The following is a 481,009-nucleotide window of genomic DNA, read 5'->3' as shown; positions in this document are numbered from 1 at the left end:
ACCCGTGCCCCCTGCAGTGGAAGGACAGAGTCCCAACCACTGGACCGCCAGGGAAGTCCCTGGCCTTTTTCTTCTGGATGTGCCTGGTGTGAGAGAGGCCTGGGGCAGAAAGACAGCACCCAGCGCAGCTGAGCCTGGCGGGGGAAGGTTATTTGTCCTGCATCAGCTGGTGGCTGCATCTGCAGGAGTAAAAGGTGGGTGGTGAGGCTATGAAGAGGCATGAGAGGTGATGGGCATAGACTGGGAGGCGGATGAGGCCAGGGGCCTTGTCTTTTTCATTTTTGTGTCCCCGGTGCCCAAACAGAGCCTGGCAAAGTGTAGGTATTCAATAAATATTTGCTGAATGAATGAATGAAAATGCAAGCACAGGAAAGTCAATGGAGCAATTTCGATTTGAGACAAAATTGAGTTTAAATCAGGGGTTGTGTATAAGAATACTGACTGCGGCAGACATTAGGGCACAGTGGGGACTGGGGCACACCAGACAGCACCTTCCTGTCAAAAGGTGACAGGGCCCTTCAGCTCCATGTAGGAACATGAAGCTTCCAAGAGAAGCCAGAAACGCACATTTGTGTATGTGTGTGTGTGTGTGTGTGTGTGTGTGTGTGTGTGTGTGTAACCTTGTGATTTTTAAATATTGGCAACTAATTCCGATCCAAAACATAAAACATTTGGCAGGACAACAAAGCCCGGATACAGGCCAGGGACATTCAGAGACCAGCCCATTTGTGACGGCTAACTTAAAACCACACAAGTTAAGCTAGATTTAAAAAGTCATTATTCAGTGATGGAGATTGATGAGTACACAGCAGCAGTGAGCAGGTATATATGCCCCAAACGGGGGAGAGAAAACCATAAAGGAGAAGTTTCTAGAGAGGCAAGGAGAAAATAATGGGCAGGAATGTACTACATGCAAATGGATTCAGCTGGGATGGGAGCCACAGCCAAATGGAGCCTTGGTGATCACATACAGAGGCCCAGGCCCAAAGTCCAGGGTGCCAGGCTCGCCCCAGCTCCCCCCACCGACGGAAGCAGGAGGGAAGCGGGAGCAGGCGGACAGCACGTGGGAGCCATAGCCCCAGGCGGGGGTGGGGGGTGGGGGGGAGGGGGAGAGTCTGGGTTAAGCAAAGCGTGGACAAAAAATGTTGCCTGCCCTATCAGTAAACAAAGGCTGTTGCGGCCATCAAGCCACTCAGCCACTGCAGCCTCCCCTGTGGTGCACCCTGAGGGCACTCAGGATGGAGAAAAACAGGACACTGGCCCCAGGTAGCTGAGGTGCAGATCAAAAGAGTGACTTCAATGAGCCCAGACTCTTGCATCTTCCATACATAGAAAAGTGCTAAATTCATGAACTTAAGATGTCTGGTTTTCTTTAATCAGCAGTAATCTTTTGATGTTTGACTACCTTCGTTTTTTGTTTTTGCTTTTTTGCAAAACCTCCTGTATATCCTGGCTCCTCCCTTACCTCTGTCCTTGGAACAGTCCCTCAGAGCTACCTGAGAGGCTGTCTTCTGGGCTTAAGTCCTCAGTAAGCCCACCGAATAAAACGTAATTCTCAGCTTTTAGGTTGTGCTTTTTTTTTTCTTCCCAGTGGACAAAAGTAACAGGGTCACGGGGGCCCAGAGAAAGTTGCTGGCTAGGGGTGGCTGGGCCCCGTCACACATCTAGGTCACATCCTATGGCCTAGCTTTGCTTTTTCAGTGACAGCTTCACTGAGATATAGTTCACAGACATATAATTCACTCGTGTAGAGTCTACAGTTCACTGTTTATTAGCATATTTATCATAATCAATTTTAGGACATTTTCATCACCCACCCGTAAAGAAACCTCTGTCGACCGAAAAAAATGCACAACCTAAAAGTCAGACATCAAAAGTCAGACATCAAAAGATTACTGCTGATTAAAGAAAACCAGACATCTTAAGTTAATGAATTTAGCACTTATCTATGTATGGGAAGATACAAGAGTCTGGGCTCATGGAAGTCACTCCTTTGATAGGCACCTTAGCTATCTAGGGCCAGTGTCCTGTTTTTCTCCATCCTGAATCCCCTCAGGGTGCACCACGGAGGGTGGGGTGGCAGCTGCAGTGGCTGAGAGCTTGATGGCCACAGCATCCTGGTGACATTCTTCGTCCACACCTCCTACCCCTTAGCAGTCGCTTCCTTCCCTTCCCTACCCCCGGCCTTAGGCAAACACTAATCTACTTTCTGTCTCTTATGAATTTGCCTATTCTGGATATTTCATTCAAATGGAATCATATAACATGTGGCCTTTTGTGACTGGCTTCTTTCACCTTGAGTAATGTTTTCAAGATTCATCATGTTGTAGCCTGTGTCGGTGCTCCACTCTTTTTTTTTTTTGGCTGCGTTAGGTCTTTGTTGCTGCATGCAGGCTTTCTCTAGTTGCGGCAAGCGGGGGCTGCTCTTTGTTGCAGCGCGCGGGCTTCTCATTGCGGTGGCTTCTCTTGTTGCAGAGCACGAGCTCTAGGTGCGCAGGCTTCAGTAGTTGTGGTTCGCGGGCTCTAGAGCGCAGGCTCAGTAGTTGTGGCACGTGGGCTCAGTAGTTGTGGCGCATGGGCTTAGTTGCTCTGCAGCGTGTGGGATCTTCCTGGACCAGGGCTTGAAACCGTGTCCCCTGCATTGCCAGGTGGATTCTTAACCACTGCGCCACCAGGGAAGCCCGGTACTCCATTCTTTTTTTATGACAGAATAATATTCCGTTGTACGAACAGACCACATTTTGATTATTCACTCATCATATGATGGACATCTGGGTTGTTTCCACTCTTTCGCTGGCGTGAATAGTGGTGCCATGAACATTCATGGACAAGTTTTTTTTTTTTTTATAAGTTTATTTATTTTATTTTTTTATTTTTGTCTGTGTTGGGTCTTCGTTGTTGTGTGCGGGCTTTCTCTAGTTGCGGCGAGTGGGGGCCACTCCTCGCTGCAGTTTGTGGGCTTCTCATTGCGGTGGCCTCCCCTGCTGCAGAGCATGGGCTCCAGGCGCACAGGCTTCAGTAGTTGTGGCGCACGGGCCTAGTTGCTCCGCGGCATGTGGGATCCTCCCGGACCAGGGCTCGAACCCGTGTCCCCTGCATTGGCAGGCGGATTCCCAACCACTGCGCCACCAGGGAAGCCCCCATGGACAAGTTTTTACGTGAATACGTTGTTACTTGTCTTGGGTGCACACCTAGGCGTGGAATTGCTGGGTCATAAGGTAAGTCTGTGCTTAACTGTGTGAGGATCCACCAGACTGTTTTCCACAGTGGTTGCACCATTTTATCCTCCCAGCAGGGCTCAAGGATTCCAGTTTCTGCACATCCTTGTCAACACTTGTTAATGCCTGCCTTTTTGATTATGGCCATCCTAGTGGATGTGAAAGCATATCTCATCCTGGGTCAGTCTGGCTTTATCAGTAATAAAGCTGACAATTTGACCTCTGTTCGACTTCCGTGTCTTGTCTCTCACTTGGTTCAGAATGTGGGAGGGATGTTATTTACCAGCCCCCCAAATTCCATCCACTGCCTCTGTGCCCCCTTGGGTCCAACGGACCCCACTCTCCTTAGGGCCCACTGTCCCCAGTATAGACTCCTGCCTCAGCATCTGAAAACCTAGGTCCATTCATTTCTGTTTCTTCTCCTCTTGAATGAGCTCCTCTGGGGCAGAAACCCAATCCAATTGCCCAGTCTCTGGGGCCCAGTGAATAAATCTCTGGCCTTTCAAGTGCCGTGGTTGAGTGGTGATGTCTGCCACTGGTAGGGGAAGAGCAGCAGGACACATGTGTGAGGTCGTGTCGAGTCAGGTTCCCAGAAAGCGCCAGCTCCAGAGTCTGACGTTGGGCTCTGTAAAAAGGCTTTCACAAGACCACAGTCATCGTGGCAGGATTGAGATCTGAAACAACCACCACATAAAGAATCATGGGCAAGCTGATCATCAAACCTATGTTGACATTGCTCCAAAGAAGATTTGCAAATGACCAATGAACAGATGGAAAGATTCTCAATATCATCAGTCTTCAGAGAATTGTAAATGAAACCCACAATGAAATACCATGTTACATCTGCTAGGATGCTATCATTAAAAAATGGAAAATAACAAGTGCTGGTGTGGATATGGAGAAACTGGAATCCCGTACACTGCTGGTGGGAAAGTAAAATGGGGAAGCCACTGTGGAAAACAGTTTGGCTGTTCCTCAGTGAGTTAAACATAGAGTTTCCATATGATCTGGCAATTATTTGAAAGTAGGGACGCAAACAGATACTTGTACACTTATGTTCATAGCAGCACTAATCACAATAGCCAAAAGGTGGAAATGACCCAAATGTACATCAGTAGATAAATGGATAAACAAAATGTAGCATATCTGTACTGTGGAATATTATTCAGCCATAAAAAGGACTGAAGTACTGATACAACATGGATGGGCCTTGAAAACATTATGCGAGGTGAAAGAAGCCAGACACAAAAGACCACATATTGTGTGATCCGTTGATATGAGATGTCCAGAAAAGGCAAATCCACAAGGAACATAAAATAGATGAGTGGTTGGCAGGGGCTGGGGAGGGGAGAATGGGAAGTCATTGCTGATGGGTCCAGGGTTTCCTTTTGTGGAAAATGCTCTGGGACTAGATAGAGGTGATAGCTGCCCAACATCGTGAAGGTCCTAAATGTCACTGAATCATACACTTGTAAAGGGTTAAAATGGTAAATTTCATGTTATGCGTTTTGTTTGTTTTGTTGTGTTGTGTTGTTTTTGTTGTTTTGGCATGTGGGATCTTAGTTCCTCCACCAGGGATAGAACCCATGCCCACTGCAGTGGAAGCGTGGAGTCTTAACCACTGGACCGCCAGGGAAGTCCCTGTTATGCATGTTTGACCACAATTAAAACTGATTCCTCCTGCAGCTGCCCACACAGGAGAGTACGGTGTCCCCAGCATGGCCGTGGCAGCAAAAGTAGAGACACATGGATTCTGGTCAAGGTGGTAAAAAGGCAGAAATGACGGGAGCAGTGATTGACAGGATGCGAGGGGGATAGAGATGGAAGGATCTAGGTTGACCGCACCCTGTGTCTGGGTGGGTGGGTGCCTGTCACATGGGTGGGAGGACATGGGAGGAGCAGTTTGGGCACAGCGATGTCTGTGGGACGTCGGCAGACAGTTGTGTGCGTGCGTCTGGGCTGGAGGTCGTGTCCAGACTCCTAGGTGAACAGATAGGAGTGGATCCGTGCGGTGCAGGAGAGAGGGGGCCAGGAGCAGGGGCCCTGCGTCCTTGTGACCAGAGACAATGCTAGACTACGCCAACCACGCTGCCTCATTGCAGCAGGTGCCCCTTCCCCTCTTGGAAGGCTCCCTGCTGGGTGAGGACTTGTGTGGTCCCCCACCACAGGTGAGGGCGGGGTGGTGGAGGAGGAGCCCCTGAAGGAAACTGCGATGGCCCAACCAGAGAGGTGGGAGGGACTCAGGGTCGGCGTGGCCTCAGGGAACCCCAGGTGCACCTGTACCAGCTCTGAGACTTTGCCCTCGCCTGCCCCCCGGGCCTCAGATTTCGCATAGATATCACAGGGTAATGAGAGTAGAGCAAAGTGGCCCAGAACTCAGGGTTCAAATCCGCACTCTGCCCGGGAGGAGCTGCGAACCTTGGACCGGCGTTCTACACCTGGGCACTGACACTGGGCGGGTCATTCTCTGTGGTGGGGCTGCCCTGTGCACTGTAGCGTGTTCCGCGTCTCTGGCTTCTACCCAGCAGAGGCCGGGAGCCACCCCGGTTGTGACAATCCAAAATGTCCAGACATTGCTAAATGTCACCCCCATAGAGAGCCACTGCCTTAGACAGATCACTTGATTTCTCAGCGCTTTGGTTTCTCCCTCTGCAAACGCAGACACTAAAGCCCACCTCCTGGGATGCGGCGAGACTTAGGCAGTGTCATAAACGCAGCGCACGTGGCGGTGCACCGTAAGGGCTCTGTGTCAGTCCAGACAGTAAGAGGAAGCGCGAAGCGTCCGGCCCAGTGCTGGGGACACAGCGGGTGCTTCTTCTGGTGTGGTTTTGGCCACGGGTTTTGGGGGCTGGCTTTAGGGAAGGCGATGAGGAGCCCGAGGCCGCTCTGGGAGAAGCTCTTAGGAGTCACTTCTGAGCGTTCCCGCTGCGATGGCCTGCATCCTGGGACGTCAGACACTTGGGAGGTCCCAGCTTGGCTCCGCGGCTTGAATGGAGCGCCCGTCCTGGGCCTGCTGCTGCGCCGCTGGCCCCAGCGGTGAGCTTTGAGGCTGGGAAGGAGCGGGCTTCCGTGGCTGCCAGGAGCCCCTGCCTCTCTCGCTTCGGAGCAGCCAGCCGCCAGCTCGGCCAGGAGCTCGCCCCGCAGAGCAGGCTTGCCAGGATCGTCTGTCCCGTCTGTTCCTGGTGACCAACCCCTCCCGGCCTGCCTGGCATGCCCTGGTTTTGGCACTCGACGCCCCACACCCTGGCAAATCTTTCCGTTTTAGGCGGGTGGCCACCCTGGGCTGTCCCGATCCGGGTTTCCCAGGCTTCCCCGGGCGTGGAGCTGTGCAGCTGGGCCCCTGGACCACTGAGCTCTCCAGCTGGGCTCACCTCAGGTGGCACCGGTTGGGTGACCTGGAGCAGAAATAGAATGGGCAGCGCCAATTAGCAGCTGCTCATGAGCCAGGGGCCGGCATATCCACCAGCGCGGCCCTGAGGACAGACCCTGGAGGGTCATGGAAAATCGCACTCGCAATGTTCCTCCACTGGTGGGAGGGGCTGTCAGGATGTCCCCTCCCCTGGGAACACAGCCAGCTTTGCCTCTTGCTTGTCCACAGGCCAAGGGCGAGAGCCTGGGGGCAGGGGAGGCACAGACCCCAGAGATCCTGATTCCATCACTTGGGGGTGGGATGGAGGTGAGATTCTGCATGTCCCACACACTCCCCGGGTGATCTGGATGCTGGTGGCCCTTGCACTGCCCGGCGAGTCGAGGTGGGGTCCCGCCTCGCTCTGTCCCACCCGGAGTCCGGGGTCCAGGCCCTGAACATGCTCTGCACCTGGGCCTGGGGGCCACCTGCTCACCGCGCAGCCCTAGAGGCCGGCTGAGGAGTAGATGCGTGGACGGGGCCTGGCACAGAGCTGGTGCTGGGTCCCTGCTGCTGGGAGCTAGTTTCTGCCTTTCTGTCCATTCGGAACTCTGGCCTCTTGGACCCACAGCAGCTGGCGTGGGCAGAGACCCCTGGCTAGGGGCTGAGGGACCTCTTCTGTTCCAGGCTGCTCTGCTAGCCGCCCAGGTGACCTTGGGCCATTCCTATCACCTTTCCAGCCCACTGTCTTCTGTCCTTCCTCCCCTTTGGGGGACTGCTTCCTGTCAAGAGTGGAGGGGCAGCAGAAATGATGCTAGCTGGGGAGTCTGGGACGCTGGGGCTGAATCCAGATCAGCCTTAGATATATCGCTGGTTTCTGGGCCTTGAGTTGCCCGTCCGCAAAGGGGGCTGCAGAAGTGAGGACTCGAAGGCGCCTCCATCCCCCGGGCTCTGACAGTCCAAGGCTCCCAAGCTCATTCTTGGCCCCAGGCACACGGCCCTCTGTCTGCTGTTTTCTCTGTACCCTGTGACCTCCCTGGGAGCAGGTAGTAGGAAAGGGCTGAGGCCAGGTACACAGAGCTTGCTTTGTCTCCTGCTTACACTCTGCAGAAAAAAAATTCACCCCTTCATTACCCTCTTCCTCTTCCAATAAGGAAACAGGCTGAGGCTGGCATGACCACGAGTCACAATGTGAATTCAGATCCGTAGGAAGACGTTTAAAGGATGCTCCTTTGCCAGGCTGCCACCTCCTCCCCTGGGGGCAAGTGGCTTGCCAGTCAGGGCCAGCTGATTTCCGACCCCCACTGGCCACCCTCACAGCCAGGGCAGGAACTCCCGGTGAGCTGCAGGCCTGGTTGTAGCCTGAGAGGAAAGTCAGTCTGGGTTGTAGCTGAGAAGTGGGAGGGACTTCAGGGTCCTGTAAACTGATCTCTCCAGTGTTCACAGAGCACCTCCTGAGTGCTGGAGGCCCCACCCCGAGGCAGGCCCACCTGGGCCCCCAAACTGATCAAAATCCCTGATGCTGGTGCGATGCTTGCCCCTCAAGGCAATTCCCCACGTGTTGTCTCCTTTGAAGGGCCTGTGTGGTTATCACACCCATTTCACAGATGCGGAAGGTGAGGCCCAGAGAGGGGCTGGGATGTGTCCAGGTCACACGGGGTTGGGGCCACCTCTCTGGCCGCACACAGTGTGCAATGCCCATGACTCAGAGGGACACAGGAGATGAGGGGAGAGGAGCTGGGGTAGCTCTGGGGGCTCGGCAGGATGTGGATCCTGGCGTCCAGGATGGCGGGGTGACAGGGGGCCCGGGCGCAGGGTCAGGAAGGCGGGCGCCACCTCCGTGGGTGGTTAGAGTGAGGAAGCTCAGACAGATTCCTCCTGGGACTGGGAGACACACCCAGTCTCTCTTCCCAATTTCTGTCCTTGGGTTCCTCATCCATCCCACCCGGGCGGCCTGTGGGTGTGGTGACTCAGGCCCCTCTCGGCTCCCACAGGCCCTGCCAGGCCACGGGCAGGACGCCCGGCCCAGGGGACGCAGGGTGTGGCCAAGGCAGGCAGCCGTGGAGGAGCGTCTGGGGTCAGTGGCTGACAGCGGTGACCGAGGAAATGAGGAAGCAGGGGAGCGGGCAGGGAGGGGGCATGGCCGCACTTGGCCAGGCTTGACAGGTGCTCAGTACCCCGCCTTGGCCAGGAGCCCAGAACAGGGATGCTGGGATGCAGGACGATGTGGGCTGAGGGCCCAGCAGGCCGCCCTTCAGCAGCTCAGCAGCTCCCCTTCACTCTCCCTCCCTCCCTCCCCTCCCTCCCGCCCCCACTTCTTCCTTCCAACTCCCTCCCTTCTCCCTTGATCTTAAGAAGAACCCTGTGAGGCACGCGGGTGGAGATTATGACACCATTTCATAGACCGGGAAGGCGAGGCCAGAGAGAACTGGGACTTGCTCAGGCATCTTCCCCCCTCCCTCCCTTCCCTGTCCTACCAAGCCACCTCCTGCCCAAGGGGACATGCTTCTCCTAGGCTGGACGCTGGTATTTATAAACCATGTAGCCTGGTTGGGGAGCAAGGGCTCTCCCTTTGAGCACATCCTGCCATGGCCAAGATTTACTGGGCCACGGAGAAAGGGATGAAAGTGTTCCAGGCCCTACGCAGCCCATCTAGGACGGGGAGGGGGGCACCAGAAAGCCCCCGAGTCCCCGCAGCCTGAGGGATGGGGACGGGGCGGAGCTGGCGTGCAGAGACAGCCTGCCACAGGAGCTCACAAATTGCAGCCAAGAGGGGCGCCGAGGAGCAGGCGGCATTGGGGCCCAGAGAGTGTCGCCAGGCCCATCAGCTGGGAGGGCGCCTGGCATCATGGACTCCTGCCAGAGACCCCTCTCTGCCCACCTTTGCTGGCCTGGGCTTCTGCCCTGCTGGCCACCACTCTCCACACGCTGCCTAGTGTTAAAGGCCGGGGTGGGCTGTGTCCAGCCTTGGGCTCCGGGGCTGCCCCTGTGCCAGGGACACAGAGCAGGCTGCTGGACCTGGGAAGACCTGGAGGATTTTGGTAAGGGCGCCCGGAACTCTGTCCAGCCATCTCACTTCAGATATGGACGCATTCCTCCTGACCAGGGACCACCCCAAGCAGACTCATAGGCTCCTTACTTCTGCCCCCAGTTTATCCCTGGCCTGCCGGGTGGCCCAAATCTTTACTTCATTCTGCGCCATCTAGAGATGGCTGGAAAATGCTGCACCGAGGAAATTAGCCTCCAGCAGAATCTCTTGGCTTCCCCGGGTCTGGGAAGATCTGGAGGCTGGGTGTGGGGGGGGAGGGATGGACGTGGGAAGCCAGGAGAGAGCTGGGAAGGACTGTACCTGCTTTGCTCGAGGAGGTGGACCGGGGATTCCTGCACAGATGCCCGCCCTGGGGCTGTCCCCTGGGGCTCCTCTCCTCCACCCCAGGTCTGGTCTGCGCCCTGCCCAGCCCTGCCCTGGAGCATGCAGTGACGGAGGGACGGAAGTGTGCAGAAGTCCCTCGGGTGGTACCATAGGGTCACTTCCTAGCAGCTGTGCCCTGGGGCTGCCTTCAGACCCATCACTAGTGGGCCTAACTGCCCCAGGAGGGCTGGTCCCCATCCCCCTGCGGTGTCCCAGGGGGATCTGGCTGGGCAGCCGCCGCCCTTCTCTGGAAGAACCAGTCACACCTGCAGGTCATCCAGGAAGCGGGAGGATGGGGAGGAATGGCCAGTGCAGACCCCACAGTGCATCCCTGAGCCTTGGGGCTTGTTGCTGGAATCACAGAACTGGGCGGATGAATACTGGATTCCGGAATTTTAATTTTGTTCTGGGCCGCTGAGCGTCTGGACGTAAAGGAGAGCAACAACACTGCCTGCTCCCAGTGCCCTCAGAGTGTTCTGTGCCTGTCCTGGCTAGGCTCCTCTCCTTCCGACTGCCTCTACCTCCCCGTGTATCTGATCAGATCGACGTTTCTGGAGTGTAACGTTCACCCCAATCTTGGAGCCGGGAGGCAGACTCATCAGCCCACCAGCCTCTCCCAGCCTCCGCCTTCCTCTGGGGGTGCGGGGGTGCTGGAGGGAGCGTCGTGCAGGGCGTCAGCCTCTCCACAGCCGTCCATTCAACCAGCAAATGTTCTGAGCAGGGCTTCCCTGGTGGTGCAGTGGTTGAGAGTCTGCCTGCCAGTGCAGGGGACACGGGTTCGAGCCCTGGTCTGGGAAGATCCCACATGCCGCGGAGCGACTAAGCCCGTGAGCCACAACTGCTGAGCCTGCGCGTCCGGAGCCTGTGCTCCGCAACGAGAGAGGCCGCAACGGTGAGAGGCCCGCGCACCGCGATGAAGAGTGGCCCCCGCTCGCCACAACTGGGGAGGGCCCTTGCACAGAAGCGAAGACCCAACACAGCCAAAAATAAATAAATAAATAAGTAAATTAAAAAAATAAAAAAAGTTCTGAGCAGCTGCAACAAGTAAGGCTGGGCTCAGACACTGCTTGGGGAACCGCGTCCTGACTGCACCTCTTTCGGAGAGATAGTGAGCAACCTAGGTGTGACACGGGAACCCTCCCACTGGCTGGAGCAGAGTAGGACAGCAGGGCAGGCAGGAGGGTGAAGGAGGTGTGTTTTTGCAGTTTAGCAGGTTATAGGTGACAGTTATTTATTTTTGGCTATACAGCATTACATAGAAATAGAGCAGTTTATAGCAGGGGACTTCCTACTTTATTTTCCCTATCGGTAAAAAAAAATTTGAACACAAATCCCAGTAGGTGCAGAGTAAGGCTACCCTCCTTTACCAAGTGATTGCTGAAGGAACAGCAGGCACCTAAGCCTCAGCCGGGCAGCGCAGGCATTCTCCTGGCCACTGTGATTGGTTCAGGGATGGCGCCATTGGAGTGAAGCTCCGGGAAACGGAACTCTCGCTCACTCCCCTGGCTGTGAACAAGGACGCCTGTTGCCCTGGTGGCTGCTGGCAGCCAAGTTGTGACTATGAGGGAAGCCAGCCTGAGACCAAGGCCGCCCACAGAGGGGGACAGAATCCAGACCAGTGCAGAGAAATGGGTCTGCAGCCCGCATTGGACTGTGTCAAAAGCCTTTCTCATACCTGGACTTTCTGGGCACTGAACCAATCCATCCCCTTTAGTGTTTAAATCAGCTGAATTATGCTTTCTTCATCCGGAAACATCTTAACTGACCCAATGACCTTCTAGAATTTTTCTTTTGAGTCTGCACGTTAAACTTTTCCCAATGAAACTTGTAACCTGACTCTCAACACTTAACAATAAATTGTGAACCTTGTTTAAAAAAATGAAGATGGATGTCACCATTTTTTTTTTAATATCTCTACATTGGAATTTTATTAAGCAATAAAAAGGAAGAAACTACTGATACAATGCTACAACATGAATAAACTCCAAAAACGTTACGTTCATTGAAAGGAGCCAGATGCAAAAGACTACATATTCTGTTTAAATGTAATGTTCATAAAAGGCAAGTCTATAGATGCAGAAAGCAGATGAGTGGTTTCCTATTGTGGGCACAGTCATTTTTTTTTTTTTTGGATGTCACCATTTTTAATGGTTGTATTGTGTTACACTGGTTGCCTCATAATTCATTTAACCCATTTCATTTGCAGTGGGACATTTAGATTGTTTCCAACTTTTCACTGTTTCCAGTAATGTTAGAGCATGTACGTATCTTCGTTCATTTGTCCAACAATTTCCTTAGGATAAATTCCTAGGAGAGTAGTTGGAGCATCAGAGCATATGTGCACTCACAGGGCTTTTGCTTCATCTTGTGAAATTGTACTTCGCCGATGGGACACCCACCTGTTTACACGCCCACCGACACCACTTCCTGGCACTGTGATCGACATTATCCTTTTTCATCTTTGCCGGTCTACTGATAAGTGGTATTTATTTTTTTACTTAAAAAACTACTAAAAAGTCCCATTTTCGGGTTTCCCTGGTGGCGCAGTAGTTAAGAATCCGCCTGCCAATGCAGGGGACACGGGTTCGAGCCCTGGTCCGGGAAGATCCCACATGCCATGGAGCAACTAAGTCCGTGCGCCACAACTACTGAGCCCGCGCGCCTAGAGCCCGTGCTCCGCAACAAGAGAAGCCCGTGCACTGCAACGAAGAGTAGCTCCCGCTCGCCGCAACTAGAGAAAGCCTGCACGCAGCAACAAAGACCCAACGCAGCCAAAAAAAAAAAACAAAAGAAAGTCCCATTTTCATTTGTTCATCTACCACTTATATTTCCTCTTTGAATATGTCCTTTGATGCATATATTTAAACTATATACTTAATTACGAAATCAGGCTGTTCCCCCTTGGGGTCTTCTACTTCCTCATTTATAAGATTTCCGTATATTAATACTGTATCAGACATGGCATATATTTTGTCCAATTAAAAATGTAATGACAAACCAAGCAGCATATTTAGGTCGTCAAATCAGTTTTTGTCAGATGGCCCCTGCCGTAGGTGGTGCTGGTGGGGCAGGAGGTGTTGAGGTCTCTCCCCAGCGCCCAGGCCACCTGTCCACGGCTAGCTACAAAGGGGCATGCTCACTGACCAGGCTGCTGTGGCATTTCCAGGCCACACAGATTGGTTCAGGGGCGGCAGGTAGGTGACCCAAGCGGGCCAGCAGAGGCGCCCTGTGACCACGTGGAATGAGGCTCACAGTATGTTACAAAGCAGCTTACATAGTCTGGAGGCAGCGAGTGTTTATTCTTCACAGTGATTGGTTACAATTTTGTTAAATGAAAGGAACTGGTTAGTGGTTTCCTCATATCAATTTTGGGGAACAATTTAAGTTTCGCTTATGATTCGCAGAAGAATAAGCAAGAAGTGACCCAGGTCACGTTAGCCTCGCTTGTCTTGGAAAATAAGCTAAATTGAGCTTTGCTTGTGTGACTAAACTGGTTTTGTCTGCTCAGGGAATTTTCTGGTCTGGTCTCCGTTTGTGTATGATTGGAACACATGTATCCCGTGTGTGGGTCTCAGACTGTTCGATGCATCCACAGGAAACCGTGCACAGCCTTGCACTGGCCCAAGGGTCCCACTTTACAGCCGAGGAGGTGGTGGTACTGAGCACACAGCCACCGGACCCACCGGTCCTACTACATGTTCCGTGCCCCCCCGAGGCTGCGCCCTGACAGAGCGATGAAACCTGGGGCGCCGTCCTTCAAGCCGCGGTGTCTGCCCTGTAAGGTGCCGGGGCCCCTCCAAGTGAAGGCGCGGGTGCAGGAGGCAGGGGTGGGAGCGGGGGCCCCTCCAAGTGAAGGCGCGGGTGCAGGAGGCAGGGGTGGGAGCGGGGCCCCTCCAAGTGAAGGCGCGGGTGCAGGAGGCAGGGGTGGGAGCGGGGCCCCTCCAAGTGAAGGCGCGGGTGCAGGAGGCAGGGGTGGGAGCGGGGGCCCCTCCAAGTGAAGGCGCGGGTGCAGGAGGCAGGGGTGGGAGCGGGGGCCCCTCCAAGTGAAGGCGCGGGTGCAGGAGGCAGGGGTGGGAGCGGGGGCCCCTCCAAGTGAAGGCGCGGGTGCAGGAGGCAGGGGTGGGAGCGGGGGCCCCTCCAAGTGAAGGCGCGGGTGCAGGAGGCAGGGGTGGGAGCGGGGCCCCGACTGTCGGCACTCTCAGGGGAGTTCGTGTTCCCTGTTCTCACAATTCTGGCCTCTTCTAGAGGTCCCGAATCCCAGAGTGGGAACGCTTTCAGAAAAGGACACAGCGAGAGTCTCACTGAACTTTAAGTTCACTCACTTGGGGTTCCTTGTGCCAGGAAACTAGCAGGCAAGGAGAGGCGTCTCCTCCTCACCATGGGGGAGGCAGGGGTGCTCCTGTGTGGTGAGGGCAGCAAGGTCACGTGCGGCACCTACATGAGCCACTGGGGTGTCTCTCTGACCAGCATTAATGGCATGTGGGCAAGTAGAGCAGCCACGGCCCGAGGAGGGCGCCGTCAGTGACCAGCGGCTCCGAGGCCTCTAGGATGAGAGTCTGGATCACTCCAACAGGTAGGTGACCTAGAACAGCAGAGGCGCTACCAGGTAGGGGCAGGGTTAGGGCTGGCAGCGGGAGGGCGTCGACAGCAGGTGATGGTGGAGGGACAGTCACTGCGGTGGCTCCAGGGTCACGTCGTCAACCTCCTCCCCGAAGTTTATCCAGAAAAGGGACCAACCAGAATCCTGGAGACGCCTTCCTAGCCGGTGAACTTACGTGAAGCCAGCAGATCTGCGTGGGGCAGAGGGCGGGCTGCCGCAGACGCGCTTGCGTCACACCGCCCAGACTCCTCCTAGAAGACCAAGGCTCTCATTCCCCTCAGTTGCTGGCAGCGTCGGCTGCTGATGGCTTGGAGATAAGTCCCTCCTTGGGACCTGACCTCGGCAGAAGGCACCTCCTCTCCCAAGATTACGCACCTTCCCAGGGGGCAGCCCACATTCAGTGACTCGTCCATGCAGCCGTGCAAAGGCTCCACCTGTTCATCTCAAGACATCTCTGGGGGCCATCCTTCGGGGTTGGCCCCATGTTCCACTGTAGCCCCTCCCAGTTTAACTTCTCCCCAGTAAGCCACCTGCATGGAAATATCTGTCTCACAATCTGCTTCCTGGGAAACCCAGCCTGCACCACAGATCTTGCCATCCTCAATCCCCACCTGTTAGGCAGCACCCAGTTTTCTCTTGTCTCCTGGCTTCGGCAACGACGTTCCCGGTTGCTTTTTTGTCCCGTCATAGCTACTCAACCTGAAACAATAGCTACAGACCTATCAGTGGACCTGACTCCTCCAAGCCTCAGCGCTGTTCCTTCATTGCTGCAGCATTTACGCTTGCCTTTTCCAAAAAGTGTTTGAGGTAGCTCAGTGCATAACAGAGTGAGAGTTCTGTAATTACATTTTCATGTATTATGAAACAATTTATACATGCAAAAAGTCACAAAGAATAAAACAAACACCTGGACACAGTCCATCTGCCTTAAGAAATAAAGCATAAAACAACTGAACTCTCTGTAAATTCCTCACCGATCAAAGTCCCCACCAACACCCAGAGGCAACCACACTCCTGAATTTAGCTTTTAGTATTCTTTTACTCTAAAAAAAGGGAATGAAGTGGTATCATACCACATGCATTCACATTCAACTTTTTTTCACTCAACATTGCTTGTGAAATCCATTCATGTTGACATGTAAATAACTTATTCATTTTTACTATCGTATAGCATTCTCCGGAAAACTATGTGTAATTGATCAGTTTTCCCCAGGAGCAACATTGCAATGAACGTTCCTGTCTTTGTACACAGGCGAGTCGCTCTAGGGTACACACCTGGCTTGTAGGGTATGTGCACCTTTAACTACAAAAAATTGTTAGATAGCTGTCCAAAGTTATTGAATGAATTTATGCTCCCACCAGCAGTGAATCGCTGCACCCTGACTTATGCACTGCTCATAAATCCACATTGTCATCAATTTTGGCACTGACAGATTTTTTTTTTTTTTAATTTTATTTATTTATTTATTTATTTTTGGCTGTGTTGGGTCTTCGTTTCTGTGCGAGGGCTTTCTTTAGTTGTGGCAAGCGGGGGCCACTCTTCATCGCGGTGCACGGGCCTCTCACTGTCGCGGCCTCTCTTGTTGCGGAGCACAGGCTCCAGACGCGCAGGCTCAGTAGTTGTGGCTCACGGGCCCAGTTGCTCCGCGGCATGTGGGATCTTCCCAGACCAGGGCTCGAACCCGTGTCCCCTGCATTGGCAGGCAGATTCTCAACCACTGCGCCACCAGGGAAGCCCCACTGACAGATTTTTAAATTTTTTGTTAAGTGTGAAATGGTATGTCCTTGGTTTTTTTTTTTTTTTTTAAATAGATGTATTTATTTTTATTTATTTATTTTTGGCTACGTTGGGTCTTCATTGCTGCACACGGGCTTTCTCTAGTTGCGGCGAGCAGGGGCTACTCTTCATTGTGGTGCGTGGGCTTCTCATTGCGGTGGCTTTTCTTGTTGCGGAGCACGGGCTCTAGGTGCACGGGCTTCAGTAGTTGTGGCACGCAGGCTCTAGAGCGCAGGCTCAGTAGTTGTGGTGCACGAGGTTAGTTGCTCTGCAGCATGTGGGATCTTCCCGGACCAGGGCTCGAACCCATGTCCCCTGCATTGGCAGGCGGATTCTTCACCACTGTGCCACCAGGGAAGCCCACCTTGGTTTTTTTTTTTTTTTTTTTTAATTTTATTTATTTATTTATTTATTTATGGCTGTGTTGGGTCTTCGTTTCTGTGCGAGGGCTTTCTCTAGTTGCGGCAAGCGGGGGCCACTCTTCATCGCGGTGCGCGGGCCTCTCACTATTCTGGCCTCTCTTGTTGCGGAGCACAGGCTCCAGACATGCAGGCTCAGTAGTTGTGGCTCACGGGCCTAGTTGCTCCGCGGCATGTGGGATCTTCCCAGACCAGGGCTCGAACCCGTGTCCCCTGCATCGGCAGGCAGATTCTCAACCACTGCGCCACCAGGGAAGCCCACCACCTTGGTTTTTACATTAGTCTGAATCTCAGTGAAAGGAAGCCTCTTATGTTTGCCGCTCAGGTGAATAAAGGCTCACTCGTTCACTCTCTGTGCTCATGCACACGTCCTGTTTGACTCCTGCATGGGTCCCGTTCCTCGACTCTACCTCTGTAGGACTCTGGCTTTCACGCCTGGCCTTCTTCCAGATACTCCCTCACATCCATCTCTACCACACGCCCCCGCCTGAACCCATTTCTGGAGATTCTCTCTAACTTGACTTTGTTTTTTGATTACGTTGCTCTTGATGCTGACCTATGCCTGCCCACCGGTCCTGGGACTTCGCCCTGGCCTGTCCTCCCCTGTGTAACCCCGTCTCCTCACCTGGAGACCAATATGTCCTCTAACCTAGTGCTTGGCTGAGGCCTGACATCTGACCTCAAACCCAACATGTCCTAAACCAACCATAAACCTGGCTGCAAACAGGCTCACCGCTTGCTTTGAGGTTTCTGTCAGTGGTACTAGTAATCCTTTGCTCAGTCTTGAATCCTTCGAGTCAATCTTAGTCTCCCTGTAACTAACTCCCTCCCCTAAGAGACAGTAGACAGGAAAGCATTAGGTAAGTTATGGGGAGCAATCAAACCTAAGATGTTATAATTACATCCAATCAGTCGCTCGCTGACTGCTGTCAATCTTCCCTTTCTAAACTCTACCATCTTAGTTCTGCTGCCACCCCACTCACTGATTCTCGCAAGAAGCTAAATTGAGACGGGGAAAATCTCCTGTCGGTAGGGCATCCCTGAGGCTGTCAGGAGCTGATCACTGAGGAAGACCTCTGGGGAGGCCCCGGGGCTGTATATTGGGAACAGATCCCTGGGGCCTTCCTGAGCCCCCCTACGCAAGGATCCCAGGAGGCTTCCTGAGGCTATGTCCAGGAAGGGGTCCCTAAGGATCCACTGAGGCTTTAGCAGGACATCTCTGGAGAGTCACTGAGGTCATGAAAGGACAGGATGCCGGGATAGTTCCTCAGGCTGTGCAGCACTGTAGCCCTGAGCGTCTACTGAGGTTCTGTCAGCAGGGGATCCCCAGGGACCCACTGCGATCGCCTCAGGGAGATTCTGTGGCTGTGACAGAAGGGGATCCCTGGAGACCTCCCATGTGTCATCCGTTTAACAAACGCTTACTGTGTTAGCTGTAGAAGCAGAAGACACAGGTCTCACCCGCCCAGCAGTATCTTGCAGTACCCTATGGGCTCCGTGGGAAGAAAGACAGGCGGTAAATGTTCCAGGGCGGGGACCAGGGCTGTGGGAAGCCTTTGCTATTACGAGACAGGATAGAAAACTCAGTGTCTCAAGGGATCTGAGAGAGCCACTCACTCTGCTCTGAGGGCCGGGGGCAGCCTTTACTGAGGCGCTGGTTGGCATACGACTGAGATAATACACGTAAAGTAGTTAGCACAATACCCTGCGTACAGCAAGTACTACATCAATGTTACTTATCATAAGTGAGGAGGCACGGAAAACTTTAATCAGAAAATATCATCAAGAACTGGCACGCGTCTGTCAAGCGGCTCCCCAAAGCCGCACTGCGCTCCCGTCTGAAATGCCGGTACCTGACCTCTCAGGTTAGGTCTACCGCCGACAGAAATATAATGCAGCCACATACGTAATTTCTAATTTTCTGGTAGCTACTTTGAAAAAAAGGAGAAAGGAATGTGAAAGTAATTTTAGCAATACATTTATTGAATCCAATAGACAAAATACTTTACTTCAACGTGTACCCAACATAAAAATCAGCGTCATCATTCCTTCTTTGTTACTGAAGTCCTGGGTGTATTTCACCTGCACGTTTCAAGTGCCGGTAGCCGCCCGCGGCCAAGGCTCCGGTGGGGGAACCTTCACGCTTCAGCCGATGCCTGGCCCAACCCCCTCCTTCCCCGACCCACCTGCCCCCTCCCCGGGCCCCACCCCTGCCCCTCACAAACCCCGACCACTTCCTTACGGTTCTCACCTCGCTGCACTGACTGCAGCGGTAAGTCAGCCACTTGGTATTTACCGATCCCTAGCAAGTGCGGGCGACAGACACCTCCTCGACCACCACCCGCAGCGAGGTGCTTTCGGTCTCCGCGTCGCCTCGCCCTCGGGTTAGGACCATTATCCTGCCACTTCGCGCAGCAGGAGAACCCTGGGCCGAACACCAGGCCTAAGAAGCCTGCAGGAAAAAGGACTACCCATCCGCTTCCTCCGCGGCACCGCCCCTTAGACGCCTTTTAGTGACGTCAGGCCCCGCCGCGTCCGTCACGTGCGCCTGGGTCGGAGGCGGGACTTCCGGCCGCGCGGAGGCACAACTTCCGGAGGGAGGCGGAAGAGCCTCTCGGCTCTACCCTCCGGAATCCCGGGACCAGTGAGGGGCCACCCGGGGTACCGGAAAGGGCCGCCGGGGCGGGTTGGCCGCCCTCGGGGTGTCGGGGCTGCGGGTCTGAGGGATAAGGAGAGGCCATGGCCAGCGACGGGGCCAGGAAGCAGTTCTGGAAGCGCAGCAACACCAAGGTCCCGGGCAGGTGGGTGTGACGGGGACCCGGGTCGGGGTCAGAGGTCAGAGGTCAGCTGGGCGCTTCGGCCCGCTGGGCTGCGGTGGAGTCGGGGTCTGGGGAGGGGTGACCTGGGCTCTGAGGAGACCTCTCGGGGTGTCCTGGGGGTCGGATCGTGGGGTCTGGGAGGTGACAGTGGTTGCACGTAGGAGCGAGGCCAGAAAGGAGGAGGAGGAGCTGCCGGCAGGCTTGTCCCGAGACCGGCAGGGTCTCTTCTGCGAAACTCCTCGGCCCCCTGGGGAAGCTGCAAGGAACCCACTCGGCTCCAGCCGCGAGGAGTTGGTGGAGTGAGGAGAGTGGCCGGGGCAGTCTGCGCCCGCCCGCGAGCTCGGTTTCTGCAGGGGGCGTGGTGGTTTTGACCCGCTTGATTGGCGTTCTCGTCTCTCCTGTGGGCTGCTGCTTTTGCCCTGGGCGAGGAAGAATACTTGAGGCTCCCTGTGGATTTCCGTGTTCCCACTTTCTGGCCTCAAAGCCAACTCCTGTCTTGAGTCAGCAACAGGAAGCAAATTTTTTTTTTTTTTTTTTTTTTTTTTAGTTAAGTGCCTGCAGCGACCTGGGTGCACCCTGGAAGCTGTACAACTCCAAAGTCCTCCTCTGATTGATGTGTCACCCAGCCCAGCCAGGGCCCTAGGAAACATGGGAGACGTGACGGGCAAAACGCCTAGGATAAAATCAGCTGCTGGTGAAAATAGATTAGAGATAAACTACAAGATTTCTACACACTGTTCAGTTTGGAAACTAAAGTCTGAGATACTGAAAATTAAGAATTGTGGTCTTAACTCCAAGTAGAACCATTCATAAGCACAGTTTATTCGTAAGTGTTGCATAGTAAACACTATTGTTTGAGTGATAGAATTGTAAACTTTGGAATGCACTGTGTCGAGTCAGAAAGGTTTAATTTTCAGAATGGTCTGGGAGTTAGCAGTATGAGTTCCTGACTGCTCAGAAAAGCGACTTTGGAGGGGGTCACTGAAGTTGGCCAGGCACCCTATTTTACTCCAGAGGACTGTGGGGTTTTTTTCCTTTAAATTTATTTATTTATTTGTTTATATTTTATTTTCGGCTGTGTTGAGTCTTCGTTGCTGCGCACAGCCTTTCTCTAGTAGCGGTGAGAGGGGGCTTCTCTTCGTTGTGGTGTGTCGCTTCTCATTGCGGTGGCTTCTCTTGTTGTGGAGCACGGGCTCTAGGCGTGCGCGCTTTAGGAGTTGTGGCACGCGGGCTCAGTAGTTGTGGCTCGTGGGCTCTAGAGTGCAGGCTCAGCAGTTGTGGCGCACGGGTTTAGTTGCTCCTCAGCATGTGTGATCTTCCTGGGCCAGGACTCGAACCCGTGTTCCCAGCATTGGCAGGTGGATTCTTAGCCACTGTGCCACCAGGGAAGTCCTTAGGACTGTGCTTGATTGAAGAACAATAAGAGGTTTCATCAAAACCAATGTCAGGGTCCAGGATGATGTGAAAATCCTGGAATAGCAGAGAATAGGAGGTCCTAGCAGTGACAGGAACACATGCTCTAGAACACAGACTCCAAGGAAAGGAGCCACGTGGCAGTAGAACTTTTGTGTGTTGTTTTTAGGTCTTGAGACTTTGGTTCCTCCTCCGTCTAAATAGATTCTGATTCTTAACAACCAGCTGAGGTGTGAGAATAATCGAGCTCCTGTGTGTAGTTATAATGGTGAATAAACCTTTGGATTGATGACCATGTCTCTTGGGTATTTGTCCTTGTATTGGGTTCAGTAGTGCCCCCCCCCCCCGCCCCAATTCAGGTCCTCGGACCCTGTGAATGTGACCATATTTGGAAATAGGGTATTTGCAGATGGAATCAAGTTAAAATGAGAAATGAGGTCACACTGGATTAGAGTGAGCTCTAGTCCAGTGACTGGCGTCCTTATAAGAAGAAGGAAATTTGCACACAGAGAGACAGACACAGGGAAGATGGCATGTGAAGATGGAGACAGACTGGAGTGATGCCTTTACAAACCAAGGCAGGCTGAGGATTCGTGGCAGCCAGTAGGAGCTAGGAGAGGCAGGGAAGGATCCTCTCCTAGAGCCTTCAGAGAGAGCATGGCCCTGCCGACACCTTGACTTTGGACTTGTAGCCTCCAGCACTGTGACAGGATAAATTTCTGTTGTCTTAAGCCGCTAAGTTTGTGGTACTTTGTTGTGACAGCCACAGGAAAATAATACTGTCCTGAACTTTCTTCTGTGAAATCCTGCATTCCCAAAGACAGCCTTGCTTTTCCCTTGGACTCCGATGCTGTGCCGTGCCTTAGGCGTTTTTGAGGGCAGCTCCCGTGTGATAGTCCCAGACTTGGAGTGGAGTCTTGGAGGCCTCCTGGAGGCTGTCACTGCAGAGGGCAGGGCGAGGAGGAGAGGTCGGCTCGCCCGGAAAGGCCTGCACAGCCGCTGCGTGCCCCTCGCCTCCTGTGGCCTCGTCTCTGGCAGTGCTGCTGTTTCAGGCGACAGGAGGAGTTGCAAAGGTGTGCCCGTTTCCCTGTCAGTAGATGACCTCCCTGTGGTGACCACTGGCCGCATACCTGGTCTTTACCTACCCAAGCTCGGTGCTGTCAGATCCTAGCTGGCTTCCAGCGGTCGTGCCAGCTCTTTTTTTTTTTTTTTTTTTTTAATTTTTATTTATTATTTATTTATTATGTTTATTTTTGGCTGTGTTGGGTCTTCGTTTCTGTGCGAGGGCTTTCTCCAGTTGCGGCGAGTGGGGGCCACTCTTCATCGCGGTGCGCGGGCCTCTCACTATCGCGGCCTCTCTTGTTGCAGAGCACAGGCTCCAGACGCGCAGGCTCAGTAGTTGTGGCTCACGGGCCCAGTTGCTCCGCGGCATGTGGGATCTTCCCAGACCAGGGCTCGAACCCGTGTCCCCTGCATTGGCAGGCTGATTCCCAACCACTGCACCACCAGGGAAGCCCCATGCCAGCTCTTTTGAGTGGTTCCTGTGATTAACTTTTTTTGAGTGTGGGCCTCAACCCCGAGAAACTCAAAGGAGGAAGAATACACCCACCACAAAATATGGAACTGGTAAAGGCTCTTTTGTATAGCACAATCCTTTATAATTAGTAATTCCTTAGTAATAATTCCTATGACAGTAGTGGCTGCTATTCATCGAGCACTTACTATTTGCCAGGTGCTATTCCTGGCGCTCTGCAAGTGTTCGTGTCTCTGGTGTTTTAGAATTTACAAAACACACTCTGTCCTCCAAGCACACTCTGACACTCAGTGAGGTAGGCTGGTTTAAAGCCCCTTGGTTGTTTTCCCCGAAATGCCATGCTGAGAAGCTTAAGTGTTTTTGCATGATGTCTAAGGCCCTTTATAACCTGAGCCCGCTCAATTCTTTAGCCCCATCTCCCGCCCCTCGTTGCTTTGAGCTTTGCCTTCATTGGTGCTGATCCTTGCTGTAGGATCCTTGCTGTACCTGCTGTGTGATGCCTCTGTCAGTTTCATGCTTTCATAGCTGACCAGAATGTTCTTTTCCTCCCTTCCCTCTCCTTTGCCTGGCTTTTTATTTTTCTTATTTATTTATTAATTTTTTGGCCTCGCTGTGTGGCATGTGGGATCTTAGTTCCCCGACCAGGGATGGAACCCGTGCCCCTGCATTGTGAGCGCGGAGTCTTAACCACTGGACCTCCAGGGAAGTCCCTGCTGGGCTTACTTTTGAAAGATTTTTAAGAACTCGCCTCCAGTGTACCTCCTGGTCAGGGCTGGCCTGTTTTCATGCAGTCTGGACTAAAGTACCCCTTTGTGCGTCACACTCAGTGTTGGAAAGTGCTTGTTTTCTTCACCAGACGGAGAGCTCTGCGTGTTTAGGGAGCGTGCCTTACTCATCTTTGCATTGTTACTGCCAAATCAATAAGTGGTGGTTGATCCGAACTGTTTTCCAGATTAACCTGGAGAGACTGAGTGATTTGGCCAAGGGCTTACACTGCACGAGGTGGTGTTGTTGGTAGATCCCCCTATTCTGTGCACACCCTGGTCCTTAGATTATGTATTTGGCTGATGCTTCCTTAGAAACTTCTTCTCTGGATGAGGCAGAATGTGTGATATGGTGGAAAGACGTCTGACTGGGAATTGGGTGGTCCAGGTTTTAGCCATCATTTTCTGTTAATCTCTCTGTGACCTTCACCTTCCTCATATTGCCCCCAGGGCCATCAGTTTCTGCATGTATAACCTAGGGAGTTGCTTTAGACCTAAGTGGTTGTGACCTACAGGAGGATATTTGCTTGGCCTAACCCTGTTCTCTTAGACGAGAAGAAGAGAGGCCTCTTGGATCAGTTTTGAGAGTCTGATAATTTATTTATTCAGCAAATATTTATTTAACCCAGATTATGTGCCAGTAATGGTTCCAGGTGCTAGAGATGCATCACTGAACAAAACAGACCAAAATCTGTGCTCTCACAGAGCTAACAGCAGAGTGGGAGAGGCAGAGAATAACTTAAGTTTTTGTTTTTTGTTTTTGGTTGCACCTCACGGGTTGTGGGATCTTAGTCCTCGACCAGGGATCAGACCAGGGCCCTTGGCAGTGAAAGCACTGAGTCCTAATCACTGGACCACCAGGGAATCCCTCGAGAATAACTAAGTAGAGAGTTAACTGTCAGAGGTGATGACTGCTATCAAAACAGAGCAGGGAAGCGGGATAGATCTTTCGGGGGCAGGTGCCGTGGGGAGAGTGTCATGGTGATAAGGTGACCAGGTAAGCTCTAACAGAGCAGGTGACATTTGAGCAAGATTTGCAGCAGGTGAGGGAACAGGCCTCCTGGGTGGCCGGGAAAGAGTCGTCCAGGCAGAGGGCTGAGCTCTTGCAAAGGCCCTGGTTCGGGGGCGATGCTGGTGTGTCTGAGGAGAAGCCCGGGGGGCCGGTGTGACCACTGCTGAGGGGGGGAGAGACTTGTGGGGCACGAGGCCTGAAAGGTGGGAGTGGTGGGCCTCATGGTCCCAGGAAAGACAGGGCCTCCCAGTCTTTTCTTCCGAGTGAAGGGAGAGCCTTTGGAGGATTATGGCAGCGGCATGCCCTGCCTTTGGTTTAGCAGGATTCCTTTGGCTGCCCTGTTGTAGGTAGACTGGGGGGCCGAGAGGGCCAGGGCGGAAGCAGGGAGACCAGTTAGGAGGCTTTGCGAACATCCAGGTGAGAGGCGGTGGTGGTTTGATAAGAATCAGGAAGTTGATGATAGGAATCAGAAAAGGTTCAGCCTCTGACTCTCTGGGCCTGTTCTTTCGTGGGCCATTGACTTGCTTGGCTCCCACGGGGCTGTGGCTTTCTGCAGTTGCACTTAGCATTCTTGCTACACTTAACTTTAAATGCCAAGATGAAATCATAGCACACTGGGTGGGAGAACGCAGGCAGCCTTTCAGCGTGGATCTGATGCTTGCTATTTTAGCACGGCTCTGCCTGGCAGTGTGCTCTGCTGACAGCAGGGTAGGCGGGCCGCTGGGGCAGGTGAAGGGTGACATTTGTAAGTGCGGTGGCAGCAAGAAAGGCCGGGACTGAATATGGCAGGGCCATGGGTGCTCGGGTAGACGTGGGGCAGAAGACCATTCGCGGTGTGCTGGCCCCGGCAGCTTTCAGCGCACAGCTGTCAACGGCCACGAGGTGGCCCTGAGCAAGGGGGACGCTCAGCTCAGCTGTCGTCTCCGCAGGCCACCGTCAGTCGTCAGCTGCAGGAGAGGAGCGTGGCGGGGCACGGTTCATTCAGAAAATACTGGAGCACCTTCAGTGCGCCAGGTACCACGCGGAATGCCGAGCAGGGGCGTGGGCCTCGGGGTCCTCAGGCCGAAGGAGACAGTGAACACCTGATACACAAGCAGTCTGCAGGCTCCCACGGCCGCAGCCTGGTGATGGGGGCAGAACAGCGGAGCCCCGCGTCCGTAGAATGCCACGTTCCCCCCCCGCCCCCAGAGGAGGTCTCGCCTAGGCTGGGACCCGGGGCTGGAGCAGGGGCCAGCCTGCCACGCAGAGGTGTGGGTCGGGGTCGGGGTCGGAGCTCTCCGCAGGGAGACCCTGAGGAGGAAGTGAGGAGGGGTGCGCGGGGCCCAGAGCACGCAGGGCTTCCAGGCCCTGGAGAAGATCTGGGTCTTGGTCCCGAGAGCCATGAGGAAGCACTTCATCCTGTTCCTCCGCCTCGAAGAGAGGGTGAGAGGAAGTGGGCACGGGAAGTGGGGACCAGGGCAGCGGCTGTGGGCGGGGGGAGTGGACAGGTTCAGGGCCCGGGCTGCGGTGGGCCTCGAAGGGGTCACTGATGGGCGGGGTGTTGGGGGTTGAGCTGACCCCCAGGGTTCTGGCCTGAGGGGTGGGGTCCCCCCCGAGATGTCCACGTCCTCATCCTCAGAGCTTGTGACGTGTCAGTTCCACGGCAAAGGGGAATTACGTTGCAGATGGAATTAAGGTTGCCCGTCAGCTGCCCCTGAGATGGAGAGGTTGCCCTGGATTATCTGGTGGGCCCAGCACAGTCACATCAGCTCTTAAAAGTATCAGAGATTGGACACAGGTGGCTCTGTCTGATCTGCGCTTGCTGGCTTTGAAGATGGAGGACGGGGCCCCGAGCCAGGGCACCTGTGGCCTCTAGGAGCGGGGAGCAGCCTGTGCTTTTGGTCAGCAGGAAGATGGGGACCTTGGTTCTGCACCTGCTAGAAACTGAATTCTGCCAGCGACCCGGATGAGCAGGAAATGGATTCTCCCCAGGACCGCCTCCAGAATGGATGCAGCGGGCCGACCCCTGGACTTTAGCCTGGGAGATCCATGCCGGACCTCTGACCTCCAGAGTGTTAAGATGATGGGTGGGAATGTTTGAAGGCAGTAAGTTTGTTACAGCGGCTGCAGGAAAGCAGAGCCCTGCGGGGGAGGTGGAGGGGCAGGGAAGCGTGCCCGAGGGCCTTCGGGTGGGGAAGGGGTTCTGCACTTGAACGTGGGCCGGTACCTCGGCCAGTCTTCACGGGTGGGCTGGGCCCTCACTGGTGAGCTCTGCAAAGTCGGAGGGGTCTTCTCTGTTCCGTGTCCTCTCGGGTCCAGGGGCCAAGTGGAGGCTGTGCCTCTCTTTCCTCAGAAGTTCTGAGCTGCTACCCCACCTGCTCTCCTGTCTTGTGTGTTTATAGACCTGGCTTGTTTTCTTGGTGGTGCTTCCGGAGTGGCTGTTTGGGGTGTCTCTTTATTCCTAGTTTTCCCTGTCATGAGGAGCCCAGGAGTCCGTGCTCTGGCAGTGACTTTGTGTTTTGTGTGTGGGGCATCGGTCTGGTTGCCACCCGTGCGTGGAGATGGTCTTGCTGTGCTGAGCACCGTGGAAGCATCTGAGGGTGGGGTTTGGCTAAATACATAGTTTGTTTTACTTGTTTGCTTTCCAGTGGTCATGTTTCATGTTATGAAACACCTTTTATTTTGTCTGGAAACATTTTGAAAAAATAAATTTAAAATGAAATCATTTTTTTCCCCTCTTAAATGTTTATCTAATGTTGCAAATCTGGACTCTTTTGGGTTAATTTTAGATGAGGACAAAAATGACTTAAAAAAAAATCCTTGATGATTTTGGATTTGTTCTGTTTTTTTAAAATTTAGTAAAATGAGAGCTGGAGGAGGTGTTTCACCCCCCTGAGTCCTGTGAAGGCAGGAGCAGAGGTTGGGGGTGGGAATGAACAGAACAGGCGCTGGGAGCCCTCGCCTCCGTTTTTCTGTTCCCACTGGAGTGGCCCCGCCTGGCCCGCGTACAGCTAGGACAAGGGCAGCGGCTCGGTGACCTGGGGCCAGGGCGTGACACCCGCCCCCGCCGGGCCTTCTTTGGAAGCTCCACCATCTCCCACTCCTGGGCTTATCCGCTCCTCAGTGGAACGCATGCAGCGTGAGGACTGGCCCGTGCGGGCCCTCTGGGTGCAGCGGGGGTCCCGGCCTTGGAGGGGCTGGGCTGCACGTGGGGGATGCCTCCGTGCTCGGCCCGGGGAGGCAGACACAACCGACCGCCTGGTTCTCCCTCCGGAGGATTCCGGGGAGAGTGGCTGTGAACCATATCCGCGGGCAGGTGTTGGCTCTGCGCCCCAGGCGGGAGGTGGAGCCGTGGACGGAGATGGTGCTGGTGCTGGCCTTGCAGTGACACCGCATACCTGCGCCTGCTTATTGAGCACCTCCCTTGTTTCGGGCTCTTGACACACAGGTTCGGGCCAGCAGCAGCGGGAATGCTGAGGGGTCCTTTACAGACTTCACAGGCTGCAGCTGAGCTGGCGGTGGGCCTGGCCCGGGGCGGGGGGTGGGACCCGGTTCCTTGTACACGGACTTCCTCTTTCCGGGTTCTCCAGGGGTGAGAGGGGCAGCTTCTAGGTTCACCCAGACGTCCCCCCCCTCACAGAGAGGCAGAGGGTCAGGAGGCCCAGAGGGGACGCGGCAGCCTGGGTTCTTCCCATTTCTGGGCTCCGTGCTACAGGGCACTTCTGTTTTGAGTGTCCCTGGTCCTTTTGTTCCCTCATTCTGATGCTGTTTCCTCTTTTGGGGGGATTCACGTGGAAATCCCAGCCTGAGTGCTGAAGGTGGCAAAGGCGCATGTAGCTGTCGGGGAGTTGAGTTGCTTAGAATGGTTACGGGTTCTCTTACTGGGGTTAGGAGGGCTCAGGGCTGAAGCTGCTGTTAGTGTTACTAGCGCAGCTGGGCAGGGGGCCCTGCGGGTGCAGACCCCGCGGCAGCCCTCGCCCGTCTGCTGCGCTCCGCCCGAGGCCCCTCGGTGAGCGGTGAGCGAGCTGGCTTTGAACTCAAGCATGTGGGCGGAGGGCAGAGCCCTTTCCCTCCGCCGCCCTGTGCGTTTCTGGGCTCCTGACCGCATTAGCGCTCTGTTCCCCGTGGTCCATCCTCCCGGGGTCTGGAGTTCACCGGCACTGCCAGGGTGTTCCGGCCCGGGCATGGCCCTCCGTCTTCCTTCTCACCCGGGCTGCACACTCGAGCTTGGCCCGTGCTGCCGGGGCCAGACGGTGACACAGTTCTCAGATGTGCCTCGGGCCGCTCTCGCCCTGCTCCCTCACACAGCTCGCTGCAGGGTTTGCCGTGCGCCTTCTTTCCGTGAGCGTTTCTACTAGCCTCAAAGACAGGATGCCCTTGCTGGCGCTCAGGCTCACACGCAGCGAGACAAGCGATGTTCGATGCCTGTCTTCCGGGTGGGCTCCTGACCCTCGGCCGAAAGCCCTCGGCGGGGTCCGGGCTTGTCACAGGGCATGGGCACGGTGCGCGTGGAGAGGCGGGGCAGAGGACGGGGTCTTGGAGAGGGGAGGGGTCCCTCGGCGTCACGGGACCTCGGAGGCGGGAGGCAGCCCCTAGGGGGCGCTCAGCACCTGCCTCTCTTGTCACGTACGCGTGTTTGCAGGTGGCGAGGCCAGCCGGTTGGGTGGGAAGCAGAAGGGGTCTGGCCTTGCCATTACAGAATGCAGGAGGAGGAGAGTGCGGGAGACCTCCCGGCCCCCCAGTCTTCACCGCACTGTATCCCTCCCGCCGTCTAGGGCGTGGGGATTGTCTTACGGGGCCGGTTACCGTCCTGGGGTGGCTAGTGCTACGGGTTAGTCTCAGACAGACCGGCGCTGCCGCCTCCTGCACCCCGTTTTGATTCCTTTAGAATTACTCCCTAGCTTGGGTTAGTTTCCTGTGCCAAAGCCAGTCATGGAGCCATTACTGCATTTTATGTCCCAGCCGCACGTGGGCTCATCAGCCACCATGACTGTAAGTGGCTCTGACAGGGCCCGGCAGGCTGGGACGCTGGGGGCTCCTCAGAGGGTGTTGCCTAGTTACGCCCACTTATGAGGGGATGTGCTCTAGTCTTTGGAACTTAACTCCTTCAGGTTTAAAATGCTTAATCATTCAAGTATTCGTGTAGTAAAGAAGGGAGCACTGAACTGATGAGAACCTACTGTACAGCACAGGGAACTCTACTCAGTGCTTTGTGGTGACCTAAATGGGAAGGAAATCCAAAAAAGAGTGGAGATATATATATGTATACATATAACGGATTCACTTTGCTGTACAGCAGAAGCTAATACAACATTGTAAAGCAACTATATGCCAATAAAAAGTAAAAAAAAAAAAAAGGGAGCACTGAATGTAGCAACAAGTATCTTGGGTTTTGGGATCGCTGTTCTTGGAGATTAAGTCACGGAAGGAGTGAGTGATGGGGTCAGGAGGAGAGGGACGCTGGGGACAGCGGGTGGGTTTCAGGTGTCACAGACGGCCCAGGGAGAGAGCCAGGAGGCTGCCAGGGGCTGCACGAGGCGGCCCGCGCCTGTCGTGTTGTACTTGCGTGACTGCAGAGGGTCGCGTCCTGTCTGGGGTGGTGGGTGTGAGGCATGGCAGTGGGGGCAAAGCTGATTTTTGCGACAGGCCCGTTAACGTGAGGTGGTGATTTGTGGCCGAGAGCCAGCAGCAGCTCGGCCTGGAGGCCGCTGTTTGAGTGTTTACTGGAGGTGCCCAGTAACGCCAGGAGAGAGCGCGGTTTCGCGTGAACTGGGAAGAAGGCGGGGTGGCACCCTGGGCTTCGGGACGCACGGAGGAGTCTGAGGAGCATCCAGATAGGCTGGCAGGAACTGGGAGAGGAGAAGCGGCTCAGTGCGGTGAGCCTGGGGCGAAGTCGACAGGAGAGGGGCCGGGGTGAGAAGCAGCAAGGAGGGGAGAGCTGGGGAAATGGGACCCAGTGACGGCCGACTGCCGGGCTGGCGGGGGTGGACTTTTCCATGTTAATTTCAAAAGACACCCCCCCCCCCCCCCCCCCCCCCCCCCCCCCCCCGTATTCATACATTGTGCTTTTATGGAGATGTAATTGACGTATTATGTTACTTTCAGGTGTGCAACCTAAGGATTCGCTCTATGTACGTAGTGCGGAATGATCACAGGAAGTGTAGTTAACGTCCATCCCCACACAGTCACACGCTTGTTCCTCGTGATGAGAACTTGTAAGATTCCAAGCAACCTTCGCATCTGCAGGGCAGTGTTATTGACTTCAGTCACCATGCTGTGCGTTACATCCCCAGGACTTACTTACCTTGTTAGTGGAAGTGTGTGCCTGTGGACCCCTTCACCCATTTCGCACCCTGCCCCACCTCTGGCAGCCGCCAGTCTGTTCTCTGGGTCTGTGAGCTCCCACGTTGCTTTTTTCTTCTAACTGAAGTAGAGTTGATTTATAGTATTATATTCCACACATTGCTTTTTCCATGTGAGGGGGAAGTTTATTGTCAACATCCTCACTTCTAAGACCTGTCTGAAGAGCCATCTGTGAAGCAGCTTGCTGATTGGATCAGTAATTGCCCGTCTCCACTGGCTCCTGGGCCCCCAAGGAGTGTGACAGGAGACAAGCTCCAGGCCCTCTTACAGGGAGCTCGTGGCCCGGTGGGGAGAGCTCAGTAGGTGGCTGAGAGCTTGGGGGACGGGGCGAGCGTCACTGCCAGGTGGCGTAGCGTGGGTGTTGACGGTGGGACAGCCCCGGAGCCCCTTTGCTCAGGGTCCTGTAGGGCCACGTGTGTCTGCACTTGACTCTGTGGGCGGGACCATTTCAGATGATGCCGTGGGCGGGAGGAATGGTGGCATTGTTTACCGTTGTAATAATGGCGTTTTGTACATTTTCCTCCAGAGTCCTCTAAAGTTAATTTCCTTGGAAAACTTACCCCTTCTGAACATATTTTATAAACCTGGGGAGCATCACTGTGGTTAGAACACGCCTGATGGTAAATCAGTTGCTAATTTAGTTCATCTTTCAGAAAACTACTGGAGACATTGAGTGATGACTCTGCTTGGAGAGGTTGATGGGCTGTAAACTGAGTTACTACATGATTTGCCTGTTTACTTCATGTGTCTGAAGTACAGGGAGGCAGTTAATCGTAAAGGTGGCCGTATAATTTTTCATTTATTTTATGATGCTTAGGACACCGCAGCTTGGATGTATTTCTTTTACTTTTATCTCCTCTCACTCTTTGCCGTTTCATTCATTGTTATTTTCACTCACTGCTCTTTAACCTTTAATGAAAAAAAAAAAAAAAAAGCTCTTCTGGTGTTGTCCCATCAGTCTTTGTTTCAGAGCCAGGGCCTTGGTGTAGGTGGTCCAAGTTCAGACCAGAAAGAAGTTCTCTGGGATACACAGGAGAGAATCACCTTATTGTCACACCCAGAGGCCTTGCGACATTGGGCTCTCCTTCCTCCTGCCTTCTTGGCTTCTGCTCTGTAACTTAGGCTCATTCCCTGCTTCCTCCTCCCACTTCAGTGCCTACCTGTATCCTAATGACTCTCCACCACGGCGGGAGCAACATCCCTGGCATCTTCGCAGCGCCAGCGTCAGGCCGGCCCTGGAGCAGGTGCTCAGCCAGGGTGTGCCGAGTGACTCTAGTGGGGCAGCCTCGGGGTCCTCTGTGACTGGCTGAGATGTCACTGATTCGTGGTGCTCTCGGTGAAGGCCACGCCCCAGAGCTTGGCTGTCCACAAGTAGGCCCTCAGACAGACAGTCTTTGACTCTGAGTTTTTAAAAAGCTTTCCTGGGGGGCTTCCCTGGTGGCACAGTGGTTAAGAATCCACCTGCCAATGCAGGCGACACGGGTTCGAGCCCTGGTCCGGGAAGATCCCACATGCCACGGAGCAACTAAGCCCATGCGCCACAACTCCTGAGCCTGTGTGCCACAACTGTTGAAGCCCACGCGCCTAGAACCCGTGCTCTGAAACAAGAGAAACCACGCAATGAGGAGCCTGCGCACCGCAAGGAAGAGTAGTCCCCGCTCGCTGCAACTAGAGAAAGCCCGCACATAGCAACGAAGACACAACACAACCAAATATTAAAAAAAAAAAAAAAATTCCTGGGGACTTCCCTGGCGGTCCAGTGGTTAAGACTCCACGCGTCCACTGCAGGAGGCATGGGTTTGATCCCTGGTCGGGGAACTAAGATCCCGCATGCCGTGTGGCACGACTGAAAAAAAAAGCTTTCCTGACTGGTGTTGTAAAGGCAGCCTGGATAGAACCTGGAAGAGATGGCGTTGGTCCCCGGGGCCCATCTCTTTCTTTCGGGCGTTCCTGTATCTGCCCAGTGTCTCCAGTCTATCTTCATGTTGGGACCCTGTCCTCCTAGGAGCGTTCTTCCCGGTTCTCTCTTTAAACCTTAGCTTTGCCCGTTCTTTGTCATCTTTCTTTCCCTTACCAGTGGGGGCGTTTTCTGTGCCTTCTGCAGAAGAGGTGACCTTTATGGGAACTCGGGGCTCTCGTGGGAGGCACTTCTAGTTGGGGGCCGCTTCGGGGCACATTGTGGGCATCTCTCTGCCTGTTCCTTCCTGACCCGTCCTGTGCTGTCCTTTGTCTGGACCCAACCCTCTCACCGAGCTGGGAGCCTCTGTTTCATCGCAGTGTTGGAAGCTGTGACGCCTTGTTAGTTCTGTCATTCTTCTTCCATCTGAGTCCTTCCCGGCTGCTCAGGCATGTGGTCATCAGGATATGTACAAATTGGGCCCAGAGGACACCGCTCATGGTCCCTGCCGTTGCCTACTGGTAACAAATTAGTCTTTCTTAAGTTTCATTTTCTTAGTTTGGAGGATGATAAAAATGTCCGTCCTTTCCACATGAAGTATACTGAAATGTTCTGTGACGGTAGCAGTGCAGACTGTTATTTGGGGCGGGAGGGGTGGACTTGGACCTGTTTAAAGGTTTATCGAGTGATGTTGGTCATCTGGGCGATGGGTGCTGAAGGTGTGCTTTTGCTCCCTGAGCCTTCCCCCCATGCGCACCTGCTCCCCGGCACCTGGGCCAGGAGGGACTGGTCTGGTCCTTCCCCATCCTCGCTTCTCCCTAGCTCGCCCTCCCTCCCTCCCTCCCTCCTTCCTTCCTTCCTTCCTTCCTTTTAACACCTTTGTAGAGATATCATTTACGTAACATACATTTCACCCACTTAAAGTGTACAATTCAGTGTTTTTAGTATATTCACCCAGCTGTACCACCGTCACCACAGAGAGAGGCCCAGAACTCATAAGCAATGATTCCCCATTCCCTCTTCCCAGCCCCTGGCAACTGCTAACATACCTTTCGTTTCTATAGATTTGCCTATTCTGGATGGTTCATGTAAATTGAATTATATGTGTGGTCCTTTGTGACTAGCTTCTTTGACTGTGACGTTTTCAAGGGTCATCCATGTTGGAGCATCTCTTTTTATGACCTAATAATGAGTATTCCATTGTATGGATAGGCACATTTGATTTATCCATTCATCAGTTGATGGACATTTGGACTGTTTACACATTTTGGCTGTTATGAATAATACAGTACAAGTTTTTTGGGTAGACATGTTTCCATTTCTCTTGGGTGTGTACCTAGGAGTGGAATTGCAGGGTCATGTGGTCAACGTTGGACCTTTTGAAGACCTGCCAGGCTGTTTTCCAGAGCGGCTGCACCCACTTTCACTCCCATCCACAGCGTGTGAGGGTTTCAGTTTCTCTGCATCCTCGCCAACACATATTATCTTTAAATTTTTGCCCCCCTCCTGGCTGTGAAGTGGTACCTAATTGTGATTTTTTTTTTTTTTAAATTTTTTGGTCGCAGCTTGCGGCATGTAGGATCTTAGTTCTTGACCAGGGATCAAACCCCTGCCCCCTGCAGTGGAAGTGCAGAGTCTTGACCAGCTGGACTGCCAGGGAAGTCCCTCTAATTGTGATTTTGATTTGCGTTTCTGTGGTGGCTAATGGCGGTGAGCCTTCTTTTTGAAAGATTTCTGTGCACAGTGTAGGAAGCATGGGGTCGGGGGAGGCTTAGAGAAATGTGTCTTGGAGGAGCGCTCCAGGCACTGCATTCCCTGACCCTCTGAATGGCTGTGCCTGCAAACACCTCCCCTCTCAGAGCCAGAGCCATCTGTTTAAAACCCTAGAACACATTTCAGACTTTCAGGAAGGCACAAGGTGAATACAGGGCACGTAGACCACATCCACAGTTGATGCTGTCGTGTTCCTTTCCTGGGCCCAGCTGTTTAGTCTCACTTCCCCTGACCATCACGGTTCTGAATTTTGTGGTTACCCTGCACGCAGTAGGATTTTTGACCACTCATGTACGTACCCAAAAATGATATATTGTCTCATTTTTGCATTTAAAAAACTTCCTGTAAGTGGTGTCATACTGTGTGTACTCAGCGTTTCACTATTATGTTAATGAACTTTCCCCATCTTGAATCTGGTGGCTGAAGTTCCTTCATGTTTGCTGTGGTTGGTATGCCATTATATGCGTACGTTCTAGTTTGTTTATTCATTATTCAGTTGATAATGGACATCTAGATTTTTCTTAACATTTTTTCTCTTTGTGGTATTATGAACATCGCTGAACCTGTCTCCCTGTGTACTTGTGTAACTGTTTTTCCAGGGTGTGTAGCTGGCAGTGGAACTATGTCACGTGGATCTGCTTTTTGGAAGGAATCATTAGGGTTCAGTGAATTACTGTAGTGTTTTAAAGCAGTACAATTTATAAAAAAGTTTATTGGTTAATATATTTTTTAAGGAAAGATTTCATTATTTGAAAGGAGGTATGTGTATTAGTTGCCATTTATTCTTTAAAAAGGGCTTTAGTTGAAGCCTGTTTTTCTCTTTCCCTATTTAAAACCGAATAAAAATGTAATTTTAATAAGATAAAATGAGGTTCCTTTTAGTCTGAGCTTGAACTTTGTTGGAACATTTTCTGCTCAGTAAACACAAGTGGTTTGCCCATGAAGAATTAATGAGTTTCCTGCTGTCCTGGGAGGGAAAGGCCTGCAGTATGTGATAATGTTGCAGACTTTTGTGAAAATGACATGCAAATAGTGGGCTGTAGACCAGACTGCCTGCTGGTTTTGAGCCATATTGAATACATTTGCGCATAATGGAAGATTGCAAGTGTTCAAGGAAAGATAGATTGATAGTATTGGTAAATACTGTCTGTAGGTCACTGCAGTATTCACACTGCTGTTATATGGTTATCTCATTTCATACACATTCTCATTTCCATTTCCGGGATGAGGAAGGTAAAGCTCGGAACAATTACTTGGTTAACGCTCTTATCAGCTTTAAGCGTTGGGACTTGAACCCAGGCCTTTGGATTCTTAAAACTGGAAACTTTCTACCAAGGTCAGGGAGGCATCCATGGAAATTTCAGGAAAGGAACCACGACAGATGGGTGGTGCTTGACCTAGGCAGGCTGATACTTTTTTTTTTTGGCCAAAAGAAAAGAAAAAAGAAAAGAAAGCTCCTGGGTGTCACTGGGAAGTCTTGAAGGCTGTGGCCTGAGTCCCTCACGTGTCTAGCAGTTGGGCGCAGGCTGTCACCTGGGACCCCCGCCAGCGCTGTTAGTTGTGGTGCCTACACGTACGCGCCCTCCGTGTGGCTGGTGTGGGCTTCCTCACAGCATGGTGGCCAGGAGAACCAAGTGGAAGCTGTATTGCCTTTTAAAACCGTTTCCTCTTTACTGAGATTCACATATCATAGTTCACCTATTTTAATTCACATACGCCACCATTCACTCATTTAAAGTGTAAAATTCAGTGATATTATATTGTATTCAAAAAGTTGTATAACTCTCACCACAGTCAATTTTAGAACATGTTTATCATCTCAAAAAGAAACCCTGTACTCATTAGCGGTCACCCTGGCTTCCCACCCCCCCACCCCAGGAAACCACTAATCTTCTTTCTGTCTCTATAGTATGATTTGTCCATTATAGACATTTCATATAAATGGAGTCATATAATAATGTGGGGATTTTTTGGTGACTGGCTTCCTGTACTCAGCATAATGTTTTCAAGGTTCTTCATGTTGTAGCATGTATCAGCATTTCATTTTATAGCTGAGTAATATTCCATTTTATGGGTATACCACATTTTGTTTACCTATCCATCTAGGGTGCAGCTTTTTTCTTTGCATGTGGTTATCTAGTTGTACCCAGCACCATTTGTTGAAAGACAGTTCTTTCTCCAGTGAAGGGTCTTGGCACCATTAAAAAAAAAAATCAATTGACTGTAAATGTGAGGAGTCTGGACTCTCAGTTCTATTCCGTTGATCTCTATGTTTATCCTTATGCCAGTACCATACTGACTTGATTACCGAATCTTTTAGTAAGTTTTGAAATCTGGAGGAGTGAGTCCTCCAACTTTGTTCTTTTTCAAGAGTGTTTTAACCTGGTCATTCTGGGTCTCTTGAGCTTCCATGTGAATTTCAGGGTCATCTTATCGATTTCTACGCAGAAGCTGCCTGGTATTTTGATAGGGATTGCATTGAGTCTGTAGTGAATTTAGAGAGTGCTGTAGTCTTAACAATATTACGTCTTCTTATACAAACATGGGTATTTTTCCATTGACTTAGGTTTTCTTTAAATTCTTTCTCAATAGTAGTTTTTAGTTTTCAGAGTATAAGTTTTATACATCTTTGGTTAATCTATTCCTAAACATATCATTCTGTTTGATGTTATTATAAGTGGAGTTGTTTTTTTTAATTTCGTTTTTGGATTGTTCATTGAGAATGGATAGAAATACAATTAATATTTGTATGTTCGTCTTGTATGTTGAGGCCTTGCTGAATTTTTTAGTTTCACTACTTTTTTAGTGAATTCTTTAGTATTTTCTGTATATAAGATTATATCATCTTGTTAATTTTACTTCTTTGTTTCTAATCTGGATGGCTTTTATTCTCATTCTTGCCTAATTGCCCTAAGACCTCCAGTACAATATTGAACAAAAGTGGTGAGAATGGACATCCTTGTCTTGTTCCTGATCTTAGGGGGAAAACATTCTGTCATTCACCTTAGGTATGATGTTAGATATGGGTTTTTTGTAGATGTCTTTTATCAGGATGAGGACATTTCCTTCTATTACTAGTTTGTTGAGCATCTTTATCATGAAGGGGTGTTGAGTTTTGTCAGGTGCTTTTTCTGTGACTATTGAAATCATTGTGTGGTTTTGTCCTTTTTCCTGTTGGCATTTTCAGGTTTTAAGCCAGCCTTGCATTCCTTGGATAAATCCTACTTGGTCGTGATGTATAATCCTTTTTTAATGTTGTTGGATTTGGTTTGCTAGTATTTTGTTGAGGAGTTTTGTGTGTATACTTATAGGAGATACTGGTCTGTAGTTTTTTTTTTTTTTTTTTGGCTGTGCCGCTTGCAGGATCCTAGTTCCCTGACCAGGGATTGAACCCAGGGCCACGGCAGTGAAAGCACTGAATCTTAACTACTGGACCACCAGGGAATTCCCTGTAGTTTTCTTCTGTGATGTTCTTCTCTGCTTTTGGTATCAGGGTAATTCTGGCCTCAGAATGAGTTGGGAAGTGGGTGGGCTCCTGCTTTTCTCCCCTTTACCAGAACAGCTCTGCTTCTGCCTGTGCTGTGTTTCTCTGTAAAAATTCTTTTGAAAAGTTGGTTTACTGCTAAAACACCACCCCCCTTCACACACAAAATGAAACCTCACAGGACAACAAAACTGGAGCTACATGTGTTAACACTGACACACAAAAAAACCATCTTGAGAGAAAATAAAGCTGCAAAAAGGTATATAAAGATGTGTATATTATAAAATAATATTAACTTAATCTTTACAAACATGCAGAATAATATCATAGGTTGCCTAGAGATGCACAAGTCTGCAGTAAAGGTATAAACACTTGTGTGAGAATTTTAAATGTCAGATTCAGGTTGGTAGTTACCTCATAGGACAGTAGAATTGGGGAGGGTTTCAAATCTATTGTATGACAAAACGATAGGGTTTTTGTTTTGTTTTTCCAGCCGTGCAGCGAGGCTTGCAGGGGCTTAGTTCCCAGACCAGGGATCGAACCTGGCCCCCACAGCAAAAGCACCAAGCCCTAACCAGGGACCGCCAGGGAAGCCCCCAAATGATAGGGTTTTGGATGGAGCCAAAGTGACACTGTGGTGTTTGTGTGGGTATTTATGTTCTAGGTGCTTTTAAGTTGGCCTTGCAACCTGCTAGCTGGGTGTGACCTCAGGCAGGCCACTTAAGCTTTCTGTCCCTCAGTTTCTCATAGCCATATCTGCCTGCTGGGTCGTGAGGATAAGAGGAACGAACACACTGAGTTTGGAACGAAGCTAAATCTGTTCACCACGGCTGTTATGCTCTATGTTTTATTGTCTGCCATATCTCATGCTGAAGAGCAAACAGGAATCTGGAGCAGATTCGGAGGCTTTTGGGAAAGGCTGAAGCTGAGCGGTTGGCACACAGTGGGGTGGGCATGGTGTTGTCCCTCCCCCTTCCTGTGTGTTTCTTGCCTTTGGGAGAAGCTCCTCCTCCAGGGCCCCTCCGGGCCCGACGTGACCGCCCCGTGGGCCTTGCCCACCTCAGAGGTGTCCTCACGGGGCAAGTGGAGGGTCACTGCCTTGCTTTCGGATCACAACAAAGACAGGCCTCTTCAGAGCCCCTCCCCTCCTCTGTGGAGTGAGGGCTGGACTGGGGTCTTCAGGCCCCTCTGTACTCTGGTGTCCCAGGACCTCGAGGGGAGGTCTGACCTGGCACTTGCCTTCTCCTCACTCTGGTGACAGGCCACCAGCTGTGGCTTTCATTTCCCAACCATTTCACCCTCTCCCGTGCCTTCAGGGTCTTACTGTGTTGTTCTCTTTGCTTGGAATGTTCTGTCTACCTCACTCTTCCTATTCATTTCATAGGTCTCAGTTTAAGGGATTTTTCCTCAAGGAACCTTCCTTGTTCCGTAAGACTGGGTTTAGGTACCCTTGTGGCATGTTATTGTAGGAATTCTCATGGAGTGTTATAATGCCCGTTCGGTTTTTGCTATTATAAGTAGACTGCAAGGTCCTTAAGAGTTTGGACTATAGTGTGCTCCTCTGTGCCTGCCCAGCACCCATCATAACGCCCATCACAAAGTGGCATTGTCAAATGTTTGTTAAATTTTGCTGAGAAGTTTTAGGATGTAAAAAAGAACATTTTACCTGATTTAAATATTGTGCTGCAGGCACAGGAATGGAAAACTGAATAGAAACGGCATAGGAAACTGAAAAAATGACCTATATATAATAATTTAATGTATTATTAAAGATGATATCCTCAAACCAGTGGGGGAAAGGGTAGGTTGTTTAATAAATTGGAATAATAGGTTACTTTTTAAAGAAGTTTCCTACTAGGTAGTATATAGCAAAATAAAATAAATTTTAGGCGATTGAAAACGTGGGTAAAAAATGAAACCACAGAAATATGAAACAAGCTCATATTTATGCAGTCTTAGGTGTTATGGACTTAGGTGTTAAGTTTGTGTGCCCCCCCCCCAATTCATATGTTGAGATCCTAACCCCCAATGTGATGGTGTTAGGAAGTGGGGCCTTTGGGAGGTGATTATGTCATGAGGGTGGAGCCCTCATGAATGAGATTAGTGTCCTTATAAGAGAGACCCCAGAGGGCTCTCTCACCCATTCTGCCATGTAAGGATATAGGGAGAAGATGTCTGTCTGCACACCAGGAAGGGAGTTCTCCCCAGACACTAAAAGTGCAGATGCCTTGATCTTGGACTTCCCAGCCTGCATGACCATGAGACTTTGTTTATAAGCTGCTCAGTGCATGGTATTTTTTATTATAGCACTCTGAATGGACTAGGGCAGTAGGGGTGGGCTTTTCCAAGTATAGTCCTCAAAGCAGAACCCTCCGTAAAGGATAAAAGTGTGATGACTTAACATAAACCTTTAAGCCTCCCACATACCAGGAAAACAGATTTGCTACCTGTATTCGTTTTCCATTGCTGCCGAAACAAATTACCACAAACCTCCTGGCTAGTAACAACACACATTTATTATCTTACAGTTCTGGAGGTCAGAAGTCTGCACACAGGTCTCACTGGGCTAAAACCAAGGTGTTGGCAGGGCTTTCTGGAGCCTCTAGGGGAGAAACCATCTCCTTACCTCTCCAGCTTCTCAAGGCTGCCTTGACTATGGCCCCCTTTCTGCATCTTCAAAGCCAGCCGTGCAGCCTCGCTCTGAGCCTTCCTCCATGGTCACGATCCGCCCCCCGACCACAGCGGGGGAGGTTTTCCACTTAAGGACTTGTGATTAGATTGAACCCACCTGAATAACGCAGGATGCTCTCCCAAGGTGTATGCCCTTAGTCACATCTAAAAAGCCCCCTCTGCTGTGTTGTTACCGAGTCTAAGCTGGTACTGCTCGCCGCACAACAGGCCAGTTATCGAGAGAAAAGTTGTTGGGACAGGGAGTAGCGACTTTATTCAGAAAGCCAGCAGACCAAGAGGATGGTGGGCTCGTGCCCGAAAGAGCCAGCTTGCCTGAGTTAGTATTCAGGCTCCTTTTATACGAAAAGGGGAGGGGGTAAAGTCAAACGCTTCCTGGTTCCCATCAGCCCGCAGAGGGGATGTGTTCATTTCTTCCTGCCTGCGGTCATTCACAGGTGGGCCTGGGCAGGAGGTTTCCTGTGAGCTGAACAAAGGTATTTTAGCTTAACGCTCATGACCTGGGAGGCAGGGTTCCCAGAGATGGGCCACTATGTATAATTTAAGCTTACAGGCAACATCCCTTTAGTGATGAACTTGTGATAGGATACAAAGGTTCTTCCCTATTACTATTCCCCCGTCAGCATCCATTCAGCGGTCCTGTGGGAAAAGGAATGAAGACCATTCTGCTGAACGGAGGTGATGAATACTCCTTAGAATCTTCAGTTAGTCCTTTTTATCTACAACTGTTTGAGCCCGACGAAACCTCTTAGCACTTTGTTGTCTAATTCGTAACTGAACTTGGGGTTTTGGTTCCAGTTCCCAATACATATACTAAATTCCGGTGCTATTTATTTGGACACAATTAAACAAATTGGTTGCCTCTTCTCCAATGGGCAATGGAGATGGAATTCCCGTCTACTTCGGTTGGATGGCCAGGCCTGTTGGAGGTAAACTCATGAATAAATAGCGCCCGAAGTTTTAATGGGATTGGCCACCGCTAGGTCTTTAGCATTTATAGATTCTCCTGCCTGGGCACACACCTGCAATGGCCTGCCATGCAGTATTCTAAAGGGGCTTAATTTAAGCCCGCTTCTGGCAGCCACTGATCCGTAGCAGCGCAACTGGCAAGGCCTTATCCCAAGTTCAGTGTCTCTTGACATGTTTTAGCGACGTTCCTTTTTAATGTATGATTCATTTTCTTGGTTTTTCCTGTTGATTGTGGTCTCCAGGATGAATGTTGTTTTACTGCCGTCATCCAAATCGGGATAATTTCCCTACGGAGGGCTTTAACCACGTCAGAGATTTTCTGTCCAGGTGGCATATGTTTCCACCCATCCTGAAAGAGCGTCCACACAAACACTAGCAGGTGTCTGAAATTTCTTGCAGTTCAAGGCATTTGAGGAAAGTCTGATTTTCAGTCCTCGGTGGGGCAGGTTCCTCTGTGTTGAGTCTCCATCTGGGGAGGTCTGACAGCAGGCTCTGGGTTATTTTTAAAGACCTTGGGGGAAAGAGCTCTGTCTCCTTTTCTGGGATTTTCATGAGCTCCATCTGTAGGCTTAAAGCGTGTTCTGGGGGACTTCCCTGGCGGTCCCGTGGTTAGGACTGCGCTTGCACTGCCGTGGGCCCGGATTCGATCCCTTGTTGGAGAACTAAGATCCCACGAGCTACGCGCTGCGGCAAAAAAAAAAAAGCGTGTGTTCTGGACTCTGATGTCAAGGCGCTTTGGTGAAAAACTTCAGGGTGAGGTCTGTCAGAAAGACAGTCAGCTCATTTCCCACTGTCGGTTTTACCTGGGGCTCCTGTGGGGAATTAGGCGCCTCAAGTCCAAGGGAGCCCCTGGTGGGCCTCTTCCGAGCGTTCCTGTCTTTCTGCCGTGTGAGAGGCTCTTGCTCTGACTGTTCTGTTTTCGCCGAGGGCAGTCTGTTTGCCAGCGTTCCTCCTCCTCACAGCTCGCTGTTCTTTCCCCAGTGAGGGCTCACCCCTCCTTCCGGGAATCCAGCGCCACTGCCAGAAAAGTGGCGTGTCGTCTTGCGTCTTCTTTCTTCTGTCATTGTTCCCTGTTGAACACTTTAAAAGCAACATCTACCAATCGAGAAGGGTTCATTCCAAATTCACCATCTCATTTCTGCAACTTTCTGCTGATATCTGAAGCGCTTTGCTCCAAAAGGTCAGATTTACCATTCTGATATTTTCAGGGACCTCGGGATCTGCATTAGTGTGACGTCTGTAGGCCTGATAAATCCTCTCCAAAAATTCAGAGAGGTCTTCATTTGTTTTGCTGAATTTCTTGAATGTTGTTCAAACTCTTTAACGTTGGTTTCCCTTTTCAAAGCCCTGCCAAAATGGGGCCTTCCTCCCTCACTGGGGTCCCCATTTGGCTCAGCTGTGGGTGCTGCCAGGTGGGCTTCAGGTGCAGAGGCTCCTCCCTGTAACGAGGATTGCCATCTTCCCAGTTAAAGAAGTCTGAGAAACCCAGCCAGCTGGTCATTTGCATTTAGTCCCCCTGTGAGATAATGGCATAAGGGAAATAGCCATGATGTCCCGAAGTGGCTCCTGGCCCGAATTGGGTGCCCTGTTGGGTCTTAGATGGCGATACCAGACCTAGTCCCTGTGCCCCAGAAGCTAACACAGGCTTTTCTAATTGATCCCTAGAAGGAGGGGAGGTCCTGAGCCCCAGTGTCGGGAACGGGAGGTAGTGGACGGGGTGGATATATTGGCAGAACCGCCAGAGTGGCTGGGACGCCAGCTCAGCCAGAGGAGTGAAGGTTTGAAGCAATGTGTGCCCATTCTCATTCCCTTCCTTATTTTCCCTGATAACAGTACCAGTGCTTGCACATAAAGGATTTCATCTTTCTTCCCTGCTTTTTCCCACAAAATAGCTATAGAGTCGTTCAAAAGCCACTTAAAACCATAGATAGCAGTTGATCATCTAACCATTAAGAGGTTGCCTTTTTGCTTTGGCATCAACCAGCTGGGATTACAGTGCAGTTGAACAAAAACTTGATTACTGCTGTGGCAAACAATTTAAGATAATTTCTATAATTATGACTGATGTCTTTACCAGGATATACCAGAATTTTAGGAGTTCCATATAATTTCTAGAATATAACATTTACCCATGTGATACGATCTAAGAAGTTTTATCATCACTCATTTGACAGTGCCTCTCCTGCAGTTCAACACACCACATAAGCCCAATGAGTTTAATATTCCTCTCTCTGAGATGGAGGGAAAACAAGTAATTTGAGGTGTTCCAGGGACCCTCCGGAAAATCCAAAAGTTAGCCAGAGGTCAAATGAACCCCACTTAGAACTTGATCTTTGGGAAGTTTGTCAAAAATATCAAAACATTTTTAACCAGTGATAATAAAAGATCTCAATGGCAAATACAGATCACTTAAACTCACATTCTTTTACCAAAAGCAGTTCAATATTTTAAGAAAACTTTGTCCTCTTAGAGAACCAAATTCAGGTCTTGTACCACTTTACCTCTGAGATTTTAATTAAGTTCAATCTTATCTTAGAACTTGTTTAGTTTTGAGTTATGGAAATCTGGAGAGACTATTCCAGACAGACATTCCCAGAACATTATTCCTGCAGTTTACCCAAAACTCTCTACTTCATTTACCTCTATTTTACTTACTTAAAAGCTTCATCACACTGTTATTTTTCTTGCTGACAAACTTTGTAATAGGGATAAGGTCTTATTTGATTTCTAGTAAACCCAGGTACAGTGAAAGTATTCTACTTAGTGGTGATGACTCTAAAGTCATATCTGTATCAAACCAACAAGCTTAAGCTAACCTTAACACCAGATGTTAATACTGAGTATTTCCTAGATCGCGTGAACCTGAAACTCATTCTGGCCAGTTTCTTTTATATTTGAGTATTTATAAGCACTTAATTTCCTTTAAGCCAATTAAGTAGAGCTCTCTTACAGATTAATTTTGGCAATGCCACACATCTATAAATCATGTGCAAACACAAACAAACACAGGGACCTCATAGTTCCCATTCCAAAATTCTAGCCGTGAATCAGGTACAACAATGTAAAACCCATCAGTTATAAAAGAGGTTGGATTCAAATTGGGTTTCTGGCAAATGGGACAAATCAAGGTCACCTGTATACTATAGCTAAACTCTTTTTACTAGTATTTATGGAAAAGACACTTCTATTTGTTTGTAGCTTTTGGTGATTTTAGGAACCAAGTGGAACCTTTCTCTTTTTCCTCAAATGTCCCACTCTTGGACAAGGACAGGTTTTTTTTCCTTTTCCTTTCCTCCATTTAATATCAGTAAAAGTTTTAAGCATCACAAAACTGATTTGGCTGTTAGTGGAGAAACAGTACCAAACAAAATGAAACAAAAAAACCAAAAGAACAAACAAAATCCTAAATAAACCCTCAAGTTTGGTCTTGGGGTTCTACATATACCAAGGACACAGGAGACCATCAGGAGACCATAAACGGCATGTTAACACAGCAAGAGTAGCAGTACAGGGTGCACAGGGTCCCAAGATAACCCTTTCTAAACCCTCTGTGGAGATCCTAACAGGCACTGTGGCCACACGTTGTTACGATATCGTCTTCCGCTCACCCATGCTTCGGAGCTGTAATCAGATCCCTTATCCAAAATGCACCTCAGAGGACTTTCTCCAGGGATAGTTGAAACATTCCCCCCTTTTCAAGACAAAACACAAAGGGCATACACAAATGCTAGCGTCCAAAGAACCAGCGAACCGGTTCACAAATCGGGTAGGAATCCAACAACTCTTTCCACTCTCCGACAGGGTACTCCACTCAAATACAAAACAAATTGGCTTATTCCAGTGAAGAAGCCCCAGACGGAGAGGAAATGAAGTTTCCGGCTGTGCACACCGGAGCGACTTAACCCTACTGTATGGAGCCCGTCGGCCCCCAAAATGTCGATTCCTTGATCCAGCTGCCAAGCGCTGGGGTAGCCGGTGTCGTTTCAGGGAGCTTTGGAGGGCAGATCCTCAGAATAAGTGGTCCTGGCAGCTTCTAGGGCCTTACCCGGAAGTTCCCCGACTGGGGCGGCTGGCCACGAGAGCAGCAAGGCTCCTAGATGGCTTCCCAAAATTTGTTACCGAGTTCCAGCTCGTACTCCTCACCGTGTGACAGGCCAGTAATCGAGAGGCGAGTTGTTGGGACAGGGAGTAACGACTTTATTCAGAAAGCCATCAGACCAAGAAGATGGTGGGCTCATGCCCCAAAGACCCATCTTGCCTGAGTTAGAATTCAGGCTCCTTTTATACGAAGAGGGGAGGGAGAGTAAAGCCAAACGCTTCCTGGTTCCCATCAGCCCCCAGAGGGGATGTGTTCATTTCTTCCTGCCTGCAGTCATTCACAGGTGGGCCTGGGCAGGAGGTTTCCTGTGAGCTAAACAAAGGTATTTTAGCTTAACACTCATGACCTGGGAGGCAGGGTTCCCAGAGACGGGCCACTATGTATAATTTAAGCTTACAGGCAACATCCCTTTAGTGATGAACTTGTGATAGAATATAAAAAGGTTCTTCCCTGTGACAGTGTGAGGTGGCACGTTCACAGGTGCTGGGATTGGTAGGTGACGTTTTTGGGGGCCCTTATTCTGCCCACCTCACTGCCTCAGTGACAAAGGAATCCTCTGTTTACAGAGAGGTTTTTACAAATCAGTGAGAAAAGGGTGAACAGCCCCTTAGAAAAATGGACAAAGGGTCCGAACAGGCAGTTTACAAAAAGAAGCAGCACAGATGAGCAAAATATGTTGCAAGATCGCTCAGCCTCCCCGATAATCGAGAAGGTGCACAAGCAGCATTGAGACCCCTTTTCTCCCATCAAATAGCAATGATTCATGCTCCCTACTGTGGGCCCTTGAATAACATGGGTTTGAACCGCGTGGGTCCACTTACAAGCGGGTGTTTTTCAGGAGTAAATACTGCGGCCCTGCTCCATCTGGGTGGGCTGAAGCCGTGCGCGCAGAACTGCAGGTAGGAGGAGCCGTGGACACGGAGGGCCGACTGGAAGCCACGCTCAGATTTTCAACTGTGCGGCGGGTCGGTGCCCACACACCGCATTTTTCAGGGGCCAGCCGTTTATACCTACGGTCCATACGGGCGTCCTTTGTGTCCCAGGCCTGCCTTCTCTGGGACTTCATCCTCTAGAAGTTATATTTGTGTGAAAGTATTGTCCCCAGAGAAGTTTATTGCTGCTTTTATAATCACACACAATTTTAAACAAGTTAAATATCTCACGGTCAACACTGGTTAAACAAATTACCGTGTAACCATATGGTGGGACAGTGTGAAATTAGAGGGGAGATTGTCCAGGGAGGTGGTACTCATATTATTAAGATTTGTAAAAAACTTACAAAACTTGAAAATAATTATAGATTTATGGGAGTTGCAGAGAAAGGTATGGGGAAATCCCACGTGCCCTCAGTATTATGTTTTTAAATGTGCATAAGCCGCGTATATTTTTCATGTGTATCACATAATATATATAAAGTAAATAAGTGGATTTAAGTAAATTGAAGAACAGTAATATGGGGAAATAGTTGTGATACATTACTAAGTAAACAAGGTAGGATTTCATTCTGTTTTAAAAAGCTAAGAAGACTTCATCTATATTCTGAACACCTGAGTGTCTGTGTTTGTCTTTACACACGCGCGCCCTGCGAGGCTCTGCGTCAGTGTCACGGTGGCTGTCTGTTCCACGTGGACCGCGTCACTTAGGACTGTGAGTGCCCGTGGCGCCAACAAACAGGGGCTTGTTCATTTCATGCCATGAAGTCCGAGGTCCACGGTCGGGCTGGCAGCTCTCAAACCTGCTGGAGACCCGCGCTCTCCCCATCTCCGCCGCCACCCCCCACCCCACTGCCCTTCTTCCAGGGAGGCTTTAGTTTTAACTCGTGTTTATTTCTCTCGGGGGCAGGATGGCTGAGGCACCTCTCGGCCTCGTGTGTGTGTTCCGGGCCAGAAGGAGGGGAAAGCTAAGGGCCAGGGGTGCGCCAGCTAAGCGTGTCTCCTTTGTCTCTTTCTGACCGCTGGCCCCGGGTCCCGCGGCCGCCCCTGGCTGGGCGTCGAGAGGAGGAAGGGGCATGGGTGAGGTCGCTCCGCTGACCAGCGTGCCGGCGGGTTACTCTGTTTCCGTCTCTTTTCCAGAATTACTCTGATGAACACAGACTTTATAGTGAAACCATGAAGTCTTTTCACAAAATTGTATTTCTCTTCTCTTTGTAATTCTGTATTCCATCTTTAGACAGAATGGTACCAGAGGAGAACTTCGCGACGGGCGTTTCATGGTCAGTCTTTTAGTCTGAGGCCAGAGGCTGCGGGAGGCCTCACCCACTCCCCTAGTCGATGCCCGAGGCTCTGTGGTGACACCCGTGGGGCCGTGGGTCCCTCGGTGAGGCCCGTTCGCGGGGGGGCTGAATGCCCTGCTTGTGTGCGGGGCGTGGGCTTGCACGGCGCCGCTCATTCCTTCCCGACGCGCCCTCGTGACCCGCGGTGGCCGGAGTTGCTCCCTCGGGCGCGGGTTCCAGGAGCTGGCCTTCTTCCGAGTCAGTGGGGGGCCCCTGGGAAGGCCGAGGAGAAGCTGATTTGTTTTCCTTTCTTTCTGAACAGCATCCAGCATGCATATGGCGCCCGGCACCCCCCATTTGGCACGTAAGTGACGCCTCCCATCTCGCAAGGCTGTTCTCATCCCAGGCCAGGTTTTGGGGGGCTGTGGTGACCCCACCCCCCAGCTCCTTGGAATTCCCGAGGGGGAGGAAAGCGGCCTTTCACTCAGCCAACACGCATCAAGCAGTTGCTTTGTGTGAGGCGCTGCTGGCCTTGCATAGCCCATCCTCGGAGGAGGGCAGACGTGGAAGCCACGGCCCAAGGCGGGCAGCCTGTGCGGGGTCGCGGGCTGCCTGTGGGCCAGGGCGGGGCTGGCAATTCTTTGTGAGCTTAGATCGGGAGACAGGCTTCTTAGAACACACCAAAAGCAACAACAGCAAAAGGATAAATTGGATGTCATCAAAATTAAAACCTTTTGTGCTTCAAAGGACACACCATCAAAAAAGTAGAAAACCCGCAAGAGAAATTTTTTGCAGACCATGTAGCTGATAAGGGTTAATTGACTTCCCCTGCTCTCTGCCCACCGCCCGCAGCTTGCTTGCCCGTGTCTGGGCTCCTCCAGCAGGGGTGGATGTGGGGCAGGGCTGGCCCTGGAGGACCACATGTGTCGGATAAGCTCCCAACACTTGGTGGGGCCAGTGTTGTGTGTCGTCATGCTGTGGGCATCCTTGAAATTGTCCCGTGTCCAGGTCCACCTGCCAAGGGCCTGTGTCCCGCGAACAGTCTCTCCTGACCCACACCGCCAGCTGCTGCCTTAGGGGGTCTGCGGAGGTGTCGGGGTGAGAGGGTGTTGGTGGGTCAGCGGGGCAGGGCTGTGCACTATCGCTGGGCGGTGCTGTGTGTCCTCATACGTTGGTCTGTGGGGTGAACACGCAGCGTGACTCTCCCAGAAAACCTCTCCTCCTTCCCTGTCACTGCATCCTGTGAGCTTTGTCTCATTCTGGATGTCTCTGCATCGTGTTTGCTTTTTCACTTCACTCTCGGCTCGCTTGTGTACCTTTTCACCTGGGGTCTCCTCTCTGACCGGTCGTGGGTGACCACGCTCAGCCCCCCGAGGCGCAAGTAAAAGCTGCCTTTGCTTTGCAGCTTGCTCAAGGCCACACCCAAGGTGCCGACCACGCCGGTGAAGGCCAAGCGAGTCAGCACCTTCCAGGAGTTTGAGAGCAACACCAGCGACGCCTGGGATGCCGGTGAGGATGACGACGAGCTCCTGGTCATGGCGGCCGAGAGCCTGAACACCGCGGTCGTCATGGAGACGGCCAACCGCGTCCTGCGCAACCACAGCCAGCGGCAGGGCTGCCACAAGCCGCCGGGGGCTCTGGGGCCCGAGCAGAAGCCAAAGCCTTCGGTGGAGCCTCCTTCGGTCCCGAGTGGTGACCTCCGGCTGGTGAAGTCTGTCAGCGAGAGCCGCACGTCCTGTCCCGCAGGTGGGAGGCGAGGGCTGCAGAGCTGGGGCCCATTTCCAGAAAGCGGGGCTGGAGGCCGCTCACCGGGGTGGGGAGGGCCCCATCCTCCCGCGCAGCAAGGGTCCCCACCCTGGGGCTCCTAGACCCGAGCGGCAGCGGGCCTCCTGGGCAGCAGGGGCAGCACACTTTCTCTGGTCCTCCTGGCTGAGTGCGTCTCCCCTGCAGATGGAGTGGCCGGCCGGGAGCTTTCGTGGGCTGCTTGGGGGACCCCGCCCTTGTCAGGACGCCCTGGCTGCTCCCGGGGGTGTTTCCAGGCCAGGGGCCGGGCCAGCTGCACGTTCCGGGGCTGGACCTCCCTCGGCGGCTTCTGGCGATTCCCTCCAGGACACAGACGCGTGGGCTCAGGGCTTGTAGGGGTGGGTGTCTGCTCTTTGGAATTGCCAGCTTTGAATTATAAACTCTGCCAGGGCAAGCTTACGTCTGCCTCTCGTATCCACGTGCCTGGCACTGCCTTCGTCACTTTTGCTCTCTTTGGGTTGGAGGGGCTGAGATAGAAAACAACAGAGTTGTTTAACGAGCATCTGTGATGGGTGAGACATTGTCCTTTGGGCTCGGGCTGCCCCAGGGGACAAGCTGAATGGAAGTCCTTGCCCCGTGGAGTGTCCCTTCTGGCGAGGGGGACAGACAGCAGCCTACACACGAGGTGTGAGGAGGCACGAGGGCTTGAAGGTGGCAGGGGCCAGGGGTCAGAACAGAGGTGGGGAGCGGTCCCCAGAGCAGGGTGGGGCCTGGGCTGTGGTCCTAAATCGGGCAGTCAGGGCACCCTCCCTGGGGAGGCGGCAGTGTTAAGGAGGTGAGGGGGTGATTGTGGGGGTCTGGGGGCAGGGGGCAGCGGTGCGGCCGCACACCCTCTAATCCCTCTCCCCAGGGTCTCCTGGGGGTTAGTGTGCTCGCCCCTTGCTTACAGATAAGAAAGTGAGATCATCACCATAGCCTAAGGTTACCTGTTGGTAGCTGCAGAATTAGCTTTCATACTTAGGTCTAGTTTTCAAAAACGCTTTGCAGAAATTAACTTCTAAAATGTTACAGTCTTCTTAGGTGTGAATTATTTCATTTGATCAGTTTTTGTATTGGAATGTGAACTATTTTTCTTTAAAATAGGGAGAACTTTGAAGTATTAGAGCTTAAAAATGGAAGGACACCCAGTTAGGGCTTTTTACAGGTTGATGGAAAATTCCTGTGACTCGTGACAGGCACTCTGACCACCTCCTGTGTGCCTGGGCCGGGCAGGCGTCCCCAGGCACCGAGTTCCTCCTGCTCGTGGGCTCTGCAGCTGATGCTGCAACCCTGCGAGCCACAGAGGCGGGACCACGTCCCGGTCCTCTTTGTTCTTCCTGGGCGTCCTGGGCAGTTACTGCCCAGGTGATGCTGCCCAGATGCTGGTGATGTAACCCGAGCTGCCCTCAGGGCCTGCTGCCCATGGGGCGTGGCAGCCACGCCCGTCCCTGCACAGGGATGTGCTGCCCGGGGCCGGGGGCGGGGCCTCTGCCTCAGGTGAGAGACCTTTGAGGTCCATTTGACTTTACTGCTCCTGTGAGCAGCGCTTTGAAATTCTGAATGTCCTGGAACGTTCCACCGCGGGGCACGGTGCAGTTAGAGCGTGGCTTCTCCCGCGCTGTGGCTGTGTCTCTGCCAGCGTCTGTGCCACCGCCCGTCCCAGTCGTGAGCCCCCGCGGGGAGCAGATGTCACCCTGCTGCCGTCAGCTCTGCCCTCCGGCCCTGGGGAGGTGGCGGCCTCAGAGCTCAGTGGTGGTGGAGTGTGGGCTCGTAGGCTGGCTTCCCCGGGCCTTTACTTCCCCTTCTGGCTGTCCACTTCTTAATGAACGTCTGAGACATCTGTTGCCTTTGTACCTGAAGTCAGAGGCACTTCGCTTGATTTCGGGTACCACTGGGTTAATGGCAAGGCGTGTCATTGGCTGGGAAGGGCTCAGTGGGCATCGGCCAGGCGAGGGCTGTCCCCATAGCTGACCGTGACCCAGCCGCGAGCGGGTCTTGTATAGACACCAATGGGTGGTGGTTAAATCACACTCTCGGGGGCCCCGGAGGTGGGACGTTGACGTGTTTTCCACTCACGGTGACAGGAGGCCTGGTTGTAGACCTTACTGTTTCCTTGGGGGCCGTTGCTGTTGCTTTACCTTCCAGATCCCACCAGCCCCACCTTCGAATTGGGCTCAGGGGCAAGTGGGGCCATTAGGGTCGGAATAAAGTCACACGGAGCATCTCTATGATCGCAGATAGAGAAAAGCGAGCACGTTTATTCCGCGCTGCCGCGGGCCCCGTCCCTGCTCGGCGCCTCCTGCAGACTCATGAGGCGCACAGGGAAGAGTAGGTTCCCCAGGAGGGAGGGGAGCTGAGTTCCGCCCCCTCTGCCCTCCCCTCACCACTCCAGCCTGTCCTCCCAGAGCCCCGAAGGGGGAGGTGCTCTCAGCGCTGCACCACGTTTGCAGGCTTTTCTGGAAGTTTAACTGGACTAGACTCTGCCCGGAGCCCGGGCCATCTTGCTCCTCGGTACCCTGAGGGCCCCCTTGGGAGCCTTTCCCGTGTGTTTGGTGTAAAGCATGTCACCTCCCTTCTGGCAACTGCTGCCGGAAGCTAACGTTAGCATGTTCACTCCACGTTTGTTCCTTGCCCCATTTCCTGGAGTTTAGTTTTTACTGTACTTTTTTTTTTTAATTGATTAATTCTTGGCTGCGTTGGATCCTCGTTGCTGTGTGCGGGCTTCTCATCGTGGTGTCTTCCCTTGTCGTGGCGCACGGGCTCTAGGTGCTCCGCGGCATGTGGGATCTTCCCGGACCAGGGCTTGAACCCGTGTCCCCTGCATTGGCAGGTGGATTCTTAAATACTGCACCACCAGGGAAGCCCTTTACTTTAAATTTCAGTTTTGGAAGATGCGATTGCTCAATGGGATTTAGTCCCGGGGGTCTACAGCCTTCCAGGGCCTCTTGCTTGTGGGTCCCGTGCTGGTCCCTGGAGGCTCTTTGTCAAGTGACCTGAGGGCCCTCTGCTCTTTCCTTTGCCTGTCCCCAGTCCTGGGTGCTGGGTGCTGTGCACTGTCACTTCAGGCCCTCTTGTGGGTCCTTGTGGGCGGCCCCTCAGTCTGTCTCAGGTCAGTGGTGCCTGGGTGAGGGCTGGGCAAGCTTGCACTCTGGTGGCCCCTCGTCTCCACCTGCAGTGGGGGATCTAGCTTCCTTTGCTTTCTCCGGGTGACCGTCCCTGCCTGACCTCCCTCCTGGGGCTCGGGGAGACCTGGGACGTTCAGACAGTCCTCAGCACCTTCATGGGCTTCATGCGCCCTTCACGTGTGCCTTGGTGGCTTCCCTCCATGCCAGGCCCGGGTGACCCGTGCGGGCATCCTCCCCCCGCCCTACACCAGCAGGTCCTCGGGGCGCATTACCCAGGCAGGCCCAGACCGCTGGCAGCCCTGACAGACCTGGTCTCCGGTTGTGTGGTTGTCAGTGTCTTGCTTTTCGTGGGGCGCGTCTGTTTCCCCCGGGGGGCGCCCCTCCACCAGGAGGGCCGGTGCGCTCCATGGGTGTGAGCTACGTTCATTTTACCCCCAAGAAACCAGGTCCTCGCTGCTCCGTGATGGCAGATCCACGGAGCGAGAGCAGCGAGGCGTGTGTGAGGCCTCCTGAGGGGTGGGCGTGGGTGTGGGTGCGTCCGGAGCCTCACCTCTGTTCTCTCCCCCTCCCTCTGCAGGAAGTGCCAGCGACGCCGGCCCTCTGCAGAGGTCCCAGTCTCTCCCACACTCGGCGACCGTGGCACTGGGCGGGGTGCCGGAGTCCAGCACCCTCAGCAGCTCAGCCTTAAGTGAAAGAGAGGCCTCCCGGCTGGACAAGTTCAAACAGCTCCTTGCCGGTCCCAACACAGATCTCGGTGAGTCCCCCCGGGGGCGAGGCCACGCCAGCTGTGCCTCGTTTCTAAGGGGTTGCAGCTCGGAAGGCCAGTCTGCTGCCATTTAACGCACTTGCTCCCCGTGTAATTCACCAGATGAGAGGTTGGTCTGTTGTGTTTTGTGCCAGTAGGTCACTAAGACGAGAGCCGTTTGTCCTGAAAGTTTACTCTCGACGTGTTTATTAATGTGCTTCCTCTGCAATTCGATCAGCATTTTCTGATCTTTTCTCCTTAATGCCCAGTTGCACTCTTCTGGCTTCTTAGCACTGCCTTGGGGAGCTCTGCAGGGCCGGCCAGGTGGATGTCCTTGTTCTTCACAGCGGTCGTGGGGCTGGCGATCCGGGCCGGTGATGGACATCCTGACCGCGGCTGGCTTTGCACCTTCCTGCAGGGGCCCAGTGGGTCTGTGTAGAGTGTGAGCACTGCAGGGGGCAGAGGGCAAGACAGGTCTTGGGTGGAGGGGCCAGCAGGGGACAGGACAGTCACAGGCGTGGTTCTCGTGGGTCATGATACCCGCTTGGACGCTCTGCAGCCAGGCTGAGGCGTGCTTGCTTTCAAGTTCTGCTGGAATTCCACTCAGATCTGTGTTCTTCTATTTATGGATCTCATCCCTGTTGAGTGCCACTCTGCACTGGGCATTCTGCCCGGTGCCGGAGCTTTCGGGAGGGTGGAGGTGGCTGTAGTCCCTCACGGTCGCGCTCTGTGGGCTGGGCGCTGCGGCGGGCAGTGCCCCGCGTGGCCAGCAGGTGGCGCGTGAGGCCCGCGGAGGGAGGCGGCCCAGGCCCTGGCTGAGCCTGCGGAAGCCGAAGCTGCGGGCCTGGCTGGTGAGGCGGGAGGAGGGCGTCCTTGGAAAGATCCTGAAGCTCGGGAGGTGCTGCTCCAGCCCGGGTGCCGTTCTCACCGTGGGTTTTTTCTTCTTAGTTTTGTTCAGTTTTGGCCTGCACACGTTTCACAGTCTCACAGCACAGAGATTTGGGCCGGCTGTTCTTGGTAGGTGCAGAGGGGAGACGAGCCCTTTCCCTTCCCCAGCTCCCCTTTCCCCCTTTGCCCGGTTCCGGGTGTCATCTTCCGGAGATGGTCCGCGCATATGTTATGTTAAACTTTTTATTTCGATGTGATTTCAAATTTACAGAAAAGTTGCGAGAACAGCACGCGCGCCCCCATACGCTCCTTGCCCAGATTCACCGGTTGTTTACGTTTTGCCCCATTTCATTCTGTGTGTGTGCGTGTGCTTACGTGCAGACATGCTTTTCCTGAACCGTTTGAGCCATCTGCCCCGCGAGTCTTCATTATTTCCGAAGAACAAAGACACCCTCTCGATGCTGTCAGGATATCGTTGTCAAAGTCAGGAAATTAAACGTCCACGCGGCACTGCTCGCTAACACACGGCCCACGTTTACATCCTGACGCTTGTCCCAGTAGCACCCGTGATACCTTTCTTCCTCGTCCAGAATCCACTGCAGGATCACACGTGGCGTTCGGCTGCCACGTCTCTCTCTCATCTTGTTAGCTGGAGTGACGCTCCGGCCTTGCCTTGTGTCTTGGAAGAACGTAGGCCCTCCTGAGTGGCTTGTTTCACGTTCCCCTGGTGAGATTTGGGCCAGCTGTTTTGGTAGGAGCAGCACTTAATTGATTTGCCTTCTCGGTCACCGTAGCAGGAGCCCAGGGTGCTGGTTTGTCCTGAGGTCGATGAAGCCAACTCTGATCCCCGCTTCGGGGTGTCTGCCAGTTCTTCCCCCCAAAAGTTACTTGTGCTCCTTTGGTGATTCAGAAGTGATTTGTAGAGAGGTACTTGGGTCTGTGTGTTGTTACATACGTTTCTTTCTTTCCTCTCCATACGAATGGTAATGCTGTTCTGCTCACCTTTGAAATTTAACAATGTATTTCCCGGTAGTACTAGGGAGAGGCTGTGGCCTCTGTGCGGGGTCGGCAGTGAGCCTGTCTGTCTGCGGCTGCCACGCCGGTTGTTAGCCGCCCCTCCCGAGGGGCCCGTAGGTTTTCCTGACTTGCTCTCATTACAGACGCAAGAGCTGTTCTTCCGACAGAAGAAGAACACCTGCTGCTCACCCTGACCTGGCGCTCCTGGAGCATCCCTGGCTGTGGGGAGCTCGGGGAGGGAGAGCTTGGGGGCCTCGGTGCGTGGAAGGCTTGTGCCCCGAGCCCGACGGAGGGGGACCGTGCGTGAGGAGCGGAGCGTGGTGCGGGGGCAGCGTCACCGGGGCGGCGAGGGTGGGGCTCCCGGGGCAGCTGCCTGCGTGGCTTCCTCTCCGCGTGCCCGGGAGCGAGCCTGGCAGCCTCCGGGCCTCGGCCTGCTCGTTCACCTGCAGGTACAGCCGTGGCAGCACAGGTGCCCCCCGCTTTACACCACCTCGCTTTCACGGAAGACCTACTCAGTACCTGTTTTCCCTAACCGAAGGAAATCTGGAGAGGGTTTTTGCTTTCGTGAAAAAAAGTGAAAAGCGAAAATTGCGTTTTCACTTTACGCCGTTTCAGCTTATGAAAGATTTCATAGAAACACTCTACTTTCGGATAGTGGGGGGAACCTGTACAGATTTTGCTGATAATATTGATACATATGAAGTTTTTAGGAGAGTGCCCAGCACTCAATAAACACTCGAAAAAAGTTATTTTACTTCTTCTGATTATTTTCATTTGCACTGGCCTGTTTATCATCTACTTGATTTTTATAACATTGACATATGTGGCCACTTTATAGACATTTTCTTGGTTACATTCAGCAGCTTCTAATGGTAGGTGGCAAGGAGATAGCTCGTGAAAACAAGATTGCCTGATGGGAACTGCAGTTCTGGGTCAGGATCTGAGCCCCCAGTTAGAATCTTCCAGTGGACTTTGTCATTGGAGTAACTTTTGAAAATAAAATAGTACTTAAAAATAAAGCTTTCAAGACTTGTTGGAAAATGATTACATATGGATAGATTGAAAGGTTAATAGAAAATCAAATTCTTTTGTTCGGTTGTGGGATTATGGTTTTTTTTCTTTCTTTAGAATTCTCTGTAAGTATCAACTCTAACACCAAAAAGCGAAAACCAAAGCTTTCAAAGTGAATTACTGGATTTGTATTTAGTGGCAAGAGAAAACACAGCCGGTAAATTGCCTGTTTTTATAAGGCAGTTAAGATAGCTTCGGAAGACAGTGGGATGTATTATCTTCACATTACGTGAAAGATGTAAGTGGCAAATATTTGCTCAGGTTGAAGAAGAAAATCGCTGACGTGAGCAGCGCCCGCCCGCAGAAGCAGTCCTGCCTGCAGAACGTCGCTCCGTCCGTCAGAGTGCTGGTTTTCTTTGCTCGGTTTGTGCTCCCTTGTGGGGATGAGAGGAGCAAATAGAACTTAACAGCTCACTCCGCTCTTAGCATTGACTCAGTATTTACTTGTGCAAAGGCTGCCTGCTTTGAAGCCCAAGAAAGTGACACTTGGAGGCTTTCGTTGTGACCACGTGCGTCTGAACCGGCGTGAGTTGGCCATCGGCAAAACATGTGCATCCCAAGGCCTGCCGAGTGACTGCCTGGTGGCAGCCGGGCTCCGAGGTCGTCCGTGTGTGACACGCAGGCCTGGCGCCGGACATTCAGACACGAGCACAGAGGGAGTGAGGCCAGGTGCAAGGTCGCGGTCCAGTTACCCCGTGAGCACCCGGGCTGGGCTTTAAGATGGAGAGCATGCCGGGAGACGGCTGTGGGGAGAAGAGGGGTTTTTCGGGGGGCGGGGGGCGGTGATATGGAGTTGTTCGCTCAGGAAGCAAGGGTTTGAGTTCGATGCCCCTTCAGGGCCCGGGGCTGGAGGACAGCCCTGCCTGCAAGGGGCCCTGATGGCAGGAAGGGGAGGCTGTGCAGCCTGGGAGCCAGTGTGATAGGTGACTCAGCCTCCTGTCTCATCAGCCATCACGGGGGAGTTGGGCCTCCCCTGCAGGGTCCTTGTGACGTCGGAGGTGGTTGACGTGAGGTGCCCACGTAGTTCTTCATTTGGCCAGTGTTCGTAGAGCACCGGCTGTTGCTGTAGGTGCTGGGGAACGGACCCCAGGGTCCCTGCACTCAGGGGCTGACGTTGAGCGTCGGGGACAGACAGACAGACAGATGCACGCAGTCAGCACTCCAGGAACTGGCCGAAGGTAGTAGGCGCAGTGGAGAGAAAAACAGAGCTGCGGGGTAAAGGCTGGAGCTTCTGTGGAGTGAGCGCTTGGCGAGGATTCTTTAGAGCGAGGGCACGAGGGCAGGCGTTGAAGACAGAGAAGCATCCCAGGGAGGGGCTAGGGGTGCAGAGGTCCTGCCCTGGGACGGGGCTTCTGGGATGGATGGGGCCTGGTGGGGGAGGGGAGGGGAGGGGAGGGGAGGGGAGGAGGGAAGCCAGCAGGGCAGCGAGGGGCAGGTCTGGAGGGCTGAGGAGGCCAGGAGGAGGCCCCCAGCTTTCTCTCTGCGCAAAGCCTCTGGCAGGGCTGGAGCCAGGGGAGCGGAACAAGGCCACGCAGCAGTGGGGAGGTGCAGGGATGGGGGGACAGGGAGGAAATTAGGGGGGTCGACTGGGGGAGGGGATGCAGGATGGGTCGGGTGGGCGTCGCCTGGTGGACGGGAAGCTGGTGGCCCAGGGAGAAGGGGCCACCAGGACTGTGTCAGCTGGAGCCCAGGGGCTGCAGGCGTAGGGGGACAGCTGATGGACACAAAACCGGGGCACGCCCAAGAAGGGGGTTTTTTCACCAGGTGGCAGAATCAGGTACTGGTGAAACAGAGCCAGGGGAGGCGGTGTATCCAAATAACTGCACACTTGCTGCGTTTTTGGTCCTCACTCTGTGCGGGGCGCCGTGCTCCCTATATGTTGACATGCGTGTGCACCGCCCCCCAACCCAGACACACCCGAAGCCTGCCTCCGGCAGCAGCCGGCTCCTGATCACAGCTGGGGAGGTTGAGCCCTGGGGCAGGAGGCGACCCTGTGGCCCCGCGGCGAGGGCAGGGCCGATGCCGCCCGGGTCCTCGTTTCTCTGCTGAGGGCCTTGCTGGAGGACTGGGAGCGGACGGCGTGGCCTGGCTGTGGTGGCAGGGCTGCCGGCACCCCTGTTCCCGAAGGTCCGGGCGGTGGCCCGCCAGCGCCCAGCGTCAACCGTAGGGCCAGGCGCAGCCCCACACCCTCGCCGCCGTGTCCCAGCCAGGGACAGTGGAGGTTGCGAGCGTGTGCGCCCGTGCGGGCTTGTCCTGCTGCCTTGTGAAAGGTGAGGGTGGTCCCAGAGGGGCGACAGAATGTGGGAGGGGCAAGGTGGCAGCTCCACTAACTCAGCCTTGCCTCTCCCTGGAGTGTCACTGGAGAGGACTCCCGCCAGGACGGCCACCCCGGGGGCCACTGGCAGCTGCCCAAGTGCAGAGACGCCAGGGAAGAGGAGTCGAGGTCTGCTCGCGTGCAGTGTTCACGCTCCCCCGCCGCAGCGTGCCTGCGTCCCGATTCTCAGCGGAGGTGTGGGCAGCGTTCGGTTCTTTGCCCTGCCGGTGCCAGTTCAGCTGGACACGCTTCCTCAGATTCCCCCGGGCCCTGCGGCCAGCCGAGCTTCTGAAAGGTAATTGGAGTGTAAGAGGCGGGGTGCGCGGGGCACCAGGGAGCCTCTGCAGCCTGGTTTTATCTCAGCTGTGTGGTTTGGGGAAAAAGTGCTTTCCAGTGAAACAAACAGAGAAGCTTTAAAAGAGGGTTAATGAATTCACCACGCTGCCCGAGCCCTGCAGTCCCCGCCTGCAGCTCAGAACCAGAACCCTGGTGCACACAGTAGGGCCTGGTGCACACTAGGCGCACGTGCACCAGTGGGAGGAGTGAGCACATCTCAGGGTGAGCCGTGGCAGGATTCGGTTGGGGCCTTTTCCTCGGTTGCCGCGTCTCGTGGTCCTGGCTGTGGGTTGGCTGGGCCTCTCCTGTCAGGGAAGCACAGCCGCGGCCGATTCTGACCGAGCAGAGTGAGTGCAGACTCCAGTCGGGGTGGGGGAGTCTCTGTGAGGGGACAGGGAGGCCGGAGCCCACGGGTCCGGGCTCTTCTCCCCCACCTTTCCTTCCCGCTTCTCCTGGATTGCCCCCCAGTTTTGCTTCTCCCTGGTAGCGTCTTCTCTGACGTCAGGAGGAACACTGGCAAAGCAGCTTTCGTTAAGAATGTGCACAAGGAGTTTGTTTTTGAAAAAGTTCATCTATCTTGAAAGGCAGATTCTAGGTTGGACTTGTCACCTGAGTTGACTTTCCAAGGCCCTCACTCCTCCCCCCTGAACCTGTCACCGTTCGTGCCCCCATCTCTGCACAGCGGTGCCCCCTCTGGTGACTCGGGCCCAGCCCCCCACCGTCTTCTCCTCCCTCCTCCCCACTCCCACCTCTGGGCTGTCACCAGGTCTCCTGCGCTCAGCGCCTCCAGCCCACCGCCTGGTCCCTGCCACCGCCTCTCGCCTGATGGTGACAGCCCGACCCCGCTGGCCCCCGCGCACCTGTGTCCGGCGTTGTGCTCTGCACAGCTGTCGGCGGTCCTTTGGAAATGAGATCCGGATCAGGTGCCGTCAGAGCCATCTGGCGGCTCCATCTCAGAGAGTCAGCCGTCGGCCTGGTGACGCCCGAGAGGCCCGGCCTCCACGACCTGCCTGTCCCCCTCCCATCGTCCCCGCACTCTGTTCTGCGGTCGCCTGGACGCAGCGGCACGTCCGTGCCTGGGCCTTTGCTCTGCCGTCCCTCTGCCTCGGCTCCCTGCGTGACTCACTTCCTCCAGGCCTCTGCTCGAACAGACCCTCACCTTCAGGATCTCCCGCATCACGCCCCCCCACCCTGCCCCCAAACGCCTCCATGCCTTCACTCCCTCTCATCCTGCCGTGTTTTCCTCGGATCACCCGTCGCCCTCTGCCCCCGACCCCCGGAGGGAGACCTCGGTCTCTTTCTAGGGGTCGGCGGCACCTGGTGCGCGAGCTCAGGGCGGGCACGGGTCGCCGGGCACCAGTGAGACGTCTCCCCCTTACTTGGGTGGGCGCAGTCCTCCCGGTCTGGCTTTATTTTCCTTCTGGGAAAGTAATCACTAGGTAAGTAATTATTCCCGACGTCCAAATGCAGGTCAGCTGCGGCAGCCTCCTCCCTGCAGCCGGGACCCTTGCACGTGTGCGGACCCCGTGCTGCGCCGTCCCCGTGCCACTGACGCCCTGCCTCCCCCCAGAGCCTCCGCCCGGCCCATGGGTGGCTGATCGCCCGAGCCCCCCCACGGAGGAGGGGACTCCGCACGGCTCCTCCCTCTGTGTCGCTCTCGCTGTAGGGTTTCCGCGACCATCGTTCACAGAATGTTATTGAAAGTGAGAGACGTGGGAAAAATAATAAAACCCACAAACCGCAATTGCCGCTGTGTACACTGGCTGAATTTATGACAGTGTGTTGTCTTCTCTCCTCTCATCACCTGTAATCGGTTCTCGCCGACCCTTCGGAGCCCCCGGCAGAAGGGGCTCCCCGAGCTTGCTTTGTCTTCCGGGCTTGAGGCCGGGGGTGTGAGGACTGCAGAGGCCGCGCCAGTCCTGACGTCGTTGCATTGCCACTGCCAGTATCCTCATGTTTTGGGTGGCGTTCGCACTGCTAGGTGTGGCATTTGAGCTACGTGTAGTTACCACTCGGCTTAAAATAAACCAAAGTGAATATGATTCGGTGAAAGTTGAGCATTTCATTGAATATCTCTGGTAGAGCAGATCTTCAGTTTAATTAGGAAACCTTTCAGCGGTGTTTCAGGTAACTTTCTCATGGATGATGATTTCCTGCATATAATTTTAAAAGCAAATGCTAAAAAAAAATGTACGTCTACTGTACAGTCTTAAAGGAGCAGCTTGAGAAATCAATCCGTTACACGTTTGTCTTTTTTCTCTAATGATTTCCTTTGTAGATGAGGATGTGAAGTAACCAGCTGAATAATCATGAGACTGTGGTGTCTGTTTTCTGTCTGAGGGATGAGAGCGGAAAAGTGGGCAGAGTGTGTGGGAGTCCGCTCTCTGCCCTGCAGCCCTTTGTGCCTGTGACTCAGCTCTCAGGGTTGTGTCCATCTCACCACGGGACCGTGAGTTCCTCGTGGGCCATGCTGTGAGTCACTGGTCTTCGTGTCCAGTGATGGGGGACAGGACACGGCGCTCGCTCAGGAAGTGCTGGTGGGGTCCATCAGCCTACTCTCTCCTGCCCCACGGCCTCTCAGTGCTCTTGACCTCTGTGGTTCACCAGCTGAGGAGGGGGATCGGTTAGGATTCGTTTTGGCTGAAGGTATCAGAAAACCAGACTCAGGGGCCTTTAGACAAATAGGGGTTTATTTTTCTCAGCAGGATGTCTGGAGGTAGGGAGCCATAGCTTGATTTCATTGATTTCATCAGGGATCTAAGCTCGTGGCCACAAGGTGGCAGTCATTGTCCTGTGTCAAAGCAAAGGGCAGTCACCATGGCATCTGTAGTCTTATCAGGAAAGCAGTTTGACCAGAGCTGGGTCACGTGCCCCCTGCCCGGCTTCTGCCCCCCCGAGCTGCAAGGGGTGCTGAGAAGGATCTCATGGGCTTGGCCGTTGGCACTTTGGAATTGGGGTTCTGGTTACAGGGAAGAGGGAGGGGATGGATGTTGGGTGGACAGCCAGCTGTGTTTGCCACTCAGATAGGCACGTGTAAATCTGTCACCCCACCAGGTTTCCGGTTCCTTGAGGTAGGGACTGTCTTTCTTGTATTGTAGCACTTAACCCATGGCTGGTGTCTAGCACTGCCCCGACCACACCGTGGAGACCCAGAAATTGTTTGAATTGTGTTGAACTGTATACACAGTCTTGGGTGTGGAGGGAACGAGTGAATGAACTTTGAATTTTCATAGTCCAAGACACAGCATTTAGAACGCTGTGTCTTGGACTATGCATTAGAGCTCTCCTGTGTCCTGTTTTCCCCCCCACATGTAGCTCAGATTCCAAAGGACCACAAACCAACACATAGCCAGGTGTCTGGTCCTGGGAACTGCAAAGAAAATAATACTTTTACATTAATTAATTAATTAATCAATGCACAGATCCTATCTTGTGCATTCTGGAAATGCACATCCTGTAAAGTTGCCAGATGAAGCTAGAAAGAAGAGGGTTTTCTGAAGAAGGGAAGTTGGAAGAGATGGTGAGCAATTGGAATTCCCCGTAGGTGTGGAAGGATGCGGGCAACACAGCGGCAGGATTGTTTGACCTCTTTAGAATCAAATCAAGGGCTCAGGGACAGCGGTAGTGGTGACCTTGGTGGTGGTGGTGGTGGTGGTGATGGTAATGGTGGTGGTGGTGAGGGTGGTGATGGTGGTGGTGGTGATGGTGGTGATGTTGGTGATGATGGTGGTGGTGGTGGTAGTGGTGGTAATGGTGGTGATCGTGGTGATGGTGGTGGTGATGTTGGTGATGATGGTGATGGTGGTAGTGGTGGTGATCGTGGTGGTGATGGTGGTGGTGTTGGTGATGGTGATGGTGATAGTGGTGGTGATGGTGGTGATGTTGGTGGTGATGTTGGTGATGGTGGTGACGATGGTGATGGTGGTAGTGGTGGTGATGGTGGTGGTGATGGTGGTGGTGGTAGTGGTGGTGATGGTGGTGGTGATGGTGGTGATGTTGGTGATGGTGGTGGTGGTGGTGGTGGTGATGGTGGTGATGGTGGTGGTGATGGCGGCTGGCTTTGACCGGGAGCTTACTCTGTGTCAGGTACATGGAAATACGTGGAATCCCTGAGAAGGAGCTCAGAGAGGCTGGGGCACAATGGCTGTCCACTTCAACTTTACCCTCCTGGGTTCCTGTCATCTGTGTTTTCCAGACAGAGGCCCTACTCACTCTGGTGCTTCTTCCTGGGGAGGTTTGGTTGCCCATCTTCCTAGGAAAATCCCAGGAGCCAGAGTCAGCCGTACTCCCTTGTTTGGTTACTTTCTTGTGCCGTCTGTCTGGTTGGCGCTTACAGGTAGGAAGGGAAGTTGCACGTGTTAAAGATGAGAAGCAAGAAAGTGGAGAAGAAAGAGGTCGGGTGCCGTTTTGACTTTGTCACTCCCAGGCCCTCTGTGATCCTCAAAGGGCCCGAGTTATTCCTTCCCGGGAGGGAAACTCAGAAGTCACATGTGCAGGGGCGGTGGGGCAGGAGAGGCCAGACGTGCGGCCCTGTGTTTGCACGTCCTGGACCCCCGCTCTTGACCTGCTCTGAGGATGGGGCCCCTGACCGTGGCAGGTCAGGAGACTGTAAGCTGAGTCACACGACAGGAGCAGATGTCTGCGACACGCTCAGGGGCCACGTGGAGGAGCGGGAGCCAGAGCTGCCTGGACAGGGTCAAGTCCTGGTCCACACTGTGCTCCAGGAACGAGCGACGGTTTACTTTTCACTTGACGGGCCCAGGGGCTGCGGTCACGTGCTCAGCTCGACCCTGCACTCATTTGAAAGCTTCACTCTGCAGGCCCACGAGTGCCTGGGGTGCAGGTGCTCACGGACGCTGTCTGAAATGGCCGGTCACCTGGCTGCAGGGCGTGCTGGTGGTTGTGGACCTCTGAGCCTGTGCCAAGGATTCTGCCCTGCGTGGTGCCGAGGCCCACGGGCTGCTTCGCCCTGAGCGGGTTTCTAGTTTGAGCGTAGAAAGCGAGGAAGTGCATTATTGGTGTGGTAATGCCCTTGTCTTGGTCCATTCAGAATGCTGGAACAGAATACCATGGGCTGGGCGGCTACAGCTGACATTTATTTCTCGTGGTTCTGGAGGCTGAGAAGTTCCGGGTCAAGGCACCGACGGCAGATTCCGCACCTGGTGAGGTTCATAGACGGCGCCTTCTTACTATGCTACAGCGGCCGAAGGGGCGAGGGAGCTCCCTGGGCCTCTTTATCAGGGCACTAATCCCATCCAGGGGGACCCCGCCTTGTGATCTGAGCACCTCCTACAGCCCCCACCTCTGAACCGTCACCCTGGCAGTCGGGATTTAACATAGGCCCTTTGGGGACACAAACAGTCTACGGCAGCTTTCCGCTCGCTGAGACGCAGCGCTGTGTGGTCACCGCACAGCACCACCCTGCCCTCCTCAGGGAGGAAGGCCTCTGTTTGTGAAGGACTCCCCCACAGCTTTCCTCGCTGGTTCCGTGCTGCCCTGAGCGATCGGCAGAGTGGCCCCATTTTGCAGATGAGGAAACTGAGACTCAGAGGAGGAGGAGGGCCTGCCTGAGGGTAAGCCCACAGGCAGCAGCAGCCCTGGGCTCCCTGCACGTCCTCTGCACTCACTGTACCAGGACACGGCAGTCCATTTTTAGAGATTTGGTGCAGGATTAGGTCGCACGTGACCAAAATGAGAAAAAGGGAGAAATTCCTGATGAATAGAAGTGCAGGGCGTGGGAGATGAGAAGTCACTCGGGTTGGCCTCACAATGGGATAGGACACAGGAAGGAAGTTAGAGAAACAAGGAAGCGCTGGGTTTTGTGTCGGGAAGTGAAGAAAATCATCTTTATCCTGAATTTGCCATGAGGAGTGAAGCGCTGCCGGGTAAGGCTTTGGTTTTGGTTTTGCGCCAGGTCTTGAGATATTAATACAAACTGAGGCTTTCTGGTGAAATCTTAGACTGTGCTCAAATTGGTCCTAAAGGGAAAAAGTTCAGGCTTGCTTAAAGTGATTAAAAAAATGAAATGCCCTTTTTCTTAGGATAAGATAGTCTGAAAAAATTAGTCAAGGATGTCTTTTTAAATCTGTGTTTTAACCTATGTGTTGTTTTAGGTTCTAGAAGTAAGAACAACCACATTATAGAAAAGTCAGCAGCCATGATGGCCAGTCACCTTGCCCCCCATCTCTGGCCTCTTGTGGGACAGAGGAGTGTGGAAAACAAGCATGTGGGCTTTGGGGTCACATCAGGTCATGGCCACGCTTTGCCATTTACTGGCAGAGTGACCTGGGCAGTTTTTTTCCCCCAAACTTCTTTCGGCGTTAGTTTCCCCACCTGTAAAATGGGTCTAATGGTGCTCACCTCCACCTGGCTTTGGGAAGCAGTCCCGTGAGGAGTGGTCCGTGCAGTGCAGCAGGCTCGCCCTGGCGCTGGTGCGGGTCTCCATCACCGCCTTTCCCAGTGGAGCCTCCCCACCTCTCTCCACAGTGGCAGCGAGGATGCAGGTGCCACTTGTCACCCCGATCCAGTTAAAACCACCTCATGCGCCTTTCCCACCTTGCTGCAGTCTTCATAACCATCATTTTTAATGGCTGTATAATGTTTTGAGAATGATCTTTATTTAAAATTGTTATCAAAATTGTGTATCTGTCTAAATCAACATTTAATTTATATGCTTAGTCAAAATCTAGACATATTTAACAGTATTCAAAATACGTACTATAAACGCACTAACAGAAACGTTGTTCCTTGAGATTCTGCAGGAGGGGGAGTTGTGAGAGCACTTAAAGTTTGGGAACTGGTGATGTTCATTCGTATTTTTTGTTTACTAGTTTTTTTTTAATCGAAAAAGCTACATCATGCAATGTTAAAAAATTCAAGTGGTCTCTAAGGGCTTACATAATGACAAATAAATCTCCGTCCCCAGGCCAGCGGCTCCCCTCCTGTTTCTTACCTCCGTTCATAAGTGCTCTGTGCTTATTCAAGTGACTGTACGGATGGGTGTGTATACGTCGGCCCCCCAACCCCCGTTCTCCGTAAAATACAGGTGGAAGCATATTAGTCTCACGGGCTTCTTTTCTCACTTTATACACGTTGGAGAGCCTGAGAATAGGTGATACTTAGCACAGTCATCATTTTATTCCCTCGTGTCAACCTGGCATACAAATCATCAAACTCTCAAGTAAAATATTCTTTTTAAAAAAATTGAGGTGCAATTCACATAGCATACAATGAACCATGTTAACCTGCACAGATCAGTGGTAGTTGGTGCATTCACAGTGTTGCGCAGTCACCTAAAGGTTGTGCCCCACCTAAAATATTCTTAATGAAAACAGAACATCCTCATGACCCCGTAAAGAGAGAAATCTGCACCCCCATGTTCATTGCGGCATTGTTTGCAATACCCAACACATGGAAACAACCTAGGTGTCTGTCAGTGGATGAGTGGATAAAGAAGATGTGATACACACACACATGCGCGTGCACAGTGGGATATTATTCAACCATAAAAAGAATGAAATATTGCCATTTGCGACAACACGGATAAATGTTGAGGGCATTATGCTAAGTGAAGTAAGTCAGAGAAAGACAAATACCATATGATCTCACTTACTTGTGGAATCTAAAACAAAAACAAAAACAACTGAGCTCACAGATGCGGAGAACAGATTGGTGGTTGCCAGAGGTGGCGGGGTTAGGGGGCAGGTGGAATGGGCAAAGGGGGTCAAAAGGAACAAGCTTCCAGTTATAAAGTGATACTGTATTGCATATTTGAAAGCTGCTAAGAGGGTAGATCTTAAAAGTTCTCATCACAAGAAAAACACGTTTTGTAACTGTGTGGTGATGGGTGTTAATTAGACTTACTGTGGTGATCATTACCTTGTATACCTGAAACTACTATAATATGCCAGTTACACCTCAATCAAAAATATTCTTAATGCAAAAGAATTGTCAGACAGGAACAAAGACACAGACCTAGAGAATGGACTTGAGGATACGGGGAGGGGGAAGGGTAAGCTGGGACAAAGTGAGAGAGTGGCATGGACATATATACACTACCAAATGTAAAACAGATAGCTAGTGGGAAGCAGCTGCACAGCACAGGGGGATCAGCTCGGTGCTTTGTGACCACCTAGAGGGGTGGGATAGGGAGGGTGGGAGGGAGGGAGACGCAAGAGGGAAGAGATATGGGGACATATGTATATGTATAACTGATTCAGTTTGTTATAAAGCAGAAACTGACACACCATTGTAAAGCAATCATACTCCAATAAAAAAAAAGGAATTGTCAGAAATTTAGTCATCAGGAGGTTTTTTTGGTTTTGTTTGTTTTTTGGTGTAACAGTAGTTACATAATTGGGGATTTTTTATGCGTATGATCAACTGAAGAGGTGGGTCTTCCCTTCACTCTTTGGGTTGCCCCTCTTCAGGTGTGCCCTGTGGTTTGACGTTATTCAATTACGGATTAAATCACCTCCCAGAAAATACGATGCATCATATCGTGTGTGTGTGTGTGTGTGTGACCTTGGGAAGTCCCCTGGTGAGGGCTTTCCCCTTCCTGCTGCCCGAGAGCTGGTCCTACCGGGCGTGCGCTTCTGGAGCCCCGCCTGGGCCAGGTGCGGTGCCCGACTGCCTGCCCTGAGCCCGTGGAGCCGCCAGGGTTGGCTGTGGTCTTCCCATCTTACCGAGTCCCCGGTGGACGTGGCTGAGTCAGAGTGGATGGCCCATCCTGACTCCAGGGTTCGAGTTCGTGCTGCTCCAACAAGCTGCCTCTGGTGGGGACGGGGGACTTAGGTGCGGAGTGGTGTTCTGGAAGGGTTGGAAAGGCAGTGTGTTCACTTGTCGTGATGCTCTCCGGGGTCATCGCCGCGGGTGTGCGCACCACCTAAAAACTCTGTCCGGGTGCAGGACCAGAGAGGTGAAGCCCGCTCACGTCTCTCGACGCTGTGGACACCTTGGTTGTGACCCTGTCTTTCTTTTCTTTGGGGCTTGCGTGCTTTGTCCTTACCTCCTGTCCAGGTTAATGTTACTGCTGTCAGATCCGGCATTGTGAGTGTGCTCAGTGCACACTGCGGGGCGAAGTTTGTTGGAGCAGCCAGCGGTGTTGACCTTGCTCTGTGGTGTGTCCGGGCACTGGGCACACCTGGGCCGTTCGCTCCCTTCCCACTCATGTCCTTGCACGCCCGCCCCTGCAGCTGAGCCCCCTGGGCTCCTCGGTTGTCCCGTGGAGGGAGGGTTGACCTTAAGGAGGGGAGGCTTTACCCCCAGTTTGTCGCCAGGGGCTGGGGTGGGCTGCCGTGGTCATCTGCAACCGGCCTTGGTGGCTTTTGGCCTCGGGGAACATGGCTGAGCTAGGCTGTGGTCCAGGACACACCCGGGCACAGGGCAGCAGGCTGCTGGGGAGGAGACATGGCGAGTGGGGCCGGGCCCTGACAGCCGCAGCAGCAGCAGCAGGGACGATAGCACAGCGACACCACGTCTGCCGAGGAGCAGAGCACACCGCGCGCGGGAGCCGCGCGCTGTCCCTGGAGTCGGGCGGCCGTGGCGTGGTCACCGTCTGGGGGCCTCCCGGCCAGCAGAGCCAGCGCTTGGAGCCAGCGGCGTCCGAGGGAGCTTGTCGTCGTCCCGAGGTGGCTGCGCTGCAGGGACGAGGCTTCTTTGAAGATGCAGTGGTGGGAGAAGCCAGGGGTGCAGGCGGGGCCAGAGCTTGGCAGGTCGGGCAGCCGTGGGGCAGTGGGGGTGACACTGCGACGGGAAATCCCCTGGCCTTCCAGTGGTTAGCGCTTTTGCTGAGCTGGGGAACCACGATCCCGCAAGCCACGTGGCGACTGGGGCACAGATGCTGAGATCTCGGGTTCACACCCTGCCTCTGCCGCCTTCATACCTTCTGGTCACTTGCTGCATCCTTGGTCTCGGTCTCCTCATTGGCAAAATCAAGGAGTCGGGCCGATGGCAGCAGAGGCCCAAAAGCCTCAGACACAGTGACTCGTTCTGTGGGCGGGCAGGAGCGCGAGGGTTTGGGGTCTGGGAGTGGAACGATCAGAGCCGCGCATTGGGCAGGTTAATCTGGCTTCTGTCCCTTTGTGATAATCCCACTGAAGGGCTGCAGGTGACAACGTGTAGGTGACACTCTGAAGTGCGGCTGCGAGTGAATTAGCTGTGCTTTGAACCCAAGCTGTCTGGAGCTCCCCCGCGCGTTTGTGGGTCCCTTGCCCCCCTCCCCGGCCTGCTCTCTCCTGGGCACCAGCCCTTTCTTCTCTGCACACCCTGCGGTCACGGCCGGCTCAAGCCAGTGAGGCTGTTTGGAGCTGGCCGGTGGCGGGGAGCAGACCCGGACCTTCGCAGTCCCGAGGATCATGGGAGGCCCCGTGCAGCTGGCCTGGGGGGCGTGTGGGCTCCTCGGCTCTCGCGGGTCCGCCGCTTTGTCGGACGCTGCGCCTCGATCTGCCTCCAGCGCCCTCCCCGCCTGGGTGAGCCTGCTTCCGTCTGCTGGGCCCACCCTCCCGGGAGCCTCTGCCCGCGGCCTGGGGGTGGCGCTGCGTCCTGCATGCCTTTGTGAACCCGGCTCTCAGTGGACGTTGGTGAGGAAGGGCAGAGGCTCCCAGCGTTTTAGTTGAAAGATGCTGCCAGCTAGCTCAGTGCTCTGGGGTGGATTTCGTGATCCTTGTCTCATGACCTACCACCACCGTTAAATTTAGGAACTACCATCAGTTTACATGAAAACGTTCCCTAATCCTTGTGAACTTAAATTTGCCTGTTTCAGCGTATTCCTTAGTTAGCATTTATCTTTTCTTGCTTTGGTTCCTTCCTTCCAAGTCACTTTACGCTTTTTTGAGCCTCACCGTTTTGCGTTTCTGCGGTGCGTGGTACCTTCCACATTATTGACGGACTCCGTCGTGTTGTGCCGTGTCGGGGCTGCCCGCGTGGTGATCACGTGGCCGCCACCGTGCGTCACTTCAGCATTGTGCGTCTCTCAGGCGCCCGAGGCCTTTGTGTATGCAGGTCACTGGGTTCCATTTGCTTGTCCCTTTAATGACTTTCTCGATCAGACCGTTAAATACTTCGCTAAAGTACACTCTTTTCTTCCATTTATTCGTGGTTATTTCCTCAATAAAATGCATATCGAGTTAGTAAGACATGAGTTTCCTTATGTGTGCCAGTCCTATCAGAAGTCATTAAAACTTTTCTAGATTTGGGCCTTCTGTACTTGAAAATTCCATCCCCATTACCTAAACCAGATATGAAAGTATAAAATCTATTTAGCAAAGTCATTTTTTGATCTTTCATATACAGGGTTCGCATGGCAGGAACACAGCCTTATCTTGTGAAATATTTGTTTATCTTTGATATTCTTAAGTATAATTTAAAATTACAAGTGTTCAGTGTTTAAAGTTTAGCACGTAGTGTGAATAATCATAAGAAAAACAATAGCATTGAATATTTTTTGATGCCCGTCTTGTGCCATGTGTGGCGCTCAGTACTTTCTGTGAATTTTCTTGATCTCTTCTCACAACGACCCTGTGCGGTGGACACAACCTCCCAAGACCAGGGTCAGAGAGAACGATGCCCAGGGGGTTAAAGAGCTTATCTTTGTGTCTTTTTGGGAGGGCCTTTATGGGTGTGTGTGTGTGTGTGTGTGTGTGTGTGTGTGTGTGTGTGGTCTTCCTTTTTATAGACTTGGGATCAAGCATGTACCTCTCTGTGCATCTCATGATTTTCACTTGTTATAAATGATGTCTTTCCCAAGATAGTAATGTTCTCTGAAAGCACAATTGTTAACGGCTGTGTAATAGTCATTAAAGTACAGCCATTTCTGCCATTTGCTCATTGGTGACACATTTCGTAAGCCATTCCCCTATTATTTGGGCATTTCAGTTGTTTTCAGTTCTGGTTTTGTTTTTTATTTATTGTTATGACTGACCCCAAGGAACACCCCCAATCATAGCTCTGCACACCTTCTGTGTTTCCTTAGCATAAATCCCGAGCCCGGACTTGGTATTAATGGAGGAGCACCGTCGGTCACTCGGGCGCCGTGTCCTCGCGCGTGACCCTTCGGTTCCCTGAGGGTCCTGTGTAGTTTGAGAGCCGCCGTTGACTTGATTACTCTTTGCCCTTTCGTTTCATCCACATCAGTGTTTTTGAATTGAAGTGCCCTGGGCACACAGTAATTTATTTGGACCCTTCTGATGCTATTTCACTCAGAGCCTGCCCTCCTGCCTTCCTTTTGTTGGATTTGCTCGGGTTTTGCTGCTCAAGCCTTTCTAGATTCCTCCTTGGCGGCTGGGCATTTTAACAGCCATTTTTGCAGCCATTTCTTAGTCTCATCTATTCACTCTCTCCCTAAGTTATTCATTCTGTCATCCATTTGTTGATTTCTTCCTTCGTGTTTTTGGAGAGCGAATTTCCTAAGCACCTGCCTCATACTGGGCACTGAGGATGCAAGAGGTATTGATTAGTCTGCTCCTGGGCTTGTGGAGGGACTGAGACCAGTCGAGTGGGGGAAGGAGTCCCTGACCTTAGTTGGAGCGAAGGACGGAGGTGAGGGAGAGGCGCTGCCTGGACGGGGGAGTAGCAAGGTGTGGCTGGGCCGTCCTGTGTGTGTGCACCTGTGCGTGGGCCCCTGTGGGAGATGGAGCTTGGCAGGTGGGTCCAGCCGCAGCTGGGCGGCAGGGCTCTGGAACGGCGAAGCAGTTTGGATGTTATCCTGAAGCTCGTGTCATTTCCCTGCTCTCAGTTCTTTCAGAATGTCCCCTTGGGAGAGTCTCCCACCTGTGGTCGGTCCCACCCCCCTCTCTGGCTGCGTTTCTTGCCACTTCCCGTCTCTGCACTTGAAGCTGGTGGCTCTGGTCCAGTCTGTCCCCTGGGCCTCCCAACCCCCTCTGCTCGGCCCGCGTCGGGGCCCCCTTCGCTCCCACACACGTTGGTTGCGAGGTGTCTCTGGGGACCCTGGGCTGAGTCCCCTAGGAATCACTGTGGCTCTGCTCAGGCCTGGCTCAGGGCCCTGCCTGGTGGTTTCTGGTCACCTGAAGAGCAGGCACTACCTGCTGTGTGGTGTTCAGGGGTGGCGCCTTTATCTCAGCCAAAACCTGTTTTCAGGAAATTCCCCGCTGCGCCCTTCACCAAGTCACGTTGCTGGTTTCCAGTGGGACTAGGTGACTTCTGTGGGGGCTCGAAGGAGAATCCGTCCATCAGAAGCGAATCCAAGACTCACACCACCGTCACCAGATCGGAGTCTCCTGGGGCCTGTCGTGTCGGGCTGTGCTGTGGGCAGCCCCGCGGGGGGAGCCCGGTTAGTTCCCGGCCTTGAGGTGCGCACAGGTGAGGGGCCGACGCGGCAGGCGCCAGGACGGGCGGCCCAAGAGGGGTGTGGCCAGCCCTGGCTGCAGGTGAGCTGAGGGGGCCCATAAGCTGGTCAGGCTGGCCTGGCAGAGGCTGCGGGGCTTGGACTGGCTTGAAGGGCTGGCGGGGGCTCAGGTCAGCGACAGAAGGGGCCCCCGGGGCTCGGAGTGGCATCAGCCTGGGTGCACGCACCGGTCACTGTCTCCTGGGGAGCTTTAAAAAAACACAACAAAACCAGTGCCTGGCCTTCCCCGTGGCCGGGGCCTCGGAACCCTGGCTCGTAACCCCCGTCCTAGGGCGGAGGTGGCGGGAGCGCTCACGTGGTGTCTGGAGCCTTGCCGTGGGGCTCTGGCCACGCGAGGCTTTGGGAGGTCACGGGCAACGCCAGACCTCAGTAACTCACTGTAGCCCGCAGTGTCGCCAGGCGAAGATCTGCTGTAGCATAGACGACCTTGTGATTCCATAAATAACACGTGCTTGTTAGGGAAACTTGGAAAGTACAGAGGATCGCTGCAGACAGATGATTACCTGCATCGTGTCTCACCAGCTGAACTGCGGTCCTGCTCTTCGTGTGGTCAGTGTCCCCTACCTGCCACCTGAGGTCACGTGTGAAGGGGGAGTCCTCTCTGGAAGGTCCAGGGCCTGCAGTGAATTCTCGGGGTGCCGGGGCAGCATCCACAGGGTCGGGGTGGAGACTGCAGCTGTCAGCTTGGCTTGGGTCCTGGCCACACCACTGACCACCACGTGACGCTGAGCTCGTGGAGAGGATTAAGTGAATTCACTTAAGTACAGCTCTCAGGTGCCTGGCATATGGACAGGACTCAATAAATGTTAGCTGGGATACTTATTTTTATTCTCGTGGTCACTTCTGGCTCTGCTCTCCTGCTTTCTTTGAATTCTTGATTTAATTCAATCGGTTAACTGTGCTTTTGGTCCAGGCACCTGCTGGGTGCCACCAACATGCAAGGTGAAACGAGACCTGGTGCCGTGACTCAGGTGACGTGGATAGTGGTCTCGGGCAGCACCACCCAAGGGGAAGATGTCGCTGTAGCCATGTCTGTGATTTCACACGTTCTTGTAGCCACACCGAGGACGTGCAGAGAAACAGGCGAAATTAATTCTGAGGATTTAGGGACTTCCCTAGTGGTCTAGTGGTTAAGACTTCGCCTTCCAATGCAGGGGTGCGGGTTTGATCCCTGGTCGGGGAGCTAAGATCCCACATGCCTCGGGGCCAAAAAACCGAAACAGAAGCAGTATTGTAATGCTGCTTTTAAACTCAATAAAGACTTTAAAAAAAATCTTAAAAAAAAAAATTCTAAGGATTTACTTATTATTCCAATATATACAAAGTATTATCTTAACATATTATAAATTCAGTATATACTCCGTATACAAGCTGTAAATAGTACCGTGGACTCTATGTTGGTACCACGTCAGTAAGAAATTCCTGGCGGCGAAGGGAAGTTTTTCTTTTGGATTACGATGTCCAGCAGTCGAGTTTAAGTTATTTAGACAGTGACTGTGTTAACCCCCTGAGACTCCAGAGCGTCCACTGGCTGCAGGTACAAATGCCTCATTTCCTAAGCCCTCCTTGGGTAATACTACTTTTGCCTAAATTTTGGCTTAGAATGAGGCGGCGCCTTTTTCCCCCGGGGGTCAGATGTCTGACCCTGTTTCCCTGTGGCGGGTGTGGCTGCCTCTGCTCCCGCCCATCGCTGGCTCAGCGCAGGCCCCCTCGCCCCCTTGCCGCCGCCCTGTGCGCACAGGCCATGCAGAAGGGCCGGCTCGGCTTTGCCTTCTCATCTGCCTCACGTCTCTGTCCTACTGGATGCTGGTAGCAGAAAGGAGATGTGGAGACATTTGTTTTCCACATTGGCATAAATTATGCGGTAACTCCTTGCCAGGAAAGATCATGATGAGTTGGTTTTTGTTTTTGTTTTTTTTAAGGAATTTTATTTATTATTTGGCTGCATTGGGTCTTTGTTGCTGCACCCGGGCTTTCTCTAGTTGCGGTGAGCAGGGGCTACTCTTCGTTGCAGTGCGCGGGCTTCTCATTGCGGTGGCTTCTCTTGTTGTGGAGCACGGGCTCTAGGCACGTGGGCTTCAGTAGTTGTGGCACACGGGCTCAGTAGTTGTGGCTCATGGGCTCTAGAGCGCACGCTCAGTAGTTGTAGCACACGGGCTTAGTTGCTCTGCGGCATGTGGGATCTTCCCGGACTAGGGCTTGAACCCGTGTCCCCTGCGTTGGCAGGCGGATTCTTAACCACTGTGCCACCAGGGAAGCCCCTGGACACATTCTTGAACAATTAAAATGCTAATCAGTGTCATTTCAGAATGGAAGAAGTACGATAATCAAGCATCATCTGGTAATGGAGTTACAGGAATGTCTCAGCCCACAGTCACTTGGTTGGTTGATTTCTCTAGCACGCTGGGTGCTAAGGAGATTTATTAAAAAATAACAAACCACCCTGAAACGTAGTCATAGTCATTTCTGAGTTGGAGTTTCTCTTTTAAGGAGTTTCCTTAAGTCACTTGGTGTGTGAGCTGCACACTGGGTTGATCTGCTTTCCTTTAATCTCTCCCGTGTAAGTGTCCAGCAGTGTCTAAGTGGGGAGGCCTCCCTCTGTCTTAAAGGCTCGTCCCCTCCCCCTGCTCAGCGATGCTCAGCTTTCCTGGGAGGGGAACCATCTGTGACATTTTCACGTGCAGACTGCAGTTGATGGAGCCTAAAGCCTTTAGTTTCTTACTCCCCTGATCTTGTTAGTTACCACCAAGTTTGTTTATCGAGAGTCTGAGCCGGGCCCATCATGTGTGTAATCGTATATGTAATCCTCAGGGTTGCTCTTTTCCGCCTATAGGGAGGCTGTTGACAGCAATTTCCCGGGGCTGGGCAGCTGTGGGGAGGGGAGCCAGTGTTTTTCTGCTTCCAAGTGTCATACAGGTCGAGGCCGCGGTGTCCAGGATGCCTCCTGGCTCTCGGTTCGCGCTCAGGTAATTGTCGAACGAATAAATGGAAACGCACAGCCAGTTTCAGCTCTCCTTTCCATGTGTGCCTCTGTGTGTGTGAAAGATTAGCTCACTGTGAAACCTGTTTTTCTTCCTTTGCCAGAAAGCAATCAACAGAGACTCCTGCCTTCGTCGCGTTGTAGAGTTGATTGACATGGTTCTTTGTGCCTGGAAAGCAAATTATGTTAAAATGTTCCTCGAGATCTATTTATAAGTTACACGGTTCAGCAGTGCCGTTTGCTTAGAACTAGGTCCCGCCATGTTCTTCATGCACAACCGCTGCCACACAGGGGAGTGGGGCTCCCACGGACCTCGCCCCTGCCTGTCAGCCACTGACCTCGGGGAGGTGGAGGGTGGGATCTGGTTCCTTACCCTCCGACGCCCCCTTCACGTGGAGGGGCGTGGTGTCCCCGCCCAGGGCCAGGGCAGGCTGTGATCGTGGGCTCGTGTGCAGCCTGGCTGTGCCGGGGTCGGGGTGGGTCTCTGTTCCTGCTGGGCCCTTGACACTTGATGCCAGGGCCCTGAGAGAGCCTGGCTGAAGCGCCCTGGGGTCTCCGGGACAATAGGCCACTTGCTGCCGGGGCATCGGCAAAGGCTTCACTAGGTCTTGGCTGTCTTATCTGCACAGAACGTCCCAGCAGACGGCATGAGCAGAGTTCAAACGCCTGCAGTTCTTCATGCAAGTGGTGACGTAGGCTTACCCCCTTCGCTCCCCCGACAAAAAACCCCCATCCCCAGACAGTCGTTAGGCCGTGTCTGATTCAGCAAGGCTGCCCCAGAAGATAGCACCGCAGACTTCTCCTGTGCCTTCGCTGGGATTAGAAGCACCTTGAGGGCAGGGCTGCCTGAGTCCCTGTGCCCACCTGAAACATGGCACAGGCCTTCCTACAGCCAGCACTAGGTTGTAGGGTGTTTTTTTCCTGTTTCAGAGAATGTATGGAGTTGGAACACAGTTGTTGAGCGTGATTCTTCCCTTCTGATCCAGGACTAATAAATGTAGGTAAAGGTGATAAAGTAAAAAAAAAAAAAAAAAAAAAAGGCAGCCTTGTGGTTTCTCCAGGAAGCAAGGTACAGGGTCGGGGGATGAAGAGGCCAGAAACCTTTGAACGGCCTGCTGTTCTCTTAGGTGCTCACGTTCTGCTTGTAGCAGCACCCTTTCTGCTGAGCGCTGCCCGGTCGCTGGGGAAATCAGTTTGTCTCCTGCATCTCTCTGTCCCACCGCCACTGTGCCAGTTCCGATTCTTGCCCTCTCTGGCCTGGATCATTCTTGTGTTGTTTCCTCTGCCCACCCACCTGCCACATGTGGTCTGATGACAACGCCCGTCTGCCTCTGTCAGCTTCCGCTTCAAAGCCTTTGATTGGCTGCTGTGGTTCAGGGGTAAAGTTCAGACTTCTTAGCCCGGGACACGAGGCCAGGCCCTTCCCTGTCTGGCCTTGGCCTGCCCTCTTGCCTTGTCATGGGCTGCTCTTTGCCACTCACTTCCTCTAGCCCACGGGATCGTCTCTCTCTTTGAATGTGCCACTCACACGCACACACATGTGCACACACACAAGCCCTGATATCTGGTGCACATGTCCTGCCTGCCAGGCCTGTTCTGAGTGCTTCATGTATCTAATTTCGTGCTTAAAACAACCTGTGTGGTGGGTACTATTATTGTTCCCTTTTAGCCGAGGAGCTGGAGGCACGGGAACGGCCGGCAGGGTCCCTGAGGTCACGCCGTCACCAAGTTCCCTGACCAGGATTCGAGGCAGGACGGGTCCTGTCCTCGTGTGGCGTCCCCTGGCCCCCTCGGCCTCCCTGCTTCTGCTGACGCGGCTGGGCTCCCCCCGCCGCTCCTTGGCACCCCTGTGCCATCTCTGAGTCCCAGGCCGGATGGCAGCTCCCCTCTCGTCCTGGTGGGATGCCTGTGCTGACAGCTGCTGGGTCTGGGCGGTGGCCCTGGGCGTAGGGCTGCATCCCGTGGGTTTCAGACCCCACCGTCCGCTCAGTGAGCAGGCACTTCGGCAGCCTGGGGGCATTCTGAATTTCTTAAAATACGTGTGTTGGACTTCAGCGTCCCTGATGGCCTGGGAAGTGTGGGGACCTCAAGTAGAATGTTCTGTTGAGGCGTCTCTCTTCTGAGCTCCGTGACTTTCACGAAGTCATCTCTGTTTTTGCCGCTGATCAGAGACGAAACTTCTATAACTGACTTCCCAGCATGGAGAGAGTACATCTACTTAACATTGCTGTCGAATTAATACTGCATCTGGAAAGCCAGGGAAAAGCCAGGTTAAGAGAGTCTTCCTGCATAATTTATGAGAGACTGAGTCATAAAATAAACATTTACAATGGCCTGATTTGCCCAAGGTAGGGAGCGATAATGCAGCTATTGTTCACAGCCTCAGGGACAGTGGCGTTTCTGTGCCTCCTAACGTCTCCTGCCTCTTAGTCCCCTCCATCGATTTCTGAGGTTATCTCAGCTTCTCTTTCCAAAATTGTCTCTCTGACTGTTTGGGGATCAGAGCTTTGAAATTCAGTGATATGTGTGCAGACGGAAATGATGTTATGCAAACTGAATGTGTCGGTATTTCTAAATAATGAAATCTTAAAAAAAAAAAACTCCTGCAAATGAACAGATTCAGTGCCAACCGTGCTGGGCACGGTGAACTGAGTGGGGGATGCAAAGGAAAGTGAGACAGGCCCGTTGCCTGGGTGCTGCCAGCTGCTGGAGAGACAGGTTGTGTCCCTGACGGTATGAGCACGGTGCCCTCGGGAGGAAAGGGTCAGGGGGGAGACGGTTTCCCGATAGCGGAGGGTACGGCGGGGCGGGTGGACAGCCGCTTTCCTGGGAGAAAATACTGCGAACCACGTATTTGGAGCTGTGCGAGGGCGTTGCGGGTGTCGGCACAGCTGCCCCGAAGCGGGCACGGGTGCAGATGCTGGGGCGAGCGGCTGGGCCGGAGGCTGGCCCGTGTCCCCCCACCCGTCTCCCACCGCCCGGCTCCAGAGGGCAGGCCCCCCCCGTCACTGAACGACGAGCAGCCATCGCAGCTTCACCAGCAGCCCTCCCGTCTCCGAGGGCGAGAGGTCCCAGGGCTGCGGCGGGGCTGTGGCTCTGTGTGTCCCCCGCCCAGGCCCTGGTCTGGAAGCACAGAGTCCATCCAGGGCCGTTCTCTGGGCGGACAGCGGAAGCCAGGGGCTGGCGGAAACCCTGGGTGCCTCGTAAAGCTTTCGCCAGGTCACAGTGTGTCACACCCACCCGTGTTCCATTGGGCAGAGGCTAGCACACGGCCGAGGCCGGCCTCAGTGGACAGGAACACATAGCCCTTTGTAGGGAAGTTGTAGTAGAGCCTACCGGGCAGCCGGTTTACATAGTTCAGGCAGCTCTTCTGGCGGCGCGTGGAGGGTGGCGTGCAGGGCTGAGGCTGGACTCGGGGTGAGATAGGCGCGAGGGAGGAGGGCACGCGGACTTAGCGGTGTGGCAGAGAAGTACAAGACACGAGGGCTGTCTCGGAGGGCCGCGGCGTCGCCAGGATGAGGGCACTGATGGAGCGAGGGCCCGCAGGGTCAGTAGCGTGGCCGCGTTGCTGGTGTTTGGGGCCGGCTAGCTGGCAGCGACCTCGTCGGGCAGGAGGCCACCTGGGGAGGCACAGGTTGGGCAGGGCCGGCGTTCTGGCACTGGGTGTGTGGTGCTGGTGCCGTGAGCCCCGAGGTGGGTGAGGCGGCCCAGCATCACACACGGGGGCGAAGAGGAGGGGTCTGGCAGAGCCCGCCCCCGACCTGCCGCGTGGCGGGGGACATAGTTCAGGAGGCTCTGTAGAGCTTCTCGTTTGATTTCCAGCAAATTCTCCAGAGTAGATTCTCTTGGCCACCATTTTGATTAATAGTGGAGGGAACACAGAGATCAAGGAACTTGCCTCAAGGTCATCCAGCGAGCGAGGCCAAACCTGCAGTTCAGCCCCCGTGCTCGGGGTCCAGAGTGCATGCCCCCTCCCGCGGGCCATTTTCCTTCTCAGGTAGGGCACTCCTAGTGTCCTCTGGTTGAAGATCATATCTAGTATACAATGAAATTTTGTTTTCTGCAGTTTTTCAAGTGAGTGCACACCCATGGTCTGATTGAGAAAGTAATTAGTATTCATATTAGAGCTCACCAAACAATCCCCTGATATTTCAGCACCAACAGAGGAGCAAAGCAGCACTGTGTTTGTGATGTGTGATTTATAGCCGCCTGTGCCCAACGGGCTCTGGGCAGAAGGCTATAAATAAAATTAAAATAAATGGAAACAACACGCCTACAGATTGTGTTGCAGGAACCTCCAATTGCCTTTTAGAGGAAATCCCCGATAAAATGCTGTTTGGCAATTCGTTTGAAAGAGAAGGGGCCGTAGATCATTGTGGCAGAGTCAGTAAAGTGAAGGACAAGCCTGCATTGTTGGAATATTTTAAATATGAAAACGAGCTGACCCACTGATACTTGCCATTTGGTGTTGGCTACGTTGGGACGTCCCAGGCACGTTCTTGCTAATGGGGTGAAGGCTGTCAGTTGGAAGTGCAGGATGTTTGGGGACGCCAGTCAGTGTTTCTGTCATTCCTTTCCTTTTTCAAGTCACCTCCTGGATCGGGGTCATGGAGGCTGGTGGGGCTGCATTTGAGTAGAATGCAGGGAAGGGGCCCACCTGGACACAGGTGCCCCGGGGCCGGGGGGCAGGTCCACAGAAGGACCTGTGGGCTTGTGCACAGAGAAATCACTTGGTCTCTTTGAAGTCTTGCTGTGTTTCAGTGAATGGTGTCTCAGTTATGACCTATGAAAAACGTTAAGTCTCTTTAAAAATAGGTTGTCTATTTTAAGAAAATATTTTAATAAAAGGTTGACTTTAAGAAAGTTGCCTTGATGTTTATTCTGCTGAAATAAATTATAACTGTATTGTTAATTCCTGGATATCTGGTGCTAACAAGCTATTAAACAAGTCACGAAAGCAATTGGAGAACTCCTTTCTTGGGGAACAGAGACCTTCCCAGGCGAGGACTTCGATGCTGCGCCTTTTTTGTTCCTCCTGGGCCCCTGCTAAGCCGCATGGGGGCTTCTCTTCCAGGATGAGTTTACGAGTCAGTGGAGGCCCAGAGAGAACAAAACACACAGGTGCTTTGAGATCTCGCTGAACTGAGAAGGGGTCCCGGAGGCTTGGCCAGGTTTGAGGATGGAGAGTGAATCTCAATTACGGCTATGATTCGGAATGGTCAGGTTATTGGGAACATATACTCGTGTTAGTCTCACACTGTCTCAATTTTATATATGTGCCAACTAGGCAGAATCTGGAATCCCTGCTTGCTGCGTGTAAAAGCACTTACGTGAACTTTTTTTTTTTTTTTCCCCTTTGGCTGCTCAGCGCAGCTTGCAGGATCTTAGTTCCCTGACCAGGGATCGAACCCGGGGCCCCCCGGCAGTGAAAGCCTGGAATCCTAACCACTGGACCACCAGAGAAGTCCCACCACTTACGTGCCTTTTAACTCAGTTGACCGTACTTGTGAAAAGCTAAGTTGTTTAAACTTGAAGGTCACAGTTCAAGCCCCATTGTAAACACCCTTGAATTGTAGGCAGAGGACTCACAGTGAGACAGACCTGCCTGGGAGGGCTTGGAGACAGGGCCACGGAGACATGGCAACTGCTAGGCCACCTTCAAGCTCCTGACAGCCTTTCAAGGTTGGCAGCTGGAAGTCGGCCTGGATTGCCAACTCCTTGCCCCTCACTGAGTCCCACAGTGTGTTCCCATGCTGGGCCCCCAAGGCCTTGCCTACAGGGCTCTCAGCTCCCTGTCCTGTCCTGGGGACTTGACTCCTGGGTGAGATAAGGCTCAAGGAGCAAGTGGGAAAGGCTGTAAGTTCAGGGGAGGGAGGAGCGGTCTGGCTGAAGTGATCAGAACACTTTTTCACGGAGGAGGTGACAGCTGGGCAGAGAAGTTTGAGCTCCTGTGGGTGGAGACGGGGTGGTACTTCCGAAGAAGCAGGCGGCTACAGAGCAGTGAGCGGTCTGGTTCCTCTGGAGCCTGGCCTTTGGGCGAAACAGCAGCTGCAGGCTAAGGGGAGGAAGGCCTCCCTTCTCTGGGCTGAATCAGCCCGAGCCAGGGTGCAGGAACCTGCCAGAGGGAGGAATCGGGCTTGTCTCCACTTTACTCCCTCTGCCAGTGCCTTAACTTTAAAAAAAAAAAAAAAATGTCACAGTCTTTTCCTTTTTTTAAGTTGAAGCATCAGGGACTTCCCTGGTGGTCCAGTAGTTAAGACTTTGTGCTGCCAATGCAGGGAGCCCAGGTTCTATCCCTGGTCAGGGAATTAGTTCCCGCATGCTGCAACGAAGACCACATGTGCCGCAACTAAGAAAGACCCGGTGCAGCCAAATAAATAAATCAATAAATATTAAAAATAAATAAATAAATTGAAGCATCATTGACCTACAACACTATGTTAGTTCCAGGCATACAGCGTAGTGATTCGATATTTCTATGCATTACAAAATGATCACCAAGGTAAGTCTAGGCACCATCTATCACTATACAGAGTTATTACAGTGTTTTTGACTGCATTCCCCATGCTGTACATTTTATCCCCGTGACTCATTTATTTTATAACTGTAAGTTTGTACCTCTTGGTCTCCCTCACCTATTTCACTCCTCCTCACACCCCCTCCTCTCTGACAACCACCTGTTTGTTCTCTGTTTCTGTTTTGTTATGTTTGTTCATTTGTTTTTTAGATTCCACATATAAGTGAAATCATGCAGTGTTTGTCTTTGTCTGGCTTATTTCACTAAGCACAATTCCCTCTAGGTCCATCCACATTGTTGCAAATGGCAGAATTTCATTCTTTTCTTATAGCTGAGTAGTATTACATCGTATATATAATATACCACATCTTCTTTATCCACTCATCTACTGATGGGCACTTAGGTTGCTTCCATGTCTCAGACGTTGTAAATAATGCTTCAGTGAACATGGGGTGCATATATCTTTTCAAATTAGTATTTTTGTTTTGTTTGGAAAAATGCCCAGAAGTGGAATTGCTGGATTGTATGGTAGTTCTATTTTTAATTTTTTGAGGAACCTCCACACTGTATCCCTTAGTGGATGTACCAAATTACATTCCCACCAACAGTGCAGGAGGGTTCCCTTTTCTCTATATCCTTGCCAACACTTATTTGTTGTCTTTTTGATAATAGCCATTTCAACAGGCTTGAGGTGATATCTCATTGTGGTTTCAATTTGCATTTCCCTGGTGATTAGCAGTGTTAAGCATTTTTTCATGTGCCTGTTGACCCTCTGCATTTCATTTCTGGAAGAATGTCCCTTCAGGTTCTCTGTCTGTTTTGAGTTTATTTTTGTATATTTTATGAGAAAGTACTCCAGTTTCATCCTTTTTCATGTAGTTTTGCAGTTTTCCCAACACTGTTTATTGAAGAGTCTGCCTTTTCCCTATTGTATATTCTTGCCTCCTTTGCTGTGGTTGAATTGGCCATGTAAGTGTGGGTTTATTTCTGGGCTCTCTTTTCTGTTCCATTTACCTATGATTTGATTACTGTAGCTTTGTAGTATAGTTTGAAATCAGGGTGCATGATACCTCCAGCTTTGTTCTTCTTTTTCCAGATTGTTTTGGCTGTTGGGGGTCTTTTGTATTTCCACACAAATTTAAAAATTATTTGTTCTAGTTCTGTGAAAAATGCCATTAGTATTTTGATAGGGATGGCATCGAATCTGTAGATTGACTTGGGGAATATGGTCATTTTAATGATACTAATTTTTCCAATCCATGAGCATGGTATATCTTTCCATTTGTTTGTATTGTCTTTGGTTTATTTCATCAATGTCTTATAGGTCTCCAAGTATAGGTCTTTTTTACATCCTTGGTTAGCTGTATTCCTAGCTTTTTTTTTTAATGCAATTCTAAATGGGATTGTTTCCTTAATTTCTCTTTCTTATAGTTTCTTGTTAGTGTATAGAAATACAACAGATTTTTGCATATTAATTTTGTATCCTGCAACTTTACTGAATTCATTTATTAGTTCTAATAGTTTTTTGGTAGCATCTTTAGGGTTTTCTATATGGTATCATGTCATCAACAAATTGTGACAGTTTTACTTCTTCCTTTCTGATTTGGAGTCCTTTCCTTTTTTTTTTTTTTTTTTCTTGTCTTACTGCTGTGGCTAGAAGCTTCAATACTGTGTTGAATGAAAGTGGCAAGAGTGGACATCCTTGTCTTGTTTCTCACCTTAGGGGAAATGCTTTCAACTTTTCATCACTGATTATGATGTTGGCTGTAGGTTTTTCATAAATGGCCTTTATTATGTTGAGGTATGTTCCCTCTATACCCACTTTGTTGAGAGTTTTTATCATAAGTGGATGTTAAATTTTTTCAAAAGCTTTTCCGATTGATATGATTGTATGATTTTTATTCTTCAGTTCGTTAATGTGGTATATCACATTGATTTGCAGATATTGAACCATCCTTGCATTCCTGGGATAAATCCCACTTGATCATGTTGTATGATCCTTTTAATATATTAGTTGAATTTTTTTTTTTTTTGGCCACACCACACAGCATGTGGGACCTTAGTTCCCCAACCAGGGATTGAACCTGTGCCCCCTGCAGTGGAAGTGCAGATTCTTAAACACTGGACTGCTAGGGAAGTCCCTTTCGGTTGAATTTGGTTTGCTATTATTTTGTTGAGGATTTTTGCATCTATGTTCATCAGTGATATTGGCCTGTAATTTTTCCTTTCTTTCTTTCCTTTTTTTTTTTTGTGGTGTCTTTGGTTTTGGTATCAGGGTGATGCTGGCCTCATGGAATGAGTTCAGAGGTATTCCTTCTTTAATTTTTTTGAATAGTTTGAGAAGGGTTGGTGTTAACTCTTCTTTAAATGTTTGGAAGAATCCAACTGTGAAGCAGTCGGGTCCTGGACTTTTGTTTGTTGGGAATTTTTTTCGATAACTGATTCAATTTCATTACTGGTAATCAGTCTGTTCATATTTTCATTCTTTTTTTTTTTTTTTTTTGTCTGTGTTGGGTCTTCATTGCTTCATGCAGGCTTTCCCTAGTTGCAGCGAGTGGGGGCTACTCTTTGTTGCGGTGAGTGGGCTTTCTCGTTGCGGTGTCTTCTTTTGTTGCGGAGCATGAGCTCTAGGCACGCGGGCTTCAGTATTTGCAGCTCGTGGGCTCAGTAGTTGTGGTGCGCAGGCTCTAGGGCATGTGGGCTTCAGTAGTTGTGGCACATGGGCTCAATAGTTGTGGCTTGCGGGCTCTAGAGCACAGGCTCAGTAGCTGTGGCACATGAGCTTAGTTGCTTCACGGCATGTGGGATCTTCCTGGACCAGGGATTGAACCTGTGTCCCCTGCACTGGCAGGCAGATCCTTAACCACTGCACCACCAGGGAAGTCCCTATTCATGTTTTCTATTTCTTCATAAATCAGTCCTGGGAGATTGTACATTTCCTGGAATTTATCTATTTCTTCTAGGTTATTTATTTCATTGGCATATAATTGTTCACAGTGATCTCTTATTCTTTTATTTCTGTGATGTCAGTTGTAACTTCTCCTTCCTTTCTGATTTTATTTGGGCCCTATTTTTTTTTTCCTTGATGAGTCTTGCTAAAAGTTTATCAATTTTGTTTATCTTTTCAAAGAAGCAGATCTTTAGTTTCACTGAATTGTTTTTTTTTTTTTTTGGTCATGCGTGTGGCTTGTAGGATCTCAGTTCCCCAACCAGGGATTGAACCCAGGCCACAGTGGTGAAAGTGCCAAATCCTAACCACTAGACCACCAGGGAACTCCCTCACTGATCTTTTCTGTTGTTTTTTTTTAAAGTTTTTTTCTTATTTCATTTATTTCTACTCCGATCTTTATTATTTCTTTTCTTCTACTAACTTAATAGGTTCGTGTGCAGGAATCCTTTCCTGAGCTGATGGGCAGCATGGATGATCCTCTGTATGCCCAGGTTGGTGCCTGGACAACGTTGCTGGTGAATTGAGCAGCGATTGGGTCGTCTGGATGAGAAGGGGACTGAGTGCGGTGCGCGGCACATGCTTATGAGAAGATGGAAGGAGAGGACAGAGTGGTCGGGGCTAGGGTTTCTGGGGCCGCGGTGTCCTGGTCCTCTGAGCATCTGTAGGGCCTAGAGGATGCTGTGTGTGCCTGAGGCATTTGGTGGGAAATGCATTTCGTCCACCTGTTCAGTGTGGTGGCTCTGGATGTCAAGATTTCCCTCTCTTCACGCTAACTCTGCAACTTGAGCAAGGTCTTGACCTCCCAAACTTCAGTGTCCTTATTTATGAGATGGTTGAGGGGTGTGGTGACTCAGGGCACAGGCGCGGGGCCAGTTCTGCTGGGTGGAGGAGATGGTGGGGGGCAGTAAAGATCGCTGACTTCTCTGCCTCAGTGTCCACATCTGTCGAGTGGCAGTAATGATACCTGTCTCCTCAGCTCGTTCTGAGCCTTAGTGCTCAGGCACGCAGCAGCTCTCAGAACAGTTCCGGCACAGAGCAGCACTCGGTAAATGTTAGACATTATCGTTATCATTATATGTGCTTTTATAGGAATGGTGATAACTGCCTTGCTGAGATGAGGGCGGCAGTGGGTAGGAAGTGACTGGCACAGACGGTGCTCTGTGAGCCGTTCACCCTGGGATGCCACATGGTTGAGGCCCTTGGCTCCGCTGTAAAGCCGGCTCGCATGCTAACCACGTCCCGTTATCGAGCTGCCGAAAGGCATCCCCTTGTTATCTGTGCCCAGAGGAGTGCACGGTGGCTGCAGCGCACGTTGGGAACTGGGTCAGAGCTGGGGCGCCATTCATTCTACGGTTGACTCCTAGAGACTTCTGGAAAGTTCTCTGTAGGGGGCCATATCATTTACCATCTGTTTTCAGGGTAAAGGGGTTACTATTAACAGCTAAAGAGGGGCACATGGGGAGTGAACCAAGCCAACTGGCCTGTCCAGCAGCCTGGTTGTCTGGGCCGAAGAAGGGCCAAGCCTCCTTTGTATTAAAGGGAGGAAATCGCATCTTGTTCCTAGAAGATTCGCCCGGGAGAACCAGTGCTGTGCCGTAAGCAGGACCTCGCGCCACCCCGGGTCCCCAGGACGGCCCCTCACGTGTCAGTAAGGACAGGACAGATGCTTTCCGTCCAGTCCATCAGACAGACACACACGCTGCAGACCGAGTCACGCCCGGTGAGCATTTGGGGAGGCGTCCAGAAACCCCAAGCCAGGTGTCTGTGGGCTGTCCAGCCCTGACGGGGTCGCACAGCCTCCGTGTCTGGCCGTCACTTGCAGGACTGTGGGCCTGGCGGGGTGGCCGGCCTCAGTGTGGGGTGACCGTGGAGACGCGCCGGGCCCTGTGTCCAAGGCTGTGGCCAGTGAGCCCCCTTGAACTGCTGCTGAGAACGGGACCCCCGGCTGCGTGCTTCCTCCTCCTCTTCTCTCCCCTCTTTTGAGAGGTTTATCAGCTTAGTTGTGACAGAGGGATGTGCACCCGTCAGGCCTCTGGGCGGCCCCATCTCCCTCCATTTATCCACCCCCGGGCGTTGCGCAGGCACCTCCCCCGCGCCCGGTGGGGTGGCCGTGGTCACGAAGCTGGCGAGGGAGCCTCGTGGCGAACGGCTGTGCGGCGTGTCGTCAGGCGGGGCCCGCGCCGCGCCCTGAGCGTGGAGGTGGGACGCGGTGGGCGTGGGGTTGGGGCGGCTTGTGCGGGCCGGGGGTGGCCAGTCAGAAGCCCGGCGCGGCCCGAGCGGAGTAGGCAGGGTGGGGCCGGGCGGTCCTGGACGGGGTCGCCGGGCGCAGGGTTCTGCACGGCCCCGGTCGCGGGCACGACGAAGCCTCCCCACCCACCTGTGAGCTGAGCGTCGCCGTGGCTGGCGGTCGAGCACAGCGAGGCCGGGCTGTGAATCCGAGCGACGTCGCGGGCGCGTGGCCCCAGCGTGGCTCCCGAGTGCAGAGCCGGAGAGCCGGGGCTGGGACAGCGGGCCCTGGACTGTCCCGGGGGCGCAGCACCTATGCGGCAGAGGACGTGTCGGGTAGGTGGTGTCGAAGGTCCCCTCCTGCAGTCAGGCCTTGACTCCCAGGTGCTTCCGCTCCGGAGCCGTCCGGGCAGCAGAGCCCCGTGTGGGCCCGGCGCCCGGGGCCCTGCGTCGCTGGTCTTGGATTCCCGCTTCTTCCGCGGGCACAGCTCCCTGGCGTCAGCGGAGAGCCGTGCTGGTGGACTGACGGATGCCTTCCTGGTTTTCATTAGTGGAGAAAAGAGCATAAAATGAGATACCAGGGTTTCTCATGAATTATTTCGGGAGAAGGACCCCACTTTCTCATCTGAGCTGCCTGGCACACGGGTGTACCTGACGCTGTTTCCAGTCTTGGACGTGGGTTCTGAATCCGTCTTTTGTTCCATTGAGAAGATTAAGGGCAATATTTGGTTGAAAAAATTTTAATGAGGCACCTAACGGAGCTATTATTCATTTTGAAACAAGTTGCTGGGGTTACCATAGTAATATTAAACCTTTTATTAAAGATTTTTCTTTTCAGTCTGCAGTCAGTTTTTGGTAAATGCTGATGGGGGAGCTGCAGATCCATGAACCTGGTGTCTGGAAAGAATTTTCTAGCTCTCTTGAGTTAAATCATTCAAGGAGTTTATGTTATAGGAACGTAAAGCTTATAAATCTAGTTTATCATATCTATCATTTAATTGTTCACGCAAGCCAGCTCTTCATGTAGCGGTTTACAGTAATCTCAGTGAAATAACAGTTTTGTGTCACAAAATGAATAATGCACGCAAAGAAATTGTTGAGCTCCTTAAAATCATTATGCTCGAAATATTAGGCTCTTTGATTTGGAAGTGATAGAATGATGATCGTGAACTAGTTGCAAGCTGGGGATGTCAGAGTCTGGCGTTCTCGCGGGCGTCAGGTCGCCAGCGCCCAGGAAGAAGGTGTTGGCGCCGGGCCTTCCCCGGGAGGACCGTGCAGCTCGCTGCAGTCACACTGCAGGCGGCAGCCCGCCGGAGAGTGGGTGAGGTGGGGCCGCGGGCTCTGGGAGGGCTGGGGTGCTGGCTTAGAGGAAGAAAGCTCTGTTTGAAAGATAAGATGCTTTTTAGACCTCCGTCTGTCTGGGACAAGAAATAGGGGTCTTGCCTTTGGGTGCTGTTGCCAGGCAGACGCCGTGGAGTGGGCCACGAGGAGCCGGGGAGGGAGAGCGTGCCTGGTGCTCTGCTCCCTCGCCGTTGCTCGTGTCTCTCAGCCACGCACACGTTCCACGGTGTGTGTGGCAGTGGCTGTCCCACTTGCGAGGTGAACGAGCGGTGGCTGCTGTGGTTTTTCGCGAGGATGACGTGTGGGGTGAGCTTGTCCTTAGCGCACCTCCATCCGCGTGGATGTTTCATCGGCCGCGGAGACACAGCCTCCCTGCCCGAGCTTTGGGCCTGTGAGTAGATGCACTGCGGGGGATATTGGGGTTGGAGAAGGCAGTTCGTGGGGGGGGTGGGGGGCACTCCGTTCCTCAGGAAACAGACTCGGCTCTCCAAGGTGGGAGTGTGATCCATCACTTGTCAGCAGGTTCGCGCCACCTCCACCTGCTCTCGCGCTCTAAAACAATTGTTATGAAAAATTTCAAATACACGCAGAGGTCGAGAGCACAGAACAGTGAAGCCGATCCACCTATCACCCAGATTCCGCAATGATCAAGATTCTGCTGTGATCGGCTCATCCGGCCCTTTTTTCTTTTCCTTCTTCCCCTTTGCCTGTAGTATTTCAAAGCAAATCCCAGACATCATGTCATTTCACCTTTCTGTTCTTCAGTATGCATTCCAAAAAGAAGAAAAATCTCCTGCTATTTTAAGCACATGGTGCTGGTGGAGAGGCCCTTCAGGAAGGTGTTTCCCTCCACCGACTCTGGCGTGGAGTCCACAGCCTGGGGCTGGATCTCGGGGGCATCAGCCTTCCCTGGGAGTCAGTGACTCAAGTGATCTTTGGCTAATTGGGTGGAAGGCCTTGCAGTTTGGAAAACCAGTTCTGTAGAGTCCCTTTCTCTGTTTGGGAGACCCTGGGTTTGGGGGGCCCTGACCTGGAGACATTTGTTAGGTCTTATGGCTCAAGGCTTCATGTTCAGATTTCCGTGTGTGAGGACTATGGTAGATATTCTGGGACACAGCGTGACTGGACCTGGGATGTCTGGTGTGGGTCTAGAAGGCAGAGCACTTCTTTTGGGAGGAGCCTCAGCCCCTCAGGTGTGCACGTCCACTGATGTCTGTAAGAGACCTCTGATAGGGCCTCAGGTGTTAGATAAGAGACCTCTGATAGGGCCTCAGGTGTTAGATAAGAGACCCCTGATAGGGCCTCAGGTGTTAGATAAGAGACCTCTGATAGGGCCTCAGGTGTTAGATAAGAGACCTCTGATAGGGCCTCAGGTGTTAGATAAGAGACCTCTGATAGGGCCTCAGGTGTTAGATAAGAGACCCCTGATAGGGCCTCAGGTGTTAGATAAGAGACCTCTGATAGGGCCTGAGGTGTTAGATAAGAGACCTCTGATAGGGCCTGAGGTGTTAGATAAGAGACCCCTGATAGGGCCTGAGGTGTTAGATAAGAGACCCCTGATAGGGCCTGAGGTGTTAGATAAGAGACCCCTGATAGGGCCTGAGGTGTTAGATAAGAGACCTCTGATAGGGCCTCAGGTGTTAGATAAGAGACCCCTGATAGGGCCTGAGGTGTTAGATAAGAGACCTCTGATAGGGCCTCAGGTGTTAGATAAGAGACCCCTGATAGGGCCTGAGGTGTTAGATAAGAGACCTCTGATAGGGCCTCAGGTGTTAGGTAAGAGATCTCTGGTAGGGCCTCAGGTGTTAGATAAGAGACCTCTGATAGGGCCTGAGGTGTTAGATAAGAGACCTCTGATAGGGCCTGAGGTGTTAGATAAGAGACCTCTGATAGGGCCTGAGGTGTTAGATAAGAGACCCCTGATAGGGCCAGACGTGTTAGATAAGAGACCCCTGATAGGGCCTGAGGTGTTAGATAAGAGACCTCTGATAGGGCCTGAGGTGTTAGATAAGAGACCTCTGATAGGGCCTCAGGTGTTAGATAAGAGACCCCTGATAGGGCCTGAGGTGTTAGATAAGAGACCTCTGATAGGGCCTCAGGTGTTAGGTAAGAGACCTCTGGTAGGGCCTGAGGTGTTAGGTAAGAGACCTCTGATAGGGCCTCAGGTGTTAGGTAAGAGAGCTCTGATAGGGCCTCAGGTGTTAGATAAGAGACCCCTGATAGGGCCTCAGGTGTTAGATAAGAGACCTCTGATAGGGCCTCAGGTGTTAGATAAGAGACCTCTGATAGGGCCTCAGGTGTTAGATAAGAGACCTCTGATAGGGCCTGAGGTGTTAGGTATAAGAGACCCCTGATAGGGCCTGAGGTGTTAGATAAGAGACCCCTGATAGGGCCTGAGGTGTTAGATAAGAGACCCCTGATAGGGCCTGAGGTGTTAGATAAGAGACCTCTGATAGGGCCTGAGGTGTTAGATAAGAGACCTCTGATAGGGCCTCAGGTGTTAGATAAGAGAGTTCTGATAGGGCCTCAGGTGTTAGATAAGAGACCTCTGATAGGGCCTCAGGTGTTAGATAAGAGACCTCTGATAGGGCCTTAGGTGTTAGATGGGTTTGGTTGGTATGATTTGTCATCTCCCCCATTTCTGTTTTTCATAGATATTTTTGTACACTGGGAATTATTAGTGGAGGGCATTATGCTGCTGCTCTGCCTTTTCGTGGTACCTCTTCTCCTCCCACGCCCCCTCCCCATTTTACACGACTGTAAGGAGATGCGGTGGTACGCTGATTTTTTCTGTGATCTTAAGCCATGCTCGCCGGGTTTGCTGATGGTGTTCAAGGTTCGTGCTTTTCCCAAGTAGGACTTTTGAGTCCTTCATTACAAGATGTACAAATGACACTGTACTCAAGGCGACCAAGCTCGCTGGTGCCCTGTGTTTTCAGAAGGGACCCCACTCACTCCGGGGGGGGATGGGTGGAAGTGGGGTTTGAAATGAAAAAAGGTTCAGTTCCAAGTGGACATTTCTATATAAAACATTAAAAATATGTAAGGGCCTGTTCTAATAGCTCCTAGGGGAGTAGTGAAAACTAGCAGAGCATGAAGGGGGTCTCTGTGGTACACACTCACGGGGAAGACCCCAAACCTCTGCCCTCAGTGGCTGTCCTTCCTGGGTGACAGTCCCATCTTAGGATGAGGAGACGGGAAACTAGTTGGGGGAGTGAACTTGCTCTAAGTTACCTGGCAATGCCTTTGCAGTGGGAAGTTTTTGCTCGTTAAGTGTGGCTCTGAAACATTTCCTTTGAATTCCGTTCTGCATCTTTCACCCTTCTCCCCAAAACCCCAGGGTAGGGAGGGGGTTCAGAAGAGCTCTTTAAGTATGCCAGTGGAACTTGTGGGCCGCTCGCCCCGGGCAGTATAAATCTCGCGGTAGAAGCTTGCCGTCAGGGACCCAGGAGAACAGGGAAGGAGGGCCTGCCTTTCGGAAGGCAGTGAGTGCAGACCATCTGCAGTTGATTCTGGGCCCATAAATTGGTCTGTGACTAACTGCAGTGAGTTTTAAAGCAGGTCGTGTGTGAATTTTAAGCGCTCCCTTGCCAAGGCAGCTCCGACCTGGTCCTGGTTTCAGAGCAGGCCGTGGGGTCCTGGGAGCCCACGGTGGGCCCCTGGCCTTCAGCCTCCCCGTCGGCAGCTTGGGCAGACCCCTTAGGCTCCCTGGTACAAATATTTATCGCCTCTGCCTCAGTAGCAGGGGCTTTCGGTTGGCGTCGATGGAGCTGTGTGCTGATGTTTGTGCTGTTACTGTATATTACTTTTTTTTTTTTTTTTTTTTGGCCTGTGTTGGGTCTTCGTTTCTGTGTGAGGGCTTTCTCTAGTTGCAGCAAGTGGGGGCCACTCTTCATCGCGGTGCAGAGACCTCTCACTGTCGTGGCCTCTCTTGTTGCGGAGCACAGGCTCCAGACACGCAGGCTCAGTAAATGTGGCTCACGGGCCTAGTTGCTCTGCGGCATGTGGGATCTTCCCAGACCAGGGCTCGAACCCGTGTCCCCTGCATTGGCAGGCAGATTCTCAACCACTGCGCCACTAGGGAAGCCCTGTATATTACTTTTTTATTGCATACTGTTTCTGTTGCAAATAGTCGTAAATATTGTTACAGTTTTGGCTACATTATGACATGCTTCTCTGATCTCACGTACGCTTTGGGCTGCAGGGCTGAGCAGTTTGTATTTTGCTCCGGTGCTGCTTTCTGAGTGGGTTTCAGTCCACAGTAACGGGGCCTCCTCACTTCCTTTCTAGACCGTAGACCTTCACGACGTGGTTCATGAACTCTTGACAGCATCTCACGGTTGGCAGGGACCTTAGGGGGACCCTTAACAATGCGTCCCCTTCCCCGCCCCGCTGGACACATTCCTTAGCCTCACCTGTAAGGAAAGCAAGGGTGGGCTGTCTCAAAGGCGGTCGGTTGTGGGCCTCAAATGCCACGGTTCATCTAATGCTCCAGGCAGGGCGCCTGATTATTCCAACAGCGGAACATTCTTTCTTGCAGGAGAGAGACTCTGTTGGCAGATTCTCCCACTGGTCTGGCTCTGGCCACCCAAGTGTGTCTCTGTCAGCCTGGCAGGTGGCCTCTGGATCGCAAATGGTGCTGGCATTGTGCTGCTGCCCCAGCTCAGGCCATTCCCGGCTGTGACCGCAGGGCCCTTTACCAACCTGACTTCCTCCCCTAGACCCCGGGTCTGTGGGTCAGCCTTTCTCCGGAATTCTGAACCGACGTGGGAGGCAGTGGGCCTGTCTCTTCCCCTCCCATGGCCTGGGATCCCATTACTCCCCCGGGGCAGCTACCGCGTGCTCTTGGCCCTCCCGAGCCTGCTGTTGACGAAGCCGCAGCCCCTGTCGTCTTTGCTAGAGAACCGCTCATTTGGGTCACCTGTCCTGGGCTGGACGGCCGGTTCAGCCACCTTCTTCCTGCATCCCAGCAGGAGAGGGACAGCCAGGCCTGTGGGTCACAGCACCCGGCTCGTTGGTTGTCTCTGCCTCTCTCTAAGGGAGGGATCGAACTGGTCCTGCACCTCTTTTTGGGCTTTTACTTCCTCAAGACAGACTCGCAAAGACACGATGGGGTGCTGATGCGAACGCGGCTGCGCCGGCGCTGTGAGCACCGCTGGGGAGCGCCTCCGGCTGGGCTGTCAGCCCTCCCTCTGCGTGGCGGGTTGCGGAACACGCCTGCTCCGTCTCCCTTTAAGTTACTCTTGTTACGCACGCGTGCAGCCAGATGAGTTTGCACGAGCTCAGGTAGGTGACAGCCAGTGATGCTACTTCAGCCCAGCCCTGCTTGCTCCCCGGGGAACGTCTGGAGGAAGTTAGCCAGCCCGGCAACAGCTGCCACCTTTGTGGGGCTGCCGCCCTCCTTCCCCCGTTGGGGCTCTCGCAGCTGTTCTGCGTGCCTGCTGTGGGGCGGGCCTTGCGTGCGGTGGGCGGCCCGCAGCCCCTGCCCTCCTGGAGCTCGCGGGGATGGCGCGGGGGTGAGCCCCAGGCTGAGGACGGCGCGGGGCCCCTACCCGCCCTCTCGGGAGACGGGCTGCGTGTGCTGCCGGGCTCAAGGGGGCCAGCACTGTGGTTGCTTTCGGGGCGCACCGTTGAGTGTTTTGCCCACCGGCAGCGTTGTGGGCTGCACGTGTGAGGGCTGATGCCAGCCTGGTGACTCTGTGTGTGCGTGTGTGAAATTCACAGTAGAAATATAGTGTGCAGAGCCCTTCTGGGGAGGGATAAAACCAGACCCAAGAGTTTGAGAAATAACCATTATCCCATTCAAAAAATGTACCTGTCACACCCACTAGGGTGGCTCTAATAAAAAAGACGCTAACAGGTGCTGACGAGGATGTGGAGAAGTCAGAACCTTATGCACTGTGGGTGGGAGTGGAAAATGGTGCAGCCGCTTTGGGGAGCAGTCTGACGGTTTCTCAAATAATTTAACTTAGAGCTACCACATGACCCAGCAGTTACACCCCTAGGTATGTATATACTCAGGAGAATTGAAAACTTACGTCCACACAAAAACTTATATGTGACTATGCATAGCAGCGTTATTTATAGTCGCGAAAACGTGGAAACAACCCAGGTGCCCATCAAGTGATGAACAAATACATAAAACATCGTCTATCCGTACGATGAAACATTATCCAGCCGTACAAAGGAGTGAAGTCCTGACACAGGCCACAGTATGGATGCACCTTGAAAACTTCCTGCTCAGTGAAAGATGCCAGTCGTGAAAGGCCACATTGATATGAAATGTCCAGGACAGGCAGACCGACAGAGACAGAGGTAGAGTGGTGGCTGCCAGGGGCTGGGGGCAGGGGCAGTGGGGGGTGACTGCCGATGGGAACGTGGCTTGTTTGTGGGGTGAGGAAAATGTTCTGAAATCAGATGGTGGTGCTGGTCGCCCAACTCTGTGAATGTGCTCGGACCCACTGACTTGTACGCTTTACATTCTAGGGTATGTGAATTATGTCTGAAGAAAAAAAAAAAACCAGTTTGAAATGTACCTGTTGGCGTTTGCTGCGGGCTGTCTGTGAGGGGATGCAGAGGGGCTGTGCCCTGGCAGGGGTGACAGTCTGTTAGGGGTGAGGAAGAGTGTCAGACGGTCACAAGGTGCCGGCTGAACAGCTGGCATTTCCCTCTCACTGATTGGAACTTGGGGAGGGGCAGGTGTCACTCTGCGGGTCACAGAGCTCCTGCCACCGACCCCTTCCGGGGGAGAGGGCCTGCTGGTGCCGGCCTGGCAGGAGGGCCCTCGCTGGTTGAAGGCAGCAGCGCCCCAGGACGTATGACATCCAGGTTCCTGGTTCTGCGCTGTGCCGCCCCGTAAGGACGCAGTGCAGGCAGGCCGGCGAGCGCTCCCCAGGCCCCGTGTGCCGCCGGCATTCAGTGCGGCGGCTGGGATCCCACAGCTTGTCTTCAACAGGAAGAGATGCCGACGGGGAAGGGCTGGGGATGGGACTTCCGCGGTGCTCAGGTCGGTGGCAGTTGGGGACGGAGGGCCGGGTGGGATGGCGCACGAGGCCCAGCACGGCCGGCTGCCGGGCTCGAGGCTGTCAGCACGGCCTTTCTGCGCTCCGCGTGCCGCCGGTGAAGCGGCTGCATGGAGCGGCGTGGCCGTGGCCCAGTGGAGGCCTTCGCAGGGTCCACGCTTTGTCGTGCATTTGGCATTTGCTGAGGGTGGGAGGCTGCTTCTTGGGCATGCTGGCCTGGAGGGTGCTTCGTGGGCGCTGTGGTGGCAGCCCGGCAGCCCTCTTCTTTATTCCTGCCCCCGAGGCCACGGCCAGCTGTTCGGCTCAGGTTGTCCGGGCGCTCAGCTCTCTCTCGCCCAGGGGGAGCTGTGGGCCTCGCAGTGGCCTGCGGTCAGTGCGGGCCGAGGGCGGCCTGTCCTGCTCGGAGTGGGCGAGAGAGATCCAGAGGAGAGGGCACCTCACCCCCTGCTCACCCCCTCGGGCGCCCCCCTGGCTTCCCAGGCCCCCAGGGAGCCAGACAGACCCTCCTCCGGGGCCCCGTGGGGCTGCTGCGTCTGCATCTGCCCCGCCTTCGGTCTGTCGACGCGATTCAGGTCCAGCATGTCCTGGCCCATTTCTTCGAGGCTCAGCAGAGAGTCAGGAGACTTCTGGATCGTCCTGTCTGTGGTGGGAGCCTTGTTTACATTCTTCTGGATCTCAGTGGCGTGTGTCCTTGTTTTCTCGGCTGGGGGGCGAGGCTGTGGCGGAGATGACACTGCGGGTGGAAGGCTGGGGGGCTTGTTCTTGGCCTGGCTCTGGGGCCCGGAGGCCCCGCTGGACTTGGACACTGTCTGTTTGCCTGGCACCAGGGCCCCCAGTGCTGCTCCTGTGGGGAACCTGCTTCCCTGGCAGCTCTGCCTGGCTGTGGGCAGAGTTCTGAAGGGCCTTTAAGGCCAAGAGCATAGCAGGCAAATGTCTGAAGAAAGCCAGAGGCTGGAAGGGGCTGACTTGCCCCTTGTTAAGCATCCTTTTGTGTTTTCAGACCTCTTTTCCCTCTTTCCGCCTTTGTCCTTGGCTCTCTCTCAGTTCACTGATTTTTTTTCATGCTCCATCTGCACCCCATCCGCAGCCCTGGTCACGTTTCTAAGCTGCTTCTGGTGGGCAGGGATGTTACAGGTCTGCTATAGACTGAATGCTTGTGTCTCCCAAATCCACATGTTGAGCCTTCATTCTCAAGGTGTTGATGTGAGGAGATCACCTTTGAGAGGTGATTAGGTCACAAGAATGCAGCCCTTAGGAATGGGATCAGTGCTCTTATGAAAGACACCCCAGGGAGCTCCCTTGCCCTTCCCCCATGTGGGAGCGCAGCAAGAAGACAACTAAGAGCCAGGAAGGGGCCCTCACCAGCTACTGAACCTGCCGGTGCCTTGATCTCGGACTTCCAGCCTCCAGAACTGTGAGAAATAAATGTCTCTTGTTTAGAAACCCACAGTCTCTGGTATTGTTGTTCTAGCAGCCTGAGCAGACGAAGGCAAGGTACCTCTAGGGTCTGAGCAGAAACTCAGCAATGCTGAAAGCAGGTGAGAGAGGTATTTAGACACCTGCTTGCAGAGACGTGCTAATCAGCATCACATGGAAGTTGGGGCATAAGAATTTTTGAACATTGGAAAAACGTCATTTCCTTTCATTGGGGGTCTTTGTGCCTTGGTCTGTGACTGTACCACGTGCCTGGCTTTGACCTCTGCCGGGACGTTTCCTCTGGCTGGCAGCTTGCCACACCTCGTTTGGGGCTGTGGGTTTCGCTTGCGGCTGCCTCCAGGTATGGCTGGAGGCACAGAGTGTCCTCTAAGTGCCCTTTGCCTGAAATCTGGATTTCACTCCCCGCTCTGCCGAAACTGGCCTTTCGGAGGTCACCAGAGACGTCCCATTTGCCCAGTGGTGCTTGAGAGCTGACCGGGAGCCGAGGAGTGAGTTCAGTTTCCGGTGTTGTGGGTGGAGACGGGAGCCTCACGAGGAAAGGTCCCTGTTCCAGCGTGTGCTTCTGGAGCACGTGCTGTGGACTGGGCCCCAGAGGCACAGCGGTGCATGGAGGGCTCTGCTCAGTGGGCTGGGAGCAGCTGGGGGCCGGGCAGGTCTGGAAAGCAGGCCTGTCCTGTCCTTTTCCTGCCTGAGTGATGGCTTTGCAGTCTTTGTTTTGACCTGAAGCATCTTGCACCTGGAAAAGCTTTTCTCCCGGGATTTCTGTGACCCGCCCCCCCCATCTCTGAAGGTCCCCCTGACTCGCTTCTGCTCTGCCCACCTTTATTTGGTGCCCACCGTGCGTCATCGAAGTCTCCCACCTCTCTCTTGTAGTTCTCCCTGGCTTGGTTCACATCCTCCTGGTTTTCACTCTCCTGAGCTTCCGTCCCCAGTCCCAGTGTCTTGTAGAGATGCCCACTGCGGCACACTTGGTCTTTCTCCGTCTTAAACGTGTCAGGTGTGGTAGAAAGACCACGAGTTTTGGTTTAGAGTCAGGCAGCTGAGTATCACCCCCTCATCTGTAAAATGGGGACAAGAATTGCCCCTCGGGGTGAGAAGCTGTCCCATGGGGATGAATGCCGGCACAGCCCGGTTCTCTCTCCACCCTCCCTTCTTTTTTTAATTGAAGTGTAGTTGATATACAATATTATATTAAGTTACAGGTGTACAATATAGTGATTCACAATTTTTAAAGGTTATGCTTCATTTATAGTTATTATAAAATATTGGCTGTATTCTCTGTGTTGTATAATATACCCTTGTAGCTTATTTTATACCTGATGGTTTGTACTTCCTACTCCCCTCCCTATATAGTGCCCCTCCCCGCTTCCCTCTCCCCACTGGTAACCACTAGTTTGTTCTCTATATCTGTGAGTCTGCTTCTTTTTTGTTATATTCACTAGTTTGTTGTACTTTTTAGATTCCACATGTAAGTGATATCACATGGTATTCGTATTTCTCTGTCTGACTTACTTCACTTAGTATGATAATCTCTAGGTCCATCCGTGTTGTTGCAGATGGCAAGATTTCATTCTTTTTTTTTATGGCTGAATAGTAATCCATTGTATATATATGTGTCACATCTTCTTTATCCAGTCGTCTGTTGATGGGCCCTTAGGTTTCTTCCATATCTTGGCTGTTGTAAATAGTGCTGCTGTGAACATAGGGGCATAGGGGTGCATATATCTTTCCAAATTAGCGTTGTTTTTTTTTTTCTGGAGAAAAGGCCCAAAAGTGGAATTGCTGGATTGTATGGTAGTTCTGTTTTTAGTTTTTTGAGAACCCTCTGTACTGTTTTCTACAGTGGCTGACACCAATTTACATTTCCATCAACAGTGCAAGAGCGTTCCCTTTTCTCCACATCCTTGCTAACATTTGTTATTTGTGTTCTTTTTTTGGTGATAGCCATTCTGAGAGGTTTGAGGTGATATCTAGCTGTGGTTTTGATTTGAATTTCCCTGATGATTAGCGATGTTGAGCATCTTTTCACGTGCCTGTTGGCTGTCTGCGTTTCCTCTTTGGAAAAGTGTCTGTTCAGCTCTTCTGCCCATTTCTTAATCGGATTTTTTGTTGTTTTAAGTTGAGTTGTATGAGCTGTTTATATATGTTGGATATTAATCCCTTATCAGTCATATCATTTGCAAATATTTTCTCCCATTCAGTAGCTTGTTTTTTTGTTTTGTTGATGGCTTCCTTTGCTGTGCACAAGTTTTTTTTTTTAATAATTCATTCTTTTAATTAATTAATTAATTAATTTTTGGTTGCGTTGGGTCTTCATTGCTGCACACGGGCTCTCTCTAGTTGCGGCGAGCGGGGGCTACTCTTTGTTGCAGTGCGCGGGCTTCTTATTGTGGTGGCTTCTCTTGTTGCAGAGCATGGGCTCTAGGCACATGGGCTTCAGTAGTTGTGGCACGTGGGCTCAGTAGTTGTGGCTCACAGGCTCTGGAGCGCAGGCTCAGTAGTTGTGGCACACGGGCTTAGTTGCTCCGCGGCATGTGGGATCTTCCCGGACCAGGGCTTGAACCGTGTCCCCTACATTGGCAGGCGGATTCTTAACCACGGTGCCACCGGGGAAGTCCCTGTGCACAGCGTTCAAGTTTAATAGGTCCCATTTGTTTATTTTTGCTTTCGTTTTCTTTGCTTTAGGAGACAGACCAAAAAATACTGTTATGATTTACGTCAAAAGGTGTTTTGCCTATGTTTTTCCGCTAGGAGTTTTATGGTGCGGGCTTACATTTAGGTCTTTAATCCATTTTGAATTTATTTTTGTATGTGGCGTTAGAGAATGTTCTAATTTCATTCTTTTACATGTAGCTGTCCAGTTTTCCCACCACTTATTGAAGAGACTGTCTTTTCTCCACTGTATATTCTTGCCTCCTTTGTCATAGATTAATTGACCATAAGTGTGTGGGTTCATTTCTGGGCTCTTTATTCTGTTCCATTGATCTATGTGTCTGTTTTTGTGCCAGTACCCTACTGGTTTGATTACTGTAGCTTTGTAGTATAGTCTGAAGTTAGGGAGGGTGATTCCTCCAGCTCTGTTCTTCTTTCTCAAGATTGCTTTGGCTATTCGGGGTCTTTTGTGTTTCCATACAAATTTTAAAATTATTTGATATACATCTGTGAAAAACGTCATTGATGTTTTGATAGGGATTGCATTGAATCTGTAGATTGCTTTGGGTAGTATGATCATTTTAACGATATTAATTCTTCCAATCCAAGAACACAGTATACCTTTCTGTCTGTGTCATCTTCAATTTTTTTCATCAGTGTCTTACAGCTTTCTGAGTGCAGGTGTTTTGCCTCCTTAGGTAGGTTTATTCGTAGGTATTTTATTTTGATGCGATAGTAAGTGGGATTGTTTCCTTAATTTCTCTTTCTGATAGTTCGTTTTAGTGTATAGAAGTGTGGTAGATTTCTGTATATTAATTTTGTATCCTGCAACTTTACTGAATTCATTGATGAGCTCTAGCAGTTTTCTGGGTGATTTTAGGATTTTCTATGTATAGTATCATGTCATCTGCAAACAGTGACAGTTACTCCTTCCTTTCCAATTTGGATTCCTTTTATTTCTTTTTCTTCTCTGATTGCTGTGGCTAGGACTTCCAGTACTGTGTTGAATAAAAGTGACGAGAGTGGGCATTCCTGTCTTGTTCCTGATCTTAGAGGAAGTGCTTTCAGCTTTTCACCATTGAGTATGGTGTTAGCTGTGGGTTTGTTGTACATGACTGCTCTCCTGATCCTTGTCCCATTTCTCCTCTCCCCCTCCGCTAGGCTAACTACCCCTCTCCACTTCCTGTTTAAATCACAGTTGTAACTCTGTGATTATCTCTTTTACTCAGGGTAAGATTTGGGGGTCATTGTCAAATCTTTGCCTCTCTGTCTTGATATCTAGTTATTGCTGAAACCTATCTGTTCTTGTTCTTTCAAAATGTTCTTGTGTTGTTTCCTTCCTTCTTTCCTTTCTATCTTTGATGGTCCTGCCCTGGTTCAGACCTTTATTATTTTCTGCTCATCCATTGAAGGAGCTTCCAACTAGTCTCTTTGTGTCCGTCTTCCCCTATAACACGTTCCGTGTACTAGCGGGTGAATCATACTGAAACACAGCTTTCTCCTCGGCTCTAACAGCTCCCTGCTGCTTCCAGGACAAAGATCAGACTCCTGGTCTGTAATGCCCTTCGTAATCGGGCTCTTAATTACTTGTTCATTCTTCTGCTCCATCTAGACGTAGGAACCTGCTGATCCTGAACTGCTGCTTGTTCATCTTTATCTCATACTTGTGAATGGTGGTGATTAAAGTGTATACTCAAGTATAAAGTAATCTGATGGCACAACAGATAGCAGTGTAGTGACTATTATGATAGTTAAGTAATAACAACGAACAGTAGTTCACATATTCTTCCTTGTCTGGAATGTGTCTTTCTGCATATTTTCTTTGATCTCAGTGTCCCAGGATGCCTTCTCATCCTTCTGCCACCCAGAGTACCCAAGGCAGTGCCCTTGGGTACAGGTTGATCACAGACCCAGGTGCTGGTTTACCCTGCTGTCCTGGCATTATTATTAATTATGCCCCCAAGTGTCTAAACAGTGTATCATACGGCCACCCTACCTATGCGTTAGGAAGAGCATGGGTTCCAGTGCGTGAACGGTGACGGGCCCACAGCCGCGGCTCTTTAGACTTGCCCAGAGCTCTCATTTCCTGCCCATCTCCCTTGGCAGGTGTAGGGTTTAGCACCTCGTCTGTGCAGCCGTGATGCCAGGAGTTAGGGGTACAGGGCTGTGTAAGACACAGTCCCTGTCCTCGGGGAGCCCCTGGTCAGGGCACAGACAGGCCTGGAACCAGAAACAGCTTGTGTTGGCACCAACAGAAGTGTGCACCTGGAGAGGGAAGGGGGTGATCGCTTTGGTGGGGTGGAAGTGGCGGGGCAGGCTGGGAGCCAGGGAAGCGGTTCTGTGGATGACAGTGGACCGCTGGGGAGACACCAAGGACAGGTGGTGTTCCAGCCGAAGCACCCTGGTGGCTCCGGGACGACGAAGCGAGCCTGGCTGTGCCACGTGGGTGTGGACCTGTAGCCGGGAACAGAAGCGGTCAGTTCTTAACTGTCCCTGGGTCTTCCTCTCATTGCCACCGAGCCTTCCTTCTGTGTGTTTACATGTGAAATGATATGCAGGGGACTGTGGGATTATGTTGCTTTGCCTTTGTAATTACATTGCACACTTACCTAAAATTAATTGAGCTTATCTCTGACAAGGCTGTCTGCAGCCGTCCTGCTGGCTTCCTGTCTGCTGGGATCCTCAGTCACATGTGGCATCTAGGAGCGTGCTCGCTGGCCTTTGGGGTCACAGTGGGGGAGGGGTCCCTCAGGAGAGCTGGGAGATGGTGCCTCTCTGCTCTGCACTTCCCGGGGGGTGTTTGGTCTCGGGGGCTTCTCCAGAGTGATGGGTGCTGAGCAAGTGCAGGAGAGCAGGAACTGGAAGAGGTCGTGATGACCTCAGGGTCCTAAGCAGACACATGAATGTGGCAGAAAGCTCTCTTAGGGGCTGTTGTGTGGCTGCCCCCGTTGATACTCAGACATTATAGTGTCAGAACGACTGTACTTGCTGACCCCTTAACAGACTCTGCCTGTTATGAAGTGAGTAGCCGGCTGCCAGGGCCTCTTGTCAGCAAACACTGATAACCCCAGAAGGTGTGCAGCTCAGGCCTGCTGCATGTGTACGTATATTTCTTTCCTCCCTCCCTTCCTTCCTTCCTTCCTTCCTAAATTTATTTATTTACTTACTTTTGGCTGCAGTGGGTCTTCGTTGCCGTGCGTGCGGGCTTTCTCTAGTTGCAGAGAGCAGGGCTACTCTTCGTTGCGGTGAGCGGGCTTCTCATTGCGGTGGCTTCTCCTGTTGCGGAGCATGGGCTCTAGGTGCGCGGGCTTCAGTAGTTGTGGCACGTGGGCTCAGTAGTTGTGGCTCGCAGGCTCTAGTGTGCAGGCTCAGTAGTTGTGGCACACGGGCTTAGTTGCTCCGTGGCATGTGGGATCTTCCTGGACCCGGGCTTGAACCCGTGTCCCCTGCATTGGGGGGCGTATTCTTAACCACTGCACCACCAGGGAAGTCCTGTACGTATATTTCTTACTGCAGAAATCATAGGAGACTGAGGGTCCGTCTTCATCGAATCCTTCTGGAAAGCAAAGAAGAGAAGCTCAAGCTTCTAATTTGTTTGAAAGGGTTTAGATATTTAACATGAAATAGCAGTAGCCTTTCCTTTAATTAAATGCCATGCGGCATTGGCTGTGGGATCAATGGTATTGAAGGGAAAACAGTGTAATTAGACCTTGTGAAGCGACTGGCAGATGACTGGGGTTCTCTGTCAAGGGTTGGGGTGTGGGTGGAGGGCTGGTCATAGGACGGGCAGAAGAGTGCACGGCGCTTTTCCTGCTGTAGACTTTGAAACACCAGAGTTTTCCCCAAAGCACTGTGGGTGTACTTCTTGATTTCCCGTTAGTAGGGAATGGATAGAACTCTCATTTAGTCAGTTCCCTATTATTAGACATTTAGGTCATATCTTTTCTTTTAACATATAAATAACGCCACAGTGACCATCTTTATGCATACAGATTTGTTTACATTTTGGAATGTTTCTTTGGGACAGATTCCCGGAAATGACATGACTGGCTCAGAGGGCGTGAGCATTTTCAGCGAGGCTGAATGTGAGCTGGAGGTGTCTGTCTGCATGACATCGAGTCGTAAATCTGCCTTCAGCCCTGCATACTTGGTGCAGGATGAAGCGTCCCCTGGGCTCCTGTGGCTGCCCGGGCGCACGCGCAGGGCTCCCTGGGCGTCTCTGGGGCGTGGCGTCCTCAGAGTGGGCGCCTTTGTCTTGGGTCCGTCTGCGGGCCTCTCCAGCCATGACCACGCCCGGAGCAGCACATCCAGCTGAGCGGGCCTTTGCCGCGTTTTTAGTTCCTGTAATGAAGGTTGGGGGTCCCTGGGAGGGCTCTCATTGCTCTGCACCATCCTGTCATCTTGGGGGTGGGGGGGCCCTTCCAGATGCAAGCCCCTCCTTCCCCCGTGCAGCACCATTCAGCCTCCTCAGTTCTGATCAAAACTCTGCACACCAAGGTCCATAATTATGTTCCCTGAGACAAAGGGCCCCCCCTTGCCTGGATCCGCCCGCCTTAGAAGCCAGTTAGGGTTATATAGCCTTTAAAAAATTCCTTATCCAGGACTTTTGGAAAACATCTTTACTGAGATATAATCCACATACCATACAATTCACCATTTAAGTGTCCAACTCAGTGGTTTTGAGTATGTTTGTAGGGTTGTGTAGCTGTCACTATAGTACATTTCAGAGCTCAAAGAGAAACCCTGGGCCTGTTAAGCGGTCACTCCCCGTCCTGCAGCCTCCCTCCCCTCAGCGCTAGGCATCCACTAATCTTCGATCTCTGTGGATCTGCCTATTCTGGACATTTCACACAATGGAATCATACACTATGTGGTCTTTTGAGAATGGCTTCTTTCACTTAGTGAAATGTTTCCAAGCTTCATCCATGTTGTAGCGTCTATCCTTCAGTCGTTTTTGGGCCAAATAATCTTCCATTGTATGGATGGACCACATGTTATTTATGCATTCATCAGTTGATGGATATTTGGAGTGTTTCCACTTTCTGGCTGTTGTAAGTAACGCTGCCATGAACACTCATGTACGTACGTGTTTTTATGTGGATATGTTTTCATCTGGGTGAAATACCTAGGAGTGGAATTGCTGAGTCACGTGGTAACTCTGTTTAACTTTTTAAGGCACTGCCAGCCTGTTTTCCAAAAGGGCTGCAGCATTTTACATTCCCCTCAGCATTAGATGAGGGCTCCAGTTTTTCTTTTTTTCTAATTTTAATTTTATTGGAGTATAGTTGATTGACAATGTTGTGTTAGTTTCAGGTGTACAGCAAAGTGGTTCAGTTATACATATACATATATTCATTCTTTTTTAGACTTTTTTCTCATATAGGTAATCACAGAAGCTCCAGTTTTCCTACATTGTTTATTCTAGCCATCCGAGTGGGTATGAAGTGGCTTCTGGTTGTGGTGTCAATTTCCCTGATGGCTAATGATTTTGAGCATCTTTTCATGTGCTTATTGGCCATTTGTATCTCTTCTTTGAAGACATATCTATTAAGATCCTTTGGCCTATTTTTAATTGGGTTATTTGTCTTTTTATCATTGACATCCAAGTCTCTTGATACTGTCCATTTTTTTCTAGTTGATTGCCACGAGGACCAGGCTGAACATAGGGATCTGCAGGGAAGCTGACTTTGGCTGGTTGGGCTGTTTCCTGCGGCAGCTGGTAGGGGCGGGATGGAGGTGGCCTCGAACTTTCCAGATGGGAGGGCCGAGGAGAAGCAGGACACCTACCATGGAGGGTGGAGCTGTTTTCCTGTCATTGCTGACAAAGTGACTTCTGTTTTAATACGATTTGTTTTCCCGTCTATGAACAAATCGGGTATATTCATGGAGGTAAATTATAATAAAAAAAAGAAAAAGGAAAGGAAGAGGAAAGAAGACTCCTGCTTGTGATACAAGCAAGAAACTGTGTTAAAACTAGCAAAATCAAGCAAAACAAAAACAAATGACAAGGAAAAAAATAAGATTGCCAGGTTCCTTTTTTTTTTTTTTTAATTTATTTATTATTTATTTTTGGCTGTGCTGGGTCTTCGGTTCGTGCGAGGGCTTTCTCTAGTTGCGGCAAGTGGGGGCCACTCTTCATCGCGGTGCGGGGACCGCTCTTCATCGCGGTGCGCGGGCCTTTCACTATCGCGGCCCCTCCCGTTGCGGGGCACAGGCTCCAGACGCGCAGGCTCAGCAGCTGTGGCTCACGGGCCCAGCCGCTCCGTGGCATGTGGGATCTTCCCAGACCAGGGCTCGAACCCGTGTCCCCTGCATTGGCAGGCAGATTCTCAACCACTGCGCCACCAGGGAAGCCCCCAGGTTCCTTTTTGGTTCGAATATGCACAGTTCTGTGTTCCTTTCTGATGATGACATGGCCAGTTTCATCTAGTGAATAAAATGCTTCCTGGAGATTTGTTCTAAAATGGTGTGAGGGGGAATTTCCTAGAGCACCTGTGGATTAAGCAGTGAACAGGGGATGCGTTATTTGGCTGTTTTGTAAAGCACATGCATGGTTTGTGTGGCAGTAAATGGGGTTGCAGTGCGTGGTACAAGGGGGAAGGGGGGTGTGAGTCTTGGTTTCCTTTGTGGGGACGTTGCGAGCAGCTCTTTTTGGTGGAGGGACATTTGAAAGCAGGTGATAAACTTAATTTTTAGGAATGTGGTTGATCTCATGTAGAATGACTTAGCAGTTAATTGTAGCACAGTTTCTACAATAAAACGCGTCTCCGTCTTTTCATTCTTTTAAAAACATTTCTCTTTCCCGGTTGTGAAATGCAGTGGGGCAGCCAGAGTCTGGAGCTCGGAAGGCCTCGCCGTGTGTTTTCTTGCCAGTGGCTTCAGGTCTTTATGTCTGTGAGCAAAGGAAATGGCGGGGAACTCTGGCGGCGGGGGTGGCCCTCTCCCCCTTTTTCAGGACTCTCAGGACTGTGGGAGCGGGTGGTCCAGCTTCTCTCGTGTGGTCGTTACATCCTTTCTGGTGAAGTCGCAGCCTCAGGCACGGCTCCTGCTCTGTGGTCAGGAGTGGAGGGGAGACCTACCCGCTCAGAACCCGCCCAAGGCCCAGGAATCTGTGTCTGCCCCTCCGCCTGTGATTCCTATCCTGGTTGGGAGTTAGTTACAGCCCCATAAGTCAGGTTAGGTAATTTTATACAAAATAAAAGCATTGCTGGGCTTCCCTGTTGGCGCAGTGGTTAAGAACCCGCCTGCCAATGCAGGGGACACAGGTTCGAGCCCTGGTCCGGGAAGATCCCACATGCCGCGGAGCAACTAAGCCCGTGTGCCACAACTACTGAGCCTGCGCTCTAGAGCCTGTGAGCCACAACTGCTGAGCCCGTGAGCCACAACTACTGAAGCCCGCACACCTAGAGCCCATGCTCCGCAACAAGAGAAGCCACCGCAGTGAGAAGCCCGTGTACCGCAACGAAGAGTAGCCCCCGCTCACTGCAACTAGAGAAAGCCCGCACGCAGCAACGAAGACCCAATGCAGCCAAAAATAAATAAATAAAATAAAATAGATTTTTAAAATAAATAAATAAATAAATAAAAACATTGCCGTCCTTCATGTGGTCGGCCCTGACTGTGTCCCTCCAGGTTTTCTTTTAGGGCCCCACCTGGGCCCTGCTGCCCCCAGCCCGCAGGCCTTGGTTCAGATGCTCCCTGTGGGGAAGGCCTTTCCCTCTGTCTGTCTGTCTGTCTGTCTGGTGGACCTCACCCCACCTTTCAAGTGGCCTCGCTGTGCAAAGCCTTTCCTGGCCTGGCATTAGGCTGTGCAGGACTCGCCTCAGGTCCCGAGCCCTGCCTGCCTCTCCTCACCCCCGTGCTCCCCTCTCCCTGGGCTCAGCTCTGTGTCCCCAAGAGGAGTGTTTGTCCGTTTCTGCCGGTTCTCATGCCTCTAAACGCACACGCCTTCCCTGTCTGGATGAAAACCCTTTAGATAAAAGAAAAAGTTATAGCGAGAGAAGTTATTTTGCGAAACTTTCTTATGTGAATTGCAGCAATTAAGGGTCATCAAGACGAGAATCCCAGAGCACTGAGAAGAGCTGCCAAGCAGTTGGGCATCCTTGCCTCTCACCTCCTCCTCTTGCTGCCGAACAGACTGCAGCTGGCTCCTGAGAGCTCAGAGAGTGCAGCCCTCACCATCCCCTCCTGCAGCTTGGGCCCCAGGGTCCTGCAGAAACACCTTCCAGAAGGATCCTTTAGCTCCATCACCCTCCTAGCTCTGCCTGTGGAAGGGAAACCTGTGCCAGTTTGCCAAAGGCCAGGCAGGAACGGGACAGGCGTCTTTCTCAGGCTTGCCGCACTTTTTCCTCTCCCGTCCAGGCTTCCTCTTACATAGAGTGGCGAGGGCCACCGTATGACATATCATCTACGTGTCGGTGGCTAGGAAGTTTTCCATTTCTCCGTATTTTCACCTGAGAAGAGAAGCAGGCTTCCCTGGCAAGTTACCTACTTGACTTTGAAAGACTGAGGGTGGTGGGGTGGTCGTGATCTGCTTCCAGGGGCAACCATCCCCCCGTTTGGGGGTTCCTCGTGGGGCGCAGCGGTGTTCCAAGGCGGGTGCTGCAGGGCGCACCAGCCTGGTGGATTCCCGCCTCCGTTCCAGCACAGAGCCTGGCGCACTGGGTGGGGGTGGCCGTGGGGTGACTGGGCGGTGAGCAGGGCGCAGGGGCAGCTGGATCCGGGCTCATCCTTTGGCTGGTCCACTGGCTGCCATGCCCCTCACATCTGGAAGGGGTCGCTGTGCTCTTCCTCTAGCTCCCTAGTCACCCAGCAAGCCCTGCGGCGTTCGCTCCAAATCCCAGTGCTTCTGCTTGGGAAACCCACATCCGGTCACAACACCTTGGCAATCTTTGCTTAACACTCCCCGCCGCTCTGCCCCGCCCACGCTGGCCCCTCAGCTCCTCTGAGTGTAAACCCAGGTGGGTGGCAGCTGTCCCAGCCTTCCCTGTATGACGCAGGCCCTGCTTCCCCCTCCAGCCTGATTTCTCGCTGGCACCCCCTCGCGCCCTCCCCCTGGGTGGGTGCATCGTGCTGAGCTACGTACAGCTCTGTGAAGATGTTTTACAGTCCACCCCACCGTGCTTTTGGGTGGGGGGCTTCCTCCAGCTGCAGTGCTCTGGGCCCCTTGGCATACACCTTACTCAGTTAGTTTTCTTTCTATCAAAGTAACCCATGCACCTGGTCTGAAAAATGAAGCAGTAATATAAGACTGGAAGCAGCAGTCCTCAGCCCCCAGCCTTCCTCACCCTGCATCCCATCCCCACGGGCTGTCACTCTATGTCTCTATGTATAAGAAACTATAGAGTTCCTTTTCTGTTTCTAAACACTCTGCAAATTCTGCAGATTTTTACAGTCTAGCTGTATTTATTGCCATCTTCCTCTGGAGGCAGAGAGGTTACCTCTCCTGGTTCCCTTCCCTCTTCTCGTTCCCCACCCTCTCAGTGTAGCTCATGTCACAGTGTTTGGGAAATGGGGGTCCACTGTGCTCCTGTGGCTGGAACTCTGGTTCGGGACTGAGCCACCGGTACCTGCCGTGTGTGACTTTCTGCTTTACCCTAGAGCTGTTTCTCTGTGCGGGAGGTGGGGACTCCTGCGTGCTCCAGGGATCTGGCTGCCCCCCGTGCCCTGGAAGTGGTCCACCTGCGTTCAGCCGCCGCCGGGCCTCTGGGGTTCTCTGCCATGGATGGACCTCCCCCTCTCAGGCAGCAGGTTTTAGTCTCTTCACCACTCTGCTGAGTCAGCTCCCTCGCTCTCATCCACGTTCCATCTTCCAGATTTTTGTTGACATTTCTTGTCTGCTCTCGTCTCCTCCTTGATGCCCTCGTTTTTGTTTATGACATTGTTCCTTTCCTGTTGTGCTGATGAGGTCAAGGCTGGGGGGCAGAGATGAATCTTCCAGGTTTTGAGTTGGCTTCAAGGTGCCTCTCAAGCAGCAGCTCCCTGGGAATCTTCCCCGTGTCCCCCTTCTTCAGGGAGGAGCCCACCTCTACTCCGGTGTCCCGTGTCACCTGCACACCTTTCTTGCGCAGCCTCCCTGAACACTTGCACTGTTAGACTTTCCCTGCCTCCTTCCAGTGAGCCGCTGGAGGGTAGGAACTGGGCCTAATCGTACCCTCCGAAGCTCCTGCAGAGTCGATTGGTGTTCACAGACTGGGTAAATCAACGTGTGTGATGGACTCGGAGCAAGGCGAGTGTGGAAGTGGCTTTGGCCCCACGGGCAGCTTACACAAAGGGTGCTCAGTAAGCGCTGGTCAGATTGCTGATTTATGAGACTGTCCCGAACCGTGACTTTCAGGAACAAGAGGCGTGCTTGTCCTGCAGGGCCTTCTGACGCTGGTGACAGCTCAGCTTCTGGATTGGATTCAAGCAAGAGCCTAGGGGACTGTAATATACATGCATTTCTTATTCTTGTCCCAGATTTCAGTACTGCCAAAGTTTTAAAAAATAAGAATTAAAGCCAGATTAAAAGAGATGAGTATTAGAAAAAAATAGCTTAAATTATGGGTTGATTTTTCTGTTATTCCTGGCTTTTCAGAAAAAAAAAAAAGGTACTTATAATAGGAGTTCTTTGCATACACCATTTTGTGACAGATTTCTGGTTCAGTCTCAAATGTGATATTTTACATCCAGTTAGAACGAATGAGTCCCAATGGCTGCATGGTTTGGGTTCGCAGCCCAACCAGCCAAATAATTACATCAGTAAGCGTAACAGAATCGTGTTCTTGCATTTGTATAGTATGTCACAATGCTTTCTCATGTATTGTCTCTTACAGAAATTCTGTGATTTAAGCAAGGAAGGTATTTTTATCTTGCTACAAGTTTTAGAGGAAGAAACTGGGGCTCAGCAGAGATTAAGAGTACTGACCAAGGCCACACAGATTCTCGTTGACCACGCTGGGCCTTGAACCCAGGTCCATTGAATCCACAACTAGCGTTTGTTGCTCTATACCTCTCTGCTTCCTTTCATCATGGACTGTTTGCAATGTCAGTTTCCCAGGTGGGAATTTTATTGAGAAGGAAAGACTCACAGTACAGATGAGTATGGAGTTGTGATATTGGTGTTGTTTTCACAAAAATGTTTCCAAATTTTATTTTTTGGAAAGCAAATGCACTATTGTAGAAAAAAATGCTATTTGTTTCTCATTCATTTTCTGCTTATTAAAGTATTTCTTACATTTTAGTTTTCTCTCTTAGACAACTAGTGATTTTGCAGTCTGATTCCAAGAAGTATGGGGACAGAGAGCTGAAAGAAAAGCCAAAACCATGCTGTAAATGTAAAGACTCAGGCAGTTGAAATAAAAGGTGGAAAAAGGTATGCCAGGGAAGCGCTAATCGTAAGAAAACTAATTTGCTTATAATAATACCAGAAAAAATAAACATCAAGACAGAGTTTTTTTTTTTTTAATAAATTTATTTATTTATTTGTTTATCTTTGGCTGTGTTGGGTCTTTGTTTCTGTGCAAGGGCTTTCTCCAGCTGCGGCGAGCGGGGGCCACTCTTCATCGCGGTGCGCGGGCCTCTCACTATCGCGGCCTCTCTTGTTGCAGAGCACAGGCTCCAGACGCGCAGGCTCAGTAGTTGTGGCTCACGGGCCTAGCCGCTCCGTGGCATGTGGGATCTTCCCGGACCGGGGCATGAACCCGTGTCCCCTACATTGGCAGGCTGATTCCCAACCACTGCGCCACCAGGGAAGCCCAAGACAAAGAGTTTTATTAAGACAAAGAGGGATGTTTTATAACGATAAGAGGTTCAATTCGTTAAGTAGAGGTACCTTTCCTAAATGTGTGTGTACCTAATAACACAGCTTCATAATGCATGAAGCAAACATTGACAGGAATAAAGAAAGAAATAGACCAATTTCCAATCTTAGGCAGACATTTTAACACCTCTTCCTGAGTAATTGATAGAATAGGTAGATATATAAATCAGTAAAGGGAGATATGAATAGTGCTGTCAACCAGCTGGATCTAATTGGTGTGTAGAATACCACATCCACCAACTGAAGAATGCACATTCTTTTCGAGGACATGTGGCACATTCACCAAGTAGACCATATGCGCTGCCAAAACAGGTCGTGATAAATATCAAAGGATTGAAATAACACCAAGTTCATCTGACCAAATCCTTTAAATTAGAAAGCAGTCTACTGTGATACCCAGGAAATCCTCAAATACTTGGAAATTTATCAACATACTTCTAAATAACTCATGGATCAAAGAAATCACAGGGAAAATTAGAAAACGTTTCAAACTGAGTGATAATGACGATACGTATAAAAATGTATATGATAAACTAAAACAATGCTTGGAGGGAAATTTATACCTTTAAATGCCTATATTAGAAAAGAATAAAGGTTCAAAGCTTCTACCTTAAGAAGCTAGGAAAAGAGGAGGGGATTAAACAAAACCAAAATAAAAGAAGGGAAATAAAATAAAGGTGGAAATCAGTAAACTGAAAAATGTACAAATGAGAGCAAGAATCAAGAAAATCTAAAATTAGTTTCTCGAAAAGATCAATAAAAACTTGTAGTTAGACTTGACCAATGGAAAAAGAGAGAAAACACAAATTACCAGTGTCAGATATGAAAGAGGAAACATCACTACAGACCCTACAGACATTAAAAAATAATAAGTGGGTACTGTTGACAACTTTATGCCAATAAATTCAAGAATGTACATGAAATGGACATATTCCTTGAGAAACATGGCCTAACAAAACAGATGCAAGAGGCAATTGGAAACTCTCATATCAGTTTAAAACATAAATTTGTAATTAAAAAACCTTCACATGAAGAAAGTGCCAGGGTCAAATGGCTTTTCCTGTGAACCCTATCAAACATTTTAGGAGCAAATAATACTGATTCTCCAGAAAGTCTTTCATTTCAGAAAAGAGAGAACACACTTCTGAGCTCATTATATTAAGGTGGCATAGCCCCGATACTGAAACCTTACAAAGACATTGTAAGAAAAAGAAACTAGAGACCAATATTCCTGATGAACAGACAAAAATGTCTTTAAAATATGTTAGTAAGTTGACTTTTGCTTCAACCTGTGGAGGATTAACTGTCAAAGGAATTGCTCCCCTGTTGTAACAACTGGAAAACTGCCCCCAGTACTTGAAATAGCTGCCTTGGGACCTTGTGGAACAGGTGATGCTGGACCGTGACCCTGAACGAAGGGGAACAGCAAGGTGAGCTTTACATTTGCTCCTGTTTACAGTTGGAGGCAGTTTGCAGGCTGCAGCGCAGCTGAACCTGGCGGTCTTGCCGAGTTGAGGACTCAGGAAAGGGGGTTCCCAGAGGCCGAGACAGAGCGTGTGGAGCAGAGTGCTGGACAGGAGAGAACAGCCAGAGGTAGAGCCCAGGTGTCGGCAGAGCGTCCCTTCAAGTCCTTGGCGGAGTGCTGATCTGTTCACGGGCGGGGTGAGATTGCATGAGGCAGGGAAAGAATCCCCAGAAAGCAGTCAGTCAGACAACCATCAGAGCTCACGCAGGCGTCGGCTGTGGGGTGTTGCTGCCGGTACCGGGACTGGGACGTCGCTCTGGCCAGTAGCTGAACGTAGGAGAAACCCTGTGTGCTCAGGGCCCGCGTGCTGGAGAAAACACGCTCTGCAGGGCCTAAGTGCAGGAGAAAGCCTGCTCAGGGGGAGGCGGGAGCTAAAGGGCACTGGGGACCACCCTCTGCAGGAGCCTGGAGAACCTGGACCAGAGCAGCCCTTTCTCCTCGACGGTCCTTCCTTCACCCTCTGCTGAAAAGGAGAGCGTCATGCCAGCTGGCCAAGGAGAAATATTTACAGGACCCAGTTCCATGATCAGAGAGGCAACAAATTGAGCACTGGCACATCTGGCATTCAAAAAAAAACCCAAACGGGGCTCCCCTGGTGGCGCAGTGGTTGAGAATCCGCCTGCCAGTGCAGGGGACACGGGGTCGAGCCCTGGTCCGGGAAGATCCCACACGCCGCGGAGCAACTAGGCCCGTGAGCCACCACTACTGAGCCTGCGCGTCTGGAGCCTGTGCTCCACAACAAGAGAGGTTGAGATAGTGAGAGGCCCGCGCACCGCGATGAAGAGTGGCCCCCGCTCGCCGCAACTAGAGAAAGCCCTCGCACAGAAATGAGGACCCAACACAGCCAAAGATAATAAATAAATAAATAAATAATATTAAAAAAAAAAATCACTCTCACAGGAAAAAAAAAAAAAAAACCCAAAAACCCAGGCATGCTAGGAAATAGGAAAATATGACCTAGAATCAGAAGAAAAAGCAATCATTAGAAACAGACCCACGAATCAATAATAAAATTATTATGAACAACCCAATAAAAAGATGGGTAAAAGATTTCAATGTAAACTTCATAAAAGGTATGAAAATGGCCAGAAAGCACGTGAAAATCTGTTCAACGTGCAACATCATTACTCATCACAGAATGACTAATTAAAACTGTAATGAGATACCATTTAACATTTAGTAGCATGATGAAAATTAAAGACCGACGTAACACTAAATTTTGCCCAGGACGTGGAGCAGTGAAAACTTTCATACATGAATGGTGGAACGTGTAAAATGGTACAACCACTTCGGAGAACCACATGGCAGTTTTTTTAAAATAAAGTTAAAGATGTATCTGTCCTGTGACCCAGCAGTTGCGCTGCTTCATATTTGCCTCATAGAATTGGAAACATACACCCATAAAGCAGGTATCCACAGGAATGTGCATAGCAGCTTTTTCATGGAGGAAAGCTTGTAAATAACCCAGGCATCTGGGAGCAGGTGGATACCTAAACAAATGGTGATATGTTCATAGGAAAGAATACTGTCCCTGCTTGTAAAGAAGGAACTACTGCTACACGCATGACTCTGACAGACACTTATGAGCAAAGAGGAAGGACACAAATGAGGGCATCCCGTGTGTAGTATTTACGTGAATTTTAAGGACAGGCAGAGCTGATCTATGGTGATAGATATCAGAAAGGGGTTAGCTCGGAGTGGGGGGCAAGGAGGCACTAGAAGAGGGTGAGAGGAGTGTTTTCAATCTTGATGGGGGGCTCTATTCATTCTTTTATTGTGTATAAATTACACTTCAATTAAGAATGTGACACCTGCCCCCCCCCCCAAAAAAAAAAAAAAAACGAAACACCTCTAAAGGGCTGGAGGGAGGAATTGGCCTTGCATCTCTCCAGTACTTACTGCCAAGCAATCGCAAGGCACTGCATCAGGACAGACAAGCAGGAGAATCATGGGGTCTGACCTCCAGGAACTCATAAGCCCCTTCTAGGAGGTGAGACTGATGCTCATGGCGTGGCCCTGAAGGTGGGCGGGGCTCCAGGCTCCGGGCTCCGGGCTCCAGGCGGCACTCACAGAAGAGGGAAGTGAGTGAGGGCTGGAGTCGTCAGGAAGCTGTCCTAGATCTGGAAGAGGCTGAGCTGGGCCTGGAAGGCTGGGTGGATTTTGAAAAGTTGGAGGTAAAGGTGGAGATGCCACAGGAACTTTGTAGAAACACAGCAGGGTAGACAATGAAAGGTAGGCCTCCAGCATCCTCGAGCCCGCTCCCTGAACCCCTCCCCACGTCTGGCTGTGCTTCTCGATTCCTGTGCGTGCTGGCAGAAATACTCAGTGTGACTACATTCTCTTCTCTGTTCTCTTCATAATTTAGAGAAGTTTATTCTATATCCACCCACAAAAAGATACCCATTCTTTTCCATGGCAACATTGTCATCCAGTGGGGATGTAACAGGGTTTTTAATCATCTCCCTATCAATAGACACTTTGTTTCTAATTTTCTGTTATGATTGTACTCAGATGAACACCCTTGCGTATAATCCTTGCGTACCTTTGCAGACATCCTTGTTGAATAGGTTTCTTCAAGTGAAGTTGCTGCTCAAGCATTATATACCTTTAAAATTTGACCAACACAAAAATTATATCAATATACACTCTTACCAAACTATAAGAGAGTGGCTGTTTACCTAGAATCTCATCAATATTGGGCATTATTTAAGATTCTAACTTTTTTTTTTTTTTTTTTATGGCTGTGTTGGGTCTTCGTTTCTGCACGAGGGCTTTCTCCAGTTGTGGCAAGCGGGGGCCACTCTTCATCGCGGTGCGCGGGCCTCTCACTATCGCGGCCTCTCTTGTTGCGGAGCACAGGCTCCAGATGCGCAGGCTCAGTAATTGTGGCTCACGGGCCCATCCGCTACACGGCATGTGGGATCTTCCCAGACCAGGGCTCGAACCCGTGTCCCCTGCATTGGCAGGCAGATTCTCAACCACTGCGCCACCAGGGAAGCCCTAAGATTCTAACTTTTGATAAGTGTCTTGTTTTAATAATGTAGTTCTTTGATCACCATTAAGGTTACGTGCCTAGTTTTGTACATTTATTAGCCATTTCTGTCTCCTGTGAATTTTCCATTTTTCTGTAGATTGATCACTCTTACTTTTTTATGTGTTCTTTACATATTAGTGATGTTAACCTTTTAATATTTTATGTTGCGTGTGTATTTTTCAGATCTGTCATTTGTTTTTTTTAGCGTAGTTTCTTTCACTGTACAGTCATTTTAAACTTTTATATAGTTAATTTGTTAAGCTTTTTATTTATAGTTTCTGAGATTTGTGTCTTGCTTAGGAAGACCTTTTTCCCATCCCAAAGATAGCAAGATGGTCTCTTATATTTTCTTGTATTTAAAAAATCATTCCTTTATACACACATGTTGCATTTAGATCTTTGGATCTTTAATCATCTGGAAATATGTTTTTGTATGGTAAGATATATGTTCTAACTTACTTCTCTGGAAATAGATAGTATATTGTTGGGATGTCATTAGTTGGTGGACCCCTTGATTTGGAATGCTCTTTTTATCACAGCTAAATACAGGTTTGATGTGAACCACTTATTCTGTTACACTTATCTCTCTCTTCATTTTAGTTTTGCTCTTAGAATCTTAATGTCTTAATTATTGTAGTCCTAGTATACATTTTCTTATCCGTTAATGCAAATTCTCTTACGTTATTCTTTTTGGAAATTTTATTGGCTGCTCTTATGCATTTGCTCTTCCAGATGAACTTCAGGTCAGCTAATTAAGTTTCAGTCTATCCTGAAACTTACATGCAGTCCATCCTGTTGGAATTTTGATTGGCTTTGCGTCGAACTTAAAGGTGGACAGTTGACAGCATTGTAATTTTGAGTCTTAGATCCAGTCTTCTGTGTCGTCTTGTTTTTATCTCCTAAATTTCTCTTTGGTCATTGCCCTTCTCTCACTGTCACCATCCTAGCCACCATCACCTCTGCCTTGGGCTTCCTAAGTAGCCCCTTAAGTGGGCTCTTTGGGGTCACTGGCCCCTCTGATCCTTTTTCCACACTGTGGTCAAGGCTTTGCATAAGCTGTTCCCTGGGCCCAGAATATTCCCCTTCCGGCCCCCTCTTCTCTCAGTTGATCTCTCTGCATCTCTAGGTCTTATTTCAGTTCTCATGTCCTCAAGGAGACCTCCCTAACTGGGTACCCCTTCCCACTGAGGACTTCATTGTGCTGTTCACCTCGTCTTTTAAGCACTTAATCCAGTCGTGATTTTACATTTGCCATGACCTTGGAGTGGGAGGTGAGTTCCCTGCACCTGGGGGCTGTGTGGTGGTCACTTGAGTAATTCCCCTACCGCTGGCCTTGTGCCTGGCCCTGTGGATGTGTTCCTTAAATACTTGTTAATGTCAGTCAGTGAGCTCGGTGTTTTCCTCTGTTTCTTTATGTCTTTAAGTAAAACCCTATAGTTTTCTTCACGTGGTGTTGTGCATTTCTTGTTAAGGTTATGCCTGCCAAGTTTTCTATTTATTTTTTTCTCAGCAGTGGCAAGCTGTTGATTTTTGTGCCTTGCACCTGCCCGTCTTGCTGAACTCAGAACCCTGGTTCCTGCCTGTCTGCTGGTGCTGCCGGCCTCTCTGCTGGCTTCGTCCTCAGGCTGGTTGGATTCTAGGTGGCTGTCGCAGTCCCCAGCCTGACACCTGGCCCGAGCAACATTCAGAGGAAGCAAGAGAGGGTTACCTCCGACACATTTCCCAGGAGCCAGGAGGAGCTTTCTCAGAAGCCCCCAGCTAATTTGCTCTCTCTTCTCAGTGGTTCAAATAGGGTCCCAGGCCCATTGCCGAATCAGTCACCGGTGAGGGCGTGGCTTAGCTCCATACCAACCAACCCGGTCTAAGTTTAGAGTGAGGCGGGTGGGTTCAGCCTCCCCTGGGCTGCTGGGGGTGGTCACTTTGCATAACCAGGATTCTCCTGGAAAGGTGGAAGGGGCGAATGGGCCCGGGGTGAAAGTCCACCCCTGACATCTGTCAGAGCAGTCCTGTTACTTCTCCCATCCACTCATTCCAACACCATAATAAAGTTATAAGATTTCCTGATGCGGAACCATCCTTTCATTCCTGGAGTAAATCCTACTGGTGTCTGCTATTCTTTGGATATCCATTTGTGTTTTGATCTAAGATTTCGATCTTGTCTGTGTTCCAAAAGAAGCCTTCTTAGTAATGGAAGTTAATCGTGGGGAAGGACTCTGGGACGTGAAGGTCACTTGGTTCCTGTGCTGCCACGGCCAAGTCACCTAACCTCTCTGAGACTGTTCCTCATTCATCTTGTAGGATTGCAGCCCTAATGAACTCAGGCTGTTTGGAGGATCAAATAATATATATGAAAGCTCCTTTTAAACACCAGAGCTCACACAAAGTCAGAACTGTGTCTCATACTGTCTATTTAAGGTACCATTTTTATGAGTTTCTTTCATGAAGAGAGAGAACATTAACGACTGAGATTTCTCTCGGCTTTCTTCATAAACGATCATCAGAAAGCCAGGCTCATGCAGTCAGAGAGGCCCTGGGAACATGATTGGTAAACATTGCATTATTGGTGTTCGGATATTAGGTTCCTGCTTTTCATAATATCCTTAGGGAACTGGGGAAGATTTGATATTTTCTGAGATTGCCGTAAAATGCACGTTATCGGTGGTACTGTTGCCCAATTATTCTGTACTTATTTTACTTAGACTTTAGTAATTGGAAAAAGATTAGATGCCAGGACTTCGTATTTTGTTGATTATATTACCAAAGTCTTCTCTTTAATCATTTCTTTTATTCCTAGTATTAATCATTAGCTCTGAGGTGTTAGGTGGAGGACCTAATGGTGGATTCCTAACTTAAAGGAAAGAAATAATTACTTCAGTTTCTGTGGCATTGACTGTTATCTATCTACAAATTGAAATGTGTTCTCTAGCCATTCAGAGCATGTGATGGAGACACTGGAGGAGACCCAGAAGGTCAGACAGAATTCAGGGGCCCTTATCCTTGCCCCACCACCCCTGGCCAGGCTGTGCCCCATCCTGCCCTTCGTCCAGGCTCCTCTGCCCCTGCCAGCCCTGCCCCTCTGTGACTGCCCCCCGCCCCCCGCCCTCCGTAGGTGTTCGTTAGGGCAGCAGTGACTTGTACTCTTTAAACTTGATTGTCCTTGGTGTGTGTAATATGGCTACATCCTTATCAGTGCTGTGTAGACACAAGCGTATCTCCATGAAGGAATGTCTTTCAAAACCAGTCCTGGGAAAAACACCTCACGTAGGTCTTCTTAAACAGTAAGTGGTGAGAGTGACATGGGATGAAAGAAAGATGTGAAGTTGGGAGGGGGAGGGAGTGAGAGAGAGAGAGAGAAGGAAGGAAGAGGGTGGGAAGGAAGGAGGGGTGGAAGGAAGCCGAGTCCTCTGGACCTCACCTGTCTCGGTGGCTGCAGGGACACTGGGGTGCGTTTAGCAAACACGTGCTAAGATTTCAATGCAAACAGGTCACGTTTAGCTTTGCTTGAATAGAGTGGAAACTTCTCTCGTCTGTTGAGAACAATCAGTCTGGAATTTTTATCATTTAGGTTCAGTCTGGTTTCATTTACGGGGCTCTTTGCCCCCTGGTAACTGGTGGAGGGTGTCACCACACAGTGGAAGGTTTGCTTGCTGTTTGTAACCCTGTTCTTCCCTGTCTCTTTCTTGTCAACAGAAGAATTGCGGAAGTTGAGCTGGTCCGGGATCCCGAAGCCCGTCCGTGCCATCACATGGAAGCTGCTCTCGGTAAGTCCCCCCGGGCCTACCTGCCCGTGCGTCTTCCTCCTGCGAGGCCAGGCTCCCGGCCCTGTCACGTGCCCTGGCTCTGCCGCGGTGATCTGGGCCTTCGCCGGGGCTGCGATGGCGTTTCCCATCCTTTGCTTAATTTCAAGCTTGGTTTGACAAGGCTGGCAGAAAATGAGGATAAGTCATAATTTATGACGCTGTATTCTTCTTCTCTGATTTTATTAGTTTTTAAATCTCTGTGGTATTTCCAAACCTGTGGTATAGAAAAGTTCCAGCATAGAAAATTATTTCAACTCTGAGGATCCGAACAGGGAAATATGTTTGACTGAGGATTTTTTTTTTAAATGTTAGTAACCACGACGTTAGAAACAGTTTGTGTTTGTGTGATGGAGGCTGGAGTTGTGGCTTGCTCACCCCTAGTGCTGAGCTGCCCGTCGTGGAGGCTTCTGGAGAAGTTCGGGTGCTGGTACTTCACCTGAGTCAATGTCAGAAGTGAGCCTGGCCCTGCTGAAAACTTCAGAATAGTTTATTGACGGCTTTCTTCCCGCTTTCCTTTTTTTATTATTTTTGGAGCTAAGTTAATAAGGACCCCTAAGAGTTTACTCTAAATTGGGTCTGACTTTCAGTATTTAAAAGGCTCTTTCCTGCTAACGAGTCTTGATAAATTTGCAGCTTAGTACCTCGTAATCCTAATTGCACATGCAGCTCTGAACGGTGAATATTTATTGATTAAATATTCTCTTGACATTAAAATTAGACCTACTGCAATTGCTTATGTTTTTGTTGTTTGGTGTTTTTTATTTTAAACGTTTGTATCCCGTTTTCCAAATGTCCTCTAAAATAGGTTACAGGAAGTTTGGATGAAAATACCTTTAAGAGCCTCTGTTGCGGTTTTGTCTTTGTTAAGGGTGTGCTGCACCTGGTGGAGAGTCCTCCGTGAATTACGCTGTCCCGTCCTCTTTCCTTTCGTTCTCAGCCTCTGTGGGTCATGGTTTAGGCCCCCTCACGTGCTGCCCGGTGACCGACCTGGAAGAAGGGCCAGCTGGGACTCAGTGGACAGAGGGGCAGAAGAGGAGATAACACTGGCTCCACTTGGCTGATCTGAAGGGATGGGGGGAGGTGGGCAGAGTCTGTAACCAGGAGCGCTGGGGATGCGGGTGACAGAAACTCCAGCCTGCTCAGGCACATTTATTCACTTAACCACCACTGATTACAGGGGCCCTTTGCCCGGAGGCAGAGGGGAATTAGACACTAGCCCACCACAGTGGGTTGGGGTGCTTGGGTTTGGTCAGGGGTGCAGCAGGGTTTGCTCTGGGGGCCACAGACTGTGGGATGTATGGGATGCAGGCGGGCACTATGGGTGAGAGGAGGGCAGCAGTCTAAGTGCCGAGGGCACACGTACTGGGGGGAGGCCTTCACTCCCAGGGTCTTCAGGTGGTGGCGGTGGGTGAGAGGTGGGGGAGAAAGGACAGAGATGAGTGGGACACTTCTGGCTCTCTTGGGCTTGCGTTGATGGCTGAGTTAAAAAAAAAAAAAAGCGTTGGGGTCAATGAGCAGAGCCTGTCCTTCCAAAGGGGGGGCACCAAGAAAGAGGGGGCCGTTCCAGGGCAGTGCAGACTCACGCAGTGCCAGGCAGGGCTTCTTGGAGAAGGTGGGATGCTTCTGTGGCATCGCGAAGCAGGTGTCAGGGCTCCTCCGGAGAGGGAGATGAGGAGGTCACGTGGCCTGGGGCACGCAGCAGAGGCAGGACCGGCAGGAGTCAAGGCCGAGGCGAGCCGGCTCCCCAGGAACCAGCAGGCTGACCCCTTGGACGAGGGAGGGGATGGGGAGGCACGCGGAGCTGGAACCGGGGGAGGCCGGCTCTCTGGGGCCACACCCTGAAGGCTCGAAGTGGGGGGCTGGGCGGCTGCGTTTCTGGTGAAGCCAGGAGCCTCCTGCAGGGGCCGTTGGTTGGCTTATCCGTTCATTTGATCAGTATTTATCGAGCGTTTTCCGTGTCTCAGGCACTGTGTGTGATGCCAGGAGGTAGCAGGGAAGGGAAAACGACCACGTCCTGTCCCTCACGGGGCCTGCGGAACAGGGTGGAGTCCCTGCCTTCCTCTGCTGCCCCCAGGACAGAGCTGGATCTCACTGCACGGAAAGGAGCCCATCTTCCCAGGAGCCCGCATCCCCAGTGTGCTGCCATCTCCGGCTCTCTTCCTTTGCTTTTTCACTTGTTTTGCAAGCATTTATCGAGTGCTTGCTGTGTGCCAGACCGTGCACGTGTGAGAGATTCCGCTGGAAGCGGTGGTCTGTGCCCCTTGGAAGGGGGGCAGGGAGAACGGGACGGGGAAGAGGGGGTCCAGGGCTGCAGGGGTGGGTGGGGCTCGGGCAGTTGAGGAGAAAGCCAGGGTGGGCGCTTTGGAACTGTGCTCACTGACCGTCCAGGCCCGTGCGGGCGAGCAGGGGTGACACCCCAGCCTGCAGGGCTCCTGGGCTGCACGTGGTGCAGCCACGGGGGCAGGGAGGGGGCTCTGGGCACCCAGGGTGGGCAGGGAACCTGGCGGGTTGAGGGGTGTTGGTCAGACCCGGGTGCGGACAGGCGGAAGGAGGTCGGACCATGGGCGCCGTCACCTCCTGTCCTGTAAACCGGACCCAGGGGCTTGTTTCTGAGGCTTCTCGTCCCACGGGTGCTCCCGGCGCGGGCAGCCTCAGCGCGTGTCCTGTGGCAGGAAGCTCAGGCGCACCGTGAACCCTGCCCCTCACACAGCCCGGGCCCAGCAGGTGTTTCTCGTGGGTCTGCCCTTGGCTGGGCGCTGTGCAAGTGCCAGGCCCAAGGGCGTCACGGGGATGCTGGGGAGAGAAACCTGCGGGCTCCTGGGCCGCAGGGGTGGGGGGCGTGTGAAGGAGGGGTCTCCGCAGTCAGGGCTGCCTCTCGGTCGTTCTCTGTCTCCGAGGGTCTCACCCAGCCTGACACTCCTCTCTCCTGGGAAGCTCTCGCAGATCCTGATGTTTGGGCCCATAAAACAGATCTGAGCCTTGGGTGGACTGAGGTGTCAGGGTTGGCACCGACTCCGGCTCACTGTGATACGGGGTCCGCTGAGCGCCCACCCCAGGCTGGGCAGCAGGGACGTGGCGGTTTCAGGTCACCTCTTGACCTGTGTGGCTTTCCATTCTGGGTCCACATTTGTGTCACCTGGGCAGCTTGGGAAGTACTGCTATCTGGGTTCCCCAGGGGTTCTCAGGCGGGCCCGGGGTTGGTGACCGCTGCTCCAGGACACTCCAGCCCCACGTGGGACAGGGCAGGGCACCCCCGAGCCCGCTGGCAGACAGGGCACTGAGGGCAGTGCACCTGGGCGGAGGTGCTGGGCGGGGGAGCGGCTGGGCCTGACTCAGCTGGATCGTGCGGTCCGGGGCTCAGCTGCCGGGGCGGAGGTGGGTGTCCCAGCCCCCTCGGTGTCCAGGATCAAGAGTTGAACCCAGGATCGGGAAGAATTTACGCTCTGTCCAGTTTAGAAAGACCACCAACCACAGCTGAACTTGAATATGAGTCTAGTTCAAGACCTGGCTAACGAATGACGTTCCCGACACGTTTAAGATTTGTCGTTAACACGATCTTGGTGGCTCGTGGACGACACTGTTCTTAACTGATGAGTAGGAAATGCTGCTTTAATAAAGAAAGATGGGAAACTTGGCTCTGGTCGCTTATGGAGAGCTAACACGTGCTCTAGAACTTTCCATTAAACCACCACTGACGCTGGTTGACATTGATATTCCATGCAAGCCATGCAGTAACTTTTAAAAATTAATCCTGTAGACACTGATTTATTTAAAACAGATAACCAACCAGGACCTACTGTATAGCACAGGGAACTGTGCTCAATATTCTGTAATAACCTAAATGGGAAAAGCACTTGAAAAAGAATGGATACATGTATGTGTATAACTGAATCACTTTGCTGTACACCTGAAACTAACACAGCGTTGTTAATCAACTATACTCCAATATAAAATAAAAATTAAAAAAATTTAAAAAAATTAGTGCTGTAGAAAATCATATTTTTGACTCTTAAAAATAACCATTTCAGAAACGTTGAACAACAACAAAGTAAACACTTGACATTTATGCTAGTCAGTAGAATGGTTAGAAATGATCAGTGAAACTCTGGTATCGTCTTTCCTTCTTTCAATATATTGAGGTGAGTTTGCACGTGAACCCAGTGGGGAGGGAGCAGTTTGATGTTTGTGTCACCGGGACAATTTTGATATAAGTATATGCATGCATTGTTTTACATTTATGATTAGTGTTTTTATAGCATGCTAATATAGCAATTAAGTTTTCTGTAGTTCTGTCATTTAAAATTCAGTGCATACTTGAATATATTTCATTTGCATAATTTCCAGTCTTGCTTAATTATCTAGGGTCCTCAACTTGCATATGTGTGTTTTCCTTTAGGAACAGGAGCGTCAGGAGTATGTGTGGGGTTTTTTATTGCCGGTGTCCCCGTTTTGATACTCTTGCTTTTTAGGAGTCCTGTTTCGGTACATTAGTTAACGTTTGGGGGTGGCGAGAATTTCTGGGTACTCGTTAACATTCACTAAGAATCCTTTGGTGGCACTGCAGGTGATCTGCATAAGGCTGTCCACTCTGACCCCGGCTGACACCGGGGTGGCCCCACTGCCCTGGCCTGGCACACATGTCCATGCCCGTCCTGTGCCAGGCTGTTCGGGGCTTGCCCAGGACCAGCCAGGACATGCGGCCCTGTGTGCTCCGTGCGGCTCTGTCACCTTTCTCAGGGTGTCTGTGTCTGTCTCCCTCCACCTCCATCCTATCCTCCATCACCAAACCCAACCCAGAGCAGTACTGGGCCAGCGCAGCCCTACTTCTCATCAATTAGCTCAGACACGTCCTCTCCAGCCCCCAGGGCAGGGGCGCTCCTTGGGGTGTGACGGTGTCCTTGCACATCTGTTGACATCATTTGTTCATCCACCAAGTATCTGTGGAGCATCTGTTGTGTCCAGACAGTATCCTGAGCCCTTGGGGGCTGTGTGTGAACAAAAGGGGTGACGGTTCCCGCCCCGATGGAGCTGGCGTTCTAGTGGGATGACACAAGCAGTAAACGCAACAAGTAAACTTCACAGTATCTTGCAAGGAGCTGAGTGCTACAGAACAAAACAGGAGCAAAGTAGGGGGGCTCCTGAGGGTGAGGCCGGCGGCCGGGGTGGCGACCTGGGATCAGGCACTTGGGGGAGGGGAGGGACGTGGCCACGCAGGGTCTGGGGCAGCGCGTCCAGGTTCATGGGTTCTTTGGAGAGGGACGTACCAACTCCAGCAGCGTGTGGGCCTTCGGGACGCGGCGCAGACCGGGCAGCCCCGCTGCCTGGAGCCGTGCTTGGACGGTGCGGAGGGTGAGCGGCAGTAACTAGAGGCGTCCTCGGCCCCGAAGCCAAGAGCAGGGGCCACTCCTGTGGGAGGGCCAAGGCGGCGCCCGAGCCTGGAGCCCAGACTGAGGGCATGGGAGCTGGCCCTGCAGAGGAGGAGGAGGAGGGCGGGCGGCTCCCATCAGGCCCGGCAGGTCCTGTTCAGACGCCGTGGCTCTTGCCGTCCGCGCCGCAGCCTGTCCTCGGAGCTGAAAGATTTTCTTGTAAACGAAGGTGCACAGCCGAGTTCCCATAACGTTTTACCGACAGGAGCATCCTGTGGGCTGGATGTGGCCTGTGGGTGGTGGTTTGCCGACCCCGATGCAGAGGAGAAGGGCCCCGGGCAGAGGGAGCAGCGAACTCAGAGGGGCCACGAGCCAGCGTGGGTGCAGGGCGAGGGAGGGGAGAGTGTCCCCCGGCTGAGAGCTGGGAAGGGCCGGGCCGGGCGGGCGGGAGGCCTGGCGGGAGCAGGATGAGAAGGGGGCAGGGTCTCTGGGGCGTGGTGCTGGGTGGTCTGGTCCTTCGTTTCCACAGCAACGCTGGCAGCCGTGTGGGGATGGCCTGTCGGGTGGGGAGAGAGGCAGGGCCTGGTCCACCGGCAGCCGGCCGCCGCAGCATCCCCGCATCCCGGTGCTGTCAGGGAACGTGCGTGCGTGACAATGTGGTGGCGGGGGACTCGGTCCCCGTTTCTGTGAACGAAGCCAGATGGCCCCGAGGAGGTAGGGCCTCAGGTGGACCGGCTTTGCCTTCAGTCCCCCGCCAGGTCTGTGTGCCTCTGGGGCCCGTTTCCTCACCTGGGGACAGGGTCGGCATTGGCCTGTGTGCGCCGGCGAGGGTTAGAGGCAGGTCTGTGTGTAGCTTGGTGGGGAGCTGCCCCTCCGTTTCCTCACCCGTGACTGTGGCAGTTTTAGGACAAAGAAAAAGAGGTAAACCCTGGTAACCGTTACTCTCCGGGAGGTGACAGAGACTTGACGTGGCAGTGAGGCCAGCCTGGGCGTGGTCGATGCCCCCGGTCCCAGACGGATTCTCTGAAGCTGTGACTTCCCTCGGGGGGGGCAGGGCTGGGAGCCCAGCAGGAAGGGGGCTCTGTGTTGGGGCCCCCCGGGCCGGCGTGTTCCAGGTGGCACTGGCTGAAGAGGCCGCGTCCTGAGCCGCTCAGGTGGGTGGTTTGCCACCTGGCATGTGGAGGCTCTGGAGGCGGGCCTGGCACTCCGTCCACACTGGGGGGCTCCCGTTTGTTTTTGTCGCTGGTGTAATTACGTGAAGCGGTCTGCTCTTTGGAACGCAGATGCCTCACTTGACCAGAAAATAGAGGCAGGTGGGAACCGCGGCCGCTCCTTTCCTCGGTAGTAGGGCCGCTCACTATCTGACGCTCATGTATTGTCAGATGGACCTGCTGCTCTGGGAATGGGCCCCTTTCCGACCAACGGTAATTAATTGAAGCCGTGTGAGGGCAGGTATTCTCCATGGGGGCTCCTCCTCGCTGTTGGAGAAGGTGGAGGGCAGGTGACGCCTTGTGCCAAGGCTGCTGGGATGTAAATTGCTACACCTCCTGGCAGGGTCACTTGGAAAGAAAGGCATCAAGAGCCTTAAATATAGCCCGTATCCCTTGGAGCTAACGATGCACTTGTAGAAATTTTACTGCTCACGACCACGTATTTTAGAATACTGGACAACTGAAAGTTGTCAAAACGTTCAGAAATCGAGGAAAGGTTAAATAGAAATCCGTATAAGGAAATATATATGGTGGAAGGCTATGCAGCCTTGGGGATCAGTGGTTTTAGAGCCAGGGTTGGCAAGCTTTTTCTGTAAAGGGCTGCAGAGCAAGTGTTTCAGCACGTGTTTCAGTGGGTCACATGGTCTCTTTCCGACTACTCAGCTCTACCTTGGTTGTGTGCAGCCATACACGTGAGCAAACGGGCGTGGCTGTGTGCCACCAAAGTTCTGTTTATAGAAATGGGCAGTGGGCGGGCGTTTGCCGACCCCTGTAGTGGAACAGTACGATGTGACAACGGTAATACGGTCATGATTTTAAGTTGAGATACATAAGCACGGAATGTTGGAGAGGAAATTTCCTTAAAAAGGACTAGGCATTAAAAGTAAATTGGGCTTTGTTAAAGTTAGGAACTTCTCTTCATCAAAAGACATCATTAGTAGGGAGAAAGGGCAAACCACAGGGAGGAGGAGGAGATGCTTACAACAGGACTCACGTCAGACTGTATATGGCAGGTGCTTATGAATCAGGAGGAGAGAGGGGGACCAGCTGACAGGGAAGGGAAAGGGGCTGCACTCAGATGACGTACACGGCATCCTTCAGTCCACTGGAGATGCAGGTGAAAACTACATTCTGATAGCTACCTCGGTGAACCCATCAGGATGACCAAAATGAAAAGATGTCTGATAGCAAGTGTTGGTAAGGACGTAGGGCAGTGGGTGTTCCCATGCACTTCGAATGGGAGTGTAATCACTTTGGAAGATTCTTTAGCAAAATCTGTCAAAGGTGTGCCCACCTAGTAGGTCTGCTCCCAGGTATATACTTAACAAAATGCGTCTCGTGCATTATGAAAGGCAGGTACAAGAGTGTTTATCACAAAAACTTGGTAACAACCCAAATGTCTGTTAACAGAACAGATTTCGTACATGGAGATATTATGCAACAGTGAAAATTTTTTTATTTTATTGTTTTTTATTTTTGGCTGTGTCAGGTCTTAGTGGCGGCATGCGGGATCTTCGTTGCGGTGTGCTGGCTTCTCTGTAGTTGTGGCATGTGGGTTTTCTCTCTCTAGTTGAGGCGTGCAGGCTCAGTAGTTGTGGTGCTTGGGCTTAGTTGCCCCTTGACATATGGGATCTTAGTTCCCCAACCAGGGATCGAACCCGCGTCCCCTGCATTGGAAGGCAGATTCTTTACCAGTGGACCACCAGCGAAGTCCCACAAGAGTGAACATTAACTACTGTTTTCGTGTTACAAAATGAATGAATTTTTCAAACATAATGCTGAGTTTAAGCAACGAGGCAAAAAAAAAAAAAAAGTTTCTATGTATATAAAGTTTAGAAATAGGCAGAATTTATCCAGGTGTCAGCAGTCAAGGAGGTATCTCTGACACCAGATCAGGAGGTAAGGGTCAGTGGTTGGAAGGCTCCCAAAGGGCCCTGAGACAGGTTCAATCTATGATAATTCACACACACTTTTTGGGAGCGCACGTGCACACACACGTTATATTTCAGTACATGATTATTAAAAAGTTTAAATGGCGTGATCCAAATGTGATAAAACAAATGTGCTTGAGTGTGTAATCTGTAATACAGGACACATGCTAACGGAGATGCGTTAGAGAAATAAAGGGGATGCATGTGCTCACACAGCTGAGAAGATGCGGCTCGACTTAGGTTGATTTCATCATCAAGGCGACTGAGTGCAGCTCTTCTTGAGTCAGCTCTTCATGGTGCACCTGCAGCTCGTGGTTCTCCCTCGTGGTCACAGAGTGGCTGCTGCAGCTCCAGACTGTGCACCTTCTCTCTGATTCACAAGCAGCAGCAAAGAAGGCCCCGGGCCTGGCTTTTGTGCCTGCATTGGGTCCCCCCTTTACCCCTGAGCCTGTCGGTCACTGGCTGGTGGGATGGTGTAGCTGTTTAGTTTATTAGCCCATGAAGACCTGTCCTGAAGGAAGGGAATTACCCACCTTCAGGTGGCACATGGGTTGAGACTAGGAAGATGCAGTTCCCAGAGGCTCTTCAGGGCTCTCTTTGAACAAAGGATGCATAGATGTTTAGCAGTAAGCACGGTGACGTTGACTTTGGATGTGGAAGCGCTTTAAAACACAGAAAGCACCGCAGGGGATGTATTTGTTCATTTTTCACTCATACGTGAATGCACTCAGTGAAAACTTGGGTGCCTGCCGTGTGGCTGGCACAGTGAGGGGCTGGCTCTGCGGAGCCTCGTGCCCGGTGCTGCTGGGGTGCTGCGTGAGCAGCCTCCTGGAGGGTCAGGTCCAGCCTCCGGAGGGAGTGACGTTGAAGGGACACTCGAGGGATGAGGAGGGACACTCGAGGGATAGGCTTTAGAACGTTAGGAAGAAAGCAAGGAGAAAAGCCTTCTTACACGGGACGCAAGGACCACTAAATATAAAAGAAAAACTTTGTCCATTGGACTTCATGAAAATGTGAAACTTCTGTTGTTTGAGACATAAAAAGGCAAGCCACAGGCTAGGAGAATATAATCACAGTGCATATATTTGACAAAAAGACTCGTGTCTCGAATGTATACAGCACTCATAAAACTCACTAAGAAGACAAGCAACTGATTAAAAAACTGGGCAAAAGATTTGAACAGACGTTTCACCAGAGAAGAGAAGCAGTGGCAGAGGGCTTTGTGAAAAGACGCTCAACATCATGAATCATTTGGGAAATGAAATTAAAAGCCCTTGAGAGAGTGACTGATACTAGAGGTTGACAATACTGAGTGTCAGGGAGGGTGTGGAACGTCTGAGATTCTCAGGCATTGTTAGTTGGGATGGAAAATGGTACCATCCTTCTGGGAAAGGATCCGGCAGTTTCTTAGAAAACTAAACATACGCCTACATTATGACCCAGTAACTCTGCTCCTAGGTATTTACCCAGGAGAAATCAAACTGTATATTCATAAAAATCTTGTGCAAGAATATTTATAACAAGCGTTATTTAAAATAACGCCAAACTAGAAACAACTCAAATGATCAGCAAAGAGTGAATGGCTTCACAAACGGGTAAATAGCCATACCCTGGAAATTCCACCCAGGGAGAAATAGGAGGTCACTGTTGGTTCCTGAAAGGATCTCAAAAAACAGCAGGCTATCGTACAGTATTTGTCTTTCCCTTTCTGACTTACTTCACTTAGTATGATCATCTCTAGGTCCAAGCACGTTGCTGTAAATGGCATTATTTCGTTCTTTTTTATGGCTGAGTAGTATTCCATTGCATATGTGTACCACAGTTTCTTTATCCACTCGTCTGTTGAAATCTACAATATGGCACAAATGAACTTATCTACAAAACAGGAACAAACTCACAGGCATAGAGATCAGACTTGTGGTTGCCAAGGGGGAGGGGGGCGCGGAGGGAAGGACTGGGAGTTTGGGGTTGGTAGATGCAAACTATTACATATAGAATGGATAAACAACAAGGTCCTACTGTAGAGCACCGGGAACTAGAGCCATTCTCCTGGGATAAACCATAATGGAAAAGAATATTAAAAAAAGAGTGTCTATAGGTGTATAACTGAGTCACTGCTGTACAGCAGAAATTAACACAACACTGTAAATCAACTATACTTCAGTCAAAAAAGAGCCAGCAGGCCGAGTGAAGGAAACCTTGCCCCCAGGCACAGGTCCCCATGATTCCACTTACGGGCGATTCTAGGGCGGCAGCCGCGACCTGTGGGGAGGAGGGGGTGGGGGGACCGCAGAGGGCACTGGGGCGGTTTTGGGGCGAAGACACTGCTGCAGTCTTCACGGGGGCAGTAGTCACACAGCTGTATGCCTTTGTCAAATGTCATGGAACCGTTTCCTGAAAAGAGGCACCTTCTATTTTATCTCTGGTGTGGCGGTAATGTTGACTGAAAAAGTAGAAAATGTAAGACAGGAGTCTGGGCTCTTCATGGCCACCCTTTGCTGCCTGCTGGACCCTTTCTGAGTCTGTATTGGGCCTGCGGCTGCCAGAGCCCAGGAGTCTTTGGAGAGAGGAGAAAATGTGCATGAGAATTTACACATATGTGTGCGTACACACACAAACACACACACAAGCATACGCATGTATGTATATATATATATGTGTATATGTGTACGTGGACACACATATACACACACACACTTATATTGTATGGCCTACACATTTCTGAGCTCTCCATGGTGTCCAAGGCATTTAGAGAAGGGGGCTTTCATCTCTCAGCTGTGCTATAGATGAGCGCGGTAAATGCCAGCCTGCTGCCCTGGCTCTGGCCCACTCTTATGCGACTGCAGGTGAGCTCAGCTCACTGCTTTTCTTTGTGTCTCTTTCTTCACAACTCATTTGTCCTCCCCTCTGTGTCAGATTTCAGAGCACCAAGCTCGTTTAAGATGTGAGCCTTTTGACTATAAACTTCTCGCAGAGACTCCAGGAATTACCATTAACCGTATGTACTTTTCTTGTTTGTTTTCTTCTCACGCAGGGTTACCTTCCTGCCAATGTAGACCGAAGACCAGCCACTCTCCAAAGAAAACAGAAAGAATATTTTGCTTTTATTGATCACTATTATGATTCTAGGACGGATGAAGTTCACCAGGATACATACAGACAGGTGGGGATACTTCTTCTTTTTCTTGTCACTTGAACTACTCGGTGGCGTCTGCCTTCTTGGAGGAAATGCTTTATCTGGCAGGTTCCTGATTGGGTCACAGGTCTTTATCTTCTAGTAAATAAATAAACTTGAAAACAAATAATGGTGAATTCCCGCTGTTACTAGCACCTTGCGCATCTCCAGTTCCTTCTGCAAAAGTGGGAAGGGTACTCTTTTTTTTTTTTTGAACGGGTATTGATTTTATTGAATAGTTTTTTTTTTTCACACACACACACGCACACACTGTATTTTATTTTTACAAGAGATAAATAGACTGACATCAAGCATTGTACATGGATGACCACAACAAAAGCAACAATGATTGCAATTACCAAACACGAAACACACTCCTACTATGTCATAATATTGACATTCAGTCCAGTAATCCTCCACTGTAGCAGCTCCTTTACTCTGCAGTGAAAATTGATTCGTATGTTCTTTGCCTCTGAGTGGGACGGGTACTCTTAATTGGAGCCACAGAACAGGTAGCCCAGACCCCTCGCCGTGCACTGAGATCCTCCCCCCGACCCCCGCCCCGCCCTGGGTGGAGGGTGTCTTGTGACTCAGCGAGCGGCCGTCTGACCAGAAGGTCAGGAGCGGACATTTGTCTGGGTCGGGTCAGACGTGTGAGTCCCCTGGGCCCCGCGGGCGCCGCACTCTGCTGCTGTCAGGGGCGTGATGTAGGTAGAGGAGAGGCGTGCTGCTCGGCTCGGTTCTGGAGACACAGTTCAGCCCATAGCAGAGGTGTAGCCAGCTTACAAGTTCGCTATTTAGTTTAATACAAAATGGGTATAATTATGGCTTCTTGAATAGGCAGTTGACAGTGCGCATGATGGGAAAGATACTTAAAATTGATTTACGGTTCATGGTGTATCCAGAATTTGCTGTTAGAATCGCTCAAAGCCTTTATAATTCTCATCGTCTTTGCAATATGTGAGAATTCAGAATGGTTTGTGCTGCAGTTGAACAAAAAGGTGGTTAGGAATTGGTAGCACTGCCTCGTATTCTGACATGAACTTCTGATTTTCCTGATGCGTGTCAGTACTGAGTATTTCCTCTTGGAAACGCGACCTCTACGTGAATGAGAGTTGCCGAATTTTTCCCCCTCAGATGTGGGATACCCACATCTCCTTGTCAGTTTGGTGTAGCGCTGTAAAAAGGTCCAAAGACAGGCCTTAGCTCTGATTGCTAATCACAGTTTTTTTAAGTTAAATGGATTGCTGGAAGGCATCTTCCCCACACAGACACGTGGCAGCTCTGCAGGAAGAGTGACTTGTTTGGGGACGGGGCGAGGGAGATGGGGACAGGGACCTGCTTCCGTCACCTTCCAGGGCGGGGCCTTCTCTGCCTCTGGCCCCTGCTGCCCACACTGGGGCTTGTCCTCTGTCTCCCACCCGGGCGGCTCCCAGGCCACACGATGCTGCCACCCGTCACTCTGGGAAACTGATTTGTGATACAGATTGCATTTGGATTGGATCAGGGAAATACTAGCTTACCTGGTTTGTTTTTCCACTTCACTGGTTTTAGGGAATGGGTACATTCGGTATTGTGTTGCGTGTATTTTTGCTGTGTGTGGTTTTGCTTTTTTTTTCAATAAATTTATTTATTTATTTTTGGCTGTGTTGGGTCTTTGTTGCTGCACGTGGGCTCCCTCTAGCTGCAGTGAGTGGGGGCTTCTCTTAGTTTCGTGCGCGGGCTTCTCATTGCGGTGGCTTCTCTTGTTGCAGAGCACGGGCTCTAGGCGCGTGGGCTTCAGTAGTTGTGCCTCGCGGGGTCTAGAGTGCAGGCTCAGTAGTTGTGGCGCATGGGCTTAGTTGCTCTGCGGCATGTGGGATCTTCCTGGACCAGGGCTCGAACCCGTGTACCCTGCATTGGCAGGCGGATTCTTAACCACTCCTCCAGGGAAGTCCCTTTGCTGTGTTTTTATTCCAGAAAAAGACGTCCAAAGGATGACACGAGCATCTATCAGCAAGATTTACCAGGCTGCATTGTATTATGAATTTCTTAAGGGAAAGTTAATTAAAAATGGGTTGCATACATCTTTATTCAGTTACTGTGATAGGTAATAAAAAGTTCCTGCGTTATTGTGAATCCTCCAAATGTTCCTACATTACTGTAATTGAGCACAGTGTAAGCTGTGGCAGTGTTTCCTGTGGGCCTGCTTGCTTTGTGCTGAGCACGCACGCCTCTTGGAGGTGGGCCCTGGGCCGTCCTGGGCGGCCGTTTCAGGCGCTCTGTTCAGGTCAAGGTGGAGCCGGCCTGGGTTTGGGGCTTGGGCACCCTGGTCTCTCCCTGCTGCCCGCTCACGGTGTTTGACCCATGAGCTGACCTTAGCCGGCTGTCTGCCCCGAGGGGTGTGGCCCGGCCTTCCCGCAGCACTGGGAGGCCGCAGGAGGCCAGGGTCCCCTGTCTGCTTCCCTGTCCCTCGTCTGTCCTCTGTTCATTTGAGTTCTGTGTTTACTCTTCGGGGGAAGATGTCCCGTCCAAAGCACACAGAGTCGGTCAGAACTAAAGGTTCATCTGTGTGTCCTCCCCGCGCTGCGGGTTCTGCAGACTTCGTGGCCGCCTGAGCGGCTCAGTCCTGTGTGGGGGGCGGGGCACACAGAGCCGGTGCTGGAGTGCACCGTCCTGTCCCCCAGCAGGCGCATGACGGGTGGCTCTTCTGTTACATGGGCTGTGCTGGCCCGCGGCGTGCCGGGGACAGATGTGTGCCCACGTGACTCTAATGGCAGGGGATCAGTGCTCTGAGGGTGACCCTAGGGGACGCCCTGGTCAAGCGGGTGAGAAGGTTCTGGGCTCCTGCTTGTGGCCAGCTGCAGCCTTCCGACCCCACCAGACTGGAATGTTCCCTCCTCCTTGTCCTCTCCCTCCCTCTGCCCCTCCTCCTCCTCCCCCCTCCAGGTCTCCTCCCCTCAGCTTGCTAGATCCCTCCCCGCGTTGCTCAGTGGGTTGGAGAAGGGTTATTTCTTGTCTTCTCTGACGCCATCTCCTCTCCTCTCTAACTGTCCTTCTCACCCTCCCTGCTGCCTCATCGTCCACGCTCCCTCAGCCCTTCAGTCTGCTGGCCCCTGGCCCCTGGCCCAGTTCTTACCCTGGGCAATCTCATCCCCTCCCTTGGTACCGCTGACGGGCAGCTGATTTCCAGGCTCTCCCCTGAGGGAAGAGTTCAAGGCGGGAACCTGTGAGTGCGAGAACGATTCCCACGTCTCCGAGCCGTGCAGCTGATGGAGCGCTGGGGGCTGTTGATCCACCTTCTTGTTGGATCTTCCCCAGTAGCCCTTCGAGGGACGTGGCAGGTGTCTAACAGGCGAGGATGCTGAGCCCCAGAGCCTGGTGAGGGGCCCAAGGCCACGGTGCTGGCGAGGCAGAGTGAGGAGACTCGCAGGCCCTTGGATCTCAGAACCCTCGTGGTCACGGGCAAGGATGGGGGATGAACCTGCATCGTAGGCTCCCCGCGGCGTTCAGATGTGCACGTCTTCCCTCGGCCTGTTTGGGCCATTTTCCTGGGTTGGATGGGGATGGTGATAGCGTTGGCCACTGTGGGGTGCTCGTGTAGGGTGTTGGGGGCCGGCCCGGATGCCAGCTCAAGCCCCCGAACGATCTTATTTGGTTGCGTCTTGAACCCGCAGGCGTGCTGCTCTGCGGTGCGGGGAACTTTGTTATGACTCTCGTGTCGGATGGTGGTCAGGCGGGGATCAGCTGGTTCTACCAGAGATTTTTAAATGCGTCCTCTGAAAAGTGCCCTGGGTCCCCCAAGGATTTTGTAAAGTGGAGAAAACTGTGGCCGGGGTTCGAAGAAGAAGCTGTCACAGTTGAACACTTGTACACTGTTGATGTGCTTGAATCGCTCCCCGTGTCAGAGGCTGGAAATCAATGTTTGCTAATTGCTATGGATCCTGTTACTAAATAGCCGAGGGCCTGCTCTGTTCCTAATCACGCAGCTGCCACTGTTGGGTTGGAAAGCGTGGAACAAGCCTGTCGTGCTAGGACGGGGGCGGAGGGGGGGGACTCAGGCAGACGGAACCTGCCTCTCCTCCACGGGAGAACACATGACACAGAATTTGTCTCCTCAGAGGGAGCAGACCGAGACCCAGAGCAAATCCATTGCTGTTATTAAGGATCACCCTTTAATCGTAATGCCTGTCATGATGTTCGTCATCTTTTAAAATACGTGTGTCTTTCTCCTCCATCTGCAGATCCACATAGACATCCCTCGAATGAGTCCTGAAGCATTAATACTGCAACCCAAAGTGACAGAGGTAAGAGCTGGGATCCGGAAGCTCCCTTCTTGGAGGGAGATGGGTGCCCACTGTCCTAGTGGCTCCACCCACGGCAGGTGTGGGGATGGCCCCTGGGGACAGAATCGCCAACCGGAATTGCTAACTGTTCTTTAAATATTTTTATTGCGCAGTACTGGTGTGTACAAAAGAACGTAGTTGGAGTTGTGTATGTAGTTGACACTCACGAGTCCACCACCCAGTTTAGGACTGAGAAGCCCACTCGAGTGAGACTGATAGTGTGGAAGCCACCTGCTGTTCTCACTTGTCTCCAGGCCCCTCCCCAGGAGATGACCTCTCTCCTGGCCTGTATCTGTGATTCTTCACGCCTTTAATGCATGTCACGTGACACTGGGAAAGCTGTGTTCTGCAGCCGGATCATTCCTCTGTGTAGTCTAGTCTCTGCAACTTGGCTTTTTTCATCTACATTATTTTCTTAGATTCAGCTAATCTCTGTGTCTAGTCGTTATTTAAATATTCCACACTTTCTGTTGCCTTTTTCCTGTTGGTGGACATTTGGGTTGTTTCTGCGGTTTGCTATTGGGAACAGTGTTGCCTGGAAGCTTCACGTACAGTTATGCAGGTGCCCCCTGGTGGGGATTTCTCAAGAGCATTTACGAAGAAGGAAGATTGTTGCAAGGTTGGCTGTCAGCCTGTTAAACTTTCCAGATGACGTCAGGACGCTCTCCAATGGGTTGTCCTGATTCAGCTCTCCCCTGTAGAGGACCAGCCGTCCTGGTGCTCACACCCCTGCCAGGTCTGGGTGTTGCCAGGCTTCTCAAGTTCTGTCTCTGGTGGGCATTCTTCATTTTCCTTTCTCTCATCACCCGTGGAGTAAGCATCTCTTCGTGTATTTATGTACTTCTGTGTCCCCCTCCTGGGAAATGCTTGTTCCCACCTTTGCCTGATTTCTTGGGTGGTTGATCTAATTGTTTGTTGGTTGTTGATCTTTATATATTAGGGATTCTAATTCTTTGCAGTTGGTATATGGCAGATTCCTCCTCCCACTCTGTGGCTTGTTTCTGACACTTTCTTCTTGATGGCTGTCACGATCAGAAGTTCTCAGTTTTCGTGGCGTTGAACTTACCCATCTCTTCTATTAGGGTTAGCTAGCTTCCTGAGGAGATCTTTTCCTACCCAGACATCCTCAAGCCGTTCTCCCTCCCTTATTTTCACCTCAAAGTTCTGAAGTGTTAGCATTCACACCTGTTTTAATTCATCTGTATCCGATGGCTGTGTGTGCTGTGAGGTGGGAATCCAGTTGAACGTTTCCCATGGTGGCCAGTCCAGCTTGTCTCCCCACGTTTGCAGTGTCCCTCTGTTCATGCCATTTTCACATTCGTGGAGATCTGGTCTCTGTTTTTTCCCAGTATTCGAGTTACCTTCATTCATTCAGCTTCACCCTAAGTCTCAGTATTTGGTAGGAGGTGTTCACACCCCCTCTTCCTCTTCAAAAGTGATCAGGTCATCTTAAGGCTTTGCTCTTCCACGTAAGTCCCAGAGTCAGGGGGCCAAGGTTTTCTCTCTCTCTCTCTTTTTTTTAAAAAATATTTATTTATTTTCCTTATTTCTTTTTGGCTGTGTTTGTTGGGTCTTAGCTGTGGCACACAGAATCTTTTTGTTACGGCGTGTGGTCTGCTCAGGTTTCTCTCTAGTTGCGGCACTCGGGCTTCTCTCTAGTTGTGGCGTGCGGGTCTTCTCTCTCTAGCGTGTGGGCTCTGTAGTTTGCGGCACGTGGGCTCTCTCGTTGAGGCACGCCAGCTCAGTAGTTGTGGAGTGCAGGCTTTGTTGCCCCACGCCATGTGGGATCTTAGTTCCCTGACCAGGGATCGAACCCACGTCGCCTGCGTTGGAAGGCGGTTTCTTTACCATTGGACCACCAGGGAAGTCCCTCTCTCTCTCTCTTTTTTTTTTTTTAATTGAAGTATAGCTGATGTACAATATTATATGTCACAGGTATACAATATAGTGATTCATAATTTTTACTCCATTTATAGTTATAAAATACTGGCTATATTCCCTGTGTTGTACAATACGTCCTTGTAGCTTATTTTATACCTAATAGTTTGTACCTCTTAAACCCCTCCCCTATAGTCCCTCTCTCCACTGGTAACCATTAGTTTGTTCTCTATATCCGCGAGTCAGCTTCTTTTTTGTTATATTTACTAGTTTGTTGTATTTTTTAGATTCCACGCTTATTGGTTTTTAACATCTGTTTGACTTAAGATTGGAATTGCACAGCATCTATAGGTCAATTTGGGAGAACTGACATCTGTATGAAATTGAGTCTTCATTTTCATGAACATGCTAATTCTCCATTTTTTAGGCCATTCTTTAATGCCTTTCAGTGAAGTTTTAGAAGTTGTTTCATAATAGGTCCTGTGTACAATTTATTAGATTTATTCTTAGTTGTCATATTTTTTGTTGCTATTATAAATGGCATCTCTTTAAAATTGAATTTTCTTATTGTTATGAATGTTTGTTTTGCGTTTTGATTGCTCCAGTAAATGCACTTTTAAACTTGGATATCTCTTGTCTGTGCAGGAAGTTTGTTAAAAAGAAATCCAGGATTATTAAAGCCAAAGTGCTTTAGATTACAGAACACAAAAGGAGAAAATTAGTTTCCCACAGAAGTAGTCATTTTGAGGTACTTCTCTTTGATTGTCCTTTTCAATAGTTGTGCTTATATCTGGAAAACAAGAGCTCACATATTATAACCTCATTTTAACGTATTTTTCTTTTTAGTGGAAAATAGAGTCTGCCACGCGACTTTCGGTTTATCTTCACTGTTGTATTTTTCCTGTCACTTGACGACTCCTTGTAGAGCTGAGCCTGTGGGCTCCTGGTTTCAGAGACGGGATCCAGCCACTGCCGGCTGGTGTCTGCTGGCCTGCTCGTGTGTGATGTGCTGGGACCTCGATCCCAATGGAAGCGCCTCTGCAGTTGCCAGGGGCAGGGGGAGGGGACGGGAGACTGACAGCGAAGGGACATGAGGGGACTTCTCGGGGCGATGGAAGAGCCCCCGGCAGTGGAGCTCCCATGGCCCCTCCCTTGGCTCCCACGCACTCCTCCCGGAGCTGCAGACCTGCCCAGGGCCCGGCTGGGGGGCAGATTGTGTGTGTGTGGGGAAACCTTCTGGAAGTGTTGGTCTCATGTTAGAAGCAGGCAAAGTCAAGTTCTGGTTTGCGGCATCGTGGAGGTTAGGCTTGGACACACTGAGGCTGATCCACGGCAGCAGTGGTTTCCCCGGACGGGAGCCTGCTGCCCCCTCGCGGGGGAGAGGTCATCAGCAGTGCATCGGCCGCTCCCCTGTGCTTGGCTTTCTCTTCGTGGTCCAGGTTGGGGCTCTAGCTCCCTCCGTCACGCTTGCATTCCAGCAGCAGGAATGAGAAGACACAAGACACGAGGGAGAGGAGCAGCCCCTCCCATAACATAGGTGTCTGAGAGAAGCTGCTGTAGTGCTTTGGCTTGTATCCTACGTGCTTGTCCTTGGCTGTACAGAACCAGGAAACGTGACTCTGATTTCCGCTGGTCTTGTGCCCCTGTAAAGTCTGGGCTTCTCATGACTCGGGAAGAGGGGTTTCTGCTGTAAGCGTTTCCCCCAGTCTGTCTGTGCTTCGGTTTATTCGTTCAATAGGTGATGCCCACTTCTGCTCTGGATGTCTTTTCCTCCCCCCTCTTCCCCTTCCCCTCCTGCCCCCCGTCCTCCTTTTCTCCTGTCAGCATTATTGACAGCTAATTGACACGCAGGAGAATTCACCTGTGTTAAGCATACAGTTAGATTAGTTTTGACACCTGTGTGTAGGAATGTACCAGCCACTGGAATCATGGTGTGGATACTTCTCTCGCCCTGAAAAGTCCCCTCATGTCCCTTTGTAGTCAGTCTCCCATCCCCTCCCCCTGCCCCTGGCAATTGCTGATCTGCTTTCTATCCCTAGAGTTCTGCTTTTAAAGCATCTCGCAGAGAGGGAATCATACAGCTTACAGACGTAGTGAGTGGCTCCCTGACCTGGACAGGGCGGGACGTTCACCCCTGCCATCCACGGCACCGCCGAGCAGGGCCGTCTTCCGGGGGGTGTGTGTGCCCGGTCACCAGTTGATGGGTACTGGGGTCCTTTCCAACTCTGGGCCATTGCAAAGTACATTTGCTCTAAACCTTCAGGTATAGATCTAGGGAAGGCATCTGTGTTTTCCCCTCTCTGGTAAGTGCCTAGGTGTGGAGTTGCTGGGCCGAATGGTATGTTTACACACTTTATAAGAAACTGCCAAACCCTTTTCCAGGGTGGCCATGCCAGTTCGCCATGCTTGAGACGCCTAGTTGCTCCACATTCTTGTCAGTTCTTGGGATTTGCCAGTCTTTTTAATTTTAGCTATTTTAAAAAACAGGTGTGTCGTGGGATATTACGGGGTTACAATTTGCATTTGTCTGTTGACTGTGGATGTTGAGCATCTTTTCATATGACGATTTGTCACGCTCAGATCTTCTTTGGTGAAGTGTCTGTTCCATTTTTCACTCATTTAATTGCTTGAAAAACCTTTAGCCTGCCTGTTCCCTGGCCTCCCGTGGACCTTCTGAGTCAGACTCCTGGGGTGGAGCCTGGAAATCCCCATCTGAAGGAAACCCAGCCGGACGCAGAGGCCACCGATGGCGGGAGGGTCTTGGCAGAGGTAGGACCTCCTGGGGTAACCACTGGAGGCTGCTCCGCCTGACCTCCCCAGGGACCTGGGACATGGGGCCCAGCTGCTCCTGGGTTGGGGCTGCCCCCCGCCACCTGTGCTCTGCTCTTCTGTCTCCGCTGCATCTGAGCAGACCTTCTGTCTGTCTCGTTTTCGGTCCTAACGCATGTGCCTCAAGCGGCGCACGACACAGAGCAGCTGTGCGCTAGTACTTGTTTTGTGAACAGCTGTCTGGATTCCTCCTCCTCTCACCTGTGACTTCAGGTGTCTGGTTCGGAGACGCTGTTCCCAGCGACCCTGGCTGGTGTCCCAGCCCCTCTCCCCCACTTTCACTCCCGCTTTGTATGTCTGAAGGCGCTTGTTATCCGATCGGATTTGTCTTCTTGTTGATGAGGTCTCACTCCACCTGTATGTCAGCTCCCTGGGAGCAGGGCCATGGCTTGGGTGCCTGGAGCATTGCCTGGAGCCTCATGGGACTTAGGAGATTTTGTTGAAACCAGTAATTAATCTTTTTATCCAACGCTGTTATTTGAAAGTAAAATTCGTAACTTTTTTGCCACTTGCTCTTTTTATCCTCTGTCCGCCGTTGAATAAACTCAACCTATTACTTGGGAGAATACAGATTGTGACCCGAGGCCCTCTGGCCCCTGCGATTGGTGCAGGGAGCTCATGGGAAGAAGCTCTTTCAGATTTCGAAGCTGGGCCTTTTCACTTGATAAGTTCATCATCTACCGGGTCACTTCTCCTCCGTAATTGTTATATTATCTGCCCTCTGGTTATCTGCTTCTTAGAGCAGTTTCACAAATTAGGGAAAGTAGATGCTTTTTCCAATTAGCTGTGGAGAAGTGATGTCTCATTACATTTAAACAGACACAGAGGATAATGAAACACGCAGGCCTTTTAAACACGTTATCTATGTACCCTTCTTCCAGTTGGTGTGATGAGTTTTCCGTGGCCCTGAAGGATGGTCATTTTCCAGGAGGCAGGTGCCAGTGGAGCACAGATGTGTTCATGCTGGACTCCTTCCCCGACTGTGAACTTTCTGTAGACAGACTTCCCGACAAGAGCCTTTGCGTGGAGAAGCGTGGGCCCCGCGGTGGATGGGAGGAAGCCCGCTTCCGAGGAGCAGGCGTTGCCTCTGTCCACGAGGATCCGGGCCAAACTGAAGAGGGTTTTGGCATTTGCATGTGCCGTTCCTCTGCCTGGGGGCCCCTCCCCAGCCTACTCTGCTCGGCAGCCCCCCGAGCTTGCCAGCACCCCCTTTCCTGCCCTGGCCGCCACCGCGCCCACGTGCTTCCCGCGTGTTGTCACGTGTCTCTGTCCCCTTAGACTCGACCAGCCTCCACGCTGGTGATGGCCCCCTCTGGTGCCTAACGGACATTGGTGGGCGTGGGTGGCTGAGTCAGCTGTCTTGCTGGGATTCCGGCCGTGGCTCTCTCTTCTCACACTGCAAGCTCCCCGGGCACGGCCTGGGTCTTTCTCCTCCTGGGGCCTGGCATGTAGCATGGTGAGCGCTTGGCAGATGTTGGCGGGACGCATGCGTTAAACGTGCCCTCCTCCCGGTGTGAGCGTTCTGCACCAGACTCAGTGCTCCACGAGTCTGCGTCTTCTTTCTCCTCCTCTCTTTGTTCGGTCTCATAATTCATCTTTTTTTTTTTTTTTTTTCTTCAGAGGTGAGGATGCATTTGTGAGAGCCTGAGAGATACATATTTGTTATAGAATCAGTTCATTAAACTCTTCTGGTATATATTTTGGGGATCTAATCCATAGATCTTTCCTTTTTTTCTCCTTTTGGTTTTATGGTAAAATATGTCAGAGCAGAAAGATTTCTTTAATATATATGTCCAATTTAAAGAAAAAATTAAAAATTAGCTTCCACATACCCACTGTCAGGCTGAAGAAATAGAGCCAGACTAGCGTCATTGAGGTCCCTTCTCTGTCCCTCTGCAGATGTGTCCCTGTCCCCCAACAAGTAACTGTTCCCTTGAATTTTGGTTAATTATTCTCTTGCGTTTCTGTATAGTTTTATGACATGAGTTTATATGTGTGTGTGTGTTTCGCCTGTTTTTAATCTTTTTTTTTAGTGGAACTGTGCTGTCTGTACTCATTTGCCATCACTCTTTATATTACAGGGTTAAGGTTCTAAGCTCCATCCACCGATGCTTGTCGTGTAGTTCATTTTCACTGCTGTGTAGTATTCCCTCCCGTGTTCTGTGGTTTATTGATCCGGTCCAGTGTTGATAAGCGTCTGGGTTATGTTCGTTCTTGTGCTTTTTCTCAGAATGTTGCCGTGAGCATTCTGAGTCCCTGTGCACAGGTCTGAGGGTTTCTCTGGGGGGTGTACCAGGGAGTGGCCCCAGGGGCCGGTGGTGAGTGCCCAGTGCCGCCTCGTCCCCTGCCCTGGGAGCTGTGAAACCGCAAGGCTCCCTGACTGCCTGGGTCTCAGGGCGCTGTTCACTTCCGATCTCTTCACTGCTGATCACGTTAAGTATTTTTTCTTAGGTTTCTTAGGCCATTTGATTTCCTCTCTTGTGAAATGCTTCTGCCCCTATTTCTATTGCATCTTTCTGTTTGTTAGTTTATCCTCCTGATTTGTAGGAGTTCCTAATATAATCTGGATACTAATTCTTTTTTGGAAACATACGGATACATATATCTTCTTTTAATTAGTAGGTTGTTTTTTCACTCTAGCTGGTGTGAACAGCAATTCCTAATTTAACAAAGGCAGTTCAGCAGTCTTTTCCTTTATGATTAGGCCTTTTTGTGTACTGAGACATCCTTTCCAACCTCACGATTTCAAAGAAATCTTATATTCTAAGAGTTTCAGAGTTTTGCCTTTTACCTTTAGGACCATTTGGGATTGACTTTGCACGGAGTTTGACACAGCAGCCCCATTTCTTTTAAAATTCCCCACGTGGATGAGTGGTTGTGCCCCTTGCCCTCATGAGCTGTCATATGAGTGGTGGTGCCCCTTGCCCTCATGAGCTGTCATACAGCAGCTGTGTGTGGGTTCCTTCTGGGCTGTCATCTCTTCCCCTGGTCTGTCCACCCACCCCTGTGCCCCCTTCATCCTGTCTTGGTTACATGGTCTTGATGTCTGGTAGGACAGGCCACCCAGGCCTGTTCTTGTTTCTGGGCTACTCATGACCTTTTGCTTTTGGAGGTAAATTTAAAATCGTTGTATTTCATAGAAATCTCAGAAATTACATAGAATCTGTTGAACAGCTGGAGAAAATTAACACTTTGTTTTTGCATTTAGTTCTTCTGATCTTCTAAACAACCGTACCTCTTTAAATATATTATACAACTTACTAAATTTATTCATAGATACACTTTAAGCAAATAGCGTTTTTAAAATTTTTAGTGGTGTTGTCTAATTTTTTATTGACAGTATATGGAAATGCAGTTGACCTTTGTAAGTTAATTTTGTATCTGGCAAACTTACTAATCTCTTTCATCAGTTCTGGTATTTTGTGTGTAGATGTATTTGAGTTTTGAAAGAAGTTAATCATATTACTTATGAATAATGATAGTTTCGTTTTTTTCTTTCTGTTCTGTATATACATGCTTGGCTTTTTTTTTTTCCCTGCTGGCCTAGACTTCCACTACAGTATTGAATATTAGTATTGAAAGCAGGAATCCTGGTGTCATTCCGATTCTAAAGAAGTCTTTTAACATTTCTTTTTTTTTTTAATGGTTCTTTTTAACACCTTTATTGGAGTATAATTGCTTTACAATGGTGTGTTAGTTTCTGCTTTATAACAAAGTGAATCAGTTATACATATACATATGTTCCCATATCTCTTCCCTCTTGCATCTCCCTCCCTCCCACCCTCCCTATCCCACCCCTGTAGGTGGTCACAAAGCACTGAGCTGATCTCCCTGTGCTATGCGGTTGCTTCCCACTAGCTATCTATTTTACGTTTGGTAATGTATATATGTCCATGCCACTCTCTCACTTTGTCCCAGCTTACCCTTCCCCCTCCCCATATCCTCAAGTCCATTCTCTTGTAGGTCTGTGTCTTTATTCTCGTCTTGCCACTAACATTTCTTCTTTGACTTAGGATATTTACTGTAGATTTTATAGATACCTTATGTTAAGGATGGTGCCTTGCTTTTCTCATAGTTTTAAAATCCTAAATTACTGTTGAGATTCATCATGTCCTTTCCCACGTGTCATCTGAGAGGAGACTAGGTCTTTGCTCCTTTATTCTGTTGATATGGTAGATTTTATCAGTGGGCTTCCTAGTATCGAGGCGACTGTACATTCCCGAAATAAATCCAAATTGGTCAGGATGGATTTTTTTACTGCCTCATGGGGTTAAGTGTGTTAACATCTCATGTGCCGAACCGCCAGGAGGGGAAGCCTGGCCTCTCTTTAAATGGAAAAATGCCCTCTGACCAGTGTCTGATTCCTCAGTTGTGCTTTGATATGTTGTCCCATCAGCTGTGCCGAATATTTGGTCTGGTGACGTGTGTGACACTGTGATGTTTTGTTTGAAGGTGTTGTTTCTTTTCTGTACTTCAGTTTTGAGTGTGATGAAACGTCTGTGCTTTGCTAACCTATCAAGACAACTGGCTTGAGCACAAAATGTGGGATGTAAATCCCCACATTTGAAGGAGGTGAAGGTGGAGTAATTCATACACCAAACGTGGCGTTGTTGCTTGCTTCAGAGAGTGCTGCATTATTAATTGTGTTGTAAACCTATATTCAGTGTATACTTTATGTGATATCTGGGTGCCTATTAATCTATATTTTAGATTTGTTATAGACTGTTATTCTTGTTTCATTCATCAGATGTTATAATTCGTATGGGGGAAGGTTCCCTCAATCCTGTTGCAAGCACTTGTGTTGTAAATATCTCTTTCTTTCTGAGCCCACACGGCTCCTGGATTTCGGGAGATATAAATCCCACAGATCTTCTCAACAGAGCTGTATATTTTGCAGCTCCTCTCGTAGAAATTAACTCCACAGTGCTCTGTACGCTGTGAAGTCGTGTTGCCGATGCATATGGTAGAATTATGATGTTTTCACATTTCTGAAATCAGATTTTTTTCCTAAGTAATCATGAGCACGGCGACATTTTCAATTTCAATGTATTTCACTTCTTAGAATGCAGAACATCTCAGCTCCCCGAGTGCCCTGAGTTGCTGGCATCCTGGTCCTGCCTTGGAGGCATGTGGAGGGCCTGTGATAAGGTTTGCACAGTGAGGACAGAAAGAGCTGCCAGGAAGGGGCCTCCTGAGCCCCTCCCCAGAGCCCTCTGTGGGAGAACGCTGGAGTTTTTTAGGAAAAACCTGGCATGGCGCTCAGGTTTCTGAAGTTGGGCAAGCAAACTGGGGATGCCTGTCGCATTTTCATTTTTTTTTTAGCCCTGATGGTAATAGTAGCAAGTATTTTTATTATTGTCGTTGAGTATAAATTGCTCTGTAGAAAAGATACTTCAGGAAGAGTTTAAAGTTTGAACGACTTTTAATGAATTCCTTCTCTCTAATAAAGATAAGAGTGTCAGGAATGTCAACAGAACTTTAAGAGCAAATAATAACCAGTGAGTATTCATTGCTAGAGCTGTCTTGGATCATTCTGTGTTTTCATTAAACACATCCACACACGGAGGGCATCCTTTCTTTATTGGCAGATAATACCGCTACTTAAACCCACAGCACATTCATTTAAATGCGAGTTAATGTGCTGTGACAGATCTGACCCCCTCTCCGTGTCTGTTATTTCTTGAACTCCCCTGCTTCTGCTAATAGTCTTGTGCAAGTGAATGCATTGTTTTCACCTTTCCTGTGACGGCTGTTGATAAAATATACCTGGGTTTTGGACATACGGAGTCGTGGGGACCGCGGCCCCTGAAGAAGCGCCAGTGGCCGACTGCTGGGCCCGTGGTGGCCGCGGTGGGCTCCGTCCTCGGCAGCGTGTGCTGGAGGCCCTGGGGCACAGAATCCGTTTGTGTGGTGCTGACCCTGCTCCCGCTGCGCGTGGCCTTGGGGAGGATGACCCGGAGGCAGGGCCGTCTGTGGGGACACGAGTTTGGAGGGGACACCGAGCTGCTGAGGCCAGCCGGCTCACGGTCTGGGAAGCCTCTCCTTCCTGACCTGGGCCTTCGGGCGCCTTGCGGGCAGGGGGCCCGCACCCCCGGCTGGCCGGCAGCCCGCCCTGGTGCACCTGTGGCCCGGCTGCCTCCGCCGCCGCCTGTCCCCTGGGCCCGGGGTGCTGGGCGACTGCCAGGTGAAGCCCCGCGGCCCCGGCTAGAGGGGCGCGTCCTTGCAGGGGGGCTGCAGGGAGGGTGCAGGCTGGGCTCCTGCCACGTGGCCCGCCCGGCCTGTGCCATCCCAGGGTCCCGCCGCGCTCCGGCTGCCGGCTCCTGTGCCCCTCCGTCTGGAGTCCTGGCCCGGGGCTGCTGGCTTTTGACCCCTGATGTCAGTGACCCATCACCTCTTCGCACTTTGTCTTGGGGGACTCAGAGCAGCTCTGGCCTCTGGTCTGTCCTCTGAGCCGGGCCTGAAGTTGCTCTCAGGATCCGGGCATGTCGGGGCCCTTGGAGACAGGCGTCCCGGCAGTGGGCCGGAGCCGGCTGTCCCCACGCCGGCCCTCCTGGGGCTGTGCCCGCTTGGTGAGGTGGCCTGGGTGGCGAAGGAGGAGTGGGTGTCCTTTGTGAGGTTCCTCTCTGTCGTTGTAGCTGAGACTCGGTATCAGAGGCCCTGGAGAATCGGATGGGACCCGGGGAAGGGGGCGGGGCAGGAGGAGCGAGTGCGCTTCCCGCTGGCCTCTGGCGCTTCCGAGGGCAGACACCCCAGGGGACCCTGTGTGTAGCTCGTACCCTTAAAGCATGTTACAGTTTGAAGACACCTGCTTGGGGAAAGCGATGCACAATCAGTGGCTTATGTTTTGTTTTGTTTTGTTTTTTTAACCAGTCTGAGAGCAAAAGCTTAGAAATGGCTCGATGCCTTCATTCTTTGCAAAATAACCGTGCCGTTGTTTGATGCAGGTGTAGAAGTCCCTCAGCACAGGCCCCTCTGCGCTGGGGCCAGGGTTGCTGTTCCTCCGTCAGGGTCTCCGTGTCTGATCTGGGGAGAGCTCGTTATGACGGCGGCGAGGACAGGGCACAGTGACCTCAGGGAAGCCCTCCCTTCACGCTGCTGCCCGAGTGCTCGCATGGTCGGAGCGCCTTCCCGGGCTGCGTGGCGGCCTTGCTGGGAAACGAGCCGAGGGGCTTCCAGAGGGAAGGAATGGGGACCCCGGGGCCCACGGGCCTGTGGCGGATTAATGGGTGGGGGAGTTTTTCAGTGACGCTAAGTGACTTTGGCTGGAATCAGTGTTACTTTCTGTGATTTCAAAGCAAAAGCAAAGCACGCTCCTATGAAGTGGTTTAAGACAAAAGGTACAGAATAAATCAGTCAGTGAAAAGAAAACAACAAAGAAAGAGAAACGCTGCACCCTTGCAGCTCGGCTGTGGTTTCCGATGGCAGGTGGCATCCTCCTAATTGGCGTCACAACCTGGTCTGTCGTGACTGCCTCTCTGCCCACAGCCTTTAATGAGTAAGTTAACTGTGCCGCTGATGGGTTTAGGTCTGTGCCGGGCGTCCTGCGGCAGCCCTGTCTCCTGGGGCCACCGAGTCCAGTGTCCCGCTCCCGTCCCACCGGCACCCGGGAAGAGGGTCCGGGAGCAGGGATGGGAGCGGACGGAGCCTGGAGGCTGAGCCAGCCGGACAGCTCAGGGCGGGCACGCAAGGGGCAGATGTCGGAACATGTGGTCTTGGCACGTGGGTCCCCGAGGCTGGAGCTGAGGGGGCCCGGGGTGCAGCCAGGGGCACGAGGGCACCTCGCTGCCTTGCGGATCCTGCAGCCCCTGCCCCCAGCCAGCGCCCTCCCTTCAGCCCCCCTCAGCTATGGGCAGGTCAGGACTCGGGGTTCCCCCCTGTCCTTTTGGGTTCATGTTTTCCCAGTGTCACCAGGCATCCTCTCTGTATGGAGATCTCTTCTACATTATTACAGTCAGTGGAGTGTTTTCCTTGGGAGTCTAGACGGGGCTCATCTGTCTGTCAGCTTCTGCCTGCCCCTCAGCCGGATGCTGCTTCCTGTTCGGGGCTGGGGTGGCTGGTCCCAGAGCAGGGCTGGAGGGGACGCCTGGGCCAGGGGACTTGCCCGCGAGGGCAGGTGCGGGGGCCTGGGGCAGGTGGTTGGCTCGGCTGGGGTGGAGCCTGCCTCAGCCTCCTGGTGTCCTCAGCATGGCAGGACCGTTACTGTTGGAAGAGAGGCTGAAGAAGATTTAAGCAAGTGGTGTACCTTTTCTTCTCCCTTTCCCACCCAGAGACGCATGAAGCACGGGAGTTTTCCTTACTTTCTAAATTAATAGCTACTGTTATAGGGAAATAATATGCAAGGAGGCAAGAGGCTCTAGGTGCAGCCTCCTGGCTCTGATTACGTGAGGAAGTAGGAGTGCTTGCCCAGAGCAGATGGCGGGTGAAGGGCACGCAAGCGTCAGAGCCGCTGGGGGTGTTATTTATTGGCATCGAAGCTGTGAGGGCTCCAGGTCTCGGTAGCGGCCGGGTGCCTGTGTGGCATTGGGGCAGGAGGGCATGGAGACGGCTCGCAGGTGGCATGGTCCCCGGGGAGGGCGCACACACCCACCTCCTCCGTGGGATGGACCCGGCGCTGGCGGACAGTCGCGAGTGCTTTGCCCAGCCTCCTGCGGTAGATTCTGTTCACTCCCGGTCCTTGACTTGTGGCCTGGAAGCAGGGGGATCTGTGTGTGGATAAACAGAGAGTTCTCTGTACGTGGGGCCAGGCCATCTTGCGAAGGCCGTCGGCCCCGAGCCTCAGCCAGGCGTGGCGCCTGAGCCCTGCGCCGTCCCGCTGCCTCTTGCCGTGGCTGTCTGTCTGTCTGCTTTCTAGAAGGCTCCTCTTGCCTCCTTCCCTCTGAACTCCTCATCAGCCTCACACCCTGTGTGCCGTCGCCTCCTCTCCGAAGCCTCCCTGCACCAAATGCCCCCGCCTCCTTCCCCTCCATGGAGCTGAGTCTCCCCTCCCAGGCCACTTCCCGTCTTAGACAAGTGGGGGACCTTGAGGTCCTGACTGGTTGGCATCTGAGGAGCCAGGTCTGGAGCATTGCTTGATGGAGAAAGAGAATGGGAAACGCCAGTCCCAAATCCAGGAGACACCCCGGGTGTCGTCTGTCCAGAGAGACCCCAGGCGAAGGTCCAGGCGCCCCCCGATGGCAGAGAGCTTACAGAACAGAGGGGAGCGAGGGCTGAAAATGGAGGCTGGGGGACCTTACTCATATACACGTCCATTCAGCCAATGGAGTTCCATTCAGCTACACGCCAGGACCAAGGGCACAGAAGTGAGCGAGATGGAGGAAGACCCTTCCTCGGGGGGGCCTCTGTGGAAATGGGCGGGGAAGAGGATCTGCCGCCTCGATAGGGCGTAAAGGATGTTGTCTTCCACGAGAAGGGTTTGAGCTAAGATCTTATGCTGAAAATCATGGTGGCCATGAGAAGTTTAGGAGAAGGGCATTCCAGGCGGAAGGAACAAGTAAGTGCAAAGGCCCCAAGGTAGGGACAGAAGTGGGCGCAGTGTGAGGGGACCCGGTGGAGGCCACGAGGGGCGAGGACAGGGCAGCACGTCCGGCTCCTTGGAGTCACGGCTAGGAGTCTGCTTTTTCCCTCAGAGTCAGGGAAGCCCCAGGGCTGGACGTGTGACCTGACGTGTTCGCATCTCAGCAGCCCCTGCGCCGCTCCATGGGATGGTGAGTACAGGTGTCAGCAGGGCCACCAGCCAGGAGACCGGGGGCCCCTGGGCCTGCCACGGGGGCGTAGGTGCGGGAGGGAGGTGCGTGGGAGGCACGGTGCTGTCCATGTGATTTAGGCCGGACCTCAGGGCCTGATGGCCCCAAAGCCCGTGTCTCTGTGGTGGCAGAGCCGGGATTTGCACCTGGTTTGCAGACCTCCACGGACGTGCTCTTCTCGCCGCCTCAGCCTGCCTGCCGCCTTAAAAGCCACTTGCGTTTTATGCTTGAGCCACCTGGCCCTTTATTTACACATTACTGGGGTTAAAGTTGTAAAAATATAATTTCCAGGTTATCCAGAGAGATCAAGCAGAGTTAAATCTAAGTGATTTGAACTGACAGCTTGCCTTAGCTAATAGGAAATCTGAATTCTATATTTTTCCTCAAAATAGTACAGTGCACCCTTTCCACGTGCCTTAACATCAAGGCCGGCGCCGGCTGCCAGAGGCCTGGGTGGCTGATTCCGCTCCTTGTGGACGGTGCCGTGGACGTGCCTGACCTCTGCCTGTTCCCGAGGGGGACGCTCAGCCCCCGCCCCCCCGCCCCCCCGCCCCCGTGCCCTGCAGCCTGGCTCCGGGAACTGAAGGTTCTGGGGTTCTCTCTTTGGGTTCCTTGTGGAGTGTTCGGGGGAACTAGTTCGTCTCTGGACAGCCTGCTCTGGACTCCCCACAGGAGAAGTTGGGCCAGTGGAGGCTTTGCTTTGGGCCTGAGTCAGGAGCCCCAGCCAGCCCAGCCCCCCTGCAGCTGTCTCAGGCCTTTCCCGGCACCAGGAACAGTCCATTCCAGTCGCCTGCACAGGCGCTGAATTGTTTGCACTGGACAGGACTCCAGCACCCCAGCCATTCCTCCCAGGGTAAAGCTGGCCACGTCATCTGTGCCAAGTGGCTTCTCTTGGTGCCAGGGCCGCCGAGGGCAAAATGGCATTCATGCTTGTGAGCAGGTTTAGGAGTGTGTGTGTGTGTGTGTGTGTGTGTGTCACAAGCCCTCTGAAAGTGTGGGGCTTAGTTAACGGTGGGAGTGCTCCACGGCTTAAATTACCACTTGCCAGGAGGATGAGATTGCAAAGGAGGAGGGGAGGTCTCTGTGCTCCAAGCTCTGGCATGTCCTGCAGTCCACATGCGCACGCGCTCTCTCTCTCACACGCACACACGCACACGCACGCACACACACACACACACACACACACACACACACACACACAAACCCCTGCTGCATGGACGGCTCCCTGCTGGACCTCGGGCAGGTCCAGATAGAGCCGATGCAGACTTTCCTCACCAGGAGGAGCTCATAATCTTTTCTGTTTCTTTCTTGCTATAAAATTATAATTTCTTGGTCTTCTCTTCTTTTTGGATTCATGTATGAAAACAACTCTTCTATCCTAAAGCACAGCAGTGGTGGCCCTTTCTAGGCTATACTAGGCCCCCATTTAGTCAGACCAGCAGGGTGGAATCCTGGCTCTGCTGCTCACAGGCTGTGTGACTTTGGGGAAGTTGCTTAACTCCTCTGTGCCTCAGTTGTCTCCTCTGTATTAGTTATGTCTTGCCGCATAACAGCATTACCACAAACCTAGCGCCTTAAAACAACACACATTTATTCACATTTGTTGTCTCAAAGTTTCTGCGGCTCAGGAGTCTGGGCAGGTCTTAGCTCAGGATCTCCGCAAGCTGCAGGCAAGGTGCTGTCTGGGCCACAGCCTCAGCTGAGGCTCCCCTGGGGAAGGATCTGCTTCCAAATTCCCCTGGCTGCTGGCAGAATCTGGGGGCTTGTAGGCTGCGGAGCTGGGGGGTCTCGGGTTCTTGCTGGCTCTCGGCCCCCCTCAGTTCCTCGGCACGTGGCCCTTTGCACGTGCAGCCCACAGCTCAGAAGCTGGCTTCCCAGAAGCCAGCAGGGGAGAGCGTCTCCTGGCAGGCTGGGTTATGATCTTCTGTGACGTAATCCTATCCCCTTGGCTGTATTTTGGTTAGAAGCAGGTCACAGGGCCCCGCTCACACTGCAGGGGAGGGACCACACAGGGGCGGGCGTCCCGGGAGGTGTGCAGGTGGACCCCCTGCCTGCCGGTCATCTTTGGCGGACTGTGCAGCGTTGGATGGAGGTCTGCCGGGGCCCAGTGAGCAAGGGGATGCTCAGCCGACCTTCGCCGCCCCTCCTGCCCTCGCGTGGCCAGCCGTCCGGGTCTCTCCTGCCTGTCGCTGCTCCCGCCTGTCGCGTGTAGCCCCGTCCACCCTCCCCTGCTCCTGTCCTGCAGGGCTCCAGGCCCCTACGGAGCTTCCTGACGAGCGGTCCTGGGGTCCTCCTGCCGGCAGGCCTGGGCTGAGCGCGCTGTACCCTCCGCACCCAGGCCGCCCCCTGCACGCGCAGCCCTGCCGCCCGTCCCTGGGCTTTCCTCGGGCACACGTGGCCGGGCGGGGCCGTGGCTGCTGCATGTCTGACGGGTGACTGAGAGGTGCTGGGGCCCGGAGGGGGTCCCGCCTGCCCGCCACGCTGGCTGGTGGGGTGCTGCTCCCCGCATCACCGAGGGTGCTGAGCCCCATGCTGGAGCGCGAGGGCTCACCGCTTGGCGCTGTCTGTGAGCGACAGCACACGGTGAGTCTCGGTGAATGGTTTTGGTCTTTTGATCTTACTTAAATATTCAGTCTGGTGGGAAAGCTGTTGACTTAAAGTGACAGATGTGTGTGGATAGAGAGCATGAATGTGTTGCGAACTCAGCAGACGTTTACCAGGTGCCCCTGTTACAGGTGCTGGGCCGCGCTGCCGCCTGATGAACGGGTGGGTCCGTCGTGGCTCATTTGGAAGGACCCCAGTGGATGAGTGCTAGGGTGGGGTTTGGGCGGGGGCCTGGGATCTGGGGCTGCTCGTGCCCCGGTTGACCTCCCCCGTCTGGGTGCCAGGCCCCTCACTGTAAATGCCCTAGCTGGTGGTGACTTGGGGGTGTCTGGACCACAGGCCCGGTGATGTGCAGGAGTGTAGGCAGTATTGGGAGGGGTTGACCTCCTTGGGTACAAACATGCTTGGCTTTGCAAGGTCGGCCCGTTTGGAAATGATGTGAGTCATCCTCTGTTGGCACGCTCGCTGGTCCAGCCTGCGCTGGTGGGAGGCCCGGGAGGGCAGCGAGGCCTGGCCCAGTGGCAGGAGCCCGGGGTCGGGGGAGCCGGCGGTGGGTGCGTCACTGAAGGGAGGCGGTTCAGCTCAGCAGGGACGCTCTGCCGGGTGGGGGACCGGGGGAGGCTCACGGCAGGCAGAGCTTGGCTCTCCCAGGAGGCTGGGGGGCGCAGGTGGCAGCACAGTCTCCACCGAGGGGCTGGGGCTTAGCTGGAAGCCAGGTAAGCAGGGGAGGGACAGGCTTTCTAGGCAGCAAGCATGGCAGGAGGTGACAGCCTGGCGGGCTCTGCGCAGCTGGAATTTGGGAGCCGGGCGGAGAGGAGGAGAGGACCGTGAGGCAGGGGCTGGACGCGGGGGCGCCGTGTGTAGGGGTGTGGAGCCAGCGACGCTCCTTAAGCCGTGTGTGTGTACACGTGTGTGCGTGCACGTGGCTGAGGGCGCTGTGTTGCGCCTGGCGAGATCTCTCTCCTGAACGAAGGTGGAGGAGAGGGTGGCGTGAGTGACGTAGCGGTCGGGAGAGAGGAGGCCCCCGGGCCGTCGGATGGCTGGCGGGGGTAGGGGTGACGGAAGACGCTGGCCTCTGGATGCCGATTGCTCTCCAGGGGTTTAAGAAGACGTCTGTTATGTCACTTACGTGTGGAGTCCAACAAGTAATACACGTGAATCCATAAACAAAACAGACTCACAGACATAGAAAACCTACGGTTACCAAAGGGGAAGGGAAGGGGAGGGATAAATCAGGAGTGTGGGATTAAGAGGTACAGACTACTGTATGTAAAACAGACAAGCAGCAAGGATTTGCTGTATAGCACAGGCAGCTGTATTCAGTATCTTATAATAAACTATTCAATATCGTGGGAAATAATCTGAAAGAAAATCCATTAAAAAAAACAACCAAGCTCAGAGATGCAGAGAACAGATTGGTGGTTGCCAGAGGTGAGGGTTGGGGGTTGTGTGTGTGACATGGGTGAAGGGGGTCAGAATGAAATAAAAAGTCGTAGGGCTGTAATGTACAGCTCGGAGAGTACAGTTAATGATATTGTATCCCATCTTCGAAAGTTGCTAAGAAAGTAAATCTTAAAAGTCCTCATCACAAGAAAAAAAATGTATAATGTGTGTATGGTGATGGATGTTAAGTAGACTTATTATGGTGATCATTTCACAGTATAGTATTTACAAATATTGAATCATTATGTTGTACACCCGACGCTAATACACTGTTATATGTCAATTATACCTCAAAAAAAAAAACATATGCGGGAAATTTAGAGCATCCATCCATCCATTCCCTCCCTCCCTCCCTCCCTCCCATGCACCCTTCCATCCCCCCACCCTTCCATCCGTCCATGTACCCATTCATGCATGCGTCCACCCACCTGCCCATCCACCCCTCTGTCCCTCCATCCCTCTCTCCTTCACTGGTAGGCCGGCTGCTGCTGTGCTGGCTGACCAAGTCCAGGGCCGCCACACGCAGTGCTTACCCAAGGGGCTTGGAGGAGCAGAGAGCATCCTTTGTGGGAGCCAGCTCGTGGGGTGGGGCTGAGCCCAGGGGTTGGCGACATACTCCGTATTGCTTGTGAGTCTATACAAAATTAAGATAACTGGAATTTTACAAAAAAATTAAACCCATTGGTATTTTAGTATTAGAGATTGAAAAGTATTGATAGTGTATATTTTAAGAATGTGTACATTTAAAAGTTTCTGCTGTGTTTACTTTTTGCTTCACCAGCTGTTCAATTTTCTTTCAGATTTTTGAAAGGATATTGTTTATATGGGCCATACGTCACCCTGCCAGTGGATATGTTCAGGGGATAAATGACCTTGTCACTCCTTTCTTTGTAGTCTTCATTTGCGAATACATAGGTAAGATCATATCATGATGTTTTCTTCTCACAAACATTAAACATGAACTTTAGTGGCCTTACGATGTTGCTATGCATAATTATACCAATACTGAAAATTGCTATTAATTTTACTGTTATTAATGACAACTAATATTAGAGAATAATAGTTTTCTCATTGATGCCAGCTTTAAAAAAGTCTTTAAATCCACATGCCCAACTACTGAAGACATTAAGATGCAGTTATTATTATTAATATCTTCTTTTTACTAATGTAAGAGGAGAAATGCAGTATATATGGGGAGTGTAGTTTTGTGTTAATGGCCATCAGAGCACCGGCTTTAATGGTTTGGATTTAAATGGGTAAGGTTAAGGTGACAGAATATCAGTTGAATGTTTTGCTTACAAGCTAAAAACCGAATCTTCTTTAATTGCATTTCTGCAGCAGTTCATCACCTTTCTGCTTTTGATATACTAGTAGCATTTAATTTTATGGGACTATTAATTACATGCAAAATAATTGGTTTAATGGGCATTTAGGTTGGGTTGTGATGTTTCTCTATGAGTAATGCATATTTTTTCTTCCATTTATGTTGCAGCAGCCAACTGTAATATACCTTCACCTGGTTTATATTTCAAGTTTAAAAACAATTCTGATAACACATGTGCAGGATCTACTTTTTAATTCATCTATGGATAAAATCTAAATGCCACAGGAGGGGTTTACTCTTCAGTTGTAGCATTTTTACTTAAAACTGATATTACTTTGTCTTCACGTGAACCTTCCTGCCTTGGTGTTTGTTGGTTTTTTAGGTTGTGTTTTAGCCATTTCAGTTTCTGGTCAGCTTCGATTCCATCGTTGCTGTAATCTGGAGAGTGAGGTTGACTCCAGGGCATCTGATCCCCTGAGGATGAGAATGTACCCACTTGGTCCATTTTGTGGGCACCCCTCTCCCAGCACTGACGAGTTCATGGGAGTCTCTTCATTGCTCAGCAACCCCCGAGCACGGGCTGCTCCCCCATCATCTCTTCAGCAGGGAGAGGTCGCTCCTGAGAGCGCGCCTGCCTCTCTGCTTCTCCCTCTCTCGTTTGACAGATAATGAAAATGTTCTTAACGATCCTGGAACAGTAGGACCTCTGTCAGTAGACTTCAGAGCTGTTAATTGAAAGAAGAGGTTCAACTGAGATGTGATTAGAGAACTGATATTCCATGTTAAATAGACCATTTAATTAATGTGGTAAATAAGTTTGCCTTAATGAGTCTAGCAGCAACTTACGTTGTAAGACCTGAGCGATCCGTTGTGCGTTTGTCTGAATGATCAGCAAGCTAGGACGAAGGGACGTGACCGTGATGTTAATTGTCCAGAAGAGAGAGAAGCTGGAGGAAAGAGAATCTGTGTTGAAGTGGTGCCTTCAGTTAGAGACTCAAAGAGACTCCCCTTGCCTTCCGTAACCCTCACCACACACACGTGAACGTGCACACACACACACACACACACACAAGAAGACACACATGTGCACACACACACAAGAACACACATGTGCAGCGGCCCGACTGGCCTCCTGGGGCTGCCAGCAGCCCAGGTCTCCTCCGGGGCACCTTGCCCCGCTGTCCAGGGACACAGTGTCTTCAAAATGCAAGTTTGGTGCACGCACACGTGCATGCACGCTCGGGCACACACAGACACACGCACGTGCACCACTGCCAGCCACAGCCTCTCCAAGTAAGTGTGGAACAAATCCCCAACTAACCTCGGGATGGAGCCCATGGTCTTGGGTGGGCCCTGGAGGTGCCTGTCCCACCACGAGGGACGGCTGGGGACGGAGGTCAGGGGAGCTCTTGGGACCCCGGAGGTGGGGTCACGGTGTGCGGGCTGTCCAGAGGCGGAGGCGGGAGAAGATGGCCACGCAAGCGGTGCTGAGGCCAGCAGGGGGAGCCCGGGAGCTGAGTGCCACTCTGGGAGGGTGTCGCGTGCTCGGAGGAGACTGTCGTGGAGGAGGGCTCCGCGTGGCGAGGTGCGGCTCCCGGCTGGGAAGCGCAGGGTTGGGTCCAGTTTCTTCCTCTCCAGGCTCCGCTGAGCCCGGGGGTCCTGATGTCTCGGTTTGGGCTGGAAGGAAGGACGGCCCCTCTAGCCTTGAGCCGGCCGCGTTTCCCACTGCCCTCTGCGTTGGGGCCCCCGACGGCCGCTCGCTGGTCATCCCTCGCTGGTGTCTGTGCCTGTGTGTCCCCATCAGGCCGGCGTGGGGACGGGGCGCGGGCTCACAGCAGCGCCCGGGGAGGACAGCCGTTTGGGCAGAGCTCCTCTGAGTCTTTTCACCGTGTGTTGTATTTATGTAATTCAGAGCACATTATGTATAAAATTGTTTCATGCCTTTTCCCCATTTAACCTTGTAACTAAGCTCATCCCTATATTATTAAGAAATCTTTGTAAAGATCGTTTCCACCTCCTGCACATAATATTCTGTTGAGATAATGTAGCATAGTTCGTGAAACCATTCACCTGTTGTTGGATTTTTTTAGTTTTTTTCCCGCCAGGCATGGTGCAAGTTTTAAGTAAAGCCTGTAGTTTTCAAACGGGCTACCATATTCCTTTTGAGCAATGTTAAATCTGATTTAAAATTAAGAACCATTATTCCGTCACCTTGAATCCCACAATTTAAGTAGAGACTTATATTTTACTGGAACCAAATAATTTCAGCATAGCAAAAAACAAGCATCCCCCCCTCCCCATCCTCTTGCTACTTAAATTTAGAAACTACTCTGGCGCTTTGGACCAGCTCCTCGGAGTGATTGAATGAGGATTGTGCGCATGGGAGGGATGACGGTGACGCATTTTGGAAGATGAGGAGTATTTTACAATTGATTTTCATTATCAGCACGTGTAAGCTCTGATTGATTTGATTTTATATGTCATTTTCTCGTAAAATAAGTTACTCTTGAAAGCTAATACGGAAAGTGACTGGCATAAACAGTGTATTTACTTATGAACATTATGGGTGTTTATTTTTATGTTCCTGTTTGTAAGTCAGAGTCTCAAAAGCACAGGTTGTTTTTAAACAGGTTAGTTTTGCCCAGAGAAGACATTTTAGCACGCGGTTCCTGGAGATTGGGATGCGCTGGAATTGGATTTGGTGTGCGGTTGGCAAGGGGCACAGAGGAGAAGTGATGCCAACCAGTCGGGACACAGAGGAGAAGCGATGCAGGGAGTTTGCTGTCAGCTGAATGCTAGTGGCGCCGCCTTTCGTTTGCCTTTTCCACTGTCATCATGAATTGGGCTTCGAGTGACAGGGAGAGAAGAGCTCTTGCTCATTTCTCATTGATAAGTTACAGTTTTAGAAACAGTTGTTTCAATTTTCCTTGTTTGCATTTAAGTTTTCCCTCATCGCACTTTGTTTTTTCCATGTGTTAAGTGAACCAAGGCTGCTTTTAAATGCATCCTCACCTGGCTTCCTTTGGTGTTCCTCACACCTAATGTACCTTTGGGGTCCACAGCTCGTCTCAGAAACATGTTAAAGACAGAAACGAGCGCATCTGCATACAGGAGGCTTCCTGTGGCAGTTCTGTTCCATGTGGGGGAAGTGGAGAGCAGAGGGCCCTGGGAATGCCAGTGGGTCAGAACCAGAGGGTGGGGCTGCTGTTTGGCAGCCCCTGAAATGACAGGAGGGGGCTGTATGCTTGCATAGCCCGTGACGTGTATGTAGTCAGATTTTCTATTTAAAAACGTCTTGACGATGGTCAAAGTAATGGACTTACTAAAAAGTTGGAAAACTCATTAACAGTATAGCTCCTTGTCCCAGAAGCCGTCATTGGGACGTTTTACTAATTTCCTTCTGGTCTTCTGTCAATATACTTTTTACATTGCAGCAATTATATTATGCATGCACATTCTAGTATTGCTTTTTGTTTAATATCTAAACATTTCCCAAAGTCATTAAGCACTTAAAAAACCTCTTTTTAAAACATAGTGACGCACTTCTTTCAATAATGAGTAGGAAAACTAGACAGAAGGTCAACAAGAAAAAATGAAAACTAAGCACCTGAAAACCCCTAGACCTAACAGACATCTACAGAGCAGTGCACCCATCACAGCAGGATCACATTCTTCTCAAGTGCACACGAAACATTCACCAGGAGAGACAATATGCTAGACCATAGAACAAGCGCCAGTACATTTGAAAGGATGGAAGTCATACAAATTGTGTTCTCTGACCACACAGACATTAAATTAGATATCAGTAACAGAAGGAAATTTGAAGAATTTGACAAATATGTGGAGATTTTAGAACACAACCATAAAGAAGCAATGTGGGGACTTCCCTGGTGGCACAGTGGTTAAGAATCTGCCTGCCAATGCAGGGGACACGGGTTCGAGCCCTGGTCCGGGAAGATCCCATATGCCGTGGAGCAACTAAGCCCGTGCGCCACAACTACTGAGCCTGCGCTCTAGAGCCCACGAGCCACAACTACTGAGCCCGTGTGCCACAACTGCTGGAGCCTGCGCACCTAGGGCCTGTGCTCCGCAACAAGAGAAGCCACCGCAATGAGAAGCCCGCACACCACAATGAAGAGTAGCCCCCGCTCGCCGCAACTAGAGAAAGCCCACGTGCAGCAACAAAGACCCAACGCAGCCAAAAATAAATTAAAAAAAAAAAGATTAAAAAAAAAAAGCAATGTGTCAGAGAAGAAATCACAAGGAAAATTAGAAATTACTTTGAGATGAATGAAAATGAAAACGCAGCATACCCAAACTTATGGCATGCAGCTACAGCAGTGCTCCAAGAGATATTTATATTAAAAAAGGACATCTCAAGTCATTAACTTGAGTTTTCAATTTCAGAAACTAGAAAAAGAAGAGCAAATTAAAGCCAAAACAAACAGAAGGAGGGAAATAAAGGCTAGAACAAATTAAATGAGGTAGAGGATACAAAAACAGTGGAGAAAAATCGATAAAACCAATGTTGGTTCTTCAAAAACATCAACAAAATGTTGGCAAACCTTCAGCTAGACTGACCTAGGAGAAAAGGGGAGAAGACTCAAATTACTAAAGTTATGAGTGCTTTTAGAAATAAACAGCACTAAGGAAATACTGTGAACAACTCTCCGAATTCGAGAATGTGGATGAAAAGGAGATGTTCCTAGAAAGGCACAAATTACCAAAACTGACTGTGATGGTTAATTTTGTATATACCCGACTAGGCTGCGGTGCCTACTTACTTGGTCAAACACCAGTGTAGATGTTGCTGTGAAGGTGTATTCTGGATGTGATTAACATTTAAATTAGTAGTCTTTGAATAAAGCAGATTACCCTGCATACTATGGGTGGACCTTATCTAATTAGTTGAAGGCCTTAAGAGCAAAGACCGAGATTTCCTGAAGTAGAGGAAATTCTCCTTAAGGCAGAGAAATCCTGCCTGAGTTTCCAGCCTGCTGGCCTGTCCTACAAGTTTCAGACTTGCCAGTCCCCATCATTGTGTGAGCCTGTTCCTTGAAATAAGTTTCTCTCTCTCAATATAATGTAATAGAATACAATATAATGTAGTATAATATAATATGTACATTTATTTATCAATATCTATATGGATATATACAAGAACAATGTATATAGGAGATTAAATTAGTAATTTAAAAAATTCCAACAAAGGAAAGCCTAGGATCATATGACTTCACTGGTGAATTCTACCCACATTTAACAAAGAATTAACACCACTCCTTCACAAACTCTTCCAAAAATAGAAGAGAGGACATGCTTTTCAGTTCATTCAGTGAGGCCAGTATTATCCTGACACCAAAATGGGAGACAAAGATGTCACAAGGAAAGAAAGCCAGTGACTAGTATTCCTTATGAAGATAGATGTAACGATCCTCAACGAAATACTAAGAAACTGAATGTAGTAACATAGTAAAAGAACAAATGGGATTTAGCTCAGGAATTCAAGGTTGGTTCAACATAGGAAAAATCAGTCAATGTAATACACTATACTAACAGACTGAAAGACAAAACAATGTAATCATCTCAGAATGACTGACACAGAAAAAGCTTTTTGACAAAATCCAACACCCTTTCACGATAAAAACACTCAACAAACTGGAAATAGAAGAACTTCCTCTCTAATAAAGAGCATCCATGAAACACTCAACAATTAACGTCATGCTTAATGGGAAAGACTGAATGCTTTCCCCTTATGATTAGGAGCAAGGCAAGGATGCGTGTGCTCCCCACTTCTATTCAACATTGTGCTGGCTCTAGCCTGGGCAGTTAAGCAAGAAAATGAAGCAAAAGACATTGAGAATGGAAATGAAGAAGTAAACCACCTCCCTTTGCAGATGACATGATCTGTATATAGAAAATCCAAAGAAATCCACTAAAAAATTATGAAAGCTAACAAATGAGTTTACCCAAGGTTGTGGGTATAAGATCAAGGTAGAAAAATCAGTTATGTTTCTATACACTTGCAATGTACAATCCAAAAATGAAATTATGAAAACAATTCCATTTACAATAGTGTCAAAATGAATAAAATGATCTAAATTTAGCAAAAATACAGTATTTACTCTGAAAACTAGAAAACATTGTGGAAAGATATTAAAGAAGATCTAAATAAGTGGAAAGACATCCCATGTCGTGGATTGGAAGACTTAATAGCATAAAGATGGCAGTCCTCCCCAAATTGATCTAAAGAGTCAGTGCAATCCCTGTCAAAACTGTAGCAGAAATTGAAAAGTTTATCTTTAAATTCATATGAAAATTTAAGAGACATAGAATAGCCAAAACAATCTTGAAACAGAACAAAGTTTGAGGATTCACACTTCCTGATATCAAAACTTACTACCAAACTACAGTAATCAAGAAAGTGTCATTCTGGCTTATGGATGGACATGTAGATCAGTGGAACAGAATTGAGAGTCTAGAAATAAACCTTCATATTTATAGTCAGTTGATCTTTGACAGTGACGCCAAGACAGCCCAATGGGGAAATGGTCTTTTTCAACATATGGTGCTGGGACAACTAGATATCAATATGCAAAAAAAATAAAGTTCCATCCCTGCCTCTCACCATACACAAAAATAAAATGAATCATGGACCTAAATGTAAGAGCTAAAACTATAAGACTCTAATAAGAAAGCATAGGAGTAAATCCTCATGGCCTTGACTTAGGCCATGGTTTCTTAGATATGACACCAAAAGCAAAAATGACAAAAGAAAAAAATAGGTGAACTGGACTACATGGAAATGAAAACTTTGAGCTGTAAAGTCTCAAGAAAGGGAAAAGACCTCTGCAGAATGGGGGAAAATATTAGCAAATCATCTACCTGGTAAGAGACATAGCCATTATATATAAAGAACTCTCATAACTCAATAAGATAATCGAATTTTTAGAAACAGACAAAGCATTTGAATAGACGTTTCTCCAAAGAAGATAGACAAATAGCCAATAAGCATGAAAAGATGCTTGACATCATTAATCCTTAGGGAATGCAAACCAAAGCCACAATGAGATACCACCTCACACGCCCTAGGATGGCTGAAATCAAAAAGACGAACAGTAAGAGAAGTTGGCAAGGATGTGGAGAAATCAGAAACCTCATGTGTTGCTGGGGGCGTCACACTAGCCGAGCAACTTCGACCAACAGTGTGTGGCATTTCAGCAAAGAGTTAAACCTAGAGTTACCAGCAAAAGCCTGCCCAGGAATGCACGGGAGCGCTGTTCATTTCAGCCAGTGAAACCCAAACCCCAACCCAAGTGTTCATCAGCTGATGAAGGTGTAAATAAAGGATGATCTACCCGTACAATGGAGTAGCATTCAGCGATGAAAGGGAACGGAGGACTGAGACACGCTGTAACACGGATGGCCCTTGAAAACATCATGCTCAGCGAAAGAAGCCAGCCACAAAAGGCCACGTGCTGTATGATTCCGTCTATATGAAATGTCCAGAATAGGCAAATTTGTAGAGCCAGAGCGTAGACGAGCAGTTGCTTGTGGCTTGGGAACAGAATTGGGGGGATGGGCGTTGACTCGCTGGGCGCAGGGTTTCTTTTAGGAGGGACGAAATGTCCTAAAATCAGGTTGTAGTGATTGTTGCACAGCTTAGTGAATATATTAAAAACCACTTTCACTGGCTGAATTGTGTGGTATGTAAATTGTATCTGAGTAAAGCTGTCGTAAAGCAAGTAGAGGTCCTGTCTTCGTCTGTGTGGACTGCTATACGAAGTTCCACACACTGGGTAGCTTATAAGGAGCGAAGTTTGTTTCTCACAGTTCTGGAGGCTGGACGTCTGTGATCTGGGGCCGGCACGGTTGCATTCTGGGCGCCTCTCCGCCTGGTGCACAGCCCACGTCTTCTCACTGTGTCCTCGCGGGGTGGGAAGGGCGAGGGAGCTCTGGGGGGTCCCTTTTGTAAGAACACTAGTCCCATTCATAAGGGCTGCACCCTCATGACCAAAGCACCTCCCAAAGGCCCCACCTCCTAACAGTGTCCTCTTTGGGGTTAGGGTTTCAGCATTTAAATTTGGGGGGAACACAAGCATTCCGGCCCATATCCCACTGTGTGGTGATATAATTTGGTTGTTTTCTGTTGATGCACGTTTGCCTGGTTCCTACTTTTTCACTGTCATGGTTAGTACACGTAGTATCTCAGTAAGTAAATTCTTGATTGCATTTTGGAGTGTTTTCTTGGCATGTACTCTTAGGAGAGCCATTACTGACTCAACGGTTGGGTATTTTTAAGTCTTGATAACGTTTGCCAGGTTGTGTACCAGAAAGATGTTTGAATGTCTGCTCTGCCATCTCGCTCTGTCTTTGGGGTCTTCTGAACATTATTGGTAGCTCCTGGCTGGAGACAGGACCTCCGTGTGCGTCTGTGTGCTTATATGTGCACGTCACTTGTTTGTAGATATGTCAGTGTTTGCCCGTGAGGCTGTTCCAGTGTGGGCCAGGGCTCCACGATGTTAAGGGACTGGGGGAATTAGCTGAAGGGCCAGGAGCAAGCAGGACACTCTCCAGCATTGACGTTTGAGTTTTCAACCTGCAGGAGCCGTATTCAGCAGGTCTAATTAGGAACTTGGAAGAGACAAGGGTGCGTGTGTGTGTGTGTGTAGGGAAACAACACTGGAGTGGAGCCTGGCGTCTGCAGGCCTTGTGCCCTGTGTGCGCTAGTGTGGCAGAAAGAGGTGTGTGACCAGCAGCCTCTCTGGGGGACGTTACGCACCGGATCGTTTGTCCCCAGTCCCTGAGGCACACGCTGGCCCATCTGGAACGAGGTGGAGGTGGAGTCAGTTGGGGCAGTTTTGTGGAAATGCAGTGCGTGCACGTGCAGAACACGCGTTGGCATCAGCCAGGTCTCTGCTACACTTCCACCAGCCGAGGAAGATGCTGGTGTCTCTCATGAACGACGAAGCAAAGCCTATACAGTCGTCAGCCACCCAAAAGGCGGCCAGTCCTCTCTTTGGCCTGTGGGCCTGTTTCTGGGACCTTGCTTTCCATCAGTTTGATCCCACTGTGTCCTCACCTCGCTCTCCAGTCAGACCCTGGGATCTACAGCCTTTTCCTCCGTTGCCAAAAGTAATGGCTTAGGTGCAACCTTTCCTGTGTTAGGTGACAGTCCCCAGCATTTAAGGAGCGCTTGGTCTGGGCTGGTGTGGTGGTGAGCAGGGTAGTCTGTTAGGACCTGGGGCTCCGAGGCCCCAGAACCATGAGGTAATCGTCTTGTTCCTCCTGGTACTTAGGTGGTGGCTCTCCTTCCTTGGAGTGACAGCCGCTATCCAGCTGGAGTGTCATAGGGTTGTGGGGTAAAGAAGGGGTTCTCCCCAACCCCTCCCCTAATTCCCCTCAGCTAAGTGCACGGTTTAATTAACTTCACTGCGCATTTCTTTTCGTTCTAACGACAGCCTTCTAGGATAGGCATTACTGCTTTGAGTTTAGGAAAAAGGAGGCGCGGAGAGAAGTTACGTAACTTGCCGAGGTCCTGGCGTTTCGGATCCGGAATCGGTTTCTCTGCTTTATCTGAACAGCCAGGCCGGCAGCGCTGCCCCGCGGATACCTCCTAAGCTGCTGGCAGCCTGGCTCTGCCCACGGCTGGCCACAAGTTCCTTGATCGTGTGAGTTTTGTGCTTGCTGCTGGTTGTTAAGTCAAGGATTAATTTCCCCAATTTGTAGCTTTTCTTACTGACACGGTGCCGAAGTGCTTTCTCACGTTCGGATATGATTCCCAAGGCTGAGGTGGTAGAATTTTATCCTCCTTAATTGGGACCCTTTGTACAGCCTTTTAAAATCCTTTCATCAGAGAACAAGTTCTATTTCCTTTCCATTGGAGTGCAGTTTCACGGTTGTTGTTTTTTTTTTTTCTTTCCCTGATTCATTTCCTTTCTTTTAAATGGTTTCTCTTCACTTCTTGTTTTAAATTGCAGTCATTGCTAAAGGGGTCCTGGCTCTGGCTGACAGGAAAAAGCTAACAAATACATTAGTGGGATCCTTTCACTTTTTACCCTCCTAATATAAAATGCCGCATAATCTGACATCCGGAAGCTTCCGCAGTTCAGCCCAGGGCCTTCGAAAACGTTTGACTTCATCCGAGTCGTGTGAAGGCCGACTCGGAGGCTGAACTTTGTGCTCAGAGCTTGCGGCCCTGGACCCTCTGCCCAGAGAGACCCCTGCCCCACGCTTTGCATAGTGTTTCCCAGGTGGACCCTATTTCCTGGGCCTGGATTCAGAATCCCTACGTGATAATTAAAGTCCTGCAGAGAGGTGTGGGCTGGACGGAAGGCTTTGCATTTACATTTGAAGACTCTCACTCATCCTTTCTCCCCACAAACTTTAGCTTTCTTCTCGAATTTTTATATCTCACTGTGTTAGAATCAGGAATTTGCAGAATGTTTCGTACATAACACGTACCAGTTCCTGTCTTCTTTGTTTTTCAGCATCTTTAAACGTTTCCCTTTTATCAAAGGTTGTTAAATCACCGAAACCCTTTTCAGATCAAATTTTATTTTGTTAATATTAATTTAACAAACCCATACACGCACATACGTCTTTACACACAGGCCACATGCTTATTCCTTCTGAAAGTACTGCGTGTTACAAGAGCTACTGGTGGAGCGTCACAGCTTCTTAAAGCGGGGGTTGCTCTCTGTGTTGGGTTCTGTCCGTGCAGCCCAGATGGCGGGCAACATCGATGAGACCCCCGTCTACTGGGTTTGTCCCTCACTTTCCGTGGCCCCCTCCCTGCCCCCCACATGCTAAAGCCCCCCGGAGGTGGGGGGAGGAGAGGTTGTGAGCCAGGACGGGGTGAGATCTGTTTTTCACTGACGGTGACTTTGAGGCGTGGGCAGCCTTTGTTTTCAAGCTGAGAGGCTGCGGTGTCAGCGTAGTTTTATTTTTCCCTTTTGGTTGTTCTGTATTGTTTTGAGAGGAAATATTGGGAGACGAGTGGTTTGGTGGCGGCCATTGATTCCAGCTACCTGCACGTCCTCCCTCCAGAAATCTTTATTTTCTGCCTAAGACCAATCCGCCATCTATCTACTCCTCTCCCTGTGCTGTTCGTGTCCATCGCCGGGTCTAGCAAGTGACATTCTTTCCACGACCATTTTCTCCAAAGAAGCATGAGTCGGGCCCGATTCCAGCCCTGGGTCCCTCTGCGCGGCGAGCACAGGCGACGTCGGGGCAGCTGCTGCCGGCTGTCCGGTGGCTGTGGCGGGCTCAGGGGGTGGCACAGCCCTGCTTGGCCTCCCTGGCCGGGGGCTTTCACGAGCCTGCACAGACAGCTTGAAGTCTTGCTGAGGATGGCTCCTCCACGGCCTGTGGCCAGGCCAGGCTTTTGGGTCCCGTCTGGTGACCTCCACTGCCAGGCGGAGGTGTGGACACCGGGCGGGCAGAGCATCAGACAGACTCGCGGTGATTATGGCTCTTCCCGTCGGGTCTGGACGAGGTTCTGCTGGTCAGCCACTCAGGCTCAGCCAAGGGTCCCTGGATGAGGGGACAGAGTGTGAAGCAGGCCTGGATCACGGACCTCTTGTGGGCGTGGACACCAGCCAGCGGGGCAGAAAGGTAGCCTTGAGCGTTTACTGACCGACAAAGACTGTATTCACCAGCCCCTCTGACTGGGCCTAAAGAATCGTCAGCTTTAAACTCCAAGTGAAAACGGTTACTGACCGAAAAGCAGACTAACAGACATTCCTCATAGACTGATTAGCTAGACTTGTCAAATACTGGAAGTGAAAAATTGTTCTCAGGATGAATGTTTTACCCCTCACGAGCATAGCATTGGGTCTTCTTGGTCGGGGACAAGTAGGGTTCTTCGAGGGATGCACGAGGAGGATGAGGGGCTTTATTCAGGCTGCTGGAGTGTCCTGTGTTGTCCTTAGTTTTGAGGAACAGCGTGAACCTCTGTGAACCCTCAGGGACCATTCGACCCAACTTTAGTTTTTGAGTTTCCTGTTTGAGTATTTCAGACTATGTGTATGGGTTGAAGTTTGATGATTTTTATTCCATTCTTCAAAGAGCAAGGAGAAAATCTACTTATTTTTGAAAAATAGAATAAAATCTCATTCTGTCTTGCAGCTACTATGTAGGTCCATTGGACCTTTTTATAAATCTAAGATTTATTGTCAGATCATAATGATCTTAATTTTTTTCTGTGTCTTAAAATATTTTGCTATTGTATCATCCCAGGTATTATTTTATTGTTACTCATCAATTATTCCTAACTACAGTTAAAAAAAAGGACTAAAATAATAAGAGGATGGAAGAATGGGAAGATGGAATCATCTAGAAGACTGATGTCACTGAGAAATAAACCATCCCTTCTGTGTGATCCTTCAGTTTTCTTACTGTGTTTCCCAAATGATTGTGTTATCTTTCAAGAAGGTATAAAAAGAGTCCGGAGACATTTTTGTAGTCTTTTCTTTTAAAAGCTTTTATTGAACATAGTAGAGAATTAGAATTTTTTATTTTTTTTACACCCGTAATGACAAGGAGAGGAAAATCGGCAGAGGAAGGCATTTCCCCATTATTAGACGAACTAGGAGATGCACGCAGAGGGATGCAGGGCAGCTCTTTAGATGCAAATGATGACAGTGAAACTGATCGTCTAAGCAGAATCGCAGGCTGTGAGTCTTCAGCCGAAGGTGTCTTAGATGAATTTTCTCAAACTCAGGCATCAGTGATTGAACGATGTAGCTCTAAGGACATGAAGGAAATGTGGTTTCTCATCCACCTAGTCATTCAACAGGAAGGACTTCATCACCTAAGATTCCGTGACAAGAATGTGGACCATCCCCCCTTTGCCAAAAAGGGGAGATGTTTGTGGACCAATCTTGGATATAAACGGAGAAATGCTGAAAGCAGGTGTGTCTGCAAGAGGTGATTGGAATGCAGGCTGCCCCGTGTGCTGTTCACAGCGAATCTCAGTAACGGGGCCGTCTTTTTCGTTGTGCTTTTTTCTTTTACCTTTGTTTTAGGTGTTTTTCCCATTCTTTTTTTTTTTTTTTTTTTTTTTAAATGAAAGCTTCTTTATTTCTTTCTTTATTTATTTATGGCTGTGTTGGGTCTTCGTTTCTGTGCGAGGGCTTTCTCTAGTTGCGGCGAGCGGGGGCCACTCTTCATCACAGTGCGTGGACCTCTCATTGTCGCGGCCTCTCTTGTTGCGGAGCACAAGCTCCAGACGCGCAGGCTTAGTAGTTGTGGCTCACGGGCCCAGTTGCTCTGCGGCATTTGGGATCTTCCCAGACCAGGGCTCGAACCTGTGTCCCCTGCATTGGCAGGCAGATTCTCAACCACTGTGTCACCAGGGAAGCCCTCTTTCCCATTCTTTTTTTTTTTTTTTTAAAACATCTTTATTGAAGTATAATTGCTTCACAATGGTGTGTTAGTTTCTGCTTTATAACAAAGTGAATCAGCTACACATATACACACGTTCCCATATCTCCTCCCTCCTGCATCTCCCTCCCTCCCACCCTCCCCATCCCACCCCCCAAGGCGGTCACAAAGCACCGAGCTGATCTCCCTGTGCTATGCGGCTGCTTCCCACTAGCTATCTATTTTCCCATTCTTTATAAAGATGTCTCACTGACTTCTGAAGGCCCCGAGCCTCACCACTGTTGTTTGTTTCTTTGGGCAAGTTTCAGGGACTCTTCCAAGGGTGGTTAGAAACGGCTACGGTGGCCACACTCTTCCAGCTGCTTAGCTAAGCCATTAACCTCAGACGTCTGAGTTTTTGCTTCAGTAACAAGAATTGAATGATTTTCAAGAAGGATTCAAGCTGCATTAATGTTTAAGAGCCTTTTTGGATCCAGGAAGTGCCTGTGGATCTAATATATACAAGCACACGTCCATTAGGAAGGGCGGGCGCACGCTTGGCTCCCCGTCTGCGGAGGTTTATCCCGGGGGAGCGCGTCTTGCTCCAGCACTTAGCTTGCCAGCCTCCCAAAGGCATCCGCGCCGAGAAGTCATGCTTTCTATCACTTTGCTGTCTTAAATAAATCTGTGTCCCAAACAGCAGGGAAAATCAATTTAATTACTTATGAAACTTTTCCTTAAGGGTGAGTGAATTACGGGGAAGAGATGAAGTATCTGTCATCGGTCACCTCATTTCAGGGCCAGATAGGAGAGAAGTGCATTTCGTTATGAAGATGAGCGTGGGTTGGCTGGTGAAAGCAGAGAGAGGCCCGCAAAGGCCCGTCCGCCCGGCAGTGCGGGTGGGAGAGCGTTGTGCTGCTGGGACCGATGGAAGTGAGCTTGAGTGGCAGTGGTGGCGGGGACGGGCGTTGAGCGGGAGCCAGAGGACTTGCGTGGGTGTCACGGCAAGAGTGTTAGGAAGGAGGAGAGAGCCGATGGCAGTTACCGTAGTGATGGGGGCGGGCTCGGAAGGGAGCTGCCCACTCCCCGTTTCGCTCGTGCGCTGCTCCCAGCCTCCCCCCAACCCCCATCATCTGATCCGCCCCACCGTCCATCGTGATGTAGTTCATGAGCCTCGTCGCCCACTTTGCAGAATCTGCCCCAGTGGTCTTCGCCAGGGGCAGAAAGCAACTGTGTTTTCCCTCCACCTGACACAACTTTGCAGTTTATCTGCTGGAGCAGAGACCAGCTCAGAAGATGAAATGGTCTGTAGCTGCGGCTTTAAATGTTCAACTGTCAAGGGTGTAAGTACAGGATAAGGGAGGGTGTTGCTGGCTGGCCAGGACCAGAGCAGGGCTGTGATGAAAAGGGGAGAAGAAATCAACTCTCCCACCCCTACTTGTGTCTTCTGTCTGACCTGTCAAGTGATCAATTTCTTCACCCACCTGCCTGCCTACCTACGTTCTGCCCACCTGCAGGTACCTGTCTCTCTTTTAGTGGGTATAATTCGGTGGCTTTTAGTGTATTCAGAGTTGTGCAACCCTGACACTAATTCCAGGACATTTCCATCTCTCAGAAAGAAACCCTGTACCAATGAGCAGTCATTCCACATCACTCGCTCCTCCAGCCCCTGGCAACCAGTGATCTACTTTGTGCCTCTGGATTTGCCTATGCCGAGCATTTCATATAAGTAGGATCATACATTTGGTGACGGGCTTCTTTCACTTTGCGTAATGTTTTTGAGGTTCATCTGAGCTGTAGCATATGTCAGAACTTCATTCCCTTTTAAGGCTTAATAGTATTTCACTGTATGCATAGATCACCTTTTGTTTATCCATTCATCAGCTAGTAGACATTTGGATTTTTTCCCCTCCATTTTTGGCTGTTATGAATAATGCCACTGTAATTATTTGTTTACAAGTCTTTCTGTGTGGACATGTTTTCAGTTCTCTTGGCTATATACCTAGGAGTAGAATTGCTGGATCATATGGTAACTCCATGTTTAACTTTTAGAGGAACTGACAGACTCTTTCCCAAAGGGGCTGCAGCATTTTCCATTCCCACCAGCAGTGCATAAGGGTTCTGATTTCTCCACATCCTTGCCTACACTTGTTAGTGTCTTTTTTATTTTAGCCATCCTAGTGTGTGTGAAGTGGTAACTTGTGGTTTTGATTTGTATTTCCCTGATGACTGATAATGTTGTGTGTCTTTTCACATGCTTATTATTTTTAATGTGGTGGGATTATATTTGAGGCTGATTGGATTCATTAAAAAATCTTTTGAACTTTAAAATTTCTTTTACTAACGTTAAAGTTTATATATGCCATGCTTTTAAAAAATAATAAACATTTTTTTCACTTGATGTTCTCTAAATCTATAATAACTTGACTGAAATTGGTCTCAAATTTTATAAAATGAAGATACTTTCCTTTTCATTATTATTACTTTCATTTTTTTTTACAGGAAAAAGTATTCTCAGAGAAAGCTGGGTGCAAAAATTTGATTTATTTTCTTATTCACAAAAGCTGAAAGTGTAGGTTGATTTTTCTTTTAAGGTAGAGATATAAGTTTGTAGAGAGTAGGTTATTTCAATTTCTGCCATCTTGTGCTTGAGAGAGGTTAAAGGAAAAATTTGAAATGAGAAGTCACCTCTTCTAACTTTGCAACTTTATGCTTTCAGCAACTGATCCTCTTCAGAATCTGTGGGTTGGTTGTGAGTTTGGTTCTTAAAGGTCAAAATAGAATCCCCATCTTCTGGTCTCTTTGCAGTTTCTTTCAATTCCACAGACTTTTATAAAATCACTCACAGTGGTAGGTTTTTGGCATACCAAGATGTGTAAGACATGGTCTTTGCTCTTAGATAGTTTAAATTTCAGAAGGGATAAATGGTGATTTATTATATTCATTCGGTCCGCAGTTCCTGCTGGAGAGACAAAGGTGATGCTGATTGTGGTGATGCTGATTGTGGTGATGGTGATGGTGGTGGTGGTGATGGTGGTGAAGATGGTGGTGGTGGTGATGGTGGTGATGATGTTGGTGATGGTGGTGGTGGTGGTGGTGATGGTGATGGTGGTAGTGGTGCTGGTGGTGACAGTGGCTGCAGCCAACTTCCTTTGTACCAAGAGCTTTCACAGAACTTTCCTTATTATTACATCACTACTCCCTGAGGTTGATGCTCTTATCGTCCCATTTTGCAGGTCAGCAAACTGAGTCACAAAGAGGTTGATCAAGATCTTCAAACTACTGACTGTCAGAGCCAGGATCAACCCCTGGCCGTCTTCTGCTGTGTGGACAGCTTTTCTCTTGTATGGGGAAAGGGGCAGCCAGATGGCTGATATCAGAAGCCCCAGCCACCGGGGCTGTGTCCTCATGCTTCTGTCCCTTCCTCTGTGGGCCTGTGTAGGGACAGAGTTCATGGGGTCCCCTCTGTCAGTGCAGACTCCTCACTGATGAATAGTGCCTCCTGCTTCCTCGTGTGGGTTTGGGGCCCCGTCTTTCCGTAGAGGACAGAAGGGCAGCTGAGCCACGGAGGAGGGGCTGGCTCGTCCACGCGCCATCAGCTGACGCTTGGTGGCAGTGAGCGTCCTCTTTCTGACTGATGTGATGTTTTGTACACTTCGGATTAGACGTTGCTTTTCTGCTCAGTATAGAAGTGTGACCTAAAGTACTTTGGAATGATCCTTATCAGCAGTCGAAGCAACACTGCCACTCTGTGTAATTCTAACTCTCTGGATTGAAGAGCCATCTCGTCAGTGGCCCTGTGTTGGTATGCACCCTTCTTTCTTATCTTGTGCCTTAGAGATGTGAACACAGCTTCCGAAAATGAGGGGCTGGAGTGTTTTTGTTGAATCGACCCAGCAGCTGCATTGAGGCTCATTTTCCCTGCCAGGCAGGCCAGCGTCAGCTTGTGCACCACAGCGGCCGCCCACTTGGTCCAGCCCACGTGGCGGCCACCTGCCTGCGCCACTGTATTCTGGACGCGCCTGGCACCAGCGTCGTTCCCGTCCTTGCCCGCAGAGCGTGCTCTGTCGGAGGGGGAGCAACCGGGACACACAGTGCTTCTCCCACGGGAGGCAGTGTGGTCGGTGGCCTGTGGGGGGCAGGGGAGGTGGTGTCCTCGACACGCGGGGGCCCGGGCGTCGCCCTCCCTCTGCCGCTCAGGCCCACGGGCCTGGGCTGACCCTCTGCCTTCTCATCTGCAGGGCGGCACTGGGATCAGAGCAGATGGGGCTTGAGACCAGAAAGCCTGGTGGAGAGCAGGGGGTAGTGCTGGATGCCGGGACAGAGGTGCCACCTCACCGCGGTAGGTGCGCAGGGAGGGCCTCAGGGTGACAGGCACGTGGGCCCCATTTGGTGCGTTGAGAGATTTCCCAGGCAGTCTCACTCTGGGACGAAGGTGCTTCATCCACGCGGTCAGCGCCCTGCACAGCGTTTTCAGCATGACCGCATCTCCCAGGGCGAGCCCGGGGCCTCCCTCCAGCGTCGTTGGCTCGGCGTGCTGGCCGGGTCGGGAGGTGCCTTCTGAGCACGTCACTGGGGGTTTCCTGCAGGGCGATCACACCTCCTGCTCTTACGGTGGCAGGATGTGGCCCCGCTGGGTCTGAGAGACAGAGCTAAGCTGCAGAGACAGGCCCCCAGATGCCTCCTGCAGGCCGTGGCCATCCTGGTGGCGGTCATTTAAGTTTTAGCGCACGTCCCGGCCTGTGGAAGGCACGTGCGTTGTTCACCATTTGCCCATGTGACTGTTGTGTTGGATGGCCTGGGTTTCTTCTTGTGTCCACTCTAGCGGGTGCGACCTCTCCGCCCTCCCTCTGTCCCCCCTTTCCCCTCTCTCTCTTCCCTGCCTCCCCTGCCAAGTCTCGCTCTCTCTCTCTCCATCTGAGGTGTGTGGATAATCTGTCTCAGGCCTGGGGGGGTGGGCCGGGGACTGCAGCCCGGGGAGCGTGGCTGGAGGTCCTGACCGCAGCCGGGCCCCTGCATTCCAACCCTGCTCAGCAGCCTGGCCCTTCTCTCCAGTGGCTTGGCTGCGACCTGCCGTTCTGTTGCTAACCTGGGGGACCCGGTTATTGAGCTTTTTCTTCTCAGGAGGGATGCGGGAAAATTACCAGGGCTTTCAGAATCCTGCTGTCACCTGATAAACTTGCCTTTAATGCCAGGCGTGAATGAAGTAGGCTGCTCTTTGTGCCCTTGCATAAACGTGGTGTTGTCTAGGAAACACGCCTGTGGAGGGCTGCGGAGCCGGAGGGCCAGAGCGTCAGAGACGAACGGGAGAGATTGACCCGGCCGAGCAAATAAAAACAGCAAACCACCTGCCCTCGAATAAAACATTTTAGGTGACAGAGAGAAAACAAGAAATGAAAGCTCTTTAAGTAGAAAAGATTTTCACATACATTTTAGCTCTTAAATTGGCAAGTGAGGTGGCATCCATACTTTTTCCCCGTTTTGGTCAGTTCTGTTCCAGAGCAGGACGTGGACAGACAGGGGCAGTTGTATCTGATGAACGCTCAGGAACCTGCCAGGAGCGTTGGTTTCATATGTGGTCACGACTCTGCGATTCCCCATTCTTGGTCCTGCCCTTCACGATTCCCCATGTGCTGCACGCCCTGGGGTGGGCCCTCCTCCACCAGCCACGGTCACGGTCACAGTCAGAGGCTTTGCTCATTTCCCCCTCGCTGCGAATTTCTAACTCCCGTCGCGTGTTAGCCGATAGCCGTTTGTCGGAGTCTGTTCTGTGCCCGTGGCTGCTGCCCAGCTCGGTCGGGGAAACCTTTGACTCAGGCGCAGAGGTGCCTCCTGCCTGTGGTCTTTGCCCCTGTGGGGCAGAAGCTGCAGCTTCTCAAGAAGGAACAAGAATGGTTGTTTAAACTGAGCCCATCCCTGCTGCTCAGAGACCCCGTGAGAGCGGGGGAGACCGTGCCTTTCCACCTGGAAGCAGGGTCGTCTCCAGACGCTGCCTCGCAAAGGTGCTCAGACACGAGGCAGAGAGCCCAGGAGGCGCGTCACATCCAGGCCTACTAACGCAAAGTCAGCCCCACGTGCTGGGCCAACACCAGGACATGCACACCCACACCCACCTGCACCCACGTGCACATGCACCCACGTGCACACACGCCCATGCATACACACGCCCATGTGCACACACCCACCCACGTGCACACGCACCCACGTGCGCACACACCCATGCACACACACACCCACCTGCACACACATCCATGCACACACGCACCCACGTGCATGCACATGCACACACGTGCACACACACCCATGCACACACACCCCCATGCGCACACATGCACCCACGTGCACACGCACCCACGTGCACACGCACCCGTGCACACACACACCCATGCACACACATGCACCCACGTACACACAGACCCATGCACACACATGCCCATGCACATACACGCACCCACATGCACACACACCCACGTGCACACACACCCATGCACACCCCCATGCACACACACGCACCCACACGCACACGCCCATGCACACACACGCCCATACACACACACATGCACACACACCCGTGCACACACATGCACCCACGTGCACACACACCCATGCACACACAGGCCCCACGTGCACACACACCCATGCATACACACACCCATGCACGCACACACGTCCACGCACACACACGCCCATGCACACACACGCCCATGCACACACACGTGCAGAGGCAGGTCACACTGTTTCGGTCATGTGAGCAGTTGTGCACGGTTCCCTGAGGGAGCAGGCGCCCTGGAAGGACCACGAGCTGGGAGCCTTTTGCCTGGGGTTCTCTTCCTCGCGCATCTGTCAGCCTCAGTGAGGGGTGAAGCTAGAGCTCTTTATAAAGCGTGCCCTCTGTGTGAGACACAGGCATCTCACCAGACGTTCTGAGTGAAGGTGAACCCTCTCGGGTGGCCCTGAGGCCCAGCCAGCCTGAGGGCCCAAGCAGAGGCTCTTGTGGACATCAGAGAAATGACACCCAAGCGGTGATGGCCCGGGTCCCATAGGACACGTGAGCCCTTGGAAGGACGTTGGCTTTTGATCTGGAAGAGAGAGGCTTCTCAACAGAAGGTTAATGTGGCGTCGCCTGTGAAAGGTGGCTTGGGACACATGCAGGGGACGGGGTGCAGGGAGAAGCTGGGTGGAAGTCAGGGAGGCCAGTTAGGTTGTTGACCTAATCAGAGGGGAGGCAATGGCGTGGGCTCAGAGCCAGGTGGCGGCGAGCCGGGGTTGCATCCGGCTGGTTTGAAGGGTTTGCTGAGAGATTGGATGGAGGTGAGAGAGAGAGGTTAAAGATGACCCTGAGGTTTTCCCCCACTAATGGGAGGGGATGGAGTCGCCTCTTCCAGAGAAGGCCACGGAGACGGACCAGGAGCCCGGTCTCGGGTGTGTGTCGTGCGTGTTGTCTGTTAGACACCCCAGTGTCCCTCTCGTGTCAAACACTGCTGGTCTTTGCTTTCTCCTTCCTGGGGAGCGGTTGATTTGGGCCCTTTCCAGGTCTTGGTGTCCAGTGTGAAATGCAGGCCTCTTCTCCAGGGCAGGTGGCCGCGGCCCTGGCTTCTTGGCATGCTGCCTCTTGCTTTCCCGCCCGAGGTCAGAGCCGGCCCTGTCCTCTGAGCTTCCCGGTCTGCATTTCCCGTAAGGGCTTGGGGACCCGAGGCGGGAAGTCCCAGGACCCCTGAGACGAGAGTGGTGCATCTTTTATCCACTGAAAGAGTCACTGTAGACAGGAACAAACGACGGATGGATGTTGACGTGGGTGCTGACAAAGGAGAGATGCATCCTTGCATCTTCTAGATGCTTGTGTATGTGAAAACTCCCCCCCTCAGGAGTTCTGCTTCATTTCTCTCAGGGTTACAACTGGAGTTTCAGTTCTGTTCTTTCTCTCAAGAGAGCTTTCTGCTGGCTCACATTCCTTGTAAACATCCAGGATATGGTTTTGTTGTGAGAAGTGTGTGAACCTGCCTCCGTGCAGGTGGATGTGAGCATTTGTGGGTAAAAGCAACCGAGCAGTTTTGTAGCTTTCGTTTGTTCCTGTACACAGCCTCGGGCCTGCCTACCGTTTGCTTCTCTGCTTTAGACTTGCCGTCTGCAAAGCAGAGGCAGTACTTTCAGCCTTTTGTCTCGCTGGGAGGCTAATGATTGAGTTATATATATAGTGGCGTGAAGTCTTTGAAGTAAAATCACAAAGTACATGTGCATTATTATTATAGCTCTAATGGTATTTATATTTAAATCATGATTGCAATAATAATACACCATTTTGCCAATAAAACACAAAACCACTTCAGAAGAACATTCTAAAATGATAGCGTTTTCTGGGGCTGGTCAGCAGCGTCTAATTTGGGGCCTTCACAGTTGGTTTCGTGATTCATGCATTGTGTATTTCCAAAGAATAATCCAGGGCGTGCAGCATTGCCCAGGGCAGTGAGGATGGAAAATACACACTTGGTGCGGTTGGACTAAAAGAGCAGTTGGCCGCCTGGATCAACAGGGCTGGATTTCATGCGGGGTAGGGGCTCTCAGCAGCCCTCCATGCTGGTTCTGAGCCCGTGAAGCTTGACTTTGTGACAATGCGTCATCAGGGCTGAGGGCCTTTTGTCAGCTGTCCAGTTACGGCAGAGATGTACGGTGGGTGAGCAGCTCAGTGGGGACTGAGGTTTTTTCCCAGATGCATACAGAATTCATAAACCTGATTTATACACACTGTTGGAATTTGTGCTACTCGAGCAGAAGGCTCAGATGCGGAGCCTTTATTAGTGGGAAATGTCTAAATTTTATTTAGTGGGAAATGTCTCTCTTTTAGTCGCTCTGGTACTCCAGTCCCTGTGGATGTACAAGGTGGTGAGTCTGGAGGCTGTGCCGTCTGCAGAGAAATGGGGGACAGCTGTGCCCCCCTCCTTTCATCTCCCGGGGTATTACATTTAGCTTATTGGAGTTGGACCAATTACTGCATTAAGAGCAGAAGTCAGTGAGAGGCAGCCCTTTATTATTAGTTTTTTAATTTTATTTTTTATTTTATTTTTTTAAAGATTTTTTTTGATGTGGACCATTTTTAAAGTCTTTATTGAATTTGTTACAGTATTGCTTCTTCTTTTTTTAACCTCTTTATTGGAGTATAATTGCTTACAGTATTGCTTCTGTTTTATGTTTTGGTTTTTTGGCCACGAGGCACATGGGATCTTAGCTCCCCGACCAGGGATCGAACCCTCACCTCGTGCAATGGAAGGCGAAGTCTTAACCACTGGACCGCCAGGGAAGTCCCTGTTATTAGTTTTGAAATTAAGAGTGTTGTGCTGAGCCACACGGCACAGAGTGGTGGTGTCCATGGCCAGTGTGGCCAGAGCACGTCTGTGTCCACCTGCAGCCACTCCTGCCTCTAGAGCTTTCTCCTTGGCTGGCTTCAGGACGGGCCTTCCTGGTCTTGCTGCCCAGGTCCTACCCCCTCTCTTACACTGGGACATTCATCTCAACTAAGGAATCAATATTGATAGATTATTATGACCTATATTTAGTTTTTACTAATGACAGTTTTCTGCTCCAGGACCCCGTCCAGGTCACCACATGACATTTAACTGTCGTGTCTCCGTAAGCTCCTCTTGGCTGCGACATTTTCTCAGATTTCCCTTGTTTTAATGACCTTGATGGTTTGAGTACTTGCCAGGTTATTTTGTAGAGTGTCCCTAAATTTGGGTTTGCCTGATGTTTTTCTTGTAGTCAGACTGGGGTTGTGGGTTTGGGGAGGGAGCACAAAGGAGCAAGTGCTGTGTCATCACATCAGGGCGCACGCGGTGACAGGGGTGATCACCTTTGGTGCTGACCTTGATCACCTGGCCGAGGTGTATTCATCAGGTTTCTCCTTTGAAAAGTTCCTCTTTTTTTCCTCTCCTTCCCTCCCTATCCTCTTTGGAAGGAAGTCACGATGTGCCCAAACGTAAGGGGTGGCAGTTATGCCCTACCTCCTTGAAGGCGGATCTCCACATAAATTAATTGGGATTCTTCTGCATGAAAGATTTGTTTTCCCCATTTGTTAATTTATTCAATCATTTATATCAGTATGGACACATAGACACTTATTTTACATTTTGGGTTATAGTGCGATGGTACCGCATTTTTTTTTTTGAATTTTTGAATTCTATTTTATTTATTTTTTTATACAGCAGGTTCTTATTAGTTACCCATTTTATACATATTAGTGTATATATGTCAATCCCAATCTCCCAATTCATCACACCCTCCCCACCCGCCCCCTCCACTTTCCCGCCTTGGTGTCCGTACGTTTGTTCTCTACATCTGTGTCTCTATTTCTGCCCTGCAGAACGGTTCATCTGTACCATTTTTCCAGGTTCTACATATATGCATTAATATACGATATTTGTTTTACTCTGACTTACTTCACTCTGTATGACAGTCTCTCGATCCATCCACGTCTCTACAAATGACCCAATTTCGTTCCTTTTTATGGCTGAGTAATATTCCATTGTATATATGTACCACATCTTCTTTATCCATTTGTCTGTCGATAGGCATTTAGGTTGCTTCCATGACCTGGCTATTGTAAATAGTGCTGCAATGAACATTGGGGTGCATGTGTCTTTTTGAATTATGGTTTTCTCTGGGTATATGCCCAGTAGTGGGATTGCTGGGTCATATGGTAATTCTATTTTTAGTTTTTCAAGGAACCTCCATACTGTTCTCCATAGTGGTTGTATCAATTTACATTCCCACCAACAGTGCAAGAGGGTTGGTTCCCTTTTCTGCACACCCTCTCCAGCATTTGTTGTTTCTAGATTTTCTGATGACGCCCATTCTAACTGGTGTGAGGTGATACCTCATTGTAGTTTTGATTTGCATTTCTCTAATAATTAGTGATGTTGGGCAGCTTTTCATGTGCTTCTTGGCCATCTGTATGTCTTTGGAGAAATGTCTATTTAGGTCTTCTGCCCATTTTCTGATTGGGTTGTTTGTTTTTTTTAATATTGAGCTGCATGAGCTGTTTATATATTTTGGAGATTAATCCTTTGTCTGCTGATTCATTTGCAAATATTTTCTCTCATTCTGAGGGTTGTCTTTTCGTCTTGTTTATGGTTTCCTTTGCTGTGCAAAAGCTTTTAAGTTTCATTAGGTCCCATTTGTTTATTTTTGTTTTTATTTCCGTTACTCTAGGAGGTGGATCAAAAAAGATCTTGCTGTGATTTATGTCAAAGAGTGTTCTTCCTATGTTTTCCTGTAAGAGTTTTATAGTGTCCAGTCTTACATTTAGGTCTCTAATCCATTTTGAGTTTATTTTTGTGTATGGTGTTAGGGAGTGTTCTAATTTCATTCTTTTACATGTAGCTGTCCAGTTTTCCCAGCACCACTTATTGAAGAGACTGTCTTCTCTCCATTGTATATCCTTGCCTTCTTTGTCATAGACTAGTTGACTATGGGTGCATGGGTTTATCTCTGGGCTTTCTATCCTGTGCCATTGATCTATATTTCTGCTTTTGTGCCAGTACCATATTGTCTTGATTACTATAACTTTGTAGTATAGTCTCAAGTCAGGGAGTCTGATTCCTCCAGCTCCATTTTTTTCCCTCAAGACTGCTTTGGCTTTTCAGGGTCTTTTATGTCTCCATACAAATTTTAAGATTTTTTTATTCTAGTTCTGTAAAAAAAATGCCATTGGTAATTTGATAGGGATTGCATTGAATCTGTAGATTGCTTTGGGTAGTATAGTCATTTTCACAATATTGATTCTTCCAATCCAAGAATATGGTATATCTCTCCATCTGTTGGTATCATCTTTAATTTCTTTCATCAGTGTCTTATAGTTTTCTGCATACAGGTCTTTTGTCTCCCTAGGTAGGTTTATTCCTAGGTATTTTATTCTTTTTGTTGCAAGGGTAAATGGGAGTGTTTCCTTAATTTCTCTTTCTGATTTTTCATCATTCGTGTATAGGAATGCAAGAGATTTCTGTGCATTAATTTTGTATCCTGCAACTTTACCAAATTCACTGATTAGCTCTAGTAGTTTTCTAGTGGCGTCTTTAGAATTCTCTATGTATAGTATCATGTCGTCTGCAAACTGTGACAGTTTTACTTCCTCTTTTCCAATTTGAATTCCTTTTATTTCTTTTTCTTCTCTGATTGCTGTGGCTAGGACTTCCAAAACTATGTTGAATAATATTGGTGAGAGTGGACATCCTTGTCTTGTTCCCTTATCTTAGGAGAAATGCTTTCAGTTTTTCACCATTGAGAATGATGTTGGCTGTGGGTTTGTCATATATGGCCTTCATTATGTTGAGGTAGGTTCCCTCTATGCCCACCTTCCGGAGAGTTTTTATCATAAATGGGTGTTGAATTTTGTCAAAAGCTTTTTCTGCATCTATTGAGATGATCATATGTTTTTTTTTTTAATTTATTTTATTTTATTATTATTATTATTTTTTGGCTGTGTTGGGTCTTTGTTGCTCCACGCAGGCTTTCTCTCCCTGCGGTGCGGGGGCTACTCTTTGTTGAGTTGAGCGGGCTTCTCGTTGTGGTGGCTTCTCTTGCTGCGGAGCACGGGCTCTAGACGCGTGGGCTTCATTAGTTGCAGCACGGGGGCTCAGTAGTTGTGGCTCACGGGCTCTAGAGCGCAGGCTCAGTAGTTGTGGCGCACGGGCTTAGTTACTCCGTGGCATGTGGGATCTTCCCAGACCAGGGCTCAAACCCATGTCCCCTGCATTGGCAGGCGGATTCTTAACCACTGTGCCACCAGGGAAGCCCCGATCATATGGTTTTTATGCTTCAGTTTGTTAATGTGGTGTATCACATTTATTGATTTGTGTATATTGAAGAATCCTTGCATCCCTGGGATGAATCCCACTTGATCATGGTGTATGATCCTTTTAATGTGTTGTTGGATTCTGATTGCTAGTATTTTGTTGAGGATTTTTGCATCTATATTCACCAGTGATATTGGTCTGTAATTTTCTTTTTTTGTAATATCTTTGTCTGGTTTTGGTATCAGGGTGATGGTGGCCTCATAGAATGAGTTTGGGAGTGTTCCTTCCTCTGCAATTTTTTGGAAGAGCCTGAGAATAATGGGTTTTAGTTCGTCTCTAAATGTTTGATAGAATTCACCTGTGAAGCCATCTGGTCCTGGACTTTTGTTTGTTGGAAGATTTTTAATCACAGTTTCAATTTCATTACTTGTGATTGGTCTGTTCATATTTTCTATTTCTTCCTGGTTCAGTCTTGGAAGGTTATACCTTTCTAAGAATTTGTCCATTTTATTGGCATAGAGTGGCTTGTACTAGTCTCTTAGGATGCTTTGTATTTCTGTGGTGTCTGTTGTAACTTCTCCTTTTTCATTTCTAATTTTATTGATTTGAGTTCTCTCCCTCTTTTTCTTGATGAGTCTGGCTAAAGGTTTATTAATTTTGTTTATCTTCTCAAAGAACCAGCTTTTAGTTTTATTGATCTTTGCTATTGTTTTCTTTGTTTCTATTTCACTTATTTCTGCTCTGCTCTTTATGATTTCTTTCCTTCTACTAACTTTGGGTTTTATTTGTTCTTCTTTCTCTAGTTTCTTTAGGTGTAAGGTTAGATTGTTTATTTGAGATGTTTCTTGTTTCTTGAGGTAGGCTTGTATTGCTATAAACTTCCCTCTTAGAACTGCTTTTGCTGCATCCCATAGGTTTTGGATTGTCGTGTTTCGTTGTCATTTGTCTCTAGGTATTTTTTGATTTCCTAAGTGATCTCTTGGTTATTTAGTAACGTATTGTTTAGCCTCATGTGTTTGTGTTTTTTACGTTTTTTTCCCTGTAATTGATTTCTAATCTCATAGCGTTGTGGTCAGAAAAGATGCTTGATATGATTTCAATTTTCTTAAATTTACTGAGGCTTGATTTGTGACCCAAGATGTGATCTATCCTAGAGAATGTTCCATGTGCACTTGAGAAGAAAGTGTAATCTGCTGTTTTTGGATGGAATGTCCTATAAATGTCAATTAAATCTATCTGGTCTATTGTGTCATTTAAAGCTTCTGTTTCCTTATTTATTTTCATTTTGGATGATCTGTCCATTGGTGTAAGTGAGGTGTTAAAGTCCCCCACTATTACTGTGTTATTGTCAATTTCCTCTTTTATAGCTGTTAGCAGTTGCCTTATGTATTGAGGTGCTCCTATGTTGGGTGCATATATATTTATAATTGTTATATCTTCTTCTTGGATTGACCCCTTGATCATTATGTAGTGTCCTTCCTTGTCTCTTGTAACATTCTTTATTTTAAAGTCTATTTTATCTGATATGAGTATTGCTACTCCAGCTTTTTTTTGATTTCCTTTTGCATGGAATCTCTTTTTCCATCCCCTCACTTTCAGTCTGTATGTGTCCCTAGGTCTGAAGTGGGTCTCTTGTAGACAGCATACATATGGGTCTTGTTTTTGTATCCATTCAGCGAGCCTGTGTCTTTTGGTTGGAGCATTTAATCCATTCACGTTTAAGGTAATTATCGATATGTATGTTCCTATGACCATTTTCTTAATTGTTTTGGGTTTGTTTTTGTAGGTTCTTTTCTTCTCTTGTGTTTCCCACTTAGAGAAGTTCCTTTGGCATTTGCTGTAGAGCTGGTTTGGTGGTGCTGAATTCTCTTAGCTTTTGCTTGTCTGTGAAGCTTTTGATTCCTCTATCGAATCTGAATGAGATCCTTGCTGGGTAGAATAATCTTGGCGGTAGGTTCTTCCCTTTCATCACTTTAAATATGTCATGCCACTCCCTTCTGGCTTGTAGAGTTTCTGCTGAGAAATCAGCTGTTAACCTTATGGGAGTTCCCTTGTATGTTATTTGTCGTTTTTTCCTTGTTGCTTTCAATAATTTTTCTTTGTCTTTAATTTTTGTCAATTTGATTACTATGTGTCTCGGCGTGTTTCTCCTTGGGTTTATCCTGCCTGGGACTCTCTGCATTTCCTGGACTTGGATGGCTATTTCCTTTCCCATGTTAGGGCAGTTTTCGACTATAATCTCTTCAAATATTTTCTCAGGTCCTTTCTCCCTCTCTTCTCCTTCTGGGACCCCTATAATGCAAACGTTGTTATGTTTAATGTTGTCCCAGAGGTCTCTTAGGCTGTCTTCATTTCTTTTCATTCTTTTTTCTTTATTCTGTTCCATGGGAGTGAATTCCACCATTCTATCTTCCAGGTTACTTATCCGTTCTTCTGCCTCAGTTATTCTGCTATTGATTCCTTCTAGTGTATTTTTCATTTCATTTATTGTGTAGTTTATCTCTGTTTGTTTGTTCTTTAATTCTTCTAGGTGTTCTTTAATTCTTCTAGGTCTTTGTTAAACATTTCTTGCATCTTCTGGATCTTTGCCTCCATTCTTTTTCCGAGGTCCTGAATCATCTTCACTATCATTATTCTGAGTTCTTTTTCTGGAAGGTTGCCTATCTGCACTTCATTTAGTTGTTTTTCTGGGGTTTTATCTTGTTCCTTCATCTGGTACATAGCCCTCTGCCTTTTCATCTTGTCTCTCTTTCTGTGAATGTGGTTTTTGTTCCACAGGCTGCAGGATTGTAGTTCTTCTTGCTTCTGCTGTCTGCCCTCTGGTGGATGAGACTATCTAAGAGGCTTGTGCAAGCTTCCTGATGGGAGGGACTGGTGGTGGGTAGAGCTGGGTGTTGCTCAGGTGGCCAGAGCTCAATAAAACTCTAATCCGCTTGTCTGCTGATGGGTGGGGCTGGGTTCCCTCCCTGTTGGTTGTTTGGCCTGAGGCGACCCAACTCTGGAGCCTACCCCGCTCTTTGGTGGGGCTAATGGCGGACTCTGGGAGGGCTCACGCCAAGGAGTACCTCCGAGAACTTCTGCTGCCAGGAAGTACTTGCCAGAACTTCCTTGTCCTCACGGTGAGGCACAGCCACCCCCCGCCTCTGCAGGAGACCCTCCAACACTAGCAGGTAGGTCTGGTTCAGTCTCTTATGGGGTCACTGCTCCTTCCCCTGGGTCCCAGTGCACACACTACTTTGTGTGTGCACTCCAAGAGTGGAGTCTCTGTTTCCCCCAGTCCTGTCGAAGTCCTGCAATCAATTCCCACTGGCCTTCAAAGTCTCATTCTCTAGGAATTCCTCCTCCCATTGCCGGACCCCCAGGTTGGGAAGCCTGACGCGGGGCTCAGAACCTTCACTCCAGTGGGTGGACTTCTGTGGTATAAGTGTTCTCCAGTTTGTGAGTCACCCACTCACCAGTTATGAGATTTGATTTTATTGTGATTGCGCCCCTCCTACTGTCTTGCTGTGGCTTCTTCTTTGTCTTTGGATGTGGGGTATCTTTTTTGGTGATTTCCAGTGTCTTCCTGTCGATGATTGTTCAGCAGTTAGTTGTGATTCCGGTGCTCTCGCAAGAGGGAGTGAGTCTGCATTATCTTTTGTTTTTTGGAATATTTCAGCTTTGGCCATTGGCTCTGTTTCAGTTGGTGCCTGGGTCCCTGTGACATACCCGCATCAGTGTGTGCGTGTGTGTGTGTGTGTGTGTGTGTGTGTGTGTCTGTCTGTCTGTCTGTGTCCATTTCTCCAATGAGTCCAGTCCCTTTGATTGGAGAACGGTATTAGAAGCCAAGATCTGTATGACTGGTGTGCTCTTGTCACGTATCTTTTAAAGAAATTATAAATAAGGGAAAATACCTTTCACGTTTGCCTTCATTTACCATTACCTGTCATCTTCATTTCTTTGTGGAGATCTGTATTTCCCCCTTGTATCATATTCTTTCTGGCAGAAGAGCCTTCTTTAGCATTTCTTGCAGGGCAGCTTTTCTTTGTCTGAAGAAGTGTTTATTTCACCTTGTGAAAGGTGTTTTTCACTGAGTATAGAGACCTGGGTTGACAGCTTTTTTCTTTTAGTACTTTAACGACATCATTGCACTGCCTTTTGTCCTGCATGGTTTCTATGGAAAGTCTGCTATAGTTATTATTTTTGTTCCCCTTCTCAGGATTTGGTAAAATTCCCTGGCAGTTAACCAAGTCCATCATCCTAGCGGCCTAGTCTAGTTAAAATGCCATCTCCACGCAAGGATGGACATGGGCGTTAGAGCCGGGCAGAAAGGCCCGAGCTCCATCCCTGCTCAGCTGTGCACAGGCTGTGGCCTCGCTGGGTTTGATGTCTCACCTCTGAGACAGGGGAGTAGCTGCCTGCTGCTTGCTCTGGGTCAGGATGAAGCAATGTGATATGTGATCAAGATATATGATATGTACTCCAGGTGGAAGTTCCTCTTGGTTGGCTTGTCTCAGTGCACCCCAGTTAAATCAGTGAGCTGAGGCTTCGCCCAGATGATAAGCCGCATCTATTTCCTTGCTCAAGGCCGAGGACCCTTGTGGCTCACGGCGTGCACTCCTGCGCCCAACCTCACATTCCCCCACCGCGACTGGCTTTCGCTGCAGCTCCTCCTCCCAGAGCGCAGCCGGCATGGTGCTGTCTCTGAGCGTACCACTCCCTTGTTCAGACGCAGAGCCCCCCATGACCCCGACTCGCCGCCACAGCCTGACTTCTCCTGCCCACCCGCTTCCGCCTGACTTTCTGAGAACCTGCCCCATGGTTGTACTGGCCTGTAGGCCTCGGTCAGCCTACTTCTTTTGGTTAAAACCCCATTTCTGAGAAACAAAAACCCAAAGACAGCATTTAACAGAAAACACGTTATGAACCACACGGCCCCGGGGGAGCACTTGATGCGTGTCTGCCTGCTGCCGGGCCCGTGAGCGTTTGCAGGAGCCTCCCCTGGGCTGAGCCCTGAGCCTGGGCCCTAGGGAGCCCTGCGGACCATGCTGTTGGGGAGTGGGTCACAGGGCAGTCCCTGACTGTGACAGATGTGGTGTGTTTGCTGGGGCCCTGAGCGGTGGGCAGGGCGGCCAGCCTAGGAGGACATCAGGGAGGAGGGCAGGGCATGTGAGGCCCGGTGGAGCGAGGTCCTGGGACCCTGCAGCCACCATGAGGGCGTCATGCTGGTGACTGGCAGGGCCAGATCCAGAGCGGCCACAGGGAGTCTCCGTGGAGAGCCCTGGGGGCCAGGCCAGTGGGCCTGGGTTTATTGTGGGGACCTGGGGAGCTGTGGGAGAGTAATTTCGTCAGGAGAGTGAGGTGGTTGGATGTGTGTAGTTTGGGAACTATGCTTATTTATCATCCAAGACTCCTCTTCCACGAAGCCTTCTTAAACCTCCTTCTCCAGCAGGATGGACTTTCCCTTCCTTGAATGCTAGCATGCTGCGTGCCTCTCTCTCCATTCGGGCCCTGGGAGGCCAGCTGACCATCCGGTCTTCAGCCAGTGTGTCTCAGGCACCTCTTTGGTGCCTTTGTGTGGGGTATCACTCCTGGGGCTTTCAAGCCTACACTTTATCAGGGAAGACCAACGATAACACAGATTTCTACACACTTACTTGATTACAGTGGTGATAGTTATTCCAGAGGAGGAGAAAAGGCCTGTGTGAATGCATTTAATAGACAGCAGGCCCACCCAGGTGTCCAGTGAGTCCCCCAGGCTTGCGGAGCACTGCCCCACCCATGGTAGTAACGCCATGAGAGCAGGGTCGCGGACGTGCAGATGGATGACATGCTGTCACATGTGGCCTGGCATGTGGCATCGGTGGAAACCCCATAGTCAGTCTTGAGTCCTGCCTTTTCCTGTATCCTCCCTCAGTGCTAAGTCCCTTGAAGGCAGCGGCTGTCTCTCACCTCTGCCTCTGTTGCAGCCCAGGCTCTGGGCTGAGGGCCAGAGCTTAGGACACAGAGCCGATGGGTTGGAGGAGGGGACGGAATTCTCAGCAACTGGACACGGTCATGTCTTCATTCAGCTGCTGGTTTGGACTAAGTGGAATGGGTCATCTGCCCATTAGGGATCTAATTGAAAATAATACTGAGCAATTTAATACAATGATTTCTTAACATCTTTGGCATAAATTAGCAAAATGCTTCAGAATGTTACATCCAATTGAAATGGAACTGACAGTATCCCAGTGAAAGATAAGTAGATGCTATTGGAATATCCAGGGAGGAGTTTCTGATCAGCTCCGGGGATGAAGGGGTTATCCTTGTAGTGTTCTGTTGAACCACAAAATGTTATTTATAACCCTTGTCAGGAGCAATTAAACTGATTGATGATTAAGAAAGTTTAATAGTTGAATAATAAGATGCAGTTCTTGACAGCTATTTTTTCTCATTTTGGAAGCATATTTTATGAGTCTAATAACAGCGTGAAGGATGGGCCGCAGAGTATATTGTGGTGTAATTATGTGGTGGTGATATAATATTCAGTCTGGTGTTACATGGTATGTTACTTATAAAAAATTAATACACCAATAATGATTTTTTGATTTATTATTGAAGCAGTTGGTTAACACTCACCCCAAGCAGGGTTAATTAGTACATATTGATATATTTGATTAAAAATACACTGATGTTCAATTGGATAAGAAAGGTCAATCAAAATAAATTATTTTCTCGCCACCCCAGAATGGTATCATGACTTTAGTTATCTTTCATCCTTATGTGAAAAGGTGGCTTCAAACTGACCAGAAATGTTCGCTTTGCTTGGTGGCGCCGTAAGCATTCCATGCCGTCGACGGTGGTGTTTACATTCTCACAGCAACCTGCACTTCTCTCCTCGCCTGTGGGGTTTTTTGTGACGGTGTTTATCCTTATGAACCATTTCTTACGTCTGTGAAAAGCAAACATGTAGTTGAAAAAATTCTTCTTGGAAATAAGCGGCGACGCTGCAATGTAGGAACAAATGAATAATAAACTAAAGAAAAGTCTAGCGTCCCAAGTAATGAAAATGCAAATTGAACCAATAACGTAGTTCTATTTTTGTCTATCAAATTAGCAAAGATTACAAAAGATAACCCTCCGTGCTTTTCAGGCGAGGCGAGATTGACACCCTGTAATCTTTTGGTGAAGCAGGCTTTCTGGGAAGCACTGGGCGTGTATTGAAAGGCTTGGACGCCCCCTTGTCTGGAGGAGACAGGAGAAGGGCACGAGGATTGGGGCTGGGGCGTTCATCGTAGAGCCCTCTGTTCCTGTGGAGACTCCGGGGGAACCCAGACGTCCAGCCGCGGAGGACGTGTAAGCCAGTTGTGATTTTCATGCGTTCTCAGTATGTGAAAATGGCCGGGGTATAAGCAAAAGTAGTAAGGCATAACACTTCATAGTTAGTCTCAATTCTGGTTTATTAAAACAAAGTGTGTATGAATGAGTGTCATGGGCTAAATTGTAACACAGTGAACTATACCAAGATGTCAGCTGTAGCTGCATCGTGCATTTACGGATGCCTTGCCTTTCTTTTATATACACTCTGTATCCTCCAAGTTATTTTCAAGCATCATGCGTTGTAATAAACGCGCTGTTGGAAAGAACGCGTCCCTGGAATAAGCAGACAGAAGAAGGCCCCTCTCGGGGGTCAGCCTGGCCGCCCCTCAGTTGACGGACATGAGCTGGGATGTATCCAGTGTCTGGTCCCGCCCTAAGGTGGTGATGTTGGGAAAGCACGCGGAAGCTGCCGTCCGCAGCCTAGGTGGGTGTTACGTCGGTGAGGCCGCGTGTGCACACGGATGGGGAGGGGCCGAGTGGTGCGACTGGGGGACCAGGGGGCTCTGGCAGAGGCATCTCTCCTCACTTTCAGATGAGCCTCCCGTGGGGAACACCCTCCGTTCTCCGGGATCTTAGATTTACGTGTTCTGTGTCGCTGATGAGCCGGGAACAGGATCGGCCTGGAAGATAAACAGAGGCCAACAGATGGAGGCCAGAGTAGCCCCTTGAATGTGGACCCAGCCGGGCCGGGGCGTGAGCTCCGTAGGGATCCTGGGACGGGGGCGAGCAGTCAGCTCCCGGTGGGGTCCGTCCTGCATGGAAGAGGGAGAAGGGCTCTGCCGGGCCCTGCATGCCCCTTGCTGTTGCCCAGAGACCTCCCTGAGGAAAGGGACAGCCACAGGCCAGTGATGCTCTGGGAAAGCCTCCCTGACAAATGCCCCGGGCGGATCCGTTTGAAGAAGGGGCCCTCGTGGAGGATGGATTCGAGGCCGGAGACCCAGGCCATCCCCTGCCCCCTGATGGTGGCAGACACCCCCCCCCCCCCGAAAGGGCACCCCACATCTCTTGCACTTGGAGGGGGCTGGTCCTGCGTCTCAGGTTGGGCACAATGTCCTCAAGTGGCAGGGGATGGCATGCCGGGCAGCCCAGGGGTCCTGGGCTCCTGCAGGAGGGTGACAGGCAGGGACAGGAGCCGGGAGGTGGTGGCGCAGTTGTGGCGAGGGCTTCCAGCCCCAGGGCGTCGGGCGGGGTTCCTTCTGTGCACCTAACTGCCCGCCCTCCTTGGGTGGTGTAGAACCAGAGGCTTTGAAACCTGGATCGCGTCCTTCTGGTTCCCTTTGTGGCTGGGACCTGGCAGCTGGTTGTCCTGTTCCCAGGGCCTGTGCCAACCTTGTCACCCCCCCCGCACCCTTCTCAGCACTTTGCTGGCCCCCCTGCAGCCTGCATCTGAATCCCGTTCATCCCGTGGGTGCTTAGTTATCTGTCGTCAAGTTGCGGTGGGACAAGGGCTCCCTGTGGGCAGGGGTCTCTGCGTGTGCGGGCACAGAGGACCCCCCGCCTTGGGTGGCATTCTTGCTGTCGGGGAGCTGTGATTTGTGGGCACTTTGAACTGTTTGTCCTTGCCGCCCAGCCTGCCCCTGTCCGCAGGGCCCTGGAGGGGATCAGCTCCGCGGGTGTCATGGGCAGCGGGCCTGCCCCAGGTCGCCGGGCGCTTCTCTCTCGGGTTCCCAGGATGGCAGTGGGCTTGGCCGCTCCTCAAGAGTTAGGTCCCATCTTTGCTTTATCTGTGGACGTACTGAACGTGGGGGAATGAGCATGCATTTCTCGTAACAAGCACCCTCACTCTTGATTGCACTGAGAGTGCTTCTTCTGTGGCTTGTGGTTCTCGTGAGACAGAGCTGCAGCCCTCTGAGTGTCCGAGTTCTTTCATGAAATCTATGCAGAAGGAATATGTTTTCTCCTCTGTACCTTCTTTCCGCCCAACTGAAGCGTGAAGCTTTTCCTTTAATCAAGTATGAAGCGAGCTGGGTCTTGGATGTGGCTCACAGAGGCGGCCTTGATCACGAAACGTGTCCCCGTCTGTCCTGTCCCCCACCCCCAGACTGCGGCGAGGCGGGACGTTCTGGTTGGTTCTCACAGTCCTGGGTGGGTTAGTACTCTCCAGTTCACACGGTGAAGAAACAGAAACAAAAGGACCCTGAAACTATGGGAGGGGTGGATGAGGCATCTCTTAGGGCGCCCGTAGGTGCAGCCGTCCCCGCCTCTGTCCGCGATCGCCCAGGCAGCAGTGGAGAGCCAGCGGGCACAGGTGGGCGGCAGAGGTGGGCTGGACCGGGATAAGGCGGGTGCGGGAGTGCCATGCACACCGGGGTCCAGCTCGGACTCCCCACGGGGCTGACCCCGCGCTGTCCTGAAGGTAGGAGCCGATGCGCAGGCCTTCGGGCAGCGCCCAGGCTGTCCCCCTGATGCCACCGCACGGGCAGGGGACCCTGGAAGGGAAAGGCTCACCTCCTCACCCCTGTGCCGAGGGCCTCCCGCCTCCTCCGTCTGTCCTTCCTCCAGTCAGTTCTGGCGCTCATTTGACCCTGACTCTGCTTGGGTCAGAGCAGACCAGACCCCGGGTGCCTCCACCCTACCGCCTTCTGGAAGCAGCCTGGCGTCAGGACTGCTCTGGTTGGCGTGTTCTGTGCTCTGTGTCCTTCTGAGCGGCCGCGTGGGCGGGGCTTTGCAGGCTCTGCTCATTCTCATGGCCTGAGGTCAGAGTGTGCCTTTTGATTTCAGTTGGCCCCTTGTCCTTTGAACTGACTTTTCCACCCAGGCTTTTCGGCGCTGCCCCCTGGGACCTCTGAAGGCCTCCATTTTGTCAGCAGGTCCTTTTGGATTTTTCTGCCCCAAACATAGACCCGCTACTGTCCCAGAGCCCTGGTTCCCTGTCGCAGAGGATGATAACAGAGCCTGAAATCTGGATTTCCTGGGAGCACGCGGGGAAGGAGGATCCCATAGGCGACAGGCCGCCAGTGACCGAGCCGAAGAAAGGCCAGGATCTGAGCTGTCCTCCTTTTAACGACGCTTCTCTCACCTGCGCTTGTTGGCGGTGGCACGTTAGCTAGCGCCATGACAGGCCTCGTGTGCCAGCTGCAGGGTTGGACCCCTATTTAGAAATCTGTGTTCTCTTGGCATCTTTTTGATATTGGGCTCGAGGACCCTCAAGCCAACCTACAGTGAGCGGGTCTGGGCAGGCTCCCGCTTCGTATCACGCTCTACAGCTGCAGACAAAAGAATGACCAGCCTCCAGCCAGGAGAATAGATTTCCTCAAAAACAAAACAGAAACCTTCGCCCAGGACTGCTGGCATGAAGAGAATTCAGTAGAGCCCGTGGAAAATGACAACAGAGTGATTAATACAAATCAGGCCTTTGAGGCTTTGCTCTGACAGAGGCTTTCCGCCTTCATTTTCTCTGTAAATAGTGTTAGCTGGTTGGTGTTAGTTCATCTTTTATCCCAGGCAGCTTTAGTATTGAATTGAGTCTCCTAACTGCCTTTGATCAAACAGAGGTTCATGGTACCAATACATTAACATAGTCTAACTTTTTAAAAACAAGTTAAGCATTTCAGAAAATGTGGTAAATGAAGGTCAAGCATCATCTAAGCATTTTTAAAATTTTGCTCCCGTGTTCAAGTTGAGTAATTGCTGTAGATTCACTCTTGGTTTCTACCTCAACCAACTTGTAGGGACGCCAGTGCCTTCAGATTGTAATGCATATCTGTATGGTTTTATAATCATGGTACATTTAGCTTTTCAAGCGGCTCAGGACATTTTTAGGCCCGTCGTCAGCGCTATAGCCCCATGAGACCAACAGAGAGACTGCAACAAGTTATACTTACAGTGTTCATGCAGCTCCCTGATTTCTGTTCAGCTTACAACGTTCTGGGCCTGCACCCCTAATTCTGCATCTTGTAATCCCAGCACAAACATGACAAAGGAGAGACTCAGTCGTTTCTTCAGGCAACTGGGTCGATAGAGACTCGGGAGAATTTTAGCCTAGTCCTTCATTCAGTTGAGCATTCTACCCCACAACCCCCCATCCCTGGACACTGGGGACCCAGGGCTCTGTCAGGGGCCTTCCACAGCAGCACGTGGACTGACTTAGTTCTCGTACACGCCAGGTACTAGACGGGAGGGGCAGACACAGCGCCGTCGCCTAGTGATTACAGAGGGACCCACGTGAGCCTGCACAGGTTGCTAGCCAGACAGGCTGGGGAGTGTGTGTACGTGTGTGTGGATTTTGACAGACTTATCTGGATTGCTGTGATTTGGGCTGCCGAGTTTCTTGTGTGCTTCCTCAGGGTAACTGGGTGACTGGGCTGGAGGGCACACATCCCGAGCCTGCTGGGAGGCCTGGGCTCTGCCCCTGAGGGGTGCTCGTAGTGGGAGGCGCAGGTGTCTGAAACCCCAACAAGGAGAGCCCCGCTCCCGGGGGATGAGAACTTACCCCTTCCCCGCCCCCCTTCCCACGCCTCACGGCTCCGCCTGGGAACTCAGTGAATCCAAAACGGGTTTAAGGAACAGCCACAAAGGCACTTGTGGGAAAAACGTCAAACTTCACCAGGACATAAAAAAATGCAAATTATACTTCATTTTCTGAGCTGTTTGTACCTTCCCAGTGAGCAGAGGTAGAAAGAAGGAACCGCTGATGAGAGATGGTGGGGTCCACAGTCTTGGGTGCCCTGGCTGTGGTATAAATTCCGAATGCTCCTTTAAAATATTTTACTAATATTTGTCGGGACCCTGAAAATGTTCTTACCTTCCCTTCACCTGCCAGTTTCGTTTGAGATGTTTATATTAAGCAAATGATTCTCAACGTGGATCAGACCCCTTATGCAAACACGATGCTCATGGCAGGGGTGCTTTCCTGATAATAGTGAAACGTTCCAGATGACGTCCAAAGCAGGGATGTGGTTAAGGAGACCGGCAGAGCACCAGGTCCTGACTGTTTACCAGCATCCTATAACATCCCAAAGAGTGTGTTATAAAGTGGCAAACCCTGGCTGCAAACATCAGTATCCATATATACACATTTATATTTACAGTGCAACCATAGCCATAGAAAAGCTGAGCGTAAAGTACGTGTAGAAGAAACTGGAATAAAATTAAACTCAGGTAGCCTGGAAGTGTTTTACACGATAGACTTGTGCCTAATTTCCCCCTTTATTTACAAGTTTGAGTTCTTCAAATTTTCTTCTGTGACTGTGGATTAAAATGATCGGTACCTGATCATCGTATCCCCACCCCGACTCAGGATCTCGCACATGCCCTGGGCGCTGCCTGGGGTGCTTGGCGCCCCTCTCAGTGCCCACACTGGCCTCACGGTGTCCAAGGCCCGGGCAGCCCGGGAGTGCTCGGGCTGTGGCCGTTGAGAGCCGTTCGGTCTCTGGCCAGGTTGCAGGTACTGAGTGAAGGGCGCCCCCGTTCCTCGCCTCTGCCTCCCCAGTTCCCGGTGTGCTTCGGGGGAGTGGGAACCTCCCAGGGTGAAACCCAAGGGACCAGCCGTTGGGGGCCCCTTTGGGGACCTGTGCCTGCATTTGCTTTTCCTCTTTGATTCCAGCATGCACAGGGCAATGGCCGTGGTGGTGGCTCAGGTGGCTCTGGAGACCGTTCCCCAGGCCTAGGCCCTGCACTGGGCCGCCTGCAACACACCTTCTGTGTCTGGATGCTTCTTAGGGCAGCGATGGAGAGCGGGTGTGCTGTTTGCAAAATAAATGTCGGTCTCAAATAAGATGAAGTTAATTTGTTGGACATTTCTGCAGTCAGGCCTTTTGCAGACCTTCTCGGCACCCAGCGGCCCCAGTGGCCCTCCCTAACTGCAGGGACCTGTAGCATTTGCTGCAGCCATGAGCCAGGAGGCCACCTGACCAGTAGGAAAGGAAGGGCCCCATATTTTAAAGGAGTTCCGAGGGTTCTTTTCTTGGGAATGAATTTCTTATTATTGACAAGTCGGAGAGCCACACAGTTGATTATGTAAGTTTGAACAGAAGTTTGCTTCAAAGAATATTGAAAGGAGCCCATTTTGCTTTGACCTTGTGTTGTAATCCGTGGACTGACCGTCCAGGTTGTGTTTTGAGCCTCGTACTTTCTGTGATTAGATTCCGTGCGGTTGGGTTAGTTACAATGCAAGCAGTTTTTAACTTCCTGTTCAGGGTCCATTTGCTGAAGGTAACAGAGGGAAGAATGGGTTGAAATGTAGCAATTCTTGATTGATGGGTCATCAGGGGCATTGCCAGGGTGACTGAAAGCCTGGTTCCTGGCGAGGCCATGCCTGGTGAGTGAGCACAGACGGCCTTTTACGCAGACATGTTGGAACTGCTGCAGCGGTTGTGGCCACGGACCCCACCGCAGTCTGTGCGTGAGACCCTGATGTCGGGCACCAGCAAATGCCATGCCCCCTCTTGCCGTAAACTGCATCACAGTTGGGATGTCAGTAGCGTGAAAACATGAGCGGAATTTTGGAGTTGATGTGTCTGAATGATTTATTGAGGACCAGGAGTTGTCAATGAAAGCAAGCTGCTCACCTGCGAATGGCCCTGGCCAAAGTCACCTTGTTGGAACTGTCAGCGAAGGCTGGGTTGTCCATCAGGTCGGGCCGCAAACCCTTGTAATGAGCCAGAGCTTAAGGGCCTCCATCACCCCAGCAGCAGAGGTGCTCACAGTGTGACTTCCTGGGAGTGCACGTCTGGGCTTTCATTGTGTCATTAGTAGTAAAGGGGAACAGCACCTTATTCCTCCTGACCTGGGGGCCCGGGTGGGGGGGTCTACCCGTTCTCACGGGGAGCTGGGCTTGCACCGTGGAGCCCCGCTCCCCAGCCAGACCGCGAGCCGTGGCCGGGCAGGGCCCAGGGCCCCCGTCTCGGCGCCTGGCTCCCCATCGGGCACAGCAGAGCTCTGTGGATGTTCATGGCCTCTGGCCTCTTTTGTCAGATTATTTTTCAGAACCCGTTTATCCTTCTCTTAGTGGAACTTCTGTGTTTTGTGTGCTCCCTGTGGCTCCTGAGTCTGTTTCTCTTTACCTGCATCAGCGGTGGGTATCTTAAACTTTGAAGTGTGACTGATTTTATAGGTGAGCTCATTATATTTAGTTGGATTTATTCATAACTAGTGCTACTGATCATTTCTTTATGTTTCTAAAAAATATATTTATTTATTTATTTAGGCTGCGCCGGGTCTTAGTTGGTGCACGCAGGATCTTTAGTTGCGGCATGCAGGATCTTTAGTTGAGGCATGCATGTGGGATCTAGTTTCCCGACCAGGGATCGAACCTGGGTCCCCTGCATTGGGTGTGTGGAGTCTTACCCACTGGACAACCAGGGAAGTCCCCATTTCTTTATGTTTTATTATTTTTTAATTATTATTATTATTTTAAAAATTTATTTATTTTATTTATTTTTGGCTGCATTGGGTCTTTGTTGCTGCGCACGGGCTTTCTCTAGTTGTGGTGAGCAGGGGCTCCTCTTCATTGTAGTGCGCGGGCTTCTCATTGCGTCAGCTTCTCTTGTTGCGGAGCACGGGCTCTAGGCACGCGGGCTTCAGTAGTTGTGGCATGCGGGCTCAGTAGTTGTGGCACGTGGGCTCAGTAGTTGTGGCTCACGGGCTCTAGAGCGCAGGCTCAGTAGTTGTGGTGCATGGGCTCAGTTGCTGTGCAGCATGTGGGGTCTTCCCAGACCAGGGCTGGAACCCGTGTCCCCTGCATTGGCAGGCAGATTCTTAACCACTGCGCCACCAGGGAAGCTCTCTTTATGTTTTAAACTGACTTTTTCATAAGTAAACTTTTCAAGTATTTTCCTCATTTTTACCAGGCTGACACATATTTTTCTTGCTGGGAAATAGCTCTTCATAGGTTGTTTGATATTACGCCTTGGCCTGTACTGTGTTGCAGATGTTTGTCCAATTTGTTTTACTTTCTCACTTTTTTACTTACAACTGTTTTACATTTGAATATAGTGACGCAGAGCAGGTTCTCCTTCTGTCCTGGGCTTTTCCCTGGGAGGGTCTTTCTCTGAGCTGCGCACGCACGCAGAGTCGGGATTCCATCGTCACCCTGGGGGTAGTGCCTCTACACGCACCTTCTGGAGCGACTTTCTGTCCCAGCGCAGCACCCCTGAGCTTTCCTCACTCCCTTTCTGAATGCAGTTCACCAAGGCTTTTGGGAGCAAGCAGGGTCTCGTGTTGGTCAACCTTTCCTTCCATTTGGCTGCGTTAGTAATGGTGAGGGAGTGTTTTGCTGATTGATTTAAAGACCCGTTTATCCTTTGAGGAATTATTTTTGACTTAATTAGATAAAGGGAGTAAATCAATTGAATGAATTGATTTATGATCAATTTGCATCTGGCAGATGAGCATGACTCCAGGAAGCTTATCCTCTGTATGAATGACTGCTGTCCGCCTTCTGAAAGATGGGTCTCTACAGAACCTGCTTCTGATTGGAAACACGGCATCAGAAAGGTCTTAACCAAAAGTCTTCCACTCCTTTCCCCATGAGGGAATACTGAGGGGCTTAAAGCCTTTAATTCAGTGAATAGATGTGAAAGCTTTCGTCCTGTGAGCCTGATGAGGGAGGGTCCAAGCTCCACTGCATTTCAGATGAGCATTGTGGGTTTAATGGTCTGTGTGCCCCTGGGGAAGGCCGTGTGTGTCCTGCTTATGACTCTCGGAGCGCGGAGAGGGCGGGAGCCCGTGAACCTGGGGCCCTGTTTTCCCGAGAAAGTGTGCCTGCGATTCTCAAAGGCGAGCTCAGCATGAGCTGCAGTCTTTCAAGGGGGCCTCAAGATCAGAGGGAGCTTGGCCTTCTCAGAGCCCCCTGAGCTTCTGCGGAAAGGAGGCTGTTAGTGCAGGCTGTACATGACATCGTTTGGAAGAATGCCTCCTTCAGTTTGAAGGAATTCTCCTTGGTTGACTTGTTGTTTGCATTAGTGGAGGCAAGTTAGATTTTATGTATAATCTTAAATTCAGCAATAATTTGGATATTTCCCTTAACCAGAGCCATTGGGGTAAAGTCTTTTTTCATTCTTCATAGGGTGCGTTGGCATAACTTTTACTGTGTTCTAGGTCCAGTTGTTGATGTAGTTACTCCTCCCTCCTAGGCTGTCGGCTCTTTGGTGGCAGGCTGTTCATTCACTTGGCAGGTGTTTTGGGGGCGTCTGCTGTGTGTGGGTGGAGGGCCTGGGGACACGGAGGGCGGGGTGGGTATGGCCGTGCTCTCCAGGGGCTCTTACTGCAGTGGGGGGACAGAGCACACAGGTAAAGCAGTAGGGGGTGACACAGCTCGTGACACGCGCCATGGAGGAAATGCCGCGGGGCGTTGCCGCATCCTGGCCTGCCACCTGTCCTCCGCAGCAGGTGGTCCAGCGCCTGGCATTTCATGGTGTGGAGTTGATCTGTTCTCTGGCCGTGACTTTACCAGCGGGGGGACTTGAGTGGCGCGGCCCGGGATCTCACGTGAGCCTCCGTGGCGGCTGAGGTGCACATGCCCTGTTTGGGAGCATCTCCCCCGCCTCTGGCCTTCTCTTCCTGTCCACGGTGCTGTCCCTCCGTCGGGTCCCTGCGCCCCCCACCCCCCTGCGTGAGACGCCGATGCACAGCTGTCTCCACGGCTCCCCTTCCCGCTAAGGAAGTCCGGCTCTGGAGCCTGCCGCCGGGGCCACGGAATCAGGGTCCTCACCGCCTCTTGTGCAGACGCCCGTGCCGCTTCCCGGCTCTGCCTCCTGAGGCCCCTCCCTCACGTCACCTGCTTTCCCGTCACCGTGTGCTCTGTTCTGCATCTTCCCAGGCCCAGTTGGGATGCCACGTCTCCCCTGCTCACGCCTCCCCGGGGGTCAGGGACCCTGTGCTCTTCTGAACCTTCTGTGTCTGCCCCTTGTCCCTGCTCACTCTCCAGCTGGCCGGTTCTTTGTTCACAGGCACGGCCATGTGAATTGCATCTCCCTGGAGATAAATCAGGTCAACAAATGTTATCAATAAACAAGGTCGATAAACAGAATGAGTGAGTCAGCGCATCCGTGGACGAGTGCATTGGCGCCCTCTCCCTCCAGACTCTGCAGGTGGTTCTTGGTTTCATCTTCACCTGCCAGCCATCCCCACATTTTCCTGCACGTACAATTGCTCAGTACAAGTTAATAGAATCAATTGGTATTTCCACCAGTAGCGTTTCTGTTACCAAAAACTCCTACTCACAGAATTATGAAAAAAATCAAAGATCCCTTCAAGCTAAAAGAATGTTATGAGATTAAAAATTTTTCTTTTGCCAAAAGGACATTATGAAAACAAGGGTCACTAAAGATACAGAAATTTCCGTTCACTCTTGGGCTCCTTACCCACACCACCACTGCCGTTTTCCCGTGTTGCCGACAGGCCCTTTCCCCTGGGGATCAGAGACCCGCGTTGTTACAGGAAGAGACCAGTAGCTGCCCGGCCGCCCCGCTGTCCTGTTCCTGAGAGCGTGCCTTCCGCCTGGGGGTGCACGTCTGTGAGACTGGAAGCCCTGATGGGGGGTGTGCTTGGGGTGGGGTGGGACGGAAGCAGAGCCTGTTGCTGCTGAGAGAAGGTCGATCCGTGTCACTGGGGTCCCTCTCAGGGCCGGAGGTTGACAGTTGAGCGTGGCCCAGTGGTGCCGTCTTGCCTGACCAGGGGGCAGCGCGCGGTCCTTGCTTTGTCCTTGATCTGTTACCCTTGTCTGCTGACAGCCCATCCACCCACGTGTGCCCGGGGCTGTGGGCTGCGGGTCTTCAACCGCGTCACAGAATTGGGCACTCTGACAGGGTGTAGTCCGTGACCTTGTGTTGAACATTGTTTATATGAGAATTAAACATTCCTGCTGCTCAGCCAATTTGATCATAGCATTCGTTCTTTTTGCCGGGCCGAGGAGTTTCGTGAATTTACAGTCTTGAGTTGTGACACTTCTCTGGCCAAAGCAGGATTTTTCCCTACATTGGAGCCCAAATCTGTGTAATGGAGTCTCCATCACCAAAGTGTCAGGGTTTCAAATTTAAAACTCCCAAGTTGAGCGATGCAGCAGATTAGACAGTAGAACGGTTCCAGCTTGCTGATACAGACGGGACTATTTTTGATTAGCAGCTAAGCTTCTAATTACGTGAAGAGGTTTATCGCAGGGTGCGTGCCCAGTGGGTGATGGATGTAGTCGTAACAGCAGTGTTGGTCCCCTCCCTGCCCTCGCTGTTCCCCAGCAGGGCCGGCGCTCTTCCCCACACCTCGTGCTGAGTGAGGCCACCGTCCAGCCCGCGCTGGCGATCCTGGAATCCCGTGATGGTCCCAGCGCTGTTTAAACTGAGCAATTTCCCCTTTCCAGTTAGCGAGGAGGCCGTGGGAATCCCGCTCCCAGCAGACGGAAAGCTCGGTGAGCTTGTGCGGCAGTCCCACGGGGGCGGGGACAGGGGAGTGTTTCTTACGCACGAGGTCCTGCTTTTCTAGAGCTGTTGCCGTGCAGGGAGGTTAGGGACCAGGCCTCCTCCCTCCTCTCCACACTCAGTCAGAGGCCCCGGTGCCCGGCCCGTCCAGAGCGGCGGCGACACCGAGGGGACCAGCACAGCCTCTGGGCCCTGCCCTTCCCGGCCCGCTCCCTGCCCGCAGGCCCCGTGTCTGTCGGGTGGACGTGTTCTCCTCAGCGGGCTGTTTTCAGATGAAACGGCCCCGGCACCAGAGGACGTGCTGTGGAAGCTCCGGAGCGACACTCGGTCCGTCTGTCCGTCGATGGGGGCGGTGTCTCGACGGCCTGGTGGGCATCCTCGTCATCACAGTGTCCTAGCGTTTTGCGCTCATCAGCCTGCCTGTTCCTTTATCCACTGATGCTCTCTGTCTCCTGCACACGGAAACACGGGCAGGACATTTCTGCTCTCTCTTTGCCTAAGATAGGTTTTGGGATATTTCACAGCAGCAGTTATATCCCTGTGTGGTTTTCTCCTGACCAGGCTGAGTACCTTCCATTCTTTTAATAGTTTCCTGTATCTGCCCATCCACCCACCCACCCACCTGGCCACCTGCCCAGTCTGGCAGAGGCTGGCTGGCACTGGCCCCACCGACTGAATGCCAGTGGGTCCCCTCACTCTAATCATTCTGACCCCCAAACACCCTGCAAGCTTCTCAAACCGTTTACAGTACCACCACCGTTGGGCACTTTTTCTCTAGGGTTATTTACCTGTGGAAAAGACAGACTTTAGTTAAACTATCCCAGTGGCTTAACCAACATTTTTTCCCCTATTGCTAAAATAGCTGCATTGTGAAAATGGATGTTCTCTTTTTACCCTGTACCTTTCCATAGAGAATAAAGAGTGACAGCTTCCTACCCCACCAATCACACCCCAGGGCATTCACGGTTCTCCTCTGAGCAGTGTTCTCTGTGTGCAGGTCTACACAGACGTGCAGCGGTGGAGTTTTCCTTATAAATGGAGTTGTTGGTAAAGATGGGATTGTTTTACAAACTGCTTTTTAAACAGTCATATGGCAGGACAGCATTTTCAAAGAATTTATTTAAATCATCCCCTGAAGCTTTTCTATGATCTAAGAAGACAAGTGAGATTATTTTTAATTAAATGTCTGCTTTTACGTCCTGTGCCTTTATATTTGGTTGTGGTCCACCTGGGACTCCTGATCTACTGCCCGGGGCTGTGGCGGTCAGTGCCTTTTCTGCCTCCCCCAGGCGCCCCTTGGGTTAGCCTGTGCACTTGTCGTCCTCCCTGGCACTCTGAGGGCTCTCTGGGGTCACCTTCCTCAACGTGATGTCCCCGGGGTACAGGGCCTGGCCCCTGAAGGGAGGTGTCGTGGATAACATGGGGAGGAGGGCTGGGTGCAGTGTTACTCGTGCCAGCGTTACTGTTTGTTTGTGATTAGAAGATAAACGCAAGACAGAGAATCTAATCCGGTTTTTGATGAAACAGATTGGTTTACATTCCGTTATTTTAAATAACGTTTAAATGTTGCCATGGTGAGTCCCCAGCGGTCCTGGCTCCCAGCCCTGCAGGGTGGGGAGGGGGGAGGCTGTGTGGGCCCTGCCCCGCCCTGGGGGGCCCTGTGCTTCGGCCCCCTCCCGCCTGGAGCATCTTCACGGGTTGTGTCAGAATGGGCCCAACCCCCCCCAGGTCCCAGGGGCGCTGCAGAGCCACTGCCCCGGCCACAGCCACCGCCACCTTGTTATTTAGGCCTCACCTCCGTCTGCTGCTGGCCTGGATCTGTCTGCTCTCCTGTACCTGTCAATTGATCATTTTTTCCCTTTGGGTCATGTTTCTTCCTTTGAACCCTGGGATGGCCCGGGAAGACTCACTTCCGTGGGTCTCTCTCAGTGGTCTTGGCTGACGGCCTTTCTTCCACCTCTCCGCTGTCACTGAGTCCCACCTGGCGTGGGCTCCATGGCCGCCGGCCCGAAGCCCAGACGCCTGGGGCCTGTGCAGAGTGGGGCGGCTCCGTGTTTGGGTTTCCTCCCCTCCTGGTCGCCCCCCCACCCCGACCCCCGGGCTGTCCCAGGCAGTGAGTGAGCTCTGGTGGCAGGTGTGCACCCTTGGGCCAGAGGGTCTTGACCCAAAGAGCTCGTCCCTGCCCCGTGGTGTGGGCTCTCTGGGGGGTTAGTAGCTTAGCCTCTATCAGACCGAGCCTGTACCACACCTGCCCTTTTGTTCGTGGTTTGGTCCAGCTGGGCCCCCTCGGAACCAGCAGTGCCCCGTTTCCTGTGCCCCCCCGCCAGGGGCGGTCACCGTGTTTCCTGCTCTTGGGCCCGTCCCTCAGCTCTGACTGTGCTGCTCTCTGTGTTCCCCTAAAAAAACCACGGGGGGTATTTATCTCATTCTGACAATAAGGGTCATTCCGATTCTCTTGGCTTTTCGACCCCGCGGCAGCCCGCACCCTGCGGACCTGGGCTGAGGCAGCCCCGCTGCTCGTGACCCAGGAGAAGAGCCTGAGCTCTGGGAGGGCTTTAGTCCCCTGCTTGCCTTTTCTTATAGCTGAGGAAGTATCTCAGTGCTTTGAAGGCCCTTGAAAGAGAGTGCGTGGATGGAAGACCTCCAGAGGAGCCCTCTGATTATTGTTGACTCGGTTCCCTGAGAACGGAAAATCAATCCAGCTCTGCTCTAGTTTGGGGGGGATGCTGAATCGAGTTTCCCAGCGAGGAGGTCTCCGCCCCGACGAGGTGACTTGCACTCTTGTCTGCGAACTTGGTCTTGCAGCAGGAAGGGCGTCGTGACGGGTGGGACCCGGTGCTGGGCGGCCCTTACAGCGCAGGGCAATGAACCCTGGGGAGACGTGGTTTCCCCATCTGTGAACTGGTGGCAATGACACTTCCCGCCTCGGCTGCCACGAGAAATTCCGGAGCCAGGCAGGCCATCCGCAGAATCAGGTGGGCCTCCATCCCAGGGTGTGCTCAGGGCATGTGGGCGTAGCGTGCCTCCTGGGACCGCAGAGTTCCGAGGCCGGGTGCCTTGCTGGGCCAGCCCGGCGGGCAGAGCGGTGCCCAGTGCAGGAGGGAGGCCCCCAGCCCCGGAGGGGGGCAGCTGAGCTGGTGCAGGTTCACGGGCGCACTCGGGCAGAGGGGAGCTCAGGGCTGGCCCCGGTGCACTCTTCATCCCAGTCCCATGTCACAGGGAAGGGGACAGGGCTGCCTGGGTCTGCCTGCCAGGGCCTTGGCTGAGCACACAGCCTGGGTCTGAGTAACCCACCCCTCCCCCATCACCCGGGTGACTGTCTGGTACCTAAATGTTTCCGTTTTCCATTTATAAGTTGTTTTCCCCTTTAACCCACCAGCTTCTTGGGGGCGTTTGTTCCTCCTCATCTCTGTGCCCAAGGGTCCGGAGTTTAGGGACACAGGGAAGGCCTGCTGCCTCTCGTCACTTTGCCCCGATGTGGGGATGACCCAGTGACCACCGAGGGGCGGGGGATAAACACAGTGTGGCCCATCCATACAGTGGAAAGTTATTATACCATAAAAAGGAGGGAAGCACTGTCACAGGCTATGACACGGTGACCCTTGGAAACATCGTGCTCAGCGAGAGAAGCCAGACCCGAAAGGCCATGTGTCCTGTGATGCCACTGAGATGAGATGTCCACACAGGCACGTCCACGGGGGCAGGACGCAGCCTGGCAGCTGCTGGGGACTGAGAGGGGCAGGGGGAATGGGGAGTGACTGCTAATGAGGCCAGGGTTTGTTTGGGGTGATGAAAATGTTCTGGAATTAGATCGTGGTGATGGTTACCCAACCCTGTGAATACACTAAAGCCCACTGAATGGTACACTTTAAAAGGGTGAGTTTTACGGTACGTGCATTGTATCTCAATAAAATAACCCTCCAAACCAAACCAAACCAGCAGAAACTCGTTGCGTGAATGAGGGAGGAGATGAAGGAAGGCAGGTGAGAGTGCTGGTTTCCTTTGCCCAGAAGGACAGACGCGCCTCCAGGGAGACGCGGTGATGAGGAGTTGGATCTGCTCTGTGTTCTGCACGGCCGTGAGGCTGTGCCCGGTTGGATGTGTGTCCGGGGCCGTGGCCTCCTCTCTGGGCTCCTGAGGCCCCCCACAGAGGCCCCAGCTGGTTGGTTCCCCCACGGGGTGCTGGCCTGGGGGGATTCTCCGTGTTTTTACTTTCTGATTTCCGCTGTGAACAGAGGACGGAGTGGGAGGGTGTTCCCGGGCGGCTCTCCCAGCCCAGCACCTGGTGGGAGTCAGGCTGTGTCGGGCTGCTGCTGGGGAGGCGATCGAAGCCCGGGTGTGAGGTGTGCGCAGGTGTGGAGGGCTGGCCTGCTCTGTGGGAGCGGTTACGAGCCCGGGCTCCGGGACGGATGGCGGGTCCATACCCTGACCCCACTCCTTACCAGGCCGCCACTGGGCCGGCTCGTTGTTCCTCTGTACCCCATTTCCCAAGGGGCGCAACGGTGGCCGCAATAGAGTTAATGCATTTAAAACATGAAGGAGAGTGCCTGGCATCTAATAACCACTCAGTAAATGTTAGCAGTTATCATTGTCATGATTATTGTCATTTTTACCCGCTTAAAACTTTCTAAATATATTCCGGGCTGAAATGTTTCTTTTCGTAAAGAACATTTTCCTTGCAAAGTTGCCATGCACCTTTGCAAAATACAACAAAAGTAAATAAAATTAAAAGAATACGATGCACAATTTTTAAAACACTTATGAGTGTTATGCTGGATGATAGCAATTTTTATAAGGATCTAAAGTTAATTTCTTCAAATGTCTGATAAGCCATTTCAATTAGGCATCTGTTTTGCATTTTAAAGCTTTTAAGTTATGCTTTCTCATTAGATTTTTTATGCTTGGAGGAGGAAATTATTTAGAGCACCATTGCCTATTCTTTCTTTCAAACACATCTGTGTTTTTGCTTTCTTGGTGTTTGCTCATAGCACAGAAGTATTTACGCAGTGTGGTTTTGGGAACTCTCACCTTGGAAACGGGTTTTTAGAGGCGTTATTACTGAATGAATATGTGAATATATGAGAAGCAGAATTTTAGAAATCTTAGGAAAAAACGTTCAGACCTCAGTTAGGAATAAGTAATAAATTGATATTTTAGGTCCTCTCTTATGAGGATGTGAAATGCCTGAGAAGCAATGATTTACAATATGTTAATTATGTTAATTGGAGAGGATTCATAATATTAATTATCTGCAACTAATTAGGTATCAAAATGGAGAACCATTAAGTGATGCGGTGGAAGATGCCAAGTCATCTAGCTGGAGCGAGGAGAACGGGGCGGGGGCGGGGAGGTGGGTCCTGCCGGCAGAGCACACGTCCTCGTTCGCCCCGTGGGCTAACGGCTCCCTGTCTTCCCCCCGCCCCGCGGCACAGATGACGAGGACGTGGACACCGCTGACGTCTCCTGCGTGCCTGCGGACGCGCTGCGCAACGTGGAGGCCGACACGTACTGGTGCATGAGCCGGCTGCTGGACGGCATCCAGGTGAGCCCCCTGGAGGCAGCGCCGCCCCGCGGCGTCCCTCTGGCGGAGTTCATGCTCCTCAGGGTGACTGTGTGTCTGCGGGCGCACACGCGCCTCTGGAGCCGGTTGGGGGGCACAGTGCAGGGCTCGGAGGGACCAGGCCCCCCCCTGCAGAGTCCGATCCCCGCGGGTATTCCACCCCCCCGCACCCCCGCCCCCCGCCCCACTCGGCCGCCGGTGACTGTGGTTCTGCACCCCAGCACGGGGGGGTCGTTGACGAGCCGCTTCACTGTCTGCGTGAACTGTGTTCAGAGGAACCCGCCTCTTAAAGGGCATCAGATTTGGGGCTTCCCTGGTGGCGCAGTGGTTGGGAGCCTGCCTGCCAGTGCAGGGGACACGGGTTCGAGCCCTGGTCTGGGAAGATCCCACACGCCGCGGAGCAACTGGGCCCGTGAGCCACAACTACTGAGCCTGCGCGTCTGGAGCCTGTGCGCCGCAACAACAGAGGCCGCGACAGTGAGAGGCCCGCGCACCTCGATGAAGAGTGGCCCCCGCTCGCCGCAAGTAGAGAAAGCCCTCACACAGAAACGAAGACCCAACACAGCCATTAAAAAAAAAAAAAAAAAAAAAGTAACAAATGTTCAAGTACAATTGGGGTCTTTAAAAAAAAAAAGGGCATCAGATTCAAGGCCTTGGCTCCGCACCCGTGACACCGGGGCCCGTCAGCCGTCAGCCCCACCATCCCCGCCCGCCTCGGGTCAGGGATCTCGGCGCTCGAGGACCAGTGACGCTTCCGGGTCCCAGAGGGAAGCGTGAGCTGGGGGACATCCTGCCCCCCGTGGGTGGGGCTTCTGCTGGACCTGGTGTCAGCTGGGCCCCTGGCTGGGATTCTCCTTGGAAAGCCAGAGTCTTCCGGGGCCTGGGATGGTTTTATGGCATCATCCATTCCCCTAAATCAGGGGGAAACTCAAACACAGTGCCTGGGGAGGAAGACGCTGGCAGGTCAAGAGCAGGAGGACGGGCTGGAGCCTTGCGTGTGGCGGGAAGTGGCCGCGGTAGGTAGACGGCCCTCGAGCCAGCTGTGGGCCATTTTAGGCTTGTCTGGTGCCCACACAGCTTTCCCAGACGCTTGCCTGGGGCCGGGGCTGCACCCGCTCTGGGGCGGGAGAAGGGATTTAGGGCCGAGCTCCCGGGCTCACCGTGGGGTGAAGGGGAGAAGTGTGAGCGCTGCGGCACAAGGCATAAACCACGCTCCGACGACACGCCTGTGGGGCAGAGTGGGGCCTGGAGGGGGACCGTGAATTTGCCAACAGAGGAGGGGAAGAGCCCGGGGCAGGGTTTTGGTCTGAGGTTCGTTCTGGTCACTCACGGGAGGACGGTCCAAAGATGACCGCCACAGGACGGAGGCTGTGCGGGGGCCTTGGGTTCTGCCAGGATCCCTTTGTCCCAGGTAAGGAGGGCCCTTCCCCCTGAAGAGAGAGGACTGGAGTTGCGGATGCACTCGTCACAGGCGTTTCCCGCCAGCTTTGGCTTTTCCTGAGCTGTTGTCATAGCAGGCATTCCTGATGCCGCCCACTGGAGAGGCCTCAGCTAAGCTGCTTGATTGGAAATGGTCCAAGCAAGACTTTTCTAAGATGTCATCTAAAGACTGACTGAGGCCCTGAGGTTTAATTTGAATAAATCAGCTAGGACGATTCTGTTGAAGAAAACTGTGTGGGTTCCCATTCCCCTTGATAACTTAGGAATTGACAAAGAGAAAGCAGAAGCCCTTTCTGGAGTTGAACAATAGAAAGCTTGTATCTGAGAGCCCATCAGAACACCTTCTGACTGATTTTGTATCTTGTAAAGAAAAATGTGCCTGCTGGCGACAGATTTTGGCCCCAGCATCAATTCATCATTTCCCTACTCTGCTAATGTTTTCATATTTTTCAGTCTTCCTCCCAAAACTTAAGACTCTTTTCCTCCTTGGAAAGGAGATTGAATCATAATCTGAAACTTTTTATAAATTTCAGGTGTCACTTTTCTGATCATGAGTGATGGAACTTCTGCTATTTAAATACAAGATTTTCCGGCTTCTATTTGTAAATAAAATCAGCTGTACAATGAAACCGATGCTGGCTTTTCATTTTTCACCCGAGATTTGTTGTCTGATGAAATGGTTTCTTGACAGGGGTGCTGCGTGGAAGGCATAATGCTTCTCTGGCGTGTGTGTGTGTGTGTGTGATTACCACGCACGCCAGGCCAACGGCAGCCGTCTGTCTTTCTGTCACATGCTCATGAGTGATTCCATGTGATCCTCACGTGAGCAAGCATTCAGCGATGCCCATTACCAGCATCCAGGGAGTCTGGGGGGGCTCTTCTGTAATTCCCTTAGATGGGGCCATCCCCCGTGACCCTGTGCGAGCTCCGTGGGGGACTTTTCAGTGTGTGCAAGTACTGTCACCATTGTAGTTTGGATAAGTGTGAGGATATGAACTGACTTAAAATCAAGAGGAAACATGGACCAGGTGTCATAAACCCATTGTATGCTATTATAAATAACGTATTTTTATGATAAATGAATATTTTCCAAAACAAAAATGTTTAGTGAGAAGAAAGGCATGGTTTTACTTTACGTGCCTTGACAGAAGACAGCTGAATTCTCATATGTGTTTCCCCAGTCAACCTGTTGTAATATGTTTTTTTGGTTGAAGTATATGAAGAAAACCCAGCCTCTCACAGGTATGTAGTTGGAAAAGGGAGAAGTATTTTAACAGCCCTTTCAGATGATTGTGGATGTTTTCCCTTTAATGCTGTACCACAGCCAAACAGATGGTAGTTTCTTAAAGGTCACTTGCAGTGTGAATGTGAAGCCGTAGCAGTGAACATTTTGTGCTCAGTCACAGTGTAAAATCCATTGACCTGTCTTGCACTTGGAATAGATCTTTTACAAACGCATGGTTCTGTCACATCAGACACTGGTCATTGGAAAATCCTGGATGCCTGAGGTATGTAGATTTTCTAAACATTGGTGCGTTTCATCATACAGTATCAAAAAATCACCTTTGTTAGTGTTACCACCATTCTCATAAGGAACTGTCAAGCCCAGAGTGGTGGATAAAAGTTCTCTAAAATTCAGATTTTGGCTTAAAAGTGCAAATATTATTATTGGCAGCAAACACTGTGAATTGGTTCCCTTGAGGTGACAGGGTAACTTTGTTCATTTTTGAGAAAATTTCTGCCAGATACCCAAGTTTGAATAACCAGTTTGCCTGTTGGTCATTCTTTCAAGTACGTTTTCTCTTGGAAAATGTATCCAGTTCTGCTCTCAGCTCAGAGAATTGCACCAAAAATTGCTTTTCTGGAAGAAATCAATGTTTTTGGGTTCACGTCTCCAGAGTTTTACACGTTCTTCCCATTTTTCCCATAGAATACTGAAAAGATGTTTATCAAGGGTCAAGATTTAACCCAATACTAATCATAAGATTAGGAACTTTTCCTGTGTCACCCAGGACATCCTTAAGTGAAACTGCCTCTTTTTAAACCACGAACATGTGGCGTTGAGTACGGTTGTGGATGCTGCCTTGGTCCGTGCCGCGAGCCAGCACTTCTACTTGCCACCACTTCTGTAGCATGACAGCAAATGCCAACATGGCGACAGAGGTAGATGATGCCTCCATATCATTATGAATGCAGTTTGGACCTCACAGGCTGCTTGAAAGGGTCCCAGGGAGCCCAGCAGTTGGCTGAGCACCGTGGGCGCTGCAGCCCCGCAGGGAGAGATGCTCTCAGGGAGAGGCCCCCAGGGCGAGCTCACAAGAGGAAAAGTACAAGACGGAGAAAGTGCGCCACGAGTGAACATCGGCTGGCACTGGAACTGGGGGAGCTGTGCCCGGGGACATGGGATCCTACAACAGTGGGTCTTTCTGCCCGTGTCCTGCTCCTTGGATCCTGGGCATCGTGAGTTGACTGCATGTCCAGGGGCCATTGGGAACGTGAGGTGGAGGGCCCTGACGTGGGCTTTCCCGTCTCGTTGGCAGGATAGAGCCACACTCGGGTCTCATAATGAGGTCGATTGTCCTCAGGTATGACGTGAGGAGTCCAGCCAGAGATTGAAGGGGGAATTCCCTGGTGGTCCAGTGGTTAGGACTTGGCACATTTGCTGCCATGGGCCTGGATTCAATCCCTGGTCGGGAAACTAAGATCCCACAAGCCACGCAGCGTGGCCAAAAAAAAAAAAAATTTGGTGGGCCATTATTTCTTCCAGTGGTTTCACGGATTGTGTCTTTCTAATGCCGCCTTTGGAGGTGATTTTTGGTTAGGTCACCAAAGGCCAGTCCAGCTGATGGGCTGCTTCTTTACAAAGGACCGCTTTGCGACAGGCCAGCAGGACCTGGGCCTCGGGACCGAGGAGGAGAGTGCCCGTGGACTTTCTGAGGAAGGAAGCTGCTCGAAGGCTCTGCTGCAGCGCCGGGCAGGGCAGGCCCAGGTCCCAGTCCAGGTGGGCGAGCCCTTCTCTGGCTTCTCGGGGATTATTCTTGGGCCTTTGCCAGCCTTCTTATCTCACCAACGACATGACGCCAGGGTTGTTGGGGAGCTCTCACCTCTTGAGTTACGGCTTCCATACTTGCCCGCCCTGCAGTCGTACAATTACTCGCAGATTCATTACTTAGCAGGACAGCCTCTTTGAGTAGAAAAGAACTGTTGCCTTTTATAATTAGTCATTTACATGTTCTTTCCTTGGGGAAGAATGACTCAATTCTAAGAACTGGTTGCTGGCGTGGAAGGGATGGGAATATTGGGGAAAGTGACGATATTATCTTGGAACTTGCCAGAGAAAAGGCCGGAAATGTGGTGGTGTAGTGACTGGCAGAGAAAGGCCGGGAACGACCAGACCTGTGACTGGGGGCTGGAGGGGACACTGTCTTGCGGGGGGCGGGGTGGTTCCTCAAATACAGCTGCTGTGAGTTAGCCAGGGAGAGAAAAGGGACGACGTATCACAGGGAACCAGAGCCTGCACAGGGAGCCCTTGGAGAAGGTTCTGCTCCGAAAAGGAGAGCGGCCCGAGGCACGCTCAGAAGGTGGCCCAGGATCCTCAGAAGGAGCCAGAACCTCGATCTGTTGCCACCTCTCAACCAAACTCCAAGGAAAGAGAACAGAGGGCCGGTGCATTGCTTGGGAAGGTGGTGGAGAGGATGCGTACGTGGCCTTGACGTGGCTGTTGTTGTTCACATCAGGAGTCTCCACCTGGAAAGGGCAGCGGAGCAGCAGGAGGAGGGCGCAGAGCCAGACCTCGTGCCCAGCCCGCGGGTGGACGGTGGATGGCTGGAGCGCCCCCTCCACGTGGCGCTTTCCCGTCTCACGTCCAGATGCGTCATGCGCGGGGTGGAAGCACCTTCAGAGCTGTGATGTTAGAGCTCCAGTCGATAGCAGTGAGGACTCTTGGCAACATTTTAGAAACGTTTATTAAGTAGACAAGAATGTGTGGGTTACTGGGTTGAAGCAGAAGATTCATTAAGAGTGAGTTATTGTGCGCCAGTGTAAAAATGAAGATTAAAAAAAATTCAATTTACAGTAGCATTGAAAACAGTGAAATCCATGTTGTTGCCTGGATGAATCGTTCATTCCTCTTAATTACAAAGCAGTGCTCCATCGTGTGACTCTATCACAGTTTGGTTAAACATCCTCCAGCTGGTGGAAGCCAAGGCTGTTTCCAGTCTTCGGCCGTTAGGAGTGAAGTTTCCGTGAGCACTCAGGTAGTCGTCCTCTTGTTGACGTGTATTTCTTGTCTCTTGGGTCAATACGTAGGAGTGGACTTGCTGGGTGATGGCGTAGGGCTATACTTAGTTTTTATGAAAAACATCCAGATCTTCTCCCCGAATTGGTTACGCTATTTCATAAGCCGTCAGCAGTGAGGTCTGGCTGCTCCACGTCCTCACCAGCGCTGCACAGCCCTGTTTTCATTTCTGCTGGTTAGCAGTCCTGTGTGTGTGTGTGTGTGCGCGCACGCATGCGTGTGTATCTATGTATCTGTATTGTTGGGCTGCACTCCACAGGCTTGCAAGGCCTGTACTTGCCCAGCTTTAAGAGTGAAGAAAGAGCCTGGAGTCAGCAACAGGGACATCAGCGGTTTAATAGACGGGGGAGCTTAGCTCCTGGAGCAATGCCTCACCACGTGCGGCGGGCGGTGGGCAGGACATGGCGGCTGTCTTCACTCCCGGGAGAAGGGGCCGTTGCCAGTTTTAGGGGGAATTGACCTCAGGTGGGCTTGTCAGTTCCCAGGGAAACCAGCAGAGAGGCACGCCCCTCATGGCCCCTTTGATAAGAACAGTCACTAGCTGGGGCCTGGGGCAAGTATGAAGGAAGGTCAGTCACATGAGCAGGTGTAGGTGAAGCAGGCGCTGGTCCAGCAGGGATGTACAGAGAGCAAGAGACCAGCCATCCTGAGTGGCCTGACCATATGGTGTCTATATATCTATATCTATATATCTATATATCTATATCCATATCGAGAGAGGGAACGAGAATATTTTTTCCCAAGTTTGTGGCTTGTCAATTTACACTTTAAAAAAAATTATTTATTTATTTATTTATTTAATTTTGGCTGCATTGGGTCTTCATTGCTGCACGTAGGCTTTCTCTAGTTGTGGCGAGCGGGGTCTACTCTTCGTTGCCGTGAGCAGGCTTCTCATTGCAGTGGCTTCTCTTGTTGCGGAGCACGGGCTCTAGGCGTGTGGGCTTCAGTAGTTGTGGCACGTGGGCTCAATAGTTGTGGCTTGCGGGCTCTAGAGCACAGGCTCAGTAGTTGTGGCATATGGGCTTAGTTGCTCCGCGGCATGTGGGATTTTCCCGGACAAGGGCTAGAACCTGCGTCCCCTGTGTTGGCAGACAGACTGTTAACCACTGCGCCACCAAGGAATTCCCTCAATTTACTTTTAAAAAATGTCTTCTGCTGAGCAGAAAATTTTAATTTTGATGAATTCTAATTTATTATTTTTTGTGGTAACGGTTGTCTGTGTCCTAACCAAAAAGCGTTTTCCTACGCCCAGCATGCCAGGGTATTCTCCTATGTTTTTCTTCTAGAAACTATAATTTTAGTTTTTACTTTTAGGTCTGTCATCTAGCTTGACTTAATTTTTCTGTATGGTGTGAGGAAGACACCATGGTTCTTTTTTAAAATATAGATTTCCTAGTTAACACAGCACCATTTGTTGAAAACAGTTTTGTTATGTTTCCAGAGTAGATTGCTTTGGCACCTTTTCTGAAAATCAAATGACTGTATACATGTGTGTCTTTTTCTGGACACTCTATCATGTTCCATTAATCTATTAATGGGTTGTTATGCCAGTACGTACTGTCTTCGCTACTGTAGCTTTTCTTGGAGTTCGGTAAAGTCCTCCAAGTGTGTTCTTTTTTAAAAAAAATTGTCTTGAGTATTTTTGGTCCTTTGCATTTTTATATAAAGTTTATCATTAGCCATTTCCTACCAAAACAGCCTTATGGCCTGGGATTTAGAATGGAATTATATTTTGAATCTATGTGTCAGTTGTCCCAGAATTAATAGTATTAACAGTGTTAATTTATTCTAATCCGTAAGCATGGTATAGTTTTAAATTTATTTAAATGTTCTTTAACTTACCCTAATAAACATTTTGTAGTTTTCAGTGTATGGGTTTTGCTCATCTTTTGTTAAATTTATTTCTAGATTTTTTTTTTTTGATGCTCCTTTAAATGGTATAGCTTTCTTGGTAAATTTTGTTTTTTTGATTTTTACTGATAGTTTGTACAAATACAATTGAGTTTTGTAAACTGACAGTTTTCCAGTTCCTATTGTTGTGTAACAAATTACTCCAAAACTTCCTGACTTAGAACAACTGTTTTATCACTCTCACAGATCCTGTTGGTCAGGATTTCAATCAGGACACACCACGAATCTCTGTCTGTGTACCACGGTGTCTGGCGCCTTGGTGAGACGGCTTGAAAGCTGGCACAAGTTGATGCCTAGGGACTGGAATCATCTGCAATCTCACTCTTTTACGTGTGTGGTGCCTGGGCTTGGACGACTCTAAGACTGAGACTGTAGATTGAGCTGCCCACACATGGCCTCTCCATGTGGCTTAACATCCTCATGGCACGGTGGCCTTAGGAAAGTCAGACTTCTGACATAATGGTTCAAGGCTCCCAGTAAGACTTCCAGAAAGCAAGCTGTAAGTTGCATTTTTTCATGACTGAACCTCAGAAGTCGCATAATATCACTTCCACTCTACTCTTTTGGGTAAAGAAGTCATAAGCCTACTTTAAAGAGAGGGAAATTAGACTCCATCTCTTGATGCAGGAGTGCCCTGGTCACATCATAAAAGAATATATGGGATAAGAGATGTTGTTGTGGAAAATATATGCCACACCTTGTTTCTTGTAATCTTGCTAAATTCACTTACTAGTTTTAGGAGCTTTTGGGTAGATGCCTTAGGATTTTCTATGTGCACAATCATGTCACCTACAAATAAACAGAATTTTACTTCTTTCTAGGTAATATGTGTGGCTTTTATTTCCTCTTCTTGCCTTATTGCATTGTCAAGGACCTCAAGTACAATGTTGAATGGAAGTGATGAGAGCAGACATTTTTACCTCCTTCCAGGTATTGGTGGAGAGGGTGAAACATTTAGGCGCTCACCATTAACTTTGATGTTAGCTGTTTACTTTTCATAGATGCCCTTTATCAGGGTGGTTTTGACAGTGCAAATTCCACAGACAAGGAGTCTGTATTTTTAATAAACATTCTGCCTTATTTTGGTAGGTCTTTTTCTTTACATTTGAGGAATACCAGTATATAAAGGGCAAAGAGATTGAGGATAGAATTTGTAAGACTTGGTGGAAGAAGAGCTGGAAGACAGATCATAGTTTGCTGAGACTTTTAAATAATTATGAATCAGTGTTTTGCCAAATGCTTTTTCTTGTGTTGAGATGGATGGTCATATGATTTTTCTGACTTACTCTATTAATGTACTGAAGGACATTGATTAATTTTTAATGTTAAGCCAGCTTGCATTCCTGAGATAAGTCCCACTTTGTCGTGAGATGTTAGTCTTTTTATATGTTTCAGGATTCTCTTTGATATTTTATTGTATTGTATGTAATATATTTTAAAAGAGTTTTACATCTCTGTTCATGAGGAATACAATTGACCCTTGAACGACACAGGTTTGAACTGTGCAGGTCCACTTACACGTGCTTTTTTTTTTTTTCCTCAATTAAATACGGGTAGTACTGCATGATCCAGGGTTTGCTGAATCCACAGATACAGCACTGCAGATACAGAGGGCTGACTATGCGACTTGAGCATCTATGGATTTTGGTATCCATGGGGGCTCCTGGAACCAACCCCCTTTGTATACCGAGGGATGACAGTATTGTCTTCCATTTTCTTTTCTTCCGTGTATTCTCTTTTTCTGTTTTGGCATTAGGGAAATGGTGATTTCATAAAATGCTCCTGTGATTTCTGAAAGAATTTGTGCAAGATTGGTATTGTGTTTTTCTTAAATACTTGATGGAATTCAACAGTGAAGCCATCTTGGCCTGGAACTTTCTTTGTGGGAAAGTTTTAAGTACAAATTCAATTTCTGCTCTGGGTAGGGCTCCAGATTTTCTATTTCTTTTCTTGTCAGTTTTGATAATTTGTATATTTTAAAGAATTTGATCATTTTAAACAATTGTAATTTATTGACATACTGTTGTTTACAATATTCCCTAATTCTTTTAATGTCTATAAGGACTAAAGTGATGTCTTCAATTCCTAAAATTGGTAATTAAACTAATTGATATGTGTCTTGAGATCTGTCACATAGTCTATCTTGATGAATGTTTCACGTGTCCTTGAGAAGAATGTGTGTTCTGCTTTTTTGGGGAAGTTTCTGTAAATATCAGTTAGGTCATGTTGGTTGATATGTAGTGTTTTTCCTGTCTTCTCTACCCTTACTGATTTTCCATCTGCTTTTTCTATCAATTGCTGAGTGAGGACTTCTGGAATTTCCAACTATAATGGTTGATTTGTCTCTTCTTTTAGTTTTGTGAGGTTTTGCTTCATGTTGTTTGAATCTTGGTTATTAGATACACACACATGTAGGATGATTATGTTTTCTTGATGAATTTATATGCTTATTGTTATGAAATATTCCTCTGTTTCTGGTTATATCCCCTGTCCTCGATTCCAGTTCCTCCGATATTAATATAGCCATTCCATCTTCCTTACGATTAGTATTTCCTTGGTGTGTCTTTTCCATCCCTTCGCTTTTAATCTATTTGTGTCTTCTTATTTAAAGCACATTTCTTGTAGACAGCTTATAGTTGGATTTTGCTTTCCTACCCTTTTAGTGTGTGTTTAGTTCATTTACATTCATGTAATTGTTTATATGGCTGGGGTTTACGCTGCCATTTTGTTATTTATTTTCTATTCATTTCATCTTATTTCCTCCCTTTTTCCTCCCTTCTTTTGCATGCATTGGGTACTTTTTAAATTAATGGACCCTGTTTTTTAGGGCAGTTTCAGGTTTACAGAAATATTGAGCAGGAAGTACAGAGAGTTTGATATACTCTGTTGCCACCTCCTCACACACACAAGGTTTCTCCTGTTATTGACATCTTGCGTTCATGTGGTGCCTTTGTTACAGTTGATGAGCCAGTATCCATATGTCATTATTAACTAAAGTCCATAGTTGACATTGGGGTTCCCTCTCTGTGCTGTACATTCTGTGGGTTTGGACAAATGTATAATGACATGTATCCACCATTATGGTATCACACAGAGTAGTTTCACTGCCCTAAAAATCCTCTGTGCTCCACCTGTTCATCCCTCCCTCTCCCTGAACCCTTGACAACCACTGGTCTTTTCACTGTCTCCGTGGTTTTGCCTCTTCCAGAATGCCATTTCCGTGGAACCACACAGCGTGTCATCTTTTCAGACCGGCTCCTTTCACTCAGGGAGACTTTCTTATTATTCTTGTTAGTTTTCACTCTGGCTTATCGGCCATCTCTCCTCTCCCCACCTTTCTTTCAGTTAGTGGTTACTTTTTTTTTTTTTTTTTTTTTTTAACTTTGGGTTTATTTACTTATTTATTTATTTATTTATTTATGGCTGTGTTGGGTCTTCGTTTCTGTGCGAGGGCTTTCTCTAGTTGCGGCAAGTGGGGGCCACTCTTCATCACGGCGCGCGGGCCTCTCATTATCGCGGCCTCTCTTGTTGCGGAACACAGGCTCCAAATGCGCAGGCTCAGTAATTGTGGCTCACGGGCCTCGTTGCTCCGTGGCATGTGGGATCTTCCCAGACCAGGGCTCGAACCCATGTCCCCTGCATTGGCAGGCAGATTCTCAACCACTGCGCCACCAGGGAAGCCCAGTGGTTACTTTTTATAGCACGTATTTATAACTTACCTAGACTCCCTTCAAATACTGTTGATCTTGGCGAGACAGCAGTGAGCGGTGGCTTGGAGCGAGATCTTAGTTCCCTGCCCAGGAAGTGCACCTGGGCAGCCTGGGTGAAAACCAGGAACCCCAGCCACTAGACCAACTAGGGCTAGAGGCTAGAAGCAAAGCTGCCGTGGCGTTTGCCCCCGTTGAAAAATGCATTTCTCACGGAGGCAGAAACTGTAAAAACAGGTACAAAGTTAATTATTAGAGACACAGCACAACAAGTGGGAGAGCACACAGAGAAACAGTTTGCTTAGTTAAGACAGAAGCAGGGCAGAGATGCACACCCGGAGAGGAAAGGTGTGGGCGTCCCCCCTAATGAGGAGGAGCCCAATAAAGAGGCGGTGAAGTCGTTCATATCGGGCAGTTCTTCCGGGTCTCTGTTTACCTTTGGCCAATCATCTGGTATCTTCCACACGTGACCTGCCGTAGGACCCTCCCCAGCATGTGTGCGCAACTTTTTTCCAAGATGGGGTTTCAGCCCAGAGGCCTATGGGACGGCCTTAGCATCACCTGTTATGGGGTGGTGCCCCCTCCTTTTTGACCCCCAAGGAGGCTTTCTGCGCGTGTGCAGTCGGGGAGGTTTCCTTGACCTCAGGAATGGTCATCTTATCTCCTTACTCCGGCAGACCTCAGCTCCTGCTATTAACTTTGTCCTTGGAGTGTCTGGGGAAACAAAGCTCCAATTTACTCCGCCCATCAGACTCCAGCTGTCCAGCCCAGGGGCCCCTCTACCTCTGCCTCACTGGTACACCGCCTTCTGCTGCTGGCAGACCCGTGTCTGAACGCAGGCATTCAGCATTTCCCCGTTTCCCCCGCGGTTTACAGGAGGAGCACTGGCCGCTCTGCCAGGGCTGGGGGAGCCTTCAGCCTTCACCACGTCCCATGTCTGATGTCACCGGGGAAGCTGGGGAAGGGGTGGGCGGGCGGGCTCACCCTTGGCGTGGACGCTGTCTGGGCTCCTTGAGAGATAGCAACTCACTTCACACCCCCAGCGCCTTGGGAAGGAGCCGTTCCTCACCATTTTACACATGTGGAAACAGAAGATCAGAGAAACTAGGCTCGCGGGTGGGAAAAGAGTTGGCTTGATAGAGTTTTACATGCTCTTCCATCTGAGAAGCATGCCACAGAGCTCTGTCCTTGTCCTCGTCCTTCTCCCCTCTTCCCAGAGACCGTGGCGAAGACGTGGAGGGTGTGAGTTTACCCACTGCCTCTCAGCTTGGAAGGACAGCTAATGTGATCGATGACACGATCAAGGTTTAGAATGAGTTCCACTGACTGCAGTTCCGGCTGAGAGCCAATCAAACAAACGAGCTCACAGGAATAAGTGAGAAGCCCTACGTTCAAGTTCACAAAACCAAGCAGTACAGTTCGTTGAATGCAGCCTGGACAGCCTGGGTTGACTGCGTCGCCAGTGGGATGCTCTCATGGCTCTCGTGCCCAGATTCTGGCTTTGGTCTTGTAGCTGACCTCTCGCATCCTCGCTGGCCCCTTCTGTTACGCCCCACCTTGCGGCCAGAGTCATCTTTTCCAAATGCAAATCTCGTAACCATGGCGGCTCCCCATTTCCGTGTCAGTAGCTTCCTTCTGTAGCTTTGCTGGGGTCTCACCCTTCGCTCCCCACGTGGCCTTCCAGCCTCCGAATGGTCTTCTCCCGTCCACCCCAGCTTCCTTGCGGCCCCTCCCGCCGCACTGGCCTTCATTCCATGCCTGGAGTGTGCCTAGCTTCCTTCTCCCTGTGTCTCGGCCCGGGCCTCACGTCCTCTGCACGCAGAGGTCAGGTCAGGTCCTCAGGTCAGGCCCCCGTTCCATGCCGTGACGGCCGGGCTCCCCAGGGCACAGCGAGCCCCCATGCGCATTTGCGTGGCCTGCGTGATGAACGTTTGCTTAACGACCGGACCGTCATCTCTGGACAGAAGGCCCGTGCTGTTCTCCTGCCCAGCTGTGTTGGGAGGCCCAGGACTGCCCCCGGGTCCCGTGACTCCCAGCATGTAGCTGTGCTCCCGACCGTGATTCCTCCCAGCGCGGTCGTGTGAGGCGGCGGCGGCCAAGGGAGAAGGCCCAGGGGGACCCAGGCACCAGCTGCCCGGAGTCCTGCCCTGGTGGAGTCGCAGGAGACACCTAACGCCCCAGCGACGAGTTGGCACCGTCTGCCAGGAGCTCGGTAGAGGCTCTGCGCCCGGGGTCTGTACCGAGGCTGTTCACATAGGTACCTCTGCCTGGCACGGACCGGCAGGAAAGCAGGAGCTCGGCGTAAACCACGGTGCTCAGCTGAGGCCAGCGAGCCATTCCTGCTGGTGCGGGAGAGGTGGGAACACCCGAAATTCCCGGTCCCAGGCGCTGGCTGAGGGAGGGCCGACCTTGCAAACGGGCCTGTCTCAGGATGGCGGTCTCTGGCCTGCTTTTCCGCACCGTCTCTGCTCCGGCCTCGGGGTATTGTCTCACGCACGAGGCACGCAGGCAGTGTTTACTGCACGGAGGGAAGAGCTCCCAGTCCGCTGTGGTTCTGTCTTGTATGGGTTGATGCATCGGTTGCGTGGATTGGATCATCAGGGTGCCTGAAATGGGGCCTCGTACCGCTGAGTTGTTCCAGACGCAGGTCCAGGGCAGGTGAGGGAGGCCAGTGTGGGTTGAGCCTAAGGAAGCAGCTTTCTCAGAGTGAGACTGGCCAGGAAAGGGGTGTGGGACTTGCTGAGGGCTTGCATCTCTGGTCTGGGGCACAGCCCCTTGTCAGAGGTAAGAGGGACTCTCAGTTCTCTGGGAGCTGGGAATTTTAATAGGCGGGTGCTGGGGTCCTTCCGGCTAAGCCGATATGAGTGTATCTTCCAGCTCTTCTCTGAAATGCTCCTTCAGAAGAGTTGATTCTGCTTGTCAGCTGAAGAGCGCGGAAAATGCTGTTTGTTATTGCTGGAGGGTGAGGCGGGAACAGCAGCATGTGCGAGGCAAGCCTGGTGTGCATTTTTTGATATTTTTCTGTGAAAAGGTAAGCAGAAAGGTAAAGTCCGTCTGCTATGGACTTCACTTTCTGTAAAACATTTCCCAAAAGGTCGTTGTATTCTTCAGACCTTCCTTCCTTCCCTCTGACCCGTAAGTTTTACATATTCTATCGTTTCTTAAAGACACAAAATCAAATCTCAGTTTGAAAGGATATGCGTGTTTACTTTTCATGGAGTATTGTTAATATTATGACTGTTACTATTTCTGTAAATATACCACATTCTTATTTACTTCCTATTTTGCCTGCCTAGTCATACATCTATTCAGCAGACATTTTCTGTGCCAGGTGTGTTGCCGGCGCGGGTTTGGACGGCATGCTGGGTTTGCGCCCCTGCCTGAAGTGGGCAGAACCCACGGTCTCATCAGGGGCGCTGGTGGAGCCCTGCTGGGCAGCCTGAGTGCCAAGTGCCTCTCCTGAGGCCACAGAACATTCTTTTCCCCTCACACCTTCCATCTCAGCCTCTGGCTCTGGAATGTCCTTGGTGTGCCCTTCAAAGGCTTCCTGGCTGCTAAGCGGGGCCGTCCTCAGCCGACCACACTGTGCCCCTTCTGAAGGCTGGTCTTCTCTGCCCCACGCTCCCTGCCTAAATCCAGATGCCAAGGCCACACCTGTCAATCTTCTCAGGTCCTTCCACAATACAGATTTTTTTTTTATACTCTCGGGTGTCATTCTTTTCTTATTATTTGGATTTTCAAGAGAACTCATCTCCCCTACCTGGGTTTTGAACAAATTGAGAAATAAAATAGTGGCAGATGGTCAAAGAATAACTTTTATTTCTTCTAAATGAGAAGCTTGAAATCCTGTCTTAGTGTGAGAGCCAAATAACCTGGCTGACTGAATCTCAGGATCATTCAGGCTGACCCTCCCTGTCAGAGCCAGTGCTGGGCCTGGGCAGGACCCCCTCACGTGCATCTGTACCAGGAAGCAGCCTTCTGGGGGTCGGGGGGAGCAGTCTTCTTGGGGGAACAGCCTTCCCGGGGTGGGAGCAGCCTTCCTGGGGGAGCAGCCTTCCCCAGGGGAGCGGTTTTCTTGGGGGAGCAACCTTCCGGGGGGGAGCAGCCTTCCAAAGGGGAGCAACCTTCCCAAGGGGAGCAGCCTTCCCTGGGGGAGCAGCTTTCTTGGGGGAACAGCCTTTCTGTGGGGAGCAGCCTTCCCAGGAGGAGCCACCTTCCCAGGGGGAGCAGCCTTCCCAGGGGGAGCAGCCTTCCCGGGGTGGGAGCAGCCTTCCCAGGAGGAGCAACCTTCCCAGGGGGAGCAGCCTTCCCAGGGGGAGCAGCCTTCCCGGGGTGGGAGCAGCCTCCCTAGGGGAGCAACCTTCCCAGGGGGAGCAGCCTTCCCCAGGGGAGCGGTTTTCTTGGGGGAGCAACCTTCCTGGGGGGAGCAGCCTTCCCTAGGGGAGCAGCTTTCTTGGGGGAACAGTCTTTCTGTGGGGAGCAGCCTTCCCCCAGGGGGGCAGCCTTCCTGGGGAATCAGCCTTCCTGGGGGATTAGCCGATTCTGAGAGCTGGAAGGAGGGCTGAACCTAGTGGCTGTTTAGTCTCCCAGGCTTAGCAGTTGAAGTTGCCTTCTTGGGGTGAGTATTTCTGGGGATGGAGATAGTGCAGGAGAGGCACCAACTGAGTTCCCTCCACTGGGAAGCAGACCCCGGGTTTGAGAGTGCTTCCTGCAGCTGGCTGTTTGCGTAACCATTAGGTCCCTTCTCGGCCAGGGGTGTGGCCCACCTTGGAGCCCACAGCCCATCGGGACAGGCCAGCCCCCAGTGGAACCCCCGCTCCTTTGAGGATTCTCCTGGGACGCCGGGGAGAGAGCGTTAGAGCCTGGTCCTGATGGCTTTGAAACGTGTCAGAATTGAACATTAATTCGATAACCTTCAAGGCCTCTACCTAAGGCTGCAAAACCACTCTTAGTTTATTTCTCATCCTTAATTATGTCCTGCTTGACTGTTCCACCTGGCTCATCAGAAATTCCACCATGAGGTGAAATGCCAGTGTATAAGCTTCCAACTACACAGCATGCCCCGAATTCGAGTATAAATCTCCTTGTGTTACCCAGTTTCAGAGAGGAATTGTCTTAAAGGCCAACCCTTGTAAGTTCAAGTCCAAAACCAGAATTTCCGTTGCCCATTAATGTCTAAGTCCGTGAAAGCTCACGACTTAATGCTTACCTTGTGCTGCTGCCCTGTCTCGGCCGGAGGGGCGCCCGGTGTCTCACCGGGACACGCACGGGCCTTTCAGGGCCCAGAGGACCTGTCCATTGAGCGTCAGTCTGTGAAAGCCCTCGCGTCACAAGGCTTCAAAGTGTGGCAGAACCCGCAAGCTTGTCGCCGTGTCTAGAGGACACATCACGCCAGGCCCCTGTGGCAGCCGCCCCGGGAGCACCGTCCCCCTGCGCAGAGCAGGGCGCATGTGGGACCTCGGCGTTGCTCTGGGTCGGGGCACCGCACGGAGCTGTCCTCGGTTTTGCCCTCGCGGGGATGTGACAGTTGGATCCAGAGGCTGTCACTTGAAATCGACCTGGGGGAAACCTCAGCGAGAAGTTAGGTCTGAGTCTGCTCATTTTCTGTTTCTGCGGGAAAGAGATCCTTGTTGCCTTGTAGGCATTTTAAGTTCTGTGTCATCGTGCTGCCACTCCTGCTCTAGCTAGGAGGGGGGTGTGTGCGTGTGTGCGCACGTGTGTTAAACCCAGAGAGCGCCGACCGTGCCGGGATCGGAGCCCTCCACGTCTGACTGCTCAGCCTGAGACGCTGCTGCTGGTGTGGAGGTCCTCCTCTCCCCCATGCTGTGTCGTTGGAGCCCCCCTCGCAGGTCCTGGGGCGGGTGGCACCGGGAGTGCTGTTCCCACGTCCCTGGGGCCTCCCCCGTGCCTCCCTGAGGACAAGCCATCCTCTCCCAACACCGGCCCAGCAGGAGCCCCCCTGAACCGCCAGGGCCCGAGGCCCCACGCGCTCACTCGAGTTCAAGGACCCGCAGGCGCAGCGCGTCGTGACTTGAAACAACACACGTTTGTTACCTCATCGTCCTGGAGGCCAGAAGGCTGCCATGCACCTGGGGTGCTGGATCAAGGTGTAGATCAAGGCGTGGGCAGGGCTGCGTCCCTTCTGGGGCTTCAGGGAATAATTCGCTCCTTGGTCTCTTTCGAGCCTGTGTTGCTTGGGTGCTGGCGCCTTTGCCCGCCTTCCACGTCCGCGGTGGCGAGTCAAGCGTCCTCGCAGCTCTGACTCTGACTCTCCTGTCTCCTCCTCCACCTTCAAGGGCCCCGGGTCACACTGGGCCCACCTGGGCCATCCAGGATGCTTCCCCTGGTTCAGTCCCTTGCTTAGCAATCTTTGTCCCCCTTGCCTGGCTCCAGGAATGTGCCCTGGACATCTTACATCTTACCTGCAGTGTAAGTGCATCACTGCAGGAGTCCAGTTGAAACCCTCGTTCTGCAAACGGTCCCTGAGCGCCGGCAGAGGCTCCTGAGGGCGGTTCTGTGGGGATGCCCTGGGGCGGGACACGGAGGGCGCCACCTTCTCCTCCGGCTGGTTTGTGTTCTCAGGTGATGACAAGGGGCACTCGGCCTCCTGTCCCTGAGCCTTCATGCACCTGCCACTCACAGTGCTTCCGGAAGCCTCAGAGCAGCCCTACACGTCGGCACTGTCATTCTCACTTTACAGATAATGAAACTGCAGCCCAGAGGGGTGGTGTTACTTGCCAGCGTCACACAGCATCTACGTGATAGAGCTGGGCTCTCGTTCCAGGTCTGCCTGACTGGAGACCCCCCTCCCCCCACCCAGTGCCCACACTGGTTTTCCTGTCTTAGTTTATGAACTGCTTCACCTGAGTTCACTGAGACTGAAGTCCCATGTTCACTCTGCGCTCACGCAGTGACCACGTCCTTGGCCCTGGGACGGCCGGCGTGACGCTGGTACTGCCAGGTCGCTGTTACCGGTCGGCTCCCCTGCAGCGCTGAGGGCTTTGCCCCTGTGCCAGCCAGAGCAACTTCCAACTTCCGGCAGGCTCTGGCCCTCAGTGAGCTGTCTGTTCAATTTAAATGTAAATACCTGCATTTACATATAGACACGCCCCATTAAATGTTCCTGAGATTGGTGTGTTCCCCGGTGACATCAGGGGGCGTCGGACTTCACCTTCTGGTTCGTGCTGCACACTGGTGGTGCAACGCAGCCTAATGCCTTGTGCGTTGATCACTTTGTGAATCTGTTATGTTGTGAAACCGTTCACCTTTGTTCCCGCTGCCTTTTTCCCCTTTGGAAAGCGGGTTTTATTTTCCATGCATATGATATTCGTTGTTATTTTTCCCTTAGGACAACTACACCTTTGCTCAACCTGGGATTCAAATGAAAGTGAAAATCTTGGAAGAACTCGTGAGCCGGATCGATGGTAAGCCAGCTTCCTGGGCTCCCCTTTCCCTGCGGGGCGGGGGAGAAGGTGGTGGAAGGCTCAGGACTCGCCGGCCATCAGCTGACAGTATGCCGTCCTCGCCCAGCCCGTGGCCCCCGGCTTGCGCCTTCCGCGCATCCTTCTGAGGCCACCCGCCGCTGGAGCAGGAGCCGCTGTCATTCCTTTTACGAAGGCGATATAATCAGAATTCAGTGCCGTCACTTTGCAGGAAGTAATGAGTGCGTCCTAGAAGCAGGCAGCTCTTACTCCTTATTAAGCCCGGTGATTGTCATAATCTGGGTGACAGCCGGGTTGTTTATGGCCGTCCTCTGGCACACTGTTCCTGCCTCTGCACACATTTTGCTATCAAGGATGCTGGCGTAATTTCTCCACGGAATCCAATTAATTACCGAGTCTGAAAATAGCATCTTTAATATTACAGAAAAATTATAGTATGTGCTCGGCCATTTTAGATTATGCTTTCATGTTTAAGTGGGGGCTTTGAAATACTTTCTCCCCTCATCCTTAAAATAATTCCCCCTGTGATGTGCTGACTGTCATATTGCAATAGCAGAGTTTAATTAAAGTTGAGAGATAATGCTGCCCATTTCAAGCATACTCTCCTGATAGTTTGTTAAATTAATGAACAGAGCATTAACGGAGGGATACCAAGCAGACCCGGGCATGGATTTGTGACACCAGCTGGCTGGTCAGTGGTGATGTGCAGAGAAGACACAGGCTGTGTCATCGGGAGCCCTGTGTGAGCTTGGTGGGTGACTTCACTGAACCTGCAGAGAAATCGTACTTTGCTTAAAACGTAGACACGCCGCCCGTGTTCCAGGGCTGCCTTCCAAGGACAGGCATATCCCGGCGTCTCTTCCCCTTGCTGTACCTTCAGCAGTAGAAAGTATATCGGTAATCATCTTCCCAAGAAAGGCACTTGGTTTGGGAAATGATGGAATGACATTATAAAATGGAATCATACAAATTATCAACTCCATTCTGTTCCTTGATTGAACCTGATTTTCAGTTGTATCTAATGGTTATTACCTAATTTCCATATTATGAAGTTCTACACAGTTCTTCCACTAATACTTTGATTCAGTATATTTAGCTGCTTTGCAGCTACCTATTCAAAGTACTGTTTTTGGCTTATGTAACTGCATTTATGTACATTTATGCTTAACTTCATGGGGAGATCTTTGTTGGACGCTCTTGGGTTTTTTCCCTGCTAGCAGTTTCACACCTTTCCCCCAGCCTCGTTTTGTTCTTTGAAATACGATTTGCAGGAGCTGTGAATTACACTTCCTTAGCAGTTCTTCTTTTCCTCCTGTGTCTCTTAGAAGGCAGATTTTGTATTTTTGTGGAGGTTGGAAAGTTGTGGTTGGTGCTTATTTGTTCCAGGGTTGCAGTCTGGGAAATAGTTGAGTTGATTTTCTCTGGTGCTGTGGTTTAGAAGAAGCACATCACAGGTTTGCTGGATGATGGTTTAAAAGAACAGCAGCAGCAACCAGAGGAATCCCAACCGGATCTGGGCTTTTCAGTAAATCCCGTTTTTATTTTCCTGCAGCTTCTGAGGAGGGCATTTTCATCCTGTGGTTGTTTTGTTTAAATGATCAGTTCTTCACAACATAGGAGGCTTTTTTTGGTAATCGGTTAGACTTTGTAATCTGTTTGTAACTATTCTTCCAATGAAACCTGGAAAAACATCTATGATGGCCTCAGAAGAAGAATTCCCAGGCTTTTCAAGCAGGAAGTATCAGAATTGACAGAGTTTGGGCTGTTACCCCTCAGCAGCCCCGGGGAGAAGTGTCCATAGGCCCCCTTCTCTCACTTTCCTCCTGGAGAAAGAATTTGTGGTCTTGGGACTGTGCAGGGATGGCAAGGATTTTACTAAAGGCAGGATACACTAGGAAGAAAATATTGCTTTAAAAAACAACAACAAAAAAAAACCACTGCCCCATTTTTGCATTTCAGGGCAAGGACAGCCTTGATTTCAGAACTTTTTGGCAATTTGGTGAAGGAACACCATTTCATGGACCTGTTAAGAAAGCTGAGGTTTTATGGGCTTGACCCAGATGGGAATAGTTTAGAAAAGAGCTAAATTGCTACACAAGGAAAAGTGAGAGGAATTTTGGGGTTCCAGTAGTAGTGTTGTAAGTCAGGAGAGAATGCAGAGGGAGAGGAGGGCAGAGGCCCAGGGGTACAGGAGGGTGGCAGCGAGGGGAGGGGAAGATCAGGAGAGGGTCAGGGTCACTGTCTTATTTTCTAGCTGTGACAACTGGCTAAAGGATTTCTGAAAAGTACTCTTAAGTAGTTTTCTATTTTGAGTAGTGCAGTACCCTACTCTCTGTTACCCCCAAATCTTTAGAAAAAGTCTGTTCCCTAGACAGGAAGGTGGCGTGACTGAAGACAGAGGGTCGTGTCTGTAATGGAGGCCGAGCAGGAAGGTGATGGGCAGCAGCCTGAGAGACCGCCCGGTGGGTGGTAATTGTCTCGAGAGAGGTAAGCTGGCTAGTGAGAAGCCCCAGGGGAGTCTGTAATCTTTGGTGCAGAGCTTTCAGAACTTCCCACCAGAATGAGAGATGGAGCCTTGAGCCACTGAATTGGCAATGTCAAAGGTGAGAGTAGGAGGACCTTCCACTGCCAGTGGTGGTGGGCTAGGTAATTCCAACCAGATTTCTCACTGAAGAGAGCTAAAAAATGGATAAGATTGTTTTTTAAAGCCAGCAAACAGACAAACGAATGAGGGGTGGTGAGGAAGAATGAAAGAGAGAAAAAAAGAAAACAAAGAAGGTAAAAAGAAAACAAATTTCATAAAAACATTGAACTCTACTAATAGGGAGACAAGAACTTCGGGCCAGATTCTGGAAGAATGCTGGAACCAGAGAGATGAGCGCAGCCCTGAAGGCGACTGTTGTTCTGAGGGTTCTTGCTAATCCAGAAGAAAGAATCCCAACGTGGTTTGTAGTTTTGACAGCTTCATGGAGGGAAAGGATCAAACCATAGCCTACCTGAGGATAGGAGTGCAGAAAATGCCCAGGTACTTTCTGAGACCCAGAAGACCAACTGTCAGGGTGGAACTGAAGTGAAACTGCCCTTGTGCAGTCTTGCAGGCCAGGTTTACATCACCTGAGAGGACCACGGTTGTTTGAGCCTTGATTACGGCACTTCTCTACTGGAGTAGAGTGCTTGGGAGAAGCAAAAAAAAAATCTTTTCTGGAGGAAGTTACCAGAAAGTTGTTCCTCAAATTGTTTCTGCTTTTTTTTTTTTCCATATAAAATGATCTACACATAGTCAAAGATACACACACATTCAAGACTTCTTAAGTGAGAACAAACAGAAACAACAGATAACAGAAACAGGCCCACAAGATGTTAAGTTTCTGTAATACTTAACACATAGACCATGAAACTATTCTCCTTACTATGTATGAAGAAATATAAAAAAGAGAATCTTGAGAATGTTTGCCATGGTAGTGGGAAACTATATGATTTTACATAAAAGATTTGAAAAATACAATAACCAAATTAAAAAGTCAGTGGGCAGATTTAACAAATTACACATAGCTATAGAGAAAGTTAGTGAACTGGAAGATGGGTTGGAAGAAAATAGCCAAAACAAAACATGGAGAGATAAGAATATGCAAAATATAAAAAGTAAGAGATATAGAAGGTATGGTTAGAGAGCCTCATATGTATTTATTTGGAGTCATAGAAGGAGAGGAGGGAGAGTGAGTAAGAATCTGAAGAGATAATGATTCATTGTTTTCCAAAAGTACTGAAATAAACCAATTCACGGATTGAAGAGCCCATTGAATCTTCAGGAGAATAAAGAGAAAACTGTATGTAAACACATCATAGTAAAATTCAATTGAAGACTAATTCTTTTATTTATTTATTTATTTATTTATTTATTTATTTATTTATTTATGGCTGTGTTGGGTTTCTGTGCGAGGGCTTTCTCTAGTTGTGGCAAGTGGGGGCCACTCTTCATCGCGGTGCGCAGGCCTCTCACTATCGCGGCCTCTCTTGTTGCGCAGGCTCAGTAATTGTGGCTCACGGGCCTAGTTGCTCCGCGGCATGTGGGATCTTCCCAGACCAGGGCTCGAACCCGTGTCCCCTGCATTGGCAGGCAGATTCTCAACCACTGCGCCACCAGGGAAGCCCTAAGACTAATTCTTAAGGCAGCGAGAGTCAGAGATTATTTTCTAAGAATGGCTGTCTGAGAACTGTCTTCTCAACGAAAGGACAAGAAGATATGTTCAATGTGCAGGAAGAATGATAACTGTCACCATAGTGTCAACTTCCAGCAGAAATACCCTTCAAGAATGAATTTGAAAGTCCAAGAGGCCACCTAAATCTGAATTGTTTCTCACTGCCTCCAAGAAGCTGTGTAATCAAGAAGGAAAGCAGACGAAGCACACACACCTACCCTTGCAGCATAAGCAGGGGACCACAATTACTGTGAACTTCAGAGCCCTTGGAAATCAGCAGGTCAGCACCCCATCCAGCCTGGGGAGAGTCAGGTGGTCAGTGGGAAAAGGAGTGGGTATATGGCAGCTTAGGAGTAGAACCAGATGAAATCACCACAGGAAGACGAAATCCCACCGAGAATGGGAAAATACTGAGACTGGGTCTGAGGTCTGGGAGATCAAAGCACTGGCTCTTGGGAAATTGGAAAGGATTTGGGAGTTCTGGATGAGTGTCTGCTACGACCTTAGCAGAACCCATTTCTAACAGTTACCTGCCGCTCCGAGGTGAATTCTTAGGTCACATTTTTTCGGCGAGGGCTTGCCTAGGGATTTCTTATTTCTGTCAAACTGCGCTTTATTTTGGCCCTGGAGCAGAGCAAGCCGCTTCTTGTGCAAATGTGTTACTGCCATAGGCCGGTCCGCCTCCAGCAGGCCACCTCGTAGCCCAGCTGAGGGACATTTGGTGTTTCTTTGGAGCACTCTGGCTGCGGGTGGGCAGATGGAATGATTGAGTCTGGGAGACCAGGGGCAGCAGCTGTTGATAATTGGGTGAGACAGAGCTTATCCGACAAAGGCCAGCGTGTGGCATTGAGGAAGGGGGTGGCGTGGAGTCAGTATTCACGTAGCTCTCATTCGTCCAAAAAGCAGCCTCAGACCTTTTTTTAAAAAACATTGATTTCTTAATCTCTAATCAAATGTCGTTTCTTCTTCTCTCTTGGGGAGAAATAGCTTGAGCCCTCGGTGTTAGATGTGGTTCCCGGTCCTCTGTTCTTCTGGGGCCGCCTTGCACGATGCTCAGACTTTTTCTGGGAAAGGCTGTGCACAGAGCTCTCGTTCAGAGAAACGCCAGGCAGCATCAGCGCTTCCGTGAGACCACCCACCGTCGTGTGGTTGTTGGTGTCCAAGCCTCAGGGCCTCCAATAGACAAGGACTGGTTGGTCGGTCTTATTGGCTGCAGCCCGCAAACGCTAGGGTCTTCACCACGTCCTCGGGTTCTGCTCACACACGCCGGAGCAGTGGTGGGCGTGTGGGGCCTGCGGTGCTTGTTCCCTGTGCCTGCAGACCCTGGAGGGGACCCGTAAGCAGAGGGGTGTGCGTGCGCCCTGGGCGAGCAGGTCTGCCTGCCACGCGCGGTAGGATGCTGATGTCTGGGGATGGGTTTTGCACTGGGTGCTGTGCCGTTTCACTCTGACCTGTTTCCCACATCCCTGTCCCGGGCAGGGGCCAGCCTCCTGCGGTGCCCCTGACTCCCTCTGTGTTGCTGCTGCCTCCCCGCTTCCCCTTCCCTCTCCCATCAGCACCAGCTCCCTCTCCTCTGTGGGCTGCCACCACTCCTTGCCTGAGTGCACACGCTGTGTCCTCTGCTGCTTCGGGGTGGGTTAGATCTGAACCCTCTCGCGCAGGGTCCGAGCACACGGCCTGGCACCAGGAGTGCATCGAAGGCGCGTGTGGGCCAGACTCTGAGTGATGGGGGTAAAAGTCCCCGTTGGGCGGAAGCCAGGTACCACTGTTGCTGGCCAAACAGACCTGACCCTAACCCTGACCCTGGCCCTGGCCCTGGCCCTGACCCTGGCCCTGGCCCTGGCCCCCAACAGACAGCCTGTAAACCTCAGCAGCTCAAGCAACACACGTTTGCGTCTCACCCGCATGACACATCCTTTGTGGCTCTGCCCAGGGCTCTGCTCTGTGTTGTCCTCACCTGGGGACTCCGGCTGATGGAGCAGCCGCCTTCAGGAGCTTGCTGGCCCAGTTCCTGTGATGGAGGGAAAAACTATGGGGATTGTTCACCGGCTCTTCTTGCTTCCGAAAGAAAGTGGTCCCCGGTGCTCGGCTGCATTTCATTGGCCAAACCGAGTCACGTGCTGCAACAAAAGTCAGGAGGAAAGGAAAGGGCCCTCCTGCCTGGGCCGGGCGAGCCTGGCCCCGAGACTGGGGACAGAGTAATGGGTGAGGCATAGAGAGAAGTTCAGAGGTAAGAGCGGGTGCTCTCAGCATTTCTGTTAAATCAGTCTGTTCCCTACTTATGAAACAATTTTTGTACATAAGATTAACAGTTCACACCAATCATTGAGTAATTTACTGCTTCAATAATAAATATACGTTAACACACCATGGGCTGATAGAATTGCAACGTGTACAGAGTACTGGAGGAGATTTTCACTCCAGATTACACCTGGAATGTTTACACATATTTGAAAGTGAGATTTCACATTTTTGCCGTGTATCCGAGTGACACACCTTGTACCTTTATTGTCCTTAAGTCTGTTACATCTGATGTCAATCTTTGAGGTTGCACGATCCGTAGTTGCCCCCAAGTTCAGCCCTTGGGCTCTTCGAGAGGCTGCAGTCAGAGCCCCTGTGACTGAATCCGGGGGCTGGGCCCCCTGTGGGGCAGCCTCGCCTTGGATTCTATGCTCGTGCATCTTTTGTGACATAAGATAATGTAAATGGAATATTTTTGCTATCTTTTGATTGAAAACACCGTGAGAACCTGTTTCAGTTTTTTTTTTAATAGATCCTTATTGGAGTATAATTGCTTCACAGTACTGTGTTAGTTGATGTTACACAACAAAGCGAATCACCTGTATGCATACACATGTCCCCATATCCCCTCCCTCTTGAGCCTCCCTCCCAGCCTCCCTATCCCACCCCTCTGGGTCATCGCAAAGCACCAAGCCGAGTTCCCTGTGCTGTGCTGCTGCTTCCCACCAGCCAACTGTTTTACATTTGGTAGTGTATATATGTTGTTGCTACTCTCACTTCGCCCCAGCTTCACCCTCCCAGCCCATGTCCTCAAGTCCATTTTCTATGTCTACCTCTTTATTCCTGCCCTGCAACTAGGTTCATCAGTACCAATATTTTTTTTTTTTTAGATTCCATATATGTGTGTTAGCATACGGTATTTGTTTTTCTCTTTCTGACTTACTTCACTCTGTATGACAGACTCTAGGTCCATCCACCTCACTACAAATACCTCAATTTCGCTTCTTTTTATGGCTGAGTAATATTCCATTGTATATCTGTGCCACATCTTCTTTATCCATTCATCTGTCGATGGACACTTAGGTTGCTTCCATGTCCTGGCTATTGTAAATAGTACTGCAGTGAACATTGTGGTACATGACTTTTTTTTTTTTTTTTTTAAATAAAGCCTTGGAATCTCTTCTTTTTTTTTTTTAAAGTACATTTTTAAAAATAATTAATTAATTAATTAATTTATGGCTGTGTTGGGTCTTCGTTTCTGTGCGAGGGCTTTCTCTAGTTGTGTCAAGCGGGGGCCACTCTTCATCGCGGTGCGCGGGCCTCTCACTATCGCGGCCTCTCTTGTTGCAGAGCACAGGCTCCAGACGCACAGGCTCAGTAACTGTGGTTCATGGGCCCAGTTGCTCCGTGGCATATGGGATCTTCCCAGACCAGGGCTCGAACCCACGTCCCCTGCATTGGCAGGCAGATTCTCAACCACTGTGCCACCAGGGAAGCCCACATGACTCTTTTTGAATTATGGTTTTCTCAGGGTATATGCCCAGTAGTGGGATTGCTGTGTCATATGGTAGTTCTATTTTTCATTTTTCAAGGAACCTCCATACTGTTTTCCATAGTGGCTGTATCAATTTACATTCCTACCAACAGTGCAGGAGGGTTCCCTTTTCACCACACCCTTTCCAGCATTTATTGTTTCTAGATTTTTTGATAATGGCCATTCTGACTGGTGTGAGGTGATACCTCACTGTAGTTTTGATTTGCATTTCTCTAATAATTAGTGATGTTGAGCAGCTTTTCATGTGCCTCTTGGCCATCTGTATGTCTTCCTTGGTGAAATGTCTATTTAGGTCTTCTGCCCATTTTTTAACTGGATTGTTTTTTTGATATTGAGCGCCATGAGCTGTTTGTATATTTTGGAGATTAACCCTTTGTTGTTTCATTTGCAAATATTTTCTCCCATTCTGAGGGTTCTTTTCGTCTTGTTTATGGTTTCCTTTGCTGTGCAAAAGCTTTTAAGTTTAATTAAGTCCCATTTGTTTATTTTTGTTTTTATTTCCGTTACTCTAGGAGGTGGGTCAAAAAAGATCTTGCTGTGGTTTATGTCAAAGCGTGTTTTGCCTATGTTTTCCTCTAAGAGTTTTATAGTGTTTGATTTTACATTTAAGTCTTTAATCCGTTTGGAGTTTATTTTTGTGTATGGTGTTAGGTAGTGTTCTAATTTCATTCTTTTACATGTAGCTGTCTACATTTCCCAACACCACTTATTGAAGAGGCTGTCTTTTCTCCATTGTATGTTCTTGCTTCCTTTGTTGTAAATTAGGTGCCCATATGTGCACGGGTTTATCTCTGGGCATTCTATCCTGTACCGTTAATCTAAATTTCTGTTTTTGTGCCAGTACATACTGTCTTGATTACTGTAGCTTTGTGGTATAGTTTGAAGTCAGGGAGCCTGATTCTTCCAGCTCCGTTTTTCTTTCTCAAGATTGCTTTGGCTATTCGGGGTCTTTTGTGTTTCCATACAAATTGTAAAATTTTTTGTTCTAATTCTGTGAAGAATGCCATTGGGAGTTTGATAGGGATTGCATTGAACCTGTAGATTGCTTTGGGTAGTATAGGCATTTTCACAATATTGATTCTTCCAATCCAAGAATATGGTATATTTCTCCATCTGTTTGTGTCATCTTTGATTTCTTTCTTCAGTGTTTTATAGTTTTCTGAGTACAAGTCCTTCTCCTCCTTAGGCAGGTTTATTCCTAGGTATTTTATTCTTTTTGTTGCAGTGGTAAATAGGAGTGTTTCCTTAATTTCTCTTTCTGATTTCTCGTTGTTGGTGTACAGGAATGCCAGAGATTTCTGTGCATTAATTTTGTATCCTGCAACCTTACCAAATTCATTGATTAGTTCTAATAGTTTTCTGGTGGCATCTTTAGGATTTTCTGTATATAGTATCATGTCATTGGCAAACAGTGACAGTTTTACTTTCTCTTTTCCAATTTGTATTCCTTTTATTTCTTTTTCTTCTCTGATTGCTGTGGCTAGGACTCCCAAAACTATGTTGAATAATAGTGACACGAGTGGACATCCTTGTCTTGTTCCTGATCTTAGAGGAAATGCTTTCAGTTTTTCACCATTGAGTATGATGCTTGCTGTGGGTTTGTCATATATGTCCTTTCTTGTGTTGAGGTAGGTTCCCTTTGTGCCCATTTTCTGGAGAGTTTTATCATAAATGGGTGTTGAATTTTGTCAAAAGCTTTTTCTGCATCTATTGAGATGATCATATGGTTTTTATTCTTCAGTTTGTTACTGTGGTGTATCACATTGATTGATTTGTGTATATTGAAGAATCCTTGCATCCCTGGGATAAATCCCACTTGATCATGGTGTATGATCCTTTTAATGTGCTGTTGGATTCTGTTTGCTAGTATTTTGTTCTGGATTTTTGCATCTATGTTCATCAGTGATATTGGTCTATAATTTTCTTTTTTTGTGATACCTTTTTCTGGTTTTGGTATCAGGGTGATGGTGGCTTTGTAGAATGAATTTGGGAGTGTTCCTTCCTCTGCAATTTTTGGGAAGAGTTTGAGAAGGACTGGTGTTAGCTCTTCTCTAAATGCTTGATAGAATTCGCCTGTGAAGCCATCTGGTCCTGGACTTTTGTTTGTTGGAAGATTTTTAATTACGGTTTCAATTTCATTACTTGTGATGGGTCTGTTTATATTTTCTAATTCTTTCTGGTTCAGTCTTGGAAAGTTGTAACTTTCCAAGAATTTGTCCATTTCTTCGTGGTTGTCCATTTTATTGGCAAATAGTTGTTTGTAGTAGTCTCTTATAATCCTTTGTATTTCTGCAGTGTCAGTTGTGATTTCTCCTTTTTCATTTGTAATTTTATTGATTTGCATCCTCTCCCTTTTTTTCTTGATGAGTCTGGCTAAGGGTTTATCAATTTTGTTTATCTTCTCAAAGAACCAGCTTTTAGTTTTATTGATCTTTGCTATTGTTTTCTTCATTTCTATTTCATTTATTTCTGCTCTGATCTTTATGATTTCTTTCCTTCTACTGACTTTGGGTTTTCTTTGTTCTTCTTTCTCTGGTTGTTTTAAGTGTAGGGTTAGATTTTTTATTTGAGATTTTTCTTGTTTCTTGAGGTGAGATTGTATTGCTATAAACGTCCCTCTTAGAACTGCTTTTGCTGCCTCCCATAGGTTTTGGATCATCCTGTTTTCATTGTCATTTGTTTCTATGTACTTTTTTATTTCTTCTTTGTTTTCTCCAGTGATCTCTTGGGTATTTAGTAACGCACTGTTTAGCCTCCATGTATTCGTGTTTTTTATAGTTTTTTCTTATAATTGATTTCCAATCTCATAGTGTTGTGGTCAGAAAAGATGCTTGATATGACTTTCAATTTTCTTAAATTTACTGAGGCTTGATTTGTGACCCAAGATGTGATCTATCCTGGAGAATGTTCCATGTGCACTTTAGAAGAAAGTGTATTCTGCCACTTTTGGGTGGGACGTTCTGTAAATATCAATTAGATCTATCTGGTCTGTTGTGTCATTTAAAGTTTGTGTTTCCTTATTTATTTTCTGTTTGGATGATCTGTCCATTGGTGTAAGTGGGGTGTTAAAGTCCCCCACTATTATTGTGTTACTGTCTATTTCTCCTTTCATGGTTGTTAGTATTTGCCTTATGTATTGAGGTGCTCCTATGTTGGGCTCATAAACATTTATAATTGTTATATCTTCTTCTTGGATTGATCCTTTGATCATTATGTAGTGTCCCTCCTTATCTCCTATAACATTCTTTATTTTAAAGTCTATTTTATCTGATATGAGTATTGCTACCCCAGCTGTCTTTTGATTTATATTTGCATGGAATATCTTTTTCCATCCCTTCACTTTCAGTCTGTATGGGTCCCTAGGTCTGAAGTGGGTCTCCTGTAGACAGCATATATATGGGTCTTGTTTTTGTATCCATTCAGCCAGTCTGTGTCTTTCGGTTGGGGCATTTAATCCATTTACATTCAAGGTTATTATTGATATGTATGTTCCTATTACCATATTCTTAATTGTTTTGGGTTTGTTTTCTGGGTCTTTTTCTTCTCTTGTGTTTACCGCTTAGAGAAGTTTCTTTAACATTTATTGTAAAGCTGGTTTGGCGGTGCTGAATTGTTTTAGCTTTTGCTTGTCTGAAAAGCTTTTGATTTCTCCATCGAATCTGAATGAGATCCTTGCTGGGTAGAGGAATCTTGGCTGTAGATTTTTCTCTCTCATCACTTTAAGTATATCCTGCCACTCCCTTCTGGCCTGCAGAGTTTCTGCTGAAAATTCAGCTGATAACCTTATGGGCATTCCTTTGTATGTTATTTTTTGGTTTTTCCTTGCTGCTTTTAATATTTTTTCTTTGAATTTAATTTTTGTTAGTTTGATTAATATGTGTCTTGGTGTGTTTTTCCTAGGGTTTATCCTGTATGGGACTCTCTGTGCTTCCTGGACTTGGGTGACTATTTCCTTTCCCATGTTAGGGAAGTTTTCAACTATAATCTCTTCAAGTATGTTCTCAGACCCTTTCTTTTTCCCTTCTTCTTCTGGGACCCCTATAATTCGAATATTTGTGCATTTAGTGTTGTCCCAGAGGTCTCTGACATTGTCTTCAGTTCTTTTAATCCTTTTTTCTTTGTTTTTCTCCTCGGCAGTTATTTCCACCATTTTGTCTTCCAGCTCACCTATTCGTTCTCCTGCCTCAGTTATTCTGTTATTGATTCCTTCTAGTGTATTTTTCATTTCAGTTATTGTGTTGTTCATCTCTGTTTGTTTGTTCTTTAGTTCTTCTAGATCTTTGTTAAACATTTCTTGTATTTTCTCAGTCCGTGCCTCCGTTCTATTTCTGAGATTCTGGATCATCTTTACTATCATTACTCTGAATTCTTTTTCAGGTAGATTGCTATTTCCTCTTCATTTATTTGGTCTTGCAGGTTTTCACCTTGCTCCTTCATCTGTGACATATTTTTTTGCCGTTTTATTTATTTATCTTTTATGAGTGGGATTGTGTTCCTGTCTTACTGGTTCTTTGGCCTGAGGCTTCCAACACTGGGGTTTGTAGGCTATTTGGTAGACCTGGGTCTTGGTAGTGAGATGAGGAACTCCATGAGGCCTCACTCTGATGAATATTCCCTGGGGTCTGAGGGTCTCTGTTAGTCCAGTGGTTTGGACTCGGAGCTCCCACCACAGGAGCTTCGGCCCAACCCTGGGCTCGTGAACCAAGATCCTGCAAGCCGCCTGGGGTGGCAAGAAAGAAAAAAAGAACAAAATAAAAAATAAAATTAGACTAGGAAACTAACAGATATGTTAGGAAGAATATAAAAGTAAAAATATAGATGAATCAACAACTGGAAGGTACATCAGTACCACGATAGTAAAAAAGAGGAGAAGGGAAAAGAAAAAAACGGTGTGGGGGGGAAAGGTCTTGGCTGTGGAGGGCGGGGCCTAAGCAAGGGTGAGGTTTGGGTGGTGGGTGGGGCCAATGCTCAGGACCCACAGGGCTGGAAAAGGCCCTGGGGACTGTGGGTGGGGGGATGGGCTTAGGCTCAAGGAACAGAAGGGGCCCAGGCGTGCCCCCCACCCCTGGTCTCATGGGGCAGGGACCTCACCTGGGAGCCCAGCTGGCTTCCTGGGCTCGAGTGGGTGGGACAGTCACCCTCCGCTTCTCTCCTGCTCCTCCTGGATGGCTCCTCCCGCCTGCCTCTCCTGATCTCCCCGGCCTCAGGGGTGCCAATCCTGTCTGGCCTCTACTTCTCCTCCCCCCTCAGTCCCCCTACGTCCTACTGGTTCACTTGTGGGTTCCTCCCATCTCCTTGGGCGCCAGAGTCCCCCACCAGCGGCCGGCAGGTGCCCTAGTTGTGGAGAGACGCTAACTCCGTGTCTTCCCACATCGCCATCTTGACTCCGCCTCCCCTATTTCAGTTTTAAAAAGGAACATTTGAAGATACTCAGCCTCAGCAGACATGTAAATCTGGTTATATCTGTGCTTGGTTTTTCTCAGAACACTTAAAATCAGATCTTAAAGAATTGCTTCACAGACTAGTGAGTTTTCCCGTGGGGAAGGAACCAGGCACAGAAAGGGACTTCGGTGCATGGTTCCTGGTGGGGCAGACCCAGCCGAGGGGAAGTGGGAGGAGACAGGCGCGCCCACCCCCTAAAGGCCTGTGACTCCTTTGCAGGCCAAGGTCTGCTGGGCTCTGCCCTTAGCTGTGGAGGGACCATAAAGCTGAGGCCCCGGTGGGCCAGGGGGAGGTGGGGAGACCGGTCATTGGTCAGCCAGTCTGGACCGGATGGCCAGTGAGCATAGCCCAGAGGGAGTTCTCTCCACACTCTAAACTGGCCTAGGGCTGCTTGGGGAGGCCAGAACCACCAACAGAAATGTGCCTTCTCAGGCTTATCCAAGCTCTGCTTTCCCTTTCCTGGAGGAAAAATGGGGACAAATCCTTCCTACCTAATCTTAGCAGTGTCAGATTTAGCAAATAAAAATATGGAACACTCAGTTAAATTTGAATTTCAGATCAATAATGAAACATTTTTTTGTTCGTTGGATGCAATATTGGGTACATACTGAAATCCAGAGTTCACTGAGCCTCCTGTGTTTTATCTGGCAACTCCACAAAGGGAGAGTTCAAAGTTGCATCAAGTTGGAATTTAAACTTAGTCCTAAGCTTGAGGCTGCCCTCTTCTCCTATACAGGTGGCGATGAAAATACGGCTCACACATGATGGGTCATTTGAAATTAAAGTATACACATATGCACACACACATACACGCCACTAGACACACACACACCCTTACACTTATATGCACACACACGCACCAGTATACACACTCCCCCACACCAGTACACACATACATGCACACACACTCACACTGACACACACGTACACACCAACACACGCATGCACCAATGTGCACACACCCCTCTGCGCTCATACGTGCCGACTTTAGATGTGGTTCATTTTCTGGGCGGGGCTGCCGTGCTTGAGGTTAGTTACTTTCCCATTCTGCCGAGGGGCAGACTGACCTCGTTACACATTCCGGCCCCCCGACATGTCCACAGAGGGGCAGCCTGTCTCCCGGGAGGGCTTCTTGTTTATGCCAAAGGCTTGGATTGACCTGTACACCAGCTGAGCTCATCTGACTTTCCTCAGTGCAGACATTGTGATGAGGCTGGTCACCAAGTGATTTTTTTAAGTGAAGTTACTCCTCCTCATTTGGTTGGATCAGTTTCTGACTTATTAATCATTATGCTCTGGAAGGCTGGCTTAGGGCCCCTCGACCGTCTGGTGAATATATTCACAGTCGCCCTGGGGATGGTTGGATTTTTTTTGCACTGACCTTGGATGATGACCTTCGGAGATGTGTTGAGTGTCACTCAAGTCCTCGCGCACAGCCGCGCTGGGCTGCCCGTGCCGCCTGGGACACTCACCTGGTTGATCCCTGCCCATGAGTGCAGGCGGGCTTGTAGGAGGTTCCTGCCGTCCGCCTGCTGACAAGATCCCCATCTTCCTCCTCTCTGGTCCACCCTCCACGCTGCTGCTGATGTGACGGCAGTTGGACCTCGCACTCGCGGTGCAGTGGCCTCCAAGGCCCTTCGCAGTTTGATCCCACACCCCTTCATCCTGCAGCCAGCTTTAGGCCGTGCTGAAGCCTGGGGCTGTTTATTTTTCCTTAAGCACGACATGTGACCCCAGCCGTGCTGGGATCCCTGTTCATGTTGTTTCCTTTGCCTGGAACGCCGCGGCCACCGCCCCCCCCCCCCCCAGGCAGTTAGGCCCCCCCCCCATTCGCTCTGCGTGGCAGAACAGGGCAGCGCTCCAGGCTGGGGCGGGGTTTGACGGGTGGAGGGAGGGCAGGCAGGTGGGGTAAGTGACAGATGCGACTTTGGCCTTCAGGGAGCCCACGGCGGAGGAGGAGACCCGCCGCAGGGCCAGGACACGCTGACGCAGCCCGGGGAGGCTCAGTGGCCCCGTGCTCGCCCACCCGGTGGGCCTGCTGCCGTGGAGGGTCTACGGGATGCCCTTCTTTAGGCCGTAGCCCGGGAGGTGCCGTTGACAGTCCCAGGAAGATGTCACTGTCACCCTGGCCTAGGGTGGCACCAAGCCCCTGGGGCCCTGTAGTTTTCCTCTGTGATGTCCTTCATGGTTTGGGGCCACCACCAAATACTTCACGGCCAGCCCACTGTGACAGGGCTGCTGGGGGCCTGGAGCGTGTGTCCATCCCTCCGCAGGGCGTCTGTGGTGCGCTGGGTGGGGTGGGGGCCGGTGTGCGGTCTGCAGGCCTGGACGTAGACGGCAGCCTGCCTGCCCCCCAGCCCCGTGCTCCTGTGTTTCCCGTCCTTCCTGTGAGGCCGTGGAAACCCTTCCCTTGGTGGGGTCGTCCTGGGTGCTAAAGGGCAGTGACAAGCTGGGGGCATGTAAGCTGGTGGGAACCTGAGGGACGGGTTGACCTCCCACTAGGGGGTCAGAAGGAAATTAGACGCCAGAGTTTCCGTCCCCTGGTGACAGGGGCTGCTGGTCCACGAGCAGACACGGGAGGCAGGCTAAGGAGCCGAGGAGAGAAGGTGGGCCCTGCTTTGGGCTCCTTGGAAACCATTCCTGAACGTTTCTGGCTTGTCCTGAGCCACCACTCAGCACAGGGCAGGACTCCGGAGGCCGGCGTGGGTTCAGATTCTGGTTCTGTCGCCCCAGCGGTGGGTCGGGGTGGGGAGTGATGGCCCCGCGGTGGCCATGGTTTCCCTGGGAATGAGAGTCAGCGCAGGTCAGATGCTTAGGACGGTGCCTGGCCCATCATGAGCCCAGCCAACTTTGTACCTGTATCATCTCACCATCATTTTTATCACCTGCGTAGCAGGCGGGTAGCGGTGGGTGGGCTAGCACTCCTTTGGTGGGGTTAGTCTGGGGCCTCTGCTCCCTGGGCAGGCGCCTCTGTCCACCCCCGGATGCCCGTTAGCGTGGCCGATACTGACCCAACGCAGGGGGGCCAAGGGGAGTGCCGGCTGTCATTATTATTAAAATTTACACTCTCACCCTTCGGGGAAGAAATGCCCGAATGCACTCCTGGAGAATAGTTTTATCTCGGTGTGTTAAAGGCTTAATCTGCGTGTACATTTTCCCTTCCCTGTGTTTTTAAATTTAGGTTAAATGCGATTTTAATGAAATTTCTCTGAAAGCTGTCTCGACTACATTGTAAGGTTAAAATTGACTTATTCTTTCAAGATAGAATTCAGTTACAGCTAGTAAACTAGATTCAGCTTTATTACCATCCAAGTGAAAATATTTTTATTACTGCTACAATGTAAGCCGTCGGAGAGCAGAGGATAAATCAGCGGAGGGGCCCCGGCCCATGGAATATTCAGTGCGTGACAGTGAGAAATAACAAGCTCCCCTCCCCCGCTTGCATCTTCATTAGGCCCCGGAGTGGCTGATGGGAGCCGGCAAGGATGGCGATGTTTCCTTTGAGGCGCGGGGCCCTGGTGACGGGCAGAGCACACGCGTGACGGCAGTGCTGTCAGGCACGGGAAGTCACGTGGGCGCGGCGACTCCTCTGTGTGTCCCTCACCAGCCCATCTCCCTGTCTCGGGCCAGGGCTTTTTCCCCACGGCCAGCGTCCTTATTCCGATGGCTCCGTGCTGTGCCTGCCTGAGGCCTTTGGACAGCAGGTGGCCCATGGGTTCTCACTCTCCCAGTGCGTGTCCCGTTGATTTAATGTGCCTTCAACTGAAAACCCACATGGCTATTTGGTTGCATTTTGGGGAAGAGGGATCTATTACTCAGGCCAAAAAAATCAAAGAAGGAGAAGAGGTTTCCCGTAATCTAAAAAATAACGTATTATGAATAAACCCCTGGGTCTAGTTCAGCCTCCATCACCGACTCTGAACTTGGTTGCTGCTGCTGCTAATAATAATAATGATAATAATAATGGCAGCTGGCATCCATTAGGTGCCTACAGCGTACAAGGCACTGTTCTCGGCTCTTTCTCTGCATCACTGTGCTGGTTTTTCACAGCGCCCCTGTGAAGTGGTGCGTGACCATCCCCATTTTGAGAGCCCTGCCCCTTCTCTGGCCTCAGTTTCCCCTCAGGCTGGATGATCTCCATGTGGCCTCCAGCTCTGCCCACCCTGCGTTGGTACTGAACATGGGAGAGCCCCCTGAGCTGTCTCCCAGCCGTGCGGGGGACCCGGTGGTATCCTCGGGCTCTGAGTCACGCTCGTCCGCGCCTGCGCCCCAGATTTCCTTGGGGAGCAGCGGCCTGTGACCGCACCTACCGCCAGACCGCCCCCCCCATGCTCCGCCCCTCTGGGGACTCCTGGCCGCATCTCGCGCCCCGCGTGTGCAGGGTGTGCTCCGCGCCCATTGGTGGGTTAACAGTCAGGTGTTTGCTGTGCTTCCTGCACGGGGGGGCGCCCTCAGCGTCCGTGGCTTCGAGTTGCTTCCGTAGAGTTTGAAGATGAAGCTCCCTGTGTACAAAGTGCAGGTGTGGGTGGGTGTTAAAGCAGTTTCCGTGTTGGTTATTCTAGTCTCTAGATGTTTGCTGCACCACATGGGTTTCCTTGGAGGCTTTTGTTTTGCCTGAGACTCTCAGGTCCCCCTCCTCCTGCCCTTCAGTCCGTAGGCTGGGCGGTCGGGTGCCTGGGAAAGCTCGTAATATGTGCCAGTGTAGCCCCGGCTGCGGCTCATCATTTGTAAAAGGGACAGAAAAATGCTGCGTGTGCAGGACAGACGAGCAAGTCCTGGCTGAGTCGCTGAGAGCCGACCCTCTCGTGGCCGTCTGAGAACTGTCCGGCCTCAGAGTGAGTCCCCACTCCCACCCTCCCCCGCCAACCTCACCGCTGGCCGAGCTGGGCCTTCCTCGCTGGGACCCGAGGGCCTCTCGGACTTGCTGGCTTCTCCCGCTAACTGACCTCTGTGCTGCTGTAGAGACAGCGCTTTCTCTGTGCAAGAGCCTTGATCCCAAGTGACCATCTTCACAGACATTTCCCACCACCCCCAGGGGTGTCACGTCATCGGGGGAAGGGGCGATGCCTGCCAGAGAGCTCGGAAGGACTCGGCTCCACTGTGCTTGAGGGGCTGTACCGGCCCGACGTGAAGGGTCAGTGGCTCAGGGGTCCCCGGGCTCAGCACCCCTGTAGCCGTGCTGGACGGCCCCGCCCTCCGCCCTCCGTCCCTGCCCCTGCCAGCCTTCGCTGCAGGAGCCCGGTCCCAGAGGCCTCCCCACCGTCGTCCTAGGGCCTGGGGTCAGGCCTGTAGCCGCCTCCAGAGACTGAGTGGTGTGTGGGGGAGTCGGGCTGGGCCCTGCCACCTGGGACCCTGCCTGACCCTCTCTGGTTCCCCGCTCCATCCTTTCTAGGCCTCCCTGTCTCCCGGCCCTTTGTGTTTTCCTCCCACCCCCCGAGCAGGTGGAGAGGGGTCTGTTTCCTTAAAATCAAGGGGCAACTCTCCTCCCATGTCTGCGCTGGCAGGGTCCCGGGAGAGTCTTGGGGCTGGCGGCCGGCAGGTGGGACTGCACTGACATGCCCCCCAGGACAGAGCGGGGTTTTTAAGACCTGGAGCTGAGGCGTCGGTGGCTTTGACCATTGAGGACGTTCTGTCCTGTACGAGCAGACAGAAGGTTAACAGTTGCTCCGGGAGTTCTTCCTTCCAGGCCCGCACTTAGCACCGGCTCGTAAAAGACTCCCCGTTCACAGGCGGGGCCCTCGAGATGGCCGGGCCACCACCACCCAGCCCGCTTTACGGCCCCAGGAAGTGGGTGAAGGTGGGCTGGGGCGGGACGAGGAGGCGGGTCGGTGCTTGTGTTAGAGATGCTGCACCTGTGGCTTGGCCGGCCCTTCTTCCCGGAACCACCCGGAGGTGCCGGCATGGAAGGCCACGTGGGGATTACTGGTTCGCCCTCGGCTGCTCGAGTCAGGGCCTGTTTACCTGGGATGCGGTGATGACCACCCAGTGGGTAACGAAAGGCGAGCACGCGAGGCCTCCTGAGCAGTGAATTAGCCGCCTTTCTCCTTAATGATGATATCTTTGTGACCCTCCACCCGAGATTGATGTTCGAGGTTTATTGCCAAACCGAGACGAGTTAATTAAATTGTAAATAGAGACTTCCAAATAAAGCGATTCTCCTTGACCTTAAGAAGAAAAAGTTGTCTTGGTTTTGAATGTAGGCCATCAAGTCTGCTTTTGAAATGATTCCCCGAAGCCATTTTTGTTCATGGTTACAAGCTGCTGGAGAGAGTGTGGGTGGCTTTATCTCCCTTACTGTAAAGAACCAACATCCGTCTGAAATCAGGACGGGAGGCCGCCCCGGCAGCCGGGCTTTTCCACGCGGGGCTTGGTGGAAGGAGGACAGTTTATTGCAGTTATTGCAGTTTATTCTCAGACTCCTTTCCACAGTAATAAGCCCTTTCAAGAAGGCAGAGGAGGCACGTGCTGTTTCTGTGAAGGGGGACCTGAGATGGGCCCTCTGGTTCCCCCGTACCTCAGGCTGTGGTCCCTGGCGGGCCCACCCTCAGGGTGCTTTCCCTGGCCCGTCCGAGCACCAGCTCCGCCCTGCAGTCACGCCCCCATCACCGCGCAGGGGACAGTGCCGTCCTCCGTGCTCTGCCGGGCCCGGGTCCCCCCGCACAGAGACCCCTGGTGTCACGTCTGCGGTGGTAGCCCTCCTGTGTTCTGGGGGGTGGGCAAGATGGGGAGGGCCGGGGTGTGGGCACAGGCCGTCCAGCTGCTTCTCGAAGCCCCCCCACTCTGTCCCAGCACCCCCTCCCCGCCTCTCTCCAGGGCCCAGGGCTGTGGGCTCGCCTCTTGGCTCCGCGTGGCCTGGGCGCAGGCTGAAGCTGGCCAGGCCATCGGGGGAGCCCGCTTGTCCGTCTGTCTCTGTCTCTCTGCCTTTCTCTGGCCCTCGAGTGTTTGCCCCCTCCTGTCGCTGTGCGGGGTGCCGGGAAGGAGGGGAGGTGTGCGCAGGTGTCAGAAGCCCCTCTAACGGCCTCTTAAGCCGCCCTGGTCCAGGCTGGGGTCCCGGACAGGGGGTGCCAGTGGTCTCCGCCGGGCGTTGCCTGGGAACAGCCCCGCACCCAGCAGCGGTGGGAGCGCTGGGGCGCTGGGCACTCAGCCCGTGATGCTCTGCCCGCAGCAGGCACTCGGTACGTCACCCGTCCCCACGGCTGGTGAGGTCGGGGCTGACGGGACCTGCACCTGACACACGGGGACTGAGGCCGCCAGGAGCATTCTGCTCAGGTCACACAGATGCAGTGTCCCTCCGTCCACTCTGATGAAGTGTCTATTGACCCTGGAGCCCATGCTTGTCGCCCCTCGGCCCGGGCTCCTGAGGGCCCCGAGTGTGCCCCTGCGTGTGCGTGTGTCCACGTGTGCGTGTGACCACTCCAGTCTCTGGTTGCCGCCCTGCCAAGGGGGCTCTTAGCACCCCTCCTTGGAACCCGTGACAGCGACGAGGAGACCCGCTCCCCCCGTCTTCCCCAGTGCGTGGCAGCCAAGGGCCCTGAGCTGGACACCCGTGCAGCCGGCTCTCTGGCGCGTGGGGACACGCTGGCAGCGGGTGGCGAGAACGCAGACCCGTGGCTGTCCTCTGCAGCTGGCACCTGGGGGGCACCGGAGACCAGCAGGCGGTTAGGGGCTGGGGCGAGACGGGCACAGAGAGCCGTTGTCACAGAGCTGCCCGTCGTGTGTACCCGGGAAATGACACCGTGCGACGGGACGCAGGGCTGAGGGGTGCGGGTCCCCACGTGGCACCTGGGGAGCCTGGAGGGGTCGCTTTGGGTATCCTCACGTGGTCAGCTGCGTGGGGAAGGTGTCTCTTCATTTGATCTGCGCCAAGCAGCCTGAGGACAACCAATGCTTTTAGCTCCATGCTAAATGGGTGCCTTGCCGGGGTGTGCGGACACCGTGGCCCACCTCCTTCTTACACTTGGATGCCTCCCTCCTGATGGCAAGGAGACCTGCAGTTCCCTCCTGGCGCCCTTATGCTCGCTGTCTTCACACCGTCCCCGGGTGTGGACAGCGCTCCAGCGGGAACGGCATCCTGGCCTGCGACCACACGTGTGCAGGCGTTCCGGGTGAGCAAGGTTTCCCGCGGCACCACCGTGTGGGCTGTTCTGCGTCGTTTGCTTGCTGACAACAGCAGCGCGAGAGCCAGGGCTGGGAAGAGTGGCTGGGACAGGAAATCCAGCCATGCTGGGGGGTCTCAGCAGGTAGGATGGGGGCGGGGAGGGCTGGCTCCTTCCCGGGAGCAGCCCGGCCCCTGGAACGTGCTGCGGGTCTCTGTAGGCGAGCAGGGTCAGCCGAAGGCCGTTGTCTTCCTCCTGCTCGTCCCCTGGTGGAGAGCGGCCTCTGCTTATCTGCCACTCAGGCCCCTGCAGAGCCCCGCCTGGCCTCCTGAGCCTCCGCTGAGCCCTCCTCACTTCAGATGCCCCCGGGCTGGCCGAGCAGCTGAGGGTTGAACTAGGGCCGCCAGGAGAGTCTCAAATACCCATCTCCCTGGTTCGGTCCTTCCCTGCTTCGCAAGAGCCCAGCTCTTCCCGGTAGCACGGGGCTTCGACGGCTCATTAACATTGTGTGCACTTGCGTGCTGGTGCCCCGAAACCCTGGTGCACCCCCTCTGTCTTAGCACTGGGAGCCCTGGGGGGGGGGCTTCGGAGAGGCCCCCTGAGCACTTGCTGGCCTGTCAGCCAGCCTGGTCAGGGCAGCCCAGACCCTGGTGTGGGTGCTGGCCTCCTGGCGGGCAGATGCCCGGTATTCATGCCCCAGGTCCCCCGCTCCACACGGTGGTCACCTGGCTGGCCGGCTCGCGCCTGAGGAGCCCCAGGTGGATGTTTGGGGAAGCTGCCTTCATGACACCCACTGTTGAGTCTTTAGTTTACACAGGTGTCCCCTGGGAGGAGGAGCCCCACCATTCACTCATCCCGAGGGCCAGGCCAGGAGCAGCTGCGTGTGTGCAGAGCGCACCCAGCCATGCAAACCTCAGGGCCACCAAAGTGTCACAGGCACTCTCTAGAAGTCGAGGTGAGGGCACTGAGGAAGGGGACTCAGCTCCAGGGTGGAGAGAGGTCAGAAAAGGCTTCAAAAGGGCAGTGATGCTTGAGCTGTCTTGAATGTGGGGAGGCATGGACCAGCCAGTACCAGGCGTGGGGAGTCTCAAATCCAGGTCAGACTCAGACACGTATTTTTTGTGGCGTATTCTCTGTTTTAAAGTGCATCAGGAGAGAGAGAAGACTTCTGGGAAAGCTGTACGTCTTCAATTTCATTGCAGACTTGGGTGGTGTCAGGGCTGGCCGCCTGCCCACAGCGAGCTGAGATCTGTCCACAGTGCAGCTCGTTGAGATCTGCACGCCTCACCAGCCCCGCCCTGTGTCCCCTCTAGAACCTTGTGCGGGTGTGGGGGGATGGAGCCGAGACCCATCCGCCGGATCTGGCGTCGCACCCACTTCCTCTCTTCTCTGGGCGTGGCCAGGGCTGGGGGCAGGGAGCCCTCACGCGGCTTGTGGAGCAGTCGGTGCCCCACGATCTGGGCGCCGTCTCCTGCACTGCGTGGAAACAGCCCCAGTTTGGGGTGTGTGTTGAGGTGCTCGTGAGCACACCTGTGAAGGGAGCATGACTTCATACCTCGTCGCTTCAGTTCTGTGTCGCTCTGGAAGAACTCGTATTTTGCATGATGTTACTGTGGAAAACATAGACCTTGACACCTCTCCAGGGATGGAAAGATGGTGTGGGTGGCGTCAGATGAATGCTGTTTCCTTACAACCTGCTGGGAAGCTTCATTCCATCCCGCTCTCGTGTTTATGCTGGGGTCCTGAGAGTGTGGTGGTGTCCCTGTCCCCAAGGCCAGGTGTGCCTGGTGTGACCTCCTCCCGGGGGTGTACTGCCCACTTTACAAACGGGTGGCGGCCTGTAGGGTCCGACCCGCCGTCACCGCCACCCCCCTTCTTCCTATATAACAAGCTAGCGACCCCGCGGCCTGGCCTGGGTGTTGAGCTAGCCTTGGAGGAGTGACCTGGGGAGAACGTCTGTGCAGTTTGGCCCCTGCCCTGATGTCTATCTGGATCTGAACCCTCAGGGCCGTTTAATGCTGGAGGAAGTCCTCTGCTCGTACAGCAAATGCCGCGTGGGCGCCCCGCAGCACACTTCTGCCACTCCCTGCCAGGGTGAGCGCCAGACCCCCGTGCCGGCTCAGTTCTCCAGGAGGCGCCAGCCGCACGCCCGTGGCCCCCAGGCCGCCTGCACTTGTGACCCATCAGGGATCAAGGCAGCGGTTGCCGGGGCCCCAAGGCCTGATCCCTCGCTGGAGCGGCTCACAGCGCTCAGGAGAGCCGGCCAGGGAAGAGAGGCGCAGGGTGAGGTCGGGAGGGTCCCGGGGACTCGGCGCTTCCTCTCAGCCCTGGAGTCAGGGCCTGTCGCCCTCCACAGTTCACGTGTTCACCCGCTGAGCCCGTGCGTCCAGAGTTTTTCCTGGGGCTTCCTCACGTGGGCGTGATGGGCCGAATCACGGACCCCCCTGATGGAGCTCAGTGCCCAGCTCCTGTCGTGTCCTGAGGTCCGGCCTCTGCGAGCCCCGACCCTGAGACCCTGGGACCAGGGGCTGTCACCTGTGGCGCCGTCAGAACGCGCGTGTCCCCTGTGGCTGGAGGGGCAGTGTGTCTGCTGGTCTCAGGTCCTGGCAGAGCCCCTGCCCAGAGCCTGGCCGCCTTCCCACTGTTTGTCTAGGTCCCCGTGTCCTGAGTCCGCTCCCTCTGCCCCTTTGCTCACTGCGCTGTGATGGCTGAGCAGGGTCTGTGGGGAACCTGACGTGGGCCCGTGGCCCGAGGCCTTGGGAGCCGCGTCTGCTCTCGGGTGCTTTCTTGAGGCGGCTGAGAGCTGGCTTCCTGTTCAGTGGGGGCCTTGTTCGCCTGCTCAGAGCTTCCCTGGCGGATGTACTTCTGGAGTGAGGCTTAGCTGCCCTCCCTCCCTCCTCTTGGTCTGGCACCAAGAGAAGGGCTGGGAGGGGCCTGGCACCTGTGTCGCATGCCCACCGTATGGCAGCCACTACCCTGGGACTCTCCCGAGAGGGTGCTGTGAGGGAGCTGGGGCTCTCCCCGTTCCAGGGAGGGCCTGGGGGCTCTGAGAGCCTAGAGAACCTTCTGGAAGCTGACCTGGGATCTGAGCCCAGCTCTCCTGATGCTGTAACCCGAGGTCTCTCTACTGTTCTCCAGTCTGACCCGGGCTCTGCTCTGCCTGAGGAAGAAGACAGGCCCGCTCACTGCATGAGCGTGTTGTGTGCGTGGGGAGTGGAGTCACGGGTCCTGGGTCCTGCGCTGCTTCCTTCATTCCCCCTGTCTGCCCGCCCGGTCCCCTCCCAGCTCGGGCCCTCTGTCCTCCTGGTGGCCTCTGGGGGTGGCCCTGGCAGGTCTGTCTGCAGCGGGGAGCCCTGGACGCTTCTCCCCCGGGAGCTGCTGGGCCGGGCGTCACGCGTGTCGTCCTCCGTCCCGCTCCTTCCTCCCGCCCCTTGGCACAGCCCTGTGCCCCGGGTCCTCGGCCGGGGGTCCTGGGCGTGCGGCTCGGCCCTGCCCGTTTGGGGCTGATGCTTTCTTCTAGCTGTTTGTTCTTACCGTCCATCAGCCCTGGCAAACGAGGAGGGTGGGTGAGCCCAGAGCAAGGCCTCCTTGGCTGCAGAGAGGCCCACGTTCACTGTCAGAGGCTCTTGTTTTTGTTCTTCTTTATCTTTTTAACTGGTTAGAGGATTGAAATCTCCATGCTCCCCACTCCAAACCAAAACCTGTTAGGGCCTTGCCCAGCAGAAGTGGGTTGGGGGGTGGCTTGGGGCGGTTTTCCTTGTCAGGTATCTACGTGTGAGCAATTAGGTTCACTCTTTGGGCAAATAAATCTGAGCAGTGCCTGGCCCTGCGTAAACAGTGCCTATTCTTTGTGCCAAGTCAACGGGATACATGTTTTTTTTCCTTTTTAGCATAAATCTTGGGGCACAATCTGTTTGTGTAATTTATTTTTGTTTTTAATGAAGAAGACAAGGTGTTGCAGCAGAATTTCCAGCCTGCAGACACACTGTTTCAGGTGCTGGGAGAAGCGTCTGGCACGTGCTGGGCGATGGGCACTTCCTGTGCCCTTGTGGCGGTCTGCCTCAGAAGGCCTTGATGGAGAAACGTCTCCTCAGCCTGAAAGATGATAATAATTACATCTGCCTGCTCACTCATTCCATGTCCCCTCTAATTTCCAGTGAAATGGAAATTTCAAATGCAGAATTACTGCTAACCGAGTTACCTTTATCAGTGACAGAGCATCTGCTCACAGTTGCTAATAAGAATCTTTCCAGCACATACATTTGTGCTCCGATGTACATAAATGGAAAGTAATGGCTGGAGTTTAGGCGTCCATTTTTCAACACGTTCAGAGCAGGAGGCGGCCTCTCCGGAAGTTCGCTGTGTGCATTAGGAGGTGGGCGGGGGCAGTGGCCGTATCACTCTTCATTGTGGCTTCCGGAGAAGCCAGGTCATCAGTGAGAAACGGCCACCTCCACGTGACCAAGGAGTGCCTCCCGCGGTCCTGGGATGGCTGCTCCTGTTGGCTGGGGTGGCCTGGTCGCGGGTTGGCGCCTGGCGGCCGAGGCCCGCATCCCCACCAGGTGGGCCCCGGGCTGCCTGCTTCGCTGCTATCGGGAGCTCGGGCCCTCAGGACACTCAGAGTCGGTAACTCTGGTGAAATAGACAACTCGGAGGCTCAAAGTTGCATTTTCTTTCTGTCTCTCCTGCACGTTGCTGAGCTCGTGGAGGGCAGGACGCCGGCCGTGTCTCCTCTATAGCGTCACTGTCACAGGCGGTGGGGTACATGGAGACCCCGAGAGCTTCCCGGAAAGAGCTGATGAATGAGCAGCCTCTGCCCGTGTCCTCGTGGGGTTGACGCTGTGGCCCTTGCTCTGCAGAGGTCCCGGCCGTGCCCAGGGTGCTGGTACCCGGCGATACCGGGCGGGTCTGTGGGCCCATCTGGCATCATGGGGTCATTTCAGGACATGGGAGAGGGACAGTCCTGAGTCTGCTGCTGCCGCGTGCACCCCCGGATGGGCCACCTTGTGTGCTCCTCGCGTGGGCACAGGTCCCGTGGGCGGGAGCTGGCCACTGGGCTGTTGGTCCTCGCGCTCCGGCTGGCATGGGCTCCGCTGGCCGAGCCTGAGACGGGGTGGCGTCCGCCAGCGCCTCGTGGGGCGGGCCTCAGGTGGGACTGCCGGAGGAGAGAAGGGGTTTATTTTTACTTGTTTGGTTAGGTTCCTTCAGTGACAGATGTTCCGGAAATATGTGTTTAATTTTGCAAATCAGTTTGCTCGCCAGTTCACGTTACAAAGGTGTCGCGTGCCTCCCGGGCACTTGTTAGAGTTGTTTGTTTTCCCTGCTTGTAAACGGTGACCTTCTGCGTCAGCTGAGGAGGCCAGTGGCACTGCGGGCGCAGGGACGTGGCTGGGGGACTGCGGGCAGCTCGTTCCACGCCACCGCCCTGCCCCCGCCTCCGAGCGCGTCCGGCCCCGGCCGTCACTCCACTCGACCTGCGAATGTGCCGGGCACATGCCACACGCTGGGCCTGGCTCTGTGCCAATCCCTGGGTCCAGACAGGGTCCCGCCCCACGGGCACTGCGGTGCAGGGGGACCCTGAGGAGGGCCTTTGATGGCTCGTCAGCTGGCGGGCCGACACCCAGGGCTCCACAACCCGTGAAAAGTCACCTGAATCCGCGAGGGTGAACTCGGAGCGGCCCCGCCTTCCCGATTATCAACACCCGGCGAGCGCCTGGCGTGGGGTGGCGTCGGCGCCCCGCGCGGGCCTGGGCAAGAGGCGCCTGGCCCTGCTGCCCGCTGCTCTCTGTCCTCGGACCCTGTGTCCCGTGGAGTTTCAGTGGCTAGTGAGTGGCGGGTCCTGGAGCCCCTCATCGCCCAGGCCTGTCCTGGGAGCAGCCCCTGCGGGTCCCCCTCCTTCGGGCGCTCTGTATTCAGGAGGCAATTTTCTCTTCGGAGCTGCCACCGCCCTTCCGCCCGCTCTGCCCCCGCTGCCGACTGTGCTCGTGGAAGCTCACTGCCCTGTTTCTGTGTAAAAGATCCTGTTCAGTAAATTGATTCATTTTCTGAACTGCCGGTTTTCAGGTGTTGATGGTATTTGCGTTTCCCGTTGGCTGGAATGCTCGTGTCGGTGCCCAGGCCTCGGCAGGGGCTGCCGCCCTTGGGGAATGGGCACAGGGGGCCACTCAGGGCCCCACGGAACTTTCCAGCTTTGTAGCTGCTGCTGTTTTCAGCTTAGAAATAAATCTTAATTCTTTAAAAAGAACAGGACGTCCATCGCATTGCTGGAAAGCTCCGCAGTATCTCGTCGTGGAGAAATAGGAGGAGGAGGATGACTGAGAAATGGGCGGTTTATTCACATGTTCAGTTACCCATTTTCTAACTTCATTCATTCCCTCATTCCCTCATTCATTCATTCACCCGTCGTCTGGCTCACGCTTACTGGGCACCTAGTGTGTCCTAGGGCTGCAGGTGCGGAGGGGTCTCAGGCACCACACCTGCTGTGGAGCGGCTCACGTCCTGGGGCGGGCACGGCCCTAAGCAGCGAAGCCCGGGCAGTGTGACACAGGGTCCGGGGAGGCTGGCGCAGGGGGAGGGACTGGGGCGGCACCCGGGTGGGGCCTGGCCGGGCACACGGTGTCACCCGAGCGGGAGCAGTAATGGGGGCCGAGGGCCGAGAAGGGAGGTTCTGGCCCAGCCGGTCCTTCTTTGTCTGCCAGCTGGTGTTTCTCAAACTGTGGGCCACGTACGGGGCCCTCACGACGTCTGGAGGGGAACCCCCTCGTGGTATTAGGTGGCCCCCGAGCTTACAAGCTGGGCACACGGGGAGGACACTTCCCCCTGCAGACCCCGGGGCTCTCCTCGGTGCCAAGCCGTGCGGCTCGTTTGTGCCGGGGCTGCGGCCCTGGAGGCTCCACCGGCTCTGTGCTGTGGCCCTGCTCCCACGTCATCCTCCGCTGGAGCAGGAGGGGACCGTTTTGGGTCGCGAAGTGGAGTGAACAAGTAAGTGTATTTAGTACAACACAAGCTGATTAGAAGCTGTAGAGCGGACCACAGAGCCAGCCCTGCCCTGCGTGGGGAGCCTCTCCTGGGACGCGGACCCTGTGTCAGAGGCTGGACCCCATCTTCCTCTGTCTCTGGGGGCCCGGGTGCCGGGTCCTTGTGTAACTTGTCCCTGAGAGGGCTCCCAGCACAGGTGGGTGGCTGGCACGTAAGAATCTTCTGGAGACACAGAAACTCAGATCCCGCCGGGAAGATTGTGATCCAGAAAGTCGAGATGCACCCAAGAAGCTGTGTTTTAACAGCTGCCGAGATGAGGATGACGTCTGGGAACCCCTGAGGTCACTGTCCGCCCACACTGCGGCCCTCTGAGCTGGCCTCACACTTCCCTGATCCCCTGGCTGTCACTTGTTTGTTTGCCGCTTCTAGAACTTTCGTCGGGAGCACTGAAGGACCTGTGCACTTTTTCAGGGCTGCCTCTCAGGGCCGGCGGGGAGCGGGGGTAAGACCAGAGGAGGAGCCGGTGACTCCGGGCACGTGCAGACACGGGGCCGTGGGCCACACTCGTGGGTCCTGGTGGGCAGAAGTCGGGGTGGGCACGTCCCAGTCCCCAGTCTGGATAATTAGGCCATACTTGCCTGTTTTGTAAGGCAGCACCCGTCCTCCCCTGGCCCTTCGAGTGGCTCTTCCCAGGGCAGAATGTGGGGAAAATGGGGCACAGTCGCCATGAGCCCCAGAGTCTCTGCTTCCTTGGAGGGGCACTTCCAGGGTCCCAGGACCTCGGAGCTCCAGTGAGCTCTGAAGCCTTTCCTGCGGGTTGTTGAGAGCCCAGCAGAGAGGCCTGGGCGGGGAACGCTGGGGGCTCGAGCCGTGGAGTGCCGTGACGGGGAGAGACTCGGTGGCTGGTGGGAGATGGCGCTTTCGGCCTGGTTCTCCCCAGGGGCCCTGCTGTCTTCACAGAAGCCCCAAACCTGGGATCCAGGGATGGGCCCGCCTGCCCCCTCACTGGCCAGGCCCGGGAGCCCGTGGGACCCAGGCTGGCACGAGGTCGAAGCCGTCCCCTCTCTCAGGACTGCAGCCCGTATCTGGCGGACCTGCCTGTGGGCCAGACGGGTGAAGGTCAGCTGAGCCCCGCCATGTGCCCCCGAGCGTCTGCCGGCCTCTCGGACCAGTGCCGCCATCTGTAGGGCAGGACTGGGCCTGCCCGTGTTCCTGGGGTGGGGCTCGGGGCATCCCAGACGGGGCGCACACTCCGCCCGCGGGAGCTGTCGTGGTCCTAGTTACCGTTACCGCCGTCACCACCCGTATTCCTTGAGGAAGAGAGTCTGAGGTCTTGGAGTGGAAGTTCCTTTTCCTTCCATGCTCCTTGGGGGCGGTGGCTCGGCTGGTTGGAGGGGTTCCGAGGTGGGCCCAGGGCCTCAGGGAAGGGGCAGGCCTCCGGGGGCTCTCCTGACAGCCGCGGGGCCTGTGTTTGTCCCTGCAGGGCAAGTCCACCGGCACCTGGACCAGCACGAGGTGAGGTACCTGCAGTTCGCCTTCCGCTGGATGAACAACCTGCTGATGCGCGAGGTGCCCCTGCGCTGTACCATCCGCCTGTGGGACACGTACCAGGTGAGCGGCCCTTGCACCCCCCCCCCCACCGCGGGGTGCCCGCGGCGGGAGCTGGGCCAGGTCCTGCCCCCACGAGGGGCCGGGCCATGTCCTCGGCACCTCACCTCCTGCCACCTTCTGCTCTGGGTCCCTTTGCTGTGCTCGATTTTGCCTTCAAAGCATCCTCTCCACTGAAATGCGGTCTTTTTAAAGTCCACTTCTGGCGTTCTTGTCATCTGACTAGATGTAAGACAGGGAAAAGAACTTTCTGTAGTTTTACCTGTAGCTGGATTTCATCCCGCTGTGCAGTTTGCACTTTGGCAGGTGTAACTCCAGCGAGACTCTGAGCTGCATCTACCGGACACACTCACGCTCAGGACTCACACCTTGTCTGTGTTTTGAGTCACTCATGATAAAGATTTTAAAAAGTCCCCAACGGATTCATTGCGCTGTGAAGTTTCTTCCTCTCCACAGCGTTTTCTGGAACAAACCACCTTTGTTCCCTTGAGTGTCAACGTTGCTTATTCTAATGCCTCTCCAGTTTCTTGGAGATGTTTGCTGCGGCTGAGGCCGTGCCGGGGGTTCCACGCTGGCCTTTCCTCATCCCTCGTGGCGAGCAGGCACCTTGTGTGGACTTGGAGTGGCGTTCCCTCGGAGGCTGGCTTTCCTTCTTAACTCCGGGAGGCAGGGTTTTCTTGCACTGGGCGCCAGCCCTTCACGGGCCTTGGACTGGGCAGCTGCCTTTGGAGGCTGGGAGAGGGGCCCCCAGGCCACGGGCTTCTTCGTTGGGCAGCAGGAGTCCCAGGCGCAGGGTTGGGCTCCCGTGTGTTGACGTCCATGAAGATGGCAGTGGGGGCCCGGGGCCCCGAGCAGGCTGGAAGGGCCTCGCCCCCCAGCCTCCTCATCAAAGGAGCCCTTGGTCTAGATGGCGCGATGGTCCGTGGGATGGGGACCTTGAGCTGCTGCCCTGCTGGCCCCCATGCCCGCCAGCCTTGAGTTCTGAGCACATTTCTTCCAGGTCATCGAGAACAGTAGCCTAGAGCTTTGTTCCTCATGTTGGCCCGTGTGCCTGTTTGCCTGTGTGCCCGTGTGCCCGGCACGGGGTCTGTGGCTGTTTTTGTGGCTCTGAAGCCCTGTGTTGTGACTTTGCTTTTCCTTTTTGCAGCTGTATGTGCTAATGGTGTTGGCTACAGAAATTATGACTGGTCAGTAGCCGCACCCAAATCCCCCACTTTGGTTTTGCTTTCGTAGACACTTGACAGCTACAGAATTTCTAGCCACTCACATTTCTTGGGATGTAAAGCCTTTTTTGGGGGGCTGTTTGGTTAAAGTGGCCATTGGCCTGGTGCTATCGATCAGGTCTCAGTTACGTCGCGGGAAACAAAACTTCATATCCCGTAAATTTTGAACGCTCTCCACTAGTGATGGGTTACACTGAGGTCCTGACCCCCCTCATTAAACACAGAGTTCCCTGCGATACTGTCCCCATTATGAATAAATTAGATATTAAGTCAGTCGCATTTTGAGGAGCAGAAAATGGATCCGCGCATCTGTGGTCCTGCACCACTTCACTAAAACTCCTAATAGATATTAAAACTTTAAGCACAATTGTGGCATCTTTATTGAGTTAATTTTCTTGAAATTAAATTTTGTTATGAATCGACTCATTTGTACCATGGACTGATTGTTGAACTGACGGTACCCTCGTCATAAACCTTTTCATATCTTAAAAATTGGGGTATTTCTGTTTTACAGGCCCAAGTAACCATGAAATTGTATTGCGTCTTTTGGCAATGCAAATACATAGTAATCATAGGATGGCAATCGGGTGATTACTCTCCCTTCAACTAGGGTGCTTATTAGCTGGGCCATTACAGGTTTCAGTAACTCTTTAATCCCTTACAAGGTAGCTTAAAATCCTCTTGGGACACGTGTCAACAAAAGGCTATCCGTAATCTGTCCCAGGCCGTGGGCTAGATGGTGGCACAAAAATGAATGAGGGGCATTAGTTACAGGGAGGAAAAAAGGCGATTAAAAAGCGCAGATGATGCAGAAGTAGCCCGAAGAGCGGGGAGGTGAGCCCTGGGTGCGTGATATGCCCCGTACGAGCAGGGTGCTGGGTGCGGGCCGCCGTGGAGGCCGCCGTGGCTGAGCAGCCGGTCCAGCTCCCAGGGGGAGCCGGGGGGAAGGGTGCGTCCCACCCGCCGTAGCTGGAGCCGACACGTGGATTTTGAGGCCCTCAAATGAGAGAGGAAACTCTGGGCCCGTGTGCTGTGCTGTGGGTCCTCGGCCGCAGGGCTGACTGAGGCCGTCGGGGCAGCCGGGATGCGCTCCGTCCCGCCCGTGTCCTCCCGGCCCTCGCTTCCCCTCTCGTGGGCTCCCCTCCACAACCCCGCTCCGTGTGCAGGAGGCGTGGGCTCCCTCCCTAGCGAGCGAGGGCCCCACGGGGCTGACGGGAGAGCATGCAGGTGTTTCCGGGCCACACCTGCCGCCTCCTGCTGCCACCTGGACGGTGAAGCCGAGCCCGGCCCTCTGGGTCCGGCCTGGGGGGCCAGTCCCGGGCTGCGGAGGGCTGGGGCAGCAGGCCGGAAAGCCGCTCGGCTGCGCGTTGCGGGGGCTTGGACTCCAGGGCACCCTGCCTGCTGCGGGCACCGAGCGGCGCTTCAGCTCTCGCCCCTCTGCACTCAGAGCCGCTCTGCGCCCCGAGCCTGCGTTCCAGCCTCAGCGGGCCTCCCTCGCGGTCTTTGGTTTCACGCACCTTCTCTGGAATTGCTTCCCTGTGGAAGAACAGCCACAAATGTGGCTTCTATTTTATTGTAACGTGGGTGGGCCCCGGATGGTGGCCGTGGCTCGGGGCTCGTGGGCCTCTGCGTCCCTGCGAAGCCCAGGGCCTGCTCCAGGGCTGCTCCTCGGGCGTTTCCCGGCAGCGGCCGGCGCCCTGGGCGCAGAGGTGGGTCCTAGGGCTGCGCTCCCTCCCCGCGTCCCTGGCTGCACTTTATGTCTGGGGGCCTGGTGGGCACAGGCAACTGACTCCAGGGACCGCCACCCCCTGACCCCCGGGCCAGCCCCTCCCCCGGCAGTTCCTGGGACAAAAGCCGCCCTTCTGTCTGAGCCGCTTGACCTCCTCCCAGACCATGGGAGTGGGTGTGCCTGTGCGCTGTTGAGGAGGGTCCCTGGCCCCCCGGTTGCTCGCTCTCTGGGGTGCGCACCGGGGCTGCAGTCCCACCACGCGGGCGAGGACCACGTGAGCTTCTCCCGGCGTCGGCGGTGCGGCAGCCCCCCTCCCCCACTGTGAGTGGGACTGTCCTCCCCCGGGGGACCTGCCTGGGAGGAGACAGCCAGAGGGGTCGGCACCTGCTGATTTCCTGAAAGATGGGAGATCGAAGTGCGTTTCCTGGTTTGTATTTCTTTTTTCCTAAATGGCATTAGCCTGTCGGCCAGCTCAAGGTTGCTTCAGCTGTTCGGAGTCTTTTGCAGTTCCATACACATTTCCGGTTTGTTTTTCTGTATCTGTGAAAAATGCCAGTGGAATTTTGGTAGGGAATGCCTTGAGTCGCTTTGGGTAATATGGACGTTTTCACAGTACTAATTCTTTCAATCCACAAATGAGGAGTGTCTTTCCATTTATTTATGTCTTCTTCAATTTCATTCATCAGTGTTTTTTAGTTTTCAGTGAACAGATTTTTCACTTTCTTGGTTAAATTTATTCCGAAGCATTTTATTTTTGATGCAGTTGTGAATGGGATGGTTTTCTTAATTTCTCTCTCCAGTAGTTCATTGTTAGTGTATAGAAATGCAACCGAGTTCTGTATATTGATGTTTTTTTTATCCTGCAAGTTTACAGAGCTTGTCTAAAGGTAATGAAATTATCTCACACAGGTATCTGCACCCTCATGTTCATGGCAGCCGAGATATGGAACAACCCAAGTGTCCATCGATGGATGAAAAGATAAATTGTGTGTGTATACACGTATGTATGTCTATATATACATGTGTACACACACACACACAACGGAACATTATTCGGCCTTTAAAAGGAAGGACCTCGTGGGCGTGGCCGAGGTGGCTTAGGGAGGGTCTAGGGGAATAGGCGGGGCAGCCGGAGGAGGGCTTCCCCCGGGCAGGAGAGGACACACTGGAGTGCGAGCCAGGGAGAGAGGCCCAGAGCAGCAGAAGGCTCTAGGATGACGGGACCACCCAGAGGGGCGCCTCTAGGCACACGTGGGTTTTCCACACTCGAAAAATATGACCAGCGTGACCGAGTAGCTGAATTTCTAGTTTTCATTTTAGTTCACTGAGATTTATATTGAACAGGCCCACCCAGAGTAGCTGCATGCAGCACTGCTCTGGCAGCTACTGGTGGAGTCAGCGGGTCAGGACCCGTGGGCATCGGGCAGCAGTGGGCAGGTCAGGACCCGTGGGCATCGGGCAGCAGAGGGCAGGTCAGGACCCGTGAGCATCGGGCAGCAGCGGGCAGGTCAGGACCCGTGGGCATCGGGCAGCAGCGGGCAGGGTCAGGACCCGTGGGCATCGGGCAGCAGCGGGCAGGTCAGGACCCGTGGGCATCGGGCAGCAGCGGGCAGGGTCAGGACCGTGGGCATTGGGCAGCAGCGGGCAGGGTCAGGACCCGTGGGCATCGGGCAGCAGCGGGCAGGTCAGGACCCGTGGGCATCGGGCAGCAGCGGGCAGGGTCAGGACCGTGGGCATCGGGCAGCAGCCGGCAGGTCAGGACCCGTGGGCATCGGGGAGCAGCGGGCAGTGGGCAGGGTCAGGACCCGTGGGCATTGGGGAGCAGCAGGTGGGTGCAGGACCCATGGGCATCGGGCAGCAGCTGGCAGGTCAGGACCGTGGGCATCGGGCAGCAGCGGGCAGGGTCAGGGCCCGTGGGCGTCGGGCAGCAGCGGGCAGGTCAGGACCCGTGGGCATCGGGCAGCAGCTGGCAGGTCAGGACCCGTGGGCATCGGGCAGCAGTGGGCAGGTCAGGACCCGTGGACGTCAGGCAGCAGCGGGCAGGTCAGGACCCATGGGCGTCAGGCAGCAGCAGGCAGGTCAGGACCCGTGGGCATCGGGCAGCAGCTGGCAGGTCAGGACCCGTGGGCATCGGGCAGCAGCGGGCAGGTCAGGACCCGTGGACGTCGGGCAGCAGCGGGCAGGTCAGGACCCGTGGGCGTCGGGCAGCAGCGGGCAGGTCAGGACCCGTGGGCATCGGGCAGCAGCGGGCAGGTGCAGGTCCGGCGGGGCAGTGACTCGAGCCAGCCCTGGGGAGAATGTGAGGAAATGGACTTGGCTGGAGCCCCCTGTCCTCCGAGAGGTGCGGCTGTGCAGGGAGGGGGCCGTGGTGGGAAACCCCGGGCATTTCCAAGCTGACGGGCTTGTCGGGAGAACCGAAGAGGTGGGCGCGCTGGGTGGTGGACATCTCTGCCCCGTCCCTCCTTCCCCGGCGCCCCGAGGCTGATTCAGGAGGGTGGGCTCCGCTGGGACCTGTCTCAGAATGAAAACATCAACAGCTTTCTGGAATGGAAATGTGAGAGCCAGGCTCTCAGAACAATGATACCTGTTCTCTACATTCTAGTAACTTCCTTCCTTCCCATTCCGGCTCTGGCTGAGGTCTTTCCATCACTGGCTGATACTCGGGGCGTGAGCCCTGGTGGAGCCAGGGCCCCGGGCCAGGGGAGGGGGCGTCACAGCCTCGTGTCCACGCAGAGGTGACGACACGTGTGACTTCAGGAATGGCAGTGGCCCCCGCCCCATCCCAAGGACTGCGGCTTGGGTAGGTGAGGGCGTGCTGAGGGTCCCCACGGAGGCTGACGTTTCCCACAACCTAGTGATTGTGTTTGAAGAAAAGGAAAAACTTCCTTTTGCCAGGTGAGTGTTGCAAGGTGGCTTCACTGGCTTAAAGCATTTATTAAATTCCTTCTTAGTGGCGTCTAAAGGCCACTGGAGTTCTAATTAAGAATGTATACATACTGCTCGTGTCCCCGAGTGCGTCTTTAGGGGCCGGCTGTTGACACAGGAGAGGAAACGTGGACACCCACACATCGGGGCCTGGCTGGAGAGCGGCTCCTTTTCTCACCGCCTCTCCCTCCTGGTGCAGAGCCGTCTCACACGAGCTTTGGAGCGGCCTGGGCTGGTGCTCCCGGCCCTTGGCCCTGGCTCTTGGCACACACGCCGTCAGAGGGAAGTGGAAGGAGGGCATTTTCTACCAATAAAGCTCCGAATCGCTCTTCTGTGGCCAAATGGAACGTAAGGATTTGTTTGGATGTTCCACGTAAGCCCCGTGGATACTGTGACCTCTGGGACTCTGGCAGAACGGCCTCTCCATCCTAGCCCAGTGCTGCCCTCGTAGCCTTGGGCAGGTCCAGGGTCCTGAAGCTCAGCTCCTAGGATTGCTGTTGGGACTGAAGGAGGAGTTTCTAACGCAAGGATCGGCAGACAGGTCCTGTAAAGGGCGAGGCAGGCAGGATTTTGGGCCCGGGGGCCATGTGGGCTACACAGGTGCGCCGCTGTTGGGGCCCAGGGGCAGACGTGGCCTCGCCAGCCAGACTCGTGGGGAATTGGGTGCTTCCCGCGCAGAGCTTAGAAAGCACCATGCACACGGTGGGCGCTGGGTAAGAGCCCTTTTCTTCCCACACCGCTGTCGCCGGTATTTTGTAAACTGTAGAGCTGTACAAATTCTGGGTTTTATTGCCGGGCTGTCACTGTTATCAGCCAGTTTTTACCGAAATTGGAACTGGGGTCTCGGAGCTCAAGTGACTTGGCCTCTGCGTCATTCCAGCGGCGTGTGGCCCAAGCAGGGTCCCTCCACCTGGGCCCCCGCCGTCCGCGCGTCCCCGGCCCTGGCCGAGCACTCTGCCACGTGCGGGGACAGTGGGGCTGCGGTCTGAGGACCTGGCACCCTACAGCTCCCTGTGTGTGAGGGCAGGGGACCGAGCTGCAGCCTTCCGCTCTCACGCGGTGGCAGGGCTGTGTGTCGAGCTCCTCCAGGGTCCTGGGGGCCTAGCTGGGCCCTTCCTGAGCTGCGGCCCCGTGTCTCACAGCTCCCGGCCGCGCCAGTCAGGGGCAGGGGGCAGGGCAGGGCCTCCGGGCCCGTTGAAGGCCAGCTGCCAGCTGCCCCCTGACACGCCAGGGCCCCCGCTGGCTGCCGCGGAGCCCTGCATGCCCCGAGACCCTGAGCTGGCTCTGATCCCGAGATGCCGCGTCTGCTGCGGCAGACGTGGCCGCTTGCGCCATTTTAGGTGAAGTCTCCCCATTGGTGCAGCCTCCCCATCCTTGGAGGCGGTGAGCGAGCCGTCGCCAGAGGTGAGGCCGCCCCTGCACTTCGGCAGACTTCCTGGCCTCCCGGGAAGGAGCCCGGCGGTGTGGGACCCCTGTGGCTGGCCAGGCCCCGAGGTCACAGTCGGTGCTCGTTTATTGGGCGCCTGCTGTGGGCCTGGCCCTGTCCTCGGCGCCGGGGACCCAGCCACGGAAGAGGTGGGTCCTGATGTCACAGAGCCCGCCTCCCAGCCAGGGAGCCCAAGCAAACCCTGGGAAGAAGGTGGGCCTGGCCGTGTGGGGGGAGGTCGCAGGGCTGTGCAGCCGGGGCGGCGGGGGGAGGGAGGTGGTCCGCAGGAGGTGGCCCTGCAGGGCCGCTGCTCTGTGTGACGGGAGCTTTGGGAGGGGCTCTCGGGGAAGAGCATTTCAGGCCAACGGCGTCCTGAGAGCCCGGCCGGGACGGGGCGTGTGGAGAGGCCCGCAGGCTCCAGGCGAGAGGCGCGAGCAGAGCTGGATCTGCAATAACCAGGCACCGCGTGTGACTGTGCCCGATGCCCAGGCATCTCCAGGCTGGGACATCTGGTGAAGGGTACAGTACAGGTGTTTCTGGACTCTATGTACACCCTGAAGTTTGAAGGTGGAGTCAGAGGGACGGGCTGAAGAGTGAGAGACGAGGCTAGGTCGGGGGATGCTTCTGGAAGGGCCTGCAGTGGTGCCCACTGCCGGGTGTCCGTGTCCTGCCCTCCTGCGGGCACCGCCCCCTAGTGTGGGCTGCAGGTGGTGACTCACTTCCTACAAGGGGATCCAGTGTGGGGATGTCACCTCTGAGACTGTGACCCCGTCTCTCTGCTCCCACCCTGGCTCGCTCCGAGGGGAGCTGCTGCCACGTTGTCAGCTGCCCAGAGGGGAGGACCCGAGGCTGCCATCAGCCACGGGAGCGAGCCTGGGGACACGAGAGGACCACGGCCCCAAGCTGGCCCTGGGCTGAGCCTGTGAGAGGCGCTGAGCCAGAAGACCCAGCCGAAGCCAGGTCTGAGCCACGCAAACAGCAAGATAAGGGACGCCTGTCCTGCTCCGGTTCATGGAGTTTGTTAAGCAGCAGGAGATAATTAATGCATTCGTGTCTTGGTGGCAGGAGGTGGTTCAGGTCGCCTTTACTGGGTTGGGCAAGATGGGGTGGGATAGACTGGAGAGGGCGTGGGAGGGAGGAGTCCTGTCGGGCTTCCTGTGCTGGAGATGCCTGTTGGCCCTCGAGGGGAGGGGCCCTGGGCAGCCGGCCGAGGCCTGGCGCTTGCTCCGGAGACTTGCAGGCAGGTGGCAGGAGGTGGCAGCTGTCGGCGGAGAGGCGGGCTGTGGAGGCCCGCGGCAGATGAAGCCCTCAACTGGGGCCTTTGAGTTTTCAAATCTGTCCTTGATGTCCACACAGAGTGAGCACGGTGTTGGAGCCCACTAATGCGTTCAGATGAAAAGAAATTTTTTTGCAAAGGTTGGGGGGGGGGTGTGCCTTCCCAGAAATAACCTTGAATTTGGAGTTCAGCCTGTCAGTCCATGGAATTGCATTTAAGTTCTCATTGGAAATGCAAGTTAGTTCTACTAATAACACTTTTCTAAGCCCAAAGGGGGCGTATCTTCTGATGTCCTACGGGCATCTGTCTTTCCTTCTATCCGCCCTTCTTTCCCTCCCTCCCTCCACCCAGCTACCTGCCCACCAAGTACAATGTGAACCCTGGTGCACAAAGAACAGGGCGGGGTGGGGCTCCGGGACTCCGTTGAGACACGCCAGGAAGCATCCCTGCCCCCTAGGGGTCCGCAGCCTGGGGCGGAGGTGGGCGCGTGATGTAGTTACAGCCCGGGCAGCAAGCGCTGTGATGGAAGTAATGGAGTAGGCGCTGGGGACTTGGGGGCACCGCACTCTGCCCAGGGGTGCTGAGGAGGCTTCCCGAGGGGACCTTGAGGGTCGGAGGGTGCACGGAGAGTTCTTGGGGAGGACAGAGCACAGAGCCGGCTCGGAGCGAAGCAGGGGCAGCTTGCACGGGAGGGAGAGCGTGTTCCAAGGCTGGCAGAGGCAGGTGGGCACGGCTTGCGCTGCAGGGTCTGTGCTGGGTGTGGTCGTTCCCGGGGTGTCTGGGGGCCGGGACAGAAGAGGGACCGTGAGGGGCGGCAGGCCCACGGTCTCATCCGCGGAGGTGGGCCAGCTCTGTTCCCAGATGGTGACTTGACCTCTGCAAACCTTGGTTTCCTGTCCGTAAAAGAGAACAGAGCCTGCTCCCGTGGCCACGCCTCTAGCCCCACCTGTGATGCTTACCTGGCGCTGCGGCCACACCGCCAGTCCCACCTGCAGCATGACCTGTCACTGCGGCTGTCCCTCTCATCCCACCCGTGCAGAGTCCCCATTGCTGCTGTGAGGGCCGCCTCGGGGCTCTGGTGAAGGCGCCGGGCGCTCAGCTCTCGGTCATGGTTCTCGCCAGCCCCGCGTCCTCCTGCTGGGCAGTGGCGGATGGAGCCCTGGGGCCCAGGGGAGGAGCTGGCAGGGCGGCCGGGCATCCTGCCGAGGTGTTCTTGTGGGTGCGGTGGAGGGGCCAGGCGTGCAGGAGGGCCCGGAGCTGCAGACTCTGCCCCGTTGCTTGTCCAGCCTCGTCTTGGGGTCACTTCCACCTTAGCGACCTGTGCTGTGTTCAGACGATGTGCAGGCTTTCCCGAGGCCCCATCCTCTGTTCCGTGGTCCTGCCTTTCCAGGGGTCGTTGGGACCTGCTCTTCGACTCCTCTGGAAGGTGGCCCTGGGCCTTCACACTCCGCGGTACCCTCAGGAGTGCGGGTTGTGGTGCCTGGTGGTGGAGAGCACGCTCGGTGCAGAGCCCACGGGGTGCTGAGCAGCGTGCCAGCCGCGCGGCTCTCCTGAACCTTCCAGGGCTCTGCAGCGCGATTCTCAGTGAATCAGGCGGCCGTGAGCCTGATGGATTGGGTTAATCTAATTAGACTGGAGAAGCAGGTCTCCTTACGACATACTTTTTCGTAAGCCCATTAAGGTTTGAGGTCGTGAGCATTTCATGTGGGCCCCCCTCCAGGAAGCAGGCATAGATCACTGTCAGCCGGGGAAGGGTGTAGAAAGGAGCGTATTCAGTGAGACCGTGCTCCCTGCTAAGTTTGCGGGGAGGAGCTGGAAGAGGGCTGTACCCCCTCCTCCAGAGCGGCATTGAAACAGTGGCCTGGGGATTTAGAGGTGGTATTTAAGAAGTATGGAGAACGTCCTTAGTGACGCTAAGACTTTCTTTCTTCATATCTCCATCAGGATGGGTTTATCGGAACTTATTCAGGGCTTGGGGACTGTGGCGATGTCTTCCCTCTGCAGGCCTGGGTCAGGCTGAGTGAGACCTGTGCCGCTCAGTCCTTGCTAGGGGTCTGCGCGTCTTGTCACTTCCCTGTAGGTGCACCACCGACCCCCGGTCCTGGCAGGCTGTGGACTCTGGGACAGGCCGCCAGTCCCTTAGTGACCAGTTAGATGCACCCAGGGGATGACCAGGAACAGCCGGTGAGTGACCGAACCACAGAGACCAGATGAGGAGGGAGAGACCCCTGGGGACACACGTGCTGCCCACGTCTAAGGGCCGGGCCTGGCGTTGGCATCCGACCTGGTCTTTGGGGCTCTGGGTGTGGAACTGGGATGCGTGGGCAGAAATAACGGGTTAGCATCCAGAACGTGTTCCTGCTGGCTCTGCGTCTCCCTGACACGGTGCCCCCGTCTCCCGGGTTCCAGCTCCCGCGGAGTAATGGCGCCGGCTGACGCTGCCGTGGGCGATCCCCGCATCCCCACCCCCAAAGCGGGGCTGCTGGAGCGCTGGCTGGGTGTCCAGGGTCTCGTGTGCACTCCTTTCAGGTGAGGAGGCTGGAGGCCTCGCGCAGGGTTACACTGAGGATAATAGCTCTGTCGCGTTTGTGCTCAGCTTTAAAATGATGCGTTTATGAATGTTTTATCTGCACTGTGACCTGAAGCACCTTGTCTGACATCCTTTGGCCTCTGGACAGAAGGCTCAAGAGAACCGGGGGCTGTTGGAGGAGACCCGGAGGAGACAGGATGCGTCCCGATGCGGTGGCCGCGGGCCGCGTTCACAGCCCAGATGTGGCCCGGCCCCTCTGGGCTCTCCGGCTGGGCCTGCTGGGAGGCGGGGACCAGCGCGGGGCCGGGAGGTGGGTGCGCTTGCTCTGCCTCGACCCCTGCCCCTGGTTACACAGGCCTCCTTACCAGGTGGAGGGCAAAGGGCAGCGTAGACATGGCATCTCAGGTGCTTGTGATGGCGGCTGCCAGGCCTGAGGGGGGTGGGACAGGCAGAGTCACAGTAGGCACTGGGACACCTCCCCCCGCCGGACCTTGCTCGTGTGCCGACCCCGTGCCCTTGCAGGACCCCCACGTGCGCGGGGACACTGAATGAGAGTCGCCGTCCTTGCCTGTCTCCTCCCCCTGTGAATGCCCTGAGTGGGGCGGCGCGGGGCCGTCTGGTTTGCTGACCCTGGCGCCCCGGCAGGGCACCCGCTGTTCTTTACTCAGGAGCAGCTTTGGGGGTGAGGACGCCTCGTGGGTGTGCGGGGGGACACGCGCTGCGAGCTCCTGGCAGACGTCACGGCCGTCCACGCAGGGGCGCTTCTCCTGACCGCTGTGCCCTGGGTTTACAGACTCGTCTTTAAGGGTCTAGCGTTGCCAAGTAATTACCCTGATTTTTACGTCCTCTGGAAGAAACTCAAAAAGTAAAAGTTAGCCTGCGGCTAGCCTTCTGGAGCTTGGCCTGGTGCATCCCAAGCGTGGGGAGTATTCTCAAGGTTTCCAGTCCAATTTTCCGGGACCTTTTGTTAACGACCACGAGGAGAAGGCCGTGGTGCCCTGGGGTGACCACTCAGTGCTGCTGGTGGGCTTTGGCTTCTTCCTGGGAGACCAGGCTTTGTGACACGAGGGCGGTGTCCTGGGCCAGCCATGGGCTTCCTCTCGCTGTGTGAGCATCGAGCTTTCCAAATGCTAACCTAGCTGCTCCGCAGACCTCTTTGTACTTAACCGTGAGTGCAGAGAAGCCTGCCGAGCAGAGTGCAGGCCTGCCCTGGGTTCACTGAACATCAAGGCCCCCTTGGCTGGCACCGGTTGCATTGCTGTAGAGAAACCTTAGACCGTGGTTAAATTCCCAGTTGGCCTCCTTCACTGCTTATTTTCTAAAATTTTATATTCTTTTATTTCACCCTGAGAGTATGTTGCAGAAACTTCTTAGAGAAAAGAAACCCTCCCCCTGACATAACTAGCCGCTGTGGGGGCGCGCTAGTGTTCCTTCTCCGTCTTTTCTCGGCAATTTTTTTAAACGTAATAATCACGTATTATATACAGTTTTGCTTTCTGCGTTTGTTACACTGCCCCATCATGACGTTGTTTTCTTTTTTTTCCCCCTGTATTAGTTCCTAGTCCTTACAGCCATCACTTTAAAGGGCTGCATAATATCCTGATAATATCCTGCCCTGTGGATATATTATCATCTGCTTAAAGGTGGTGGGTCAGTCTTGCAGTGTAATTATGACTGTGATGTGACCTCTTTGTGCTTAGAGCTTTTTCTGTATTAATAGTCCCTTAAGACAGATTCGCAGGAGTGGCCTTACGGGGTGAATGGGCGTGACGGTGTTCAAGGTACTTGATGCGAATCGCTCTTCAGGGGCATTGCGTGGATGTCGTGACCAACGATACGTGAGAGTGATGCTTTCTTCACCCTTGTCGTCATCAGGCTTTTTAACTAATGTTATTTTTCTTAACTCGACTAAGCAATAGATGGTAATCCCTCGATTCTGGTTTTATTTCTGTGGTTACTGTTACACTTCTAAAGTTTCGGATATATTGATCTTTAGTAGCTGCTGTGCTATGTTTTAAGATAACCTTTTTCTCGGTCCATGGTTTCTCGGCGGGGCATTTTTACACTGTAGGGAATCAGTTGAGTGTGCCCGTCGCTGCCACCGGCGTTTGTCTGGGCCCGGGGCTGGGACCCGCAGGACGGGCTGTCGGGAGGGGCGGGGCAGAGGGCAGGCGAGCCCACCGCGGACGTGCAGCCGTTCCCCAAGTGGCGGCTGTTTACTCCGTTTTTTGGAAGAGAAACCCGAGGTTCGAGAGGCCGCGATTCGTTCTCTGCGGGCCTCTCCCGCTGTCTGTGGCCACTCCGGCTGCCCTCCCCGTGTGCCCAGCTCCTGTTGCCTTGTTTATACCCCGCACATCTGCTCCCAGGTGCGGCCTCACGGACTCTTTGCTGGTGTGGCCGAGACCTCGCGGGGCAGAGGCGCTGGCCCCACTCGTCGCGATTGCGGCCGCGCTGCTCCCCCCGTTCTCAGGCCCTCGGAATCCAGGCGTTCCTGTCCCCTCGTCCGTGTGCTAACAGGACAAAGGCGCCTCGTCTCCTATTGAAGGCCTGTAGCAGGGCAGGCGACAGGCGCCTCCCGATTGCTGATGCCGCACCGTGATGCCCGCGCTGCGGTGCCGTGGGGAGACCGGCAGCGGTGCTGGCTTCCTGGTCCTTTAAGTCACGCTCCCGCCCGTCGTGACCGTGTGAACAGGGAGGCGGGCGGTGTGTTTGGCACAGGCCTGGGGAGTGTGTGCGGGGCTGGGAGCCCTCGGGGCCGGCACCGCCTCTCTTTGGGGAGCGGGCTTCTCGGCCGAGCACGTCCTCAGAGCCTCCCTCCTCTGGACACTGGCCACCTGTCCCCTTGTCCCCATGCCCCCGGTGGCTGTCCCTGCCCCCCCGTCCTTTCTGCTCCCAGGGCTGCACATCACCATGCAACCGCGCTTCAGAGCCTGCGTGGGCTTCCTTTATCCAGAGCAGGCGAGGCTCAGAGGGAGGCCGGCCCAGGAGAGCAGGTTTCTCGAGGGCTGGGCCTTGGCCGCATGGGTCTCTGGGTCCCAGTGTCCAGAACAGCGTCTGACACAGACGTGCTGCTGTCAGTGTCTGTTAAACCAAGTGGCGTAAAGGAAATGACATTGAGGACTCGTGTGTCCGTGCTTGACCACCTGCGGGAGGCGTATGGGGTCAGAGGAGGTTGGGCCACTGGCTGGCCTTTCCCACCGCCCTGCCCACGCTGCACCACGAAGAACCGGCTGTCACGGCAGGGCTGTGGCCGTGTCCCACGGTTCCCTCGGCCTCCTCGTAGCAGCCGGGTGCAGTTGGCGCCCTCACGGCCACCTTCAGGTGAGGGAATCGGGGCTCAGCCAGGGCAGTGCTCTGTCCAGAGCCGCCGGCCGGTGTAGCGGGCCTGGCAGACAGGCCTGGCTGCGGGGCACCTCCACTGCCCATCACCCCTGCTTCCTGCTTTGTCGTGAATCCACGTACTGGGCGTCCGCGTGTTTGACGCGCGGAGCCCGTCCTCTGCTGGAGAAGGAGCCGTTGGTGGAGAGCAGTGACAAACGGGGGGGCGGGCAGCAGGGGCTTTCCCGGGTGGTTTCTCCCGACCTCCCCGCCACGCCCGTGCCCACTCCCACTCAGCCTTTGAGAAACCTTGGCTTTGCAGCTACTTTTCATTGACATCATTTGAGCTGCAGATTTCAGGGTTTTTTTCAACATTCCACTTGAATATTGAGGTATGAGTGTTTTCACCCCCAACTTGAGCACATCTGTGTCCGTTCCCTAGAGATGCTTGCTCACTGCAGGGATTGGACGATCACATAAAATGTTTTAAAGACTGGAGTCTTTAAAGAGTTGCAGATTTCCTAAAGGGTTTTTTTTTACCCCTTGCTGCCCAGCATGTCAGAATCAGAGGCCTCCTCTTCCATCATGAACTAGTTCGAGTGACATGCAGGTGCTGTTTCTACCTGAGCCCTGGCAGCACCCCACGTGGTGTCCGGTCCAGAGGTGCCTGCCCTGCGGAGCCAGCATGCGTTTCTGGCTTTTATACTTTACAGGAACAGGAGGCATCTTATTATTACTTTGAAGACTGTGTTTGAAGAGGACCCTCTACGACTCTCCAGAGTGTGGGTCCTGCATCGAGTGTGGCTCTCCTGTGTCCTGTGACCGCTCAGCTGCCGGGAAGTGTCTGCTCCTGGCGCAGAGGCCTGGGGGTGGGGGCACCGCGAGCCGCCTGGCCTCCAGGGACGGGGCGGGGGATGGTACACCCTCATCCCTAAGTGGGACTCTGGGGGCTTGGGACGCTGGAAGCAGATGCTCACTTGGGCGGGACTGGGGCAGTTGGTGCCCGATGGTCGGGCGCGTTCTCTGCGCTCATCCGCTCCGTTATGATTTCAGACCGGGCCGCCAGCAGCCAGGCCCCGCTCCCCGGGTCCCGAGCACGTGCCGGAGGGCTCCCACAGCTGGGCTGCCGCTGCTAAGGGCTCCTGACTCTGTTTTCGGGAAAAGCTGCCGACGCTTCTGCAGGCGAACAACTGCCAAATTACATGGCGGGGAGGTGCTGTCAGAAAGGGGTGAACGATTTAGTTATAAACCCGCTCAGCAGCCTGTGCTTTCTGGACACTTTTCTGTTGTGGAGTGTGAATGGCGTCTCCGCCTTCCACTGGCCCAGTGCCTCTCAGATCTCAGCTTGGTGGCGACAGAGGCCGGCTGTCGTTGACATTTCACTGTCGGGGGTCCTGTCTTTGCCCACTCGAAATATACCTGCAGCCCCCCCAGAATGGCATTCGCGGTCATTTAGGGTAGCTGTCGGGATCCCTGGAACGTGAGCTCCTGGAAGGCACGAGCCTGGTCTTCGTCCCTGACCCCCTCGGCCACGGTCCTCTGTCCCCTCCGGAGGACCTCAGGGACGACGTGCTTTAGGACTCAGGAGGGCCCGACTTGTTCCCACAGCTGCTCCCCCCGCCCCGCCCGGGCTCTTTTCTTTGCCTGGCGGTGGCCCCGCTTTCCGTGGCCCCGAGTGCCCGGGGCTGTGTCCCGTCTGTGCCCTGGCTGAGCGCCCTCTGCCCTCACAGAGCTCTGCACTGAGACACGAGGATGGCTCAGCCCCTCGGGACAGTCCATCCACAGCGTTGACCTGTCTCTCTCCTAGAATTTTATACACGTGGGACCGTCGCAGGATGTGCTGTCTGGCCTCTTTCACGCTTTATAATTATCCTGAGATTTGTTCATGATTTTGCATTATAAGTAAGTTCGTGCCTTTTAATTACTGAGTCCTCCTTTGTTGTAAAGGAGTCTTTCCTTAAAATCGCTACTTCCTCCCCATCTCGAGGTTAGGAGGTGTGACAGGGTACATCCCCAACCCTCTTTTCTTGGCCGTCAGACAGAACTTGTGATGTTCTCTCTGACAGCGATTCTCAGAGCCTGGTCGCCGGGTCGCAGCATGGCATCACCTCGCTAGAAACGCATGTTCTCAGGCCCCACCTGACCCGCTGCATCACAATCTCCAGGGTGGCCCAGCTACCTGTGTCCCAACAAGGCTGAGGAGACTCCAGCGCCCACTCAGGCTGGAGGCCGCTGCTCTGGGACTGCGGGGAGGTCAGGACTCAGTCCTGGTGGTCGCGAGGTTCAATCAGAGACAGCTGGTGGCTCCTGGAACAAAAGCGTCTCATGTCCCGACTGGATTGTGGGGTGTCCTTCCCGCTCCTTTCTGCTCCGTTCCCACGTGGGGGCACCGTGGATTCCTGACACAGTGACTGGTGGTTTCTGTTGCCATCAAGATACAAAATGTAGAAATAGGTGGATGTTATGATATTAACGCAGAGAAGAGCAGGAAAGTTCCGCCGTCCCTCACTGTCCTTGTGGGCGAGGAGAGGCACCTAGGGGCGTCCCAAGTCCTGAACGGGACCCTTCATCTGCCCTCGGGCCTCTCCCACCCGGTGGCCCCTGCAGCGCACGGCGTGGCCAGTCTCCCTAGCCACGCACCTGGCCTCGTCTGAGACCCGTCGCTCTCAGCCTTGGGTGCACGTTGGAATTGCTGGGGCAGTTTTAATTCCAGTGCCTCATCAGACCAGGATTTTTGGTGGGGGGCGTCCAAGCAACAACGGCTCCTGACACCCCACCTCGCTGAGCTCCAAGTTCAGCCAAGGTGGACCCTGTCCTGGACTCTCCCCGTCCCTTCCTCCCCACCTGTTGCTCCTGCGTCTGAGATAACACGTGACTTCTCCTCCCATTTCCACCACCAGGCGGCGCCCTCTGTCCCGGGGGTGGTCCCAGAGCCTCCTGCAAGCCGGTGCTTGTACTCACTCTGCCGTCTCTCACCTGCCCTCTGGCCCACGCGCAGGACCAGACCACTGCGTCTGGTGGCCCTGGGGGCCGTGCGGTGGCGATGGATTAGCCGGTCCCCTTTCTCTGCTTGGAGTGGCTGCTCTGGGCCACCAAACCCCCTCACCTGGCCAGCTCAACTCAGGCAGCCCTCAGGTTCCCTCTGGATTAGGTGCTGTGCTGGTTACCTGTTTCTGGGAAGCAAATTTTCCCAAGCTTCATGGATCAAGATAACAATTGTTTGTTTTGCTTGTAGACAGGCCATTTACCCTGGATTCGGCAGAGATGGCCCTGCTGGGTGGCCTGGCGGGTGGCTGGAGAGCGCCCTCTGAAGAGGGCTGCCCGCCTGGCTGGCAGGTTGGTGCTGTCCCAGCAGGAAGCTCCGGGGGGCCTGGGGGCCGCTTGGGCTCCCTCTGGGCATGGCAGCTGGGTTCTGAGAACCAGGTGGCCTCCGAGGCCGGGGAGTGGCCAGCACTGCATGGCCCCTTCCACGAAGGCCCACCCAGATCAGGGGAGGCAAGAGTCTCCACATCCCAGTGGAGCCGGGGAGGGTTCTGGGGGAGCTAGTGGGAGGGGGGAGCTTCCCAGGGTGGCGGCAGCAGTTGCCCCTGTCCGTGCCAGCTCTGCGAGGGCAGGTGTGTGAGGTCGCGGGCGAGTCCTGGGGCCTGCGTGTGGTGGCACGCGGGAACGTGAGGTGGCCCCTTGGAACTGCACACGCGCTGCACACCCTGGGCAGCTGTGCGGGACCGTCTGGCTGCTCCCTGCCGGGCAGCTTCATCCGCGGACGCCACGTGTGCTTAGTAAACACGGGACCGGGGACGTGGAATCGCTGTCCAGTGTCTGCACGGATTGAGCTATTCAGCTCAATGTGGTCCATGTCAGGAAGGATTAAATGCTTCAATCGGATGATTTTGCCTGATGGCATTTTAAGTACAGAAACGGTAGTACATTTTCAGGGGGAAAAAAAAGTCCTTTTCTTATTGCTGTGTTTCTTTCTTATTGCTGTGCACTGTTATCAGTACACCTCTGTGGCTTTGTGGCTTTGGGGGCCAACCCGGGCCTGGTCGTGCTCAGCAGTGGGGCAGAGCTGGGCCCCCTGTACTGTCACTGTCACGGTAAAGCCGAACCCTGGGCGCACCAGGGTTTTCATAACTGAGAGTCGCCGCGAGGGGCTTTGTCTTCGTTATCCTTGGGATCTCCGGCGTGATAAGGTGTCAAGAATGAGCTCCTTTTAATTAAATTTCACAGAGAAAAAATGTTAACTCTAGAAGTGTCTTTCTTTTCTGCAACTGACAGTCTTTTGAAAAATGTACTCTACACATTAATCTCCATCATTACGAAGAGGCCGTTCTAAAGGATGTATCAGTGCTTTGAAAAGGAGCAGAGTCTCAATTATAAATTAAGGGTGTTTGAATCTGTCTCTGGCTCTTCACTAACGTTAGCCCCGGCCTCAAAGTTGCGCGGCACAGATGTGGTTTTTCCTCAGGTGGCGGCCTTTCTCCCCAGGAGGTGAGCAGAGACCTCGCAGGGCCTTCTCCCGTCCCCTGGCCAGGTGCGCCTGGACCTGCTCCAGAGCAGGGGGGTCGAGGAATAAATGGTGTCCAAGATTTCATTTCCCTGCTGTGCTTCTCCGTGGAGACCTAGCAAGGTCCTTCAGTTCAAAGGGCTAAACTGATTGGATGGATCCCTGGAGAAGACCTAAGGGAGCATGTCCTCGGATTTCCCCTCTAATTTTAGGGGCTGAGAGATGAAAGATCTTGAAGTCTCTACCATTCCCCGCCCTCCAGCTGTACGTGAGCAGAGGGAGGGAGGGAGGAAGGGCCCAAGGCTGCTGTGCCCGGAGCCTTGTCCCCGGATGCCACCCAGGCTTTCTGTTGCCCAATCTCATCCCTGTTTCCTGGTGCCAGGAAGCAGCCAGGTTTCGGTGTTGCGTTTGGTCCGGGGGCTCAGGGACCCCTGGCCACTTCTGCATCCCTCTTGGAGTCCGCGGCCAGCCCGCTTGGCTGTGGTGCATGGGGCAGGGGAGGGGGGATGGTGGTAGGTAGAAGGATTGTGGAGAAATGCTGAGCCGCATTTTGGACCTGCTGACTTGGAGGACCTTGGACACATCTGGGGACCACGGCCCGTGGATGACTGGACCTAGGGACCCAGGAAAGGAAGGCCTTGTCTGCGGCCACCCTGCGCTGTGAGGTGTGGGACACACAGGGAGTGTGCTTCCGGCAAGCCTGTGTCGTTGTGACATGCCGACACGCTGTGGGATCGGAGCCACCAGCAATTAAATAAGCCAGGGCTGCACGTAGAGCACACAGGCACTTCCCAAAAGGTCGGCGGTTTTGTTGAAAAGAGAAAAATGCCCCCAAATGCACGAAAACAACCTCGAAGCCACCTGCCGCCCAGTGCAGGAAGGTGGCTGCCCTGGAACCCCTGAGTGGGACCGCGGCGAGGGCTGACCGCTGCGCCCCCAGAGCCCCAGCTGGGTCGTGGCCCAGCCGGTGGAAGAGGAGCTCGCCCGGGGCCGCCCCATCCCTGTTCCCACTCCTTCGGTGACCGACTTGCCCGGCAGCGGGAGGCGGCGGCGGGAGGCGGCAGGGGGAGGCGGCGGCGGGAGGCGGCAGGGGGAGGCGGCAGTGGGAGGCGGCAGGGGGAGGCGGCAGGGGGAGGCGGCGGCGGGAGGCGGCAGCGGGAGGCGGCAGCGTGCCGTCCCGCCCGCCCGGCTGCCTGGCGTTCCTGGAAGGGAAGGGCGGATTTGGGAGGCGTGGTGGGCATCCACAGGATTCCCTGCCATGGCTACTCGGATCTAGGAGGGCCGAGCTTACCTGGGGTCGCCGACTTCCCTGATGCTCCCCTGACTCTTCCACGGAGCAGCTGTCCCCCTGGGGCGGCGAGGAGACCCCTGGCCCCTGGATGGACTCGACCTCAGAGCACATTGGTGTCTCTGCTCTCACCCCGGCCCACTTTTTCATCTGGTTGTTTTTATCCAGTTTTAAAGCTTGTTCTGGATAGGTGATGGCAAAGCTTTTTTGGGGCTTTTTTTTTTTAAATTGGGTGGCACTATTCCTGCAGGCCTCCCTGCCTGCGTTGGCCCGCCTGACACCAGCCTGCTTTAAAGCCTCCTGCTAACCTCCTTCCAGGAGTGTAGAAGCAAAGGAAGGCCGTTGGAAGGCGAATCCCACTGCCGTTCTTCCAGGTGTTATTTTATTTTTAAAAAATTTTATCTATCTATTTATTTGTTTATTTTTAAAAATTTTATTTATTTTTGGCTGTGTTGGGTCTTCGTTGCTGTGCCCGGGCTTTCTCTAGTTGCGGTGAGCAGGGGCTACTCTTCGTTGCGGCGCGCAGGCTTCTCATTGCTGTGGCTTCTTTTGTTGTGGAGCACGGGCTCTAGGCACGTGGGCTTCAGTAGTTGTGGCACGCGGGCTCAGTAGTTGTGGCGCACGGGCTTAGTTGCTCTGTGTCATGTGGGATCTTCCCGGACCAGGGCTCAAACCCGTGTCCCCTGCATTGGCAGGTGGATTCTTAACCACTGCGCCACCAGGGAAGCCCCCCGGGTGTTGTTTTAAATGAATAAATCCTGCCTCCTCTTTCATTCATCCTAGTGATGAAGAGGTGAGACTCGGGGGAGAGAGGGCCTGCAGAGATGGGCACAGACACACACAGGGTAGACGGGGCCTTTCTCCCTCATGAGAGGCTTCCCTTTGTGTGACCGCAGTGAACTCTGGACACGGTTGGCGCACGGAGGGCCAAGGAGCCAGCTGAGAGGTCCTCGGGGTTGCTGCCACAAGGCCAGGCCTGTCCCGCACTGTCCTGTCCTGTCCAGCCCAGGATGGTGGGGAGGTTTGCGTGCATCCTCAGGGGTCAGGCCAGAACAGGCAGAGACGCTGGGCTGGAGCCAGGGCCTCAGGAAGGAACAGTGGCGGTTTATGCGGTAACTCGGAAGAAACAGACGAAAACTATGCGCACATGCACACAGCCGCGCTCTGCTCAGCGTTTGACCAGCCTTGAGGCTCTACTGGGTCTGCCTTTGAAGGTCGGGGGAGGGGAGAGGCACCTGCCGGTCTCGTCTCCCTGGAGCACACTTGTCCATCTGTCTGTCCGTCCATCCATTCATATTTGACGCTCTGAGCGCTTGTGTGGGTATTTGGACCCGTCCGAGTGCTCGTGCCGGACACGAAAAGACAAACGAGAACACCTTGTGCCTTGGGGGCCTTCAGGTGCGTGGGGGACAGAGGGTAGGTGCTCCTTCACCACAGCCAGTAGAAGGTGCTAGGCAGGGACTGCCAGGGTGGGTGGCTCAGCCGTCCAGGCCACAGGCAGGCTCTCGTCTCCTGGCTCTTGTTTTCTCAGCTGGCCAGCAGTGGGGGACCTTGTGGGCAGAGGTCTGGGTGCCAGGCTGCAGGGACAGGTACCTGCTGTGTGCCACTACCACCTCGGGCGAGGCATTCCGTGCGTGGCCCGCCATCGGGGAGAGGACCCTGTCCCCCCAGGCCCCCTCCTCCCCTCTGCCAGCATCTCTGGGGACATCATGCTGACATCACGCTGGGCCGTCAGGAGAGCCAGCCTCACCTGGGCACTGCGCCCCTTCCCCGGAAGTGTGCACAGCAGGACACGAGACGTTGAAGGTGAAAGGCCGCCCGGTGTGGCCGTGGCCTTGCTGTGCCCTGCAGCCTCCCCTGTGTCTCACAGGGACTTAAATATAGGGTCTTTCCTGGGCTTGAGTGATCCCGAATCGTGTCATCAAGTGGAATCTGCAGGGCAGTATTTACATACCTGTAACGTCTCTCAAACCCTGGGGCCAGAAACTCCAGTAGTTGCTCTATTCATGGACTCGTGTTGCAGTAAAATGGGGTAATTGTTGAATATCTGTGGAAATGGGTATGATTGTGTCCTCTTTAATGAGCTAACAATTTCATGCCAAAATCTCAGCAGCGCTATTGTTTAGAATAAAAGGAGACATGCACATGAGGCCAGGGCTCAGATTGTGGTGTGAACAATGCCGGCAGCCTCTTTATTGGGCCCATTAATTAATTCCCCATCAGCCAGTTTCCCTGGGAATGAACTGGAAAAATAATTAAAATGATACATGGGGTAAGGAGTTTAGATATTCAAAAGGTGAAGGCAAGAATTAGTTTAATACATAATTAGACATATTATTTGTGACTGTACATTTTTTTAAGCGTGTTTCACTGAGGCAGTGGGGTCCTATTTTTAGTCCTGGATGGCTCATAAACACGATTTGGGACTGTTTTTCAACTCATGAAGGCTCATAAATTTTCTTAATGACATTAAGTGGCTAATTATATTGTACATTGTTAAAATAACTCCAACTGCAAAATCAAATAATACAACAAAAGTTGCAAAAGCAAGTTTGTTGTTTTTAATTTAATTCAAGAAAATAGTTTAATAAATATTTACTCAGTATCTTCTATGAGCTAAATACTGTGCTAAAATGAGGTACTAAAATTAACAAAACTTGGCTTCTTCAAAACCCTCAAGGACCCCAAAGTCTAATGATTACCTGAGATGGAGAACTTAAGAGAAAAATTAAGCAAAATCTACTTTGCAAAGAATAAAAATTACAGGTAACATTAAACATCGTGTTCATTTTGCTGTTTTATTTGATATGAATAAATTATTTAGGCTTCCACAATTTACTGCAAAAGCAAGTTTTTAAAGGAGTTAATTTGACTAAATTACCAAGTGAAATTCTGGGTGTTTGCACCAAATTGAAAGAGTTTCAGCAAAGAATCTCCAGGTTCGCGTGATTTGTGTTGTAAATTTGATCCAGAGGACGAACCTCCCTCGCCAGCCTGCTGTTGATGTGAGTGTCCAGGTGGGAGGTCCCCCCCGCCAGGTCCTAGCTGACCGCCGCGTCCACAGTTCTCGAGAGCAGCCTAACCCCACACAACGTTCACTTCCGCTGTCCCGTCTCAGCCCAGGTTGCAGTGCTGTGTGTGTCAGGCTCCGTGGATAGCTGTCGAGTCCGCCCTTGAATGGTGCAGACGCGTTTGAGTTCCACCAGCCCTAAACTCCTGTCAGCATCGTCCCCTTCCTCAAGAGCCACCGCTGGGAGGAACCAAAGCTGCCCTGACCGCCCCAGCGCCGTCCAACCAAGTGGTTCCCTGTGATTCCCTAATATTGTGAATTACAGGCTGAAGACGGCCCAGCAATTCCATTTCTGGGAATCTTAGGATATAAACATTTCTTAAAGTTATCGATGTTAAGTTTGAACCCTATACTGAGGCTTTGTTGTTTTTGTTTTTTTTTTAATGGGCAACTTCAGACTCATTTTAGAAGCCAGTCTCCTGAATGATTGGAGGAATGACCATAAACCATAAATGAAAAAAAATAAAAATAAAATCCCCTCAACGAAGAGCCCACGGTGGCAGCCACCATCGTAAGCACTGGTGTCACACCTTGGCTTGTGTGGCCGTCGGGTAACTGCGCCGGGAGCCGGGCCCCGCCTGCGTCGTCAGTGGGTCCTCCTGAGGCTCAGGGCCGGCCTGGCGCTGCCCCGAGGTCTCCCAGCCACGAAGCTGCTGTGGGTCGGCTCGGCGAACCTGGTCTTGCCGCTGGACTTCACGAGGCCATGGCCGTGCGTGTGGCCCTCTGTCAGTCCCTGCTGGTCCTCGGCTGCTTTTCGGTGGCAGTGCAGGACCGCTCTCCTCCTCACTCCACGTGGAATGCTGGGCGCCCCTGGTCTTCCCTAGGCCTGCCCCGCTCGGGGGTCAGCTGCACCCCACTGTTAGTCATTGCTTTCATAGTCAGAGTTAAAATGGGAAACCCTTAGCTCAGGGTTGGAGGGAAAGGGTTCCACCCTGCCATTTCCATTCTTTCCTTTTAAATGAAACTGTGTCCATTAATCATCCCGTGATTTGATCTGTCAACCCAGAAACACTTGCTAATGCTTCATAGCCGTGGCTTGTCGAATTTCTGGGAAAGAGGAAAACAAATAAGCGAGTCCTAGTAAATGAAAGTTATGTCCTCATTTGAATTTCCGAGTCCAGAGAGCCCGTAGGATGTGGACGTCAGTCTCTCCCTCCTTCCGGGGAGGAACGTGTGCTCACTGTGTGTCACGCGGGGCTCTGATGAGACGCGAGCGGCGTGTTTGGCTGGGCTCAGCCTTCCTCCCCTGAGACGGCTGCCTCTTTGGGTTGCAGATTACACACTGAGCTCAGTGCCGGAGCCGCGCTGCGTCCCCGTGGTCTGTAAGAGCGTTGCACGAAGCATCACGTTTCCAGGTGGGTGAGCACGGCGTGGGTGCTCGGAGACCTCTGCGCGTGCTTGCTCGTGGAAGGCCCACCGAGGCGGAGGCGTGCGCGAGCGGGGGGCCGCGCTGAGCTCTGGGGACAGGAGGGAAGGGGGGGCAGAGCCTGGAGAGGCTGCCCAGGGGCGGGGCAGGGGAGGGAGGCTGCCCAGCTGTGCAGCTGCCAGAGGGACTGAAACTCAGGGTCCCTCGGGCAGGCCCCCGCTTCTCCCCAGTGGCCCCTCTGCCTGGTTCACCGCTCTCCAGCACGAGGCTACTGTGTGATTCTGAAAATAAGCCCACGGAGCTTCTCATCACGGCCGTCTTGGCTCCAGCAGTGCGGTGCCTGATCCCACACTTGGCTGGAAGCGACCTACCAAGTTGGCTCAGCAGGGTGGCATTTGCACCGGTTTCAGACGTCGGGGCCCTCGTTTCTCTGCACCTGCAGCGCTTTGCTGGACCCCATTCGTGCTCCTGCTGTTCTGTGGAGGCGCCGTCTTCACGCGTGCCACACACACTAGCTGGGCGTCCTGGAGGGCGGGACCGGCCGGCTGGGCTCTGTGCGCCACCCCGCTGCACAGGGCCCGGCACGCCGGCGTCCGCAGAGGGCTGCGTGGGAGGTGGGGGGGGGGGGCCTGGCAACCCCGATCTGATTTACCTGGTGTCTTGTAGGGCACACCTGTAAACACCTGCCAGACCTTGTTTCGGGGGAGGGTAACACGGCCCCGTCTCCCAGTCCTCGCTGCTGTGCCTCTTGGGGCTACAGCTCATGTCTGGTTCAGCAGAGCAAGCTCTGTCCTGCCAGCTGGGGGCCGGGGGCCGCCCTCCTGGCTGCAGTCAGGCCCCGCACTCCGGCGTGAAGGACGGATGGCTCCAGGCAGCGTCTTGGTCCTGGGGTCAGATTTGAATGTAAAACTGAAAAGTTCTAAATTTATTAAAGGCTTTCTTTGGGGGCTGGAAATATGCCATAGATTTTCTATCCCTCTCAATTCTCTCTTAAAATTTAATGCTGCCATAAAAATGATGGATAACAAATTATTCCAGGAAAAATGATACTGAAAGACTCTTCTAACTGTTGAAGCAGAAATGTAGACTTGGCGAGGAAATATATGTGACCCAGAAAACTCACAAAGAAATAGGAAATCGCTACCCGGCGGCCGTGGTTAAAAAAAAAAAAAAAAAAAAAAAAAAAGGAAATCATGTACTTTGTGGAAACTACAACTGCATAATGTTGTTCCAGGCTGCAGAAAACAATTTTTATTCAAGGTATTGAAGTACTGAGTCTACTTTGTGCCGTTGGCACCTTTATTAACATAGTAACATCATGCCTTTCTGGAGTTCATCGAGTAGCCTTTCCTACTTGGAACATCACAGAATCCCAGCAAATGAGCAGGAAAGACCAAACTTTAAGGCTTAAAGTCAGAAAGTTCCCATGTGACAGCCTGTGTCCATTACTCTCTCGAACCTTCCTTGGCCCCCTCAGTGCATCCTTCCAGAGAGTTCTGCCCACACGGTTTTGAACTGTGTGAGGCTGTGATTAAAGCCACGGATGGCGGGGCTTAGGACTGCCCCACCCGGACACAGTGATGGTGGCGGGAAGGCGACCTGACAACCAGACCGCAGGCCGGCAGGAGGGAGGAGGAGCTGTGTACAGACCAGACAGGCACTCAGACCCCACCGCAGTCTGAGGAGAGTTAGTGCGGGGCACACTGCCCTTTGGTCCTTGGTAGGCCTTGGGAACATCATTCCATGGTAGGTTTTTTTTAAAGAACATAGTATTAAAAGACAGCGATTCAGACTTGACTTCCTGACTGTTTCACACCAGAGCAGTGGGAGTGATGGTGCTGATGGTGTCGTGGTGCCGATGCCCTAGTACCTCCTAGACCAGGCATCCAGGCCAGGGTATGGCTTAAATGGAGCCCCAGGTAGCCGCTGGCTGAGATGGCCCCGATTGGCGCTCATGGTCACATTTGTATTCCCCTGACATGTGTCGCCACGTCTATTAGGAGAACTTAGGGAAAGGCCTGGCCAGTATCAGTGATTTCCAGTTGGAAGTGTCACCGTGACAACTCCGGAGGTGCTGGAAGCAGGCACTTGGTTAATTCTGAGTCTTGACCCTTCCCAGGCAACTCCACAATCTTTCCTCTGGAGAGAAATAGGCTCATTTGGGAAATGTCTCTCATTGTTCCTAAGCTACGTCCACTCAAGTGAATAATTTACTTTTTTCTATAGGTTTGGAAGAAGAGGTGCACACAACCTGTCTAATACTGTCTCTTTGCACGTTGTAATGTTAGCTTCTTTAAGCTGCTCTTTTGGTAGCCGGTTTCTCAGGGAAGAGGCAGGACCCTATAAATGGTGCTGCCTCAGTTCTGTTGTCCTCTTGGTCCCGTAAATCTCAGAAACTCCATGCCACCTGGGCAGCTGTCCCACTACCTTCCTGCCTAATCACCTTCACTGGCACCTCTCTTGCCCGTCAGATAAAGCCCCGAAGCCTCAGGCTGGCTGTTAGGGATCTTTACCATGCAGCCCCATCCTACACTCCCGGTCCCGTTCATCAAGACTCTGGGGAACATCTCCTCCAGGTTAGGCCTGGGCCAGCCGGGGTAGCGGGAAAGCACAGACGCGAGTGAGACGCAGCCCTTGCCACCGTAGAGCTCACCGCCTGCTGGAGAAATTAGACTGAAGAGAGGGGGACAGTGAAGAGCCCAGGTGCAAACCCAGGAGCTCCGGGGGGACTCCGATCCCTATATCACTTCCTGGGTGGGTCCGAGGCAGCCTCACAGCACGCTGAGCTTTAAATATGGCATATCACACGATCCTCAGATCACCCAGAAATGCTGCTAGACTATCCAAAGCAGACTTGTAAGTGCATGAAAGCTTGCAGGAAAGCAGGGTCATCCCAGAGGCCCAAGTGAAAATAGATGGGAAGGGGGAGGGGTTTTTTGCCAGTCTTTAGGCCTGGGTTTGAACAAACACTTGGAACAAGAGGTCGACCGTGTGCCCCTCACAGGTAGGGAATGCAGAGCTAAGGCACTTAGGTAACGCCATACTGAAAGGCTATACTCTTGGGCAAAGGATGAACTAGAAGGAAAAAAATCCATTTGCCAGCCTGGGAGACAACTGGGTGTACTTCTGTCTCAGCCTGGGCTGTCAGGTGGGGGTGAGGGAAGGGATGTTCCTCCCTGTTAACTTTTTACTCAGGGCCACGTTTAGCATTTGAATTGACAAGAACTGAGCAATTAGCATAGAAAGATATTAAAGGCTATTAATATCAGTGGAGCGCCTCACATAATTATAACTGGAGACTTTAATTCTTCTGTCTCAGTGATTGATAAAATAGGCCAAAAATCAGTAAAGATAAAGGAGATACAGAAATATCATCAAGCAACTTGCTTGAGCTCATTAATAATCCAACAACTAGGGATATCCAGCCACATTCTTTTCAAGTACACAGTGACCAATAACCACAATAGTTTATTTCCTGGGCCATAAAACAACTCTGAAAATGTAAAAGGATTGAAATTATACAGAGGATGTTATCCAACTGTAATAGAATTAAGTCAGAAATCAATAAGAATGATGTCTACAATTCTCCAAATTTTTGAGAATTAGGCAGCACACCACTAAAAAAAACCCTTGAGTCAAAGAAATCAGAGGGAAATCAGATAATATTTTAAACTGAATGAATAATAAAAATGTAACATTTGAATTTGTAGTATGCAGCTAAAGCAGTGCTTGGAGAGCTAACATATTCCTATAAATGCATACATCAGAAAAGAAGAAAGATTTAAAATCAGTAATTTTAGTTTCCACCTTCAGAAGATAGAAAAGGAAGAGGAAATTAATTCCCAAGGAAGCAGAAGGAAGGAAATAACAATGAAAAGGGCAAAAATCAATAAAATAGAAAATGGGCAAGCAGTAGAGGGACTCAACAAAATCAAAAGTTAGTTTAATAAAAAGTTTAGTAACACTGAAAGATCTCCAGCTAGTCTAATCAAGACCAAAAAAAAAGAGAAAGAAAACAGAGAGAGGAAAAAAAAAAAGGACCAGTATCATGAATAAAGAGGGGCCATCACTACAGAGCCTACAGATATTTAAAACTTAGCAAGGGAATATTATTCACAACTTGTAACAGTCAGTCAAGTTAACAACATAGAGGAAAAGGACAGATTCCTAAAGGCTACAAATGATCAAACTTTGCACATGAAGAAATAAGAAGCCTGAAAAGCCCTGTATTCATTTAAGAAATGCCATTCATAATTAAGAACCTTTCTATAGTGACAACTGCAGGCACAAATGACTTCACTGGTGAACTTTCAAATACTTAAGGAAGAAATAATACCAATCTTACACAAATTCAGAGCATAGAGGAAGAGAGGACACTTCTCAGCTCTTTTTATTAGTCAGCCTAACTGAGATACCAAAATGAGACAAGGATGTTATAATAAAATAAAATTATAAACCAATACCTTAATTAACAAAGTCACAGAAATCTTTGACAGAGCATTAGCAAACTGAATCAAGTAAATTATAAAAATAACAGTACATCACTATCAAGGGGATTTATCTCAGGCATGCAAGGTTGGTTTAACATTAAAAAATAAATCAATGTAATTGATCCCAGTAACAGAATAAGGGGGAAAACTATAAGATCATGTCAAAAGATGCAGAAAAAGCATTTGATAATTCAACACCCACTCATGAAGAGAACTCTCAGTAAACTGGAAATAGAAGGAAGCTTCCTCGATGATAAAAGGCATCCAGAAACCCTACAGCTTACATCACATTTAATGGTAAAGTTATCAAATGCTTTCCCCCTAAGTTGAGAACAAGGCAAAGATATTTGCTCTCACCACTTCTATTCAATATTATACGTGAAGGTCTAGCCAGGACAATCAGGAATGAAAATGAAATAAAAATTATAATGATTGGAAAGTAAAAAGTTAAACTGTCCTTACTGATTACATATGTAGAAAATCCTAGAGTCTGACAAAAAAAAAAAAGAAGAACAACAGAACTAATAAAGATGCTGGATACAGGTTAATATGCAAAAATCAATTGTATATCTATATATTAGCAATGAAAAATTAGAAGATGAAATTTAGAGACCAGTATCATTTATACTAACATGAAATTCATAAAAATACTTACATACAATTTTAACTAAAGATACTTAAGATTTTTTACACTAAAAATTGCAAAGCATTGCTCAGAGAAGTTGAAATACTTGGTGAGATATACACCATGTTTATAAGTTGAAAGACTTAATATTAAGATATTCATTCTCCACAAATTGATCTGTAGAGTCAATGCACTCCAAATCATATTCTACCAAGCTTTTTTGTAGAAACTAACAAGTTTATTCTAAAATGTATATGGAAATACAAAGGACCTAAGATTGCAAAACTTACATTTTGTTAAAGAAGAACCAAGATGTAGGGCTTAAAGTCTTGATTTCAAGATGTACCATAAAGCGGCAGTAATCAAGACAGTGTGATGTTGACATAAGACTAAATAGTAGAATAATGGAACCAGGTGAAGTCCAGAATAGTTAAGAGGCACACAGGGAGGAAGTATTTATCATACACATATTTGACAAAGGACTCCTATCCAGGGTATATAAAAATTCCTGTGGCTCAATATTACAAAGACAAATAGCTCAATTAAAAAATGGACAGACGACTCAGACATTTCACAAAAATAGATGAATAGCCAATAAACACTTGAAAAAGTACTCAACATCATGAGTCATCAGAGAAATGCAAAGTAGACCACAGTGAGAGACCACTATACGCTCACCAGGATGGCTAAAATTAAAAGAATTGACAGTGCTAAACATTGGCAAGTATGTGAAATCTTATATATGGCTGGTGGAATGTCAAATGGTAATGCCCCTCGGGAAAACTGGCAATCTCTTATAAAACTAAGCATACATCTGCCCTCTGATCCAAGAGCTCCATTCCCAGGTCTTTACACAAGAGAAATGAACATTTATGTTTACACACACACACACACACACACACACACACACACACACACCCGCCCCCCCTTGTAGGAGAGTGATCAGAGCAGCTTTATTCATATTAGCCCAAACTGGAAACAGCTCAAACACCTATCAGCAGGGGATGGGTAAACAAATTCATACAGTGTGATGCTTTTCAGCGACAATGGAATGAATCTCAAAGACACTGTGTTTGCCCGCGAAAGCCAAACACCAGAGTGAGTACCGTGTGAGTTCATTTATATGAGGTTTTGGAACTGGCGAAATGGATCAGCAGTGAGAGAGCTCCCAGCCGTGGGTTTCCTGTGCCTCCTCTGCAGGATACCTGGGAAGGGTGCGTTCTGTATTCATAGGGATGTTGTTGATTCCGCTGGCGCATTTACTTGTCGAAACTCATCGGGCAGTATTCTTAGGTTTCTGTATTTCTCCTTATGTAAATTCTACATCAGAAAAAGCTAATAAAAATTTTAAAATACTGGCTAGACATACTCAATTAAAAAAAAACTGTCCCCCAAACCATAAAACAAAACAAAAACGGAGTCAAAACATGAACCCAGAGTAAGTGGAACACCGAAGTCATATTTTTTAAGTCTTTTGAGCTTGAGCTTCAATTTTGAGGCCTTACCGAGTGCTTGGGACAGAAGGAAACGTTCACCACAGGCAGTGAGGCGAAGGGGAGAGCCCTCTGAACAAATCAGTCACCCCCAAAGGGCTCTGTCCTCAGGGTCAGGCTGCTTAGCCATAGCTCCCGCCCTGCCCCAAGACCCTCGTGCCAAGCTCTGTGTGAGTGTGTGTGTGCGCGCATGCGTGCGCGCCTGTTACCAGGGAGGGTTTAAGGACCCTCTGCGTAAGTGTGAAAGACAGAATATCACACTTTAGGGAGGACTGGGGATGTAGAGCAGTAAGAACCATCATACACACTGGAGGGGGCGGGCGGGGGGGAGTGTAAACTAGTAAAAAACACTTCAAAAAATCATTTGGCCTTTCCTAGGAAGGTTGAGGAGGTGCATTCTTCTCCACCCAGGTATCCCACTCCTGGGTTATATGTACTCAGAGCTGTGCTGTCACTAGCCACGTGTGGCCGTTTAGATGAATATTAGTTAGAATTTAAAGAACTGAAAAATTTAGTTCCCCAGTGCTATAGGCCAGCTTTCAAGTACTCAGGACCCCGCTGCGGCTGGCGGCTGCCAACTGGACAGCGCAGATGTAAGACGTTCCCATCGTTGCAGAATTCCGCACGCACGGTGGTTCTCAAAGTGTGGTCCTTGGGCTAGCATCAGCGGCAGCACTGGGGAGCTCGTCAGACATGCAGGTTGTCGGGCCCCGTCCCAAAGGTCCCCTGGATCAGATGTGCTGGGGGGGGTGGGGCTCCGTGTGATTCCGGAGCCCACAGCGGTTTGAGAACCAGTCATCTAGAGAGACTCTTACAAATGTGCACGAGGATTCCAGCAGTACTGATTTGTAATAGCCAGAAGTGGAGACGAGCCTAAAGACCCATCGGCAGTAGTGTGGATGAAGAAATTGTGGAGTGTCAGCGAGGCACGGAAAGTAATGATGGTCTGCAGCTGCATGAAGCGACAGGCATGTATTTCAGGGACATAGTGTTGAATGAAATAAAAGTCCTCGAGCCATACATACCTTGTGCTACATTTATCTAAAATTCAGATCTAGAAGGAAACAACTGTGGTGCAAAGATAAAGGAAGTCAAGGAAATGATAAACACACAGTTTGGGATACTGTTTACCTTTGAAGGGTTGGAATCTCAAGTAAAGGGCTGGGCTGGCTTTGGAGAAAGTTACCTGGTTAGAGGTTAGTTTTCTTCTTAAACAATGGATAGTAAACCAAAGAATTCTTGTTCTGTTGGTATGCTTTTATTCCCATATATGTAAAAAATATTTGGTATTAACTCAATATTTAGTTAAACAATTTAAAAATGGTAAAATATCAAAGTATTTGGCTGGTCATGAATTGAGTTTTTCCAAAAAGTAAAATTGAGCACCAAAAATATCATTTTAAATACCCACAGATTCAATGAATATTTCATTCATGTAATCTTAAAGTATATTTGTCAAATTTTGTTTGAATTTTCCTTCTTAACATTTATTCCTCCTTTGGGGACATAAAAGGATTAGAAATAAAATGCTGGGCAAAGCTCTCCCGATCAAACTCGAGCAGAAGCAAAATAGGAATGATAATATTAAGATTAAAAAGACTAAAGGAAATAGTATTGAGTTAATTAAAGACAGCCATTTTATTATAGCAAAACAATATTAAATATATATGTCCTAAGTCATGGAGATAAGAAAACATAAAGCCAGAATCTGATAGAAAGATTACAGTTGTAATGGAGAACTTTAGTTCTTCCTTATCAGTGTATGAATTATCAAACAGAAAAAGAATAATGGCCAAGGATCTGAACAGTATAATTTTCATGGTCAAATTAATATTTATTCCCCAGGAACCCAGAGATGGGAGAATAGCTGGACTCTGTTTAGAAAAGGTCACACTAACACCTGCATCCACGCACCTGGATACACGTGCATCCTGCATCCACATACATGTGTGCTGGTGAATGTGCAAAGCAAAGGAATCTTCATTTAAACAGTGAAGTTAAAATCGTATTCCAGGTTAAACATTTTCAGCCCACCAGTGCCCACTACACGCCGTGACTCAGTAGCCCGTGTGAAATATCTGATGACCGTGACGTGTCCGTTGAGCCCGTGCCCTCCTGTCAGCCGTGTGAGCAGCGCGGGGCCCAGGCCAGGGGGTTGATCAGTGTTCCTTTTCCTGCAAATTAAAAGGGTAGCCCCTAACTGTGTAGAGGGAACATGGGGTCTCTTTGTATTATTTCTTGCAACTGAATGTGGATCTACAGTTATCTTGGCAAAAGGTTCAATGAGAAAACAACAATGTAGGCCCTTGTCCCTCTGTACCGCGAGTATATATGCAGTAATATTTGTACGAGGGGTAATGTTATCCAGCGCCTGCCGAAGGTGAGCCGTCAGCCGGTAGTGACTGACCCGTGAGCTGGTAAGAAAGGCGGGCAGCCAGCAGGGAGGTGAGGACGGGGCTGCAGCAGGTCGAAAGCAGGGCCCAGGAAGGACGCATACAGGGGCTATTTGTTGTTCTCTTGCCAACAACACAGGCTCTTCCCTGTTGGCCCAGGAACCATCCGAAAGTTAAGCTGGAGAAAATAGAAAATGCTGTATCCACAGGGTCTATCCGTTGTAGCACTGTTTGTAATGGTGAAAGGCCCGAAGCCCCACAGATGTCCGTCAGCACAGGGCTGGTTGACACTCCCAGGGGTTGGTGCACCCGACGGGGGTGAGGAGGGATGAGGGGGCTTTCTGCGTGTGGCTGGGGGGGTCTTGGCTGTACTGTTTACTGGGAGGGGCAAGGCACAGACAGCATGCGTGGGTGCCCTCGTTGGTTGGTTGGTTGGTTGGTTGGTTGGGAGCGTATGAGCAGACACACAGACACACACGGATGGACTGACACACACACACACACACACCTTTTCCTGCGTGCACACGTGTTTACTTATATTACAAACAAAAGTCAGTGAAAGGGTAAACCAGAACCTAGTGGAAAAGGTGCGGTCTTCGTGGGGAGGATGGGTGGTGTGGAGAAACAGGGATGCAGCCCAACTTCTCCAAATGCACCTGGTTTGAGGTTCTTACTGTGGAATCATATGTTGCTTTTCATAAGTGTAAAACCAAACTAAACCTAAACGAGTGGGCCTTAAAAAGCAAGGACAAAATTAAAAGGTAAAATATGAACCTAACTCTATATTGAGTTGGTGGCCTAATCACACAGAGCAAAATTACTTTGAATAGACTTCTGAGCAATTTGCATGTACAGTCCTAGTAGCATATATTTCAAGCACAAAAAGAATTGCAAAAAAATTTAAAAACTCTACTCAGTAATCATATTGTTAGTAATAACATGAGTGCTATCTTGAAACTATTGTTTATATACACACATTACACATAAATACATACATTAGGGTAAAGCAAATAAGTAATTATGATAATGTTATAGGAACTAAGACTTTTAACCTAAAAGAGAATCAAGCATAAAATTAAAGAAGGAAAAAACGCTATAATCTTTTTTTTTTTTTTTTTTTTTTTAAATTAATTTATTTGTTTATTTTTGGCTGTGTTGGGTCTTCGTTTCTGCGCGAGGGCTTTCTCTAGTTGCGGCAAGCGGGGGTCACTCTTCATCGCGGTGCGCGGGCCTCTCACTATCGCGGCCTCTCTTGTTGCGGAGCATAGGCTCCAAACGCGCAGGCTCAGTAGTTGTGGCTCACGGGCCTAGTTGCTCCGCGGCATGTGGTATCTTCCCAGACCAGGGCTTGAACCCGTGTCCCCTGCATTGGCAGGCAGACTCTCAACCACTGCGCCACCAGGGAAGCCCCAAAACGCTATAATCTTAAATATGATTTAAGACTCAGTATGAACCTGTGATGTATTCTTCTCTTTAAAAGAAATAAAATCACATCTTCTAGCTTCCTCCCCTGAAAATTATTGGGTCCAGTGATCAACCCAGTGTAAATAAGACTCCTGTGGAGTTTCCATACCATTTCCCGTGAAAAGGAACCAGGGCTCCTTAGGAAAAGGCGCAGTCCCAGGCCTAGGGCAGGAAACGTTCAAGATGATTCTGGAGCATCTCATCATAAAGAAGGCAAGTGGCCTCTCAGAGACTTCTGGGGTCACGTCAGAAGCCCAATTTAAAGGGGTCAGAAATGGGAAAATTGAACATCAGGAAGAATTATGAGGGCAGTGGATTAAAATAAACCAAATATGTTAAAGTCTATGAATTCATCATGATTTCTAAATTAAACCCTCACCAGCTCGCCTTTGAAGGTTGCTAGGGCATCACCTGATAAACAAAAGGAACGATTCAAGCAAGTATTGTGCTTTTCTGGTAATCAAATAGTTTTTGAGGAGAAGTTATTCCTTACAGAAAAAAAGCGGATATAAATGCAGGGGGAAGGAAAGAATCACGTTGTCACCCTAATGATATAACAGCTTAAGGACGCTCACCAATGGCTTTGAAAATCTTCAGAGGTGGCTGGCAGGGAACTTTCTAACGCATGGATCCGTCTGGCAAAACCTGGACCCGCTAATCAATCATAGTGTCGTGAAGGAGAGACGCAGAAGTCACGAGCCTCCTGATGGGAAGCATGAAGGGTGCGCTGCTGCATCAACTCCTGCAAAACAGAATTGCATCCGACTCCGCCCCAGCTTCAGGGTCTAAGTCCAAGCTCACAGGACATCCTGGGGAAGGGGACACGGGCGCCACTCGCCAGCCGGAGCCTGAGTGGGAAACACCCGCAGAACAGGTGACCTGCTTCTCATGGATGACTTGTGATGACGGGGATTCCCTTAGAATATTCCCACAGCATGTGGGCGGCGTGGGGATCGGGTAAGAGATGAAACAGGTTTGGCCACATGTGATCGTTGTGGACCCTGAAGAATGGGTACATGGGCTCCTTTATTCTGTGCTTTCTAGTTTGGGGAGTTTTTGAAAAGTCTTATTATAAAATGTTTTTAGAAAGCACACCCCATACACACACCCTCTCACTCTGAAGGCCTGGCCTGGGGGAGGGAGTTTGGAAGGAGCAAGGCCTGAAAGGATGTAGAGTAGTCCTGTAGTCATGGTGGCAGGACCATTGGACACAATAAGGGGACAGTCGCATCGTGTCAGACTCTTTCTTATTTCTTAGTTTGCGGCAGTGTCTGTGTAATTTTCCTTGTTTTAGCTTACAGGAAATTCTTTTCTCTGTTGTCAGTGTTTTCTGCTACATCTGGGCATTCCCTAGAGAACGGCTATTAGGTGAATGTGGATTCTTTTTGTTCAAATTAGTTTCAAAGCAATAACAGTCCTAGTCACAGCCTTATTTACAAGGGGGCTGATTTAAGTCTTGACTCAAGGTTGGTGGTCTGAGGACGTTCAGTCATTGGGAAGCAACGAGCTTAGTCCATAACTTGGGACTTGATCGTGGCCTTCATTCATTCACTCGGTATTTTGATCATTTTCCAAATACCTGCTGTGTGTGGAAACACTGCGCTAGCTGCTGGGGGAGACCCAGGCAAAGGGAAGGCAGGTCCTCGTCCCCAGAAGCTCCTAACCCAAGTGGTTCTCAGATTTCACTTTGTGTGACAGCCTCTTGGGAGCTGGTTAAGAATGAAGGGTCCAGGCTTGTGACCGGGAGATTGAGATTCTGCTTCTGCTTCGCGCTGAGAGCGGACATCTGTTGGTCCATCCCAGCCTCATCCACCCGCCGGGCCCCAAGGCCCATCTGATGCCAAGCACTGAGCTGGCATGAAGGGCATGGGTGACGTGAGGCCCAGCCCCTGCCTGCAGGGAGCTCCACGTCAGCCGGGGGTGTCTGGGGACCAGCCAAGCTCGCGCCCTCTAGTTTCAGACAGTGTCAGCCGGTGGAGGGTGTGCGTGGCCCCCGTGGACCTCCACCACCTCCGTCTGCTCCCGCATACTGCCCTGGCTGAGTAACTTTGGGGAATGCCAGTCAAGGAGATGGAAAAGCTAACATTTTGGCTCAAGTCAATGTCCTTTGTTGCTTTGTTGTAGCCAATGAGCGCTCTTTCCCCTGTCCAGGCAGACACGGGGCCTGCAGGGGCCTACAGGCCACGCGTTCCTCTGCTCTCAGAATCCTCCTCATTCGTTTACTACCAGAATGAGACTTTACAGAGAACTGCTCGTGAGGCCGATGGCCGTGTGGGGGAGTGGACAGAGGCAGGCATCCAGAAACGACCCTTCCGGTAGTGGACTCGTGGCCCTCGGCCCCTCGGGGTCCTGCCCTCGCAGTGCAAACCCTGGAACCTGTCCCGACGTCTGAGGCCTGAGAAGGTGTCTGGCTCAGCGCTCCCTTTCCATCGAGGTGCCTGAGGTTCGTGTGGAGCTAAGCTGTCTGTCCGTCTTTAACAAGTTTCACACTCGTGCTCACCATGAGATGCGCATCGGGGTGTCGGCCTCCTTCTCTGACCCCGTCTGGGCGCAGGGCTTTGTGCTGTGCACCTAGACACGTCACCCTGGCCTTCCCGGAGCTCGCCCCGAGAGTAGACACGCGCTCTGCGCTCCTGGACGAGCACTTGGCAGCCGAGGCAGCGTGGGAGCTGGGACCAGGTCAGCTGCCCTCTCCAGGAGGGCACAGGGGTCCCCGTGGGCCGGTGTCTGCGCAGAGGGGAGGGGTACAGGAGCGGGCTGCACACGCGTGTCCTGGTGTGTTGTGGGGACATGGCACTGAGCACGGGGGGGACCCTCGGAGTCAGCCGAGAGAGGCCGCAGGGCAGGCGGCCGGGGAGGTGCGGGCAGAGGCAGGGGCCCTCGAGGCCTTGGGAGCTGGGAGGAGCGTCAGGAGAGAGTCGGGGAGGAGGCCAGGGCTGGAGCTGCGGCGGAGACGGGGGCGGTGGGGGGGGGGACCAGCTCCCGAGCACACGCTCACCCCACAGGCAGGGTGTGCCACCTGAGCTCTCCCGGCGCCAGCCTGTGGACGGGCACGTGTGCAGGCCTGCCTGTCCAGCGAAGGGAAGTGCCCGCCCGTCCTCGCGGGGCTGTGGACGGACAATTGGCTTGTTCACCGAGAGCTGCAGCTCACTCACTCACTCTGACCTTTCTGCTCTCTTGGCTCAGTCTGGTCTAGGGAGAGAATTGAAGCTTTGAGTTTTTAACTGGCGTGATGTCATTTCTTACTTCAAAGAAAAAATAATCAGGACCCACAGCAGGATCTTCTTCCTTTTAATTTGCCAGGATCATCCTTGACAAACTGTAAACAACAGTAGAGATTATCAGGTTGGACAGGGTAGCAAAAACGCCTGTAAGGCGGTACCCATAGTCCAGACCGTGATTCATGGTCTCACAAAGATGCCAGGCCATCAGGGATGCAATGTTTAAATCTGGGAAATGGGAGGGGCCGTAAGGACAGCTGAGGTTAGTGACAATGCGGTGCTGGCTCTGGCCCCTGCAGTTCTCCAGAACTTGTGTAATTCATGAAGTTTTGACAGAGCAGCATTCAAAGGATGCCTTTGATTTCATCCATAAAGGAGCCAGGCATGTGCAGGCAGCGCAACACTTGTGATGTGAACTTGTGGTGCGAGCCCCCCCCCCGCCTGATGTCTCTTGGAGGTGACGAGCGGCCCGTGCTGCAGGGGGGCCGAGTGGCACCCAGTCTGCTCCGAGCGCACGTGCTGGCGGAATGTGTGTCTGTCCTGAGGCCCGAGCCAACATATTTAAATCAAAGCCATTGTTTGTTTGGCTCTTAACTGGTTTTCGCTGGTGTGCCTTGTCTGCATTTAAGGATCAACTTCTCCCTTATGGCTCTGTGAGCCGTAGGAGCTTGTTGTTTCTGTTGTTGATTAATTGAATACCTAAACCAATCGTTCGTCGTTTAGAAGGACCTAGGAACACAGCACTGGAGAATTACCTTTCAAAATTGAAGATGGATCATGATCTGGGTGATGGTTAATTTTGTGTGTCAACCAGGCTGGGCCACGATACCCAGCTATTTGGTCAAATATTATTCTGGATGTTTCTGTGAAGGTGTTCCTGGATGAGATTAACATTTAAATCGGTGGACTCTGAATAAAGCAGATTGCCCTCCATCACATGGGTGGGCCTCGTCTAATCAGCTGAAGGCCCGAATGAAACAGAGGCCAGCCTCCCCTGAGCAAGAAGCAATTCTGCCTCCAGAAGGCCTTTGCAGTTCAACTGCAGCATCAGCTCTTCCCTGGGTCTGCAGCTTGCTGGGCTTCCCCAGCAGATTTTGGACTCTCCAAGCTTCTATATTCAGTCTCTTTATACATATGTATGTGTGTGTGTGTGTATATACACATATATATGTATATATATATAAATGTGTGTGTCCTGTTGTCCCAACACACACATAGCCTTTTGGTGCTGTTTCTCCAGAGAACCCTGATACATCATCAACAAAGGAATAAACATTTCTTAGGAATGTAAAAAAATATTTCAGTATTCTTTGTTATCTTATGCTTTTTCCAGCTTTAAAATGTTCATTTCAGTTGGGAATTGCTGACACATCAGAGCAACAGCAGGTGGGTCACCTCCCTTTCCCAGACCAGCCCTCCCTGTTGGATGAGCATGCAACCAGTGACTCCCGGAATGAATTGGACTGGCCGTGACCTTCGTCATTTAGCCATTTGGAGTGTTCTCAGACGTGGACAGACACATGCCTGAATTATCTGGCAAGAGATAATAGATCAGTCACTCTGAGGCCGGCTGGATGAGCACCAGCTCATTTATGCCTCAGGATTTGGCTGCATAATGAAATGTGATTTACAGTTCCATTACCAGCCCAGGCCCCAAACATGAGGGCGTTGGTGTGAATTTTAAGATGGCCGTGCTCTGCATTCCTGGTAGGTAATTGTGTGATGCACTGGCCTGGTGATGAATATTTCAAAGGAAATCATAGCAAAGATTTTGCTTGCACAGCTGAAGTTGGTGCACTCGGATCCGCACAAAGAATGGGAAACAATTCCTGTCGTTTGAATGGCCTCAGAAATCCATCTACATAAATACATGTACGTAGGAAAATCTCCTGTGCCAGAAGGCCATTCGGTTTTATTTCAGTGCCAAAAATTATAAGCAAAGTTTAATGATGCGATTAAAGGTGAAAAATTTTTCCTTTTATCACAATTTCTCTATTATAAAAAATAGAAGGAAAGCCGTTTCTCTGCCTGATTGCCTACTTTTTGAAAAGTGTACGCCGTATGTAAGTCATTTGCATTTAGTTAATCGTGTAGTCATTTCAGACTTTCATTTTGTCATTTTATAAGCAAAACTAGATCCACTGTGGAACCTGACATGCAGTTTGAAGAAAACTCATGTTAGGAGCGCCCGGGTTTATCTTCTGCCTCTGGCCAGCAGCTGGAGGAGAGGGGAGAGGCCGGGTTGCCCCGGGGACAGCTTTTCTGCATTAAGTTCTTATCCTCTGAGCTTCTCTCAAAAATCAAGCCTTCTCCGTAAGAGTGTAAACATGCCAACAGCCCCGCTGGTTTAAGGGCAGAGGAAAGAGTCTCAGAAGGAAGGTCAAAGGGAAGACGGAGGGCAGTTAGGGGCTGCCCCCCGCCCCCTGTGCCTGTGGCCCTGGGAGGAGACATGAGCAGGGGTTGCCCAAGGTCGTGGAGGTCAGAATCCACCTGAGGCCACAGTCTGGGTGACAGCGAGGTGGCTGGGGCCAGACAGATGCCCCAGGCTGGGCTGGAGTCACAGGAATTAGTGGCCCCTCACCCCATGACCCCAGAAAAGACCACTGCAATTTAGTCCCCAGTCTGTTTCTTTTATTTTAATTATAAAAAGCCTTTTTTTAAAAAAAAAAAAACTTTATTGGAGTATAGTTGATTTAAAATGTTGTTAGTTTCTGCTGTACAGCAAAGTGAATCAGTTACACACATACATATATCCACTCTTTTTTAGATTCTTTTCCCATATAGGTCATTTCAGAGTACTGAGTAGAGTTCCCTGTGCTGTACAGTAGGTTCTTATTAGTTACCTAAATTTTAAAAAGTCTTAAGTATACAGAAAGTGTAGCTAATAATCCAGTGAATGCCTGTGTACTAACTACACAGCTCTGTCAAATCTGGCAGTTCGTTTTTCATTTTTGTTTCAGATCATTTATTACTGATTTAAAAATTAAATTTCACATTTGTCATTGAAGCTTCCTTCCTTATTCTCCAGAGGTGACCACTACGTTGAAATCGGTTTTTATAATTTCTAAACATGCTTTTTTTCATTTTCACCACATACATATATATCTATAAACAATATTTATGATCTTGATGATATTCTGAAACTTTCTATAAACGGCATCACACTTAAATATTCTTTTGTGACCTGCTTCTTGTGTTCAACTTTATATTTTAATGCTTATTCATGTTGATGGATGTAGCTGTATTTCATTTATTTTCACTCTTTATAGCTTCACACTGTATGAATATGTTATAATTTATCCAATCTCCTGCTGAAAGACATGTGAGTTGTTTCTAAGTTTTTTGCAGTTACAAACAGCGCTCAATCCTAACGTTCTTGTACGTGTCTCCTTATACCCTGGTGTAGGAGATGCTCTGTTTAGGACAGGACTTTTCTGGGTTACAGCATGCAAACATCTCGATATTACCAGGCTCTTCACAGCAGTTGCATCCCCCCACCCCTCCGCCCAGCATGCGCAGAATTCCTTTCCGCCCACATCCTCTCCTATACTCTGCAGTCCTCACAATTTCTAGGCTTTGCCCATTTGAAAAACAAGAACTGACATCTTTCTTTTACCTGTCTTGCTCTGCACCTCCCTGGTTACCAGTGAGTATGGGCAGCTTTTCCTATCTTTACTGACCACTCGAGGTCTGTTCACATCCTTGGCCCATTTTTTTAATTAGGTAGTTTGTCTTTTTCTTATTGATTCTTAGGAGGATTAAAAAATATGTGTGTATGTGTGTGTGTGTATATATGTATATATACACACACATACACACATATATATACTGGATACTGGATACAGTCCTTTGTCAGTCATACATGCACTGCAGATATCCTTTGCTAGTCTGCGCCTTATACATTTACCTTAATTATAGTGCCTTTGTCAAACATAAGTTTTAAATTTTTGTGTTGTCAAATTTACTGATTTTTTAAAAAATTGATGCCTGTGCTCTTAAGGTTTTGCCTTTGCAGGTTGCTTTGTAATCCACCTTGAATTGGGGCTTACGTATGGCATGAGGTAGGGACCTAATTTTACTTTCTCCATATGGATAGCCAGTTATTTCAGTATCATTTATCAAATAATCCATCCTTCCCCAGCTGGTCTGCCTACCCTGTCTGCCAAAGACAAATACCCACATTACCACGGGCCTGTGCCTGGGGTCTCTGCTCCCCTGGCCCACCTGTCCTAGGCCCAGATCACATGGTCTTCATCAGTCTCACAAAATGTCTTGAGAGTGGATGTAAATCTTCCCCTTATCTGTCCATCTGTGGGCTTGTCTTGCTATTCTTGGCCCTTTGCTCTTCAACATCAACCTTAGAATATGCTTCATGTTCCACAAAAAAACATGGTTGGAATTTTTATTAGAAATACCTTGATTTATAAATTATAATGGAAGGCAATTGACATCTTTCCAGGTTTGAAATTTTTGTCCATTAACCTGGTGTATCTTCCTGTTTATTAGGTTTTCTTTGATGTCTTTCAGAGAACTTGAGCATCTCTCCCACAGCTGTCTTGCACTTATTTGGTGTGATGCATTCTTGGGTGCTTCCACCTCTCCCCCAGGGGAAATCCTACAGGGATGGGCCCCACACACCCAAAGGCTGCCCACCTGCCTGCGGTCCTGGCCTGTCAGGGTGTCCTTTCCTCTCCTCTGTCTGCCCTGGGAGGGGCTCTGAGTGCCGGGGGTCCCCTGCGGTGACGTGGGCATCCATCATCCTGCGGCCTTCTTTTTGGAGCGGGGTTTGGGTTTGCTAGACACAGTTGACTGCAGGTAATAAAAGTCTTAAGACCTGAGATTTCAGATGTCTGATCCGACTGGAATGGGATTGGGGCGTTTAAATGGTCATTTTCAAGTGCATCTGGGGTCTTATGTGAATTGTCTTTTCCTCAGCTGGAGAGATGATTTTGTGATTTTTAAAAATGGCGTTTGTTATAGGACCAGTGTTCCTCCTTGACCCCCAGAATTCCCCGGCCTCAGAATCCCGAGGGTGAGCATTTTAGGAGGAGACTCTGCTAACAGGCTTGCTCTTCAGAGGTGATGGGCCGCCACGAAGGCAGAAGGGCTGCTTGTCGTCCTGGTGTACCGCGGAGTGGCCTTTCCAGCTCTCTGGCCTTTCCTTCCCAAGTTGTCTGGAGCCTGGGGAGGTGGGAGATAAGGATTTGCAGCCTGGGCCCTGTGCGGTGGCGGCCGGACGGCCTCGACTGGAGGGTCAGGCACGTCCCTAGAGCCTGCTCTGAAATGGCCGCAGCACGTGCTTCCCAGGGGGTCGGCGCCGCGGTCAGCCAGCACTGGCCCCTGCCCAGGGGGCTTCCCGAAGGCTCATCCTCTTCCCTTGGAGAGCTCTCTGTGTGCTCGCCGTCTCCCCCCTGGGCTTGTTTGGAAACGGCCGGTCCACGTGGCTGATCTTGCACTGGTCGGGAAGGTCCTGATTGCACGTGCCAGATCCCAAAGACGATGGAGACCCCCGTCCTGAGTGGGCACGGGTGGTGGGCCCTGCGACGTGTGGGCGTCCGCTGCGGAGAGCCTGCCTCCTAGGCTCGTCCCACCCGGGCAGCCGACGGTGGTGTTTATTGTCAAGGTTAAGCTTCATTAGAGCAGAAGCCCAGTTTCCATTAGGATATGAAATTTTTATTTATTAAATTGCTATTTTAATATAATTTTCCAAGTCATCGAAGACAAATAATCCACTTAAGCGAAGCTGTAAAACTCCATTTTCCCCGAACGCTGTGTTCCCGTGAACGCGTGGCTTATGCCGCACTCCGCTCGCCAGCCGGGGGTACCTTATGCGGACGCAGGATTCACAGCCCAACCTCCTGAATTCCGAGTGAGGATGGGTCCCAGGGCTGGCCTGAGGCTGACCTCTGCACTCCCTGGTTAAATAAAGGTTGTTAAGCAAATTAAGAGGCCCCTCCATCACAGGATACAGCGAAGGCTGCTGGTGTATTTTTCAAAAACGTGACTGCGAAGGAAGAGAGACTCTCGTATAGCAGAAATCTCGAGAAAATGTAAATCGAGAGAGAGAAGGGAGCAGCATCCAAGCAGGCCTTCACCCAGGGGCACCTGCCAATTAATTTCCAGGGCCTTCTGCCTGGTTGTAATGAGCCTCAGGCAGGAGACAAACCTGGAGCCTGTCCAGGGACTGAACAGGTGCTGCTGGTCGCCTTTCTTGGCCTTGGCCATGGAAGTTAAGGAAAAAGGAAGGAAAACACCTCCCTTTGGAATATCTAACCGCAGTCCTGAATTCACATGAGTTTGGAGTCCCAATTCGTATTACTTGTCTTAGAAAATTTCAAGCTGAAAATTTAGTTGAAAGTAGTCTTGGGATAATAGTGCCTTTAGGCTCTGGCAGAAGCAAGCACAAAAGTTTTTTTTCCCCAAAGAAAACCATTTTTGATACACGCTTCAAAGAATTCCAACAGATAGAAGTTCCAAGGAACATGTCGACGAAAAATTAATAGTCAGTCTAAGAAAGAAATGGAGAATTTTATTCGAGCCAACCTGAGGATAATAACCTGGGAGACAGTCTTTCAGAAAGCTCTGAGGACTATTCCTCCCGTTAGAAGTTAAAGCACAGTTACATACATTTTCGAGAGAGGGAGTAATACTCCATCAAATGATGTATTGACGGTTTACATAGTCCAGATCTGCACGTACAAGGCGAGTAGTAGGTCATCCTGACCCCTTACAGGATTAAGAAATGTTGTCTCCTAGGGAGTTACCTTGCTGGCGGCAGGAGAAAGTTGCTCTCTGTGACGGAGCAGGCATGCCCGTGTCCTTTGGGAGGTCTGGTTCATGTGTAGCGTAGGTGCACAGTGCACGCTAAAGAGGGGTAGTGGCCCAGACTGGCAGAGAGAATTTTATGTTAAAACATTTTTTGTCCTGCCTTAAAAATAATTTTATTTCATCAAACATAAGCTCCAAGAGGGGGAAAATCACTAAAGTACAAGGAAGCAGGCCACTAAGAGCAAGACTCAGCAGAGAAAACGAGCTACAAGAAAGACACCTACAAAGACTACAGACTTTAAAGTTATCTGAGAAGTGCTAGAAAATAAGTTTAACATGTTTGAAGTGATAAAAAGGAACATAGTGAATGAGAAAGAAGGAGGAAAGGGAAACTCATAATTTACAAAGCAGGTCTGAGAAAAGAAGCAAGTTTCAAATTTAATAGGTGAGTTAAATAGGAATTGTGATACAGTTGAAGAGATGACTAGTAAATTGGAGGAAAGATTTGAAGAAGGTAATTCTCCCAGACAGACAAAGAGATGGAACATATAAAAAGAGAGGTTAAGTGAAATGGAGAGCAGAGTGAGAAGACCCTCACACCTGCCTAACCTGGGTTCTGAGAAAATGCAGAGAATGGCAGGGGGCAGATGGATGTTTGATAGGAGATAATGGATGACAGTTTTCCAAAACTGATGAAAGCAACCCATTCTCAGGATATCTCTAGCAGAATAAACATTATACGGAAAATGCAAAACATCCAAGACAAAGAGGGTATCTCAAAAGCAGCCAGAAAGAAAAGTTTGATTTCCTACAAGGGAATGACAAATAGATTGATAGCATTAAACACTGGAGGCCAAAAGATGTCATTTTTAACATCTTTAAAAGTAATAACCAACAGTTCTATCTTTCAAGAATGAGAATGAAGTAAAGACATTTTTAAGACGACAACTGAAAGGGTTTACTGCCAAAAGACCTCTCATTAGAGGATCTTCTAAAGGTTGCATTTCAAGAAGGATAATGATTTTAGAAGAAATGTCTAGATGCTGCAAATGCAGCAGAGGTTCAAAGAAAAATAGAATATTATGAGCAACCTTGAAAACTTAGGTGGCAAGTTCCTACAAAAAGAAAAGTTTTCAAAAATTTAAAAAAGTCTGAAGTGTTTTATAATCATATGGAAATTGAATCAGGAATACCCACCTTTCCACAAAGAAGACATCATGCCCAGCCCATTTCTAGCCACCTTTCGAAGGACAGATGTCCCAGTCTCGTACGGACTCTGAGAAGAGAGGAGGAGGAGGAAAGAGACAAACACAACCTTCATGATTAAAGTAGACAAGGATGGTTCTAGAAGGGAACATGAGAGGCCAGTTTTCTGTAAGTGTGAGAGCAGAAATCCTAAATGAAAGATCAGCAAACAGGGCCCAGCTGTGATTAAAAAATATAATGTACTGTGACCAAATTGAGTTTACCGGGAATGCAAGGTTGGTTCAACATTAAAGAAACTCTGATACTAATGTAATTCACCACATTCACAGATTAAAGGAAAACAATCTTATTGTCTCAGTTGATTCAGGAAAAGCATCTGATGAAATTCTGTAACCATCCATAAGAACTCTAGTAAATTAGGAATAGGAGGGCACTGTCCTAACCTGCTACGCGTTATCTACACAGAGTTCTAGTGCAAAACAGCTTGCTTCTCCGGCTCGAAATGTGCAAAGCAGCGGTCAGGAAGCAGAAGGCAAGGATACCGCCACACTGCGGCACTTCTGCTCAGCATGCCGATGCCATTTCAGCCAGCACAGGGCGGTGAGATGCAGAAGCACACTCCCATCTCTGGCTTTTCTCCTCGGCGCCCTCTAACACTCCAGGCAGTGTCACCTGCCAGTGACCTCCGTGTGGCTAAACCCAGTGGTCAGTCATCTCCCCGGGCTTGTGTCACCTGACCCTCTGGCAGCACCTCACACTCTCCTGTGACGCCTCCCATCTCCCTGCTCATTCCCGCCAGGCCCTCAGTGTAAACTTGTGGCCTGGACCGTGGGGCCATCCCCTTGCACTTGTAACAGGGAAGAGCCAATTCTGATTACATGTTGCATCTGTTTCTTTTACTTTAACCTTTGTTTTCCGCTGCTTTTGTTCACTGAAAGGATACTGTCTCTACATAATGGCCTGCCTCGGGGAACCCTGCCCCCTGAATGTTAAACCAAAGTGCCTTTGTTCAGGGAAACATCCAAACCCTGTTCCACCTGTGGATGGCTGGCTACAAGAAAGAAGAAATCAATACATCCCCTCCCTGAGGCTGGCCATTATTCCAGGTGATATTTGCAAAAACTTAGGGCCTTTTCACTTTACTTCTCATCTCCATCCCCTCTCTGTGCTATAAAAGAAACTGGCATCCAAACCCCCGATAAGGTGGTTTTACAAAGACACTAGTCTGCCATCTCCTCTGTCTGCTGGCTTTCCAAAGAAAGTCACATTCCCTGCCTCAACACCTCGTCTCCGATGTATTGGCCTGTCGTGCGGCGAGCAGAGCCAGCTTGGACTCGGTAACGCACCCTGGACGCATCTGTCCCACTGCCTGCCTGACGGCTCCACTCGGATGCCTAGCAGGTGTGTGTCCACAGGACAGACTCACAACCTTCCCATCAACACACTTTCTCCTGCACCCTTTCCCGCAAACCTCTCCTCCTCTTAGGAAACGGCGGCTTCCTCTTTGCGCTTGTTCAGGCCAAGGATGTTGGTATTATCCTTGGTTCCTCTTTCTCTCCTGCCCCATAGGTCCCACATTCGTCAGCCTATTTTGTTGGCTCAACCGTCAAACCATCTAGCATCTGACCTCTTTTCACAGCTGTGCTGAACCCCTTGTCCCGACTCACTAACAAGTTGGGATTTTACGATTTCCATGGTCTCCTATCCCATCTCCCTGGGTCTGCCTCTCCCCACCCTGCCTGCTGCCAGGTCTGTCCTGGCAGCGCGGGGAGCAGCGAGGAGGGGTGCAGGTGACCACTCGGGGGGCACGCAGCTGTCCCCACGCTTCCGGTCAGCGTCGTTTCCGGGCAGTGCCGGGCCGGACGCCTGCTCTGCTGTTGCCTTTCGTTCGGGGCTGAGTGATCGGCCTGTGTGGGGAAAACGGGCCCCTTCTCACGGGGTGCATAGAATGGGGGCCCCTCGGACTGGCCTTTTATCGTTGCTGCCCATCATCCGTGCAAGAAAGCAAGCGAGCACCCGGTCGCCGGGCACATCCGCTGTGTCCCGCTGCCCGATGAGAGAGAAAATCGTCCTTATTTTAATGAGATGAGGATTACAAACGAAGGCCTTGAGTAAAAAAGCGAGCAAGCTGGCCCGGCTCCGTGTTCCCGGCCGGCCTGTCTGGGCTGCACGCTGACCTTCTCGGCTATTCTCTCTTGCAGTCGGAACCCGAGGGCTTCGCGCATTTCCACTTGTACGTGTGTGCTGCTTTTCTCGTGAGATGGAGGAAAGAAATACTGGAAGAAAGAGATTTTCAAGTAAGTAAATGCCTTTTCAGAAGAACCCGAGTGTGATTTCCTGCTGGGAGGGAGGTATATTAGATTTAGTTCACAGGGTTATTTGTGGAGGAGCTTGGAGACGGGCTGCCTGTGGTCACCGCTGACCTGCCGCCTGAGACTCCACGGCCGAGGGCACAGATCACATGGGGCCTGGGCTCTGCCGACACTGGTCTTATTAAACGTGCTGTCATGGACTCCAGGAGATACCCCCTGAGCCGGCCGGTGTGTGTCCTCAGCAGAATGGCCAGGGGGCTCCTGGGAGCCTCCTGGGAGCCTCGTGACAGCTGTGGGGAGTGGGGCATTAGGGAAGGGGCTGGCCGCGTGATCAGATGGCCTGGCTGCCCGGCACTTGGTAGCTGTGTGACCCAGGGGTGGTTGCTTAGCCTCTCTGAGCCACGTTTCCTCAGCGGTTCAGTGGGAGAGCTACACCCGCCCCCATCCATCAGAGGCTCTGTGCTCGACCCAGGGGCTCGAGGTGGGCCGAGCCCCCACCCCGTCCCCGCCCCCAGGTGTGCCTTGTGCGGTGGTACTGTGTGCGGTGTTGACCCCTGGGAGAGCGGGCCGCCTGGGCTGCAGTGAGGAGACACCAGCGGAGGGGACCAGGGACCAGGCTCTGCCCCTCACTGGCTGGGGGTCACTCTCTGGCTGCTTCACCTCCTCGAGCCCCTCATCTTTCAGGTGAGGGGACAGGGAAGGAGGCCCTGTTGTCCCAGGCCACAGTGTGGTGACACTGGGCAGCTCGCTTGGCCCGTGGTCCCTCAGCTCCCGTACTTGTCAGACGCTCTGAGGACCCTGCGCCACCCGCCGAGGGCCGTGGGGAGCTACCCCGCCCTGCCGCAGCGCCCGGGGGCTTTCCATCTCGGCCACCAGGAGACGGTGGACAGGGAGGGCCTCTGCCTGGGCCAGCAGAGCCCAGCGCCCAGCCTGCCCCGCCCCGAGGTGCTAGATGGGGAGACCTGGTCCCTTTTCTCATCCCGGTTCCTGCCCTTGCTGTCAGCACGGGCCTGGCCGTGCCCGCGGGTGCCGCGCTGCGGGGGCCTGGCTCCAGGGCGGCCTTCGCCCCCGCCCTGCCTCTTCTCACCTCCGGTCGCTGTCTGTGAACTGGGGAGAAGGCAGCCTCCTGCCCTGCCCCCTTGGGCTCATGGGAGGCCTGCGGTCCCCCGGGTCACTCTGTGTCGGGCACGTGGAGGTTCCGAGAGAGCCCGGCACCGGCCTGCGTCGCCGAGTGCGGGGGGGTGACCGCAGGCGGCCGACGGGGCCCCCCGAGGGCCCGCTGTCCATGGAGGTGCGGGAGAGCCCGTAGGCCGGCCGGGCCGTTGGTTGGAAGGGAGAAGGGCCCCGCCTCCCTGGTGACCAGGGTCAGCGTCCACGCCTGCACCCGGCCAGCTCTCACCTGGACGACAGGTGATGCAGGTGCCCGAGTCCCCCAGGCTGACGGTGTCTCAGGTGTCGCTGCCTCAGTTACGCTGGGGCTTCTCTGGTTGGGGAAGCGGTTCCGGGAGGCCCCAGCCAGACATCACTGCCCTCGCAGGGCCCGCACCTGGTGGGGGGCGGTGGTTCGGAAAGAGTGTAGGGGGTGCGCTGAGCCCAAGGCTCGTCATTGTCCCAGGAGCCGCTTGTGACCCCCACCGCTGGGCGGCCCCTGAGCCTCGCGTGCCCGAGAAATGGCCCTTGCCCGCTGGCGTGAGTCCCGGCTGGGGACAGGGACCTGAAGCTGGTAGTGACCTCGTGCAAAGGGTCTTGCCCTCCGTTTCTTCCTCCTGCTCTGCAAACAGGGACGGTGCTGCCAGGGTCCAGGGCCACTAGGAGCAGCCCTGGACGCCAGGGTCCCTGAGCTGGGTGGGAGGAGGTGCCCACGGGCAGGCGGTGCTGGGCCGGCTCTGGCCCTTCCTGGGCCGCCCCGCTTGGCCTTCCTGTCTTCCCGGCCCACGCACAGGAGCCCGTGGAGGGCTGCCCAGGGCTCTGCAGTGTGGCCGCCCCACCTGCCGTGGCTGCGTCCCTGGTGGCCTTGGAAGACGTGAAGACGAGCCCCTTGCCCCTCGCTCTCGTGTTGCTGTCTGACCAGAGACGCTGCCCTGTTGTAACTGGAGAGCGCTACTGGGTGGCTGGTTAGAACGCTTTGCTGGCCTCCTCAGGGCCCTGCTCGCTTAACTCGAGGTTCACCGAGGCCGGGGGACAAGCACAGCGCAGCAGCCGGTGCACCAGAACTCGGAGGAGCCGTGAGGTCGATTCTCCCCCAAACTCAGGATGGACTCAGGCCTGGGTGTCATGGGGTTGGATGCAGGGCGTGTTGTGAACACACTGCGTTGTGGGGAATGGAACTGAATGGGAAAGTAAACAAGAAGAGAAAACAAATAAATAAAGCACCTTTGGAGCCCTGGTGGGCACGGGGCAATTGCGTGTGCAATTGTGGCACCTTAGGAGCATGATTCTGTGTGCACGGAAGACAGCTTGAGGGTCCAACAGTGGGACACCCATGGAAAAGGCTTGAAGGGCCCTCGCTCTGCAGAATCGTGATTTGCCCCTGGGGAAGTGGCACACTGCCGTGTCATCTCCGTGGGAGCAGTCATTTCCTGAGGGGCGTCTTCAGGAGAAGGACGGAGGCCTCCTAGTTCAGCACGCCCAGCGGTGTGGGTGCTTTTGGCGGGAGGGCATGGGCTTGGCTCCCTGCGTCCAGTTCCCAAAAGCCTCGTGAAGTCGGGGTCCTGCCTCTTCTCGTGTGCTTCGGCTTCTGAGCCCTGCCCAGGCCTGCGCAGGGCTCTGGTTGCGTCCAGTTCTGCGGACCTCCGAGAGGGTTGCTGGGTCACCTGGTTGGAGGGAGGCACCTCCCGGAGCGGATGATCACTCCTGCCCTGAGGTCTGGTGCCCCAGGGACCTTGTACTTTTCCCCGAGGATTCGCTGTCCCCCGGGCAGACCTTGTGCCATCCGTCCTGCAGGTGACGGGTCCCCAGCTCTGCCCGAATGCAGCCCGCAGGCGCTGCACCCTGGGTGTCCGGAGCCGGCCTCCTCCCCCAGCCCCCTGTCCTCACCCCGCCAGCCACGGAGGTCCCCGCCTCAGCGCCCGCAGCCTGATTCTCCCCGGCTGCCTTTTTCTAACCAGATTCTGTAGGGCCTGTGGGGGAAGGAGCCCCCCGTGCCCAGTCTGTGTCCCCTGGCGGTGCGGCTGGCACGCTGACCTGGTCCCTGCCCTCTGTGGGGTGCCCCACGGTAAGAACTTGGGGCCCAGAGAGGGTGAGCGACCAAGACCCCCCACTGCCCCTCTCGCGTGCACGTGGCTGAAGATGCCTTTGAAGGGCTGGGCTCAGGTCCTGAACCAGAGCTGCCACGTGCCCCTGATTGCTCCTCCTCTCCGACGGGGATGCAGGTGAGCTGGGGGTGCTGGCCTTACCGGGCTCTTTGGCTGATTCATAAGGGCAGCTTATAAAACAGTTGGTAACGAGCGACCCTAGAAAATCATTCTAGTTTATCCCCCCAAAGTCTGAGCTGCTTAGTTTGTCCTGGTGTCCCAGGACATCGGGGGTCTGACAGCCCCCGTGCGGCCCCCCTGGTCCTCATTCACAGCCCGCAGAGCCTGGTTCACCCTGGCCCTGCTGCTTGGTGGGGAGGGCAGCACCCAGGGGGGATCACTCCTACCCCACTGCCTCCCGGGGGTGTGACCCGGCAGCGTGGGTGCAGAGGTGCTTTGTGACATCGAAGTTTCTCCCCTCGTAGGAGCTGGCATCGTGCTTCTGGATTTAGAAGAGGCCAAGTCCCTTAGATGCAAAAGAGGCAGCAGCATGCAGTGCTTTGTTTTTCAGAGTAGACAAAGCAATTAATTTATGGTGAACAGAGCGTGGAACTTCCAGTGAAATCAGGGACCTTCTCTGCGGGGACCTCGGGAGCTCAGAGGTCTGTAAATATTTCTGAGAAGGTAATCGGCTGCTGCATATATGTTGATGAACGACGAGCCTCACGGGGAGAAACGGCTTCCCGTGCGTGCGTGGTGGCCGCCAGCCCCGGGAGGCTGTGAGCCCCGGTGAGGCCGGGTGTAGGGCCCCGCCTGGAAACCCCAGCCGGTCCACGGGGGGGGTGCTCAGTGTGTTAGTGGTGGCCGCCATGCCCCGCACCCCTGGCGGTGGGGCCTCCTCTCGCACAGGCCCTTCCCCTTGTCTCCTTCGATCGCAGGTTGCCGCTCGGCGGGGACCAGGTGGGGACAGGCAGGGGCAGCGCCCAGGGGGAGGCGTCTGTCTGCTCTGGTGTCCCCTCAGGCCCTCCCTCTGCGCCGGGCCCTGTGCTGTCTGTCACGAGACTCCGTTTCCACGCACGAGGGGCTGGGCTGGCTGGGGGTGTAGTGAGCGGGGACAGCAGGGCGCTGTGTATTGTGAGGCCAGGGGTCAGGTGCGGGAGCAGGTTGGGGCGCTAGATCCAGGGACCCGGATCTGGAGCGGATCAGGTACCGGCCTGCGCTGCAAGGGAAGTGAGTCAGTGAGGCTGGGGCTGAGCGTGCGGGCTCAGGGTGTGCATGGTGATCGGGAGAGGAGCCCGAGAGGGCACGAGGGAGCCAGGGGTGGGAACGGGACCCGTGCAGTAGGAGGCGGGGCCGTAAGGCTGGAGGAGGAGCCCTAAGGGGGCGGGGGCGGGCCTGGGGGGGAGGTGGGGGGCGCGGAGGGGTGGGTAGATGGACACGCCCACAGGGTGTGAGGCACGTGGAACCCAGAGGGACGGGTGGGCAGCCCGCGCAGACTCGGGGGCAGCGAGGTTGGCGGTCTTCCCGTGGACTTCGAGGGGGAAGCAGCCACAGTGCGCAGCGCGGCCCGCGGCTCGGAGGTGCCTCTGCTGTTAGACGTTGTCTGGCAGAGGCTCTGGGGCGTTGGACGCGGAGGTCCACGTCTCACTTTGTCAAAGTCTCCCTCTGTCTGCAGGTTAAGCCTGAGTCTAAAACTTTACAAACAGAAAGACGTCGCGTGGAGCAGCGGCAGGAGGAGACGCATCTGTGTTTAAGAGTTCGTGGAGCATTTACAAAATTAATCATCTGATCTAGACCATAAAAATTGTCAAGTTCCGAAAAACCGGAATAATACGGACCGCACTTGCTGAGCATAATCCTTTAAAACTAGATAATAAAGTTAAACCTGAGTAATCAAGCGTTTGGAAATGAGAGAGCCCTCTTCAAAATACGTGGGTCAAGATGAAAGTGATCCTGTAATTATAGAGTAAATTTAAAAACACATGGGACCTTATAGACTCCTCTTTACTGTCTGTAAAGTTCACATTTGCAGTTCTTGGTCCCCTTCTTCTATCAGTGAACCTCAATCAGCCCCATCACAGAATACTCAAAACGCCCTAATAATTGGTGACCTGCAAAGGGAAAAAAACAAACGTGTGGGGTGTGGCCTGTGCTGGGCTTGTAAACAAATTCATGGGCGAAATGCTTTTTATTATTTAAAAACATTTTTTTAAAAAGCCTAGTAACTCTTTAACTGAAGAAGTTAGAGATGGAAAAGTCAAGTTGGCTTATGATACAAGGCAGTGAAGGGACCAATGATAAAGTAAATGGATGGCTTAGGAAGTGGGTTGATGAGTGGCTCCTCACGCCCTCCCCGCCCGAGCCCCGCAGAGCCCGCCTCCCTCCAGGAGCTGATGGAAGCCCAGGCCCAAGGTTTTTACTGGGGCAGGTGGCGGAGGCACCCTCTGCCCACCAAAATTCCAGATCCCGGAAGGACAGCCAGTGCCCACCGTGCATCCTGTGGTTGGTGCAGGCAGTCTTGGCAGGCTGGCCCCGGAGACACAGCTCCAGCTTGCAGGAGCCAAGCTCCAGATGCCAGCCAGGGGCAGCCTTGCAGCCAGGCCCCCCAAGGTCAGGGCAGCTGTGTGCACTCCTCCCCGCTCACTGTTGTTGTAACATCCTAGCAGTAAACCGGCGGCATCAAGGCACGGGGGGTCTTAAGAGGTTCCGTAGCTTCTCCTGAGTTTAACAGAAAGGAAGAACCAACCCTACTCTTAGTAAAGCAGAAATAAGAGAACATTCATCTTGCCATGCTAAAGAATATCTCAAATCGACAACCTCGAGTACCTGGGGAAAGACCAGGGACTGTCCCATAAAATCTGCAGTGTCCTTCTGTTTCTGCAGGATGACGACTAAGTGCTCAGTGACGCCCCCCTCGTCCTCCCCCATGTGGCACATGCACACACACACACACACACCATGGACATGAAAAGTGGATTTTCAAAATTTGTGGACTCTTCAAGGAGTAGCCAGCATGGAACTGGTGCTGGCCCTGAGGGCAGCTGCTGGCTTCTGCTGGGGGGGTGGGCAGCCCCCAAGTGTAGACAGCCTGGCACAGGGCACCAAAGAGAACCTAGAGCCTGAGCAGGTGGATGCTGAGTGAGAAACCCTCTGCGTGAGTCAGGACCCGTGAACCCAAGCGAGCAAGCCCGACACACAGAGCTGGGCGTGTGGATTCTTGCTTCTCTAAGACTTGGCTCTGAATGGGACAGGAATGAAGGAAAGTCTCCCTGGAGAATTCCCAGCCACAGCCTCACCCTCCCACTCAGTTGGGGCTAGAACATATATGACTTTGGGGACCGAAACACCCCAAATTATTGCAAATGGTCCCAGGTGCCTAAGCTGAGAAAGTGCCAGCTCTCTCTCAGGTGACACGTTTTAAGCTAAGCCTTGAAATAGTAAATGTCTGTATGTCTGAAAGATCATAAACAAAATAACTAAGAAGAAAATGTCTGCGTGGGAAAGACAGTGGGTGGAGATGATCAGTACGGTGAGACAGGCTGTCCAGGAAACCTGAGATGTCCCCCGATCATATGTGAAGAACTGAAAGTTGAAACAGATGCTACCTGTCAACTTAGCGATGCTCTTTAAAATGCACTTTCTTAAAATCGGTGAAGTTGGCATAAAGCAGGCCTGTTCCTTCATTCCTACAAGGGGTGTAAGATACAACCTTTCTGGAGAGCTGTTAATAATCTATGTCAAGAGCCTTACCTTTGATCCGGTAATTCCGCTTGCTTATAATTACGGGAAAACAAATCGTCAAAAGCCTAAATATCCAACGTTGGCAGAAGAGTGCCCTGGATTATCGTATGTTGCTGGCTGAAATATTTTCTAACTACCAAAAATCACATCTTCAAATATTAGTCACTGATGTTGGAAAGTGCTCTCAGGATATTTCTGTGTGGGGGGAAAAGTGTGACCCGAAATCACACACATCTACACACGTACACACACACACACACACACACACACACATCTATATATGTCCATACATGTAAAACACACACGTCTATGTATATACACGTGTATAAACACATGTATACACATGTAAGATGCACACATGACCTACACATGTAAACAATCTGCATATGTATATAAAATATGTGTACATGTGTTCAACATTACAAATCTATACACTACACATATAGGGAACACACCTACATGTGTACATATATATAAAATGCATATATATTTACATGTATATATACATGTAGAAATGATCCCAAGTTTGCTTGTCTTATATGCACAATAGAAAGACTTAACAGGGACTTCCCTGGTGGTCCAGTGGCTAAGACTCCACACTCCCAATGCAGGGGCCCAGGTTCAATCCCTGGTCAGGGAATTATATCCCACACGCTGCAACTAAGACCCAGCACAGCCAAATAAATAATAAAATAAATAAATAAATAAAAAATTAAAAAAGACTTAACAGAAGCAGGTCACAGTGTTTGCGTCATTTAGTTTAGGTTAGTAGAATTATGGATATTTTAATTTTCCTGTTTGAATGTTTGTTGTATTTTCCACGTCCTCTCAGTGAGTGGTCAGCATGATTTTCTCACTCGGGTTAATTCCCGCCTTAAGCAGGTGAGACCCCTTAGTGAGATGCCTGGCTGGGGGCCCTGCTCAGTGACGCTGGGCTCCGAGGTCCTTGAGTGTCCTCTGGACGTCTCAGCAGGTGTCCCACTGCACCGGGATCCCCGCAGACTCTGTCCCTCAGCTCACACACATGTGCCCATGCAGACACAGGCATGCACACCACGTGGTCCCCAGGGGCAAGAAGTGTGTCCGTCTCACGTGAGGACTCCCAGTGCCCACCGGTGTGCTCCCGCCTGCCCGTGGCGGCTTGGAAGCTGCGCACGGCGCCCCAGCTGTCCCCTCCCTTTGGCCAGGTGGCCGTGATGGAGGGTTCTGGCCCCGCCTGGTCTAGCCCATCGGTCATCCTTAAAGCCTGTGTTGTACTCATTGGACCAGTCTTCTTTCTGCCAAGTCATCGGTTCCTTATCATCAGAGAAGGGGTTAGAAGAGGTCATTTCTAAATAACCATGCCGGATCTGTGTGCAGACTGGGCTGGATTCCAGTACATGACCTTCAAGCCCCCTCCCAGCTGGCCTCCCCATCCCCTGGCCCGGGCCTGCACTCAGCAGGCCACCCTAAATGCACCTCACCGCAGACTTCTGGGATCTTTGGTAAAGAGCCTACTAGTAAAGCCATTAAAAGAATCTCTGGGGCATCTCTGATTTACAAAGACAGAAAGAAAGACAACAAGATGCAAAGCCTGATCTTTGAGGAGACCGAGCCGGGCTCGGCATGCAGACGCAGGGCCAAGCGACCTCACCGCTCACCTGCCCTCGCCCATTACGTGTCCTCCGGCCTGGACGCCGGCACCCGGTGTGCTCGGCCTCTGGCCCAGCCCCGTGGAATTTGTTTGCTTTGCCAGAGGCCTCCACGTAAACGCTCGTCAGCTAGAGACTTTGTCAGGTTGGACTTCCGGGCCTTTGAAGATCAGCCGCAGCTTTAGAATTACGCGTGGAAGCGGGTGGAGTGGAGACAGCCTGTGCTCACACCTGCGGGGGCCGTCACCCCCGGCGAGTGTCCTCTGCCCCGTAGGTGTGGGGTGTCCACGACCGTGAGGTCTCGGGGCCTCCGACAGGATGGAGGGGCCGCCTTGCGCGCCTTTGCCCGTCCCAACTCCGTTCCTTTCCTTCGCTCTGAAACCAGTTGGCAGAGTCGGCGGGACCTTCCGGAAGATCCTCCTGCCCTCCGTCCGTGGGGGGCCACCCGACGCCCCGTCACTGACGCCTCAAGCGTGGGGTCACAGCCTCGCCTCCAGCGCCGTCCTGCTCGCCTGCGTTTGGAGCTCCAGCACCTCCTGGGCAAGTCCGTTGCCGTTTTGATCCATGGTGCACTCAGTCCCCCGAGGCAGCTAATTAGTTCCCTGGCGTCATCCCCTCCGCTGGGTCAGAGGAATGGCCCCGGGGCAGGGTGTGCGTCTTTGTCAAGCGGCACTGACTTTGTTCTGCCGAGTGGCCTTCCACGGGTTAACCTCCAACGGTTTGTATTTCATCTTGTGTTCATTTGAAGCAGCAAATGTCAGGAAATGTCAACGTAAAGATCAATTGTCTCTTTCTTCACCATTTCAAGACATTTTAAAGACAAAATCGGGTCAATTGAAAACTAATCTTTCCGTGGATCGTGCCTTCCTGTGCTCCCGTGGGTGGCATGCGTGCTGAAGTGTGGGTGTGCGTGGCCGTGGAGGTGGCCGACCCCTTGCCGCGCAGTCTAGTGTGACGTCGTGAAGCTCTTAGGAAAGAGGGCTCGCACGGTGCTGGGTGGGTGGCAGGGTGGGTGGTCCGCCTTGTGGTCCGTTGGAACAGTGCGGTGCCCGCGGCAGCACCTTCTCTGCGGGGCAGGAGGGACTGGGCCGCGGAGGGAGTGACCGTCCACGTGCCAGGCTTGCCGATCGAGGTGCCCGGTCTCGGAGAGTGCCAGGTGCGTGTTGTCTTTGGGACAGGTGGTCCTCACCCCCTGCCGTGCCCCCCCACCGCCCGTGCGCTGGCCTGGACTCGCCGATCTGAGGTATTCGCCTTGACGCCCGCCCGCCCCTCCTGCCACCCCAGTGTCCGTGACACGTTTCCGTAGTTCTCCGTCTTCCCCGAGGACAGGCCCCTGCGGGTGGCGGTGCACTTGGCAGTCTCAGCGAGTGACGAGTGGGAGGGGAGGCAGGGGCTGGCTGTCCCCACCCCTCCCTGGGTTCCCGCCCCCGCCTCCACCCAGCCCCCTGGTGGCCCCTGCCCTCCCACGGGTCGTGTCCCTTTAAGAACTGCCCTCTCCGCGGGCGTTTGAAGAACAGAGGTGGAGCCTGTGTCCCACGACCATCCTCAGACATGGCTGTGCTCTTATTAAATGAGCCCTCACTGCGGCGGGTCCTGCTCTCTCCGGGGGATGAGCACATGGAACCCGAGCCCGCGGGGCCCCGCTGGGCCTGGTGGCCCTGGGGCTGCACCCAGGCCGCTGACTGCCACCTGGAGAGCCCGCGGGCCGTTCTGTGTCCGAGCGTCACCAGGCCACGCCTGGCCACACCTGGCCTCGGGCCCTAGTGAAAGTGCACATGCCTGTACGGACAGCCTGAGCCGGCAGCGCCCGTGGGGCAGAGCTGGGGGCCTGTCCGCACCTGCTCCCTGTGCCCGATTTTCTTTTTCTTCTTGCGGGGGATGCCGTGATGAGCGCTGTCGCCCCTTCGGTGGTGATTCTCAGGCTCTGCGTTGCTTGCCCCGTCACCATGGGCTCCACGTGCTCCTGAGCCCATGGTCCCTGGCTCTCGACCCCAGGGGTCCCGATCCAGGGGACTGGGGCCCGCAGTGACGCGGAGGCACCGCCACGCACGGGCGCCACGGGTGGGTGCTCAGTTCCCTCCGGCTCCGGTGTCCCGTCCTGCTTACCTGGGTGCACAGGAAGTGCCGTGTGTGTTTATGATCTTGCTGGAAGGGAGTGTCCTTGGCAGGTGGAAGTGGGTTCCTCTCGAAGTGCGGAAATGCGGAATCTGCTGCAGGGGCCAGGCCAGCAGTGAACCCACCCCGCGTCCTCCTGATGGCGCTGTGACACACACAGGGGTGTGAGCTCCGCGGCTGGGCCGCTGCTGTTTCCTGTAAGATCCACGGCCACAAAGCGGACAAGAAACTCCTCGGCCTGCCGCTGCCTCTCTCCTGGCGGGCGGGTTGCGTCTTCCTGGGCTGAGCCCTGGACACACGGGGAAGCCGGAGGCACTGCCTCGCGGGGCAGGGATGCTGTGGGCACAGCGGGGCCACCAGGCCTCCTCTGAGAGACGAGGCTGGAGCTGGGCCCTTGCTGTCCGCCTCTCCCGGGTTCACGTGCTCTTCCTCTCGGCGGAAGGCGCTCTGACCGTCAGTGCGGAGTGACCAGGAGCCGGCTGCCAGCGCCCCTCTGAGGGCTGCGCCTCCCTGGGGGTCCCCCCAGCTGGGGGTCCAGAGTCAGCTCGCAGCTCAGACCCGTAAGCTCTCGTCCTCAGTCTGCAAGCGGGCCTGGCCGGGCCGAGGGTGGCCGTTTCCCACGCCCCAGCCGTGTCGGGTGGCAGCGTGGCGCTGTTTGTCAGGCCTGGGAGAATCTTCAGGATCTGTGGGTTACCTACATGACACATTTTGAACCGAGGCCGCAGCTTCCCTGGGATGGCCATCGAGTTCACGTGGAGATTCAGCCTCACTCAGGACCCAGTTTGGGCTCAAGCTTGGGGCAGGGCGGCCACCGCAGTCTCAGGAAGCAGCGTGTGTTCTTTGCAACTTGGAAAAAATGGGCTCCAAAAGGTGAAGTCAGCAAACATTCAGGTGACATCTATAAAAAGTAACATCCTGTCCATTTCACTCACTGTTCAACGTCATCTTTATTTAAACGTGACGATGTTTGAGCATAAACGTGGGTTAGAGTTTGTCACTTCACAGCAGTCCCGGCACACACAAGGACTTCTTAGGAATCGTAGCCGATCTTAAGTGAATTACTTGCCGCTAAATAATTTCAAAATAATAATTTTAAAAATCCTTTTATGCTGTGTAAGGAAAAGTATATTTATTGTGAAGTTTGGCTGCATTTTAATTGCTTATGTGGCGTCTCTGAAAGTCCCTGGGTCAGGGACCGAGCAGGTTGTGAGCCCGCCCTGCTGAGGGCTGCTTGGGGCGGCCGTCCCCAGGCCCCAGAGCCTGAGCGTGACACAGGTCCCCAGAGTTTGCCCAGCAAGGGCTGCCCGCGGTGCAGGCTTTGGCTTTCACTATTGGGTGCCTCTGAAGGCCCAGGCAATTCCAGCTTGTGAGGCAAAGTTGGGATCTGCTGGGGGAGTGACTCTGGTTCTGCAGGGCTGCTTTTTAGGACCCCTGGGAGCACTGGTGGGTCCTCCCTCCTCTCCTGTTCCCTCCCCCTCCCCACCTCCACCTGCCCTCCCTCCCCTCCCCCATCCTCCTTTCCCCCTCCCCTCCCCCATCCTCTCCCTCCCTCCTCCGTCCCTCCCCCTCCCTCCCTTTCACAAAGGAAGAATTTCTCTTTCCTGGTGGAGAGTGACATTCCAACCCCAGCACTGAGGCCCTTTCCCTCCTTCAGGGCCTGGATTGCATCCTGACACAGCCCACTTGGTCTGGAGGTTTCCCAGCCGAGCCTCTATCAGGACGGGCCGGCCCTACAGGTGAGGTGGAGGGCAGCTGAGAGCATCTCTCTCCCTGCTCATTTCTGCTGTGAATTAGTCTTGCCATTAAAGAAAAAATTACACCCACCATTCAAATCATTAATTGAAAGGCCCTTATTATCTCATTAATGGTGTGTGATATCTAAGGTAGATCAACTCGGAGAAGCTCATCTGTTCAGTCCCTGAAGAAATGTAATTACATCTCGGGCCTTATTAAAACGTCTCCCTCACAGCCCCCCCTCGGCTGTCACGCGGTCCATCCTGCACCTTCCACGGACACCCGCATGAAAACACCAGTGTGGAAACACCACCACACAGGCCTGGGGGTGGGCCTGCCGCCCCGCGTGGATGCGCTGGCCGGGGTGTAAGGGAAGCGTGCGTGGCTCTTGGGCCAGCTGGTCGGCGGCACTCTGCCTCCCCAGATGCCGATGGGCCCCGCACTGCTTCGAAGGCTTCCTGGATGTGGGCAGGTCTGATTCAGGATTTTCTGGTGGCAAAACTTGGAGGGATGGAGCCGACCCTAATAGGCTTAGCAGCCACTTACATGGGCTGCCAAGGCAGAGAAGCCTGTGACGCTTCCTGTAAACCTGGGACAGAAAGAAATCAAACGTCCCTCGGCCGTGTCCTCTTGCCGAGCCCGGGATTAGCTGGGATAGCCGCTGGCTCCTGGGCTGCCTTGTGGAAGGAGCCCCTGTGCCTCGCGGGGGTTCTGTCCTCTCTCCTGGGTCCTCATTTAACCACGTCCTGGGTTTCCACGTGGCCGTCGCACACCCCCAGGCCCCCAGGGCTCTGTGCCGGGGAGGGGTCGCCGTATGGAGGGGTGCGTGCTCCGTTCATCCTTGAGGACGTGGCCATGTGGCAGCACCGTCCTGATAGGGCCATCCGGGCTGGAGATGTTGGCCAGGGGGACCCGTTTAGGGGCTGCCCGGGTGGCTGGGTGGAGTTGGCAGAGCAGGTCCCGGGCAGGAGCAGGTGGTTTTGGGGGCCTCAGATTTCCCCCTTTCAGGCTGGAAAACGAGGCACAGAGAAGCGCAGGGACCGCAGGGCTCGGGTGCCAGTTTCCTGAGGCTCCCAGCCGTGGCCACCCCTCCTCAGCCCCACTGTGGCCATGGCCCCGGCCCAGGCCCTTCCTGGGAGGCTCCGGTGGGTGGCGGGAGATCTCTGGGGGATGGGGCTGTACACACGCCCCCTCGGATCCAGAGACTTGGGGCACAAAGAGCCCGGGTGACTCAGCAGTCCTGGGCTCGACCCCTGGCCACCACCCCCGTGTGAACCCGAGTGGTGGCCACTTCCCCCCACTCACCGCCCATCCCAGGACCAGGTCCCGAGAGGAACTCAGAGAGCAGCGGGGGGTGGGGACTGTCTAGCACACCCGGGGCCCTGGAGTGGGGACTGCTGCCGTCCAGGCGCGGTGGTGACCGGGTGGCACGCTCGCCCCCGCAGGCCTGGCTCACCCGTTCCGGCCCCTGGAGGGGGTCCAGCGCAAAGGTAGCAAAACTCGGCCACAAGGTCCTGGGCTCACCAAGTCCTTTCCCCTCGTGCCGCATAAATAACCGATGTGATGAAACTGATGGAAGTGCTCTAAGAAATCTGCCTTACGATCCACTTTCAATCCTAAAAGCCCTTGATCTGTACAGAACGTTCATTTTGTTACCCTAATTAGTTTGAGGATTTTCAGGGCAAACACGATAGGATTTCTTAATTCAATTTCGGGGTGTTTGTTTTTTGAGATATAGCACACAGAAGAAGTTGCATTGATCTTGTAATTCCTCATGCAAAGAAACAATATTTGCTCTTCTCTTATTTAGTGTGTCTGATCCTCAGCTGGGCCGGCGGGGGTGGAGGGTCCAGCTGGACGGGATGCGGGAGCTTTGCGGACACCCGGCCTCCCGCCCTTCCTCACGCCCCTCGCAGCAGGCAGACGGGAGCTGAGGACCCCACCATGCCCCCCATCTTTCCTTCTCTGCTGGGGCAGGCTTTCCTGGGGCTCTGTCTGCGGGAGCTACGCTGCCCCCGTCCCCAGCCTCACACTCTGCGCCCGAAGCAGGGACCCCACCCTGCTGAGCACCTCCAGCCCCCGGCGAACCTCACAGCCGAGACCAGAGTGTGTCCCTGTGTGGGGTTCAGCGTCTTCCTCGGAGGGATGGGGACCAGCACCCGCTCTCAGGATTGTCACGGATGCAGCGGGAGCACAGGTGCTCGTGGAGACTCATCGCTGGTGTCCCTGTCACCTAAAGGGTTCCTAGTCCCCTATAGTTCTGAGGCCCGCTATCTTAGTCAAGGAGTTGGGAAGGTGGAGCATCTCAGGGTCCCCCCAGGCCCCCCGACCCTTCCTGAAGGAGAACGCCCGGAGTTACAGCCTGTGAAAGTGACAGTGGAGGCACTGGGCCCCGCCCACTGCTCTCTGTGTGCTTTGTGTGTTCCGGCTGAGGACACACGCCCCACCCCACGTGCCCTCGGCCTTGCATGGCAGTGGGTCAGGCAGCGGACCGCGGGTACCTGCAGCTGGGCGTGACGTGGGTGTGTTTTCCTGGAGAAGCTGCGAGAACCGTGTGTCTGCAGTGCCCCCCCGCCCCCCCCCCCGGGGCCCTGCTTGGCATGTCGTCCCTTGGGGGGCGAGGGCTCCAGCAGGTGCCTCCTCTTCCCGTCCAGGCCGGCACGTCCTTGGGGGGCCTCCTCGGGGTGTCAGTGGACAGCTGTGTGTGTCCCAGCTGCCTGTTCGGCAGGAGCCTAGAACCCACGTGCGGCCGGCTCTGGAGGCTGTGGCCGTCCCCCCTGGTGGCCCAGCCTGGATTTGGGCCCCTTGGCCTGGAAAGACCCTCATGAGTCCCACACCGAGCCTTTGCCAGAAGTTGACGTCGTGTGTTTCACTGCTGTGTGTCCACACTGAGTCACCCCTGGGCTCATCAGTGACTGATTAGGAACCAGGACTCAGGCCTTCAAAGGCCACTCCCCCCCGGTGAAACTGCTGGGTGGGGTGTCTGGGGCGGAGGTTGCTGATTGGAGCATCTCAGAGGATACAGTTGGCACTGGCGTGGTACCACGTGCGGCCACATGTCCCACACACCCTATCCGGGGTACGCGCCCGGGACCCACGTCGCCCAGGCACTGAGGTGCCCTGGAGGACCCCAGCTCCTTCATCGCTGTCATACCGGGGTTGCCACCCTTCTTGTTCTCCGCAGGGAGCTTTGAGACTGTGCTCCCACGGGGTCCCGATAGGGGCCGTGCGGAGGGTGACCCACGGGGACAGGTGTGAAGCCACCTTCCCCAGGGGTCTCAGGGCGACGGGCCAGCCCCTGTCTGCAGACTCCTTCATCTGGTCTCGGCCACTTCCTGTCCGGGGGTCAGTGCTTGCCGTGGGCCTGCACTGGTGCTGCCGTAGCCGACGTGCACGTTTGTACTCAGGCGTTGCTGCGGGGGAGAGGCTTGGCTCTTGGTGCTGGTTTTGTTTTTGTTTTTAATTTAATTTATTTTTATTTTTGGCCGTGTTGGGTCTTCGTTGCTGCACGCGGGCTTTCTCTAGTTGCGGTGAGTGGGGGCTACTCTTCGTTGCCGTGCGCAGATTTCTCTTTGCGGTGGCTTTTCTTGTTGCAGAGCGCGGGGCTCTAGGCGCGCGGGCTCAGTAGTTGCAGCACAGAGGCTCAGTAGTTGTGGCTCGCGGGCTCAGTAGTTGTGGCTTGCAGGCTCTAGGGCGCAGGCTTAGTAGTTGTGTCTCGCGGGCTCTAGAGCGCAGGCTCAGTAGTTGTGGCGCACGGGCTTAGTTGCTCCGCGGCATGTGGGATCTTCCCGGACCAGGGCTCGAACCCATGTCCCCTGCACTGGCAGGCGGATTCTTAACCACTGCGCCACCAGGGGAGCCCCCAGTGCTGGGTTTATGTCTCCAAATAATCCCGTTGGAATAAACCTCATTCCTGCTGGGACGTGCACGCCAGCCTGTGAACGTGTCGCAAAGTCAAACAGCGTGACGCCTCCTGTGACATGGTCGCCCTTGGTTAGAGTCGCACTCTTAAATACCCGTCTGGTTCTGCACGCCCTCCCCCCGCATCGTTAGGTGACACCTCTGTCACGCTGGAGACAGGGCGGGAGGACCAGCCACAGCGCCCCCAGTGAAGCCCAGCGACTCTTTAGGCGATTTCTCCTCCCTGGGAGCAGTGGACATAATTTTGAGCAGAAGTTGAGCTGCATGTATTTAGAAATCAGTGGAAATAATCAGATCGCACAGGCGCTGAGTGTGTGTGTGGAACTGTCGCTTTTTTCCTGATGGCCAGTTGGCTCCACCTGTTTTAAGCTGGGTTTCCCGGGTCACGTGGGGCGGTTCAGGAAGCGGGCTGTTTACCTGGAAGCTTCCCTGGCGTGGCAGCCGGCCAGGCCCTGGGGAGCTGCCCCTGCCCGGCCTGCCCTCCACCTGCAGCCCGGCAGCCGGACATGGTGGCCCTGGGGGTGGTCCTGGATGCTTCGGTGTTGCTGCCCTTGGCCTGGGCTGGTGGCGGGCCACTTGCCACGTGGTTCTTGGTGCCGAGGTGGTGCGTCGGTCCTATGAGAACTTGGCCCCCCCCCAAAAAAACACGTGCTTCTCCCAACTACCAGCCAGCAGGCAGCCCTGAGCGGGCGCTAGCTGGCGGGGGCCTCGGATTCAGCCTCCACGGTCGGGGTTAGGGCATTGGTCAGGTTCCCTGTTCTCACCGTCCTGCTCTCCCCAGTGAGAGGCCCAGATCCCAGCCCTCCTAAGGGCTGCCCCGTGTTTCGTGTGTCTTCTGCAGAGCTCGCTGTGCTCTTCACGTGTAACATTTTAATCCTTGAAAGAGCTCTGCCAGAGGGCGGGGTTGTCCCTACATCTGGGGTTCAGAGATGGACCGCCCAGGGTCACACAGCTGACCAGACCCCAGGGCAGTCCAACTCCATACCTGGGCTCCCAGCCACACCCCAACCCGCCTGCCCAATCGCAGGCACCACGATTCTGCGAGAAGAAATGGGGCTGAGAGATTGGTACCAAACACCTCGTTCAAGGTGTAGGTTTTTCCTTTGTTGGCCACGTTTAGTATTGGGGATTGGATTAGTATTGGATTAGTATTAGTATTTAGTATTGGATTATTTTTTTGTGCTGTGTTTTCCTGGGGAGGGAGGGAGGGAGGGAGGCAGGAAAGGAAGGGAAGGGATCGACTTGGCTAATATCTTAGTTTAAAGATTACAGTTTATTTGTCAGATTCCACTAGTTCCCAAGTAGCACTCAACTGGATAAAACACGAATGCGACTGAAATTTCTGTTCTGTGAAATGGTTATCTGGCACAGAATGTGTTCGCATTTTTATGCATCAGTTTGATCAGTAACGGTGCTAATGGAACATAAGCCTCCTGTGTGCTAGGCCCTCTGCCAGGCGCTGGGAGCACGTACGGGATCTGGTACAGCGGTGGCCCCACAGGCTCAGGCTGAGGTTGGCTGCTCGCGGGAGTAGCTGGCTTCCGGTGGGAAGGTTAGAGCCACAGCCTACTTTCAGGACCATCCCAGACGTTGTTTCGTTTACTTTTTTGTCTGTCCATCCTCCTACCTGTCCCTGCATCCATCCACCCATTTCTCCACTCACCCACTGATCCATCCATCCATCCATCCATCCATCCATCCATCCATCCATCCACCCACCCATCTGCCCATCCATCCATCCATCCACCTGCCCATCCATCCATCCATCCATCCATCCATCCATCCATCCATCCACCCACCCATTGGTCCATCTATCCACCCGCCCATCCATGCATCCATCCATCCATCCACCCATCCATCCACCCACCCATCTACCCACCCATCCACCCACCCGTCCATCCATCCATCCATCTGCCCACCTACCCTCCACTCAACATTTACTTGGACACATGCCCTGCTGCTCTCAGTCGAGCATGGTGAAGTTCCGGAGGCCTGCTGGGCCTAGTCTGTCCGAGCCTTTGCCCTCAAGGAACTGAGCCACATGGTAAAGTCATATAAAGGCCCTGAGGGTGCCCGCGCTGTGGAGACATCATAAGGAACCACACGTCTCCCCAGAACGCGGCTCTGGGAAGAGAACACCCGAACCGAAGCCTTGGCCTCCGGGAGGGCCTCTCCTGGAAATGCTGCCTCTGCCTCCCGGGGAGGGGGCCATGCCAGTGGAACAGGACCTGGGAGCCAACTCTTTCCCCACCCCCAGTCCCAGCTTCAGCCCAGCAGTGTCCCTTCTGTCGCTGAGACCCTTGGTGGAGCAGATGAGGGTAGGGGGCGGAGGAGAATCTCCTCTTTAAACACCTTTCTGAATTGATGAAGACTGAAGAGACACTTTTGCCCCTAAAAGTCCGTAAATCTCAGGTCCAGAGTACTTGACGGTGACCCTTTAACATTCCTGAAAGCAAAAGGAAAGTGTCCTAACGCCGGGCGATTTACAGCCCGGGTCTTACTGGAATCAGGAGGTAAAAGCCCTGCCGTGCAGCTAGTTCATTAGTTTTGAACAGTTTCCAGGAAGAAGCTTGCATTTTAAACCTCACCGTTGGGGCACTTGTCCTGTAGCTCAGTGGACAGTGTCCCCCTGGAGGGATGTTTATGCAGCGCCCAGTGTCTGGGAAGCAGGGGCTTGAATCACAGAGCCGGGCCTGGGGAGCCTGGGGTCCCTTCCCGGCCGCCCTGTCCGCAGGGTCCCCTCGGCCCCACGTGCTCTCTGCTGTGCGTTCTGGACCTGCACACGCAGGAAGGGCCCTGCCTGGAGGAACCTGCCCAGGGCTCGGTCCCTGGGGCCTGGCAGAGACCAGGAGGAGGCGCAGGGGCCTCGGCATCCAGGAGACACGGGAGAGCCTCGCGGCTCACTGCCCCGACGCGTCCTCCTCCCCTCACGTGTGTCCTGCTCCGCGGCCTCCTGCCAGAGTCGGCCCTTTAGTCGGAGGTTTCCGAGGCCATTGCCCCATCGCTCTGGGTCAAGCCAGATGCCCCTGGACGGAGGGTCTCAGGGCATCGTGTGCTTGGAGGGGTGGGAGGCGCAAACCTTTCGCCAACACCCAGGGTAAGGGTGTTCTAAAATATCACTGCCTTTGGCTTCTTTCGTCGAAAAAGAGCCCGAGCCGCCCAATCCCCATCCCTCCCCCTGCCCGCAACCTTCCTGAGCCGGGGCTTCTGTCTCCTTTCGGGCCTTCTGTCTCTTTCCGTAGGTCAGAGCTTCGCACCAGGGCTGCCAGAGGCCCTCAGTGGAGCTGCGCATTGTAAGTGAGCTGTAAGGGGACATTTGTGACCCAGAGTTCCTCTCCCGGAGTTTGTCTACTCATTCTAGAAGGTTCTTTCCCCTTCTCCCGAGGGGAAAAGGCCCTTTTGCCTGCAGCATAAAGGCAAGCGGGGGGTGAGGGGCGGAGTAAGGCAGCTTCTGCTCACCCAGGGCCCACCAGCCCCACCTTCCAGGCACCGCTGGGGGGCTCAGGAGGTGACGGCAGCCGGGAGGGGCCCCCAGGAAGGTGAGCCGCAGGTGCAGGGGAGCCTCGCGCCCACCGGCCAGTGCCCCTCCTCGGGACCTCCTTCTTGGTCCCGCGGACGTGGCCCGACCGGCACACGGGCCCCTACACGCTCAGCTCCCGCGGACTCTGGAGCGCACAGGTGTCGCTGTCAACCAGGTCACTGCAGGGGGACGCGTGCCGGTGCCCAGACACGACTTCAGTGGCTGAGATCCTGGGCCTTGGAGTCAGGGGGACAGAGCGTTTGGTGCAGCTGAAGCCCCGCTGTGTAGACGGGGGGTTGTAAGGGAACTGCGAGGGAAGGGGCGCGGACGTTGTAGGCGCACACCAGCCGTGGGCTCTGTGCATTTGCTTTGTTCTCCCAGCAGCACCACGAGGTCAGTGCTGTCGTCATCCTATTTACAGCTGGGGCGGGTGAGGCACACAGCTCACCCCCTAGTGAGGGCAGCGCCAGCGGTTGGCACGGGCGGCCTGGCCCCAGAGCCTCCACTCACGCCCCCTGCCGAAGGGCCGCTCGGGCAGGCGGGGGAGGTGTGGTCCCTCTGCCGAGGGGCCAGCGTCGTCACTGACGCCACCAGGTGACTGCTGGGCCCTTCACACAGGGCCTGAGCCGGGGGACACCTAGCAGGGAGGCCCTCACCTGCCCCAGGTCGCTGTGAATTCACTTGTTCAAAGTTTCAAAAGTCTATAAACGTCTCAGCAAGTTATTGGATTGTTGGCAAACTGATTCTAAAGCTTATAGGAAGGAGGCAAAAGACCCAGATGGCCCAGACAATATTGGCGGAGAGCAAAGATGGAAGGTGCCGCTGCCCAGCACCCTGATGGACCGTGAGGCTGCAGACATCAAGATGTTACCCAACGCAGGTTCGTGCGCCCGACGCGCAGTGAGGCCAGACAAACCGAGACGTCGGCGTGTGGAGTGAAGAAAGGTTTATTACAGGGCCATACAGCGAAAACGGGTGGCTCGTGCTCAAAAAGACTCCAAAAACCCAAACTCCCCAAAGGGTTTCAGCGAAGCGTGTTCAAAGGCCAGGTGAGGGAGGGTGTGGTCGCAGGGTGTGTGGCGAAAGAAGAGACACGCAGATCACTGGAATGTAACAGAGAGCCCGGAAATCGGCCCCGTAAACGTAGTCAGCGGGCCTTTGACGAGGGGGCAAAGGCAACACGACGGAGCAGAGGTGGCCGCTCAGCACGGGGTGCTGGAACAGCTGGCCGTCCCCGTGCGGAAAGCTGAGTCCAGACACAGACCTGCCACCTTCGCTAGATGAACCCAGCGTGGATCACAGACCCACATGTAAGACACAGAACTTACGAAGCTGCTGGAAGTCGACCTAGGAGACAACCTGGGTGGCCGTGGACACAGTGATGCCTTTTTAGGTACAACACCAAAGACGCGATCCTGGTAAGCTGGACTTACTCAGATGAAATCTGCTGCTCTGCAAAGGACAGTGTCAAGGGCGTGAGAAGACAGAGCACAGAGTGGGGGGAAATACTTGCAAAACATGTCTGGTAAAGGGCTGTTATCCATGTAAGATGCCCCTTTCATGCCTCCAGGCCCCTCCCAGGAGCCCACCAGGAGGGCCCGGGTGGCTTTGAGTCCACTTGCCACCCTCAGAGGCGATTGTGTGCACGCGCGGTGCTCTCACGCCCCCGTGGTCCTGGGCGCTCTCCCCACATCTCACAGGGTGGCCCCAGCACGCGCTGGCATGAAAGCGGGCCTTGCGGGCTGAGCCACGCTGCGCGTTTTCCCTCCTGGCCTCCCGGGCAGCGGGAAAATCAATGTGAGAACATACTTGGACAGCTCGGGAAATTTAATCAGCTTTACAATGTGTATGACAAAGAAAATATCATTTTGCTGGTGAGTCTGTGAAACCAGCTCTGCTGCAAGTCGATACTACCGGCGGTCCGGGTGCAGCCTCTGCGAGTGTGGATCACGGTTGTGGAACATGCTGGTTCCGTGGGTCCAGCCATGGCCCTGCTGGCGGCCTCTCTCCCCGGTGGGCGAAGGGCTCGTGTCTCAGCTGTCATCTGGGCTGAGAGCCTTCCTGGGGACTGGGGGAGGTCACCGAGGGGGTGTGCCTGGAGGTCTTGGTGGTCCCCGAGGGCCTTCCTGGAAGGCCCCCACCTCCCTGGGGTTTAGGAGGACCCTGAGCTCATGGGAGCCGTAAGGCCACCGTGTGGTGGCTTTCCCAGTGGTCTGTCTCTCTGAGCGCAGCCACTTGCAAAAGGGAAGAGCAGTGTCTCCACTGGCCGGCCCCGGGGCTCCTTCTGGGCCCCCTGGCTGTTTTGGGGCAGGCTGAAGAGTGGTCGGGGCCCCGAGTGTCCCCATCAGGCTGAGGCAGCCCATCTCATGGGACCCTGTTGTCCCCTGTCCCACCGTCAGCCCCGGCCGGCCGGGTGGCCTTTTCCTGTCTCCTCGGGCATCTGCCAGTTGTGACTGCATGCCGGGCACTGTGGAGGGCGCCCTGTTCCAGAACCCGGGGCTCTGTTACCTTCCTCTGTGGAGTGCAGGAGTCACCATCTGTAGACCCTGGAGATAAATGTCTCCTTTAGGGCCTTTCTTGGGAAGGAAGATGCCCCACCCCGCCAGGGGCCCTGGGCCGGCCTGCAGCACATCTCGGCGCTCAGGTCGGGTGGCCGGGGATGGGCTCTCGGGGTGCACGCGGGACCTGACGGTCGTGGGGCACGCCAGGGGACACCCTTGGAGGAGGAGCTGAATGTTGGTGTCTCTCAAGGGGAGAGCGGCCTGGGTGGGCTTGGAGCCGACCAGAGCCAAGCCGCAGGGACCCTAGCCTGCGGGTCTGGGCTCTAGGCCCAGCACCAGCGCCAGCTGTTCGGTGGCTTGCGGAGAGCAGAGTCGCTGGGGGACGGTTTTCGTTTTCAAGATGAAGCCGTTGTGCGGCCGTGCTGGTGATGGATTGGGGGGTGGGCTGGGAAACCAGGGGGCCCTGCGGTCATCCACCAAAGGGTGGTGGTGGGCTGGGCTAGGGTGCGAGCGAGGCAGGGCGGGAGGGCCCGGGGAGCCGGGAGGGAGGGCTCGGTCCTGGGAGCAGGGGTCTTACTGCCGTGGCGAGGGCACCGTGTGTGCCCCCGTCTGTGGGGGGGGGAGGGAGGGGACATGTTTATTTTGGGAGCCCTTACGTGGTCGTGTGATGGCGAGCGGCTTACAAGTGCAGAGGGGTCCAGGCAGCCACCGGACATGCAAGGACGGGGTTCAGGGACAGCTGAGGGGGTGGGGACACGGGTGCGGGTGACCCTGGCTCCAGGGAGGGCGGCCGCCCACCCTGAGAGACCTGGCAGGGGGAGGGTTCACCAAGGAGACTGGCAGGGTGGCCGGGGGCATGGGCGGTGATCTGCAGGCAAGGTGGGGCAAGGGGGTTTCAGGACGGGGGGGTCAGTAGGGAGGACCGGCACTGGGGGGACACTGGACATGGGGAGAGGGCCACATGTGGGGAGGCACGTGGGCTGCACCGCCGGGCCGACGCCGTCCCTGCCCCAGAGCCCGGCAGGGTAGCCCCCGGGGACGTGGGAGGCTGTGGGAGCTGCCGCTAGCCTGTGCAGGCAGCACCCGCAGGGCTGGGGGGCGGGTTCAGACGGCAGCCCGCAGCAGTCCCCGCCCCCCGCCTCCCTCCCGTGACCCCCTCCTCTGATTTCTCGGAGGCGGGGGGTGGGGGGGGGGGTGGGGGTAACAGCTGGCTCCACCTCCAGGCTCCCAAGCCTCCTGCACGGCGCCTTCCCTCTGCCCGTTTGGAAGGGGCGTCTCTGCTGCGTGTAGATAAACATGGGCCTGGGGCCTCTCCCCCCTAAGTGGGCGTCCTTCCCGACCGGGCGTTCTCGAGGGGCCTCCATGGACGGCATCTCCATCTCTCCACCGCACCCCGTCTGCGACCAGCCGCCCGGCCCTCCAGCCCGCGAAGCGGAGAGGTCCCTGCGGGATGGAGCCGGCTCTAACTGCCGTGCCAGGATTTTAAATATCCTCTGTGTGCTGATCAAACGCCTCTCAGCCGTGCGCATGAAAAGCGGAGCTCACTCGATTGGGGCGCTCATGTCAAGCTTGTGTTTTCAGTACCCAAAGGTGTCTTCTCTTTAGAATCCCTTTTTTGACAAAGAAATATGAAATTAATTGCAAGGAAAGCGCACCTCCCAGAGTCCTCAGAAGATCGCTCTCTGCGGTGTCACCTTCCATATCCTACCTTATGGAGGGCTGTCACCAGCCAGTGGGTCAGCCTGGCAGCTGGCTGTCCATCCCAGCCAGCTGTCACCGTCCTTCTATTTTTAGCCCTGGTTTGGTCCAGAACTTGACAAGATTTTCAAACTAATAACTGGATTGTCAAAGGAATCAGCTGTCACAGGACCATCTGGGAGGGTGGGGAGAGGGAGGGAGGCAGGAAGCAGCCCCAGGGGGCCCAGCACGGCCCTGATGGCCTCCAGCTGCCCAGCCCCTCCCGGAAGGCGTTAGGGCCCGAGCCTCCCCGCTTCCCCGCCCCCCGAGACAGCAGGGGCTCTGTCTTCCTGGACGCCGGGGTCCAAATCTGGTGGGGACGCAGGATTGGACGTGGCGAGTCGGGCCCCGAGCGAGCATCCGCCTGGGAGGAGCCGCGAGCCGGGCGGACTGACCTTTGCAGGGCCGCCTTCACGTCTGCTGAGCGTCAGGTTGAGTTCTGTATTCTTTGATCTCCTGGCTAAAGGGCATCGAGTGTGATAGGTTAAAAATAAGGGAAATAAGGGTGAACTTTTCATAGGTAATTTTCGTACCAGGGCCTCTGGGCCCCTCCTGGGGCCGTGGCTGGTGCAGGGGGCGGTGTGCCAGGGGAGCGGGACAGGGCCTTCGCAGCATCATAGCCCTGCGCCCAGCTTCCTCCTGCCCACCCGGGGGGCTTCCCGAGGTCTTATCCCCTGGTCAGCTCTCAGCTCTAGGAGGAGGGACCAGGTCAGAGCCTCGGCTGTCTGACCTCCAGCCCAGGGCTGCCGGGTCCCAAGGAGGCGTCCCTTAAGTGCTGGGGGGAGAGCAGTAGGGCACATTTGAGGGGGGCAGCCCCTCCGAGCACGTGGCCTCTCAGAGAGGGAGGGTCTTGCAGACGTCAGGTTCAGGGCTCAGGAGGGTAGCCCTGGGGGAAGCAGCCGTCCCAGCGCCAGGCGTGGACTGAGCAGTCACTAAGATTCCTGGGGTCCCAGATTCCTCTTTCCCAGGTGGGGTGTGTGGGAGCCCCGGGATTGGTCGTAGACACGGGGAGGAGGGGTGGGAGCCCTGGGATTGGTCGTAGACATGGAGAGGAGGGGTGGGAGCCCCGGGATTGGTCGTAGACACGGGGAGGAGGGGTGGGAGCCCCGGGATTGGTTTTAGACACGGGGTGGGGGGAAGGGAGGGAGCCCCGGGATTGGTCAGAAGGTCAGCGTGTAGCCTGGTGCTTGGCACAAAGTGAACTCTGGGCCCAGGGCAGCTCGTGGTTGACCACTGACTCGAGGGACGGCCCTGGGACCTTCTCTGAGTGGTGACCCCCGAGGTTCATGTTTGTCCTTGCCTGTAGCAACCATCGCCACGCAGGGGACAGAGCCCGGCCTGCTCCTGCAGACCCCGTCGTGTGGCCCAGGGCAGGGTCCCGTCTCCCCACGCCGACGGGAAGGTCCTGGCCGAGGGAGCAGACAGTGGGTGGAGGCGCAGAAAGGAGAGAGCCGCGGGCTGGACGGTCACGCATGACTCCAGGACCACGTGCTAGACGCACGCCAGCTTCCCGGCTCATGGCGCCGCGCCCGCCCCGTCCCCCACCCCCGGGGGTGCCCGGGGAGGTCCGGCCAGGAGCCCCCGAACCATCAGAAGTGCCCGGTAACCCGCTGCTGTCAGCGCTGCCGGCAGTCGCCGCAAACCCGCTTCAGCGTAATTTAATCTCGGCTCCTTTTTTTCTTCCCTTTTACACATGTACTGACCAAGAACAGGTATTTTATGTTGAATGTGGATTCAAGCCCCAGCAGCCCCTGCATAGGCAGGAATACAAATGACCTGGCCTTGCACCGGCTGCCGGGCACTGGGTTTGGGCCTGGGCCTGGACCGTGACCTTTGACCTTTGGAGCACGTGGTCCCTGGAGACTCGCCTGGGTGGGCAGGGGGGCGGGAGGCTGGCCACGTGGGCCCAGACCAGCACATCCGCCCACAGAGGGCAGGCCCGGGCGCAAGGTGCCGTGCAGATTCCAGCTGCGGCCACTTTGTGTGACCACCACTCTCGTCGTCTGAGGTCCTGGTAGCCGGGGCCACGGCCACGACCACGACGAGGGTGGTGGTGGCCATGGTGGCAGCTCCCGTGTGCCGGGCGTCCTGCTGAGCTTGTGTGCGCTGGGTCCTCAGGTCCTCAGCACAGCCCTGGCAGGAGCTGCCTGGCACCTCTGAGGCGGTGACGCCCCCAGGGCCCGCCAGGTGTCAGTGGGATGATGGTGACGTGGAGATGATGGACCACAGGGCCACTCCTGCACTGAGCATGGCTGAGTCACTGCCCCTCGCACCCTCCTGGCCTGGAGGTCACTCCTGTCACTGCCCCCGCCTGGCAAACGCAGCCTTGGCTTCCAGAGTTCCCAGCCGCCTGCGCTCTGACGTCGCCCAGCCTTGCGGGGACAGACCCGCCTGTGCGAGCCACCCAGGCCCTGGGCCAGGCTTCCTGCCTCCCCCGCCTCGGTCTCCTCGCCTGGAAGGCTGAGGATGTGGGAGAAATGCCCGAGGCCCCAGCCTTGCCCACCCCAGCCTGCGTGTCCCCACGGCCACCCCAGGTGGCACCCAGGGCCACCCTTCCGCGGCCAGTCAGGGCTCCCCAGCGGCAGGTTTGCTGGCCGAACTGCACAAATTGACTGTTGGAACGTGGTAGAGAAGTGAATTAAACCAATTAAACCTGTCACCTGCCCATGTCAGCGCGGAGGTTACTGTTTCTTCTTCTCAGTTAAGGGGAGAAAATAATCAGAGTTCACAACTGGGCCTTCAGCCCCGTCATGATTAATTCACTGGTCTCTGCGCGTGGCCAGGCTGTAAACTCCTGGCCTCGGTGTGCTCTGCCGCGTGTGCGGAGCCGGCCTTGACCTGGGAGCCTTGGCGTGAGTCCTGTGCCCGAGGGTCCGCAGAAGGGGGCGTGGTCGGCACCGTCGCGGCCGCTGCCCCGGAGCAGGGGGGCTGTGTTGGGTGTAATCAGAGCAGCGCTGTCCACTGGAGAGGAACGCCCGCCACGAGGGAGGGCTTCTGGGAGCCTCGCAGAAAGGGGAAAACCAGCGAGATTAATATTTTATTTAACCCAGTACATCTATATATAACATTATCTTTCAACATGTGATCGATATTAAAGTTAAGAAACATTTTGCAGACTTTTGTTCAGACCAAGTATCTGAGATCTGGAGTGTGATCTACCCACATCTCCACCGAGACCCCCATAGTGGGGGGACAGACGGGGGGCCGCGTCGAGAGCCGCCCGCCAGTCACGCCTGGTTGGACCCCTGCGCAGGGCTGAGCGTTGTTCGCCTCGTAATCCTTCGTCTGGCCCCCGAGGGCAGAGCCGGCCGTGTGATGGCGCGTGTGCCCTGACGCAGAGGCAGGTGGAGTGAGGGGACCTGTCTGCCTTGCACCCAGAGCTGCTCTTCCCGTAATCGACTATTTGGGGCCGTTTTGATGACACACAGTGCCTTTTGTATCAGACGTCAGAACTGGACGATCCAGTCCACAGGCGCTCCTTGAAGTCCCCTCAAAAGGGTCCCACGCGGCTCCCTGGTCGGGGTCCTAGCCACAGCCCGTAGGTCGACACGTGCGGCGTGTTTCCTTCCTCAAGATGCCGGCACTGCCTCCTCTGAGCTGTCAAGGGAGGATGCCGTTTCGTCTTGAGCTTGTTTGCCAAACTCCCTGGCGTTTCCCACGGATAGGAATTTATTCGGCACAAACGCCACCACTGCTGCCGTGACGATCACCACCACCGCGAACAGTGATTTAAGACTAATTGAATAATAGCAGCAGCAGGTGACACTTATCCTGTGCTTTTTATATTCTGGCGCTGTTGGGAGCACTTTGCACAAATTAACAGCCCAGAGAGGGAGGCGCGTTATTGTCCCCATTTACAGATGAGGAAACCGAGGCACAGAGAGCCAGGAGGCCGGCACGGCTGAGCGGTGCAGGGCTGGATTTGAGCCCCGTGTTCAGCATCCTTTACAAGTGTGCGTGCCTTTAGCCGACTGTGCCCTAGCGACTGTTCACAGGTCGGCACCGCGTGCTGTGTGTTTCATGTCGGGGACATGGGAACACGTGGAGCTGTTGATGTCACAGAGGAGACGGATCTCCCCATGACGTAGGTGAGGACACCAAGGGTGTGCCGCCAGGGTTCTGTGGGGTCGTGGTCGGGGTGTGCTGGGCTTGGGCCCACCTCCTCTGTGTCTGGCTGTGGCCTTACTGCTGGGTTCACGGGAGCCTCTGCAGGGGGCCAACCAGACAGAGAACCTGGGGCCCTGAGACGGGACCTCCTGCCCACCTTCCTGGACGCCACTGTGTCACCATTTCGTCCTTCCTGGGAGGGACAAAAGAGGTAGAGATAATCATACTTTGCAGATGGTAACGTAATTCCTCTCTCTGGAAAAAGGAAACTGTTTTGGCAAGAAGTCCCCAAAGCCGTAAACATTATTTGCTGTTTAACGTTGGAAGGCTCACCTCTTGGAACCTACCCAGAGACAAAAGTCAGAGCGGGAAAGACCCTGTGGAAAAGATGTCCCCGGCAACAGCCCAGCCCAGGGCCCCGCCCTTCACCCTGCCCCCGCTCCCCCCCACTGCGGTCACCTGCACGACGACGCCTGCAGGGCTACCTGTGGCCGGGGTGGTGCTGGCGGGGTCTCCGCAGGGGACTGTCTGGTTAAAGGGACCACCAGCCACGATCCACATGCTCGCGAGGTGACATCCAGAGTGTCCAGAGGACAGTCAAACTGCTCATCATACCGAGACCCCGGGCAACCCGGGATGCGGGGCCTCTGCCCTCTGCGGGGCCGGGTGCTGCGGGCCTCCAGACTCCGGGGTGACCGTGACCTTGCCGGGGGCTGAGAACAGCAGGCCTCCAGACTGCGCGGCGGGGACGGCACCATCGCTACGGTCCCTCCCGGCCACCGCGGGCAGCACGTGCCAGCGTGGGAGGGCACGGTGACACAGGCCGATGGAGGGGGCGGGATGCCCCGGGCCGTGGCTTTGTTGCCGTGGTGGCATCTCGTGGATGTGGGAAGAAAAGAACCACGGGGACGCAACTTGTCTTTGATTCCTCACAACCTCAGTGTTGTGAGCAAACCTTCCTTTAACTTTTATTCTGCAGACGTGGTCGCAACACTGTTTACAGAGAAGTTAAGATTAAAAATGGAATTGCCCTCGCGGGCTGCTGGACCGGGCCCTCCCTGCCACCATTGCAGGGGATGGCGGGTCCCCTGGGGTGTGACCCAGTGACAGCATCGTGACCAATGGCCCTTTTCCCGAATGATGTGGTTAATACATGTGCCGTGGCTCCCAGGTCGGAGGTGTCACTGCCTAGCTCGTAAATAAGACGGGCCTTTTAAAGAAAGAAATCTGCATTTAAGGGCGTGTTCGGCTGTGTCCCCTGCCTCTCATAAAGGTCACCCGGACAGATTTTTCCTTCTTTAGCATTGCAGGCTGCGGACCACCGGGCATTTCTATTCTCTCTCCGTCCACTGAACCTGGGGGACTAAATTAGATTCTGAAATTGAGTGTGCAGTAGAGTTGCTGAGTTACCGCAATGGGAGGGTATTGCTTCTCACCTTGCAAGTAGCGAGGTCATGATAATATGAAGCGAAGTGGATTAAAAATAAAACCAAAGGTATTTATTTATGACCTGCTCAGAATTGGACTGGCATCCGTGTAAGTTGCATCTAATGGAGAAAGACAGCAGATTGATGTTTATACGTCCCCGGGGACATTCTGCCAGTGAAGTTTGCTCCATGAATTCAATTTAAAGGCCCCCAGAAAGTGTCCAAAATGCGAAAGGAAATGGGACCGAGGACGGAAAAGCAGCAACAGGGAAGCCGCACTGGCGGAGAGTCCCGACGCGTGGCTCTCCACTGGGGAGTGGGGAGAGGGCCGTGCGCTGGGAGGGGCGTCATGAGGACAGCAGGCCTGGTACAGGCCCCCGCATCGCCGAGCACCAGACACTGGTGGCCCCGATGGGAGCTGGGGCCCTCGTCTCGATGGGGAACCTGGGGCCCCGAGGTGGTCAGCGGCTGGCCCACCAGCCGGGAGGCAGCACAGCCAGCACCTGAGCCCAGGCCTGGCTTCTGGGTCTGAGCCCCGAGGGCCCCCCCGTGGCTGGGCTCTGGGCATCCCTGCCCGGATGGCCCTGGGCCCCAGAGTGCCGGGAGGCCGGGGGCGTGCGTGCGGCCCGGCTGTGTCGTGCTGCTGGCGCTGCCCTCCGCGTCCCAGCAGGCCTGGGAGCCTCCCGGGGGGCTTCCTCCTGGCTGCAGGGCGTGGGGCCCTCAGGCTCAAGCTGGGAGGGGACATGATTCTCGGGGGCTGGGCGGCCCCCCGGCTCACCCCGCCGTGGGCCTGTGTGTTTCCTCAGGGCTCCTCCCGCGGGGGCCCCCACCCCGACACAGCTGGCTGCCCCGTCTGACCCAGGCTGTCTCTCTCCCCCCAGGAGCTGCTGCTCTTCCTCCAGAACCTGCCCACAGCCCACTGGGGCGACGAAGACGTCAGCCTGCTGCTGGCCGAGGCCTACCGCCTCAAGTTTGTCTTCGCGGACGCCCCCAATCACTACAAGAAATGAGCCCGGGCCCACCGCCGTGGCCTCCCCCGCCCCGGGCAGCACACCCCACTGCCGGCCGGCTGAAGGCCACGGCCGAGGAGAGGCCTTGCTGGAGCGGCTGGCCGGGACGTGGTCCAGGGCCTGGCGAGGGCTGGCGGCCTCTGTTTTCTGAGATACCAAAGAGAGCCAGGGAGGGTCCCGGCCACGCGGGGCCAGAGAGGGGTCGGGCATCCCCCTCTGCCACCCTGGAGCATCCTTGCCAAACGCCCACCTCGTGGAGCCCCCGGCCGGGGTGGCCTGAGAGGCAGACCCTCTCCGAGCGGCCCGCTGTCCGGGTGCCGGGGGCGGAGGGAGGTGGCAGCCATCTCCTTACCTACTTGGAAATGTAAACGTTCTATTCTGTTGCGCGAAAGAGAATAAAACGTAGACAAAGTCATAAGTGAGACGTTGCACTAACCTATGAAGTCTCTGTGCTCTCCCAGGCCTCTGACAGCCAGCCGGATTTCTGTAACTTCGTCACGTTAACGTTGCCGCGTACTTGCTCCCTTGGCTTAAACGTGGCTGGAAGGCAGACGGCGAGCCCGGGGAGGCTCCGGCTGCGGCAGCTGGGAGCAGAGCGCGGCCTCGAGAAATGGCCTTACTTTCCATCCGTGACCTCTGGAAACAGAGAACCGCCCCGGCTGGTCTGTCAAGGAGCCTGCTCGGGCGGGAGCCCTTCCGCCGGGTGGTGCGGGGCGTCGGGCGGACGCTCAGGCTCCAGCCACAGCCTCGCTCGCCTGGGCCACCTGGATAGGCGGGTCCGGACGCCCCTGCACCTGCACCCACACCGCGGGAGCCGAGTGGCCCGGGCCCCTCCGCTCGCTGCGTCTCCAGGTGTGTTGTGGACCTGATCGCTGCTGCTGTGTGTTGGTCACTGGGGCCGTGAGCCCAGCTGCAGAAGGTGGCAGACCCGCCCTGCCCTGGGCTCTGCCGGGGCCCGTCCTGCTTCCCCCATGTTGCCCGCCCCGGCCAGAGAGCACCTGTCACGGGCATGTTGCCCGTGGTGACGTGGACCCCCCCCGTGGAGCTCTAGGCCAGAGCCACAGCCACACAGGAGACAGGCTCCTGACCTCTGCCCCAGGCTTTCATCCACGCGCAGGCATCTCTTCCCACCACCTGCCAGCCCTCCCGGGGCAGCCCCGCCACCACCCGTCTCTGCACAGCTCAGGTGCCAGGCGGCTGCCCGGAGGCTGTGCAGCCGAGGATCAGAATACACAGATGCACGTGTGTGATGTGTGCGTTCCTTATTTTCGGCTCGTTACGTGTGCGTGGAAATCAGCACAAAATACTGTGCAAATGTCAGAAGCCCCCAAATCAGCAGAGGGCCCTGCTTGCCACAGAGCAGACGGAGAGCACCCCGACTGGCCGGTCCCTGCCCCCCACCCTGGCATCAGGGGTTCCTCCCCGCGCAACGCCCCCGGCCCACTGCTGCTTTCCTGCCGGGCGTCCAGTTCCACGAAGGCCCGTCCTGCTTAGACCCCGGGCACTGCCCACCGCGGCTCAGGTAGTCTGTGCAGCCCAAATGCTGGGGACACAGAAGATGTCCCCTGAAGGCAATTGTTTTTTCAAATAGGAAGCATCTACGAAGTTCATTGAGGCTCTGAGCGTGTTTCCATGTGTATGTGAACCTGGAACTGAATGCAGGGGGTGTTGACGGGGTCCTTAGAGCCTGAGCCAATCAGTCTGAAGTGATTAGAGGCTGTTCTGTCTGGAATACAATGTGTGAAACACGGAATAAAGATGCAATGGAAATCCAGCCTTGGTCTTTGATTCAGGGGCGCTCCTGAAGGAACAGGGTGCCCTGGCCTGGTGCTGGGTCACACTTGGCTGTCTGGTCTGAGGCCGGGTGAGAGCTGAGAGCCAGGGGCACTGGCCCAGCCCTACAGCAGCCGCTGGACAGTCCGAGTTCTGGGCCTTTCCATTCAGGCCGTCTGCAGCGTGCCAGGCCTGGCGTGGGGTGCAGCACCCACAGTCTTGCTGAAGCCCATCAGGGTCTCGTAGGGAGCTGAAGGTGCAGGCGGGCCAGACTCAGACTCGAGCTGAACCCCAAGCCCAGGCTGCACCGGCTGGGGGTCAGGATCCAGGCCGGCCCAGGACAGGAGGGGCCTCCCCATCTGGCCGCGGTCTGTCAGGCGTCTACTTGGGGCAGGCACCCGGGTCTGGGGCCCACTTCTCCCCACTCCTAGGACCCAGGGGACGCCCATCCGCCCTGCCCCCCGGCCCGGGGTGTCCAGCCCCCTCCTCAACCAGCCCCCATCCTCCCGGTGATTGGTGAAGCAAGGCCCCGTGAGCCCCGGTTTCTCAGGGCTGCTTTCGTGGTGCTCTGTCCTCCTCTGGGCACCCCATGTCCGCCCTTCACCCCCGCTGGGGGCCCCACAGGGCAGCACTTTGCTCTCTGCCGTCTTGGGATGAGGGTCCGTCCCCATGGGTGGGCTGGAGCCCCCCGGGGGGCGGGGGTCTGTTTACCTCTCCTCCCCGCACGAGCCTGTGTCGAGCTGGGCGGACCCTTGCAGACCCCCGGTGCCGGCTCGAGGCCGCAGGGTGGAGACACGCTGCCCACGCCCCTCGCCACAGTCAGGAGGCGGGAGATGCCAGGCTCCAGGTCTCAGCTCAGCAGTTGGTGGCGGCTGTCATTTGCTGTCATTGTTGGTTGGTGTTTGTGGCCTAGCGGTTTGCTCCTCAGGCCCACTTTGGGGTCCTCGAGCCCCCAGGGGTGGCCCAAAGCCCAGGGGTCCGAGACGAGCCCCTGCCCCTGTGCGTCTCGCCCTGCCCGGCATCAGGAGGGGCCCTGTCTGTGGGCCCCACGGCTGAGAGGGAAGAGCGGGAGGCCGGGCCCTGGGGAGGTCTGGTGCCAGGGAGGGTGGGGCTCTGGGCGTGGAGGCCGGAGAGGTGTGAGCGATTGGTGCTTTTGGAGGGACTCACAGGGGGCGGGCGGGAAGGGCTTTCTTGCCGCGTCAACTGCGAATCTGAGATGGGAGCATGGCCCCTGTGTTTGAGCAGCCCGGTTCCCCTGGCCACGTGGAGGCGTCTCTGCAGGAAAGCGGGTTCCGGCTAAGCTGCACCGAGCCTGGGGCTGCGGGCCCGTCCACCCTGAGCTGGAGGTGTCCGCTGGGCCTGCAGCCCGGTGGGTCAGCTCTCAGGGCTGGTGTTCGGTGGAGTCTGCTGAGAGTGTTGGGCAGCTGGGCCCTCCCTGAGCCTCCCTGGTCCTGCCCGACCCAGCTGGCTCTCTCCCCTCTCGTCCCCTTCCCTCCAATGCTACCCTAGCCCCATGGGGTCTGCCCCTCTCAGCTGCAAGGCCTTGTCTCACTAGTCCTGTAGCCTCACCCCACCCAGTCCCCGGCATGGAGAGGATCTTAACAAGGATGGCCGAGGGAGTGCTCGCAGCCACTCTGTGACCATGTGACCATGCATGAAGCATCTAACCCTTGAGCCCGTTACAGTGACAAACCGAGGCTAAAAATACTATATACTCAGGTAAATTCCAGATGAATGGATTTAAATATTAAATAAATCCCCCCAAATACTCAAAATAGAAATAGATATTTTTATAACCGGGAACGGTGAAAGGCTCTCTGAGCACAATGTCAGTGGCAAAAACAATAAAGGAAAAGACTGATGATAAACATCTATAGTATGCACCACGGAGAAATGCTGCAATGACCAGCAGAGCTCAAAAACCTCAATAAACAAAGATAAATGATAACAAGCCTAGCAAACATACCTGCAACCTAGGTGAGACAGGTTGAAATTCCTTAATGTCTACCAAGTGCTTGAAAATAACTGGAAATAATAATTCTTGGAAATAAAAATGGGCACAGCACAGAAAATAGGCGATTCACAAAAGGAAGAGATACAAGTGCCTGACAAGATGGTCACATCATTCATAGTTTAAAAAAGTGAAACAGAAGTCACAAAACGTCTGACCAGCTGAGTGACCCTGGCTAAGTTTGCGGTAAGTTATTAACAGCAATAGAAAACCAGTCCACTCTTTCAGTCTTCCTATTTTTTCCGAAAGATTTGGCAATGATTTTTGTTGTTTTTACTTTAAAACCGTGATGTATGCTAATAACAGCAGGCCACACAGCACAAACCTAGGAACAGTGAGTTGTCACAAGGCCGTCACCAGGAGCCACTGTCACCGTCAAGAAGTAGCACATGGCCCGTACCCACAGTGTCCCCGGGTGCCCCCTCCCTAAGCAGGACGCCACCCTGACTTCTGACACCATCGTGTGGTTTTGTTTGTTCCTAAACTGCGTTATCTGAAGGAATCACACGGACAGACTCTTGCAAACAACTTTTCTGTTAGTGAAGGTATCCCCGTGGTTGGGCGGCTGTGGTTCATTTTATCTATTGCTGTCGTTTTCTCTCCTCTGAGTGGATCACAATTTACCCATTCCGCTGTGGGTGGTGGACACTGGAGTTGCTTCCGTTTCGGAGCTGTTGTAAATACTGCTGCTCTGAACATCTGTGTGCACGTCTGTCGGGGGGACACGTGCCGGTTCTATTGGGTGTGCATCTAGAGGTGGAATTCCACGGCCATGTGGAGTGGGTATCTTCCACTTTAGCAGATGATGCCAAACTGTTTGCCAAACTGGTTTTCCAGTTTACATTTCCACTGGTGGGTTATGAGGGTCCTTGTTTCTCCACGTCCTCACTGCCAGCTCTTGGCGTGGTCAGCCTTAGCCATTCTCAGGGGGCTCATGTTACCTGCACCAGCCCGGTCCCCACTCCTGCTGAGAGTTCACACGGCCTCTCTCACAACTCCTGCTGTGGGGTGGCACCTGTTTCCTTCCTGCCACAGCCAAAACAGAGACCTGCTTAAGACGTCGTGTTGTCCGAATATCATAAACATTTTCTCATATAATTAAGATTCTTCAAAAACATGATTTTAACGACTGCATAATATTCTGTTGCATGGATTAACATAATTTGTTTATTCCCTTCCTGTACGTCAAGTTGCTTCCATTTTTTTTTCCTGTCGCAAACGATGCTGTGACACATGTCTGCTTTTCTCAACACTTATCCATCGTAGGTTTCTAGTAGTGGGATTCTTCGGTCGTTATTGCCGAATGGGCGAGTCGGCAAAACGACCACTGCCCTCCCATCCTTGGTGGCACCCACTCACCTGGTTTACTCGAGAACGTCTCAGAAAATACAAGTTTAAGAAATTATTTTAAAATGGAAGGATAACTTTTAGAAGAATAGAAATAGAGAGTATAACTTCCAGGAGAAGAAAAAGAAAGCTAATGAACAAAACTGATCGAGTCAAGAGAAGATAGGAAAGGAGTTGGGGAGAAGCAAAGAAAAAATAGGGTAAGTAGGAAGTACTAACATGGTCCAAGGAAGTTCAGATATGCAAGTGATCATGATAAAGAAATTACTTAAACTCACCTACTGAAAAAGATTCACATTATACTTTTTAAAACCCCCCATAAGATCCAACAATATACTATTTACATGAGCTACACCTAAGACACAATGGCACAGGATTTGAAATAAGAGGATGAAAACAATAAATGTGAGAGAGATACTAACCAAAAGAAAGCGTGGCTGAGAATATCTATATTCCCCTAAAAGATACTTGAAGAGCATTCACAAGGACAAAGGGTTGTGTCCTACGATGAAGAGACGGCCTCGGTGAGTCATGGGCCTGAGTTAATAGGGCAACACGACCCCAACAGAAAGCAGAAAATGACCTTGCCACAGCATAAACGGATAGGTTAACACATCTTTTACAGAAAATGTGGACCAAGGGAAGAGAAAAGTTTTAAAAAGAGAGATTTAAATAAAAATGATGGTTTGATGTAATAGAAGTTTGCTCTCCACGAAGAGATTACACATTTGTTTCCGGCATGTGAAAAAACATTTACAAATGTTTGGCCTTTGTAAGGGAGATTCCAGTAAACCTAAAGCCTCGGCAGTATACAGACCTATACGTTCTGTCCACAATGCAATGATATTAGAAATCCAAACCAAGGAGAACATTTAAATGCCAAAGCCCCCATATACATATACATAATTATAAAAATAGAATCATACTGGAAATTACAAAATGATAGTGAAAGACTAAAATATCAAAACTTGTGGGGTGCAGCTAAAACAGTAAGTAGACGAGACTTTATAGCCTTACATGTTTTATTGAAAGACAGATATTTAAAAGAATTTAGCTCAACATTCAACTTAAGCTGGAAGAAGAATAAGAGAGCAAAAGTGCAAAAAAAAAACAAAACCCATAAGGATTAAAATAATAAATATAGAAGCAGAAGTTATTGGAGTAGAAAAGAAACACAAATAATGGAAAAGACTGATAAAACCAAAGTTAATTTTTAAAGTAGACTAGGAATGTAAGCAGGGATCTTTGTTTTGCAGTTGGTTTATCTCCAGCGTTAGAAAGAGCACTTATACATAGTAGGGATTAAATAAATGTTTGTTGAATGAAAAATAGACAAATATTTCTAAGGGATAAAATTCAACCATATTAACCAAAAAAAAAAAAAAAGGAGGCAAACTGCAGGTGCTTAAAAATCATAAGCAGCAGAGAATGAGAAGACAAGCCACTGACTGGGAGAAAATATTTGCGAAAGACAAATCTGATACAGGACTGTTATCCAAAATACACAAGAACTCTAAAGGGCAACAGTAAGCAACCAGATTAAAAATGGGCAAAAGAGCTGAACAGACACCCTCACCAAAGAAGATACACAGATGGCAAATAAGCACAGGAAAAGCTCCACGTCCTGTGTCACTGGGGAAATACAAATTAAAGCAGCAGCGAGACATCACCTATTGATATGGCCAAAATCTGAAAACTTGACAGCACCCAATGCTGGTGAGGATGTGTAGCAACAGGAGCTCCCATCATGGCTGGTGGGGATGTAAAATGGTGCAGCCACTTTGCTTTTATACATTTAAAAAAATTCATTTTATTTGAAGTATAGCTGATTTACAATGTGGTGTTAATTTCTGCCGTGCAGCAAAGTGACTCAGTTATACATACATACATTCTTTTTCATATTCTTTTCCTTTAAGGTTTATCACGGGATATTGAATATAGTTCCCTGTGCTCTACAGTAGGACCTTGTTGTTTATGCAGTCTGTATAGAATAGTTTACATCTGCTAACCCCAAACTCCCACTCTATCCCTCCCTCACCACCCCCCTTGGCAACCACAAGTCTCTTCTCTATGTCTGTGAGTCTGTTTCCGTTTCATAAATAAGTTCATTTGCGTTATATTTTAGATTCCACGTACACGTGGTACCATATGGTATTTGTCTTTTTCTTTCTGACTTACTTCATTTAGTATGATAATTTCTAGGTCCATCCATGTTGGTGCAAATGGCATTATTTCGTTCTTTTTTATGGCTGAGTAGTATTCCATTGTACGTATGTGGTACAGCCACTTTGGAAGACAGTTTGATGGTTTCTTACAACACTAAACATACTCTTACCATATGAGTAAGCAATTATGCTCTGTGGTTTTTACCCAAAGGAGTTGAAAACTTATGCCCACACAAAACCCTACAGATAACTGTTTATTCATAATTGCCAAAACTTGGAAACAACCAAGATGTCCTTCAGTAGGTGAATGGATAAACAAACAGTGGTCCATCCAGACAATGGAATATTATTCGGTCCTAAAAAGAAATGATCTATCGAGCCTTGAAAAGATATATAGGAACATTAAATGCATTAGTAAGTGAAAGAAGCCAATCTGAAAAGGATACATACTGTATGATTCCAACTCGATGACATTCTGGAAAAGGCAAAACTATGGAGACAGGAAGAAGACCAGTGGTTGCCAGGGATTGGCGGGGCGGGGTGGTGGTGGAGGAGGGGCGAATAGGTGGAGGACAGGATTTTTAGGGTAGTGAAAATCCTCTACATATGATACTCTGTTGGTGGATACATGTCATTAGACATTTGTCCAAACCCACAGACCGTCCGCCGTGAACCCTAACGTCAACTGTGGGCTTGGGTGATGTTGACGTGTCCGTGGAGGTAATAAATGTACCCCCTGGTGGGGTATGCTAATAACGGGGGAGGTGCTGCACGTGTGTGTTGGGGGGTACATGGGAAATCGCTGTACTTTCCTCTTAGTGTTGCTGTGACTCAAAAACTTCTCTAAAAAATGTAATCTATTAATTTAAAAAAAATCATAAGTGCCTCCTACGAGCAGCTATGTCCCTATGAATTTGAAAACCTGGATGAAATGGACAATTTTGAGAAAAAATAGAAATTACAAAAATTGACTCGAGAAGGAAATAAAAACTGAATAGATCAATAATCGCTAAATACTTTGAACAGGTAGTCACACGTCTCTGTTTCCAAAGGCCACATGCCAGATGGCTTTACAGCGTGTTCTACTAAACCCCAGTGACCAGAATTGAGCAAAACAATGCATGAGGTGGAGGCCCCAGGCACAGCTGTGGGGGTGAGGGAGGGGCTTGAGACCTTGGCTACACCTGACCAGCGTGACCATGCCAGGGTGGCCTGCGTGTTTACAGCTGTGAGGTTGGCTTTTGGCCTCTGCGGCCTGGGCAGGGGCTCTGGGTCCCGGAGGAGCTGAAAAGGCTCACGGTGGGCTTTAACCGAGGAGCGGCCCTGGGGTCTGGGGAAAGTGGGGTCTGGGCCCCGGGGAGCAGCTGCTGGCTGCAGCCGGACCTGGGCCCACAGCCAGCAGGGTTGGGGCCGGGAAGCAGCCACAGAGGGGCTTATGTGCTGCTTTTAACGTTTTCTTTATTTTTTTCCATTGAGTCTGCAGGCTAAGAGGCCACAGGCCCCCAGGACCCCTACGTGCTTTGGGGTTAATAATGCAGCTTTTATCTAGAACTCATTAGGGCTGGGCCGCCCCGAGTTCACGTGGTTTTGAACTGGATTCAGGTGTCATGGAAGAAAATGAGGACCTCGGAGTGTCCCGGTTAATTACAACCTGTGACCAGGGCCTTAGCGTTCAGCGACCCAAACTGGGGGTCGAGTTATCTTACAAACAAATAAAAAGAACGGGGGAGGCGCTTACTGCCCAGAGACTATGGCCTCTTCTTGGATGGAGGTAGAGGAAGGGCTTGGCGGGTCTCAGCTTGGAGGGAAATCAGGAGCCGGGCTTGGGGAGAGCCGAGGAAGCGGAGACGAAGACCGGACGGAGGGCGGGCGAGGAGAGAGGTTTCCAGGAGAGACCGGCTCAGACTGAGGTGGAGAAACGCCCGAAGCCAATGCGGAAACTTGAAACTGAGACACACCCGGATGCACATCAGCGAAGGGGCGTCAGATCTGGACGGCGGAGACCGGCGGGAGGGGACGGGGCCTCCTCCCTCCGAGGGGCGGGGGGGGAGGGGCGGATGCAGCAAGTTCGGGAGAACAGCGGCCAGGCCTGGGGGCGCTCCTCTGTCTGTCTCTGCCGCAGGGACGGATGTCAGTCCAGGAGCGGCACCAAGGAAGGCGGCTGGGGTCACACGTGCTGGCCCCCGCGTTCACCAGAGCCAGTGCCTTACATCGGTCACTCTCCCTCGCCCCCACCCACCCCTTTGTTTCTTCAGAGCCTGGACCACCATCTCCAGGACCACTAGTTCACGAGCGCAGGGTGGTCCCCACCGGGCCTCTGATTAGTCCTTGATAATATTTTAGGAGCGAATGAATGACAATGTTTGGGGCCTCCTGGAGAGGCCAAGGGACTTCCCAGGGCCCTATAGCCAGGGAGGCCTGGGCTGGCCTGGACCCCGGGCCCCACACAGTGACCTCCCTGTAAGGGATTAGGAGTCCACTCCAGGGGTCAGCACCTGAGGGTCAGAGAGCAGAAGGGACGTCCAGGCTCACCCAGTGAGTAAGGACAGTGGTGCCTGAGCCCAGGGAGACCCTACCCCAACCCACTCCTCCCCAGCGGTGATCCGCCTTGGTCGTCCCAGTGGAGTCAAGGCCACAGGGCAGAGACGACCACAGCCTGGCCTTGGTCTCCCGGGTGACAAGTGGTGGGAAGCTGGTCCCTGCTCCCCTCTCCAGCCTGGAATCTCTTAATAAACTTTCAGTGGCCACCATCCTCACAAGGCCACTGCTGTCTGGGGATGCCAATGGTGAGAGGGACCCAGGGACAGCCGCCCTGACCGGCTATTAAAAATAATTGGCCACCCACAATGCGAAGAAAAATGTGTTCTCCTTCAGTTTGGCTGGAAAATGTGAATTATTCTCACGTTGCCATAGAAACCGAAAGAAGTTCCTGGCATCTTTCAGATATTTAATTTGTGAGCCCAGGGATGACCCCCTGAGCGCTGCAGAGCAGCAGGGGGCTGCGGGAGGGAAGGGGAGAGAGAGCTGGGGGCAGAGGGAAGGGTGGGGAGGAAGAGGGAGGGACAGAGAAAGGGGGAAGAGACAGCCGTGGACCGGGCTGGGGGAGCCTGAATCCCTGCCGGGAGAGCGCCCACAGGGCGGTGACCACAGAGGGCAGCGCCCCGAGCTCTGGGATGAGAGGCCGGGCTTCTGTGGGGAACCTGAGGTCCTGGGCGGTAAGGGACGGTGGCCGAGGTTCGCTTGGACCCCTCAGTCTGGTAGCTCCACGCCCTCCCGGCCTCAGCGCTGGTGCCCACCCCCAGCCCTCCCTCCCCGGCTGCTGCCTGCAGCTCCCCTTCCGGCCCCAGTGCCCTGCAGTCTTGTCCGGGCACCTTCCGCCTTTGCTGGGACCCTCCCTCTGCCCGGAATGTCCTTCTCCGGCTGAGAAACCCCTGTGTGTCTTTAAGTGTCTAAGGCCCACTGTCAGGGTCTCCACACATGGCTCCACCCCTGTCCCTGGAGACGCCCCGCCCCGCTTCCTCCTCCAGAAGCGCCACCTAGCGCTGGCTCCCACACTTGCCTTAGGTGACAGCTGGGGACCTGCCGCCTCTGTCCCCTCCTCCTGGCGGGGAGTGGCCTCAGCCTTGGCCGCCCCAGACCCAGGCGGCTCCTAGGGAGGAGTCCGGGCGGGGGGTGGGGTGAGCTGCAGGAGCCGTGCAGGAGCGGCCCCGCCAGCCGTACGGGAGGCCCCGGGCCCACAGTGCCAGGTGGTCAGGGTTCCCTGCAGCTCCTCCAGCGGTGACAAGGCTCCTGGCCACGGGGAGCTGGGGTGGTGGCCAGCCGTGCTCTGGTCATCCCCAAGTGGACGTGCGCTTCGTCTGGGGGCTGTGGACGGAGGGAGTGGGCTTCCTGGGGGGTCTGGGTGCGGAAAGGGGGCGTCAAGGTGGGCACGGTGCGGCGTGGGCGTGGTGGGCGTGGCGTGGCGGGCACACCTGCCCAGCTGTGGGCGCCTCACCCGCTTCTGTTCTCTGCTCGCAGCTCTGTGAAGCCCATTTCCTGCTTTTACCCCAGTTTCAAAGAATGTGCTTAGAAAATGTCTCTGGCATTTTGCTAATAGCGGTGGGAAGAATGGAAGAAATGATCAGTCTCCAAAAATCACAACTTCAGATTGAGCTGGTTTAAACAGCAGAATTTCCAGATCAGAGGCAGGTGTGAAGATGTAAGAAACACACCGATCCCTGACTTTCAGAGGTGGGGGGAGGAGGGCCTGCCCTGTGGCCCAGGATGGGTGTGTCCCAGGGGGCGGGTGTTGCCGGATGAGAAGGGTCCAGGTGTGCCCTGCACGGGACTTCCAGTCTTCTGTGTCTCTGTGTCCAGATGTGATTTTTCCACCATGAAGGTGGTGGAGGCCGGTAGCGAACTGGGAAGCAGAGGAGGGGGAGGAGGAGGGCCGAGTCCCAGGAGCTGGGGGTGGGGCCGTCTCCCCAGTGTCTCTGAGCCCCGCCTTCTAGGGTCCTTGCAAAGGGTCCCGGCCCCCCTCACAGCTCCTGCACAGCTGTCTGGGCCGCCTGGTCACTTCTGTCTGTTCATCCAGAAATGGGGTCCCTGTGGCCAGCAGGCCTGCATCCCCCCCCTCATCTTTCCCTGGACCCAGGCCGGCAGGAGAGGGACAGCACAGCCCCCTCATGCTAACTCCTTTGCCCTTTTTACAGAGGAGGAAACTGAGGCCCAAGATGGTGGGGGAGGGGTGTCCAGTGACTTACTCAAGGTCACACCGTCAGTGGTGGAAAGACCGCCTGGGGCGGTGGATGGGAGTGGCCGGCGGGCTGTGGCCGGGCTGGGGTCCAGCAGCCGGTGGGCTTTCCCCCCTCCCCCGTGTGGGTGTTCTCACAGGGTCCTGCCCCCTGGGGAAGCCGAGTCCCCGGCCCCCAAGTCTGACACCCGCCCCGGGCTGAGGGTCCCGGCCCTGCGTGCTCACCAGGGCTGCCGGGCCAGAGCCGGGAAGCTGTGCTCCTGAAAGATTTCCATCGATCTGCCAAATTAATGTGTGTGTTCTCCACGTCGCGGGAGATGTAATGAACTGTCAGCGGGACGAGAGGGCTAAAGGAGCGACTAAGATGTCTTTTATGGTGTCATTACATCTTATAATAAGATTTACTTGTCAACTTGAAGTGTCATCATGTAGTCATTTATTTGGTAGCCTAAGGAAGACGTGTGGTTCAAGGTTCCGGCCGTAATAATTACCCTGGAACGGTGAGAGCGCGCCCTCCCACTCCACACCCTTCCGCCCCTCGGGGCTCCCCAGGCCCTGCGGGAGGGCGGTGGGCACCCTCCTTTCCGTCTGACCAAAGGCTCGGTGATTTGGGTGCAGCCGGAGTGCTGGGCAGGGCACAGCGCAGCCCCGGGGCCCTGGGTCCCGGCTCCCTCTGGTCCTCTGCATCTAAGCCTTGCTCATGCACGCCCTGCATCCAGCCCTGAGCTGAGGCCGGGGACTTGTCACACTTGGTCTTTGTCCGGCTCTCAGCCCCGGGGCGTGAGTGATGCTGATAGAGGGCCGGACACGGGTGCCCTGGGGGCTCATCCTGCCTGGGAGGGTCAGGGACATCTTCGCTAAGAATGGGACCTTTCAGCTGGGCCTTGAAGGATGAGTAGGAGTTTGTTGGATAGAAGAGGGCATTCTGGGGAGAGAGAAGAGCACAGGCAAAGGTGAAGGAGGGACCAACTGGAGGTCCAGTCTGGAGAGGAGCCTGGGGGGTGGGCAGGGAAGAGCAGGAGAACAGGCTGCAGAAAGGTTGGGAGCAGCCCCTGGGGGCCTTGAGCACCACGCTCGGGGGGAGTTCATCGTGTTGCAGCGGTGCGGACAGGGCAGTGGCACGTTCAAGGGGTGTCTCTGGCAGAGGGGAGGTGCCGCCCCGCCTTGACCTGAGACGGGGGTGCCTTGTGAGGAGATGCTCTCAGGCGGGTGGGGTTGAGGCTGGGTCCTGGACACGTGACCTCGGAGATGCCTTTCAAGTGAAGGTGACTGAGGGCGTTGGGTAAAGGGACTGGAGTCTGCAGGGAGCCCAGGAGAGGCATGCACATTGGGGCCCCAGTGCCTCCATGGCATTCCGTCCACAGGGCGAGAGCTCCCTGGGAGGGAGGGAGTGGAACCTCAGAGCTTAGCAGGTGGGGTGGGGCTGGGGGGGACCAGCGGGGCCTGGGCTTCCTGCTCCTGCACCCAGAACCTGCGGGCAGCTGCCCGGCCCCTCCCGCGTCTCCCCCAGGCCAGGAGGGTTTCCGTCCAAGCTTCATGTGGGGCCTCTGCACGGGCTGCCCAGGGCCCAGGGCCCAGGGCCCCTGCGGACCACACTGCGGGCGCGCCGTTCCTCTGGGCTGGTTTCCGTGAGGGTGATTTTTGCTGACCTGCAGAATTTCCAGCGGGACACAGCGATGCTCCGCTCAGCCCACTGAGGTCATTAATTTATGCAACCCGGCGGCTTCATCAGAGAGGGTTGTCACGGTAACGTTAACAAACCATAAATACCTGCTGGACCTGAGAAGGTGACCACTCCATCTGCCTTCCTGGGGCGGGAGGGGTGCCGCAGAGGGTATTTCTCCTCTGGTAGCGCAGCCTGGGGGGCTCTCTCTCTCCCTGGGGGGCTCTCTCTCTCCCTGGGGGCTGCCAGCTGCTGAAACAACATGGATCTGTGGGAACCAGTCACAGTGACGGCTCTGCGGGGCTGAGGCCCTGGTCTTCTCCCTCCCTGGGCGCTTGGGCATGGCCTCCACTTCTGGGGGGCTCAGCTGAGGGCAGGTGAGAGCTCGCCGCTCGGGACCCAAGACCTCCAAGCCCCTAGGCCAGACCCTGTATTCCAGGCTGGCCTCCAAGGCGGTCTCCCCTGCCCAGCTCATCCTTTGGTTCAGGTCAGCCTTTCCAGTGGCCTGAATCCTCAACCACCAAGCTTCTTCCTAAGGTGGCCTTGCTAAACCGGCCCCGCAGGATTCTTGCTAAAGGCAGGATTTAGATGCCAAGGGCTGTCTAAGCCATCAGAGGAACCTGACTAGTTCGGTCAAGGGGGGCATCTTCATCAGGAGGCAAGAGGCGGTGGGCTCTGGCCCGAGGGGCAGTGGTTGCCTTGACAGAAAGGTCGGTGGGTCAGTGCACAGCCCGGGCGCAGAGGCCCAGCACACACGGGGGGAGGGGCGGCTGCTGGGGCATGTTAGTTACCACTGGCCCTGGGGGCAGAGCTGCTGCCGCCACACGGCCTGAGGACAACCATCCTTGCAGGGGCCTGAGGAGCCAGCCAGCCTCGCACCCCGACCCCAGCCCGCTGGCTGGCCGCCCTTGAGCCACCCCACCTTTCCCAGTGACACGGATGGATCCAGAGCTCCAGGGAGTGAGCCGCCCGCCCGGCCCGCACACCCTGAAGCGGGCAGCCTAGTGGCGATCCATCACAGAGGACTTAGCTCCCGAGTTAAAAGCATCCTGAGTTCTCCAGGATGCTTTTCACACATAAGCGTCGATTTATTGCATGTTTTCTAGAGGAATCATGTGCTGAGCCAAAAATGAATTGTCACCGACTTTCAACAGGCCAGTGATATAATTCATGGGCATTGAAATACCCTGAAGTGAGTAGCCCTTTAAGAAAGAGCCGAAATCGCTATTTTATTGTCCTCTTAGTTCGTTATAATTTTCAGTTTCATAACATTCCAATTACCGGGTAGTTAGGTCTAATCAGGTCCCTCCTAGTAGCTTCCCCCCGTGGACCCCGCACTCCCCCATACTCCGCTCTTTGGCTGCAAATCCGAGCTCTGTACCAAAGTCTCTCCCTATGGCAGTAGCTCGTATAAAGTCTGTCTTGCCGTTTTTAACAAGTGCCTGGTGAATCATTTATCGTTAACATCATTCAAGGCCTCCTTTCCAGCCACTGCCCTTCCCTGTTTCTGTATCATCCCGTTTCCCCCCATCCTGGGCCCTTCCCACAGCATCCACACAGAGGGACACAGCCCACCCTAGAAAGCCCTCCATGGCCTCACCCATTTCTAGCCCATTCTACCCCGTGTCTCTGCCCCCTTTGCCTCGGAAGCCCACTGGCCACACTGCTGTCCTGCAAGCACACCAAACACTGCTGCCCCGGGGCCTTTGCTTGTCCCTCGGCCTGGAGTGTCCTCCCCAGACACCTGCAGGGGTCGCCCTTTCACGCCTGTAAGTTCTTTGCTCAGCGTCACCTTCTCAGGGTTCTGTGACCCCTGGGGGAGGCCCATCTCTGTCCCCGCATGCTCTTTTCCCCGAGCGCTGGCAGCCCCCTGGCCTGTTGTCTCTTTGCTCCTGGGTCCCTTTCTCCTGCCGGCTCACTGTCAGGGCCCAGGGCTGGGCACTCAGGAGCCACTGACTACGTGTTTCAGGACTGGACTGGATTCTCCCACTTGGGAATTTCATGGGGACGTGGGAGAGTATGTCCGGTGGCAGCAGGGTTAGATATGGGACGATCTAGGGAGAAGCTGGGGTGGGGAGAGGCCCTGAGTCACCCCTCATGGACCACGGTGGAGGGAAGAAGAATGCCTCCTTGGGATCAGAGTGTCCTGTGGGCTGGCAGCCTTGTCAGGTCCCGAAGACACTCACAGTAGCTCATGTTCAGCCAGGAAACCCCAGTAATTGCGGGGTCCTGACAGGTCTCCATCCCTAGCAGCCTCTGAGCTGACCGGACTGCACGTTCTCGACCTCGGCAGGCCTTCTAGGAGATCAGCTCCCACGTGGCCTGGACGCTGTCCCTGAAGTCCCCTCCTTGCTCATTCCCTCCTGCAGCTGGAGGCCAGAGAGAGCTCCCCGTCCCTCCATCTCCGCTGTTGGAGGGCTGGGACCCCGCCTCACGCATCTCCTCTTTTCCAGCCTCATCCTGCTCCATCCCCTGTCACCCGACTCAGGTCCCTGAGTGCCAGCCACCCTGGCCCCGCCTGTGGTCTTCATTGTGGACCCTCCACCCCCTCTGTCCTGCCTGGACCAGGGGAGACCCTTTGTGTGAGCATTACCAAGGGCTATTTGCCCTGGGCCCGCCAGGGTCACCCATACCCCCAGAGCACCCAGATTCAGCATTTCCTTAATGATGCCATATACTTAGGGAGATGATCCAATTGTCAGTCCCTTACTGCCGAACGGGGACGGGAGAGAGCGCTAGTTCTCCCCCTTGTTTATTTTATCATTGGCTATTAAGCTCAATTCTTTGCTAAAGAATTCATTAGGCATCTGGTAAATTCTTTAGGGACTTGTCTTCAGGGAGGACGGTTTCTTGCTCGGTAGGGCTCTGTCTCCACACCGGCTGCTTCAGAAGTCATCTGGGCATCGGCATGGCCTCAGCCCGTCTCCGGGACAGAGCTGACGCAGGGACCACGGCCCTCTGAGGACAGGGGCTGGGGGTGGGCACGAGCCTCTCAGGGCTTGTGGATTTATTCACATGAAGAGCCTTACGAACGTCTAAAAGTGAAATCCTATTTAATTGTACATGTCAAGGATCATCCTTTTTCGGGGTTAAATCTCATGAAACTTGGGCTGACTTGTACGTGCGGGGACGGTGCAGGATTAGAAATTGGCTCAGGCTTTGAGCCACACGGGTAAAGTTTACATTTTCATCTCTGCACCGACCAGCTGTGTGGCTTCGGGCCGGTTACTTCTCCCTGGACCCAACTTCCTCATCTGTAAAACGGTGTAACACTTGGGCTTGTTGGATTGTGCGGGGAGGGGCAAAGGGGTCAGGTGTGTCAAATGGTAGCTTCTCAGAGATGGTGATGGTGGCCCCCTCTGTCAGATATTTGGTCCTGTGGCTTGTCACCAGGACTCCAGCTGAAGGGAATACAGATTGGGTGACTTTGTGTGGGTACACGGGGTGTGTGGTGTGTGTGTATATGATGATCAAAAATGATTTCAGGAGGTGATGAAAATGTACTAAAGCTGACTTACGGTGATGGTTGCACAACTTGGTAAAATAAATCATTGAGTTGTACCCTTGAAAAGGGTAAATGATATGACATGCAAAATACGTCTCAGTAAAGCGACTTTTAAAAAGTGGAGCGGGGGCAGGAATTCCAGGAGATTTCCAGATCACGATGGTGGTCTGAACTCACAGGCTTAGCTCTTTTTCCGCCCCAAATCTCATGTAAATGATTTAAAAAGGTAAAAATAAACAGCAGCACTGGGGAACAGGAAAAGATGAATTAGTGGATCAGAAATCCTGAGAAAATCCTGCAATCCACAGCATGGATGAGATGGACTGACGCAGAAATAGGGCTGCCGAGAGAAGTTTGAGCAGGCAGCCCAGGCACCGGAGGAATGGCTACTGATTTCCCAATGTCAGCCTCCAAACCCCCGAACCCCCAGAACGTGGTGGACAAAAGTGAAAGAGAAAGTGTCCATGGAAAGTGAGAGGGAAGGAAGGCAGAGGGCTGGGGAGCTGGCTGGTCCCTCGGCCACAGACGGGCAGCGTGGAGGCCGGGCTAGACGGGCAGGATGGGCAAGTGGGAACGATTATTCCATGAGGGCACGACGGCTCCCCGCACCACGAGCCATGGGTCAAGCCCACGGCCAGGCTTGGTAAAGTCACTGACACACGGCCACACTGCAGTTTACATGCCATCCAGGGCCGCTTTCCTGCTACGACGGCCAAGCTGAGCAGCCTTGAGGCTGTAGGGCCTGCAACGTTGAAAATATTTACAGAAAAAGTTGTCAACCCCGGATTAGAAAGAAAAGCATGGTGGCAGCTCCCAGGGCCACTTCAGCACACTTCATCAGACACGGATAAAAGATATACTTAACTATAGAAAGAGTGGTTCCGCAGGGCAGTTAAATCCTCGAAATCACATCTCCAACATGACCCGGTGGTCAACTAATCCTCGATGAAACAGGATTAATACAGGAAACAGAAGAAAATTGTAAATTTCTAATTAGCATCTGCCGAGAGACTCAAAAGGATATCGTGTCCGTGAACCGTGAAATAGGAACTGGGCACAGTTTTTTAATTGGGGGATTAAAGAACAAGAAAGAGATCTTTGAAATTAAAAAACATGATTACTAAAACGCTGAAACTCCAAAGAAGCTGTGGATAACATGGCTGAAACCCAAACTGGTGAATCAGAGGTGAAGCCATTTAAGTCTCTTGGGGCAGAAAGAGAAATGAAAGATGGAAATTGTAAGAGTTAGGTTGAGAGCCGGGGAATATAGATCCAGGAGAAGAAATATCACGCCAATGGGGTCCCAGGGGAGAGATGGGGGGAAAAGTAATTAAAGAAATAAGAGAAGAAAATTTCCTCTGAGATGGGAAAAGGCTTGAGCCTTCAGATCTTGGGCGTATGAAGAAGGAATCATGGGAGAATGGTACACTCTACATACATCCATACATCCTGGTGAAATTTATGACGACAAGGATTAGAAAGACCTCGAAGATTCCAGAAGATTCCAGAGTAAAAGAAAAATAGATTGCTTAAAAAAAGAATAAAGGTCCACTCCTGCTGGCCATTCTCATCTGCACTGGCTCCAAAGTTGTGAAGAAACAGGACTTCGAAACTCGAATTCCATATTCAGATAACATATAGTTCCATTGTGAGGAGAATATACATGTGTTTATCTATTTTCGGGGATTTGAAGAGTATATCACAGCTGTTCCCTCTGGGAAAAATATAATTGTGGGGTAGCATCCAGTAGAATGAGAGAAAAAGACAGGGGTGGCATTGGGGCACAAGAAACAAGGGTGAGCAAACAGATAATTAAAACGTAAGTTATGTCCAAATAATTACTGAGAAAATGAGAGTTAATGCCATTGTTAGAAAATAATTCCCCAAATAGACGGGACATAATGTTCCAAAGTAACTGGCATAATGTGAAAGAAGATTAATAACATTCTGGAACTAAAATTCTGAATGACTGCAATAAAATCGTGCCAAATGTCTTGTCACATTCAAGTGGTAGTTGATGGATACTGATTAACTCTTAGAGTTGATAGAAATATGTGTGTTAATATTTTATTGATTAGGGCTCTTTGGGTTGCATGGAACAGAAACCCAACTCAACCCAGCTTAAAAACCATGAATATATTGTGAGGACTCTGGGATGTCTCATAGGACCCAAGGGGAGGATGCAGTTTGGAGCTCAGAACAGAAGGAGCTGGAAATTCAAATGTGTGTCTCCACCCTTCACATCTTCTCACCTCTGCACCAGCATCTTTCCCTCTGCATGAGCATCCTTCCCTCCGAGCCAGCATCCTTCCCTCCGAGCCAGCATCCTTCCCTCCGCACCAGCATCCTTCCTTCTGAGCAGCTGGGCTCCTCAGCTGCTCAGACCCACGAGGGCAGAACACAGCACTGACGGCACCTGCACTTTGCATCTTCCTCCGTAGGCACTCCATGAAATGTCAAGTTCATTGTCTCAGTTCCAGCTCCCAAACCTCTCGGGAAGACTCTCATTGGCAGAGCTCAGGTCAAGCGCCCACTCCAAAATCAACCAGCTGGGGCCCCAGGGCAAGATCAGGTGTTTCCAGGGCTGATCCAGACGCACAAAGAGGTCAAGGAGGGGATTCGCATCCTAGAAAAGGGGTGGTGCTAGGGCACGCAAGCCCACTTGCGACCACCACCGTCCACCCCTGGGCTGCCTGGCACAACCCTCCTCACCCTCACACCGCCCCCCTTCACTCCCGTGAAAGCTCCACCCACTAGGACGCTGGTTGGAAATCAGGTCCAGGAATTTGGGGCATTCAGGTTCCCGGGCAGCAGCGGCAGGAAGGGGCAGGCACTGGGAGGGGCCTCGAGTGCCACCTGGCGTCCAGGTCCTCGGGCCAGAGCCAGAAGGGGCGTCAGCAGCCCCAGCTGGGGACCAGGGCGCAACAGTGAGCAAAACAGCCGTTCCCACGTCTCCAGGCCCACAGGAGAGAGAGGCACCCAGCTCAGACTTGTCAATAATCACGTGGCTTTAAATGAATGCCCCAGACCCTGGGGCACCCAAGTCGACGTGGACACACGCATATTTGAAAACCTTGACCTTTACACCAGCAATGCACAGTGTGTCTCCCACGTGGAAGGATGTCTCCTCACTGCTCTTTTGGGAACTCCTGGAGACATCCCTGGAGGGGAGGGGATAGAGTCAGGCTCTGTTTGGAGGCTGTGGTGATTCTTATCTGACCCCTTTGCACCCGCTGTTCCCTCCGCCTGGGACGCCCCTTCCCAGGGTCACCCCTGTGGCTCCTAGACTTTGGTTACCTGCTGCTGCGTAAACAAACCTGAAACTTGGTGACTTAAAGCAATGGCCATTTTATTGTCCCAGTTCTCCTGTTAGTGGGCTCTGAGGGCAGTCACCCTGGGGGGAGGGGGCTGGAGACCACCACCGGAACTGGGCAGGTGTGGAAGGGGAAGGGGTGGCCCAGGGGGCACGGCCACTGTCCCCAAATGGGACATCCACCCCAGGCTCCCAGGCAGCCCAGCCTCCCCACCCCAGAACCTTCCCCCCAGTTCTGACGTCTACCTCTCGTCCCTCTGTCCCCCTGCTTTGTGACTCCCTGCCACCTTCCCCTCCGCCCTCATGCTCCAGAGAGTTCCGGAACAAACAGGGGGGGCCACGGTCACCCTCTCCCTGCATGAACTGAACTCGTGAGGACCCTTTCGGCAGGCGAGACTGCAGGATGAACCCGGCAGAGAGGGTCCCTGCCGCACCCCCGGCCCCTCCACAGACACCTCCCCTCCAGGAGGAAAACTCCGTCGCCTTGAACACCTCACCCTGAGGATGCCACACAGCCAGAGGCCATCGGCAGAGGGAGGGCTAGAGAAGGAGCAGCGTCTGCTCATTTAATGGGGCGTCCAGGGGAGAGTATCTCGGAGATGGAGCGAGCAGGCATTTGAAAAGCACAGCGATAAAGACATTAAATCACGCAGAGCAAATAGAAGTGGCGGCTTTGCTGATAAATACTTAAGCTCTGAAACTTTCAAGAGGAAGTGGCCGGGCGGGAAACAGACTGGAGCGAAGGCTGAAGCAGAGGTGGGGCTGCAGGCTGCTGAGGGCTCTGGGTCCACCCGCTCTGTACTCTGTACGTTTCCCTTGACGGGTGGGGTCATCCCCCTCCAGGGAGACCTCGTGGCCTTTTGTTTCTAAGACGATCTGACAGTTATCAGCTGCCGGTTTATTACCAGGCTGCCTTCTGCTTTTCCTGTGCCGTGGGGACACCCACCGGGGATGAATCTATCTGGAGGGTGAAGACGGGGGCCGGAAGCTCAGATCCCCCCCAGCCGGGAGAGCCTGGTGCCCCCTACCCGTTGGCCACCAGCCCCCTTGTTTCCTCTGGTTTCCGGAGCTTCCCAGTGGAGAAGACTCAGCGCTGATTCTCATCCCCATCTTAGGGAGGGTAACACTGAGGCCCGGCCAGGCTGGGCAAGGTGACCACAGCCTGACAGACCTGGGACGGTTTCCCTTCCGAGGCAGCCTGTGCCCTGGCAGGGCAGTACCCACCGTGGGCCCATCTCAGATGCCTTCTGCAGAGGCGACCCACCAGCCCCCTGGGCAGTGGAGGGCAGACCTGTGTCCCGAGGAAGGCCAGGAGTGGGAGGGACCGGGCATAGAATTAAGACGTCAATAATGAAAGATGGGGGGACTTCCCTGGCGGTCCAGTGGTTAGGACTCTGCACTTCCACTGCAGGGGGCACAGGTTCGATACCTGGTCGGGGAACTAAGATCCTGCAAGCTGCGCGTCATGGCCAATAAATAAATAAGTAAAAATAATGAAAAATGGGATTGATCACGAGTTGGTTTCAAGTAAGGAATAGGACAGACCTGGGTCCCAGTGCCAGCCCCACCGCCGCCGGCTGTGTGATGGGGTTGGGGGTGGTTTCTCAGCCTCTCTGTGCCTCCGTTGCTTCACCAGGAAAAGACAATAATGAAAGTATCTGCTCCCTTGGGGGGCCCTTGGGAAGATTAAACCAGGAAATGGAGTTTAGCCCAGTGCCTGGCAGATCGTAAATGCTTAACAAGAATTCTCAGCTCTTGTAATTTATATTCGTCATCCCCTGCTTGCAGCAAATTATCCCCAAGTTTAGCACCTTAAGACATAAGACACTATTCACACCAGCCAAGACATGGAAGCAACCAAACTGTCCGTTGACAGAGGAGTGGATAAAGAAGATGTGGCACATGTATACAATGGAATACTACTCAGCCATAAAAAAGAACGAAATAATGCCATTTGCAGCAACATGGATGGACCTAGAGATTGAGCGAAGTAAGTCAGACACAGCAAGACAAATATCATGATATTGTTTATGTGTGGAATCTAAAAAAAAAGGTACAAATGAACTTATTTACAAAACAGAAGTTGAGTCACAGGTGTAGAAAACTAACTTACGGTCACCAGGGGATAAGGTGTGAGGAGAGGGATAAATTGGGAGATTGGGACTGACATATACACACTACTATATGTAAAATAGATAACTAATAAGGACCTACTGTATAGCACAGGGAACTCTACTCAGTACTCTGTAATGGGAAAAGAAACTAAAAATTAAAAAAAAAAAAGAGTGGATTTAGAAAGACATAACAGATGTTTATCATCTCACCGTGTCTGTGGGTCAGGAGCAGCTTGGCCGGGCGGTTCTGGCTTTGGATGTCCCGGGTGGGACGCTGCTGTCGAGATGCGGGTCGGGTATGCTGTCCCCCGAAGGCCCCCACGGGGCTGGGGATCCGCTTCCAAGAGGGCTGTTGGCCGGAGGCTCGAGTCCCTCACCACGTGGGTCCCTCCAGGGGGAGCTGACTTCCCTAGAGGGAGTGACCCAGAGCGAGGATGGGGGAAGCAAACCTCGGAGGTCAGCGCCGTCTCTCTGCCGTATCCCACTCATCAGAAGGAAGTCTCCAAGTCCAGCCACACTCGGGGCAGGAGATGAGTCTCTATCTTTCAAAGGGGAGAGATTAAGAACTCGGTGGACGTATTTTAAAGCCACTGTGTTATCGTCAGAAGAATAAGACCAGATCTCAAGGGTAGGGGAGCAAGGAAATTGTCTAGAAAGGCCCATGAAAAGAATTAGAAAGTAACTAAAAGCAAGTTGCAACATTCTTGACTTTCTGGCCAAGAGCAAGGCTCGACTGCCCTGCTGACCCGGGTCTCCCTGTGGGGGGGGAGGCACCCCACCGGGTCACCCTGGACCCTCAGGCCAGGCAGACCCGCCCAGGGACTGAGCGTCTGGGGGGGGGAACCGGCAGCCAGGCCTCCTCGTGGCCTGTCCCTCCCTGTCACTGTGCCCCTGAACCCAGACACCACGGGGATGCCCGCTCTGGCTGAGAAGGGGTCCCACACGGGCACCCAGGCTCCAGAGACACCTCCACCACTGCCCTGAGGGCCCCGTCCTGGGGGTGGGGGGCAGGGCCTTCCAGGAAGATCCCTCGGGCGCCGGAGGGGCAGCCCCACGAGGGAGGGTGGGAGGCTGCTCTGGGGCAAGCAGGGGGGGCGGGGGGGGGACCAGGGCAGGGGAGGCCTAACGGGGGTGGGGAGGCTGCAGGAGAAAGGGGAGGGGAGGGGAGGGGAGGGGAGGGTCCCACCGGGAGGGTCCCACCCACCCTCCCCCCGGGCCTGGACACACTCACCGCCTGGGTCCCTCCATCTGCCTCCCCTAACTGGGGGGGAGCTTGGGTGTCCCCACTAAACCAAGAGCAGGAACTGCCTCTCATTCCTCCCCCCCTCCCCAGGCCAGGCAGGGTCTCTGTTCCAGGTGCCACCCCCGCCCCCGGGGATGCGCAGGACTGCCCCGCCCCAGAGGGAAGCAGGGAAAACATTTACAGGGTTCAGTCACGTCGGGTAAGCTTTCCTGGTGTGAAATGACTGCGGATGGCCCATGTCACACATCACAGGTGCAGGTCTGGAGGGGAGGAGAGGCCCCAGAAGCGGTGACGGGGGCTGCACTTTGAAGTGCTACAGTGCAGGTGGGTTACAGATGGAATATGCTGTGTGATATTTAAATTATGTTAAGTCAACGAAATGGACAAGAGGTTTAAAAAGACTCCTGAAAAAAGGAGAACCACAGGTTGAAAAGAAAGTAATTGTAGCAAAACAAGGAGGAAGAGGGGAGGGGGAGGGGGAGGGGAGAATGAGAGGGAGGGGGAGGGGAGGGGGAAGAGGAGGCAGCCTGTCCCGTCGACCCTGGGTGGCAGCTCCTCTGTGGCCCCAGGCAGACCTAATCAGAGGTGACAAGGAGTCAGCAGAGACGGCGGGGGGGGGGGGGTGGGGGGGGGTGGGGTGCGGGATGGGATTTTGAACCCTGGATTTGCTTACTCTGTAGTGAACCTGACCCTTGGCCTGTGGGTATGTTGTGTCCTAATGAAGGTGGGATGCCACCAGATTGACACATTTAAACCAGAAAACAAAGGAAACAATTTCTACAATTTCTCCACAATGTTTAAAGTCATGCAATACACATTCTCCCACATGGTAAAAGTTTACAAAACGTCATGATCAATATCCGGAAGCCCCTTTTGAGGTTTCCTTGGCAAAAGACAATAGTTGCGTACCTGGGGAGAAGCCCCGGCCCTCTGGTCCAGATGTGCGGGGGTGGCCGGGGAGGGGCTCAGGGCCCAGCGCGGTTGGTCGGTGTGGCAAAGTTAGTTTCCATAGTGACAAGAAGCCAGCTTTGGGCTGCTCACCAAAGGACAGATGGGCAGAAAGGATATATTCTCAAAGTAAAGGTTTGTCTGTTTGTTTAAAAAAAAACAATGTTTTGTCAAGAAAAAGCTCAGGGAGAGGGGACCTCCCTCTCCCTCCCTCTCATCCTCCCCTCCCTCTGCCCCTCCTCTTCTTCCTCCTTGTTTTGCTACAATTACTTTTCTTTCAACCTGTGGGAAGGCTGTTGGACAGGATTTCAAGAAGGACTCGGGGACTGGGTGACGGTCCGTGTCACCCCCACAAGGCCTCCTCTGCTCCGTCCATCCATCGCCTCCAAGTTGAAGGCAGAAGAACTCAGACAACAGGCAAAACGAAAGAAAATCAGTGGAACCTTCCAATACTTCGTACTTAGACCAGTCGTGAGCCTAAAATATTCCCACACACAGAGGCCTCCCAGCTGGTGGTCAGATCAGCCCGTAGAGATGCGGTCCCTCGGCTCCTCCGAGAGGAACTGGGCTGCCAACTTCCCGCCCCGCCACCTGCCACCCAGCAGGTATGTAAAGGGATCGTGAATCACTCAGGTAAGGGTGACAGTTTCGACAATGACAGAGAGACAGATACCAGTCTTCTGAGCTAAGGACATATTCTGAAAATGGTTTTGGCCTTTGGGAAATGTTTGCATTGTTGTGTGTTTATCTGTTTATAAAATTCATACCTGCCCACTTAAAACACTCTGGAAAATACTGTCTAATCAGTGGGAAAATCTTTATGTGAAAACTTTCAGTGTGTTTGGGCATATTTGTGTGCATGTGTGGTGTGTGTGCGTGTGTGTATGTGTGTGTGTGTGTAGCCCACAGGAACAAGCACAGACATCTCAGGGAAGATGGAAAGTGTACCAGCCACATTCCAGCGAGGATCTCACGTACGTGGTGGGGTCCACGGTGAGCCCGGCCAGCGAGGTTCACTTCCTCTGGTCCCACGGCCCTTTGTGAGACTTTATCATCGTTGATGTGAAAACAAAGCACAGAAGTAACCAAACTTAGAACCAGACCTTCACCTCACAGTATCACAAAATTCTCAGCCATGATTCCCCCCAAAATAGAGAAATACAATCGGATTACACTCACTAAAAGAATATGTTTAATAATATTTTAGTGAAAATAAAATGTTTTCAGTACTGTTGATAGAATGGAATTTTAACGTTACTTTAGCAATATGTTACTTCATCTTGATTTCAATGTTTCTCACTTCCGTTAGAAAGATCTCAGAATGCACTTAAACGTGTGTAGTTTATAAGTGAATAATTACACTTCTGTGGGTGCATTGACTCAGATATGTTTTTTGACGAGAAGGGGCACCAGATTTCGGAGGCCGCAGGTGTGTGGGGCAGGGGGGCGACAGTGTATGCTCTGGGCCCAGGTGACCTAGTTCAAGTCTGGCGCCCCTGTGCCTCTCTGGGCCTTTATTTCCTCATCTGGGAGGTGGGGATGCTACCGGGCCAGCCTCAGAGACAAGATGAGAGGAGACGGTTAGAAAACTGTCCTCAGCCCAGGACCCGGGAGAAGTCTCTGCAGCCCCGTTTACAGTGCAAAGTGGATTTTAGTATTTCTTTGTTAACAATCTAAAAGCAGCTAGCCCCGCAGACTTGTGTGTACCAAGCCTTTAGAGGTATTAAGGCCTGTTTCGGGTCTATATATTTTGGTTCGTTGATGTAGCCCTTGGCTTTGTGTTAGTACCCAGTATCTTCGTGACTGTTGCTTTAAATAAATATTTCAGTAGCTGGTGGGGAAAGTTATTACCTATTCCCTTCTTTTCCACATTTCCTTTACAATGATCTCCTGAGAGTATTTCAGGATCTACTTTAGAACAATGTTGCTGAGTTTTGTTGTTCTTTCTAATCAGGACTTCAGTTGGGATTGGGCCAAATATTTGAAATGTTTTGGGAGAATGGACATATTTACAATGTTCACACTTTCCAGCAACATGGCATGCCCTTCCATATACTGATGGAATTATTTTCTCAGTAGAACTTACAGTTTTCTTTTCACACAACTGCTGAATATTTTTTATTGCAGCTGTTTCTAGGTGTTACTTTTTTTTTTTTAATCTGTTGCTACTTTGAGTGGAATCTTTTTTTCCCATTATGGACACGAACTGCTCATTGCTACTCTGTAGGAAAATGAGAGATATTAAAATATTCACTTCTGGACTTCCCTGGCGGTCCAGCGGTTAAGACTCCAAGCCTCCACTGCAGGGGGTATGGGTTCGATCCCTGGTCGGGGAACTAAGATCCTGCATGCTACACAGCGCGGCCAAAAAATAGAAATAAAAAAAATTCATTTAGAATCTGGCCAGTTTGCTAAACTGTCATTAATTGCAGGTTGTTTATGCTTCTCTTTGAAAATCACTTCTCTTGGGTTTTCTGGGTGTTTCTCTGGGTATCCTTGGTGAAACTTGAAACAGTTACTGCTTCCTTTCTAGTCATTAGACCTATGAGGTCTGTTTTATGCTTTGAAGCATCCGCTAAAACTTCAGAAAACGGCAAAATAAAGGTGCGAACGTAGCTCCCTTGGTTTGCACCTGTCATTAATGGGAATGCTCCTGGCATGTCCCTGTGCGGCATCGTGTGGAGCGCCGGTCCCTCTGGAGAGGCCCTGGTTTTCCAAGAACCTTCATAGGCTTTGAACGACTGCCTTCCGGGACATCTGTGGGCCCGGGTGGGGAAGGCAGAAGTGCCTCCTTATTGGACCATCCATGCGACTGGTGTGTGTTCTGATGGGCTCCTATTCTGGAAGCATCCTGACTTGAGCAGAGCCCCCCGCAGTTGGCCATTTGTCGGCATCAATAGTCGTTTTGTTCAGTTGGCTGAGGTTTCTTCCCTTGCACTGGGGGTGGGTGGGTCCCAGGTGGGTCCCACCCCCACCCCGGCTCGCCTCGCCTCGCCTTCTCAGGAACTCTTGTTGATTATTCTTTATATATATATATATATAAATTTATTTGTTTTATTTTTGGCTGTGTTGGGTCTTTGTTGCTGCACGCAGGCTTTCTCTAGTTGTGGCGAGCGGGGTCTACTCTTCGTTGTGGCGCGTGGGCTTCTCATTGCGGTGGCTTCTCTTGTTGCAGAGCACAGTCTCTAGGCTTCAGTAGTTGTGGCACGTGGAGTCAGTAGTTGTGGCTCGCGGGCTCTAGAGCACAGGCTCAGTAGTTGTGGCGTATGGACTCAGTAGTTGTGGTGCCTGGGCTCTAGAGCGCAGGATCAGTAGTTGTGGCACGTGGGCTCAGTAGTTGTGGCACACGGGCTTAGTTGCTCCGCGGCATGTGGGATCTTCCAGGACCGGGGCTCAAACTCGTGTCCCCTGCATTGGCAGGCGGATTCTTAACCACTGCACCACCAGGGAAGCCCCTGTTTATTATTCTTTCTCTCTTCTTAACCTTTGACCTCCTACATTGTGACCAGCCCACTCCTCCCCTCAATTCTTAACCCTCTGTACCAGGTCCCACCACAACCATTGCTCAGAAGTCACCAGTGACCTCAGGACCCCAAAGCCCATGGGCATCCTCAGCCCTCCTTTTAGTTAAGATGTAATATCGGGCACCATCAGATAACAGGACCTCTTCCCCTGCCCTGACCCCCTCTTCCTGTGTCCTGCTCTTGTATCTCCATCAATCACCTGGCAGCCCTCTTGTGGCATCTGTGCAGGTGCATCTCCCTCCACCTGGACATTCGTTTTGGAGTCTCTCAAACCCCTCCTCCCCAGATCAGGTGTCCCCTCCTCAGGCAGAGCATGCTGGCCCTCAGCAGAGTCGGGAGTCCCCAGCACCTGCCCAGGTGTGCAGCGCTGCGCTTACACGTACAGGTCTCTGCTCCCCGCTGTGTCCTGGGGACAAAGCCGGTCACATAGCAAACCTCGCCCTTTCTCCAACGAGGAAAGGGACTTGGCACCTCTGGTAATAAGTGAGATTGGCCTGTGGTTCCCTTGCTCTCCTGCTGTTTAAGGTTAAATGTTGTTACAACACAAACCAGGGCACTTTTTTTTAGTGGTTGGCAGCTATTTATCTGGCACTGGAGGGAATCTGTTATTTGAAACCATCTGAACCTGGAATGATTTGGAGGTTTTTATATTAAATTTTTACATTTCCTTGCATTGTTATTCTTTGTTGCATTAGTCTAGACTTTTCATAATTTATATTTTCCTAGGAAAATGTCCCATGTCGTGGGGATCTCAAAATATCTTAACATAAAAGTATACACAGTCGGCCCTCTGTGTCCACAGGTTCAGCAAACGTGGTTTCAACCAACTTTGGACTGAAAATATTTGGGAAAAAAAATTCCAGAAAGTTCCAAAAAGCATAACTTGGATTTGCTGCAACCATCAACTATTTACGTAGCATTTACTTGTATCAGGTAATATAAGTAATCTAGAGATGATTTAAGCCATAAGAAGGATTGTGTCAGTTATGTGCAAATACTACACTGTTTTATATGAGGGACTCGAGTGTTTGCAGATTCTGGTATCTGTGGGGGTCTTGGAACCAAACCCCCGTGGATACCAAGGGGGGACTCTATAGTATTCTTGTAATTTATGCATTTTTGTTTTTCTTTCTTACTTTTAGAATTACATTTTCCAGAGATTTATGTATTTTCTCACACAAGACAAAACAGCAGAAGTCATCATAGTAATTTATCGGTACTTTTTCCTGCTTTTCTAATTCAGTAAACTTTGCTTTCTTCGTCCTTGGTTTTTCTTGGATTTGTCTTATTTTCTTTCTAATTTCCAATTACGTGGATGTACCTTAATTCGCTTACCAGTCCTGGGTGAGGACGTTTAGGTTATTTCCAGTCTCCCACTATTTCAAACAATGAAATGTGTTCTACTTGAATCTCACACACATGAGAGCATATTTACAGTAGAATTGCCATTAATAAGCTGTATACATTTCTAATTTTAATAGATTAATTTTTTTCTCCAGAGAATTTGTGCCCGTTTACATTTCCATCAGCAGTATATTTGCTTCATTTTGGTTAGTATCACATTTAACCCATACTCTGTACCAGGCCCTTGACAAATTTTAACTCAATCCTCAGAACAACCCCACTTTACAGATGAGGAAATTGAGGCTTAGTGAGATTAAGTAACGTTTTCAAGTGTATTGAAAAAAAGAGAAAACTCAGTGAAGCAAGTGAAAAAGTGAAAGTGAAACTCAGACCAAGACATTCTGCCCCCAAAGTTCATGCTCTTAACCAGCACACTGAGCTGCCTAGTTTCTCACACCCTTTTCATCACAGGGTTGACAAATGTTTTGATCTTTGCGAATGTGGTAGGTAAAAGAAGTCTCATTTTTAGTTTTATTTTGCAATTCCTTACTATGAGTAAGGTTGAGCATTTCTTTAAATGTTTAAGAGGCATGTGCTTTCCCCTTTTTGTGAACTGTTTGTTCATAACTCATCTATTTTTTCATTTGGGCTGTTGACCTTCTTATTGATTTATAGAAGCTCTTTACATATTAAAGTAGCTAGTTCCTTCTGTGATATGAAATGCATATATCTTTTTACTCTTTTACATGTCTTTTAATTTTCTTTATGTAGTTTTTACAGCATATGTTACAAGTTTTGTGTAGTCAAAATTTTCAAGTTTTTCTGCTGTGTGTTTACATATGCCTGGTTTAACAAACTCAGAAGGCATGACCAACCTGAGATTTAAATAGTTCTCTTATATTTTCTTCTAGTACTTTTATAGTTCTGTTCTTCACATTAAATCTTTGATTTATCTGGAAATTATTTTCCTGTAAGATGTAAGGTAGGGAGTCAACTTTTTTCCCAGACATGAGTTGTTTTGTAATTCATCTTCTCTTTTAATTAGATTTCCACCTTTATCATATAGTCAGTTCCCACATGTATTTGAGATTTCCTTTTCCCCCTGTTGATCTGTGTATGAATGCAGCTGCACCACAATTTAAAAAGTATTATAATTTCAGTGTATCTTACTATCTAGTCACTCATTCCTCTTTTTCATGAGAACTTTGGGATCAGTTTATCTAGTTCCTCAAAACACCCCAGTTGATATTTTTCATGAGGTTAATCGACATGATATCTAGACTTCATATCCAAAAACGTGGTTTGCACATATGTATTTTTAAGTTGTCTTTTATATTTAGTTCTATTTAAATTTTTTCTTTTTTAAATAGAGCTTGCACATTTCTTAGGTTTATTTCTAGGTATTTTAATCTTCTTTTCATTACAGCTTCCAAGGAATTGTGCTGTAATACATAAAAGCTATTGACTTCTATATACAAATTTTATGTCAACATCCTTGGTGAATTCTATTGTTATTTGTAATTGTTTTTCAGTTTATTTTCTTGGTATTTCCAGATATATAATCCTATCATCTGCAAACAATAATAATTTTTTCTCTTCTCAATTTTTATATATCTTATTTCTTTCTCTTATTTGTGTTGGCGAGTATCTCTAGGATACTATTCAGTAACAGTGGCAATAATAGATATCTTTCTCTTGTCTTAACTTTAATGGGAGGATGTTTATAAGTATTTTCCTATTAAACATAATGCTGACCTTGGAGATGAGATAAATATATTTTGTCACATTAAGTATCAATCGAGTCACTTCTGAGAAGTTTTGAAAGTAAAATAAAGACGTTGAGTTTTATCAATGCTTTTCCAGCATACAGATGATCATATGATTTGTGTTTGATCTGGTAATATGATGAATTATATTAATAAACTTGCCTATATTGAAACATGAATTTATGGAGGGAGGTGAATTGTGTTTCTCTCTATTTTACCTTGAATTGCCTAAAGGTTTTTCTTTATCATTGTTGATGCTTTGTTGTTTGGTGCATGGTATTCACAGATGCTAGGTCTTCATTGTGGATGGCATCTGTTATCATTGTAATGGGCTCTGTTTTTCTTCCCTTTCATGCTTTCTGTCTTGAATTCAATCTTATCTGATATTAAGATTTTAAGATTCAGAGCCCTGTTTTATTTTTTCTTCATGTTAATCCCCACCCCCCAACCTTTCTGAATCACTTTGTTTTAAGTGTGTTTTTTGTACATAGCAGGGTAGATATGGATTTTTTGGTGACCTAATCTTAGAGTCATTTTGTTTTCTTTTTATCAGTGAAAAGCACACCCTTTGAGACAAGCCATCAGGATTAGCAAAGGGTTCCTTGCATCACCCCCCATCACTGCCTGGCACAGTTTCCCAGGGGTGACCACACATGGAGTTTCCAAACAAGATCTCTTTAGTCATTTTCTTTTATTATGTAAGTTTAGCTAATATAAGTTTCAATATATAGATATATTGATAAAATAGTTTTCTTTTAATTCTGTCATGATTTTTAAATTATGCTTTCTGTTTAAACCTTAAATATCTTTTTCTTTTTTTTTTTTTTTGGCTGCATTGGGTTTTCATTGCTGTGTGCAGGCTTTCTCTAGTTGGGGCGAGCAAGGGCTACTCTTCGTTGTGGGGCGCAGGCTTCTCATTGTGGTGGCTTCTCTTGTTGCGGAGCATGGGCTCTAGGCACACAGACTTCAATAGTTGTGGCACGTGGACTCAGTAGTTGTGGCTCACGGGCTCTAGAGCGCAGGCTCAGTAGTCACGGCGCACGGGCTTAGTTGCTCCACGGCATGTGGGATCTTCCTAGACCAGGGCTCAAACCCATGTCCCCTGCATTGGCAGGCAGATTCTTAACCACTGCACCACCAGGGAAGTCCAAAACCTTAAATATCTTGTACTGTATAGTCTATGTTATCATATTTTTTTCTGTGTCCCTATTACTTTTGATAATTTAGTATGTGTATGTTTTGTCTGAGTGGTTACATTTCTTTTTTATTGAGGTAAAATTCACATAACATAAAGTGAAACATTAACCATTTTTAAGTGTATAATTCAGTGATAGTTATTATTTTTAACTGTGCATTTATAGACTATTCATAATCATTCTCCATTTGCTTTACATCAGCAGTTCCTTTACACTCTTAAAAACCATCAAGGACCCCAAAGAGCTTTTGTTTATGTGGGTAATATCTATTGATACCGTATTAAAAACAAAAAACTGGAAAATTTGAAAATATGAATTATTTCACTGAAAAATCACAATGATAAACACATTGCATGTTAACATAAATAACATTATTTTAATGAAGTATAACTATATTTCTAAAGCAAAGAAAAAATTAGTAAGAAGAATGGCATTAGTTTACATTTTTGCATATCTCTTTAGTGTTTGACTTAGAAAGACAGATGGATTCTCACATCTGCTTCTGCATTCAGTCTGTGATAATAGATTGTTTGCTTTGCATTTTGAAGAAAACCTGGCTTAACACAGATATGTAATTGGAAGAGAGAGGGATATTTTAACAGTCTTTTCAGATAATTGTGGGTATTCTTCTTTGGCAAGTGGTGGTTTTTTAAAGGTTGGTTGTATTGTGGAATCTGAAACCATATCATTGACCTTTTTGTACTCTGTTACATTAAACCCTACTTGTCTATTTTGCATTTTGACTGGATCATTTAGCCCTTCATGATTTTGTAACATCATGCACTGTGTCATTTGGAAAATGACCTGAGTCATGCAGATATTCCAAATGTTGACACATTACATTGTACATTATCAAAAAATCACATTTGTTAAACCTAACCAAGGAGGTGAAAGACTTGCACACCGAAAACTACAAAACACTGCTGAAAGAAATTAAAGAAGATGCATTTATAAATGGAAAGAGAGCCGTGTTCATGGATTAGAAGACTGTATTGTTCAGATGTCAATACTACCTAAAGCAATCTACAAATTCAACACAATCCATATCAAAATCCCAATGACTTTTTTTTTGTAGAAGTAGAAAAAAAATCTTACAATTTATATGGAATCTAAATCCAATAGCCAAAAATAATTTTGAAAAAAAAGAACAAAGTTGGAGGACTCACACTTCCTGATTTCCAAACATATTACAATGCTACAGTAATCGAAACAGTGTGGTACTGGCATAATGACAGACAAATAGACCAATGTAAAAGAACAGAGAGCCTGGAAATAAACCCTTGTGTATATGGTCAAGTGATCTTCAACAAGGGTGGCAAGACCACTCAAGTGGGAAAAGAAAGTCTCTTCAACAAATGATGCTGAGAAAACTGAATGTCCACATGCAAAAGGGTGAAGATAGACCTTATCTTACAACAAGTACAAAAATTAACTCAAAATGGATTAAAGACCTAGACATATGACCTACAACTACAAAACTCCTACAAGAAGACATAGGGGAAAGCTGTATGACATTGAACTTGGCAATGATTTCTTGGAGATGATGTCAAGAGCACAGGCAACAAAAGCAAAACTAGACAAATGGAACTACATCGAACAAACACTTTTGTACATCAAAGGACAAAATCAACAAAGTAAAAAAGGAGCTTATGGAATGAGAGAAAATAGTTGCAAATCATATATCTGATAAGGGGTTAATATCTGGAATATATAAACAACTACTACAACTCAACAACAACAACAAAAATCAAACCATCCAGTTTTAAAAATAGGCAGAGGACCTGCATAGACATTTCTACAAAGATGATATACAAATGTCAACAGGCATATGAAAACATGCACAGTATCATTAATCATCAGACAAATGCAAAGCAAAACCACAGTGAGATACCAGCTCACACCCGTTAGGATGGCTACTATTAAAAAAACTACAACAACAGCAGGAAAAAAAGTATTGGTGGGAATGCAGAGAAATTAGAACCCTTGTGTACTGTTGGTGGGACTGTAAAATGGTGAACTCACTATGGAAAACAGTATGGAGTTCCTAAAAAACATTAAAAATAGAACTATCATACAATCCAGCAATTCCACTTCTGGGTATATACCCAAAATAATTGTAAGCAGGTTTCAAAGAGATATTTGCACACCGATGTTCATAGCAGCACTATTCACAATAGCCAAGAGGTGGAAGCAACCTAAATTTCCATTGATGGATGAATGGATAAACAAAATGTGGTCTACACATATGGTGGAGTATTTTCATCCCCCCAAATGAAGGAAATTCTGTCACATATTACAACATGGATGAATCTTGAAGACATCATGCTAAGTGAAATAAGCCAGTCACAAAAAGACACATACTATATGACTCCACTAATATGAAATATTGAAAGTAGTCAAATTCATAGAAACTAAATAGAATAGTTGTTATCAGGGGCTGGGTGGGGGAAGGGGAGATGTTATTTAATCGGTCTAGAAGTTTCAGATTTGCAACATGGGAAAGTTCTGGAGGTCTATTTCAGAATAGTATGTCTGTGCTTACTGCCATTGAAGTGTACACTTAAAATTTGTTAAGATGGTAAACTTTATGTTATGTTTTTTTTACCTCAATAAAAATAATAAAATTTGTTAATATCACCACTGATCTCATCAGAAAAATCCTTAAAAGTATTGAGAAGCTATGATTTCATGATGTTGGTCACAAGTTTTCTAACATTATAATTTTCCCCCACAAAAAATTTTATCATTGGCATCAACTACTGTCAGTTGTTTTCCTTGAATGACAGGCTTGCTTCATTTTTGAACAAAGAAAATATCTGCCAACCACCCATATCTGCATAACCATATTTTGTCAGTGTTCTCTTAGGTAAAAATTGCATTCCATGAAAAAGGAGGTAGTTCAGCTCATAACTCTCATGTTTGTGCAAGAGCTTTTCCTGAAGGTGACAGCAGTGCTCTCAGTACACAGGTCAACTGCTTTCTGAATGCTTCCCGTTTCGTCAAGACCATCTCCAATCATTTGGGCTGCTGTAACAAAATGCCCTAGATGGGTGGCTTATAAACAACAGAAGTTTATTTCTCACAATCTGGAGACTGAAGGTTTGAGATCAGGGCACTAACTGGGTTGCGTTCTTTGGTGAATGTTCTCCGCCTGGTTCACAGACGGCGTCTTCTCACTGTGTCCTCGTGGGTGGGAGGGGCGAGGGAGCTCTGGGGGGGGTTCTCTTTTATAAGGACACTAATCTCATTCATAAGGGCTCCACCCTCATGACCTAAACACGTCCCAAAGACCCCCACCTCCTAATACTATCACTTTGGGGGATTAGGGCTTCAACGTCCGCATATTGGGGAAAAACAAACATTCAGACCATAGCACATAGAAGGTTAAGGATATGTGCATTCAAGCATTGGAACCTAATAAAATTAATTTTTTTTGCTGCTCTTCAAGGACATTTTTTCCCCTGCAAACACATGGCAGTAAATAATACAATAGCTGCTGGTACAGTTGGTGTCACTGCCTCAACTGTGCTGAAGGTCATGATAGCCTTGCCTGCCACTGATTTTGCACCATCAGTGCAAATGTCAACCCAGTTGTTCCAGAATAAAAGATGAGCTTCACAAAGTTCTTCTGCAGCGTGAAGATTTCCTCCCACTCGTGTTTTCTGCTGAGAAGACCCAGAAGAGAAGATCTTAGGTGTAAGGTGGTGCTGATACGGGACCAACACACGTGGATAGCATATCTGGGTCCGTGGATATCTCTGTATGCAGGGCAGAGTTCACCTCTGCTGACGAACTGTTAACTCAGTCTCCATGTTTGCAGACAAATATTTACGTGACGAGTTACTGTGGTGCTGGGCAGTGGAGGGCTGACTTTCCGCCCAGCGCTGCCAACTCTGCATGGCGCTATTAGTCTCCCCATGATGCCCGTGTCTCCAGCTAGTGAAAAGGTAGCTCCATAAGATGCCTCAGTGGCTTCTTAATTTTTACTTTGAGAAATTGTAATGCACAATTTTGGCTTTTAAAGCTCTTATCACACGTTTAAAACATTCCATCCCTTTTTTCTTTACACTCTGAATGCCTGGCCTCAAGATGATTCTGCAGTTTTGCCAATACCATAATACTATGTGAAAGTGTTCTGTTGCATAAGAAACAGTAAACATTTATAAAGAAGAGGAAATAGCTTTCACCATGTTTTTGTTTCTTACTTACACTTTCACCCAGTTTCCTCTCATTCATCATTTTCAGCATTTTTCAACATGGATGGTAAAAATGGGGTCTGAGAAAGTGAATCTCCTCCTCTTCCTTAAGCCAAAAATTCATCATTAAATATAAGGAAAACTTATTATAAATAAATTTTAATTTTAAAATAGAATATTATTAAATTCTAAAGAAGGCAATTTTGAAAAAAATTTTTAAATTTGGAAAATTTTCCAAAAAATTAAAATATTTTTGTAAAACAAAACAAGAAAGAGAAACCGATTTGAATTAAGGGAAAAGGAAAATCCTTCTAAGAACTGGTTAGCATTGTCCAACAATAAGGCAGTTGTCCTTAGGAGGAGTGAGTTGCCCATCACTGGAGGTAATCAAGCACTGACTGGACAACAGGAGGCTGGGATACTGTGGAGGAGGCTCATGGTCCAGTGGGCACTTGGGCCCAATGGCTTTGAAGGTTCCAGAGCCCTGGTGGTCTGCCTTCTGTGCCCGCCATCCACTGCTCCTCCTCAGGTCCCCGGTGGCCCCCCCCATCTCCAAACCTGTGTCTTCCCCAGAGCCTTCTCACTACTCAGGCTTTCTGCACTGCCAGAAGACTTGGAACAAGCTCCACTTTGAGCCCCTCCCCCTGGTTTGGGAGGCGCCAAGAGCTCTGGGTTCCTCCTCTCACTCCGCAACCGTGGAGCTCGGTGGCCTCCGTCCTCCACCCGAGCCGTGGGCCTTCCCCCAGCTCGGGCCTCGGGCCGCCTCCTCCTCCTTCCTTCTGCACTCCTGCGGAGATCTCAGCTTCCCTCTGACTGGCGCTTTCTGGGTGGCGGCAGGGGCTCTGGACGCCTCCCACCAGAGGGGGCGGGGCCCTCATAACCTTCAGCACCAACGCCCGCCGCGGTGCGCACAGTAACTCAGCAACCCTCTCGGCCGCTGGCAAGGGGATGCGCCCTCCTCTTTGCAGCGCCAAGGAATTGAGGCTCCAGGGCCCTCGGGAATTTGCTCCCGATTCCCCCAGCAGGAAAGGGCAAAGCTGGGGCTTTGGCTCGGGTGGTCTCCCTCGGAGGCCTGTGCTTGGAATCTCCGCGCATCTGCTTAGAAGGATGTGTAGGATCTGCAGAGGCCAGGGAGAACATTCCAGACTGAGGAAACACCGCAGTTGAGGCAGGCAGGGCGGAGCACGCCTGGGGAGTGGGGCCCATTCAGCTCAGGGCAAGGCCCTGGGGCCCGCTGGGCGGATCAGAACAGGGGGCGAGGGGTCCCGGGCCTCGTGGCAGGCAGCAGAGGGGACCAAGGGACCCCGAGGGACAAGCCCTGGGGCATCCAAGAAGCAGGACCTGGGAGGCACACCTTTGGGGCTGGAATCCCACGCTGCTAGTTCGGCACACCGCTAGGGAGGGACAGGCACACAGACAGCTGCTCCCCTTCGGGCCGTGGAATGTTTTTCTTTCAGAGCACGGTCTTCCCTTCACAGGATCTGAGCACCCTGCCCACACGTGACGGCCAGCGTGGCGTTTCTCTTGCTTTAGCAGTGAGCAAAACAGCCTTCAATTCTCAGCGTGCATTTTCATTCAAAATGCGCGGTTGCCATAGCAGAGTTCAGCGACCCAGAACTTGGGCACACGTGCCAGATGTCAGCCTCTCCAAGGACATGACAACGACAGCTCTCTGGTCCACAGACCCACGGGGGCTGCTCGGAGCCAGGGCCAGAGGTGACCCAAGAGACTCCACCGCAGGCACATTCAGAGACCAATGAGGAAGCACAGAGACCGATGGGCCCGAAGCGCTGGGTTTCAGAACCACGGCAGCCCTTCCTCCCAGCTGCCTCCCAGGCTCTAGCAGGCCCTAGCAGAGGGGACCCCTAACGGAGTGCCTGCACTACTTTTTTCTTAAAAAGAAGGAGTCAAAAGATAAAGGTTCATTCCTATCTTTGACCTCAGAGACTTCGAGATTAAAGAATAGTTCTAACAACCTAAAGGCAAAGTCTTATAGAATTAAAAACAGGATTGATCCTTTCAAAATCACTGATTAAGAATGAAAGCCCCGGGGCTTCCCTGGTGGCGCAGTGGTTGAGAATCTGCCTGCCAATGCAGGGGACACGTGTTCGAGCCCTGGTCTGGGAAGGTCCCACATGCCACGGAGCAACTGGGCCCGTGAGCCACAATTACTGAGCCTGCGCATCTGGAGCCTGTGCTCTGCAACAAGAGAGGCCGCGATGGTGAGAGGCCCGCGCACCGCGATGAAGAGTGGTCCCCACTTGCCGCAACTAGAGAAAGCCCTCGCACAGAAACGAAGACCCAACACAGTCAAAAATAAATAAATAAATAAATAAATAAATAAATAAATAAAAGAACGTGAATTTCAAAAAAAAAAAAAAAAAAGAATGAAAGCCCCAAATGACCATATCAACACACAGAATTTTTTTTTAAAGAAATGAAAGAACACAAGAATAAGCATAAAACCAAAAATAAAAAAGCTTAAAACAAAGGTATAGAAGATCAAACATATTCATTTGGGTCATAAATAAATAGATAGGCATAAGGTCTTTACTAAAGGAAAAAACATTTTCAAATTGGGTTTAAAAATATTCACCTACACATCCACCCATCCATTCATTGATGCGTCCATCCACCCATCCATCAAGCCATCCATGAATCCTGAAGGGGATCCTGAAGCAGCCCTGCGACTTAGCTCCAGCCTCACTCTGCCTCAGTCAGAGGCAGTCTTGATTGCCCAGGGAACCAGCGGAACACACACTTACCCTTGCTTCTGGTAACATGATTCTATTCACCCATCATCCATCCATCCACCTATCCATCCATCCACCATCCATCCATCCATCCAGTCATTTATTTATTAAACACTTCCTGAGCATCCTTCTGTGTTAGGCCCCAGGATTCAGAGATAGTTCTGCTGTGGTTCTCACCCTTGAGTCTTTCAGAGCCTACTTGGTGAAGACCAATCTGTAAACAGACATATTGACAAATGTGGTCAGGGTAGTGGGGGTCCAATGAAGGGCTTGTCTGCTGGGGAATCAGGAGAGCTTCCTAGAAGAGGTGAATTGTGTAAGCTGGGCCTTAAGAGATGATTGAATGCTGGTCTGTGAGCAAAGGGGCTGGGGAAGGGACCTCCCACTCAGAAGGAACAGAATGCATACATACCGTCGGCATGGAGTCCAGAAGGAAACTGAAGGTGGGGGCAGGGAGTAGCAGAAGACAAGGCTGAAGAGGTTGGGGTTAAGGGACATATCCTGGGGTCACTGGTTTCAGGCTGAGTAGTTGGGCTTTATCTTGTGGGCAGTGGAAAGCTCTGAAGTCTTTAAACACAGCATGATCGGATGACATTTGCCTTTTATAAATCTCACTGGGATGGTGACAGTGTAGAGGACGGCCCAGGAGAGAGATAGTGGGCCTGGGTCCTGGTGTGACAGTGAGTGTCCCAAATCCTCGGCATACTAGGAAGACACATCTGGCAAAGCCAGTGAACATATGGGTCAGGTGGTTGCTATGGAAACATCAGATGTCTCCCTTCCTATGTGAGCAGGGTGGGTATGGAGCAGACCAACAATTACCTTGGGTTTATAGGCATGAAGGTGGAGCTGGGCTGCCCTAAATGAATATTGCCAGTGAGATATGTGTCACCAGTCTCCTCTGAGTGACACTTTGCCCAGAGAAGGCCATCGTGTCAGGGATGAGCAGAGATGGAGCTGCCCTTTTCATCCTTAGGGCGAGATGGGAAGGCACTGAGTTCATTAAGGCTGTTTAGGTCAATTGCACCAATGGGACAAGTGACCTCACATAAGTCTGAGATGCAGCAGTGACTTGACAGCAGAAATGTGTGACAGAGATTGAGAGCAAAAGAGTCTCTCAATTCCAGAGCAGGAGGATCCCTTTCAGGGCACCTATTGCAACCTCATTTGATGGGTGAAAAAAATGGTAACGACAACAACAAAATAATGATAATCATGATGGTGGTGATGATGTTGATGACAGTGATGGTGATGATGGTGGTGGTGATGGTGGTGGTGGTGATGGTGATGGTGGTGATGATGGTGATGGTGATGGTGGTGATGATGGTGATGGTGATGATGATGGTGATGGTGGTGATGATGATGATGGTGATGATGATGATGATGATGATGATGGTGGTGATTATGGTGATGATGTTGGTGATGATGGTGGTGATGATGATGGTGATGATGGTGATGATGGTGGTGATGATGGTGATGGTGATGATGATGGTGATGATGGTGGTGGTGATGGTGGTGATGATGATGATGATGATGATGATGGTGATTATGGTGATTATGGTGATGATGTTGGTGATGATGGTGGTGATGATGATGGTGATGATGGTGATGATGGTGGTGATGATGGTGATGGTGATGATGGTGGTGATGATGGTGATACTGATGATGGTGGTGATGATGATGTTGGTGATGATGGTGATGATGATGGTGATGATGGTGGTGATGGTGGTGATGATGGTGATGATGATGATGATGGTGATGATGTTGATGACCGTGATGGTGATGATGGTGGTGATGGTGGTGATGATGGTGGTGGTGGTGATGACTATTAACATTTATATTGTGCCTAATATTTTCTGGCCACTACTGTAAACACTACCTAAATTAACTCATTTAATCCTTACAAAAGCCCTATGAGGAGATATTTTCATTCCTGCTTTTCATGTGGGGACCCTGAGGCACAGAGTGGCTAATGCATCTTGCCCCATGTTACACAGCCCACTAAGGCTAGACAGCACCAGCATTGTCCTGATCCAGCAGTGTATGCTGGAGATAGAAGGCATTTTGGAAAAAATTGTTAGCCCTCAGACAAGGGTGGGAAGTGGGATCGTTCTAAGCGACTGGTGGTTCTGCAGAGTGTTTGCCCTTGATCCGTGTCTAGGCTGGGTACCCAGGTGTTGTGTGGAAGGTGGGACGCAGAGGCAGGGAGGATGGTGCAGGCTTAGAGCTGCTCCAAACCACATGCATTCTGAGTGGTTCCAGGGGAAGACAGAGCGCTTTGGGCTCAATATAAAGGGGACCTTTACCCCCACAGATCCAGGGTGGGAATGAAGAGATCATGTAGGGATACTGTGAGCTTCTGCCTTCAAAGGTGTGCAAAGAGAGCCTAATGATCATGTTCTAAGGGTTCGGGCTTGGTGACTTCTGTGGCCACTTTAAACTTTGGGATTGTATTGTCCCCATTTCACAGATGGGGAAACTGAGGCTCCACAGGTGGCTTGTCCATGGATGCTCTTTCCATTTAGCCACTGCTCCGAACTGGCAGATGGGAATGCTTCTTCTCCACCTCTCGTGTTTCCATGCGGAGGGACATCCTTTTGTGTAACACTCCTGGACCCAGATGGGGAAGGGAGGGTTGTTCTGCAAACCTAAACCTCTGGGGGCTGGGGTCCTGCTTAGCCTGACCTGGCCTCTGCCAGGAACTCAGGGACCAAGTGGCTCATAGGGAGGGCATCCAGGCAGGGCACGGGGTCAGATGCTGTGTGATCTTGGGTAGACCAGTCACCTGCCTTGAGCATGGGTTCCTCACCTATAAAGCTGAGCTGCGTGAGGATGAGGTACAGGTTGCGGGAGCTCATGGGTGTTAGTTGAATGAATAAATGTTGGCTGGGAGATGCGTCTGTACTGCAGTGCCCTGGCTGGGCAATTTCCCCCCAAGGACTTTCTGCTCCCCGTGGCCCCCCAGGGCATCCCAGGCTGAGGGGCTGGAGGGTCCCTCCTCAGAGTGTCCAAGCACCCTGGCTCCTCCCTGGGACGGGCACCTGCCTGAGGGTCTCTGCTCCCCGCCTCCACCCCCTGCTGGCCCTGTCCATCGTTTTCAGCTGTGGGTGTCCATTCTTCAGATTTCCTGGCTCCTCTGTGCACCTAAACAGCTGGTGCTATTTGTTCTGGGTGATTTCCCTTATTTATTGCCACATTTTCGGAAGGCACATAACTCTGTCTTCCAGCCATTTTACTGCAGCCTCTTTAAATGGAAACAACTGATCAGGCCTTTGCTTTCCTCTTTTTGTTCCAGTCCCTCCTCCCCAGCTGCCTCACCCCACCCCTTCTCTTTCAAGCAGCAATTAAATTTAAATCTATTTTCTCTAAAGAAAAAAATTAATCACAGTCTCAGGCCCAGGAGTGTCCCAGAGTCAAGGGGACGTGGCAGGGCACACAGGGCTGGACAGAGGGCAGCTGACTCTGCCCTTATGGGGGGTGCAAGCCCCCAGCCCAGCTCCGGCCCAAGGCAGATTTTGACCCCGATGGGCGGAGGCCTCGTAGGTCACAGGGAGTGTGACCAGCGTGTCATGGGCAACATGGTTCGTCATGGAATGCAGTTAAATGGGCCGTGGGTCAGGCAGGATGCGCAGGTGGTACCCTGGCCTTTGAGATGGGGTTGAGGTCATTGCCTCGGCTAGTCTCGGGGTCCCGTGTCCGTGTCCCAGGCAAGGAGCTGCCAGAGGGGACTCATGTGTCATTGGCATAAGGATGGTGAGCTTCTGGTCCCTGCTCATCCTTCCCTCTTTTTTTTAGCCACGAGGTAGCTGAGGGCCAAATCTGCAATTGAGATTCAGGAGCGACTTGTGACCCGAGTCACATTCTGTCCCATCGAGAGTGTCAGGCTGCCTGCCCCGCCCCCTCCCCGTCACCCTGGACTCCTCCCCCGTGGCCCCATCACAGATGTGGCCATTGCTCGTCCTGAGTCCATATGCACCTCCTCTCGTCTGCCCGGAGCCCAGGGAGCGAGTGACCACCCCCCGCCCCGTCCCGGACGTATGGAGAAAGGAAGCAGCCAGTAGTGCCGCTGGGGAGTTCGCGTCCTGTCTGGAGACCCCTGGGAGCGGGTGATGCAATAGACCAGTCAGCCCAGTTGCTTCACGTGGCCAGTTTCTCAGGCCCCTGAGCTGCCCGTGGAAGGAATCATGCGGTCTGTGTTCTGGTGTGTCCGGCTCTTTCACTCACCCTAATGTCTGTGGGCTGCTCCCACACTGCTGCAGGTGCCGTGGGCTGTCCCCTTTCACTGCCGAGTAGGTCCCTCTGTGTGGACGGAGGGCAAGTGGTTCACTCCCTTGTCGATGGGCGTTGGGACTGTTTCCAGTTTCTAGCTGTTATCATGATTTCTTTTTTGGTGGCCATGTACATTCTCTTAGGTATATTCCTAGGAGTGGAATTGTGGGGTCATGTGGTAAATGTATGCTTAATTTCAGTATACACAGTCAAACAGCTTTCCAAAATGGTTTAACCATTTTACATTCCCACCCGGAAGTGTATGAGCGTCCCAGTGGCTCTACATCCTCACCAATGCTCCTCACTGTCAGTCTTTCTTTTCTAACCCTTCCAGTGAGTTAGAAACTATATCTCATTGTGGATCTAAAGCAATGAGTTTGAGCACTTTGCCTATACTTATTGACCACGAGTACATTTCTTTATGTGAATTGCCCATTCAAGTCGTTTGTCCCTTTTTAATTGGATTGCTTTTTTGTTATTGATTTATGGCAGCTCTTTATGTATGATGCTTATGAGTTCTTTGTCAGAAATGTGTATCATGTATATTTTTCCTGATCCGTGGATTGTTTTTCACTTAATAGTGTCTTTGTTGAGCATAAGTTTAAAATTTTGATGACATTAAATTTATATATTTCTTTATGATTACTTCCTGTGTCCTCTCTAAAAAATATTTGCCTACTCCAAAATAGTGAGGATATTTTCTCATGTTTTCTTCTAGAAGATTCATATTTCTACCTTCCACCTTTTGGTCAATGATGCATCTTGAATGAATGTGCGTGTATGAGGTGAGGGAGGGATCAAAGTTTATTTTTTCCATATTGTCAGCTAGTTCCACGACCACGTGTTGAAAAGACTCTGCTTTGTCTGCTGAATTGCCCTGGTGCCTCAGATGACTATATATGTGTGGATCTATTTCTGGACTCTCTTCCATTCCATTGATCTATTTGTCTGTTTTGCACTAATATCACACAATCTTAATTATTGTAGCTTTATGGTAAAGAGAGTGTCCTCCAACTTTATTGGGTTTTTTTTCAAAGATTTTCTTGGATATTCTAGGCTTTTTACATTTCCGGATTAATTTTTTTTTTTTTAACTGGGAAATTTGAGTCTCAGATTTTTTTTTTTTTTAATTTTATTTATTTATTTATTTATTTATTTTTGGCTGTGCTGGGTCTTTGGTTCGTGCGAGGGCTTTCTCCAGTTGCGGCAAGTGGGGGCCACTCTTCATCGCGGTGCGGGGACCGCTCTTCATCGCGGTGCGCGGGCCTTTCACTATCGCGGCCCCTCCCGTCGCGGGGCACAGGCTCCAGAAGCGCAGGCTCAGCAGCCGTGGCTCACGGGCCCAGCCGCTCCGCGGCATGTGGGATCCTCCCAGACCAGGGCTCGAACCCGTGTCTCCTGCATTAGCAGGCAGATTCTCAACCACTGAGCCACCAGGGAAGCCCCGGATTAATTTTAGAATTACCTTTTCAATGTCTGTAAAAAGGCTGCTGGGATTTTATTGGGATTGGATGAACTCTATAGACCAGTTTAGGGAGAACTGATACCCTAAAAAACTGCATTTTCTAATCGATGAGTATGGCAAACCTATTCAGGTTTTGAAAACATTAATTTCCCTCAACATGTTTTATAGCTTATAGTGTAGAGATCTTCCATATCTTTTATTAGATGGATTCTTAGGCATTTGATTTGTTTGATACTATTATAAATGGTATTTAAATTTTTCATTTTCCAATTGTTCATTACTAATATATAGAAATAAAATTAGTTTTTGTATATTGACTTTACATTTTGCAATTTTGCTAAATTTGCTTGTTACTTTTAGTAGTTTTGTCATAGATTCCTTAGGCTTTCCATATACACAGTCATGTTGGCTCATATGGACAATTTTGCTTCATCCTGTTCAATCTTTTTGCCTTTCCTTTCTTTTTCTTACTTTCCTACACCAGCCAGGACCTTCCCAATGATGTCAAGTCAAAGCAGTGAAGGAGGACATCTTGCCTTGTTCCTAATCTTAAAGTGTTCAATATTTCATCATTAGGTATGATGTTAGCTGTAGGGTTTTTTGTAGGCACTCTTTATTAGATTGGGGAAGTTTGTTCTGTTACATTTTGCTGAGAGTTTTCTTTTCAATCATGAATAAGTGTTGAATCTTCTCAAATGCTTTCTCTGCATCTATTGAGATGATAATTTTTTTTCTCCTTTATTCTGTTGATTTGGTGAATTATGTGGAGTTTTAAATGTTAAACCAACCTTGCACCTTGAATAAGTCCCACTTGTTTATGACACACACACACACACACACAGGTTTTGTTTTGCTAATACTTTGTTCAAACTTTTTACATGATTTTATTGTTCTGTAACTTTACTTGATTCTAATTTTATACCATCTGACAATCCTGCTTTCTAATTAGAGTGTTTATTCCATTTACATTTAATTAAGTTACTGATAAAGTTGAGTTTACATCTACTTTCTTGCTGTTTGTTTTCTATTTGTGCCATCTGTTCTCTGATTCTTTACTGCTTTCTCTTGGATTCACTGAGCATTTTAAAATATTCTATTGTATGTCCTGTCTTGACCTTTTAGTACCTCTTTTGTTTAAAGTGATTGTTCTGGGTATTACAACATAAATCCTTAAATGATTACAATCTATGTTGCATTAATATTATACCACTTCAAGCTCAATTATAAGGACATTTCAGCAGTGTAAGTCCCTTTAACTCCTCTTCCTCTTGTGCTATGATAGTCATATATTTTATTTCTACATGTTATAAACCCCATAGCATGATGATATCATTGCTTTAAACAGTCAATAATCTCTGTTCATTCATTCTGAATTCATATTTTCATTCATATTTTCCTCTAAATTATTTAGCAAACTTATAGTAAAAATTTAAAGTTGTCGTGTGCTAATTCCAACATCTGGGTCATCTGGGCATTTACCCCTACTAACTGTTTTTTCTCTTGATTATTGGTCACATTTTCAACCAAGAGTCCAACTGACCTGGGGCTGGCCTCACCTCTCATATGTTTTTGCTCCACTCTGGTTTCAAATGCATTGATGGTGGGGTCAGGCCCATTCCTTCTGCAAGTACCCGGAGACCATGTGGATCTCTTTTTTGCCCTCAGCCCCAAACTCCAATTCCTCTTGCATCCTCCATGAAGGGAGTGATCTCTGTGTTCTTATCAGGAATTGAGCTCATTGGGAATTAGCTACAGGTTTTTTTTTTTGGCTGCATTGGGTCTTCGTTGCTGTGTGCAGGCTTTCTCTAGTTGTGGCGAGCGGGAGCTACTCTTTGTTGCAGTGCTTGGGCTTCTCATTATGGTGACTTCTTGTTGTGGAGCACGGGCTCTAGGTGCACGGGCTTCAGTAGTTGCAGCACGTGGGCTCATTAGTTGCAGCATGTGGGACCTAGAGTGCGCGGGCTTCAGTAGTTGCAGTGCATGGGCTCAGTAATTGTGGTGCACAGGCTCTAGGGTGCTCGGACTTCAGTAGTTGTGGCTTGTGGGCTCTAGAGTGCAAGCTCAGTAGTAGTTGTGGCACACGGGCTAAGTTGCTCCGTGGCATGTGGGATCCTCCCGGACCAGGGATCGAACCTGTGTCCCTGGCATTGGCAGGTGCATTCTTAACCACTGTGCCACCAGGGGAGTCCTAGTTACAGCTTTGATTAGTTCTAGTTCAACCATGGTTTCAACTCTTTTGAGAAGAAAGTCAGACACCGTCTCATCCCCAGCAGGGCCCTGGAATCTAAACATCATGAAACTTCAAGATCTTGCTCTGCTTTCCAACCTCACCCCCATCTGCTTCTAACTTAGCATTATCAGGTGATAGAGATTATTTTTACCTTTGGGTCTCTTTCAAATTCCAGTCTGTCATCTAAAAAAGAATATATATAAAAAACATATTATATATGTATATATGTATGTGTATATATAATATATGTATTATATATGTATATGTATACACACATATGTATTATATATGTACACATATTACACATATGTAATATATTACATGTATAAATGTGTAATGTGTATATATGTGCACATATGTATATATTATATATGTATATGTAATTATATATGTATAATATATATGTATAACTGAATTACTTTGCTGTACACATGAAACTAACACAACATTGTAATTCAATAAAAATTTAAAAAAAAAAGAAAAAGAAAAAAATTCCAGTCTGTCACATAAGCCCACGGTGCTGAAAGGGGTTGGCTGGTTTCTCCTTGAGCCTCAAGTGTCTTGGCCTATGGCAGGCAGAGGAGTGAGGCCCCAGCCTTAGTAACTACCCCAGATATGATGGCAGGCATTGGTCTTCGCTCACTTATGAAGGCCTTGTCTTTCTCTGAAATTTGGTTCATTTCGAGGTTTTTTTTTGTGTTTGTAGCTCTTTGAAGGCTTATCAAGTATGATTCTGTAGTTTATGTGGTGTTTTCTTGCTGTTTCTGTAGAGTAATGGTCTTTATTTTCTACATCCACTAGAAGCAGGACTCCACTGTAGACATAGTTTTTGGTGCATTTCAGGAAAACGGGAGACACTGCCAAGCAGAAAAGTAGGAGAAAAAAGACTCATGAGCACTGATGGAGGGTGAGTGTGACCCTGAGCCTGTGGGAAACGGGTCCCCAGGGGCCCATGCCTCCACTCCTTGAGTCCCCAGCAAGGCAGGGGGCTGAGCGTGATCCTTCCTCAGACAAGCTGGGATACCTAGGTCCTGGGTCAGCAGCAATGCCAGGCTCCTAGAGAAAGAAAACAACTCCCCTGTGGAGGACGGTGACCCGACTGGAAGCCTTGCGGACCCCCAGATGCTGAGACCACGAGCACACGAACTACCTCACTGTGACGATTTCACCAGCACGCCAGGAAAGCAAATGCCGTGAGCAAGAGGCAGCCAAAATAACACAACAGACAACACAACCCCCGGATCGCAGGCGCTGGGGTTCTCGGATTCAGCATGTGAAATGGATAAGTACAAAATGTTTGGAGACGTGAAAGCTGGAATCTGTCAGCGAGGGCAGCACCCTGACTGAGGGGGTTTAGTATGTTCAGCCAGAGCAGGGCTGCGGCCCAGAGGCCTCACAGGCTCTCCCTGCAGGGGACTCTGCACCTAGGTGACCTGGGGGGTTCTAGAGAGGTTACCTGGGAGGAGGATACCTGGGGGGTAGTCACTTGTGGGGAGGATACCTGGGGGGGAGTTTACCTGGGAGGAGGTTACCTGGCGGGGAGGTCACCTGGGGGGAGGTCACCTGGGGGGAACCTCGGAGGTTCTCTGGCAGATGACTCTATCCCTAGGTGACCTGGGAGGTCATAAAGTCATGTAGTCCAAACTCTCCATTTTCTGTAAGGAGACTGAAAGTAGGACTCATCACTGCCTCCAGGCTGGGGCAGGTCTGGGACAGTGGTCTCCTGACCCCAAGACTGGGAGCCCCAGGAGTACCGTGCCCAGGACTTGGGCCTTGGGGTTCTATGTGATGCCGGTACCTAGCTGAACTCCAGTTCTGGAGCATGAACCCCAACACGGGGAATGGGAACAGCCTCTTGGGATCCCAGCAGCCTTTCTGGAGGAGGGGCTATTTGAGCAGGGCATTGAGGGATGCATAGAAGTCCGAGGGGGAGGGTGGCATCATTGGCTGAGTAGTGGCCACATGCCATGTGGAGCATTTACAGGCATCATCTCGTACGGCGTAGCACAGTGTTCACTGCACCGTCCTTGTGGCCAGGCAGCTTAAGTTCAGGTCCTGACTCTGCCACTGACCAGCTGGTGGTCCTGGAGAGGTCACCAGCCAGCTGTCCTCCTGTGACGTGCTCAGCTCCACCTCCTGCCCGCAACTGAAGGCACTCAGGATGTGTGCCCGTGGGCCAGCCTTCGGGTTCTCTGAGACTGACTTCCTTGGGGGAGACACGAGGAGCCCACCCAAGCCCTGGGGGACTTTCTGTTCCCAGACTAAGCTCCCTGCCTTGCCTGCGGCTGCCTGCGCCTGGGGCTCAGCAGGTTGCATCCTTGATGACTCTTCAGCGGGGAACCCTGTGTTCTGGGGCTGGACACAGGCGTCCTCCGCTGGACCATGGTGACGGCTTTACATCAACACGCCAAGCTGTCAACTCCTCGACAGCCCCACCAAGTGGGCCTTCGTCTCAGGATGCTGCCCTCGGGGAAATCCTGTAAACTGCCACCTGCCCCTCACAAGAGGAGGCAGTCTCGAACCCAGGCCTCCTTGGCACCGGGGCTTCCTGACTCCCGCGACGCAGGAGTCAGCGGGACTGTGCCGGCTCTGACGGGGGGGGCAGTGCTCTGGAACGGGTGTGGGGTCTCCTCTAAGTGCAGTGTGTGGCTGCAGCTCTCAAGGAGAGAATCTTGGGAAGAGTCTGCAGAAATGCAGGTCTTCAGTTGCTTCTCGCTGCTCTGAGGGACCCCCAGGCTGCGTCCCGGGGCCCAGGGGTCCTGACGGATCTGGCCGCTGCCCCATCTCCAGCAGCAGCTCCTGGCTGGCCCAGTGCCGGGCAGATTCAATTCCTCGGAGGTTGTCTGATGGCGTTTTGGCTTCAGGTGTGAACGAATCTGACACTGGCCAAGCCAGAGTTCCAGCAAACCCAATGCAGATACTTGTCCTGGGAGGTTTGGGGGGCACAGAGGGGAGTGAGAAGGGCCCCCAAACCCCAGAGAACCGAGGGCATTTCCCATTGGAGGGGAGGTCAGTATGGTGCGGAGCATGGGAAATTCGGCCCGGCTGTTTCTACCGGCGTTAGTTGTCTTGGGCCAGTCATGTGATACCCAACACTCGGTTCCCCTCCCGTCAGATGGAAATAGCGCCTTTTGTTCTGGTCTAAATTAGCAGTAAGGGCTCTAAAGCAGCCCCCACAGAATCTGGCCCCGATATTGTTTTTTCTGTAATAATAATGATACCAACACTATTTTACTTTGTTATTTTATTCAATGCTCACAGCTCCTTATGAGGAGAGCATGGCTCGGTCTTTCTTGTGTCCACTTTACAGACGAGAACACTGAGGCACAGAGGACAAGGCATGCAGCCGACGAGGGGCAGAAGCTCATGGAATCTTGGCGTTTGGGGTCCTGGTGCTGCCTCTTCCCTCCAGGCAGTGACGCCCCATCATACAGCCCTGAGTCCTGGAGGCACCACCGGAAAGCGAGCCAGGGCTGGTGACGCGGAAAGCTCGGTCTCTCTACACCAGTGCCGAATCGAATCCCGGAGAGAGAGTTTTGGATGGAGTAGAAAAGAATAGCTTTACTGCTTTGCCAGGCAAAGGGGGACACAGCGGGCTCCTGCCTTGAAAAGCTATGTGTCCCAACCTGGGAGGATTTTTTTTTTTTTAATTTTTAATTTTTGTCTGTGTTGGGTCTTCGTTGCTGCGCACGGGCTTCTCGTTGCAGTGGCTTCTCTTGTTGCGGAGCACGGGTTCTAGGTGCGCGGGCTTCAGTAGTTGCAGCATGTGGGCTTCAGTAGTTGTGGCTCACGGGCTCTAGAGCGCAGGCTCAGTAGCTGTGGTGCACGGGCTTAGCTGCTCTGCAGCATGTGGGATCTTCCCGGACCAGGGCTTGAACCCGTGTCCCCTGCATGGCAGGCGGATTCTTAACTACTGAGCCAGCAGGGAAGTCCAACCTGGGAGGATGTGATGAGGAGTTTTATGGCAATAGTTCAAGGGTGGGGTTGCTGGCAAGATGAGGGCGTGTGCAGGGTCTCAAGTGGTCGGTCTCCTAATCTTGAGGAGCTTCTCTGGTCCCTTTAGTCTCACCTCAGGTGGTTTCCTGGCTGCTTCTCCCTTGATGGGCAACTGTTCAAATCTGCCCTTTGGAACTCAGGGAAGGTCATGGAGGCTGGAGTCTTGCCTACAAGAAACAGGGGACAACAAAAAGGCTTCTGTGCCCAGGAGCCCACAGGCCACCCTCCCCACCGCACCCCCCCACCCCGGTTTTACTGGGACCCAGGAGGTGGCGTTGTTGTCTGAGCCACGCAGACAAGAAGAATTCCAAAGGAGGCTCCGGAAGTATTTCATCTCTGCTGCCAGATTCAGTCCCGGTTCTGTTTGGACTTGATCCGTTTGGGGACAGATGAAGGGGCCCTCGGGGTCACACCAGCTGCAGCAGCTGTCATGACACGAGCCGAGACAGGGCCATCAGAAGAAACTGCTTCTCCTGAACAGTCAGAGATGTGGGGCTGAGTCCCTGCCCGGAGGGAAGCTTTGGGGCTGATCAACCTTCTGTCAGTTGCCGTTGGTGCTGGTGCGACGGGAAAGGGGCTCAGACAGCTGATGGGTGGCAAGGATCTGGCTGCGGGGGAGAGTTTGGAGAAGCAGGACCTGAGGCAGGACTACTTCCTCCTCTTGCTGCACCAGCCCACGAGTCTGATTTATTTCTGCAGAAGTGCATTCGAGGGTCGAGATGTACCAGGCAAACAAGCAATGAGGATGCCGGGATTCGGGGCCATCCTGGGCTTGCAAAGAGCCTGCGTTCTGAATAGACCTTTTGTTCGGCGCGGCCATAATGAAGGGGGGGGAATTGGCAGTAGACGTCCAGAGAGCTCTCTAAGTGTCCATTCTAAGTGGAGCATTTTAATCGAACATCCGTGTAATTTATTTGAATAAAAATGTGTGTTCTTTCACAACCCAGCTCCCTCCCCAGTCTTTCCATATTAATAGGCCATTAATACTCTATGAATGGGTGATCATCGTCTTGGAAAACAAATGCAAGGGCATAAAAGGGAAATCATGGTTGGTTAAACTTCAAAACAAGTGATCGCTGGGGAAGGGAGACCTGTGTTCTAGGCTCCAGCTTTGGGAGAGGGGAGGTGGGTGGAGCTGGACCAGGAGACTCATGGTGGGTCCAGCCCCTGAGGCCCTGCTGCACGCCCTGACCTGCAGAGGGCGCCCTAGAACCCCTGTGGCTCGCGGTCGCCCACGAGGGCTGGATTTGGTGTACAGTCGGCGGCCCCAAGCAGGGCCTGCCAGGCCAGGTACAGGTGAGAGGCTAGCCAGGAAGGGAGCATGATGGGTTGGGTTCCCACCATCAGGTATCTGGGGGGTGTCAGGGCCAACCCTGTGCTCTCCTGGATTACAGAGGTGCAGTCACACCTGTCCCCTGTCCCCTGCAATGTGGGCTCTGTCGGTCCAAAGAGCCTCCCTGGTTTTCGGACCTTATGGTGGCGGAGGACCCCGGTCTTGGGCTCTGATGTCCTTTGCCAGAGACTTCTGTGGATCCAACTCTTTTTTAAAAAAAATTCTTTTGTCTTTACTTATTTAGTTTTTATTGGAGTAGAGTTGATTTACAATGTTGTATTAGTTTCTGATGTACAGTAAAGTGATTCAGTTATACATATATATAAATACATATATTCTTCTTTTACATTCTCTTCCATTATAGGTTATTACAAGATACTGAGTATCGTTCCCTGTGCTATACAGTAGGTCCTTATTGGTTATCTCTTTTATATACAGTAGTGTGTATATGTCAATCTCAATCTCCCAATTTATCCCTCCCCCTTGTTCCCCCCTGGCCTGTTACCCATAGGATTGTTTTCCACATCTGAAACTCTATTTCTGTTTTGTAAATAAGTTCATTTGTACCATTTTTTGGATATAAACGATATCATACGATACTTGTCCTTCTCTGTCTGACTTGCTTCGCTCAGTATGACAATCTCTAGGTCCATCCATGTTGCTGCAAATGGCATTATTTCATTCTTTTTTATGGCTGAGTACTAGTCCATTGTATATATGTACCACATCTTCTTTATCCACTCCTCTGTCAATGGACATTTAGGTTGCTTCCATGTCCTGGCTACTGTAAATAGTGCTACAGTGAACACTGGGGTGCATGTGTCTTTCCCTGGATCCAACTCCTGTGAAAAGTTCTCTGTAACTCTGGATGAGACTTCCCACTCCTGAACCTCAGTTTCTTCACCTGTAAACTAAGGTGGCTGTGTTACCAAACCAAACTTGGGTCTGCTTGGCTGTGCACCCTAAAGCCAATCTACTGATACGAGGTCGTGCGTGGTGAAGGAAAGTGCAGCACTTATTGCAGGCACCAAACAAGGAGTCCAGGCAGCTAGTGCTTAAAAGGCCCGAACTCCCCGGGGGGTTTCAGGGAAAGTTTTTTGAAGATAGAGTGAGGAGGGGGGTTGTAGGGTGCGTGATCAGCTCGTGGACTTTCTTCTGACTGGTTGGTGGTGAAATAATCAAGAGTCAGCATCATCAGCCTTCTAGTTCCAACCGGTCTGGGGTCTGTGTGCTTTTGGGCAGCAGATAGTTAACTTCTCTCACCTGGTGGGGGTTTCAGCATCTGCCAAACAGCTCAGAGGACGTGACTCAGAATATCATCTGTAGCCTTTGAGGAGGAACTAAAGGTCCTTGACTTTGTTTAATGGCTAAACTATTATTATTTTGTCTTGCTTGACTGTTTTCCTTTGTTACTGCATTTTCTCACTTTTCTGATTAAATTTATTCTTTGGAACTCGGGGAAGGCTTAGGAGGCTAAAGTTTTTCTACAGACAAGAGGCAGGTGGAGGACATGGTGGGTGGGGGGGTAGTTCTGTCCTGGGAGGGCCCCATAGGGTCCTGCTGGATTACATTTGGACTGGATGATGCATGTGTTCATTGATTCCACAATTAAATCAAGCTACAAGCTAAGCAGTGGGCTGACATCTCTGCAGTCAGGATTTTATGAGCGAACAGATTAGTGTTTGAGGTAAGAAGGACAAATTCAAACTCACTTGTCATGTTTCTCACTAGCCTGATGTTGGTCAACTTAATTATTCACTTGGAACAAAGATGTGTCTGTCCATCCATCCAGGCTTCTGATGGCTATTTGAAGCACCAGAGTGTCTGTAGTCCCATCAGGATGCAGCTGCGACCCAGCTGTGCATTTGGATGAGGAGGAGATTTATTCCTTTCCACTGGTCCACAGCTCTAACCGAGCCACCAGCTGTGCAGCGCCGGGAACACCCAGCAGTTCAGTGTGATAATGTCTTGCACGCTGTGTCAGTCTTTTTCCCAAGCATTTATTGGGCATCTGTGGGTGCCAGGTGTGGAGATGGGGCTCCGAGATGGGTAAGAATGGAAGTGCCAGCTTCCAAGGCGGGGAGCCTGTCTGCTTTGCTAGGACTGTATTTTCAGCACCTAGGACAGTGCCCAGTGAGTGCTCAGTAAACATTGTGAATGAATGAATGAATGAATGGATAAGACCCTGTCCCTGCCCTCTAGGCTTTCCAGTGTGGAGGAGGAGCCGGAGAAGCTGATGACCAGGGTACAGTGTGATGCACGGGCTGATGCTCAATGCCCAGGTCTCAGCTCCTCTCCTCCCCTCCCCTTCCTTCTCCCATTCCCCGTCCCTTCCCTTCCTCTCCCCCTATTTCCCTTCCTCTGCTCCCCTCCCTGACTATCCTAGTTGCTCCCTCTTTGAGGCTCCCACCAGGTTTGGTGTCCAGCTGTGCTCTGTGCAGCCCTGTGCATGGTCCCCATTCCTGTGTGTCTGTCCCCTAGGGTGGGACTCCCCAAGGGCCTGTCCCATCTCGAATTGGTTTCCTTGGCCCCAGCACATGGCAGAGTCAGAATGAGCGCTATACCAAAGATCTGTCTAGGGAAGGAGGTGGCCAGGGAAGGCTTCTTGGAGGAGGGGGTACGCATGCGGCATTTCACATACCACCAGTCGGGGCTGATGGCAGCATTTCAGGCTGTGCAAGCCTTTCTGGGGCTTGAGCACAGGGCGGTGCTTAGCAAGCTGCAGTCGCCCACCATGTTTGGATTTATCCATGCGCTCTCGTTACCACTGCACAGGTGGGCGTCTGATCTGGCCAGGAATTGCTTTCTGCAAAGCGACACCCTTTCAGTAGGGGAGGGGGAGGGACAGGGAGCAGGGCAGGGGGTGGAGGAGGGTCCTCTCCAGCCAGTTTCCCTGAGACTCGGGGATACGATGGTCCTCCAGGTGGACTTGCCCAGAAGCCTGGCATCTGAGGGTCCCAGGATGCTCTGGGGGGCTGGGCCCGGGCATCATCCTCGGACATTGCAGCAGCTCTCCAGGATGAACCCCACAAGGATGAAGGGACATTCAGGGAGGCTGCTCGGGGCCCCCAACGGGTGCTTTGACACCAAAGTCCAGGGGCATTGGCTGCACTGCTGTGAGTCCCGGCCTGGAGTGGACATTTGGGCTGGGGACAGTGTGTGGGGACTACACAGAGTAGGAGAGCTCAGCAGTGAAGCGGTGGCCCCGGGTACCGTCGTGGCTGGGAATGCCACCCTGGGCTACGGCATGGCTGTCTCTGCATGAGCATTCGGAGCATCAGAGCGTCATGGTCTGATGTGGGTGGATGAGGGCTACTTCCTGTGTTATGAGGGAGCCGGGGAAAGCAGCCTCCAGCTTTGCAGCTTCTCTGTATCCCATTCAGGCTGATGCTGCCATAGGGACCTGTGATGTACAAGCCCTCCTGCTACGGAGACGGTGGCCGGCACTTAACACCTCCTCCCTCTGCAGGATAGGGTGTCGGGGAGGGGCCCCGGGACCACTGTGTGCCACCTGCAGGGAGATCATCCCAAGGTCGGCGCCCCCGTGGCAGCCTGGACTTCTCTGCTGCCCAACTGGGCACAGGAAGACCTGGCCCAGAGAGACGGGTGGGTGTGAGGGTCTTCCTGTGCCTGGAGCTTGACAGAGTTTGGGGGTTCAGCCTTTCCTTCCTGCTCTGTCTCGCTTGGTGGCCTTTGCATCCCCCCTAAAGCAGCCTGGGGTCATGAGGCTCCTAATGAACCTGGCTGACCCCTGACTCTGTCCCTTGCCAGCTCTGTGGCCTCATCAGGTCCCTTCTGACCTCTGGGCCCCGTTTCTAGTGATGGCAGGTCTTGAGCAGAGCAGAAATCATACCTAAAATGCCACTCGTGGGGGAGTCAAAGAGCCCCCTGCTGATGGTCTGTGGTTCATCAGCCAGTGTGTGTCCTTCTCAACACCCCTCCCAACCAACTCTTCCCTGGATCATTAAAATAATCTCCTCTCAACTGTCCTCAAAGGCATTAAATAATGATAACAAGACAGCAAACTGTAGAGCTGCCCAGGGACGGTGACAGACGTGAACCTACGCGGTCCTCACACAGCCCCAGGACCCCCGGGCCATCAGTGTCCCCACCTTCCAGATGACTGGGATGACACAGGTGCTGGTTTCTCTTAGCATCCGTGCCAGATCTTTCACCCTTTAAATGTGGTCCCGCACTCCCGAGCTGCACTGAGGGGTGGGTTTGGTGGACGCCGTGAACACTCTCAAGACGGCCAGGCCTCAAACCCGCCGGCTCCTCCATCCAAGCCCTAGTCAGGTGTGAGCCGGCTGGTCTGTGATTAGGCAGCCCTGAAGGGTCTGCAGTGGCCACGCTCCCTGCTGCAGGCAGCACGCCTCTCCTGGAAGCAATAGCTGGGGATGTGTTGGCTCCATTACCAGAATTTGGAATCAGCTAAATTATTCCAGTTTTATGCCATCTTTACCAGATGCTTCAAAAAGAAAATCTGTTAATTCCAATGATGGTTTAATCATTTCCATCTAATTTATGGAATCATAATAAAGCTTTTAAAGTTCTTCCTGTTGCTGGTGAAACAACGTTGCTTTGGTGAAGCTGGTGTCATGGTAAAAACAATGTTCTTTGAACAGACTCAGAGACATAGAGAACAAACCAGTGGTTACCAGTGGGGAGAGGGAAGGGGGGAGGGAAAAAAAGGGGGAGGGGAGTAGGAGGTACAAACTATTGGGTGCAAAATAAACTACAAGGATATATTGTACAACACAGGTAATGTAGCCAATACTTTACAATAACTATAAATGGATTATAACCTTGAAAAATTGTGACTCACTATATGGTACACCTGTAACTTACATAATATTGTACATCAACTATACCTCAATAAAAAAATAAGGAAAAAAACCAATGTTCTTTGTAAATTAAGTGCAGAAATGGGCTAGGGTTCTGGTGATGCATTCAAACAAGCTGTGATGATCTGCCAACCAAACAGAAGTGGTAGCTGTCAAAATTTGCAGCTGTTATATGTGTGCCCAGAAAGACTTGAAATAAACAACTCTGTGATCAAGTTAATGTTAAATTCTAAACAACCTACAGTTTAATTTTTTTCAGCAAGGTAGAACTTTCTTTCCTTTTTCTTATTATCAACCAGATTTGAGAAATGTTTGAGCCTTTGCTCAAAATATCAACTCAAGTGTCATAATGGTACTAAACATTTTTTTGTAAATAAATCCTCTCAATGTTGGATGCAGTTGTATAAAATCAGTTGGAAATGTTTAATTGAAGCATTTAATGGATGCAAGCCACAAATGTCAGGAACATTTTTCACCAAGTGCGGTTATTGCAAACAAAACTCGCATGCAGGAAGACAGTGAAATTTATCCCTAGAGGAGCCAAGGGGAGTTGGACATGGCGTAGGTGAAGCTCAGTGTGCGAGTTTTTTGTTGTTGTTGTTGTTGTTTTTTAATTTCACTTATTTATTTATTTATTTATTTATTTTTGGCTGTGTTGGGTCTTCGTTTCTGTGTGAGGGCTTTCTCTAGTTGCGGCAAGCGGGGGCCACTCTTCATCGTGGTGCGCGGGCCTCTCACTATCGCGGCCTCTCTTGCTGCGGAGCACAGGCTCCAGACGCGCAGGCTCAGTAGTCGTGGCACACGGGCTTAGTTGCTCCGCGGCATGTGGGATCCTCTCAGACCAGGGCTCGAACCCATGTCCCCTGCATTGGCAGGCAGATTCTCAACCATTGTGCCACCAGGGAAGCCCATGAGTTTTTATTTTGAGATTCTTATTTAAACCTTGGCATATCTTGACACACAGGAAGAATCTTTAAATGAAGCCACTATGTTTATTTGGATAAATTGATGATGTGGGCAGGAGTGGAACCTTGTGCAGAAGGCCCCGGACTAGGATTTTACAGTATCTACATTTGGTGAAACATCAAAAGGATCGTGAATAGAGATGATGTATTTGACATATTTTGTCGTGAAAAAATATGCATTGAAACACGGTACACTGAATGGAGGCAAAAGGCAGGATTTGTGACAACTTTGCTGCTGGAATCTCTCCACATTTCAATGCCAAAATGTTAGAATTGCAAACACTCTCCATTTCACAGAATTACTCTGAGCTCACCAGGTACTTCAATTCCTGTAGAGATATTTTTAAATAAAAAATATGGCCTATTGAGAAGAGTCAGGTGGAATGTTAACAACTTAAAAACACAATTTGAAGACTGTTACATGCAATTATAGGAAATATTTAAGGTGACATAATGATATTAAAAATACATTTTTCTGAAAAAGACTACTTACCCAGTATGGATATGTAGAGGAAGGAAAATGACTAAAGGATGTAAGTATGTACCAAGAATAATTTTATTTTGGGAACTGTATTTAATATCTTGTAATAACCTATAATGGGAAAGAATCTGAAAAAGAATATATATATATATATAACTGAATCACTTTACTGTACACCTGAAACTAACACATTGTAAATCAACCATAATTCAATTTGAAAAAGTAATTTTATTTTCATTTTTAATATTTAGATAATAAGATAAAGAATTTTAGCTCCTAATGTAGCTAGAGATCCCTATTTTTTCTCTACTCTCCCCAAAATTCTGTCATTTTTTTTCATATTTCTTTTTCTTTGTTGTTTTAATTAAATATTGAGTAAAATCAAAAGAATATATATCCAGTAGCTGTAGAGTACCCAGACATCACTGAGCACCCTGGCAGTAGCACGACCTTAGGGAATTAGATGTGACCGTTGCACCCCTGGGTTTGTGCTTGCATCCTGCCCATCCCCCCTCCCCTGGGAAGTAACCGCTGCCCCGAGTTTTGTATTCATCATTCTCTTACTTTGCTCCTAAGTTATACAAGTGCGTGTCTGTCTACAGTGCATCTCCGGTTTGGCGTGTCTTGGGCTGTACATAGGGGGAATCAGGGTCATTCGCTGTATGACAGTCCATCCCCGAGAGCCCACCCAGCCGTCCTGTTGTCCATGCCCTGGTTCCTTAGTTCTCCCTCAGGAATGGGATCCCGTTGTGGAACCAGAACAGAATTTAACCCGTCCTTTCTCCTACTGATGGACACTTTGACTGATTCTAGGTTTGTTTGGTTTGCTTTCCTATCGGGTACTGAATGTTCTCAGTCACTCGTGGGAGAGTTCCTACGGCGTACGGCGTATACCCCAGGTGTGTGATTGTGAGCCTGTGAGTGCGTTTTTAACTTCACCAGGCGATGCCATCCTGTTCTCCGAGTGGTTGCCCACTGGCAGGGCAGAGATGGGTGTTCCGCATCCTATTCAACACTTGTCATCAGAGCCTTACGTTTCTTTCTAGTTTAGTTGGTGTGAAAAGACATATTATTGTTTTTTTAACTTATATTCTCATCATTTTTTAATGAAGCCAACATTTAGTCTCAAGTGTTCATTGCCCATTCTGATGGGTCTTTGTAAAGCATAGCTCTGCTTACGGCATCTCCTCCCCTCCCTCCCCCAGAAACCCTGGTTGTTTAATACATTTATGTCATGAAGCATTCCCTTCTGTTCAGACTCACTTCTCACTCCCTAACTTCCACTCCTGAAACTGTCCCCTGAACTGGCCGTTCCCCAGGCGCCATGTTCTCTTTTTTCTCCAAGCCTTTACCCGCGGTGTTTGCTCTTCCAGAAACCTTCTTCCGGGACATCTCCCTCCTCATCCTTCAAGTCTCAGTTCAGGGTCTCTGGCCTCCAGGAAGCAGTGTGTGTGTGTGTGTGTGTGTCCCCGTGTGTATCTGTCCATGTGTGTGTGTCCGTGTGTGTGTGGTGTGTGTGGTGTGTGATGTGTGTGTGTGTGTATGTCGCCCCGTGTGTATCTGTCCATGTGTGTGTGTCTGTGTGTGTGTGTGGTGTGTGATGTGTGTGTGTGTGTGTATGTCCCCCCGTGTGTATCTGTCCATGTGTGTGTGTCCGTGTGTGTGTGTGTGGCGTGTGTGGTGTGTGATGTGTGTGTGTGGTGTGTGTGTGTCCCCGTGTGTGTGTGTCCGTGTGTGTGTGTGTGTGTGTGTGTGTGTGGCGTGTGTGTACCGGGCTGTGATATAAAATGAGTTTTGTACTGAAGATCACTGTATGAGTTTCCTGCTGCTGCTGTAGCAAATGACCACAAATTCAGTGGCTTAAAACAATCCACACTGATTCTTTCTCAGTCCTCCAGGTCAGACGTCTGAAGTGAGACTCACTGGATTAAAATCAAGGCCTTTCTGGAGGCTCCAGGGGAGAACCTGTTCCCTTGTTTTTCCAGCTTCTGAGGCACCCGCATTCCTTGGCTCACACCCCCTTCCTCCCTCTTCAAAGCCGGCAGCGGAGAATTTCTCTGACTCTTACGCTGTCACATCTCTGTCTGACTGTAGCCAGAAAAGGTTTTCCAATTCTAAGGACTCACGGGGTGTGATTGGACCCACTTGACTGATTGAGGATAATCTCCCCAGTGAGGATACTTAACTCACACCTGCAAAGTCCCTTCCACCATGTAAAGTACCAGATTCCCAGGTTTGCGGGGTTAAGATGTGGACATCCTTGGGGACCATAATTCAGCCTATCATAGTCATGGTCAGAAATATTCGGCAGCCACGAGGCCAAGTGACCCCGAAATTTCTTTCAAGCCCAGAGCTTCTGTGAGTAGAACCACAGTGAACCAACCAGCAGCCTCTGTGGTTTGTATCTGCTCCATCTCTTGCCCTGTCACCCATTTCATGGAGAATAACAGAAACCTGCTGGGTACAGCACTCAATTAGCCTTAAACCCAGGACTCTCAGAGCCTCCAGGGGCTTCTAGAGCCCTGGGAAGCTTCCTTGTCCACAAATGAAGACAATCTGGCGAGAAACGGGAGAGCCTTGCCCCTGGCCCCCCACTGCAGGTGAGGCAGGGTTTGGACTAGTACCCGGCTGCCCCTGCCGCCAGGCCAGGGTGAAGGCAGTGGGGTGGTGGAATGTTCTGGAAGCAGGCTGGCCTGTGCCCAGCCATTCGTTAATTGGATGAACTTGGCCCGGCTGCTTCCGAGAGTCTCAGCTGCCCCATCTGTAAAATGGGCGTAATCAGGCACATCTTGTAGACTGGCATATCTCAGATTCTTTGAGATAATCTGTATAAAGTGACTGGCTTACAGAAGGAGCTCAAAAAAAAAAAAAACAAATCCGAGTTCCCTGTGGAGGTTTGAACTATTAGCCCCATTTCTCCATGCCTCCCCGCCACCTCTGCTTCCACACCCTGGCCATGCCTCGTCACAGGGGTCCTCCCCACACCTTGACTTGGGACTCGGCAGGTGACATATGGATACAAGCGATAGTGTGCCAGTTCTAAGCCTTCAAAGGCCTCACGTGCTTCTGTTTGCCCTCTGCCGTCGCCACTAGAAGACCACACCTTGGCCAGCCTCGTGGGCCCAGAAGGAGGATGAAAGTGTGTGGTTGTCCCAGGTCCTGCTGCTGGAACAGAACCCCCAGCCTGGGCCAGACAATCCCAGCTGACCTGCAGACACAGGAACAAGCCCAGCCAAGATCAGCGGGGCCACCGAAGCCCACCGGTAGATGCCTGAGAAATCCACGCCCACTGCTCATGCCCTGCTGAGTTTGGGGGTGGTTGTTATGTAACAGTAGCTAACCGCTACAGCCCCCATTCCTATTCGTTTCAGTTTCTTCAAACTGAGAAGACATTTCACTATTACAATATTTTAGAATCAACTGTGTCAAGAGCCCCGCCCAACGCCTGAGGAGAACACAGGTCACTCCGTTGGGTCTCTGCTGGGTTAGCCTCAGGGACTTTGGTGGCTGAGGCCCCCTCATCTCCATGCCCTCAGCCTGTAGTGGGGTCATGAAGTATCTGCTAAGTCAGTGAGCCATGGGCCTGAGCAACTCATTTTCACTTCTAATTTAATTATTGATTGATTCTGCCTTGATGGCAAAAAGGTCTCTGTGCAATGCAATTAGTTCCTTGTACTGAAGCATTTTGATTGTTTAATGATTGTCTCCAACGCAGGCCAAGCATGCAGCCCACTTTTAATTAAACTAATCTGTTAGAAGAGCCAGCCTGCTTCCTGACCTGGCCGATTTCAGCCACACGGTGGGGAAAGAGCTGTCCGGCTACCTGGACACAGCCTGTGGGGTCCAGAACCCCGCGTGGCATTTATGAGTCATGATAACATCCTGGAATTGAAATCCCAAGGAGATCAGTTAGCTTAACAGCCCTGTCCCATCCCTTGTTGCCTTTACAAATGTAGGGTTGTCACCGAGCTCTCACTGCTCCCAAAGGTCGCAAGTCAGGGGACCCTTCTGTGGCATGAAGGGTCAGGCCAAGAGCAGAAAGAGGAGCACAGGCTTTGGGTCAGAGTTGAATGTCTTGCTTTGTCCTTCAGCAGCCCTGGACCCGGGGGAAAGCTATCAATCTCTCAGCGTCTTCATCTATAACATGGGGTAACAGCCCAGGTCTGCAGCCCTCAGCTGAAGCTCTTGAGGCAGGTGGGTTTCCATTTCACAACTTTTCTTCTGGATTTTGGAACAACAATCCAGTGTGGATTACATATCACTAACCTGGCCAGTGGGTCCAGGGCAAATACCGCAGAATCAAGTTTGTTATTTTAGCAGCAAAACGTGTGTCCTTAAATAATGTGGTAAACAGATTATAAGTGGTCTCTTGAGAATTCAGTTCAGATTTTGTTGCCAAATAAATTGTGAAAAATCTTTCGGGTTTTAGAGCTCTTTGGACTTTGGGGTTTGGGGGTAAAATGATAGATGCATATCTGATTCACAGGTTCTTGTGAGGGTGAAGTGAGATCCCAGGGGCAAATTGTCACAGACAGTGGGGGGCACTTAGAAAGTTTTCAGTAGAGTGTCATTTCCTCCCATCCATTCCCTCTGGGTGGGCCAGCCCTTTTGGGGGCGTGGAGACACAGAAGACACGGACCACATCTCCAGATGGATTTGGGTGGATGTTCTAGGCTATAGTAACTACCTTGCCAGGAGGAGGTATTTACTTCAAGACATACGGGAGACAACATCAAACGGCTGATGGTCACTGGAGGACGTGTACCTCCCCATCAATAGTTCAAAAACTCCAAATTAAAACACAATGAGATATTCTTCTTCAGTTCTCCAGTTTGTAAAATCTTAAACACTGCTGATGTCCAGGGCTGGTACAGCAGTGGGAAACAGCTTCCTTATACTATCGATGAGAATGAAAATTCATCAAATAGGCACTACTTTTTTTTTTTTGGATGGATTATGTTTTAGTTTCCATCAAAATTCAGCATGCATTGGATATCCTTGACTCTGTAATCCCACTCTGGGACTCTACCCCACAGAAAGAAATGCAAAGACCTATGTGCAGCAGGACAGTCATGGCAGCATGGTTTGTAATTCCAAAATAGTGGAAGTGACTGAAATGTTTATTGATGGGGAATGGGTGCCTATATCAGCTGCATTCATGTTGTGGACTATTACGCAGTTGGTAAAAAGAGTGAGGTAGATCTACACTGGAATGAAAGGACATGAACCCCAGTCTCTCGCCTGTAAAATGAGGGTTTGAGTTGCTCCTCCTACTGAGGGTCACTGGAAAGGCTATAAAGCTTTTGACACAGTGCCTGCCATAAAGAAAATGCTCAAAACATAGGTATTAGCTCTTTTCTTGCTGTTTGATGGCGGGCTCATAGGTGCTGGCTCATTGCCGTGTTGGATTAGCTCTGTGATCCTGAATCCCTGGCTCCGTGTCTGTCAACTTAGGCTGAGTTCTGCTGCAGCGACAAACACCCCTCCATCCGTGCTCATCATGAGGGGCTCAGCTCGTCACCCTGGGACCCCAGCTGAGCCCCCTCTGGGACGTGCTGGTGGCAAGGAAGAGGGACAGAGAGAGCCAGGAGCCCTACAGAGGCTCTTAATGTACTTGCACTCACATCTCAAGGCCAGAGTGAGCCCAGGGGCCGTACCCAGCCCCAGTGGGACAGGACGCACAGCCTACTGCAGAACGGGCCGTAAAATTTTGATGATGATACGGCCAGCCACACTGAGTCTGTAAAAAGCAAACCCACAACCCTTTCCTGATTGATTCTGTGAGTGCTGAGGGGTGTGCGCAGGGTGCCCGTGGGTCCCTGGCTCATAGTAAGAGCAGCCCTTCCTTCCTGACTCCTTTCCTGCCTCTGGCCTTTCCTGCCTTTAAGGACCAACGCCAGCTTTTGTCAGATCCCCACGTTTTAAACTCATGAGGAACAGGTAGTAACATCTGTGAAGATATTTCTGATCTTGGTTTAGGTAAGGATTTGAAAATCTCCAATCAGCTTATTCTGACTCTGAAGATACAGGAAAAAGTAACAGACATCATTCATTTGCCCCGAGGCTGGGTGTTTGGGGATCTCTGAGCAAGGGGAGGTGTCCTGGCCCCAGGACTTGGGGGAGTGGGGAGGCCCAGGGCCTGCAGGAAGGCACTCTGGTCAGCTCTGGGCTGCCCTCGGCCCCCTGGGGCCCCCAGGAGGATCGTGGAGACCCAGGGGTGCCCAACGTCATCACAAGGGTACTGATCAGAGGGAGATGGAGGGTCAGAGGCAGAGAGGAGGTGTGGCCATGGAGGCAGAGGTCGAATGAATGGGGTCACGAGCCAAGGAACGTGGGGGACCCTAGGAGCCTGAAAAGGCAAGGAAATGGGCTTTCCCTGAGCTTCCAGAAGGAACATGGCCCTGCCAACCCACTTTGGACTTCTGATCCCAGCGCTGTAGGACAATGAACCCACGTAGCTTTAAGCCTCTTGGTTTCTCCCAGAGGCCACCGGAGACGAATAAAGGAAGGTCCAGCCAGAACCGGGTCCAGGCGAGGCTGGCTGGGCCGGATCTGAGCAGAGCTGGCCCAGCTCCCCAGGGCCGTGGACACGTTGCCTCCTGTCTCAGCCCGGGTCTCTCGTCTGAGGTGGGCAGTGCTGGCTGCCTGGCCCTGCTCAGGGCTGCTGCAGGCTACAAGGGGTCGTGAGCATCACGGTAAATTTCCAAGATGAGGCGCTTTACCTCTGGGTGCCGGCTAAGATGAGGGCTGGGGCTAAGAGGGCCAGGCTACTACTGGCCAGTGTTCCAGCACCTTCTGCGGCTGTGGCCCTGAGCCCTGCCCTCTCTTGCCTGGAGAACCGGCACCTTCCCATGGGGGCCCCGTTCTATTCTCTCCCGTCCCCTGCCATCCCTCAGGAGGGGGCCACAGAGACTTTCCTGCCCCCCCTGCTCCCCCTCCGATGGCGTGGCTCCCTCAGCAGTAAAACCGCCCCCTTGACTCCCTCTGGCCCCAGTGGGGTGAGGCCCAGGCCCCTGACCCATGGTCCCACCTGGCTGCCTGTCGTGCTGTGCTCTCTGCCTGGTCCCGGCAGGGCTTTGCCTTCCCCCTGGAGCCGGGTTCCCTCCTTTGCAGACCTGTCCTAGTTTGTCGTATGCCCGGCGCTGTGGTTCTCTCCTTCTCATGGACGTCTGCCCTCCTAGGCTGTCAGCTTCTCAGTGACAGGGCCTGACCATCTTAGCTCACCCCTGCATCTCCTGCACACAGTATGGGCTCCGTGAATAGCTCTTGAGTGAATGGATGGCCATATTTCTGGACTCACCTTTCTCTACTTTTAAAAAAACCTGTGAATCCCCTTTGCTTTAGGACCAGGCATCACCGACTCTGGGAAGCCCCCCTAGATTTCTCCAGGCCTGGGTGGGTTGTTACCACAGCCCCGCACCAGCCCCCTTGGTGTCGCGTGCTTGCCTGGGGGTCTTGGTTGCTTCTCCCCCCGTGGCCCGCGCCCTCTCCGCCCCCCACTGGCCACGGCCTGCACACAGTAGTTGCTATGGGTGCATTTGCCGGTTAGTTCACTGTTCATTCAACATGTATTTGCCAGGTGCCTGCTTCGGGCCAGGGAGGGACTGCTGTATGCCCCAGGGACTCCGCTGTGACCCAAACAGAGATGCCTGCCCCCTTGGTACCTTCCCTCTAATGGCAACAGCGCGGCCTCTGCTGGCGTGTGGCATCAGCAGACGCTGCCCGAGTACAGACATAACTTCTGTTTTGTCACCGTGTCTGGTTGTAAAAAGCTGCATTTTGATATATTTTCACGGGTTAAAGATTTAAGATAAAATCAATCTGCCAGGTCTGAGTGATTGGCGGGGTTTGAATAATGCCACTTAATAGACAGTGTCAAGTGGAAGTCGCTGCCTTTGCCAGCAGTGGGCTGGCTGTCCTGCAGCCCCCTCTGCTCTGGAAGCCCAGCCTCGGGTCCACCCGACAGCCAGCCAGGTGCTGGCCTCTGTCCCCTGTGTCACCAGGAAACCCACTTGCCCTAGCCCATCCAGCCTTCCCTCCACCTGCACAGAGCCAGTCTCTGCAATGCCCGCAAAGGCCTAGAAAGGTTCCCAGTCTTGTCCCGTCCACTTTCCTCCTCCAACTAGTTCTTTCCATCTTGAAAGTTAGCGCAGTTTTGAATTCGAATCTGGGGCCGCCAAGGGATGGACACGGCAGGCAGAGGTCAACACGCCCTTTCTATAGTTTTTCAAAACCAAACCCCTAAACTAACTTGGGAAGAATATTGTGCCCGGCCGTGGTGCCCAAACTTTGGATGAAAGTGAAGGAAACGAGGCGTGGAGATGGGTTTGCGGGAGAAGCAATGGAATCCGCTCTCCTGAACAGAGCGCCACCCCAGGCCTCTGGGTCCCCGTCTGTCAGAGTTGGTGGCGGGTGGGATGCTCTTCAGGCCTTCCCTGCCCTAACCCTCTGTGACTGGCGGCTCCCGTGGGAGGCGTGACTGGACAGAGCTGAGTTATAAGCGGGGACTCTGGAATGACCGGGAACAATCTTGCCCCCTGAGCGAGCAGGGGACCGCTGGTGGGGCTGGGAGAAGCAGGCTTTCTTGCTGGCTCGAGCTCTGACCCGACCCAGCCCCGGGGGGTCAGCCTTAGGGCCCAGATGGTTCTCCAGCCAGCTGAGCTAGAGGGTTTCCTTTGTCTGTTTGCCTCAAACCCTGACCTGAGTCCGAGGACTTGTCAGCCCCAAGGGAGGAGCGTAGAGGCGGAAGCGGTCGCCATGGCTCCTGTGCCCCGATGGGCAGCATGGAGGCGGGGGCAGGAGGACCCAGGTGGGAGCCACCTGGAGGCCCGTCTTTGTGCAGCGGAGAGTGTCACGTGAGAGGCGTACCTGTAGGTACTGAGCCAGCGGGTTCCAGCCCCGGCTAAACATCAGGATCGTCAGGGAGCTTTAAAAACCAGTCCCTGAGCTTCATGAATCCAGATCCCTGGATTGAAATCCCTGCATTCAGGCTTGGAGAGCTGAGCCTCTTATGTCCCTCTGTGAGGGGCTTGGAGCCGTGTACCTGCCCAGCCCAGCTCGTCCCGCTGTCTGTCATTGGGGCACCAGCCACCTTGACTAAACCGGGAGTTTATCCTCTGTCATGCCCTGTGCAGGGCACCAGGGATGCAGAGCTGGAAGCCCGTCCTTGGGCATCCGACTGTGCTCTGGGGCTGAGAGTTGAGTACTCAAATGGCTGTAATATGGGGGGTGAGGCCATGGTGGAGTGGCACCAAATGAGGGTTGACCGACCCTCTCCACCAAGTGCAGGCTCCTCTGAGCCCTTTTCTTGACGAGGCCTCGGCCCAGGCCTTAAAGGACTGCAGACTCCAGTCCCAGCAAGAGACGTGAACCCACACTGGCATCGTTTCTAGCAGCTCGAGGCCCCTTGGGTTCCTGGCCGGGGAAAGCTCCAGGCGGCCACTGTTCCCAGCGCCGGCAGATGGGCCCTGTCTCCAGCGTCCGTGGGAGGGGAGGAGCATTTGGATCAGCCCTAGATGGCAAACCCAGGTGGCTGTTGCATGGGCCACCTCCCTGCTTTTTGTAAATTTCCACTGCTCTGCCTCTGCTCCAGCCCGGCTCCACCCCTCGTCCTCCCTTTAAGATGCCCAGTCACCGCTGCACAGGTTGAAGGTGAGCTCCGTGTACTCTGGACCCTCCTCTCTATTGCAGCAGATGGAATGAAATCTGTTTCCGTTGCCTTCAACTAGTGCCGGCCCTGTTCACCTCTGCCGGGGTTCAGGGACCCCTCTCCGATGAGTGGCTTTGGGACAGGCCTGGGTTTGGAGGGCCAGCTGGCATGTTCACGTCCTAGCAGGGAAGGCCCTGTCCATGGCGTCCCAACGGAGGCATCGGTTTTCCTAGGCGTCAAAGCCCTTGGTGAACTCACTCCTTTTCTAGACCTGCCCGTAGTTTCAGTCTTTCAAGGTTGGAAAGATTTTCAAGCTCATTGAGGTCAACTGTGCTCCGCGTCTTGAGAACCCTCTGTGGTAGCCAGCAGCGATCTTCACCTTTGTTCTGCTTTGTTTTTTACACCCCATCTGAACACTTACTATGGGGATTATTCTCCCATGCCCACATGGTCCCCAGGGGGTTGTCTGGGACCCCAGCCCTTTCCCAAAAAAGCAGCATGGAAGGCATTGTTATAGATGCCCTGGACATCTGTGGTTCAGCCCCTTTACCCCCTCTGGTAGCAGAATCCCTCTCTGGAGGACTCACGACTCTTAGTCCTTGTAGTTCAAATAAGCTGGCAACCTCCCGTATCAGGATGAGCAAGACACCCAGGGCTGGCCAATCAGAGCTCACGGTAATTGGCTCAGAGACGGTCACATGACTCCAGGCAAGCCAATCAGAGCCCATGGTAACTGGCTCAGAGAGGGGCACGTGACTCCAGGCAGGCCAATCAGAGTATGGCCTGGGACCTTTTTTCCAGAAAAATTAGAAGGACACTTGAAAAAAGTTTAGTGTTAGTGGTTGTTTATTGAGCATCTACTGTGTGCCAGGCATTGGGCTAGGGGTTTGCGTACATTGTTTGTAATCCTTACAAGTACTGTACCTGTAGTAGTCATGGTTCTATCTTTGTTACAGGTGAGGAAATCAAGGCTTGGGGAGGTTGTGACTGTCCTGAGGTCATCCGACAATGTTTGCAGAGCCAGGCTGGGATTTCAAGCCTGTTTGCCTCTTTGTGGCTTTCAGACTCGCTTAGTAACTAGCACTGCCCTCCAGGGTGCCAGAACGTTCATGCCCAAATGAGAAAGTTCAGTGATACGTACCTATGAAATAAATGTCTTCAAGAACCACGTCTGGAATCTTAACAACTCTCAAGGCCATTTCTAGGTATTGGTCCTAAGAAAAGAATCCAAAGTCCACACAAAGACTTAGGAAGAGTACTGTTTATTCATCACAGAGTAATTCGTGAGAGTGAGAAATTAGAACCTGCCTAAATGTCCTATAATGAGGAAGTGATTAAGTAAAGTATGCAGCCAAAGATGCTTACAATGAGTTTGCAATAACATGGGGAAATATCTAGCATATTAAGTGGGGAAAACAACCAGGTAAAATATTTTTATTTGGAGGCTGATCTCATCCATACAAAATTACAGATCGAAAGACAGATATGTTTTTTAAAAGATTGAAATAGGCCAGTGTTTCCACAGGGCTTTTCTCTGGGTGGTGAGATGTATGCTTGCTTTTTATTCATAGTTTCCAAAATTTCCAAAATGAGTGAGTATTGTGTTTACAGTCAGTGCAGAAGAAAAGATGATACTAAAAATTCTGGTAAGGAAAATGTCAACAGGATTTTCATTCTCAACTGAGCTAGTAATATCCAACCCCCAGGCCAGAGGCAGATAAACAATAAGGGCAGTTGGCATTGGAGCAAGGTTTTGGGTTTACAATGTGCTTTCCTGTATGTGACCTTTTCTGGTAAGCAGACGATTTCTGTGTGGTAAACAGGGCAGGTTCTTTTTCTCAGCCTCATTTTCATTTTATTTTTTTACTGTCATATATATCATACATTCAAAAGAATGCGTAAAATATAAATACAGTTTACAGAAAGGTAACAAGACAAACACCCACGCATCTACTGCCTAGGTTGGGAAATAGAATATTCTGGTACATTAGAGCCTCTGTGTACTCCTTCCTAACCCTATCTCCCTCCTTCCCTAACATCTGTGGGGCTCGGGGCAAGAGTACAAACACAGCCCCACACACCATATGTCAAAATATTTATAAATTATAAATCAAGTTAATGAACTGTTAAATAAAAAATGTTCTAGCCTCCTGCTTTGACAAATATACCTTCATAATAACAAAACTGAAAAGATGTATAGAATTACGGGTTATTTTTTGATAACTGAAAGCTGGCAAAATATCAAAGAGAACTGAATTTAATTATTATTGCAGATGCCTGAGTGTTCTGTTGATGGGCCAATAATGCTTGGATGAGTAATAAAACCAAAACATGCATAATGTATAAATTATTGTATGTTTATTCTATAAAATTTATTTTCTTGCCTTCATTTCAACACTATTGCTAATTATGTTGTTATAATTAAGATTTTTCACATAATTTGCATTTTATTGACAGTAGTGACAAATTAGACACCATTTCTTGAGTCGTTGTTCTTAGATAAGTTTTTAAAAATTAATTTCAGTTTGGAGAAACTTTTTGATCTGCCGAGGCAGTAGTAGCCGGGACGGTCAATAAAACCCTTAAAGACAGGTATTGAAGGAAATTAACCAAATTTCTTTGAAATTTTACTTATAAGGTTTAATCATTGTAATGGGATTGAATATTTTCTTTTCTATTTATTTTTATTTTTGGGTGCATTGGGTCTTCATTGCTGCGCGCTGGCTTTCTCTAGTTGTGGTGAGCGGGGGCTACTCTTCATTGCAGTGCGCGGGCTTCTCATTGCCGTGACTTCTATTTTTGCGGAGCATGGGCTCTAGGTGCATGGGCTTCAGTAGTTGTGGCATGCGGGCTCAGTAGTTGTGGCACACAGGCTTAGTTGCTCTGTGGCATGTGGGATCTTCCCGGACCAGGGCTTGAACCCATGTCCCCTGCATTGGCAGGTGGATTCTTAACCACTGCACCACCAGGGAAGTCCCCCTTTTTTTTTTTTTTAAGGATTGCATATTATACATAATCATTAACACAGGAAACATCCTATTTTAATTTCATCATATAAAATCACAATCACTTCTCTCACAGTTTTCCTCATGTTTCATTGTCAATGTCAAGATTCCTGCAACACTGCAAAGAACAGATACCAAGCTTCATTCATGTTCCATCTAATTCTACATAAATGTAAACAGAGAAGAGTTACCTAAGGTTGCAAAATCATTCCCAGCTTCCGTGTGTGACACTTACCTGTGCCTCCTGACTGGTGAGACCTTCGGAAACAGAAATGCTGTCCAAGGAGAGGCAAGAAAGTGGTCCCTCGGCACTACTGGGCAGGATGCCCTCCTAACAACCGAACTGAAATGATGGATAGACAACAACTTGATGCCAAAAACTCAGCCTCTGTGCACCGGGGCTGGATGGAATCTCAGAGACAGTTTTGGTTGAAGCAGAAAAAATTAGCTTTATTGCTTTGCCAGGCAAAGGGGGACACGGTGGGTTCTGTGCCCTGAAAAACTGTGTGTCCTAGCCCAGGGGATTTGGTGAGGAGTTTCATGGTAATGGTTCAAGGGTGGGGTCGCTGATAAGGATCAGGGTGTGTGCAGGGCCTGCACTCCTTTAATCTGGCCTCAGGTGTCTCCTGATGAGTTTCTCTGGTTCCTTTAATCTGGCCTTTGGGACTCAGGAAGGTCATGGAAGCTGGAGTCTATTCCCTACAAACAAGAAACGGGGGACACAGAAAGGCTTCTGTGACCAGGAGCCCCACAGGGTCCTGCTTGGTTTCAAACTGACCACATCCATGCTATTTGAGGGAGGAATTCGACAACTAGACTTTCCTCCCACCCTGTGCTTCCTCCTCCCAGAGCCTCTGTCTCTGAAATCAGTGTCTGCCTCTGACAAGAGGGTAGCACAGCCCTGCACCCCGGTGGTAGAGCCAGGGAGGTGGGAAGAGCTTCTCAGGGGGTTTGGGGCACAGGTCTGGCTGGGATGGAGTGAGGGGTGCACCCAGGGCTTCTTTAATGAATGACTTCTGGGGGATGTTTCTAATATCTGGAGCCCCCAAAGCAGTGATCCCAGAGCAGGGACCCCTCTGTAGGGATCCTTTGGAGGAGAAGCCTGACTTGTCTCATTCCTTCCTTGTCTTTCTGGATCATCCAGGACAATCTGTCGTGAAGTACTGAAGACCCTCAGGGCAGCACATGTGTGACATGTAAGGAAGGGCGTGTCATTCCCTCAGAGGAAGAAGTGCTAACAGCCTCGAGGCTGGTTTCAGATTCCCTGAGGGTTTGCAAGTCCCTCTTGGGAAAATCGGTGGGCGAGGCCTGAGCTGTGGAGTGGCCCGTGTTTCTGTTTCATGGTTTCTAGACCAAGTCCCTGCAGAACGCGGCTGTGGACTGCCCTGAGTGCTCTCAGAGGTCCTGCAAGCAGAGGGTGGCAGGGAGGTGGGGCTCCTTCGGTGTGTGGCCAAGCCCAGCTCAGATCATGACTGGAGCCAGTGTCTGTCCTTAGGTTGACAGGACAGGAGGGTCTGTGCGTCTAAGCCTGTCTATCTCTTGGGTTGGACCATCCCAGCCTGGACTGTCGTCCTCCATGCTGCTCTCCCATCTCCCTCTGGGGTTCTCTGCACGGCTCCCTCACTTTCTGATCTGTTGCTTCTTTTCTTCTTCTAGGCTTTGGTTTTGCTGGGGCCATCCACCAGTAGCTGCTTGAGGACCAACGCGAGGAAGTTAAAGTTTGAGCCCCTGTGTGTCTGAAATGTCATCACGCTACCTTCATGCTTGTCTGAGTGATTTCCTGGGTAGAGAATTCTAGTTGGGAACTATTTCCCGTGAGAATTTGGGAGGCTTCGCTTCACTGTATTCTGGATTTCAGGGTTGTCGCTGAGATGTCCAAATCCATTTTGCTTTCTGATTCTTTGCATGTGACCTGCTTTTCCTGCCCCTTTTTGGCCCCATGCGGAAGGCTGAAGAATCTTCCTCGTGTGGCCTGGGTTCTGAAATTTCCCAGTGGCGTGCCCTAGTGTGGGTCCATTCTCATCTGCCTGTGTTGGGCGCTCGGTGGCCTTTTTTTTTTTTTTTTTTTTAAAGGATTTTCTTATTTATTTATTTATTTATTTATTTTTGGCTGTGTTGGGTCTTCGGTTCGTGCGAGGGCTTTCTCCAGTTGCGGCAAGTGGGGGCCACTCTTCATCGCGGTGCGGGGACCGCTCTTCATCGCGGTGCGCGGGCCTTTCTCTATCGCGGCCCCTCCCGTCGCGGGGCACAGGCTCCAGAGGCGCAGGCTCAGCAATTGTGGCTCACGGGCCCAGCTGCTCCGCGGCATGTGGGATCTTCCCAGACCAGGGCTCGAACCCGTGTCCCCTGCATTAGCAGGCAGATTCTCAACCACTGCGCCACCAGGGAAGCCCGCTCGGTGGCCTTTTAAATTTGTGAACTAATGATCTTCCTTCCTGGGAAATTCTTGTGCCTTTTTTCTTTTTTTTTTGAGCTTGCAAACCAGTGTTTTATTTTACTGTTCATTGCGTTCAACGGGTGGAGGAAAAAATAAAAAGCTGTCTTGTTTCCATTCTGAAAAGAAGTCAGAAGTCTAGAACCAGTTTCTTCCTTTTACACAATGGGTGCTCCTGTGGGCAGTGGCCGATCTGACGTTCCACTTGGGCCTCCTCTGCCCTGGTGGCCGCGAGCAGGGCCTCGTGCTTCCGAAGCCTCCTTTCCCCAGTTGATTTTCCTCCGCCAACCTGAACTCCACTAGCAGCTAAGGAGACTAGGAAGACTGTGAGCTCCTTGAGGGCGCAGAGGGTCTGTTTTGTTCATCCCTGCATCCTCAGGGCTTGTGTGCCGTCTTGCAGATACTAGGCATCAAATGTGAAGTCCCTGCCTGTGACCTGCTGGTCTTGGAGAGTCTCCCCGAGAGGCAACGGCAGCTCACCCTGGGGACATGGGCACCGGCGACAGCCATCCCTGGGGACTCAGTCAACCATGGGGACCCAGGTGCTGGCAGTTCCACAGAGGAATCCTCCCTCCAGCCCACCAGCTCCAAGACCCGGTGCAGCGAAGCTCCAGGCCAAGCCATTAGCGGGGCAGGGATACAGCCCCACCCATCAGTAGATGGCTGCCTGAGACACGCCCCTCCCCACCCCAAGCCCCCAGCCACCTCTGGACAGAGCCCGCCCACCCTCTCTTGCCTTTTAAATGATGCCCTCCCCTCCATTTTCTTTGGAACTCCTGGTTTTCTTTCCTGGATGCAATATCTCTTTCTCTGAGGATACGAAGGGAAATCCTCTTCTTCCTCAAGCCTTGCTTGCTCCCTGGCGACCTTGCCTGTGTTTAGTTTTGATGCTGAAAACTCGGCCTCTGCGCACCAGGGCTGAATCGAAACTTGGAGACAGAGTTCTGGGTGAAGTAGAAAAGAACAGCTTTATTGCTTTGCCAGGCAAAGGGGGACACAGTGGGCTCGTGCCCCTCAAAACTGTGTCCCAACCCGGGAGGATTTGCTGAGGAGTTTTACAGCAATGGTTCAAGGGCAGAGTTGCTGATAAGGATCAGGGTGTGTGAAGGGCCTGCACTCCTTTCATCTGGCCTCAGGGGGTCTCCTGATGAGCCTCTCTAGGTTATCAAACTGTGATCTTCTCTGGAATGAAGAATGCCAACAACTTCCATGTGTTAGGGGTTTTAGTTCTATAAAGAGCTCAAAGATATTGTTATGTGTATCCCTTGAGGGGGAACCAGGACCTGCCCCAAGGCTGCACTAGTGTTTCCTGACTGCTCCTCCCTTGTCTCTGCACGGCCCCCCCCCGCCCCCCGGCCAGTCCTCTTCATGTCTGTCAGCCCTCCCTTCATCTCAGCTTCTAGAAGTGCCTGCTTTCTCAGTTTCTAGCTGTGTTGGTCTGATTGGTCCTCGAATTTCCAGGCTGCATGTTTGGGATTTGGTTTTCTCAGGCCAGCTAAATCACTTACCAGCCATAGGCTGTTCTGCAGTTTCTAGCATCTTGCTTTGGAATCTGCTTTCTTGTTCTATACCTTAAAACCCCTCCTTACTGATGTTTTGGTGGAGCACTGAGAGGGAGTCAAATACTTTCCCGCATTCTAAACTTCACCTGCCAAAAGCCCACTTGCTCTCACGGAGAATCCGAACGAGGATGAGGCAGGTCCACAGCTTCTGGTGGTGATGTCATTGTGACACAAAGGGAGCCTGATGGACCAAGGAAAGTGGAGCCAAGAGATGAGAAAGGAGACAGACTTCTGACAAGGTGCTGGGTCCAGCCACTCCTGAAGCCACCTCACTGCTTCAGTGTCCCACAGATGTGCACCATGGAATCTTGTGTTTGTGATTGTTGTTTGTTTAGTGTAGTTTGGCTTGAAATTCTGCCAGGTACAACTGAAAGATCCCTGACCCATACTTTGTCTTCTCTAAATTTTATCTGCTGGCTATGCCGTCTGCCCCCCTTCCTAACCAGGCATATTCAAACAGCACCTTCTCAGAGAGGCCTACCTACTGAAACAGCACCTGGTTCTCTTCTGTCTCCCAACCCCCTCCCCCCCGACCAAGCCAGGACCCCTCCAAAAATGCCACATACACTCAGGGAGCTGCAAATGATATGATAAGATGGAAGGGCAGGGGTTGGTCAAGTATGGCCCGTGGACTGAATCCGGCCCATAGTCTGTTTTCGTCACTAAAGTTTTATTGGAACACAACAGGGTTCATTCCACTGTATATTGTCTATGCCACTTTCACCCTGCGATGGCGGAGTTGAGTAGTGGTCTGCAATGTGTAAAGTATTTACTGCCTGGACCTCGATGGAACTAGTTTGCCGAGGTCTAGAGTCTAGTGGCTAAGAGGACGGCAATCAGACAGGCTTGCGTTCACATCTCGGCAAGGTCACCTATGCACTGTGTGATCTCGGGCAGGGGATCTAGCCTCTCTGAACCAAGCCTCTCTGCATCTTCAAGCAGGTGCCCGTCTCGTGCTTGTCGGGGAGATTCAGTCCTGCAGTAACAGATGTGTAACCCAGACGCCTGTGGGCCCTCAGCCCCAGCAGTGAACTTCCGTTCACACCCAAGGCAAGTTTCCCGGAACGTCCATCGGCCCCATGTGGGCGGGGCCGCTGCCCTGTTTGCTTTGGTCCCTCAGTGTGTCGTTCGCTGAATGAATTGATGGAAATGACCAGTTGGCCTGGCCTCCCTGTGCCCCTCACTGCAGGCCTGAGATCTGACTCCTTCCTGCCCACAGGCCTGGCGCCCCCAGGGCCCGGGGATTGGGGGGAAGAGAGGCAGCGTTCACACCCTGAATGCCTCGGGGAGACCTGACGGGGACAGAGCTAAATGGGGCTGCGGGCAGCAGTGTGCAGAGTCAGGAGCCGGGCTCTGCAGGATGTGGGCGGGGGGCGGTCACTGGCCAGCGTGATGTCCACAGCAGGCTTTGAGCTGCACCCACTCACCCCAGACAGCCGTCCCCAGCCGCTAAATAAATAGTGAAGACTACTTGCAAGCCTGGAACCCCACGGTCAGCCTGTCCCTCCAATTTCTAGCTCTGGGCATCTCCCTCCTCGTCTGCCGGGAGGACCTGCCCTTGGTAGGCTGTGCCTCGCTGAGCATGGCTCTTCCAGGAGACCAGGCAGGGGTCCCTTGGTGGTGACCAAGGAGAGCCTAGGGTCCCCATGGCCTTTCCACCAGCCATGGAAGGTTCTAGGTGTCTGACGCAGTGGCTCAGTGGCTCAGCCTCCTGGGCGTCCTGGCCGCACGGGGCCCTTGGTGGCATTGGCACCCCAGTCCCCCAACTTTACAGCATTAACCTCCTGGGCCTAGAGCACATGGTCCCGTGTATGAAGAGTTTTCCTGTTCTTTCTGTTTGCAGCTCTCTCCCCGGCCTTTTCCTAGGGCAGAGGGGGTGCCTGATTGCATATGTAAATATGCTTCATTCTTTGCTGTGTTAGCTTCCTGTGGCTTTAATTTTCTTATTCTTTTCTTCCAAATAAGACTGAAATCAGTTTAAGCAAAGAAATTATTCATTAACGGAATGGTGTCAGTGTTTGGTATTGGAACCACCTGAAGTCAATTAAGGATCAACAGAATAAATTATTCTCTCCGGGCTGAAAGCAGGAAGTGGGAACTGGGAGAAAAGGATCTCTCCTTAACTCATGGCAGGGAAGAGACAGGATTTTAATAGACCTGAGTGGTTGCATGTTAGCAGCTCCACGCTAAATGGCCGAGGCCCGTCCACACCCATCCGCAGAGAATGGAATCTCAGCTAAAAATGGGCTCCAAAAGGGAACCCCCAAAGGGACAGGTGGGCATGCACCTCAGGCACAGAATTTAAGGGGGTCGCAAAACTCAATCATCAAGATTCTCACTATGGGAAGCAGTATGGAGGTTCCTTAAAAAACTAAAAGTAGAGCTACCATATGATCCAGCGATCCCACTCCTGGGCATATATCTGGAGAAAACTCTAATTTGAAAAGATGCATGCACCCCTATGTTCATAGCAGCACTATTCACAATAGTCAAGACATGGAAGCAACCAAAATGTCCATCGACAGGTGAATGGATAAAGAAGATGTGGTATATATACACAATAGAATAATACTAATACTCAGCAGTAAAAAAGAATGAAATAATGCCATTTGCAGCAATGTGGATGGACATAGAGATTACCATACTAAGTGAAGTAAGTCAGAGAAAGACAGATATCATATGATATCACTTATATGTGGAATCTAAAAAATGGTACAGATGAACTTATTTATAAAACAGAAACGGACTCACAGACATAGAAAACAAACATGGTTATGGAAGGGGAAGCAGGGAGGGATATATTAGGAGTTTGGGATTAGCAGATACAAACTACTATATATAAAATAGATAAACAACAAGGGCCTACTGTACAGCACAGGGAACTATATTCAATATCTTGTAATAACCTATAATGGAAAAGAATCTGAAAAAGAATATATATATATATATATATATAAAAATAAATATATATATGTAAACGGAATCACTTTGCTGTACACCTAAAATGAACACAACATTGTAAATCAACTGTACTTCAATAAAAAAAAAGAAAGTATTTCTCTTTTTGCTCTGGCCTCCAGTAAACTCAGAGCTAGATTTTGGCAACTTCTAAAGTTCATTGAAGTTTTTGCATTTTTTATTTCTTTGCTCATCTATTGATTTTGATATTTTGAAATAGCCTAAATGAAGATTGTTCCTTGTAATTCTCAGCCTCAAACCTGTCTCAGAAATATTGATTATACACATCCCCAGGTCCTTCTTACAGAGAAACAAGTAAATAACATGCAATTATTCAAATTCTGGTTGTTTATAGACGGGAAGGGCGAGCGAATGGCTGTTGTCCGGGTGAAACGGAGCCCCGGTGGAGTGTGGAGGGTTACAGCCCAACGCACAGCACCGGCCTGCCTTCGTTTTATTCACCTCTAAATCAACATTAGAAGTCTCCGAACTACCAGGAGGAAAGAAAAGACTTAAAAAGACAAAGTATAATCCAGGAAAGCAATGATTTCTCGGGCTATTTGTCACTTCAAGTGCAATACATTAATAAAGTGCTGTAATAAGAAGAGCTACTAAAAAATGATTTATTGATACTTTAGACCTGTTAAAACAGGTTAATGTCAATACAATTAGCTCCTGGATCAAGGCAATCCCCTGTAGAGGGAAACTTGATAAAACAGCATTAAACGCCACTTCATCAAAGATCGGGGAGGGGCTGTGAAGACTTTAACCACAGCGAAGGGGAGAGAGAAAAGCTCTTCTACGGTGTCCACCCTGAATCCCCTCTGTGGTCCTCTCGTCCCCAGGACTCCACGGGCCGGAGGCCGGGCGGCTCTGAGAAATGGTCAGTTTATCTGGAAGGCACGAGGCTCTGCTATTTTGTGGGTGAATGACTCTGAGCGTCTTGGGAGAATACCCAGCGATTGTTATGCTGGGAAAACGGGCAGGGGATTGAGGGGGGCCGCCATGAGCCCCCAGCAGCAAGCAGCGCTCTAGAGGCGTGCACGGGATGGAACCTGGTCTTCCTTGGTCCAGGGGTGCAGCGGGGAGCACTGGGTGGGCCTTGTGCCCGGCCTGGCATGGGGGGCCCTCCGTACTTGCTGAGCCCCTCAGCACCCACCTCTGCTCCCAGGGGCCACTCTTACGGGGAGCCGGACCGAGGTTGTGTGGCCTTCAGTGTCCCCTGGCCGGTCATCAGGGTGTTCCCGCCACCATGTGAGCTGGGACGGCCTCAGTGTCACCACCCCCATCCTCAAAGAGGCGTTGACAGTGGCAGTTCCTCTGCTAAGTTAAGAGGGCACAAGGTAAGAACTCAAATGGCACTGCAGTGCGTGTGGTGACATTTCCGTCCCCCTGTCCTGTCCGTGATCCATGCCACCTCTGGGGTCGTGTCCTTGGCTCCACAGATCTGCGTGCAGGACCCTCTTATGGACACAGGTTCTGCTGCTCGAACCCCAGGGTTCAGGAGAGAGGGTCCAACTGGGCCTCTGCGGACCACCACCCACCACTGGTCCCGTCAGCCTTGCCCGGCTGGAGTCAAGTTCTACAGATGGGGTGGTGATGGCGGGCACTCTGGTCCAGCGGCTGTTTCCCATGATAGAAGAAGGGACAGTTTGGGGCAATGTAACTGCCCGAGAGAGAGAAATCTCGTTAATGTTGGTGGAGTCCCCGTGACCAGCGCCCTCCTGGCAGGGCCTGGGGACCCACAGGTACTTTGGGATGAATGAATGAATGAATGAATGAGCGAGTGAGAAGACACCATCTCAGCACGGAGAGGGATCCAGTTCCCGGGGTGCTGTCCGCCTCTGGTGAAGGGCAGGAATCCTCCCCACAGCCCCCCTCCTACCCCAGGTCGGAATCTCAAGCACCTTCCCCTTATTTGCCTGTCACGGTCAGCTGCCCGTGGGGCGGGAGGACAGAAGAGCCAGGCCGCGTGCCCGTGTTCCCATGTGAGGGCCTGGGAGCCGCAGACCACCCTTGTCCTGCGCCGGCCAGGACGCCCCAGGCCTGGATCCCCCTCGCTCGGTGCGGGAAGAAAGGCTCTGTCCTTTCCGGGGCCCGCTGGCTCCTGGAACGAGGAAGCCAAGATGAGCATGGAGACAAGAGTGGCCCCCGCTCCCTGGGACACAGCGGACCCGCTGGAAAAGGTCCTCTTGTTCTCTTCTCTGCCGGGAGCCCAGGAAAGTGAGGCCCTTCCTTTCAGTTTTCAGGACTGATTGCTCTGAGTGTTCTGAAGACTGTCTCTTCCTGAAGCGAAAGTCTCCTCCTGAAAATCACACGTCACAGGATTTTCCAGTCTTTTCCCGTCTCTCACCTGAAGCCCCTGAGAGCTTTGCCAGCCCTGGTGGCCTTGGCGTGACCATCGACAGCTGTTACCCCTGTCACCTTGGGCGCTGCTGTCCTCCCAGCTTTTCTGAGGCCCAGCAAGCCCGGGCCGGCTCAGGGTCCCCGTGCACCCCTGAACCGTGGCATCTAGAATCTCACATCACCTCTGGGTGCTCCGGAGCAGGTGGCCTCAGCAGGGAAAGTGATGGCCGCAGGGTCGGGGGGAGGGCGAGGGGGTTGGGAGATGCTCGCCCCCACCATCACGACACTTGGAAAAGAGAAATGAGCTTGTTTTCTGGGAGGGAAACAGAGGCCTGCCCAGAACGGGTGAGACCTGGAGAGGCAGGCTGGCCTCCGGGTAGAGAAGGAAAGGTGAGTTCCGTGCCAGGGTAGCCAGTCAGCAAGGGCGAGTGGGGTCAGACTGCTCCAGGCTGTCCCAGTGTGCGCACTGCCCTGGGGGCTTGGCTTTGGGTGTGGAGGCTTTCGATGCTGTTGACCAGATGGTCCTTGAGGCCGAGGTGGAGCCTCTGGGGTCCTCACGATGCCCAGCCATTCAGTCCAGAAATAGCCTGGACTCCCTTAGGGGCAGAGTTGGAGCCCCTCTGCTTCCACGGGGGGCTTCCTGGAGGGAATGGTGGTCTCCTGCATGTGGGGGAATCGGCAGCTGGTTTCCAGTCCTCTGCTCCGTTTCTGGAGGGCTCACCCACCTGGGGCCACCTGGCAGGTGGAAGACAGCTTGTCCCCCCGGGACCAGCCCAGGGCTCTGACCGCTCCTGCTGTCCGCATCATGCAGGTGTTCACCCACGGCTCTAACCAGGGCATCCACGGGAGGAGGGACAGGAGGCTGTGTTCTCTACCCTCTTCCCAGCACAGGGACAGTGCACTGCGTGTGGTTGCGCTCAGCAGACCAGAGGACCGGAAAACTGCCTGCAGTTGATGGCCTCTGTGCTGGGTCTCAGGAGCCTGGGTGACTTCAGCTGGGGGGTGAGGGAGCAGGGGGCCAATGTGGGTCTGTATGTCCAAGGTGAGTGAGGGGGACTGGTGGGGACCTAGAAAGGTGGCTTGTGTCCCCTCCTGGGAGAGCCTTGAATGCCATGGGAGCGTCCCCACAAATACCTTTAGACATTCACCGTTCTTGCTTTAAATGGCGACCCTAGAGAGGCAAGGGTTTTTGCCCAGAAGGGCCAGTTCTTCAGGATGAATGGATTGGCCACAGGCTGAGGATGGATGGCAGGGGGAGTCTGATGTCAGGAGACCCTGTCAGAGCTGGAAGCAGAGAGAGCTGACTGCCTGGGGGCGGGTGTCCAGAAGAGGAGGGGTCAGTTCTGTTTCTGAGATTGTCGCCTGGGTGACCCGAGGCTGGCAGCGAGCGGGAGAGGAAGCTGCCCCGGGGGAGGATGTTGTGTTTGGCTGATCAATTGCCCAACTGGTGAGCGTTCATCAAATACCTTCTCTGGGCAGAGGTCCCCAGACAAGCCAGACTTCTATAGGAGCGGCCTGCTGGTCTACCCACCTCAGGAGCATTTTGCCAGCGTGGCTGCCCTCCCCCCATCAGCCCTGGCATCTCTCTGGGTACCAGGATGCAGAGTTGGGGGACACAGGCTGTACCCTGCAGAGGGGCCCCTGCCTGCTGAGTGGAATCAGTTCAGCCCAATACCCTCCACCACTTGGAATGTGGATTTCACTCCGGAGAAACTCATCTGAAATAGATATTTCTCTCCACCGCAGGAGGGATTTATTGGCAAAACTAACCATCTATTAACATTATCTGGGGACTCTGCACTGGTGAGAATAGATACTATAAATCTTAGTTGTATAAAAACCCAGGAGCTAGAAGGCTTTAGTGGACAGCAAATAGAAAAGTCCAGGGAGTTCAGGCCTGTTTATTTTACTTAGAGGGAAAGAACATTCGGTGCGCAGCCAGCCAGGAAATGGGTTTTGGGGACGGCCACTTAGCCTAGCTGTTGGCCCTGAAACTGTGGGAGTAATCGCTGCCTGCAATTAGAGTGGGCAGCTCAAAGGACCGTCTTCTGTAGCCGGTGGTGGAGGCTTCTGGGAAAGGAAGGCTTGCAAGTCCAGGCAGGTGGCCGTGGGGCCTGCTGGGGAGGAAGATCCTGGCGACAGGCTCCAGTCCCCAGAGATGCGTCTGATTAGGGTTAGTAAGAGCCACTGTGAAACCAGTCGCCCTGGTGTGAGCTGGGGTTGGGGGTTGAGCAGGTGCCCAAAGCTCCGTTCATCCGATGCTCTCTGCCCGTACTTTGCATTTTGAGTGTCTGGGAGCAAGCATGGGAGAAATGGGGGGCTTTGTCTTTTCATGCATTTCCTGCTGCATCCCCAGTGCCTGGGACGAGGCTGGGTATAGGGAACCCCGCCAGCCCCTGCTGGCTGACCCCAGACCCACCTCTCCAGCCTCTTAGTCCTGAGATGCTCCACATCCTTTAGTGGGTTTTCTCTCCACTTCGATCCGTCAGCACCTGTTTCTGCCGACGGTAGTCGGACCCTCAGCAGATCCGCAGGAGTGAGGACCCACATCCCTGGCACCTGGATACAGGGGCACCTGGGTAGCATGAGTTATGTATGAGGTGGAGGCGTGAAGGGCGAGCAAAAGGAGCCTGGCCCCCCCTCCCCATTAGGCACCGAGGACCTGCCTCCCTGACAGGGGACGTGGTTGTCCCAGAGCCCCCGGCTGGGGACGGTGACCTCAGGGCCTGGGGCCCCGCAGAACCCACTCGCCACGAGGACACTGGACTCCCCCTTCCCCTGCAGGTGGGGTGGATTGGGATCGGCCCTGGGTTAGCCTTTGCCGTGGCCTAGAGGAGATCTAACGCCCGTGCTTTGGGACAGCACGCCTGCATCTCAGTCACCGCTACGGACCGAATGTGTCCCCCTCAAATTCATATGGTGAAGCCTAACCACGCCCCCCTCCATGTGATGGGGGCTTTGGGAGATGAACGGGTCACAGGGGAGATGCCCCCATGATGGGATTAGTGCCTTATAATGGGGCGGACACAGGGAGAAGGGGGTCATCTGCAAACACTGTGGAGGTCGGCTCTCTCCCCCAGGCGCCAAATCGGCCCCGCCTTGAGCTTGGGCCCCCCAGGCCCCCACGGCAGGGAGAAATAAACGCTGTGTGCCAGCCCTCCAGTCTGTGGCATTCTGCTGCAGCAGCCCGAGCCGACGAAGCCAGTCGCGGGCCTCTTCTGATCGTGTCTCTCGCTAACGTGCCCTGAGTGGCAGGGGGACCGCGGGGAGGCGGTGCTTGCAGGCAGGAGCGAGCGTCCTCAGTGGCCGGAGTGTCCAGGTGGGTCGCCATGCTCTTCCCGCTGACGGGGATCGGGGCTTGGCTCCCGAGACCCTCCACCCCGGCCTGGCCTCAGGCTTCCACGGCCATTTCAACGTCCTCCTTCTGAAAGAGCGGCACGGCAGACCGGTGCCCGGGTGGCAAGGCTGAGTTGCCGTCCTTCAGAAACATCAAGAGAGGGCTTCCCTGGTGGCGCAGTAGTTAAGAATCCACCTGCCAGTGCAGGGGACACGGGTTCGAGCCCTGGTCCGGGAAGATCCCACATGCCGCAGAGCAACTAAGCCCGTGAGCCACAACTACTGAGCCTGCGCTCTAGAGCCCGCGAGCCACAACTACTGAGCCCATGTGCCACAACTACTGAAGCCCGCACGCCTAGACCCCGTGCTCCGCAACAAGAGAAGCCACCGCAATGAGAAGCCCACGCACTGCAACAATGAGTAGCCCCCGCTCGCCGCAACTAGAGAAAGCCCGTGCGCAGCAACAGGGACCCAATGCAGCCAAAAATAAATATAAATAAATAAATTAAAAGAAAAAAAGAAAAGAAAGAAACATCAAGGGAGCATCCTTCCAAATCTCCCGAGGGATGCTGGAGGATCGGAAAGCAAAAACAAGTGGCTTTGTCCCTTTGTCCACTTCTCCTCCCCCCTCCCCCACCATGACCTGCAGACGTCAGGAACAGGCACAGGGCAGTGGAGGGGGGGCTCCAGAATCAGGGTGCCACCCGGGCCTGGGAGGCACCACTTCTCCGGGCCTCCGTTTCCCCATCCGCAGGGGCCTGTTGATGCAGAGTCTCCAAGTTTACCCTCGGCCACGGATGCTGCAGCTGCCTTGCTGCCTTTGAGAACTGGACGTGCTCTTTCCTGGGTGAGAGGGGCCTCAGAAAGAGGCATCGGTAATTAATACTGAGGTGGCTTCAAATGCTAAAAGTTAGAATTAAATCCAAAACAGAAGGAGAGGGTCGTAGGTAACCAATTAAACGGCGACTTCTCCACTGCCCCGCACCTGCTTTGGAGGCGGACCGGACCTTGTCTGGTTCTGCCAATTAATCTGCCCTCACCTCCCTGCGCTGGGGACCTCAGGCTTTCTGCAAATGGCAGGGAAAGGCGAGATCGGCCGGTGGCAGACACAAGACCATCTCCCGTGGTGCAAATGCCAGGGACGGGGAGGCTCCCGTCAATTTGCAGGGCTGAGGCCCGGGAGAGGAGAGGCGGGCTATGGTACCCCAGCTGGTGCGTGAGGATTAATGAAGGGGGCTGGGAAGATGAAAGAGCGCCGGCATCTGAGATGAAGCCCAGCGGGTTTCGCGAGTTCTGGATAAATTTCAAAAAGCAGAGATTGCGGGTGGTGAACTAATTACCTTGCACGGATGGGATCGGAGATTGTGTCTATGCAGCTCGAAATAGCCAGGTGGAAGGAGAGATGGGCGGCCCGCTGGGGCAGGTCGATCGGGCAGAGGGGGTGAGGGCCGGACCCCCGTATCTCCCCCATTCCAGTCCTGTGGCTGAAAGGCCACATTCGGACCCTCATTCTTGAATATCCCCAAGTTAGGAATCGGTGGGTTTGTGAGGACCCCTAAGTCGACTAGGATTTGGGCCTGGAGGGGGCACAGGGATTGGGGTCTCAGTCTTGGTGTTCAGCCCCGGCCCCGTCAGGTGTGAGCTGCCTCCATGCCGGCACACGCCTTCACGTGGACGACCCACTCCTCGTGACAACACAGTGGGGACTGTTCCAGAATCACATCCATGTTAGCGATGGGGAACCCGACACTCAGAGGGGCCAGGTGAGGGCCCTGAGGTCACCCAGCTGGTCAGTGGCAGAGGCGGGGCCTGGCCCGGGGCTTACCTGTACTCCTGACCACTGGGGACCACTGCTCCCACTGGGGACTCAGCAGACGCTGGCTGTGACCGTGGGCCATCAGGGAAGGTGGGTCCTGAAGATGGAGTTTGCCGGGAGCTGGAGGGTTGGGAGGAGAAAGTACATCCCAGGCAGAGGGAACAGAGTGGGTGAAGGGTCCAGAGCGGGGCAGGGATGGGGCAGCTCCGGGTGGCAGGTGGGGCATGTGGGGTGGGCGCTGCAGCGGGGAGCCAGGGCAGGAAGGGCCCAGTGTCCTGTATAAGAGGCAGGGCCAAGGTGCCCCTGGGGTAACCTGAGGTGTCGGGGGTCAGGGCAAGCTGTGTGCTTTGGAATGCTCTTCCCAGGGTCCCCTCAGACTGGAGGTGGGTGAGGTGGGCCAGGGCTGGAGACCCACACCTCGGGAGGGATTTAGGTGACCGAGTTCGAAGGACGCGGTGGCTGCCCTAGGCTGGGGCGGGTACTGGCATCTCCATTTCACAGATGGGAAAGCTGAGGCTCATGGCTGCTGCATCAGTCAGCTCTCAGTGTGTAACAAGCTACCCCCCCACGTTTAATAACTCAAAACGGCAATCGCTTCTTATTTCTCTGTGTCTGCAGGTCTGCTTGGCTGGCCTGGGCTGACTGGGCTGGATCCTGCATCGGGGATCAGAGGGTGGGCCAGCTGAGGTTTGGCTGCCGGGGACAGCTTGCTTCTGCTACATCGGGTCTCTGGTCCTGCAGCAGGCCAGCCTGGCAGCTGGGAGGGAGTGGAGGCCCGCAGGGCCCCTGAGGCCAGGCTCAGAAGGGAGTGATGTCACTTTTGCTGGATGCTTTGGGCCAAAGCAAGTCACAAGGCCCGTCCAGATTCAAGGGGAAGCTCCGACTCCGCCTGTCCTGGGAGGAGCTGCCAAGTCACGTTGGGAGGGGCTGTGTCCAGGGAGGGGTGGGCATTTGGGCCAGGGATGCGGGCAGTAGGTTCTGTAGAAGCCCAGAGGAGGGACTGTCAGATGCGATTGGCTGGTCAGGGAAGGTTTCTTGCGGGAGGTGGGACTCTCCAATCTCTACCCACCAGTGTGTTTTATAAAGTTTGGTTTCTTTGCTAAAATTCAAGGCTCATTAAACTTTTCTTTAAAACTTGGAATGGCAGAAGGCAGGCTGCCTCCCATGTAAGATGAGTTTATGAGCAGGCCAACTGCACATTCATAATTAAAGGAATTTGACAAGAAACAAAGAGGACTGGTTTCCACTGGAGCTGTGGGGAGTTAATTACCCGTTTGTACTCTGCCACAACGGGCGTGTGTGAGAAATCTGAAGTGGGGACGGCTGGGAATTCGCTGGGAAAATGCAGTGAAATGTATGTGCCAATACTGATTTTGTCAATTGAGGTCCCCACACTAGACATCTTAGAGATGAGAAAAGGTGTTTTGTGCTTGGTTTCTAACATGTTCAGAAACCTCTTTCCATGAGGCTCAGACAGAGGACCCCTGGCAGCCCCTCTGGGATGCGGCAGGGTGCTGAGGACATTCTAGGTGGACCAGAGGTGGCGATGGGGCCCTGGGCTCGCACAAAGAGGTCTCTGTGCTGTTTGGGTTTCTCTGGCCCAGTGACCACATGGAACAGCCACTGGGCTCTCTGCTCCCATATCCTCCCTCCAGGATGGCTGTCCCTGCTCTTGCAAGAGAGCCAAGGGCAAGGATGCGGCACTCAGGGCGTCTGGTTCTTTCTGACCTCTCCAGGCCACTCTCTCACGCTCTGGCCCTCACCCACTTCTGGGCTCTCCTTCATCTTGAGCTTCTACCGTTGCTGGTTCTGCTGCCTGGAATACACTGGAACATTCTGGAACATTCTTCCCAGTTCCTCCCTGCTTCTCCCACACCAGGAATGTCAGGCTGCAGACCCGACGTGTATTCATGTGGATGGACTGCCCTTTGTGCTCATCCCTGGAAGGACGGCCCTGGACCCGGCCTCCAGCGAGGAGCCCTCCAAACCCAACCTGGTCAGCCCTTCTGCAGGTGACCTGTAGATCAAGGGCATGAAAGTAAATGCTTCTGGCCAGATGCAGCTGAGTTTTGGAGCTGTTTGTTATGCAGCAAGGGCTGGCTGACGAACCTGGTCACACCCATGCACTCTTGCTGACTCATGTGACATGCCACTTCCTCCAGGAAGCCTTCCTTCACCCCCAAGGTCTGGATGGGGTGTCCCCACCGCGTGGCCCATCCTGGCCCTTGTCCTGCTGTGTGGTCACTGTTTTTCTCCCCATCTGTGTCTGGCTCCCAGGGCCCGGTGCGGAGCTGGGCTCGTCCCCTTCCTGGGTCCAACAGCTGCTCTGCCCTTTGCCAGCCGTGTGACGTGGGCGAGTCACTCACTCCCCAGCCCCAGGTTTCTCACAGAACAATGGGGATGATCGCTCCAAGTGTCAAAGTGAGGTGTTGGGTGAGCGCAGGCCTGGCCCAGAGCCTGGCGCATGGGGGCCTTGACAGATGATGCTCACCCTTCACTTCGCTCCCACCACCCGCAGCCCCGCATCCGCACGGGGGGTCACCCTGTCCGCTGTCTCGCTGAGCCTCAGTTTCCTCCCCTGCAGAGTGTGGGAGTGGCCATCACAGCTACCTGTGGTCACCCGGGTGCAACGGTGACCCCTCCCGTAGGTCACGGGTCTCCACCACCTCCCCGCTGGTTGGACTTCATCTTCTTGCTGCCCTTCCTTCCGACACAGACAGGGCTGGCCTCCTGGTCTCCACTGCAGGCCCATGCTGACCTGGGCACATGAGAAGGCCCGCTCCCCTAGGCCACCACCCAGGCCCCCCTCAGCCCCACTCGTGGGAGGGTGAGGGCCGTGACCCCTCCTGACCGGGTGCATGGGAGGGAGAGACACCACACAGTCCGTGCAGGGATGTTCTAAGCTGCAAGAGCCACGTGATGGCGTGACCAGCGTTGCCTCTCCCTGGGCAGGTCCACAGACCTTCTCTACGGCCCTGCCCCACGCCCAGCCCGGCCTTGCAGGGGAGGGGGCCGCTCGCCCCAGCCCCTTCCCAGGCTCCTCCTCCGCTTTCTCTGCCTGGCCCTGGGCCCTGGAGGAGGTGGCTGGGCCGGAGGTCACTGCCCCCAACCTGGGCTGGTGCGTCCCACACTGCTTGGGGGACCCCTTACCCGGACTACGCGTGTCCGGGACCCGCAGCCTGGGCCACCTGGGCCGAGTTACTCACTTCTGTGCTTCAGGGCACTTGTTTGTAAAATGGGCTCCTAAGGGCTCCTCCCCAGTGGGGCTGGAAGGAACGAATCAATGGGTTAAAAGTGCTGGGAATAGCGTCGGACACGGAGTGGCTGTGACACGTGTGCTGTCTCTGTAACTATTGTCCCGTGTGTATCATCCTCGCGTTTCCTGCACCCAGTGTGGTGCACACACCCTTATGTGGGACCCACTGGCTCCAGACACCTGAAGGTAAGCCGTGATGTGTCACACAAGCTAGATCCTACTAATTGCTTAAAATGCTTGTTTCTGGGGTGCTCAGGTGATTCATCCTTGCCATATGTTATCGGGAGGGTAGACTAAATAGCCCGAAGAGGAAAAACGCCTGTATTTCAGAGCCCAGACTGCTCACCGTTACTCTCTGCAATCACCAAGCCACCTGCATGTCGACACCCAGGGATGATAGCTAAGATTTTGCTGAGTGCCTTTTCTGGTTTATTTTTTTCTTAAGTGCCCGTGTGCACACGCACGGAATATACACCTATGTTGAAAACTTAATTGCAGACGATTTGAGGTTACATTGTTTACTTTATAACGTCTTTCAAACTTTTCTCACGTCACACGCGTCTGTCTGCAGCTGTCTGTCTCACAGACGTGCTATTTCAATGGCCCCTCACATGTTGCTCTTGTAAAGATGGTGGAGAGCACGATCTCACAGGTGCATTTTTATGCAGATCCATGAGAATGTCTCCAGGGAAAACTCTTAGAAGAGCATATATATTTTGGGATAAAAAATATGTATATGAAAATACCTGTGATACAAATTGTTCGTTTGGCTTCCAAAAAGCAGCGGTGGGCCGAGGGCCACTGTCCTGCACTCCTCTCTTCCATTAGGGTGGTGGGTTCTTGGGGGCTGGCTTTGGCTGGGGTGGGGAGAGGGGGGCAGTGAGTCCGGAGCCCTGAGGGAGGGTCTCCCGCTGCCCACGGTCTGCACAGGCCCAGCTGTATCTCCAGTCCCCACAGGAGCCGTGGAGGCTGGATGCTTCCAGAGCCCCTCCCCGTGCTGAAGGCTCCAGGTGAGAGCAGGCCTTTCCCTCGGGGCTGGCTGACCCGGGAAAGGGGGTGACGCAGTGGGCCTCTGTCCCCACAGCAAGCCGTGTGTGGCATGTGGAAGAACTGGCATCATTTCAGACCAGCCTCTGACCCAGTTGCCTCCCTGAGACCCACTGGGAACCAAGCCCCTAACTGGAGGCAGGACTGGGGGTCTTGGCCGGGCTCTGCCCTGACCTACCTGGGACTTGGGATAAGCATCCCCACCTAAATGCCCGGTCACATAGGTCATTGGGCTGCTCCCGCCGGCAGCCTGGGTCTGCCTTTTGGGCCTGTCTGCCCTCTTTTCTGCAAAGTTGTTTCAGACACAGATCAAGTGGTCTTTTGGGGTCAGGATTAGCCTGTTTAATGTTGACAAAACCTGCTTAGGTTATTTGTCCCATTTTACAGATGAGGCGACTGAGGCTCAGAGAGGCCCAGTTGCTCGCCCCATAGCCTCTGGCTGGAGTGGGGTTTTCCACGTGGACTCCCTGTGTCTAGAGACCCCTTTATTTTATTTTATTTTTTTGGCTGTGTCGGGTCTTAGTTGTGGCATGCGTGTGGGTTCTAGTTCTCTGACCAGGGATCGAACCTGGGCCCCCTGCATTGGGAGCGCAGAGCCTTAGCCACTGCACCACCAGGGAAGTCCCTAGAGACCAACTTTCTGATCCCGGGCCTGAGACGGAAAAACTTCTAAGCCCCATTCTTGTCCTGCAGACACAGGACCTGCCACGTTTGTGCAGCAAGCTGGAGCAAACTGCACGAGACTGGAGACCATGGTGAAATAGCCATATGTTTTCATATTGTATAATTTTAAGAAAAAAATGCAAAGTAGTAGTAGACAGACTGAACATTAAAACTTCAAAATCAAACCCTCTCAAAAATTAAAAATCAGAGGCAGACACATGACCTTCTTCATGGCAGGTTTTTATTTGAAATGGTCTCAGGCAACTCCTGAGTGCAGTTCGTCCAAGGCTGACTGCCAGACCTGCTGCTGCTAAGAGACGCCGGCGAGGCCTCCAGCAAACGGCTGAAGATCATTGATTGCATTTCTCAGCCGGGCAGAACCTCCTTCCTCACCATTAACCAGAATCTGGATCATTTCGTGTCTAAATTGAACTCCAAGGGAACACTCCGTCTTCCAATCTAACAGTCGTCTTTTTCTTTCGTTGACAAATATAATGTTGGAATTTTGGGTGATAATGCAAATGGATTTTGAATCTAATTGAACTTTTTATATCAAATATTTCAAAATAACGATGACATTCTCCTCAGCATCCACAGATGTCGCTCCCAGAGTCTTACTAATTCTTCTTTGGGATTCAAATTATAACCCTCACTAAACATCGTGGGTGAACATTTCTGATGGTTTTGCTTCGAATCCATCAAGTCTATCATTAAATGTTACCATATTTTCATATAGTTCTTGCCATTTTCAAATAAGTTCATTTCAGTGCTCAAGAAATGGCAGTGAAGTCAGCCGTTTTTGAAGCCAGTGACTTTACTTCGATAAATCAGCCAAAACATAAAATCTATATTTTAGTCCTAAGCTCTGGACTGAACCTCCCCTTGGGCGCCAGCTTCTCTGCCTTGAGGGACCAGTGCGGGGCTCCGACCCCATGTCTTCCCAGAAAGCTGAAAACAGCTGGTATTTACTAAATTCCTCAGTTTTATCATTTCAGATGTACAGGCAACTTTTGCACGTAAGAACTTGAATTTGGAGTTTTCAGAACAAACCGTCCTACTTCTTGTCACCGCAGCTATGATGAGATGTGCCCAGTGTTTCCATAATGTTTTTTTTTTTTTACAAATTTATTTATTTATATTTATTTTTGGCTGTGTTGGGTCTTCGTTGCTGCACGCGGGCTTTCTCTAGTTGCGGCGAGCGGGGGCTACTCTTCGTTGCGGTGCGCGGGCTTCTCATTGCGGTGGCTTCTCTTGTTGCGGAGCACGGGCTCTAGGCAGTGGGCTTCAGTAGTTGTGGCTCACGGGCTTCAGTAGCTGTGACACACAGACTGTAGAGCGCAGGCTCAGTAGTTGTGTCATGTGGGCTCAGTAGTTGTGTCTCGCGGGCTCTAGAGTGCCGGCTCAGTAGCTGTGGCGCACGGGCTTAGTTGCTCCGCGGCATGTGGGATCTTCCCGGACGAGGGCTTGAACCCGTGTCCCCTGCGTTGGCAGGCGGATTCTTAACCACTGTGCCACCAGGGAAGCCCCTCCATAATGTTTTCCATAATGATGATAATTGACGTGGAGAATTTCATTCGCCCAGCAGCCGGTTGGGTCCTTTTTTTTTTTTTTCAACACAGATGGTGTTTTTTAAAAAGCGTTTTTCTTTAGGGATTGATTTCTGCAGTATCCAGTGACAGCCCCGAGCCCCTGGCTTTGTTGCTTTGACACAGCTGGCAGCATGACCGTTAGCTGTCCCAGTGTCCCCATGGTTTCTGTGGGGACCCCTCTCATTCCAGGTGAGACACTGCAGCCGTCGGCACCCCACGGGCAGGGGCTGGAGAGGAGGTGGTGGGACCTGCTGACCTGGTCTTGGGTCCGGCCCAGGAGTGTTGAGAAACCTCAGTGGTTCCGGAAGCTCTGGCGTGGGGCCTTTGATGTTGTTTCTTATTTCTCTGAGAAAGGAGGTGAAACCAGACAGAAAATCCCTTCATCTTTCCTCCCCTGAATCTATCAGCCTCGTATCCTGGACCCGTGTTCTGTTGGATGAACGGCCCAGACCCCTCCCTGTATCCAGACTCCCACCCCTCTGGTCTTCTCGTGCTCCTCCTGCATAACCATCTTCTACTTGCTCCTCTGGGCCAGGATGGTCAACATCCAGCTCCCAGGTCAAAAAGAAATCCTCCCTTGACTCTGACTCTGAAGCGCTCCCCCCTTCTGCTCATGGTTCCCACCTCCAGTCAGTCACCAGACCCCACCCCACCCCGCAAGCGACCCCTCCATTCCCAGGCCCCGTCCTCCCCAAAGGTGACTGTGGCCCTGACCTTTATGCCGTCACTTACTCCTTGCCTTCTTCTATCACTCTGTCATCCGCAGACAGGTTTCATAGGTGTCTTCAAGTAATATGGTTTAGTTTTGCATGTTCTAAGCACTTATGCCAATGAAATGATAGAGTACTTTTGTGTCTGGCTGGCTCGACCCAACTTTATGTTTTAAACTTTATGTTTAATCCCCAGGGCTGTGTGTAGCTGGGATGCATTTGTTTTTATCACTGATACTGAGATGCTCTCATCTACTTGCTATTAAAGAATATTTGGGTCCCGGTACATTCGTGAACATTTTTCTGTTGGGTGTATACCCAGGAGTGGAATCCTTGGTCGCAGAGCACGTGCGTCTGTACATTTCTCAGACAATTCTGTTGTTCAGGGTGTACAGTATCTTAGGATGGTACCCCTTGTTCTGCATCCTCCCCCAGTCATTTTAACTCTTTTGGTGGTTTGTGGTCGTTTCTCACCGTGGTTTTAAATGTGCATTTCCCTCATGGCTAATGGGCCACCGTTTTCTGTGTTAACTGGCAGCTGGGGCTCTGCGTTTGTGCTGTTCTTGTTCACGTGTTGGGCCCATTTTAGGACTGGATTTGCAGGGGTTCTTTATATATGTCAGATATGAGACCTTTGTCAGTTACGTGTGTTCCAAATACTTTCTGCCACTTGTCTTGCCTTTTCACTCTTTTACTGGTGTTTTTGGATGTATAGAAATACGTAATTTTTATGTGGCCAAATCCATCCAATTTTCCCTTGATGGTTATTGCATTTTGAATTCTGTTCAAAAATCTTTCCCCATATGAAGGTCATGAGGATATTCTTTTATATCATCATTTAATTTTTTTTTTTATTTTTTTAATGCTATTCTTGTCTGCTTACATTCTTTTTATGTATGTATGTATGTATGTATGGCTGTGTTGGGTCTTCGTTTCTGCGCGAGGGCTTTCTCTAGCTGTGGCAAGCGGGGGCCACTCTTCATCGCGGTGCGCGGGCCTCTCACCGTCGCGGCCTCTCCCGCTGTGGAGTACAGGCTCCAGACGCGCAGGCTCAGTAGTTGTGGCTCACGGGCCCAGTCGCTCCGCGGCACGTGGAATCCTCCCAGACCAGGGCTCGAACCCGTGTGCCCTGCATTGGCAGGCAGACTCTCAACCACTGCGCCACCAGGGAAGCCCTATATCATCATTTAAAAGCTTCATTAAGTGTTTTGATTATCACACTGGGATTTCAGTCTGCATGGAATCACTGTTTGGGTGCCTGGGAGGTGCAGAAGTCCAGTTCCTTCTTTTCCTGTGGGGATACCAGTTGTACCAGAATCATCTCTCTCCTTCAGTGCTCTTCAGAACCATCTTTGTACTAAATCAGGTGTCCACCTACCCGTGGCCTCTTTCTAGGCTGATTACAGGAGCTTCATCTTGGCATCTGGCAGAGCAAATACTCTCACGTTTTTCTTGCTTGTCAACAATGTGCTGGCTATTCTTGCCCTTTGAATTTCCATATCCATTTTAGAACTAGCACAGCGAGATTCACAGACATGCTTTTTGGGATTTTGATTAGTATTACAGAGAATTTATGTGTGGGGAGCATTAATCTTGTGTCCACGAATAAATGCAAATTTTATTTTCTCCATTTTAAGAGATTCTTTTAAATGTCTCAATCGTGTTTTATGGTTTCCTGAATAAAGACCTTTTACATCTTTGTTAGATTTATCCCTTCTTCATATTTTTAGATGCTATTGTAAATTTTTTCCCTGAGCATTTCTCACGGAGGTATAATTTGCCTACAACAAATTACACGCAATTTAGAGTACAGTTCAATGAGTTTTGACATATACATACACTCAACGTAACAAGATCTCAATCAGGAAGGTTCCCTAGTGCCTCTTTCTGGGAAATTGTCCCATCCCTCTTGCTGAGACAACCACTATTTGGATTTCCGTCACTGTGGATTAGATTTGCCTGATTTAGAACTCTGTATAAACGGAATCAGACAGTATTTACCCTTTGGTGTCTGGCTTCTTTCATTCGATGTTTGTGAGATTTACCCATGTTGTTTTGTGTTTCTGTAGTCATGCTTTTTTATTTCAGAATGGCATTTCATTGGATGAGCACACCATAATTTATCATCTACCTGTGGATGGTTATTTGAGTTGTTTTTAGTTTTTGGCAATTATGAACGAAGATGCTGTAAACATTCTGGTAGAAGTCTTCGTGTGGATGTGTATTTCCATTTTCTTGGTTAAATATCTGGAAGTGAAATGTCTGGTTTGTAGGATGGGGGTGTGTTTAACTTATGAGAAAATATAAAAGAATTTTCAGCGTGGCTGTACCATTTTATATCCCCACCAGCCAGCGTCTGAGAATCCCAATCAACTCTATCCTCACATTTGCTGTCGTCTGGCGTTTTAATCTCACCCTTCCTAAGTGAGAGTGAAGTGCTATTCATTGCGCTTTTAATCTGTATTTCCCTGATGACTAAATGGTGTTGAGCATCTTTTCATGTGCTTATTGGCCCCTCATATATCTTCTTCTGTGATGTGTCTGGTCAAGTCTTTTATTCTTTTCAAAAGCATCTTTAGAAAGTTGTATTGTACATGCAATAAATTACAGTCACTTTAAGTGTACCACTTGATGCATTTTTGACAAATGTACACACGAATGTATGACCACCACAATCAAGAAGATACAGACTATTTCCATCACTCCAAATCCCCTCCTGCCTCTTTGCGGTCAGTTGCCCCCCTAACCTCTGACCCTAAATCTCTGATCTCCTTTCTAGAACTAGGGATTACTTTTGTTTTTTCTAGAATTTTATATAAATGGGATCCTACAGTAGGCATTATTCAGTATCTGGATTTTTTCACTGTGTGATGATTTCAGATTTACCACGTTGTTGCATGTGGGCTGTATCTTGTATGTTCATTCATTTCTGTGGGTTTTTCGGTCTTTGTGGTATTTGTTTTTGTAGTATTCCAATGTATGTTTATATCATAATTTGTTAGTCCGTTCACCTGTTGGTGGTCATTAGGGTTGTACTCAGTATTTGTCTCTTATGAATAAAGCTGTTAGGAACATTTATGTACAAGTCTTAGCAAGTGTTTTTGTTTATCTTAGGTAAGTACTAGGCGTAAAATGTCTGAGTCATAGGGTAGGTATATGGTTAACTATTTAAGATATTTCAAAGTGATTACAGCATTTAATGCTACTACCAGCATTGCAGTGGGTGTATTGTGGTACCTGATTACTGTTTTAATTTGTATTTCTCTGGTGACTAGTGATGTTAAGTGTCTGTTTGTGTTCTTAGTGACTATTTTTTATCTTCTTTTATGAAAGGTCTTTTCAAATCTTTCTTCCATTTTTACTTGTCTTCTTATAATTGAGTTGTAGGAGTTCTTTATACGTTCTGGGCGCCAGTCCTTTGTTAAGATATATGGTTGCAAATATCGCCTTACAGTTTGTGACTTGCCTTTTCATTTTCTCTGTGATGTTTTTGAAGAGGAGAGATTCTGAATTTTATGAAGTCCAATGTATCAATCGCTCCTTTGATGTTTGTGCTTTTTGTGTCATAGCTAAGAAATCTTTGCTGTCTCATGGTTGCAAAAGTATTTTTCTACAACTTTTATAGTTTTAGCACTTACATGTAACTCTGATTCATTTCAGTTAATCATAACAGTTACAAGCCTGTTGTCTATGAATAAAAACATTTTGCTGCTTCTTTTTCAGTCTGGATGCTTTTCATTCCTATTTCGTGCCTCATGGCACTGGCTAGACCTCCAGTACGATGCCGAGCACAAATGATGGAAACAGACTCCTGCACTGTTCTCAATCTTAGGGGGAAAGGGTTTGGTTTTTCATTATTAAATATTATGTTAGCTGTAGGTTTTTGGTAGGTGCTTTTTATTATTTTGAGGAAGTTCCTTTCTATTCCTAGTTTGTGGAGAATTGTTGACACAAATGGATGTTAAGTTGTGTTCTATGCTTTTTCAGTATCTCTTGAGAAGAGCATATAATTTTTCTCCTAGATTCTGTTAGTATGGTGAATTGCCTTGATTTTTTTGCTTTTGAATGCTAAAACAACCTTGTATTTTTGGAATACAGCAACTTTTATATTTCGGTGGATTTGATTTGCTAAGATTTTGTTAAAGGTTTTGCACATATATACATGGGAAATATCGGTTGGTAGTTTCCTTTTCTTGTAATGTCTTTATTAGGCTTTAGTGATTGGTGATGCTGGCTTTACAAAATAAACTGAAGTAGTCCCTCTTCTTCCATTTTCTGAAAGTAATTGTGTAGAATTGGTTTTACTTTTTCCTAATTGTGCTGTACAGTTCATCAGTGAAGTCATTTGAGCCTTGAGTGATTTTGGCGGTTAGATTTTTGTGCATTTAATTTCTTCAGTAGTTAGAGGGCTATTCAGATTTTCCATTTCTTTTTGAGTCAGATTTGGTAATTTGAGTCTTTCAAGGAATTTGTCTATTTCATACAAGTAGTTGAATTTATTGGCGCAACTTGTGTTCATAATGTTTTCATATTATCCTTTGAATGATTGTGAGATCTATAATTACGTCACATCTTTCATTCCTGATGGCAAATTTATGTCTTTTATCTTACAGTCTTCATCAGATGTACTAGATATTTATCAAATTAGTCAATTATTTCTTTTTAAAAAAATTTATTTTAGTTATTTATTTTTGGCTGCTTTGGGTCTTTGTTGCTGCGTGCAGGCTTTCTCTAGCTGCAGCGAGCAGGGGCTACTCTTTGTTGAGGTGCGCGGGCTTCTTACTGCGGTGGCTTCTCTTGTTGCAGAGCACGGGCTCTAGGTGCGCGGGCTTCAGTAGTTGCAGCACTCGGGCTCAGTAGTTGTGGCTTGCGGGCTCTAGAGCACAGACTCAGTAGTTGGAGTGCACGGGGCTTAGTTGCTCTGCAGCATGTGGGATCTTCCTGGACCAGGAATTGAACCCGTGTCCCCTGCATTGGCAGGTGGATTCTCAACCACTGCGCTACCACGGAAGCCCAAGTCAATTATTTCTAAGAACCAGATTTTGGTATCATCGATCCTCTCTATTTGCCTTTTTCCAATTACTTCTGCCATCACCTTTATAATTTCCTTCCTTCTAATAATTTTGCATCTTATATATTCTTTTTCTCTATCTTCTTAAGGTGAAAAATAGAATTATGGGCTTTAGACCGTCTTAATTTTCCGACATAAACATTTAAAGCTCTTAATTTTTCTTTACATGCTACATTAGTGGCATCCCATAAATTTTGATAAATTCCTTTTTATTTTTATGAGCATAAATTATTTCCTAATTTCCCTTGGAATTTTGGCCCATGGATTATTTGGATGTATATCATTTAATTTTCAAATGTTTGGGGATTTTCAAAATATCTTGTTCTGTTATTGGTTTCTTTTTATTTTTATTTATTTATTTTAAAATTTATTTTTGGCTGCCTTGGGTCTTCGTTGCTGCACGCACGGGCTTTCTCTAGTTGCGGCGAGCAGGGGCTACTCCTCACTGCGGTGCGTGGGTTTCTCATTGTGGTGGCTTCTCTTGTTGCGGAGCACGGGCTCTAGGCACATGGGCTCAGTAGTTGTGGCACACGAGCTCAGAAGTTGTGGCTCACGGGCTTCATTGCTCCACGGCATGTGGGATCTTCCCGGACCAGGGATCGAACCCGTGTCCCCTGCATTGGCAGGCGGATTCTTAACCACTGTGCCACCAGGGAAGTCCCTGTTATTGGTTTCTAATTTAATTCTGTTTTTGTAAAATTTCTGTTTTAATATATTTTTAATTCTTTTAAGCATACTGAGACTTATTTTACGGTCCAGCATATGGTGTATCTTGGTAAATGTTTTATGTGTATTTGAACAGAATATGTATTCTGTTGTCACCGGGTGGAGTGTTATGTGTCACTAGTCTAGCTGGTTGATAACATTGTTTAAGTCTTCTGCTTAAACTTACTGACGGTCTGTCTATATGCTCTATGAATTACTGTGGCAAGAGCGTTGAAATCTCTAAATATGATTGTGCCTTTTTTCCTTTCAGTTTCACCAGTTTTTACTTCATATATTTTGAAGTTCTGTTATTTGGAACACTCACATGTAGGATTATTATGCCTTCTCAATGAACTGATTCAGTCATCATTATGAAATGCCTCCCTTTATGCCTGGTAATGCCCATGTTCCTCATGCTTCCTGTTTGGCATGGCATATGTTTTCCATCCCTTTGCTTTTAATTTTTTTCTCCTGTGTCTTTATATTTAAAGTAGGTTGTTGTAGACAGAATATTGTTGACTCTTACTTTTCCATCCATAGTGACAATTAATGTAATTGTCCCTATAGTTGACTTAAACCTACCACTTTCCTATTTGTTTTGTATTTGTCCCACTGATTCTTTCTTTTTTCCCCTCTCTTTTCCTGCCTTCTTTGGATTAATAATTTTTTAATGATTCCATTTTACCTGCATTAGTGGCTTTTCGACTGCAGCATTTATTTATTTTTAATATTTAATAGTTACTTTAGGGTTTACACTACGTGCCTTTAAGTCACCAGTCTCTACTTTTACACGATAACACACCACTTCACCCAGAGTGTAAGAACCTTGCAGCAGTATACTTTTCACTTCCTCCTTCCGTCCTTTTACAATAGTTGTCCTATGTATTTTACATCTATATATTTTATAAAACTCCAAATATGTGTTTTATTTTAAATAAATATTTTAATTTAGAAAAAAAAGCTTTTATCTTTACCAATATAGTTCCCATTTCCACTGTTCTTCATTCCTTTATGTGGACCCATGTCTCCGCCTGGAACAATTATTCACCTAAAGAAGTTTTTGTAAGTTTTTTTTTTAAGTGTAGGTCTCCTGACAACAAATTCTCTCAGTGTTTGATCATCTGAGCAAGTTTTTATTTGGCCTTCATTTTTATAGTATTTTTTGCTGGATATAGAAATTTAGGCTGACTTTTTTTCTTTCAGTGCTTCAGAGATGGCATTCCATGCCTTCTGGCTTGTGCAGTTTCAGATGCTGTGTCTGCTGTATTTCTTCTCTTTGCATAATGGTCTTTCCACCCCCCTCTGGCTGCTTTTAAGATTTTTTTTCTTTATCACTGGCTTCCAACAATTTTGGTTTAGTTTGGTGGTGACTTTGTATGGCTTTCTTTGTTTTTATCTTGAGCTGCTTGCATTTGTAGATTTATAGTTTTCATCAAATTCAGAAAAGTTCAAAATTTAGTTCTTTAAGTAATCTTTTCCCCTCTCTCTGTTTCTGCTCCTTCTGGGTTCCAAATGCAGGCATTTTAAACTGTGTGATATTGTCCCAGAGATTACTGAGGCTTTATTCAGGGTGGCTTTTTTTGAGTCTTTTTCCCCTCCCTGCTTCATAGTGTATAGTGTCTATTGCTATGTTTTTGAATTAATTAATCTTCTGTTCTCCACTATGTAATGTGCTGCTAACCCCATCTAGTGAAATTTTTATTTGAAAGATCATATTTTTTGGTTCTAGATCTTTGCTGTTGGCTCTTTTTGATATTTTCCAGTTTCTCTTCATGTTCATGTTGTCCTTTAAATAGCAGAGCAAATTTAAATACTTAAAGTAGCTGTTTTTAAGTCTTTGTCTGAGTGATAGATGTTTTCCTATGAACTGTTTTTTTATGTTGATAGTTTGCAGGTTTTGATTGGATGCCAGGCTATTTGAAGCTTACATTGTTGACCGTTTCCCTTTGGTTGTCTTCCTTTAACCAATCAATGTTTGCTTTGATGGACAGATCACTTGGGATCCAGTTGACCTCTTGGAAGGTTTTCTGAAAAAATTTATTTTATTGAAGTAAGGTTGATTTATAATTTGTTAATTTCTGCTGTACAGCAAAGTGATTCAGTTATACATATATACATACATATTCCTTTTTATATTCTTTTCCATTATGGTTTATCACAAGATATTGAATATAGTTCCCTGTGCTCTACAGTAGGACCTTGTTCATCCATTCTATGAATAATAGTTTGCACCTGCTAATCCCAAACTCCCAATCCATCCCTCTCTCACCCACCCTGGAGGGTTGTTTTTTTTTTTTTTTTTTTTTTTTTTTTTTTTTAAATTTTTCATTCTCCATACTTTTTTTTTTTTTTTTTAAAGTTTTTACTTGATTTTTTATTTATTTATTTATTTATTTATTTATTTTTGGCTGTGTTGGGTCTTCGGTTCGTGCGAGGGCTTTCTCCAGTTGCGGCAAGTGGGGGCCACTCTTCATCGCGGTGCGGGGACCGCTCTTCATCGCGGTGCAGGGACCGCTCTTCATCGCGGTGCGCGGGCCTTTCTCCATCGCGGCCCCTCCCGTCGCGGGGCACAGGCTCCAGGCGCGCAGGCTCAGCAATTGTGGCTTACGGGCCCAGCCGCTCCGCGGCATGTGGGATCTTCCCAGACCAGGGCTCGAACCCGCGTCCCCTGCATTAGCAGGCAGATTCTCAACCACTGCGCCACCAGGGAAGCCCTGGAGGGTTGTTTTTGAGTTTCATTGGTGGCATCTAGAGTAGCCTTTATTGGGGAAATTTTAGCCTTACTACTACACTGTAACCCTTCTAAGGTCTTCATGGATCACTCCAGTCTTTCTACTCTTGAAGGATGGAATTAAAATATCTCCCATCCCTGTGTGGGGTCTGGGAGCTTTTCACTTTAGAGCACCCAGCAGACTGGCTTTGTGCTATTTTACTGTATACATGCAGAGACCAGTGTCCAGCCAGAGTCTCCACCAGATCCTTATGAAGGTTCCTGGAGCTCTTTCTCGGCTTGGCTTCTTCTCTGATAATCTGCCTTGCAAATTCCAGCTGCTGCAGCCTCCCCAGGCTCCGCTTTCTCTCTCTCTCCTCACTTCATCAAGAAGTCTATGTTCCGCCCCAAGAAAGCCAGGGCAGTCTCAGGACTTAGCCACATTTGTTACCCTATCTCAGGGACTACCGTCCTGCACTCTCTTTTGCTCCAACTTTTGTATATTTATATATACATATGTATATGTATGTACATACATACATACATTGCCTATATACACATATATATTTATATATATGTATATTTATATACATATGAATATATGTATATGTATTGTATATTATATATTTGTATATTTATATACATATGTATATTTGTATAGTTTGAGAAGTTTTGAAGTTGGTTAAGGTGAGAAGGCAAATTCTACACTAATTACTTTTCATGCCCAGTGAGGGAGTATCTTTGGCTGATTAAAAATTTTCTCTTATTTTTTTCATCAGTTTGATTATGAGGTGCCCAAATGTGGGGGCCGTGTGTGTGTGTGTGTGTGTGTGTGTGTGTGTCTTGATTGGAATTTGTTGAGATTCTTGCAGCTGTAGGTTGCTTTGGGTCAAATTTATAAGATTTTCAACAATATTTCTTCAGTTATATATTTTATATCCCTCATTACCTTGCCTTTGTCTTTCTGGGACTCCAGTTCCTTATTGGTTCTTTCTTTTTCTGGTATTTCCCCCCTCAGTTTCCAGAGGCTCTGACACCTAACTAACGCTGACTCACTAAGACGCCGTTTTCTGCGTGAATTCCATCCTGTGTGTACCATATCCCTGGGAAGAGTCGGGGAAATAGACTCACCCCGTGTGACTGTCTTCTTTCACGTGTGGTACCTCCATCCAGTTTCTGCCGAATTTTGTTTGCTCTCCTGTGATTTCAGAAAGTTGCTTTATACATTTTCCCCGGAGTTTATAATTGTCATCAGCAAGAGGATTAGTTTGAAATCGGCTTCTCCACTATTACCAGAAACTGAAAAGCATATGCATGTTATCTGGAAAAAATTGTTTTCTGGTATGTAGAAATAAAATTGATGTTTAATATTGATTTATATATCCTGCTGCATTAGAAAAATGTTATATTAACTCAAATCACATAGTGCAAATTCCTTTGCATTACGTTTATATTATAGCATCTGCCAATAGTAAAAGTTTAGTTTGTTTTTTATTTTATTTTTTGCCATTTCTCACATGTATTATTTATTTTCCTTGACTTAATGGGCTGCCTAGTCCTACTGTTAAGATACTGGATGGAAGTTGTGATAACAGGCATTTTTGTCCCCTTCCTATTTCTAAGCCAAGATTTGAATAAGTCACCATTAAGAATATTCCACTTCTGGGCATATATCCAGACAAAACTATAATTCAAAAAGATACATGCACCCCTATGTTCATAGTAGCACTATTCACAGTAGCCAAGACATGGAAACAACCTAAATGTCCTCTGCAGATGAATGGATAAAGAAGATGTGGTTTATACATATACAATGGAATATTAGTCATAAAAAAGAATGAAACTGTACCATTTGCAGCAACATGGCTGCAACTAGAGATTATCACACTAAGTGAAGTAAGTCAGACAGAGAAAGACAAATACCATATGTTATCATTACATGCAGAATCTAAAATATGACACAGGGATTTTCCTGGTGGTCCAGTGGTTAGGATGCTGTGCTTCCACTGCAGGGGCCCGTGTTGGATGCCTGGTCAGGGAACTAAGATCCCACATGCCGTGTAGTGCGGCCAGAAAAAAAAAAGGACACAGATGAACTTATTTATGAAACAGACTCACGGACGTAGAGAGCAGACTTGCGGTTGCCAAGGGGGAGGGGGTTGGGGGAGGGAAGGATTGGGAGGTTGGGGTTATAGCAGATGTAAGCCATTATATATAGGATGGATAAACAACAAGGTCCTCCTGTACAGCACAGGGAACTATATCTAATATCCTATGATAAACCATAATGGAAAAGAATATTAAAAAAAGAATGTATATATATGTATAACTGAATCACTTTGCTGTACAGCAGAAATGAATACAACATTGTAAATCAACTATACTTCAATTAAAAGAAAGAATAATACTTAGTGTAGGTTTTTTTTGAAGACACACCTCAGATTTTATTCTATTTTAAAATTGATTCAGTTACTTGTTAAAAAAATCATGAATGAATGTTGAATTTTTAAATCACAGTTGCTTTGTTTTGAGATGATCATGATTTTTCTCCTTTAACTGTCAATGTGGCAAATTATATTGATCAATTTTCTAATGTTAGTACAAATTCACACTCTGGGAATAAACAGATTAGGTCATTATGTAGTTGTTATCCTTCTTAGATAATTATTAACACTGTGCTAAAACTTCATTTAGGATTTTTGCATGTATGTTTGATGTGTACCTTTCATTTTCTTCTCCATACTATCCTTGTCAGGTTTGGGAGCAGAGGTATGCTAGTCTTATAAAGTGAACTGGGAAATGTTCCTTTTTTCTTGCTTTTATCTGAAAGAATTTGTGTACATTTGGAATTCTTTCTTCATTCAATGTTTGGTACAACTTTCCACTGAATAAATTTTTGCCTAGAGTTTTCTTTTTGGGAAGGTTCTTATATTACCGATTCAATAATTTTATTATTTATGGGATGATTTTGATTTTCTCTGTTTTCCTCAGGCAGTTTTTAAAAAAAGTATTTATTTATTTTCCTTATTTATTTATTAATTTTTGGCTGCGTTGGGTCTTAGTTGCGGCACAAGGGATCTTTGTTGAGGCATGCAGGATCTTTTCGTTACGGCGCATGGTCTGCTTGGGTTTCTCTCTAGTTGTGGCATGCGGGCTTCTCTCTAGCTGTGGCGTGTGGATTTTCTCTCTCTAGTTGTGGCACATGGGCTCAGTAGTCCCTCGGCATGTGGGATCCTAGCTCTCCGACCAGGGATCGAACCTGTGTCCCCTGCATTGGAAGGCGGATTCTTAACCACGGGACCACCAGGGAAGTCCCCTCTTCAGGCAGTTTTGGTACGCTGTATTTTCCTTGAAGTTAGTTATTTTCATCTACATTGTCAAAAATTCTTATCACAAAGGCAGGTTCGGCCTGCAGGTTCTGTAGCCATCACCTTTTTATTCTTAATATTGGTTTGGTGTTCTCTCTCTTCTCCTCCCTCTCTGTCCCTTTTTCTTCATTAGATTCATCAGACATTTATCAATTGTGTTTGTTTTTTCAAAGAACTAACTGTTGTTTTTGTGACTCTCCTCATGTACACTTGTTTTCTATTGCATTACTTTGTTAATCATGTGGTTCAGTCTGCTGGGTCTTTCCTCCCTCCCCAGCCCATCCTGCTTGATGTATCAATTATAACGATTAGGGATTTGCCTTTTTTTGGTACATTTGTCAAGTTTTGCTTTATGTATTTTGGGGTCATGTTTTTAGGTGCAAACTCAGGAATTATATATTCTTGGTGAATTAAAATGTTTGTCAATATAAACAGCCAGGGCTTCCCTGGTGGTGCAGTGGTTGAGAATCTGCCTGCCAATGCAGGGGACACGGGTTCGAGCCCTGGTCCGGGAGGATCCCACATGCCGTGGAGTGACTGGGCCCGTGAGCCACAACTACTGAGCCCGCGTGTCTGGAGCCTGTGCTCCGCAACAAGAGAGGCCGCGATAGTGAGAGGCCCGCGCACCGTGATGAAGAGTGGCCCCCGCTTGCCACAACTAGAGAAAGCCCTCGCACAGAAACGAAGACCCAACACAGCCAAAAAAAAAATAATAATAATAATAAATAAATAAATTAAAAAAAAAAGATTTATAAAAAAAAAAAAAAAATAAACAGCCAGTGTTTGTCTCTGGTGATCTTTTACCCTCAAGTTTATTGATACAATATTGATATTCATTAGCAGCTTCCTTTCAGTTAGTGTTTACAGATATACCGTTCCCCATTCTTTCCTTTAAACCCTTCTGTTTTCTTATGTTTAGATGTGATTCACAGAAACAGCATATAGGTTTTTAAAAATCCTGCCTGACCATCTTTGACTTTCAATCAAATGGTTAAGTCCGAGTGTTAGTCAGCATGGGCCACCCTAACAAAATATCACAGACTGGGAGGTTTAGACAACAGAAATCAATCTTCTCACAGTTCTGGAGGCCGGAAGTCCAAGGTCAAGGTTCCAACAGGTGTGGTTCCAGGGTAGCTCTTTTTCTAACTTGTGGTTGCTGCCTTGCCACTGTCCTCAAACAGACTCTCTCTGGTATGTGCACGTGGAGAGAGAGAGCGCTCTCTTCCTTTTCTTAAAAGGCCACTAGTTCTATGGGATTAGGGCCCCACCCTTAGGACCTCATTTAACCTTAATTACCTCCTATAAGTTAAAGCTCCAAATACAGTCACATTGGGGTTTAGGTCTTCAACATATGAATTGGGCCGGGGGGGGGGGAGGGTCACAATTCAGTCCATAGCAGTCCATTTACAATTAATGTGATTACTGATATTTTTAAATTGTTTCCATTTTTACTCTGTGATAAATATTTGTTACACCTGTTCTAGGTTCTATTTCTCATTTCCTTGCTTTCTTTTGGATTGATTTGAGTTCTTAAAAAATCATTCCGCATTTTCCTCTTTTAGTTTAGAAATATGCACTCTTCTATTTTAGTGATTACCTTAGAAACTGTAATAAACATCATTGGCACATTCAACTTTAACGTTAATCAATACTTTCACCCACCTCCTGGGAAAATACAAGAGTTCTAGGACAATTTAACCCTTCTTATCCTTTCCTGACATGTACGCTGTAGTTGCTGGGCATTTTAATTCTATATCTTTATTTATAAACTTACCAGACACTATATTATTGGTATGTACAATCAATGTGTATTTAGATTTATTCCCCTGTTTACTGCTGCCTTGCGCCTGGATTATTTTCTCCTTTCTGCTGAGCACCCTTCAGAATTTCTCTTTGTGTAGGTTTGCTGTTGGTGAGATCTTTGTTTTTGTTTGAGAGTTCTCTTTCCCCCCACCTCCTTCTTGTAGAATGTCTTAGCAGGGTATGAATTTCTAGGATGACAGATTTTGGCACACATGTTATCTCAGTTTCCTTGGGCTTCCTCACTTGCTCTGGAGAAGCCCAGCCTGCAGTTGAAGAAGGAATCCATCTTTTATTTATTTGTCTATTCTTTAGACTTTTTCTTGTATTTGGAATTCTGCAGTTTCACCATGAAATACTAAGTGTGTTTGTTCTCTATTAGTTCTGCCTGCAATTGGCTGGGCTTCCAGAATTTGTGTGCTGACATCTTTCATCAGTTCCAGAAAATTCTCAGTCTTTATCTTCCTAAGTATTGCCTCTGCTACACACTGTGTCTTCTCTCCCTCTGGTACCCCAGTTAAACATAAGTTGGATCTACTCTTTGACATCATCTATGTCTTTTACCATCTACTTTGGTCCATGTTTTTTTCCTCCTCATCTTCCTTTTGAATAGTTTCTATTCACTTATCTTCTAGTTTGCTAATTTTTTCTTCATCTGTGTCTGGTTTGCTGTTAAACCCTTCCACGGAGTCAAGTTCTTAACTTTCGTTTGTTTTTAAATTCTAAAAAATTAATTTGACTCTTCTTTTAAAATCTGCTAGGCTTATTTTTGTTTTATTCTGTTTGGTTTCCAGTTTCTTGATGAGATTTTCATGCTCAACTTTTATTTTCTTGAATATAGAAAGCATAGTTGTTTTACAGTCTATGATAATATCTGGACACGCTTTAGGTCTGTTGCTCTAAACTGTGGTTTCTCCTGGTTTTCACTCAGGGTGTCTGGTTATCTTGGTTAGTTTTCTGGTGACTGTAGTTGAACAAAAGCCTTTCTGGAAATTATTTGGAGACATAAGATGATAGCTTCCTCCAGAGAGGATTTCTATATTTCCTTCTAGGCTCCTACGTGGAGTCTAAGGACTTCTTTTTTTTTTTAACATCTTTATTGGAGTATAATTGCTTTACAATGGTGTGTTAGTTTCTGCTTTATAACATAGTGAATCGGTTATACATATACATATGTTCCCATATCTCTTCCCTCTTGCATCTCCCTCCCTCCCAACCTCCCTATCCCACCCCTCTAGGTGATCACAAAGCACCGAGCTGATCTCCCTGTGTTATACGGCTGCTTCCCACTAGCCATCTATTTTACATTGTCATATTTTTACCCTCTAAATGTTAGAATGCTCTGGCCAGTTCCTCACCCTGCTCTTCTTTACCTGTGCCCATGTGCGTGGTCATCTCCTCTAGTGCCATGGCAAGTAACTGGATGTATGTCTGGCAACCCTACCTCTAGTCCTGACCTCTGCTTTGAGATCCTGACTTGTGTATTCCTCTCCTCTTTGCATTCTTCTCTTGATGGTCTACAGCCATTTCAAACCTAAAATGTCACACACTGAATTCAAATTCCATCTCCCTATTGACCCACTTTTCTTTAAGTCTTCCTTGTTCTGTCCAAAACATAGGAGATAATCTCAATTCCTCTTCTCTCATACACGACATCTGCTCTAATGGCAGAGCTGTGGGTCCTACCACGGAAACACCCTCTGAGTCCAGGCTCCATCACCTTTTTACCGGGTTGTGCAGGAGCCTCCTAAGTGGCCTCTCATCTCCATACTTGCCCCTGTGTTGTTAATTCTCCATCCAGCAGCCAAAGGGCACATGCCTCTCCTCTGCTCAAGATGGTCCAATAACTTCTGCTTATGCCTAGAACAAAATCCAAAATCCCTGCTGTGGCTCACAAGGTCCTACCTGATTTGGCCTCCTTTGCTCTCACTCACTCTAGTCACACTGGCTTCCTGTTATTCATTAAAAAGGCTGTTACATCATCTCAGAGCCTGTTCCCTCTTTCTGGAACGCTCATCTCCACGTCATTCCATGGCTTCCTTCACTTCATGCACATCTCTGCTCAAAGGGCAGCTCCTTAGAGAGGACTTTCTTCATCGCTTAAGCAAAAGAGCACCCTTGATGTGTTATCTATTATTGTATAACAAATGATCCTGAAACTTAGACCAACAGTAAGTGTTTATAATCTCACACAGTTTCTGTGGGTCAGGAATTTGGGAATGGCTTCACCCCATCTTGAGACCCATTATGAACTTGTATTGAAGACGTCAGCCAAGGCTGTGGTCACCCCAAGACTTGACTGGAGCTGAAGGACCACTTCCAAGATGGCGCCCTCGTTTGGCTGGAGATGTGAGGTTTCTTGTTAGCAGGAACCCCCCCCAACAGGGATGCTTCCGTGCCCTCATGATATGGCAACCGGCTTCCCCCAGGGTGAGTGACACAAGAGAGCGAGTGGCAGCAGCAATGGCACTGACTTTTAGCCACTGTCATTTTCTCAGTCATTTTTGCAGTACGCTGTGTGTTACATGCGCCATTTCTATTTTATGTGTGAGGGCAGCACACAGGGCATGCACTTAGGAGGTGAGAATCACGGGGGGCCATCTCAAGACTGGCTACTGCACCCTATACCTCTTCAGCCTTTACCCTGCTTTATTTATTTTATTGGCCCTATATCCACCCAAATTAAATTTCATTGATTTGTTCCCTGTTTGTTGACTGGTTAGCACACTGAACATTTGCTCCTAGAAGGCTGGGTCTTGTCTTTCATGCTCACTCTGGTGCCTACGATAGCGTGTGCCTCGTAGCAGGTGTTCTAGAATTACTCTCTGAATAAACAAATGAAAGGTTACTGAGAGCCTGGAGGGGATCTGGGCACAAGCAAGAAGAAGTCATAGAAGTGAGGAACAGGCGAGGAATCAGGAGTTGCCAGCAGATCGAGAGCCAGCAAGGGCTGAGCCAAGAAGGTTCCAGATGAAGCTGTGAACAAGGGATTGGAGGCCCCATTGTAACTTGGGACTGAAGGGATTGCCAAGGGCAAAGATGGGCCGGAACATTGATGATCGTTGTAGAAAAGCTGAGCTATTTTCTTTGAAATCAGGGCAAAGTTCATAGTGCTTTGGTTTTATTGCCATAGAGGAGCAGGCAGAAACTAAACTGGCATGAAAGATCTCATTTAATAATAATAATAGTGCTTCCCTGCTGGCACAGTGGTTAAGAATCTGCCTGCCAATGCAGGGGACACTGGTTCGAGCCTTGGCCTGGGAAGATCCCACATGCCGCGGAGCAACTAAGCCTGTGCACCACAACTACTGAGCTTGCGCTCTAGAGCCCACGAGCCACAACTACTGAGCCCGTGTGCCACAACTACTGAGCCCACATGCCTAGAGCCTATGCTCCGCAACAAGAGAAGCCACCACAAGGAGAAACCCGCGCACCGCAATGAAGAGTAGCCCCTGCTCTCGGCAACTAGAGAAAGCACGTGTGCAGCAACGAAGACCCAACGCAGCCAAAAATAAAAATAAATAAATAAATAAATTTATAAAAATGTAATAAAAAAATATAATACTAAAACTACTACTAATGATGATAATGATAATGCCCTTTTTTAAAAAAATTTATTTTATTTTATTTTTAAATTTTATTTTATTTATTTATTTTTTGGCTGCATTGGGTCTTCGTTGCTACGCACAGGCTTTCTCTAGTTGCGGCAAGCGGGGGCTACTCTTTGTTACAGTGTGCGTGGGCTTCTCACTGCAGTGGCTTCTCTTGTTGCGGAGCATGGGCTCTACGTGTGTGGCTTCAGTAGTTGTGGCATGCGGGCTCAGTAGTTGTGGCTCACGGGCTCTAGAGCACAGGCTCACTAGTTGTGGCACACAGGCTTAGTTGCTCCGTGGCATGTGGAATCTTCCCAGACCAGGGCTTGAACCCGTGTCCCCTGCATTGGCAGGCGGATTCTTAACCACTGCGCCACCAGGGAAGCCCGATAATACCCTTTTGATGCAGTGCACAGTCTATGACATCCACACGGGAAACCAGAATGGGGCTAGAGGCGACATGCAGAACGAGATTTATGGATTTGTCACAATGCCAGGTGGGCGAGTGAGATACTTGAAAATGCAAATTGTCAGGCCCAAGTTCAAATGGCTTTGGGGCTGAGATGCTGTGACTGACAGAGCAGATGAGAAGTTAGTCCATTCGGGTAAGTGTTTGCTTCTAGTTTATGGCTGGGAAGAACTGCCTTGAAGCTATTCTTGATGATAACATAAATATCTACTTCTATAATTTTAAGAAACTAGAATTCAGCCTGTGTCACAAAGGACTGCGCATGTAATGAGAGCCAGCCTTGGGAGCTTTTCCACGGGGAAGGACCTGATTGCCTGGATCACTGTTCCTGATGGGTAAAGCAGATCCACGTGGTTTTGTGCATTTTTAACTAGTGATTAAATGGGATTTTTTGAATTTATTTTTCTTCCTATTCAAGCTAGTTAATCAAATAAATAGATTTTTTTTTTTGGAGCAGTTATGATATTAGCAGAGCTGGTTAAGCACTGTGGAGAGATGACAGAGCCTGGGTTCAAATTTCAGCTCCTTCACTTTCTGGCTGTGTGAGCTTGGGCAAGTTTCTTAACTGCTCTTTGCCTCAGTTTCCTCATCTGTAAAATGGGACAAGAGTTCACCTCTCATAGATGTGTTGTGGGGATTAAATGAGTTACACAGGTCAAGCTCTTAGGGGAGTACATGGTACAGAGTAAACATTAGATAAGTCATAAATATTATGTAGAATATATGTGTGTGTGTGTATATATATGTATATATACATATATATATGTATTTTTTTATTTTTATTTTTTTGAGAAATGATCTGTGTCCTCAGGGAAGCAGTGAGATACCAGACAGAGGGCATGACTCAGGACCAGGACAGCATCTACCCTCCCTCCCTGATACCACTGTTAGCTGCCTTCGAAGTATCCACTTTACCCCACTTTCTTACCAACAGGATCATGAACCCATTGGGGGTGGAACTGTGTCCAGCTTGAAAACAACAACATCAGCGACTCTATTTTCCATCTTCCCTTGTGGCCCAGGCCTTATGACCCAAGTTCTCTCTGATGAGATGTGAGAAGTTGCTGGTTGGGGCCTTTCTTCCTACCTGGAAAGCAGGTGTGATGCTGGAGCAAGGACAGCCGATTTGTGACCAGTGGACAAGCACATGGGAAGTGTGTGAGTTCTCCGGGGCTCCTGTTACAAACTGAGGGGCTTCAAAGAACAGATGTTGCTTCTCTCACTGTTGTGGAGGCTGGAAGTCTGAGATCAAGGTGTTGGGAGGCTGGAGCTCTCTTTGAAGGCTCCCAGGGAGAATCTGTCCCATGCCCTTCTCTTAGCTTTTGGGCCACCAGCCATCCTTGGTTTGCAGCTTCATCACTCCAGTCTCTGCCTCTGTCTTCATGTGGCTTCTCTCTGTGTGTTTGTGTCTCTTCTCTTCTTGTAACGACACCAGTCATATTGGATTTAGGGCCCACACTAATCCAGGGTGGCCTCATCTTAACTACATCTGCAATGGCCCTATTTCCAAACAAAGTCACCTTCGGAGGCACTGCGGGTTAGAAGTTCAACATCTTTTGGGGGGACACCCCAGCCCTGCCTCAGAAATGGCCCTCATACTTTCATCTTCTAGATGAAATACCTGCAGCTTGGAGACCACAGTCGCAGCTACAGTGGCAGGGCTGGTTGTGAACCCTGGTCGGTGATCCCAAAGTTTGAGCCCTTCCCTTGAGCGGCCTGTCCCCTGGGAGCCTGAATCCTCTACACTCTTTTGTTTGAATCACTTCAGTGTCTCCCTGAGGCTTTTAGATGTTGAAAGACTACCTCCTAGTTGGTAGACATCTACAGGGAAGTTCTTGGTCCTCTTTTACAGGATCTTTGGCCTGTGGTTGGGTGTGACTCCTGCTGGCCATGTTTTCACTTTGGCCTCTGGGCAGAGCTGTTTGGTCTGGGGATGATGGTCATCTGACCTAAGCTGGGCCAGTTAGATCCTCTGGGGGTTTTGCATTTACAGAAGGGACATAATGTCCCAGACATTATAACAGGTTCCCTCAGGTGGGAGTCCCTCAGGTGCACTGAGGCAGCCCAGCCACACCTGGCCCTTTGCACTGCACCTGCCCTGCCCAGGGGTGGCCCCCGTCAGAGGGTGCTGGTCCAGCAGGGCCCCGCCATCCTGCTCTGACTCGTCCACCTTTGTTTTCCTCTGTCCATCCCCGTCCTGCTCTGTCCCCCTCCTGCCCTGCGGTCCCTCCTCCTCCCCAGACATTAGTGCTCTGGGCAGGTCTGTGGGAATAGACTCTCAGGAGAACGGCCTTCCCGCTGGTGCTGGCGGCCGTCTCCCTGACTCTGGCTCACATGGGAGCCGGGTGTTGGACGTATAGGGACGGTGGTAGCTGAAGTGACAGGTCCCCACTGGACCTCATCCAGCCATTTGTAAAGACCCCAGACCCTCATGGCTTGCAGACCCCTGTTACTTTCCTAAACTTCGGTGTTGAAAATCTCTCCTTTCCAAGAAGCTAAATAAACCCTGACTTGACTTATTTTGTTGGTTAATTTATGCTAAAGCCATCAGAAACGATTTGTTGATTGGCTTCAAGGAGAAATCCCAGAAGGACGATACTATCAACTTTTCCAACAAATCTCGTATTCAGTCTGGGAAGGAAAAATTTTTCAAGGTAAGAGTCGAAAATACGAATTTCATACTAAAGGAAAACTGCTTTATACCCTCCTTGTATTTGAGGAATAAAGTGATTTGATGAGTGAAAAATCTCCATCAGCAGCAGTCAGACCGGCAACTTGATTCCTGCATCCCAGCCCCAGCAGGTACCAGCCCAGGACTGCGCATGGGCAGCTGGGGCAGCCGGGGCCACACGTGGTGATGGGGCTGCCGGGTGAGGAAGGGGCTGTTGAGGACGGAGTCCTGGCCGGGATGCCTGGGCAGGAGGTGGTGCTGGGTGGGTGGGGCCAGGGTCCCGGGGGGCGGTGAAGTTTGGGGCGCCTGTGTGGGGTGCGTGGTGGGCAAGGAACCCAGCAGACAGTGCTCGGGCAGGCGCTCAGGCCTGGCGAGGCGGTTGGGAGCTTGGTGTGTGGGCAGCTATGGCCGGTGATGTGGCCGGAGGACCCTGAGGTGAGCCCAGCTTTGCACTGGGCGCTGCTGCTGAGCTGTCGTCCCGGTCGGGTACCGCGACCCCTGCGCTTAGATGCCCTGTGCATACAATAGGGATGATGACGGCTCTCGCTTCGTGCAGTTTCACGAGACTCGGATGCGAGTGCCCAGGGGTCATTAAGGTCCCTCTCCCTGTCCCTCTGTGAGTGTCTCCAGGGAAAGGAGCAGAGGGAGAAGCCGGGGGCCTCGGGATGGAGCCCTGGAACCACGGCGCCAAGGGGAGGGCTGGGGACGCCACTGGCCGAGCTCCCACGGGCAGAGAAGACCCTGCTGGAGAGGGAGCTGGGCCGCCAGGATGGAGGTCTGCTCCACGGAGCCCCCAGTGGTTGGCAGGCGCGCGTCTGGACCAGATCCTGCAAGCTGAGCCCAGAGAGCTGCCCGCGGATGTGGCAATACGGAGGCCCGCGCTACCTTGGGAGTGAGTCCTGCCTGGGCTGGGGGCAGGGAGCCGGATGGTGACGGGACGGGACAGCAGCTGGGTCCTCCAGAGAACCGGGCCAGTGGGAGGTTATGTGTATGTACGTGCACACATGTGTTGGGGGGCGAGGGGGTGGGAGAGAGGGAGAGGTTGATTTAAAAAAATATTTTAGAGCGTCTTTATTTTCCATTATGGTTTATCACAGGATACTGAATATAATTCCCTGTGCTGTACAGTAGGACCTTGTTGTTTATCTGTCCTATATATAACAGCGTGCATCTGCTAACCCCAAACTCCCACTCCATCCCTCCCCCGCCCTGGACCCCCTTGGCAACCACAAGTCCGTTCTCTGTGTCTGTGAGTCTGTTTCTGTTTTGTAGATAAATTCTCTTGTGCCATATTTTAGATTCCACATGGAAGTGACATCGTATGGTATTTGTCTTTCTCTGTCTGACTTACTTCGCTTAGTATGATAATCTCTAGGTCCATCCATGTTGCTGCAAATGGCATCATTTCGTTCTTTTTTATGCTGAGTAGTATTCCATGGTATACATGTACCACATCTTCTTTATCCATTCGTCTGTTGATGCACATGTAGGCTGTTTCCATGTCTTGGCTATTGTGAAGAGTGTTGCTGTGAACATAGGGGTGCATGTGTCTTTTTGAATTATAGTTTTGTCCGGATAAATGCCCAGGAGTGGGATTGCTGGATCATATGGCAGCTCTATTTTTAGTTTTTTAAGGAACCTCCATACTGTTCTCCATAGTGGCTGCATCAGTTTACATTCCCACCAACAGAGTAGGAGGGTTCCCTTTGAGAGGTTGATTTTAAGGCATTGGCTCACGTGACTGCAGGACCAGCAAGTCTGTGGTCCACAGGGTGGGCTGGCAGGCTGGACACCCAGGAAGAGGTGCTATTGCAGTGTCTTGGGTCCAAAAGCTGTCTGCTGGCAGAATTCCCTCCTCCTCAGGGAGCTCAACCTTTTTTTCTCTTAAAGGCTTCAACTGATTGGATGCGGCCCACCCACATACGGAGGATCATCTGCTTTACGCAGTCAGCTGTTAACCACATCTACCAACTACCCTCACAGCCACATCTAGACTGGTGTTTGATCAGATGTCTGGGCGCCTTGGCCTGGCCGAGGTGACGTTGAAAGTGGACCACCCTCGATGGTGGGCAGGAAGGCTGGATGAGAGGGGAAGGGCCACGTGAGCATGTTGTGAGCACAGAGGAGCGAGCAGAGAAGAGAGCGGAGGAGAGAGAGCCCTGGCTCCGTTCTGGTGGAGAAGCAGGAACCCGGGGCAGTTTGCTGAGGCCCAGGGGAGGCTGCATTGGCTCCAAGCTCCAAGGTCAAGGGGCGGGGACGCAGGACAGGGGAGAGGCAGGCACCCAGGGCTGGCCTCCTGGAGGCGGGGTTGCCAGGTGGTGAGGGAAGGGTGAAGTGCCGGGTCGGTGGGCTTTGGGAGTGGGTGGGAGCGGAAGGGATGAGACCACGCCCTTTGGGCCACCCGAGCGCTGTCTCTCTCCCAGGGCACGTCCCATCCTCTGCCTCACAGCAGTTGGTTCTGAGACCCCCTGGCCCCTCGGCAGCAACCTGGGCCAGCTCGTAATCTCAGCGCCCCAGAGGTGTCTGGCACAAAGGGGCTCAGGGACTATTTGTCACCTGATGAGTGAGTAACTGAGCCCCCAGCCCCCTGGCTGTGGACCCCTTTCCATAGCAGGGCCTCGAGTGGCTCATGTGCCTGAGCACCAAGTGCCCCGATGAGAAACAGTCGGGGGAGGTGACTGACTGTCCTCAGTGATATTCCACCCTCGTGGCACTGACCTTTATTCAATAATCTTCCTACGTTGTTTTCCAGGGCAATAAGGCTGTAGGGAACACCCTGGATTATCAATCCGGATGCACTTCTCCGATTATTCCCTTAAAATAGAATCCCAGACACGTGTGAACAGGATTGCATTTTTTCTAGGGGATCAAGTTGGGATTTGGTCAGTGTTGAGCATGGCCGGGAACCCAGGCCTGCCTACCTCCTGTCCTGTCCATCGCTCCTTGGCTCTGAGATAGGTCAGAAGGGCCAGCCAGATGGGAAATGGAATAAGTGCATTCACCCCCTGATACCCCAGGTTCCCTGGCAGGTCGGAGCTCAAAGCTTAGGCCTGAGACTTCGACAGAGACCCCTGTGTCCCTTTCTCCCCCCCAGGATTCGTGACTTGGGAGCTGGTCATGGTCCAGCTGCTGGATGGTAGGTGGCCTTGGGGCAAAGGCCTGCCTGCGAGGGGCGTGTGTTGAGTGTGGCCATAGCTACAGCTGTGCTGAGGCCGGGCCCCGAGGCACTGCTCCCTGCCGGGGTAGGGGGAGAGGGCGGGGAAAAAAAAGGCATGGTGGCCTGGGCCTCAGGGCCAGCTTGGGCTCAGCCCCTTCCCTCCACCTGGAGGGGAGGGGACGAGAAGGCAGAGCAAGAATTAGGAGAAGGGACCCCCACCTATTAGTAAATCCACAGGAATCAGTCAGCTTGTGCTGGTCCCCAGCCACCGGTAACTTAGAGGCTAAAACAACATACAAGCATTTAGCCCATGATACAGCAGGTCAGGGTTTGGGCTGGGCTCAGCTGGGAGGGTCTTTGGGCCTCTCGGGGCCTCCCTCCAGCGTTGGTGGTCAGCCTCAGGTCAGCGGGGTGGCCCTGCTCCTGGGGGTCAGCAGGCTGTCAGCTGGAGCAGTGGGTACCAGGCCACGTGTCCCTCCTTACCCAGCAGACTGGCTCCCGGCCACCAGCAGGTTTCCAGGAGAACAAGTGACCGCTTGAGGCCTGGGCTCGGACTGGTGCACTGTCCATCCCTTCCAGCATGTTCTACGGGTCCAGTGGGTGGAGAAAGGCTGTGCTTCCTGCTGAGAGGAGCTGAAAGTCACCTGCACAGGAGCACGGATATGGGGAGGGAGTTAGTGTGGCTACTTTTGGAGAAGATCTACCAGGGGCCCAACCTATGCCACAGGGTTTGACCAATTGGACGAGCATCTTGTCCTTCTTTGTGGGAGGAAGGAGAATAAGGTGGGGAGCAGCTCCTGCAAGACGGTGAAGGGCGTTGCATCTCACCTCCTTCCTCCTACGATCTTCTGGGCATCCTTTCCACGCGGGAACAGAAAGAGGGTCAAACTCTATGCCTGACACTTAGCCCCCTCCTTCTGGAGTGCCGTCTTTCCACAGTCTCCACTGGGAAGCTTCTTTCCTGTAGTCAGTTCTGTTCTAAAATATATCGAATCACCTAGATACTGAGCTGCAAGCATGTCCAATCTGCTGGGACCAGCACCCGGGAGGAAGGCTCTTAAATCAATTGGAAATCACTTCCATGTAATATGAGTGGACACGGTCAGGGAATAGAAATCCCTGCCAAACCCCTACTCTGAATAAGATGAAAAATTAGATTCATCTGAGAAAAGTAATCAGCAGGCGCTTGTGTACCCTGCTGGAGATCTCCAGGGGGACAGAGGAATCATGGCCTGGTGCAGAAGAAGGACCAGGGCTGCTCAGGCTCCCAGGCTGGTCGGCCACTCAGAGTGATGAAACTTGGGCTTAAACTTCCTGGACCTTCGTTTGCTCAAAGCTGACGCAAGGATAATAAGGCTTGCCTTGCTGGGTATGTGCTGCACACATACCAATAACATGTGTGCAGCCTTTCATGTAGAGGAGGGATGGAAAAATGGCAGCCATGGGCACCTCTTCCTGGAAAAGCTCTGATATTTGGGGAGCCATCAAGGGTCCCTTGGCCGTGGTGGGCAGGGCACCTCCACGGTGCTGCAGGCTGGCCTTGGGTCTCATGTAACTCATCTTACTGTATAGCCACAGCAAAGCACATAAGCATTCTGTATTCTGCTTTATTTCCCTTAATATTGCAAGCATTTTTCACGTGGCCAGAGCTTGCAACATTAAAATGCATGATAGCTGTGAACCGTAAGACTGCACCGGCGAGGTCACTATTTTTTGATATTTAGTTTGCTTCTAATTGTTGTTAGGGGTCATGTGACGATGGAGTGATGGAGCCTTCCTTCTCCGCCTGATTTTGGATGATGTTTATTTTTTGTCCAATTCCCAGAAGTGGTGTGAGGGCTCCACTGCTTCTTGACCTGTCCGTCCAAACTGCTGTTCCTAAGTCCGAACCAATTTGGACTGACACCAAGGACATATGACCACATCGATTTTATTGAACGCTTGCCAGGATTAAGACTCATTTCTCAGCGTTTTTAAAGTGGATATAAAATATGACCGCATTATTCTTTTTGAAAGTGTGGTGGTTTCGTGATGCGTCAGCTTGGCCAGGTGAACTACACTTCCCAGAATTCCCTTCGCGGAGGTTCTGGGCAGAGTGGTGGGTGGGTGAGGGTCTCACGTGAGCTGCGGAGGGAGGCGTGCGGGGTTCACACGTGTGACCCCCTTATCCGCTGGCCTGACGCCGGGGCGTGGGGGCTGCTCCTGGTTCCTCCAGCTCCTCCGGCACGTTCAGGTCCACAACAAAGGGCTGGATCCCGAGGACACCCACACTGCCCAGGCCAGAGGCAACAGAGGGACATGGGTTCCATCCATCCTCTGGGCTCCCCCACCTACCGCCTTCTTCCCTCCGCGCCGCCTGCCCTGTGGACGTTAGCCTCCCTTGAGAGACCTCTTAACTAGCTCCCACCCTTGTGTGAGGTCAAATCCCTGTAACAAATCTATGTCCATCTCCCCTCCTCCTCCATCTCTATCTCCATCTCCATCACCATGTCCATGACCATGTCCATGTCCATCTCTGTCTCTGTACTTACTGGTTCTACTTCTCTGATTGGACCTCGACTGACACAAACGGTATCCTTATTTGTGATTAGGCAGTACATGGGAAAGCAAACAGGACATGCAGAGTTGGCCGACCCTCCTGGCCAGCCCGTGCCCAGCTCTCCTCTCCAGATGTAATTAGACTCGCTGGTTCTTGTGAATCTTGGAAAGTAAGTCCATGCACAGACAAGCTTATGTGTACCTGGTTATTTTAATTTCCACACAACTCTGCTTTTCACACAAATGGCAGCACATTGCATCACTGTTTTTGCTTTATTCTCTTGATAGTGTGTCTTGGAGATGGAACCATGGTATCATGGACAGCTGCCTCGTTGTTTTTAATGGATGCCCAGTATTCTTTTACACGAGTGCATCATAATTGATTTTACCAGTCATGTACTAATGGGCTTTTATGGTATTTCCAGTCTTTTGATATTACAAACAGTGCTATGAATAATATCTTGGTAGATGTGTCATTTTGCACATGTGCTAAAATACCAGTAGGATAAATTTCTGGTTGGTGTAATTACTGGGTCAAAGGGCAAATGTGATGGGTGTCGTTACTCAGAGAGATTGACCCAATTAGCCCACTTTTCTGGATCACCTCTTGTTACTTCCTCATTCCTTTTCTCTTCTGTCTGCCCCCCTGTATTGCAGGCGTCACAGCCTGGAGACTATTTTCCCCAAATCCTTTGGAAGCATGGGTCTTGTTTATTATCTGCCAACGAGGCCACTGGTATGAAATTCAGAAGCCCAATAGAAGAAGCTGATGTCAGTGAGGGTGTGACATGTGGGTTTCCATAAAGGCTGGGTGAGTCTGCCAGTGGTTTTCAGGTGTGGCTTCCTGCAAAGACCATTCGTGCACAGCTGAGATCTGCAGTGGGGTTCCCCACAGCTTCTGCTCTCCTTAGATTCCCAAACACTCCAGAAGCTTCCCTGACCCTTACTTTTCCCGACAGTTTTGTAAGCCTCTCATTGCCTGCATGAAATCCCCTCTTGTTGAAGTACCTTTGTTGTGTGTCCCCTTTTCCTGGCCAAACTCTGGCTGATACATAATAGTATTTGGTATCGGTGCCCGGCCCATGGCTGTACCTTCTAACCACAAAGTACTTGTCAACATTTTGCCCACATTTGATGGCATCAAACTGAAAACTGTATCTCACTGTAGTTTTAATTTCATAAGTGTGTGTTTGTGTATAAGGTTGAATAGTTTTTATATGCTTAGTACCATTTGTATTTCCTTTTCTGTAAACTGGGTTCATATCCTTGGATTATTTTTCTGCTGTGCTGTTGGTCTTCTTATTGCTCTGAAGAACCCCTTTAAAAAAAAAAAAATAGCAGTTGTCTATGACGTATGGACCTAGAGACTGTCATACAGAGTGAAGTAAGTCAGAAAGAGAAAAACAAATATCGTATATTAACGCGTATATGTGGCATCTAGAAAAATGGTACAGATGAACCGGTTTGCAAGGCAGAAATAGAGACACAGATGTAGAGAACAAATGTATGGACACCAAGGGGGGAAAGCGGGCGGCAGGGGTGGTGGTGGGATGAACTGGGAGATTGGGATTGACATGTATACACTAATATGTATAAAACAGATAACTAATAAAAACCTGCTGTATAGCACATGGAACTCCACTTCGCTGTACAGTAGAAACTAACACAACATTGTAAAGCAACTATACCCCAATTAAAAAAAAAAAAAGAAAAAAGAAATAGCAGTTGTCTATGACATAAATTGCAAACCCTTTCTCCAGTTTATAGTTTGTCTTTTGATTTAGTTTATACATTTCTTGACATGAAGATTAAAATAATTTTTATGTAATCGAACCTGTTTTCTTTTACGGACTCTGGGATTTGTGCTACCCTTAATGTGGCCAAGGCCGCACCACCAATGGCCCCATGGGCTTCCCTAGGTGTCTCTGCTCCCTTGAAGATTTTGACCATATTAATTATATCCTGATCTCCTGTGTTCTTACTCATTTTCCCACCTTGATCTGTCTTGGACTAGGAGATATACATGAACATTTCCTACCCCAATACATCCCTGTTTCCTCCGATCTTCTCTGAGCGCCTGCTCTGGGAGTGACTTGACATTACGATGCGTGAATGTCCATAATTGCAGACTTCTTTGTGGATGGCACTCTCTGCCATTATAAAGTGCCTTTTTTGTTTTGTACAATGCCTCTTGTCTCCAAATAAGCCCTCTCTGATGTTACTGTTGTCCCTGCATTGTTGTATGCACTTGTCTTGTACACGTCCATCTTTAACCTTTCTGAGTCTCTTTGTTTTCAAATAATCTCAGGATGCAGCCTGAAGTTGGGCTTTCCTCCTGGTCCAGTTTAACCCTCTAGTGAAGCAGGGGTATGTCTGAGGTTCCTTCTGTTATACTTTCCACTTTTGATTGTGCCTTAAGACCGTTTTTCACCATAAGTTCTTGGTGTCCTTTACTCTGTTGTGTCAGTTTATTTTTATTGTGTGGAAGTCTGTTTAGTGACTATCTTATAGTCTGAACTTCATATATTTGACTCAATCCTTTACTGACTCCACGTGATGAGAAATTATAGAACAAGTCCAACTCAACCTTCTCTGAGAACTTTACTTGGGTTTCTTTTCAAATCTCAGAGTTTACCTTTACTCTTTCCCACATCCTTACACATCTAGCAATTGATTTATCAGATTTAAATACATATTTGTCTCTGGTTATGGCAGGGGAGGAAATCTGTGTCCTTATACCACCTTTTGAATAATTTGTCCTTTCTCTTCCAGCTTTTGAAGGTACAATATTTCTAAACTGCTCTCATATTTAACCTTTACATTTTCTCTGGTAACTAAAACACCATATTTGTTTTAGTTTTTCATTCATAGTTAACAGTATAAACATGCTCACTGCTGGTTCTTTTTCTCCACTTTCTCCTTTTGTCTCTTGGTTGCCCAAAGTTGTCTTCTGGTTGGTTCTTCAGGATGAGCTCATTTTAAGGATTTTCCTCTAGATTTTGAATTTTCAAAACATACCTGTCTTTTGTCTTTATATTTGAAAGATACAGATTGGCCGGCTGTGAAGCTCTTGGGTTCCAATTCCCTTTTCAGGACTTTGTAGGCATTCATAGCCTGGATTCCAGCACTGGGTGTTGTCATGGTAACGACTGAGGCCGGACTAATGATATTCCCTTTTATGTGACTTGATTTTTCTCTTTGGCTGCCGAAATAATTCTTTCTTTATCTTTAAAATTGAGCAACTTTGCTAACAACTTTGCCAATTTTTTTCCCCCTGTGACATGTACCATTCCATCTGTAGACACAAGTCCTTTTTTCTTGTGAGAATTGTTCTTGAATGATAGTAAACTTTTTCTGTTATACTAATTTTCTCTCCATGTCTGTGCTTTTCTCCCTCATCCTCTCAGTCCTCGTGGATTTCCACTTCATTTGCTTGCTTTTCTCAATCAACTCTCATGTCTATTACTGTGTTTTCCTCATATTCGCATTTGTCTTTGCACCACGTTCAGCTGGGTTTACATTTTAGGTGTCGTTTTATGTTTTCCTTCTACTTTTTTCCTGAACGCTGTCACTTTTCCGCCCATCTCTTTGTTTTCTCTTGATACTTTTATCTCTGCTCTCAGTTTATGTTTATAGAACTGATTCTCTATTAAACATAACATCTTTCCTGATCATGGTGAAATATGTGGTATGTGCTACAGACCAGCAAAAAGTCCCCTGAGGATGCAGGTTGTGTTATTTGGGTTATACTTCTCCCTGGCCACACTGGGTTATCACTTAATTCACAGCACCGCCTCCTTCCTCTGTCTGGCTCTTTAAGAAATGGCTTCCTGGGCTTCCCTGGTGGCGCAGTGGTTGAGAATCTGCCTGCTAATGCAGGGGACACGGGTTCGAGCCCTGGTCTGGGAAGATCCCACATGCCGCGGAGCAACTGGGCCCGTGAGCCACAACTACTGAGCCTGGGCGTCTGGAGCCTGTGCTCTACGACAAGAGAGGCCACGACAGTGAGAGGCCCGCGCACCACGATGAAGAGTGGCCCCTGCTTGCCACAACTGGAGAGAAAGCCATTGCACAGAAACGAAGACCCAACACAGCCAAAAATAAATAAATAAATAAATAAAGAGTTTGCAACTAAGGAGCCCATGTGCTGTGACTAAGACCCGGCACAACCAAATAAAAAAACAAACAAACAAACAAAAAGTAGCTGTATTTCATTAACTTAAGAAAAAAAAATCCTCTTAAAAAAAAAGAAAAAAAAAAAAAGGAAATGGCTTCCTGTAAATAGGGCATCTCAGCGGAATCCCTGGTTCAGTCCCTTTTGCCTACTTCTGGAAACCTACAAACTTGGCCCATGGATGCTTGTGTCTCAGGTCTGTGTCCTGTTCACTTTGTCCAAAGCTGAGTGGAAAGTTTCCACTGTGGCTTTGGCTTCCCCCCGACATCTACCCCCATGGGCTTTCTTGGTCCCTTTCCATACTTCTGTGTGACTTTTATCGCATATGGCGGTCCTTCCTCATACACCAAGGTTCAGCCCTATCGATATGTTTCTGTTTCTTGTTTTCTTTTGTGCTATTTGGTTCATGTCTAAAAAGAGGAGGGGGAAACAACTGTCTTTCTCTTGCCATTTAAAAACTGCTTTAATTTTTATTTCAATTTGCATTGCATTGATTACTAGTGAAGCTAAATATTGATAATGTATTCTCTCTCTCTCTCTCTCTTTGTTTCTGGCTGAGCCGTGGGGCTTGTGGGATCTGAGTTCCCCGACCAGGGATTGAACCTGCACCCCCTGCAGTGGAAGTGAGGAGTCCTAACCACTGGACCGCCAGGGAATTCCCGATAATGTATTCTCAGTACGGAATTTACAGAAAACCCAGTATAATATAGCACAGTGTAGCACTGAGATTGGTCTTATTTATGGCCATTCCGCAAGTCTTGAAACTCTGAACTTGCCACAGTGGGAAACAGAATTCTAGCGCTTCTTTTCAACCATGGAGGCACTTATAACAACAAATAGGGTTCATGTGATAAGGCCTCTGTAAAGACAGCAACAGAAGGATTTGTCACAGTGACTAAACCACACTTGAATGAATTCAGTAGTTCTCTCGAAGCAACCTAACATCATTATGTACATGACAACCTCAGTGACATGCCGAGGCCTCATCAAGAAACTGATGAGGCTCTGGGAATGTTTCTGCCTCTTGGTCCTGGTTCCCTTTCCCCGTCCGGACTCTGGGTCCCACGCAGGCCCTGCCCTGTGCTCCCCACTCTCCCAGGCTCTGTGACATGGCAGTGGACGGGCCATGTCCAATGAACCAGAGCCTCGATGCTCATGGTGAAAACTCTCAGAGTCCCCCACAGGCTCCCAAGTTCACACTTCCACCTGGACTCTTCCTCGGCCTCCCACGTGTACTGACCCTGACCCCGCGCAGAGCTGAACACCGGTGCAGCGCCTGCTTCTTGCCCTCATCTATTCCAAGCACGCAGGTGCTTCTCTGGTCTGCATGGCAGCCGAGGGAGGGTTTAACCTGCTCGTGTTCTTCTGGCGGGTCCAGCCCGTGTCCTGCCTCGTGCCTCCCGTGGTGAGGAAGCCTCTCCCGGGGTGTTTCCTGCGTCTCGCGTCACCACCGCCCCAGGCCGGGCCCCAGGGTTTCATCCCTGATCCTGTTTTGTGAGATGTGAGCCTCACCGGTCACTGGTGCTGCGTCCTGTGTTTCCTGCAGCTTGGTTTCCATGACCCCCCCCCCAAAATGCAAGTGTCTAGAATCACCTTCCATAGAAGCTCAGAGAGCACGATGTGGATCCCTGTTTTGCTGGATGCTTCCAGGGCTCTGGACCCTGCCTGTGCTCAGGGTGGGATCTGAGAGGTGGCCAGGCTGGACGTTGGGGTGCAGGCCTGGGGGTCATGGGCCCAGGCTGTGAGGGGGCCCTTCTCCTGGAGGGGTCCCCGTCCAGCAGGCAGACAGGTGCTCCTGGTCATGTGACACTGCACGGGCATCTGTCAGAGTGGAGGCTGGGCCACAGGGCTGCTGGTGCCCATGCTGACATGGTCAGGCTTGCTGGAGGATGGATGTCGGGGGGAGAGGTGGGTGTGGAGATGGGACAGCGGTTTCCAACCATGTTTGCAGAAAGGCCTGAATCAGGGCAGCTCCACGGCCGGCGCGGAAGGCCAGGGAGGCCCGGGGATGGGCGCTGTGCTGAGGACGGGGAGGTGACAGGGCTCGAGCTCAGTTGCATGGTGGGGAGGGGCCACGTGTGTGACTGATTCCTCTGCTTTCCTCCCAACGTCTGGCTTTGGTAATAGAGACAAGGGGAGGGTGCTGGGCAAGCAGCATCCGCTGGCCTGCCCTCAGCCAAGACGGCGTTTGTGCAGAAACTCTGCTAACTAGACACGACCTGACAGACCCTCAGCACCCCGCCGGGTGGCGACGCTCTGATAGGGCAGCTGAAGCTTCTGTCGTTCGCGTTAGAAACATCCGGAACAGGGTGACGGTCCACAGATTTACAGTAAAGCAGGAGGGAGGGGGAAAGGCAATGGCCCCTCTGTGCACAACCCTCATCCAAAGCCCCTCCCAACCCCCTGCCCAGATATCAGGATGCAGGAAAGATTTGAGAGAGGTCCCTCAGGGCCCACTGTTACTGACAGCGAAGGGGGCTCAGGACCTTGTCAACCGGGCTCTATGAGGAAAGAACACCATTTCCCCATCACCACAGAGCTTTCAAATTAATTTATTACAAGTTGAGGGGATGCATTAGTTCTCACACACTTGTGATTTAAGCCTCGGCAGGAGCAATCCGGGCAGCTGGGAGCTGGGGATGGAAAGGACCGGGCCCTGCCCCCTCCTCCCGCCCCCACTGGCTGCGATGCCCACACCTGCAGGGGCCTTGTCCCCGTCCCCCGGTCCCGGCTCCAGTCACGCCATCTGGATTCCGGGGCAGGTGCTTCAGCTGACCCAGTGTGGCCGCTCCCAGCTCATGTCACCATCCGGGCCTGGGTGTCCCTGTTGGCACAATGTGTCTCATGGACTAGATTCTCCCACCTGTTTACTCACCACTCCCCCGATGTCTGTGCTACGGAGGAGACTAAAAGCAAAACTCTCCCTGTGGCCTGAACCCCAACAATGGCCAGGCGATGGCCCCTTCCCACTGGAACACGTGTGTTAAAATGATATGACCAAGGCTGAGCCGCCTCCCTGTGGCAGCCCTGTTCTCGGGGCTCCTGCTGGGACCTCCTTTTGATACCTGTGTGAACTTAGATCAATGAGGGAGGAGGTGTCCCTCTGAGTCCCAAAGAATTTATCCTTGGGTTTCACCACAGGTGGATGGAGGCTGGGGCTGCATTTCTCTGCATCCCTCCATCCCTGCCAGGGAGGCCTCCCGTTCTCTGGCTGGAACCCAGGACTGTAGAGCTTGCAAAGCTCGGGCAATCACACGGCTGCCTTGATCACAGACAGAGGAAAGCCAGCCCTGGGGGGTTTGAAATTCTGCCTTCAGGCAGGAACGTGGACACGGTCTGGGTGCTGTGATGGCCCCGTCCGGTTAGATGCTGCATTCCATGGGGGTTAGGGGGGCATGAGGCCCTTTTAGTCTCTGATGCCTGCATCTCCCTGGGGCAGCCTAGCCCGGAGAGGGTAGCCCTCCCCAGGGTGGGGAACAGAAACAGGTGGGCCCTCACGTGGGCCCCGCTGTCTGATGGGGGAGTTGAATTTAGTCAAGGAGTCACACATGTAAAACTCACGCTGAGCCAGGGCTGTGAGGGGGACCTGGAGCCATGGGAATAGGATGGGGGTGGGGCAGGAGTCGTCAGGGAAGCTGCCAAGGCCCCTGATTGGGAGAAGACCACTCCAGAGAAAAGACGTGGTGTGTGCCAAGGCCCTGAGGCTGCAGAGGGTGCGGTGGGTCAGGGACGGGGCAGGTGTCGGCGGGGCCCACCGCGGGCAGACGGGGGAGCGGGGACAGGTGAGGCTGGGGGCTTGACCTGCGGGGCTGGCTGCCAGGTCGAAGGTTCCGTCTCCACCCTGAGAGCTCTGGAGGCTTTGGACGGATGCGAGGAGGGACGTCCTGGGGGGGGTTTTGCATCAGAGGAGGTCGGGGCAGGCCAGAGCAGGCCCTGTGGGCCAGGAGAGGAGGCGGGGAGGCATCCCAGCAACGGCCTCGACGTCCCGCCGAGCGGGGTCCAGGCCCAGCCTCTGGGTACCCGCCCAGCACTGCTTACGTCATCGGGCGGGCAGGGGTTACTCCCAGAGATGCCTTTCCATCCCCCATCCGCGGCCTCCGAAGCAGCCCCAGCTCCGAGGAGGGACTGGGGTGGGGGACTGTGAAGGAGGGAATGAGTGAGTGGTCCAGGGGGGCCTCCAACTGGCTCAGACCATAAATCCCGGTGCTCTCCTCCCTCAGAGCCCCTTCAATCACTCCCTCCCCTGACAGGAGCACGGGGCGGGGTGGGGGGACTGCATCCTTTCTCCCACCACACGGTAGTTAAACCCTCCCCAAAGGTTACTTGCAAAATGATGAGAAACTCGAGAACAGGATCTCTGGGAGTTCAGGCGGCAGCCTCCCCTGGATCTGGGGCCATAAATCTTCTTTTCCGATTGCAAACGATGTCTGCGGTATTTCATAATTGGTGAGATGAAGAGCCCCAATTTCCCAAGAATGTTCAGGAATAACTCAGTTTTAAAGACCAAGTCCTAACAAGTGGAATGGGCCGATTATTCCAGGGAACCCTCCGAGAATCGTTGCCACACGACGTAGGGAAATATGCTTGAATTATTGCTGAAAGTTTGCTGAGAGAGTCACGCTGTCTGTCGCCAGGAGAGACATTAATGCCCATTTATTAAACACGTTTTTGAGGTTTTATTTCCATAGAGGGATTTGTTTCATGTAACACGTCCTGTGAAGGGCTTACAGTGTGGGCCAAATGCAGCCCTTCCCTGATTCCCCAGGGGCTGGGGGGGTCGCACCGTTGAGGGCAGGCCCTGTGAGGGTGAGGGCCGGCCTGGGGCGGATCAGAGAAGAGAGACTCGCACGTAGTGGGGACCGAGAGGAGACATCTGTCCCAAGGGCTAAATTGGTCTTTGGGCTGCAGGCACCTCTTACGCTCCCTTGATCCATGGGGTCAAATGTTCGCTGTATCGGTGGAGAGTCCAGGGGTGGTCGTGATTTTCACAGAGGCAGAGAAGAGCTGGCGTATCAGGAATGTGAGACTCTCGGGGCCTCCAGAATTCTTGAGTGTTGTCCCACTTTCATGGGGTTCTCTAGACAGAACCAAGAGGCTCCCTGAGAAGGCAGATCGAGTTGGTGACACAGCCAGGCTGCACGGTTTCCTTCCCACCATGGTAGGCCCTCCTGGCTGTGCTGTTTGAGTCCTGGGTTTGAAATTTGTTAAAACACTTAGCGAGGCCTGTTTACAGGTGGAGAGTGGCCTGTGTGGCCTCCACTGTGAACAATGTGCAGGGCGCAGTGCAGAGTGGAGTAATGGCTGTGCTTGAGCAAGCCATACCTGAAGGTGTCATTGCTTGAAAGGTTGCTTTGCCAAGGAAAGATGCTCCAGAAAGGCAGGCAGATGCTGGCAGTGCCAGGCCTATGTGCATGGGTGGGTCCTGACTTGGGTCTCAAAAGACAGAGAAGCCTTTGGCTCTACTGTCTAACGGGGCCTTCTAACTCCCAGTTTTCTATTACACCTCTGCCCAACATGGAACTCTGGGCAACTCTGAAGTCCTTTTAGGAAACAGCTAAGAGGGAGCTTGGCTGGCATGTCAGGTTAAAGTTGGCTTTGGAACTGATGGCCGGATCCTGGCCATGTTGACTTCAAAGACCATCAGAGGGGCTGCTCTGCGGAGGCACCTTGGAGCTGGCTTTTGGAACATGCCAAGCTCCCTTGGTGGGGAGTCTGGAGGGTGCCCACAGCTCCCAGGATGCTGGCCTCGGCTTTCCCCTGGACCATCTGTGCCGATCACCCTCTCCAGCCACCTAATGTTCTCTGCAGGAATCCCCGCTTCCTGACCAGCTGTTAGGACTGAAACTGATCTGAAAGCTTACAGCCTCCAGAAGACCCTGGGCAACCTCGTTACTAGGTTTCTGCTGGAATGAAAGGCACGGAGTCTCTTCTGCGTTCCTGTGGCTTTGCTTGTGCTGTCCCCTCTGGAGCCGGCACCCCACGCTTTTTTCAGGTTCGTCTCCCCACATCCTCCAGGACTGTGCCAGCTCCCTCCACCCAAGGCTGGGTGAGGTGCTGTGTCCACATTTTCATGGCCCTGGTCTTCACCACCAAAGCCTGAGAAGGGCAAGGGTCTGCCCAGGATCGTGTATCAGCTAGGGGCAGAATAGAGGGGAACCCACGTGTGATGGGCAGAATAAGGACCCCAGAGATGTTCAGGTCCTGGTCCCCAGAAACTGGGAGTGTTTCCTTACATGGAAGAGGGAGTTTGCAGATGTGATTGAGTTAAGGACCTTGAGATGGGGAGATGGGCCTGGGTTATCGGGTGGGTCCAGCGTCATCACAGGGTTCTCATGAGATGGAGGCAGGAGGGTCAGAGTCAGAGAGGAGATGTGGTGATGGAGGCAGAGGTCAGGGAGAGAGAGAGAGATCTGAAGATGCTGCACTGCTGGTTCTAGGATGGAGGAAGGGGTACCGACCAAGAAACTGAAAAAGGCAGATTGTCCCCGGGAGACTCCAGAAGGAGCCAGCCCCCAGTGTGCCCCTTGACTTTGGCGACCCAGGTCAGACTCAGGTGGCCAGAGCTGCAGGACGACACGTCGGTGGTGCCAAAGTCGCCGAGTTTGGGGTCCTTTGTGAGGGCAGCCGCGGAAGCCTGGCCTGTTGGCTTCTCACTGCGTCACTCCCTGCTGCCCCCTGGTGGCTGTGCCCGTCGTCCTGCCCAGGCCTTACGGCGAGAGCAAGGTCGACCTGTCTGCATTGTTCTGAGAAGGTGGGGGGCATGGGGGCCCCAGAGGCAGTAAGTCCAGGAGCAGAGATTTGAACTCAGACCTGCCGGAATCCCAGGCTCATGTTACAGCTGAGGGAGGAAAGCTGCCTCCGTGTCCTGGACCCCGCAGACCCCACCCGGGGGCAGAGGGGCTTAACACGACAGGCATCGATTCCCTCATGGTTCTGGAGCCAGAATCCACAGTCAAGGTGTCGGGGGCCACGCTCCCTCTGGAGGCTCCAGAGTGAGGGGTTCCCTCCTTGTCCCCTCCAGGTTCTGGTGGCTCCAGGGGCTCCTGGGCTGTGGCCCTATCGTCTGCCTCTGTCCTCACGTGGCCTCCTCTTCCCACCCTGCGTGTCTCTTAGTACCTTATAAGGACACTTGTAGCTGGATTTAGGGCCCACCTGGAAACCCAGGACTCAGTCACTTCTGCAGACTGGCTTTCTGAATAAGGTCGCATTCACCGGCCCAGGGATCAGGACGTGGACATGTTATTTTTAAGGGTCACTGTTCAACCTGCTCCAGACGGGTGCTCAGGGCGTGTTTGGTGAGGCTGGGAGCTCTCTGGGTTCTGGACACTGAGGCTCTCGGGACGGGGTCAGGTCCCCTCCAAGGCTGTTGGCTCAGACCTAGGGGCGTGGAGTCAGGGTTCGGGGGCGACGCTCCATCCAGGAACCAGGGTGGGGACGCGAGCTTAGTATTTCAGGGAACGGTGTCTGCGGTCAAAGGAGCGGGAAGCGAATGTGTCCTCGGGGACCAGACAGACCCAGTCCTGCCCCATCTCCACGGTGTGTGCGTGGCCCCTCGGTCACCTGAGCCTCTGTTTCCACATCTCTGAACTGGAGTAGCAACATAGCCTGTTCCACTGCGTTTGCGAGGATTTGATGGAATCAGGGCTCTAAATCGGCCAGCTGGCCAGTGACGCACAGGTGCACACGCAGATGCACAGGAGGTGTACACGCACCAATGCACAGAAGATACACACACTTGTGCTCTTCCTTCCCTTTCCTCGCGTGCCCACGGCCCGTCACACAGGCTCTTCTGGGCGTTTCCCTCTCTGCCTGCTGTGTGGTCACCTTGAGGAGGGCAGGCCCTCAGCCTGGCTGGTTTCAGCATCCCTCACACGCCCACCTGGTGGGCGACAAGGACGGAGTGGGCACTGTGGTCCAGAGGCCATCTGGGTGCAGGGATGCAGGTGGGGCTGCTGGGTGCAAGTGTGGTGGCCAGGACACCGACCAGGTGAGCCAGGTGGCGAGGGGGTCCGTGGGTACAGGCCAGGGTGTTGTGGCTCGTGGGAGAATGGGAGTCCTGGAGAAGCTTCCAGGGGGTTGCTGGAGAGTGCCAGGGGGGGAGTGCAGGCAGGTGGCCGCGGGGGTGTGGGCAGCCCTCCCGGGCACCAGGTGACCATGGTCCTCGCAGAACTGTCCACAAAGCCCCACGTGGTGGTTTTCCTGATTCCAGCCCCATGGCTTTGCGGGGTGGTAGGGATGCCATCCTTTTGTCGCTGAGGAGACAGGGCCCAGACAGTGACCCATCAGGGGCACAGCCTGTCACTGTCCCACAGGGACATGCCCGCTCCTTCCTGTAAGGGCCACTGCGACCAGAGGGCTTGTCTGGATGGGGCCCCCCCGCCATTCTCCTGTCCCAGGCCTTGCTCACCAAGGGCGGTGCAGCACCCGCCCCGGGAACTTGCTAGAAATGCAGAGCGGCTGCGTCGGGAGCTCTGGGGATGGGCCCGAGGTCTGTTTTTCTAGGCGGGGCTGCTGGGTTCTCCAGTTCGAGACCCCTGCGCCGAGCTGCCTGTCACGGCTGGCGCCCAGGGCCCACCGAGGACGCTAAACCGGCGTCCTGCAAGCCCCCTTATCTGCGGATTCTTCCAGCTCCTCGGGCAGCCCCGGCCGAGGCCTGGAAGCACTGCAGTGATTAACAGCTTTATCTTGAAACACCATTCTCTCCCTGTCCAAGCCAGGAGAGCTTCTCACGCAGTCTTCTCCAGAAAACAAAAGCTTTGCACTTCAACTTGGCCTGGGGAAAAGATTGGTTCGAAAATGTAAAAAGGAAGAAAAGGCAGGTGAGGGTGTTCCCTCATTGGCCACGGTTCTCTGAGTCCAGTCACTGAGGTCCACATGCTCGCAGTGTAGACACAGGTGGGTCCGACGGTGTCCCTCCCCTTTAGAAGCTGAGTCAGGGCCCCCTGTGCACACTGGCCTGCCTGGTATCTTCTCGCCTTCCTGGGATGCCTTTCCTTGGCAAAGCATTCCTTAGAGCGAGGGGGCCTTCGGGTACAGCTGCCGCCCCGTTCTGCACTGTGCCCTTCCCGTTGCTGGCTGACTGCCCTGTTCACAGTGGAGGCCACTCTGGCCACCGTCCACCTGCTAGCAGGCCTTGCTGTGCGTTTTCACTAAATCTCAAACCAGTGTCTAAACCCTGAGAGGATTCCTTGGAACTCTGTAGTTCTGTTAGTTTTTCCTGTTGAAAAATTAATAGATTTGGCCATCCTTGATCAGGATGTCCAGGGGCCACATTCCGTTGGGAGTAAGTAGGCCGTCCCCTTGAAAGGGGCCAGTGGTCTCTGGTTCATCGTGGTCACTACTGCTCTCTGTGCTCCCGCATCTCGGTCAGCCACCGTCCTGGGCTCCCAGGTCTGCCATGTCCCCTCCAGGAGCCTGGTGGCCGAGTTGGTGGCTCTGGTGCAAGGCAGGAAGCCCTGTAGCCGGGGGCTACAGCGGAGCTGCAGATGGCGTGTGGGGAGAGGGAGGGTGGGCAGGAGGGGCGGGGGCTTCTTGGGAGAGGCGAGGTGTGGCAGGGACGGGGGAGGACAGTCTGAGGACACTCTGCTGGTGCCGGGGAGACTGGATCAGGCCAAGTGCCCGTGTCTGTGAAGGTCCTTGGCTCATGTAGTGGCAGGTCACTGGGTCCCTGGTGTGACGGCAGGAGCATGGCCTTGGGGGAGGGCGACAAGTGGACCCGGCTTCAAATCTCTACTCTGCTAGTTACTATCTGCGTGACCCTGGATGGTTATTCACCTTTCCTGAGTCTCAGTGTTCTCATCTGTAAAATGGGGCCGATACTACTTTATTTATTTACTTGGATGTCTGCAGATACCTTTATTTGGGGCACTCTTCAAAAAACAGATCCTTTCTACGCATCAAATATTTTATTTTATTTTTTTAATTTTAATTTTTTTTTTTTTAGCCAAGAACAAAGAAACTTATTTACGTAAATGTCGGTCAAACATCATAATTGACATACACTGGATATCGTTTTTTTCAGGACTGGACCTACTTCCCACACTCTCTTTTTTTATTATTAATTTTTATTTTATATTGGAGTATAGTTGATTAACAACATTGTGTTAGTTTCAGATGTACAGCAAAGTGATTCAGTTATACATATACACATATCTCTTCTGTTTCAAATAATTTTCCCATTGTAGGTTATTACAGAGTATTGAGCAGAGTTCCCTGTGCTCTACTGTAGGTCCTTGTTGGTTATCTATTTTAAATATAGCCGTGTGTACATGTCGACCCCAAACTCCCAATCTATCCCTCCCGCTACCACCCTTCCACCCTGGTAACCATAAGTTCGTTCTCTAAGTCTGTAAGTCTGTTTCTGTTTTGTAAATAAGTTCATTTGGGGTTGATACTACTTTTTTTTTAATTAAAAAAATTTTTTTGGCCATGCCGCGTAGTAGGCGGGACCTTAGTTCCCCGACCAGTGATTGAACCCGTGTCCCCTGCAGTGGCAGCGCGGAGCCTTAACCACTGGACCGCCGGGGAAGTCCCGGGGTCGACACTGCTTTAGAACTGTGGCGCGTGGTGTATGTGAAGGCCCGAGCTTGGCTCCCCAGCGTTGTAAGGGCTTCCTCCTCTGTCTCCCTCTCCTTCCCTGGATGGCAGCGAGGACAAGACGCCTCGTGGTCCGCCCGGTCCTCAGCACAGAGGTGACCAGGGGTCGGTCCAGGTATCCTGACCTGGAGTCTCCCGCGTCACCCTCCGTGGTCTTCCGGTGGACGCGGGGGTGGTAACCTTCTCAAGACCCACACTCACTGATTTTCTCCTTTGAAACCACCCAGATGCCAGGCCAGGAGCTCAGGTGGTGCGGACAGCCCGTCCACGGAGGGCCCTGGGGCTCGGGGTGTTTCCTCACCTGCGGGAAGGCAGGTGTGTCTGTCCACAGGCTCCTGGTTTAACCAGCACGTCGGAGGGGCGGCCGGCCCCCCGAGCCCCAGGCTTGGATGGCTCGTGCTCAGCCCCCTGACTCCTGGGCCGGGAGGGGACAGCCTCTCTCCCCCCTTACCCGACCCTGGCTGCCACTCAGAGATGGATTGGCCTCAAAGCCAGAGCACAAAAAACAGATAAATATTTATTCCAGAAACTCTTGTGATGTCAGGTTTTATTGTAAATACATTTGGTGAGTGACAGGCCGATAAATCTTGCCTGTGTAAGACGCTCCCCTCCCCGATCCCTGGCCCCTGACTGCTTGTCGTGATGGTGTGTGGCTCTGTCATACAGATGCTGCCCTGCCTCCCCGTCTCAGCTCAGTCCCCAGCAGGGGTCCTCCTGGTCCCCTCCTGCCTCGGCAAAGACCCCTTTCCCCCCATTCCTGCGTAGGAGTGAGGCTGCTTTGGATAAAAAGGCACCAAGGTGGGCAGCTTGTTTTTAACTCCCCCTACTCCCGCCTGGAGCCAGGAGCCAGGAGCCAGGAGGTGGCCGGTCCCCCAGGTGTGTCCTGTGGGGCGGTGGTGGGCTCCCGAGATGCCCCACATCATCACTTCCAAGGTCCTCTTGGAAGCACTTCCCGCCTCCCTTCTCTGGGGGATTCCCAGCCCCCTCAGCATCCAGCAGCCCCGTGGTCACGGGAAAGCCCTGAGGGGAGAGATGGGCTGAGCAGAGCTCCGGCATGGGGCTCCAGAGACAGCGGCTGCTCTGACTCAGATGTTTCTTGGGGCACAGCGCTCTCCCACAGCACACCTGCATTTGCTCTAGAAGCATTCGTTGAGAACCTACGGGATTCTAGGTCTATGATGCACGAGCTTCCATGAGCACGGCTGGTTCATTCATGCAGCAGGTGTCTACTGTGTGAACGACAGGGCTCATCCCCTGGGCCGGCCGGGCTCTGCCCTCCTGGAGCTGACATGCGTGTGCCCAGCCTGTAGGTAGAGGCTTGCTGGGGGGGACTTGGGGTCTGAATGCTGGTCGAGAGGGGTCTGGAAGCAAGCCAACATGAGGGTGAGTCCCGCTGATGAGGAGCAAGGAGTGGGCTGGGTCTGCAGCCTGGGGATAAACGCTGGCCTCTGGACCACCCAGAAATGGGTGATTCTGTTTCCAAGACTTGGAGGGGAACCTTTCCATCTTCTTCTCCTTTGAGGACTTTGCAGGGAAGAAAAGGAAAGTTCTGTCACCTTCAAAGTGAAGAAATTTGACAACTCTGCAGGTCTGACCCAAACACATTAGAGCCAGGAGTGTTTGGGGGCAGACAGAGAGCCCCGTAGGACGTGGGTCTGGCGGCTGTGGGCACGTGGGTGGGTGGGTTATACTTGAAGCCCCTTTTATGTCCCTCCAACAACTCCTTTCTGCCCCATCTCCTGGAAGCAGTAACACGAACCCCAGTTTGGCTGGCATTCTTTTTATTCCTTTACTATGTACATATCTGTACATAAACAGTATCCGGTATTGTCTGTGTGCTTAACATTGTATATGAATGAAATCTACATGTTCCATGATTTTTTTTTTTCTTTAAAATCGATCCCAGTAATTCATTCCTTTGAATGGCTGCACAGCCTTGGCTATGGCTTAGGCCTCCATTCCTGCGCTCGTGGATATTTTAGTCACTTCCCACCATTGATCGTTGCAGACGCAGTTGCCGTGCCCATTGCTGTCCCCCTCACCTGAATTTATGTGGCAGAGTTCAGCGGTGGGAAGCTTCTAGAGATGGGTCGGCTGCATCGTAGGGCGTGTAGGCCTCTTTGCTTGACACTGCTGGTGGTCACAGCTCACATGACCCCATTTTCCAGATGAGACAGTCAAGGCACATGAAGGCTAAATAACTGGCCCAAGGTCTCATGGCTGAGAAGTGGTAGAGCCTAAACGCAAAACCCAGGCCATCTCGCTCGGGGCAGAAAAGAGAAACTGGAGGTTCTGTGGCCCCGGGGCCTGTCCAAAGTCCCCACCCACTTTCTGTGCCACCACCACTAACACAAAGTCGATGCTGCTACAGCCCTCAACCGCACGTAGTGTGGTCAGACCGAGCCCACTGCCCATCTGGTGGACGCCATGGTGGTGAGTGGGCACTTCCCTGGTGGTTAACAGTGGTGGGCATCCTTTCACGTTGAATGTCTGTGATGGTTGGTTTCATGGCTCACCTGGGTTGCGGTCCCCACTTATTTCATCACACCACACCCAGGTGCTGCTGGGAGCGTGTTCTGTAGATGTGGTGGATCTACGATCAGTGGACTTGAAGTGAAGGATGACCCTCGATTGTGCAGGTGGGCCTCACCCAATCAGTCGAATGCCTTAGGAGCGAACGCTGAGGTTTCCCAGGAAGGAAGAAATTCTGCCTCAAGACCGCAGGACCTGTTCTTGCCTCGGTTCCCACCTGCTGGCCTGCCGAGCGGATTTCAGACCTAATGGCCCCATAACTGTGTCAGCCAATTCTTCAAAAGGAAGGATATAGACCTCCTACTGGTTCTGCATCTCAGACTGACCCAGAGGCTGCTCACGCTTTCTCTTCTGTGAGTTGCCTGTGTATCTGGCAAATGCTTCTGTGAGTTGCCTGTGTATCTGGCAAATGCTTCTGTGAGTTACCTGTGTATCTGGCAATGCAATATTGCAAATGCTGATACCTGGTCAGTTATGTGAGTTGAAATGGCATCCCCCAGGCTGTGACTTACCTTTACGCTGTCTTTTTGAAAACAAAATTGTCTTCCTTTCTGGTTTGTGGGTTTGTGTGTGTGTGCTGTTAATAAATCTCTGCCTTTAGGTCCTAAAGATAGTCTGCCATATTTTCTTTTAAAAACTTCTGTAGTTTTCTTTTCACCACAGAGGCCTTTCGTCCACTAGAAACGGACACGTGTGTCGTGTGAGGTAAGGGTCATGGGGGTGCAGCCCCTCCTGGGGGTTACTGATGACTCATCACGTGCATCCGCGCTAGTCTCCGAATTGCGCACCTTGGATTTCCCGTCAGTCCTCCACATTCTGTGGAGCGTGCAGCCGGGCGGGCTTGGTGATGTAGGAAAACACTACCCAGGAGAGGATACTAGATTCTACAATGTGTCTTCTTAAAGGAGATTTTCTCCGACCATATAAAGTATTTATGCTGGAATTTCAACGTGGCGTGTTTGGAGACCTAAGAGGTTTTTACGAGATTATTGACAACACGGCGGCTCTTCCCTTGGAACACGGCAACGCCATCTGCCACCATCGCCGCTGGCCCAGTGCATCCCCAGCGAGGAAGCAGGAGGCCTGGGTTCCTGCTCAGCACACACAGCCCAGCCTGACTTGCTGCAGGATCGGCTGAGGATATATCATTTGAACTTATGAAAACAGCCTGTTCTTGCCATAAAATATTTCAGCCAAGCCTCCAGCCCCACACTCCACAGGACTGTGTTAAGGTTCAGACTTTATTTTATTTTTTGTACATGAACACTCAATCCAGCGACATTTACAGAATAATTCATTTGTTCCCTACTGATTTGTGCTTTGCCTTGCTGTGTGTTTGGCTGATATTGATTGGATGTTGGATGTCGTATATGGAAAACTGTAGAAACAGTTTTAAGCCTGGGGTCTTTATCATCTTCCTCTGGAGAAGGTGTCCCACGTTTCTGGCTGGAAACAGAAACAGGTTGGGGCACTCAGAGCCCAGGATCCCCTTCCTCCTGTCTCGGAGACTGAGTGGTCAGGAGCTGGTCTCTGGTCCCTGGGACTGCTCAGTTCTTTCTTTGCTTCCAGGTATTGGGGGAGGATGGGGGTCCCTGTCACTCTGTTAATTTCAGGTTTTCATTGACATGTGAGTCTGTTTCTGTGCGGTGTGGCCTGTTCTACTGGCTTATTTCCTGCCCCTGTGTCAGCATTACACCCCTTTAATTGCTCTGCCCTTCGGTGGGACAAAACCCATCCCCTGTTTCCTAGTTCAGGATTTCCTTAGCTGATTCTGAGCCTTTCCTCCTCCAGGTAAATTCTAAGGTGAGCTTAGCAACAAAGCAACCTGTTGAAGTTTGAATAGAGTTGTGATAAAAGTATGCCTTGGCTTTGGAGACACGACGTCTTCCTGATGTTGACCCTTCCCTTGCATGAGCGCAGTATACTTCCCAATTTAATCACTTTGTCTTATGTATCCTGATTATATGCTCTTTAAAAAAAAGAATAGATTTTATTTTTTAAAACAGGTTTAGCTTTACAGACACCTTGAGTGAAGAGTACAGAGAGTTCCCATATACCTCTTCCCCATTTTCCCTATTTTTATAACCTTGCTTTAGTGTGGTACATTTGTTACCATTGATGAACCCATACTGATACATTATTATTAACTACACAAAGGTTCACTCCATGCTGTACATTCTATGGGTTTGGACAAATGCAGTAATTCCATGTATCCATTGTTACAATCTCATACAGATTAGTTTTCCTGCCCTAAAAATCCTGTGCTTTGCCTGTTTGTCCTTTATTCTTGCCCCCCAACCCCTGGCAACTGCGGACTCTTTTTACTGCATAACTTTGCCTCTTCAGAATGTCCTGTAGTTGGAATCATACAGTCTGTAGCATTTTCAGATTGGCTTCTTTCTTCTCTTATTGATTTAGTTACTGATACTATTGCAATGTTTAATAGGAGTGGTGAGAGGAAAAATTCTTGCCTAGGTCCTGATCTTAGCAGGTAAGCATCTAGTTTCTCAATATTAAGTATTATATCAGCTATAAGTTTTTTTTGCACATATACTTTATCAAGTTGAGGAAATTCCCTTCTGTTCTTAATTTGCTGAGAGTTTTTATCATGAATGCAGGTTGGGTTTTGTCAAAAGAGTTTTCTGTATCTATTGATATGATCATTGATCTTTCTTCTTTAATCTGTTGATGTGATGGCTTATATTAATTGAATGTATACCTGGAATAAATCCCACTTGATTGTGGTGTATAATTCTTTTTACACATTGTTGGATTCAATTTGCTAATATTTTGTTGAGAGTTTTTGCATCTTTGTTCACAATGTGTATTGGCCTGTAGTTTTCCTTTCTTGTAATGTCTTTATCTGATTTTAGCATAAGTGCAAGGGTAACCTCATAGAATTAGAAAATTGTCCTTCTGCTTCTATTTTCTGTAAGAAGTTGGAGAGGATTGGTATCATTTCTTGCTTATATGTTTGATAAAATTTACCAGTGAAACCATCTGGGCCTGGTGCTTTCTTTTTTGGAATATTATTAACTACTGATTCATTTTATTTTAATAGATTACATTCAGATTGTCTATTTCCTCCTGTGTGAGTTTTGGTGGCTTTTGTCTTTGAAGAAATTGGCCTGTTTCATCTATGTTATCAAATCTGTGGGCATGGAGCTGTTTGTAATATTCCTTTATTATCTTATGTCAATGGGATCAGTAGTGATGACTCCTCTTTCATTATAGACATTAATAATTTGTGTCTTCTCTTTTTTCTTTGTTAGCTTGGTTAGAGGTTCATCAATTTTAAAGATCTTTTCAAAGAATCAGTTTTTGATTTCATTGACTTTTTCTATTGCTTTCTTATTTCCAATTTCAGTGATAGCTGCTCTAAATTTTATTATTTTCTTTTCCTTGTCTTAGGTTTATATGGGTTTTCATTCTTTAGTTTCCTTAGGTGGAAGCTTAGATTATTGATTTTAGATTTTTCTTCTTTTCTAATATGCATTCAATGCCGTAAATTTCTAACAACTGTTTTCATTATATCCCACAAAGTTTGATAAGTTGTATTTTTATCTACATTTAGTTCAAAATATTTTAAGATTTCTCTTGAGACTTCTTTTATGAAGAAGACTCAGGTGTTGTATAAAAGTTATTTAATCTCCAAATATTTTGAGATTTTTTTTCAGCTGTCTTTCTCTTATTGATTTCTAATTTGATTCCATTTTGGTCTGAGAGCATACTTTATATGATTTCTCTTCTTTTAAATTTCTTAAGGTGTGTTTTATGGACCAGCATGGGATCTATCTTGGTGAGTATTTCATGTGAGATTGAATAGAATGTGTATTCTGCTGTGTTGGATGACCTATTCAATAAACGTCAATTAGATCCAGTTGATTGATGGAGCTGTTCAGTTCAACTATATCTTACTGATTTTCTGCCTGCTGGATCTGTCCATTACTGATGGCAGGTGTTGAATTCTCCAACTATAATAGTGAATTTATCTGTTTCTTTTTATCAATTCTATCAACTTTTGCTTCACATATTTTGAAGCTTTGTTGTTAGATGCATACATGTTAGTCCTTGTTATGTTTTCTTGGAAAACTGACTGCTTTGTCATTATGTAATGCCCCTCTTTATCCCTGATATTTTCCTTGTTCTGAAGTCTGCTTTGTCTGAAATTAATACAGTTTCTCCAGCTTTCTTTTGATTAATGTTAGCATGAAATATATTTTCCCATCTCTTATAATCTATCTGTGTCTTTATATTTAGTTAATTTCTTGTAGACAACATAGTTTGGTCTTTTTTTTAATACTCTGAAAGTCTGTCTTTTAATTGGTATACTTAAATCATTCACATTTGAAGTGATTAGTGACAACGGTTGGATTAATATCTACCATGTTTGTTTTCAATTAGTTGCACTTGTACTTCGTTGATCCCCCCCTCCATTTTCTGCAGTTTTAATTGAGCATTTTATGTGATTCTATTTTCTCTCCTCTATTGGTATAGCAATTATACTTCCTTTTTAAAACTTTGAGGTGGTTGTCCTGGAGTTTGCAATACACTCTTACAACTAATCTAAGTCTACTCTCAATAACACTAAATCACTTCATGGGTAATTCAGGTAACTTTTAACAGAATATTCCCAATTACTCCCCCTTATCTGTAATATAATTGCTGTCATGCATTTCACTTATCCATATGCAATCATCTCCCAACACATTGTTTCTGTTATCACTTTGAACAGTTATTTATTAGATCAGGTAAGATTAAGAAAAATAAAAGATTTTATTTTAACTTTGTTTATTCCTTCTCTGAAGCTTTTTCTTTCTTTCTCTTGATCTGAGTATATGGCCCATATCATTTTCTTTCTCTGCAAAGAGCTTCTTTTTATATTTCATGCAAGGTGGGTCTACTGGCAACAATTTCTCTAAGCTTTTGTTTGTCTGAAAAAGTCTTTATTTTTCCTTCACTTTTGAAGGATAATTTCTCTGCACAGAATTCTAGTTTAATGTTTTTTCTTTTAACACTTTAAATATTTCACTTCACTCCCTTCTTGCTTGCATGGTTTCTGATGAGAGGTTCAATGTAATTCTTATTTGTGTTCTTCTAAAGGTAAGGTGTATTTATTCTCTGGCTTATTTCTAAATTTTCTCTTTGTTTTTTGTTTGTTTGTTTGTTTTGTATTTTAAATATGATATGCCTCGGTGTAGATTTTGTGCTACTTATCCTGCTTGGTGTTCCCTGAGATTCCTGGATCTGTGGTTTGATGTCTGTCAATTTTGGAAAATCCTCAGCCATTGTTACTTCAAATATTTCTTCTGCTTCCTTCTTTCTTCTCCTTTTGATATTCCTATTACATGTATCTTGCACTTTTTGATATGGTCCCACACTTCCTGGGTGCTCTGTCCTTCTTTTCATTCTTTTTTTTTCCTTTACATTTCAGTTTGACAAGTTTCCATTTACTTATCTTCAAGCTTATTGACTCTTTCCTCAGTTGTGTTCAGCCTACTGATGAGATATTCTTCATTTCTGTTGCAGTGCATGTGATTTCTAACATTTCCCTTTGATTCATTCTTAGAGTTTCCATCTCTCTGCTTAGAGTACCCATATGATCTTGCATGTGGTCTACTTTTTCCATTAGCGTCCTTAACCTATTAATCATAGGTATTTTAAATTCTTGATCTGATTATTCAAAAGTCTCTGGCATATCTGAGTCTTGTTTTGTGTTTTTTCTTACCTTTTAGCATGACTTTTTGATGTTGTTTTTGTTCACATCCAGACCTAATATATCAGGCCAGAGAAGCTGAGGTAATTAGGCTTTTAGTGTGAGGTTTTATGTTAATCAGGCTCCTCCAAGAAATAAAAGAGGAGGGAGTACATTCCAACTTATTTTATGAAGCCAGTTTTACCCTGACACCAAAACCAGACAAAGACATCAAAAGAAAAATAAACTACGGACTAATATATATTCCAAATATAGACACAGAAATTCTAACAAATACTAGGAAACAAGTTTAGCAACACATAAAAAGTAGAGAACATGGCCAAATGGGATTTGTCCCAAAAGTGAAAGGCTGGTTTAACATTTGAAAATCAAATAATATAATATGCTATGTCAGTAGCATAAAAGATAAAAAGCAAAAACGACATGGTCATCTCGATAGACACAAGAAAGGCCTTTGACAATATTCAACACTCTTGCATAATTTTAAAAAAACCTCAACAAACTAGGATAAGAAGAGGAATTCCTCGACCTGATAAAAGGCGTCTGGGGAAAAGCCACAGCTGGCATCATAGTTAATAGTGAAAGATGGAATGCTTTCCTCCTAAGTTTAGGAACAAGAAAAGGATGTCTGCTCTTAACAGATATCTTCAATATTGTCCTGGAAGTTCTTGGCAGAACAAATAAATAAAATGCGTACAGATTGGAAAGAAAGAATTTGAACTATTTCTATTTGCAGATGATGTAAACTTGTATATAGAAAACCATAAGAAGTCCCCCACAAGCCGTTAAACTAATAAGCGTGTTCACCAAGATTCAGGATGCAAAGTCAATATATAAAATCCATTTTATTTCTATACTCTTGCAAAGAACAATTCAGAAATGAAACTAAGAAAGTAATTTCAGTTAAAATAGCATCAAAATAATAAAATATTTAAAAATAATTTTAACAAATAAGCGCAAAATGCATAGCCTGCTAACTGCAAAACACTGTTTTGCAAAAAGTGAAGAAGACCTAATAACTGGAAAGAAACCCCATGTTCATGGTTTGGAAGCATTAATATTGTTAAGATGGCCATACTCCCAAAATAGATCTAAATGCTCAACGCAATTCCCAAAATACTCTCTATTGCCTTTCTTGTAGCTATAGCCCAGCTGACCCTAAAACTCACACACAAAATCAGGGGATCTAGAATAGCCAAAACTATCTTGAAAAAGAATAACAAAGTTGGAGGACTCACTTTCTACAATTTTGAAACTTACTGATCTGCTACCATAATCAAGACAGTGGGGTACTGGCATAGGGATAGACAGGTAGGTCTGTGGAATAGATTTGAGAGTCCAGAAATAAACCCATGTATCTACGGCCAGTTGATTTCTGAATAGAGTGCCAAGACAATTCAATGGGGGAGATGAATAACTTTTTCAATGATTGGTGTTGAGACACCTGGATTTCCAGGCATGAAAGTATGAAGTTACACCAAAAATTAACTCAACATGTAACATAGACAAAAATTAGCTCTTAAATGTAAGAGCTAAAACTATGAAGCTATTAGGAAAAAATGTGGGTGTATACTTCATGACCTTGGACTAGAGAGGCAGTGGTTTCTTAGATACTACATCAAAACATAAGCAAAGGGCTTCCCTGGTGGCGCAGTGGTAGAGAATCTGCCTGCCAATGCAGGGGACACGGGTTCGAGCCCTGGTCTGGGAAGATCCCACATGCCGCGGAGCAACTAGGCCCGTGAGCCACAGCTACTGAGCCTGCGCATCTGGAGCCTGTGCTCCGCAACAAGAGAGGCCACGATAGTGAGAGGCCCCCGCACCGCGATGAAGAGTGGCCCCCGCTCGCCACAACTAGAGAAAGCCCTAGCACAGAAACGAAGACCCAACACAGCCATAAAAAACAAAACAAAACAAAAAAAAACCATAAGCAAAAAAGCCAAAAACCAAAAAACAAAAAGCAGAAAAAAAAGATTAGTTGGACTTCATCAAAATTAAAAACTTTTGTTCTGCACAGAACACCACCAAGAAAGGGAAAAAGGCAATCTACAGAATGAGAAAAAATATTTGCAAATCATAGAAGAGACTTGTATCTAGAACATATAAAGAACTTTTAACTCAGTAGTAAAAAGATAAATAGCCCAATTAAAAATGGGTAAGGATTTGAATAGACCTTTCTCCAAAGAAGATAAACAACTGGCCAATCAGTGCATGAAAAGCTGCTCAGTATCATTGTCATCAGAAAAATACAAGTCAAAATCACAATGAGTTACTGCTTCAAACCCATTAGAATGGCTTTAATAAAAAAAGATAGATAATTTCAAATGCTGGAGATAATGTGGAGAAATTGGAATCCTCATGCACTGCTGGTGGAATTACAAAATGGAACAGCTTCCTTAGCACACAGGCTGTCAGTGTTGTGAACTAAATGTTTGTATCCCCTCCCCATTCATACCTTGAAGCCCTAATCCCTGAGGTGAGGGTATTTGGAGGTGGGGCTTTGGGAGGAAAGTAGGTCATGAGGGTGGAGCCCTCACGAGGAGATGAGAGCCCTTGTAAGAAATGACAGGTGAAACACGCTTACTTTCTCTACCTGTGGGGACACAGTGAGAAGGTGGCCATCTGCAAACTGGGCAGAGGGCTCTCACCAGAGCCCCACCCTGATCTGGGACTTCTCAGCCTGCAGAACTGTGAGAAATAATTTCTGTTGTTTAAGCACCCCCCCAGTCCGTGGTCTTTGGTTAAAGCAGCCTGAGCTAAGAGAGGCATGTTCTCAGAGGATAAACACAACTGCCATATGACCCAGCAATTCCACGGCTTGCTGTATCCCCGAGATCAAGGAAAACAAGTGCCCACACAGCAGCTTATACACAAACGCTGAGAGCAGCATTATTCATAACAGCCCCAAAGTGGAAAAAACCTCAGTGTTCATTAACTGATGAATGGATAAATCAAACGTAGTATGTTCATAAAATGGAATATTGTTTGGCAATAGAAAGAAATGATGTACTGTCATACTACAGCATGAGGAACCTCGAAAACATGATGCTCAGGGAAAGAAGTCAGACACGAAAGGCCACATATTGTATATTTCTATTTCAATGAGATGTCCAGAATAGGCAAATCTATATAGAGAGAAAGTAGGTTAGAATTGCCTAGGACAGGGATGGGAGGGGGAGAAGTTGGGGTAAATGGGAGTGACTGGTGGTGGGTGCTGGGTTTCTTTTTTGTCATGATGAAATGTCCTAAGTGAATGCAGGATTTATGAATTGTCTCAGCAAAGCTGTTATATAAAACATGAAATGATATGGTTCCTAAGTTATGAAGATTTTGTTCCTTCCTTCCTAATTTAATGTTTATATTTGATTAGTTTCCTGTGTTTTGGTTTGTTTTTTGTTTTTCTTGCTTGTCAAGACACTTAGGCAAGACAGGAGAGAAGCAGTGAGAAAGGGCACCCTTGTCTGGCTGCTGCCTGTAATGAAATGGTTTCTACAGTTTGCGGTAGGTTTTCTGAAAGTCTGGATCACCTTAAAGAAGATGCCGTGTATTCTTTGCTAAGCATTTTTGTCCTGAATGGGCACTGAATTTTATCACATGCTATTTCGGTATCTATTTAGGTGATTGTATTTGTTTTTCTTCATTCTGTTATTTTGGGGTATCCCAATAATAGATTTCCTTATGGTGAGCTGCTTCAGAATTCCCATGATCATGCTTGGTAATGATATACAGTGCTACCTATGAATTGCTGGTATTTTTTTTTTTGTATTTCCGTGTGAGATAGCTTTATAATTTTCTCTTCTTATACTATCTTGTCCAGCTTGGGTGTCCGAGATGGATATATTTCCTTATGTTTTTAAAATAAAATTTTATATATGGTAAAATTAAATTTTATTGCATAGAACAATGCATTTTGACAAAGGCATAGTCACTTAAACATTACAGTGGAGACGTAGAAGGGTAGCAATAGCCCCAAGTGCCCCTATGCTGCTGATTTGTGATCAATTCCTCTCCGTTCCCCCCAGCCCTGACCACACCGGACCTGTTCCCCATTCCTAGACTGCTTTTTCAGAATGTCATAGAAATGGAATGATACACATAGCCTCATGAGTCAGACCCCTTTTACTTAGCAGAATGTGGTTCTGTCACCCATTTGTTGGCATTAGTCAAGAACTGGTTACTGTGTGTTTCTGAGTGTATTTCTTTGTACA

General features: G+C 51.3%; 1 protein-coding gene across 4 annotated transcripts; it reads left to right on the top strand.

Annotated features, from left to right (window-relative positions):
* Positions 1-19,362: 19,362 nt before the first annotated feature.
* TBC1D22A (TBC1 domain family member 22A) lies at positions 19,363-335,928 on the top strand. Of its 4 annotated transcripts, XM_007189217.3 has the most exons (13): positions 19,363-19,573; positions 48,101-48,142; positions 49,184-49,524; positions 53,263-53,439; positions 119,594-119,664; positions 131,246-131,374; positions 135,610-135,672; positions 155,009-155,123; positions 205,807-205,916; positions 224,638-224,713; positions 254,726-254,853; positions 303,367-303,462; positions 334,026-334,292. In XM_007189217.3, exons 1-13 carry the CDS (start codon positions 19,512-19,514, stop codon positions 334,152-334,154), a joined length of 1,539 nt encoding a protein of 512 aa, XP_007189279.2. In that variant the 5' UTR covers positions 19,363-19,511; the 3' UTR covers positions 334,155-334,292. The 4 variants fall into 4 exon arrangements, with proteins under 4 accessions (XP_007189279.2, XP_057413182.1, XP_057413184.1 ...); XM_057557199.1 differs by lacking the exon at positions 205,807-205,916 and having other exon boundaries at positions 334,026-335,928; XM_057557201.1 differs by lacking the exon at positions 48,101-48,142.
* The last annotated feature ends 145,081 nt before the right edge of the window (positions 335,929-481,009 follow it).

This window comes from Balaenoptera acutorostrata, chromosome 11 (genome assembly GCF_949987535.1).
Source record: "Balaenoptera acutorostrata chromosome 11, mBalAcu1.1, whole genome shotgun sequence".
Taxonomy (NCBI): domain Eukaryota; kingdom Metazoa; phylum Chordata; class Mammalia; order Artiodactyla; family Balaenopteridae; genus Balaenoptera; species Balaenoptera acutorostrata.
This window is presented reverse-complemented; position numbering and strand designations above follow the sequence as displayed.

Coding starts and splice junctions, on each gene's coding strand:
- TBC1D22A (XM_057557199.1), top strand. CDS start 19,512: ATGGCCAGCGACGGGGCCAGGAAGCAGTTCTGGAAGCGCAGCAACACC. Junction 53,440..119,593: donor CGGTCCCAACACAGATCTCG/GTGAGTCCCCCC, acceptor TCTTGTCAACAG/AAGAATTGCGGAAGTTGAGC. Junction 224,714..254,725: donor ACTCGTGAGCCGGATCGATG/GTAAGCCAGCTT, acceptor TTGTCCCTGCAG/GGCAAGTCCACCGGCACCTG.